Source organism: Pelodiscus sinensis, chromosome 32 (assembly GCF_049634645.1).
Source record: "Pelodiscus sinensis isolate JC-2024 chromosome 32, ASM4963464v1, whole genome shotgun sequence".
NCBI lineage: Eukaryota > Metazoa > Chordata > Testudines > Trionychidae > Pelodiscus > Pelodiscus sinensis.
In genome coordinates, this window is record NC_134742.1 from 6073972 (window position 1) to 6632216 (window position 558245).

Genomic DNA, 558245 nt, shown 5'->3' on the forward strand with positions numbered 1-558245 from the left:
GATAATGGCAGGGCACAGCTCTCTGGGGGTCTGGCATCCCCAGCCTAGTCCAGCACCCTCCCTCCCTTCCAGATACCCTACCCCAGCCGGCTCCTGCACCTTCCCTCCTGTTCAGACCTCACCGCCTCTAGCACCCAAAGTCCCAGGCCACTCCAGCACCCTACCCCCCAACCACACTCCCACCCTTACTCCCTCCTGCGCCACTATCCTTATCCCATGCCCTGGCAGCCACCTCCTGCACACCGAACCCCTCATCTTGGACTCACCCCAAAAGCTAGGGCAGGTCATACAAATCTACTATCACGGGTATGGAAAAGAGGTAATCTGGCCCATAGGAATCCTTGAACTCTGGTCCTTTCTTGTCTCCCTCCGCTCTCCATGCAGCTGGAACAGCGGAGGGGTGAATCCTAACACCAACCTCCCCCCCCCCCCGGCCCCTTTGTTTAATTATTTTGATTTTGATTAATAATGTTTCCTTTCTTACCGGTTATACACCTCCCAGCCCCGTGTTATAGCTCCAGTCATCTTTCTCTGCCTGGATCCTCTATTTTGGGAGCTGGGCCCAGCAGGCTCAAGCCAGTCCCCACCCCCCTTCGATCTCCCCAGCAGGCCACCCAGCCTCTCCTGGAAATGGCTTGGGGAGCCACAATACAAATTTTGACTCAGGCATGGAGGGGGCTGCTCAGCTCCAAAAGTTTGAAACAGGAGCTTGGGCAGGGAGGGGGTAGCTCAGGGTGTAGAAAGAGGAGCAGCGAGGGGCTGTGTGTGAACAGGGGGTAACTATGTGCTGTGCCAGGAGGGCTCCCCTGCAGCCCCTGTTCCCGGAGGGCTCTGGTGGCCACGGAGCCAGGTCCCCTCTCACCGGCTGTCAGACAAGGGGGATGGGACCAGTGTTCCCACTAAGATTTTCCAATTTTCTCATGTGCAACACCAATATCGCGGTGGTGTGTGGTGTGTGGACCCAAACCCGTGGGTATAAATATGTATTTTCAATAGTCCGTGGGTGTGGGAAGAAAATATACTGGGTGTGAATTGGGGAAAGCAGGGGCAAAGGAGCAGGCAGAGAATAAACAGAACTGAATGATCATCAGGGGAGTGTAACGGGAGAAAACAGGATCCCTGCTGGGCCAATTCCCCAGCGGGAGGCAGGGGAGGAGGAGGGTGCGAGGGAGGCTGCTGCCCTGTTAGCAGTTCACCGGGCAGGGAAGACTTGGAGCAAAGTAGAGAAGTTGGCCTGATCTGAAGGCGCCTGTAACCTCCCCAGCTTTTCCCCTGTGGGCAGTGGCAGCCAATGCAGCACAATTGATCCCTCCTCCCCTTCAGCATGGTCTGGGTCACATGATCCCCCAAGTACGTCCTGGCTCCCTGATTTGCTCCCCCAGCCAGTACAGACCCTGCAGGGGGCTGGGAGGGGTGGGGGGACCGGGGTGGAGGCTGGAGGCAGGACACCCTCCTCCACCACAAGAGAGCGAGTGCCCCATGTCCTTCCCCAGCCAATCAGGAAAGGGATTCTCACGCTGCTTCCAGGGAACCTTGGATGGGAGCCGAGGGGCAGCTCCAACCCCCTGCGCCAGCAGCAGCTGCTGGAGAGGAGGGAACAGAACCGTTAAAAAGGGACCAGGGGTCACCCCGTCCAAAGGTCGCAGCAGCTCTCAACTGGGAACTGGGCTGGGCTGGGCCATCACTTCCTGGGGCGTCACACGGGAAATGAGGCCTGTTCTCATCACTGCAGGAAGGGGGCGAGGGCCGGGGAGAGGAGAACGCACCGTGGGAGAGACTCTGCCCCTAGGGGAGAGGAAGCCCAGTGGGGAGAGCCCCCAGCTGAGAGTCATGGGAGCGGCGCTCTCTGCTCGGCCCTGCAAGCACCTTGCTGTGTGACCCTGGGCAAGTCACGTCAGGGCTCTGGGCCCCGTGTCCTGCTGTCGCCCAGGGTAACACATTCAAACCAGCGCGTCTCCTTCTGCTCCAGGGGTGGAGAACGAGCTCTCCCAGAAGACGCCCAACGGGGTGGAAGGGAGCGAAGAGGAGGAGGAACCAGAACGCCGGCCCATCCCATTAGCACAGAGCAGCTCCCACATGACTATGGTAATGAGGCTTGTGACTGAGCCAATGGGAAGCATCCCCTGCGGGGCGCGTGACTATGTGCCGGAGCCGGTGTCTCTCAGAGGAGATCGCCCCCCCCCCCCCCGCCTCCGGCTCAGGGACCGAAAGGAAACACTCATACATGTGACCAGCTCCCTGGAGCAAAGCCTTGTAATATGGGGGCTTTCTGGGAGCACCACGCCGAGGGTGGAAGCAGGGCACCTTGCTTTGAGACAGGGCTACTCAGAGCCCAGAACGGGGGGTCCTCCAGTGCTAGGATCGGAACCCGTCCCAAACAGCACTTCTGTTCCCCGCACTGGCTAGTAAGAAGCCCTGCAAGCAACCCTCTTAGACACTCCTGTCCTCTGGGCCACCACCAGCACCACCCTCATACAGGTGAGAGGCTCTGAGACCCAGTCCCACCAATTCCAAACAGGTTCCTCCCACCCCAGCGAACCAGCCACATGCCCAGGTCAATTTTAGACAGGACCATGCAGAACTTTCAAGACTAGCAAGACGGTTTATTAGGTGATCAGCTTTCGTGGCCCAGACCTGTGTTTTTTTTCAGCAAGACCAGACTAACACGGCTACATCGCTATTACTATTCTACATGCAAGGTCAATTGAAAGCTCAGATCTTACCCCAAAGAGCCTGAGGTGCCAACCCTTTAGAATTTAATATATGAAGGTTTATTAATAAAAGAAAGAACAAAATGTTGAGACTAATATTGTTCAAGGAATCAAATTCCATTCACCAACTGCAAAGTCCTTGGTGCCGGCTTGTGACAGATGAGATGAAGGGGGGTCTTAGAGCAAGTTTCAGGAATACGTCCTCTGTTAGGCTGGATGTGTTCCTGAAACGCCCTCTGCCTTCCCCACCCGGCAGCATGTGGCGCTACCACCGAACAGGCAGGAATCGGGGCAGGACAGGAAGTAGCTGAGACTGAAGGAGCGAGTCTCCCTGGCGGACGAGAACCCCAGACTGAGGGCTCTGGGGCCACTTCAGGCTTCAGTCCATAGCCGAGATCCTTCATAGTTGATTATCAGGAGGGAGGACAGGAGTGACGACAAAATTGGGGGAATCCTCAGGGCCCCTTTATCCCCTTGCCCAGGGGGCGGGAATCCCGTTGTTCTCCTGTGAAAGTCTGTCCCAAGATGGAGTCTGTCACATGAGCACGTCACTGGTGCAGGCCTGACTCAGTCCTTCTCAGGCAGCAGCCTCCGCTTTTGCGCTGGTCTGAACGTTCACAGCAAGTCTCATCATGTGTGTTTGGCACCCCCCGAGGTCAGTGAAGTGCTGCCATTCACTTGCCTAGCGGCCCTGTCGAGGCTGTTCCCCACTCCGGCACAACGAACGCAGAAGTTGGGGGTCTGCAAGAACACTCCAAACCCTTGTCTGCACAGGCTCTGGTCCCGAAACCCCCCCCCCCCCCGAATCCTAATACCCATATTTTGGGGACTCTGCTGCCACCATCAAATGCTTTGAACCCACAAACAGGGCTGGACACTTGAAACCAGCCCCAGGGGTACCCCAAGCTCTTTTCCCCAAAAGATCTTGAAAAAGAAAAGAGAAAAACAAGCTACAGGCTCTGGTGGCTGACCCCTTAGTCAGAGGCATGCAGGTCCACACAGACAGACCATCCTAGAGGTGTTTAAGTCTCAGCTTTACAAAGCCATGGCTGGGTTGATTTAGTTGGGATTGGTCCTGCCTAGAGCAGGGGTCTGGACTTGATGACCTTCTGAGGTCTCTTCCAGCTCTATGGTTCTATGATTCAACATTGCATAGATGGAAAGAGCCACCTTTTGAGACTGGTACCAAGGCAAAGTCCCTGGTCTGAAGCCTTAGTTGGAAAAGGAAGGAAGGAAGGAAGGAAGGAAGGAAGGAAGGAAGGAAGAAAAAAACCACCCCAAACCCTAAGAAGCTCAGACATTAGTTTGACATCCCTAAAGAAGGAAAACAATAAATCCTGAGAGACGAGCTAAACTTTTCCCTCCTTACACGTTATAAGAAGTCTGTTTTTTGAGGAAGAACGGCTCTTGCACAAGAGGGGGTTTTGCAAAACAAGGGCTGCTCGTTATTTATGCAAATGAGGCGCGGCGATATTCCATGCCAAGCTTCATTTGCATAAGCTTTTCCGCAAGACGGCTATATTGTAGATGTAGCCTCAGTCTCAGCTACTTCTTGTCCTGCCCGTGATTCCTGCCGGTTGGGAGGCAGCGCCACACGCTGCCAGGTGGGGAAGGCAGAGGGCGTTTCCATGAGGGCCCTGCACTCCGTCCTTTCCGCGCGGGCACTGTGGGCTGCTACAGCCGTTGGGCCCATCTGCTCAGGCGTAGGATGGAGGATGGAACATGAGGCATGTTCTCCAGTCACCCCTCTGCTGCCCTCCACACGGGATCTGCAGGGCTCTGCGGGTTTCTCAGCCAAAGGCAGGTCCCCTAAGTGCAGCGGCCGTGAGTTCCAGGGACCTGTGGTGCCCAGAGGACGGGGGAACCCTTGGCACCGGGGGAGGCTGCTCAATCAAAGGTCTCAGCAGGCTCCTCCATGCTCTCTAGGCCCTGCCAGCCCCCAGGGAGCGAGTGTCCCAGGGCAGCTGCCCAGTGGAAATGCTCAGTCCCTACAGGCTCTGCCCCTGTTCATTGCAGACCCTCGGGGAGCCCCCTGCCTCAGCCCAGCCCACAGCCCTGCTGCTGGCAGCCGTGAAGGCTCTGACGGCCCCCGCCCTGGAGAGCTTTCGGGCGGCGGAGGAGGCGCTGAGAGCCACCGTGTCCCAGCACAGCGCCCGCATGGAGCGAGTAAGAGACGCCCGGCGAGGGGCAGGGGCGTGTGGGGAGAGGGGCTGGGAGAACTGGCTCTGAGGAAACCGGCCCTGGGGCACAGGGTCATGGTCTGGCAGGTCGGCTCAGCCCCTTTCCATTCGGTGCTGGGGTGGGCAGGTGTTTCCAGAGCTCTGAGCGCTGGAGCTCGGACACGTCCCTGGGGCCAGCCCAGCCCCACGGCAGGTGGGTCACAGCCCAGCCCTGGAGCGCGGCACTGACAGAGTCTGCCGAGGGGCCGCCACGCTGGGCTCCCGGAGCGGACGGGGTTTCCTCACGTGCCCTGCAGGGCCCTCGTGTGACCCACCGGTGCAGCAGGAACCATTTGGCTTTGCCCTTTGCCCCGGTGCCTCTGACGTGTGATCCTGCTGCCCAGCCCCACCGGCTCCGGTCCCCCCCCCGGGAATTAGACTGGTGCAGGGAGAGCTCTGCCCGAGTCCATTTCTACAGCCCCTTCCTAGGAGGTGTGAGCATCAGTCACTGCCCTGATCAGTTGAGCTCCATCGCCCTCTGGGGAGGCAGGAATTCTACCCGCGTGACACACGGGGACCTGGGACCAAGAGCGGCTCAGTGACTTGGGGACGTTCCTGCCCTTCTCCAAGCGCCGTCTGCCAGGAGGGGTGACCTGGCAGGAGGCCGCTCTTGAGCAATCCCCCCCTCAGCTTTCTGGCTGCCTCCAGGTGGGAGACGTCGTGGGAGAGATTTTCACCTGGCTGGACGACGTCGAGGACCCCAGAGCCAGAAGAGCCGCGCTGGGAACCATCGCCCTGCTGGCTCGCGCCCACCCCCGGGACGTGGTTCCAGCCTGTGTGGCCCACGCGCCGCCATGGGAGAGGTAGGGAGAGGCTGTTATCACCTCAGCCCGATTTCCCCTCCCCTCCTCCTTCAGGGCAGAGCGCGGGAAAGGCCTGGCAGGCCACAGCGATGGAGCAAGCTCCCTGCTGGGCACGGGGCTGTCCCTGCCTCCTGAGGGGAGATGCCCAGGCCCAGCCCCTTGGAAACCAGCCCCTCCCTCTTCCCTGCCCAGAGTGCAGTCGTGACAGGTCCCTGGAGAGTTCCAGCAGGCTCCTGATTTCTGTGGGTCACCCCCCTTCCCGCCAGCTCCACCAGAGGGGCAGGACCAGGCTATGGGGAGCATCCCTGGGCCATGACTCCAGCGTAAATGTCACCGAGCAGCCTTTGGTGCAGGCTGGGCTGGGTGGTATCACGCTGTGCGCAGCCCGAGCGCAGTTATTGGAAGCAGCGGCACAGGCTGCAGGAGCAATGAGGCCTCTGGGGAAGGGAATAAATGAAGAGCTCGCGGAAGGGACTCACCCGCCTCAGCCTCCCAGCTCCCGGGCGTCTCCTCTAAGGGCCCCCTTTCCCGCTGGCCTTCCCAGCCTCTCCCTGGGGACACAACGGGGGGCAAGCAGGGACGCTCTGATTTCGGTTTCTGACCTTGCAGAGGTGCCAGGGAGCTGTGGAAGGCCTTGGGGGAAGAAGCACAGCTCTCCCGGCACATGCTGCACCAGCTGCTGGACAAGCTCCGGAAGAGCCACCGGGAGGAGAGGAGCCGCAGCGTGTTTCTGGCCGTAAGTGAGACTGGAGCTGTCACGTAGCGAACTCGCCACCGAACACGGAGGCCCCTCACTTGGAGCTCAACCCCGTGTGCGTCCCAATGCTCCAAATCAACCCTGCAGCTCCCTGCTCACAGGGCTTAACTCCCTGTGCTCCAAATCAACAGGGCAGCTCCCTTCACACAGGCCTAGCAGCCAGAGGTGTGTTAGAACTCCTGGTGGGATTGGTGTGGAGGGGCAGGGGGATCCAGGCCACCCTCTCCACCAGGTCCCAGTGCACCCTGTCAGCGTTGGAGTGGGGCACCACTAGCTGTGTGGGGAATCCAGCCGAAAGACGCCGAGCACCCGGGGTTCAACTACCCGCCCTGGGCTGCTTCCTGCCAGCTTCTCTCCCATCCTGAGCGCCGTCTCTTTCCTCCAAACCGGGGCTTCTGCTGCGGTTCCCTGCTGACCGGTGACGGTGTTCGAGTGCACATGCGCTTCTCCTCGGGAGCCCCAGCGGCACCTCTGCCCCTGTAGGCCTCAGCCCTGTCTGAGCTGCTCCACCGGCCTTTCTAGCTACCTCCAGCTGGAGCCCGCCCAGCACGCCTGTGGGGGTGCGACCTTCTCTGCCAGGCAGCCAGGCTTCACCTCTGCAGCCCCAGTGCAGGGTCGGGACACCACGTGCCATGGCTGATCTCCACTCTGAGCACAGAACGTGGGGACCTGCAAGAAAACTTAAAAAAAAAGATTCACACAGAGCAATTCAAACCAGCCAAAAGTAAAGAAAAATACCCACCTGACGACTAGATTCCCTTTCCCCCTTTATTTACTCACGATCTTTTCTTACTTCATTTCATTTCCATACCCAAAGTGCAAAGAGTAGCGTCTGAGCAGGTAATTTTCCATAGAAGGTGGGGAGAGTGTTCCACGTTCCCATCCACAGTGATTTTTATGAACCCCAGAGAAGTGAGCTGCCCCTGTGTCTGTGCCAGGCATAGCACTCCGCAGAGAGAGAGCCAGAGACCCCAGGGAAAAGACCTGCCCTTGCTGGGAGGTTTAACCCAAATAAGAACAGTTGGAGGGTGTGTTTGTAAGAGGCTCGAGTGTGTGTTAAAACTACGGATGCGTTTCTTCTTATTTGACATTTGTAATTCACTTTGCTCTGCCCTTTCTCACTTGCAAACACATAAATCCCACAGCTTGTGCTTAATAAAATCACTTTTGTTTCCTATCAAGCATTGTGTAAACAGTTGTGTCCTCAGACCAGAAGAGACTCAATGTCTGTATAGCTCTGGGGGCGGGGGAGGGTCTCTGCTCTGTGCCTCGGCAGGGGGAGACCAGGAGACCTGGCCCAGCAGGACAGTGTAGCGAGAAGCTCTTGAGTGCCAAGAAGCGAGTGTCAGCGGCTTTGCCAGCGCTCTGGGAAACGCCCCCAAGGAGTCTTCTGTGATCACGCCCGTGACACGGATCCTGCCGGGGGCAGGCAGGAATGGGCAGCGACACCGCCCGGTGCCCCTCGCTGAAACTGTCTCCCTGCTTGAGGACTACGTGGCCTCAGAGGAGCCAGGGAAGCCAGACCCCAAGCCGGGGCATCTGAGAGAGTCAAAGAAGCAGCACGGTCGGGGTCCCTCTAACTGGGGCAGGAGGATTCGAACCCGACCCGACAGAAGTTCCCATTGACCCTGGTGAAGTAGTTTGGGATCTTGGGGGGATGTTCTCCAAGAGCAAAGGAGTGACCCAACCCTCCAAGGCCTGGCAACAAGGGGCAGACACAAGCCAGGGAGATGGTCAATCTCAGTGCTGGCCCCAGGGGTCCTGGTTTGAGATCAGCAAGGAACTTAGATCTGGTGGCACCCTTCTAGAAGAGCAGCACAAGCCATTAGTCTGCCCTCCTGCTAGTGGGCTACGCTGTTATGCTTAAACGAAGCACACGAGATCTTTTATGGGGGAAAGGCAGTACGCCGCATTGATTGAGAATACAACAGTTGCTTATGCTTTTCAAACACACACCTACACACAAAACATCATGCACACATAGTTCTGCCAGATGATATAGTTACCAGTCCAGAGTCTGTGTCCATCTAGTGGCCAGGTAGATTGAACACAGGGGGGAGCAGGGCCTTGTCGGTCGATCGATCCGATACTCCTCTCCAGATAGTGTGGCAGACGAACTCAAAGTTCCATAGCAAAGCACCCTGCTTTATATATTCCTCCTTCTTGTTAATATCCATGGATCTCGCTCTGTCCGCTTGTGACCAGAATGTTATCTTTTGATGTGAGTGTTCCCAGAACATCTCTCGAAGGTTCATCCTGTAGTCAGTCGTCCTTTCGGGGGGCTTGCTCTGGTCTAAGGCTCGTCAATCTGCCAATTATCCCATCTTCTCATGAGTAGGGGTACTCATTGATAGTTATGGATGACTCCTCTGCAGTCAGGTTGTCTCATCCTCTGTATCGAGCTTAAGCAATGGAGGGGAAGAAGCACACTTAGTTTTTACTACAGGCCCAGAACACACAAGCAGCCCTGCACGATGAGGGAGTGAAAACGAGGACCTGCAAACCATGAGCTGCTGGAAAGACAGTCGCCGGGAGCAATGTGGGGTCTGGACTGAAACTGCATCGACCTCCCGGCATCGCCCCGGCTCCCTGCTGCTTGTGGCACTGGAGTTACTCAGGCAGCAGAGGGATCGTGGGATGCCCTGTACATGCGCCTAGAAGTTTGGGTCTCCTCATGATGGTGTCGCCCCCTCCGGTCAGGCCTGGGAAGGCGAAGGGCGAGGGCTAGGCCATGGAGAGAGATAATGGGGAATAATGTCAGCCGGACTCTTCTGATCTTTCCAAGAGGTTCCCTTCTGCGCCCATTCTAGCAATGGAAGATGGGTCACATCTCCCCTCCCCCTCAGGAACTAACCCTCCTTCCTCATAAGCCACAAGGATGTGAGAAACGGCACCAGCATGACAGCAAAATGCCATGGGAGCAGATGGGAGGTGGGGACAGCTCAGTGACTTTTCTGTCTCGTTCTGACTTCAGGCTATGGACACGCTCTATGAGATCTTTTTCCTGTGGGGATACCGAGAAGCCATCTTGCAAATGTTTCCCCACTTGCTCCTCCTCTGCGTCAGGCAGGTGCAGCATGTGCTGGACCTGCGCCTGCCAGGGACCTGGACGGCCAGCCAGAACTCCAGCCCTGAGGGATCCAGCCGCCTCAGCCCCTTGAGGTAACGGCAGAAAGGAAGGGGAAGAACAGATTTGATCTGCTGCACCCGCAGGTCACACACGGCCCCTGCGGAGCCCAGGCGCAGTTCTGGGCAGGTCTGTCTGGGGGGAGCGGTGCTGGGCACCCGTGTGCTTGTGAGTCACGCTTGCTCCTCTGACCCCGCCCACAGGCCGGCTCCTTCCCAGCACAGGCAGGGACCACGTCGGTACCTCCCCATGCGCCACCTGCCGAAGTGTTAGGGCCTCGGCCCCACAAGGCGCCAGCCCAGAGCAGGGTCACCAGAGCACACGCAGAGAGAGCAAGGCCGGCAGCACTGGGGCCCGGCCCGGCAGGGGGGCCGTGTCACAGGCAGGCAGGAGCAAGAGGGACCATGAAGCTGATTCCGTGTGGACTCCCCTGGGGGGAGCTGGGGAGCCCGAAGGCACCTCAGCTGCTGCAAACGGGCAGAGTTTTGCTCCCTCGCACCAACTAAGGATCTGGCCCATGTGCCCAGTGACCTGGTGCCGGCCCCAGCGAAGAGTCAGGTGTTGGACCATTGGGAGCGAGGGCACCGAGCATCTGTAGAAGCTGCAGTGTCACCACCTGCCAAAACCTCAGTGAGCCCCGACAGGGTGCTGGGTCCATCCGGGGGAAACCGGCTACTGCTCACCATGCCTTGTGCCCCAGGCCTTGAGCGGGTTGGGCTGCAGTAGATTTCTGACACCAGGATTTTTTTTTTTGAGTTTAGCACGTCCCTGGAGGCCGTGAAGACCCTCTTTTCCATGCCCAGATACTGGAAGGAATTTGCCAGTATCCAGTTACAGCAGGGCTGGGAAATGATCGCCTCCCGCCATCACTTCTCCCGAGGGGTGGGCTTGATCGCAAGGTAGGAGTCTCAAGTTTCCTCTTCCTGCGGCCTGTCTGGGCAATGGGAGTTGGGCGGGAGATCCTCCTCTGCCCCAGCCGGCCCTCTCAGCCCCGCAATGGGGGAGGGACTGTCTCTCCCTTTGGTAATCCTGGGGACTTTCCCTTTGCTCTTCCAGAACCATGGTCGAGCACCGGAACCCACAGGTCCCTGTGGTTCTCAGAGAGGCCATCGCCATCGTGCAGAGTCGGGAGGAGGAGGAGGCGCTGAGAGAAATCGCCCTGACTTTCTGCACCGAGGTGAGAGTCCGGAGCGGCCTGGCACACGTGGGCTTGTGCAGAGCAGCTCAGACCCCTCCTGGGCCAATAGGAGCTGAGGCCCATGGCCAGCGGTTCAGCAGTCTCACAGCCAGCCAGCTCCTCTGCCCACGCAGATACTAGCGGGACTGGGCAGAGTGGAGGGGGCAGGGTGAGATTGCTCCTGGCTGCATGCACCTCCCTGGGACCATGTGACAAGGGGAGATGTTTCTCCAGCACCCCAAGCCCGGGCCTCTCTCCTCGCCTTCCCCTGGGGTTTCTTTTTCCTCTGCCACAGCGCTCTGCCCAGGACGCTTAGCGGTCCCCAGAGAGTCCTCAGTCCCTGGAGTTCATTAGGGGCTTGTGGATTAGTTGCCCTTCTAGGAATGGACCATTTCAAACACCAGCCACTGGCTCCTTCACTCCAGAGATTTTGTGCCGCAGAAAGTGGCCAGTTGGCAAAGATGATGGGGCAGGCACAGACCAAAGGCAGATTTCTGCTCCTTAGCCTGACGCTGATTTTCTCTTTCCAGTTTCTCCAGAGTCCTTCCATCCTCAGCACTGTCACCAAATCAGACCTCCAGGAACACCTGATGGAATGGACCCGAGACAACAACCCTGCGATACGGAGGCTCTGTCTGCGAGGCCTGGCCAGTGTTCTCTTCTGGCCGGGGAAGGTGAGGGCACATCTCAGGGCTTGCTGGGGTGACTGCTGGCTAGCCAGTGCGGGGAACAGCAGTGCTCTGTGTGGCTGGTTTGGTGCCTCAGAGGGAGGGCCCCAGTCGTGGGCTGTAAGTCGCCCTGTCTCTGAGGAGTTTGCCTTTGACTTGCCTCTCAGTGGTGCCCTGGGGAGCCCCGATCTGACACCAGGGGACCGAGGAAGCCTGTGGTGCTCCCAGCGCCAAAGATCCTGGGGTGCGATACTGAGCAAACCAGGCGCGAGGGGGTGTCCCTGCTCCCAGGCAGAGCATGGTCAGTGTAGGTGGTGGGGAGGCAGGGGCAGGTGAGACTGCTGCAGGGCCCAGGGCAGCACTGCGGGGCCCCGGGCAGCGAAATTTCACGGGGCCCCTCCTTTGACTCGGTGCATGCGCGGAGCCCGGGACAGCCGCCCCGCTCGCCCTGCCCTAAATCCACTGCTGTGGGGCGGGGAAGGAGACTCAGGTCGTCGCTCAGGGCAGTGGGGGGAGGGGAGGTGGGCAACAAAGCCCAAACTTGGCAAGGGCAGAGGAGACGGGGGCGGGGTCAGAGCTCGGTGGGCGGGGCCTGGAGCGGCTCTCGGCAGGCGACAGGGCAGGCTCTGCTCGAGGGCCAGGGGTGCAAAGCACCTGGCGGAGCGGCAGGAGAAGGACTTTCTCCCCTGCTGGGGGGCTGGGCCGTCCCTGGGGTCTGGCCGATGGGGAGGGAGGGTCCAGCCCCTGCCCCAGGCTGCGTCCCAGGACAGTGGGGAGCTGCCTTCTGCATTCCCACAGGGGCAGTTGTTACGGGCCCAGCTGCCCGGGACCATCGCCATGTTCTGCGCCACGAACGCAAGGACTGTCCTGGAGGCCATGACGGAGGCGGCAGACGCCACCTACCTGCTCGCCGGGGAGGGGCTTGGCTCCATCTCCCAGGACATGGCAGCCAGCCTGCGCCCGCTCATTGACCACGTAAGGCTGGGAACCCCAGAGAAGCACATTCCCCCTCCCTCCTCTCCCTGCCGCCCTGCTATGTCCCTGCCCAGCCCCTTCCCCCCTCAGGCCGGCCACGCAGCACCCAAGGGGGCCCCTGCCATGGGTGGGGAGTCTCTGACTCAGCTCCCTCCCTGGCAGAGCCCTTCTGGGCCAACCTGAGCGCCAAGCTCCCAGCCCTGCTGCAGCCTCCCCCCCGAACCTCCTGTCCCCAGATCCTCCCCCGCCTGCTGCTGCTCCCCAAGGGGGCAGGCGTGAGCGCCAGGCCCCAGGGCCCCGGGAGGGGAGCCCAGAGCAGTCTCTGTGGCCAGGGACACGGCCCGGCTCTCACCGGCTTCCCCGCCCCACGTGTCCTGCCAGGAGAGGGGCAGTGTCCGCTCAGCCGCCATTTCCCTGCTGGGCACCATGCTGAGCGGGGTGAAGGACCCAGACAAACCGGCCGTGCAGCAGGAACTCACCAGCTGCCTGCTCCCGCTGCTGCTCCACCTGGCAGACGAGGAGCAGAGCGTGATCCTGGTAAGTGCCGCGCTCGGTATTTCCAGAGAGCAAAGCGCCAGAGTCCCCTGGGCCCCACCAGTCTCCAGAGCCCCTGCCCAGCCAGGGCCACTGGGGACGTGCAGGGGCCACAGGGGAGGGCCCCTGGGCTCAGACCCTTTGAGGTCCCAGAGCGGCCTGGCGCTGCCGTTGCCATCTCTGCGCAGAAGGGCTGAGCTGTGGAGATCCCGTCCGGCTCTCGCCAGCCAGTTCTCAGCCCCTCCCCTGAGCAGCCTCCCTTTGGGAACAAGGGGCAGGAACCTCCCCTGGCAGGGAGAGCAGGAGCCCAAGGAGCAGGGAGGAGGGGACGTGCCCCAGACGCTCCCTCTCTCAGCGAGGCCCCTCGCTCTCCCCTTGTGCTGCAGAGCTGCAAAGTGACCCTCTTCCGCTGCGCCGTGTTCCTCGGCTGGGCCAATCGGAAGAGTCTCTTCTGCAGCCTGGCCTGGGACGGCTCCTCGCAGCTCTTGCCGTGCGTCGGGCAGTGCCTGGTAGGTGTGTTCTTTGGGCCCGCAGAGCAGTGAGTGGGGAGCTCAGGGAGACCTTTCTAGCCCCACCCCCGAGCACCCAGGGAGTTCTCCACCCCGCTCGTCACGCAGGGACATCAGAGGCAGCCCCACCTAGAAGGGCTCCCTTGGGGTCCTGCCCCTTTTGCTTGTGGGGTGGGCACAGCGGCTGTGCACCCTGCTCCTGCCCTCCACTCCCCTGCTGCCCTGCAGGCCCTGTGGGGTTAGGACACTGGGACTGCTGGGCACAGTCTGCATCCGGCCCTTCAGAGAGGGGCAGCTCCATCGTCTGGGCTCCTACTGGCTCTTGCCCTGCCCTCCCTCTGAGCTTCAGCAGCCCTGGCCTGCCCGCTGTGGGCAGATCACGTTGTCTGCACTGAACATTTCTCCCTGCTCTGTTCCTAGATGGAGAATAACGAGAGGAACGTCCCCAGGCTCCTGTTCCAGGCTTTAAAGTATCTGGAAAGCTCCCAGCCGTCCATCCGACATTCTGCAGCCCTGTTCATCGGTAAGCAGAGCAAACCCACGTGAGCTTTTCCCGTGCTTCCTTCAAAGCTCTTTTTCCACTTCCCACTCCGTTCTCTGGGACCAGGGGGAATTTTCACTAGTTTCATTGAACAATCAGTTCAATAGGTTACGATGTTATCACAAACATGCGCTGCCCATCCCGACAGTCTCATCCAATCGCATTAATGGCTCTAGTCTCTCCAGCCTAACCAGCATCTCTTCCTCCTTGTCAGTTCTGGGCTTTCATTGTCTGTCATCCCGCTGAGACACATGGGCACAGACAGACATAGCCCGGATCCGATATGTTTTGTTCTCTGCTTGTCTGGTGGTGAGCCTGGGCCAGGCAGAACTCAGCTTTCCCAAAGGTCCCCCCTGCGATACGTCTTTCAGTGGGCTTACAGCAAAATTAAGTGTCTCCCAAGCACAACTTAGCTTTTTGGGTCACTTGGCTTAAGAGCTGCATCACAATGCCAGTGGGAGGGGGGAAGAGGAGAGCTCCCTGCAGAAGTCATAAGGACACCGCACATTTAGCGTTCTGGGGACACGTCTGTTTGAATTAATAAAAAATGAACATGAACCGAAAGGGGTTTCAGGACAAGCATCAGCCAGCAACTCAGGAGCCTCCTGCAACTGCAAATGTGAAACATGGAAATAACATGGAAGAGTTAGTTGAATAAAATATCAGCCCTATTGTGTTTTTGTGTATGATTTAGTCCTTCCCATCCCTAACATGCTGCTTCAAGATCTGCAGCTTAACACTGGTGATCATGTGCTATTTCCTAAATTAACAGAAGTCAGGTTATCTACCAGAATGACTCACAAGGTGCTCTCTAAGCTGGTGTAAATTGCTACTCCCAGCTATAAATTACTATGTGTCACTGAGGAGATTTGCACTAGTGTTTGAGGCAATTAGAGAAGTAATACCAGTGGGAAACTTGATTTAAATCAACGCACCCAACCTGACAAGCACCAGAATCCGACAGTGGGGATCTGCGGGTGCCAGAATTCACATTTACTGCAAGCTGGAGGGAGCCACTTTGCCATTTGGTCCCTTCCAACTTCTCCTGCCCACAGCTTTTTGGCCACATCTCCAGGAAACCATCAAGATGCGATTTCAGTCGCCTTTGCAATCGGCCTTTCAGTGACTTCTGGGGCCGGATGCTTTCTCCAATGTGCTTTGCGCCACATCGAAGGGCCGGGTATTGAATTTCCCAAGGGCTGTCTTGTGGGAATGGCTGAATCTTTAGCAATTTTCAGGGATGATGTTGAAAAGTCCTGAGCTCCGGGGTATTCCTTGTCTGTTTAGGAGAGACCATCCACCATTTCGTCTACCTGTTGGCGGAGACAGTGAGTGCAGATGGCATCTTCCGCCTGTGTGAAGGTAAGGAAACAGCTCTGGGCGTTCAGGCATCTGTGGGCAGTATGAGGCCTGAACACAGCTGCCCCAGTGTCTGTCTCTGTCTGAGGACAGTGCTTAAGGTGGAAGAATGGTCTTGCTGGTCAATGTAAGAATGGGAGTCAGGAGATTTGAGCCACCAGGAGCAACTCTGTGCCTCACTTTCCCCACCTGTAAAATGGGGATAAGAACACAAAGGCTCTCAAGGGAGGACGGCCAGAACTGAAAATGACTAGTCAGTAGCAGGAGGAGAAGGATTCTTACCCTCTGTTACAAAAAGTTCCACCACCTGCTCCCCTCCACTAGAGAGGTTGTAGGCCAGGGACCTTCACCCAGAGTTGGGTTCTCGGCTCCTAGGCCATCCCGTGCGGGCCCCCAGGAAACACCTTTCCCTGCCACCTCTGGAGCACTGAAGGCGGCACAAATGCACAAAGGATTCGGTTGAAGTTAGGAGCCGAAGCCCCTTTGCGGCTCTGCACTTAAATGTCAGAGTTACGGTTGCTGTCGTGTTCCCGTGGCAAAGGCCATTCGGAAGCAAAGGTTTCCCAGCCACCTGTGACAGCAGCTCTGTGAGGTTTCCAACCCATTTCCTCTTTCTTTCAGCTTTCCAGGAAGTGCCTTTAAGATCAGACAGGACCACAGCGATCGTCCTGAATGAACATTTTAAATGGCTGCAGAAGCTTACGAACCTCGTGTGGGGTGCGTTTTGATTAGGGAGCGGCACCGACACAGAAGGACTCTTCATCCTGCCACGGTACGTACAACACACGGGAGCAGCTCTTTGGAGCAGGGGCTGGGCCGTGGGCTGGGTATTCACAAGGGACATTAGCTCCCGTAGCACAGTCCAGCCCAGAGACACCTGGGAAGACGTTCCAAGGCTCTCACAAAGCCGGTGCTGACCAACACATGGAAAGCAGAAACCTGAATTATTCCTGTCTGTCTGAGATGGGGATGGGGGGAGGCTTAGTTGTTGGAGCAGTGGCAGTGGGGCCTAGTAGTTGGAGTGGTGGCGGTCGAGTCTAGAGGAGCTAAGAGCAGGAGCCAGAGCCAGGAGTCAAGTGTGGGCCTGGAACCGTCTAGGAGCAGGGCTGGGAGCTTAGCTGGACTGTGAGCCGGGCTGCGCTAGGACTAGGGACGAGGCTGGAGCAGGAGCAGGGCTGGAGCAGGCTGAGGCCTGGGCGGCCTGGCACCACTCTCAGGCAGAGGAGAGGGCCAAGCCATGAAGCGACACTGAACAGACTGAGTTGCTGGTTCTCCTCGGAGGTGCCGATGCCTCTTCTGAGACTCACCAGCCCAGCTCCTGCCTCCTGCATTGGCTGGAACCTGACTCAGGGCAACTCAGCCCAGCGTGGGGCTTCCTCAGGCTTCAGTTCAGGGATCAGTCGGCCCCTCGAGCCGGGCGACAGATTCACCCTCCCCTCTGAGGAAACCAGGCCCTGCTGTGGCCGGCTTGACAAGGCCCTAATAGAGCCTGGGGTCTTCCCTGCACGGGGCCAAGCGCACTCCACAGCATTAGCCAAGAGGAGAGCGAGGGGATGGGGGGGAACCTGCCCTGCTCCAGAGTCTCCCCCTTGACAATTGTGCTCTTCTCATCTGTGCTCCTGCCCTTTCTCCTCTGGCAGACACCGGCTGAGCCCACCACGAGCCCGGCCTGGCCAGAAGACCAAGCAGCTGGGACACCAGGAGGATGCGGAAGAGGCAGAGCTGCACGTGACGGGGAACCAGCCACGCAGGGGCCAGGAGCCGTTCCGCCCCCAGGCCAGAGGAAGCCGAGCCCCTCCCCAGCCCTGCGGTCTGGTCTCCAACGTTTGTCTGGCCCGTCACCCCAGGACACAGCTCACGAGTCACCATCGACCCACCCATCTCCGGGCCCTTCCCACCGGCCTCTGCCCATCTGGGTGGGTTCTTCTCGTCGCCCATCGGCCTTCCCACAAACACCAGTGTGGGACCACGCTCCTGGGGGGAATGGGACTGCGCGCGCTCTGGGGTCCGCGGTGTGGGGAGGGACAGGGGCTGCGCACACTTTGGGGTCCGCGGTGGGGGGAGGGGCTGGGGCTGCCCAGCGCTCTGGGACTGGGGTGGGGAGCTGAGGCTGTCTGGCTGCTCTGGGGCTTGTGGGGATGCCAGGGAGCCAGGCAGCCTGGGGGCAGCGGTGGGAGGGTAGAAATCTGGGGCTGGGCAGCCACCAGTTTGGGGAGGAGAGGGCAGGGCAGGGCCAGCAGCCTGGTGGGCATGGGGGGGCGGAGCCTCGGGAAGAAGGGGCGGGGCTGGGCTTTGCCGTCCCATGTGAGCCGTTCGCTCACTGCCCATGGCTCCCACTGCTCTACCAGTCGGGGTAGTGGCCCTGGAGAGAGGGGACTTGCCCAAGCACCAGAAGTGCTGTGCTCAGGTGCTCTGACTCCTGTGACCCCTGCAAGAAACCCCCACAGAGCCCTCTGCCCACAGGGGCGGGTTTCACTCCCCCTTCGGGCCATCTCAGAATAGACACGGGCACCAATCAGAGCAGGCCAGGCCCGGAGACCTAGACCAGAAGCCCTCGATCTCTGGAGCCGAACAACTGGCCGGTTGGCAGCATCGTCCCGGCGATCCCACGGCGACGCTGCGAGGAAGAGGTGGTCTCGCCCCAAGAAGGTGTTTTTCAGGAACTCTGGCCGAGGCCTCTGGGCTGCGCCGCCTCGGATTGGTGCCCGAGTCCCTTCTGCGATGAGCGAGGGGGTGAAACCCGAGGCAATTGGCAGAGGCCGTGTGGGGACTTCTTGGAGGGGTCCTGGGACCCTCTTGTGGGTTTTCTCCCCGTGGATCTGCCTTGGGAATGGATTTCACCCATTGGAGACAGTTGCAGGCCAGGACGCATGTGGAATTGGGTAACGGGACCCCTCTGAGGACTCCTCTGCCCGCCCCCCACCAGTCACGGTGGCCCCTGCCCTCAGGACCAACGAGGGCAGGGGGGGCCACATCAAATAGGGGAAGTGCCTTGGTGTGAGGATCTTCCCTCAAGAGGGTCCTGGGACCCCTCCAAGGAGTCTCCCCTCCGTCCTCTCCCAACCAGGGAGGGTCACCCCCCGCCAAGGCCAGCTCAGAAGGGAAACATGCACCAGTCAGAGCAGCTGGTGCCCGAAGGCCTAGGCCAGAAGCCCCCATCTCTGGAGCTGAGCGGCCGGCCGGCACCATCGCCCTGGACGTCCCAGCGCACCACTGCGGGAAGGAGCCCGTCTCGTTCCCAGAACTCAGCGCCTGGCCCGTCGGGCTGCACCTGCTCTGACTGGTGCACGTTTCCCTTCTGAGCTGGCCTTAGGGGGGTGACCCTCACTGGTTTGGAGGGGGCTGGTGGGGAGATTCCTGGGAGGGGTCACAGGGCCCTCTTGTGGGCTGGACCCCGCAACACGGCACTTCCCCCTTTTGGTGCAGTCCCCTCCCTCAATGGTTCTAAGGGCAGGGGCCACCATGACTGGTGGAGGGCGGGCAGAGGAGTCCTCAGAGGTCCTATGACCCATTTCCAGATGGACACTCTGCCAGGGACATCTGCCCCCCATCGGACTGACAACTCGCCAGCCTAACTGGGTAACAGCTGAGAGTTTGTCTAGTCACTGGGGACAGACCCACAGTCACGGCACGCTCGTGAGTTCATGTTGCTGGCCCATCGGTCCATTGGTGAAACCCAGTCTCGGGGCGGCTCTACGGGGACACCTTCCCTCTCAGTTGTTACGTCCAGGTGCGGCGGGGGCATAGGGCATGGGCAGTTGGCTGCGGTGCATGTTCTGGATGGGGGCAGGCTCAGGGGCGCGGCTGGGGATGGAGCGTATGGGGTGCAGGCTGACGAGCAGAGAGGATTCCCCCCAGCCCTGGCTCATTGCAGAAGCTCAGGGCAGGTGAGAGTCACCTCTCCATGGCGGCAGCACCTGCCCTGAGAGTTGCTGGTGGGTGCCTATTCCCCCCAGTAGGGGCAGATCTAGGCTGCGGGAGGGGGGCAGCAGAGGTGTCTCTGCCTGGCTGTGACAGCTCTGCACTAGGGCAGCAGGGAGAGGCGCTATTGCCCCAGCCAGGCAGCTCCACTTTGGGGTTGCCGGGGAGAGGTGCTTTTTAGAGATGAATATCCCATTTCACCGGTTAATCCAGCTGTTCTCAAATGTTGTGATAGCGCAGCCCCCCTCTAAGTTGCTCACAACCCCTGTGTAAGTTTGAGAACCGCTGGGTTAACCGATGAAAGGGGCAGCCAGAGGATGCTGCAGCCCGGCCGGGCGGGACCGGCTCCCCCAGCTCCTGAGGCCGGGCTAGAGCATCTTCCCCCTCCCACACAGGCAGGGTTACTCCAGCCCCGCCGGAGCAGCACCTGCCTGTGTCGGGCCCTGCGGGGCTGAGCAGACCCCTGCCCACGGCGGCGGGGTGCTCCTCCAGGCTCCACTGGTTACCCAGAACCAGTGAGCAGCCCCCGCACATCCCGGTTCACTTCTCACCTCCCGAGAGCCTCTGCCCCATGTCGGCAGCCTTGGGGCTGGAAGGGAAATCTCTGCTCTGCAGCCCTGAGCCCTGCGCGGGGATTCACAGGCAGCACATGGGGCTTGACAGGAGACGTTTCAGTCCAGTCTGTTACCGTGGGCAGAGTGTGCGTGCACTAGGGGTGTGAAAGTGCCAACGTAGAGGCGGTTACCTCCTGAGCCTCTGCTCATCGGTTAACGTGCACGGTAACAGGCAGCCCCCCCTCAGCACTGCCTCTGCATTAGAGGCACATGGGGGGCAGGTGGGGGCCGGTGCGTGCAGAGAGCCAGCTTTCAAGGCAGCTCCCCGTACGCACCAGCTCCTGCCGGACCATTTTCCCCCGCGCAAGGGTGCCTCTTTCACAGGCAGCAGCTCAGAGCAGGGGGCAGGTAGAAGCTAGTAGACCCGGGGTGCTGGTTTTTAAAGCAAGGCCCCGCATGTACCAGCTGTAGTGGAGCCGCCTGCCCCCCACCCTGCGCTGCTGCCTCCAGTCCAGAGGCAGCAGAGGGGAGGGGAAACCATGAGCTGCCTGCCCCCTGCATGTAACCGTGTAACTTAAGTACGTGCATGTTCCCGTCCCTAGTGCATACACAGCGTGTGGCTCACAGAGCTTCTCCCTCGAGTGTGTTCGTTAACAAAGCCATTTTGTACTCAGACTGAATGTAAAAACTGTCCCTGTAAATGAGTCATCTGCTCGCCTGTACAAATAAATCAATAAATCGATCTCTGCTGTCGTCCCTGGGTCGTTCTTGGCGCGTTCAATAGAAATTTGTGATTTTGGTGGAAATTGAGGTTTTGGCAACAACCATGTTCTGTCTCACGTGGACTTAAACATGGGAATGTAGAAACATGGGGGTGTGACAGACCAGGCCTTGTCTGGGCACAGCTGAGGGCGTCCACTCAGGGCGAATTGCTCAAATTCAGGGCTCCTTACAGCCCCCAGATTGGTGACCTCTCCAAACAGGCCACAAACCAGTCCCACAGAGCACTTCAGCTGCCTGCCTGAAGCCTCACGAGCAAAACCCCACCGACACCTCAGCAATATCCGTGCCCCAGATGGCCCCGGGCCTCATACACAGGTGGGGGGTCCTAGCACCCAATCCCACCTACCCCGAACAAGTTCTGTCCAGTCCCAAGAAACCAGCCACAGATCCCTGGTCAATTTACCCTTTGGACCTTGCCCACAAATCACGCTGGGCCAATCCTTTAGCATCTAACATCTAAAGGTTTATTATTACAAGAAAGGAAAGCATGAGAGTCAGGTTATTAAAGGATAGTGCAGCCATCAGAGCAGGAAATGGGGGGCTCAGGGCAGGGAGCTGGGAGGTTGTAGGGACTTAATGGGGCTGCCCACAGCAGCGAAGGTGGAGCTGCTCCAATGGCAGCTCCTCTCCGGGGGTTGCAGTGGGGAGGGCTGTGCTGCTCACTCCCTGGTAGAAGCAGCTGACTAGACAGTGCAGCCCCAGCCCCCAGGGGGAGCCACTGAGGCAGATGCTGCCCCCTGGGGGCAGAGACAGAAGCTGCTGGGCCGCTGGGGTAGCTGTTTCTCGCCGCCCTGGGCTGGCTGGGGAGCTGAAGCAGCCGTTGACGGGGCAACCTTGGAATTCTTGGGGGGGGGAGGCTGTAGCTGCTCCCCACGTGCCTTCTTCTGCATGGGCCTCTGGCAGCTTCTGCTCCTCCCCCAGGTCCTGATCCCACCACTACGGCCTTTATATAGTGATTGTTCACCCAGCCTCAGCCAATCACCTTCCACCCGCACCTCCTTTCAAAGCTGTATTGTAAAATGTAATTGAAAGTGTAACACATTTCAAACACCGAGGGTACGTCTACACTAGCTTGTTAGTTCGAGCTAGGTAGGCAAATGAGGGAAACCGGAGTTGCGAATGAATCCCAGGATTTAAATATCCTGGGCTTCATTTGCATGTTCCCGGGCGCCACCATGTTTAAATCCCCCTTAGTCCAAACTCCATGCCCGCGGCTAAGTGCGGGACGGAGTAGGTAATTCGAACTATCATTACTCCTCGTGGATCTCTAATTCGAACTACTACTCGGTGCTGCAACATACCCTGAGACACCATCTTTTCAATTCTCCTGGTGACCGGCAGAGTTGGGAGCCTCGACTCTTTCCCCTCACAGCCACGTACAACTGCCTGGTGTCCTGAGAGCCTCCCTGGTATCTTCCCTCAGTTGTACTCCTTGCTTCTGGAGGATCTTTGCTACAAACTGAAGCTCCAAACAAAGGACTGAATGACCCATCCAACCTCCATATGTGCTCCAGAGACGTGACTTAAGGCAGCAGTTTATTCTGTCACTCCTACCAGCCAGAAACATTGTGTTTACTTGAGTCCTTTAACTAGTTTAACTCTTTCTTTCTTTCTTTCTTTCTTTCTTTCTTTCTTTCTTTCTTTCTTTCTTTCTTTCTTTCTTTCTTTCTTTCTTTCTTTCTTTCTTTCTTTCTTTCTTTCTTCAAATAAAGCTTTGGAGTTTAGGGTTGAAAGGAGTGGCGCACGGTGATTTTTGTCTAGGTTTTGAGTTATAAAATGAGCTGAGAATGTGATGGATCCTTTTGGGATGGTGTGGAGGAGGGGCTCCCTGCTCCTCCTCCTTCCTCCCGACTTGTCCAGGTCTAGCGTCCTGCCAGCCGTCCCCTCTAGGGCGTATGTACAGTCTCTCCTGTTCGGGTGGCAGTTTATGTGCTGCCTCCACAGCAGTTAATGCCAGTGGTTCCCTGCCAACTGTGGGTGGGGGTAGGTGGACCCAGTCCCGTCCTCTCTTATGGGTCCCAGCCCAGGGCCCTAAGGACAGGTATGGCTAGCTCCCTGTCCGGTTGGTAGGGCTCCAGCCGCAATGCACCAGCCCGCCGGCTGATGGTACGCAAGCCCTGCCTTGGGCTACTTTCTACCCCTATGGGTTTCTGACAATTGTGCACAGTGTCCTCCTACCCCCCCCCCTCCGCCCCCAGGCGTCTGTCAAACCACGCTGGGGCTCCCTGGGACTCCTCAAAACCCTTGCCTCCTCCACCTCCGCTCCTCTCCATCCTCTCCTAACCAGTTCCCACTCCAATCCTCGGCTGCCCCCTACGCTGGTGTCTTCCTCCCTTTTAAACTCCTGCGCTGGGATGCGCCACGCCAGCCCCTCCCCCGTCATATGCCCCTGGGCCCACCCCTAGGCACCGCTCCCCCCAGGATGTGCCATTCAGCCTCATGAGTTGAAACCATCTTCCCTCCTCTTGCTTGGAGAAATTTCCTACTGGAATCCAGGCCAACTCTTCTGCTCAAATCCCTGTTAGCCAGTCAGCTAACTGGTCAACCAAGCACTCAGTGAAATACAGAGATTAAAAACACACTAGTAGGATGGAGGCCTTAACATTCCTGCCTGGGGTACAGAAAGTAAATAACAAAGTGCTATTTGCTCCTTCGCCTTCCAAAAGAACTAGGTGCCACCCAATTCAATAACTATGTAGCAGGTTTCAGATAAACACTAGGAGGTATTTCTTCATGCAGTGCATGGTCAGCTTGTGGAACTCCTTGCTAGAGGACGTTGTGAAGACCAGGGTTTCAACAGGGTTCTGAAAAGACCCAGATACATACATGGAGGACAGGCCCATGCGTGGCTGTTAGCCAGGATGGGTAGGAATGGTGTCCCCAGCCTCTGTTTGTCAGAAGCTGGGAATGGCAACGCAATGATTCCCTGTCCCGTTCATCCCCTCTGGGGCACCTGCGATCGGCCATTGTGGGCAGACAGGATACTGGGCTAGATGGACCTTTGCTCTGACCTGGTGTGGCTGTTCTTATGTACCAAGAGCTGAGACGAGCAAAACAGAAACGAGTCTCCTGTCAATCACTGCACTGAAGGGAGGTTGGAAAATCGCACTTGTTCAGACAATTTAACTAAAGCAGGTTGGCTAAAATCAAACACAATTAAAAAAGAGGCGATTGTGTTTCCTTCCCAGGATCTCCTTTCTATAATTAGCATTTGCCCAGGTTCCCTGATGGAGGGGTAACAAAGAGCAACAGGTACCTCTGGCTCTGGGGGTTGGTGGGAAGTGCCAGCTGTGCCCTAGGCCACAGCCGCATCTGATCCTTTCCCCAAGCCCCCCCCCCCCCACCCTGCCTTTTTCTGCCGCCTCCTCCCGCTCCCTCCTCTGAATATTCCCCATCAGCCCTCGCCCCAGAGCCTCCTGCATGCCAGGAAAAAGCTGATTGTGCTGGGGTGGGGAGCTCTGGGAGGGAGGGGGGAGTTAACCGGCAGGGCCAATGGGGGTGTGAGGTTCGGGGGGTGGGAGAGGAGCTCGGTGCAGGACTCACTCAATTTTCCCCTGGGTGCTCTTCTGTCAGAGAAAGGGCTTGGCAGAGCCAGGGCCTGGAAGGTGAAAGGAGCCTAATTTTCCATGAGAAATAAGGGCCAATGTGCCGCTGTGAGGACAATTCACCACAGAGCCAATGGCCCCAGGGCAGCGGGGGAGTCTCCACGTGGCGATGGGTCTATGCCGACGAGAGGCCTTGTTGGAACGCGTCTGGGCACAACCAGCGACTGGGCCGGACGGGGCCTGTGGGACGCAGAGTCAGATTAGAGGCTCTAACGCTCTCTGGCCAGGAAGTCTAGTGAGGGAGGCAGAGCTGAGTGCTCTGTGGGGAGCAGCTTCTGAGGTGCGACTGTGCAGCCGGCTGACTTCCTAGGAGGAACAGGCATTGAGTGGGGGGAGCACAGGGAATGGCTCAAACATCCCGAGGGGTGGCCAGAGGCAGGACACTCGCCCTGCAGCGTGGGGGTAGGGGGCGGCCGTGACATCACACAGGCCTTTGGCAGGCCCTCCCCATATTAGGCAAAGATGGTGGGGAGGTGGTGACCTCACTGAGAGATGCTGACATCAGCCAGGCACAAGAGGGGCAAGGCCGGGATGACCTCGCAGACCCCTGTGGCACTTGCTAAGGCAAGTCTCTGTCTCGCGATGTCTCTCTGAGGACTCAGAGCTTCCTGGTTCCTGCATGTGAGCGCCTGGAGGAACCTCTGTCGAGCTTCCTCCTCCTTCTCCTGATTTCCCTACAGCCCAGACATCCCTGCGGAGAAGGTAAGAGCCTCCGAGGGGTGGGAACTGCTCAGTCTGATCCACCTGGTCCCGGCTGGATTCTAGGCATGGAACACTGGGTGAAAGGGTCGGAATTTTATTCCCCATCTGGGGCTTTGTCCCTTAGAACCACTGGGGCCGTGGGGGTTTCTCCTGTTTGGTTTCTCTTTCCCCCCGTCCCGCCCGCATTTCTCTTCTTTTCTTGCCTCATTTGTCCTCTTCTGCTCCCCACCCCACATCGGGAGCTGGTCTCCTGGGAGGTCCAACCAAAAAGGTGGGGCAGAAATAGTGCTCTGACGGGGATCGCCCCCGTGATATGGCCATGTTTTGGGCTCTTTGGTGAGAATGTTCCGCCCCTCCTCCCTCAGTCTCTCCTCTGATTGGCAGGACAGGGGCATTGACGGGGAGGAGTCTCAGGTCCTTGTCCGTGTGCAAGACTGAGCCAGTAAGTCAGACCCACCGAGGTGTTTCGCTACGGTGGGTGCTTCCCTGCGTTTGCTGTCTTGGGGCTTTTCCTCATACCATATACGCCAAAGGAATACAATGAAAAAAAGTGAACACATTATTAACCTGACAAATCAGATTAAGTACAGAAGGTGGGGTGAGGGAGAGGTAGGGAGGGAATAGCTGTTTATGAGTTAATGAATGGCTAATCAGGGGGTGATAAGTGGGGAAGCTATCATTGTAATGGGCAAGGGAATTAGCATCTTTGTATCTTTGGAACATCGCTTATTTTGAGTGCAGGGAGCTGTGTAAATACTCCCTAAGGTGCTGCGGGACAAAGTTACTGACTAACAAGGCTGCCCCTCTGAAACTAGTTCTGTGACATCCTTTGGAAGCGCTTCCCAGTCTGCTATTGCTGTCAATAATGTGCTATATGGGAGGGAGGGAGATGCTCTCTTATAACCTCAGCCTCTGATTGCCCCTCCCCTTTTCCTGCCAGGGCAGAGCGCAGCAAGGGCCTGGCCCCTCCCACTTCTCTGCACAGGTGCAGACATGACAGTTCTCTGGAGACATCCAGCAGGCTCCTGATTTCTTTGAGTCACCCCCCACCCTTCCTGCCAGCTGCACTACAGGGGTAGGACCAGGCAATGGGGAGCATCTCTGAGTCATGACCTCTAGCTGCTCCTTATCGAGTGAGGCTGTGTCTAGGCTGCAAGTTTTTGCAGCAGAGAGTATGCTTTGTGATGTCATTAGCATATTTTGTACTGATGCTTTTTGCATAAGGGGTTTTTGTGCAAAAAAGAACAGCGTCGCCACTTCTGTTTTTTGCCAAAAAGCTGTTTTCTACAAGATCTGAAGAGGTATAAAGATCTTGTGCAAAAAGGAGGTTTTGAGCAAAGCAGAAATGACTACACTGCTTCTTTTTGTGCAAAAACCCCCTTGCGCAAAAAACATCAGTCCCTCATTAGCATACTCTCTGCTGCAAAAACCTCTCAGTGTAGAGAAGCCCGAGAGAAGTAAAAGCAGCAGCAGAAGAATCAAAAGAGGAAGAAACAGAAGAAGTAACAGCAACAGAAGATACAGCAGAAAGAGGAACAACAGAAAAAGAAGCTGCAGTAGCACAAACAAAAGAAGAAGAAGCATGAAAAAAGCAGGGGCAGAAGAAGTAGCAGAAAAAGAATAGTAGAAGAAACAGGACGTAGTAGCAGAAGAAGAAGAATAATTAAAAGAAGCAGCAGTGGCACAAGAAGAAAAGTAGCAGCAGCAGGAGAAAAAGCAGAAGAAGGAGGAACAGAAAAAGCATCAGTAGCAGAAGAATCAGTAGCAGATTAAAAGGAAGCAGAAACAATAAAGAAACAGCCACAGAAGCAGCAGCAGCAGCAGAAGAGACAGCAGCAGATTAAAGCAGAAGTGGCAGCAGCAGCAGCAATAGTAGAAGAAGCAACAGAAAAGGATGGAGCAGCAGAAGCAGATGAAGCAGCAGGAGAAATATCAGAAGAAGAAGTGGCAGAAATAGAAAAGTAGCAGCAGCAGAAAAGCAGCAGCAGTAGAAGATGCAGCGGAAGAAGAAACAGCAGAACAAACAGAAGAAGCAGCCTGAAAAGAAGTGGGGCAGAGAAAGTTGCAGGAACAGAAGCTGATGAAGCAGCAGCAGCAGAAACAGTAGGAGAAGTAGCAGAAGAAAAGAGGCAGGAAGAGAAGAAAAAATAGTAGCAGAAGCAGAAACAGAAGCACAGGAGAAGAGCAGAAGAAAGAGGCGGTAGCAGCTACGGCAGTAGAAGAAACTCAGCAGAAGCAGCTGTGGCAGAAGAAGAAAACTAGCAACAGAATAAGTAGGACCAACAAAGGAAGCAGGTGCAAAAGTAGCAGCAGAAGAATCAACAAAAGAAACAGCAGGGCTGTGTCTACATTGGCATCCTTTTCCGGAAAAGGGATGCTAATGAGACAAGTCGGAATTGCAAATGCCGCGGGGGATTTAAATATCCCTGGGCATTTGCATGAACATGGCTGCCGCTTTTTTCCGGCTCGGGGTTTTGCCGAAGAAAAGTGCCAGTCTAGAGTTAAGCAGCAGAAAGAATAGAAGAAGGAGAAACAGAAAAACAAGCAGAAGCAGGAGAAGGAGCAGCAGGAGCAGGAGAAGCAGAAACAGCAGCAGCAGCGGTGGAAGAAGAAGTAGCATCAGAAGCAGATGAAGTAGCAGCAGCAGCAGCAGCAGATGAAAAGAGAAATCAAAAGCAGCAGAAGCCATCAACAGAAGAAGAAAGCAAAGAAGAAAAAGCAAGTAGTAGCAACAGAAGAAGAAAGAGCAGCAGCAGCAGGAGAAGTAGCAGCGGAAGAAGAAACAGCAGCACAAACAGAAAAAGAAGCCCGAAAACAAGTATGGGCAGGAAAGGTGCAGCAACAGAAGCTGGCGAAACAGCAGCCAGAACTACTGGGAGAAGGAGCAGAAGCTAAAAGGCAGGAAGAGAAGAAGAAATAGCAGCAGAAGCAAGGACAGCACTGCCCTGCATTAAACAGCACTGCATATTTTACAGTCGAAAGAGGCTATTTTGAAATTTGGTGCATCTCCACAGCGCCAAATTTTGTAATAACGTGCTCTTTCGAGCCGTCCCTTATTCCTCGTACAACGAGGTTTACAGGGCTGGTGAAAGAGCGCGTCCGCTATTTTCAAAATTTTTCCGAAATAGCAGATGCGTTCCTTGGATGTGGCGTTGCTATTTCGGGATCCTTCCAGGACCCCAATACAGCAATGCAGTCGAGACATAGCCCTCAAGGAGCAGAAGAAGTAGCTGCAAGAGAAGAAAGAGCAGCAGCTAAAGAAGCATCAGCAGAAAAAGAAGGAACAACCACAGCCACAGAGGAAGCAACAGGAGAAGAAGGAGCAGCGGCAGAAACAAAAGAGGAAGAAGAAGCATGAAAAGAAAGGGACAGAAGAAGAAGCAGCCACAGAAGCAGATGAAGCAGATTGAAGCATCAGAAGAAGACATGGGTGAAGCAGCAGCGGAAGAGGCAGCAGCAGAATAAGTAGCCCCAACAGTGGTAGCAGGAGCAAAAGAAGAAGAAGAAAAGCAGCAGCAGCACCAGCAGCAGCAGGAAAAACAGCAGCAGAAGTAGAAGCAACAGTCGAGTAAGTAGGGTCAACAGAGAAAGCAGGAGCAAAAGCAGCAGTAGAAGAATCAGCAAAAGAAACAACAGAAGAAACAGTGAAAGCAGCAGCAGTAGCACAAACGAAGAAAAAGCAGGGGCCACAGAAAAAGCAGAACCAGAAGAACCAGCAGAAGAAGCAGTGGCAGAAATAGAAAAGTAGCAGCAGCAGAAAAAGAAACAGTATCAGCAGTAGAAGAAGCAGCGGAAGAAACAGCAGCAGCACAAAGAAAAGAAGAAAAAGCAGAAAACAAGTAGGAGCAGAAAAAGCAGCTGCAACAGAAGCAGATGAAGCAGCAGCTAAAGTAGCATGAGCATCAGAAGAAGAGCAGCAGCAGAAGAACCAGAAAAAGAAGTAGCAGCAGCAGAATATAAGGAGCAAGAGCAGAAAAAGAAGGAGTAGCAGCAACCTCACAAAAAGCAGATGCAGAAGAAGTAGCAGCTACAGAAGCAGCAGCAGCCATAGATGCTGCAGCTGAAGAAGCAGCCGAATAAAAATAGGAAGTGAAACGCTGCAGATTGAGAAGAATTGAAGAAAGAGGCCATAGCAGCAACAGCAGCAGCAGCAGAAGAAGAAACACCAGCATAACCAGGAGCAGCAGCAGAAGAAAAGTCGCAGCAGAATAAGTAGCAGTAACAAAAGAAGCAGGAGCAAAAGCAGCAGAAGAAGAAAGAACAGAAGAAACAGCAGAAGCAGCAGCAGATTGAAGCTGCAGAAGAAGCAGAAAAACAAGCAGGCGGAGGAGAAGGAACAGCAACAGAAGAAAAGAAACAGCAGAAGAACAAGCATAAGAATGAGAATCAGAAGAAGCAGCAGCAGAAGTAGCAGCAGCAGATGAAAAGAGCAGTGGTAGCACCAGAAGAAGCATCATCAAAAGAAGAAACCAAGAAGGAAGACGCAGAAGAAGTAGAAGCATCAGCAGAAAACTGTAATCACAAAGGAAGGAGCAACAGAAGAAGAAAGGAAGCATCAAGAGCAGCAGAAACAACAGAGGAGAAGAAGAAGTGGAAGAAAAGAGGCAGGAGCAGAAGAACTAGAATAAACCTCAGCTGAAGCAGAAACAGCAGACGCAGAAGAAGCCACAGCATCAGATCACAAGAACAAGCAACAACAGAAGAAACATCAGAAGAAGAAGCAGAATCAAAGAGACAGGAACAGCAGTAGAAGAAACAGCAGAGGTCCAGGTTGGATATTAGGAAACACTGTTTCACTAGGAGGGTGGTGAAGCACTGGAATGGGTTACCTAGGGAATAGGTTACCTAGGGAAGTAGTGGAGTCTCCATCCCTAGAGGTGTTTTAAGTCTCAGCTTGACAAAGCCCTGGCCGGGTTGATTTAGTTGGAATTGGTCCTGCCTAGAGCAGGGGGCTGGACTTGATGACCTTCTGAGGTCTCTTCCAGTTCTATGGCTCTATGATTCTATCATTCTAGGAGGAGAAGCAGCGGAAACCAAAGAAGCAGCAGCAGCAGTATAACAATAATAAGCCACAGCAGAAAAGAGCATAGGAAACAGGAAGTAGCAGCAGCAGAAAAAGAAACAGCAGAAAGAGCAGCAGAAGAAGTGGCAGTAGCAGAAGGAGCAGCAGACTTTAGCAGCAGAAATAACAGACTAAGGAAAACAGAAAAAAAAGGGGGAGCAACAAACTTTAACAGCAGGAAAAAACGACTAAGGAGAAAAAGAAAAACAAGTAGAAGCAGGAGAAGGAGCAGCAGTAGCAGAAGAAGCAGATACAGCAGGTGCGGCGGAAGAAGAAGAAGCATTAGAAGCAGCAGATGGAGTAGCAGCAGCAGATGAAAAGAGAAATCAACAGCAGCAGAAGCCATCAACAGAAGAAGAAAGCAAAGAAGAAAAAGCAAGTAGTAGCAACAGCAGAAGAAACAGCAGCAGCAGCAGGAGAAGAAACTGCAGCAAAAGCCGCTGTAGCAGAAATAAAAGGAGGAGCAACAGGAGAAGAAGCTGAAACAGCAGAAAGCAGCAAAAGTAGAAGCAGCAGCACACACTAAAAATTAGAAACGGAAAAATAAGTACAGAAAGTAGAAGCAGCTGCAAGAGAAGCAGATGAAGCAGCAGCAGCAGAAAGTGAAGAAAATAAAATAGCAGCAGCAAAAGCAGAAGTAGCAGAAGAAAAAACAGCAGCTGAAGAAGCAGCAGCAGAAGGAAAGTAGCCAAAGAAGGAGTGGAAGAAGAAGCATAACAACAAGTATGGGCAACAGAAGGAGCAGCAACAGTAGCAGCTGAAAAAGCAGCAGACAAAGGAGAGGCAGAAAAATAAATAGGAGCAGGAGAATGAGCGGCAGTAGCAGCAGAAGAAGGAACAGCAACAGAAGGAGCATCAGGAGCAGCAGCAGATTTAAGCTAGAGAAGTAACAGCAGCAGAAAAAAAGGAGTCATCAGGAACAGTGGCTGCAGAAGAAGAAGAAGAATGAAAATAAGTAGGGACAGGAGAGGGAGGAGCCACAGAGGCAGATGAAGCAGCAGCAGAAAGAGCAGCACTGCAGAAGCAGCAGCGGAAAAATAATAAGAATAATGAGCCCCAGCAGCAGAAGAAACAGGAAGTAGCAGCAGCAGCAGAAGAAGAATCACCCGAAGAAAAAGCTGCAACAGAAGAAGAAAAGTAGCAGCAAAAGAAGCAGCAACAGAAGATGTGTTATAAACAGAGGGGCTGTGTCTACACTGGGCCCCTTTTCCGGAAAAGGGATACAGATGAGACAAGTCGGAAATGCAAATGCAGCAGGGATTTAAATTTTCCCCGCTCCATTTGCATGAACATGGCTGCCGCTTTTTTCCGACTCGATGCTTTGCCGGAAAAAAGCACCAGTCTAGACGGGGATCTTTCGGAAAATAAAGCCTTTTCCGAAAGGTCCCTTATTCCTGATTTTAGAAGGAATAGAAGGACAGAGCTAGGTCAAGGGAAGGTTCTGCCTCCTGCCTTCCTTCCCAGTAGCTTTCCAGTATGAACCAGCTGTGGGTGTTAGCACTGCCCCCTGCCTGGCCCTGCGATAGGATAAGAGTTACCTGGGGGCGGGTGTCTAGGTCTCTGTATGGAGGCCTGAGTTTATTGTGATGTCATGTGTGACAACAACAAAGAATGTGGCTGCAGCATTCTTATCCTGCCTCCAGTCTAACTGGTTGGCAACAGCTGGTGCCCAAGGATCTGAGAGACGTGAACTGAGCCTCTGTCAAGAACTTCAGGAAGCCGCTGTCCCCGCGGGCGTGAGAGAGGATGAGTCTGTACAGAAGGTAATTCCCGGAGTCCTTCCCTGCCCCCGAGAGCCCACCTTGGAGATTGGAGCCTCATCGGCCTAGGACAGATGGGGACAGGGGCTGCACCAGTGCTCACCCAAAGGCTCAGCTTACAGGAACCCTGCGCAACAGCCTCTTCCTAACTCCCAAAGTAGGGGCAGAGCAGGGTGTGTGGCTAGAGCACAGTGCACCATGGGAATTCTCTGCTCTCCAGGGCCCAGATGGGAGCAATGGGTTAGGCAGAGCAGCCCCAAGGCTCCTTTGACCATCCCCCTGGAGCCAGGCAGGGCCCAGCCCCCGATTGCAGGGAGCACAAAGGGGATTCAAGGGGAAAGTACAAACTGGAGATGGAAGAGTGCAGTCGATCAACCGACAGGCAAAAGCTTATAGGTGAATGCTCTACACGACACGCATTTCCCCCTTCCCTCTGCCAGTGCATCGTTTAGCAGGATGCCCAGCAGCCCGGCTCAGTTCTGGCTCATGCAGGGTCCAGGACCTACCCCCGTTGCGGCTCTGCTTTTAAAGAGTATTAGGAGCTGGGTGTGCAGGCAGCTTGCACCAGGTCCAGGAGCTCAGATTCCTGCCATGCCCCCAACCCCTGGACAGGGACTGCTGCTGTCCCAAGAGGAGAGCTGGTTTTTAAACGGGTTCCCCTTGCAGACCTGCTCCCGCCTGGCACCTCTGCTGCTGCCTCTGATACAGAGGCAGCAGGCTGGGTGGGCAAAGGGCTCCGGGAGTGGGGCTGGAGCGCACTGGCGGCTGACTATAGAATAATCGAGTAAGGAATACGAATTCAAGCAGTTACTCGACTGTTCAGTTAACCACTATGGAACATCTCTAATTCAAACCCATTTATCCCCATCCCTGCCCGTCACAGGAAGGGGGTAGCTGGGAATGAGCCTCAGAGCACTAATGGTGCCCGTGTCTTTGCAGGGGGCGCCGGGTGCAAACTCTGCCCCTCGGACTGGCGGCTGCGCGGGGACAAGTGCTACTGGGTCTCCACAGAAAATAAACCCTGGAACAAGAGCCGCAGCGACTGCGCCGCGAGGGGCTCCCAGCTGCTGGTGATCCGGGACCGGGAGGAGCTGGTAAAGGGGCTGGTAACCCCCTGCTGGGGCTTCCCCTGCTGGGCTGGGCTTGGGTACAGAGCCTGGTTAGACACACTTGAGGACTGGGAGTTTCACAGCTGCCCAGCGGTTTGGTTTGGACGTCCCTGTTCCCATTACTGGTTACTAAGGGGGGTCCAAACTCCTGAGGCAGCTTTGACAGGCCCAGCAGAAATCACTAGCCTCAGCGTCAGGGTAGTGACAGAGGCAGCTCTAAGCCATTGTTAGCCTCCCCTGTGTGTGTGTGCTGAACCCAGCTCAGCTGGGAGTGCGAGTGGGGCTCTGTCTAGACTGCAGGCTTCTTTCAGAAGAAACTTTTCCGGAAGAGATCCTCCGGATAATGTCTTCCGAAAGAGAGCGTCTGCACAGCACAGAGAGCTGTGTGGTCAGTGTAAAGATACTGTCCGCACTGAACGGACGCTCTCTCCCGTGTAAGCTGGGATTGCTATGGATGGAGTGGTCACCAGGACACCTGGGCTTCTTCCTCTTTCCTCTTGTGAAAGAACTCCCTCTTCCCCGCCCACACACGCCTTTATGCAACAGAGCTCTTTCGAAAAAGGGCTTCTTCCTCGTAGAAAGAGGATTTCCAAAGTCAGAAAAACCTCTTTGTTTCGATGATTTAAAAAAAAAAAAAAAAACACAGCTGCAATGTAGATGTAAATGAAGATTTTTTCAGAAAAATGGCCATTAAAAAAAACACCCTCTGCAGTGTAGACACCCTGAGAGAGACAGAGCCATCCCTTCCAGTGCCTCCCAACCTGCACCTCCCCTCATTTGGGGCAGGGGCTGTGCTCAACAGCTGTGGGGGCCAGAGTGGGGGGGGGCAGTCCCAGGGCTGAAGGGGAGGCAGATAGCAGGGGCCCCAGTCTGCTCTGCTCGCCAGGCACCTAGAAGCATGATTTGGGGAAAGGGCAGAGTCACCCCCTCACACACACACCCCCTGGTCACTGGTACCAAGAAGCAGTTGGGAACTGGTGGAGCCATGTGGTCTGGGGAGGGGTCACTTCGCTGCTGGTTACTAAGGGGCAGGCTTGACTCCTGCTGCTGTTCTGGTGCTACTAAGCCCCCAGGCCATTTCAATTGGGGGAAAGTGGTGGAATGGGGGCAGGAAGGGGTGGAGAAATGGGGCCAAGATGCTGGGGAGCTCAGCATCCCCCAGTAACGGCCCTGCTGGGTGCAGCTTGTAAGAGGTCAGCTGGAGCTGGGGCTACCATTTACGTGCCATGTGGCTGCCTAGAGCACCATGAAATCAGGGGCAATTTGGTGCCACAGGTTTCGTGGTGCCCCACATGGCTGTGTAGCTTGCGTATTGGTAGGGGTGGCCCAGGAGAGAGGGAGGGGGAAAGAGAGATGCAGATCAGGGCTACACGTCCTGTAGGCCACATGTGGCCCGCAGCCTGTTTGTTTGTGGCCCGCAGTGTAGTTTGTGTTTACGCAGAGCTCAACGTGTGGCCCACAGGAGGAAGCCAGAACAAAGAAGTAATCGATGTAATGCTGTTCTGTAGCTGCGCATTTTCGGAGTTAAATTCCTGGACTGTCATTGCTCAGTGAAAGTGCTGCCATAGGGGTGGAAATCGGGTAATTGTTGCATTTTGTTCATATCAGCAGAACTGACTTAAATGGGGCCTGCGTGTTGTGTAGTCTTTGTATTCATGCCTGTCGGTGTGAAAAAAGGGATTTGCCTGTCTATGCAACCACGCTTAAGTTATGGCCCTCAGCATGTGCTCGGAGCATCACTGTGGCCCCCAGGGCTTCCAAAGTTGAGTAGCCCTGATGTAGGGGGACGGATGGAGGGAGGGTCTATATGGGGATTGCCAGGCTCACAGCCCCATAATTCTGGTGCTGGACTTGGTGACGACTTGGACATGAGAGAACATTCTGGTCACCAGGTGCCTGTCACACTCCCTGCAGGAGGCCCTCCAGGACCTGACGCAAGGCCCCTCTCAGCTCTGGGTGGGACTGTCCCACCTCTCCCCGGAGAAGGCCTGGACCTGGCTGGATGGATCCCGGCTGGATCAGACCCGGTGAGAGATTCCTTGAGTCACTTTCCCTGTGTGGGCAGAAGGGGACAGGGACGGGGAGGGCAGAGGAGGAGCAGGGATGTTCAGGGTGAGGTGACGCTGAGGTTGTCCATTGACAGTCTGTGGAGGGAGCAGAGCAAAGGGGTGAGGCCGGAGCCTTGGGGATCCCCAGAGAGGGGGGCAGGAGAGGGGCAGACATGGACCAGCCAGAGGCAGGAGGGGACCAGGAGGGGCAGCGTCGGCACAGCCCGGCAAGGAGGAGCCGTGGGGCAGGAGAGAGATGGGCAGGGCCTAGCGCAGCAGGGAGGAGGGAGCTGGAGCTGGGCTTGGGCCAGGGAGAGGCCGTTAGAGCCCCTGGGCTGGCCCTGGCAGTGGTGGGGAGGGGCAGCCCCAGGGCAGAGCTGGACGGGAGAACAGGGCAGCTGCGGATCCTGTTAGCACAGGGAAGAGCCGCTGTCGAGTGAGTGTGATGGGCCCACAGGTGCTGACAGGGGCCTTTCCTGTGTGTCGCAGGCTCCCGGTGTCAGGCCCAGCTGAGGGGAACAGCTGTGGGATGATGAAGGGAAATCAGATTCATTCACAAGGCTGCAGCTCTGCACATCAGTGGATTTGCCAGCGAGACGCCGTCCCCTTCTGAGCAGGTATGGAGGAGACCTCAGAGCACGGCTCCATTATCTCGGGGAAACCGAGTCACAGACACTCACCTGCCCAAGATCACACCGAGAATTGGTGACAAAATGGAAAATGGAACCCAGGAGTCCTGGCTCCCAGCCCTCCCTCAGTCTGTAGAAGCGAGTCCAAGCTCCGGTTTTGTTGTTCCAACGGGGCTAGGCTGAGGGGTGTCACGCTGTGCTGAGCCTTGGGGATGGTTATCTCTAGTCCTCTCCCCTAGTACTGGGGAGAGAAGAGTCTGCCCCAGATCCCCAGCTCACGTAAATCAGCCCAGATCCAAAGTGTCCCAGCTGGGCATCTGGCCAGTGACTCAAGGGGAGCTTCGGCTCCATTGGCACCAGCTGGGGATCTGGGTTTTCCCCTCTATTTCACCCCTTTTCATTTCCTGGCACCTCTGTCAGGTCCCACTCTCAGCTCTGTTCCCCGGCCCCTCCATTGCTGCCATCAAGCCTGTGACCTGACACCCCTCTGCCCATCCTGCCCTAACCGATCGTTAACTCCTGTCACTAGGCTGCTGGATAGGATGCTAAACACCTGCTGGGTGACTAAGACACTTTCCCTCTCAGTGCCTCAATTTCCCCATCTGTGAAATGGGGATAATCAAACTGACCTGGCTGCAGCATTTCAAGATCTCCTGCAGCAGCCCCTCAGTCAGCAAGAAGCCATGAGGGGCAGGGTGTTTTCACGGGCAGGCCAGCTTTGGGACTCTTCAGTCCAAGGGCCCAGCCCCACCCTTTCAACACACCCAGCTCAGAGCTGTAGGGAACATTTTTAGGTTTAAACTTTGTGAAACTTCAGAGCCAGAAGGGAAAGTAACAACCCAACCTATCCCCCACCCCACTCCAGCAGCCACAGGGTGCATCTACATGGCAGGGTTTTTATGCAAAAACAACACTTACGTCCACACTGCAATTGCGTTCTTGTGACTGGTAGAACAGAGGGTTTTTTCTGACAGTAGTAAACCTCATTCCAGAAGGAAGACGCCTTTTTCAGAAAAAGACGTGTGTGGACAAGGAAGAGGGAGTTTTTTTGAAAGAAGAGGTCTCCAGGAAAAAGCATAGGTGCCCTGGTTGCCACCCCGTCCACAGTAATCACAACTGAAATGCGAGAGTGTCCAATCAGTGTGGATGCTCTCTGTTGAAAAATCAGATGGTTGTTTTGATGCACTTTGGCCATGTGGACCCGCTCTTTTGAAGAACACATTTGCGCCGTAGGTCTAAATCAGTGTTTCTGAAACTTTTTAAGACCGAGAAACATCAATCATTTTTTTTTATGAGGAACACCAAGATCTGCAGGAAAATATGCAAATGAGATTGTGGCTCATGCAAATGAGTCCCTTATTAGTATATTTTTTGCAGAGAAAACTCGTAGTGTAGACATGGCCACAGTGTATGTGTCTGGCTTTATAAAGCGGATGCTCACTGCTTCTCTAGTATATTCTCAATTAACACAGTGTGTTGCCTTCTCCCCTGAAAAAGATCCCGTGTGCTTCTTATAAGCGTAACTAGCTTCATCCGCTGACACCCCTGCTCCCTCTGTGCTGTTGGTTTGTATTGTGGGAACAGGTCAATCCCACTTCTCTAGCCACGTGTTTCTGCACCTTTCGTTCTTTGCTAGACGCCCCTCAGATCCCTTGGTAGCTGCCTCGTCCCTAAGCTGGGCAGCCTGATGCTCTTAGTTGCTCCTCCTATGGACCCATTGCCTGGGCTTTGTCATCCCTGGTCCCTGGCTCTGAATGTTTTCCTGTTCCTCCAGGGCCCTTTATTATAAGTCACCAGCCTCTAGATGCTGAAGAACCCATGCTCAGAGGGACACTAATATGGTACTTACTGATTGAGGGGTACATGTCCAGCCCTGGATTGGGATTCAACAGACCTGGGTCTACCACTTTCCAGTGGGGTGACATTGGGCAAGACACTGTCCCTTTCTGTGCCTCAGTTTCCCCATCTGCAGAATGGGGATAATGAACCTTCTTTCCTTTGGAAAGTAGGTTGAGCGCTGCAGATGAGACAAGCTAGAGGCGCTTTGCCAATGTATCAACTGTCGTTAATGTGGGGGAAGGAAAAAACTATCAGGGAGTCGGTCCCACCTGTGTGAAAGAGTTTCTAGCAGGAGCTGATTCCAGCTCAGGACCTACATTAAAGTCTAGGAAGAGAAGGGTCCTTTCTAGTGTCCATGCTAGTGCTTACACCAGTCCTGTTAACAATTCCCCCCTCCCCCAGTTACAGTGGCCTAATGTCTGAGGTGCTGAGGGAGGGGCAACCTTTATTGACCCACGAATGGGCTTGTCTGGCCTTACACTCTGCTAAGGACCGACAAGCTGGGTGGGGCCGAGGGAGCAGCCCCTGGGGCATTAGTGGCCAGCTGGCTCAGCCCCAGACCCAGCTGCCATTCAGTGGGGCTCCGGGGGAACCCCTCAAACACCCAGAGGGGCCGGCCAGGGCCAGGTCATCAGCCTTGCAGGGGAGGGGTAGGTGGAGCAAAGGCCTGTGGCAGGACCTCAGCCTATTGGGGGACAGGGATGACCTCACAGAGAGACTCTGACAACAGCCACTCAGGACAGAGGCGCAAGGCCGGGGCAAGCTCAGAGATTCCCGCGGTTTGGCAGCAGCGCGGCCCCTTCCCAGGGTCTCTGCGGGGCCAGGATGGAGAATTGGGACCGAGGGGCGGGGGCAAGAGGAGCCTCGTCGGCGTTTTCTACTTCCCTGCGGCCGGCAGTGCCGGACCCGGTGAGACGGTCGGAGCCTCAGAGAGGTTTGGAGCCTGCTCAGTTTGGTTCCCCTTTGCCCCCTCCCCTCCCTCTGTCTCGCCTTCTTCTGCGTCTTCCCCCCTTTCCCTGCTCCACCAAGCACGGTGGGTGGGTGTTGGGGCAGTTGGAGGCCTCACTCAGAGCTGAGCTGGCAGAGCGCTGGGAGCCAGAGGTGACCTGGCCCGTCCTTTTGGACATCTGTGGATCCCTGTCCCCTGCCCCTGCTGCCTCGGAGCTCCAAGTCTTGCTGCGGATTGGTCGAGTGGGTGGTTACTGACAGGGGAGACTCACGGCCTTTTATTCTCTTTAAAACTGTTCTCGGTGAGTCGTTATTAATGGTTCCCAGCCATGCTGGAAGGGCCTAACACGTGGGGCTCTGCAGGGGTCTGTTCTGGGATGGTTCTGTTCAATCTTCATCAGTGATTTCGATATTGGCATGGAGAGGGCGCTTATTAAGTTTGCAGATGATACGAAGCTGGGAGGGGTGGCAAGTGCTTTGGAGGAAGGGTCAGAATTCAAAGTGATCTGGACAAAATGGAGAAATGGTCTGAGGTAAATAGGATGAAGTTTAATAAAAACAAATGCAAAGTGCTCCACTTCGGAAGGGACAATCCACGTCACACACACAGAACAGGAAGTGACTCTCTAGGAAGGAGTCCTGCAGAAAGGGATCTAGGGGTCAGAGTGGACCACAAGCTAAATAGGAGTCAAAAGTGTGACACCTGCAAAAAAAAGCAACCGTGATTCTGGGAGGAACTAACAGGAGTGTGATGAGCAAGACAGGAGAAGTCGTTCTTCCGCTCTGCTCTGCGCGGATTAGGCCTCACTTGGAGTCTTGTCTCCAGTTCTGGGCACCATGTTTTAAGCATGAATTGGAGAAATTGGAGAAGGCCTGGAGAAGAGCAACAAAAATGTGGAACAGTTTAGAAAACATGAGAGTGAAAGAACTGGGCTTGTTCAGTCTGGAAAGGAGGAGACTGAGAGGGGACATGAGAGCAGTTTTCAAGTATCTAAAAGGGTGTCACAAGGAGGAGGGAGACAAACTGTTGCCCTTGGCCTCTGAGGACAGGACAAGGAGCAATGGGCTGAAACTGCAGCAAGGGAGGTTTAGGTTGGACATTTGGAAAATGTTTCTGCCTGTTGGGAAAACTTCCTGTCAGTGTTGTGAAACACTGGAACAAATTGCCTGGGGAGGCTGCGGAATCTCCATCACTGGGGATATTTCAGAGCAGGTTGCACAGACACCTGTCAGGGATGATCTAGACGGAGCTGGGTCCTGCCGTGAGGGCAGGGAACTGGACTTGGTGGCTTCTCAATGTCCCTTCCCATTCTACTGTTCTGTGATTCCCAGACCAGACGGATCAGTCCCAGACCAGCAGGGCTTGCGGGGGAGGTGTGTGTGTGTCGGCAGGAGGGGGAGTGATCAAGCTGTTTCTCTACCTACCTATCTCTGGGCAGTTCCCGAGTCTCTCTAAGGGGCAGGGCTGCTCACACACTTGCTGGCGGTGCCCATGAGCAGTGGTTGGGCTGTGGCTGGTTGTACAGCTCTGGGCTCTGATTGTCCAAGTGTCCCAAGGTGTTGGCTGGGGGCCGGACACCAGCAGTGTGGGGGGAGGGGACGGTGATGCCACAAAGGCCTGGGGGGGGGGAAGGAGCTGGGAGGGGCGGGGGGGCTGAGATCATGGAGATTCCCTGACATCAGCTGCAAGGCAGGGCAACCTCAGACCCCCCCCCCCCTCCAGCCCTTTCTGGCTGTGTGGGAGCCCCCCAAAGAGGCGGGGCTGGAATCGCTCTGAGACCGACCCCTCGGGGGTGACCTGGGCCAGCCCTTGGGACGTCCCCTGAGACCTCTTGGCCGCCCCCTCTCCCAGTCTCACTGCTGATTGGCTGAGCAGGGGGCCATGGCGAGGGAGGAGGTTTCCCAGCGGTGACCCCGTCTCCTCTTCCTTTGCAGGCTCCGCACGGCGGGGTCTGGCCTCGGGCCGGCCCTGCGGGGGGACCTGCGGGCAGAGCCCCACACGGGCGTGCAGACAGCGGGGAGGTGAGCATGGGCGAGCAGGGGGAGGCTGTTTTCCTTTAGCACTGGGGGGGTGGGGGTGGGAAAGGGGAGACTGGGGACCCTTGGGCAGGGCTGTGTTGGGCCCTTCCCCCTCCAGGGTCAGGGCTGGGAGTGGAAGTTGATCTCAGGGCCTGGCTGGTTCTGGGAACAAGAACCTCAAATCCCATCCCGTCCCCCTCACACTCCCCCCTCCCCCACTATGGGATCCGTCCACATTGCCCTAGTCTGGAGAGACAAGGCCCTTCCCAAGAGCCAGGCCCCAGGGATCCGACTCGCTCCCCTGAGCACCAGGGCCCAGCCCCGGGGATGGGGATGGGGGCTCGTTGGCACAGCCTGGGCTCGGGTCTATTGACCTGCCCCCCCTCTCCTCCCAGCGCGTCAGCTCCTGCATCGCGCCCAGAGTGTCCCAAGGGAGCCAAGGCCCCAGGGAGCAGCAGAGCCCGGTTGTAATTGCCCCCCCGCACCCGGCATGGGAGGTGAGTGACCTCTGAGCCTCTCTGGCCCTGGGGTGAGCAGGCGGCTCCCACAGGCCGCAGGGCGGCAGCGGCAGGGCTGCGGGCTGGGAGTGACCCCTGGGGAGGACAGAGTCAGAGCTGGGCCTGAGCCAGACTCGGGCCCAGCTCATCTTCTCCTGGCTCAGGGGAGACCCGGGGACGATAAGGTTCCTTTCTGGCCATGGGCCCCTCCTTGTTCCCTGGTAGGGTTAGCAGATGGGTTTGAAAAACCTCCCAGACACACGTGATCTCAGAACGGGAAGGGGGGACCGGCTGGGAGGGGAGTGAGGCTGGGATGGGGCTGGGGAAACGGGGCTGGTGCGGGGAGATCGGGGGTGGGGGAGACCGGCCAGCGGGAAGCAGGGCTGGCTGGGAGGAGGTCGGGAGGGGCAGGGATGATGGGGGGGGGGAGAACTGGGAGCGGGGAGGGGGGGAAGGGACCAGCCGGCGGGAGGCAGGGGCTAGCCGGGATTGAGTTGGGGGGAGCGGGTCTGGCCAAGGGAGGAGCGGCCAGTGGGGAGGCGGCTGGCCTGGGCACACACAGATCCCGGGGCGCTGCCTGTCCCGCACACGGTCCCGGTGAAAGACGAGCGAGTCTGGCCCCAGGATTCCCTCACTCCCCGGACCCCCCACCCCACTGTGTAGCTACGTGCTGCCTGGCTGGTACTGCCCAGTCCAAACCCTGCAAAACCAGCTGGGGGTGCAAGTCCCCATGGGGGGCCCTGCCCACCGCCCTTTGCTCCAGGAGCTGGGGGGCCCATTAGCTCCTGTCCCCAGTGGCTCCAGCAGAGGGACTTGGGGAGGGGGGCTCCTGACCCAGGGGGGTTGGGAGCAGAACACTGATGGGCCCCGTCTCCTCCCTTCCGTCCCAGCTCAGCACAGCCCCCAGTAGGGAGCTCGGGGCCCAGCTGGGATGGTCCCTCGGGGGCCCAGCCGAGGACACCGGTCGGCCGGCCAGGGAGGGGGCTGACCCCTCTGCCCACTGCTGCTGTGCCGGAGGTGAGGGACCCCGCTGGGCAATGGGCTGCTAGAGCAGACACCGGCAGATGCCAGGCCGGGGGCCCTGTGGAAATGACCCCGCCCAGGCTCCCACCGGCAATGGGAGTAGGGTTACCAGGTGAGTAAAAAAAATATTGGACACACTTGATCTCAGATGAGGGTGGGGGGCCGGGCCGGGAGGGAGGCAGGGCTGGCCGGGGGAGGGAGGGGGGTTGGGGCGGCCAGTGGGAAGCAGGCCTGACGGGGGGGAGAGGGGAGGAGGTGAGGGACAGCGGGACTGGATGGGGGCCCAGCCGGAAAACCAGAAAGTCCCGACATTGCTCATGCCCGGTGAGTTCTGACTGTTCTCACCGGGCAGAGGGCACAAAAACTGGACTGTCTGGTCGGACACTGGACACCTGGGACCCTGAATGGGAGCCCTGGGGCAGCCGGATGCTGTGGGGGAACAGCTGGCATGGGGGGAGGAGGCGGTAGCAGCTCCTGCAGTGATAGGCCAGAGGGGTCTGGCCCTGGGGGCCCTAGAGAGGCGCCGCCCAGGGCCAAGCCCCCACTGCCCCCTGGGTCCCGGGCCCCGCATATGACAGGCCCTTGCTGTCTTGGGACAGGAGGAGCCTGGTAACGGGGATGCACCAGCTCCCCCACCCCCAGCTTGGCTCCAGGGCCGGTGTTGCCTGCAGGGAAGGAGCTGCCAGCGGGAGTAGGAGCATCAGTCGGAGCTTTTCCTGCTCATGCCGGGACTGGAGCCACGGACCCGACCTGGCCCTGAACCGGGCACCAGGGGAGAAGGAGGAGCTGCCCCCCCCCCCCCCCCGCGGGGGATAGACCCTCCCCTCCCCCATCTCCTGTCCCTGGACAGGGTCCTTCACAGCCCAGTGAGTCAGGGCCAGCTTATGGACTGTAGCCATTGGGCTGCACAGCCCTGACTAAAGGGGCAAGGTACCGACACTGGCCATTGGGCCACACTGGTTGGACTAAAGGGGCAAGAAACTGACCTTGGCCATTGGGCCAAACTTCCCTTAGAAAAGGGGCAATGTACTGACACTGGCCATTGGGCCACACTGCCCTGAGAAAAGGGGCAATTACTGACTCTGGCCATTGGGCCACACTGCCCTTAGAAAAGGGGCAATTACTGACACTGGCCATTGGGCCACACTGCCCTTAGAAAAGGGGCAATTACTGACACTGGCCATTGGGCCATACTGCCCTTAGAAAAGGAGCAATTACTGACACTGGCCATTGGGCCATACTGCCCTTAGAAAAGGGGCAAGAAAGTGACCTTGGCCATTGGGCCACACTGCCCTTAGAAAAGGGGCAAGAAAGTGACCTTGGCCATTGGGCCACACTGCCCTTAGAAAAGGGACAATGTACTGACACTGGCCATTGGGCCACACTGCCCTTAGAAAAGGGGCAATTACTGACACTGGCCATTGGGCCACACTGCCCTTAGAAAAGGGGCAATTACTGACACTGGCCATTGGGCCACACTGCCCTTAGAAAAGGAGCAATTACTGACTGTGGCCATTGGGCCACACTGCCCTTAGAAAAGGGGCAATTACTGACTCTGGCCATTGGGCCACACTGCCCTTAGAAAAGGGGCAATTACTGACTCTGGCCATTGGGCCATACTGCCCTTAGAAAAGGGGCAATGTACTGACTCTGGCCATTGGGCCATACTACCCTTAGAAAAGGGGCAAGGTACTGACACTGGCCATTGGGCCACACTGCCCTTAGAAAAAGGGCAAGGTACTGACTCTGGCCATTGGGCCATACTGCCCTTAGAAAAGGGGCAAAGTTCTGACTCTGGCCATTGGGCCAAACTGACCTGAGAAAAGGGGCCAATACAGACTCCACCCACTAGGCCGCTCTGCCCTAAGGCAAGCTCTGCCAGAGGGAAGCTGGGAGCCTGCAGGCTTTGTGGCGGGAGAAGCTGCCGTCCCCTCGGAACCAGGCGCGGGCTGGACCCAGCGACCCGACGGAGACGATTCCAGCCCAGGGACGGGGAGTGTCACGGCGCAGACTGAAGACTAAACAACCCGCCCAGCAGCCAGGACCAGGCGAGGTCACAGACGGGACCAGGGCAGCGGAGGAGGAAACCGGCCGGCCAGGGCAGAGAGGGACCTGCTGAACCTCGGGGACCTGCTAAAGCTGGAACAGACGAAGGGGCCTCCCCGTCGCGCCGCTTCCCCCAGACCCGAGCTCGGGCTGCCGGTGCCCTTCAGCCAGGACGCCGGGCACAGAAGCCCCAGCAACCGCGGCACCTCGCAGCCCTGCCCTGGGCGTCGGAGACCTGGCCAGGCCCTTCCCAGGGAGACTCCCATCCAGTGCAGATCCCTATGGCGGGGGTGGGGAACCTCAGGCGCGGGGGCCGGATGCAGCCCTGGCTGGCGGGGATCCGGCCCCTGAATGTCGGGGCTCCCCCCTGCACTGGGGGCCCACGCTGGGGAGGGGAGGGGGGCTGTTTCTCACTTGTGTGCAGCCCCCCATAGATTTTTCTGTGGGTCAGTGGCCCCGACCCTGCAAAGGTTCCCCACCCCTGCTCTGTGGGGGGTAAAGGTCCCTGGGAACCTGACTAGGGCCCCACCCATTTCACAGCCAGGAGACGTGCACTGGGGGGCTGGGATGGTGGGGGGGAGAGGAGGGGATGGAGGAATGGCGAGGGGAGTCTGAGCTCCCAATGTGGCGAGGGGCCTGAGGCACCAGCTGCTGGCCTGGCCCTGCTGGGATGGGACAGGAGTTGTCCTTCCCCGACATGGGCACTTTCAGAGGGGGCAGATCAGAGCCAGCCTGAGGGGCAGGGAGAAGTGAGGGTGGAACGGCTCTAGCTCTGCCCCACAGGCTACTGGGAAGTGAAATTGGCACTCTTGGGATGCCCCCACCCCCACTGCACACAATCCTAGTTTGGGCCAGGACCCAGCCGGTCAGAGAGCCGGGAAATTTCCCAGGGAAGCCCCCGGGAGTGTGCCAGGGAGCAGCGTGGACACGGTCTGGCTGTGAAATGGGCGAGGTTGCAGGGGGACGCGATGGGGCCCTAGTTCCGGCGTATTCCCTGGAAGTTGTGGGAAAGGGTCTGCCAGAAACTCCTGGCCCTGTTGGTCTCCAGGGTCATTGGGGAATCCCCTAGTGCAGCCTTTCTCCAGCTGGGGCTCCCCACCCAAAAGGGGGTCCCAGGGCCAGGGGAAGGGGCTCGCGAGCAGGGTCACTGGCCGCCTGGGTTTTCCCAGCCATGACCTCGTCTTTGGGCCTCAAATCTTCCTCTGGGCAGATGTCTGGAAATATTAAAAACTGTCGGATTTCTCCCGGCTTTCCCAGCTGAGTGGCTGGAGAGCAGCGGCTACTGTCTGGCCATCCGGTTTGGGGGCAGCCCCATTGACAGCAGCAGCACAGGAGGAAGGGAGGCCTGGTCCGGTGTTGCCACCCTTCCTTCTGCACTGCTGCTGGCGGGAGGGCTGCCTTTCCATCTGGGTGGCTGCAGAGCAGCGGCCCCTGGCAGGTCATCCAGCTCAAAAGTCAGCGCCACCACCAGCTGCAGCGCAGAGGGAAGGGGGCAGTGCTGCAGGGTGTGGGGCTGCCTTCTGAGCTGGGTGGCTGGAGAGCAGTGGCTGCTGGCCAGGGGCCCAGATCAGAGGACGGCGTCCCTGCCAGCAGCAGCATAGAAGCAGGGTGGCTCCGTGTTGTGTCACTCCTACTTCTGCACCACTGCTGGCGGTGGCCCTGTCTTCCGAGCTGGGCGCCCCAGGACCAGCCACGACTCTCTGGTCACCCGCTCGGCCGTCAGTGCTGCCCCAAGAGCGGTGCAGCAGGAAGTGCAGGAGGGGCGGAATTGCAGCACTTCCTTCAGCACCGCGGCGGGCGTCAGCCCTGCCTCCCAAACCGGGTGACCAGAGAGCGGGTGCCACTTGCCAGGGGCTACCTCAGAGGGCAGCGCCGATACCAGCAGCAGCACAAACTAGGGGTGTCAACGTGTGTAGCTGGCTACACGATTAACCGATACGTCTGGGCTTATTGGTTAATCCTGTCGCCTCCACACACCCCTCCCCCGGCTGCCTCAGGAACAGAAGCAGCAAGACGGGGGGAAGGTGGGAGCTGGTGTCTGCGGGGATCCAGCTATTAAGCTGCCTCCCTATGAGCACCAGATCCCATGGAGCTGCCTGGCCCGCACCATGGGCTGCTGCCTCTCATAGAGATGCAGCAACACGGAGGGTGAGGGAGTCAGGCAGGAGCTCTTGCACATGGGAAGCAGCTTTTAAGACAGCTCCCCATGTGTATCAGCTCCTGTGAAACCACGTCTCACCCATCCCCCTCCATTGCTGCCTCCCTATCAGCGTGGGGGCAGGGCAGACATGAGATGAGATGTTCGGGGAACTATCTTCTAAGCCAGCTCTCTACACAGGCCAGCTCCATGGAGCCCCCTTTCCTCCCTCGCTGTCTCACATAGAGGCGAGGGGGATGGGGGGTTGCTTGAGGGGAGCTGACTTAAAATCTAGTTCTCCGTGAGCACCAGTTCTGCGGAGCTGCCTGCTCCTGCCTCTCACGCTCCAGAGGAGGCTGCTGCAGAGCAGCCTCTGTCCGGGGCTGGCACAAGCTCTCGTCGCACAGAGGCTGCTGTGTGGGATGCCGGTGCAGCCTCTGTCTGCTGTGTGGGATGCCGGTGCAGCCCCTCATTGCTGACTCAGGCACCAGGGACTATCGAATAATCGTGGAATTGCTACAGTTTGATGCAGTGACATGATTGTTCAGTGACTCCCTGTCTGACATCCCTAGCAAAAAGGGAGGGAGGCCCTGGACGGTGCTCCCATCGTCCTTCTCTGCCATCGTTGGCAACAGCGCCGCCACTCCCGCCGGGCAGCTGGACAGTCCGTGCTGTCTCCGGTAACAGTGCAGAAGGCAGGTGGGCTGCTGCAGCTTTGCCTCCCTGCCTTCCGCGCCGCTGCTGCTGGGTAAGGATGTTAAATAACGATTCATGGACAAGTTGAGGAGTCGATGGAATTTCCAGTGGCTACTCGACTAGTCGATGGGCACTTTCTGCACTTTGAACTGGACAAGGGCCCCAGCAGGGCCTCCTGTGCACTTCAAAAGGGGAACTCCGTGTGCAGCCCGGGGCCAGCAGGAAGTTCCACTGACTCGGCTTTACGAGGGTCCTTCCGCTTTGAAAGGCTCAGGATCCTGGAGGCTCTTGTACATTTCTGAGTGGAAGCACCTGCATGGAGCCTGGAGTCAGCAGGGGACTCAGACCCCTGGCAACCCCGAGGTCCATGTGGCGCTGCTCCTTTGGAGAACCCCCTTTTCACACCTTTTCCCATGAGCAGGCAGCGCCAGCACCACCAGCAGTGCAGAAGGGAGGGCGGCCTGGTGTGGCGGTGCCTCCCTTCCCTCTGCACTGCTGCGGGTAGAGGCTCTGCCTACTAATGGGGAGGCTGAGGAAGTTATAAGGGGTCAGGTGCCCAACCTGGATGGCAACCCCACCGCCAGCAGCAACGCAGGAGGGAGGGAAGCTGGTCTGATATCGCCACCCTCCCTGCTGTGCTGCTGCTGGCCGTGCCTCTCACTTCTCAGCTGGGCAGCTAGAGAGCACAGGCACCATGTGCACAAGGCCGCCTGACCCAGCAGAGCCACCCTCCCTTCCGTGCCACTGCTGGGGCAGCCCTGCCTGCCACACTGACGTTACGTCTAGACGACAGGCTTTTGTCCACAGAAGTTTTGTCGAAAGATACTATGGACAAAGCTTCTGTCAACAAAGAGCATCTAGACTACGTCCAGTTCTGTAGACAGAGCAAGCCGCTTTGTCAACATGACAGTGTAGACGCAAGGGGCAGTGGAGATGCAATAGCGCCTTCTGGTGACAGAACTCTCTCGACAAAAGGCGTTATTCCTCGTAGAATGAGGTTTACAGCTGTCGACAAAACAGCGGAGTCAACAGAACTCAGCAGCAGTGTAGACGCAGGTATAATTGTGTCGACAAAAGTCCACTTTTGTCGACACAACCCTGTTGTCTAGACACACCCTGAGTGGCCTGCGAGTGGCCCATGCTGACAGGACGCCCGCTGCAAAGTCAGCGCCAGCAGCAGCGCAGGAGGAAGGGAGGCCTGGTCTGGTATCTCAGCCCTTCCTTCTGTGCCGCTGCAGGCGGTGGCGCTGCCTTTGGACCTGGCGGCAGCAGAGCAGCGGCTGCTGTTGTGGGGCCCAGATCGGAGGGGGCCCCACTGAGCAGCGAGTGAGGGGTGGTCACTGACGGGTCCCCCAGCTCAGAAGTCAACGCCGCCCCAGCAGCAGCGCAGAGGCAGGGTGGCCTGGCATGTTGTTGCCACCGTTCCTTCCGCACTGCTGCTGGCAGGGCTGCCCTCTCCGCTGGGGACCACAGAGCAGGGGCCACAGGGGAGGTGCCCAGCTCGGAGGGCAGCTCCGCTCCCAGCAGCAGCACAGAAGGAAGGGGGTGTGGCTGCCATTGCATCCTTCCCTCTGCCCCCTGCTGGGGGCATCGCTCCCTTCCAAGCTGGGTGGCCAGAGCGAGCGGGATCCCAGCTGTGGGGTCAGTGCCAGCAGCAGCAGCAGCGCAGGACAAGTGGAGGCAGCGATGCCGTTGCCACCCTTCCGTCTGCGCCGCTGCTGGCCAGGTTGGGGGCAGAGAGCAGCTGCCCCTCCAGCCGCCCAGCTGGGGAGGCCAGGAGCGATCAGGGACATTTCTTCTTATTTCCAAACTCCGCCGGGATGGGGACCTGGGGACTGAACACGAGGCCACGGCTGGGAAAGCCCAAACGTCCGGTGCCCCCATGAGCGACCCTCCTGCCCTCGCCTTGCCGCCCCCTTCTGGGCAGGGACCCCCAGGGGGAGAAACGCTGCACTAGGGGATTCCTCTACGACCCCGAGGGCCACCACGGCCAGGAGTTCCCGGCAGCCTCTTTCCCACCACTTCCAGGGAGGAGGCGGCAGGTTCTCAGGGGAGGTTTCCCCAACTCAGAGATCTGCCTGGATGGAGAGTGGAGGAGCAAAGGGAGGGCCTGGCCAGGAACGCCCAGGGCCAGGGCAGGGCTCACACGGCAGCACCCACGGCAGGGAGTGGCCAGAGACTCCTGGGAACCGACAGGTGTGTAAAGAAACCTGCTGCTCAGCCAGGCCCAAAACTCTGTGTCTGCCGGACACTGGGGCCAGCCCAGATGTATCCAGCCTCCCGCTGACTCTGGAGTCCCTGCTGCCTTCTCCTGCATTGCCTGGAAGAGGAGAAGTGATTCGTGGTGTCCGAGAGATGCTCCCTTGATGCCAAAATCTCCACCCACCTCAGGGGTAGCAACAGCAGGAGCCAAGTAAAAAAATTGTGAGACTGGTTTAAAATAAAGAGATTGAAGAGAAATCAACCAATAATGGATTGTATGAGCTTTGATTTCTGGGCCTTAAGCGCACGCGCGGGTGGGTCTCAGCCATTCCCTGCAAACCGAAGGACTTGAAACACTTTTCCCATGACAGCCGAGGGGGCGGCTACACCCCAGGGCCTGTGGGGACAGAGCGGTGCCAGCAGAGCCCCTCACTGGGATGCAGCCCACAGGCACAGCCCCCTCCCCAGGCAAAGCCCTCCCAGACTCCTGCCTGGAGTTGTCATGCCTAGGAGTCAGAGCATGGGCTGTGGGTCATAGCTGGGGTCAGGAGTCCCAGAGCAGCTCAAAGGCCAGTCTCATGGGCTCAGACTTGAACGGCCGAAGGAACCATCATGAGCATCTGGTCTGACCCCCTGCACCTTGCAGGCCTCAAAACCTCCCCCACCCCTCCGGCCCCAGCCCCACTTGCCCCCCAGCCCCACTTGCCCTGGCTGTTACTGACACCCTCACGTCACGGCTCAGTGATGGCAAGGGATGGAGAATCCCCCATTGCACGACTTGGTCTCTGCAGAGGGAAGCAGCCGCATCCACCCAACCCCTACGGGCTCTGCACATCTGACCCCTTGACAAGCCCTTCCCCCCCCAACACGGGGTCAGTCGGAGCAGGCGTGTTCTGGCCGGAGCCCCCAGCCACACGGCGGGGAAAGAATTGTCTGAGCAGCTCAGCACTGGGGAGCCCCCGTTTCCCTCTGCGGAGCGCGGGGCAGCCGGTCCAATTCCTCCCACCCATGTCAGTCCAAGGGCCGCCGATGGGAGCTGGCAGCACAAACGCTCCCATTCCCGCCCCGTCGCCTGAGCCCCCGTGTCCCTGGGCCCAAGCCCTGGGCCCTGCTGGCCGAGGAGCAGGGACTCCGACCGCCACACGCTGAGCCCCCAGGAACAATCCCCGCCCTGGGCCACTTCCTAGCAGCCCTGGCGTCTCTCCCCTCACGCGGCCTGTGGGCACGGCCCGTCCGAGGGCCTCCCTGGCCGTGGCTGCTGCTGGAGGCTCCTGCCCCCTCGGCTCCCCTGGGCCCGGAGCTCCCTGCGCATCCTCCTCCTCCTGCAGTCGGCCCGGCCTGAGCGGCTCCAGAGGCTTTTCTACTCCGCTCCCTCGGGGGGCAGGCCCAGCAGGACGGGGGGGCTGATTCTCAGGGCAGGGTTGATGCCCCCCCAGCCCCCGGTCATCTGAAGCAGGGGGCTGAGCCCGCCAAAGCTCATGATCCCACCTGCATGTTTTATTGGTCTGTAAAGTGCTCCCAGGCCATTTGTTGTGTGACCAGAGCGAGGGCTGAGGAGGAAGGTCCGGCCTGGGGCTCACAGCCGGTTGTGCTGGGGGTGGGTAAGGCAGAGGATGCAGGCCAGGCAGAGGCCTAAGAGGGTCTGTCCATGGCCAGAGAGGGGATCCCAAGGAGCGACTGTCTCGAGTTGCAGCTGGGGAGCTCTGGGGTGGGTATTAGGGGAAACGATTTCACTGAGGCTGGGGAAACGCTGGAGCGGGAGGCCTGGGGAAGGGGGGAATCTCTGTCCTGAGAGGATTTTAAGGCCAGACCTGACAAAGCCCTGGCTGGGGTGAGTGAGTTGGGCTGGGCCCTGCTCTGAGCAGGAACAGGACGAGCTGACTCCTCAGGGCCCCTCCAGCCCAGTGATTCTAGGACTCTGCACAGGGGCAGAGAGGGGGGTCCCAGGAGAGGTTCCCAGGAGCACCAGGCCTAGAGGCTAGAAGAGGGATGTGAGGGGTGCACTGGGCACTGGAACTAGGACGTGGTTTCTCCTGGGCGTGTGTGTTGCTTTTGCTCACACTTAGCTGAACGGCAACATTTCCTCCATCATCATCGTCATCATCAGACTAGTGAACACAACAGCCCCGACCTGCTCCCGGGGGGATGCTCAAAGGAAGCACCAGCAACCACGTCGGCTGGTCCAGCTGCCCCTGAAACACAGGCCAGGGGTGAAGATTTTCTCCCGGTTAACTCTGCATCCTGTATCACCAGTGCACACACAGCCCAGCACTGCCTGTGTCCCCCCGTCCAAACCCCACCCCCCATCTCCCGCAGCCTAGAAACTTCCGCACCCAGACACCCCCATGAGACCAGCTAGTCTCCTATTATCAGTCATCAACCCCCCATGTACCTGAAAAACTGCCAGTCTGTGTCCCACACTCAGAGCCCCCTCTGCCAGCCACTGCCCCACATCCCTGACTACCTGCCAGTCTGTGCCTTAGAGAGCCCATCGTTCCAGCACCCATCCCATGTTGCTGACTGCCAGTCTGTGCCCCACACACAGAGCCCCCCTCCCCCTCACCAGACCCAGTGGTACAGGGTGTATGAGGCTCATGGGCAATTTGCCCTCCCCCCTGGCTTCTCTCCATGGCTACTGAAGGGCTCTGGGATCACCACTCCCTGCTGTGTCCTGTCCAGCCGCAGGCCGAGGGGGAGCCGCACCTGGCTTGATTCCTGCTGCCCTGAGCCAGAGCTGAGCCAGGGGGTCAGACGCTCCCTGTAGCCCCCAGCGCCCAGGAGAACATGGACAGTAAGTGGGGTTGGGGGCCATGGTTGTGGGGAGCTGCCGCTCTCAGGGGAGCTGGGGAATTCCCGGTACCTCGACCCCCAGCGAAATCTCCCCCGACATTCCCAAGAGGAGCAGGCAGGGAGAAATCTCTGCTGTCCTGCTCATGGGCATGGAAACCTCAGCCCTGTCCTCCCCCCCCCCCCCCCGCACAGTGGGGACCCCAGAGTCATCTCTGCCTCCCCTCTGTTCAGTCCCTTCTCCCTCCCAGCCTGAGTTCCTGTCTCCCCTCCTCTGCCAGGCTGTTCGCTGCCTCTTCTTGCCTTTGCAAAATATCCTGTGAGGCAGAGACTTTTTGTGGGTTTTCCTGCATCCAGCCACAGTTTGGGGGCCTCTGGATGCCCCTGTCCCTGCCCCGCCCAATGCAGGATGATTTAGCCCATTGTAATATGTCACGGTGTCAGCCTGTTTACCCACCTGCACCCCTGAGAACTTTCTAGATCCCCCCTCCCTCCAGGGAATGTGGTTCCCAGCCTTGGGGGCTCAGTGCGGATTCTTGCCATGTCCGCCTGTGATGTCTGAAGGGAAGTTGTGACGTTGCGGGGTCTGTGTTCAGTCTGTTGCCTTGTGGTGCTGTATGTGAGTCTACTGTCCTGTGCTGTTCTGTAATAACTCTCTGTGTGTATGTGCCTCAGTTTCCCTGGGCTCTGCAATACTGCTTGGCTGAGGAAGGGAAAGGTTGGACATGACTCACTGTGGAGGTAAATGCATCTCTCCTGTCTTGAGTCTTGTGTCCTAAGGACCAGGGGACTGCACCTTTGGCCAGGAAGGGAAACAAAGGGGAGTGGTGCTGGCTGGGAAGGGGAGGGGCTGGAAACAGCTAACGGGGGAGGGGGGTGTGACGTAGTGGGGGTACCTGGCTGGTTTCTATGCTGCTGGCTCTGGGGGAACCCCCACTGGCTGCCGTGGGTACCACGACCCAGCAAAACAGGATGAGTCACTATGCAAACCAGTGGCCAGACACCCCCCATGGAGAGGAACAAAGGAAGGTGGAATGCTGCCTTGGCTGGGGGGCAGGGCTGGAAGTTAGTGGGTTGGTTGCTGGCTGTCGGAGGGCATGGAGGAGAGCCTAGGAGAAGGGGCTGGAGTTTAGGGGCCCTGTCTCCCCCATCTCAAGGGGGCCTGAGGCATCCTAGCCCAGTTCCTGTGACCAGACTACATCTGTGCTGTGCTGTATCCTGGAGGAGCAATAAACCACCCTCAATTCCACTGGCTGGTGCAGTCTGTTTGTGCCATTTCGGGGTGCAGGAGACGGGGAACCCCCAACGTGCCGTCACAGGGGGCAACGGGGCTGTCTGGGGGATGTGGGGGGGGGGGCAACGGGAAGCAGGGCTAGTTGTGGGGGAGGGGTTGGGCGGAAAGGGGCTGGCTGTGGGATATCAGGGGAGGGGGACTGGCCAGGAGGGGGGCGGGGCTGCCCGGGATGAAGTTGGGGGTCAGAAAGCAGAGCTGGCAGGGTGTGTGCAGCGGTGCTGGCTGGGGGAGATTGGGAAGAGGAACTGGCCAGTGGGAAGCAGAGGTGGAGGTGGGAGATTGGGGGCTGCAGGGCTGGCTGGGAGGAAGGGGGAGCGGGAAGCAGAGCTGGTGGGGTCCGGGGCCACGGTGCTGGCCACGGGAGATCAGGAAGAGGAATGGGCCAGTGAGAAGCAGAGCTGGGGGGAGGGTCAGGAGCCGTGAGGCTGGTTGGGATGCACGAGCGAGGAGGAGGTGCCGCCCTCCTCCTCACACTCCTCCTCACCCCCACTTCCCCGCCTCCTCACACTCAACCAACCCAGGGCTCCTGGAAGCAATCGCGGCCCGTCTCCCAGCTGGGACCCCAGCCGCTCCCCGTGGTGCGCAGCTGGAAAAATAAGAAAATAGCAGACCTTGCAAGTGTTTGGTATTTTCCGATTTTTTTTTTACCAGACAGAGCAAATACCGGACTGTCTGGTCCAATCCTGGACACCCGGCAACCCTATTGGTAGGAGGATGGTGGGAAAAGTCTTTAGAGGGGAGTCACATGAGACCTTTGAATTCTGGTCCTGTATCCCTCTTCCCCCAGGGTATGTCTACACTACCCCGCTAGTTCGAACTAGCGGGGTAATGTATGCATACCGAACTTGCTAATGAAGCCCGGGATTTGAATTTCCCGGGCTTCATTAGCATAAGCGGGGAGCCGCCATTTTTAAATCCCCGCTGCTTCGAACCCTGTGCAGCACTGCTACACGGGGCTCGAACTAGGTAGTTCGGACTAGGGTGCCTATTCCGAACTACCGGTACACCTCGTTTCACGAGGAGTAACGGTAGTTCGGAATAGGCACCTAGTCCGAACTACCTAGTGTGACGGCGAGTTGGGGGTTCCCCGTCTCCTGCACCCCGAAATGGCACAAACAGACTGCACCAGCCAGTGGAATTGAGGGTGGTTTATTGCTCCTCCAGCACAGCGCAGCACAGATGTAGTCTGGTCACAGGAACTGGGCTAGGATGCCTCAGGCCCCCTTGAGATGGGGGAGACTGGGCCCCTAAACTCCAGCCCCTTCTCCTAGGCTCTCCTCCATGCCCTCCGACAGCCAGCAACCAACTCCCTAACTTCCAGCCCTGCCCCCCAGCCAAGGCAGCATTCCATCTTCCTTTGTTCCTCTCCATGGGGGGTGTCTGGCCACTGGTTTGCATAGTGACTCATCCTGTTTTGCTGGGTCGTGGTACCCACGGCAGCCAGTGGGGGTTCCCCCAGAGCCAGCAGCATAGAAACCAGCCAGGTACCCCCACTACGTCACAGTTCTCCCCCCTCCGAGAGCGAACTGAGCAGGGTCACTCCGCTCGTGACCTAGGGAAGTTCGGGTCCTCTGCGTGGGAACCCGCCCTGGGGACATGGGTGCTCCCCTTGACTCGGGCCGGCCGTGGCGAGGCCCCACATGAATTGGCTTCCCTCTGTCCACTCGCCGCCCCGCTCCAGGGCGACTGGCGCAGGCCTGTCCTCGGGGGTCACACCCACCCTTCCGCTGGCCTTGATCTCTGGCCAGGGTGTCTCGGGCTGGGGCCATGAGCCCAGCGAGCCTTCTCTGGACAGCCAGGGCGGCTTCCACCCCCGATGCTCCATCCAGGGAGGACTTCCCCTCCCATAACTCTCTCAGCAAGCCCAGAGGGTCCTCTATCTGGGGTAGAGACCCCCAAGCCGCTTTCCTCCTGTCTTGGGCCTTCCCGCCCCTCTGGCAGGAGTCACAGGACCGGCAGTACCGCTGCACGGCTGTAAAGATTCCCGGCCAATAGAAGTGCTGGAGCAGCCTCAGCCGGGTGCTCCGGATCCCCCGGTGGCCCCCAACGGGGACATCGTGGGCCAAATACAGCAGCTTGAGGCGATACTTTCGGGGGACGACCAGCTGCCGCTGGACCCCCCATGCCCTCACCTTCCTGGGGGGGAGCCACTCACGGAACAGGAGCCCACGCTCCCGCAGGAATCTCTCCTGGCCACCTCTCCCCCGGGGCTGAGCTGCACGGAGGCCAGCCTGGTCCCTCAGCCTCTGCAAGGAGGGGTCTGCCTGCACCTCAGCCTGGAATTCAGCTGCTGAGGCAGGGATCGGGACCTGTCCCCCACCTCTGCCTAGGTCCGGAGTCCCAGCCTGGCTGGACCCCGTGTCCACTGGGATGGGACCCTGAGGACGCTGCCAGGAGTCCTTCCCTGGACCCAGGTTGTCAGCCCCCCGCTGGCTCTGGCTCCCGGTAGTGACTAGAGCCCGCTGGGATTCATGGGGCCACTCCTCTAGGTCATTCCCCATCAGCACCTCAGTGGGCAAGTGCGGGTGCACCCCCACTTCCTTGAGGCCTTCCTTCGCCCCCCATTTCAGATGCACCCGGGCTACAGGCACCTTAAACGGGGACCCATCTATGCCCTTCAGGGTCAGCTGCGCGTGGGGTAGTATCCGCTCCGGGGCCACTATGTCGGATCGGGCCAGAGTCACCTCCGCCCCCGTGTCCCAGAAGCCCGTCACCTTCCTACCATCCACCTCCAGGGGTATGAGGCACTCGCTCCGCAGGGGCCGTCCTGCCCCCACCCGGTACACGGAGAAATCCGCCTCCTGAGAATCAGACCTCCCAGGGGAGGTGCACTGAGCATCCTTCCCCTCTCTCTGAGCTGAGGTTTGCCTGCCAGCCCCTGCCTCTGGGGCAGCCTGCCCTTCCTCCCGCCCCAGCCAGTTAACCCTGGAAAGTCCCCGGTCCTGGGACCTGGTGCACTGAGCCCTCTTGTAGCCTTTTTGCCCGCAGCGATGGCAAGTTAGGCTTTGGGCTGTCTGTCCAGGCCCTGGCTGGTTCTCTGGGGCGCAGACGACCTGTTCCTTGGTCTCGCCCCGTAGTTGACTCCCTCCGTCGCTCAGCCGAGATCCGGTCTCTGCGCGGTTCCCTCTCTCTCCGGGACTCCCGTTCACACCCGGACCGGCTCTCCATGAACTCATCCGCCAGTCTCCCGGCCTCCTGGGGGTTCTCTGGTCTCCGGTCCTTGAGCCACAGCCTCAGTTTGGGTGGGCACGCTTCATAGAACTGCTCCATCATGACCAGCTTGAGCAGCTCCTCTGCGGTCTGGGCTCCGGCTCCAGACACCCACTTGCGGCAGTATTGCGCCAGGCGGGAGGCCAGGTCCACATAGGTCTCCCGTGGCCCTTTCTGTACCCCCCGGAACTTCTTCCTGTACATCTCGGGGGTCAGCCCGAACTTGTGCAGCAGGGCCTCCTTGACTCGGTTGTAATCCCCTGGCTGTAGGTCCTCCAGCTGACTGAGCACTCCGGCCGCCTCCTGGTTCAGTGCGGGGATGAGCTCCTGCAGCCAGTCAGCTGGGGGGACCCGTTGCAGTCCACAGGCCCTCTCAAAGGCACTGAGGAACCCATCTATGTCACCCATGTCCTTCAGTTGGGCCACCACGAGCCTCTCCAAGCGTCTGGCAGTCCTGGGACCCTGGGGCCCATCCGCACTTGGCGCAGCCGGTGCCCCGCCGGTTCTCCGCTCTGCCATGGCCAGCTCATGCTGCCGCTGCCTCTCTCGATCTTGGCGCTCCTTCTCTCGATCTTGGCGCTCCCTCTCTCGGTCCTGGCGGTCCTTCTCTCGGTCCTCTACTTCCAATTCCCTGATCCGCAGCTGGATCTCCAGGCGCCGCAGCTCCGCTGGGCTGGCCCCTGCCCTAGATGGGCTACGGCTTGCAGGCCTCCCGGGAGACGCTGTCTCATCTCTCCGTTGGGTTCCAGCGCTCCTCCCCCTCTCTGAGCCTGACACACTCTCAGGGGGGGTCTGGCTGCTTCCCCTGGGGACAAGATCCTGGCCCTGTGGCTGGTCATTATCTTCCAGCTGGGCAATCAGCTGGGCCTTGGTTGCTTTCTGCACAGGCAAGCCCCTCTCTCTGCACAGCCCCACCAGCTCTGCCTTCAAGAGTCGGGCGTAGGCCATCTGCCCGCTGGGCCCCTCGGTGCAGACTTACCAGTCTAGTGCTGCAGCGCCCCACGATTCCCAGGAACCGCTTCGCTCTGTCTCCAGCACGCCTGGCTCCAGGGCTCTTGCTTCTACTGCGCCTTGTCGCTTGCCGCTGGAAGCTCCATCCACGGGGTGCAGTGCATCCCACCCCTGACACCAGTGTGACGGCGCGTTGGGGGTTCCCCGTCTCCTGCACCCCGAAATGGCACAAACAGACTGCACCAGCCAGTGGAATTGAGGGTGGTTTATTGCTCCTCCAGCACAGCGCAGCACAGATGTAGTCTGGTCACAGGAACTGGGCTAGGATGCCTCAGGCCCCCTTGAGATGGGGGAGACTGGGCCCCTAAACTCCAGCCCCTTCTCCTAGGCTCTCCTCCATGCCCTCCGACAGCCAGCAACCAACTCCCTAACTTCCAGCCCTGCCCCCCAGCCAAGGCAGCATTCCATCTTCCTTTGTTCCTCTCCATGGGGGGTGTCTGGCCACTGGTTTGCATAGTGACTCATCCTGTTTTGTTGGGTCGTGGTACCCACGGCAGCCAGTGGGGGTTCCCCCAGAGCCAGCAGCATAGAAACCAGCCAGGTACCCCCACTACGTCACACCTAGTTCGAGCCCCGTGTAGCAGTGCTGCACAGGGTTCGAAGCAGCGGGGATTTAAAAATGGCGGCTCCCCGCTTATGCTAATGAAGCCCGGGAAATTCAAATCCCGGGCTTCATTAGCAAGTGCGGTATGCATACATTACCCCGCTAGTTCGAACTAGCGGGGTAGTGTAGACATACCCCCAGAGTGTTACCTCGAGGCCCGGCTAATGGGGGTCAAAGTGCACTTTAAAAGATTCTCTGGGTGTACCCCCTGCTGAATGCTGCGCGCGCCTGTGGATGGACTGAACCCCCAAGAATGTGTCTAGTTCTCTTAAACTGTGTTCCCCCCCCAGCCTGTACTGCCCCGGGGGCACAGCCTGGAGCCCCGCCCCGCAGCGCAGGATCGCACCAATCCCGGGCTGGCAGGACACGGGGGTGGGACTCGCCTCCGCATCAGCCGCCCTTGGGCTGGGTCCGGGGGTTCGCTCCGCGCTGCGAGGGGCTGGTGAGAATCCGGGCTCGGGGGTGGGAGCGGGACCCAGGTCCAGGCTGCAGGGCGCTACGGGGGACAGGGGAGGAACTGGGGCTGGAAGACGCGCGGGAGGCTGGGGAAGTGCAGGGGGGCGCGTTTTGGGGGCGGGGCTCACGCAGACCCCAGGATAATGGGGGGGTTGCTCTCCCAGGGGCTGGGCCCGAGCTGCCGGGAGCGGAGCTCCACTTGGGAGGGCGTGGCCAGGGGGGCAGCCCCACAGGCAGAGGGAGAAGGGAGGGGGCGAGGCACAGAGCGCCCGGGGGCTCGGCCCCCGCTGCCTCCCCCCGCGGCGGGGTGGGCGCCGATCCGAGCCTGGTGCGGGCGAGCGGGGTCGAACGCGCTGCCCCGGGGCTGATGCTACTCCAGCAATGCGAGATCAGGGGGAGCCGGGTACCGCAGAAAATGAAACCCTCCTTTCTCCAAGAGGGGAACGCGCCGCGGTGCCTTTGAGCCAGGACCAGGAGAAACCGGGGGACACGCTGTGGCAGGGAACTGAGCCCCCTACAGCATCCCTGGGTGGTACAAGCCCCCGAAGATCATCAAACCGCTCAGCGGGACCAAAGAGGTGGGTTAGCTTCCCTTCAAAAATGGCTCCTGGCTGACAGCCCCTCCCGCCCTGTGTCCTGTTTGTCCCGGGGCAGATGGAGCTTTTCTTACCCCATTAAAGCCCCAAATACATTGGAAACAAAAACAGGACTTGCTTCTTGTGCAATTGTGTTTCATTCCACAAGTGGGCTCTCACTGTTCTCAGAGATGTCAGAGGGAAATCGTCACAAAATGACTTCTGGTGTTTGGAAAACAGAAAGCAATGGGGAGGGGAAGGGAGATGAATTCTCTTGTGCCTCATACTTACAAGGGGGAAGGGAAAATTATTTCCTGGGTGAATCAAAGCAGAAACTGGCATCTTGCTCTCAAGGGTGTGTCTACATAGCACCCTTAACTGGGAGCAAGCTAAGCAATTTGAGCTAAGCAAATCACATAGCTTATTTCAATCTGATTTCTAAGTAAAGCGTTATTCTGGAATGTCCCTTAGCCTTTGTGGAATGAGGGTTACAAGGACCTTGGAATAGTGCGCCTGTTATTTTGAAATAAGGGGTTAAGAAGACATGGAATAGCTCTTCAGGGATCCCAGAGGTAACCCAACATAGTGCTGCTGTCGAGAGGTTGCCTTCCTGAAGTGGGGGAGATTCAGCATGCCCCTGGAGCAGGCTTGCCATATCTTGGTCTCCCAAAAAGAGGAAATTGCTGGGGGGGAAGGGTGCAACAAGGGTGAGGGAGAGAGACACAGGAAATGACATCGAGGAATTTCACCCCTCAAAGGGCTGTTTTCCTTTGGCAATGAGGGGCTAATGAAAACATCCAACACTCAGGGTGGATGAAAATAGGATTTGATTTTTTAATAACTTAAATAAACACTTGAATTTAAACTTGGGCTTTTAAAGCAAGTTTTTTTTTAAAAAAATAAGTAATTTCAAAATTTTAAAATCATAACAATCCAAGGTAAATGATAAAGATCTATACTCTTGTAAAATCATTTAAATTAAATATACATAAATTAATGTGCAAATAGTACATGGGTGCCGCAGAAGTTTTACACAAGCCACTGAACTGCTAGAAATTACTAAGCTCCTAGAACTGTTATGCGGACACAATTCTGTCATTCAGACACTCTGGGGGCACCCACTGTTACCCATCTTTGGGCTCAGGCATAACCTTACACTCTATGGGTTTTTAGGGTCTTTTGTCAGTGAAAGCACCTTACACAGTAATATCCTCCTTAATCGCTGTTTATGAACCGTCACCCAAAACAGACGGCACGCACTAAGCATACAATGCTCAGCCCTCCCAATAAAGCAGAGGAGCATTTCTGAATGGCCAGTCCGGATCAGGTCCATTAGGGGCACTGCTGAGCCTGCATTTTATCAAAGCACAGAGTCAAGGTTCAGCTGCTGTGGGCTTGGAACTGTGTCTTGGAGCTGCTTCCCAAAGAGCTTTCTTTTGGAGCCCAGTTTATACAGTGAAATTTGAGCCCTGCTTAGCTATATAAAACCAGGATAGCAGTTTTCAGGTATCTAAAAGGATGTCATAAGGAGGAGGGAGAAAACTTGTTCATCTTGGCCTCTGGGGATAGAACAAGAAGCAATGGGCTTAACTGCAGCAAGGGAGGTTTAGGCTGGACATTAGGAAAAAGTTCCTAACTGTCAGGATAGTTAAACGCTGGAATAAATTGCCCAGGGAGGTTGTGGAATCCTCATCTCTGGAGATAGTTAAGAGCAGGTTAGATAAATGTCTATCAGGGATGTTCTAGACCCGTGGTCCCCAACCCAGTGCCCGCGGGCGCCATGGCGCCCGCCGGGCCCTTTATGTGAGCCCGCGGAGCAATCTGGGCTGGCCCCGCCCCCGGGCATGCGGCAGGTGCCAGCCCCGGGCGCATGGCCGGCCCCGGCCCCGGGGGCGCCGCACGTGTCCTTGCCAGCCCCAGCCTTGGCTCTGGCCCCGGGGAGCCCCGGTTGTGTCCTTGCCGGCCCCAGCCCTGCGCGTCCCCTTGCTGGGCCCGGCCTTGGCCGCGGGAGGCGGGGCCGCTCATGTGCTTGGCCCCGCCCCCAGTCATGTGGCCTGTGAGTGGCCCCGCCCCCATGCGCCCAGCGTGTGAGCGGCCCCGCCCCCAGGCGCCCGGCAGCCCCAAAACGTTGGGGACCACTGCTAGACAGTATTTGGTCCTGCCATGAGGGCCGGGGACTGGACTCGATGACCTCTCGAGGGCCCTTCCAGTCCTAGTATTCTATGATTCTATGATATGTGAGCTAGTTATTTTACTGCAATTTTACTAACCAATCGCACCCCACCACTTTCATTGATTTAGACCTAGGAAAATTAACCATGCAACAGACAGAAACAATTAGAGAAACGAGATCGTACAAACACTAGGGGAGAGGGGACCATAATGACAGAACAATAAAGAAATGAGGATTTCACAACCCTAACTATTGATAAGCGGTTTGTTGCCAGCCAAAGTGCAGTTTCACTAAGTTTTCTTTACTCATCTTGAGTTCTGTTTCTTTATCTACTGATACTGGGTGTCATTAGCACAGGGTCTCCTTGTGGTTCTAAAGTGTTATCATATAGATCACTCAGGGTATGTCTACACTACAGTGTTATTTCGAAATATCTTATTTCGAAATAGTTAATTCAAAATAGCTTGTTTTGAAATAACACATCTACACACAAAATGCATTTCAAAATAACATTTTGCTCTTTCGAAATAGCGCGTCCACACTGAGTGGACACTGAATTGCATTGAAGGCCAGCCGGAACCAGGTCCAGCAGGGAATCAGGTCAGGAGTTTATTTGTGTGGCTGCTGCCTGAGGCTATCTGAGGCTTGTGCTTAAAGCGACCCCCACCCCAGGCAGCCGGTTCTCAGCTTTCCCTGCTTGCTTGCCTACATGGATGAGGGACAGCAAAGCATTTTGTCTCTGTGTACTCTGGTTGCCCTCACTCAGGACACCACAGCACTCTGCAGCATGGAGCTGGAGCTGCCCCTGGGTACTCTGGTGCTTCTCGTGAATGCATTGCTGCCAATCTGGTTGTACTTTCTGCAGGCTGCCATCCAGGAGGCCCATCGGGAGGCTGTCAGTATCCAGGAGGCCCTGTGGGAGGGCTTCCACCCTGAGGAGCACTAAGATCCTCCCTGGTCTGCCTCACTGGGGGCTTGTGCCTCATTCCTCCCCCACATTATTCCACTTACCCTCCCAGCCCCCCTTCCTGATGTCAAATAAGATAGACGTATTTTCATGAACACAAACTCTTTATTTAACAAAACGGGGGGAAGGGGGATGAGACTGGAGAAAGGAGGTGGGAGGGGGCGGGGGAAACCTGGGAGGTGGAAGGGGAAAGCAAGAGGAAGAAGGGGGAGGGGAAGTTGAGGGTCTTGCCAGACCAACTTTATTTTCATGCGAACTTGCTCCTGGGTTTGCATGTGGCCTTTGGTGGCCAGGATGGCAGCTAGCCTGATATAGATGGCTGCGTTCCTCTATTTAGTGCGGAGATCATGGACGTTGGGGGCATCCCCCGCAAACCTGAGTAAGGTCCACCCTGATCTCCACCCTGGACCAGGAAGGTGCCCCCCTTCTCCAGGCCCTGGCAGGTTCCTGGGAGCTGGCAGACTGCTCCTGGGGAGCAGTGGAGGGCTGGCTGCCAGTGGCTTGCTGGCTCATGTTTTGGGGCCACTGAGTCAGGGGCAGTGACTGCTGGCTCTGGGCTGGCAGGCTTGGAGCTGGCACAGGCACTGTGGCCAGAGTCTACCCCTTTAAGAGCTCAGGGGAAGGAGAGGAGTGTTCTTGTTTGAGACTGGAGTGGCCACCAGGGCACACTGGGAAGGTTGAACATAAGAACATAACCGCTGTTGATAACCAGTCGGCTTATCCGGATAAGCAAAGTGCTAAAGTGCCTAGCCTTTAGTACAAGGGCTGGAGATGGATGGCAGCCGATAAATCACTTGATCATTGTCTTCTGTTCTCCTTCTCTGGGGCACCTGGCAGTGGCCACTGTCGGCAGACAGGATACTGGGCTAGATGGACCTTTGGTCTGACTCAGTATGGCCATTCTTATGTTCTTATGTTCTTATGCTCCGTGGCTGTGCCCAGTGGAACAAATCCAGTCCTTGATGCCACCTTAAATGATACACCAGCACTCTGAAGTGGATAAGTGATGCATTATAAGAAGTAGCAGAACATTGGATTTCATTCATTCATTTTCTGTGTTCACCAGACCAGCTATGGCTGTGTCTGCACTGCCGGAGGTCTATCCAGAAATAACCGAATTGAAAGACCAATGGAGCCCCAAACCTATCTGTTTTCTTCCTTGTTGCTTAATAAGTGAGATAACGAAGGTGGCTTTTTAATACAATGTTGTTTTATGTGGTAAATGCGCAAGGTGGGGGGGTAGGCGGGACTGTCTGTCTTTAGCCGGCTGGCAATTCCGGGCAGAGAGGCTGGGAAAGGAAACAGGCTGATCCACTGGCAGGGAACAGGCCCCAGTGCTAGTGAGAGGAGGCTCCAGCAGGCAGAGACTGCGCTGGGCCAGCCTGCGGGGAGGGGGCTCTGGCCTCCTGCTTCCCTGCCCCCTCTCAGCTCCCTCCTTCCCCGTGGGCTGAGGAGGACGTAGGCCCAGAGCCCAGCCTGCCCCAGGGGAGGGGAAGCCAAGTGCAGGGATGTGGGATGAGGCCTCGTCTCTGGGCCTGAGGAAACAGGGCTTCCCCTCCCCTCTGAGCGTGTGTGGAGGTGAGCGACAGGGCCCGGCCGCAGGGTTTGCACTGGGGCTTGAGCCCGAGCTGTGAGCCTCTACCGGACTTGATCCTTCCCCGCTCACTGCTGCCCCTCTGGCGAGCAGCGCACAGGAGGAGCCGGCCTCCCGGGGCAGGGGAGACCGAGGCACCTGCCTGGGAGAGGGGACGGGCTCACGCCAAGGGGCTTTCTGTGGTGCCGGGAGGCGGAGGGAGGCCAGGCACAGGCCAGCGGGAGAAGGGGCAGCGTCTGCTGGGACAGAACAGGAGACACCAAGAAAGAGACACCACGTTTCTGCCTGGTTCCACCAGGGGCCTTTCTGTGTGAGAAGCACCCGGGAAAACCTGCTACACTGGTGAGCTCCTCTGCCCCGCCCCTGGGATGCCACCCACTTGGGTGCCACTTGCAGATGGGCCAAACTGGACATGGCCTGTGAGCTGCAAATTCAGTACTCCCCATTGCTTCCTGGGGCTCCCCCATAGAGGTAGCACATCTCCATTAGGGGAGCCTGGCTCAGACTCATTCTGAGGCTTCCCTGCAGTGTAGATGCTCGTATTTCGGAATGTATCTTCCAGAACAGCTTATCCTGAAATACAGGGCAGTGTAGATGCACCCTGAGCGCCCAGGCCCAAGTTTGGGGCCTGGCAGATCTTTTGGAGGAGTCACTGTCAGTCTGGACTCATCACACTTCATGCAAAGGCTCCATAGAGTCTGAAAAAGGAAAGAGCAGGAAAACACGCCCAGAAAGGCAGAACTGATTGATACAAAGTGCAACCCGCCCATTTCCCAGAGGACGAAAGTGAAACTAAACTCTCTGGATTCCCTTGCAAGAAGCCATGGCTGCTGCGAATCCAGCAAAGACACTCCAGGATGAAATGACCTGTCCTCTCTGCCTGGAGTATTTCAATGATCCGGTGTTTCTCGACTGTGATCACAGCTACTGCCGAGCCTGCATCACCCAGTGCTGGGCGGGGCTCACCGCAGGCGTCTCCTGCCCCCAGTGCAGACGGACCTTTGCCCAGGGGAACCTCAGGCCGAACAGGCAGCTGAGGAGTATTGTGGACGCAGCCAGAGCACTCAGGTTGCTGGCAGGGAAGGAACCAGCCCCAGAGAGACTGTGTGAGAGACACCAGGAGCCTCTCAAGCTCTTCTGCAGGGAGGATGAAATCCCCATCTGTGTGGTGTGCGACAGATCCAAGGGGCACCGAGCTCACACCGTGATTCCTGCCGAAGAAGCTGCAGAAGAATTCCAGGTAGGGAAATGCCGACTGCGATCCCTGCCCTCATAGGACGGAGGGGAGCACTGGGGAGCAGCTCCCGCCCTGGGAATCTAGCCGATAGGATCAGGGGTGGGACTGCAGGCAGCAGGGACGGCCTGGTGATAGGGCACCGCAGCAGGGACATTGCCTCCTAAGTGCCCCTCGTGGCATGGGGTAGTCCTGCCTCAGTTTCCCAAAAAAGACCCATAGTGGCATTTTGTGTGGCCAGTAACAGCCCTGCTCTCCCAGCCAGGACTCTCAGGACTTTGAGTCTGGAGTTTGCTCTTATCATCCTGAACGAGATCCCAGGTCTCCTCTGTCTGCTCCAGGGGCCTCCTCCCTCTGGCTTTCCCTGGGCCTGTTTGACATCTCTCACGCTGGGTTAGATCCCAGGATCCCTCACCCTGCCCTTCATTGTCCCTTCCTGGGGAGAAGAATTGACTGTGTCTCAGGCAGGGCTGACAACCAATGTTCTTTCTAATATTTTCCATCCATGTGTGGAATAAATTTTGTTCTCTGCACCAATGCATGTGTGTCTGAGCAGCACTCGTAGAAACACCTGCTGCCAGCTGTGGGTGACTGGGTGCTCTGCTAATCAGCTGGGCTGCACTGGAATCTTTCCTGGGTGCTGCCCAAGCGCCCGGCTTACAGGGACCCTGCTGAGAGCTCCTCCCTTGAAAGGGCAGCCAGCCTGTGCCAGCCTCCTCCCCACCCACCTCTCCTGAGCCACAGGGACCTATGATTATGTGACCCCAGCTCCCTACGGTAACAAGGTCCGACAATTTCAAACACTCTGAAAACTCTCCCAGTGTCTGTTACTGTGACTCTGTGTCTCTGAACCCATAAACCTGCCGGGCTCTGCAGTCGTGAGTACAGTGCGTGTCTGTGCTGGGCCAGCTCCCCTCCCTCTAGTCCTGAAACTAACAAAAACAGAAACAAAACTAAAAACCTAAACATCTTCGCTGGCAGGACATTACAGAAATGGATTGAACCAAAAACGATCTATTTTATAAATGATTAGCAAAGCTCACATTTGATTTTGGTTAGTCACATGAAATGTTTGTGCGTCTCCAGGAAAGGCTCCAGGCCCAGCTGAAGACTCTGAGAGTCAAGAGACAAAAGCTGCTGGGACTGAAAGTGAGCAGGGAGAAGACCAGCCAGGAATACCTGGTAGGTACCCGGCATTATGACCCTGCCTTTCTAGCGAGCCAGAGGGAGCTGATCCCGAATCAGACCTAAGGAGCAGCCAGGACAATCTAGTGACCAGATTATTGTTTCCCTTGGTCAGCCGGGGAATGAGCACCCAGAAATCACAATTCATTGTTTTAGCAGGATCCCTCCTTAGAGTTGGGCCCTAAACCCGCCACTTCCACCCTCTGTGAATTTGTGGACTTCTTTAGAAGTGTCAAAGGGAGGTTCCCCTTTGAAAATTGATTGTCTGTGTGAACAGCTGAATTCTATCCAGTGCTTTTTAGTCCAAGTCTTTTACTGACATGGTCCATGGCCCCAAAGGCACAAAGACCACAAGTCGGAAACCACTGTCACACCCACTGTAAACTGAAGCTTCTAGGAATAGCCAACTTAGCCTGTAACAGGATAAACTTAAAAAACAAAAAATAGGCTGGTAGCACTTTAAAGAGTAACACAACGGCTACGTCTACACTGGCATGATTTTCCGGAAATGCTTTTAACGGAAAAGTTTTCCGTTAAAAGCATTTTCGGAAAAGAGCGTCTGGTTCTTCTTCTTCCAGAAACAAACACAAGCTGAGCGGCAGAAGATTGTGGCCGAGTTTCAGCAGCTGCGGCAGTTTGTGGAGGAACAAGAGCGACTCCTGCTGGCCCAGCTGCAGAAGCTGGACGAGATGATAGCAAAGGAAGGGACTGACACTGTCACCAAACTCTCGGAGCAGATTTCCTGTCTCAGCGAGCGGATCCGGGAGCTGGAGGGGACGTGTCAGAAGCCAGCGAGTGAATTCCTGCAGGTGAGACTGAGGGGAAACAGCCCAGCTCCCACCACAGAGACAGGACAGCCCCTAACACAGGGGTTCTAAAACTTGTGATACCGCAACCCCCCTCTCAGCTGTTTGCGATCCCCCGGAGGGTCAAGATCCACAGTTTGAGAAACGCTGCCCTAACAGGTGGGCACAGGAGTCAGAGGTCACAGGGCAGCTCCGTGTGCACCTTCCTGGCATGGGAATTGTTGTTCTGTGCAGACCCACAGGCACAGAGAGACTAGAGATGGCAAAGCCCCATTCGCTCAGGGGTCCATGGCCCTGGGTCCAGGCAAAGTCTAGTTTCCCCTCACTCGCCAAATCCCTCCCTTGGAATTCACAGTGTGTGTCAGGTGGGACTGAAACTCTCTCTCTCTCTCTCTCTCTCTCTCCCTCTCTCTCTCTCTCCAGGACGTCAGAAGCACCTTGACCAGGTAGGTGGCTCTCACCCCCTCACACCTCACAGTGCGGGGGGGAAACACTTGGCAGTGAAGTTGTCGCTGCCTCTCCCCAGGGCTCCACAGCAGAACGTGCGGGAAGGTCACATTTGGGATTCAAATCTCTGACCCATTTAACCCTGAGGCCCTCGCCCCATTAGAGACGACTCTGCAGTTACCCAGGGAAAGGCGCAGACTGGCCTGTGGTACATTCTACCCATGTCACCTCCGTGGGGACTGGCTGCCCCAGGACTAAGGGGTGGGACATGGGCCTGTCCCTGCTGGGCGCTGGGCACCATTCAGCCCAGGGTAGCAGGGATCCAGGATCTGTCCCGCCCGAGGGCTGTTTGGAGACCTTTGTGTGTTGTGCTTAAAAGAAGTACTCGGGATCTTTTTCAGGGGGATAAGGCACCACACCACATTTACTGAACTTACATAGATCAATCAACACTTTATCATATGCATATGATATATTACACTCACGCACTCACACACACAGACACAACCACACTCCATCTTGTTGTTACCAATAGTTGCTCCCCCTAACGGCACTAGCCAGGTGAGTTAGATGGGGGAGGGGTGGAGCCAGGCTTCTGCCTATCCGGATCAATGCTCCTATGTTGACAAGACGAAAATCCGGGGTCCCCCTGCAAGATGCCTCCTATTTATCCCGCTCATGGATCCAGTTAGTCATCACCTCACCTTTATAATACTTCTAAGAAAGTTCTTCCAAGGGCAGGCACTTGCTTCTGGACTCCCAAGGAGTCTGTATGTCCAGTCTTCTTAATGAGCTCACTGCACAGGTATTGGCTTGGGTCTGGATCCCAGACTTTCTCCACCTTTGCAACTGCTGCTGGAGGTGCTCCCCTTTCATTCTCCATTCACTCCTCATTCATTTCAACAGGGCAATCAAGGAAAGGGGAGAGTTCAAAAGACATTTTTTCTTTACCTTATACAAAGTTTCTTAATACCAGGGATTCTATAAGAAGACCTACAAGATCTATATATATATATATATATATATATATATATATATAAAGGAAAGTTTCTCTTAATACAAAGTTATATGAGAAATGTTACAGAGATTCTATAAGAACACTTAAAGATATGTCTAAAAGGATAAGATCTTAATACAAAGTTATATGAGAATGATAATATTACAGGGATTTATCCACATGGGTGGGATGAGCTGGGGAGGGGGGAGCTGGTCTGTCAATCTAGTTCAGTGGTCATCAATCTTTTGAAGCACGAGATTACTTTTTTAATTTAAGTGCAATCCAAGATCTACCTCAAACCCAAATAAATTTGCCCCATCTCCTTTATACCCCTTCTCCAAGACCCCACCCTTGCTCACTCCATTCTCCCTCCCTCCCCCATCCTCCCTCCCTTTCACCAGGCTGGGGCAGAGGGTTGGGGGGCAGGCTCTGGTCTTGGATTAAGGGATTTGGAGTGTGAGAGGGGCTCTGAGCTGATCTTGGGGCAGACGGTTGGGATGTAGGCGGGGGGTCTAGGTGCAAGCTCTGGGAAGGTGTTTGGATGCAGGGGTGCTTGGGGCGGGAGTCTGGGATGCAAGAGGGGTTCATGACTGGGGTAGGGTTTCAGGATGTGGGCTCCAACTGGGCACTACTCACCTCAGGAGGCTGCTGGGGGGTGGTGCAGTGAGGCTAGGGCAGGCTCCATGTCCTGGCCCTGCACCACTCCCCACAGCAGCCAGCAAATTCCATCCCAAGTACTGTTGTGCCCCCTCTCTGCTCTGTGGAGATAGGATACAGGATGAGAGAGCAGGTATCTTGACATCAGCACCCCCTCTTCTCCCTGCCCTGCCCTGCCCTGCCCAGAAAGCAGGAGGCTTCTAGGGGTGGGGAAGGCAGCTCCAAGGCAAAGATAAGGAGACGCAAGGCAGGGGGGGAGGGGCAGCTAAAATGCCAGCGCTTGACAGCCTCTTGGCCAAACCAGTCAGGATCACCTGTCAGAGGCTCCAAGATCCACTGCTTGGTGACCACTGGTCTAGTTCTTTGTGGGCAGATTCCTACAGCCCTTCCCCTGGGAACCTCCCGTCCCTCCGCGCCTGGAGGCCCAGGAGGGAGTTGGCTGTGGAGACTCAAATACCCACTAACCAGAACTTAAGAACTGAGTCACTCAAGGCAGGATCACAGCGGGTCCCGACCTGTGGGCCACAGACCCCTGTAGGGTTGTCAGGTGTCGGGTATTGGCCCAGACAGTCCAGTTGCAGCCTCTGTCCGGTAAAATGTCTGGTATTTTCTATTTCTCTCGGTTGGAAGGCCGCTTGGGACATTTCCCCCCATGTCAGGTGGGGATGTGGAGAGCAGGGAGCCTGGGGATTTAAAGGTGCAGTGACTTTTTTTGTGCGCTTTTTTTTCTTAACCAAATTTTTTCCTGCCATGTGAGGGGGAGGTGTTTTTTGTGAAAGTGTCTGGCAACCCTAGACTCTTGATGGTCCGTGAAGGTACTGCAGGGGATCTGTGGAAAGTCCAAAAGTAAGGTTTGAGCCCATGGTGGTGGACATTGAAATGCTGAGGGAGATTAGAGAGGCTACCAAAATAGAGAATTCTGTAATAATGGGGGATTTTAATTATCCCCATATTGACTGGATACATGTCACCTCAGGAAGAGAAGCAGAGAAAATTTCTCAATGGCTTAAATGACTGCTTCTTGGAGCACCTGGTACAGGAACCCACAAGGGGAGAGGCAATTGTCGATTTAGTCCTTAGTAGAGCGCAGGATCAGGTCCAGGAGATAACCATTACAGGACCGCTTGGGAATAGTGACCATAATATAATAACATTTAATATTCCTGTGGTGGGAAGAACACCTCAGCAGTCCAGAACTCTGGCATTTAATTGCAAAAAGGGGAATTACACAACATTGAGGAGGTTAGTTAAACAGAAATTAAAAGGCACAGTGACTAGAGGCAAATCCCTGCAAGCTGCATGGAAACTTTTTAAAGACACCATAATAGAGGCCCAACTTAAAGGTATACCCCAAATTAAAAAACATAGCAAGAGACCTAAAAAAGAGTCACCGTGGCTTAACCACCATGTAAAAGAAGCAGTGAGGGACAAAAAGGCATCTTTTAAGAAGTGGAAGTCCAATCCTAGTGCGATAAATTGAAAGGAACATAAACACTGTCAAATCAAGTGTAAAAATGTAATAAGAAAAGGAAAAAAAGATTTTGAGGAACAGCTAGCCAAAAATTCAAAAAGAAATAACAAAATGTTTTTAAAGTACATTAGAAGCAGGAAGCTTGCTAAAAAACCTGTGGGACCCCTAGACGATCGAGATATAAAAGAAGCAATCAAGGACGATAAAGCCATTGCGGAGAAGCTAAATGATTTCTTTGCATCAGTCTTCACAGCTGAAGACGCTAAGGAGATTCCCAAATCTGCACCGTCCTTTATGGGTGATGAATCTGAGGAACGGTTCCATATTGAAGTGTCATTAGAGGAGGTTTTGGAACAAATAGAAAAACTTAATGTCAACAAATCTCCGGGACCGGATGGCATTCATCCAAGGGTTCTAAAAGAACTCAAATAGGAAATTGCTGAACTATTATCTGTGGTTTGTAACCTATCCTTTAAATCGGCTTCCGTACCTAATGACTGGAAGGTAGCTAACATGACACCAATATTTAAAAAGGGCTCTAGACAAATTCTTTTATTAAAACTAATAAAAGAAAGTTCTTCTTCACACAGCATGTAGCCAAACTGTGGAACTCCTTGCCAGAGGAGGCTGTGAAGGCTAGGACTATAACAGAGTTTAAAGAGAAGCTAGATAATTTCATGGAGGTTAGGCCCATAAAAGGCTATTAGCCAGGGGATAGAAATGGTGCCCCTGGCCTCTGTTTGTCAGAGGCTGGAGAAGGATGGCAGGAGACTAATCACTTGATCATTGTCTTCGGTCCACCCTCTCTGGGGCGCCTGGTGCTGGCCACTGTCAGCAGACAAGCTACTGGGCTAGATGGACCTTTGGTCTGATCCAGTACGGCCGTTCTTATGTTCTTTTTCTTTTCCTTTTCTTTGTTTCTCCCCCAGGGAGGGGAGGGGGTCCGTGAAATTTTCATGGATTGAAAAGAGGTCCATATGCTTGAAAAGGCTGGGAACCACTGCATTGCCACCATGGGATGTTGCTTCTCCCCAGGTGTGAGAAGGGACAGGCCCAGCAGCCAGAGGAGATGGCTCCTGAACTGGAGAAGCGAGTCCATGGTTTCTCCCGGAAAGTTATTGCGCTGTCGGAGACGCTGAGGGAGTTCAAAGGTACCTTGGGGGGATGGAGGAGGGGAAAGTGGGACCCTGGAAGGAGAATGGCGCAGGTTCATAATTAGATGATGCTCCCATATAATTGCAGGGTGAATGGCACAGACTTGGGTTCCAAGACACTCAGGCTGATTAATTCAAACCCTTGTTTGTTCAGAAGTAGCCTTTGCAATTTCAGTGAGTGTGAGAGTGAGAAACGCCAGAGAGAGAGAAACACGCCCAGTTCCCTTCTCCTGGGGCATAGGTGAGTCATGGTGCATTTCTCCTGTGATAGCAGGATGTCCCCTGACAGTATCTGACCTGTTAGAACCATCCAGATTATACCCGGATGAGTTCTGTGCCAATCTCCTTTGTGTTGGGGACAGTCAGTACCTTGTGTGATTTGTGCACAGCTCACACAAGAACTTTCAATTGCTGGAGGGTTTTTGCTGCCCAAGCAATTTTCAAGTTACTCTCTTTTTTGATGTGCACGAATCACTTCTTCACAGGGGGGTTCTGGACGTCGCTCCCTGGCCTGGGCAGGTCACTCTGGGTGTCTATGCAAACACCCTATGTGAGCAACACATCTGGGTCCTGCAGAGCAACTCAGGAACAAGGTCACTGTAGAAAACTTTTCCCTTATGGCAAGCACACGGCTCACCAGGCCCAAGCGGAGCCAATCAGCATCAATGCTGGGGGGCAATAATTCTTGGTGGGGGCCACTACAAGATTTTGGAAAGTGGCCAAGGCCCACACTTTGCTATGGTGGGGGTACAGGGTTTAGGGTGGGTGTTGCATACAGAAGGCCACACAGGGTAAGGGACTGGGGTGCAGGAGATGGTGTGGGGTCTGAGAGGGAGTTTGCGGTGGTGACCTGGGTCGCAGATTGGGGTGTAGGGTCAGGGAGGGGGTCTGGGTGCCGGTGAGAATTCTGGCCTGGGGGAGAAGTGTAGGAGGGGGGTACAGGTTCGGGGAGGGAGCTGTGACCTGGGAGAAGGGGAAAAGGGTGGTGCAGACTGCAGAGGGTGTGGGTGGTGACCTGGGGCAGGGGAATGGGAGGAGGTGTGGATGTAGGAGAGGATTCTGGCCTGGGGGAGGGGTGCAGGAAGGGCTACAGGGTCTGGGAGGGAGTTATCACCAGGGACAGAGGGTACAGAGTGGGGGTGCAGGAGAGGCTGGGGTGCCAAAGGCAGCTCTGCAGCACCCCCAAGGCAGGCTGAGCTCCCTGCCTGCTGTAGCTCCATATCACATTAAACTGCAGACTGTTCCCTCCATGTGGCTCTAAGGCTTGTGCTACCCCCACCCCCAGGCCAATCTCTCAGTTCCTATTGGCCGGTTGTTTCCAGCCAATCGGAGCTGAGGGTTGGGCTGGGGGTGGGGAGATCACATGAAGCCCCCCCCCCCCCACTGCAGAGCCCAGAGCTGCAGGGACTGAGCTTTAAACCACGGCAGCTGCGTGTGCCTGAGAGTCCCGGGATTGGGGTCCCCAGGCCGGATTTGGGGGCTTGGTGGGCCAGATCTGGCCCCTGGGCCGTATATTGTCCAGCATAAATACCCACGTTCAGTCTCCAATCGTGTAGAGAGCAACGACCCTGGTCCCAGTTCTCAGCACTTCCCCTACTAGCCAAGCCGAGGGAGAGAAGGAGACTCATGGATGGTCACAACCTTCTGGCCCAAATTCAGCAAAATCCCTTCGTTTTGGCCCCTGCGTCTCTCCCAGCCAGAGGGCTGCAGGGCGGGTGTCCCAGGGCCGGAACAGACTGGCCCGGCGAGATACCGGGAATTTCCCTTTTGGCCGAAGGGCCGAATGGTGGCTGCTGAAGGAGGAGGGGGAAACCCGGCAAGCGGCTCCTGGAAGCAGCTGCCGGAGTTGTGGCTCTGCACGGCCCTTTCTCCCCCATCCCCTCCCCACTCCAGAGGTATGGTGAAGGAGGGGCGGCGGGACAGTTACCTCTGCCCCCTAGTGCCGTGCTAAGGGGTGGGCCCCGGGCTGGGGTGAGTCCAGGAGCTGCCCTCTGGCTACATGCTGCTGCAGCTGAGCCAATTCTCTTCAAACTGCAGCTGAAGCAGCCAGCTGGGTGGGTGTGATGGCGCGTTGGGGGTCCCCCATCTCCTGCACCCCGAAATGGCACCAACAGACTCCACCAGCCAGTGGAATTGAGGGTGGTTTATTGCTCCTCCAGGATACAGCACAGCACAGATGTAATCTGGTTACAGGAACTGGGGCTAAGAGGCCTCAGTGCCCCCTTGAGATAGGGGAGTCCCAGCCCCCCTCCCCAGTTCCTTCTCCCCTGCTTTCCAGACAGGAACTCCCTAACCCTCCTCCAGCCCTGCCCCCCAGCCAGAGCAGCATTCCACCTTCCTTTGTTCCTCTCCATGGGGGGTGGCTGGCCATACTCGTTTGCATAGTGACTCATCCTGTTTTGCTGGGTCGTGGTACCCACGGCAGCCAGTGGAGGTTACCCCAGAGCCAGCAGCATAGAAACCAGCCAGGTACCCCCACTACGTCACAGTGGGAGGAGCAGTAGTTTTCAATCAAGGCTGCCCCCCCCCACCCTGATCTCCCCCAGCCAGCCCCGCTGTCCCCGACCCTTCCCGTCCCCTCCAGCTCTGCTTTCTTCCAGGTGCCCATCCCCCAATCTCCCCCGGCCAACCCCACTGCCCCTGAGTCCCCTCCGCCAGCTCTGCTTCCCGCCGGCTGCCCCCCCCGATCTTTCCCAGCCAGCCCCGCTGCACCCGAAGCCCCCCTCCCACCAACTCTGCTTCCCCCCCCCTCCTCCCAGCCAGCCCTGCTCCCCTCCTGGATGGTCCCTTCCCCCCACCCCCATCAAGTGTGTCCAGTATTATTTTTAGACTACCTGGTAACCCTAATCAAGGGACCAAAGTGCCAAAAGCTGCTTTGATGCCAAAGTCTCTGCAGGGCCTGGGCCTAGGCACCGACAAAAGGCGGGAAGTGAACAAGGCCTGAGTGTGTCTGTGACGTGACAACCCAGCTCTGGGCTCCCCGTGCAAACCTGAATCTCCCCCTCTCCTCCCCCAGACACTCTGCCGGATGCACTGGAGGGACCCCTCAGCCTGTATAGACCAGGTGAGCTGCCTCAGGCCTCGTGCCCCCCTCAGAGCCAGGCCTGCTGCCAGGCGCAGTGCGGTGCCAAAGGACAGGCACCGGGCAGGCTGTTTAGCACCGCTGGCCAGGCCCCAGCCATGGGAACAGAGCCACAAACTGCCCCTCCCCCAGCTTTCACCGGCACCGGGGCCTCCTCCTGCCCCCAAACGCCTCCTCCTGAGCCACCGCAGAGCCCCAGCCCAGAGTCCAACCCCCCAGCCCAGAGCCCTTTATCTCCAGGGCTCCCCCAGAGCCCTCAGCCCCTTCAGCACCTGAACTCCCTGCCTCAGCTTGTACCCCCCCCGGTATCCAAAACCCTCAGCCCCCCCCAGCCTGGACCCCCCAGCTTGGAGACCTCCTACATCCAAAACTCCTCTCGGCCTTGGGCTCCCCTTGTTCTCTGGCGCGGGAGAGGTGGGGGGGTCCAAGTGGGGAGTTTCCCTTCCCCTAGTGACTGAGGGGCTGTGCCCAGCATGGACTCTGGGGCACTCGGGGACGTTGCTCTTTCTCCTGCCCCTGGAAGAGGACCCAAGAGTCCATGGGAGGGTCCCTGCTCTGCCGGGGGAAGGGATGGATCAGACCCCAGAGCACCAGGGCCCGGGGCACAGACAGGGGCAGCCCTGGGCCCATGGCAGGCAGCTGGAGAGCTGCTGAGAGCAGAGCTCTGGTCCTGTTCCCCTTTTCCTCTCCCCCCGCGTGAGCTCAGCTTCTCTCTCCCTCTGCCCAGCCCCCGCTGGGATCCCCCTCAGCTCCCTGGGCCCCTCTTCCTTCTGTCACCCCTGAGTCAGCCTCCTGCCATGGCTGGGACAGAGACACCCCCGTTCCCTCTGCACGGCGCCTGGGCACCCCCAGTGCAGGACTCGCCTTGTTCAGCCTCTTCCCGCCCAGCCCAGCTGGGGCCGGTCCCTGCCCCTCCCTGCTGGCTCTGTGGGGTCTGGGCACTGGGCCGGAGACTGAGCAGCCTGGTGTGGGGCAGGTCGGAGCTCGGCCCAGAGCCCCAGTGTGGCGGGAAAGGAGCCGAGCCCAGACGTGCCGTGCGGGGGAGACATGTCACAGGGGGAATCACAAACCCTGCCCAGAGGCAGCTGGGACCCAGGGACATTTCAATGGGGAGGGGCCCAGCCGAGGGCAGGGCCTGGATTCAGCCAGCCCTGACCAGGCAGTTTCCATCTGGGGTCCCCGGCCCAGAGACGCTTGTCCCCGGCCCAGGGAGAGGGGGCAGATTCCCAGTGTCAGGGCCCCTCTGACCCCTTCTCTCTGCCACGGCCCCTCCCTGCCGGGGAGTGAGCTGCCCCTTGGGCTGGGCCGAGTCCTCAGGGCTGCTCCCCACTCAGAGCCGGGCGCCCCTGGAGGCAGGAGAGTCCCTGAGTCACTGCCCAGCTGGGGCAGATTCTGTCCCTGACACCATCAACCCCCCAGGGCCGAGCTCTGCCCCTCACGCTCTGATTCTCCCCCAGCCAACGTGACTCTGGATCCAGACACGGCGCATCCCCAGCTCGTCCTGTCGGAGGATGGGAAACGTGTGAGACTGGGAAACACACGGCAGCCCCTGCCCGACATCCGGGAGAGATTTGACAGTGTGTCCTGTGTACTCGGCCGTGAGGGCTTCACCTCGGGGAGACATTACTGGGAGGTGGAGGTGGGGGATGGGCAATACTGGGCTGTGGGGGTGGCCAGAGAGTCTGTGAAGAGGAAGAGAGAGATCATTCCACCCCCCAAGGAAGGGATCTGGTCTCTGGGGGTGGCCAGACAGTCTGTGAGCAGAAAGGGAGGGATCAGCCTGAGCCCCAAAGAGGGGATCTGGGCTGTGGGGTGGTGGTGGGGTCAGTTCCGGGCTCTCACTGACCCTGCAACCCCCCTGCCCCTGAGCCCCCCCAGCAGGATCCGGGTTTGTCTGGACTGTGACTGGGGGCTGGTGACATTTATCGATGCTGCTGCCAAAGCCCCGATCTTCACTTTCCCGCCGGGCTCCCTCCCTGGGCAGAGCGTCCGACCCTGGATCTGGGTGGGGTGGGGCACAAACACCGAGCTCCGCCTGTCTCCCTGACAGCAGCCCCTCTGGCCTCACACACCCCAGTCTGTGTGACCCTGGAGGACTCCCCTGTACCCAGCCCCTGGCTCCTCACCTCTATGACCCCTGGAAGCTCCTTCCCCTCCCCTCCCTGCAGCTCCACTTAAGGGAGGTAGAAGAAACCTACTGCAGCCCTAGGGAGCAGACAGGCCCTGAAGGGCAGAGATGGGGCTGGACAGGGACAGAGCTAACAGCCGGGCTGGGGACAGGCAGAGTTCAGATCAGGTCACACAAATCGACCAACCCAATGGCTCTGCCCCTCACTAGTCCCCTCCCGCCTCCCCCACCTTGGGGCTCTGGGGGCCATCTGAGCCCAGGAAAGCAGCCGGCCCCAGCTCCTGAAGCTGCTGCCTGCTGGGAACGTTGCTCTCCCCTGCAGAGCTGGAGACAAGGAGCGAGCTCCAGGCAGGGGCTGGGCTATTGCAACGCTGAACGGCGCTGCCTGGAATTGTAGCTGCCCAGAAAATCCCTGGCACGACGCTGCGAGCCCCCAGCCCGAGTGACGGGGGATGGGAGTGTCTGGGACAAGCCAGCAGGCCCGGCAGGGAGCTGCCTGAGCTAGTCTATGGGGGGCGCTCACCAGGGAACATCAGAGCAGCCAGACTGGGTCAGACCAGAGGCCCATCCAGCTCCGTGTCCTATCGGCCCCCAGTGGCCAGTGCCAGGTGCCCCAGAGGGAGGGAACAGAACAGGGAACATCCAGTGACCCCTCCCCTGTCACCCATTCCCAGCCCCTGGCAAACAGAGTCTAGGTTCACCATCCTGGCTAATAAGTACTGAAGGATCTAACCCCCATGAATTTATCCAGCTCTTTGTTGAACCCTGTTAGGATGCGTCTCCACAGCAGGACTTATCTCAAAATAAACTACACAAAGTGAGCTACATCAGTTTCATATCTTATTTCAAAATTGGGAGTGTCTCCACAGCACCTATTTTGAAACAGAGCTCTCTTCCTCCACCTTCCCTTATTCCTCGTACAATGAGGGTTACAGCAGTCAGAGTAAGAAGTCCTCCAGCGTAACGGTATTTTGACACTTTCAAAATACCTGCAGTGTAGACGTGGACTAAGTTATTTGGGAATAAAGTGGCCGTGTAGACACAGGGTGACTGTGCGCTGTGTCAAGAAAAACTTCCTTTGTTTGTCTTAACCTGCTACCTATTAATTTAATTTGGTGACTCCTTGTTCTTTGGTTATGGGAATAAATAAATAACTTTTCCTTATTCACTTTTTCTGCACTAGGCATGATTTTACAGACCTCTATCCTACCCCTCCTTTGTCTCCTCTTTTCTATTCTGAAAACTCCCAGTCTTTTTCATCTCTCTTCTTATGGGACCTGTTTCAAATCCCAAATCATTTTTGTTGCCCTTTTCTGAGCTGGGACATTTGCTCACCCCCCTGTATTCATTCTGGGGTAGATCTGTCCCTGCCATCACACCCATCCCTTTGCATCTGATGAGAAACAGTCACATTCCACATACCCATTGTCCTGGCACCAGGGCCGGCCTTAGGCCGATTCGGTCGATTTCGGCCCGTGCACCTAAGGGGGCCCTGCGCCCCTGAACCCGGAAGTGCCGGCAAGTAACTATTCAGAGCCGGGGGCCCTGCTCCACCAATATGTGGAGCTGGGTCTCTCCCCTGGCTCTGCCTGGAGTGGGCCCGGCCCCCCCTGCCGGCCCCCCTGCGCATTCTCCCACCCTGCCCCCAGAGCATCCCCCTCAGCCCCAGACCGTCCCTAACGTGCGCGGCTCCCCCTCGCCGCCTGCTGCTGCCATGCGCAGCGTTGCAGGTGGGCGGGGCCCCGTCGTGATGTGACGTCACATCCCGGGAGTTTAAAACTCCTCGGAGGAATGTTGCGTGGCTGCCTCTGGGTTCGGACTCTGGGGCCTGAGTGCTAGGGTTGCCAGGTAGACCCCGCTTAAAAACTGGACACGCTTGTCCGGGGGGGTGGGAAGGATGTTCTCATGTCCTCGGCAGGCCTCTGCCTTCTGCGCCCGACGTGCCAATTCAGGAACAGCCTGGGCAGTGCGGAGCCGGCACGGCTTTTCCGTTGGCCGGTGGGAAGGGGCGAGTGAGTCACTCTGCTAGGGGCTGTGGGCGGGAGGGAGAGGCAGAGGATAGGTAGGGGCGGAGTAAAGCAACCCCTTGCCTCGTCCTTCTGACTGCTCCAGCACAGGGCCATGTGAATGGGGACCCCGGTTAGCCAAAGGATTCGGGGGGAGTGTCCTCCACCCAAGAGCTGAGTTCAGTCTCTCAGGTCCAGCTCAGCCACTCCCATGGCTCGCCCAGGTAAATGTCCCCCCTTCTGCCCCAGGATTTTACATTCCTCTCTGCAGCTGCTCCCCTGGCAAAAGGCTGCAGGTCTGGTTTCTGCCTCTGGGCGGGGCCTGCGGAGGGAGGGGCCGCAGCTGTTTCTGCGGAGCCAGAGAGGAGGGAGACCCTGGAGAGTGGGTGGGAAACGCAGCCCAGCCCCCCCCCCCCCCGGTAAAGCCCCTCTCGGCAGCCCTGCTCACGGGGACAGAGCAGTGTCACACGGGCGCTGGAGGTGAGATGGCCCCAAACCACCCCCCCCCCCCGCAGCATGGACTGGAGTGAGGGGGCTTTGCCCGTCCCGGGGGAAGGGGCCTCGTGCTGCAGGGTGGAGCCGCCGGGCTGGGTAAATCCCAGGCTGCTCGCAGAGGGGACACGGGGAGGCCAGTGGCACTGGAACCGGGGGAGGGTCGGACAGGCTGGGTCTGGTCACTTTGGCTCCCACCCCCTCCCCTTCCAGACCCGAGCGGCCGTGCGAGGTGTCTGCACACGGGCTGGTTTGCAAGTGCCGTGTCTGTAGGTTTGTGCCCCCTTTGCACGGGGAGCTGTGGGGCTGCGGGTGTCTCTGAACGTCGCCCTGGCGCTGTGCAGCAGGGTCACACCCCACACAGAGCGGCATCAGCCCGGCCTCCCCGCTCGGGGCTCCAGCCAGGGACATGAGCTGTGCCCCAGCCCCAGGGACAGACCAGGGACGGCAGCGCTGGGCCAGCAAACCAGGCAGGGCCTGTGCGGTGAAGCTTGTTTGGGACACAGGAAGTACCAGCCTCTGCCACAGAATGGAAAAGGCCCCGGCAGCCCCTCGGCTTGGTCCTCGCTCCTGCACCTCCCTCAGGAGCAACCTGGCTACAAACCTGCCTCTGAGGGGGCAATGGAGGAGAGGGGGGATTTGGGCTCCTGTGGGGGAGGGGACCGGAACAGGGGCAATGGGCCACCCAGGCCCAGCACTGGCAGGGGAGCCTTTCCCGTGTTTGGGGACCAGCAGCCTCCAGAGCCCTGCCCCAGCCGGCCACTGTCTGACGGGTGCACGGCCCCGGGCACGACGGCCGGTGTCCCCTTTGGGCCCCGCTCCCAGGCAGAGTCGGCAGCCACAAGGGCTGGGTCAGTGTCTGGGGCTCCCCTGCTCATGGGCCCCAGGACAGGCCTCCCTCCCCAGCCACAGCAGGGCCGGTCCTGGACTGGGTTGGGCCAGAGCAGGGGAGACACAACAGGTGTGAGACGACCGACCATGGCTGGGTTCACACCAGGTAGGGGAGTCTGCCCGGGCAGGTCTGGGGGTATGTCTACACTACCCCGCTAGTTCGAACTAGCGGGGTAATGTATGCATACCGCACTTGCTAATGAAGCCCGGGATTTGAATTTCCCGGGCTTCATTAGCATAAGCGGGGAGCCGCCATTTTTAAATCCCCGCTGCTTCGAACCCCGTGTAGCGCGGCTACACGGGGCTCGAACTAGGTAGTTCGGACTAGGGTCCTATTCCGAACTACCGGTACTCCTCGTGAAACGAGGTGTACCGGTAGTTCGGAATAGGCACCCTAGTCCGAACTACCTAGTTCGAGCCCCGTGTAGCCGCGCTACACGGGGTTCGAAGCAGCGGGGATTTAAAAATGGCGGCTCCCCGCTTATGCTAATGAAGCCCGGGAAATTCAAATCCCGGGCTTCATTAGCAAGTGCGGTATGCATACATTACCCCGCTAGTTCGAACTAGCGGGGTAGTGTAGACATACCCTGGGTCTGGGGATTCGGGCTAGGAAGGGGTGACCGGCCCATGGAAGATCCCAGCTACAGCAGGATTGGGACCAAGGGTGAGGGAAGGGACATGTCCAGGCACCCACAGGTCCCGGTGTATTGGCTGCAGCTGGGTTCGGGCTGGGAGCCCCCAAGCCCTTCCTCCCTTCTCTCGCTCTGCCCAGCCAGGGGAGGGAAGAGACGTTCCCCTTGGAGCCAGAGTCCAGCCAGCCCCCGAGGGTCACTAGCTGAGCGCCCGCTACAGCCCTCGCTCTGCCGGCCGGGCTATGGAAGTGTCTGTGGGGGCCGCCACTGAGCAGGCAGCTCAGGTTTAATCCTCAAGCACGAGCACAAACCCTGCAGCCAGGCCCTGTCACTTGCCTCCGCACAAGCTCAAAGGGGAGGGGGAAGCCCTGTTAACTCAGGGTGGGGGGAGGAGACAGGAGGCCCCATCTCTCCCATCCTGGCTCTTTGTTTCTGTCACGGGCTGTGTGGGGGGGTCACCGGCCTGCACCCCCATCCACAGCCAGACGTGACTCTCAATTGGAAGTCGAACTGAAGGTTTATTTGAAACAAAATACAGGACTATGTAGCACTTTAAAGACTAACAAGATGGTTTATTAGGTGAGGAGCTTTCGTTGGGCCAGACCCACTTCCTCAGATCAAATAGTGGAAGAAAATTGTCACAACCATATATACCAAAGGATACAATTAAAAAAATGAACACATATGAAAAGGACATGTAGCGCCCCCTCTCCACCTGGTTACCTTCTTTTAAAGCCAATCTCCTTTCAGGTTTGGATGGATAGGTCTGGGTTCTTCTGGATCCCGCCACCCACTCAATTTTATTCTTTCTGATTGATGTACTTGGCGGTGTCTCCACCCCCCTCACTCCTTCCTAGCAGGGTCACCAGGGCAGCTTGGGAGGAAAATTCTAGCCCAGGATAATCCCCACGTATTTGCCAGATAGTTGGAGACTCCCAGAAAATAACACAAACACATACACTATAATAAACATAATTATATTAAACAGGAGACAATTAGAACAGGGTAAAACACTATTTTTAGGGTCACCGGTGCCCAGCAACTGTAAGGTCAGTGTCCTGTTGGTACATGTACTTTGTTGGGGCCTTGATGACTGTTGACCACACAATCCTTCTCTGCAGTGGTTTAGCAGTGGGGCTGACTAGGTCCAGTACAGCCCAAAGGACTCACAAATGGGAGAAGGCAGTAAATCCCTCCACAGTTTAATAGGCTGCAGGTAATAAAATCCCCAAACAAATTCCCTGACTTACTAACTAACAATTGGTGCACTCACACACTCCATGGATGAGCCTCAGGTTGAGAGATGACTCAGTCTCTGCAAAGGGGCTGCTCTCTTCTCACAGGGGTCCTCTTCAAGCAGGAACCAGGCTGCTCGGTCCCAGAATTTCCCCTCACCGCGAAGGGGTGCAGGGCTCAAGATGCAGACCCCACAACTGCACCAAAATTCAAAACTACAGCCTCCCAGCCCAGCATTCAGACCCACACAGCAGGCAGCAGCCCTGAACTTGCTGCTAGAGCCGAGCTGACCATGCGGTGCCTCCTCTCACCCAGGGAGCTGGAGCCAACTCAGCCTGGCCCGGGAAGCCTCCCAGCAAACGCCACAACTGGGAATCACCAGTGGAGACATAAACCCAGCTGAGGGATCCTGCCTTCCCGTCCCTAGAGGCTAGCTCTCAGGGGGAACCCTGCATGCAGGCCTGGGGTTCACTAGCTCCCACACAGCCAGCTTCCCCTTCCCTGGCTGGCTCCAGACTCCCCTCAACAATGGTCTCTCCTTCCCCCTGGGAGGGGCATCTCACTCCCTATGGGTTGCCGGGCAGACTCTGGCCCTGGTAGGGAGGGGGAGCCAAGGCAAACTCAGAGCCTCTCCCTGAGCTGCCAGCAGACAGAGCCCCAGGAATCCAAGTAATCTCCTTGGGGCTTACACTAATCAAATTTCAGAACAGAAAGGGGATGGGGGGAGGTAAATGTCTGTGAGCTAATGATATTAGAGGTGATAATTGGGGAAGCTATCTTTGTAATGGGTACAGTAATTAGAGTCTTTATTTAAACTTAAGTGTAAAGTGTTGAATTTGAGCATGAATGACAGTTCAGAGGATTCTCTTTCAAGTGCAGTCTTAAAAGGCCTTTGAAGCAGGATGCAGGTGATCAAGTCGTTGAGACAGTGTCCTTTCTGGTTGAAATGGCAAGAAACTATTTTTTCTTTGCGATCCTGTCTAATATCTGTTTTGTGGGCATTGATCCTTTGGCAAAGTGTCTGAGACGTTTGTCCAATGTACATAGCAGATGGACACTTTCGGCACATGATAGCATAGATTATATTTCTGGATGCGCAGGAATATGTGTTCTTGATCTTATAACTCGCTTGGTTAGGTCCAATAATGGTATCAGCAGAGTGACTATGTGGACAAAGCTGGCAACGGGGTTTATTGCCAGGGAAGGTACCGGGGTTGGTATTAGTGTGGTATTTCCTGTGGTTGTTGGTAAGAATCATCTTGAGGTTAGGTGGTTGTCTATAGGAGACTATGGGTCTGTCTCCCAGAGCCTCTCGGAGTTTAGTATCCTGTTCCAGGATAGGCTGTAGTTTATAGATAATGTGTTGGACAGGTTTAAGTTGGGGGCTGTAGGTGATGACAAGTGGTGTTCTATTGCTGGTTTTTTTGGGTCTGTCTGAAGTTGATGGTTTCTAGGTATTTGTCTGGCTCTTTCAATTTGCTTTTTTATTTCTCTGGGTGGGTAGTTGAGATTTATAAATTTCTCCCTGCCCGCTCCTCTTGGGAATGTCGGGGGAGATTTCGCTGGGGGCCAAGGAACCGAGAATTCTCTAGCTCCGCATGACCATGGCCCCTGACCCCACTTACCATCCACATTCTCCTGGGCGCTGGGTGCTGCAGGGAGTGTCTGACCCCCCGGATCAGCTCTGGCTCAGGGCGGGAGGACTCCAGCCGGTTGCGGCTCCCCCTTGGCCTGTGGCTGGACAGGACACAGCAGGGAGCAGTGACCCTGTCGCCCATTGCAGCCTGGCCCTGAGAGCTGGGCCCAATGTGGGAGGTTGCAAGGGGAGCCCCTCAGCAGCCATGGAGAGAAGCCAGGCGGGAGGGCAAATTGACCCTGAGCCTCGTACACCCTGTACCACCGGGTCTGGTGGGAGGGAGGGGGGCTCTGTGTGTGGGGCACAGACTGGCAGTCAGCAACATGGGATAGGTGCTGGAACGATGGGCTCTCTAAGGCACAGACTGGCAGGTAGTCAGGGATGTGGGGCAGTGGCTGGCAGAGGGGGCTGTGTGTGTAGGGCACAGACTGGCAGTTTTTCAGGTACATGGGGGGTTGGTGACTGATAATATGAGACTAGCTGGTCTCGTGAGGGTGTCTGGGTGGGGAAGATTCTAGGCTGCGGGAGATGGGGGGTGGGGTTTGGATGGGGGGCACAGGCAGTGCTGGGCTGTGTCTGCACTGATGACACAGGATGCAGAGTTAACGGCCTGTGTTTCGGGGGAAGCTGGACCAGCCGACGTGGTTTCTGGTGCTTCCTTTGAGCATCCCCCTGGGAGCAGGTCGGGGCTGTTGTGTTCACTAGTCTGATGATGACGATGATGATGGAGGAAATGTTGCCGTTCAGCTGAGTGTGAGCAAAAGCAACACACACGCCCAGGAGAAACCACGTCCTAGTTCCAGTGCCCAGTGCACCCCTCACATCCCTCTTCTAGCCTCCAGGCCTCCCGCTCCAGCGTTTCACCAGCCTCAGTGAAATCGTTTCCCCTAATTCCCACCCCAGAGCTCCCCAGCTGCAACTCGAGACAGTCGCTCCTTGGGATCCCCTCTCTGGCCATGGACAGACCCTCTTAGGCCTCTGCCTGGCCTGCATCCTCTGCCTCACACACCCCCAGCACAACCGGCTGTGAGCCCCAGGCCGGACCTTCCTCCTCAGCCCTCGCTCTGGTCACACAACAAATCCCCTGGGAGCACTTTACAGACCAATAAAACATGTCGCTGGGATCATGAGCTTTGGCGGGCTCAGCCCCCTGCTTCAGATGACCGGGGGCTGGGGGTGCATCAACCCTGCCCTGCGAATCAGCCCCCCAGTCCTGCTGGGACTGCCCCCCGAGGGAGCGGAGTAGAAAAGCCTCTGGAGCCGCTCAGGCCGGGCCGACTGCAGGAGGAGGAGGATGCGCAGGGAGCTCCGGGCCCAGGGGAGCCGAGGGGGCAGGAGCCTCCAGCAGCAGCCGTGGCCAGGGAGGCCCTCGGACGGGTCGTGCCCACAAGCCGCGTGAGGGGAGAGATGCCAGGGCTGCTAGGAAGGGGCCCGGGGCGGGGATTGTTCCTGGGGGCTCAGCGTGTGGCGGTCGGAGTCCCTGCTCCTCGGCCAGCAGGGCCCAGGGCTTGGGCCCAGGGACACGGGGGCTCAGGCGACGGGGCGGGAATGGGAGCGTTTGTGCTGCCAGCTCCCATCGGCGGCCCTTGGACTGACATGGGTGGGAGGAATTGGACCGGCTGCCCCGCGCTCCGCAGAGGGAAACGGGGGCTCCCCAGTGCTGAGCTGCTCCGGACAATTCTTTCCCCGCCGTGTGGCTGGGGGCTCCGGCCAGAACACGCCTGCTCCTACTGACCCCGTGTTGGGGGGGGAAGGGCTTGTCAAGGGGTCAGACGGGCAAAGCATGTGGGGGTTGGGTGGATGCGGCTGCCTCCCTCTGCAGAGTCCAAGTCGTGCAATGGGGGATTCTCCATCCCTTGCCATTGCTGAGCCGAGACGTGAGGGCATCAGTAACAGCCAGGGCAAGTGGGGCTGGGACCGGAGGGATGGGGAAGGTTCTGGGGTCTGCCAGGTGCAGGAGCTCAGATCAGATGAGATGATGATTTCTTTGGCCCTTCAAATCTGAGCCCATCAGACCGGCCTCTGGGCTGCTCTGGGACTCCTGACCCCAGCTGTGACCCACAGCCCCTGATCTGCCTGCTAGGCATGACTGCTCCAGCCAGGAGTCTGGAAGGGCTTTTCCTGGGGAGAGACTGTTGTCATGGCAACAGAAACTCCCCTTCTGTGCCTGTGGGCTGCATGCACCGCTCTGTCCCCACAGGCCCTGGGGTGTCGCCTCCCCCTCAGCTGTCACAAGAAAAGTTTTTCAAGTCCTCTGGTTTGCAGAGAATGGCTGAGACCAACCCGAGCATGTGCTTAAGGGCAAGAAAGCAAAGCTCGTACAATCAATGATCGGGTTATTTCTCTTCAATCTCTTTATTTTAAACCAGTCTCACATTCTTTTACTAGCCTCCTGAGGTGGGTGGAGATTTTGGCATCGAGGGAGCATCTCTCGGACACCACGAATCACTTCTCCTCTTCCCGGCAATGCAGGAGAAGGCAGCAGGGACTCCAGAGTCAGCGGGAGGCTGGATACATCTGGGCTGGCCCCAGTGGCCGGCAGACACAGAGTTTTGGGCCTGGCTGAGCAGCAGGTTTCTTTTCACACCCGTCGGTTCCCAGGAGTCTCTGGCCACTCCCTGCCGTGGGTGCTGCCGTGTGAGCCCTGCCCTGGCCGTTCCTGGCCAGGCCCTCCCTTTGCTCCTCCACTCTCCATCCAGGCAGATCTCTGAGTCGGGGAAACCTCCCCTGAGAACCTGCCGCCTCCTCCGTGGAAGTGGTGGGAAAGGGGCTGCCGGGAACTCCTGGCCGTGGTGGCCCTCGGGGTCGTAGAGGAATCCCCTAGTGCAGCGTTTCTCCCCCTGGGGGTCCCTGCCCAGAAGGGGGCGGCAAGGCGAGGGCAGGAGGGTCGCTCACGGGGGCACCGGACGTTTGGGCTTTCCCAGCCGTGGCCTCGTTTTCAGTCCCCAGGTCCCCATCCCGGCGGAGTTTGGAAATAAGAAGAAATGTCCCTGATCTCTCCTGGCCTCCCCAGCTGGGCGGCTGGAGGGGCAGCTGCTCTCTGCCCCCAACCTGGCCAGCAGCGGCGCAGACGGAAGGGTGGCAACGGCATCGCTGCCTCCACTTCTCCTGCGCTGCTGCTGCTGCTGGCACTGACCCCACAGCTGGGATCCCGCTCGCTCTGGCCACCCAGCTTGGAAGGGAGCGATGCCCCCAGCAGGGGGCAGAGGGAAGGATGCAATGGCAGCCACACCCCCTTCCTTCTGCGCTGCTGCTGGGAGCGGAGCTGCCCTCCGAGCTGGGCACCTCCCCTGTGGCCCCTGCTCTGTGGTCCCCAGCGGAGAAGGCAGCCCTGCCAGCAGCAGTGCGGAAGGAACGGTGGCAACAACATGCCAGGCCACCCTGCCTCTGCGCTGCTGCTGGGGCGGCGTTGACTTCTGAGCTGGGGGACCCGTCAGTGACCACCCCTCACTCGCTGCTCAGTGGGGCCCCCTCCGATCTGGGCCCCACAACAGCAGCCGCTGCTCTGCTGCCGCCCAGGTCCAAAGGCAGCGCCACCGCCTGCAGCGGCACAGAAGGAAGGGCTGAGATACCAGACCAGGCCTCCCCTCCTCCTGTGCTGCTGCTGGCGGTGACTTTGCAGCTGGGTGTCCTGCCAGCATGGCCCACTCGCAGGTCACTCACGGTGGCTGTGTCTACACTGGGCCACTTATTCCGGAAAAGCAGCCGCTTTTCCGGAATAAGCTGCGAGCTGTCTACACTGGCCACTTGCTTTTCCGGAAAAGCAATGACGATCTAATGTAAAATCGTCATTGTGTTTCCGGAAAAACTATGCTGCTCCCACTCGGGCAAAAGTCCTTTTTCTGGAAAAACTGTTCCGGAAAAGGGCCAGAGTAGACAGCACAGTAGTCTTTTCCGCAAAAAAGCCCTGATCGAAAAAATGACGATCAGGGCTTTTTTCCGGAAAAGCGCATCTACATTGGCCACGGACACTTTTCCGGAAAAAGGGCTTTTCCGGAAAAGCATCCTGCCAATGTAGACGCTCTTTTTCCGGAAATACTTATAATGGAAAACTGTTCCGTTTTAAGCATTTCCGGAAAAGGGTGCCAATGTAGACGTAGCCGGTGTGTCTAGACTACAGGGTTTTGTCAACAAAAGTGGACTTCATCTACACTGCCGCTGAATTCTGTCGAAACAACGTCGACAGAACTCAGCAGTTTTGTCGAGGGCTGTAAACCTCATCTACGAGGAATAACGCCTTTTGTCGAGAGAGTTCTGTCAACAGAAGGCGCTATTGCATCTCCACTGTCCTTTGCGTCTACACTGTCATGTTAACAAAGCGGCTTGCTTTGTCGACAGAACTAGATTTAGTCTAGACACTCTTTGTCGACAGAAGCTTTCTCGACAGTATGGCTGTGTCTAGACTACATGCCTCCGTCGATGGAGGCATGTAGATCAGACAGATCGGCAAAGGGAAATGAAGCCGTGATTTAAATAATCGCGGCTTCATTTAAATTTACATGGCTACCGCGCTGAGCCGACAAACAACTGATCAGCTGTTTGTCGGCTCAGCGCGCTAGTCTGGACTCTCCCCTGCCGACATCAAAGCCCTTTGTCGGAGCCCCGTTATTCCTCGTGGGATGAGGACAGAAGCCTGTAGTCTAGACGTACCCTCAGTGTGGCAGGCAGGGCTTCCCCCAGCAGTGGCACAAAAGGGAGGGCAGCAGCCGCAGACCTTATGTGCGTTGGCTGGGGGCAGGCGGCCTTGTGCACATGGTGCCTGCGCTCTCCAGCTGCCCAGCTGAGCAGTGAGAGGCACGGCCAGCAGCGGCACAGCAGGGAGGGTGGCGATATCAGACCAGCTCCCCTCCCTCCTGCGCTGTTGCTGGCGGTGGGGTTGCCATCCAGGTTGGGCACCTGGCCCCTTGTAACTTCCTCAGCCTCCCCATTAGTAGGCAGAGCCTCTGCCCGCAGCAGTGCAGAGGGAAGGGAGGCACCGCCACACCAGGCCGCCCTCCCTTCTGCGCTGCTGGTGGTGCTGGCGCTGCCTGCTCATGGGAAAAGGTGTGAAAAGGGAGTTCTCCAAAGGAGCAGCGCCGCATGGACCTCGGGGTTCCCAGTGGTCTGAGTCCCCCACTGACTCCAGGCTCCATGCAGGTGCTTCCACTCAGAAATGTACAAGAGCCTCCAGGATCCTGAGCCTTTCAAAGCGGAAGGACCCTCGTAAAGCCGAGTCAGTGGAACTTCCTGCTGGCCCCGGGCTGCACACGGAGTTCCCGTTTTGAAGTGCACAGGAGGCCCTGCTGGGGCCCTTGTCCAGTTCAAAGTGCAGAAAGTGCCCATCGACTAGTCGAGTAGCCAATGGAAATTCCATCGACTCCTCAACTTGTCCATGAATCGTTATTTAACATCCTTACCCAGCAGCAGCGGCGCGGAAGGCAGGGAGGCAAAGCTGCAGCAGCCCGCCTGCCTTCTGCACTGTTACCGGAGACAGCACGGACTGTCCAGCTGCCCGGCGGGAGTGGCGGCGCTGTTGCCAGCGATGGCAGAGAAGGACGAGGGGAGCACCGTCCAGGGCCGCCCTCCCTGTTTGCTAGGGATGTCAGACAGGGAGTCACTGAACAATCATGTCACTGCATCAAACTGTAGCAATTCCACGATTATTCGATAGTCCCTGGTGCCTGAGTCAGCAATGAGGGGCTGCACCGGCATCCCACACAGCAGACAGAGGCTGCACCGGCATCCCACACAGCAGCCTCTGTGCGACGAGAGCTTGTGCCAGCCCCGGACAGAGGCTGCTCTGCAGCAGCCTCCTCTGGAGTGTGAGAGGCAGGAGCAGGCAGCTCCGCAGAACTGGTGCTCACGGAGAACTAGATTTTAAGTCAGCTCCCCTCGAGCAACTCCCCATCCCCCTCGCCTCTATGTGAGACAGCGAGGGAGGAAAGGGGGCTCCATGGAGCTGGCCTGTGTGGAGAGCCGGCTTAGAAGATAGTTCCTCGAACATCTCATCTCATGTCTGCCCTGCCCCCACGCTGATAGGGAGGCAGCAGTGGAGGGGGATGGGTGAGACGTGGTCCCATAGGAGCTGATACACATGGGGAGCTGTCTTAAAAGCTGCTTCCCGTGTGCACCAGCTCCTGCCTGACTCCCTCACCCACCGTGTTGCTGCATCTCTATGAGAAGCAGCAGCCCATGGTGCGGGCCAGGCAGCTCCATGGGATCTGGTGCTCATGGGGAGGCAGCTTAATAGCTGGATCCCCGCAGACACCAGCTCCCACCTTCCCCCCCTCTTGCTGCTTCTGTTCCTGAGGCAGCCGGGGGAGGGGTGCGTGGAGGCGACAGGATTAACCAATAAGCCCAGACGTATTGGTTAATCGTGTAGCCAGCTACACACGTTGACACCCCTAGTTTGTGCTGCTGCTGGTATCGGCGCTGCCCTCTGAGGTAGCCCCTGGCCAGTGGCACCCACTCTCTGGTCACCCGGTTTGGGAGGCAGGGCTGACACCCGCCGCGGTGCTGAAGGAAGTGCTGCAATCCCGCCCCTCCTGCACTTCCTGCTGCACCGCTCTTGGGAGCAGCACTGACGGCCGAGCGGGTGACCAGAGAGTCGTGGCTGCTCCTGGGGCGCCCAGCTCAGAAGACAGGGCCACCACCAGCAGTGGTGCAGAAGTAGGAGTGACACAACACGGAGCCACCCTGCTTCTGTGCTGCTGCTGGCAGGGACGCCGTCGTCTAAGCTGGGCCCCTGGCCAACAGCCACTGCTCTCCAGCCACCCAGCTCAGAAGGCAGCCCCACACCCTGCAGCACTGCCCCCTTCCCTCTGCGCTGCAGCTGGTGGTGGCGCTGACTTTTGAGCTGGGTGACCTGCCAGGGGCCGCTGCTCTGCAGCCACCCAGATGGAAAGGCAGCCCCCCCGCCAGCAGCAGTGCAGAAGAAAGGGTGGCAACACCGGACCAAGCCTCCCTTCCTCCTGTGCTGCTGCTGTCAATGGGGCTGCCCCCAAACCGGATGGCCAGACAGTAGCCACTGCTCTCCAGCCACTCAGCTGGGAAAGCCGGGAGAAATCAGACAGTTTTTAATATTTCCAGACATCTGCCCAGAGGAAGATTTGAGGCCTGAAGACGAGGTCATGGCTGGGAAAACCCAGGCGGCCAGTGACCCTGCTCGCGAGCCCCTTCCCCTGGCCCTGGGACCCCCTTTTGGGTGGGGAGCCCCAGCTGGAGAAAGGCTGCACTAGGGGATTCCCCAATGACCCTGGAGACCAACAGGGCCAGGAGTTTCTGGCAGACCCTTTCCCACAACTTCCAGGGAATACGCCGGAACTAGGGCCCCATCGCGTCCCCCTGCAACCTCGCCCATTTCACAGCCAGACCGTGTCCACGCTGCTCCCTGGCACACTCCCGGGGGCTTCCGTGGGAAATTTCCCAGCTCTCTGACCGGCTGGGTCCTGGCCCAAACTAGGATTGTGTGCAATGGGGGTGGGGGCGTCCCAAGAGTGCCAATTTCACTTCCCAGCAGCCTGTGGGGCAGGGCTAGAGCCGTTCCACCCTCACTTCTCCCTGCCCCTCAGGGTGGCTCTGATCTGCCCCCTCCACGAGTGCCCGTGTTGGGGCAGGACAACTCCTGTCCCATCCCAGCCAGGTCAGGGAGCAGCTGACACCCCAGGTCCCTCACCACGTGGGAAGCTCAGACTCCCCTCGCCATTCCCCCATCCCCTCCTCTCCCCCCGTTGTACGTCTCCTGGCTGTGAAATGGGTGGGGCCCTAGTCAGGTTCCCAGGGACCTTTACCCCCCACAGAGCAGGGGTGGGGAACCTTTGCTGGGTCGGGGCCACTGACCCACAGAAAAATCTATGGGGGGCTGCACACAAGTGAAAAACAGCCCCCCTCCCCTCCCCAGCGTGGGCCCCCAATGCAGGGGGGAGCCCCGACCTTCAGGGGCCGGATCCCCGCAAGCCGGGGCTGCATCCGGCCCCCGCGCCTGAGGTTCCCCACCCCCACCGTAGGAATCTGCACTGGATGGGAGTCTCCCTGGGAAGGGCCTGGCCAGGCCTTCGACGCCCAGGGCAGGGCTGCGAGGCGCCGCGGTTGCTGGGGCTTCTGTGCCCGGCGTCCTGGCTGAAGGGCACCGGCAGCCCGAGCTCGGGTCTCGGGGAAGCGGCGCGACGGGAGGCCCCTCCGTCTGTTACAGCTTCAGCAGATCCCGGAGGTTCAGCAGGTCCCTCTCTGTCCTGGCCGGCCAGTTTCCTCCTCCGCTGCCCTGGTCCCGTGTGTGACCTCCCCTGGTCCTGGTTACTGGGCGGGTTGTTCAGTCTTCAGTCTGCGCCGTGACACTCCCTGTCTCTGGGCTGGAATCGTCTCCATCGGGTTGCTGGGTGCAGCCTGCACCTGGTTCCGAGGGGACGGCAGCTTCTCCCGCCACAAAGCCTGCAGGCTCCCAGCTTCCCTCTGGCAGAGCTTGCCTTAGGGCAGAGCGGCCTACTGGGTAGAGTCTGTACTGGCCCCTTTTCTCAGGGAAGTTTGGCCCAATGGCCAGAGTCAGTAATTGCCCCTTTTCTAAGGGCAGTGTGGCCCAATGGCCAGTGTCAGTACCTTGCCCCTTTTCTAAGGGCAGTTTGGCCCAATGGCCAGAGTCAGTAATTGCCCCTTTTCTAAGGGCAGTGTGGCCCAATGGCCAGTGTCAGTACCTTGCCCCTTTTCTAAGGGCAGTATGGCCCAATGGCCAGAGTCAGTACATTTCCCCTTTTCTCAGGGCAGTGTGGCCCAATGGCCAGTGTCAGTACATTGCCCCTTTTCTATGGGAAGTTTGGCCCAATGGCCAAGATCAGTTCCTTGCCCCTTTAGTCAAACCAGTGTGGCCCAATGGCCAGTGTCAGTACCTTGCCCCTTTTCTAAGGGCAGTGTGGCCCAATGGCCAGAGTCAGTACATTGCCCCTTTTCTAAGGGCAGTGTGGCCCAATGGCCAAGGTCAGTTTCTTGCCCCTTTAGTCCAACCAGTGTGGCCCAATGGCCAGTGTCGGTACCTTGCCCCTTTAGTCAGGGCTGTGCAGCCCAATGGCTACAGTCCATAAGCTGGCCCTGACTCACTGGGCTGTGCAGGTCCCTGTCCAGGGACAGGAGATGGGGGAGGGGAGGTTCTATCCCCCGCGGGGGGGAGGGGCAGCTCCTCCTTCTCCCCTGGTGCCCGGTCCAGGGCCGGGTCGGGTCCGTGGCTCCAGTCCCGGCGTGAGCAGGAAAAGCTCCGACTGATGCTCCTACTCTCGCTGGCAGCTCCTTCCCTGCAGGCAACACCGGCCCTGGAGCCAAGCTGGGGGTGGGGGAGCTGGTGCATCCCCGTGGCCGGGCTCCTCCTGTCCCAAGACAGCAAGGGCCTGTCATATGCGGGGCCCGGGACCCAGGGGGCAGTGGGGGCTTGGCCCTGGGCGGCGCCTCTCTAGGGCCCCCAGGGCCAGACCCCTCTGGCCTATCACTGCAGGAGCTGCTACCGCCTCCCCCTCCCCCCATGCCAGCTGTTCCCCCACAGCATCCGGCTGCCCCAGGGCTCCCATTCAGGGTCCCAGGTGTCCAGTGTTCGACCAGACAGTCCAGTTTTTGTGCCCTCTGCCCGGTGAGAACAGTCAGAACTCACCGGGCATGAGCAATGTCGGGACTTTCTGGTTTTCCGGCTGGGCGCCCGACGGAAGCCTGGTGGGGGGGAGGGGCTGGGAGGGGGGCGTGATCGGCGCTGGGAGCCTCTGGTTGGAGTGACGCCTGGGGGGGAGGGGAAGCCCCGTCTGTGCTCCTGAGCGCTGGGCAAGCGCCTTGTGCAGCCGCAGCAGAACTCACTGGCGCTGCGCCAGGACCGTGTGTGGAACAGGCAGCGCCCTGGGATCTGCACATGCCCGGCTACGTCCCGCTCCCCGCCGGCCGATTCGCTCCCCCCAACCCTCCCGGCAGCCGGTTCTTCCCACTTCTCCTCCTGATCTTTCCCGGCCAGTCCCGCTGCACCTGCCAGCCTTGCTTCCAGCAGCCAGTTCTTCCCCCCTCCCCCCGATGTCCCCCGGCCAGCCCCGCTGCACCTAACCCACCCAGCCCTGATTCCCATCGACTGGTTCCCCCCCATCTCCCCCGTCCAGTACCGCTGCCCCCCACCTGTTCCCCCCCCCCCCCCCGTCAGGCCTGCTTCCCACTGGCCGCCCCAACCCCCCTCCCTCCCCCGGCCAGCCCTGCCTCCCTCCCGGCCCGGCCCCCCACCCTCATCTGAGATCAAGCGTGTCCGATATTTTTTTACTCACCTGGTAACCCTACTCCCATTGCAGGTGGGAGCCTGGGCGGGTCATTTCCACAGGGCCCCCGGCCTGGCATCTGCCGGTGTCTGCTCTAGCAGCCCATTGCCCAGCGGGGTCCCTCACCTCTGGCCCAGCAGCAGTGGGCATAGGGGTCAGCCCCCTCCCTGGCCGGCCGGCCGATGTCCTTGGCTAGGCCCCCGAGACCCTACTCCCAACCCCCCTGGGCCAGGCGTCTCCCTCCTCACGACCCGTGCCCAGCCTGTGCCAACGAGCCCCCATCCCCATCCCTGGGGCTGGGCCCTGGTGCTCAGGGGAGCGAGTCGGATCCATGGGGCCTGGCTCTTAGGAAGGGCCTTGTCTCTCCAGACTAGGGCAATGTGGATGGATCCCATAGTGGGGGGGGGGGGGGGGGGGAGTTGTGAGGGGATGGGATTTGAGGTTCTTGTTCCCAGAACCAGCCAGGCCCTGAGATCAACTTCCACTCCCAGCCCTGACCCTGGAGGGGGAAGGGCCCAACACAGCCCTGACCAAGGGTCCCTGTCTCCCCTTTCCCACCCCCACCCCCCAGTGCTAAAGGAAAACAGCCTCCCCCTGCTCGCCCATGCTCACCTCCCCACTGTCTGTGCGCCCGTGTGGGGCTCTGCCCGCAGGTCCCCCCGCAGGGCCGGCCCGAGGCCAGACCCCGCCGTGCAGAGCCTGCAAAGGAAGAGGAGCCGGGGTCACAGCTGGGAAACCTCCTCCCTCGCCATGGCCCCCTGCTCAGCCAATCAGTAGTGAGACTGGGAGAGGGGGCGGCCGAGAGGTCTCAGGGGACGTCCCAAGGGTTGGCCCAGGTCACCCCCGAGGGGTCGGTCTCAGAGCGATTCCAGCCCCGCCTCTTTGGGGGCTCCCACACAGCCAGAAAGGGCGGGGGGGGGGGGGTGTGTGAGGCTACCCTGCCTTGCAGCTGATGTCAGGGGATCTCCATGAGCTCAGCCCCCCCGCCCCCCCAGCTCCTTCCCCCCCACAGGCCTTTGTGGCATCACCGTCCCCTCCCCCCACACGACTGGTGTCCTGCCCCCAGCCAGCACCTTGGGACACTTGGACAATCAGAGCCCAGAGCTGTACAACCAGCCACAGCCCAACCACTGCTCATGGGCACCGCCAGCAAGTGTGTGAGCAGCCCTGGCCCTTAGAGAGACTCGGGAACTGCCCAGAGATAGGTAGGTAGAGAAACAGCTTGATCACTCCCCCTCCTGCCGACACACACACACCTCCCCCGCAAGCCCTGCTGGTCTGGGACTGATCAGTCTGGTCTGTGAATCACAGAACAGTAGAATGGGAAGGGACATTGAGAAGCCATCAAGTCCAGTTCCCTGCCCTCACGGCAGGACCCAGCTCCGTCTAGATCATCCCTGACAGGTGTCTGTGCAACCTGCTCTGAAATATCCCCAGTGATGGAGATTCCGCAACCTCCCCAGGCAATTTGTTCCAGTGTTTCACAACACTGACAGGAAGTTTTCCCAACAGGCAGAAACATTTTCCAAATGTCCAACCTAAACCTCCCTTGCTGCAGTTTCAGCCCATTGCTCCTTGTCCTGTCCTCAGAGGCCAAGGAGAACAGTTTGTCTCCCTCCTCCTTGTGACACCCTTTTGGGTACGTGAAAACCGCTCTCGTGTCCCCTCTCAGTCTTCTCCTTTCCAGACTAAACAAGCCCAGTTCTTTCACTCTCATGTTTTCTAAACTGTTCCACATTTTTGTTGCTCTTCTCCAGGCCTTCTCCAATTTCTCCAATTCATTCTTCAAACATGGTGCCCAGAATTGGAGACACGACTCCAAGTGAGGCCTAATCCGCGCAGAGCAGAGCGGAAGAACGACTTCTCCTGTCTTGCTCACCACACTCCTGTTAGTGCCTCCCAGAATCATGGTTGCTTTTTTCTACAAGTGTCACACTTTTGACTCCTGTTTAGCTTGTGGTCCACTCTGACCCCTAGATCCCTTTCTGCAGGACTCCTTCCTAGACAGTCACTTCCCGTTCTGTGTGTGTGACATGGATTGTCCCTTCCGAAGTGGAGCACTTTGCATTTGTCTTTATTAAGCTTCATCCTATTTACCTCAGACCATTTTTCCGGTTTGTCCAGATCACTTTGAATTCTGACCCTTCCTCCAAAGCACTTGCCACCCCGCCCAGCTTCGTATCATCTACAGACTTAATAAGCGTCCTCTCTATGCCAAGATCTCAATCACTGATGAGGATTGAACAGAACCGTCCCAGAACAGGCCCCTGCAGAGCCCCTGCAGAGCCCCACGTGTTAGGCCCTTCCAGCATGGCTGGGAGCCATTAATAACGACCAGTTTTAAAGAGAACAAAAAGCCACAAGTCTCCCCTGTCAGTAACCACCCACTCGACCAATCCGCAGCGAGACCGAGAGCGCCGATTCAGCAGGGGCAGGGGACAGGGATCCACAGATGTCCAAAAGGAGGGGCCAGGTCACCTCCGGCTCCCAGCGCTCTGCCAGCTCAGCTCTGAGTGAGGCCTCCGACTGCCCCGACCCTCCAACACCCACCCACCCTAATTGGTGGGGCAGGGAAAGGGGGGGGGAAGACGCAGAAGAAGGCGAGACAGAGGGAGGGGAGGGGGCAAAGGGGAACCAAACTGAGCAGGCTCCATACCTCTCTGAGGCTCCGACCGTCTCACCAGGTTCGACACGACCGGCCGCAGGGAAGTAGAAAACGCCGACGAGGCTCCTCCTGCCCCCGCCCCTCGGTCCCAATTCTCCATCCTGGCCCCGCAGAGACCCTGGGAAGGGGCCGCGTTGCTGCCAAACCGCGGGAATCTCTGAGCTTGCCCCAGCCTTGCACCTCTGTCCTGATTGGCTGTTGTCAGGGTCTCTCTGAGTTCATCCCTGTCCCCCAATAGGCTGAGGTCCTGCCACAGGCCTTTGTGATGTCACTGCCATACCCACCCCTCCCCTGCAAGGCTGATGACCTGGCCCTGGCCGGCCCCTCTGGATGCTTGAGGGGTTCCCCTGGGACCCCACTGAATGGCAGCTGGTTGTGGGGCCGAGCGGGCTGGGCAGTAACGCCCCAGGGGCTGCTCCCTCGGCCCCACCCAGCTTGTTGGTCCTTAGCAGAATGTAAGGCCAGATCGGTCCATTCTGGAATCACAGGGAAAGTTGCCCCTCCCCCATCGGCACTGGCCGCCCTTGGGACTTAGGGTTGGCCAGAGGGCTCTGGGAGAGATACAGCCCCCGTCTGACAGCCTGGAATTCGCCTTCAGTTGCAGACCACGTGCCAGGCCAACACCAGAGATGTCAGACCAGGGTAACTAGGGGGGATTGTTAACGATACTGGTCTAAGCCCTGGCGTGGACACACGGGCACTGCTATAAGGGGCCCTTCTCTTGCTAGAGTGTAATGTACGTCCTGAGCTGGAATCAGTCCCTGCCAGAAACTTTCACATGGGTAGGACCAACTCCCTGGTAGTTTTTTCCTTCCCTCACTTTATCAGTAGTTGAATGATACATTGGCAATTGCCTCTAGCTCGCCTCATCCACAGTGCTCAACCGACTTCCCAAAGGAGAGTAGGTTCATTATAGGGAAACTGAGGCATGGAAAGGGGCAGTACCTTGCCCAAAGTCACCCCACTGGAAAATGGTAAACCCAGGTCTGCTGAGTCCCCATCCAGTACTGGACACGCACCTCTCAGTCAGGAAGGGCCAAATTCGTGACCCTCTGAGCATGGGTTCTTCAGGCTCTAGAGCCGTGGTCACCAACCAGTAGATCTCAGGGGCTCTAAGAGTAGCTCTTGAGCCCTCTCTGAACTGCACGCCTCATTTGAGGAGCAGCTACTCACCGAGCAACAACACAGGTGAGTAGCTGCAAGGAATGGTGGGAGCTGGGCGATCGGAAGGGCTGAAACACCCCAGCCAGCTGACTGTGGCTTTCAGCTGAAAGGCTGCCCCATGCTCCAGCTATCGTCAGCTTCTCCTCTGCACCTGCCCACATGGAGCTTGGTGCACCCTGGCTGAGCGCCATGGCCAGCTGGCCGCTTCTCTTCCCTCCAGCCTGGCTGCCCTGTGCTCAGCCTAGGGAGGCTGCCTCTAGCTCCAGCTGTGCTGGAGCAAGCTTCCCAGGCTGAGCGCAGGATCACAGATGCCCATCTGATGGACTGTATACGACCAGCAATCTCAGACTACAACCCAGACACCGTTCAGTCACAGGTGCCACACTGGGTATGTCTACACTACAATGTTAGTTCAAACTAACAGACGTTAGTTCGAACTAACATTCATAGGCGCTACACTAGCGCTCCGCTAGTTCGAATTTGAATCGAACTAGCGGAGCGCTTAGTTCGAACTAGGAAAACCTCATTTTACAAGGATTATGCCTAGTTCGAACTTACTAGTTCAAATTAAGGGGTGTGTAGACCCTTAATTCGAACTAGTGGGAGGCTAGCCCTCCCCAGGTTTCCCTGGTGGCCACTCTGGCCAACACCAGGGAAACTCTATTGCCCCCCTCCCGGCCCCGGACCCCTTAAAGGGGCACGGGCTGGCTACGGTGCCCGTGCCAGGTGCAAGCCTGCCAGCACCCAGCCAGCAGACCCTGCACCTGGCACGGCACAGAGCCACCCACCCTATGTCCCCCAGCGCACCCCCTCTTCCCGGGACTAGGCTGGCGGCTCCCGGGAGCTTGCCCGGGACCGCAAGAGGCGGGCACCTTCCTGGGCTAGTGCGGACATCGTGGACCTCGTCAACGATCTCCGCACTAGGCACACGAAAGTGGCCATCTAGGGCAGGAGAGCTGCCAGCCTGGCCCCCCAGGAGCTGGTGTGCATGAAAATCAAGGGGGTCCACTGAGACCCCCGAGCCTGAGCCCTGAGCTTACAACGGCCGTCCTGGGTCAGACCAAAGGTCCATCTAGCCCAGTAGCCTGTCTGCCGACAGCGGCCAACCCTAGGGACCCTGGAGGGGATGGACCGAAGACAGTGACCAAGCCATTTGTCTCGTGCCATCCCTCTCCAGTCTTCCACAAACTTTGGGCAGGGACACCACTCCTACCCTCTGGCTAATAGCACTCCATGGACCCAGCCTCCATGACTTGATCTCACTTCCCTTTAAACTCTGTTCTAGTTGTAGCCTTCACAGCCTCCTGCAGCAAGGAGTTCCACAGGTTAACTATTTGCTTTGTCAAGAAGAACAACTTTCTCTTACTAGTTTCAAGCCTGCTACCCATTCCTTTCCTTTGGTGTCCTCTAGTCCTTCTTTAGGGGAACTCATGAAGAACTTTTCTGAATTCACCCTCTCCACCCAACCCCTGCTTTTAGAGACCTCTATCCTGTCCCCGCTCCATCTCCTCTTTTCTAAGCTGAACAGTCCCAGTCTCTGTAGCCTTTCTTCATCTGGGACCTGTTCCCAACCCCTGATCATGTTAGTTGCCCTCCCCTCTCCCAGCCTTTCTCTTCCCCTCTCCCACCTCCTTTTCCCAGTCTCCCCCAGTTTTGTTCAATAAAGACAGAGTCTATGTTGGAAGAAACGTTATCTTTATTTTGTACATCAGGAAGGGGGGCTAGGGAGGGGTAAGTGGAAGGAGGTGAGGGAGGAATGGGGTACGAGCCCCCGATGGGGAGGACTGGGCTGGCTCTGCGGGCTTCTGGGGGTGGAAGCTCTCCTGCAGCCCCCCAATTGCCCCCTCTCCCCAGATGGCAGCCTGCGGCAAGTGCAGCCGGGCTGATGGCCGAGTGCTGTGATGTGCCCAGTGTGGGCACTCCAGGCACTCCAAGCCAGGACTGGTTTTCAAGCAGGGCACCCCTGAGAACTGTCTGTCCGGGGTGGGGGTCGGGTCCCTTTAAGCGCAGCCCTCGGCTAGCCTGAGACAGCAGCTCCACGCTCTAAGTCCTCCTCTGATGCCCTGCCGGCATTGCTTCCGGCCATCCTTAAGCCTTGTTCAGGGTCCACTCAATGTGGACATGCTAGTTCGAATTAGCAAAACGCTAATTCGAACTAGTTTTTAGTTATAGACTCGTTAGTTCGAATTAGCTTAGTTCGAATTAACTAATTCGAACTAAGTTAGTTCAAATTAGCGCTGTAGTGTAGACGTACCCATAGAGACTTTATTGGAAGAAAAAATATATAATTATCAATACTTGCTTTTAGATTTACAAAATAGCAGAGAACAAAATGTATCATTGTAAATTCTTCATTTGACATTTAAATAGCATTAATTAAAAACAGAGCATTTATTTCATAACTATAAACGTGATTTTAATTTTATATATTGCATAATTTAAAAATAAACTGTTTAATAGAGTGTATAAGAGCTGGGGATAGCAAGTGATGGACAGGAGAATAGAGAGGGCGGAGTTTCAAGGAAGGGGCGGGGCAGTAGATCTTCGCCTGGTCTGAGACTTAAAAAGTGATCTTGGGTATAAAAAGGTTGGAGGCCACTGATCTAGAGGCTGGTGACTTAGAGTAAAGGACCCTGGATGAACTGGAAAAAATTCAGAACCAGGGGCCAAAGATGACAAAAACCATGCAATGGGTCCGTATGAGGAGCAACTAAAAGCATCAGGCTGCCCAGCTTAGAGACGACACAGCTACCAAGGGATCTGAGGGGTGTCTATCAAAGGACGAAAGGTGCAGAAACACGTGGGGGGAGAAGTGGGATTGACCTGTTCCCACAATACAAACCAACAGCACAGAGGGAGTGGGGGTGTCGGCTGATGAAACTTGTTATGCTTATAAGAAGCACACGGGATCTTTTCCAGGGGAGAAGGCAACATACTGTGTTAATTGAGAGTACAGTAGAGAAGCTGTTAGCATATATAAAGACAGACATAAGGGCTATGTCTATGTAGTGCCCATCTTCAAAAAAGGGAAAAAAAGGACGATCTAGGAAACTGTAGGCCAGTCAGTCTTACCTTGGTTCCTGGAAAAATCATGGAAGGGATCCTTAAGGAATCCATTTTGAGGCACTTGGAAGAGGGGAAAGTGATCAGGAATAGTCAGCATGGATTCTCAAAAGGCAAGTTGTGCCTGACCAATCTGATTAGCTTCTATGATGAGGTAACTGGGTCTGTGGACATGGGAAAGTCAGTGGATGTTATATACCTTGACTTTAGCAAGGCTTTTGATACGGTCTCCCACAATATTCTTGCAAGCAAGTTAAGGGAATGTGGATTGGATAAATGGACGGTAAGATGGATAGAAAGATGGCTAGAAGGCCGGACCCAGCGGGTAGTGATCAATGGCTCGATGTCAGGATGGCGGTCAGTTTCTAGCGGAGTGCCCCAAGGTTCGGTTCTAGGACCGGTTTTGTCCAATATCTTTATTAATGACCTGGATGAGGGGATGGATTGCACCCTCAGCAAGTTTGCAGATGACACTAACCTGGGGGGAGAGGTAGATATGCTTAAGGGCAGAGATAGGGTCCAGAATGACACAGACAAATTGGAGGATTGGGCCACAAGTGTAGGGTAAACTGAGGCAGCCCTAAATGTGCTAGTAGGCCTCTAAACAGCATAACTCCATTCTAGGATTAAGGCCTGGGAACACCACAGTCAGGATAAGAACTGCAGACAGTAAAAGACCCTGGTCACCATAGCAACCACGTTCTAAAACACTCGAACAGGGTCTCAGTTGGTAATGTAACACATTTTGCTTAAGATAACATTCATAAAATTTGCTTAAACTGTCTTGCTTCACTCCTAGATAATAAGCCTAAGAACCAAGTGCTGCACCAACTCAAGGCCATACCCGCCTGCTATAGCAACATCATCATCTATGCAGACTAAAATGTTATTACTGTTTTGCTGACATGTTTTGGCATTTAAACAATAACCACCTGTATATTAATTAATGAGCTGTTACTTTGCAATGGGCGGAGATATTATGTAATCTTTAGTAGTTCTATTGGCTTATGTGCTCATTTCGTCTTGCTGCTAGACCTATCAAATCACTTTTCCTCCGTCCACCTGCTGACTATATAATCTATTGTATTGTGTTAATTAACCAGTGTTCACCAGGGTAACCCCTGTGTGTCACTCCATCAGCTGATGTATAATAAATCCTCCGCTTGTTTTCACCTGCATCCAGAGTGTCCTGGCTTATTTCCAACAGCTTGGGGGCTCGTCCGGGATTCAGGCTTGTGAGCTGATCGGGAGCTGGAGACTGAAACCCAAGAGAGGTGAGTATATTTAATTTACCACCTCATTAGGTTTAGGGGTTGACGTCTCTGGTTTCCTTCAGACACATCCTGGTTCCGTTCCCATTTGAGACATGAGATACCTGGATGAGGGTGAACCAAGTATATGAGGCAGGCCTGAAAGAGGGAGGGAGGAACATCTAACCCCCCACAGGGGACGAGCACAAGAGAGTTGTGTACTGTTAGAACTAAGGGGCTCGTTATAGAGAGACTGGATAAATCACCAGGGAGTGATTGAGCCGTACGTTAAGCTCGGGATTGGCCGAGTACGCAAGGCGGCAGGCAGCACGAACTGGTGACCCACTCTCTCATTGCACGTAACATTGTAAGACCTGGCGGACGCCCCCCAACAGGCACTTAACGTACACACTCTCGCATAGTGCAAATCCCCGCCAGTAATTGTGAAAGTACCAAGAGACACTACAAGAAGAAAAGACCGTACGGCATAAGCCCACACACGGAAGTTCGGGGAAAAAGGCTGATCCCTAAGAGTACGTCTGAAAGACGAAGCTAAAGAGGGACAGTTAAGTCATGTGTGGACTCCCCGAGGAGGTACCAAAAAGCAGAAGCAGGGAGGAAAGCCGCGCGCAGCCTCCGTAAGTCAGCCGGGTCGAGAGCAAGGTGTCCGAGCCCGAGCTGGAAGTAAGTCAGCCGGGTCGAGAGCAAGGTGCCCGAGCCCGAGCTGGAAGTTAGCCGGGTCGAGAGCAAGGTGCCCGAGCCCGAGCTGGAAGTTAAGCCCAGCCAGATTGGGAGCCAAAGCACCCAAGTCTAGGACTGGAAGAGAAAGAACCCAGCGCCTGTCCGGAGGGACTGGGAAGGTCGGACGGTGAGCTGTAGCTGTTACAGCTGGAAAGTGTGATCCGCTGAACCTCTGCGTTTTCCGGACCACGTGTTGTGTGTTTGTATGTCATACCTGTGACGGACCAGGCCGTGTCTGGGCACAGCTAAGGGCGTCCGCTCAGGGCGAATTGCTCAAATCCGGGGTTCCTTACAGCCCCCGACTGGCGACCTCTCCACACAGGCCACGAACCAGTCTCACAGAGCGCTTCAGCTGCCTGCCTGAAGCCTCCCGAGCAAAACCCCTCCGACACCCCAGCAATATCCGTGCCCCAGATGGCCCCGGGCCTATACACAGGTGGGGGGTCCTAGCACCCAATCCCACCTACCCCGAACAAGTCCTGTCCGGTTCCAAGAAACCAGCCACAGATCCCTGGTCAATTTACCCTCTGGATCTTACCCACAACTCACGCTGGGCCAATCCTTTAGAATCTAAAACTAAAGGTTTATTAACACAAGAAAGAAAATCATGAGAGTAAGGTTATTAAAGTACAGTACGTTACATGCACCGAATCTCCCAGTTCTCGATGCAGGCTCTAGCAGAGGTGTTGCAGCTGCTGGTTTAAAAGTTCTTATTGCACATCCTGAGATCAGGATGGGTTCACAGGTCTTCCGGGCTCTTCAATCCCTGCAGTGCTGCCTCTGGGATGAAGTGCTGAGCTGAGAACCAAATGGCATCGACCACATGGCCTCTTTATACTCCTTCCTGGCCTCTTCTTGTATGCAGCAAGTCACCTGCTCAGAGGCCAATCTCTATGTTTCCTGCTGGCTGCCCTCAGGTGACACATCCCATTCTTTGAGTGTGTCCATAGCCTATTGAGAGTCATTGTTCCACAGGGCTTTGCTACTCAGCCTGTCCATAGCCATGCTTAACCACATTCACAGAAATATTCAGCTTCCACACAGATTACAGATTCCTACCTACACACATAGACATTATACACTCACATAAATAGCGTACATAAGATCAACAAACAACAATCTCCCATTCAACACCCCACATGGCTCCCCCCACACCAATTTCTGGGGCCAACACCCCCACCTAGGGGTGCAGCAGCGATTTGGCTGCTTCCCTCCAATTCAGCAACGTGACACCCCCAACGCAAAATTGATGCAGGAAGTGATGCCAGTAACATCACTGAGGGCATCACAGGCCTCCCCCGACAAAATGGTGGTGTGCCTCAGTTTCCTTCTTACACATGTAAGCAGGGGCTGAACTGCTGCTTGCTGTCAGCCAGCTGAAAGGAGGGGTGGGTGTGCCCACTACAGTTGTTTAGCTCTACAAGGTTGTTAACTGTTAACTGTTGACATGTAAATACTGCTCAGGAGAGAATCCAAGGTGTGGCTATGTAAATCCCATTCAGCCAGGGCTGATGGAGGGTCAGTGTTGGAATGGAATGTGGAGAATTGTATATAATTTGGGACTGTTGTGGGGGTCACTAATCATGCTACCCCTAAATGTGGGAACTGTCAAACATGCCACCAGTGCTTGCAGGAGAGACACCACCATCATGGTAAGAGGTCTCGGAAGAACAAGCCTCCCCCCTTCCAGAGTTGAGTGAACAGAGCTGGGGGAAAGGGTTAAAGGACTTGAGTCAGCCTGCTTCACACCTACCAGGTGTGAGCTATAAGACTGGCCCAGCCTGCACCTTTCCCCCTTTGTTTTAAGGACAGACCTAAAGCAGACTCCCTGAGGAGTCTTTTTGTTTGCTAGTCCAGTGAAAGCTGGATTCATTTGAGAGCTGAAATCACTGGTTTGGCTGAGAGTTGAAATCACTAAGCTGAAATCACTGGTTTGGCTGACAGCCAGACCTACTGCAGCCAGTAGAGTGGCAGCAGGCAAGGAGCGGCGACTAGCGGCATGGCATGGAGCGGCGGCAGGTGAGGAGCGGCCATCAGCGGCGTGGCGTGGAGCGGCGGCAGGCGAGGAGCGGCCATTAGCAGCGTGGCGTGGAGCGGCGGCAGGCGAGGAGCGGCCATTAGCGGCGTGGCGTGGAGCGGCGGCAGGTGAGGAGTGGCGACCAGTGGCGTGGCGTGGAGCGGCAGCAGGCGAGAAGCAGCGACAGGTGCCCAGCGGAGCGTCCAGAGGTGTGGGACGAGACAGCTGGTGAAGCGTAGCGGAGTTTCGTATAAGGTGCCCCTTACCTATCTCCCCACCCCCATTTCTACCCAGGTTGGGAGGTGAAACCCTGTGGGTGAACTTTGGGACTCTGGGTGGCACAGAGACTTGTGGGGACAGAGACTTTTGGGGAGTCGGTGGACTTCGAGCGAATCTTGGCCGGGGTGGGGGCTCATGTTTGGGTTATGAACTCTGTTTGTGGTGTTTTCCCCCAAGCTAATGCCGTATCAATTCTTCCTCTGTTTCATTAAATGTTCTTTTCCTACACTCAGACTCAGTGCTTGCGAGTGGGGAAGCATTGCCTCTCAGAGGCGCCCAGGGGTGCATGAATTTCCCAGATCACTGGGTGGGGGCTCGAGCCGGTTCTTTGTGAGATTGACCCCAAGATATTGAACCCAGCCCTGGTTCCTGCCAGGCCTATCCGGCAGAAGGGCTACACACAGGACCTTCTGGCTGGAACCCTTTTTGTCCTGTAAGAAGTTCCAAAACCAGTTACAAGTGTTAACCATGAAAGAGCAACATCACAATGTCCCCTTACATACCGTCTGTCGTTTGGTACATCTCCAGACAGATTACATGGTATTTTCATAAGATCATGCACATTGTATACCGTTACAATTCTCTGCAACAATAATACATTGGTTACAAGAATTAACATCAGTAACAAAAACAATCCTATATCAGGTGTATATTGACATTCCCCATCATGCCCCTTCTTTGGCTCCACACCATTGCAGTTTTTTCCCTTCAGGTTCAACCTGCAAATCTTCTTGGCCAAAGCAAGTCCTGCCCCTCCCCCTTGTCCTCTGGGCTCCAGGCCTGAAACCTCTGGCCTGACCAAGACAAAGGGCTGGCTGGGCGTGACTCCCTGGCTCACAATGGCCCTGGAATTCTCCCCCTTCCCCCACTCAGTGGGGTAACAGCAGTAAGCTGTAGACTCCCAAGTCTCTCCTCTGTCCCTCTCTAACCTCTGTTTCCACATGGAACCAGATATCAACCTCCCTGATTGAGTATGAGTGTCCACCGTGTCTAGAGATGGGAGCTTAATTGCCATCTCCTGCATCCTAGGGAGGGTGACCACACAGCTGTTCTGCTCTGCATACTTGGCTACACAGTCCTTCTCCTGAATCTGAGACACTAACTTCCCACTCTCCTCCTTCACCTGGGAACAATCCTGTCCCACACACACTGACTTCCCAGCAAGCTGGTCACCCACAGTCACTGGGTTAGCAGCCTGCTCCAATTCTCTGGCTGTTCCTGCCTCATCTGGAACAACCCTCAGTCCCTCTGAGACCTCTCCACCACCATCCACACTGGGCTTCCCTAAACCCAAGTCAGTGGAGTCACTGCCAACAGACAAGTTCTGTCTGTCAGGCACTACAACAAGTGCCTCACACAAGAAGCTGCTGCTGTTTACAGGCAGAGCTTTCTCCTGAATGCCTTCTCCCAGCAAGGCCCTGTCACCTCCCTCAGTCACAGCAAACTGCTTGCTACAAGCACTGCCAGGACTCTCCTCCCTATGAGCTTCCTTAGGCAGCAGTTCACCCTTCCCTGGCTCTGCAGCAGCCTTGCCCTGCTGAGCCACAACCAATTCCTCCTGCAATTCCCTTACTCCCTGAGTTATCTCTGGCCCCTCAGGTGGATTCACAGATAATCCCCTCTCAGGCACATAGACAGACTCACAAGAGACAGGGTCAGAAGCACCTTCACTCCCTGTGCAGCTCTCTAGATGGCTGTAAACTTCCACACCATCATTAGGCTCCAGAGTTAACATGCCCTCAATCTCTCCTTGTGCCCGGGCTAAGGGGTCTCCCTGCTCCCACAGAGTTGCTCCCCCCCTCTTCCAGCAACACAGCAGCATCAGGCACAATATCAGGGTCACCACTGTCTGGTCTCTGGGGTTCTGGCAAAACACTGACTGACTCTACCTGAGTCACCTCATCCCTCTCCCCAGCAGACACAAACCTTGGGCCACCCCCTTCCTGGGCCTTAGCCATATCCAGACCCAACTCTGGGACAACAGCCCTGCTCTCAGCCAACACAGGCTGTGGGGCACCTTCCTCAGACAAAGGAAGAAACTCTTCCCCACACACTGACAGACAACCAGAGGCAGTTTCTCCCTTGTCCCCACACCCCTGGCTAATCTCAGGCATACAGCTATCTACTGGGACAGCTTCCTTTACTGCCCCCTTGCTACTTTCACCAGCCAAATTGCCAGCTTGCACACACTGTGCTTCTTCACACAAATCAATTTCAGCTTGTGCAGGTTCAATTCCACAAACCTCACCAGCCACCAACTCCTCAACTAAAACTTCACTCTGGCCAGCCACTCCAGGCTGCCCCAGAGAAACATTTCCCTGATTTCTGGGCTCTTCCTGCCCTGGTTCTGATTCCAGCCTCACCTCTGAGGCATCAGACGGGCCCTCACCCACAGGCTCACATGTAGAGACACTTTCCCCTTGGTTACAGGGAGACTGACCAGCTCCAGGAAACTTTCCATACCCACATGCACCCCCTTCCCAGACCTCCCTGTTAGCTACAGGTAACACAAAAGGTTTGCATTCATACATGCTTTGGGGTTGGGTCATCACATCAGCTGGGTAAAATACGTCTGCCATATCATAAGCACACCGCATACCCACAGAGTTATACATTGAACCTTCAGGAGAATACAGTCTCTCTTGTTCTTTTAGTCTCTTAAGCTGGAGGTCAAGTCTAGCATTTTCCTCCTTGGCTAGGGCCATCTTCTTTGCATGCTCTGCCTCTTCCCTCCTCTGTCTCTCAGCATATTCTGCCTTTTCCTCCTCAAGTTCCCGATCCATCTCCTTCTGTCTCTTAGCAATTTCTTCATCTGCCTTCCGCCTTCTTTCAGCAGCCTCCTTGGCTTGCTTCTGCTCCTTTTCATCCACATCTCTGGTTAATAACAACACTACCAGATCTAGTTTAGAGGCCCTTTTCCTAAAGGCAATGCCTCTCCCCAAGCACAAATCCTTCAGAGCACTTTTGCTCAGACTCTCATATAATTCCGGGATCATCGCAGCGGCTCTTTAATCAACCAAACTCTCAACACCAAAAATCAAATTTAGACAGCGTGGGGTCCTGATCCCAAAGCTCAATTGACCAAGATCTGTGGATCCTGCCGACTACGCCACTGTGACGGACCAGGCCGTGTCTGGGCACAGCTAAGGGCGTCCGCTCAGGGCGAATTGCTCAAATCCGGGGTTCCTTACAGCCCCCGACTGGCGACCTCTCCACACAGGCCACGAACCAGTCTCACAGAGCGCTTCAGCTGCCTGCCTGAAGCCTCCCGAGCAAAACCCCTCCGACACCCCAGCAATATCCGTGCCCCAGATGGCCCCGGGCCTATACACAGGTGGGGGGTCCTAGCACCCAATCCCACCTACCCCGAACAAGTCCTGTCCGGTTCCAAGAAACCAGCCACAGATCCCTGGTCAATTTACCCTCTGGATCTTACCCACAACTCACGCTGGGCCAATCCTTTAGAATCTAAAACTAAAGGTTTATTAACACAAGAAAGAAAATCATGAGAGTAAGGTTATTAAAGTACAGTACGTTACATGCACCGAATCTCCCAGTTCTCGATGCAGGCTCTAGCAGAGGTGTTGCAGCTGCTGGTTTAAAAGTTCTTATTGCACATCCTGAGATCAGGATGGGTTCACAGGTCTTCCGGGCTCTTCAATCCCTGCAGTGCTGCCTCTGGGATGAAGTGCTGAGCTGAGAACCAAATGGCATCGACCACATGGCCTCTTTATACTCCTTCCTGGCCTCTTCTTGTATGCAGCAAGTCACCTGCTCAGAGGCCAATCTCTATGTTTCCTGCTGGCTGCCCTCAGGTGACACATCCCATTCTTTGAGTGTGTCCATAGCCTATTGAGAGTCATTGTTCCACAGGGCTTTGCTACTCAGCCTGTCCATAGCCATGCTTAACCACATTCACAGAAATATTCAGCTTCCACACAGATTACAGATTCCTACCTACACACATAGACATTATACACTCACATAAATAGCGTACATAAGATCAACAAACAACAATCTCCCATTCAACACCCCACATGGCTCCCCCCACACCAATTTCTGGGGCCAACACCCCCACCTAGGGGTGCAGCAGCGATTTGGCTGCTTCCCTCCAATTCAGCAACGTGACAATACCCTGTCATTATTTGTTCAATCCCAAGGAGTGCTCCTTTTCCTGCTAGAGATAATCCTATTTCTCCTACTGATAGTATGTTAAAAACCACATTTATAATCACTCATCTGAATGAATGCAAATTGAGGTATGAGGAGTGACTGCCGCTGACAAGGTCTTAAATGCAAGGGGAGGTCAGCCGAACCTTGAGGCCGAGTGGATATGTGAGGGAGTGACGACTCCCCTTATTTCATAAGCTGCTAATAAGGTCTGACACTCTAAACGCAGCAGACCCCTTCTTTGGAGTATGTAGATTTAGTTTCCTATATGCCACTGAACAAACAAGGAGTGGACAAAATACTCCCCTGAATAACTAAAATGAATGGGGATCAGTCTAAGCATACCCCCACTGTAGAAAGGCACCTACTACATGTATGTGCATCATGGTCCAAGGACCTGTAAGCATTTAACAGATTAACAGAAAAGAAATTAAAGCCCTGAAGGATAAAATTGAAGCTCAGAAAAGCAAAAAGAAATCCTCCCTATGGTAAGAAATGTAACTTACAAGCAGCAGTGCCTCTGAGCTAAAAGAATGCACTGGGAGTGAGAGGAAAGGATTTCCCAGCTGGCGCATATCAACTGTGCTGCCTCTCCCAAGCTTAGAGGGGGAATTTGACACATTACCCCTTTACTCCTCTCTATGCCCAGACCCATATGAGCTATACATCGTTATAGCTAGAGAGGAGGCATGAAAGATAACTAAAAAGGATCAGCTCTTCCCAATGAAAAAACGGGCTCTAGTAACAACTTTGCCCGATCCAAAGCAAATAAACTTAACAGCTGATGGGAAGTATTCCTCCAAATTCTCAAGGAAAGAATGCCTGCCGACCATCAAGCCATATTAACCCTAGGCATTTTAGTTAGAAACATTTACACAGAACAATACAAGAGTAGGAAAGTCTGCCAACCAACTTCAGGAGATTCTCAAGGCCTTGTTAGCAAATAGATAACTACAGCCTCTCCGGCTGGAATCACAGGCAATTCAAGGATGTTTCACAATGCATGAGCAGAGGCCGTCCAGAGGAAAAAAACAGTTAAAACCCTTCCCTCACACGCTGTTATAATTAGCTTGAGGGCGTGGGAGGAAGTAACCTAAAAGCCACCTCAAAGGCAACCGGTAGAAATTAAATTTAAAGATGTAATCACCAGAAGCTAAATCTGCCCTAACAAGGGGACACATTCTGCAACATAAATCTCCTTACAGAGCATGGGCAAGTGATCCACCCCAGAATCAGCAGCATAGATCAACTGCTGGAGCATGGATGTTATAAAAACCCTGTACTAAGAAGTTTAAAATTAATAATAGCTAACTGCAATAATACACATTTAGATTTACATATTGAAAAGAATAAGAAGGTGTGGGGGCTAATTGGAAAGCCCGCTCTCCTTACCAAATTAATATTGGATAAACTTGTGTCATTAGAAAAGGTCATTTAGCAGGAATCAGGATAAACCATAAGAAAGAAAAGAAAAAAAAAAAAAGCATGTGAAAGGAGAAGGCAAGGAGTTTAAAGTCCTATTGGCATAGTAGAAAGTAAATAAGAAATTCGATTGATACTTAACTGGTTAACTGTATAGAAGAATGGAATCTATACATTCAATCCTTAAGGTTAAATTTACTCTTTAAGAAAACAAACCATTGTTTTAAGAATCCAAGCCCTGAAACTTCACTGTGTCTCTGTTCCAGGCTGAGTTGATAGCACTTTTAGCTTGCTTTAAGATCCAAAGTGGTGTCTGCAAACTGCCTGTCTGTTCTAGAAAGGGGGGAGCACTGTTCCTCATAAGTAAGCCTGTAACATTGTATATGATTCTTTTCAGGAAAAGAAAACCTTTTGCTTGCTAAAATAGTAACTAGCAAGTGCCTTGTTCTAAGAAAAAGTTTCTGTGGCAGCAAATTATTTGAAGCTTCACACATTAAAGGAAAAAAGAGCCTGAACTGCAGTACAAGAGGGAAACTGAAGCATGTCATCTTCAACTTAATAATTGAACAATGAAGTAATTTACTCAAACCCTCTGAAGCTGGTGTGCAAAACAAAGCATACCATTAGGTAACAACAGGATAATAAAAATTAAGAAAGAACATCTGTAAAGAAAAAGTATTCTAAATATAATGCACTACCCCAATATGGGTAGAAATGTTTTCTTGTCTTTCAGATCATCAGAAAGCGCTGGTACCAGCTGAAGAAAAACAACAAACAAACAACAAAAAACCATGGTTCTGTGTCATGACATAATAAGTTTGTGTTCTGTCCAAGTTTGTCTTATGTGTCTTAATTGTAATACATATTGCAAATGTTGTTGTGTATAGGAAATTGTTTTAATGAAAGGATAATTTAAGTAAAGCAGAAGCATGGATTTAAACCAACAAAATTAATAATTGGGCCCAATCAATTGGCAACTCTAAACTTAATCAATTGTCAACTTTAAAATTCAGTAAAAGGATAATAGTTTAGTAATTATTTAGGCTAGAAGAATGTTAACAATGTCTCTACAGGTGAACAAAAAAAGAACTGGAAGGAAGCAAGGAGCGCATCACGTGAACAGGAGGATGGGAGACGGGTACCAGCCCTCTCCCCCACCAGACTGGTTTTGCTTTAATGGCCACACAAATGAAATATTTAGCTTCTGCAAATTTGCACACCAACCATAAAAGTGGTTTGGCCAGAGATAATAACAAATCTATAAGTAACAACACGGGCAAGCGGGACATCAGCATATTTAAGTAAAGATGCCCACAACAATAAGGAAACTAGTAACCTCACCATTGCAATAACAGCTACTTGCCCTGCTACTCATTGGTGCCTGATGCCTTAAAAGGCCTCAAGAATTATGGAATTGCATAGGTTCCTATTAACAATTAAACATCTGTGAACCATGCTTGGTCCTATAAGAGAAACAGTAACTCTAGTCAATGTAACGTCTTTCAAGTCACATACATAGAACAAATACACACTACTAGCAATGGAGAATACACGGCCTTGGGCCTCCCCTCATTCACACATAATTATTTTGTTTATTGTAACAACATGAACACTATGAGGACAAAGAATACACAGTCCTCTGAGTTAAAGTTTGTATGAAATATTGTAGGAAAGAAGCTAAACACTAACATCAGGCCACTGAAGTTAAACCTACTAACTCTTACTGGGGCTTACCACTTAAAACCCAAACAAAGGTAACCCCTAAGGCATGGCTGTCACTTGTTAAACAAGGGCCATTGCTAAATTGCCCTCATTTAAGTTTTATTAACCAAGTCCTTGAGGACAAAATAGAGCCTCCCAATTGTACATCATTCCCTCAACAGACCAGTCCCAGAACTAAGATAACTGTCACTGGTCCTTACCTTGGTGATGTTCCACACTGGTATAGACCAGCTGTGTGCTAGACTGGCTAATGGAATTGGCAAGTGCCTAATTAGGCAACAACGGGGCTTAGCAGATACCATCGCAGATTGGTTTGAGCCTGGAAACTCTGTCAGTAGCACTTATGTCCAGGCTGGTAGATGCAGTAATATCCAGTGCTTGTAAAGGCCTAGACACTAGCCAAGCTAATCAAGTGAACCTAAATAGTTTGAAGGATCTGTTCAGCTCTGTGTCCACTTCACTAAACCTAACCAGATATTTGGACCAGAGACTAATTAGATTGTTAATTAATCAAACTAAATTAAAGAAATTAAAAGGCCAGTATTGAAGAACAGGGTAAGCTTTAGCCACTACCACCCAGCCCTTATAGAAGTGGTGAGTCCCCATCTTCCCTGTGCCTATCCATGAGAGTGGGGAAGTAGAGAATTATTAAGGACCCAAAGGCCCACCTAGACAGGCCATAGTATAACCGTTTGTTTTAGCCCCTCTAAGGATTCCTCACTCACAATAATCAGAATAGTAACCTCCCTGCCTGTACCAAAGCAAGAGCATATAGATAGAGTAGAGAGCATTGCTTATTCTGAAGGTGTAGAAACCTCCCTGTATCCAGGGATTATTGCACCCACTTTGATAAAAATTTTATGTATCTGCCCATTTAACATCATGACGAATCTGCCTAGGTTTAATGTGGTTCTCACAGAAAAACAAATAAACATCGAGCTGGTCCAAATAAACGGTACCTACTGGTGTTTGACTACCCAGACAGATCACTCCATCTTGCCCCTCTACATATCTGTCTGTGTGCATAACAGTCCCCCACCGGGCGATCCTGACCGTTGATGAAATGCAGCTCTATCGCACTTCGGGAGTGATGGGTAACTTAACATGAGATCTTGAGTGGCACAGCGGAAGTAAGTACCAAGAGGAGGGTTTACTGGCCCTGCAGGCAAAGATTAAGGAGTTGGTGGCCAATGCCCAAAGATATATCGGGGCCGGCCGTCTGAGGTACACACCGTGGACCATGCCAAACACCTACCTCTGAGGCACTCGACCAGGCAGTAGAGGTCAAACCTAAATCATGGGCAGCGCCTTCATCAGCAAAGAAATACCCTGGGAGTGGATTTAGGTAGTGTTTTGCCAAATGATGTGGGAAGTTTCAATCATAACATTCATACTGGTACTGGTATTGTGCCGTCGCTTCCAGCGTAAAATAAACACCCTGAAATTACTGTATTTGACCTGGCGGGTCAGGGAACCCTAAGGTCAAAAGGAGGGAACTGTAGGGTAAACTGAGGCAGCCCTAAATGTGCTAGTAGGCCTCTAAACAGCATAACTCCATTCTAGGATTAAGGCCTGGGAACACCACAGTAAGGATAAGAACTGCAGACAGTAAAAGACCCTGGTCACCATAGCAACCCACGTTCTAAAACACTCGAACAGGGTCTCAGTTGGTAATGTAACACATTTTGCTTAAGATAACATTCATAAAATTTGCTTAAACTGTCTTGCTTCACTCCTAGATAATAAGCCTAAGAACCAAGTGCTGCACCAACTCAAGGCCATACCCGCCTGCTATAGCAACATCATCATCTATGCAGACTAAAATGTTATTACTGTTTTGCTGACATGTTTTGGCATTTAAACAATAACCACCTGTATATTAATTAACGAGCTGTTACTTTGCAATGGGCGGAGATATTATGTAATCTTTAGTAGTTCTATTGGCTTATGTGCTCATTTCGTCTTGCTGCTAGACCTATCAAATCACTTTTCCTCCGTCCACCTGCTGACTATATAATCTATTGTATTGTGTTAATTAACCAGTGTTGACCAGGGTAACCCCTGTGTGTCACTCCATCAGCTGATGTATAATAAATCCTCCGCTTGTTTTCACCTGCACCCAGAGTGTCCTAGCTTATTTCCAACAACAAGAAATCTGATGAGGTTCACCAAGGACAAGTGCAGAGTCCTGCACTTGGGACGGAAGAATCCCAAGTATAGTTACAAGCTGGGGACCAATCAGTTAAGTAGTAGTTCTGCAGAAGAGGACCTGGGGGTTACAGTGGATGAGAAGCTGGATGAGTCAACCATGTGCCCTTGTAGCCAAGAAGTCTAATGGAATATTAGGATGCATTAAGAGGAGCGTTGCCAGCAGATCAGAGATGTGATTATTCCCTTTTATTCAGCGTTGGTGAGGCCACATCTGGAGTATTGTGTCCAGTTCTGGGCCCCCCACTACAAAAAGGATGTGGACTCATTGAAAAGCTCATGATACCATCTACATGTTTTGTTAGTCTATAAAGTGCTACCAGACCAGCCCCTGACACTCTGGAAAGGCTCAGGCGTGATGCTGAAGAAAGACCAGTCCAGCCTTCCCAGGACCAATTGTCCAACACTCCTGTTACGAGCCTCGTCCCGCTGGAGTCTCCTTTGCTGCTGTAAGTGCTTTTGGTTTGCTGCAGATCCAGCGTCTCTCACTGGTGCATCTCAGGCTGCTGACCCCAATGTCCTTGTTCAGATATGCACAGCCCCCGTCTCCTCCGATCACAAACCTGCAGGGCAGAAACCAGGGAGCGGGTGTGAGGCAGGAGCCGGGTGTTTCCCGTCGGTCACAGACAGGGGGCGACACTCCCACAGGGCAGGAAGCTGCTGCTTTCACACCCCTCAGTTCCCTTTCCCGCTCCCTGTCCCCAACCCCGGCCCCCAGCCAAAAGAGACAGTTCCACAGGGGGCAGTGCAGCAGCAGGGCCAAGAGAGATTCTAAGAGGAACTGACCTCCATGGAGCACGTATACCAAGGGGATGGTTTAACTTCAGGTCCTGCTCCCCACCCCACCCAGCTGTAGGGTTGCCAGGTGTCTGGTATTCGGGCCCTCTGTCCAGTAAAAAAACCCAGAAAATACCAGACGTGCAATGTTCGGTATTTCCTGGTTTTCCGGCTGGGCGTCGGATGGAAGGCTGGGGGCGGGGGGGAGTGGTTGGGAGGGGGGCGTGATCAGCGCTGGGGGGCCTCTGGTTGGAGTGACGCCTTGGAGAGGAGGGGAAGCCCCGTCTCTGCTCCTGAGCGCTATTCCAGCGTGTGATGGAGCCACAGCCAAACTCACAGGCCCATGCGCGGGACAGGTAGTGCCCTGGGATCTGCACATGGCCGGGCGCTCCCCCGCTACCCTCCCAGCCAGCTGGTTCTCCCCCACTTCTCCTCCCAATCTTCCCCGGCCAGCCCCACTGCCTCCGCCAGCCCTGTTTCCGGAGGCCAGTTTTCCCCTCCTTCTCTCCCAATCTCCCCCAGCCAGCCCTGCTGCACCCAACCCCTCCCCCATGCCAGCTCTGCTTCCCGCTGGCCAGTTCTCCCCTCCTCCTCTTCCTCCCCCTCCTGATCTTCCCTGGCCAGCCCCGCTGCCCCTGACCCCCTCTCCCCCTGACCAGCTCTGCTTCCCGCCAGCCGCCCTTCCCCAGACCCCCCTCCCCTTCCTCCCAGCCAGCCCCGCTCCCCTCCTGGCTGGTCCCTCCTCCCCCACCCCGTCTGGTATTTTTTTTTTTTAAGACTACCTGGTAACCCCACCGAGCTGCCCCAGCACCCAAACTGCCCCAGGCACGGGCTCCAGGGGAGCAGCAGTGACACCGCACAGGAGATCTGGGGTCAAGGCTCCCCAGGCACTTGACATCAGCTCTCAGGCCAGGTGCCCGGCCGACCAGGCTGCGTTGGGGAAGCTGGAGCTAAACGGCAGCAGCACAGATCCCATGGAGGCGGTGACATCCAGCCGCTCAGACCCAGCTTCCCGCCAGACCTGGACCCAGCACGACCCACCTGGGCACAGGGCGGGATCCCGGCCCACAGGCAAATCCTCCCCCACTGACCCATCTGACTACTCAGTGGCAGGTGCTGGGCTGGGAGGAGGCCCAGCACCACTCTGGGCAGGCTGGGATCTCCCCACCCCCAGACCTCCAGCCTCTGGCTCTGGGTGGACCACTTGCCACCTCTTGCTCCCCCGCTGGGGCCCGGAGGGAGCTCCGCTCAGCTGGGGGCTGCACAGCGTGCCACGGAGGAAAGTGAAGGAGGGCGGGGCAGGGCACCACGCAGGGAGGGGAAGGGAGTGGGGCTGGCCAGAAGGGGGGTGGGAAGCAGAGCTGGGAGAGGATCAGGGGCTGTAGGGGCCGGCCGCAGGGGAAGAGAGGAGGGGTGGGGCAGTGATGTACACGGCCAGGGGGCGGCCCCCCCTTCCTCCTCCTGCCATGGCGCTGAGTAGTGCGCCCCTCAGCCAGGCCGCTGCAGGAGAGGGAAGGGGGGGGCGGTGACGTCGACAGCCCTGCCCCATGGCCGTGTATGTCACTGCCCCGCCCCTCCTCTCCTCACCCGCGGTGGTATGGCTGAGCACGCACCACTCAGCCAAGCCGCCATGAAGGAAGAGGAAGGGGGCGGGGCGGTGACATACACAGCCAGGGGGCGGGGCCGTGTACATCACCACCCCCCTTCCCCTCCTGCTGCGCCCCTCAGCCAGGCCGCCGGGGGAGCCAGCAGTGCAGGAGGCTGTTTGGGCTCCCCGGGGTGGGAGGGGAAGGGAGGGCGGTGATGTACACGGCCCTGGCCCCAGCCGTGTACATCACCGCCCCGCCCCCCTCCCTCGCGGCAGCCCAGCTGAGCAGGCAGCACTCAGCCAAGCACCACGGCGGAGGGGAAGGGGAAGAGGGCGGGGAGAGACGGAAGGGAGAGAGAGGCAGGAGGGGGAGAAGAGCTGAGAGGGGGGGGGGAGGCAGTAGGAAGAGAGAGAGAGAGCGAGCGCGTGCGCTCTGGAGAGAACACCTGAAAATCCCGTCTTATGACAGGCTAATTGTATCAGACTAGCCCAGTGACCTGTCTTCCAACACTCACCAGCAATAGGTATTTTGGAGAGAATGAACTAACCAGGGAAGTTCCCGAGTGATCCATCCCATATTGTTCTGTCCCAGCTTCTAGCAGGCAGGATGTTAGGGACATCTAGAGCATGAGGCTGTGTGTGTGTGTGTGTGTGCACGCGCGTGCAGGGGAGGGGGAGAGTGAGAGCAGCGAATGGCAACCCCCCGCACTGACAGGAAGTGCTGAGCTGAACTAGCCCTGCTGCAGCATCAAAGGATGCTGGTGGTGTGAACAACTCCTTTTGTGTGAAGCGATTTCTTGACCAACGGCAATTTCCTGAGAAAGTCCCATGAGCAGGCTCAGCTCATGTGTTAGCTGAAATGCCTCGAATCAATTTCCAGCAAGTTCACTGGTTGGTTACAATTCTTTCTAGTGTCAAACCACTGGCACTACTTTGGAAAATCACACTCTTCACCTGCCAGACTGTAGCAGCAAAGGCCGGTTAAACAATACACAATGTGATATGCAGCTATTGTAGCAAAGGAACGTAGGTCACTGATCTATAAGAGGGAGAATGCTCCACCCACAAAACAACCTTAACTCTGCCCATGTTAAGGCCTGCCTCAGAATGCTACTAACACACATATCATGAGGCTGTCTTCCCACGTACTCCTGTCCCAGTACAACATTGTGGCCGAAAGGGCTAAGATGACCCTGAGATGTAGAAACAGGGGACTCTTGAAGGAGCTGGGAAGATATTTACATCTGGTTTTGGCCCTGGTGTGATCACTGCTGGGATCCTGTGTCCAGATCTGGTGCCCACAATCCAGGAAACATGTTGCTAAATTGGAAAGGCTTGGGGAGAGCCATGAGAATGGTAAATGGACTGGAAAAATGGGCACTTACTTGATGAGCACCAGCAGGAATTGAACCAGGCAGCTTCAGAGCTAGAAGTGTGAGCCCCTATAGTGTGCACAAGAGAGCCAGAGGCCGTGTGCAGGGCTGTAACAGACCTATAGCCTCTGCAGGTCACCCATAGCTGGGGTCACAGACCATGTCTTGGCCAGTGATTTATACATGTCCATCTCTCCCCTCCCATTGCTGCCCCTCAGTGCCTTGGGGGAGGAGGGTTTGCGGAGTTTCCCAGAATGCACTGCTTCTGCGGCTGAGCTGGGAAGATTGGTTTTGGTACCCAGAGGATGTCACGGTGGAAATGATTTAGGAGGCGGTTAGTGTGGACACAGGGCGAACTTTCAGTGGTTGTAAACCCCATTCAGCAGGGCTAGTTGGGGGGCCCTGACCCGCTTGAATTCAAAGCCGATCTACCCGGCCCGTTCGGTTCTCAGAACAATCCAGGGGAGGGGGAAAGACAGAGCGGTAGCCACTTAATGCACACCACGCAATGTCTGCATTTCCTGTGTGGTTTCTAGTGAAGAACGGTCAGTGCTTGTAGGTGCCCTGAGCTGCACAGATCATGCCTGATGGCCAGTTAATGGGGCACCTCCTTGCCCCGCTCTGAGCCCCTGCTGGGAAATCAAAGCAGGGACACACTTGGCCAATGGAAGACGAAGAGGGCTACATGGCATTAGACCTCCGGCAGAAGCAGAGACAGGCAGGCCGCCACGCAGCAGGAGGTGGGGCCCATGGTAAGTCTTCGAGCGCCCTGGGTACCTGCTTTTGCAACACAGCAATTACAGGCTGGCTTTAAAGAAAACCAGCGGAGCTGCAATTTACTAGAATCGGGCACCCAACTCCACTGGACGGCTCTAACAGCCCTCGCCTGATCCTTTATGTGCTGCATTTCAGAAGAGATGAGTGAAAGCATCTCAGGGTGAGTGGATGGTTCACAGGGAGTAAGACTGGCTGAATCTGCCCTTTAATTTTGTATTTCCAATGTCACAGCTAAAGATTTGTTCCAGCAACTACTCACCAGGGGCAGATGACCGTTTTGCAGGGCCCCGGGCAGCGTAATTTCGTGGGGCCCCCCCTTTGCCACGGCGCATGCGCGAGGCTTTTTGGAGCGCGGGGCCCGGGGCGGTCGCCCTGTTCGCCCTGCCCTATATCCACCCCTGCTACTCACTATGGGTATGTCTACACTAGAAAGTTAGTTCGAACTAACGGACGTTAGTTCGAACTAACTTTCCTATGCGCTACACTAGCGCTCCGTTAGTTCGAACTTAATTCGAACTAACGGAGCGCTTAGTTCGAACTAGGTAAACCTCATTTTACGAGGACTAACGCCTAGTTCGAACTAGCTAGTTCGAACTAAGGGCTGTGTAGCCCTTTAGTTCGAACTTGTGGGAGGCTAAGGCTTCCCAGGTTTCCCTGGTGGCCACTCTGGCCAACACCAGGGAAACTCTATTGCCCCCCTCCCGGCCCCGGAGCCCTTAAAGGGCCACGGGCTGGCTACTCACTTTGTGCCAGTTGCAAGGCTGCAAGCACCCGTGCCTGCACAGCCTGCACCTGCCACACTATGAGCCAGCCATCCGAGGGCTCCCAGCCCTCCACTGCTCCCCACGACCAGCCTGGCGGCTCCCGGGAGCCTGCCCGGGGGCGCAAAAGGCGGGCGCCCGCCTGGTCAAGTGCGGAGATCGTGGACCTCATCGAGGTTTGGGGGGAAGCCTCAAATGTCCACGATCTCCGCACTAGCCACCGGAACGCGGCCGTCTATGGACGCATGGCTGCCAGCCTGGCCGCCAGGGGCCACCAGCGCAGCCGGGAGCAGGTGCGCTGCAAGATTAAAGACTTGCGGCAGTCCTACTCCCGGGCCTGCCTGCCAGGGGCTGACCCGGAGGCCTGCCCCCACTTCCATGCCCTGGACCGCATCCTGGGGCCTCATGCCGTCCCTGCCCCCCGGGACGTGATTGACCCCGGGGCAGAGGGACCGCTCCTGGACACCGAGGAGGAGGAAGAGGGCTCTGAGAGCCAGGAGCCTGCTGCCAGCCTTCCCAGGACCCGGGACCCCCGAGGCACCCCACAGAGCCGCTCGCCTGCATCATCAGAGGCCGGGGAGGCATCCACCTGTGAGTACCCTCGTGTTCCCCTTATGTGTACGGGGGGCTGGGGCGAGAGGGAGCCCCGGGACCGTGCGCCTGGGCCTTGCCCACTACGGAGCAGCAGCTGGGGATCCTGCAGGGGCCCTGGCCTTGCAGAGGGGAGCTGGGTTTCACACACCTGGGCCCCTGGGGTAATTGACCGCTGGTCTTCTTGCACCACAGCTGCAGCACCGGGGACTGCAGGGCGCACCACCCCGCCTGCAGCAGCCGCCCGCGCCCGGGCAAGCAGGACAGCCAGGAACCAGGAGGACTACCAGAGGCGGCATCTCCGGTTCCTGGACCGACAGCTCCGTCTCCAGGACCACTGGGTCCAGGAGGACCTCAGGCTGCGCCAGAGGAGTCTGGAGGCCCTGGAGGAGCAGGGCCGTGCCCTGCGAGGCCACCTCCAGAGCCTGCTAGACCGCTTTCCATTTCCTCCTCCCCCTGCTCCCCCTCTTGCTCCCCCTCTTGCTCCCCCTGCTCCCCCTCTTGCTCCCCCTCTTGCTCCCCCTGCTCCCCCTCTTGCTCCCCCTCTTGCTCCCCCTGCTCCTCCTGCTCCTCCTGCTTCCGCTCCTGCTTCCTCCACACCCCCTGTCCTCTCTGCCCCCCCCTCCACAACCATTCCCCACCGACGCCCCCGGACCCGCAGTGTGGCGAGACGGGAGAGGCACCCAGACTCCCACCCCTGAGCTTTCCTTTCCCTTCCTCCCTTCCCTCCCCTCCCCTTCCAGCTCCCTCGTCCCAGGTTTCCCCCTCCCTTCTCCCACCTTCATTCCTCCCTCCCCCACCCCAGTTCTGTGAAATAAACAGACGTTTTTGTTGGAAAAACAGGTGTCTTTATTTGACAGTAGGTAGGGAGGGGAAAGGGGAAGGGGGGGGTAGGGTGGAAGAAGGCCCCGGTGGGGCATGCAGGGAGAGGTCAGTCCTCCTCCTCCTCCACCTGGAAGCTCTCCCGCAGGGCTTCCCGGATCCGGATGGCCCCCCGCTGGGCTTCCCGGACGGCGGCGGTGCGGGGCTGACCGTAGTGTCCAGCCATGCGGTCAGCCTCAGCCATCCAGGCTGGCAAGAAAGCCTCCCCCTTCCGCTCACACAAATTGTGGAGCACACAACATGCCGCCACCACGGGAGGGATGTTGTGCTCGGCCAGGTCCAGACGGGTGAGGAGGCATCGAAAGCGGGCTTTCAGTCGCCCGAAGGCCCCCTCCACCACGATGCGGGCCCTGCTCAGCCTGTTATTGAAGGCCTGGCGGGAGGGATTGAGGTGTCCCGTGTAGGGCTTCATGAGCCAGGGCTGCAGTGGGTAGGCGGCATCCCCCACCAGGCAGACGGGCATGTCCACGTCCCCGACCCTGATGTGGCGGTCGGGGAAGAAGGTCCCGTCCTGCAGCCGCTGGCACACGGAGGAGTTCCGGTACACCCGGGCGTCGTGTGCTTTGCCGGACCAGCCCACATTTATGTCCGTCAACTGTCCCCGGTGGTCACATACGGCCTGCAGGATGACGGAGAAGTACCCCTTGCGGTTCACGTACCGGGACGCCTGGTGTTCCGGGGCACGGATGGGGATGTGCGTCCCGTCGATGGCCCCCCCGCAGTTGGGGAAGCCGAGGGCGCCGAATCCCCGGATGACGGCATCCGGGTTGGCGAGGCGGACCACCCTGCGGAGCAGCACCCGGTTGATGGCCTTGACCACCTGCGGAGAGAGACACAGCAAAGCGTCAATCAGTGGGGCGCCCGGGTGGCTGGGAGCGTGCGTGCCCTGGCAGTGCCCCGCGCCCCACTCCCGGAAGCAACCCCCCTGGCGGCGTGTAGTACGGCCGGGACAGCCCGACCCCTCCGGTGCGGGGCGCTTTCGCCTCCTCCCGCCCCCCCCTTTGTCCCTGGGGCGGCCCATCCCCTCCTCGCAGCCCCCCTCCCCCCCGGCTCGGTGGCCGACGAGCGCCGTACCTGCATGAGCACTGCTCCGACAGTGGATCTCCCCACGCCGAACTGGTTCCCGACGGATCGGTAGCTGTCCGGCGTGGAGAGCTTCCAGAGGGCGATGGCCACCCGCTTCTGGAGGGGGATGGCGGGCCTCATGCGAGTGTCCCTTCTTTGCAGGGCAGGGGCGAGCCACTCGCAGAGCTCCAGGAAGGTGTCCCTCCTCATCCTAAAGTTCTGGGTCCACTGTCGGTCGTCCCAGCGCTCCAGGACGATGCGGTCCCACCAGTCGCTGCTGGTGTCCAGACGCCAGATGCGGCGGGGCACGCCGGTGCCGGGGCGCCGCCGCGGCTCCTCCACGGCCCCCAGGGCGGCCAGGCGGAGAGGCAGGGGGCTGACGTTCCCCAGGTGGTGCCAGGCAGCCTCGAGCCATTGCTGGCAGGCTTGCAGTAGCAAGTCCAGAACGTGCACCAGAAGGTGCAGGGCGAGCCGTGGCTCCATGTTGCCACCTGCGGCAGTACCCCCCGAAGGGAAGCACCGACACAGACGGGCACAGAGACCGACGCTTTGCTGTCCCTCGGCGAGGTTGGCAAGCAAGCAGGAAAAGCTGAGAACCGGCTGTCCAGGGGGGGTCCCTTTAAGCACGAGCCTCAGATAGCCTCAGACAGCAGCCACACAAAGCAACTGCTGACCTGATGCCCTGCCAGAACCGGTTTCAGCTGCCCTTAAATGCCCCCCTGCGTCCAATCAGTGTGGACGCGCTAGTTCGAACTAGCAAAACGCTAGTTCGAACTAGTTTTTAGTTCTAGATGCGCTAGTTCGAACTAGCTTAGTTCGAATTAACTAATTCGAACTAAGTTAGTTCGAACTAGCGCTGTAGTGTAGACGTACCCTGAGGCTGGGCACTTGCACCCGCACTGGGCGGGGGAGGGGGATTGGCTCCGGGGCCCTGCGGCGAGGGAGCCGAGCGACCGTTGGGAACCGGTTCCAACCGGATTTTCCCGCCTTGGCGAGAGTTCCGCTCCCCTCAGGGGACCCACCCAGGGGGCTGTATGAGACGGGAGGGGGGGGCGCCGGTCACTGCTGTCTGCCCCGAACCCCCCCCCCCCCACAGATCTCTCCTCTCCCCCCATAACATCCAGGGACTCCCCAGCCTCCGCCCCACATCCCCTGATTCTGGATCCTTCCCCAAGGCTCTTCCTCTGGGTTCCCTTCATATCTCGTCTGCTCTTTAGCCGGGGTGGGGAGGGGGCAATAAAACACCCGAGTGAGTCACAGGTGCCAGACCCTGGCCCAGAGGAACGGGGCCGTCGCCTTCCGCACAGAAAGATCAGACGCCTCCCCCCTAGGGTACCCTGGGTATCGACCCATCAGCACCTCGTCCACACGCATCCCTGTTCTCGCTTTTACACTTCCCTGTGCTCACAGAGGGGCCCCTTGTATTTCCTCCATTATGACGATGCTAAAACCTCTAGAACAGGGGAACAGGATGAGGTGCTGAATAAATCAGGGTTGGCCGGGGCCAGGGGCAGGGGTGGGGGAAGGCGGGAGGGGAAGGAGAATGCGATTTTCTTATTAGGAGTCAACAGGTTCCCTGCAAGGTCACTTTCTGAGCGGGAAAGTGTTTTACTCTCCCTCTCCTGAGCCGGGGGCCTGGAGCAGCCCACGTGGAAAACGCAAGAATGAAATGGGGAGCGGCGAACCCTGCACCTGTCCTGGGTGGAGCCAGAAACTGCTGCCCCCCCAAACCATCCAGGAGGGACCCAGGGCCCCCATTCCCACTTCTGCCTTGCCCAGGGACGGGGGAGCCAGGGGCAGCAGATGGTGCATCGTGTCTAGGAGCCAGGGCGGCCTTGGTGCCAACTGGCAGAGGGTCACAGGCTCCCCTGGGCTGAGCTCTGCTGAACAGTTCACCCAGGGGAGCACGTGAGGTTGGCTCTGAGCTCCAGGGGCCCCACGGTGAGATGTCAGAGCAGAGGACAGGCAGGTCGTGTGCCTGGACTCACACTTGTGCCCGTGGGGTCCTGGTATTCAGGCAGGCCCTCGGGAGGTGACACACGGTGGTTGTGCTCCCTGTCATGATTATGAGGGTTAGCCAGCAGCCTGGGGATTAAGGAGTTAACTACACCTAGCCAGGTGGAGTGACCAGTAGGAATGTAGGGGGAACTTTCAAACTTGGACAAAGGAATTTGGGTTTTTTTCCTTTCTCCTTTTGGGTACGTCTAGACTACATGCCTCTGTCGCCAGAGGCATGTAGATTAGGCTACCGGAGGGTATGTCTACACTACAATGTTAGTTCGAACTAACGGACGTTATTTCGAACTAATATTCATAGCCGCTACACTAGCGCTCCGCTAGTTCGAATTTGAATCGAACTAGCGGAGCGCTTAGTTCGAACTAGGAAAACCTCATTTTACGAGGATTAAGCTGAGTTCGAACTTACTAGTTCGAATTAAGGGGACTGTAGCCCCGTAATTCGAACTACTGGGAGGCTAGCCCTCCCCAGGTTTCCCTGGTGGCCACTCTGGCCAACACCAGGGAAACTCTATGCCCCCCTCCCGGCCCCGGACCCCTTAAAGGGGCACGGGCTGGATACGGTGCCCATGCCAGGTGCAAGCCTGCCAGCACCCAGCCAGCAGACTCTGCACCTGGCACGGCACAGAGCCACCCACCCGATGTCCCCCAGCCCACCCCCTCTTCCCAGGACCAGGCTGGCGGCTCCCGGGAGCTTGCCCTGGACCACAAGAGGCGGGCACCTTCCTGGGCTAGTGCGGACATCGTGGACCTCGTCCACGATCTCCACACTAGGCACAGGAAAGTGGCCGGCTAGGGCAGGAGAGCTGCCAGCCTGGCCACCCAGGAGCAGGTGTGCATGAAAATCAAGGGGGTCCACTGAGACACCCGACCCTGAGCCCTGAGCTTACAATGGCCATACTGGGTCAGACCAAAGGTCCATCTAGCCCAGTAGCCTGTCTGCCGACAGCGGCCAACCCTAGGGACCCTGGAGGGGATGGACCGAAGACAGTGACCAAGCCATTTGTCTCATGCCATCCCTCTCCAGCCTTCCACAATCTTTGGGCTGGGACACCACTCCTACCCCCTGGCTAAGACTACTCCATGGACCCAACCTCCATGACTTGATCTCACTTCCCTTTAAACTCTGTTCTAGTTGTAGCCTTCACAGCCTCCTGCAGCAAGGAGTTCCACAGGTTGACTATTTGCTTTGTCAAGAACAACAACTTTCTGTTACTAGTTTGAAGCCTGCTACCCATTCCTTTCCTTTGGTGTCCTCTAGTCCTTCTTTATGGAAACTCATGAAGAACTTTTCTGAATGCACCCTCCCCACCCAACCCCTGCTTTTAGAGACCTCTATTCTGTCCCCCCTCCGTCTCCTCTTTTCTAAGCTGAACAGTCCCAGTCTCTGTAGCCTTTCTTCATCTGGGACCTGTTCCCAACCCCTGATCATGTTAGTTGCCCTCCCCTCTCCCAGCCTTTCTCTTCCCCTCTCCCACCTCCTTTTCCCAGTCTCCCCCAGTTTTGTTCAATAAAGACAGAGTCAATGTTGGAAGAAACGTTATCTTTATTTTGTACATCAATAAGAAGGGGGGCTAGGGAAGGGTAAGTGGAAGGAGGTGAGGGAGGAATGGGGCACAAGCCCCCGATGGGGAGGACTGGGCTGGCTCTGCGGGCTTCTGGGGGTGGAAGCTCTCCTGCAGCCCCCTGATTGCCCCCTCTCCCCAGATGGCAGCCTGCGGCAAGTGCAGCCAGGCTGATGGCCGAGTGCTGTGATGTGCCCAGTGTGGGTACTCCGGGCAATCCAAGCCAGGACTGGTTTTCAAGCGGGGCACCCCTTAGAACTGTCTGTCCGGGGTGGGGGTCCGGACCCTTTAAGCGCAGCCCACGGCTAGTCTGAGACAGCAGCTCCACGCCCTAAGTCCTAAGCTGATGCCCTGCTGGCACTGCTTCCAGCCATCCCTAACCTCGGTTCAGGGTCCATTCAATGTGGACATGCTAGTTCGAATTAGCAAAATGCTAATTTGAACTCATTTTTAGGTCTAGATGCACTAGTTCGAATTAGCTTAGTTTGAATTAACTAATTCGAATTAAGTTAGTTCCAATTAGTGCTGTAGTGTAGACATACCCAGACTTTCCCCTTCCAGGAACATGGCACTGCCTCCCCCCGCCACACACACACAAATGAACACCTTTCTTAGGGGGTTGTCAAGGGTGTCAGCTCCCCTGACTGGGGTTCAAAACTTTGGATCTTTCACCGCCAGATTCTTCACTGTATGTTTTCATCACAAGGGGGGGACTTTTTTACACTTTGCTCCCAATATCCCATAAGGGCCTGTGTCCTAGTCTCCTGGGAAACAACCCTTGTGTTTTGGGAGAAGTTGTTTATGAATGTCACAGTAAATAGAAATTCATTAATTCATTACAATGCAGCTTCCATTTTTTCAAGGGAGAGAATATTTGCGACACACACACTATCCCATGAGTACGGAGAAACTCACATAAATCCACATTCACCAAGGCCACAGAGAAATCTAACAATAAACAATCCTAAGTCTCAACTACGTCTCCCAGCCGGTGAAAAACAACAGACACCTAGCAGGTACTGCTGGCTTCTCTGCTCACTGGTCTCCTTTAAGCTCAGCAGCTTTGCTCTCCTTTCCCTGGGTATGTCTACACTACTACCCTAGTTCGAACTAGGGTGGTAATGTAGGCAACCGGAGTTGCAAATGAAGCCCGGGATTTGAATTTCCCGGGCTTCATTTGCATGTTGCCGGGCGCCGCCATTTTTAAATGTCCGCTAGTTCAGAACGAGGAGTACAGGTAGTTCGGAATAGGAAGCCCAGTTCGAACTAGGGTAGTAGTGTAGACATACCCTCTTAGAGTCGCCACATGGGCCTGGAGTTTTTTCCTGTACAACAGAAATGAGTTAGTGGGTTTATTTTGGAGCGGTGACTGTGTTTGTAGGGGTGTTTTCCCACCCAAGCTGCAAGACAATTCTCGGTCTCCCTGGACAGACTCGGTGGGGGAGGCGATATCTTTTACCTGTCGGTGAGAGAGCCGAGCTTTGGGGCTTTCACAGGGCTCAGCTCTGGGGAACAGACTCTTTCCTGCACCTGAACACGTGGTGGCCATAAGACTCCCTGCCCTGTCTCCATGCCACTCTGGGCCCCTTTGCACACATAGGCCCTTGCCTAGCTATGGGAGCTTCAACCGCCGTGTTTTCAAAGCAGAGTTAGTAGAGCGAGCCCCAAACTGTTCCCTACCAGGCCTGCCACCAAATCGAGTCCAGCAGCTCCCTTAAGACCTCTGTGCTATATCTGCTGCATGGAGCCTGCTTAAAGGATGCCTTTTGCCTTGTAACTAACATGCCTATTGTGTTGGACAAATGTTCTTTTATGCTCAGAGATTAGCTCCTGCATTCTGCAATGTGTCTTCTCTACCGTCCGCCCTTCGCTTGTTTTCTTGGAGAGGATTCAACAGTGAGCTTGAGGCCCACTCCCCTGGCTCATCCAACTGTTCAGCTAGAACAGGTCTGAAGGCGAAAACATAATGGAATGACATTCCATGAGCAAATGCAGCCCACCTGCATGGGCAGGGTGTGGTTAAATGGGCAGAGGAGAACGATGCTGCAGAAGATGTGCAGTGCGTGAGGAGAGGATAACGTGCATGGAATGTGAAACCAAGACCCAGGAGCAGATCTTTAGGCAGCAAACAGAGTGGCTGACATGCCTGGACAGGCATGGGAGGGGCCAGATTTCTCAGCAACAGTATCGTTATTGCTTGTGGTGCATGGCAGATTGGGGACAGTGCTGTGTAAAATATACAGGTCAGCACATTTAATATGCTCCTACCCTGACATAAAATTTTAGGGAGCACACGGGAGGCTGCCACAACAATGGGAATGCTGCTTATACTGAGGTCTAACCCAGTCAATAGAGTGCAAAACCTTCCCTTTAAACGTCCAAAAGCTCTTTCTACCACCATTCTGCATTTGCTCAGCCTATAGCTGAGCTGCTTCCTACTGATGTCCAGGCTGCCTGCGTACTGCTTCAGGGGCCACAGCAAGAAGGGGAGGCTGGGCTTCTAAGAATCACAATTGGCATTTCAATGCCTCCGATGCAAGATTTCCAGGTGGGAAGAAAATTCCACCTTGCTCTTTTCTGACAAAACCAAAGTTCCTAGAGGTGCGCATGTCATGCTCCTTTCCTGACCATCCCATATTGATGCCGGTGAAACGGCCTTTGTGATCCACCAAAGCCCATGGCACTAGCAAGAACTACCACTTCCCAGTTATGAGCTCTTTGGGATAGTGGCCAGGTACCAAGATAGGAATGTATGTTTCATCTGCCACCCCACGACCATTAGGGAACTGCATTGCAGCAAAGCCATCCACTATGGCCTACATGTTTCCCAGAGTTACTGTCCTTCGTTGCTACTTGGATCACTGGCTGCTTGGATCACAGCAGCCTCCCACCGTCTTATTCCCCCGCTCTGAATTAATTTCCAGCTGACCGGTAGCTGCCTGGCCTTGCTAACTTCCACATGGCTATTACCACTCGCTTCTCAACTATCAAAGCCAGTCTCATTCTGGCACTGCTGCACTTCAGGGAAGGAAACCTCCATGAAAGTCGCCTTATGCATGTACAAGTTTTGCAGCCACTGGTCGTTGTCCCATAGCTGCAGTCCTGCCTGTCTCTGCTTGTTGCCTGGGTCCAGAACTGGCATTTCTCTCTGTCAGAAGAATTGATTGCCGCTAGCATCTCCACTCAGGTGTTTCACTCACCTCTGTGTTCATGGCCTCCGCACATTCTTCTTGCTCTAGCGGCTCCTGGCTAGGCCCTGGACATGCCGCAGCATAAGTTGTGAAGTGTTTGCAGTGATGACCATCACTCTTTACTGCTGAACGGGATCCATGTTTGCCTTGCAATAATGGCTACCCAGATAACCCAGGGGGAAAGAGTGTGAAAAGGTTGTTTGCCGTAACAACATAAGAATGGCTGTACTAGGTCAGACCAAAGGTCCATCTAGACCAGTAGCCTGTTTGCTGATAGTGACCAGCACCAGGTGCCCCAAAGAGGGTGGACCGAAGACAATGATCAAGCGATTTGTCTCCTGCCATCCCTCTCTAGGGATGACCGTTGACGGAGGCATGTAGATTAGACAGATTGGCATAGGGAAATGAAGCCGTGATTAAAATAATCACGGCTTCATTTAAATTTAAATGGCTGCCTCGCTCTGCCGATCAGCTGTTTGTCGGCAGATCGGGGCAGTCTGGATGCATCGTGGTCGACAAGGAAGCCTTTGTCGATCGGCGCAGGTATGCCTTATGAAACCAGGTTTACCTGCGCCGATCGACAAAGGCTTTCTTGTTGACCGCAGCGCATCCAGACTGCCCCGATCTGCCGACAAACGGCTGATCAGCGCGGCAGCCACTTAAATTTAAATGAAGCCACGATTATTTTAATCGCGGCTTCATTTCCCTTTTTTGAATAAACTAATCTACATGCCTCCGTCGACGGAGGCATGTAGTTTAGACGTACCCTAATAGATTAGTAATACATGATTTCCCTTTACAGAACCCATGTTGACTTTTGTCCAACAAATTATGTTCTTCTACATGCCTCACAAATTTATTTTTTACTATTGTTTCGACTAATTTGCCCAGTACTGAAGTTAGACTTACCGGTCTCTTGCTATGTTTTATAATTTGGGGTATACATTTAAGTCCAAGAATTTAACTACTAGAACACACATCAACAGAAGAGCATTACACTGACTACTTCTTTGTTTCGGCTCCCACTCGCCGGCCATGTGTTGATCGCCACATGAAGCCAAACTGCACTGCAGGGCACAAACAAATTGGTCGTGGGCAGCATTCCAAGTTATTAATAAATATTTTATAAACCTTTCCCTTTTCTCTCTGCTGCCATGTCTCCTCTCCTTGCTCCATCATCTCTCCTGGTGCCTGTTGCCCCCAACTCCTCACCCTCCTCTGCTGTCCTGACTCCTGCCCTTCTCACTGCCCTGAGTCCTCCTGAGACCTGCCCCCCTCGACCAGCCCTTCTCTCCCTCCAGTGCCCACTACTGGGGGCGGCGGGAGCAGCACAGCTCTCCCTACTGCAACCCCCTGAGAGGAGCTGCCATTGGAGCAGCTTCACCTTCTCTGCTGTGGGCAGCCCCATTAAGTCCCTACAACCTCCCAGCTCCCTGCCCTGAGTCCCCCATTTCCTGCTCTGATGGCTGCATCCTTCCCCCCATTGCTTAGACCCAAAGATTTCTCAGAGCTCTTCCTTGAAACCTCCATCCCTCACCCCCTGCCCTGATCTCCCAGCACCTGCCCTGACTCCTCACTCCACTCCCTGCCCTGTATCTTGCACCCCTCCCAACCTGCCCTGAGCTCCGAACACAGCCACCTCTCTGCACTGAGCCCTCCCACACACACCTCCAACCCCCTGCCTGACTCCTGCGTCCCCCCCACTGAAAGAATGAAGGACTCTGGGAACTCCGGATACAGCTGCAGTGTTGCTATAGATGGGGCTGGGCCTACCATGCGGCAACTAAATAAATAATTATATCTGTTTGCAAAGAATTCCTGCTTGTCGGGCTCGTCTTGTTCAGAGTCTCCCCGTCTGCCGCAAGGGAATGGAGGGTTGGAGTCTGGCGGGAGCTGCACAGCGCCCCACTCACTTTGGTACCGCGTTGCACCTCATGCACGTCTCCAGCAAGTACCAGACCTCCCCCCTCCCCAACGAACTGACAGAGCCGCTGGGTCTTGCTTTCTGGAGATTGGCCAGAAAGGGCTCAGGCCCCGCAATGGGATTCACTGCCCATGGGAGCGCCACCTGCTGGTTGCCTCAAGAATTGGGCACCCCCATTCACGGGGAGAGGCAGGTATCTCACAGTATTGCACGACCCAGGACCCCCACCATTCTGTGTCCCAACACCATGCTGCCTCTTCCCAACTCCCTCCACCATGATTAAGGGCAAAGCAGCAGACGCCAGACCCACAGCTGCCCTTCGATAGCTCAGCTGGCAGAGCAGAGGGCTGTCGTCGGCCTCGCCACGTTATCCTTAGGTGGCTGGTTCAGCATGAAGGAAAGTGTCTTTTTCCCTCCTCCAGCTGAGGCAGAGCAAGAGAAGAAAGGCAGGGCAAGCCGGGACCTAGGGGAAGGAGCCGGGCAGGCAAGGTGCTTCCAGGGATCAGCTGAAGGAGAGGAAATGTGTGTGCCCCTGGGGAATGCCCTCTAGGAAAAGAGAGTCTGTCTAGATGGCTGGGTGGGAAGGCCTCATTCAAGTCAATGGACTATCAGGAAAAGCCCCGGTCCTGGCTGCTGTGACCAGCTCACCTGGGACTGGACCCCACCTGGGAATACCAGTGTTTGCCCATTGACAGGCCTGGGAACTAAGATCGGAGACAAAAGTTTCTCACCCTCTGCACAAGCATTTTGAGGCAGGGGTGTGACACCATCATGGCTCCTCATTGACTCCCCGCTCAGAAGAGCCTCTTGGAATCAGCTGAGGAACAAGGCCTGGGCTGGGGGAAGAGCTGGCGCCAGGCTAGACGGGTTTCTAGCTAATTCAAACTAGTTTTTAATTCTAGACGCGTTAGTTCTAACTAATTCAAACTAAGTTAGTTCGAACTAGCTCTGTAGTGTAGACATACCCAGACACAGTAAAATGAAGCAGCGATTTAAATAATCGCCGCTTCATTTAAATTTACATGGCTGCCGCGCTGAGCCGACAAACAGCTGTTTGTCGGCTCAGCGCGGCAGCTATGTAAATTTAAATGAAGCGGCGATTATTTAAATCGCTGCTTCATTTTACTGTGTCTGGTAGCCTAATCTACATGCCTCTGGCGACAGAGGCATGTAGTCTAGAGTACCCAGTGTCTCTCTGGGTGAGTCCTCTGCAGCTACAGGGAGGGACAAGCATGTCTCTCTCTCTCCAAGACACCATTCTCCATTTTCTGTAAGTAGGGTAAAGTTTAGGTAGTTTCGTTAGGCTTTATTCTTTTAAGGGTTGGGTACGGGATCTGAGATCTGGCACTGATTAAAAGATGTTTTGGCTTTTCTTTGTAACTATGTTCTAGGCCCATGGAGTTTCTTCATGAGTATATTTTGTTACCTTCCCATCTAGTCGTTATGCTTGCAACAGGAATATATTGTAATAATAAAATATCTTTCTTTTCTTTTTATTAACCGGGCAGTGGTTAATTGTGTGCCGTGATTTTTATTTTAGGGGTGAGATTTCCCAAACGATCTTTCCCCTGATTTCTTTATCAATATTTGGGTGGTGGCAGCGGAAGTTCTATTCCCAAAATCTAGGTTTTTAAGATTTTGGGGGAAGTTTTATACCAAAGCCTGGTAGATAAGGCTTTGGGGTACACTTGCTGGCCCCCATTTCTGCATTTATCATGCCAGAGTGGGGAAGGAGCCATGACAGGGGGCTCTGTCTGTGGGGCTCAGACTGGCAATTAGTCAGGGATGTGGGGGAGGGGTTGGCAGAGGGGGGCTCTGTCTGTGGGGCACAGACTGGCAGTTAGGGACATGGGGGAGGGGCTGACAGAGGGGGGATCTGTCTGTGGTGCTCAGATTGGCATTTAGGGACGTAGGGCATCGACTGTCAGAGGGGGGCTCTGTCTGTGCCTTTCTTTCTGGAAATTGATATTTTAAATCTTTCCTTGATCCCTGGGCCCTTAGGGCCGTGCCCCACACACCATCCCTGTGGCCGCAGGGAGGCCCGTGAGGCTGCCTGCAGTGCCTGGCTAGAGCTGGTGCTAATGATGCAGGTTTGGGGTTCAAGCCCCCGCTAGGCAGTCTGGGCGGGGGGGCCTGTCTCTAGCCAGCAATTCGGGGCAGAGCGGCTGGGAAAGGAAACAGGCTGATCCGCCAGCAGGGAACAGGCCCCAGAGCTGGTGAGAGGAGGCTCCAGCAGGCAGAGACTGCGCTGGGCCAGCCTGCAGGGAGGGGGCTCTGGCCCCCTGCTTCCCTGCCCTCTCTCAGCTCCCCCCTTCCCCTGTGGGCTGAGGGGGATGTGGGCTCAGGGCCCAGCCTGCGCATCCTGCCCCAGGGGAGGGGAAGCCAAGTGCAGGGATGTGGGAGATGAGGCCTCATCTCTGGGCCCGAGGCAACAGGGCGTCCCCCTCCCCTGTGAGCTCGGGTGGAGGCAGGAGGGATTGACATAGGCTGGGCTGAAGGGTTTGTGCTGGGGCGTGAGCCCGAGCTGTGAGCCTCAGCTGGACTGGCTCCTTCCCCCTCTCACTGCTGCCCCTCTGGCAAGCAGCGCACAGGAGGAGCCGGAGGAGCCAGCCTCCCGGGGCAGAGGAGACCGAGGCACCTGCCTGCGAGAGGGGACAGGCTCACGCCAAGGGTCTTTCTGTGGTGCTGGGTGGGGAGGGAGGCCAGGCACAGGCCAGCGGGAGAAGGGGCAGCGCCTGCCAGGGCAGAACGGGGGCCACCAAGAAGGAGATACCACGTTTCTGCCTGGTTCCACCTAGGGTTACCAGGTGAGTTAAAAAAAATACTGGACACACTTGATCTCAGATGGGGGTGGGGGGACCAGCTGGGAGGGATGCAAGGCTGGCCGGGAGAAGGGGGGGGGCAGCCGGTGGGAAGCAGGGATGGCAGGGGGGCAGGTAGGGGGCAGTTGGGCTGGCTGGAGGAGTTAGGGGGTCATTGGGGCTGGCCAGAGGAGATCAGGAGATTGGGCAGGGGAACCGGCTGGTGGGAAGCAGGGCTGGAAGGGGGAGGCGGGTAGGGGGCAGCGGGGCTGGCCGGAGGAGTTAGGTGGTCATCGGGGGCAGTGGGGCTGGCCGGGTGAGATCGGGAGATTGGGCAGGGGAACTGGCCGGTGGGAAGCAGGGCTGAAAGGGGGGTGCGGGTATTGGCTGCAGCAGATCTGGACGGGGGAGATCGGGCAGGGGAAAATTGGGACAAGAAGTGGGGGAGAACCGGCCAGCTGGGAGGGTGTCAGCGGGAGTGGGGGCGTGGGGAGTGAATCGGCCGGCAGGGAGCAGGACTGACCCGGGCACGTGAAGATCCCAGGGCGCTGCCTGTCCCACGCACAGTCCCGGCGAAGTGCGAGCAAGTCCGGCTGTGGCTCCACAACACACTTGACCCGCACTCAGGGACATGGACGGGGCTTCCCCTCTGCCCCAAGGCGTCACACACAACCAGAGGCTCCCAGCGCCAATCGTGCCTCCCTCCCAGCCACTGCCCCGCCCCGCCAGGCTGCACATGTCCGGTATTTTCTGGATTTTGTTACCAGACAGTCAGCCCAAACCGGCCTGTCTGGTTGAATACCGGACACCTGGCAACCCTAGTTCCCCCAGGGCCTTTGCATGTGAAGCACAGAGGAGAACTCGCTACACTGGTGAGTTCCTCCCCGGGATGCCACCCACTTGGGAGTCTCTTGCAGATGGGCCAAGCTGGACAAAGCTGCAGCCTTTTGATAGCTCAGCGGGAAGACAGGAGGGCTGGGCCCGGCACACGACCAAGTGATTCCCTAGGGGCATAGGCGTGCGCAGCACATTGCACTTGGCTGTGCACCCAGGGAATTTGATTTTTTATTTTTTTGAAAGGCGAACATTTATTGCATACTCAATCCTAAAGGACAGGCTGCGAGCAAACACGGGCTTTCCATCCATTTCGACAGCATCTATAGTGCGCAATTCGTACTTTCAAACTAAAAGAGCATTTCATGCGTTAAATTAAAATGCAAAGCCGCTTTTTTCCAAGACATTAGGATGTGCCTGGGCACACCCGGTACACCCCTATTCACACCTATGGCTAGGGGGCTGGTTTGTCTGCAGCTCGAAGGGGAGCTTCTCTTTCCTGCCCTGACTGAGGCAGAGCAGAGGTAGAGAGGCAGGGCTGGCACTTAGGCACACAGGAGCGGAGAAGCAGGGCTGGGACCTAGGCAGACAGGGGCGGAGAAGCAGGGCTGGGACCTAGGCAGACAGGGGTAGAGAGGCAGGGCTGGCACCTAGGCACACAGGGGCGGAGAAGCAGGGCTGGCAGGCCCCTAGGTGGACAGCAGGGCACACAAGGCCCTTCCAGGAGGCCCAGCTGCGCTCTCCATGGAGGAGCCAACCAAGGGCTCAGCCCCAGGGACAGAGGCATCTGCCCAAGCCAGGGACTGGACCAGGGACCTTTCGACCTGCAGCCTCGTGCTCTCCCAACTCCTCTACCTCAGCGGCTGCCCCCTGGCCCCAGGGCCTGCGCGTCTCTCCCAGGGCGGTTTCCTCAGCAGCAGCGCACAAGAGAGAAGCTGTTGGCAGGGCCCCTGCAAGGCAGGAGGAGCTTGGCCTGGCCCCCTCAGCCTGACTCGCTACTTGGCCCCTTTCCTGCCTCCCTGCCTGGGCTGTGCCGGTGGCCGACGGGCTGCGGCTGCGGGGGGGCGGGAAGAGGAGGGGCAGTGAGAACCCGGCGGGAAGAGGGTCCAGCTGCCTCTTTGCTGCTTTTTCTCCCCACAGCTGGATTCCAGGGCTGGTCCAAGGGGGCTGCTCCCCAGACTCTCCCAGGCCCCCTCTGACTGGCCCCAGATCCCCCTGCAGCCAGGCTGGGAAAGTGGCCTGAGAGCTCTGGGGCCTGGAAACTGTGGTTAGCCTCTGCCCCACACAGCACCGGAGCCCAGAACCAGCTCCCCTCCCCCCCGCTAGGAGAGCTGGGGAGACTGCAGGGAAGAGAGGCATTGCCACTGGGGCAAAGCACAAGGGTGACAGCTGGTCTCTGGGTCGGCACCCCCAGGATGGAACCAGAACCCCCACCCCTCACAGCACAGGCGAGCGTCCCACCCTCGGTGCTCAGTGTTCACCCCTTGAGAACAGCATCAGCTACACCCCCACCGGTGGGTTACATGGGCACCAGAGAGACCTGGGGCATAAGGAGCCTAATGGCCAGGTGGGGAGAGGCAATTAGTCAGTAGCTGAGACTGTCGCCCTCCTTCCCCGGCTGCTCCATCCCATCCCCATGTCGGGCAGTGAACCCCCTAGTCGCTTGTTACCCCTTTCTCACTTAGGTTACGTCTGCTCTGTCCCGTTATTCCGACACAACAATGCGAGTGTCCACACAGCAATTCCTCTATTGGGAAATAAAGTCGAAAGCATCATTCCAGCTTCTGTAACCCTCATTCCACAATAACTAACGCCTCTTCCGAAAGATCCATTTCCAAATGCTGGTCATGTGGACGCTCCACTGCTGCTATTTCAAAATAGCTGCCCCTCAGGGCCATTCAAAACCATTACTCCCCAGTGCTCCCTGGGGCTCTACATTGAGGTAGCACATCCCCATTAGGGGAGCCTGTCTCGGATTCATTTTGAGGCTTCCCTGTAGAGGGGATGCGTTTATTTCGGAATGTATCTTCCAGACCAGCTTATTCCGAAATAAGCAGGCAGTGTAGATGCACCCTGAGTGCTTAGGCCCAAGTTTGGGGCCTGGCAGATATTTTGGAGGAATCACTGTCAGTCTGGACTCATCACACTTAATGTAAAGGCTCCATAGAGTCTGAAAAAGAAAAGAGCAGGAGAACATGCCCAGACAGGTGGCACTGACTGATCTAAATTGCAACCTGCCCATTTCCCAGCAGACAAAAGTGAAACTAAACTCTCTGGTCTCTGCAGGAGAAGCCATGGCTGCTGCGACTACAGGAAAGAAGTTCCAGGATGAAGTGACCTGTCCCATTTGCCTGGAGTATTTCGACGATCCGGTGGCTCTCGACTGTGATCACAGCTTCTGCCGAGCCTGCATCACCCAGTGCTGGGGGGGGCTCACTGCAGATGTCTCCTGCCCCCAGTGCAGACGGGTCTTTCCCCAGGGGAACCTCAGGCCAAACAGGCAGCTGAGGAGTTTTGTGGATGCAGCCAGAGAACTCAGGTTGCAGGCAGGGAGGAAACCAGCCCCAGAGAGACTGTGTGAGAAACACCAGGAGCCTCTCAAGCTCTTCTGCAGAGAGGATGAAATCCCCATCTGCCTGGTGTGCGACAGATCCAAGGGGCACCGAGGTCACACCGTGATTCCTGCCGAGGAAGCTGCCGAAGAATTCCAGGTAGGGAAATGCCAACTGTGATCCCTGCCTTCCTGGGACTGAGGAGGAGCAGCTCCCACTCTGGGAATCTAGCCGATAGGATCAGGGGTGGGACTGCAGGCAGCAGGGACGGCCTGGTGATAGGGCACCGCAGCAGGGTCATTGACGCCCGAGTGCCCCTCGTGGCATGGGGTAGCCCTGCCTCAGTTTTCCAAAAAAGACTGACGGTGGCATTTTGTGTGGCCAGTAACAGCCCTGCTCTCCCAGCCGGGACTCTCAGGACTTTGAGTCTGGAGTTTGACCTTATCATCCTGAGCAAGATCCAGGGTCTCCTCTGCCTGCTCCAGGGGCCTCCTCCCTGTAGCTTTCCCTGGGCCTCTGTTTTACCTACTCCAGGCCGGGTTGGATCCCACGACCCTTCACCCTGCCCTTCATTGTCCCTTCCTGGGGAGGAGAATTGACTGTGTCTCAGGCAGGGCTCACAACCAATGTTCCTTCTAAATTTTCCATCTGTGTGTGGAATAAATTTTGTTTGGTGTGCCAAGGCATGTGTGGCTGTGCACCACCCATAGAAATACCTGCTGCCAGCTGTGGGCAACTGGGCGTTCTGCTAATCAGCTGGACAGCACTGGAATCTCTCCTGGGTGGCTGCCAAAGCGCCCGGCTTACAGGGACCCTGCTGAGAGCTACTCCCTTGAAAGGGCTAGCCAGCCTGTGCCCAGTCTCGTCCCCACCCGCCTCTCCTGAGCCACAGGGAGAGCTCCACTCCTGCAGATTCCTCGTTGGGATTTATCTCTGCAGATTCAGTGGGGGAACCTTGTGCCCCCCACGTGTCCATGCTGACGTTAATGGCAATGGCAATAATTGGTAGTTAGTAGAATGCACTGGTGTCTATAGCACCAGCCTCTCCGGGCCCAGGGAGTGATTGGGGCACCCATTGGACAAGCCAGACAGAGAGAGCTCCTAGCCCCAGCCACAGCCTCATGCACATGACCCGCAGCAGGTGGGTAAAGAACGAGTCAGGTTGGGAACAGGGGAGGGGCACTGAGGAGTGTTTGCAAACACCTGCAATCGCCAGAGCTAGGTCATCACGGGTGGCTGCCTGGCCAGATTTTCACCCTGCACCTGCCTGGCTGTGTCTCTCCTCTCTGCTCCTCTCCCCCTCCCCCTATGCGCCCTGGCCTCTCTGGAGGTCCCTGATGCTCGTGGTGTCCCTCCTCTCCTCCAGCTTCCTCCCCTGCAATCTCCCCCTACCTCTGCACATGCAGGAGTATGTGACCCCAGCTCCCTACGGTAACAAGGTCTGACAATTTCAAACCCTCTGAAAACACTCCCAGTGTCTATTACTGTGACTCTGTCTCTGATCCCATAAACCTGCCGGGCCCTGCAGTCGTGAGTACAGTGCGTGGTTGTGCTGGGCCAGCTCCCCTCCCTATAGTCCTGAAAATAACAAGCAGAAACAAAATTAAAAATGTTTGCGGGCAGGACATTACAGAAATGGGTTGAACTGAAAATGATCTATTTTTAAATGATTAGCAAATCTCACATTTGATGTTTTGCTTAGTCACATGAAATGTTTCTGTGTCTCCAGGAAAGGCTCCAGGCCCAGCTGAAGACTCTGAGAGCCGAGCGAGAAAAGCTGCTGGGACTGAAAGTGAGCAGGGAGGAGACCAGCCAGGAGTATCTGGTAGGTGCCTGGCGTTATTACCCTGCCGTTGGAGCAAGCCGGAGGGAGCTGATCCGGAATCAGACGCTAAGGAGCGGCCAGGACAATCTAGGGACTGGATTACAGTTTCTCTTGATCAGCTGGGGAATGAACCCAGAAATCACAATTCTTGTGCAAGAGGGCCAGTGTAGACAGCCACGTTAATTTCTTGAGCAAGAAAGCCCAATGGCTAAAATGGCCATTGGAGTTTTCTTGCGCAAGAGAGCATCTACACTGGCACAGATGCTTTTGCACAAAAGCACATGCCAGTATAGATACTCTCTTGCGCAAATACTTTTAACGGAAAAACTTTTCTGTTAAAAGTATTTGCACAAAATCATGCCAGTCTAGACGCAGCCGAAATGTTTCTTTGGTGACAAATCTTCATTTTCCCAGGAAAAAAATGTAACGAGGAAAATGTCACCAATGGCTAGTGTGGAGTCCTGCTCCCTGCTGCTTTGGATCAGCATCGCTGGGACCATCAGCTACTCACGATCCAAAGCATGTCAGACACAGAAACGTGCTTCATGAGATTCTGGGGCCAAACAGGAAGACGTGAGAAAATTCTCTCTCTAGTAACCACAGGAGACTGTTCACTGTCCGGTGACTTAGAATTTGCAAAGAGATTCTCCCCCTGCACACGCCGTGCTCCTTGAAGCACCCCAGGCTCTATCCATGTCCCCCTAGTGGTGGTGGTGATGTTCTTCCTTTGGTTCTTCTTCCAGAAACAGACACAAGCCGAGCGGCAGAAGATTGTGGCCGAATTTCAGCAGCTGCGGCAGTTCCTGGAGGAACAAGAGCGACTCCTGCTGGCCCAGCTGAAGAAGCTGGACAAGATGATCGTGAAGGCACAGACTGAGACTGTCACCAAACTCTCGGTGCAGATTTCCCATCTCAGAGAGCGGATCCGGGAGCTGGAGGGGAAGTGTCAGAAGCCAGCGAGTGAATTCCTGCAGGTGAGACTGAGGGGGAAATTCCCCAGATCCCACCACAGAGACAGGACAGCCCCTAACAGGTGGGCACAGGAGTCAGAGGTCACAGGGCAGCTCCGTGTGCGCCCTCCTGGCATGGGAATTGTTGTTTTATGCAGACCCACAGGCACAGAGAGACTAGAGAAGGGGAAGCCCCATTTGCTCAGGGATCCATGGCCCTGGGGCCAGGCAAAGCCTAGTTCCCCTCGCTCCCCTCGCTCGCCAAATCCCTCCCTTGGAAATTCACAGTGTGTGTCAGGTGGAACTGAAACGCTCTCTCTCTCTCTCTCTCTCCCCCCCCCCCCGCCTCCCCCAGGACATCAGAAGCACCTTGAGCAGGTCAGTGGCTCTCACCCCCTCACAGCGCAGGGGAAACACTGGGCAGTGAAGTTGTCACTGCCTCTCCCCAGGGCTCCACAGCAGAACGTGCGGGAAGGTCACATTTGGGATTCAAATCTCTGACCCATTTAACCCTGAGGCCCTCGCCCCTTTAGAGACAACTCTGCAACTCCCCAGGGAAAGGCGCAGACTGGCCTGTGGTATATTCTACCCATGTCACCTCCCTGGGGACTGGCTGCCCCAGGACTGAGGGGTGGGACGTGGGCCTGTCCCTGCTGGGCGCTGGGCACCATTCAGCCCAGGGCAGCAGGGACCCAGGGTCCGTCCCGCCCAAGGGCTGTTTGGAGACCTGTGTGGGATGAGCCGGGGAGGGGGAGCTGGTGTCTCAGTCTAGTCCAGGGGTCTCTGACCTTTTTAAGCACAAGGTCACTTTTTGAATTGAAGTGCAATCCAAGATCGACCTCAAACCCACCCTGGCCCCGCCTCCTCTGTGTTACTGTTTGGAGAGCTGTGTGGGATGAGCTGAGGAGGGGGAGCTGGTGTCTCAGTCTCGTCCCCAGCTGGCAGATTCTACATCCCTTCCCCCGGGAACCTCCGGTCCCTCAGCGCCTGGAGGCCCAGGAGTGAATTAGCCGTGACTCAGTTCCCCTTTGTCCCCAGAGCTGGTCTCCTCAGGCCGGACATGAGGAACATTCCTGAGTCCCTGTGGGGAAGGTCGTCCGGCCGAGGGCTGCGCTGCCCCTACTCTCAGGCTGGGAGAACTAGGGAAATTCTAACTCCCGGCCCATCAGGGCAGCGACTCGCTGGCCAGAGGGTAAGAACTGAGTCACTCAGTGCAGGGTCACCATGGGACATTGTTTCTCTCCAGGTGTGAGGAGGGGCGGGCCCAGCAGCCAGAGGAGATGGCTCCTGAACTGGAAGAGCGAGTCCGTGAATTCTCCCAGCAAACTACTGCGCTGTCGAAAACACTGGGGGAGTTCAGAGGTACCTTGGGGGGACCGAACAGCGTGCATGGCACAGACTGGGGGTGCAGGACACTCAGGTTCGTTAATTTAACCCTTCTGTGTTCAGAAGCTTTGCAATGACACTGCCTGTGAGAGTGAGAAACGCCAGAGAGAGAAACAAATTCTGCCCCGTTCCCTTCTCCTGGGGCATAGGTGTGTCATGATGCATTTCTCCTGTGATGCTCTGACTGCCCTGTACGATGTCTGACATGTTACGCACAGGCAGACTGAACACCAATTAGCTCTGCTCCAGTCACCTTTGTCTCATTTTGTGAGGAGTAGGGTTATTTCGAAAGAAGGGTTTGCTCTCGAAATAACTGCGTCAAGACAGCGCCTGTTATTTCGAAATAGCGGCCGGACATGTTTATGTAAATGAAGCATAGGATATTTAAATCCTGGCATCATTTGCAATTTGGAATGTCTGCATCTGCATCCCTCTCTCGAAAGAGGGAGACGTGCCCTTTGAGACCAAGGTTACTGAAGGAAACATTTCCCTTATGGCTAGCACACGGCTCGCCAATCAGTCAGTGTAAATGCTCAGTCTCAGTTTTTCCAGACTCATGAATAAAAAAGGCCCCTGGTGCCAGTTCTCAGCCCTTCCCGTACTGGCTAGTGCCAAGCAGACACAGCGGAGACGGGGCAGGGCCCGGGCGTAAGGGCGGCTCAAATCAATTCCCGTCTCACCGAAGGTCACAACACTCAGGCTCAGATTTACTCAAATCCCTTCGCTTGGGCTCCTGCATCTCTCCCAGCCCGAGGGCTGCAGGGCGGGGGCCCCAGGGCAGTGCAGCCCCCAGCCACAGGTGGGGTCCGTGGGAGCTGCAGGGGCCGAGCCCCCCGAGAACCAGGGATGCAAACCTTGTGTCTAACCCATTATCCGACAGAGCAGGTCTGGCTGGGGACGGCCCCTCCCCCCTGGAGCAGCCCCCGACCTGCAGGGCTCTCACCACCAGCCCTGGGCGGGGGCTGCTGCCGACTTCCTGCTCCCACTGGAGAGCCCCGTCCCCCGCGGGCCCAGGAGCAGCCCCCTGCCCGTGGCCGGCGCGGAGCCTCTCCAGCCCCACCGGGTCCTGGTGAGCCAGCCCAGGGAGCACGGCCCAGCCAGGGTGCTGCCTCCTGGTTAGCCCCTTAACCGGGCACATCCCTGCTGAGAGCCAGGCCCTGGGCCAAAGGGCAGCACCCGACCTCTGAACCCTCAGTCACAGGCCGTTTGTTCAAGATGGGCCCAGCCCCACCTTGAGCTCTGGTCCTGCCTGGCCGCCCGTCTGGGCCAAGGGGCTGCAGGGAAGGAGAAAGCCCCTCCCCCACGGCAAGGGGTCCCTCCAGCACAGGGGCCTCTGGTGCCTCCTCCCAGCAGCTGCAGGCCCAAGGCCTGTCCCTGAGGGGTGGGGGAAGGAGGGACAGAGGCGTGTCCCGGAGAGGGGTGGGGAGGGGCGGGGTTGGAGGGGTGGGGGAAGGAGGGACAGAGGCGTGTCCCTGAGAGGGGTGGGGCTGAGGAGGGTGGCGGAAGGGATTTCACTCTGCAAACCTGAAATCTCACCTCTTCTATCCTTCCCCCTCCAGGCACTCTTCCGGCTGCACTGGAAGCATCCCTAGGAGTGCACAGACCAGGTGAGCTGCCTCGAGCCCCCTCAGAGCCAGGCCTGGGCGCAGTGCGGTGCCCTAACACAGGCAGGCACCGGGCAAGCCGCAGCCAAACTACCCCCCTCCCCAAACCCTGGCTTTCCTCCAGGCCAGGGGCACCTCCTGCACCCAATTCCTCATCCCAAGCACCCCCCAAAGCCCACAGCTACAGCCCACCCTCCGGTCCAGAGTCCCTCCCCAAAACTGGAGCCCCCTTTGCATCCCAAACCCTCATCCCCAGGGCTCCCCAGAGCCCCCAGCGCCTCCAGCACCCGACTCCCTGCCTGAGTGTGCAGCCCCAAGGGCATCCTGCCCGGCCCCGAGAGGGACAGAAGGGGAGTCGGTGATGTCTCTGCTGTCGCCAGCCGGAGGCGGAGCAGCCTGGTGGGCGGCAGGTCGGAGCTCGGCCCAGAGCCCCAGTGCGGCGGGAAAGGAGTCGATCCCAGATGGGCCGTGCGGGGGAGACGTGTCCCAGGGGGAATCACAAACCCTGCCCAGAGGCAGCTGGGACCCAGGGACATTTCAATGGGGAGGGGCCCAGCTGAGGGCAGGGCCTGGATTCAGCCAGCCCTGACCAGGCAGTTTCCATCCCGTCCCTCTGGGGTCCCCGGCCCAGAGTCGCTTGTCCCCGGCCCAGGGAGAGGGGGGCAGATTCCCAGTGTCAGGGCCCCTCTGATCCCTTCTCTCTGCCACGGCCCCTCCCTGCCGGGGAGTGAGCTGCCCCTTGGGCTGAGCCGAGACCTCAGGGCTGCTCCCCACTCAGAGCCGGGCGCCCCAGGAGGTAGGAGAGTCCCTGAGTCACTGCCCAGCTGGGGCAGATTCTGTCCCTGATGCCATCGACCCCCCCCCCCCCCCCCCCCAGGGCCGAGCTCTGCCCCTCACGCTCTGATTCTCCCCCAGCCAATGTGACTCTGGATCCAGACACCGCATATCCCTGGTTCGTCCTGTTGGGGGATGGGAAACGTGTGAGATGGACAGGGACACGGCAGCCACAGCCCGACACCCTGGAGAGATTTGACTATGTGCCCTGTGTGCTGGGCAGTGAGGGCTTCACCTCGGGGAGACATTACTGGGAGGTGGAGGGTGGGGATGGGCGATGGGCTGTGGGGGTGGCCAGAGAGTCTGTGAGCAGGAAGGGAGAGATCAGCCTGAGCACCGAGAATGGGATCTGGGCTGTGGGGCGGTGGTGGTGGGGGCAACCCTTCCAGGCTCTCACTGACCCTCACACCCCTCTGCCCCTGAGCCCCCCCAGCAGGATCCAGGTTTATCTGGACTGTGACCGGGGGCAGGTGACATTTATCGATGCTGATACCGAGGCCCCGATCTTCACTTTCCCGCCGGGCTCCCTCCCTGGGGAGAGAATCCGACCCTGGATCTGGGTGGGGGACACAGACACTGAGCTCCGACTGTCTCCCTGACAACAGCCTCTCTGGCCTCACACCCGCCAGTCTGTGTGACCCTGGAGGACTCCCCTGTAGCCCGCCCCTGGCTCCTCCTCTCTATGGCTTCTGAAACCTCCTCTCCCTCCCTCCCTGCAGCTCCCCTTAAGGGAGGTGGAAGGACCCTACTGCAGCCCCAGACAGCAGACAGGCCCTGAAGGGCAGAGCTGGGGGCTGGGCACGGGGAGAGCTAACAGCCGGGCTGGGGACAGGCAGAGTTCAGATCAGCTCACACAAATCGACCAACCCAACGGCTCTGCCCCTCACTATCCCCCCGGATTAGGGGCTCTGGGGTCCAGCTGGACTCAGGAAAGCAGCCGGCCCCGGCTCCTGAAGCTGCTGCCTGCTGGGAACGTTGCTCTCCCCGGCAGAGCTGGAGACAAGGAGCGAGCTCCAGGCGGGGGCTGGGCTATTGCAACGCTGAACGGCGCTGCCTGGAATTGTAGCTGCCCAGAAAATCCCTGGCACGACGCTGCGAGCCCCCAGCCTGAGTGACGGGGGATGGGAGTGTCTGGGACAAGCCAGCAGGCCTGGCAGGGAGCTGCCTGAGCTAGTCTATGGGGGGGCGCTCACCAGGGAACATCAGAGCAGCCAGACTGGGTCAGACCAAAGGCCCGTCCAGCCCCGTGTCCTGTCGGCCCACAGTGGCCAGTGCCAGGTGCCCAGAGGGAGGGAACAGAACAGGGAACGTCCAGTGACCCCCTCCCCTGTTGCCCATTCCCAGCCCCCGACACACAGAGGCCAGGGACCCCTCCCTGCCCAGCCCCTGTGTAACTTGTGTGTGGGGAACTGTGTGTGAATCATTCGCTTTAATAAAATGTTTCCATCTGCCCCTGTCCGGTTGCTCTCTGGTGTGTTCCCCCGACTAGGAAATGGATTGTTGCCATAAGGGGGGGGGGGGGGTTTGCTGTCTCTAGGGCGTAGTTTTTGTGGGGGGAGGGGTGTTTGTCGTTCAGATTATTCTACTGAACAGAAGCAGGACTCAGATTCACGACTGGAGGCAGGTACCCGGGACCCTGCGCTGCTACGTCTGTGTCAGTGCAGACACACTTGGGGTGCAGCAGGGCGGGGGCTCTTTAAGGACATAAGAGCGGCCATATGGAGTCAGACCAAAGGTCCATCCAGCCCAGTGTCCTGTCTGCCCACAGTGGCCAGTGCCAGGTGCCCCAGAGGGAGTGAACAGAACAGGGAATAATCACATGATCCCTCCTTTGTAGCCCATTTCCAGCCCCTGGCAAACAGAGTCCAGGATCCCCATCCCTGCCCATCCTGGCTAATAAGTAGTGAAGAACCAAACCTCCATGAACTTATCCAGCTCTTACTTAAACCCCTTAAAGTTGCATCTCCACTGCAGGGCTCAACTCAACATAAGTTACAGAAAGTGAGCTACGTCAATTGCGTATCTTATTTTGAAATTGGGAGCATCTACACAGCACTTATTTTGAAATAGAGCTCTCTTCCTTCGACTTCCCTTATTCCTCGTACAATGAGGGTTACAGGAGTCGGAGTAAGAAGTCCTCCAGCTTGGCAATATTTTGACCCAATTTCAAAATAACTACCTGCTGTGTAGATGCGGACTAAGTTATCTTGAAATAAAGTTGCAGCATGTACGTACCCTTAAAGTGCTGGTCTTCACAACATCCTCTGGCAGGGAGTTCCACAGGTTGACTGTGCGCTGTGTCAAGAAAAGCTTCCTTTTGTTTGTCTTAAACCTGCGACCTATTCATTTGATTTGGTGACTCCGTGGTCTTAGGTTATGGGAACAAGTAAATAACTTTTCCTTATTCACTTTTTCCACACTAGTCACGATTTTACCGACCTCTATCCTATCCCCCCTTCATCTCTTTCCTATGCTGAAAACTCCCAGTCTTTTTCACCTCTCTTCTTATGGGACCTGTTCCAAACCCCAAATCATTATTGTTGCCCTTTTCTGACCCAGAGCTGGGACATTTGCTCACCCCCCTGTATTCATTCTGGGGTAGATCTGTCCCTGCCATCACACCCATCCCTTTGCATCTGATGAGAAACAGTCACATTCCACACACATCCCATTGTCCTGGCACAACCAAACTCTGACCTTGCTCTAAGGTAGGATCAGAGGAAGGTGTATGCTGCATTTGGTGGGCCTGGCTCTTACCATTGAGGAGGAGTTCTTGAACAAACAGATTCAGAAAGAGACAGACAGAGAGACAGACAGACAGACATGCAAACTCTCTAAAATACAGAGTGGGTTTCTGTTTTGTGACGTAAGCTACAAACTTCTGCCAATCCAGCTGTAGGGGAAGCCATGGACCAGACCCGTTTGATTGGCACGGAGAGCGCCAGAAAGAGATCTACAGCTACGGCTCAGGGCATCCTTAGGGAGGGGAGTCGGGAGGAGGAACGATCTGCCTCACAGGAACACCAAGGACTTCACCAAGGGCTCTGCCGCCTTCCCAAAAGTGGAGGGAAGAGGGGTGGGCAGGAGCTCTTGTCCCTCCTCTTCCTGCCCCTCCCTTCCTCATCCATGTCCGAGGCAGAGCAGGCTGGGAGTCCCCAACCTCCTGCCCGGGTGCTAAGAGCAGCCTCTGGCCTGAGTCACTGCCCCACACATGGCACTAGGCATGGGGGGGGGGGGGTTGAGTGCTGGGAGGGTTGATAACTGAGCAGGGGGAATTAGCAGTGGGGGCACTAATAGAGGAGGTGGGCAGTTCGCAGTGGTTAGTGGCTGCGGTGGGTGGGGGATTGGTGTCTGGGGCATTTATTGGCTGACAGGGAGGGGGACGGGGAGAGCTAGGGGTCGGAGGGGTTAATAGCTGTTGTGGGGGTTTCATGGCCAGGGGGTTAATGGCTGAGGGGGAGGGATTAGTGCTGAGGTGGAGGGGGGGTTAGTGGCCAGGGGGGTTCATGGCTGAGGTGGGGGGGTTAGTGGCTGGGGCGGTTAATAGCCAGGGGAGTGAAAGGCTGAGGAAGGGGGTTACAGGCTAGAAGGATTAATGGCTCAGGTGGGGGTTTAGTCCCAAGAGAGGTAAGTGGCTGAGGTGAGGGGGTCAGTGGCTGGGGCAATTAATGGCTGGGGAGGTTTAGTGGCCAGAGGGGTTAATGTCTGGAGGGCGGGAGTTACACACCATGGGGGTTAGCTGCCAGGTGGAGAGGATAATGTCTGAGCTGAGGGGGCTACAGGCCGGGGGGGGGGGGGGTAGTGGCTGAGGTGGGGGAGTTAGTGGCTGTGGGGTTAATAGTTGAGGTGGGGGACTAGAGGGGAGGGGGTTAGTGGCTGGGGCGGTTGATGGCTGGGGAGGTTTAGTGGCCAGAGGGGTTAATGTCTGGAGGGCGGGAGTTACACACTATGGGGGTTAGCTGCCAGGTGGAGAGGATAATGTCTGAGCTGAGGGGGCTACAGGCCGGGGGGGGGGGGGTAGTGGCTGAGGTGGGGGAGTTAGTGGCTGTGGGGTTAATAGTTGAGGTGGGGGACTAGAGGGGAGGGGGTTAGTGGCTGGGGCGGTTGATGGCTGGGGAGGGGGTTTGTGGCCAGGGGGGTTAATAGCTGGGAAAGGGGGATACATGCCAGGAGGGTTCATGGCTGAGGCGAGGGGGTTAGTGTCTGGGACGGTCAATGGATGAGCTAGGTGGGGATTAGTGGCCAGGAGAGTCAAGGGCTGAGGTGGGGGGGGGGGGGGGGGGGTTAGTGGCCAGGGCATTTATTGGCTGATGGGGTGATCTAGGGGTCAGAGAGGTTATTGTCTGATGTGGGGGTTAGTGGCCAGGGGGGTTAATGGCCGAGGTGGGCAGGGGGTTAGTGACTAGGATGGTTAATGGTTGATCTAGGTGGGAGTTAGTGGCTGGAGGGGTCAATGGCTGCGGGGGGGGGGGAGGGTTAGAGGCCAGGGGGGCTAGTGGCTGATGTAGGGGGTTAGAGGCTAGGCAGGTTATGGTGGAGGTTGGGGGTTCAGCGGCTGGAGGTGGGGGGGGTGGGTAATGGCTGAGGGGGACAGGTTATTGCCCAAGGGGGGTGCTCAGATGATGGGGAAGGATCCGGGCTCTGGGGTTGAGCAGCAGCTGGATTCCCAGAAGGGGCGGCACGTGTCCTTCTTCCAGCACTGCCTGCAGACGCTGCCCAGAGACCCTCGTCCCTGGACACCCCCAGCTCCTGGCCCAGCTGTGGAGGCGTTGGGAGCGGGATGCGGTTTCTGTGGGTCCTGAGCAGCCGTTAGGCAGTGGCTGTGAGGTTGAGGGGGTCACTGGGTGATATGGACCAGGCTGAGGGGCTTCTGGAGCTGTCTCAGGGCCTGTCTGGAGGGGTGTGAGCTGGGGGCTGTACACGCGGTAGTGAAACGGGAATTCGAAGTAAAGCCCTTAACTCATATTAGCTGTTAAACCTCTTTCCAGGAGGAATACCTTATTTGAAAATAAAAAACGCTGTGTAGATGCGGTTATTTCGAGAGAAAACCCTTCTTCTGAAATAATCCTTAAACCTCATTTCATAAGGAGTAAGGGTTATTTTGAAAGAAGGGTTTTCTCTATACTATGACTTAGGTACAGGCAGTCCCCGGGTTACGTACAAGATAGGGACTGTAGGTTTGTTCTTAAGTTGAATTTGTATGTAAGTCGGAACTGGTACATATTGTAGGGGAAACTCTAGCCAAACATTTCTCCAGAGCTCAGTTTTATTCTCCCACACCTCACTTCCCTCAGTCTTTTATTCTGAAGCTGAGGTGTCTGCTGAGAAAAGCATCTCCCTGGTCTGCTGGGGGGAAGCAGCTAGTACGGGGTTGCCTCACCCCGTTTGTAAGTAGGGATCTGATGTAAGTCGGATCCATGTAACCCGGGGACTGCCTGTATAATACACCACATATGGATTAAATACATAGTTTTCCACAGGCCATTTCTGCATTGAATCTTTTCCCTTTTGCAGCAGAAATTGGAGTGCAACTATGAAACTAATACAATTCCCTATAAATTCTTTAAAAAAAACCCAACAACAAATAGTCTGGTAGCACTTTAAAAACTAACAAAATATGGAAATGGGATCAGGAGCTTTCATGGGCACAGCGCACACTCCGGTCATCTGAAGCAGCAGGCTGTGCCCACGAATGCTCATGATCCCATCGACATGTTTAGTCTCTAAAGTGCTACCAGACCATTGGTTGTTTTTTAAATTTTTCTTCTTTACAGACTAACTTGGCTACCCCTCTGAAGCTCTAAATTCTTAATAGCCCTCATCATGGAACCTGGTCAATTGACAAGGTCTGACTGTGTCAATTTACTTGGAGGAAAAGAAGCAAATGCAGAAGGAGGTTCATATAAAATGCATTTGAAGCTGTGAGTGATTGAAGAGTGTTGGGGGGTTTTAAGTTGTACAGAATGACATCACCACATCAGTGTCCAAATGCTGCTGCCGCTGTGACCAGCCTCAGCACCGTCCCCTCCGGGCATGTGCTGCTCCAGCTCTGGCTACTGCTTCACAGGCTGGGGGGCTGCATCCCTGGAGAAGAGCTGAGGGGGTGGGTTCCCTACGCCATCCGAGACCCCAATGTGTAACCACTTCACTCATTACTATGTGTAACGCTGGCCTGCCACCAGGGGGCTGTCTGCTGGCAGCACACTGCGTCCCAAACGGCTCAGTCTCAATTTACAGAATGGGATGAAAATGAAGGTTCTCAATTAACCATAGTTAACTCAAGTGATTAATGCAAAATAAATTAGCTAGATTTTAAAAAGCAGTGGTAGATGGAGCCTGAGCTATAGAAAGAAAGTGGCCCCCACCTACCCACGCTGAGACCCTGCACCCCCACCCCTTTCATTCAAACCCCTCAGATGGGGGGTGATTAGTGAGCACAGCTCTAAGAGCAATAGAAATATCATTTGTAACGGGGTTCGAAGGACGGGAATGCAATGCAGGGACTCAAGGCAAGAGATAAGACAAATATTTGAACTGTGACTTCATGTATTAACTGACTAGAGACATTTAACTCTGCAAAATGTGTGACACGCTCCCCCACAGCTGCATGTGGGGCACTTGCAGCATATTTCCCCCTTCCTCAGTCAAATCAGCTCAGGAAGTTCTTTTCGTTGTGCTGGCTGAGTTACAGTAATAGAGGAGTCAGACTGGTGCTTAAGCAGTTACAAGTTTACTAAAGAAACTTATAAACATACGGTTACAGTGGCTATTGCTTTACTTCTTAACTGCTAGCAAATACAGGTTTTAAATGGCTACAAAAAACTCCCACACACTGGTTGTATAAGTTCACCAAAATAATGGTACCACAACAACAACATAGACTTATAGAGCTCTAATTCTATGCAGGCACAAAGACAAAAGGACACATACAGGTACAATTTTTACCCCCTTCTGCGTCTCTCAATTCCAGCGTAGTCAGGCTAGGATCGGTCACTCAATTCCTCATAAAGCCGAAGACGAGGCTGGGTGTCCTCGTGTGGACCTCAGGAGTCAATCACCTAACCTTACCAGCAGGTGGTTGATAGATTGGTACTCCAAGTGAGTGCGCTACTGGGCCCATCTTTATACCCGTGGGCTCACGTATTCTCTTTCTTATCGAAGGTGCCAAATTGTGCTGGTTCCTCTTTGTGAGGCCAGTTCTTACAAGGGAGTTGTGAACATAATTTACACTTGTAAGAGAGAGATAACTAAACTAGGAGTACTGGGCATTCTTTACTCAGCGGGAGATTCCTCTCCCAAGATGGTTGTGTGATCCTATCAATATTGGTGCTAGCCAAGGGCAGTTTCTGCAGCCTCTTGGTCAGCGATTGGCTTGAGGCCCCTCTTATCTATGTTCACAGTTGTCCAGGGTCAGGAGGAGCCAGCGTATCCCGCCTTCTGTCAAGGCATCAAAGACTATGCTGATTTTATTGCTCTCTGTGTCCAGTGTGCTCTGAGGCACCTTAGAGGGGCAAGCAAGATGGATGTGGAAGGGGGGTTCTGTCCGGCTACAGAAGCCTGCTTTAACCCCACTGCACCACCTCCAAGGAGCCACTAGCAGTGCCCAGCAGTTGCCCACATCCTGAAGCTCTACCCCAATCACGAATCCTACACCCTAAGCTGCCCTAGCACCAAGCACCCCTGCATCCAAACACCCTTCCGGAGGCTGCCCCTAGGACCTCCACTGGCACCCCAACTTCCTGCCCCAAGCTCAGCTCAGCATCTCCCCCCACACTCAAATCCCTTAATCCAAAACCAGAGCCTGCCCCCCAACCCTCTGCCCCTGCGTGGGGAAAGGGAGGGAGGATGGAGTGAGCAGGGATAGGGCTTCAGAGAAGGGGCACAAAGGAGGCAGGGCCAGGGTGTTTGGGTTTGAGGTAGATCCTGGATAGCACTTCAATTCAAAAAGTCATCTCGTACTTTAATACTTAAAATTGCTGACTCAAGTCCTTGAGGACGGGCCATGCAGAGGCATCTCAGGCTCTGTGACTCGGGTATACAAAGCTGCTGTGCTCCCCCCAGGGTGTCCATGCATTGGCAAACAAGATCAACTCAGCTATTTGACCTGAAACTCTGTGATTAGCCCCGCTGGTGGTGCACATCGGGACATGCTTGGGTGCACAGAACAAAATTTATTCTGTACACAAATGGGAAATGAGATGGAGCATCAGTCTCTGCCCTGCCAGTAGCTACCCCCACAAGGAGTAGGTGTTATTAGCCGTGCAGGGACAAGGTGCTGAGCAGGTGACAGTCCTGGTAGGGCAGAGCCGAGGCCATGGGCCAGTGCTGCAAGGAAGCCAACTGGCCAGTGAATGGCTGCAGCCCTGGGCGGGAGCTGCGGAGTGACTGTCCCTGGCTAGAGCTGAGCTTTTCCAGCACGTCGGGGTCTGCACAGTTCGGTTCAGTGGCTCTCCCCCCTCCCCTCCCCCTCCCGCTCCCCATTCATGGTTCCACCGCCCTGTGGGAGCCTCCAGCAGCGGGGGGGCAGGGAAGTGGGGGAAGGGGGACGGGATGTTGAAAATGGGCGGCAACCAGGAGAAAGTGGCTGAGCCCAGCCCCAGCAGCACCCCACTCACTGGGGGGAGAGGGCAGGAGGTAGATGAGGGGTGGCGGAGCTTAGAATCAAAGTGCCTCCCTGGCTGACTCCAGCGCTCAGCCACCGCATGTGCCCCACCCGCAGCTGGGCGCTCAGTAGGTATTTTTGAAAATGAAATGAAAATGTCCAGGCTTCATTTCACTCATTGCTCGGGGGTGGAGCTGGGAGGAGGGATTCAGGATTCAGGCTGCCCCAGGGAGAGCGACAACCCCAGCCCCTATTACCAGGGCAGCTTGGGGCCAGGCGAGAAGAACCTGCCATGGCCACGGCAGCTCCACAAGTGCAGCGAGGGGAGAGGGCGCAGGGCCCCCCCCGCTGAGGCAGGTCCAGGTCCAGGATCATGTAATCAGAGAAGATTAGGGCTGGCAGAGACCTCAGGAGTCATAGTCCGACCCCTCCTCCCCCAGCTCCAAGCAGGACCAGCCCCAACTCAACCATCCCAGCCAGGGCTTGGTCACACCTCTAGGGATGGAGATTCCACCCCCTCCCTTGGGAACCCATCCCTGTGCTTCACCACCCTCCTAGAGAAAGAGTTTTTCCTGATATCCAACCTAGACCCCCTCCTCCCCTGTAGCTTGAGCCCATTGCTCCTTGTTTTATCAAAACTCGGGGCTCTGGGCAGGAGGGTTGCTTGGGGGTTTCTTGCTGCTTCTCACTGGCCTAGGAGCTGCTCTTCTGTGCTTCCACAGTCCCTCCCTCTCTCTGCTCAACTTTCTGGGGCAGAATCTACCTTCCACCCTTCCGCTGACCTGCCAGAGCCCCTCTCCCCTCTGCACCAGGCCCTGCGGCTGCCACTGCCTTCCTGGGAACCCCGGGAGGGGCTGGCTCTGCTCTGAGCTCTGCCTGAGGATGGGGGAGGGTAGAGAGAGTGTCTGGCAGGTTTCCTATTTCACATCAATCTCTGCCCCATGCCTGCACCCAAAGCCCAGGGCTCTGGGAGAGCCTGACTCCAAGTGTGTGTGTGTGGGGGGGGGGGGGGGGGTTTGCTGGGCGCTGCCCCCTCTGAGAATCAGCCCAGAGACCCCTGGGAACTAGTTCATGGTCTGAGATTGGCTGGTTTGTTCTGATGCCTGTTGCTCCCCAGAGCAGTGTGGGGACTGGGGGAGGGGAGCAGCCCCCACATGGCTGGAGGCAGCGACGCGGGCCCCGGGGAAAACATTCCCTGCCAAAACATTGGCCTGGAGCTACTGCACCCCCCCACTCCACACAGGTGGGTTGTGCACCAGAGTGGAGCCTGCCCCCGAGCTTGGGAACCTTGCCTGGAGCAGTGGGGTTACAATTCCGGGGTGCAGCAGGCCCAGCCCGACGGGGGGCAGTGTGGGAGCACCACGAAAGGTCCCCTCGGTGCACCAGTCACCTCTGGGCAGGAGCATTGCACCCCTTGAGGCCTGACCCACCGCGTCTGGGTGGCTCTGACCTTCACCTCTGACTTATCCCTCAGGTGCGGCAGGGCTAACAACACACGTTGATGGTACGATGAGCTCTCGTGGGCACAGCCTGCTTCTTCCACGGGAGCTCGTCACCCGTCCTCATGTGTGGTCAGCCTCTAAGGTGCTGCTGGACTGGCCGTTGTTTCTGAAGAGTTTCCAGTTACAGGCGAACTCCCCTCCCCTCCCAGGGGCTGTGTCTACACCTCAAAGAATATTCAGAAAAAGAGATGCAAATTGCAGTTGGCAATTTGCGTCTCTTTTTCTGCTTTTCTTCTGAACGAGGCTTTTCCGACATTCGAGCAGTTTACACAGGCACAAATGTCGGGAAAAAACCCTCTTTCGGAACATCCCTTCTTCCTCGTACCACGAGGTTTACAGAGATGTCAAAAAATGCCTTTGTTTTTCCAAACAATTTTTCAGAAAAGCAGACTCGGTCCTTGGACACAGCAGACCCTTTCCAGGATATCCTGGGAAAACTCTGCAGTCTAGACGTACCCTGAACCAGACTGACTAGTTAGCTCCAGCTGTCAGGCTCAGTGCGGTCAGGCTCCAAGTCAGTGGGTTACCCATGCCGAGCTGCCTGCAGAGCAGGGAACATGCCGTCCCTTCCAGACTTGCACAGCACAGATCAGTGTGATCCTTTTCATCCCCCACCCTCTATTGCCCCTGTTCCTCCCTCCCTTTCTGTCCTGGTCCCTTCCCTCTTTTCAGTTTCACTTTCGTGTTTTTGTCCCTCCCCTTCCTGTCTCCTCCTTTTCCTTCTTCTCCCTCCCTGTCAGCGCAAGCCGGCCTGGCCGATCAAGGGGCAAAGAGCAGACACACACCCGACCGCCATGGCCGCCAGAGCCACGCCTGGGGAATTGCAAGAGGAAGCCACTTGCTCTGTCTGCCTGGGGTATCTGACGGAGCCGGTGACTATAGCCTGTGGGCACAACTTCTGCCGAGCCTGCCTCACCCAATACTGCGAGGAACGGGAAGCGGGGGGCCTGACCTGTCCCCAGTGCCGGGCCCCCTTCCAGAAAGGGAAGTTCAAGCCCAACACCCAGCTGAACAACATTGTGCAGAAGCTGCGGCAGCTGGGGCCCAAGCCAGGGGACGGGGAAGCGGGGGATCTGTGCGAGAGACACCAGGAACGACTCAAACTCTTCTGTGAGGACGATGGAGCCGCTATCTGCTTGGTGTGTGAGAAATCTCGGAACCACAAGTCCCACACGGTGGTGCCCATCGAGGAGGCAGCCCAGGAGTACCAGGTGAGAGCTGCTGCTGCCTGTAGGGTTGCCAGGTGGTTTCACAAAAAATACTGAACATGGTGGGAACATGTCTGGTATTTGCAATCTTTTTTTTTTACCAGACAGAAACCGCAAAAACTGGACCGTCTGGGCCAGTCCTGGACACCTAAAAACCAACTGCCTGTGCCTCATGAAACCCTAACGGGCCCCAGGTTTATCCCCTCCCTAGGCAGGGCCAGCTGTTCCCAGCTGGCTGCTCGGAGGGAGGCAGCTCAGTGAAGGGGCTGGTGTCCGAGGGGTGAGCTCCGGGGACCATGGGGAAAGATCCCGACTCCTTTGGGCCGACACTGGGAGTCTCCACACGCTGATGGCGAGAACGGGGCTGGCTGCTCGCTGCGCACCTGTCACCCACCTGGCAGGGGGAGGGGCAGCAAGAGGAGCTGGGTTCAGTATCTAGAGGTTCCCTTTCAATAATGTAACACAGAACCAGCTCCCGTCCCTACCCAGCAGCGGTGGAAAAAGTCCCCCTGAAAGTTACTTGAGTAAAAGCCCTGCTACTTTGAAAACAATGTAACTAAGTAAAAATGAAAGTGTCCTTCTGGAAAAGGACTTGAGTTAAAGTACAAAAGTGTCATCTTAATTGCACTCAGGTATCCAGAAGTAAAAGTAGCCGTCCTGTGGAAATCAATGATTAACCACCTGAGTTATCGTAGGGCACCATTAGTTTTCATGTATATGCACATACACATATATATCTATACTTATATGTGCGTGTAGGTATGTATATGTGTGTGTGTGTGTGTATATATATATATACATATATTATATAATATATACACACATATACTATACATTTCTATTTCAAATCTGGAATTTAAGCACCCCATTGCCATCCCTCCCAGGACCCCCTCCCTCCACACACACCCTGTCTCCCTCCCAGATCCCTCACTTTTCATTATGGCAAACACCCATGGTCCAGAAAATTCCATCATCTATTTCCCAAGATTACTGGATCAAAGTGGTTCAAATGCAGCAGGCTTTTCACATCCCTGGCAGAGGTGGGAGAGACGCTGAGGCGGAATGTTCATCCCCCACCGTGCTGTATCCTGCAAGGTAGTCCTAAGCCTATGTCAGTGATATGGGTCTCATTTTTTGAAGTGAAGGTGAGGGTCTAAAGGGGCAAATCTAGGAAGTACCAATCTTTGAGCCCTGTGCCAAGTTGACTTTCCTTAAGAGTGAACATTTGGCCTTGGTTAGAGGAGCAGAGTGGATTTCATTTATTATTCTCCTGGCCCAGTCTTGCTTTGATTATAATTACAGTCTAATGATGTTTTAATAGGTATGATTTTACAAATATGGCTGTCTCTTAAATTATTTTATTTTTGTCTGGGGGAATTGGCTCTTTCTGAGAACTAAATCAGCCATAACATGATTAAAATGAAGAAAATGATCCTTCTGGAAAACTGGAGATCAGGAGTGGGGAAACTTTTTTGGGTCTGGGGCCACTGACCTATAGAAAAATCAGTCAGAGGCCACACAATTGAGAGGCAATACCCCCAGGAAATAAAACAGCCCCCCAACCCTCCTGATGTGGCCCCCAGTGGAGACACCTCACTCCCCTGGCGTTCCAGCCCCATGTGGGAGACCATATCAAAAGCCTTGCTAAAGTCAAGATATATCACATCCACAGACTTGCCCATATCCACAGAGCCAGTTACCTCATCACAGAAGCTAATCAGATTGGTCAGGCATGACTTGCCCTTTGTAAATCCATGTTGACTATTCCTGATCACTTTCCCCTCTTCCAAGTGCCTCAAAATAGATTACTTAAGGATCCCCTCCATGATTTTTCCAGGAACTGAGGTAAGACTCACTGGCCTATAGTTCCCTGGATTATTGTTCTTCCCTTTTTTGAAGATGGGCACTACATTTGCCTTTTTCCAATCATCCGGGATCTCTCCGGATATCCACAACTTTTCAAAGATAATGGCCAAAGGCTCCTCAATGACATTTGCCAACTCCCACAGCACCCTCGGATGCATTAAGTCCGGACCCATGAATTTATGTACGATTAGCTTTTCTAAATAGTTCCTAACCTGTTCTTTACCCACCACGGGCTGTCCATCTTCATCCCATCTTGTGTCACTTAGCGCATTAGTCTGGGAGCCCATCTTGTCCATGAATACAGAGGCAAAGAAAGCATTGAGTACTTCAGCTTTCCCCACATCATCTGTCACTAGGTTACCTCCTTCATCCAGTAGGTATGAACACCCTCTCTGATCACCTTCTTCTTGTTAACATGCCTGTAGAAACCTTTCTTGTTATCCTTCACATCCTTAGCCAGTCGCAGTTCCATCTGCGCTTTCGCCTTCCTGATAACCCCCCGGCACTCTCAAGCTATACATTTAAATCCCTCCCTGGTCATTTGTCCAAGTTTCCACTTTTTGTAAGCTTCCTTTTTGTGCTTAAATTCACCAAGGATTTCCCCTGTAAGCCATCCGGTCTCCTACCATATTTGCTTCTCTTGCTATGCGTCAGGATGGTTTCTTTCTGTGCCTTCAATAAGGCTTCTTTAAAATACTGCCAGCTGTCCTGGACTCCTTTCTCCTTCATGTTAGCATCCCAGGGGATTCTGCCCATCAGGTGTCTGAGGGTATGTCTACACTACCCCGCTAGTTCGAACTAGCGGGGGTAATGTAGTCATCCGCAGTTGCAAATGAAGCCCGGGATTTGAATTTCCCGGGCTTCATTTGCATGAAGCCGGCCGGCGCCATTTTTAAATGCCAGCTAGTTCGAACCCCGTGTCGTGCGGCTACACGTGGCATGGAGTAGCTAGTTCGGATTAGGAAGCCTAATCCGAACTAGCTACTCCGTGCCGCGTGTAGCCGCGCGGCACGGGGTTCGAACTAGCTGGCATTTAAAAATGGCGCCGGCCGGCTTCATGCAAATGAAGCCCGGGAAATTCAAATCCCGGGCTTCATTTGCAACTGCGGATGACTACATTACCCCCGCTAGTTCGAACTAGCGGGGTAGTGTAGACATACCCTGAGGGAGTCAAAATCTGCTTTTCTGAAGTCCAAGGTGTGTATTTTACTACTCTCCTTTCTTCCTTTGGTCAGGATCCTGAAATCTACCATCTCATGATCACTGCTTCCCAGGTTGTCACCCACCTCTACTTCCCCTACTCGTTCCTCCCTGTTTGTGAGCAGAAGGTCAAGCTGTGCACAGCCCCTGGTCGGATCCTTCAATGCTTATACCAAGAAGTTATCCCCAACATTCTCCAAAAACGTCCTGGATTGTCTGTGTACTGCTGTATTGGTCTTCTAACAGATGTCAGGGTGAGTAACGTACCCAATGAGAACCAGGCCCTGCAATCTGGAAGCTTCTCTCAGTTGTCCAAAGAAAGTCTCATCTACCTCATCCACCTGATTCGGTGGCCTGTTGCAGACACCAACCACAACATCACCCCTTTTGTTTCCACCTCTAAACTTAACCCATAGACTTTCAACAGGTTCTTCTCCCTCTTTATACTGGAGTTCAGAGCAATCATAGTGCTCTCTTACATATAGTGCAACTCCTCCTCCTTTTCTCCCCTGCCTGTTGTTCCTGAACAGTCTATATCCTTCCATGACAGCGCTCCAGTCATGCGAGTCGTCCCACCAAGTCTGTTATCCCAATTAAATCATATTTCTTGGACTGGGCCAGGGCCTCCAGTTCTTCCTGTTTCTTGCCCAGGCTTCTCGCGTTAGTGTACAAACACCTCAGGTATCCAGTTGATCGCCCTATCTTCTCCATTCGAATCAGGGGTCCTCCTTTGTTGCTTGTTCCTCTTTGCATTTCTTCCTGGTATCCAACTTTCCCACTCCCCTCAGAGTTTTGGTCACCATCCCCCGACGAACCTAGTTTAAAGCCCTCCTCACTAGGTTTGCAAGCCTGCCCGCGAAGATGCTCCTTCCTCTCTTGGTTAGGTGGATCCCATCTCTTCCTAACAATCCTTGTTCCTGGAACAGAGTCCCATGGTCGAAGAAACCAAAGCCCTCTCTGCGACACCACCTGCGCAACCACGCATTTACCTCCTCAATTCGATGATCCCGGCCCGGTCCTTTCCCTTCGACAGAGAGGATGGACAAGAACACCACTTGCGCTCCGAGTTCTTGGATCCTTCTTCCCAGCGCTACATAATCCGCAGTAACCCGCTCAAGGTCATTCTTGGCCGTATCGTTAGTTCCCACGTGGAGAAGCAGGAAGGGGAAGCGATCGGAAGGTTTGATCAGTTCTCTCAGCCACATCCTGAATTCGAGCTCCCTGTAAGCAGCACACCTCTCGAGATTCCGGGTCTGGATGGCAGTTGACCCTCTGATAAGCAGAAATGTAGGGGATAGTGAACTAGTGATGTGACTAGTTGCCTCCCCACTCACACCCCCCCTTGCTGCCTATGTCGGAGAGAGGCCCAAGGGGAGGAGCAGGAGCTGGTGTCGGGGGCAAAGGAGGAAGAGGCGCAGCAGGAAGCAGTGCAAGCAGGAAATGAAATAAAAGACGTAACTTGAGCTACGCTAATTGCTTAAATCGAAATAGCTGATTTTGAATTTGGGAGCATCGACACAGCAGTTATTTGGAGACAGAGCCTTCTGCCCCCCACTCCTCACTCTAGGAGGGTTACGGGAGTTGGAGTAAGAAGCCCTCCAGCTCGACATCATGTCGCAGTAACGGCTTGTGTGTCGACGCGGAGTGTGGGATTTCGGAATAACAGCTTTGGGAAGAATGTTTTGCCGGCTCCTGTCTCCCACCAGCCCCTGCCAGCTCCCTGGCTTGAGGGGCTTCCTGAGGTGCTGCCCAGAGTGGGGCTGACGGGGCAGGAGCGCCTTGCTGTGCGGGGTGAATGACACACAGGTGGCCAAAGGGGAAGGGAACCCAGGGTGGCTCCTGCCCAGCCGCAGTTACCAGCATCTGTTCCCCCAGAGCGAGTGTCCTCTGGGTCTTGCCGATCTCCAGCCCCATCGCGGCTCCGCTCTGTGCTGCCAAGGGGGCTACCCTGGCACCAGGCCCTGAGCTGCTGTGGAGGGAGCCCCCAGGAGAGCCTGGGCAGGCAGAGGAGAGCCGAGTGTTGGTCTGGCTCCTGCCTGGCTCTGGGCAGAGCCGTCCCATCCATGGGGCAGTTCGGGGCAGCCAGTCTGGGCCTTGAGCTTTGGGAGGGAGGGGATGAGACCCAGGGAGGCCTGCAGGATCACCGGGGGGCCTGGCACCAGCAAGGGGGCACCAGACTGGGTCACTCCGCTCCCTGCTGCCATGGTGAGTGCAGGTGCCCAACCCTACTGCCAGCACCAGCCCCCAGTAATGACTCACAGGGCTGGTGGGAAGGGGTGAATGGGGGGTGCCAGCGAGCAAGTGAAGGGCGGGAAGGGGCAGGGTGGAGTGGGGCAGAGCTTAGGGGAAGGGGCAAATGGGGATTGGAGGGGGCAGGAGGGGACATGTGAGGGGCAGGGCAGAGTGGGGCAGGGCTTAGGGGAAGGGTGCAGTGGGGACAGAGCAGGGTGGGAAGAGGCAGGGCTGGGCCTGCAGGGAGGGGAGCTGTGTCAGGCCCCACCGCCCCAAGAGTTGGGTCTGGGTCTGGGGCGCGGTGCAGTGATGTTCCTGCCCTGGCTCCTCGCTCTCACTGGCTGGAGGGTCCATTCAGGGGCTCCCCAGCTGTGTCCCCTCTGGCCCGCGCGTGGGGACGTGGCATCTGAGCTAACACAGGGGTGGAGATGCCCTGAGGGGCTGCAGGAGGCAGGTCCCCTGTGCAGAGCCAGGGTCTCTGCTCCCACGGTGCCTGTGGGGCGGCTGGGCTGGGCGGCTGCTTCCTTGAAGGTGGGTCCCTGGATGTGTGCAGGAGGCCGCTGGGCATGACGCTCGCCCCGCCGGGCAGGCAGGTGATGTGTGTTTGTCACCCACTGCCCTGCAGGAGAAACTCCAGGAGGCCCTGGTCCCGCTGAGGGAGGCGCTGGCGAAGGGCCTGGAGCTGACGGCTGAAGAGAAGGCGAAGAGCACAAAGTGGCAGGTGGGTGTCTGGGTTTCTCTCCCTCAGCTCTTCCCGTGGCAGCCAGCCGGATTCAGAGGCCTCCATGACGTTGCCCCACAGCCCCTCTGCAGCCTGGTGCCAAGGGGCTGTTCCCTCCCCTTACCCCCCCCAAAGTCCCTGCAGCCTGTCTGCCCCGGCCCCTCACACACTGGAGCTGGGGACTGGGCGGAGGATTTACCCCCCGGCTGAGGTTCAGCATCACTCAGCCGGCTGGGCCGGTGCCTGAGTCTTGTGACCATTGAACCAGCCGGGGGCGGGGGAGCTCTGTGGAAATCTGCCCCAGAGCGCGTCTGCAGGGCACCCACAGCTGGCACCTGAGTCATTGCCCAGGGGGCTTCCCAGCTCCCAGCCCCCGAGCTAGCTCCACCAAGGCCGGCTGGTGCCTTCATGCCCCACTGCAGCGGGGACACCCCCTGGGCAAGCAGAGCCAAGGGCAGGTCATGGGAAAGCCAGGCAGGGCCCGGCCACTTCCCAGCCTCTGCTGCCATCGTGTGGCCACCTCATCCCTAGCCGGGGACAAAACGTCTCTTCTGCTTCCCCTGCCTTTAACCGCGAGATCCCCGCAGAGTGTGTAGGGTGCGAGGAGGGCACTGGCCAGTCGCTGGGCACACGGGCACGGGGCACTTGGCCAGGCTGGATGAGGCCATATCCAGCCCTGGCAGTGCCCTGGGTGCCCAACACCCATGAGCGCTCAGGATGACCCCAAAGGGTTGTTGGGCGCAGCCCTGGGTCCTGAGCACGGCAGCCCTGGGAGCAGGCTGTCAAAGAACAAGTATCACCTGCATCTTGCTCCCCCGGGTGTGTGCGCCCGGCCCTGGCACCCAAATCTCCCCAGATACCCCGTGCAGTCCCCTGCGCATCGCCCCTCTGCCCTCAGTTCCTCCACTATGGAGCTGTCCCTGTGAACTCAGAGCCAAAACAACCCTCCAGGGTACAGACCAGGAGTCCGGACTCCTTGTTTATGGGGAAGTGACAGACCCGGCTCCCCAGCGGGAACTTTCTGGTGTGGTTCCCAGGGAAGTAACTGTCCTCGCCCCCCCCCACAGATCGGATCTTCCCTGCTTCTCGGGCTCCCGTTTACTCTCTGCTCTTCCTTCTCCAGAGGAAAGTGCAGGCGAAGCGGGAGACGATTGCTGCTGAATTTAACAAGCTGCACACGCTGCTGAGGGAGGAGGAGCAGCTGCTTCTGCAGAGGCTGGCGGAGGAGGAGCAGGAGACGCTGCAGAGACTCCAGGAAAATGTGGCCAAACTCTCCCAGCAAAGCACCTCCCTGCAGCAGCTAATCACAGAGATGGAGGGGAAGTGTCTGGAACCGGCTGTCGAGCTGCTGAAGGTGAGATGGCATCAAAGCTCTGCCCCCAGCCAGAATTCCAGCTCGGATCCATGGTCCCGGGTCCTGGGAAGGAGAGTAAACGCAGTGAGAAGGAGAAGTCCCGCGGCACCTCACATTTCTCATGGGAGGGGAGACCCAGGGAGGGCCTGGGAGTGACATGGATGAGGCAGAAATGACACTGAGCTAAACCCATCGCTGCTGTGACTCCAGGGCACGGGGGTTACAAACACAGGTCAGGTCTACACTGCAATGTTAAACCGGAAAAAGAGTCGCAATTTGCATCTCTTTTTCCAATTTATTTTCCAAAGAGGCTCTTTCAAAACGGCACGTCTACACGGCACCGAATTTCAAAGGAAAGTGTTCTTGCCACACTCCCCTTCTTCTCTGTAGAATGAGGTTTGCAGGGATGGCAGAAGAGCACATCCGCTTTTTCAAACTTTTTCCAAAAAAGCAGAGGCGTTGCTTACACGTGGCGTTGCTATTTTGGGATACTGGCAGTCTCCCGAAATAGCAGTGCAGATTAGATGTGACCACAGATTCTGGGACGTGCAATGGTGGGGCAGGGCCCTAGTGGGGAGAAAAGACGCAGCTAAATTCTATTGCACCTGCATGAAATGAACGGCAAAAGGGTGTGTGAGGTTTTACCCCAGAGGGATGGTGAACCCAGATGGGCAGGTTTGTTTTCTAGATGAAAAGTGGTTGGGCAGCGTGAAAAGTGGCTGGTTTTTGCACGTGGTGTTCATTGAGCTCCTTGCTTTTCTTTCTCCTTCCAGGGTGCGAGGGACACGCTGAGCAGGTAGGAGTCTGGTGCACGTTGCTCTTGCGTTCTTGGAGGCAGCTCTGGGATGAGGGGCGCCCGCAGCATCCAAGTGATGGGGGGATATTTGTATCCTAGGAGCAAAAATTTGAAACTCCAGGAGCCTGAAGCCGTTCCCACCGACCTGCAGCACGTGTATCGAATCCCAGCGCGCTGCCTGGAAATGCGAGAAATGCTCAAGAACTTCGCTGGTGAGTGGAGCCCCTGGGCCATCAAGTCGTTTGGTGACAGAAGCTCTGGGCAGGTCCTAGATGGACCTGGCTGGGAGCTGGAGGCTGATGGGCTCAGTGCAGGGGAGTTTGCTGCTATTCACACCCGCCTGCTGGCACCCAGAGCTGGCCCAGCTACAGGCTGAGCAGGGGCTGTGAGGCCTGGCCTGGGCCCATGTGCTGGGGGCTGCACTGACGGGTCATGGAGGATCTGTCTGTGTCTCTCCCCCCTTTCTGCCCCCCTGGGACCCGAACCCCTGCGCCCCGCTTTGCCTCCCTGGCACATGGCTCTGTTCCCCACCTCTGCTCCCCCGTCCTCCCTTCCTTCCCCCTGCCCTTGTACCTGCCCCTCCCCAACGCCCTCTACACCCTGGAGTCCACCCACCACTGCACCCCCTTTTACTGCCTGGCAGCTGCCCCTCCCCTTTCCTTCTGCTGCCCTGGTGCCTGCCACTGCCCTCACTGCCCTGTTCCTTAATGCCCCTCCCCTGGTCTCCCACCTCCTGCCCTTCTCACGCCCTGTGCCCTCGTGGGACCTGCCCTCTCCCCATCCTCTCTGACCCCTGCACCTGCCTGCCCTTACCCCCCATACCCACCCCTCCTCTAGCCCTGTACCTGCTCCCCCCATCCCTCTCCTCACACCTCCCTCTGCCCCCCTGCCCTGCCGCTCTTCTCTGATACCCACCCCTCCCCTTGCTCCCCAGACCCCTTCATCCCCCTGTTCTGTGCCCGCTCCTCTTGCCCCCCCTTGCCCTTGGACCTGCCTTTCCCCATCTCTCCCACCTCTCTCCCAGCATCAACAGCCACCTCCCCTCCCCCACTGATACCTCCCTGCCCCTCCTGCCCTTGCCCCCGTTGTCTCCTCACAGGCAGAGGGACCCTGACTCCCCTCAGACAACATCCCACCATCACCACCACGGGGAGGCAGGTTAATTTGCTGCTCATCCCAGGGACCAGCCCCTGCCCCGGCCCCGGCACTGACTCTGTGACTCTCTCCCCAGTGGACATGACTCTGGATCCAGACACGGCTCATCCCAAGCTCGTTGTGTCCATGGATCGGAAAAGTGTGAGCTGTGGAGCCACGCGCCAGGCTCTGCCCGACACCCCTGCGAGATTTGAGAAATATACCATAGTCCTGGGTGCTGAGGGGTTGGCGGGCGGGCGGCGTTACTGGGAGGTGGAGGTGGGAGACACGACTCTCTGGCACCTGGGGGTTTGCAGGGACTCTGTGAGCAGGAAGGGGCAGTTCTCATACAAACCCAAGAATGGATTCTGGGTCATGACACTGAGTGATGGGAAGTACGAGGCCTTCACCTCCCCCATGACCCCCGTCCCCGTGAGCGCCAGGCCACGGCGGGTGGGGATTTTCCTGGATTACGAGGCGGGCGAGGTCTCGTTTTACAATGTGACTGACAGGTCCCATCTCTTCACTTTCACCGACACCTTCTCCGGGACGCTCCGCCCTTATTTCCTTATCAATGCCAACGGAGCCTCCCTGACCATCTGCCCAGTGCCGGTGCCAGCCGGAGAGCATCCTTGTACAGTGAACTGAGACTCTCAACCTCAGCTGCCCTTGGGCTCGTTATCGCAGGGGCTGCAGCTTGTGGGGTCAGAGGGAGACGCTCTCCTGTCAGCTCCCCCTTCACTTCCTGCCAGGGGTAGCGCATGGGAGGAGGGGGAGTGACTGGTGCTTGATTGGGGGAGGGTCTTCGCTGCACCCGCTAAATCCACCCCAATGAGGCCAGCTCAGAGCCTGGGTCTGGGATGCCGTGCAGATGTAGCCAGAGATCCCTGCGGCACAGACTGCCCCCTCCCAGCACTGACCCCATGGGGATGGGATCAAAAGCATCATGTGCCTGACCTCTGCCCCTCCTCCCCTCTAGGCTTCCACATCTGGGAGATGAGGGAGAGGAGAGGGGGAAAGAAGGGATTAGGGGGACCCAGCAGCAGGGGCAGAGGGGGTGCAGGGCAAGTGGGGTGCCGGCTTCAGGAGTGCAGGCTGCAATATTGGGGCAGCTGCTGTGGGCAAGGATGGGGAGGAGGGTGCAGCAGGAGGAAGGGAGGTGCCCAGATCAGGGGAGGGGGAGTGTCCCGGAGCAGACACTGGTAGCACTGGGAATTGGCTCATATCTGCTCACTGAACACCGCCTCCTGGCCAGTGTCCCCTGTGTCAGTCCCAGACCCGGCTCGCTCTCAGGCCACAGCCTCCTCTTCAGGACACGACCACTCCAGTGTCTCTGGGCCCCTCTCAGGCCTGGCCTCGGGCCCTGCAGCCTGGGAGTGAGGTCAGGCCAGAGCTCCCCTGCCCTGTGTCAGGAAGCCTCCAGCCTCCCTGGCAGCCAGGTCCCGTCTGCTCCTGGGCTGGAGCCAGAGCGAGCCCTCCCCTCTCCCTCCAGGAGCCCTTAGTTAAACAGCCCCCAGCTGGGCCCCAATTAGCAATAATGGCCTCAGCTGGGGCTTTGCTCTCAGCCCTGGCTTAGGGCAGGGTTTGCCCATAAAGGGCCAGTGCAGGGCAGATGCCCCATCACAGGGAGGTAATGAGGGGAGGGGAGAGCGGCCCCAAGGAGGAAGAGCCCCTGGCAGAAATGGCAGAGCAGGGCAGATGAGGCCTGTGAGTGATGGCAAAGTCCCAGCCTTTCCTTGCCCGGGGCAGTCTCTGTCCATATAGGCAAACTAGGCGGTTGCGTAGGGCACCAAGTTAAATGGGGCGCCAAATGGTGGCGCAATGTCATTGAGGGGTTTGGAGGTGGGGGTGCCGATTGCATGGGTTGCCTAAGATGCCAGTTGCTGGCAGCTAGTCTAGGGCTGCCCCTGCACAGAGGGGACTTGCACAGCTGCAGAGGTCAGGCAGGGGAGTGCTGGGGCCCTGCTGTAAGGGCCGCTTTGCCCTGCAGACTCAGCCGAGGGGGGGAGCTGGTCCCAGCATGATGGAGGGATGGGTGGGGAGAGCTGCTGTCACGGATCATGGGTCATGTGAGTGGTTGGCATGAGTGAATTCACAGTAAGCGAGCTGACGAGAGGCCATTCTAGGGGCTGAGTCAGTGCCCCAGAGGATTGTGGGCTTGTTTACAACTCTGAGAGAAAGGACTGTGTGAAAGTAAAGACCGTGTGTGCTGAGGAGACAAAGCAGTGCAGCAGGAGGAAATGATCCAGATACGAAGGAGTAACAAGGGAGGAACCTGACCCAGGACACTCCGTTGCTTATCGCTCCTGGATAGGTGAGCAGAATTGGGTGTTGGAAGCAGGGTGCTCCAAGATCGGTCGCAAATGCACCCACCAGTGGTGAGATCGTCGGACATCACCCCCCTGGAACCGCCCCTTGCCGAGGGGATAGACACCACACCAATTTCCCACGCAAGTCGGAGTCCATCAATTCAGCATATTGGGGGGACGTGCATGTCGGACTTCCGCCGCAACCGAATTAACCAACATTACCTGGGGTCTGGCCAGCCCCGGAGGGTGAGTGGGATGTGTGAGTGTGTCTGAGTGTGTGTGTTACAATTGGGTTAAGAATTAGGCTGCTAAATTGGGTTAAGAATTAGACTGTTAATTACTCAGTTGAAACATTGCTTTTAGCCTGCTTTTAATGCTTTTTAATTGCATCTTACTAAAATATAAATATTGCTTCTGAATGGCTCCTGAGTTGCTCAAGAAAGGCATATTAAAAGTGTATTTGGGCTACTGTGGATTCCTTGTTCTGTAATGTCCATCAAATGTCCTGCACAACCGTGCCCTCTTGCCACATGGCCGCAGGTCAGCCGACTGATGTCTGTCACCAGGACTCTGAGGTGGAGCTGCAGGACCATGGAGCAATCGGAAATGGCTGATACCCAGCCACCAGGGACCCCGCTTGCCCTTACCCTGGTCCCAGGGCAGCAAACCCTCCACCAGCCTTGCTCCGAGCATGGCTCCGCACCTGCAGGGCAAGCGCCGATGCTGGCAGTGTGTTGGCTGCACCAGCAGGGCAGGCCCCAGGATAACGTAAACTGCGTGGCTGCCCAGGGTCCCCCCCACAGCTGTGTGCCCCTCCCACTGCCCTCAGAGGCGTGCTGGGATGGGCTGCTCCAGCCACACCTGCTCCCCTAGAGAGGCTTGTACCACTTGGTGGGGAGGGGCCCAAGGGGCCTGGCTTCCATGTGCGGCGGACAGCTGGGCTCCCCCTTGGTGCAGGCTCCATCTCCCCACTGCCCCCAGGTGTCTGTGCTGGGCCTGGGGCAGCACTGACAGTCACAGGACGCAGCGATCCCGCCCGGGCCCCAGGCCCACCAGCCATTGAGAAGGGCCGGCTGGACTGCGCAGGGCGGCTTTTATCCAGCCCGGATTGACTCTGGGCACTCAGAGGCCCAGCGTTTGTAACGCCGACAGCACTGCTCAGCCAGAGTGCGGGGATTGTTGTCGCTCTTTGAAAACACCCCGGATCCCAGAAACAACAGGGACCTACAGCCCTTAGCTCTCATACTGAGCCCTGCCCGTAACGCGCCTGTCGGGGGAGAGGCCTGTCACAGGGGTATGAAACAGAAACTTCGTATGAAAGAAGAGACAAAAACCGCAATGAGTGTAATCGTGGACCCACTGAAGTTAATGCTAAAACTCCAGTTAACATTAGTGCAGAATCAGTCACCTTTTCCCTACACACAGACGCGCACACACACACACTCTCTCTTGCGCACGCTCTCACTCTCTCTCCAGAGAGAACATCCACCTTCAAATACACAGAAAAACAGCAGAGATTAAGTCTCCCTGATGTAGTCATTCCTTTAGGGTAGATGAGTCTCAGGGTGCATCTACACAGCAGTGCTATTTTGGAATAGCAGCCGTTGTTCCGAAATAACGTTGAGAGCGTCTACACAGCAATTCTGTTATTTTGAAATTAATTTGAAATAACAGGCGGCTTATTCTGTAAATCTCGTTCCATGAGGAATAAATCTCCCAAAATAGCTATTTCCAATAGCGGTCGTGTGGACGCTCCGCTGCTGCTATTTTGAAACAGTCCCTCCCCAGAGCCATTCAAAGTCATTACTCCCCAGTGCTTTCTGGGGCTCTAACTTGAGGTAGTGCGTCCACATTAGGGGAGCCTTCCTTGGACTAGTTTTGAGGCTTCCCTGTAGTGTGGATACGCTATTTCGAAACAAGCTATTTAATTTTTTTTTCAAAATAGCGGTGTCAGGGGGTACACCCCTGTCAGGGGTTTCGGCCCCCTCCTACCTGGCCTGGGGTTTGCTTCTCCAGGGAAGGGAAAACGGGTGGTAGGAGGACCCAGGCCCTCCCGCTCCACCGGGTCCCAGCCCAGGGCCCTTTAGGCAGGGCCTATAGCTCCTGCCTGCTCGGCGGGGAATCCGGCCGGTATAGGCCGAGCCAAACTTTATATCCTTTGCCCTGGGCTGCTTCCTACCACGCCCCAGTTCTCCTGGGGCCCATTCGCCTCTGAGGCAGAACCTGCCGGGGTTGTGGGCGCGCTCCTGCCACCCTGGGTCAGTGGCTGCTTTCTCTGGGTCAGGGTCCGGCATGGGCGGCGACTCTGGTCCCAGCTGCTGTAGGAACACTGGCCCGGCCTGGCCTCCTCCCTCACCTTGCGGACTCCCTGACTGCTGGGCTCCTTCTGCCTTTATACCCGGCCGCTGCTGGGAGCATGCCCAGCAGAGTCGGAGGGGCAGGGCTTCCTCCGCCAGCTGGGCCTGGGCTATCCCCTGTTCGTCAGTGCGGAGCCTGTCCGCGCCGTCACACAAGGATATTTAAATCCTGGGATTCATTCGCAACTCCGGTTACCCACATTTGCCTACCTAGCTCAAACTAACAAGCTAGTGTAGACGTACCCTCAGTGTTTGAAATGTGTTACACTTTCAATTACATTTTACAATACAGCTTTGAAAGGAGGTGCGGGTGGAAGCTGATTGGCTGAGGCTGGGGGAACAATCACTATATAAAGGCCGTAGTGGTGGGATCAGGACCTGGGGGAGGAGCAGAAGCTGCAAGAGGCCCATGCAGAAGAAGGCACGTGGGGAGCAGCTGCAGCCTCCCCCCCTTCCCCCCCCCCCGCAGAATTCCAAGGTTGCCCCGTCAACGGCTGCTTCAGCTCCCCAGCCAGCCCAGGGCGGCGAGAAGCAGCTACCCCAGCGGCCCAGCAGCTTCTGTCTCTGCCCCCAGGGGGCAGCATCTGCCTCAGTCGCTCCCCCTGGGGGCTGGGGCTGCACTGTCTAGTCAGCTGCTTCTACCAGGGAGTGAGTACCACAGCCCTCCCCATTGCAACCCCCTGAGAGGAGCTGCCATTGGAGCAGCTTCACCTTCTCTGCTGTGGGCAGCCCCATTAACTCCCTACAACCTCCCAGCTCCCTGCCCTGAGCCCCCCATTTCCTGCTCTGATGGCTGCATCCCCCCCCCATCGCTTAGCCCCAAAGATCTCCCAGAGCTCTCCCTTGAAACCTCCATCCCTCACCCCCTGCCCTGATCTCCCAGCACCTGCCCTGACTCCTCACTCCACTCCCTGCCCTGTATCTTGCACCCCTCCCAACCTGCCCTGAGCTCCGAACACACCCAGCTCTCTGCACTGAGCCCCCACACCTCCAACCCCTGCCTGACTCCTGCGTCCCCCCACTGAAAGAATGAAGGACTCTGGGAACTCCGGGTACAGCTGCAGTGTTGCTATAGATGGGGCTGGGCCTACCATGTAGCAACTAAATAAATAATTATATCTGTTTGCAAAGAATTCCTGCTTGTCGGGCTCGTCTTGTTCGGAGTCTCCCCGTCTGCCGCAAGGGAATGGAGGGTTGGAGTCTGGCGGGAGCTGCACAGTGCCCCACTCACTTTGGTACCGCGTTGCCGCTCATGCACGTCTCCAGCTAGTACCAGAGCCCCCGACGAACCGACAGAGCCGCTGGGTCTTGCGTAGTGGAGATTGGCCAGAAAGGGCTCAGGCACAAGGGGATTCACTGGCCAGGGCAGCGCCACCTTCTGGTTGCCTCAGGAATTGGTTTTCTCAGCTAAGACACTCTCTGCTGATGGTGCCACAGAGTCTTCTGTATGACTGGGCTGTGCTACCATCTGGGCGCCCCCATTCGCAGGGAAGGGCAGGTATCTCACGGTATTGCACGACCCAGGACCCCCACCAGTCTCTGTCCCAACACCATGATGCCTCTTCCCAACTCCTTCCACCATGATTAAGGGGAAAGCAGCAGACGCCAGACCCACAGCTGCCCTTCGATAGCTCAGCTGGCAGAGCGGAGGGCTGTCGTAGGACCTCAGCACATTATCCTTAGGTGGCTGGTTCAGCCGAAGGAAAGTGTCTTAAATTAAAGCTCCTAATTCGAACTACTGTTACTCCTCCTGCAATGAGGAGTAACGATAGTTTGAATTCGGAGCTTTAATTTGAACTACCTAGCCCGTGCCACGTGTAGCTGCAGGCAGGGAGTTCAAACTATCGGGCATTTAAAAACGACAGCGCCCGGGAACATGCAAATAGAGTCCAGGATATTTTAATCCCAGGCTTCATTTGCAAGTTCGAATGACTACATTAGACATCCTAGTTCGACCTAGGGTGGCTATTGTAGACATACCCTTTGAGGCAGGGGTGTGACACCATCGTGGTTCCTCATTGACTCCCCGCCCAGAAGAGCCTCTTGGAATCAGCTGAGGAGCAAGGACTGGGCTGGGGGAAGAGCTGGCGCCAGGCTAGAAGGGTTTCTAGCGAGCGACAGGAAGACTTGGGGGTTTCCACTGCAAGCAAGGGCAGCTCGTCCCTTCAGAGCCTGGGGCCAGGAACATCAGCTCAGGCAGAGACCTGCTGACTTGTTCCACGTTCTGGTGCAGGTTCAAAAGGGACGGAGACTCCCCAATGTCCTTGGGAACAAGGTGAGACCGTTTGGGGCTCCCCCAGGACAGTAACTGTTTCACCCTCTGTCTTCCTTGTACAGGGGGTGCCCCATGGCTGTGCAGCTTTCAGCCAGAGCTCTGACCTCACCAGCCACCCAGCATCCATGAGCCTCACCCTGAGAGAGCTGAGAGAGCTGCTGAGCCTTGTTCAGAGGAGATGGCTAGACAGAGCTCAGGCCCTGCAATGGGGTTCGCTCCCCAGGGCAGCGCCATCTGCAGGTTGCTTCAGGCTTGCTCAGCTGATGCACCCTCTACTGATGGTCTGTAGCCTGTCAGGAGACGGGCCCCAGCCCACCAAATGCAGCAGAGTTTTCTTCATGACTTGGCCGTGCCACGATCTGGGCAGCCCCCTTTCGAGGGGAGGGGCAGGTGTCTCTAGCCCCAGAACCCAGCACTCTGTGTCCCAACACAGGGCTCTCAGGTACTGCTGCCTCTTCCTAACTCCCGCCTCCGTTCTTAAGGGCAAAGCAGCGGAGACAGAGCCAACACTTGACCTTCGATAGCTCAGCTGGCAGAGCGGAGGACTGTAGCGGGGGCTCAGCAAGTTATCCTTAGGTAGCTGGTTTAATTCCGGCAGGGCAGGGGTAGGCAGGCAGGGCATGCTGGGCCCTAGGGGGAGTAGCAGGGCAGGCAAGGCGCGTCCAAGGAGCTGCTGAAGTTCTCCGCAGACCAGGGGCACAGCTGTGATGCTGTAAAGAGCCCAGCTCTAGAGGGTCAGGGGACACAGAGCCCAGCCAAGCCCTGGGACTGAAGCAGGGACCTTTAGATCTTCAGTCTAACATGGGCCCGACTGAGCTACCTCAGGCCTCCCAATACGGCTACGGGGAAAGGCCTTCTCATGGCAGAGGGAAGCCGAGTGTCACACTGAGTCCCCCAGCTGGGTTTCTAGTAGGAATCTATTCTCACTATTTCCCACTAAATACAAGACCCTGAAGATACTGAATTTACTATTTCCCTTAAACGCAGTGAAAGAGTGAAAATCGCTAGACAATAGCTACGAACTACACCGTCTGCGTGGGCGATCGAAACCCTCACACGGTCACCTCTGCTCGGTCTCACCAATAGCGACGCAGAGACACCTCTAGCTAACCCGTGTCCTTGGGTCTGGCTAGCTGAGGAGAGAGGCCCCCTGTCAGGTTACTGGATTTTGAGGGGAGCAGCCAGATCACTGATGCACCCATAGGTGGGGGTGTTGTCCCCAAAAATGGTATAAAAGGGGGCCATGTGGGGTGTTGAATAGAAGCTCACTGTCTGCTAATCCTGTGTACGCTAGTCATGTGATTGTATAATGTCTGTGTGTGTACTTAGGAGTCTGTAATCTGTGTAGATACTGAATATTTCTCTGCATGTGGTTGAGCAGTGGGCAGAGCCCGGCCTATGGACATGCTAATCAGCGAGGCCCTGTGGGACAATGGCACTCAATGGGCCAAGGACACACCTAAAGCAGGAGTGGTGACTCATACCTAAGGGCTACCAGCAGGGAACACAGGAAGAAGCCGTGGGCCAGGTGACCTGCTGTAGCCAAGAAGAGGCCAGGAAGGAGGGATAAATAGGCCATGTGGCGGACTCCATATTGGTCTTCAGCTCAGCACTTCATCCCAGAGGCAGCAAGACCTGTGGACCCATCCTGATCCTAGGATGCGCAAGAAGGACTTTTAAACCAGCAGCTGTAACATCTCTGCTAGAGCCTGCATCGAGAACTGGGAGATTCGATGCATGTAATGTACTATCCTTTAACAACCTGACTCTCATGCTTTTCTTTATTGTAATAATAAACCTTTAGATGTTAGATGCTAAAGGATTGGCCCAGCATGATTTGTGGGTAAGCTCCAAAGGGTAAATTGACCAGAGATCTGTGGCTGGTTTCTTGGAACCGGACAGAACTTGTTCGGGGTAGGTGGGATTGGGTGCTAGGACCCCCCACCTGTGTATGAGGCCCAGGGCCATCTGGGGCCTGGATATTGCTGGGATGTTGGAGGGGTTTTGCTTGTGAGGCTTCAGGCAGGCAGCTGAAGTGCTCTGTGTGACTGCTTTGTGGCCTGTTTGGAGAGGTCACCAGTCTGGGGGCTGTAAGGAGCCCTGAATTTGAGCAATTCGCCCTGAGCGGATGCCCTCAGCTGTGCCCAGACACGGCCTGGTCTGTCACACCCCCATGTTTCTACATTCCTATGTTTAAGACCACGTGAGACAGAACATGGTTGTTGCCAAAACCTTAATTTAAATCAAAATCACAAATTTCTATTGAATGCGCCAAGAACGACCCAGGGACGACAGCAGAGATCGATTTATTGATTTATTTGGACAGGCGAGCAGATGACTCATTTACAGGGACAGTTTTTACATTCAGTCTGAGTACAAAATGGCTTTGTTAACGAACACACTCGAGGGAGAAGCTCTGTGAGCCACACGCTGTGTATGCACTAGGGACGGGAACATGCATGTACTTAAGTTACACGGTTACATGCAGGGGGCAGGCAGCTCATGGTTTCCCCTCCCCTCTGCTGCCTCTGGACTGGAGGCAGCAGCGCAGGGTGGGGGCAGGCAGCTCCACTACAGCTGGTACATGTGGGGCCTTGCTTTAAAAACCAGCACCCCGGGTCTACTAGCTTCTACCTGCCCCCTGCTCTGAGCTGCTGCCTGTGAAAGAGGCAGCCTTGCATGGGGGAAAATGGTCCGGCAGGAGCTGGTGCGTACGGGGAGCTGGCTTGAAAGCTGGCTCTCTGCACGCACCGGCTCCCACCTGCCCTCCAAGTGCCTCTAATGCAGAGGCAGTGCTGGGGGGGGGGGGCTGCCTGTTACCGTGCACGTTAACCGATGAGCCGAGGCTCAGGAGGTAACCGCCTCTACATTGGCACTTTCACGTCCCTAGTGCACGCACACTCTGCCCATTGTAACAGACTGGACTGGAAACGTCTCCTGTCAAGCCCCATGTGCTGCCTGTGAATCCCCGCGCAGGGCTCAGGGCTGCAGAGCAGAGATTTCCCTTCCCAGCCCCAAGGCTGCCGACATGGGGCAGAGGCTCTCGGGAGGTGAGAAGTGAACCGGGATGTGCGGGGGCTGCTCACTGGTTCTGGGTAACCAGTGGAGCCTGGAGGAGCCCCCGGCCTCCGTGGGCAGGGGTCTGCTCAGCCCCGCGGGGCCCGACACAGGCAGGTGCTGCTCCGGCGGGGCTGGAGTAACCCTGCCTGTGTGGGAGGGGGAAGATGCTCCAGCCCGGCCTCAGTGGGTGGCGGAGCCGGTCCAGCCCGGCCGGGCTGCAGCATCCTCTGGCTGCCCCTTTCATCGGTTAACCCAGCGGTTCTCAAACTTACACAGGGGTTGTGAGCAACTTAGAGGGGGGCTGCGCTATCACAACATTTGAGAACAGCTGGATTAACCGGTGAAATGGGATATTCATCCCTAAAAAGCACCTCTCCAAAGTGGAGCTGCCTGGCTGGGGCAATAGCGCCTCTCCCTGCTGCCCCAGTGCAGAGCTGGCACAGCCAGGCAGAGACACCTCTGCTGCCCCCCTCCCGCAGCCTAGATCTGCCCGTACTGGGGGGAATAGGCCCCCACTGGCCACACTCACGGCAGGTGCTGCTGCCATGGAGAGGTGACTCTCACCTGCCCTGAGCTTCTGGAATAAGCCAGGGCTGGGGGGAATCCTCTCTGCTCGTCAGCCTGCATCCCATACGCTCCATCCCCAGCCGCGCCCCTGAGCCTGCCCCCATCCAGAACATGTACCGCAGCCCACTGCCCATGCCCTATGCCCCCTCTGCACCTGGACGTAACAACTGAGAGGGAAGGTGGCCCCGTAGAGCCGCCCCGAGACTGGGTTTCACCAATGGACCGAAGGGCCAGCAACATGAACTCATGAGTGTGCCGTGACTGTGGGTCTGTCCCCAGCGACTAGACAAACTCTCAGCTGTTACCCAGTTAGGCTGGCGAGTTGTCAGTCCGATGGAGGGCAGATGTCCCCGGCAGAGTGTCCATCTGGAAATGGGTCATAGGACCTCTCTGAGGACTCCTCTGCCCGCCCTCCACCAGTCATGGTGGCCCCTGCCCTTAGGACCATCGAGGGAGGGGACTGCACCAAATGGGGGAAGTGCCGTGATGCGGGGTCCAGCCCACAAGAGGGTCCTGTGACCCGTCCCAGGAATCTCCCCACCATCCCCTCCAAACCAGTGAGGGTCACCCCCCTCAGGCCAGCTCAGAAGGGAAACGTGCACCAGTCAGAGCAGGTGCAGCACGATGGGCCAGGCGCTGAGTTCTGGGAACGAGACGGGCTCCTTCCCGCAGTGGTGCGCTGGGACGTCCAGGGCGATGGTGCCGGCCGGCCACTCAGCTCTGGAGATGGGGGCTTCTGGCCTAGGCCTTCGGGCACTAGCTGCTCTGACTGGTGCATGTTTCCCTTCTCAGCTGGCCTTGGGGGGGGTGACCTTCCCTGGTTGGGAGAGGACGGAGGGGAGATTCCTTGGAGGGGTCCCAGGACCCTCTCAAGGGAAGATCCTCACACCACGGCACTTCCCCTATTTGGTGCGGCCCCCCCGCCCTCGTTGGTCCTGAGGACAGGGGCCACCGTGACTGGTGGGGGGCGGGCAGAGGAGTCCTCAGAGGGGTCCTGTTACCCAATTCCACATGCGTCCTGGCCTGCAATTGTCTCCAATGAGTGAAATCCATTCCCGAGGCAGATCCACGGGGAGAAAACCCGCAAGAGGGTCCCAGGACCCCTCCAAGAAGTCCCCACACGGCCTCTGCCAATTGCCTCGGGTTTCACCCCCTCGCTCATCGCAGAAGGGACTCGGGCACCAATCCGAGGCGGCGCAGCCCAAAGGCCTCGGCCAGAGTTCCTGAAAAACACCTTCTTGGAGTGAGACCACCTCTTCCTCGCTGCGTTGCCATGGGATCACCGGGACGATGCTGCCAGCCGGCCAGTTGTTCGGCTCCAGAGATCGAGGGCTTCTGGTCTAGGTCTCCGGGCCTGGCCTGCTCTGATTGGTGCCCGTGTCTATTCTGAGATGGCCCGAAGGGGGAGTGAAACCCGCCCCTGTGGGCAGAGGGCTCTGTGGGGGTTTCTTGCAGGGGTCACAGGAGTCAGAGCACCTGAGCACAGCACGTCTGGTGCTTGGGCAAGTCCCCTCTCTCCAGGGCCACTACCCCGACTAGGAGAGCAGTGGGAACCATGGGCAGTGAGCGAACGGCTCACATGGGACGGCAAACTCCAGCCCCGCCCCTTCTTCCCGAGGCTCCGCCCCCCCATGCCCACCAGGCTGCTGGCCCTGCCCTGCCCTCTCTTCCCCAAACTGGTGGCTGCCCAGCCCCAGATTTCTACCCTCCCACCCCAACCCCCAGGCTGCCTGGCTCCCTGGCATCCCCACAAGCCCCAGAGCAGCCAGGCAGCCTCAGCTCCCCACCCCAGTCCCAGAGCGCTGGACAGCCCCAGCTCCTCCCCCCACCGCGGACCCACAGTGGATGCAACCCTTACCCCTCCCCCCACCGCGGACCCCAGAGCACGCGAAGCCCCTGTCCCTGCCCCCACTGCGGACCCCAGAGCGTGCGCAGCCCCTGTCCCTCCCCCCTCCGCGGACCCCATAGCGCGCGCAGTCCCAGTCCCCCCAAGAGCGTGGTCCCACACTGGTGTTTATGGGAAGGCCGATGGGCGACGAGAAGAACCCACCCAGATGGGCAGAGGCCGGTGGGAAGGGCCCGGAGATGGGTGGGTCTGATGGTGACTCGTGAGCTGTGTCCTGGGGTGACGGGCCAGACAAACGTTGGAGACCAGACCGCAGGGCTGGGGAGGGGCTCGGCTTCCTCTGGCCTGGGGGCTGAACGGCTCCTGGCCTCTGCGCGGCTGGTTCCCCGTCACGTGCAGCTCTGCCTCTTCCGCATCCTCCTGGTGTCCCAGCTGCTTGGTCTTCTGGCCAGGCCGGGCTCGTGGTGGGCTCAGCCGGTGTCTGCTAGAGGAGAAAGGGCAGGAGCACAGATGAGAAGAGCACAATTGTCAAGGGGGAGACTCTGGAGCAGGGCAGGTTCCCCCCCATCCCCTCGCTCCCCTCGTGGCTAATGCTGTGGAGTGTGCTTGGCCCCGTGCAGGGAAGGCCCCAGGCTCTATTAGGGCCTTGTCAAGCCGCCACAGCAGGGCCTGGTTTCCTCAGAGGGGAGGGTGAATCTGTCGCCCGGCTCCGAGGGGCCGACTCCTCCCTGAACTGAAGCCTGAGGAGCCCCACGCTGGGCTGAGTTGTCCTGAGTCAGGTTCCAGCCAATGCAGGAGGCAGGAGCTGGGCTGGTGAGTCTCAGAAGAGGCATCGGCACCTCCGAGGAGAACCAGCAACTCAGTCTGCTCAGTGTCGCTTCATGGCTTGGCCCTCTCCTCTGCCTGAGAGTGGTGCCAGGCCGCCCAGGCTTCAGCCTGCTCCAGCCCCGCTCCTGCTCCGGCCTCGTCCCTAGTCCTAGCGCAGCCCGGCTCGCAGTCCAGCTAAGCTCCCAGCCCTGCTCCTAGACGGTTCCAGGCCCGCACTTGACTCCTGGCTCTGGCTCCTGCTCTTAGCTCCTCTAGGCTCGACCGCCACCACTCAAACTACTAGGCCCCACTGCCACTGCTCCAACAACTAAGCCTCCCCCCCGCCCACCCTCATCTCAGACAGACAGGAATAATTCACGTTTCTGCTTTCCATGTGTCTGACCCTGCGTTGGTCAGCACCGGCTTCCCTCTCCCATTGTGCTGCCCAGGACCCTGGCTTTGCGAGAGTCTCGGAACGTCTTCCCAGGTGTCTCTGGGCTGGACTCTGCTACGGGAGCTAATGTCCCTTGTGAATACCCACCCCACGGCCCAGCCCCTGCTCCAAAGAGCTGCTCCCCTCTGTTGTACGTACCGTGGCAGGATGAAGAGTCCTTCTGTGTCGGTGCCGCTCCCTAATCAAAACGCACCCCACACGAGGTTCGTAAGCTTCTGCAGCCATTTAAAATGTTCATTCAGGACGATCGCTGTGGTCCTGTCTGATCTTAAAGGCACTTCCTGGAAAGCTGAAAGAAAGAGGAAATGGGTTGGAAACCTCACAGAGCTGCTGTCACAGGTGGCTGGGAAACCTTTGCTTCCCAATGGCCTTTGCCACGGGAACACGACAGCAACCGTAACTCTGGCATTTAGGTGCAGAGCCACAAAGGGGCTTCAGCTCCTAACTTCTACCGAATCCTTTGTGCATTTGTGCCGCCTTCAGTGCTCCAGAGGTGGCAGGGAAAGGTGTTTCCTGGGGGCCGCATGGGATGGCCTAGGAGCCGAGAACCCAACTCTGGGTGAAAGTCTCTGGCCTACAACCTCTCTAGTGGAGGGGAGCAGGTGGTGGAACTTTTTGTGACAGAGGGTAAGAATCCTTCTCCTCCTGCTAATGACTAGTCATCTTCAGTTCTGGCCGGCCTCCCTTGAGAGCCTTTGTGTTCTTATCCCCATTTTACAGGTGGGGAAGGTGAGGCACAGAGTTGCTCCTGGGGGCTCAAATCTCCTGACTCCCATTCTTACATTGACCAGCAAGACCATTCTTCCCTCTTAAGCACTGTCCTCAGACAGAGACAGACACTGGGACAGCTGTGTTCAGGCCTCATACTGCCCACAGATGCCCGAACGCCCAGAGCTGTTTCCTTACCTTCACACAGGCAGAAGATGCCATCTGCACTCACTGTCTCCGCCAACAGGTAGAGGTAATGGTGGATGGTCTCTCCTAAACAGACAAGGAATACCCCGGAGCTCAGGACTTTTCAAAATCATCCCTGAAAATTGCTAAAGATTCAGCCATTCCCACAAGACAGCCCTTGGGAAATTCAATACCCGGCCCTTCGATGTGGCACGAAGCACATGGGAGAAAGCATCCGGCCCCAGAAGTGACTGAAAGGCCGATTGCAAAGGAGACTGAAATCGCATCTTGCTGGTTTCCTGGAGATGTGACCAAAAAGTTGTGGGCAGGAGAAGTTGGAAGAGACCAAATGGCAAAGTGGCTCCCTCCAGCTTGCAGTAAATGTGAATTCTGGCCCACACAGATCCCCGCTGTCGGATTCTGGTGCTTGTCAGGCTGGGTGCATTGATTTAAATCAAGTTTCCCACTGGTATTACTTCTCTAATTGCCTCAAACACTAGTGCAAATCTCCTCAGTGACACATAGTAATTTATAGCTGGGAGTAGCATTTTACACCAGCTAAGAGAGCACATTGTGTGTCATTCTGGTAGATAACCTGACTTCTGTTAATTTAGGAAATAGCACATGATCACCAGTGTTAAGCTGCAGACCTTGAAGCAGCATGTTAGGAATGGGAAGGACTAAATCATACACAAAAACACAATAGGGCTGATATTTTATTCAACTAACTCTTCCATGTTATATCCATGTTTCACATTTGCAGTTGCAGGAGGCTCCTGAGTTGCTGGCTGATGCTTGTCCTGAAACCCCTTTCGGTTCATGTTCATTTTTTATTAATTCAAACAGACGTGTCCCCAGAACACTAAATGTGCGGTGTCCTTACGACTTCTGCAGGGAGCTCTCCTCTTCCCCCCTCCCACTGGCATTGTGATGCAGCTCTTAAACTAAGTTTCCCAAAAAGCTAAGTTGTGCTTGGGAGACACTTAATTTTGCTGTAAGCCCACTAAAAGACGTATCGCAGGGGGGACCTTTGGGAAAGCTGAGTTCTGCCTGGCCCAGGCTCACCACCAGACAAGCAGAGAACAAAACGTATTGGATCTGGGCTATGTCTGTCTGTGCCCATGTGTCTCAGCGGGATGACAGACATTGAAAGCCCAGAACTGACAAGGAGGAAGAGATGCTAGTTAGGCTGGATAGACTAGACCCATTAAGGAAATTGGATGAGACTGTCGGGATGGGCAGCGCATGTTTGTGATAACATCGTAACCTATTGAACTGATTGTTCAATGAAACTAGTGAAAATTCCCCCTGGTCCCAGAGAACGGAGTGGAAAGTGGGAAAAGAGCTTTGAAGGAAGCACGGGGAAAGCTCAGGTGGGTTTGCTCTGCTTACCGATGAACAGGGCTGCAGAATGTCGGATGGATGGCTGGGAGCTTTCCAGATAGTTTAGAGCCTGGAACAGGAGCCTGGGGACGTTCCTCTCGTTATTCTCCATCTAGGAACAGAGCAGGGAGAAATGCTCAGTGCAGACAACGTGATCTGCCCACAGCGGGCAGGCCAGGGCTGCTGAAGCTCAGAGGGAGGGCAGGGCAAGAGCCAGTATGCGCCCAGATGATGTAGCTGCCCCTCTCGGAAGGGCCGGATGCAGACAGTGCCCAGCAGTCCCAGTGTCCTAACCCCACAGGGCCTGCAGGGCAGCAAGGGAGTGGAGGGCAGGAGCAGGGTGCACAGCCGCTGTGCCCACCCCACAAGCAAAAGGGGCAGGACCCCACGGGAGCCCTTCTAGGAAGGGCTGCCTCTGATGTCCCTGCGTGACGAGCGGGGTGGAGAACCCCCTGGGTGCTCGGGGGGTGGGGCTAGAAAGGTCTCCCTGAGCTCCCCACTCACTGCTCTGCGGGCCCAAAGAACACACCTACCAGGCACTTCCCGACGCACGGCAAGAGCTGCGAGGAGCCGTCCCAGGCCAGGCTGCAGAAGAGACTCTTGCGATTGGCCCAGCCGAGGAACACGGCGCAGCGGAAGAGGGTCACTTTGCAGCTCTGCAGCACAAGGGGAGAACGAGGGGCCTCGCTGAGAGAGGGAGCGTCTGGGGCACGTCCCCTCCTCCCTGCTCCTTGGGCTCCTGCTCTCCCTGCCAGGGGAGGTTCCTGCCCCTTGTTCCCAAAGGGAGGCTGCTCAGGGGAGGGGCTGAGAACTGGCTGGCGAGAGCCGGACGGGATCTCCACAGCTCAGCCCTTCTGCACAGAGACGGCAACGGCAGCGCCAGGCCGCTCTGGGACCCCAAAGGGTCTGAGCCCAGGGGCCCTCCCCTGTGGCCCCTGCACGTCCCCAGTGGCCCTGGCTGGGCAGGGGCTCTGGAGACGGGTGGGGCCCAGGGGACTCTGGCGCTTTGCTCTCTGGAAATACCGAGCGCGGCACTTACCAGGATCACGCTCTGCTCCTCGTCTGCCAGGTGGAGCAGCAGCGGGAGCAGGCAGCTGGTGAGTTCCTGCTGCACGGCCGCTTTGTCTGGGTCCTTCACCCCGCTCAGCACGGTGCCCAGCAGAGAAATGGCAGCTGAGCGGACACTGCCCCTCTCCTGGCAAGGACACGCGGGCCGGGGAAGCCGGTGAGAGCCAGGCCATGTCCCTGGCCACAGAGACTGCTCTGGGCTCAGCCCTGGGGCCCTGGGGCCTGGCGCTCACCCCTGCCCCCTTGGGGAGCAGCAGCAGGCTGGGGAGGATCTGGGGACAGGAGGTTCGTGGGGGAGGCTGCAGCAGGGCTGGGAGCTTGATGCTCAGGTTGGCCCAGAAGGGCTCTGCTGGGAGGGGGCTGCGTCGGAGACGCCCCACCCATGGCAGGGGCCCCCTTGGGTGCCGCGTGGCCAGCCTGAGGGGGGAAGGAGCTGGGCAGGGACATACCAGGGCGGCAGGGAGAGGAGGGAGGGGGAATGTGCTTCTCCGGGGTTCCCAGCCTTACGTGGTCAATGAGCGGGCGCAGGCTGACTGCCATGTCCTGGGAGATGGAGCCAAGCCCCTCCCCGGCAAGCAGGTAGATGGCGTCTGCCGCCTCCGTCATGGCCTCCAGGACAGTCCTTGCGTCCTTGGCGCAGAACATGGCGATGGTCCCGGGCAGCTGGGCCCGTAACAACTGCCCCTGTGGGAATGCAGAAGGCAGCTCCCCACTGTCCTGGGACGCAGCCTGGGGCAGGGGCTGGACCCTCCCTCCCCATCGGCCAGACCCCAGGGACGGCCCAGCCCCCCAGCAGGGGAGAAAGTCCTTCTCCTGCCGCTCCGCCAGGTGCTTTGCACCCCTGGCCCTTGTCGCCTATCGAGAGCCGCTCCAGGCCCCGCCCACCGAGCTCTGACCCCGCCCCCGTCTCCTCTGCCGTTGCCAAGTTTGGGCTTTGTTGCCCACCTCCCCTCCCCCCACTGCCCTGAGCGACGACCTGAGTCTCCTTCCCCTCCCCACTGCCTCCACTGACCATGCTCTGCCAACGCGCGGGAGCAGAGACACCCCCTCGCGCCTGGTTTGCTCAGTAACGCACCCCCAGGAACTGGGCGCTGGGAGCACCACAGGCTTCCTTGGTCCCCTGGTGTCAGATCGGGGCTCCCTGGGGCACCGCTGAGAGGCAAGTCAAAGGCAAACTCCTCAGAGACAGGGCGACTTACAGCCCACGACTGGGGCCCTCCCTCTGAGGCACCAAACCAGCCACACAGAGCACTGCTGTTCCCCACACTGGATACCCCAGCAAGCCCTGAGACTCTCCCTCTGAAACTTTGCACCGACATCTTACATGGCCCACTTGCTCCAAGATTTGGTGCAAACATAAACCAGGGCTTGCAACAGTGATGTGTCGGTTATCTCCCAGCCGGGCAAGCCAGGCCCCTCACCTTCCCTGGCCAGAAGAGACAACTGGCCAGGCCTCGCAGACAGAGCCTCCGTATTGCAGGGTTGTTGTCGTGGGTCCATTCCATCAGGTGTTCCTGGAGGTCTGATTTGGTGACAGTGCTGAGGATGGAAGGACTCTGGAGAAACTGGAAAGAGAAAATCAGCGTCAGGCTAAGGAGCAGAAATCTGCCTTTGGTCTGTGCCTGCCCCATCATCTTTGCCAACTGGCCACTTTCTGCGGCACAAAATCCCTGGCATGAAGGAGCCAGTGGCTGGTGTTTGAAATGGTCCATTCCTAGAAGGGCAACTACTCCACAAGCGCCTGATGAACTCCAGGGACAGAGGACTCTCTGGGGACCGCTAAGCGTCCTGGGCAGAGCGCTGTGGCAGAGGAAAAAGAAACCCCAGGGGAAGGCGAGGAGAGAGGCCCGAGCTTGGGGTGCTCTAGAAACATCTCCTCTTGTCACATGTCCCAGGGAGGCGCATCCAGCCAGGAGCAATCTCACCCTGCCCCCCTCCACTCTGCCCAGTCCCGCTAGTATCTGTGTGGGCAGAGGAGCTGGCTGGCTGTGAGATTGCTGAACCGCTGGCCATGGGCCCCAGCCCCTATTGGCCCAGGAGGGGTCTGAGCTGCTTTGCACAAGCCCACGTGTGCCAGGCCGCTCCGGACTCTCACCTCGGTGCAGAAAGTCAGGGCGATTTCTCTCAGCGCCTCCTCCTCCTCCCGACTCTGCACGATGGCGATGGCCTCTCTGAGAACCACAGGGACCTGTGGGTTCCGGTGCTCGACCATAGTTCTGGAAGAGCAAAGGGAAAGTCCCCAGGATTACCAAAGGGAGAGACAGTCCCTCCCACATTGCGGGGCTGAGAGGGCCGGCTGGGGCAGAGGAGGATCTCCCGCCCACCTCCCATTGCCCAGACAGGCCGCAGGAAGAGGAAACTTGAGACTCCTACCTTGCGATCAAGCCCACCCCTCGGGAGAAGTGATGGCGGGAGGCGATCATTTCCCAGCCCTGCTGTAACTGGATACTGGCAAATTCCTTCCAGTATCTGGGCATGGAAAAGAGGGTCTTCACGGCCTCCAGGGACATGCTAAACACAAAAAAAAATTTTAAAAAAAATCCTGGTGTCAGAAATCTACTGCAGCCCAACCCGCTCAAGGCCTGGGGAACAAGGCATGGTCAGCAGTAGCCGGTTTCCCCCGGGATGGACCCAGCACCCTGTCGGGGCTCACTGAGGTTTTGGCAGATGGTGACACTGCAGCTTCTGCAGATGCTCGGTGCCCTCGCTCCCAATGGTCCAACACCTGACTCTTCGCTGGGGCCGGCACCAGGTCACTGGGCACATGGGCCAGATCCTTAGTTGGTGCGAGAGAGCAAAACTCTGCCCGTTTGCAGCAGCTGAGGTGCCTTCGGGCTCCCCGGCTCCCCCCAGGGGAGTCCACACGGAATAAGCTTCATGGTCCCCCTTGCTCCTGCCTGCCTGTGACACGGCCCCCCTGCCGGGCCGGGCCCCAGTGCTGCCGGCCTTGCTCTCTCTGCATGTGCTCTGGCGACCCTGCCCTGGGCTGGGGCCTTGTGGGGCCGAGGCCCTAACACTTCGGCAGGTGGCGCATGGGGAGGTACCGACGTGGTCCCTGCCTGTGCTGGGAAGGAGCCGGCCTGTGGGCGGGGTCAGAGGAGCAAGCGTGACTCACAAGCACACGGGTGCCCAGCACCGCTCCCCCCAGACAGACCTGCCCAGAACTGCGCCTGGGCTCCGCAGGGGCCGTGTGTGACCTGCGGGTGCAGCAGATCAAATCTGTTCTTCCCCTTCCCCTGCTGTTACCTGAAGGGGCTGAGGCGGCTGGATCCCTCAGGGCTGGATTTCTGGCTGGCCGTCCAGGTCCCTGGCAGGCGCAGGTCCAGCACGTGCTGCACCTGCCTGACGCAGAGGAGGAGCAAGTGGGGAAACATTTGCAAGATGGCTTCTCGGTATCCCCACAGGAAAAAGATCTCATAGAGCGTGTCCATAGCCTGGAGTCAGAACGAGACAGAAAAGTCACTGAGCTGTCCCCACCTCCCATCCGCTCCCATGGCATTTTGCTGTCATGCTGGTGCCATTTCCCACATCCTTGTGGCTTATAAGGAAGGAGGGTTAGTTCGTCAGGGGGGAGGGGAGATGTGATGGCCCCTGACCGATCTTCCATTGCTAGAATGGGCGCAGAAGGGAACCTCTTGGAAAGATCAGAAGAGTCCAGCTGACATTATTCCCCATTATCTCTCTCTCTCAGGCCTGACCGGAGGGGGCGACACCATCATGAGGAGACCCAAACTTCTAGGCGCATGGACAGGGCATCCCACGATCCCTCTGCTGCCTGAGTAACTCCAGTGCCACAAGCAGTAGGGAGCCGGGGCGATGCCGGGAGGTCGATGCAGTTTCAGTCCAGACCCCACGTTGCTCCCGGCGACTGACTTTCCAGCAGCTCATGGTTTGCAGGTCCTCGTTTTCACTCCCCCATCGTGCAGGGCTGCTTGTGTGCTCTGGGCCTGTAGTAAAAACTAAGTGTGCTTCTTCCCCTCCATTGCTTAAGCTTGATACACAGGATGAGGCAACCTGACTGCAGAGGAGTCATCCATAACTATCAATGCGTACCCCTACTCATGAGAAGATGGGATAATTGGCAGATTGACGAGCCTTAGAGCGCAGCAAGCCCCCCGAAAGGACGACTGACTACAGGATGAACCTTCGAGAGATGTTCTGGGAACACTCACATCAAAAGATAACATTCCGGTCACAAGCGGACAGAGCGAGATCCATGGATTTTAACAAGAAGGAGGAATATATAAAGCAGGGTGCTTTGCTATGGAACTTTGAGTTCGTCTGCCACACTATCTGGAGAGGAGTATCGGATCGATCGACCGACAAGGCCCTGCTCCCCCCTGTGTTCAATCTACCTGGCCACTAGATGGACACAGACTCTGGACTGGTAACTATATCATCTGGCAGAACTGTGTGCGCATGATGTTTTGTGTGTAGGTGTGTGTTTGAAAAGCATAAGCAACTGTTGTATTCTCAATCAATGCGGCGTACTGCCTTTCCCCCATAAAAGATCTCGTGTGCTTCGTTTAAGCATAACAGCGTAGCCCACTAGCAGGAGGGTAGACTAATGGCTTGTGCTGCTCTTCTAGAAGGGTGCCACCAGATCTAAGTTCCTTGCTGATCTCAAACCAGGACCCCTGGGGCCAGCACTGAGATTGACCATCTCCCTGGCTTGTGTCTGTCCCTTGTTGCCAGGCCTTGGAGGGTTGGGTCACTCCTTTGCTCTTGGAGAACATCCCCCCAAGATCCCAAACTACTTCACCAGGGTCAATGGGAACTTCTGCCGGGTCGGGTTCGAATCCTCCTGCCCCAGTTAGAGGGACCCCGACGGCAAAGACCAGGCTTCATTTTTTAAGTTTTCTTTCAGGTCCCCACGTTCTGTGCTCAGAGTGGAGATCAGCCCTGAGATGTGGTGTCCCGACCCTGCACTGGGGCTGCAGAGGTGAAGCCTGGCTGCCTAGCAGAGAAGGTCGCACCCCCACAGGCGTGCTGGGCGGGCTCCAGCTGGAGGTAGCTAGAAAGGCCGGTGGAGCAGCTCAGACAGGGCTGAGGCCTACGGGGGCAGAGGTGCCGCTGGGGCTCCCAAGGAGAAGCGCATGTGCACCCGGACGCCGTCACCAGTCAGCAGGGAACCGCAGCAGAAGCCCCGGTTTGGAGGAAAGAGACGGCGCTCAGGATGGGAGAGAAGCTGGCAGGAAGCAGCCCAGGGCGGGTTGTTGAATCCCGGGTGCTCGGCGTCTTTCGGCTGGATTCCCCACCCAGCTAGTGGTGCCCCACTCCAACGCTGACAGGGTGCACTGGGACCCGGTGGAGAGGGTGGCCTGGGTCCCCCTGCCCCTCCACACCAATCCCACCAGGAGTTCTAACACACCTCTGGCTGCTAGGCCTGTGAAGGGAGCTGCCCTGTTGATTTGGAGCACAGGGAGTTAAGCCCTGCGTGCAGGGAGCTGCAGGGTTGATTTGGAGCATTGGGACGCACACGGGGTTGAGCTCCAAGTGAGGGGCCTCCGTGTTCGGTGGGGAGTTCACTACGTGACAGCTCCAGTCTCACTTACGGCCAGAGACACGCTGCGGCTCCTCTCCTCCCGGTGGCTCTTCCGGAGCTTGTCCAGCAGCTGGTGCAGCACGTGCCGGGAGAGCTGTGCTTCTTCCCCCAAGGCCTTCCACAGCTCCCTGGCACCTCTGCAAGGTCAGAAACCGAAATCAGAGCGTCCCTGCTTGCCCCCCATTGTGTCCCCAGGGAGATGCTGGGAAGGCCAGCGGGAAAGGGGGCCCTTAGAGGAGACGCCCGGGGGCTGGGAGGCTGAGGCAGGTGAGTCCCTTCCGCAAGCTCTTCATTTATTCCCTTCCCCAGAGGCCTCATTGCTCCTGCAGCCTGTGCCGCTGCTTCCAGTAACTGCCCTGGGGCTGCGCACAGCGTGACACCACCCAGCCCAGCCTGCACCAAAGGCTGCTCGGTGACATTTACGCTGGAGTCACGGCCCAGGGATGCTCCCCATAGCCTGGTCCTGCCCCTCTGGTGGAGCTGGCGGGAAGGGGGGTGACCCACAGAAATCAGGAGCCTGCTGGAACTCTCCAGGGACCTGTCACGTCTGCACTCTGGGCAGGGAAGGGGGAGGGGCTGGTTTCCAAGGGGCTGGGACTGGGCATCTCCTCTCAGGAGGCAGGGACAGCCCCGTGCCCAGCAGGGAGCTGGCTCCATCGCTGTGGCCTGCCAGGCCTTTCCCGCGCTCTGCCCTGGAGGAGGAGGGAGGGGAAATCAGGGGCTGAGGTGATAACAGCCTCTCCCTACCTGTCCCATGGCGGCGCGTGGGCCACACAGGCTGGAACCACGTCCCGGGGGTGGGTGCGAGCCAGCAGGGCGATGGTTCCCAGCGCGGCTCTTCTGGCTCTGGGGTCCTCGACGTCGTCCAGCCAGGTGAAAATTTCTCCCACGACGTCTCCCACCTGGAGGCAGCCAGAAAGCTGAGCGGGGGATTGCTCAAGAGCAGCCTCCTGCCAGGTCACCCCTCCTGGCAGACGGCGCTTGGAGAAGGGCAGGAACGTCACCAAGTCAATGAGCCGCTCTTGGTCCCAGGTCCCCGTGTGTCACGCGGGTAGAATTCCTGCCTCCCCAGAGGGCGATGGAGCTCAATTGATCAGGGCAGTGACTGATGCTCACACCTCCTAGGAAGGGGCTGTAGAAATGGACTCGGGCAGAGCCCTCCCTGCACCAGTCTAATTCCCGGGGGGGGCACCGGAGCCGGTGGGGCCGGGCAGCAGGATCACACGTGACAGGCACCGGGGCAAAGTGCAAAGCCAAATGGTTCCTGCTGCACCGGCGGGTCACACAAGGGCCCTGCAGGGCATGTGAGGAAACCCCGTCCGCTCCGGGAGCCCAGCGTGGCGGCCCCTCAGCAGACTCTGTCAGTGCCGTGCTCCAGGGCTGGGCTGTGACCCACCTGCCGTGGGGCTGGGCTGGCCCCAGGGATGTGTCCGAGCTCCAGCGCGCAGAGCTCTGGAAACACCTGCCCACCCCAGCACCGAATGGAAAGGGGCTGAGCCGACCTGCCAGACCGGGACCCTGTGCCCCAGGGCCGGTTTCCTCAGAGCCAGTTCTCCCAGCCCCTCTCCCCACACGCCCCTGCCCCTCGCCGGGCGTCTCTTACTCGCTCCATGCGGGCGCTGTGCTGGGACACGGTGGCTCTCAGCGCCTCCTCCGCCGCCTGAAAGCTCTCCAGGGCGGGGGCCGTCAGAGCCTTCACGGCTGCCAGCAGCAGGGCTGTGGGCTGGGCTGAGGCAGGGGGCTCCCCGAGGGTCTGCAATGAACAGGGGCAGAGCCTGTAGGGACTGAGCATTTCCACTGGGCAGCTGCCCTGGGACACTCGCTCCCTGGGGGCTGGCAGGGCCTAGAGAGCATGGAGGAGCCTGCTGAGACCTTTGATTGAGCAGCCTCACCCGGTGCCAAGGGTTCCCCCATCCCCTGGGCACCACAGGTCCCTGTAACTCACGGCCGCTGCACTTAGCAGACCTGCCTTTGGCTGAGAAACCTGCAGAGCCCTGCAGATCCTGTGTGGAGGGCAGCAGAGGGGTGACTGGAGAACATGCCCCATGTTCCATCCTCCATCCTGGGCCTGAGCAGATGGGCCCAGTGGCTCTAGCCGCCCACAGTGTCCGTGTGGAAAGAATTGAGTGCAGGGCCCTCATGGAAACACCCTCTGCCTTCCCCACCTGGCAGCGTGTGGCGCTGCCTCCCAACCGGCAGGAATCACGGGCAGGACAGGAAGTAGCTGAGACTGAGGCTACATCTACAATATAGCCGTCTTGAGGAAAAGCTTATGCAAATGAAGCTTGGCGTGGAATATCGCCGCGCCCCATTTGCATAAATAACGAGCAGCCCTTGTTTTGCAAAACCCCCTCTTGTGCAAGAGCCGTTCTTCCTCAAAAAACTGACTTCTTATAACGTGTAAGGAGGGAAAAGTTTAGCTCGTCTCTCAGGATTTATTGTTTTCCTTCTTTAGGGATGTCAAACTAATGTCTGAGGGTATGTCTACACTACCCCGGTAGTTCGAACTAGCGGGGTAATGTATGCACACCGAACTTGCTAATGAAGCCCAGGATTTGAATTTCCTGGGCTTCATTAGCATAAAGCCGGCGCCACCATTTTTAAAAGCCGGCTAGTGCGAACCCCGTGCCGTGCGACTACACGCGGCACGGGCTAGATAGTTCGAACTACGTAGCCATTCCGAACTAATTCAAATCCCGGGCTTCATTAGCAAGTTCGGTATGCATACATTACCCCGCTAGTTCGAACTAGCGGGGTAGTGTAGACATACCCTGAGCTTCTTAGGGTTGGGGTGGTTTTTTTCTTCCTTCCTTCCTTCCTTTTCCAACTAAGGCTTCAGACCAGGGACTTTGCCTTGGTACCAGTCTCAAAAGGTGGCTCTTTCCATCTATCCAATGTAGAATCATAGAACCATAGAGCTGGAAGAGACCTCAGAAGGTCATCAAGTCCAGACCCCTGCTCTAGGCAGGACCAATCCCAACTAAATCAACCCAGCCATGGCTTTGTAAAGCTGAGACTTAAACACCTCTAGGATGGTCTGTCTGTGTGGACCTGCATGCCTCTGACTAAGGGGTCAGCCACCAGAGCCTGTAGCTTGTTTTTCTCTTTTCTTTTTCAAGATCTTTTGGGAAAAAGAGCTTGGGGTACCCCTGGGGCTGGTTTCAAGTGTCCAGCCCTGTTTGTGGGTTCAAAGCATTTGATGGTGGCAGCAGAGTCCCCAAAATATTGGGGTGGGGGGGGAGTTTCGGGACCAGAGCCTGTGCAGACAAGGGTTTGGAGTGTTCTTGCAGACCCCCAACTTCTGCGTTCGTTGTGCCGGAGTGGGGAACAGCCTCGACAGGGCCGCTAGGCAAGTGAATGGCAGCACTTCACTGACCTCGGGGGGTGCCAATCACACATGATGAGACTTGCTGTGAACGTTCAGACCAGCGCAAAAGCGGAGGCTGCTGCCTGAGAAGGACTGAGTCAGGCCTGCGCCAGTGACGTGCTCATGTGACAGACTCCATCTTGGGACAGACTTTCACAGGAGAACGGGATTCCCGCCCCCTGGGCAAGGGGATAAAGGGGCCCTGAGGATTCCCCCATTTTTGTCGTCACTCCTGTCCTCCCTCCTGATAATCAACTATGAAGGATCTCGGCTATGGACTGAAGCCTGAAGTGGCCCCAGAGCCCTCAGTCTGGGGTTCTCGTCGGCCAGGGAGACTCGCTCCTTCAGTCTCAGCTACTTCCTGACCTTCCTGTGATTCCTGCCTGTTCGGTGGTAGCGCCACATGCTGCCGGGTGGGGAAGGCAGAGGGCGTTTCAGGAACGCATCCAGCCTAACAGAGGACGTATTCCTGAAACTAGCTCTAAGACACCCCTTCACCTCATCTGTCACAAGCCGGCACCAAGGACTTTGCAGTTGGTGAATGGAATTTGATTCCTTTAACAATATTAGTCTCAACATTTTGTTCTTTCTTTTATTAATAAACCTTCATATATTCAATACTAAAGGGTTGGCACCTCAGGCTCTTTGGGGTAAGATCTGAGCTTTCAATTGACCTTGCATGTAGAATGGTAATAGCGATGTAGCCTTGTTAGTCTGGTCTTGCTGAAAGAAAACACAGGTCTGGGCCACGAAAGCTCATCACCTAATAAACTGTCTTGTTAGTCTTGAAAGTTCTGCATGGTCCTGTCTTAAATTGACCTGGGCATGTGGCTGGTTCGCTGGGGTGGGAGGAACCTGTTTGGAATTGGTGGGACTGGGTCTCAGAGCCTCTCACCTGTATGAGGGTGGTGCTGGTGGTGGCCCAGAGGACAGGAGTGTCTAAGGGGGTTGCTTGCAGGGCTTCTTACTAGCCAGTGTGGGGAACAGAAGTGCTGTTTGGGACTGGTTCCGATCCTAGCAGTGGAGGACCCCCCGTTCTGGGTTCCGAGTAGCCCTGTCTCAAAGCAAGGTGCCCTGCTTCCACCCTCGGCGTGGTGCTCCCAGAAAGCCCCCATATTACAAGGCTTTGCTCCAGGGAGCTGGTCACACGTAGGAGTGTTTCCTTTCGGTCCCTGAGCCGGAGGGGGGGGGGCGGGCGTTCTACTCTGAGAGACACCGGCTCCGGCACATAGTCACTCGACCCGCAGGGGATGCTTCCCATTGGCTCAGTCACAAGCCTCATTACCATAGTCATGTGGGAGCTGCTCTGTGCTAATGGGATGGGCCGGCGGTCTGGTTCCTCCTCCTCTTCGCTCCCTTCCGCCCCGTTGGACGTCTTCTGGGAGAGCTCGTTCTCCACCCCTGGAGCAGAGGAGACGCGCTGGTTTGAATGTGTTACCCTGGGCGACAGCAGGACACGGGGCCCAGAGCCCTGACGTGACTCGCCCAGGGTCACACAGCAAGGTGCTTGCAGGGCCGAGCAGAGAGCGCCGCTCCCATGACTCTCAGCTGGGGGCTCTCCCCACTGGGCTTCCTCTCCTCTAGGGGCAGAGTCTCTCCCACGGTGCGTTCTCCTCTCCCCGGCCCTCGCCCCCTTCCTGCAGTGATGGGAACAGGCCTCATTTCCCGTGTGACGCCCCAGGAAGTGATGGCCCAGACCAGCCCAGTTCCCAGTTGTGAGCTGCTGCGACCTTTGGACGGGGTGACCCCTGGTCCCTTTTTAACGGTTCTGTTCCCTCCTCTCCAGCAGCTGCTGCTGGCGCAGGAGGTTGGAGCTGCCCCTCGGCTCCCATCCAAGGGTCCCTGGAAGCTGCGTGCGAATCCCTTTCCTGATTGGCTGGGGAAGGACAATGGGGCACTCGCTCTCTTGTGGTGGAGGAGGGTGTCCTGCCTCCAGCCTCCACCCCGGTCCCCCCACCCCTCCCAGCCCCCTGCAGGGTCTGCACTGGCTGGGGGAGCAAATCAGGGAGCCAGGACGTACTTGGGGGATCATGTGACCCAGACCATGCTGACGGGGAGGAGGGATCAATTGTGCTGCATTGCCTGCCACCGCCCATATGGGAAAGCTGGGGAGGTTACAGGCGTCTTCAGATCAGGCCAACTTCTCTACTTTGCTCCAAGTCTTCCCTGCCTGGTGAACTGCTAACAGGGCAGCAGCCTCCCTCGCACCCTCCTCCTCCCCTGCCTCCCATTGGGGAATTGGCCCAGCAGGGATCCTGTTTTCTCCCGTTACACTCCCCTGATGATCATTCAGTTCTGTTTATTCTCTGCCTGCTCCTTTGCCCCTGCTCTCCCCAATTCACACCCAATATATTTTCTTCCACACCCACGGCCTATTGAAAATACATATTTATACCCACGGGTTTGGGTCCACACCCCACACACCACCGCGATATTGGTGTTGCACATGAGAAAATTCAGTCGGCCCAAGGTTGGAAAATCTTAGCGGGAACACTGCTCCTACCCGCTTGTCTGACAGCCGGTGAGAGGGGACCTGGCTCCATGGCCACCAGAGCCCTGAGGGAACAGGGGCTGCAGGGGAGCCCTCCTGGCACAGCACGTAGTTACCCCCTGTTCACACACAGCCCCTCGCTGCTCCTCTTTCTACACCCTGAGCTACCCCCTCCCTGCCCGAGCTCCTGTTTCAAACTTTTGGAGCTGAGCAGCCCCCTCCCCTGCTTGTGTCAAAATTTGTATTGTGGCTCCCCAAGCCATTTCCAGGAGAGGCTGGGTGGCCTGCTGGGGAGATTGAAGGGGAGTGGGGACTGGCTTGAGCCTTCTGGGCCCAGCTCCCAAAATAGAGGATCCAGGCAGAGAAAGATGACTGGAGCTATAACACGGGGCTGGGAGGTGTATAACCGGTAAGAAAGGAAACATTATTAATCAAAATCAAAAGAATTAAGCAAAGGGGACGGGGGGGAGGAGTTGGTGTTAGGATTCACCCCTCCGCTGTTCCAGCCCCATGGAGAGCGGAGGGAGACAAGAGAGGACCAGAGTTCAAGGATTCCTATGGGCCAGATTATCTCTTTTCCGTACCAGTGACAGTAGATTTGTATGACCTGCCCTAGCTTTTGGGGTGAGGCCAAGATGAGGGGTTCGGTGTGTGGGAGGTGGCTGCCAGGGCATGGGATAAGGATAGTGGCGCAGGAGGGAGTAAGGGTGGGAGTGTGGGTGGGGGGTAGGGTGCTGGAGTGGCCTGGGACTTTGGGTGCTGGAGGCGGTGAGGTCTGAACAGGAGGGAGGTTGCAGGAGCCGGCTGGGGTAGGGTATCTGGAAGGGAGGGAGGTGCTGGACTAGGCTGGGGATGCCAGACCCCCAAAGAGCTGTGCTCTGCCATTGTCTGTTCTTCCCACTTCAGGGAGGGACCTGCCCCCCTCTGCCAGAGCGTCTGGGACTTGATGGATTCCAGCCTCTGAGGAGCCCATCACTGTCCCATGAGACGGCCCTAACGCTCAAGGCTTGTACAGTGACTGGGGTCAGTGTCCCTCACATGCTCCCCTCTCACCGGGTGGGTTGTATCCTCACCTGTGAGATCCAGCTGGTCTTTGTCTGGGCTCTCCGGTGGCTTCTCCTCCTCTGGCTCCTCTTGCTTCTCCACTGAGTTCTTCTTCCTCTTCTTCAGGGAGAAGCGTGTCCACCGCCTGGGAGAGGAAGCTCTTCTCTCCTCCTCAGCCTCTGCCAGGGAGCTGCCACACTGGCTGCAGGCACAGAGTCTTCTTATGCCTGACAGGATCTTCCAGGAGCCTCTGGTTCTCCTGGGCTCCTCCGGCAAGGCCTGCTCCTGCGGACTGAGGCCGGCGCATGCCTCGGCTGCTGCAGGTCGGACCACCACCCGGAGCACTCGGCTGTGTCTGTGCTCCCTTGAGGTGAGTCTTTCAAAGAAGGAACACAGCCTGGAAGAAAAAGAAGGAGCCAATGGGTTTTTCTGTCCTGGAAAGGCAAGACATTAATCTCCCCAGGATTCAGATACAAGAGCACTCTACTGAAACCATCAGCTTCTCTAAGAGCCAGAACTGGTTCATAGAACCCAGTCAAAGGTGAAGACGCATGGGGCTGTGGGTGACAGGAATTCTTGTGGGGAATTTCTAGGGCCTGTGTGGTGCAGGAGCTCAGACTCGGGGAGCAGGGCTGTGCCTTCTGGCCTTACAGCCTGGGACTCTAGGGGCTGATGACCCTCAAGCTATAGAAGTGGCTGAAGTTCATCCTCCATTTGCTCTTAATGGGCTTTGGGCCTGCAGTCGCTGTCCTACTGGTGGAAGGGAAGCTGTTGCTAGTGGTGGGTTCAGTGGGGTAGGAGACTGAGCCTGGCATCTCTCTGCTGTCCCCAGGGCTGGTTGTGGGATCCAGGTGGCATGGTGGCTTCTGAGCTGCTCCCAGGGAGGGGCCATGTGGGTTAACTAAGTTAACATTACTGCTACTCTAAACTGTACAGGATTTGTATTTGGATTTGTTATTTTGGGAAGTCGACAAAGAGGCAGAAGAAACTGGCCTAACTAGAATTATTTTAGATTCTAGCTGTGATTCACTGGGTAGCGCCTTTCCGGGCTTCAGCAGATGAAATCCAGATAGTTACTATCTTTTAGAAGCTACCACAGCAAATAGTAATTGTTCAGTGAAATCAGATGTATTATAGATTGTTTTTAAGCAGTTCTGAATTTCACTGGGCCTCAGAAACTGATCCGTTTGGAGTCAGTTTTGCTTTGTACAGACTTGCAACATACTTTTGTGAAATCCTCCTGAGTGTTTTGTACTTGATTTGCCTTTGGCGGCAAAACTCAATGAGCTATTTCCTTCTTTTCAGGCTGGTGTTTTGCATCATGTGCTACTGACCCTTCCACTATCGCTCCAGAGAACTGTTATGTTGTTTTGAATAAGGGAGAGAAGGAATCACCCCTGAGGCACCCATCTGTTGCCCTGACATGTCATCTGGGGAGGTATGCCGCCTGCCAGGGGCCCATATCCTAGACATTACAGAGGCATTGCTGAGGAATATCCAACCTCCTGACTACTACCCCCTGCTTCTCATCCATGTGGGCCCTAATGATACTGCAAGGTATGAGCTTGAGAGGAGCTAGGGTGACTACGGGGCTGTGGGAGCACAGGGGAAGGAGTTTGGTGCACAGGTGGTGTTCTCCTTAGTCCTTCCTGTCAATTTTCGGGGCCCAGGCAGAGACAGGTACATCCTGGAGGTGAGTGCCTGCCAGTAAAGATGGTGCCACCAAGAGGGTTTTGGCCTCCTTGACCACGGGACGCTGTCCCAAGAAGGACTGCTAAGCAGAGATGGGGTTCACCTTTCGAGGAAGGGGAAGAGAGTATTTGGTCACAGAGTGGCTAACCTAGTGAGAAGGGCTTTAAACTAGTTTTGATGGGGACAGGTGGCCAAAGCCCACAGGCAAATGAAAAACATGGAGACCTGGGAGATGGGTTGGAAATGGGAGGGATCATGGGCTATAATAGCAGGGAGAAAGGAGGGACAAGGCAGAAGTGAGGGGGGCAAAATCCAATCGGTATCTTAGATGCCGGTGTACAAAGGCAAGGAGGACGGGGAATAGGCAGGAAGAACTTGAAGTGCTAATAAAGAAACACAAGGATGACCCAGTTGGTATCACAGCGACTTGGTGGGATAATACACACAATTGGAATATTGATACCGAAGGGTACAGCTTGCCCAGGACTGACAGGCAGGGATAAAAGGGAGGAGGTGTTGCCTTATCTATTAAGAATGTACACTGGGCTGAGGTGAAGCTAGGCGTAGAAGTCAGACTTGTTAAGAGTGTCTGGGTTAGGTTAAAGGAGGTAAAAAGAAGGGTGATGTCATGCTAGGGGTCCACTCCAGCCCACCAACCCAGGCAGAAGAGGGGACCGGACTTCAGAAAAGCAGACTTGGCTCCCTCAGGGAAGTGATGGGCAGGATTCCCTGAGGTGCTAACATGAAGCTGAAAGGAGTCCAGGAGAGCTGGCAGGATTTTAAAGAAGCCTTATTGAAGGCACAAGACCAAAGCATCCCGATGCACAGTAACAAAAGCAAATATGGTGGCCAACCAGATGGGCTTAGCAGGGAAATCCTTCGTGATCTTAAACACAAAAAGGAAGTTTATAAGAAGTGGAAACTTGGAGAGATAACTTGGGAGGAGTCTAAATATACTTGAGAATGCAAGGGAGTCGTCCTGAAGGAAAAAGCACAATTGGATTTGTAGCTAGCAGGGGATGTGATGGGTAACAAGAAAGGTTCTACAGGCATGTGTCACGTTCCTGGATTTTGAGGGGAGCAGCCAGATCACTGCTGCACCCATGGGGGTGTGTTTGCCCCAATAGTGGTATAAAGGGGGCCATCTGAGGTGTTGAATAGAAGCTTACTGTCTGCTAATCCTATGTACGCTATTCATGTGATTGTACAATGTCTGTGTGAAATTATAAGCATGTACTGTAAACTTCTGATAATCCGGTACCTTTAGGATCCAGGGGGTGCCGGATTGTCAGATATGCCAGACTATTGGAAGGGGGGGCTATGAGGGGTCTGGGGTGGGATGGGGGGAGATGCCACTCCAGATCTGTCTTAGCCCCCCTCTTCCCATGGTCAGGCTCTGCTCCAGGCATCCCCGATTCAGCCGCTGCTGGTCAGTTTCAGCAGCAGCTGAATTGGGACGCCTGCAGCAGAGCAGCTGGGGTGCTGCCGGTTTGGTCCGGTGGCGCCGCCCCTTGGCGCTGTGAGACCAACCCGGCAGCACCCCAGCTGCTCTTGGGGATGCCTGGGGCAGAGCAGCTGGGGTGCTGCCGGTTGGTCCCACAGCCCCAAGGGGCAGCGCTATGGGACCTACCGGGCAGCACTCCAACTGCTCTGCCCCCAGCTTCCCCAATTCAGCCGCTGGTCAGTTTCAGCAGCGTCTGAATCAGGAAGCCTAATCCGAACTATCTAGCCCGTGCCGCGTGTAGCCGCGCGGCACGGGGTTCGCACTAGCCGGCTTTTAAAAATGGCGGCGCCGGCTTTATGCTAATGAAGCCCGGGAAATTCAAATCCCGGGCTTCATTAGCAAGTTCGGTATGCATACATTACCCCCCTAGTTCGAACTAGGGGGGTAGTGTAGACATACCCTCTCTCTCTCTCTCTCTCACACACACACACAGGGGAGGTCCGTGCCCATAGGCATACTAGGCAGCTGCCTAGGGTGCCAAGTTGCATGGGGCGCCACATTCTAAACTCTGTCCCTTCCATTTCCCATTCCCTTTGCTGTGCCTTACCTGGAGCATGGCTTCCCTGCAGTCAGGAGGGGGAAAGTCCTGGGAGTTGCAGCACACGGGTGGGGTGGGGGTGTTTCCCCTGTGCCGCGGGGGGGAGGGGACGGTGAGCTCCGGAGGAGGAGGAACGTGTGTGTGGGGGTTCCCCTGTGCCGCAGGAAGGGTCGTCCCCAGGGGAGAAGGGATGCGGGGGGTTTCTCTCTGGAGAAGTGGGATATTGGGAGGAGGCGGGTGCAGGGGACTCTATCCCTGTTGCATAAATTGCTGGTTTCGTCCCCTTGGAGGCTAGTCTGATTTACCCCAAGAAGAGAGTCACACTTTCAGGCTGGGTCCAACTCAAGTTTATTGGTTGCAACCAAGGTACGGCTAAGGAACTCAATGTTCAAAGCAGAGCCGACCCCCAACATCTCATAGGCAGGGGTTCTTATAGGGTTAACATCCTTCCTGGTTTAGGTGCCTTAACATGATAGGTTACTTCATTTTGACACTTAGCATTCCTATAGGTCAGGTTATTTTCCAAATGAGGTTAAATACAGTGCCTACTTGCTGACTTTGCGGTTATAGCTGTGTTACATTCATTCATTTTTGCTGAACAATGGGCGAGCCATACCTCCCTTTTTCCTTTCCTGCTTGAGCCGGTCACAAGTTTAAAGGATGTGGAATCTATCCATATCTCTACTTAACAGAAGACTGGTTTCACTTCCCCTCGTCTCCTTATTATAAGTTATTACCTGTGACAGGCCTTGACCTTTGTCATGTCTTACTCCTATACAAATAGCAAATATATCTAAGCATTAGCAATGTATGTATATTGTACGTGCCCCTCATAGGGGAGTCAATGGCTCCGGGGGATTTGACTTCCCTTTTACACATCATCCCCCTGGCTGGCACCCTGTCCCCGGCCCCCGAACTCCATCCCCCGGTCTGCAGGCCCCAGCCCCCTGATCCAAAGCCCCCAGCCCCCTGGCCCCAAGCCAGAGAACTCCATTCCCAGACCCCAGAACTCCAACTCCATCCCCAAACCCCCAACCCCTAACCTCCTGACTCCCAGCCACAGAACTCCATCCCCAGCCCCCCTCTCCCCAGCACAGAACCAAACCCCTCAGTCAATATATGCCTTTGGGGTGGGGGGGCGCCTACTGCATTGATCACCTAGGGCGCCAGTTGGTGTCAATTAGTCTAGGGCAGCCCCCCCCCCCCACACACACACTCTGCAGGCCACAGGGGTATCACTTGCTCACGGTGATATCGATCTCACTCACACTCACACTCACACTCACACTCACAGGCTGTAGTTTGCTGTGGGACATGCACATGATGCACCTCATCAGGAGAGCCAGGGGGCAGAGCACACGTGCACATGCCTGCAGGAGCTGCTGCAGGAGCTGGTGGGGGCGGTCAGCACGTGCTCAGAAGGGTCCAATTGAAAATCATGTGACAGACAGACAAGAACTGTGATTAGTGCTCTTCTACATACAGCAAATAAATGAAGTGATTTTTTGTGTTAAAACCAAATGATTTAGTTTTTGTTTCACAAGTCACAACAACAGAGACTCTCTAACACTTTTGCCTGTAGAAAGTTTTTTTCATGTGCATCAAGCCAAGAGACGTAATCTTTAATTTCAAGCATAAACTGTAACAATTTTTTTATTTAATATGTCAATATGAATAACAGATTTTGTTTGCTATGCCAAGAAATAGCAGTTTTGTGTTATGCCTCAAAGGAACAGGACACCTGTAAGATACCAAATGGCTACTGAAAACAATGTATTTGATTTCATAGTAAACAAACATTTAAAGTCAGGCACCTTGCCAACGATCCCTTGTTGTAGTATTCTTTCTTCCATAACATTTTAAATATATCTAAGGTATTTGTTAGTAACTGCAGGTGCCTTAGTGGCACAAATCCCAACAAGCGCACACGACCTCATTCTTGGTGCACAAGACAAAACTCGTGGCTGGAGAATCTTAGAGGGATCACTGGTCCCATCTATTTTCTATGATTCTCAGCTGGGCCTTCTCTCAAACCTCACAGCTTTGTGCTCAGAATGTTGAGACTCTGGCTACAGATAGGGGCCAAGCTGAAAATGAGGAACCCTCTGTTCCCATCAAACCCAGTAAAAGGAATAAAAGATTGTTAAGTAGCGGGGTTGAAGCACTGCAAGGACAGAGTATCAGCTGCAAATGTGTTTAATTCCTGTCAAGTATTTCAAAATCTGGATTTTGTTAGCAGGGGGAAAAGAACCAGTGAGCATTCAATGAAGAGTTTTTCACACTGTTTAGAACATCGAATCAGAACTGAGGTCACCAAAAAATTACAAAGAAAACACACCGAGACTCGTGACAAAATGAGGTAGCAGTTTATTTCAACCCGTTACCTGGAATGGAATGTCAGAGGGAATTTACACAGATATTTTATAGGCTGGCGGGGGTAGAGGAGAATTCCTATGGGGTTCTGAGTTTCTGAGAGAAGCACCCACATGAGAGTTTGGGACTGGCTATGGAGCTGTACCATTTTCAATATAATTAAAATAGCACTTTGTTATTCTAATTCTGTACATTCTGAGCTGGATGTTGTCTGAACACACTGATACTGGACAATCATTACTTGACACCAAACATTTCTCTACCCACCCTGAAGGCAGGGGATGCCTTAGGGGCACCTCCAAGAGGAATAAGCTCCATGGAGACATAAACCCAAATTCTACTCAAGTTTTGCTACGATTCCTTTAAGTAAGAAACATGGAAATTCACCCCCACTAGTCGGCAGAGAGGGAAAATCATCCCCATCTGTCTCTGGAGCACGGGAAAGGCTGAAGCAGAAGGAGAAGGGAAGATGCCCCGAGTCAAATCAAAACGGAGTGTTGGGAAGTGACTGTTGCAGCCCCTGTCCCCATCTGTCCTAGGCCGATGAGGCTCCAATCTCCAAGGTGGGCTCTCGGGGGCAGGGAAAGACTCCGGGAATTACCTTCTGTACAGACTCATCCTCTCTCACGCCCGCGGGGACAGCGGCTTCCTGAGGTTCTTGACAGAGGCTCAGTTCACGTCTCTCAGATCCTTGGGCACCAGCCGTTGCCAACCAGTTGGACTGGAGGCAGGATAAGAATGCTGCAGCCACATTCTTTGTTGTTGTCACACATGACATCACAATACACTCAGGCCTCCGTACAGAGACCTAGAAACCCACCCCCAGGTAACTCTTATCCCATCGCAGGGCCAGGCAGGGGGCAGTGCTAACACCCACAGCTGGTTCGTACTGGAAAGCTACTGGGAAGGAAGGCAGGAGGCAGAACCTTCCCTTGACCTAGCTCTGTCCTTCTATTCCTTCTAAAATCAGGAATAAAGGACCTTTCGGAAAAGGCTTTATTTTCCGAAAGATCCCCGTCTAGACTTGTGCTTTTTTCCGGCAAAGCCCCGAGCCGGAAAAAAGCAGCAGCCATGTTCATGCTAATGGAGCGGGGAAAATGTAAATCCCTGCTGCATTTGTATTTCCGACTTGTCTCATCTGTATCCCTTTTCCGGAAAAGGGGCCCAGTGTAGACACAGCCCCTCTGTTTATACCACATCTTCTGTTGCTGCTTCTTTTGCTGCTACTTTTCTTCTTCTGTTGCAGCTTTTTCTTCGGGTGATTCTTCTGCTGCTGCTGCTACTTCCTGTTTCTTCTGCTGCTGGGGCTCATTATTCTTATTATTCTTCCGCTGCTGCTTCTGCAGTGCTGCTCTTTCTGCTGCTGCTTCATCTGCCTCTGTGGCTCCTCCCTCTCCTGTCCCTACTTATTTTCATTCTTCTTCTTCTTCTGCAGCCACTGTTCCTGATGACTCCTTCTTTTCTGCTGCTGTTACTTCTCTAGCTTAAATCTGCTGCTGCTCCTGAAGCTCCTTCTGTTGCTGTTCCTTCTTCTGCTGCTACTGCCGCTCATTCTCCTGCTCCTATTTATTTTTCTGCCTCTCCTTTGTCTGCTGCTTTTTCATCTGCTACTGTTGCTGCTCCTTCTGTTGCCCATACTTGTTGTTATGCTTCTTCTTCCACTCCTTCTTTGGCTACTTTCCTTCTGCTGCTGCTTCTTCAGATGCTGTTTTTTCTTCTGCTACTTCTGCTTTTGCTGCTGCTATTTTATTTTCTTCGCCTTCTGCTGCTGCTGCTGCTGCTGCTGCTGCTTCATCTGCTTCTCTTGCAGCTGCTTCTACTCTCCGTACTTATTTTTCCGTTTCTAATTTTTAGTGTGTGCTGCTGCTTCTACTTCTGCTGCTTTTTGCTGTTTCAGCTTCTTCTCCTGTTGCTCCTCCTTTTATTTCTGTTACAGCGGCTTCTGCTGCAGTTTCGTCTCCTGCTGCTGCTGTTTCTTCTGCTGTTGCTACTACTTGCTTTTTCTTCTTTGCTTTCTTCTTCTGTTGATGGCTTCTGCTGCTGTTGATTTCTCTTTTCATCTGCTGCTGCTACTCCATCTGCTTCTAATGCTACTTCTTCTTCCGCCGCACCTGCTGTATCTGCTTCTTCTGCTACTGCTGCTCCTTCTCCTGCTTCTACTTGTTTTTCTCTTTCTCCTTAGTCTTTTTTTCCTGCTGTTAAAGTTTGTTGCTCCCCCTTTTTTTTCTGTTTCTCCTTAGTCTGTTATTTCTGCTGCTAAAGTCTGCTGCTCCTTCTGCTACTGCCACTTCTTCTGCTGCTCCTTCTGCTGTTTCTTTTTCTGCTGCTGCTACTTCCTGTTTCCGCTGCTCTTTTCTGCTGTGGCTTATTATTGTTATACTGCTGCTGCTTCTTTGGTTTCCGCTGCTTCTCCTCCTAGAATCATAGAATCATAGAGCCATAGAACTGGAAGAAACCTCAGAAGGTCATCAAGTCCAGCCCCCTGCTCTAGGCAGGACCAATTCCAACTAAATCAACCCGGCCAGGGCTTTGTCAAGCTGAGACTTAAAACACCTCTAGGGATGGAGACTCCACTACTTCCCTAGGTAACCCATTCCAGTGCTTCACCACCCTCCTAGTGAAATAGTGTTTCCTAATATCCAACCTGGACCTCTGCTGTTTCTTCTACTGCTGTTCCTGTCTCTTTGATTCTGCTTCTTCTTCTGATGTTTCTTCTGTTGTTGCTTGTTCTTGTGATCTGATGCTGTGGCTTCTTCTGCGTCTGCTGCTTCTGCTTCAGCTGAGGTTTCTTCTAGTTCTTCTGCTCCTGCCTCTTTTCTTCCACTTCTTCTTCTTCTCCTCTGTTGTTTCTGCTGCTCTTGATGCTTCCTTTCTTCTTCTGTTGCTCCTTCCTTTGCGATTACAGTTTTCTGCTGATGCTTCTACTTCTTCTGCGTCTTCCTTCTTGGTTTCTTCTTTTGATGATGCTTCTTCTTGTGCTACCACTGCTCTTTTCATCTGCTGCTGCTACTTCTTCTGCTGCTTCTTCTGATTCTCATTCTTATGCTTGTTCTTCTGCTGTTTCTTTTCTTCTGTTGCTGCTCCTTCTCCTCCGCCTGCTTGTTTTTCTGCTTCTTCTGCAGCTTCAATCTGCTGCTGCTACTGCTGTTTCTTCTGTTCTTTCTTCTTCTGCTGCTTTTGCTCCTGCTTCCTTTGTTACTGCTACTTATTCTGCTCCGACTTTTCTTCTGCTGCTGCTCCTGATTCTATTGGTGTTTCTTCTTCTTCTTCTGCTGCTGCTGCTGCTGTTACTGCTATGGCCTCTTTCTTCAATTCTTCTCAATCTGCAGCGTTTCACTTCCTATTTTTATTCGGCTGCTTCTTCAGCTGCAGCATCTATGGCTGCTGCTGCTTTTGTAGCTGCTACTTCTTCTGCATCCGCTTCTTGTGAGGTTGCTGCTACTCCTTCTTTTTCTGCTCTTGCTCCTTATATTCTGCTGCTGCTACTTCTTTTTCTGGTTCTTCTGCTGCTGCTCTTCTTCTGATGCTCATGCTACTTTAGCTGCTGCTTCATCTGCTTCTGTTGCAGCTGCTTCTTCTGCTCCTACTTGTTTTCTGCTTTTTCTTCTTTTCTTTGTGCTGCTGCTGCTTCTTCCGCTGCTTTTTCTACTGCTGATACTGTTCCTTTTTCTGCTGCTGCTACTTTTCTATTTCTGCCACTGCTTCTGCTGGTTCTTCTGGTTCTGCTTTTTCTGTGGCCGCTGCTTTTTCTTCGTTTGTGCTACTGCTGCTGCTTTCACTGTTTCTTCTGTTATTTCTTTTGCTGATTCTTCTACTGCTGCTTTTGCTCCTGCTTTCTCTGTTGATCCTTCTTACTCGGCTGTTGCTTCTACTTCTGCTGCTGTTTTTCCTGCTGCTGCTGGTGCTGCTGCTGCTTTTCTTCTTCTTCTTTTGCTCCTGCTACCACTGTTGGGGCTACTTATTCTGCTGCTGCCTCTTCCGCTGCTGCTTCACCCGTGTCTTCTTCTGATGCTTCAATCTGCTTCATCTGCTTCTGTGGCTGCTTCTTCTTCTGTCCGTTTCTTTTCATGCTTCTTCTTCCTCTTTTGTTTCTGCCGCTGCTCCTTCTTCTCCTGTTGCTTCCTCTGTGGCTGTGGTTGTTTCTTCTTTTTCTGCTGATGCTTCTTTAGCTGCTGCTCTTTCTTCTCTTGCAGCTACTTCTTCTGCTCCTTGAGGGCTATGTCTCGACTGCATTGCTGTATCGGGATCCTGGAAGGATCCTGAAATAGCAACGCCACATCCAAGGAACGCATCTGCTATTTCAGAAAAAGTTTGAAAATAGCGGACGCGCTCTTTCACCAGCCCTGTAAACCTCGTTGTACGAGGAATAAGGGACGGCTCGAAAGAGCACGTTATTACAAAATTTGGTGCTGTGCAGATGCACCAAATTTCAAAATAGCCTCTTTCGAATGTAAAATATGCAGTGCTGTTTAATGCAGGGCAGTGCTGTCCCTGCTTCTGCTGCTATATCTTCTCTTCCTGCCTTTTAGCTTCTGCTCCTTCTCCCAGTAGTTCTGGCTGCTGTTTCGCCAGCTTCTGTTGCTGCACCTTTCCCTGCCCATACTTGTTTTCAGGCTTCTTCTTCTGTTTGTGCTGCTGTTTCTTCTTCCGCTGCTACTTCTCCTGCTGCTGCTGCTCTTTCTTCTGCTGTTGCTACTACTTGCTTTTTCTTCTTTGCTTTCTTCTTCTGTTGATGGCTTCTGCTGCTTTTGATTTCTCTTTTCATCTGCTGCTGCTGCTACTTCATCTGCTTCTGATGCTACTTCTTCTTCTGCCGCTGCTGCTGTTTCTGCTTCTCCTGCTTCTACTTGTTTTTCTGTTTCTCCTTCTTCTGTTCTTTCTGCTGCTTAAGTCTAGACTGGCACTTTTCTTCGGAAAAACCCCAAGCCAGAAAAAAGCGGCAGCCATGTTCATGCAAATGCCCCGGGGGATATTTAAATCCCCCACGGCATTTGCAATTCCGACTTGTCTCATTAGCATCCCTTTTCAGGAAAAGGATGCCAATGTAGACACAGCCCTGCTGTTTCTTTTGTTGATTCTTCTGCTGCTACTTTTGCGCCTGCTTCCTTTGTTGCTACTACTTATTCTGTTGCTAGTTTTCTTCTTCTGCCACGGCTGCTTCTGCTGAGTTTCTTCTACTGCTGTAGTTGCTACCACCTATTTCTTCTGCTCTTCTCCTGTGCTTCTGTTTCTGCTTCTGCTACTATTTTTTCTTCTCCTCCTGCCTCTTTTCTTCTGCTACTTCTCCTACTGTTTCTGCTGCTGCTGCTGCTTCATCAGCTTCTGTTCCTGCAACTTTCCCTGCCCCACTTCTTTTCAGGCTGCTTCTTCTGTTTGTTCTGCTGTTTCTTCTTCCGCTGCATCTACTACTGCTGCTGCTTTTCTGCTGCTGCTACTTTTCTATTTCTGCCACTTCTTCTTCTGATATTTCTCCTGCTGCTTCATCTGCTTCTGCTGCTCCATCCTTTTCTGTTGCTTCTTCTACTATTGCTGCTGCTGCTGCTGCTGCCGCCACTTCTGCTTTAATCTGCTGCTGTCTCTTCTTCTTCTGCTGCTGCTGCTGCTTCTGTGGCTGTTTCTTTCTTGTTTCTGCTTCCTTTTAATCTGCTACTGATTCTTCTGCTACTGATGCTTTTTCTGTTCCTCCTTCTTTTGCTTTTTCTCCTGCTGCTGCTACTTTTCTTCTTTTGCCACTGCTGCTTCTTTTAATTTTTCTTCTTCAGCTGCTATTACCTCCTGGTGCTTCTACTATTCTTTTTCTGCTACTTCTTCTGCCCCTGCTTTTTTCATGCTTCTTCTTCTTTTGTTTGTGCTACTGCAGCTTCTTTTTCTGTTGTTCCTCTTTCTGCTGTACCTTCTGTTGCTGTTACTTCTTCTGCTTCTTCCTCTTTTGATTCTTCTGCTGCTGCTTCTGTTCTTCTTCTGCTGCTGCTTTTACTTCTCTCGGGCTTCTCTACACTGATAGGTTTTTGCAGCAGAGAGTATGCTAATGAGGGACTGATGTTTTTTGCGCAAGAGGGTTTTTGCACAAAAAGAAGCAGTGTAGTTGTTTCTGTTTTGCTCAAAACCTCCTTTTTTCACAAGATCTTTATGCCTCTCCGGATCTTGTACAAAACAGCTTTTAGGCGAAAAACAGAAGTGGCGACGCTGTTCTTTTTTGCACCAAAACCTCTTATGCAAAAAGCATCAGTACAAAATATGCTAATGACATCACAAAGCATACTCTCTGCTGCAAAAACTTGCAGCCTAGACACAGCCTCACTCGATAAGGAGCAGCTAGAGCCCATGACTCAGAGATGCTCCCCATTGCCTGGTCCTACCCCTGTAGTGCAGCTGGCAGGAAGGGAGGGGGGGTGACTCAAAGAAATCAGGAGCCTGCTGGAAGTCTCCAGAGAACTGTCATGTCTGCACCTGTGCAGAGAAGTGGGAGGGGCCAGGCCCTTGCTGCGCTCTGCCCTGGCAGGAGGAGGGGAGGGGCAATCAGAGGCTGAGGTTATAAGAGAGCATCTCCCTCCCTCCCATATAGCACATTATTGACAGCAACAGCAGACTGGGAAGCACTTCCAAAGGATGTCACAGAACTAGTTTCAGAGGGGCAGCCTTGTTAGCCAGTAACTTTGTCCCACAGCACCTTAGGGAGTATTTACACAGCTCCCTGCACTCAAATAAGCGATGTTCCAAAGATACAAAGATGCTAATTCCCTTGCCCATTACAATGATAGCTTCCCCACTTATCACCCCCTGATTAGCCATTCATTAACTCATAAACAGCTATTCCCTCCCTACCTCTCCCTCACCCCACCTTCTGTACTTAATCTGATTTGTCAGGTTAATAATGTGTTCACTTTTTTCATTCTATTCCTTTAGTGTATATAGTAATGCCAATTGTCTTCCAGAATATGATCTGAGGAAGTGGGTCTGGCCCCAAGACAGTGAACACAGAGAACCACCAACCTTAGCGAAACATCTCCTTGGGTCTGACGTACTGGCTCAGACTTGCACAAGGTCAAGGACCTGAGACTCCTCCCCATCAATGCCCCTGTCCTGCCAATCGGAGAGACTGAGGGAGGGCGGTGGAACATTCTCACCAAAGAGCCCAAAGCATGGCCCACATCATGGGGGCGATCCCAGTCAGAGCACTATTTATGCCCCACCATTTTGGTTTGACTCCCGGGAGACCAGCTCCTGATGTGGGGTGGGGAGCAGAAGAGGACAAAAGAGGCAAGAAAAGAAGAGAAATGCGGGTGGGATGGAGGGAAAGAGAAACCAAACAGGAGAAACCCCCACGGCCCCAGTGGTTCTAAGGGACAAAGCCCCAGGTGGGGAATAAAATTCCGACCCTTTCACCCAGTGTTCCGTGCCTAGAATCCAGCTGGGACCAGGTGGATCAGACTGAGCAGTTCCCACCCCCTCGGAGGCTCTTACCTTCTCCGCAGGGACGTCTGGGCTGTAGGCAAATCAGGAGAAGGAGGAGGAAGCTCGACAGAGGTTCCTCCAGGCGCTCACGTGCAGGAACCCTCAGAGAGACATCGCGAGACAGAGACTTGCCTTAGCAAATGCCACAGGGGTCTACGAGGTCATCCCGGCCTTGCCCCTCTTGTGCCTGGCTGATGTCACCATCTCTCAGTGAGGACACCACCTCCCCACCATCTTTGCCTAATATGGGGAGGGCCTGCCAAAGGCCTGTGTGATGTCATGGCCGCCCCCTCCCCCCATGCTGCAAGGCGAGTGTCCTGCCTCTGGCCACCCCTTGGGATGTTTGAGCCATTCCCTGTGCTCCCCCCTCTCAATGCCTGTTCCTCCTAGGAAGTCAGCCGGCTGCACAGTCGCACCTCAGAAGTGTCACGTTATTGGATTTTGAGGGGAGCAGCCGGGTCACTGCTGCACCCATGGGGGGGTGTTCGCCCCAAACGTGGTACAAAGGGGGCCATATGAGGGGGCAAACAAAAGCTTGCTTTCTTCTGATTCTGTATCTACTCTTCACATATCTGTATAATGTCTGTGTGTGTAGTTAGGAATCTGTAATCTGTATGGAGACTGGAAGTCTTTCTGAATGTGGTTGAGCAGTGGGCACTGCCCCAGCAACACTTCCTGATCCGGACCAGGCTGAGGGTGCTGCCTTGGCCCCCACTACCATAGTGATCACCTCCTGGGCATCGCTGTACTGATCCTCTCACCTGCCTGTGAGGCAGGGCAGGGCTATTAGCCCCATGCTACAGGTGGGGGAACCGAAGCACGACACGACTATGGGATTCACAGAGCTGTGTAGGTGCCTAACACTGACTGACCTTAAGGGGAGTTGGGTTGGGAATCCCAGCCCAGTGACTTACCCCGAGTGTTCCAGGAACCAGGCCAGAGCAGGGAGCTGAACCCAGCTCAGTTCTCTAACCACTGAACCAGCTTTCCTCTGTCACCTGTGTCATGAATCATGGGTAGTGTGAATGGTTAGCATGAGTGCATGAGTGAATCAACAATAAGTGAGCTGAAGAGAGGCCATGCTGAGGTCCAGGCAAGCGCCCCAGAGAATTATGGACTTGTTTGTTCTGGACAAAACCCCTGGAGGATTATGGACGTGTTTACAACTTTAAGAAGAAGGACCGTGGGAAATAAAAGAACTCTGTGTATGTGGCTGAGGCAGCGTTTCCAGCATTGCCAGATAAGAAAAGTAACAAGGGAAGAGTCTAACCAAGGACAGACCGTTGTTTCTCACTAGTGGTGAGGCAAGTGGTGCAAAAACCGGATATTTCTGGATCGGTCGTGGACACACCAGTAAGAAGAAGGGGGTGTCACTAACGGACATCACCCCACCTGGACTGTGTGCAGCCAGTGGATGGCATCCCACTGGCCTGGCCCCTGCCGAGGGGATATGTACCACACCATTTCCCCCCACAAGTTGGAGTCCATCGATTCGGCATATTGGGGTGATGTGCACATTGGACTTCCACCTCAACCAAATTAACCAACATTCCCTGGGGTCTGGCCAGCCCCAGAGGGTGAGTGTGTGTGAGTGTGTTAAATTGAATTAAGAATTAAGCTGCTAAATTGGGCTAAGGAGTAGATGTAGATTGTTATTCCATTTAAATATTGCTTTTAATGCCTTTTAATGCTTGTGATGCCTTGTATTGTTGTTTTAATTGCTTAGTACTAAAGATACATGTAGCGCCCCTCTCCACCTGGTTACCTTCTTTAAGGCCAATCTACTTACAGGTTTTGATGGAGAGGTCTGGGTTCTTCTGGATCCCGCCACCCACTCAACTTTATTTTTTCCGATGGATTTATTTAGCGGTGCCTCCACCCCCCTCACTCCTTCCTGGCAGGGTCACCAGGGCAGCTTGGGAGAAAAATTCTAACCCAGGGAAATCCCCACGTATTTGCCAGATAGTTGGAGACCCCCAGAAAATAATACAAACACATACACTATAATAAACACAGTTATATTAAACAGGAGACAAATAGAACAGAACAGGGTAAAACACTATTTTTAAGTTCACCGGTGCCCAACAACTGTAAGGTCAGTGTCCCGTTGGTACGTGCACTTTGTTGGGGCCCTTGATGACTTTTGACCACAAAATTCTTCTCTGCAGTGGTTTAGCAGAGGGGCTGATTAGGTCCAGTACAGCCCAAAGGACTCACATGGGAGAAGGCGGTAAATCCCCCACAAGTTTAATATGCAGCAGGTAATAAAACCCCTAAATAAATTCCCTGACTTACTAACTATGGGTATGTCTACACTACAATGTTAGTTCGAACTAACGGACGTTAGTTCGAACTAACATTCATAGTTCGATAACAATAGCGCTTCGCTAGTTCGAATTTGAATCGAACTAGCGGAGAGCTTAGTTCGAACTAGGAAAACCTCATTTTACGAGGATTAAGCCTAGTTTGAACTAGCTAGTTTGAATTAAGAGGTGTGTAGCCCCTTAATTCGAACTAGTGGGAGGCTAGCCCTACCCAGGTTTCCCTGGTGGCCACTCTGGCCAACACCAGAGAAACTCTATGCCCCCCTCCCGGCCCCGGATCCCTTAAAGGGGCACGGGCTGGCTATGGTGCCCATGCCAGGTGCAAGCCTGCCAGCACCCAGCCAGCAGACCCTGCACCTGGCACGGCACAGAGCCACCCACCCGATGTCCCCCAGCCCACCCCCTTTTCCCGGGACCAGGCTGGCGGCTCCCGGGAGCTTGCCCTGGACCGCAAGAGGCGGAAACCTTCCTGGGATAGTGCGGACCTCGTGGACCTCGTCCACGATCTCCGCACTAGGCACAGGAAAGTGGCCGTCTAGGGCAGGAGAGCTGCCAGCCTGGCCACCCAGGAGCAGGTTTGCATGAAAATCAAGGTGGTCGAGCAAGGAGTTCCGCAGGTTAACTATTTGCTTTGTGAAGAACAACAACTTTCTCTTACTAGTTTGAAGCCTGCTACCCATTCCTTTCCTTTAGTGTCCTCTAGTCCTTCTTTATGGGAACTCATGAAGAACTTTTCTGAATGCACCCTCTCCACCCAACCCCTGCTTTTAGAGACCTCTATCCTGTCCCCTCTCCGTCTCCTCTTTTCTAAGCTGAACAGTCCCAGTCTCTGTAGCCTCTCTTCATCTGGGACCTGTTCCCAACCCCTGATCATGTTAGTTGCCCTCCCCTCTCCCAGCCTTTCTCTTCCCCTCTCCCACCTCCTTTTCCCAGTCTCCCCCAGTTTTGTTCAATAAAGACAGAGTCAATGTTGGAAGAAACGTTATCTTTATTTTGTACATCAATAAGAAGGGGGGCTAGGGAAGGGTAAGTGGAAGGAGGTGAGGGAGGAATGGGGTACGAGCCCCCGATGGGGAGGACTGGGCTGGCTCTGCGGGCTTCTGGGGGTGGAAGCTCTCCTGCAGCCCCCCAGTTGCCCCCTCTCCCCAGATGGCAGCCTGCGGCAAGTGCAGCCGGGCTGATGGCCGAGTGGTGTGATGTGCCCAGTGTGGGTACTCCGGGCAATCCAAGCCAGGACTGGTTTTCAAGCGGGGCACCCCTTAGAACTGTCTGTCCGGGGTGGGGGTCGGGACCCTTTAAGTGCAGCCCTCGGCTAGCCTGAGACAGCATCTCCACGCTCTAAGTCCTCCTCTGATGCCCTGCCGGCACTGCTTCCGGCCATCCTTAAGCCCTGTTCAGAGTCCACTCAATGTGGACTTGCTAGTTCGAATTAGCAAAACGCTAATTCAAACTAGTTTTTAGTTCTAGATGCGTTAGTTCGAATTAGCTTAGTTCGAATTAGCGCTGTAGTGTACACATACCCTATAAGATGCTGCACTCACACACTCCATGGATGAGTCTCAGGTTCAGAGATGACTCAGTCACTGCAGAGGAGCTGGTCTCTTCAGGCAGGAATCAGGCTGCTTCAATCCCGAAATTTCCCCTCACCACAAAGGGGTGCAGGGCTCAAGGTGCAGGCCACACAACTGTACCAAAATTCAAACTATAATCTCCTAGCCCAGCATTCAGACACACGCACAGCAGGCAGCAGCCCCGAACCAGCAGACAGGGCAGAGCTGACCATGGTGGCTGGTTTCACACAGGGAGCGGAAGAGCCAGCTCTGCCTCGCTGGGGAAGCCTCCCAGCAAACTCCACAAACTGGGAATCAACAGTGGAGACATAACACCCAGCTGAGGGATCCTGCCTTCCGGTCCCTAGAGGCTAGTTCTCAGGGGGAACCCTGCATGCAGGCCTGGGGTTCACTAGCTCCCACACAGCCAGCTTCCCCTTCCCTGGCTGGCTCCAGACTCTCCAACCAATGGCTCCTCCTTCCCCTCCTGAACTCCCTGGGAGGGGCATCTCACTCCCTATGGGTTGCTGCGCAGACTCTGGCCCTGGTAGGGAGGGGGAGCCAAGGCAAACTCCCTGCGCCTGTCCCTGAGCTGCCAGCAGACAGAGCCCCAGGAATCTAGGTCATCTCCTTGGGGTTACATCCACATACATATAGGCTGTGTCTACATTGGCACCCTTTTCTGGGAAAGGGATGCTAATGAGACACTTCAGAATTGAAAATACTGCGGGGATTTAAATTTTCCCCATGGCATTTGCATGAACATGGCTGCCTGATTTTAAGAGGAATAAGGGATCTTCTGGAAAAGGCTTTATTTTCCGAAAGATCCCCGTCTAGACTGGTGCTTTTTTCCGGCAAAGTCCCGAGCAGGAAAAAAGCGGCAGCCATGTTCATGCAAATGCAACTGGGAAAATTTAAATCCCCGCGGCATTTGCAATTCCGAAGTGTCTCATTAGCGTCCCTTTTCCAGAAAAGGGTGCCAATGTAGACACAGCCATAGGGTATGTCCACACTACAGAACTAATTCGAACTAACTTAATTCGAATTAGTTAATTCGATCTAAGCTAAGTCGAACTAGTGCATCTAGACCTAAAAACTAGTTTGAATTAGCGTTTTCCTAATTCGAACTAGCATGTCCACATTGAGTAGACCCTGAACCAAGGTTAAGGATGGTCAGAAGCAGTGCTGGCAGGGTATCAGATTAGGACTTAGAGCATGGAGCTGCTGTCTCAGGCTAGCAGAGGGCTGTGCTTAAAGGGACCCGACCCCCATCCCGGACAGACAGTTCTCAGGGGTTTCCCGCTTGCAAAGCAGTCCTGTCTTGGAGTGCCCTGAGTGCCCACACTCGGCACATCACAGCCCTCGGCCATCAGCCCGGCTGCACTTGCCGCAGGCTGCCATCCGGGAAGGGGGGGGGGTGTCAATCAGGGGGCTGCAGGAGAGTTTCCGCCCCAAAGAGCCCACAGAGCCACCCCAGTCCTCATCGGGGGCTTGTACCCCATTCCTCCCTCACCTCCTTCCACCTTCCCTTCCCTAGCCCCCCTTCCTGATGTACAAAATAAAGAACATGTGTGGTCAAAAATAGAAACTCTCTTTATTGAACAAAACTGGGGGAGACTGGAAAAAAGAGGTGGGAGAGGTGAAGAGAGAGGCTGGGAGAGGGGAGGGCAACTACAATGATCAGGGGTTTGGAACAGGTCCGATATGAAGAGAGGCTAAAGAGACTGGGACTTTTCAGCTTAAAAAAGAGGAGACTGAGGGGGGATATGATAGAGGTCTATAAAAGCATGAGTGGTGTGGAGAGGGTGCATACAGAAAAGTTCTTCATTAGTTCCTATAATAGAAGGACTAGAGGACACCAAATGAAATGAATGGGTAGCAGGCTTCAAACTAATAACAGAAAGTTCTTCTTCACAAAGCAAATAGTCAACTTGTGGAACTCCTTGCTGCAGGAGACTGTGAAGGCTAGAACTAGAACAGAGTTTAAAGAGAAGTTAGATCAATTCATGGAGGTTGGGTCTATGGAGTGGTATTAGCCAGGGGGTAGGAATGGTGTCCCTGGCCTCTGTTTGTGGAAGGCTGGAGATGGATGGCACAAGACAAATGGATTGGTCGTTGTCTTTGGTCCATCCCCTCCAGGGTACCTAGTGTTGGCCGCTGTTGGCAGACAGGCTACTGGGCTAGATGGACCTTTGGTCTGACCCAGTATGGCCATTCTTATGTTTTTATGTTCTAAGATCAGGGTTCAGGGTTGGGGTCTCACTCGACCACCTTGATTTTCATGCAAACCTGCTCCTGGGTGGCCAGGCTGGCAGCTATCCTGCCCTAGAAGGCCACTTTCCTGCGCCTAGTGACGAGGTCGTGGACATTGGAGGCTTCCCCCCAAACCTGGATGAGGCTCACAATGTCCACACTAGACCAGGCGGGCGCCCACATCTTGCGGCCCAAGGCAGATTCCCGGGAGCCGCCAGCCTGGTCCCGGGAAGAGGCGGAGGGCTGGGAGGCAGCGGGTGGCTGGCTCGTGCCGTGCCAGGTGCAGGGTCTGCTGGCTGGGTGCTGGCAGGCTTCCACCTGGCACGGGCACCGTAGCCAGACTGTGCCCCTTTAAGGGCTCCGGGGCCAGGAGGGGGCAGAAGAGTTTCCCTGGTTGTGCCCAGAGTGGCCACCATGGCAAGCTGGGGAGGGCTAGCCTTCCACTAGTTTGAATTAAGTGGCTAAACAGCCCTGAATTCCAACTACTTAATGCGAACTAGGCATTAGTCCTCGTAGAATGAGGTTTACCTAGTTCGAATTAAGCGCTCCGCTAGTTCGAATTAAGTTCGAACTAGCGGTTTGTATGTGTAGCGCCTATCAAAGTTAATTCGAACTAACGTCTGTTAGTTCAAATTAATTTTGTAGTGTAGACATACCCTGTGTGATAATGATAGTTCCTGGCTCTTATCTGGCACTTTTGAGCAGGAGATCTTGATATGCTGCAGCCAAGACAGTTTGATTATCTCCATTTCACAGATGGGAAAATTGAGGCACAGAGAGGGAAAGTGTCCTAGTCACCCAGCAGGTGTTTAGCATCCTATCCAGCAGCCTAGTGACAGGAGTTAACGATCGGTTAGGGCAGGATGGGCAGGGGGGTGTCAGGTCACAGGCTTGATGGCAGCAATGGAGGGGCCGGGGAACAGAGCTGAGAGTGGGACCTGACAGAGGTGCCAGCAAATTAAAAGGGGAGAAATAGAGGAGAAAGCCCAGATCCCCAGCTGGTGCGAATGGAGCCGCAGCTCCCCTGGAGTCACTGGCCAGATGCCCAGCTGGGACACACTGGAACTGGGCTGATTTATGTGAGCTGGGGATCTGGGGCAGACTCTTCTCTCTCCAGTACTAGGGGAGGAGACTAGAGATAACCGTCCCCAAGGCTCAGCACAGCGTGACACCCCTCAGCCTAGCCCTGTTGGAACAGAAAACCGGAGCTTGGACTTGCTTCTACAGGCTGAGGGAGGGCTGGGAGCCAGGACTCCTGGGTTCCATTTCCCACTTTGTCACCAATTCTTGGTGTGATCTTGGGCAGGTGAGTGTCTGTGACTCGGTTTCCCCAGGTGTGACTCGGGGATAATGGAGCCGCACTTTGAGGTCTCCTCCATTCCCTGCTCAGAGGGGGACGGCGTCTCGCTGGCAAATCCACTGATGAGCAGATCTGCAGCCTTGTGAATGAATCTGATTCCCCTTCATCATCCCACAGCTGTTCCCCTCAGCTGGGCCTGACACCGGGAGCCTGCGACACACAGGAAAGGCCCCTGTCAGCACCTGTGGGCCCATCACACTCACTCGACAGCGGCTCTTCCCTGTGCTAACAGGATCCGCAGCTGCCCTGTTCTCCCGTCCAGCTCTGCCCTGGGGCTGCCCCTCCCCACCACTGCCAGGGCCAGCCCAGGGACTCTAACGGCCTCTCCCTGGCCCAAGCCCAGCTCCAGCTCCCTCCTCCCTGCTGCGCTAGACCCTGCCCATCTCTGTCCTGCCCCACGGCTCCTCCTTGCCGGGCTGTGCCGACGCTGCCCCTCCTGGTCCCCTCCTGCCTCTGGCTGGTCCATGTCTGCCCCTCTCCTGCCCCCCTCTCTGGGGATCCCCAAGGCTCCGGCCTCACCCCTTTGCTCTGCTCCCTCCACAGACTGTCAATGGACAACCTCAGCGTCACCTCACCCTGAACATCCCTGCTCCTCCTGCCCTCACCGTCCCTGTCCCTGTCCCCGTCCCTGTCCCCAGCCCCTTCTGCCCACACAGGGAAAGTGACTCAAGGAATCACTCACCAGGTCTGATCCAGCTGGGATCCATCCATCCAGGTCCAGGCCTTCTCCGGGGAGGGGTGGGACAGTCCCACCCAGAGCTGAGAGGGGCCTTGCGTCAGGTCCTGGAGGGCCTCCTGCAGGGAGTGTGACAGGCACCTGGTGACCAGAATGTTCTCTCATGTCCAAGTCGTCACCAAGTCCAGCACCAGAATTATGGGGCTGTGAGCCTGGCAATCCCCATATAGACCCTCCATCCATCCGTCCCCCTACATCAGGGCTACTCGACTTTGGAAGCCCTGGGGGCCACAGTGATGCTCCGAGCACATGCCGAGGGCCACAACTTAAGCGTGGTTGCATAGACATGCAAATCCCTTTTTTCACACCGACAGGCATGAATACAAAGACTACACAACACGCAGGCCCCATTTAAGTCAGTTCTGCTGATATGAACAAAATGCAACAATTACCCGATTTCCACCCCTATGGCAGCACTTTCACTGAGCAATGACAGTCCAGGAATTTAACTCCTAAAATGCGCAGCTGCAGAACAGCATTACATCGATTACTTCTTTGTTCTGGCTTCCTCCTGTGGGCCACACGTTGAGCTCTGCGTAAACACAAACTACACTGCGGGCCACAAACAAACAGGCTGTGGGCCTCATGTGGCCTACAGGACGTGTAGCCCTGATCTGCATCTCTCTTTCCCCCTCCCTCTCTCCTGGGCCACCCCTACCAATACGCAAGCTACACAGCCATGTGGGGCACCACAAAACCTGTGGCACCAAATTGCCCTGATTTCATGGTGCTCTAGGCAGCTGCGTCTAGGGATGGCTCTGTCTCTCTCAGGGTGTCTACACTGCAGAGGGTGTTTTTTTTAATGGCCATTTTTCTGAAAAAATCTTCACTTACATCAACATTGCAGCTGTGTTTTTTTTTTTTTAAAAAAAATAATCGAAACAAAGGGGTTTTTCCAACACTGGAAATCCTCTTTCTACGAGGAAGAAGCCCTTTTCCGAAAGAGCTCTGTTGCATAAAGGCGTGTGTGGGCGGGGAAGAGGGAGTTCTTTCACAAGAGGAAAGAGGAAGAAGCCCAGGTGTCCTGGTGACCACTCCATCCATAGCAATCCCAGCTTACACGGGAGAGAGCGTCCGTTCAGTGCGGACAGTATCTTTACACTGACCACACAGCTCTCTGTGCTGTGCAGACGCTCTCTTTCGGAAGACGTTATCCGGAGGATCTCTTCCGGAAAAGTTTCTTCTGAAAGAAGCCTGCAGTCTAGACAGAGCCCCACTCGCACTCCCAGCTGAGCTGGGTTCAGCACACGCACACAGGGGAGGCTAACAATGGCTTAGAGCTGCCTCTGTCACCTACCCTGACGCTGAGGTTAGTGATTTCTGCTGGGCCTGTCAAAGCTGCCTCAGGAGTTTGGACCCCCCCCTTAGTAACCAGTAATGGGAACAGGGACGTCCAAACCAAACCGCTGGGCAGCTGTGAAACTCCCAGTCCTCAAGTGTGTCTAACCAGGCTCTGTACCCAAGCCCAGCCCAGCAGGGGAAGCCCCAGCAGGGGGTTACTGGCCCCTTTACCAGCTCCTCCCGGTCCCGGATCACCAGCAGCTGGGAGCCCCTCGCGGCGCAGTCGCTGCGGCTCTTGTTCCAGGGTTTATTTTCTGTGGAGACCCAGTAGCACTTGTCCCCGCGCAGCCGCCAGTCCGAGGGGCAGAGTTTGCACCCGGCGCCCCCTGCAAAGACACGGGCACCATTAGTGCTCTGAGGCTCATTCCCAGCTACCCCCTTCCTGTGACGGGCAGGGATGGGGATAAATGGGTTTGAATTAGACATGTTCCATAGTGGTTAACTGAACAGTCGAGTATCTGCTTGAATTCGTATCCCTTACTCGATTATTCTATAGTCAGCCGCCAGTGCGCTCCAGCCCCACTCCCGAGGAGCCCATTGCCAACACACCCTGCTGCCTCTGTATCAGAGGTGCCAGGTGGGAGCAGGTCTGCAAGGGGAACCCGTTTAAAAACCAGCTCTCCTCTTGGGACAGCAGCAGTCCCTGTCCAGGGGTTGGGGGCATGGCAGGAATCTGAGCTCCTGGACCTGGTGCAAGCTGCCTGCACACCCAGCTCCTAATACTCTTTAAAAGCAGAGCCGCAACGGGGGTAGGTCCTGGACTCGGCATGAGCCAGAACTGAGCCGGGCTGCTGGGCATCCTGCTAAACGATGCACTGGCAGAGGGAAGGGGGAAATGCGTGTCGTGTAGAGCATTCACCTATAAGCTTTTGCCTGTCGGTTGATCGACTGCACTCTTCCATCTCCAGTTTGTACTTTCCCCTTGAATCCCCTTTGTGCTCCCTGCAGTCTGGGGCTGGGCCCTGCCTGGCTCCAGGGGGATGGTCAAAGGAGCCTTGGGGCTGCTCTGCCTAACCCATTGCTCCCATCTGGGCCCTGGAGAGCAGAGAATTCCCATGGTGCACTGTGCTCTAGCCACACGCCCTGCTCTGCCCCTACTTTGGGAGCTGGGAAGAGGCTGTTGCGCAGGGTTCCTGTAAGCTGAGCCTTTGGGTGAGCACCCAGGAGACATTCAAATGCTGCCCAGCCGATTAGCAGAGCGCGCACAGACAGCAGCATGTGTGTCTATTGGTGGTGCACATCCACACATGCCTCAGTGCACAGGGCATTCTGCACACGGCTGGAAAACATTAGAGGGAACATTGGGGAGGGGCCCTTCCAGCAGCTCCACGCCAGCAGGACTGGTCCATCTGGGACCAGGTAAGTACCCACATTAAGACCCCTTTTCACAGCCAGAGTGGCCTAGAAGGTCTTAGAGTAACTGTGGGATAAACTCAGACTAGCAGGGAAGGCTAGAACCAAGGGGTGATGTGAAATGGGCGAGGACATGGGCCCAGATGCCAGGGAATGGTGTGTGTGTGTGTGTGTGTGTGTGTGTGACAGTGTCTCTAATAATGAGTTTTGACCCCACCTCCCACCGAAAAAAACCCTGGATCACTTTGTATTACAGCTATTTAAATCTTCCCATGTAATACCCGAAAACAGACACTAGGTGTCGCTGCCCCACAGCCAGGCCCTGCAGAGGCAGGTACATTCCCAGCCTGGCACTGAGTGGGGATGGGGACTAGATCAGTGCAGCCAGCAGGGGGCGGCGTGTCCCTGCCCTGCAGGAGCCCCATGGCCTGGCCCCGCAGCTGGGTTCCCACTGGCAGTGCCTGGGGGTGGGCGGCTCAGACACACATGAGCTGGGGTTACCTGCTGGGCCGGGCTGGGCCGTGGGGCACAGCTGGGATCGGACACGCTCCAGGCAGGCGCTGCAGGCTGCTGTGCTGGGGTCCCCACTCCCAGGGGCTGCCGGGGTCTGTCCCTTCTCTGACGCCAGTTGGGAAACTGCAAAGCAGCGTTGGGGAGAATGGTGACTGGTCAGTGTTACAGGAGGGTGTTAGACAGGAGAACTGACAGAGCCCTGAGGAGACCCAGGGCCTGGCCCTAAGTCTGTTCAGCCCCATCTCCTCTGACTCCCCTGGGCTACGGAGCAGCCCCAAAGGGCCAGGGTCTGATAAAGTGGCTGGGACCGAAAAATCAGCTTGAGAGATACCTAAATCCCTGGGGCCTTTCTGCAAACCCAGCCTGTGTTTGCAGCTCTCTCAGTTACTCACTGCTCTCCTCCACAGTGTCAGAGCACCTCAGAGTCTGACTAGATTTAGCCTCCCCACCCCAGGTGAGACACAGCACAGAGCTGTTATCACCACTGTACCACTGGAGAAACTGAGGCACAGAGGGAGGACCAGCCTGGATTCCAGGCTGGGGACAGACCATGTGATCTGGCCCTCGGGGGGCTGCAGGTTCAATACAGTGCAGCTCTCCTCACCTGTGTTGGGTCTCAGAGGAGAGGCCAGGAGACATGGGTGGGGGTGTGAGATCTCACAGGAAGCTGAGGGGCTGGGCTGCAGCCCTGAGGGTGTCAGGCTGGTGGTCAGAGTGTCTGGGTCTCTCTGCTGCTACAGTCATTGCTTTGCTCAGACTTCCTCCCAGGCTGGGATGGGTGCCTCTCCCCCTCTAGTGCATCCCAGTAACACTCGTTCCATGAAGGTTAAGAGATGTCTCAAAATAGCGTGTTATTTTGAAATCTGGTGCTGTGTAGATGCACCAAATTTCAAAACAGCCTATTTTGAAATTCAATCAAAATCAGATATGGAATTTGCATAGTGCAGATTGCGTATCGTATTTCAAGTTTAGGATGTTGTGTAGACGCACCCTAAGGGAAGTCGGAGGAAGACTGCTCTTTCTTGGACTTCCTGCCGCATAGACAGTGCCAAAAGCCAAAATAAGCTATTTCGACTTCAGCTACACAATTAGCGTAGCTCAAGTTGTGCAGCTAATTTCCTGTGTAGACCTGCCCTAGGTGTCTCGCTGTGTTGTTAAGCACCTAAACCCTGTGGATTTCCAGCCTTCAGGGAACAGCCCAGGGTCACACGGGGAATCAGTGGCAGAACCTGGAACTGGTCCTAGAGCTCCTGAGTCCAGATTAGCACCAAAACCACTGAGCCAACATTCCTTATCAGAGCACTTGTGAGCTCCTGCCCAGTCCTGCACCCTGCTGCGATCAGCCAGCTCCCTCTGACATGTCAGCCTGGAGAGGGAAACACGACATTCAGGGGGAAACATTCCCAGCTGATGTCCTTTGGTGATGTCCTTTCTTCATTTATCCCCTGTTATGCAAAGACCCACAGTGAGAGACCGTCCCTTCCCTAGCTGAGATCAGGGCCTCATCGGGCTGGGCGCTGCACAGACCCAGTGAGAGACAGTCCCTGCCCCAAAGAAGTTACAAACAGTACAGAGAAAGAAGGCATGATCTCCATTTTACATTTGGGAAACTAAGGCTCAGTGTAATTCAGTGACTTGCTCCCAGTCACAGAAGGAGTCTGTGGTGGATCCTGGAATGGATTCCCAAGCCCCAGAGCTAAACGCTGACAGCCCAAGGGGATATATTCAACATCAGTATCAACATGATGTTTCTGGGGCTTCTTAAAATTTCCCCTGAAATAAACAGGATGAAAATGTTGCTGAGGGGAAGAAATAGAAGCATCAGGGCAAAGGACATTTGGAAGGCCATGCCACAGATCTGGGAGTAGAACTCTGGTCTCAGGGTTCGTCTACACACCAGCTGCTACTCATAACAATGGCTGTTATTCCAAAATAACAATGCAAGCATCTACACAGCAATTCCGTTATTTCAAAATACATTTGAAATAACAGACAGCTTATTCTGATGTCTGTTAGCTTCATTCCATACAGAATAACGTTTATTCCAAAATAGCTATTTCGGGATAGCGGTAGTGTGGACGCTCCACTGCTGCTAATTCAAAATAACTCCTCCCCAGGGCCATTCAAAGTAATTACTCCCCAGTGCCTGCTGGGGGGGTTCTAAATCGAGACATCCACATTAGAGGAGCCTGCCTCGGACTAATTTTGAGGCTTCCCTGTAGTGTAGACATGCTATTTTGAAATAAGATATTTCGGAATATCACCTCCGGAATAGCTTATTCCAAAATAAGAATGCAGTGAAGACGTAGCCTCAAGGACAAAACTCTCTTTCACAGGGTCTCTCACTAGGTCTCCCTTGGTGCATCTCCCTCTCTCTCTCGCTGCTGTGTGTCTTTGATAGAAAACAAATGAACTGGTAATTCCAATATTTCAACATTTGGTTTTGCCCCAAATTGGGCAAACTTTGAAATGTTCGTAACTCTGATCAAAACTTTGTCAGCGCCCTGACCCCCTGCCCCGAATCCCCTCTCAGCACCAGCAGTTTTCCCTCCTCTATCCTGAATCCCATCCTGTACCCCAAGCACCTGCCCTAGCCCTGGACTGCCTCCCGGAGCCAGCACCCTGCATCCCAACCCTTTGTGCCAGCCCAGTGAAAGGGAGGGAGGGAGGATGGAATCCCACTTCCTTGTAGCCAGCTCCAGTGTGTGACAGGATCTAATTATCCCTCCATCCCCATGCGCACCATCTACCTGGGTATCTGATTGTCTCTGTGCGACAGTCCAGTGCTTTGCAGTGTGAGGGTCACCAGCTAGTGGGAGGGATGGGACAGTTCAGACCAGTCATTGACAGACTCGCACTGACAAACTCGGTGAGGCAGCTACTCACCCCACATCCCCTCAACAATCACAGCGACCAGCAGCACCATGTTCCCAGCCCATCTGCCCCATAGCGCTGTGTGGTGCCACTGGGGGCTCTGGGCACCTGCAGGAACCAACGTCTAGTGAGAGACCATTGGGATCTAGTGCATGAAATATTGTTTTAGGGTCACACTTTGCCATGGGGAGAGGGCTTCAAACCTGAGAGCATCTGTCCCGCCTCCCACCTGCTGCTCCCCCTTCAGCTGTAAGTACCATGGCCGGTGCTGCCCCTCCTCTGACCTATGTGGGTGGGCTCGAGGCCAGGGGAGGAGCAGCATCGGCCATGGTACTTAGCTGAAGGGGGTTTGAGAATTGCCTCAAACAATGCTCAGTGGTTCGCGCATTGGCTGCTAAAGCAGGGTTGTTAGTTCAATTCTTGAGGAGGCCATTTGAGGTAAAAATCTGTCAGGGCTGGTACTTGGTCCTGCTGTGAAGGCAGAGGACTGGACTTGAGGACTCTTCAAGGTCCCTTCCAGCTCTAGGAGATGGGCATCTCCATTCATATGAACAGGGGGCAAGGGAGGCAGCACATGCTGGTCCCACTGAATGTTCTGAGCCGCATGCTCAGACCGTTAATGGCTGCTCTGCGCACGTCCCCCAGCGCCTGGCGGGAAAAGGGGCAGGTGCATTGGAGCACAAGCTTTTTTCAGGCACGACCCCCACGGCAGAGCCTGGCCATTGGCAGCCACGCAGCGTGGCGACCACACAGGGAGACATCTGGGACCCCCTTGGGGGTCGTGACCCACAGGTTGTGCACCACTGGGGTGGAGGCTGGGGGAGGGGCACTGGGGTGGAGCAGTGGTGTGGGGGGGGGGGTCCCTGGCTCCGGAGGAGGGTCAGGGCATTGGGCTAGGGCAGGGGGGTGAAGGTGCCTGGCTCTGGGGGCGGAGCGGGTACATTGGGTTAGAGCAGGGAAGTGGGTGTAGAACTGCTAGTTTCTCTCCTTTCCCGCAGGTGGGCAGTGGGGTCTAGTGGTTAGTTCTGGGAATTTCAGCTTGGGGGTTCCAATCTCAGCTCTGTGAGGATTGTGGGAGCTGGTGCTGGGTGGGACGGGTGGGGGAGAGGAAGGGATTCTGGGAAGCAGGATTCCTGGGTTCCTCTCCTAGCCATGCCCCTGCCTTTCCTCTTGTCCGCAGGCCAGTCACTCCCCTGTCTGGGCCTCAGTTTGCCTATTGCCTCCGCCTTGGAGATCCTGGGACACAAAGCTCCCGTTTGCCTTCTCTGTTGTATGCGTAGATGCCGAAGGATCAGACCCCGAATACTTCACTGCTGTACGTCCACATGGCCAATCCAGCCCTTGTCCAACCCAAATCCACCCCCAGCTCCTGCCATGCTGTGAGCCCTCCGTGGGGTGGCAGCGCCAGCCCTGACCCTGCTGCAGGGACGTGGAGCCTGCAGGTGGGGAGCAGGGTTTGCAATCAGCACCTGGGATCCTGGCAGGCAATGGGACAGCAGCATGCGGGATGGCAGGTGGGAGCTGGTTCATCAGTTAAGCAGTTATCAGACCAGCTGCTAACAACCCTAATATAAGGAGTCATCCCCAGCCACAACAGGGACAGCCTGCAGGTGCCCTGATACCAGAGTGAGGGGCACAGCCCATTCATGCAGGAGCTTTTGCCTTCCCAGTCACTGTAGCCTCTGCCTGCCAATGCAGAAGCTGTCATGTTTTGATAAATGAGGTGTGTGCCTCAGTTTCCCCACTGGTTTCAAAAGGATTCTCTTTCTCTTTGGGACAGTCACTGAGACAGTGAACCTGTCTGGATCCATAGCACTGCACTGTCCAAAATGATCCGTGTTTGGATGGAGAGTCAGCAATTATGTCTTAACAACTGGCAGCCCAAGCAGTCAGATCAACAGAAGCGTGGAGTCACCAGAGATACTGGCTCCAGGAAATACAAACTGGGCTGCCCAGCAAAGAGAAAGTTGAAGCCCCAGCAGCTTTGAGGCAGGTGATTTTTGCCAGCATGGACACAGAGCTCAGCTCTGCCTTCCCAGACTAACCTAATGGCCCTCGAAGGCTGTGTCCCAGCTGGCTAATCAATGTCAGCTTCATAGGCATGCGCACAGGGTGTGCCGGCCAGGCAGCACTGCGCGGCCCAGCAGCACAGCGCACCTCTGCCCAGCACGGCAGCACTGCGCGGCACCCATGAGGCACCCGGGAGCACCTCCACCCAGCCCGGCAGCACCATACGGCACCCTGAGGGTGCCCCTGCCCGGCCCTGCAGCTTGGCTGGCTCTGACTCCAGCCCTGCAAGCTGTAAGGCAGAAGCTGAAGGTAAGGGGGGGGGAATAGAGGAAGGGGTGGGAGAGGAAGGGGCTTTTGTAGTGGGGGAGGGTGGAGGAGGAAGAAAGGGGAAGGGGCTTGCACGGAGTGGGAGGGGAGAGGGGGAAGAAAGGGGAAGGGACCAAAGGGACAAGGTAGAGGAGACACAAATGCCAGGGAGCCAAGTGCAGACAATGAGAGAAAGGGCAGGAGGGGAGGTGTCAGTGGGAGAGGGGACAGGGTGATGGTGGGAGAGGAGAGGAGAGGGGAAGGGCATTGGGGATTGGAGGGGGAGGTGCTGGGAGAAGGCTTGACAGAAGGGGTGGGCATGAGGAAGGTGGGGTTGCAGCAAGTCATGTGTAAGGGCACAGGGGCATGAGGGGAATGGGGGCAGAGGGTGGTGAGGGGATGGGCATCAGGGAAAAAAGGGTAAAGGGGCAGGGGCAGTGAGGGAAGGGGAGGCACCAGGAGGGTGCAGGGGTAAGGGAAGGTGCAGGTGCCAGGGGATTCTGGGGGTGAAGCAGAAGGGCAGACACCTGCAGGGGAGGGACCAGCACCAGAGGAGAGAGGCGAGGCGAGGGAGGTGTTATGAAGGGATGAGGAGGGGTAGCTCACCTGATCAGAGTGGGGCTACTGGAGGAGTGGGCACGGGGGAGAAAAGGGCTGGTGGAGGGGGGCAGGTCTCAGGGAGGCTGAGGGCAGTGAGAAGGGCAGGAGTCAGGACAGCAGAGGAGGGTGCAGAGCTGGGGGGCAGCAGGCACCAGGGGAGTTGATGGAGCAAGGGGAGGAGACATGGCAGCAGAGGGGAAAGGTAGATATTTATTAATAACTTGGGTGCCACAATGGCACCTCCAAACAAGCCACATGACTTCGGTACTGGTGCACAACACAAAATTCATTCTGCTCATGGGAGGAAACTCTTAGAGGAAACACTTCCCCTTTCCCCCCCAGCCTCTCCACCCCTGCATTAATGTCACACACATTGGATTAATGCAATTGCAGGATAGTTGCATGGGGTGGGAGGATTGGTTGGGGCCAAACCAATTCCTATTGGTAGGAGGATGGTGGGAAAAATCCTTGGGTCAGGGGTCACATAACAATTTTTACTTTTGGTCATGTGCCCATCTTGACCAGAGAGGGTTACCTCCAGGGGCGTGGCTAATGGGGGCCAGGGGTGTGGCTAATGGGGGGGTCAAAATGCATTTAAAAAAATTCTTTGGGTGCACACCTGTCAGCCAATGGTCAGGGCAGTGCGTGTGTGTGTGTTATACACCCGAGTCTTCAACTGCTGGGACACAAGGTCCTGTCGCAGCAGGTGGCCTAGGAGAGGCCGACAGGTACCCCGAGAAGTTTTACGTCCGTGTCTTTGACCACTAGGACCAGGGTCCCTTCACGGCGAGCAGCCAACAGGCTGATAGACACCCCAGAGTGTACAGGGAGCGCTTATTACACCTGAGACTTTAACTGCTAGGGCACACAGTCCCTTTTGCAGTGGGCAGCCTGGGGAAGGCTGACAGGCGCCCCACGAATCTGTCCCCTGGAAGTGACATGATCCAAATGCCCAGCTCTGCCTGTATCTGTCCCTTATGACTGGCTGGAGTTCTTTTAAATTGTACTTGGTTCTGTTACAGCAACTGAAGGAGTCAGGTTAAAACTTAAACAGTTACAGGTTTATTAAAGAAGCTTATAAATCATATGGTTACAATGGCTATTACTCTCTTTCTTAACTGCTAGCAAATACAGATCTTAAAAATGGTTACAAAGAAAATAAAGATAGAAAATAGAAATAATGGTACCAAGTGACAGCTTAATCTTTAAAGAGGCTAAGTCTATGTGTACACTTAAGACAAAGGACACATCCAGGTATAATTTTTGCCCCCTTCTGTGCCTCTTGACTCCAGCGTATCAAGCCACGGCTGCTCCCTCAATCCCTAGGAAAGGCGAATACGAGGTGGGCGTCCCCATGGAACCTCGGGAGGCCAATCACCTAACCCAACCAGCAGGTAGAGGGTAGATTGACACTCAGAGTAAGTGTGCTGCTGGACCCATCTTTATACCCATAGGGGCCCATATCCTCTTTCTTATCTAAGATGCCAAATTGTGTTGGTCCGTCTTTATGACGCCAGTTCTTACAAGGGGGTTTCAACTTAATTTACACTTGCAAGAGAGATAACTAAATTGTGAATCCTGGACATTCTTTACTGTGTGGAAGATTCCTTCCCCCAGACAGTGTGTGTGATCGTATCAATATGGGTTTTAGTCAAGAACACTCCTCTGCAGCCTTTAGGTCAGCAATTAGCTCGATCACCCTCATATCTCTGCTTACAGTTGTCCAGGGTCACTGTGAGCTAGCATATCCAGGCCTCCTGTCAAGGTTTCAAAGACTATGCTGATTTTACTGCTCTGTGTGCCCTGTGTACTCCAGGCATCTCAGAGAGGCAAGCAAGATGGATGTCGGGGGGGGGGGGTCCTGTCTGGCTACAACACCCTAATGAAATGTGCTGCGCACGCCTACGGTCAGCTTGGTTTGGAAAGGTGGCTGCATCATGCCCTACAGGAGTGAAGTGTTTACCAGGCATCTGAACTCATTAGACCTACTGGGAAGCCAGGGTGTGAACAAGGGGATTTCTAGATCCCAAAAGCCCAGTGTTGGAGTCCCAGGGCTGTGGGGCTCACCTATGGGAAAGTGAAGTTCCATAAAGGGGGCACTCCCAGAGACTGTGGGAAAACTTGCAGGCAGAGCACAACCTGGAAATCCCTGACTACCTCCCAGATGGTAACAATGAAGGATGGACCTGCAGCCCAACGTGGTGAAACTGAGGCATAGACTGAAGAAGAGACTCACCCAAGGCCATGTCAGAAGTCAGCAGCAGAGACAGGTCTCAAGGACCAGTCCACAAGGCCGGACTCTTTTTCCCAGGATCACCTTGGATCTCCTGCAGTAATTCTCCCAGAAGATCAACGCCCTGTTGCACAGGAAGCCTACAGCTACGACAGTCACTGCTCTGGGATGTTTTATTGGCACCACACGGTAGAATTCCCCTTCCTCTTGGATCTCTCCCTTTGTGCACAAGCCAGGCACTAGATGGAGTTTTCACTTCCTTTTATTTATCTGCACTCTACTGCATGGATGGGCAAGAGGCAGCTAGCGGGTCACATCCGGCCCATGGCTGCCTTCCTGACAACCTCAGTACGCAGCAAATGCAGCTTTAAACAGCAGGCTATTAATTGCTCTGCAAGCTGGGCACGGAGGAGAAAGCTTTGTCCACTGTTCCTGTCTCGTAGCAAAATCTCCCAACTCCCATTGGCCAGTTTCCAGCCAATAGGAGCTGAGAAATTTTGCTGAAGGCAGGGACAGTGAATGAAGCCTCCTCATTCCTTCCCTCCCTGTGCGGGAGCAGAGCCAGGTGGAGCAGCCTGCCCAGCACACAGGCATGGAGCCTATTTCAGGCTCTTGCACGGCTGCTGGCTGGGAGCTGTGAATTTAAGCACCTCCTAGCCAGAGCCTGCCTCTGGCATCCCACCCCCTCTCCCTGCAACCACCTGCCCCAGGACACCACCCAACCCCTCTGTGCCCCTTTCTCCCTTCTCTCGTCACAACTCCCTCCCAGATCCAGCACCCCCTTACTCTCCTCCCCCACCTCACCACCCAAACCCTCTGCACCCTCTTTCCCCCCTTCTCCCAGGACACTACTCCCTACCAGATCCTGTACCCCTTTTATACCCTCTTCCAGACCACAATCCTTTCCTGCACCCATAAGCCCTCTTGGACCCAAACTCCCTCTCAGACCCCACACTCCCTTCTAAACCCCACCCACTGCCCCAGACCCTGCACCTCTCCACAGAAGTGCGGCCTTTGACCACCAACCAAAATCTTGGAGTGCCTCCCCATTAAAAATTATTGCCCACCCCTGATGTAGACTCTTTGACCGGACCACATCTCCCAGGCTACCCTGCAGATGTGGGATTCCCAAGATGCTCTGCAGCAACAGCCAGGGGGGAAGATTTTTGTCCAGCAGAACCTCAGCGTTACAAATACTTTCATCACAATTGGCAGGTACCCTACATGCCCTAGCCCCACACCACCGGCCACCCCAGGGAGCTGACAGCAGGGCCCCCTGGTCCAATGTGTGTGTGGAGGGGAAGCTGAAGGGGGGCAGGTGTCTTGGTGCATTGCTCCAGCTGCAAGCACCGCCCCCTCAGTTCCCATTGGCTGGGAATGGGGAACTGCGGCCAATGAGAACTAAGGGGACAGTGCTGGCAGAGAGGAGCAGCACACAGGGGCACATACCAACCGATCCATGAAGCCACAGGAGCAGACTGGCCCCTTGTGAGGGCAGCATGGGGCCAGAGCAGGGAGGAACCCTGCCTTAGTGTTGCTGTGCCACCTACCTAGAGCTGCCCGTGGTAAGTGCTGCCGGGCAGGAGGCCACACGCTAACTCCCAGCACCGTCTGGTAGCCAACACCCCATGTCCCCTCCTGCACCCCAGCCCTCTGCAAAGCCAGCACCCTGCACCCCTCCTGCACCTCTGCCCCAGCTCTGCCCCTCCTCCCAGAGCCAGCACCGCATTCCCCTTCCTCCCTGCCCCAGACCAGTAAAAGTTTGTGAGGGAGACAAGGGGATGGAGTTGGTTTTGGGGAAGAGGCAGGGTAGATTTTGAGTTGCCCTTAAATACAAATAGTTATCTTGGCTATAAAAAGGTTGGAGAACACTGCCAGACTTTGTCAAAAAAAACAAACAAACCCTTCCCTTCTTTGTTACTAGTTTATATTTGTATGTGTTTGCTTTTTTAATCTGTGCTGCTGCCCAATTGTCTACTTCCAGTTCCAAATGTAATGTGCGGTTGGCCATTCAGTTTTGTGAGAGTGAGAAAAAGTGTAAATATTTGGGTGAAATTTTCTGATTTGAAAATGTTAATATAACTTTCAAGTTTGAAACAAATACAAAAAAGTTGAAACGTTCACTTAATTCTCCCTACATCCTTCCATTTTTTGGCCAGCAGCAGAGCTTTTCACATTCTGAACTTCATAATTTAGGGAATATTTACACATTTGAAAATAAGGCAACATGGTTTTTTTTTCTATAGCCATAAATGTCCCCTTTATTTATAACCTGTTCCTGTTTGTGCCTTGTTATCCCTCTATCCCCATGTGTGCACACCCATCCCTCTGCCCATCTAATTGTCTCTCTCTTATGGACAAGCGCTTTGCAGTAACATGATGTTCACCAGCTAGTAGAAGAGGCTCCACAATGGAATTCCAGAGGGATGGGACAGTCCAGCCTATTTGCTGATGGAGCTGCACAAATAAACAAGGGCCAGTGGCTACTCACCCCACATCCCCAGCGCTATCACAGCGATCACTAGGACAATGTTTCCAATCCATCCGACCCACAGCGCTGTGCGGTGCCACCGGGGACTCTGGGCACCTGTAAGAACCAACTTCAGGTGAGAGACAATCATGATCTGGTGTATGAAATATTGATTCAAAGAAAAATACAGCCCTGAACTCATAGTGTGGATAGAATCTTATGTCCGTATGGAGTTTGTTAAATGACTGGGGCCTATCTGTTCACCTGCTCATCTTGTTTTCCTCCATAGACCAATCTGGTATGGCTGGAGAGCTGCCCGTTTTTTATAAAGGCAACAGGGATGAATTTTTGGCCACTTTCTTCAATATTGGCACTTTCTCCAATCTTTTTACATTTCCCACATTTTAAAATGAAACCTTCCCCCTCTTTTTTTAATCCCTCACCACATTTAGGCATGTAGGACAAGATCTGTCAGGGATAGTCCTGCTGTGAAGGTAGGAGACAGGACTCAAATGACCTTCAAGGTCCCTTCTAGCTCTAGGAGATAGGCATCTTCATTTCATTTCAAGTTGAATTGGGATGTTGCACAGCTGAATTTGAGCAGTTAGCTTACTCACATGGGATTCTATTATTTCTAACTTATTTCAGTCTTGAAGTCACAAACTCACAGAAGCGTGGGGCTAGAAGGGACTTTGAGAACTCAGCTTGTTCATCTTCCCCTCCCTCATCCCGCACGGAGCCAGGAACAAGTTTGCCTCAGCCTTTTTTGAACTGGTCTTTATTTAACCTAGTCTTGAAATCTTACAAAAGTGGTGAGGAGTCCTGTGGCACCTTATAGACTAACTGAAGTGTAGGAGCATAAGCTTTCATGGGCAAAGACCCACTTCGTCAGACACATGCATCTGACGAAGTGGGTCTTTGCCCACTTTGCCCACGAAAGCTTATGCTCCAACACTTCAGTTAGTCTATAAGGTGCCACAGGACTCCTCGCCGCTTTTGCAGATTCAGACTAACACGGCTACCCCTCTGATACTTGAAATCTTACAGTGACTGGGTGTCTACAACCTCTCTAGCTGACCTGTTTCAATGTGTAACTCTCTTTACAGTAAGAAAGTTTCCCCTAAAATCTCACCTAAAGCTCCCCTGCTGCAATTTAAGTAGGTTCAGGTACTGTTCATCCCTCCTCCAGGGCCACAGAGAGCATCTGTTCAACACTTCTTTAGTAACAACCTTTCCCATATTGGAAAGCTGGTATCATGCCCCCTGCCCCGGCCATCTCTTCTCTAGCCGGAACACATGTGGTTCTTTCCACCTGTCCTCAGACGCCATGTTTTCAAAGCCTCTTCTAGACTTTTTTCTATCTTCCAAAAAACTCTCACTAACTCTAAGTTCATACAGTGCCTCCATGGAAATGTCTGGGGAGGCTTTTACTCTTGTCAGGGCCCCAGGAGTCTGAATCCATCCTGTGACCGTCTATGACTCCACAAGCCACCAGCCAGAACTTGGGGGGATTTTGTTGGAGAAGGACCTGTCTGATGCACCCTCCCGATGGTGAATGGTGCCTGGACTTCCCTCTCCCCAGCCTCCTGCACCAACAGCCCGCACACAGCAGTGAGTGATCCAAAAGTATCCCAGCTGATCCAAAGTATCCCAGCTACTCCCCGAAGGCCAGAGGGTTTCCCCGGCACAGTCCCCTTCTGGGTCAGGCATTGAGAGCAACAGGCTGCCAAGCAAAATACACCCTGGGGTTTAACATGAATCCCCCAGGAAATAAAAGCCACTTACCGAGGGGCTGAGCTGAAAAGGGTGCCCTGGAGTCAGGAAAGCCAGAGGGGAGGCTCAGATCCGCATAGATGATCTACCCTGCCATGGTGCAAACAGCTGAGAATTGCTCACACACCTGGTTCTGTTTGTAGGACAGACCGCAGTGTCTACGTGCATGAGATTGACCTCAGTCCCACACCAGGAAATGTCGCCTCTCAGAGAGCGGAATTCCACACCTCACATGTGACTGCAAAGGGTCCTTCAGAGTGACAGCAGATTAAATCATGCAGCCCTAAACCCATCTTACCACCCTTAAAATGCTAAGACTGGTGCAGTCTTGGGCCGGGGCTTTCAGATGCTCTGTAGCTATTTTAAAGTTTAGTCACAGGGGCTAAACTGCTCTGGGAATGAAAAAACCCGGTTTTTAATCTCTGTTGTGACCAGCTGTGTGATTTGTGCAGGTTTTTTCCTTTCTCCGCATGTTTCTCCTCCTGCTACATTTCTATTTAGATTGTGAACTATTTGTGATACAGACTCCTTGTGTGTCTGTGCCATATCCAGTACAATGGGGCCTTATCTCACCTGGGATAGGGCACAATGGGGCCCTGATCCCAGCTGTGAATCATCTCCATTTCGTAGAATCCTAGAATCCTAAGGCTGGAAGATACCTCAGGAGGGACTGAGTTCAGTCTCCTGCCCAAACCAGGACCAATCCCAACTCAACCCAAGACTTAAACACCTCTAGGGCTGGAGATTCCACCTCCTCCCTAAGAAACCCATCCCAATGCTTCCCCACCCTCCTAGGGAAAATAGTTTTTCCTGATGTCCAACCTAAACCTCCCACACTATAACTTGAGACTGTTGCTCCTTGTTCTGCCATCCGCCACCACTGTGAACAGCCTCTCTCCGTCCTCTTTGGAACCTCCCTTCAGGAAGTTGAAGGCTGCTATCAAATCCCCCCTCACTCTTCTCTTCTGCAGACAAAATATGTCCAATTCCCTCAGCCTCTCCTCATAGGTCAAGAGCTCCAGCCCCCTAATCATTTTGGTTGCCCTCGGCTGGACCCTTTCCAATGTGTCCACATCCTTTCTGTAGTGATGGCCCCAGAACTACACACAATACTCCAGATGTGGATTCACTAATGGTGAATAAAGGGAAAATCACTTCTCTAAGGTATGTCTCCCTGATCCCAGTCTACACTACAGCACTAATTCGAACTAACTTAATTCAAATTAGTTAATTCGAACTAAGCTAATTCGAATTAGCGCATCTAGACCTAAAAACTAGTTCGAACCAGCATTTTGCTAATTCGAACTAGCGTATCCACATTGAGTGGACTCTGAACAGGGCTTAAGGATGGCCAGAAGCAGTGCTGCCAGGGCATCAGATGAGGACGTAGAGCGTGGTGCTGCTGTCTCAGGCTAGCCGAGGGCTGTGCTTAAAGGGACCCGACCCCCACCCCAGACAGACATTTCTCAGGGGTTCCCCGCTTGCTTGTCTACCTTGATGAGGGACAGCAAAGCAGTCCTGGCTTGGAGTGCCCTGAATGCCCACACTCGGCACATCACAGCACTCAGCCATCAGCCCAGCTGCACTTGCCGCAGGCTGCCATCCAGGAAGGGGGGGGTCAATCGGGGGGCTGCAGGAGAGCTTCCACCCTGAGGAGCCCACAGAGCCAGCCCAGTCCTCCCCATCAGGGGCTCGTGCCCCATTCCTCCCTCACCTCCTTCCACTTACCCATCCCTGGCCCCCCTTCCTGATGTACAAAAAAAAGGACACGTGTGTTCAAAAATAGAAACTCTCTTTAGTGAACAAAACTGGGGAAGACTGGGAAAAGGAGGTGGGAGAGGGGAAGAGAGAGGGTGGGAGAGGGGAGGGCAACTACAATGATCAGGGGTTTGGAACAGGTCCCATATGAAGAGAGGCTAAAGAGACTGGGATTTCTCAGCTTAGAAAAGAGGAGACTGAGGGGGGGATATGATAGAGGTCTATAAAAGCATGAGTGGTGTGGAGAGGGTGCATAAAGAAAAGTTCTTCATTAGTTCCCATAATAGAAGGACTAGAGGACACCAAATGAAATGAATGGGTAGCAGGCTTCAAACTAATAACAGAAAGTTCTTCTTCACAAAGCAAATAGTCAACCTGTAGAACTCCTTGCTGCAGGAGGCTGTGAAGGCTAGAACAGAGTTTAAAGAGAAGTTAGATCAATTCATGGAGGTTGGGTCCATGGAGTGCTATTAGCCAGGGGGAGAAATGGTGTCCCTGCCCTCTGTTTGTGGAAGGCTGGAGATGGATGGCACAAGACAAATGGCTTGGTCATTGTCTTCGGTCCATCCCCTCCAGGGTACCTAGTGTTGGCCGCTGTCGGCAGACAGGCTACTGGGCCAGATGGACCTTTGGTCTGACCCAGTACGGCCATTCTAAGCTCAGGGCTCAGGGTCGGGGGTCTCACTGGACCACCTTGATTTTCATGCAAACCTGCTCCTGGGTGGCCAGGCTGGCAGCTATTCTGCCCTAGATGGCCACCTTCCTGTGCCTAGTGCGGAGGTCGTGGATGAGGTCCACGATGTCTGCACTAGACCAGGCAGGTGCCCACCTCTTGTGGACCTGGGCAGGCTCCCGGGAGCCGCCAGCCTGGTCCCGGGAAGAGGCGGAGGGCTGGGTGGCAGTGGGTGGCTGGCTCGAGCCGTGCCAGGTGCAGGGTCTGCTGGCTGGGTGCTGGCAGGCTTGCACCTGGCACGGGCACCGAAGCCAGCCCGTGCCACTTTAAGGGCTCCGGGGCCGGGAGGGGGGCAGAAGAGTTTCCCTGGTGGTGCCCAGAGTGGCCACCAGGGCAAGCTGGGGAGGGCTAGCCTCCCACTAGTTCAAATTAAGTGGCTACACAGCCCTTAATTCGAACTAGTTAGTTCGAACTAGGCATTAGTCCTCGTGGAATGAGGTTTATCTGGTGCAAACTAAGCGCTCCGCTAGTTCGAATTAAGTTCGAACTAGCGGTTTGCTAGTGTAGCGCCTATCAAAGTTATTCGAACTAATGTCTGTTAGTTCGAATTAACTTTGTAGTGTAGACATACCCTAACAGTTTGTAATTGGGTTTCTAAATACCTCCTAAGGTCTTGCCCTAAGTGACTTGCCGAGGTCACACACTAAGTTAGAGGCAGAACTTTGTAACCCAGATCTCCCAGGTCCCAGTCCAGAGTGTTAACCAGAAACCATCTTTAGTCTCGTTATCACACCATGTGAGGACATTCGTTCCACCTGGGAATTATTTTCCCAGAGCCACTGTTGTACCTGGCGTGTTGCGGAGGAAAGGGTTACTGAGATGTAGGATTAGAACGGATCCACAGCACGGCCCTGGTTCCAAGAGTTCAGCAGAGGAGCCGATGGACGAACCAACTAGCCAGACTAGTTACTGGCTAACGTCTTGGATGTTCTGTTTTGCAACCATGGCCTGAGCTCACATCAGAAAATGTCACTGTCAGACTACAAAGAACAGGTGAGAAGGCCGCCCTGTGACAGTGGTTAACAAGCATTCAGAAGGTGCTAGGGCTGATCCCCAGCTGCTGTGAATTGGCCCTGTTTCCGGTTGCATCAATCGGGCTGCGGCCCCAGCCTGTGCACAGTAGTTTGTCTTGCAATGTGCAAAGTGATGCACGCTGGAAAAAGCAATCCCAGCTACATAGATGCAACGATGGGGTTAGCACTGGCTTCTGCCACCCAGAGTGAGATTTTGGCATCTCCAGGGATTGTTCTCTGAAAATGTCCACTCAATGTCCAGCAGCCGTCCCAGAGGTTAACAGAGGGTGAGGAGCTGTGAGAGTTTCCTGGGATCCGGTTCCTTACCAGGCCTCGTACTTAACAGGGAACTTGGCTGTAGGCAGGACAAAAGAGTCTCCCTTGAAAGGCTGAATGGTTCCTTGGGCCACTCGGTTGATGAGTTTGGGATCCATTATTCCATATTGGATCACTGACTCCTGTGCTCCAGTGTCTCTGCCCGCAATAACCTCTTTCCTGCCCACACTCACAGTCTCTCTTTGCTCTGGAGGTATCTAGTGAGGGGTGTCTCTCTACTGCCTCTCACGCTCACTCATACTAGGCCCAGCTGAGCTGTCTTTGGCACACACAAATGGGGAAGGCTACCAGTGTCTTAAAGCACCTTTGTCATGGGTGGTTGGTGCAGCTAGGGCTGGGAGAGACAGGCCCCCAATCCCACCTACAGCCCCATTCCCTCTGCTGCTGCGCCACCCCTCACCATGGGGCGGGGAAGAGACGGGAGGGGGCCAGCACAAGTGACTCTAGTCTCTCTGACCCTGGAGTACTAATTAGTCAGTAAGAAGAGGTTTTGTAGAGCTGCAGCGGGAGTAGCTCCCAGAGGACAGAGCGGTACTTTAATGTATCAGAAGGTCCTGAGGGAGTTGGAAGTGTCATTAGAGCCTTTGGCCATTATCTTTGAAAACCTATGGAGATCAGGAGAGGTCTCGGATGACTGGAAAAAGGCAAATGTGGTGCCCATCTTGAAAAAAGGGAAGAAGGATGATCCAGGGAACTCTAGTCAGCCTTACCTCAGTCCCTGGAAAAATCAAGGAGGGGATCCTCAAGGAAACCATTTGGAAGCACTTGGAAGAGGGGAAAGAGATGAGGAATAGTCAACATGGATTCACCAAGGGCAAGTCGTGCCTGACCAACCTGATTAGCTTCTATGATGAGGTAACTGGCTCTGTGGACATGGGAAAGTCAGTGGTGATATACCTTGACTTTAGCAAAGCTTTTGGTACCATCTCCCACAATATACTTGCGAACAAGTTAAGGAAGTAAGGATTGGCTAAATGGACTGTAAGATGGATAGAAAACTAGCTAGATTGTCAGGCCCAATGGGTGGTGATCAATGGCTCGATGTCTGGTTAGAGGTCGGTTTCAAGTGGAGTGCCCCTAAGATGGGTTCCAGGGCCAGTTTTGTTCAACATCTTTATTAATAACCTGGATGAGAGGAAGGATTGCACCCTCAGCAGATGGTACTAAGCTAGGGGGAGAGGTAGATATGATGGAAGGCAGGGATAAGATCCAGAGTGACCTAGACAAATTGGAGGATTGGATGAAAATAAATCTGATGAGGTCCAGCAAGGACAAGTGTAGAGTCCTGCACTTTGGATGGGAGAATCCCAAGCACTGTTACAGGCTGGGGACTGACTGGCTAGGTAGCAGTTCTGGAGAAAAGGACCTGGGGTTACAGTGGATGAGAAGCTAGATATGAGTCAACAGTGTGTCCTGCTAGCCAAGAAGGCTAATGGCATATTAGGTTGCGTTAGGAGGAGATTTGCCAGCAGATCTATAGATGTGATTATTCTCCTTTATTTGGCACTGGTGAGGCCACATCAGGAGTATTGCATCCAGTTCTGGGCCTGCCACTACAGAAAGGATGTGGATTCATTGGAGAGGGTCCCGCAGAGGGCAACCAAAATGATAAGGGGGATGGAGCATAAAACCTACGAGGGGAGGCTGAGGGATTCAGGCTTATTTAGTCTGCAGAAGTGAAGAGTGAGGGGGGATTTGTTAAATTTGGAGGGAGGTTCCAAAGAGGATGGAGAGAGGCTGTTCTCAGTAGTGACAGAAGCAGAACAAGGAACAATGGTCTCAAGTTACAGTGCAGAAGGTCGAGATTGGAGATGAGGAAAAACTATTTTCCTAGGAGAGTGGGGATGGATTCCCTGGGGAGGGGGTAGAATCTCCAGCCCTAGAGGTTTTTAAGTCCCAGCTTGACAAAGCCTTGGCTGGGATGATCTAGTTGGGGTTGGTCCTGCTTTGGGAAGGGGCTGGATTTGAAGACCTCCTGTGGTCTCTTCCAGCCTGTGATGTTATGATTCTGTGGTGGCTCCAGGACTGCTGTGACCCTGCGTTTTGTAGAGGAAGAGGTGGTATTACATTGGGAACAGGAGGGAGCCTGGGACCCAGCAGTGAGAGGAAATGAGAGGGGTGAGGGGAGCCTGTTATGGGGCAACGGGGATGGAAATAGAACATAGATATTGAGGAACAGGACAATCTGTGTATTGAGATGTGACCCCCCCCCCACACACACAGAGGGAAATAATGGACAGCTTTGTATTACATTCTTATGAAAATCTTCAAGGCTGAGTATTACCCTGAATAGCCCGTAGATGTCATTGCTCCACAGACTCATCAGAGCCCCAGTCCCAGGCCTGGCACTGAGCGGGACTGGGGGCTAGAACGGTGCAGCCAGCAGGGGGCAGCATGTCCCTGCCCTGCAGGATCCCCAGGGCCTGGCCCAGCAGCTGGGTTCCCACTGGCAGTGCCCAGGGGAGGGCGACTCAGACACTCATGAGCTGGGGTTACCTGCTGGGCCAGGTTGGGCCACGGGGCAGAGCTGGGATCAGTCACACTCCAGGCGGGCTCTGCAGGCTGCTGTGCTGGGGTCCCCGCTCACAGAGGGTGTCGATGTATCTCTGCTCCCAGCTCCGCTGCTCCCAGGAGCTGCCGGGGTCTGTCCCTTCTCAGACACCGAGTGGGAAACTGCAAAGCAGCATGGGTGGGAGTGAGGGGACTGGTCAGTGTTACAGGAAGTTGTTAGGTGGAAGGGCGGGCAACGAGTCCCATGGAGACACAGAGCCTGAACCAAAGCCTATTCATCCCCATTTCCTCTCACTCCAATGGGCTTTAAATGAGGAGCCTGGGTCCAAAAAACTGGCAGGGATTGAAAATCAGTGGAGGTTTGTGCCTAAATCACAGGGACCTCTTTGGAAACCCAGCCAGTGTTTGCATCTGTTACCCAGCCCCCATCGCCAGAGTGAGTTAAGGCAGGGATAGGCTCCCCAATAAACAGGTGGGGAAACTGAGGCACACAGCCTCCATTGCCAGAGTGAGTTAGGGCAGGGCTGTTCTCCCCAATGAGCAGGTGGGAAAACTGAGGCACACAGCCCCCCTCCCCCTTCCTGCACCAGAGCAAGTCAGAGCAGGGCTGTTCTCCCCAATAGACAGGTAGGGAAACTGAGGTATGCAGCCTCCATTGCCAGAGCGAGTCAGGGCATGGCTATGTTCCGCAATGGACAGGAGGGGAAACTGAGGCACACAGCACCTCAAGGTGGCAGGGAACAGCCTTAGTTCCAGGCTGAAGATGGGGGGGAGCACCCAATCTGCACGAGGCTCGGGCTCGGGGTGGGGGTGGAGGTAGGGCCAGTTCCAGCCCGGCTGGTATCGAATGCGGGGGGAGACCTGGAGATCCCCTGCTCCATGACACGGTGAATGTGTGGGCAGGAGCCAAAGCCTCACCTCTACCATGCACTGAGGCGACGCTGGCACCTGCTCTGGGAGGCCACGTCTCACCTGACCCAACCTGCCACCTCCTCGCGGTTTTCCGCCTGGCGCTAGAGTGCGTGCGACGAGCGGCCGTTAATGGCCCCAGCACGCGGCTCCCAATGTTCAATGTGACCGGCATGTGCTGCTCCCCCTTCCTCCTCCAGCCTCACACTCCAGCCACAGCCGGGCTCTGGGGGGAGGGGACCGAGTGATGGGCTTTGTTTCCACAGAGCTTCTTTATCGTGTTTGGTTTTTGAGTTTGCGAAGTCGTGTCCAGGCCCTCAGCTAAGCACAATGAGGCAGGAAACGTAACTTGAAGCTGCCTTGCCCAGCATGGTTAGAACAGGAAGGGGTGGGAGGGCCAGAAGGAAGGAGGGTTGCCAGGTGTCCGGTTTTGAACCAGACAGTCCAATATTTGAGCTTTGTCTGGGAAACAAATTGAGAAAATACCGGACATAGAAATGTCTGGTATTTTCTAAGTTAGTAAGTTTTATTAGTATCATGAGTATCAGTACAAAGTTGCCTACTGCCGAGCTGGTAGAGGGCTGGATGTCCAGGCAGCCGGTAGAGGGCTTCTGACTGCCCAGCAGTACGCAGCTACACAGTAGAGAAGAGGGGGATGGGGGTGGGACCATGCGCAGGACAAGCAGCACCCCGGGATCTATGGAGTTCCCCCCCAGACAGCCCCGCTCCCCCGGACTCCCTCCTGGCCAGCCCTGCTCCCTGCCAGTCGGTTCTCCTCCCCCCCCCCAGCCAACCCCACTCCCCCAGCCTCCTCCCGGCCAGACCTGCTTCCTACCGGCCGGTTCCCCCCTTGATTTCCCCTGGCCAACCCTGCTCCTCCAACCCTCTGCTTCCTGCTGGCTGGTTCTCTCCCCCGCCCCCCAATTTCCCTCTGATTAGCCCTGCTCCCCCCAACCTCCTCCCAACCACCCCACTCCCCTCCCGGCCAGCTCCCCCTTGCCGCCCGATCTGAAATCAAGTGTGTCCATGTAGCCAGACATGAACCCCATCTTGGTTTCCACCCCCCCTCCCCCAGAGAGCAAGAGAAAGGCAGTCTGAAATTGTATGGACAGCAGCTAACACTTGATTAGACCAAGGGCTATGCCCGAAACTTTGCAAGATTTTGTTCAAAAGGGGTAACATCTTTTATAAACGCCAATTTCTCAGTCTTCTCTCTGGGAGCCTTCTTAAAAGACTGCTTACATTTAAACATTTTCTAGTATACCCAACCTCCTATTGGGACTAAAATAGCAATACCAATACCTGCTTTTTTTCTCTCTCTCTCTGGAGGGCTACAATTTGAACTTGCTGATCAAACTTAGCTATTTCCTGCAAAGCTTCTTTGTGCTGCCAGCTAGGGCATTTGCATCACAAAGGAAATTACAACCTGTTGTGGCTCCTGGAGCCTCCAGGGCATTTTAATTTGTTTGCAGTTTTTACCCCTTCTACAATATACATGGCATGTCACAGGAAAATGTGCAATCTTTGTTTACAACACTACTTAGCCACATTAAACTTTGCATAGGGTGTAACTCTTTCTTTATGCTCACAGTTTTCCTGTACCTTCATTAAACAACTTGGACTGAAATGGTCTTACTGAAAGTAAACCAAACCAATTTGTTTTAAACCTATAAACAAGATTACTGGACCTTGAAAACCTCATTTATTTACACTATATATATGTATATTTACACACAGATACACATACATTCTCTCTGAACCTTTCTTACACTATTTCTACATAGCTGTACAACAATTACATTCCCTTTTTATTCATTGGGGTAGTTAAGTTCCAATAGAACCTCCTCCCTTTAGAGTTCTTTTAGCAATATCTATAATCAAATGTACGGATTTAAGTCAAATTTGACTGGATTATTTACAGACATTCCTTTGGGAAAAGGGCCCATTTTTCCTTCAGAATGGCTGCAAAGAAACCACAATTTTCTATCTACATCATTTTAGCATTTGCACAACTGCTCAATTCTCTCCATTCTCTGTAGCGTTAAATTCTCTGTGGGTTTTTCTTTTCTTAAAAAACTTTCTTATCACTAAAAATAAAAAAAACTGGCCTTGTTTCAGATATTACTCTTGTAAGTATTGTTTTAAGGATTTAGATTTCCAGTACATGTACTTACTGCCTTTTTCTCAGTTCTACCACAAGGCCTTCAATCTATCTGTTGCCTGCCTGCTTGTCTGGGCCTCATCCTGTTTTCCTTGCTAAATGGAAAGTGGCTCCTTTCCACAGACTCAGGCTTTGTCCCATTCCTTAACTTGCAGGCAGTTCTATACTTACAGAACTGCACCCACAACTCCTCAGGATTTCCCCAATCCTTTTCTAACATTTCTCTATCCCATTTTGGGTTGTCCCAAGCTTCCTGGGCAAAATTCTATACTACTTTACTGAAATCAGTATTTACCACGACTAGCTGCATGTTGCTGTATTTGAACCAGTAGCCAATTCTGTGTCGGACACGGGGCCCAGATATTGAGGAATAGAAAGAGGTGTAATGAGAGTTCACCACCCTCCCCCCGAAAAAAATTCAGACAGCTTCCTATAAGGCTGTTACTAATATTTTTATAGCTAGGGGTTCCTCTCACTGGCCACTAAGTGTCACTCCCTGACACACCCATCAGAGGCCCCAGTCTCAACTGAGGCAGGTGCATACATGTGGGGGGGGGGGCCAGTGGGATGCAATGGGTAGGGTTACCAGATGGTTTGAAAAAAATACTGGACTGTCAGCCGATGGTCAGGGCAGTGAGTGGTGTGTGTCTGTGTGTTATACACCCGAGACTTCAACTGCTGAGACCGGGGTCCCTTTGCAGCAGGCAACCTGGAGAAGGTTGACAGGAGCACCAAGAAGTTTACAGGGAGAGCTTATTACACCTCAGATTTTTACTGCTAGGATACACGATCCCTTCGCAATGGGCAGTCTAGGGAAGACTGAGAGATGCCCCAACGGATCTGTCACCGGGGAGTGACACGATCCAAAACGCCCAAGCTCTTCCTATACCTGTCCCTTATGACTGGCTGGAGTTCTTTTTAAAATTGTGCTTGGTTCTGTTACAGCACCTGAAGGAGTCAGGTTAAAGCTTAAACAGTTACTATTTTATTGTTACAGGGTAAACTTAGCTGTTAAATGCTACTACTGTGTTACAGATAACACAGCCACTACAAAGGACAGGACAGAAATTACACTAAGAAGTCACTTACAGGTACCATGAAACCCTTTTGGTTCTCTGAGCTCTTATTAAATGCATGCAAAATAGACACCTAGCAGGTATATATTCTCACCCCTGCGTTCCAGACTTGGCATGGCCAGCGTCTTTCTCTCAATCCCTCGGGAAGAAGTAGGGCGAGGTTGGGCATCCCACAGACCTTGGGAGACAATCAATACCTGCCAGCAGGTGTAGAATCATAGAATCATAGGACTGGAAGGGACCTCGAGAGGTCATCGAGTCCAGCCCCCCGCCCTCAAGGCAGGACCAAGCTCCACCTACACCATCCCTGACAGATGTCTATCTAACCTGTTCTTAAATATCTCCAGAGAGGGAGATTCCACCACCTCCCTTGGCAATTTATTCCAATGTTTGACCACCCTGACAGTTAGGAATTTTTTCCTAATGTCCAATCTAAACCTCCCCTGCTGCACTTTAAGCCCATTACTCCTTGTCCTGTCCTCAGAAACCAAGAGGAACAAATTTTCGCCTTCCTCCTTGTGACACCCTTTTAGATATTTGAAAACCGCTATCATGTCCCCCCTTAATCTTCTTTTTTCCAAACTAAACAAGCCCAGTTCATGAAGCCTGGCTTCATAGGTCATGTTCTCTAAACCTTTAATCATTCTTGTCGCTCTTCTCTGTACCCTTTCCAATTTCTCCACATCTTTCTTGAAATGTGGCGCCCAGAACTGGACACAGTACTCCAGCTGAGGCCTAACTAGTGCAGAGTAGAGCGGCAGAATGACTTCACGAGTTTTGCTTACAACACACCTGTTGATACAACCTAGAATCATATTTGCTTTTTTTGCAACAGCATCACACTGTTGACTCATATTCAACTTGTGGTCCACTATGACCCCTAGATCCCTTTCCGCCATGCTCCTTCCTAGACAGTCGCTTCCCATCTTGTATGTATGGAACTGATTGTTCCTTCCTAAGTGGACCACTTTGCATTTCTCTTTATTAAACCTCATCCTGTTTACCTCTGACCATTTCTCTAACTTGCTAAGGTCATTTTGAATTATGTCCCTATCCTCCAAAGAAGTCGCAACCCCACCCAGTTTGGTATCATCTGCAAACTTAATAAGCGTACTCTCTATCCCAATATCTACGTCATTGATGAAGATATTGAACAGTACGGGTCCCAAAACAGACCCTTGAGAAACTCCACTTGTTATCCCTTTCCAGCAGGATTTAGAACCGTTAACAACCACTCTCTGACTACGGTTATCCAGCCAATTATGCACCCACCTTATCGTGGGCCTATCTAAGTTATATTTGCCTAGTTTATCAATAAGAATATCATGCGAGACCGTATCAAATGCCTTACTAAAGTCTAGGTATATGACATCCACCGCTTCTCCCTTATCCACAAGGCTCGTTATCTTATCAAAGAAAGCTATCAGATTAGTTTGACATGACTTGTTCTTCACAAACCCATGCTGGCTATTCCCTATCACTTTATTACTTTCCAAGTGTTTGCATATGATTTCCTTAATTACCTGCTCCATTATCTTCCCTGGGACAGACGTTAAACTGACCGGTGATGATTGGATGATTGGAGATGATTGGAGCTCAAATGGGGTGGGCTACTAAACCCCTCTTTATACCCCTTGGGTCACGTAGGCTTCTTCCTGGTCTCAAGTGGCCAATTAGGAAAAATGGCTTTGAACGCCAAGTTTCCCAAGAAGGGTGCAAAGCATAATTCACACCTGGGAAAATGCAGACAATGGGCACCTCTGGTATGTGATGGGCGAAGATTCCTCTCCTGGGACAGTGCAGGCGTGTCAATTACTGGTACTAGCCATCAGGATGGCGGGAGGCCCCGAGTCGTCAGCTAGCCCATTTTCTGTCTGGTTTCTGTTTATGGTAGAGTCAGGGACAGGCAGCACACCTGCGTTCCCAGGGCAGCAAAGGCTGACTGCCTTTCTCTTGCTCTCTGAGGGGGGGGGGCTGAAACCAAGATGGGGTTCATGTCTGGCTACATTCCACCCCCTTGACGCCCCTCACTATGTCCCAGAACGCAAGATGACGGTGATGCCAGCACCTTTTGCCCTCCTTGGAGGAAGCTAAAATCGCCCTATCGGCAGGGTCCTATCAGATAATTTTTCGATCAAGGGATTGATTAGGATCGCTTCCCAACGCCGTATACCGGATTTGTGCAGAGGAGGTAGCAATGTACACAAAACGCCTAACAATACATAGAAGCATGCAGTAAGCAATTACAACAAGTAAAATGGTTAATATTGTATTTACAGTAGAGTGAAGGAATGGAGTTAATGAAAGTCTAAGGTGTTGGGCTAGCCAATCTAGCCATGAGGCTTTTTCGTTCTCAATTACAGCGTGTATTATTTTAACAGCGCCCTTTATAGCAAATGCATCTTGTTTAATTTGTAAGCAGCAAGATTGGTTAATTATCGCATATACTCCCCCCAGAGTTATTTAGAGGATTGTGGTAGTTGCTGTCATCGAACCATACCGGTCCCCATCGGAAGATGTCACTCTTGTTTCACCAGTCATTTGGGCTGAGAGGGACAAACTCGATTCCCAGTCCAGTAGAGGAGTCAAGTAAGGTGTTTTGGTACAGCAGTTGGGATGAGGAAGAAGACCATGGTGAGTTGGGAGTACCATGTCTCATTTCAATAGTCTGTAACTAACAACAGTGGTTGCAAGTGCTACAACAGCAAGCGGTATATATATATATATATATATATATATACACAAAAAGTTCATGGTGGTTTCCCGGATCCACACCAGCATTGGGAGGGATCCATCCCACTGGAGCACTGTTCAGGGCTATTGCCTCAGTTTCCTGTAATAAAACATAAGGTTTGCCGGTCTTGGATACAATCCAAGCCTCAGTAATGGTTATTGGTGTTAGCCCAGCGTCTGCAGTGGTCCAGACTTCTTTTCCCTTGTAGGAGTGCAGTACGTGGGTTTGTGTCCCCAAACTGGGGTGTTGGGACAAGGGCTATTAAGTGATTTATTCCCATGATCATAGACAACCCTGTTGTCCATCAGGTTGGGTAAACAAAACCAATTCCTGAAACAATTTTTACTCCAGTTAAAACATACTCCCACCCTTGCTTACTGGTGGGTAGTGGACCAATATAATCTACTTACCAGGTTGCCCATAGTATTTTTCCATCTCTTAGCCTGGCAAACCGTTGCCCTTCTGTTATATGTTTCCTTGAGTTCAGCACATAGGGTGCAAGCTTGTACCAGATCTCTGGCTTGTTTGTGCGTGATTGATAGGCCACCCTCTGGTATGTGCCTGCCGCACCAGCTCATCGCTTCCTGTGTGTCCCAAGGTTTCATGTAGCCAAATGTACAGGCATACCCAATACACCTGGGCAGCAAAAATTTGTACTGCTGCATCTGCTAGGTTATTTAGCTGAGCAGTCGGGGTGTTATTCTTTTTGTGAGCTGACACATGACCTATACTTAAGGCATGTTGGGTTGCATGCTGGTATATCCATTTCCAATATTCCAATCTCCAAACAGGCTTTCCCCCTATTTCCCAGTTATTATTCTTCCAGTTAGTTATCCACTGGGTGGCTCCAGCCCATACAGCATAGGAGTTAGTGTAAATGGTACTGGCACCTGCCTCACAAGCTAGTTTGATTGCTGCCAGCTCTGCAAGCTGAGCTATTCCTTCTATGTTTGTGGTGAGGGGTGCAGCGGATGTGTCTGCTGAAACAGCAACAGCCTTCCCTGTCCACTTTCCTTTGAAATAACCAGGCAGCCTGTATTCACATATAATGTTGAATTTAAAAGCAAGCCACAAGTGTTATCAACTCAGCCTTGAAAGAGACAGTTAAGTTTCAAAGCTTGAATTTCTAAACTAATAATTTGGTTTCTATAAAGTTAAATTTAACCTTAAGAGTTGAATGCCCAACAGAAGCACTAACCAATTTGTGCCTTGTCTATTTGCAATTTTAAGCAAGAGGACATTATCCAAAACAAAATAAAACTAGTTCATTTGAACCCCACAAAATAGAGTTACAATATATAGAGCTCATTCTTTATGCAGTTAACCAATTGAGTTTCAGTAGAATCCCTAATTTTCCTTTGCAGATTTAACAAAGGTGTTCATAGACAAAATGTTTACGTTTCATTGTTTCTTTGCCTAGATGGTTTGCACAGTGCTTAGGAAGAGGCTGCAAAGAAACAAGGCGTCATTTTTAAAACAAGATTTCCCTTCACATATTACAACCATCACTTAATTCCTTCCACACTCCCATGGAGTCCACCTTTTATCTTCACGTTCCCTCAAATCACTTGCTTTGTCCTTTCAAAGAAAATGTTTCTCATTCCTAGTAACTTTCCAATATCTGCTCTACTTTCATTATTCCTTCAACTATGCCCATAGGGCTCCATACTTTTTGCCTTCCCCTTTTCACATGCTTTTTCCTTCTTATGGTCCATCCTAATTTCTGCTAAATGACTTTCCCCAATGACACAGGTTTGTCTACTATTAATTTGGTAAGGAGGGTGAGCTTGTTAACTAAGTCTCATACCTCCTGGTCCTTTTCTTAAGCATATTCCTGAGGGAAGAAAAATAAATAAATCTGGGTATGTCTACACTACAAAGTTAGTTGGAACTAACAGACGTTAGTTCGATCTAACTTTCCTAGGCGCTACACTAGCGCTTCGTTAGTTCGAACTTAATTCGAACTATCGGAGCGCTTAGTTCGAACCAGGTAAACCTCATTTTACGAGGACTAACGCCTAGTTCGAACTAGCTAGTTCGAACTAAGGGCTGTGTAGCCCTTTAGTTCGAACTAGTGGGAGGCTAGCCCTCCCCAGGTTTCCCTGGTGGCCACTCTGGCCAACACCAGGGAAACTCTATGCCCCCCTCCCGGCCCCGGACCCCTTAAAGGGGCACGGGCTGGCTATGGTGCCAGTGCCAGGTGCAAGCCTGCCAGCACCCAGCCAGAAGACCCTGCACCTGGCACGGCACAGAGCCACCCACCCGATGCCCCCCAGCCCACCCCCTCTTGCCGGGACCAGGCTGGCGGCTCCCGGGAGCTTGCCCTGGACCGCAAGAGGCGGGCACCTTCCTGGGCTAGTGCGGACATCGTGGACCTCGTCCACGATCTCCGCACTAGGCACAGGAAAGTGGCCGTCTAGGGCAGGAGAGCTGCCAGCCTGGCCACCCAGGAGCAGGTGTGCATGAAAATCAAGGGGGTCCACTGAGACCCCCGACCCTGAGCCCTGAGCTTACAATGGCCGTCCTGGGTCAGACCAAAGGTCCATCTAGCCCAGTAGCCTGTCTGCCGACAGCAGCCAACCCTAGGAACCCTGGAGGGGATGGACCGAAGACAGTGACCAAGCCATTTGTCTCGTGCCATCCCTCTCCAGCCTTCCACAAACTTTGGGCAGGGACACCACTCCTACCCCCTGGCTAAGACCACTCCATGGACCCAACCTCCATGACTTGATCTCACTTCCCTTTCAACTCTGTTCTAGTTGTAGCCTTCACAGCCTCCTGCAGCAAGGAGTTCCGCAGGTTAACTATTTGCTTTGTCAAGAACAACAACTTTCTCTTACTAGTTTCAAGCCTGCTACCCATTCCTTTCCTTTGGTGTCCTCTAGTCCTTCTTTATGGGAACTCAGGAAGAACTTTTCTGAATGCGCCCTCTCCACCCAACCCCTGCTTTTAGAGACCTCTATCCTGTCCCCCCTCCGTCTCCTCTTTTCTAAGCTGAACAGTCCCAGTCTCTGTAGCCTTTCTTCATCTGGGACCTGTTCCCAACCCATGATCATGTTAGTTGCCCTCCCTTCTCCCAGCCTTTCTCTTCCCCTCTCCCACCTCCTTTTCCCAGTCTCCCCCAGTTTTGTTCAATAAAGACAGAGTCAATGTTGGAAGAAACGTTATCTTTATTTTGTACATCAAGAAGAAGGGGGGCTAGGGAAGGGTAAGTGGAAGGAGGTGAGGGAGGAATGGGGTACGAGCCCCCGATGGGGAGGACTGGGCTGGCTCTGCGGGCTTCTGGGGGTGGAAGCTCTCCTGCAGCCCCCCCAATTGTCCCCTCTCCCCAGATGGCAGCCTGCGGCAAGTGCAGCCGGGCTGATGGCCGAGTGCTGTGATGTGCCCAGTGTGGGTACTCCGGGCACTCCAAGCCAGAACTTCTTTGCAAGCGGGGCACCCCTTAGAACTGTGTGTCCGGGGTGGGGGTCGGGACCCTTTAAGCACAGCCCTCGGCTAGCCTGAGACAGCATCTCCATGCTCTAAGTCCTCCTCTGATGCCCTGCCGGCACTGCTTCCGGCCATCCTTAAGCCCTGTTCAGAGTCCACTCAATGTGGACTTGCTAGTTCGAATTAGCAAAACGCTTTTTAATTCGAACTAGTTTTTAGTTCTAGACGCGTTAGTTCGAATTAGCTTAGTTCGAATTAACTAATTCGAACTGAGTTAGTTCGAACTAGCGCTGTAGTGTAGACGTACCCTCTGAGAGTTGCTTTAACCCTCAGCACCCATCCTTAAGGGAATCTAGCGCGTCTACACTGACGGGGAGTTCTTGTGCAAGAACACTGATGTTCTAATGTGTGAAATCAGGGCTTCTTGCAAAAAGAGCTATGATGCTCCCGCTCAGGAATAAGCCCTCTTGTGGAACTATTCTTGCACAAGAGGCCAGTGTAGACAGGCAACATGAATTTATTGCGCAAGAAAGCCCTATGGTTAAAATGGCTGGCGATGAGGTCTGGAAATGGCAGCAGCCCCTCAATCAGCAACAACCCATGAGTGGCAGGGTGTTTTCATGGGCAGGCCAGCTTTGGGACTTTGCAGTCCAAGGGCCCAGCCCCAGCCTTTCAACACACCCAGCTCAGCACTGGATGGAATATTTCTAGGTTTAAACTTTGTGAAACTTCGGAGACAGAAGGGAAAGTAACAACCCAACCCATCCCCCACCCATTCCAGCAGCCCCAGGGTGTGTCTACACAGCAGGGTTTTTCCGGAAAAACTACACTTATGGCCACACTGCAGTTGTGTTCGTTTGATCGTTTGACATTTGTTCCTATCCTGGACTGGGGCAACGTGCAGACTTCCCACTGCATTTGGGTGTCATTTCTTGGTGAAAAATTCCCAGCACCTGGACCCCTGCCCAGCGCCCCAGGTAGGTTGCAGAGAACCCAGAGAGGTTGCTGTCTGATGTATATTGGCTTTTATGTTGTGAACAAAGGATTTCCTGTTGCGGCTCAGAAAAGCGCCTTGTTCTTCTCCTGCGGCTGGAAACCTGCAACAGCAACAAACCATGAACAACCCTCCACAGTTGCTGGAACAGCTTCCTAGCAGTGAAAATCCAGCCCAAGCAAGTCACCCTGGGTCACACTGCAGATCTGTACGGGGCACCCAGGCACTGAATCCCCATTGCACAAATTACGGGCCAAGGTTGTAACCACAAGGCCAGTCTCATCATAAACTGAAACATTTATTGAATTAATGGAAGAAAAGGGGACTCATCAGTGGTTGAAGTCGGTGCCCATTTCCTGGCCTGGCCCCATTCCCTCCATAGGCCGATCCAGTGGTCAAAGGATCCTTAGCTGGGGGACAACAGCGCCTCTCACTGATACGGCAGCTCTAGGGTCAGACCTCCCCAAACCCAGCCAGGTTGGGCACGGGCCACCCTGCCCTACCCATAAAAGGGTCTGTGCTGGGGCCAGGTGCTGCAGCGAGAGACAGTCCATGCCTCGTGGAGTTCACAGTCTAAACTGAATGGACAAAGGATAGGAGAGGAAACTGAGGCATGGAAAGGGCCAGTGACTTTTCAGAAGTCACATGACCAGCCAGAGGCAGGAATATCCCAGAGTTCTAGATGCTTTGTGGCCCACCAGCCATAAACATGCTCAATATAACAGACCCCTTCACTGTCTGTGTGATGATAGTTCCTGGTTCTGATCTGGCACTTTCCAGCAGGAGATCTTGAAATGCTGCAGCCAGGTCAGTTTGATTATCCCTATTTCACAGATCGGAAAATTGAGGCACAGAGAGGGAAAGTGTCTTAGTCACCCAGCAGGTGTTTAGCATCCTATCCAGCAGCCTAGTGACAGGAGTTAACGATTGGTTAGGGCAGGATGGGCAGAGGGGTGTCAGGTCACAGGCTTGATGGCAGCAATGGAGGGGCCGGGGAACAGAGCTGAGGGTGGGACCTGACAGAGGTGCCAGGAAGTTAAAAGGGGTGAAATAGAGGAGAAAACCCAGATCCCCAGCTGGTGTGAATGGAGCCGCAGCTCCCCTGGAGTCACTGGCCAGATGCCCAGCTGGGACACTCTGGATCTGGGCTGATTGATGTGAGCTGGGGATCTGGGGCAGACTCTTCTCTCCCCAGTACTAGGGGAGGGGACTACAGATAACCGTCCCCAAGGCTCAGCACAGCGTGACACCCCTCAGCGTAGCCCTGCTGGAACAACAAAACCGGAGCTTGGACTCGCTTCTACAGGCTGAGGGAGGGCTGGGAGCCAGGACTCCTGGGTTCCATTTCCCACTTTGTCACCAATTCTCGGTATGATCTTGGGCAGGTGAGTATCTGTGACTCAGTTTCCCCAGGTGTGACACGGAGATAATGGAGCCGTGCTCTGAGGTCTCCTCTATACCCTGCTCAGAGGAGGATGGTGTCTTGCTGGCAAATCCACTGATGTGCAGATCTGCATCCTTGTGAATGAATCTGATTCCCCTTCATCATCCCACAGCTGTTCCCCTCAGCTGGGCCTGACACCGAGAGCCTGTAGGACACAGGAAAGGCCCCTGTCGGCACCTGTGGGTCCATCACACTCACTTGACAGCGACTCTTCCCTGTGCTAACAGGATCCGCAGCTGCCCTCTTCTCCTGTCCAGCTCTGCCCTGGGGCTGCACCTCCCCACCACTGCCAGGGCCAGCCCAGGGACTCTAACGGCCTCTCCCTGGCCCAAGCCCAGCTCCAGCTCCCTCCTCCCTGCTGCGCTAGGCCCTGCCCATCTCTCTCCTGCCCCACGGCTCCTCCTTGCCGGGCTGTGCCGACGCTGCCCCTCCTGGTCCCCTCCTGCCTCTGGCTGGTCCATGTCTGCCCCTCTCCTGCCCCCCTCTCTGGGGATCCCCAAGGCTCCGGCCTCACCCCTTTGCTCTGCTCCCTCCACAGACTGTCAATGGACAACCTCAGCGTCACCTCACCCTGAACATCCCTGCTCCTCCTCTGCCCTCCCCATCCCTGTCCCCTTCTGCCCACACAGGGAAAGTGACTCAAGGAATCACTCACCGGGTCTGATCCAGCTGGGATCCATCCAGCCAGGTCCAGGCCTTGTCCAGGGAGGTGTGGGACAGTCCCATCCAGAGCTGAGAGGGGCCTTGCGTCAGGTCCTGGAGGGCCTCCTGCAGGGAGTGTGACAGGCACTTGGTGACCAGAATGTTCTCTCATGTCCAAGTCGTCACCAAGTCCAGCACCAGAATTATGGGGCTGTGAGCCTGGCAATCCCCATGTAGACCCTCCCTCCATCCGTCCCCCTACATCAGGGCTTCTCAACTTTGGAAGGTGGTCAATAATATATCCCTACTGCTATATTCTCATTATTGGAGCGTGGAATTACTATCTATAGTGATTCTATGGAACATGTTGATTCGTTTAATATTTTTATTTCATTTGATTCTACATTATCTATCACATACAGTGCCACTCCGCCATGTCTCTTCCTCTTTCACAAAAGGAAAGAAGAAAAAGCCCAGGTGTCCTGGTGACCACTCCATCCATAGCAATCCCAGCTTACACGGGAGAGAGCGTCCATTCAGTGCAGACAGTATCTTTTCACTGACCACACAGCTCTCTGTGCTGGGCAGACGCTCTCTTTCGGAAGACGTTATCCGGAGGATCTCTTCCGGAAAAGTTTCTTCTGAAAGAAGCCTGCAGTCTAGACAGAGCCCCACTCGCACTCCCAGCTGAGCTGGGTTCAGCACACGCACACAGGGGAGGCTAACAATGGCTTAGAGCTGCCTCTGTCACCTACCCTGACGCTGAGGCTAGTGATTTCTGCTGGGCCTGTCAAAGCTGCCTCAGGAGTTTGGACCCCCCTTAGTAACCAGTAATGGGAACAGGGACGTCCAAACCAAACCGCTGGGCAGCTGTGGAACTCCCAGTCCTCAAGTGCGTCTAACCAGGCTCTGTACCCAGGCCCAGCCCGGCAGAGGCAGCTCCAGCAGGGGGTTACCAGCCCCTTTACCAGCTCCTCCCGGTCCCGGATCACCAGCAGCTGGGAGCCCCTCGCGGCGCAGTCGCTGCGGCTCTTGTTCCAGGTTTTATTTTCTGTGGAGACCCAGTAGCACTTGTCCCCGCGCAGCCGCCAGTCCGAGGGGCAGAGTTTGCACCCGGCGCCCCCTGCAAAGACACGGGCACCATTAGTGCTCTGAGGCTCATTCCCAGCTACCCCCTTCCTGTGACGGGCAGGGATGGGGATAAATGGGTTTGAGTTAGAGATGTTCCATAGTGGTTAACTGAATAGTTGAGTAACTGCATGAATTCGTATCCCTTCTATAGTCTCCGGGGGGTGGGACCAGTTGCCAGTGTGCTCTGCCCCATTACCAAGGAGCCCTTTGCCAACCCACGCTGCTGCCTCTGTATCAGCTGGTTAGCAGAGCGCACACACAGCAGCATGTGTGTCTATTGGTGGTGCACATCCACACATGCCTCAGTGCACAGGGCATTCTGCACACGGCTGGAAAACATTAGAGGGAACATTGGGGAGGGGCCCTTCCAACAGCTCCACGCCAGCAGGACTGGTCTGTCTGGGACCAGGTAGGTACCCACATTAAGACCCCTTTTCACAGCCAGAGTGGCCTAGAAGGTCTTGGAGTAACTGTGGGATAAACTCAGGCTAGCAGGGGAGGCTGGGACCAAGGGGTGATGTAAAACAGGAGGGGGCCTGGGCCCAGATGCCAGGGAATGGGGTGGGTGTTTGGAATCATGAGAGTATGTAGGGATAACATATTAATGTATTAAAAATGTGATTCCCCCAAATGGAAGTGACTCCCCATAATTTGTTCCCCACAACTTAAAGTGTTTAGATTTATTAGGATTCTTCTTATTATTATTATTATTTGTTAAGATTGTTAAATGTTTAGATTTATGATTATTATTGCCCCTTTAGAATATAATATATTAGGTCATGTAACTTAGAACTGTTAAAAATATAATCCTAACTGTTAAGAATATAATCCTCTGTAGCCAGAAACAGCCCCCCCCTCCCCCCTGCGCTCCAGGGCATACTCAAGCTTGTGCAAGGGGCTGCTTGAAATTGACATTGCAGAGATACATTGTAACAATGCATTGTCAAGCCACTAACTCTGCTATGGGAGCCAAGCCCTGTAATTGACTTAAGGGCATTGTTACTTAATTGAGGCCTGTTCTCTTTAAAACATTGTAACTTTATTCAGCACTCAGAGAATGTTTTAAGCAATACCACCCAGAAACTTTCTGTAACTACAACTTTTATTATTATACAAAATACTGTATGAATGTATGAGAGAGTGCTTGGATGATGAGTGAATGGTTCTGAGAGGTGCCAGCCTGAGAATACAGCAACAAAGGGCTGAAGAAGGCGTCAGGTGCCAGTGCAACCAAAAGGTGTCAAGTGGAGAAACTGGAGGTCCACCCGATGAGATCACTGATGAGCACCCGGCAGCCACCCTGGAGACATCAGCATGATACAGCAATTTCCATAGACTGGCATAGGAAGAAATTCCTATAAGAACTGGACTAAAAAACTATGGAATCAGAGTCCAAGGTTCTGCTGCCAGCCTACCAGGAGCTTCAGATGCGCATCTGATCAGGACTTCGCTCCCCACTACCATCACTTGTGTACAGAGTACCTGGCCAGTATCCTGTCACAAGCAACTTCCAGGCTGGTAACTATACACAGAACTTGAATGAATGGATGTATGAATGAATGGTTTATATATATATATAAGTGTATAAGGGTTAAGTAGTGTTAGGAATAAGTAGTTAAACAACGTTGTTTGCTTCTATCTTTTCTTTATTTTTTTATTATCTTTACAATAAATGTGGCTTTTTGCCTTATCCCCCTCATAAGATCCTGCTTGCTTTTATTTGGTACAACAAGTTTTGACTCCAGCACCCACTGAAAAAACCCTGGATCACTTTGTATGACAGTTATTTAAATCTTCCCGGGTATTACCCTACAAATGGTTATTAGGTGTCGCTGCCCCACAGACAGGCCCTGCTGAGGCAGGTACATTCCCAGCCTGGCACTGAGTGGGAATGGGGACCAGATCAGTGCACCCAGCAGGGTCCCTGCCCTGCAGGATCCCCGTGGCCTGGCGCAGCAGCTGGGTTCCCACTGGCGCTGGGGTTACCTGCTGGGCCGGGCTGGGCCGGGGGGCACAGTTGGGATCGGACACGCTCCAGGTGGGTGCTGCAGGCTGCTGTGCTGGGGTCCCCACTCCCAGGGGCTGTGGCTGCATCTCTGCTCCCAGCTCCATCGCTCCCAGGGGCTGCCTGGCTCTGTTCCGGCTCGGACGCCAAGTGGGAACCTGCAAAGCAGTGTGGGAAGGGGAATGATGGTGACTAGTCAGTGTTACAGCAGGTTGTTAGACGGGAGAACTGACAGAGCCCTGAGGAGACTCAGGGCCTGGCCCTAAGTCTGTACAGCCCCATCTCTTTTGACTCCCCTGGGCTACTGAGTAGCCCCAAAGGGCCAGGGTCTGATAAAGTGGCTGGGACTGAAAAATCAACTTAAGAGATACCTAAATCCCTGGGGCCTTTCTGCAAACCCAGCCTGTGTTTGCAGCTCTCTCAGTTACTCACCGCTCTCCTCCACAGTGTCAGAGCACCTCTGAGCCTGACTGGATTTAGCCTCCCAACCCCAGGTGAGACACAGCACAGAGCTGTTACCATCACTATACAGCTGGAGAAACTGAGGCACAGAGGGCCTGGAGGTGGGGAGGATCCCCTGTTCCAGGCTGGGAACAGACCATGTGATCTGGTCCTCTGAGGCTGCAAGTTCAATACATTATAGCCCTCCTCACCTGTGCCGGGCCTCAGAGGAAGGGTCAGGAGCTGGGGAGTGAGATTGCACAGGAAGCTAAGGAGCTGCAGCCGTGAAGGTGTCAGGCTGGTGTCTGGGTCTTTCTGTTACTACAGACATTGCTTTTGCTCCCAGGTGGGGATGGGTGCCCCTCCCCCTCTAATGCACCACCCCAATACCAAGGTGACAGGCACAGTCTGCTTGCTTAGGACCTTATCTGGCATCTGTCACTTCCCCTCTGTGCCACTCACCTACTTTCCCTGTAACACAGGGGAGGATCATGGGATTATTCAACGGCTTTAGGCACCTAAAGATTAAGAGAGGCCTGAGGGAGGTTTTCAGAAGCACCTCGGCCTAGCTTCTCAACAGTATCGAGGTACCTAACTCCCTTGGGTGCTGGGCAGCTCAATTTGTTTGGGAACCTAGGCCAATTCCCATTTATTTAAATAGGCGTTAGATGCCTAAAACAACCCACTAGGGGTATGTTTACACGGCAGCATTATTTCTACACTTCAAGCAGTTATTTTGATATAATGCTGAAATCATGTCTAGGTAGAGGACTACTTACTCTGGGTATGTCTACACTACAAAGTTAGTTCGAACTAACGGACGTTAGTTCAAACTAACTTTCATAGGCGCTACACTAGCGCTCCGTTAGTTCGAACTTAATTCGAACTAATGGAGCGCTTACTTCGAACTAGGTAAACCTCATTTTACGAGGACTAACGCCTAGTTCGAACTAGCTAGTTCGAACTAAGGGCTGTGTAGCCCTTTAGTTCGAACTAGTGGGAGGCTAAGGCTTCCCAGGTTTCCCTGGTGGCCACTCTGGCCAACACCAGGGAAACTCTATTGCCCCCCTCCCGGCCCCGGAGCCCTTAAAGGGCCACGGGCTGGCTACTCACTTTGTGCCAGTTGCAAGGCTGCAAGCACCCGTGCCTGCACAGCCTGCACCTGCCACAGGATGAGCCAGCCATCCGAGGGCTCCCAGCCCTCCACTGCTCCCCACGACCAGCCTGGCGGCTCCCGGGAGCCTGCCCGGGGGCGCAAAAGGCGGGCGCCCGCCTGGTCAAGTGCAGAGATTGTGAACCTCATCGAGGTTTGGGGGGAAGCCTCCAATGTCCACGATCTCCGCACTAGCCACCGGAACGCGGCCGTCTACGGACGCATGGCTGCCAGTCTGGCTGCCAGGGGCCACCAGCGCAGCCGGGAGAAGGTGCGCTGCAAAATAAAGGACTTGCGGCAGTCCTACTCCCGGGCTTGCCTGCCAGGGGCCGACCCGGAGGCCTGCCCCCACTTCCATGCCCTGGACCGCATCCTGGGGCCTCATGCCGTCCCTGCCCCCCGGGACGTGATTGACCCCGGGGCAGAGGGACCGCTCCTGGACACGGAGGAGGAGGAAGAGGGCTCTGAGAGCCAGGAGCCTGCCGCCAGCCTGCCCAGGACCCGGGACCCCCGAGGCACGCCACAGACCCGCTCGCCTGCATCGTCAGAGGCCGGGGAGGCGTCCACCTGTGAGTACCCTCGTGTTCCCCTTATGTGTACGGGGGGCTGGGGCGAGAGGGAGCCCCGGGACCGTGCGCCTGGGCCTTGCCCACCACGAAGCAGCAGCTGGGGATCCTGCAGGGGCCCTGGCCTTGCAGAGGGGAGCTGGGTTTCACACACCTGGGCCCCTGGGGTAATTGACCGCTGGTCTTCTTGCACCACAGCAGCAGCACCTGGGCCTGCAGGGCGCACCACACCACCTGCAGCAGCCGCCAGCACCCGGGCAAGCAGGACAGCCAGGAACCAGGAGGAGTACCAGAGGCGGCACCTCCGGTTCCTGGAGCAACAGATCCGTCTCCAGGAGCACTGGGTCCAGGAGGACCTCAGGCTGCGCCGGAGGAGTCTGGAGGCCCTGGAGGAGCAGGGCCATGCCCTGCGAGGCCACCTCCAGAGCCTGCTGGACCGCTTTCCATTTCCTCCTCCCCCTGCTCCCCCTCTTGCTCCCCCTGCTCCCTCTCTTGCTCCCCCTCTTGCTCCCCCTGCTCCCCCTGCTCCTCCTGCTTCCGCTCCTGCTTCCGCTCCTGCTTCCTCCACACCCCCTGTCCCCTCTGCCCCCCCCTCCACAACCATTCCCCACCGACGCCCCCGGACCCGCAGTGTGGCGAGATGGGAGAGGCAGCCGGACTCCCACCCCTGAGCTGTCCTTTCCCTTCCTCCCTTCCCTCCCCTCCCCTTCCAGCTCCCTCGTCCCAGGTTTCCCCCTCCCTTCTCCCACCTTCATTCCTCCCTCCCCCCACCCCAGTTCTGTGAAATAAACAGACGTTTTTGTTTGAAAAACAGGTGTCTTTATTTGACAGTAGGAAGGGAGGGGAAAGGGGAAGGGGGGTAGGGTGGAAGAAGGCCCCGGTGGGGCATGCAGGGAGAGGTCAGTCCTCCTCCTCCTCCACCTGGAAGCTCTCCCGCAGGGCTTCCCGGATCCGGATGGCCCGCCGCTGGGCTTCCCGGACGGCGGCGGTGCGGGGCTGACCGTAGTGTCCAGCCATGCAGTCAGCCTCAGCCATCCAGGCTGGCAGGAAAGCCTCCCCCTTTCGCTCACACAAATTGTGGAGCACACAACATGTCGCCACCACGGGAGGGATGTTGTGCTCGGCCAGGTCCAGACGGGTGAGGAGGCATCGAAAGCGGGCTTTCAGTCGCCCGAAGGCCCCCTCCACCACGATGCGGGCCCTGGTCAGCCTGGCATTGAAGGCCTGGCGGGAGGGATTGAGGTGCCCCGTGTAGGGCTTCATCAGCCACGGCTGCAGTGGGTAGGCGGCATCCCCCACCAGGCAGACGGGCATGTCCACGTCCCCGACCCTGATGTGGTGGTCGGGGAAGAAGGTCCCGTCCTGCAGCCGCTGACACACGGAGGAGTTCCAGTACACCCGTGCGTCGTGTGCATTGCCGGACCAGCCCACATTTATGTCCGTGAACTATCCCCGGTGGTCACACACGGCCTGCAGGATGACGGAGAAGTACCCCTTTCTGTTGACGTACCGGGACGCCTGGTGTTCCAGGGCACGGATGGGGATGTGCGTCCCGTCGATGGCCCCCCCGCAGTTGGGGAAGCCGAGGGCGCCGAATCCCTGGATGACGGCGTCCGGGTCGGCGAGGTGGACCACCCTGCGGAGCAGCACCCGGTTGATGGCCTTGACCACCTGCGGAGAGAGACACAGCAAAGCGCCAATCAGTGGGGCGCCCGGGTGGCTGGGAGCGTGAGTGTCCTGGCAGTGCCCCGCGCCCCACTCCCGGAAGCAACCCCCCTGACGGCATGTAGTACGGCCAGGACAGCCCGACCCCTCCGGTGCGGGGCGCTTTCGCCTCCTCCCGCCCCCCCCTTTGTCCCTGGGGCGGCCCATCCCCTCCTCGCAGCCCCCCTCCTCCCCGGCTCGGTGGCCGACGAGCGCCGTACCTGCATGAGCACCGCTCCGACGGTGGATCTCCCCACGCCGAACTGGTTCCCGACGGATCGGTAGCTGTCCGGCGTGGAGAGCTTCCAGAGGGCGATGGCCACACGCTTCTGGAGGGGGATGACGGGTCTCATGCGAGTGTCCCTTCTTTGCAGGGGCGAGCCACTCGCAGAGCTCCAGGAAGGTGTCCCTCCTCATCCTAAAGTTCTGGGTCCACTGTCGGTCGTCCCAGCACTCCAGGACGATGCGGTCCCACCAGTCGCTGCTGGTGTCCAGACGCCAGACGCGGCGGGGCACGCCGGTGCCGGGGCGCCGCCGCGGCTCCTCCACGGCCCCCAGGGCGGCCAGGTGGAGAGGCAGGGGGCTGACGTTCCCCAGGTGGTGCCAGGCAGCCTCGAGCCATTGCTGGCAGGCTTGCAGCAGCAAGTCCAGAACGTGCACCAGAAGGTGCAGGGCGAGCCGTGGCTCCATGTTGCCACCTGCGGCGGTCCCCCCCGAAGGGAAGCACCGACACAGACGGGCACAGAGACCAACGCTTTGCTGTTCCTCGGCGAGGTTGGCAAGCAAGCAGGAAAAGCTGAGAACCGGCTGTCCAGGGGGGTCCCTTTAAGCACGAGCCTCAGATAGCCTCAGACAGCAGCCACACAAAGCAACTACTGACCTGATGCCCTGCCAGAACCGGTTTCAGCTGCCCTTAAATGCCCCCCTGCGTCCAATCAGTGTGGACGCGCTAGTTCGAACTAGCAAAACGCTAATTCGAACTAGTTTTTAGTTCTAGATGCGTTAGTTCGAATTAGCTTAGTTCGAATTAACTAATTCGAACTAAGTTAGTTCGAACTAGCGCTGTAGTGTAGACGTACCCTCTGACTCCTGTAACCCTCATTTCACGAGAAGTAAGAGTACCTCTACACTGTACTGCTATTTTGGGACACTGGAGGTATCCGGAAATAACTACTACACATCATAACGAGCTGCTCATTATTTTGAAATGGCATTTCAGCATCCCAGAAATCCTCGTTCCATGAGGGCTAAGGGATGTCTCAAAATAGCGCACCACATTTCAAAAGTGACAAGGACTGAAAGCATAAGCTTTCATGGGCAAAGACCCACTTTGTCAGATGCTACAGTACTCCTCGTCACTTTGCAGATCCAGACTAACATGGCTACCGCTCTGATACTTGACACCGAATTTCAAAATAGGCTCTTTTGAAATTCAATCAAAATCAGATATGTAATTTGCATAGTGCAGATTGCATATCGTATTTCGAGTTTAGGATGTTGTGTAGACGCACCCTAAGGAAAGTCTAAGGAAGACTGCTCTTTCTTGGACTTCCAGCTGCATAGACAGCGCCAAAAGCCAAAATAAGCTATTTCAACTTCAGCTACACAATTAGCGTAGCTCAAGTTGTGCAGCTAATTTTGGATTTAGCCCTCCTGCACAGACGTGCCCTAGGTGTCTCGCTGTGTTGTTAAGCACCTAAACCCTGTGGAATTCCAGCCTTCAGGGAACAGCCCAGCAGCACCCAGGGAATCAGTGGCAGAATCTGGAACTGGTCCTAGAGCTCCTGAGTCCAGATTGGCTCAGTGGTTTTCGTGCCAACCTCCTTATCAGAGCACTTGTGAGCTCCCGCCCAGTCCTGCCATCCTGCTGCGATCAGCCAGCTCCTCTGACATGTCAGCCTGGAGAGGGAGACGCAACATTCGGGGGAAACATTCCCAGCTGATGTCCTTTGGTGATGTCCTTTCTCCATTTATCCACTGTTATGCAAAGATGCACAGCAAGAGACAATCCCTGCCCCAGCTGAGATCAGGGCCCCATTGTGCTGGGCACTATATGTAAGCGGGGGAATGATCCCGCTATTGTGGGGAACTTTCCTGGCTTCTATACCACCTCGGTGAAATGGACCAGCGAAAGGATCTGAGTCCCCGCTCCCACTTCCTTTACCCCATGGCTCCCTGATCCTGAGGGCTCCCCTTCCACTCTCCTGAGTAGCAGAGCCCTCAAAACCCCAACAAGGCTGGGCCCAGGTTTCCTGGGGCTTAATCCCTGACCTTATAGTCACTAGGGGCAGGAGTTAGGGTGTCCCCACTCCGAGGTGCTCTCTTTACACTGCAGGCTTTCTTGGCCCAGTGATCACTTCATAAGGTTCAAAGCAACTACAATTTATTAAACAACAACTGATTAAAGAGAAAAGAATAAGAAAAAATGAGAATGGTTAAATGAGAACACACAGCCCTGCTCTGTAGCACAGGGACATCAAAACAGCAGCCTGCAGAGTGTAAGGACAGTCTCTTCCTTAGAGGCCCCTTAGAGGCCTTGGATGTGCTGCAGGGGGCTGCAGGCTGGACACGCTTGCTCTGGCAGTGACCACACAACCTCAAGCTCTAAGTGGCCAGACCCCTCTCCCAGTCCAGAGCCTCTCCCCACACTTTGCAGTTCCCAGCTGCTCACCACATCCAGCTGCAGGCTGTGCTGTGTGGCCAGTCTCTAGCTTCTTGCATTGCTTCTCTGTTCCTTTTGGCTCTCTGAGCACTGCCAGTCTACTGCTCAACACAGGGTCTGCGCTCTTGAGCTGTGTGGGTACGTCTAAACTACATGCCTCCGTCGACGGAGGCATGTAGATTAGCCAGATCGGCAGAGGGAAATGAAGCTGCGATTAAAATAATCGCGGCTTCATTTAAATTTAAATGGCTGCCCCGCTCTGCCAATCAGCTGTTTGTCGGCAGATCGGGGCAGTCTGGACGCGACGCGCTGACAGAGAAGCCTTTCTTGAACGGCACAGGTAAAACTGGTTTCACGAGGCATACCTGTGCCGATCAAGAAAGGCTTCTTTGTCGGCGCGTCGCGTCCAGACTGCCCCGATCTGCTGACAAACAGCTGATCGGCAGAGCGGGGCAGCCATTTAAATTTAAATGAAGCCGCGATTATTTTAATCGCGGCTTCATTTCCCTCTGCCGATCTGGCTAATCTACATGCCTCCGTCGACGGAGGCATGTAGTTTAGATGTACCCTGTGTGTCAGGCTCAGCTGCTGCAAAAACTGCCCCTCAGCACACAGCTTGCTTTGCTAGGGCTGTCTCTCAGCTCTGTTTTTGCAGGACTTCTTCACACAGCTTGTACTCCTATTTCAGCTTTCTGTCTTTGCAGGACCTCTTCTGCACACAGCTTGTTTGTTCCAAGAAAGAGCCAGAACAATCCCAGCTCACAGGGAGGACGGGGCCTGGCCTCTCCCCTTCCTCACTGGCCTGTCCAACCTGTCAATCAGGCTGAGCTGGAGTGTTGGCTGCTTTCCATTGTCTCTGGGGTCTGTCAGCCTCCTGAACCCTTCCCCCTCTGAAAGTGGGAGCTTGCAAACCAAAAAACTCCCACAGAGTTTTAGTAAGGGGTAACAGTCCCCTTACATATACAAACAGACCCAGCGAGCGACAGTTTCTGCCCCAGCTGAGAACAGGGCCCTGTAGGGCCAGGTGCTGCATAAACAAAGCAAGAGACAGTTCCTGCCTCAGTTGAGATCAGGGCCCTGTTGTGCTGGGTGCTGCACAGTCACACAGGAAGAGAAAGTCCCTGTCCCTGCTGAGATCAGGTATAGACACACAATGAGAGACAGGACGGCTGCGTCTAGACTGGCATGATTTTGCGGAAATACTTAACGGAAAAGTTTTTCCGTTAAAAGTATTTCCGCAAAAGCACGTCTAGATTGGCAGAGATACTTTTGCGCAAAACGTTCTTTTGCGCAAAAGCATCTATGGCCAGTCTAGATGCAATTTTGCGCAAGAAAGCCCCTATCGCCATTTTAGCCATCAGGGCTTTTTTGCGCAAAACAGTTCTTCCCTGTCTACACTGGCCCTCTTGTGCAAGTATTCTTCTCTGTCTACACTGGCCCTGTTGTGCAAGAAGGCTTTTTCCCGAGCGGGAGCCTGAAAGTATTTGCGCAAGAACCACTGATTTTGTACATTACAAAGTCAGTGCTCTTGTGCAAACTCAAGCGGCCAGTGTAGACAGCTGGCAAATTTTTGCACAAAAGTGGCCACTTTTGCACAAAATCCTGCCAGTCTAGATGCACATGATGTTTCTGGGGCTTCTTAAAATCTCCCCTGAAAAAAGCAGGATGAAAACATTGTTTAAGGGAAGAAATAGAAGCATCAGGGCAAAAGATGTTTGGAAGGCCATGCCACAGATCTGGGAGTAGAACTCTGGTCTCAGGGTTCGTCTATACAGCAGCCGCTACAACAGCCATTATTCCAAAATAACAGCAATTCCGTTATTTCTAAATACATTCGAAATAACAGACAGCTTCTTCTGACTTCCGTAAACGTCATTCCACAAGGAATAACAGTTATTGTGAAATAGCTATTTCGGAATAGTGGTAATGTGGATGTTCCACTGCTGCTATTTCAAAATAGCCCTTCCCCAGGGCCATTCAGAGTAATTACTCCCCAGTGCCTCCTGGGGCTCTAAATCAAGATAGTGTATCCACATTAGGGGGAGCCTGCCTCAGACTAATTTTGAGGCTTCTCTGTAGTGTGGACGTGCTATTTTGAAATAGGTATTTTGAAATATCTCCTCCAGAATAGCTTATTCCAAAATCAGAGTGCAGTGCAGACGTAGGCTTAAGGACAAAATTCTTTCAAAGGTCTCTCACTAGGTCTCCTTTGGTGCATCTCCTTCTCTCGCTCGTTCTGTGTGTCTTTGATAGAAAAAAAATAACGGAACTGGTAACTCCAATATTTCAACATTTGGTTTTGCCTCAAATTGGGTGAACTCTGAAATGTTCGTAACTCTGATCAAAACTTTCTATCAGCGCCCTGAAGCCCTGCCCTGAATCCCCTCTCAGCACCAGCACCTATTGCTTTCCTGCATCCTGAACCCCTTCCTGTACGCCAAGCACCTGCCCTAGCCCTGAGCTGCCTCCCAGAGCCAGCACCCTGCATCCCAAACCCCTGTGCCAGCCCAGTGAAAGGGAGGGAGGGAGGATGGAATCCCACTTTCTTTTAACCAGCTCCAGTGTGTGCTGGGATCCATCTAGTTATCCCTCCACCCCCATGCACATGTACCTACCCGGGTATCTGATTGTCCCTCTGTGTGACAGTCCAGTGCTTTGTAGTATCAAGCTCACCAGCTATTCGGAGGGATGGGACAGTCCAGGCCAGTCACTGATGGACCCACACACACAAACCCAATGCGTCAGCTACTCACCCCAAATCCCCAGTGCTATCACAGCGATCACCAGGACAATATTCCCAATCCATCCGACCCACAGCACCGTGCAGTGCCACCGGGGACACTGGGGACCTGTAACAACCAACGTCTAGTGAGAAACAATCAGGACCTCACATGTGAAATATTGTTTCAGGCCAAGGGGCGGGGAGGGCTTGAAAACTCAGAGCCTCTGTCCTGCCTCCCATTCCCACATACATGCTGCTCCCCTACCCAGCTCGCAAGCACCATGGTCAGTGCTGCCCTTCCCCCGCCCTCATAGGGTGGGCTTGAGGCCAGGGTGGGGAGAAGGATGGCACGTGCTGGTCCTATTGAGCGTTCTGAGCCGCGCACCCAGACTATTAACAGCCACTCTGTGCACGCGCCACAGCGTCAAACGGGAAAAGGGACGGGTGCATTGGGACAGAGCACTGGGGACTGGGATGTCTCTGGCTATGGGGAAGGGGTGGGGAATTGGGTTAGAGCAGTGTTTCTCAACCAGTCGTACGAGTACTCTCAGGGATATTCGAGAGAAGTCTAGGGGAGGGGAGAGTACATTAACACAGCTGAAATTTGGAGAAAACTACAGCGCTTTATTATTTTTTAAATTTTTACACCAAAAAATGTCATCGCCCGCCCAGCAAAGATTAAGTGGTTTAAACAAATGTGTTGCAATGGTAGAAAAAAATGTGTGTGTCTGAAACTGTAGGTACTGGGGTTACTTACAATTAAAAAAAAACAGGTACTTTATAAAAAAAAAGGTTTAGAAATACTGAGTTAGAGCATGTGGGCTGGGGGGTGTCTGGCTCTGGGGGATGGATGGGTGCATTGGGTGAGAACATAGGGGTTGGGGGTGGGGTACGTGGCTCAAGGGGAGGAGCATTGAATTAGAGCAGGAGGGCTGGACAGTAGCTTGCTCTGGGCGGGGGGGAAGGGGCATTGGGTTAGGGCAAGGAACTGAGCATTAGAACTACTGGCTTCTTTCCTTTCCCATAGATGGGCAGTGGGGTCTAGTGGTTAGATATGGAAAGCTGGGCTTGGAGGTTCTAGTTTCAGTTCTGTGAGGACTGTGGGAGCTGGTGCTGGGTGGGGCGGGCAGGGCAGAGGAAGGGATTCTAGGAAGCAGGATTCCTGGGTTCCTCTCCTAGCCATGGCCCTGCCTTTCCTCTTGTCCACAGGCCAGTCACTCCCTTCTGGGCCTCAATTTCCCACTTGCCCACCTTGAAGATCTTGGAATGCAAAGCTCCTGTTTGCTTTCTCTGTTGTGTCCATAGATGCTGAGGGATCAGACCCCGAATCCTTCTCTGCTGTCTGCCCACATTGCTAATCCAGACCTTGTTCAACCCAGACTCACCCCAGCCCCTGACATGCTGTGTGCCCTCCCTGGGGTTGCAGCTGCAGCTCTGACCTTGCTGCTGGGACATGGAGCCTGGCGGTGGGGAGCAGAGTTTTCAATCAGTACCTGGGATCCTGGCTGCAGGTGGGATGGTTGAGCGGCCCCCCCTGGACTTTAGGTTCAGCACCATGTAGCCCTCCTCGTCCTCCATCAGCTCGGGTATTGTCGCCCAGGGAGCGGAAGTAGGGACAGTGCAGCTGGGAGCCTCTCTGAGCTGCGTGGGGAGGGGGGTGTGAGACCGCACAGGAAGCTGAGCCATGGCCTGTTGCTAGGTGAGTGACAGGTTGCTGGACAGAACCTGCTGCCTTAGGGGCTGTTTATTGATGCAAAAGGTGCCTTGAATAACCGCAACAATTCTTAGAAGTTACATGCATCAAAGGCCCCAGCCCCAGGCCTGGCTGGGGCTAGATGGGTACAGCCAGCCAGGGGCAGCATGTCCCTGCCCTGCATTATCCCCCCAGCCTGGCCCAGCAGTGCCCAGGGGAGGGTGGTTCAGACAAGCTGGGGTTACCTACTGGCCTGGGCTTGGCCGGGAGTCACAGCTGGGATCAGTCACGCTCCAGGCGGGCTCTGCAGGCTGCTGTGCTGGGGTCCCCACTCCCAGGGGCTGTCGCTGCATCTCTGCTCCCAGCTCCACCGATCCCAGGGGCTGCTGGAGTCTGTCCCTTCTCGGACGCCAAATGGGAAACGGCAAAACATCGTGGGTGGGAGTGAGGGGACTGGTCAGTGTTACAGGAAGCTGTTAGGTGGAAGGACAGGCAAAGAGACCCATGGAGACACAGAGCCTGATCCAAAGCCTGGTCAGTCTCATCTCCTCTCACTCCAATGGGCTTTGGAGCAGCCCCGAAAGGCCTGGGTCCAAAAAAACTAGCAGGGATTGAAAATCAGTGGGGGCTTGTACCTTAGTCACTGAGACCCCTTTGGAAACCCAGGCAGTGTTAGCATCTGTTATGTAGCCCGTATGCCCAGAGCAAGTCAGGGCAGGGCTGTTATTCCCAATGGACAGTTGGGGAAACTGAGGCATTCAGCCTCCCTCTCCTATTGCCAGAATGAGTCAGGGCAGGTCTGTTCTTCCCAATACACAGGTGGGGAAACTGAGGCACACAGCCTCCATCGACAGAGTGAATCAGGGCAGGGCTGTTTTCCTCAGTACACAGGTGGGGAAACTGAGGCACACAGTGCCCCAAGGTCGCAGGGGACAGCCTCAGTTCCAGTCTGGAGACGGGGAGGCCACCCGAACTCTGAGAGGCTCCGGGCGGGGTTGGGAGCAGGGCCAGTGTCAGCCGGGCTGGTGTGGGAATGGATGGAAGGGCGGGAGGCCCCTGCCCCCCCAGGACACAGTGATTCTGTGGACAGAAGCCAAACGCTTCACTTCCCCCACATGCCGAGGCGGCGCCGCCACTTGCCCGGGGGAGGGGCGGGCACTTTTCAGTCGAATGGCCGCCGCCGCTGTCACGCGCTTTTCCTGCCCGGCGCTGGGCCGCGTGCGTAGAGCCCCCGTTAACGCCCCAGCCGCGCGGCTCACGGAGTTAGAACATAAGAACATAAGAACGGCCAGACTGGGTCAGAGCAAAGGTCCATCTAGCCCAGTATCCTGTCTGCCCACAGTGGCCAGCACCAGGCGCCCCAGAGGGGGTGGACCGAAGACAATGATCAAGCGATTTGTCTCCTGCCATCCCTCTCCAGCTTCTGACACACAGAGGCCAGGGGCACCAGTTCTATCCCCTGGCTAGTAGCCTTTTATGGACCTAACCTCCATGAAATTATCTAGCTTCTCTTTAAAGTTAGGTGGCAGCAGGACGTGCGGCTCCTTTCCCCTCGCATCTCCCCCGGCCTCCTGCTCCGGCCTCACTCCCTCATGTGGGGGAGGGGCTGTGACCTGCGTCTCTCTGTTGGGGAGGGGCCCTCGGGGCTAAGTGGAGGGGGCAGCAGCAATAGGGGGAGGGGCTGCCTGTGGGGGTGTCAGTTTGTGTCGGTCTCCTCTCCCTCCAGGGTTACCAGATACTCTAATGAAAATACCAGACACACTTGAGCAGGGGTGGGGGGAGGGACTGGCCAGGAGGAAGGGGGGGCCGGGAAGCAGAGCTGGCGGGGGGGCTCAGAGGCAGTGGGGCTGGCCCGGGGATATCAAGGAAGGGGTGGCTGGCAGGAAGCAGAGCTGGTCGGGGGCAGTGGGGCTGGCTGGGGGAGATTGGGGTGGGGGGGGGCCGGTGGGAAGCAGGACTGGCCGGGGGAGGTGCAGCAGGCAGGCCGGGGGAGATCGGGAGGAGACGTGGGGGAGAACAGGCTGGGAGGGGAGCGAGGGGGAGGGAATTGGCCGGCGGGGAACGGGACTGACCCAGGCACGTGTGGGTCCCAGTGCAGTCTCTGGACCGTGCACAGTGTTGGAGAAGCACTAGTGCAACCAGCTGCGGCTCCACCACGTGCTTGAGCAGCCGGGACCGGGCTTCCCCTCCTCCTCAGACGCAAGCAGAGGCTCCCAGCGCCGACTGCACCCACCTCCCAGCCTCTCCCCCTGCCTCTGCCAGGCTTCCATTGGCCGCCCACCTGGAAAACCAGAAAACACGGGACATTGCACAAGTCTGGTATTTTATGGATTTTTTTACCAGACAGAGGACCCAAAAACCGGCCTGTCCGGTAGAAAACTGGACACCTGGCACCCTACATGCTAACATGCAGGTAAGCCAAGAGTCCTGGCTCCAAGCACCTCTCCCCCCCCATTGCTAGCGTTGCCAGGTGTCCGGTATTCTACTGGGTTTTGGGCCCTCTCTCTTGTAAAAAAATTGAGAAAATACCAGATATGTGCAATGTTCGGTATTTTCTGTTTTTCCGGCTGGGCGCTGGACGGAAGCCTGGTGACGGCGGAGGAGTGACTGGGGGCCGGGCGGGATCAGCGCTGGGAGCCCTGGTTGCGCTGGTCAAGCACTTGGTGGAGCCACAGCCGGACTCACTGCTGTTTCACTGGGACCCTGCATGGGACAGGGAGCGTCCCGGGATTTGCACGTGCCCAGGTCAGTCCCACTCTCCGCCAGCCAATTCGCTCCCCTCCACTCCCCTCCTGGCCGGCCCTTCCCCACTTCTCCTCCTGATCTTCTCTGGCCAGCCCCACTGTCCCTACCAGCCCTGTTTCCGGTGGCCAGTTCTCCCCTCCTCCCGATCTTCCCCCGCCAACCCCGCTGCACCTCCCCCCCCCGACCAGCTCTGCTTCCCACTGGCTACTCCCTACCCCGATCTCCCGCAGCCAGCCCTGCTGTCCCTGACCAGCTCTGCCTCCCACCTGCTACCCCTTCCCTGATCTCCCCCCAGTAGCCCCAACTTTCCCGCCGCCAGCTCTGCTTCCTGCCCCCCTCTTCCTCCCAGCCAGGCCCGGCCCCCCAATCAAGTGTGTCCAGTATTTTTTTTTAGAGTATCTGGTAACCCTACATCCCCTCCCCCCCCCCCCGCCCTTCACATGTATGCACCTGCCTCAGGTGGGCCTGGGATCTCTGAGGAGATTGTGGGGCAGTGACACCTAGTGACTGTTATGGGGAACCCCCAACCATGGAAATGTTAATAACAGCCTCATACCAAACTGTCTGCATTTTTTCTGGGGGGACGGACCTGTCAATACACCCCTTCCTGCTCCTCAACATCTGGACCCTGTGTCCCACCCACCACCCCTGGGTTCCAGACCCCCCCCCGCCTTGGTCCTTGTTTAACCCCCACCCCTCCCCCAGTTATTCCAGGACCCTTCTTGGCCACACTGGTAGCATTAAGAGGCCTTAAAGTGGGTAGCTCGGTCCCTGACAATCAACCCTTCCCCGGGGGGGAGGGGGCCTCTCCAGCTTGTGTGGAGCTGGGGTAATGGCTCCTTGTACACACTGTTCCCAACCCCCAATATAGGGGGCAGGTAGGGGTGTGTGGCGAGAGCGCAGTGCACTGTGGGTAGTCGCTGCTGTGCAGGGCCCATATGGGAGCAATGGATAATGCAGAGACGCCCCAAGGCTGCTCTAACTGACACTGGGTATGTCTACACTACCCCGCTAGTTCGAACTAGCGGGGTAGTGTAGACATACCCACTAGGAGCAGCCAGGCCCAGGGTTCAGGGAGCACAGAGGGAATTTTCAACCCTTTTAATCTCATCCCTGGCCCCACAGTCCCAGGGAGGGAGGAGCCAGGAAGAATGTGCAGAGCATTAATAACAGTTCTCTCTCTCTGCAGGGGGCTCCAGGTGCAGACTCTGCTCCATGGACTGGGGTCTGCGCCGGGACAAGTGCTACTGGGTCACCAAAGAAAATATAATGTGGAACAAGAGCTGCAGTGACTCAACAGCAAGGGGCTCCCAGCTGCTGGAGGTCTGGGACCAGGAGTAGCAAGTAAAGGGGCCGGTGACACCCTGCTGAAGCTGCCCCTGCCTGGGTGGGAGTATGGGTACAGGATTCCAGAAGCTCATACAGGCTGTCTAGTAAGGCCAGGAGTTTCCCAGTTGCCTAGGGGATTTGAACACCCATTTCCATTGATTGCTAATAATAAAATAATAATAATAATAATTAATAATAATAGGCAGCTTTGACAGTCCCAGCCTAAGTTGCTCGACTCAATATCAGGCAATGGGGACAAAGGCAGCCTTATGCCATCATTGGCCTCCCAGGCCTGTGTGCTCTACACACAGCTCAGCTGGAACAGAGCGGCTGGGAGTGCGTGAGTGAAATATGGAGAGAGGGATGGACAGAGGGGTGTGTATGAGGTTTGCCAGACAGACACAACAGCGGATGCTAAAGAGGGATGTAAATATTGGTCAAAACAGCTAACCAGTTAAACTATTAAAATGATATTTTCTAACCAGTTAACTGTTGGTTGCCCAACACAAGGGAACCCTGATCTCAGCTGGGGTAGGGACTGTCTCTCACTGTATCTGTGTAGTACGCAGCATGATGGGGCTTTATGCCCTGTGTGTGCTAAACACAACTCTCCTGGAACAGTGGGGTTGAGACTGTTCCAGTGAGAAATATAGAGAGATGGACAGATAGGGTACGTCTAAACTACATGCCTCCGTCGACGGAGGCATGTAGATTAGCTAGATCGGCAGAGGGAAATGAAGCCGCGATTAAAATAATCGTGGCTTCATTTAAATTTAAATGGCTGCCCCGCTCTGCCGATCAGGTGTTTGTCGGCAGATCGGGGCAGTCTGGACGCGACATGCCAACTAAGAAGCCTTTCTTGATCGGCACAGGTAAACCTGGTTTCACGAGGACTAACTCCTAGTTCGAATTAAGTAGTTCGAATTAAGGGCTGTGTAGCCACTTAATTCGAACTAGTGGGAGGCTAGCCCTCCCCAGCTTGCCCTGGTGGCCACTCTGGAACCACCAGGGAAACTCGTCTGCCCCCCTCCCTGCCCCGGAACCCTTAAAGGGGCACAGTCTGGCTACGGTGCCCGTGCCAGGTGCAAGCCTGCCAGCACCCAGCCAGCAGACCCTGCATCTGACACGGCACGAGCCAGCCACCCGCTGCCACCCAGCCCTCCGCCTCTCCTGGGACCAGGCTGGTGACTCCCAGGAGACTGCCTGGGGCCGCAAGAGGCAGGCGCCCGCCTGGTCTAGTGCGGAGATCGTGGACCTCATCCAGGTTTGGGGGGAGGCCTCCAACGTCCATGACCTCCGCACTAGGCACAGGAAAGTGACCGTCTAGGGCAGGAGAGCTGCTAGCCTGGCCATCCAGGAGCAGGTTTGCATGAAAATCAAGGTGGTCTAGTGAGACCCCTGACCCTGAGACCTGACCTTAGAACATGAGAACGGCCGTACTGGGTCAGACCAAAGGTCCATCTAGCCCAGTAGCCTGTCTGCCGACAGTGGCCAACACTAGGTACCCTGGATAGGATGGACCGAAGACAATGACCAAGCCATTTGTCTCGTGCCATCCATCTCCAGCCTTCCACAAACAGAAGCCAGGGACACCATTTCTACCCCCTGGCTAATACCACTTCATGGACCCAACCTCCAAAGCCCAAAGATTTCTGACTACAAAAGTACATTAAGAACTGACCTTGGTGAAAGAAGCGAAGTATTGTATATTGCCAAGGAGAAACTTGTGGGAGTGGTTTGGGTTTCTCCCTTTGATCTGGACTCTGTGCTTACGGACGAGTACCATCAGCATGTACCTGCCCTCCCTAATTGGTTTTTAGATTCAATTAACACTTAAATTCCAAATACCCTTTAATTGGATTACCTTAGTACCTGACCGATTCCAAAATCTGCGTTCACCAGAGGTCCAAAGAAATCTCTGAATGTCCATTTAATACATAGCACATTCTCTCTGGTGTACTAATTATGATATGTTGAGTTATGTTATTAAAATTATAGAACAGCCCCATCACAGAATTATATTAGGGATTTTAATGATTATTTTGGTATTGGCGAAGGACATGATGGACTTGATAATGGTGAGAGCCCCTCTGGAGGTGCCATCTGTAGTCAGGACATCTAGGATGGGTTCATCCTGTTACATGTCCCCCTCCTCTGCCTGTAGGTTTAGACTAGTGGCAGCTTTGCAAAGCAAGTCCAGAAGGGCCCTGTAGTCCGGAGCACGGAGGGGAGAGGGCTGAGAACGAGGTGCCTGCCACTGCCTCATCAGGAGAGGACAAGGAGGCCATTGGGAGCCCCACCTCCTGCTCCGCTGCAGGCTGGTCCTGTGCTTGGCCTGACGGGCTGAGAGGGGCTGCGGGAGGCCTGGCAGGTAGGGCAGGACCTGTTGCCAGGGTCAGCTGCTGCCTCCGGGACCCTAGGTTCTGAAGGGACCAAGAGAGGCTTCACTGGGAATGAACCCTGGGCCTAGTAATTTTCCCACAGGGCCTAGAACTGCCGCTGGGGTGGCTGCGGTGGGATGAGTTGTTCCCTCAGGGGAGTACCAGCCAGTGTCCATCTGTCCAAGGCCCCTGAGACTTGCCTCCGGGGTGATGCTGGGGAGACAGACCAGGAAGGCCATGACTGCGCCGATCTGGGAGTGACCAAGGGAACACTCGGTGCTGTATCCTGGCAGCCAGGCATCTGCAGCTGGACAGGGGCTAAGCCAGGATCACCACGGCCAATCCCACCTCCCCTCCTACCCTTCTGAGGGAAGAGAGAGACCAAGGGCTGCTGCCAGCTCCTCTCATGGCCAAATGAGACCAGACTGAGGGGCCTGCTTCAGGATCGGGGCCAGTGCAGCCAAAGCCAGACAGGGTTGGGAGTCAGGCAGCTGAGGCCAGACAAGGGCCAGGTGGCTGCAACCAATTTCCTTCCCGCCACCCTGAGGGGCAGGACCAGGTTGCTGCGGCCAGATGGGAACTATCTTGCTCCTCCCAGTAGGCCGCCTGGAAGTGTGTGAGCCTCCCTTACAGCACACCCCCTGCAGACCTCTTTAAATCCCCTGCTTCCTGCAGACCAGCACGCCCCAGCCAGCTCGTAAGGGAGTACAGGCTGCTCTTGCCAGACCAGTGCACTGGGGTGCGCCCTCATTCACTTCTGCTCTCAGTACAATGAGGGGATTTGCTCATAATGCAGCAGTGTAGAAGGTCTGGTTCCAGCTGAGAATAGGAGCCAGAAGCTGGTTGAAAATCAGAATTGGCATCGGCCCAGAACTTCCCATCGTTTGACATTTGTTCCTATCCTGGACTGGGGCAACGTGCAGACTTCCCACTGCATTTGGGTGTCATTTCTTGGTGTAAAATTCCCAGCACCTGGACCCCCTGCCCAGCGCCCCAGATAGGTTGCAGAGAACCCAGAGAGGCTGCAGTCTGATGTATGGCTTTTATGTTGTGAACAAAGGATTTCCTGGTGCGCTATAAAGGATCCTTTGATGACTGGATCAGCCTAAGGAGGGAACTGGACCAGGCCAGGAAATGGACAAATGGCACCGAATTCAAACGGGTGGGTGGGTCCCCGTTTCTTCTATTAATTCAATAAATGTTTCAGTTTATAATAAGACTGGCCTTGTGGTTACAACCTGGGCCCATGATACAGGCAAGGGCGGGAGGGCGGGTTCAGTGCCTGGTTTTCCCGCACAGATCTGCAGTGTGACCCAGGGTGCCTTGCTTGGGCTGGATTTTCACTGCTAGGAAGCTGCTCCATCAGCCATGGAGGGTTGTTAATAGTTTGTTGCTGTTGCAGGTTTCCAGCGGCAGGAGAAGAACAATGAGCTTTTCTGAGCCGCAGTGGGGTTGCCAGTTCAGGATACCAGAACTGTCAGCCCTGAATCTGCAGCAAACCAGCCTAGAAATCAGAAGGCAGAGCCAAGACACTGTGACCAGGATGGGGTGGCCTGGTCCTGTCCGTGGGGCTGTGCCAAGCGGCCTCATCATGTGGGGAATTGATGGGCTGGTGAGAGACACTTGCTGAATAGAGACACAATAGGAATTAAGATGCACAGATAACGTGCAGTTTTGTGCAGGAGGAGACAATGCTTTTATATTATACCACTAACAAGTATCTGTTTAAAAGCATTTATCAGCTCAAGGCTGCTACCAAATGGGAAATGCGAGGCCACCACATTCGCTCTGCAGCTTCCTCTGATCCTAACTCCCAGCAGGGTCAGGAGAGAAGAGAAGAGAATCACCAGGAATGTGGGAGGGGCTGGCTGGAGAAATGCCCCTGCCCAGGACTGTCCCAGCCCCAACCCCTCTCCCCTTGGGGGAAGATCTTCGTCCCCCATCCCCTACCATTCGGATGGGGGCATTGCTGGCTGTCAGGGAGTGAGGGGAAGGTGCAGTTTGCTGCTTTCCTCACTCTGGCTGGGGATTGCAGGGGGCAAACGAACCTGAGCCTGCTGCAACTGGGAGACACGGAGCTTGAGTTGCAGCGGCCATGGAAAGGGGCTTATCACCTGGCCCCACACTGCAGTGGTGAGAGAGGGCTGGGGCTGTCCTCTCTCCCTGGGGCAGCCTGCAAACTGAACCCCTCACCCTGATCCCCACCCCAGAGCAGTGATTGAAATGAAGCACGGACACCTTTACTTTCCAAAAAAAAAATTAATGGAATTAAGGACCCAACCCACACCAGGTGAATCTTCAAGTAGAGAATAAATCATCTTTCATCAGGGACACGTTTATTTTTTGAACCTTAAGTTCTCATGTGACTAGCTCCTCCCAGTCAGTGGCCCCTCTGGATATTCCAGCCCTGAGCAGTGGTGTGAGACAAGGACGAGATAGGAGAGAAATCAACTTCTTATTCATACAAATAAGATTCATATGGTTGGGGCCAAGGGGTTCTGAGTGTGGGAGGGGGCTCAGGTCTCAGGCAGAGGGCTGAGGAGCAGGAGTGTGAGGGCTCCAGCTGGGGACACAGGCTATGGGATGGGGTCAGGTACAGGAGAGGTTTGGGGTGCAGGAGGAAGCTCTGGCTACTGCAAGGAGAGGACTCCCTCAGCTCTCTCCTCACAACAGCCCATTGGCTGGGGGACAACAGCTCCTTTCACTGCTACTGCGGCTCTAGGGTCAGACCTCCACAACCACAGCCAGGTTGGGCCTAGGCCCCCCTACCCCACCCATAAATGGGTCTGTGCTGGGGCCAGGTGTTGCACAGAAACACAGCAAGAGACAGTCCCTGCCCCAAGGAGTTCACAGTCTAAACTGAATGGACAAAGGGTGGGAGAGGAAACTGAGGCATGGAAAGGGCCAGTGACTTTTCAGGAGTCACATGACCAGTCAGAGGCAGGAATATCCCAGAGTTCTAGCATCTCCGTGGCCCACCAGCCATAAACATGCTGGCTGTGTCTAGACTGGCTATTTTTTCCGGAAAAGCAGCTGCTTTTCCAGAAAAACTTCCCAGCTGTCTACACTGGCCGCCTGAATTTCCGCAAAAGCACTGATGATCTCATGTAAGATTGTCAGTGTTTTTGCAGAAATACTATGCGGCTCCCGTTCGGGCAAAAGTCTTTTTCCGAAAAACTTTTGCGCAAAAGGGCCAGTGTAGACAGCAGAGATTTGTTTTCCACAAAAAAACCCCAATCGCGAAAATGGCGATCGGGGCTTTTTTGCACAAAACCGCGTCTAGATTGGCCATGGAAGCTTTTCTGCAAAAAGTGCTTTTGCAGAAAAGCATTCTGCCAATGTAGACGCACTTTTCCAAAAATGCTTTTAACGGAAAACTTTTCCATTAAAAGCATTTCTAGAAAATCATGCCAGTGTAGACGTAGCTGCTCAGTATTACAGACCCCTTTACTGTTTGTGTGATAATAGTTCCTGGGCTCTGATCTGGCACTTTCGAGCAGGAGATCTTGAAATGCTGCAGCCAAGACAGTTTGATTATCCCCATTTTACAGATGTAGAAATTGAGGCACAGACAGGGAAAGTGTCTTAGTCACCCAGCATGTATTTAGCATCCTATCCAGCAGCCTAGTGACAGGAGTTAACGATCGGTTAGGGCAGGATGGGCAGAGGGGCGTCAGGTCAAAGGTTTGATGGCAGCAATGGAGGGGCCGGGGAACAGAGCTGAGAGTGGGACCTGACAGAGGTGCCAGGAAATGAAAAGGGGTGAAATAGAGGGGGAAACCCAGATCCCCAGCTGGTGTGAATGGAGCCGAAGCTCCCCTGGAATCACTGGCCAGATGCCCAGCTGGGACACTATGGATCTGGGCTGATTGATGTGAGCTGGGGATCTGGGGCAGACTCTTCCCTCCCCAGCACTAGGGGAGAGGACTAGAGATAACCGTCCCCAAGGCTCAGCACAGCCGGACACCCCACAGCCTAGCCCTGCTGGAACAGCAAAACCGGAGCTTGGACTCGCTTCTACAGACTGAGGGAGGGCTGGGAGTCAGGACTCCTGGGTTCCATTTCCCACTTTGTCACCAATTCTCGGTGTGATCTTGGGCAGGTGCGTGTCTGTGACTCAGTTTCCCCAGGTGTGACACGGGAATAATGGAGCTGTGCTCTGAGGTCTCCTCCATACCCTGCTCAGAGGGGGACGGAGTCTCGTTGGCAAATCCACTGGAGTCCAGAGCTGCAGCCTTCTGAATGAATCTGATTCCCCTTCATCATCCCACAGCTGTTCCCCTCAGCTGGGCCTGACACCAGGAGCCTGCGGGACACAGGAAAGGCCCCTGTCAGCGCCTGTGGGCCCATCACACTCACTCGACAGCGGCTCTTCCCTGTGCTAACAGGATCCGCAGCTGCCCTGTTCTCCCCTCCAGCTCTCCCGAGGCGCTGTCTCTCCCCACCACTGCCAGGGCCTGGTCAGGGCTCTAAGGGCTTCTTCCTGCCCCAAGCTCAGCTCCAGCCCCCTCCTCTCTGCTGTACTAGGCTCTACCCATCTCCCTCCTGTCCCATGGAGCCTCCTCATCTGGCTGTGCCGACGCTGCCCCTCCTGGTCCCCTCCTGCCTCTGGCTGGTCCATGTCTGCCCCTCTCCTGCCCCCCTCTCTGGGGATCCCCAAGGCTCCGGCCTTACCCCTTTGCTCTGTTCCCTCCACAGACTGTCAATGGACAACCTCAGCGTCACCTCACCCTGAACATCCCTGCTCCTCCTCTGCCCTCCCCGTCCCTGTCCCCTTCTGCCCACACAGGGAAAGTGACTCAAGGAATCTCTCACCGGGTCTGATCCAGCTGGGATCCATCCAGCCAGGTCCAGGTCTTCTCCAGGGAGGGGTGGGACAGTCCCACCCAGAGCTTAGATGTGCTTTGTGTCAGGTCCTGGAGGGCCTCCTGCAGGGAGTGTGACAGGCACCTGGTGACCTGAATGTTCTCTCATGTCCAAGTCGTCAGCAAGTCCAGCACCAGAATTATGGGGCTGTTTGCAATAGTTACCCTATTTCCAATCCTATGGCAACCCTTTTACCGAGCAATGACAGTCCAGGAATTTAACTCCTAAAATGCACAGCGACAGAAGACCAGTATATTCATGACTTTTTTGTTTTGGCTCCCACCTGTGGGCCACATGTTGAGCCCTGTGTAAACACAAACTGCACCGCGGGCCACAAGCAAACAGACTGTGGGACACATGTGGCCTATGGGATGTGTGTTGAGCAGCCCTGATCTACATCTCTCTCTCCCGCTTCCTCTCCCTCTCCCAGGCCACCCCTCCCAATACACAAGCTATGCAGCCACATGGGGCACCATGAAACCTGCATCACCAAATTGCCCCGACTTCATGGTGCTCTAGGCAGCTGCGTTGTGCGTATGTGGCAGCCCCAGCTCCAGCAGTCAGCCCCATCCCCCAGCCAGCTCCCTACGGGCTGTGCCCAGTAGAGACATCCTTGGGGGATGCTGAGCTCCCTGCCATGTGGGCCCATTTTCCCACCACTTCCTGCCCATTTCTCCACTTTCCGCCAACTGACATGGCCTGGGGGCTTAGCAGCGCTGGTGTGGGCAGCAGGAATCAAGCCTGTCCCCTTAGTCACTGGCAGCAGCGGGAAGAGGAGTGACCCCCTCCCCAGACCACATGGCTCCGCCGGTTCCCAGCTGCTTCCTGGAACCACTGAGTGTGGGGACAGCTCCGCACTTTCCCCAACTCCCTCTTCTAGGAGTCTGGTAAGCAGAGCTGGCTGGGGCCCCTGCTACTTGCCTGCCCTGCTCCTGCCTCTCCGCACAGTCCTGGGACTGCCCCCCCGTTCTGGCTCCCACAGTTCTTGAGCCTCAATTAAGGAGAGGTGCAGGTCAGGAGGCTCTGGTAAGGACGGCCCTGTCTCTCTCAGGGGGTATGTCTACACTACCCTCCTAGTTCGAACTAGGGGGGTAATGTATGCATACCGAACTTGCTAATGAAGCCCGGGATTTGAATTTCCCGGGCTTCATTAGCATAAAAACGGCGCCGCCATTTTTAAAAGCTGGCTAGTGCGAACCGAGGCGTACAGATAGTTCGGATTAGAAGCCTAACCTGAACTATCTAGTCCGTGCCGCGTGTAGCCGCGCGGCACGGGGTTTGCACTAGCCGGCTTTTAAAAATGGCGGCGCCGGCTTTATGCTAATGAAGCCCGGGAAATTCAAATCCCGGGCTTCATTAGCAAGTTCGGTATGCATACATTACCCCCCTAGTTCGAACTAGGGGGGTAGTGTAGACATACCCAGGATGTGTCTACACTGTAGAAGGGGTTTTTTTTTTAATAAAAATGGCCATTTTTCTGAAAAAAATTTCACTTACATCCACATTGCAATTGTGTTCTTTCAAAAAAAAATTGGAAAGAACAAAAGGGTTTTTCTGACATTGGAAAACCGCTTTCTACGAGGAAGAAGCCCTTTTCCGAAAGAGCTCTGTTGCAAAAAGGCTTGTGTGGGCGGGGAAGAGGGAGTTCTTTCGGAAGAGGAGAGAGGAAAAAGCACAGGGGTCCTGGTGACCACTCCATCCATAGCAATCCCAGCTTACATGGGAGACAGCGTCCGTTCAGTGTGGACAGTATCTTTACACTGACAACACAGATATCTTTGCTGTGTGGACATAGAGTTGCCAGGTGTCCGGTATGCAACCAGACAGTCCAGGTTTTGGGTCCTCTGTCTGGTAAGAAATTTCCGAAAAAAACGGGCATGTGCAATGTCCGGTATTTTCTGGTTTTCCGACTGGGCACCAGACGGGGAGAGTGGCTGGGAGGGGGCGCGATCAGCGCTGGGACCTCTGGTTGAGAGTGAGGCCTTGGGGAGGAGGGGAAGCCCTCTCCCTGCTCCTGAACGCTGGGCAAGCGAGTTGTGGAGCTGCAGCCGGACTCGCTGGGACCGTGTGCGGGACAGACAGGGCCCTGGGATCTACACGTACCCGGGTCAGTCCTGTGCCTGCTGGCCAATTCCCCTGCTCCACTACCCCTGCTACTCCTGACCCCCTCCCAGCCAGCCAGTTCCCCCCCACTTCTCCTCCAGATCTTCCCCTGTCAGCTTCGCTGCCCCACGCCCAGCCCTGCTTCCGGTGGCTAGTTCTCCCCTCCTCCTCCTGATCTCCCCCGGCCAGCCCCACAGCATCCAACCCTGCCCCCCAACCCTGCTTCCTGCCAGCTGGTTCCCCTGCCCAATCTCCCCTGGCCAGCCCTGCTGCCCCCGACACCACTCCCCCACCAGCCCTGCTTCCTGCTGGCCGGTTCCCCCACCCAATCTCCCCTGGCCAGCCCTACTTCCCTATGATCCCCCATCTCCCCCAGCCAGTCCCACTCCGCCTACCTCCCGAGCAGTCCCTCCACCCCCATCTGAAATCAAGTGTGTCCAGTATTTTTTTTTAACTCACCTGGTATCCCTATATAGATGCTCTCTTTTGGAAGATGTTATCTGGAAGACCTCTTTGGGTGTGTCTACACTAGCCCCCTAGATTGATTTAGGGATGCTAATGAGGGTGAATGAAATTGCAAATGAAGCGTGGGATTTAAATAGCCTGTGCTTCATTTGCATGTTCCCGGCTGGTCACCATTTTAGAAATTGGCTAGCCCGAAGTAACTGCCCGTGGCAGTGAAACAGGATTCCGAATTAAAGCCCTAACTCCAGTTAGTTGGTAAACCTCATTGCAGGAGGAATACCAGCTAATTCAAGTTAGGGCTTTTTAACCCCCCTAGATCGATCTGGGGGCTAGTGTAGATGTACCCTTCCAGAAAAGTTTCTTCTGAAAGAAGCCTGCAGACTAGACAGAGCCCCACTCGCATTCCCAGCTGAGCTGGGTTCAGCACACGCACACAGGGGAGGCTAACAATGGCTTAGAGCTGCCTCTGTCACCTACCCTGACGCTGAGGCTAGTGATTTCTGCTGGGACTGTCAAAGCTGCCTCAGGAGTTTGGACCCCCCTTAGTAACCAGTAATGGGAACAGGGACGTCCAAACCAAACCGCTGGGCAGCTGTGGAACTCCCAGTCCTCAAGTGCATCTAACCAGGCTCTGTACCCAGGCCCGGCCAAGCAGGGGCAGCTCCAGCAGGGGGTTACCAGCCCCTTTACCAGCTCCTTCTGGTCCCGGATCACCAGCAGCTGGGAGCCCCTCGCGGCACAGTCGCTGCGGCTCTTGTTCCAGGTTTCATTTTCTGTGGAGACCCAGTAGCACTTGTCCCCGCGCAGCCGCCAGTCCGAGGGGCAGAGTTTGCACCCGGAGCCCCCTGCAAAGACATGGGCGCTATTAGTGCTCTGAGGCTCATTCCCAGCTACTCCCTTCCTGTGCTGGGCAGGGATGGGGATAAATGGGTTTGAATTAGAGATGTTCGATAGCTGTTAACTGAATAGTCGAGTAACTGCATGAATTCTTATTGGTTACTTGACTAGTCTATAGTCTCTTGGGGGTGGGGCCAGCAGCCAGTGCGCCCTGAACCCACTCCCGAGGAGCCCCTTGCCAACCTACCCTGCTGCCTCTGTATCAGAGGCAGATTGCAGGGAATTGTAGGCAGCTTGCACCAGGTCCAGGAGCTCAGACTCCTGCCACACCCCCAACCTATGGGCAGGGGCTGCTGCCATCCCAAGAGGAGAGCTTGTTTTTAAATGGATTCTCCTCGCAGACCTGCTCCCGCCTGGCCTCTGCTGCTGCCTCTGATATTACGCCAAAGAAAACAGCTGCGGGCTGCAAGGGGGGGGGTGATACTTTATTAAGAATTTTTCAATTAAATCAAACTAATATTTGTTTAAATTATTTTCATTTTTATTTCTGAATACAGAGCTCCCGTCCCCTCCCCTTGCCTGCGGCCTCTTCGCCGGGGGAAGCGTGAGAGGATCAAGGGGCAGCGTTAGGAAAAGGGGGAGCCCTCTCCTCACTCCCTCCACCTCAGCTCCAAGCGGCAGGGAGTGGCCAATCCACCCCAGGCCCCCCTCTGCACTGAGGAGCAGAGGTGTGGGGGAGGGGGCGCTGCTTCTGCTCCCTCCTTCCTCCTCCCCCCACGGGAGCATTTTCTTTTTAACTGGTCCAGCCTTCAACACCAACACCCCCCCCCCCCACGGAGCGCAGCGGGCCCCTCTCCCCGCCCTGCACAGCGGCAGGATCTGGGCCTCGTGCAGCAGCAGGCCCCTTGGGCACGGGGTCCGGGCAGGCTGGAGCAATCCAACGCCGAGCGGAGGCGAGCCCAGCCCCAGTGCGCTCCCAGCCTCTCTGCGCCCCGCAGCGGGCAGGGGAGACCCGGGGCCGGGGAGTCCCGTCCATGCGGCAGCGCAGCAGGCACGCGCCACGTGGCGGAGTGACTCCGGGTGCTGGGGTGTTTTAGCGCCCTGGGCAGCTGCCCGGCTGGCCTGCCCCTTAATCCGGCCCTGGTCACGGGCCGCACAGTGAGCCCCTGCGGGCTGCATGTTGTGCAGGCCCCATTTAAATCTTCCCGGGTATGAGCCTACAAAGGGCCACTAGGTGTCGCTGCCCCCAGCCAGGCCCTGCTGAGGCAGGTACATTCCCAGCCTGGCACTGAGCAGGGCTGGGGAATAGATCGGTGCAGCCAGCAGGGGGCGGCGTGTCCCTGCCCTGCAGGAGCCCCATGGCCTGGCCCGGCAGCTGGGTTCCCACTGGCAGTGCCTGGGGGTGGGCGGCTCAGACACACCCACACTGGAGTTACCTGCTGGGCCGGGCTGGGCTGAGGGGCACAGTTGGGATCGGACACGGTCCAGGCGGGCGCTGCAGGCTGCTGTGCTGGGGTCCCCACTCCCAGGGGCTGTGGCTGCATCTCTGCTCCCAGCTCCGTCGCTCCCAGGGGCTGCCGGGGTCTGTCCCTTCTCGGACGCCAGGTGGGAAACTGCAAAGCAGCGTGGGGAGGGGAATGATGGTGACTGGTCGGTGTTACCGGAGGTTGTTAGACGGGAGAACTGACAGCCCTGTGGAGACCCAGGGCCTGGCCCAAAATCTGCTCATCCCCATCTCCTCTGTCTCCCCTGGGCTACTGAGCAGCCCCAAAGGGCCAGGGTCTGAAAAGTGGCTGGGCCTGAAAAATCAGCGTAAGAGATACCTAAATCCCTGGGGCCTTTTTGCAAACCCAGCCTGTGTGTGCAGCTCTCTCAATTACTCACTGCTCACCTGCACAGTGTCAGAGCACCTCAGAGTCTGACCGGATTTAGCCTCCCAACCCCAGATGAGACACGGCACAGAGCTGTTACCACCATTGTACCACTGGAGAAACTGAGGCACAGAGGCCCTGGAGGTGGGGATGACCAGTCTGGATCCCAAACCATGTGATCTGGCTCTCTGGGGGTATGTCTACACTACCCCGCTAGTTCGAACTAGCGGGGTAATGTATGCATACCGCACTTGCTAATGAAGCCCGGGATTTGAATTTCCCGGGCTTCATTAGCATAAGCGGGGAGCCGCCATTTTTAAATCCCCGCTGCTTCGAACCCCGTGTAGCGCGGCTACACGGGGCTCGAACTAGGTAGTTCGGACTAGGGTCCTATTCCGAACTACCGGTACTCCTCGTGAAACGAGGTGTACCGGTAGTTCGGAATAGGCACCCTAGTCCGAACTACCTAGTTCGAGCCCCGTGTAGCCGCGCTACACGGGGTTCGAAGCAGCGGGGATTTAAAAATGGCGGCTCCCCGCTTATGCTAATGAAGCCCGGGAAATTCAAATCCCGGGCTTCATTAGCAAGTGCGGTATGCATACATTACCCTCCTAGTTCGAACTAGGAGGGTAGTGTAGACATACCCTGGGGCTGCATGTTCAGTATACTATACTCCTCCTCAGTCCTCACTCTGTGTGGAGCCTCAGAGGAAAGGCCAGGAGACGTGGGCGGGGTGTGAGATCGCACAGGAAGCAGAGGAGCTGGGCTGCATCTCTGAGGGTGGCAGGCTGGTGGTCAGAGTGTCTGGGTCTTTCTGCTGCTACAGACATTGCTTTGCTCACAGACTTTCTCCCAGGCCGGGATGGGTGCCCCTCCCCCTCTAATGCTCCCACCCGAATACCAAGGTGAGGGGCGTAGCCAGCTTGCTTATGACCTTATCTGGCATCTGTCACTTCTAGGGTTGCCAGATGGTTAAACCAAAAATACTGGCCACGACCCCATGAAAAAAAAAAAACCAGGAAAAAAATTCTGTTGGGGTGCGGGAGAGACCAAAGTTGTTATGCAAAAAAAAGGGGGGGACTCCGAGAGTTAAACAAAAAATCAAACAGCATTCAAACAGCATGGCCCCTTTCACACTGCGTGCAGAGTAAGAATAGCGATAGGATAAGGCGAGATGTTGAGCATTAAGAACCAGGGGAGGCTTTGCTTCCTCTTGGTCTTTAGTCTTTTTGCTGGCAGCCATTTTGTGCTTTTGATCAAGCAAGAACACAGGTAAGTAAGGGGTCCGGGCAGCGGCGGATTTAGGGCAGGGCGAGCGGGGCGGCTGCCTCGGGCCCCGCGCTTCCCGAGGCTCTGTGTTATGTCGTGGGGAGTTTCACAGCATAGGAAGAAATCAGTGGAAAGGCAGAGAGCTGGAGTAGGTGCAAGTGTCCATTTTATTGCATAGCACAGAACTCACTAGAAGAAGCCCAGACTAGCTGGGCTGACCCCAGTGACCTACTCAGTTACCATAACAACAAGATCTATATCTACAACCCAATATAAAACACCCTGTGCATGCGCCGTGTCAAAGGGGACGCTTCCCGAGGCCCCGCGCATGTGCCATGGTGCCACGGCACATGCACCGTGTCAAAGGGGGGGCCCCGTGAAATTTCGCTGCCCGGGGCCCCACGGCGCTGCCCTGGGCCCCGCGGCAGTCTCATCCGCACCTGGGGCCAGGGCTGGGGGCTGGAGGTGTCAGAAAGCCGGGGGCTGGGCCCGGTTGCCAAGTGTGTCGTAGGGTTGTCAGGTGTCCGGTATTTTTTCCTCCTAGCTGGGAAAAAATCAGAAAATACCAGGTATTGTAGGTGTCCGGTATTTTCTGAATTTTTTTACCGACTGTCCTGGCCAATACCAGACACCTGGCAGCCCTATTCCCCTCTGTGCCGCTTGCCCATGTTCCCTGAGATGCAGGGGAGGATCATGGGATTATACAAGGGGTTTTAGGCACCTAAAGCTGCAGAGAGGCCTGAGGGAGGTTTTCAGAAGCACCTCGGCCCAGCTCCTCAACAGTATCCAGGGGTATGTCTACATTACAGCGCTAGTTCGAACTAACTTAGTTCGAATTAGTTAATTCGAACTAAGCTAGTTCGAACTAACGCATCTAGAACTAAAAACTAGTTCGAACTAGCGTTTTGCTAGTTCGAACTAGCGCGTCCACACTGATTGGACGCAGGGGGGCATTTAAGGACAGCTGAAACCGGTTCTGGCAGGGCATCAGGTCAGCAGTTGCTTTGTGTGGCTGCTGTCTGAGGCTATCTGAGGCTCGTGCTTAAAGGGACCCCCCGGACAGCTGGTTCTCAGCTTTTCCTGCTTGCTTGCCAACCTCGCCGAGGGACAGCAAAGCGTCGGTCTCTGTGCCCGTCTGTGTCGGTGCTTCCCTTCGGGGGGGCCGCCGCAGGTGGCAACATGGAGCCACAGCTCGCCCTGCACCTTCTGGTGCACGTTCTGGACTTGCTGCTGCAAGCCTGCCAGCAATGGCTCGAGGCTGCCTGGCACCACCTGGGGAACGTCAGCCCCCTGCCTCTCCACCTGGCCGCCCTGGGGGCCATGGAGGAGCCGCGGCGGCGCCCCGGCACTGGCGTGCCCCGCCGCATCTGGCGTCTGGACACCAGCAGCGACTGGTGGGACCGCATCGTCCTGGAGCACTGGGACGACCGACAGTGGACCCAGAACTTTAGGATGAGGAGGGACACCTTCCTGGAGCTCTGCGAGTGGCTCGCCCCTGCCCTGCAAAGAAGGGACACTCGCATGAGGCCCGCCATCCCCCTCCAGAAGCGGGTGGCCATCGCCCTCTGGAAGCTCTCCACGCCGGACAGCTACCGATCCGTCGGGAACCAGTTCGGCGTGGGGAGATCCACTGTCGGAGCAGTGCTCATGCAGGTACGGCGCTCGTCGGCCACCGAGCCGGGGGGGAGGGGGGCTGCGAGGAGGGGATGGGCCACCCCAGGGACAAAGGGGGGGGCGGGAGGAGGCGAAGGCGCCCCGCACCGGAGAGGTCGGGCTGTCCCGGCCGTACTACACGCCGCCAGGGGGGTTGCTTCCGGGAGTGGGGCGCGGGGCACTGCCAGGGCACGCACGCTCCCAGCCACCCGGGCGCCCCACTGATTGACGCTTTGCTGTGTCTCTCTCCGCAGGTGGTCAAGGCCATCAACCGGGTGCTGCTCCGCAGGGTGGTCCGCCTCGCCGACCCGGACGCCGTCATCCGGGGATTCGGCGCCCTCGGCTTCCCCAACTGCGGGGGGGCCATCGACGGGACGCACATCCCCATCCGTGCCCCGGAACACCAGGCGTCCCGGTACGTCAACAGAAAGGGGTACTTCTCCGTCATCCTGCAGGCCGTGTGTGACCACCGGGGACAGTTCACGGACATCAATGTGGGCTGGTCCGGCAAAGCACACGACGCACGGGTGTACCGGAACTCCTCCGTGTGCCAGCGGCTGCAGGACGGGACCTTCTTCCCCGACCGCCACATCAGGGTCGGGGACGTGGACATGCCCGTCTGCCTGGTGGGGGATGCCGCCTACCCACTGCAGCCGTGGCTCATGAAGCCCTACACGGGGCACCTCAATCCCTCCCGCCAGGCCTTCAATAACAGGCTGAGCAGGGCCCGCATCGTGGTGGAGGGGGCCTTCGGGCGACTGAAAGCCCGCTTTCGATGCCTCCTCACCCGTCTGGACCTGGCCGAGCACAACATCCCTCCCGTGGTGGCGGCATGTTGTGTGCTCCACAATTTGTGTGAGCGGAAGGGGGAGGCTTTCTTGCCAGCCTGGATGGCTGAGGCTGACCGCATGGCTGGACACTACGGTCAGCCCCGCACCGCCGCCGTCCGGGAAGCCCAGCGGGGGGCCATCCGGATCCGGGAAGCCCTGCGGGAGAGCTTCCAGGTGGAGGAGGAGGAGGACTGACCTCTCCCTGCATGCCCCACCGGGGCCTTCTTCCACCCTACCCCCCCCTTCCCCTTTCCCCTCCCTATCTACTGTACAATAAAGACACCTGGTTTTCAAACAAAAACGTCTGTTTATTTCAGAGAACTGGGGTGGGGGAGGGAGGAATGAAGGTGGGAGAAGGGAGGGGGAAACCTGGGACAAGGGAGCTGGAAGGGGAGGGGAGGGAAGGGAGGAAGGGAAAGGAAAGCTCAGGGGTGGGAGTCCGGCTGCCTCTCCCGTCTCGCCACACTGCGGGTCCGGGGGCGTCGGTGGGGAATGGTTGTGGAGGGGGGGGCAGAGAGGACAGGGGGTGTGGAGGAAGCAGGAGCGGAAGCAGGAGGAGCAGGGGGAGCAGGGGGAGCAAGAGGGGGAGAAAGAGGGGGAGCAGGGGGAGCAAGAGGGGGAGCAAGAGGGGGAGCAGGGGGAGGAGGAAATGGAAAGCGGTCCAGCAGGCTCTGGAGGTGGCCTCGCAGGGCACGGCCCTGCTCCTCCAGGGCCTCCAGACTCCTCTGGCGCAGCCTGAGGTCCTCCTGGACCCAGTGGTCCTGGAGACGGAGCTGTCGGTCCAGGAACCGGAGATGCCGCCTCTGGTAGTCCTCCTGGTTCCTGGCTGTCCTGCTTGCCCGGGCGCGGGCGGCTGCTGCAGGCGGTGTGGTGCGCCCTGCAGGCCCCGGTGCTGCAGCTGTGGTGCAAGAAGACCAGCGGTCAATTACCCCAGGGGCCCAGGTGTGTGAAACCCAGCTCCCCTCTGCAAGGCCAGGGCCCCTGCAGGATCCCCAGCTGCTGCTCCGTGGTGGGCAAGGCCCAGGCGCACGGTCCCGGGGCTCCCTCTCGCCCCAGCCCCCCGTACACATAAGGGGAACACGAGGGTACTCACAGGTGGACGCCTCCCCGGCCTCTGATGATGCAGGCGAGCGGCTCTGTGGGGTGCCTCGGGGGTCCCGGGTCCTGGGAAGGCTGGCGGCAGGCTCCTGGCTCTCAGAGCCCTCCTCCTCCTCCTCCGTCTCCAGGAGCGGTCCCTCTGCCCCGGGGTCAATCACGTCCCGGGGGGCAGGGACGGCATGAGGCCCCAGGATGCGGTCCAGGGCATGGAAGTGGGGGCAGGCCTCCGGGTCAGCCCCTGGCAGGCAGGCCCGGGAGTAGGACTGCCGCAAGTCCTTAATTTTGCAGCGCACCTGCTCCCGGCTGCGCTGGTGGCCCCTGGCGGCCAGACTGGCAGCCATGCGTCCATAGACGGCCGCGTTCCGGTGGCTAGTGCGGAGATCGTGGACATTGGAGGCTTCCCCCCAAACCTCGATGAGGTCCACGATCTCCGCACTTGACCAGGCGGGCGCCCGCCTTTTGCGCCCCCGGGCAGGCTCCCGGGAGCCGCCAGGCTGGTCGTGGGGAGCAGTGGAGGGCTGGGAACCCTCGGATGGCTGGCTCATTGTGTGGCAGGTGCAGGCTGTGCAGGCACGGGTGCTTGCAGCCTTGCAACTGGCACAAAGTGAGTAGCCAGCCCGTGGCCCTTTAAGGGCTCCGGGGCCGGGAGGGGGGCAATAGAGTTTCCCTGGTGTTGGCCAGAGTGGCCACCAGGGAAACCTGGGAAGCCTTAGCCTCCCACTAGTTCGAACTAAAGGGCTACACAGCCCTTAGTTCGAACTAGCTAGTTCGAACTAGGCGTTAGTCCTCGTAAAATGAGGTTTACCTAGTTCGAACTAAGCGCTCCGTTAGTTCGAATTAAGTTCGAACTAACGGAGCGCTAGTGTAGCGCCTAGGAAAGTTAGTTCGAACTAACGTCCGTTAGTTCGAACTAACTTTGTAGTGTAGACATACCCCAGGTGTCTAACTCCCTTGGGTGCTGGGCAGCTCAATATGTTTGGGAACCTAGGCCTTAGGGGCCCAATTCCCATTTATTTCAATAGGTGTTAGCTTCTCTTTTAAAGAGAAGCTAGATAATTTCATGGAGGATAGGTCCATAAAAGGCTATTAGCCAGGGGATAGAAATGGTGTCCCTGGCCTCTGTGTGTCAGAGGCTGGAGAGGGATGGCAGGAGACAAATCACTTGATCATTGTCTTCAGTCCACCCCCTCTGGGGCACCTGGTGCTGGCCACTGTCGGCAGACAGGATACTGGGCTAGATGGACCTTTGCTCTGACCCACTATGGCTGTTCTTATTCCTAAAACAACCCTCTAGGGTAGGAGTTCTCAAGCTTGTGATACTGCGACCCCGCCCCCGTAAGTTGCTCATGACTCCCCCCAGTTACTGCAACCACCCTCTAAGCTGCTTGTGACCCCCCGGGGGATCAGGACCCACATTTTGAGAAATGCTGCACTAGGAGTGTGTTTACATAGCAGTGTGATGTCTACACTTCAAGCAGTTATTTCAATTTAATGATGAAATAATATCCAGGTAGAGGACTACTTACTACTCCCACTTCTGTAACCCTCATTTCATGAGGAATAAGAGTATGTCTACATTGTATAGCTATTTTGGGACACTGGAGGTATTCCAAAATAGCTACCACACGTCATAACGAGCTGCCCATTATTTCAAAATATTTTTCAAAATAACAGGCGTGCTATTTCAGCATCCCAGTAACCCTCGTTCAATGCCAAAAGCCAAAATAAGCTATTTCGACTTCAGCTACACAATTAGCGTAGCTCAAATTGTGCAGCTCATTTCGGATTTATCCCTCCTGCGCAGACGTGCCCTGGGTGTCTCGCTGTTTTGTTAAGCACCTAAACCCTGTGGAATTGCAGCCTTAAAGGATCAGCCCAAGTCACATGGGGAATCAGTGGCAGAATCTGGAACTGATCCTAGAGCTCCTGAGTTCGGATTAGCATCAAAACCACTGAGCCAACCTCCTTGTCAGAGCACTTGTGAGCTCCCATCCAGTCCTGCACCCTGCTGCGATCAGCCAGCTCCCTCTGACATGTCAGCCTAGAGAAGGAAACTCGACATTCGGGGGAAACATTCCCAGACGGCTTTTGGTGATGTCCTTTCCCTATTTATCCCCTATTATGCAAAGACCCACAGCGAGAGACAGTCCCTGCCCCAGCTGAGATCAGGGCTCCGTTGTGCTGGGTGCTGCACAGTCACACAGGAAGAGAAAGTCCCTGTCCCTGCTGCGATCAGGTGCAGACACACAGTGAGAGACAGGCCCTGCCAAAAAGAATTTACAAACTGTACAGATAAAGGAGGCACGATCTCCATTTTACATTTGGGAAACTAAGGCTCAGTGTAATTCAATGTAATTCAGAAGGAGTCTGTGGTAGAGCCTGGAATGGATTCCCAACCCCCAGAGCTAAGAACTGACAGCCCAAGGGGATATATTCAACCTCAGTATGAACATGGTGTTTCTGGGGCTCCTTAAAATCTCCCCTGAAATAAGCAGGATGAAAACATTGGTTAAGGGAAGAAATAGAAGCATAAGGCAAAAGACGTTTGGAAGGCCATGCCACAGATCTGGGAGTAGAACTCTGGTCTCAAGGTTCATCTACACAGCAGCCACTACAACAGCCGTTATTCCAAAATAACAATGTGAGGCTGTGTCTAGACTGGCAAGATTTTGCACAAAAGCAAGCGCTTTTGCACAAAAACTTGCCAGCTGTCTACATTGGCCGCTTGAATTTGCGCAAGATCACTGACTTTGTAATGTACAAAATCAGTGCTTCTTGCACAAATACTTTGACGCTCCCGCTCGGGCAAAAGCCCTCTTCCGCAAAAATTTTTGCGCAAAATGGCCAGTGTAGACAACGTGGTATTGGTTTGCACAAAAAAGCCCCGGTGGCGAAAATGGCGATCATGGTCTTTTTGCGCAAAACCTCGTCTAGATTGGTCACGGATGCTTTTGCGCAAAAGCACTTTTGCGCAAAAGCATCTGTGCCACTCTAGATGCTCTTTTCCACAAATGCTTTTAACGGAAAAACTTTTCCGTTAAAAGCATTTGCGGAAAATCATACCAGTCTAGACGTAGCTTGAGTGTCTACACAGCAATTCCGTTATTTCTAATGGATGGCTTACTCCAACATCTGTAAACTTCATTCCACAAGGAATAACGCTTATTTTGAAATAGCTGTTTCGGAATAGTGGTAATGTGTATGTTCCACTGCTGCTAATTCGAAATAGCTCCTCCCCAGGGCCATTCAAAGTAATTACTCCCCAGTATTCCCTGGGGCTCTAAATCGAGATAGTTCACCCACATTTGGGGAGCCTGCCTTGGACTAATTTTGAGGCTTCCCTATAGTGTACACGTGCTACTTTGAAATAGGTATTTTGGAATATCTCTTCCAGAATACCTTATTCAGAAGTAAGAGCGCAGTGCAGATGTAACCTTAAGGACAAACCTCTCTTTTCACAGGGTCTCTCACTAGGACTCCCTTGTAGAATAGTGATAGAAATGTAGCCGTGTTAGTCTGGGGTAGCTGAAGCAAAATTCAGGACAATGTAGCACTTTAAAGACTAACAAGATGGTTTATTAGATGATGAGCTTTCGTGGGCCAGACCCACTTTTGGTATATATGGTTGTGACTACTTTCTTCCACTATTTGATCTGAGGAAGTGGGTCTGGCCCACGAAAGCTCATCATCTAATAAACCATCTTGTTAGTCTTTAAAGTGCTACATTGTCCTGCATTTTGCTTAGGACTCCCTTGGTGCATCTCCCCCTCTCTCTCGCTGCTGTGTCTTTGATAGAAAAAATTAAAAAACTGTTCATTCCAATATTTCAACATCTGGCTTTGCCTCAAATTAGGCAAACTCTCAAATGCTTGTAACTCTGATCAAAACTTTCTGTCAGCGCCCTGAACTCCTGCCCCTGCCCTGAATCCCCTCTCAGCACCAGCACCTCTTGCCTTCCTGCATCCTGAACCCCCTCCTGTACGCCAAGCACCTGCCCTAGCCCTGAACTGCCTCCCAGAGCCTGCACCCTGCATCCCATCCCCCCCGTCCCAGCCCAGTGAAAGGGAGGAGAAGAGGATGGAATCTCACTTTCTTTTAGCCAGCTCCAGTGTGTGCCAGGATCTATCTAGTTTCCCCTCCATCCCCATGCACACCCACCTGCCTGGGTATCTGATTGTCTCTGTGCGACAGCCAAGTGCTTTGCAGTATGAAGGTCACCAGCTAGTGGGAGGGACGGGACAGTCCAGGCCAGTCACTGATGGACACTCACTGACAAACCCGGTGCGGCAGCTACTCACCCCACATCCCCAGCACTATCACAGCGACCAGCAGCACCATGTTCCCAGCCCATCCGCCCCACCGCGCCGCGCGGTGCCACCAGGGACACTGGGCACCTGCAGAAACCAATATGTAATAAGAGGCAGTCGAGATCTGGTGCATGAAATATTGTTTCAGGGCCGCACTTTGCAACGGGGGAGGGGGAGGGCTTCAAAACTCAGAGCCTCTGTCCTGCCTCCTGCTTCCATGTGCTGCTCCCCGTTCAGCTCCCAAGTACCATGGCCAGCGGGGCTGCCCCTCCCCTGTCCTATGTGGGTGGGCTTGAGGCATGTTAGAACTACTAGTTTCTCTCCTTTCCTGCAGGTGGGCAGTGGGGTCTAGTGGCTAGATCTGGGAATTTGCGCTTGGGGGTTCCAGTCTCAGCTCTGTGAGGACTGTGGGAGCTGGGCTGGGTGGGGTGAGTGGGGGAGAGGAAGGGATTCTGGGAAGCAGGATTCCTGGGTTCCTCTCCTAGCCATGCCCCTGACTTTCCTCTTGTCCAGAGGCCAGTCACTCCCCTATCTGGGCCTAAATTTGCCTATAGCCTCCGCCTTGGAGATCCTGTTTGCCTTCTCTGCCATATGCGCAAATACTGAAGGATCAGACCCCTAATACTTCACTGCTGTCAATCCATGGCTACGTCTACACTGGCCCCTTTTCCGGAAGGGGCATGTAAATTTCACTAGTCGTCGTAGGGAAATGCGCGGGGGATTTAAATATCCCCCGCGGCATTTAAATAAAAATGTCCGCCGCTTTTTTCCGGCTTTTAAAAAAGCCGGAAAAGAGCGTCTAGACTGGCCCCGATCCTCCGGAAAAAGTGCCCTTTTCCGGAGGCTCTTATTCTTACTTTGAAGTAAGAATAAGAGCCTCCGGAAAAGGGCACTTTTTCCGGAGGATCGGGGCCAGTCTAGACGCTCTTTTCCGGCTTTTTTAAAAGCCGGAAAAAAGCGGCGGACATTTTTATTTAAATGCCGCGGGGGATATTTAAATCCCCCGCGCATTTCCCTACGACGACTAGTGAAATTTACATGCCCCTTCCGGAAAAGGGGCCAGTGTAGACGTAGCCCATATGTTCAACTCAGACTGACCCCAGCCCCTGCCACACTGTGAACCCTCCCTGGGGTGGCAGCTCCAGCCCTGTCCCTGCTGCTGGGACATGGAGCCTGCAAGCGGGGAGCAGGGTTTGCAATCAGTACCTGGGATCCTGGCTGCAGGTGGGACGGCTGAGCGGCCCCCCCTGGACTTTAGGTTCAGCACCGTGTAGCCCTCCTCGTCCTCCATCAGCTCTGGTATGGCCACCAAGAGAGCGGAGGCAGGGACAGTGCAGCTGGGAGCCTCTCTGAGCTATGTGGGGAGGGGTGTGAGACCACACAGGAAGCTGAGCCATGGCCCGTAGCTGGGTGCGTGGCAGGTTGATGGACAGAACCTGCAGCCTGAGGGGCTGTTTGCTGCTGCAGAAAGTGCCTCATGTAGCTGCAACAATTCTTAGAAGTTACATGGATACTAAAATGCTCCCCCAGCTCCAGGAGTGGAGCCTGCAGCCAGCTGATACAGAGGTAGCAGCATGTGGGGTGGCAGATGGGAGCTGGTTCATCAGTTAAGCAGTTATCTGACCAGATGTGAACAACCCTAATATAAGGAGTCATCCCCAGCCACAACAGGGACAGCCTGCAGGGCGATGTCTACACTGGTGGCTTATTGTGCAAGAACATCTTGCGCAAAGGTTCTTGTGCAATAAGTCTTGCACAGTAAAACGTCCACACTGCCATGTGTGAGCTGTGCTTTTGCACAAGAGCGCCCATGGCAGTGTGGGCGCTCTCTTGTGCAAGAAAGCACTGATGGCCATTTTAGCTATAGGGCTTTCTTGCTCAAGAATCCCTGTCGAGTTTCCACACTGCCCTCTTGAGCAAGAGCTCCTGCACAAGAGGGCTTACACCTGTTAAAAAAGAGCGTAGCTCTTGCGCAAGAAGCCCTCTCTTACACGCCGTACTGTAAATCTTCTTGCGCAAGAGGAGGCGGGCAGTGTGGACGTTCTGCAGATTCTTGCGCAAGAGGAGGTGGGCAGTTTGGACGCTCTGCGGATTCTTGCTCAAGAACGTCTATACTTGCGCAAGAAGCTGTGAGTGTAGACATAGCCCTGGTGCCCTGAGACAGGAGTGGGGGGCACAGCCCATTTGTTCAGGTGCTTTTGCCTGTCCCAGTCACTGTAGCCTCTGCCCATCAATGCAGAAGCTGTCATGTTTTGATAAACAAGGTGTGTGCCTCAGTTTCCCCACTGGTTTCACAAGGATTCTATTTCTCTTTGGGACAGTCACGGAGACAGTGAACCTGTCTGGATCCATAGCACTGCAGTGTCCAAAACATTCCATGTTTGATGGAGAGTCAGCAATTATGTCTTAACAAATAGCAACACAAGCAGTCAGACCAACAGAAGCGTGGAGTCACCAGAGATACTGGCTCCAGGAAATACAAACTGGGCTGTCCAGCACAGAGAAAACTGAAACCCCAGCATCTTTGAAGCAGGTGATTTTTGCCAGCATGGACACAGAGCTCAGCTCTGCCTTCCCAGACTAACCTACTGGCCCTGAAAAGCTGTGTCCCAGCTGGCTAATCAACGTCAGCTTGGTTTGGAAAGGTGGCTGTAAACCCTCCTGGACCCTGCACAGATCATAACACCCTCCTGCACCCAAACGCCCTCTCAGACCCCACACTACCTCCCTATGGAAGTGAAGTGTTTACCAGGCATCTGAACTCATTAGATATCCTGGCTTCCCAGGGTGTGAACAAGGGGTTTTCTAGATCATGGAGACCTGGTGTTGGAGTCTCAGGGCTGTGGGGCACACCTATGGGAAAGTGAAGTCCCATAAAGGGGGCACTCCCAGAGACTGTGGGAAAACTTGCAGGAGGAGCACAGCCTGGAAATCCCTGACTACGTCCCAGATGGTAACAATGAAGGATGGACCTGCAGCCCAACATGGTGAAACTGAGGCATAGACTGAAGAAGAGACTCACCCAAGGCCATGTCAGAAGTCAGCAGCAGAGACAGGTCTCAAGGACCAGTCCACAAGGCCGGGCTCTTTTTCCCAGGATCACCTTGGTTCTCCTGCAGTAATTCCCCCAAGAGATCAATCCCCTGTTGCACAGGAAGCTTAGAGCTACGACAGTCACTGCTCTGGGATGTTTTATTGCCACCACAGAGTAGAATTCCCCCTTCCTCTTGGATCTCTCCCTTTGTGCACAAGCCAGGCACTAGATGGAGTTTTCACTTCCTTTTATTCATCTGCACCCTACTGCATGGATGGGCAAGAGGCAGCTAGTGGGCCAGATGCTTTCTGGGAACCTCACTACACAGGAAATGCAGCTGCTTTAAACAGCAGGCTGCTAATTGCTCTGCAAGCTGGGCAGGGAGGGACTTTGTGCACAGTCCCCCTTGCAAAATCTTCCGGCTCATATTGGCCAGTTTCCAGCCAATAGGAGCTGAGAAATTTTGCTGATGGCAGGACAGCGAATGAAGCCTCCTCATTCCCTCCCTCCCTGTGCGGGAACAGAGCCAGGTGGAGCAGCCTGCCCAGCACACAGGCATGGAGCCTGTCTCAGGCTCTTGCAGGGCTGCTGGCTGGGAGCTGTGTATTAAGCATCTCCTAGCCAGAGCCTGCCTCTGGCATCCCACCCCCTCTCCCTGCAACCACCTGCCCCAGGACACCACCCAACCCCTCTGTGCCCCTTTCTCCCATCTCTCGTCACAACTCCCTCCCAGAGCCAGCACCCCCCTTACTCTCCTCCCCCACCTCACCACCCAAACCCTCTGCACTGCCTTTCCCCCCTTCTCCCAGGACACTACTCCGTACCAGACCCTGTACCCCCCCACACACTCCTCCCCCAGATCACAATCCTGCGCCCGTAAACCCTCCTGGACCCTGCAAAGATCATAACACCCTCCTGCACCCAAACGCCCTCTCAGACCCCACACTCCCTCCTGCACCCCAGTCCTCTATCCCAAGCTCCCTTCTAAACCCCACCCACCATTCCAGACTCTGCACCTCTCCATAGAAGTGCGGCCTTTGACCACCTACCAAAATCTTGGAGTGCCTCCCCATTACAAATTATTGCCCACCCCTGAAGTAGACTCTCTGACCAAACCACATCTCCCAGGCTACCCTGCAGATGTGGGACTCCCAAGATGCACTGCAGTCACGAGGAACCCCCCCCCCCCCTTAGGATGCCCTGCAGGCACAGGACTCCCAAGATGCTCTGCAGCAACAGCCAGGGGGGAAGATTTGTGTCCAGCAGAACCTCAGCGTTACAAATACTTTGATCACAATGGCAGGCACCCTACATGCCCTAGCCCCACACCACCGGCCACCCCAGGGAGCTGACAGCAGGGCCCCCTGGTCCAGTGTGTGTGTGGAGGTGAAGCTGAAAGGGGGCAGGTGTCTTGGTGCACGGCTCCAGCTGCAAGCACCGCCCCCTCCGCTCCCATTGGCTGGGAATGGGGAACTGCGGCCAATGGGAACTGAAGGGAAGGTTCTGGCAGAGTGGAGCAGCACCTGGAGGCACATGCCAACCCATCTCTGGAGTCATAGGGGCACAGTGCCGACCTGAGCCATTCATGCGCACGTCGCCTGGGGCCCTGCATCCGCCCCACCCGCCTGCCCGTCCCCGCCATAGGTGGACTCCCCGGGTAGGTGCCCGGTTAGCCCGCTCCTTAATCTGGCCCTGAGGTGCACATTGGCCCCTTGTGAGGGCAGCATGGGGCCAGGGCAGAAAGGAAACCTGCCTCAGTCTTCCTGTGCCACCTACCTGGAGCTGCCTGTGGTAAGTGCTTCCGGGCAGAAGGCCACACGCTAACTCCCAGGACCTTCTTGTAGCCAACACCCCATGTCCCCACTCCTGCACTCCAGCCCTCTGCAGAGCCAGCACCCTGCACCCCCCCTGAACCTCTGCCCCAGCTCTGCCCCTCCTCCCATACTCAGCACCCCACTCCTCTTCTAGGCCCCCGCCTCAGCCCAGTAGCAGTTTGGGAGGGAGACAGGGGGACAGGGAGTGGGGTTTTGGGGAAGGGGCAGGTTAGATTTGCCCTTAAATACAAATAGTTATCTTGGGTAAAAAAAGGTTGGAGAACACTGCCTGACTTTGTCAAAAAAAAAAACTTCCCTTTTTTTAGTAGTTTATATGTGTTTGCTTTTCTAATCTGTGCTGCTGCCCAATTGTCTACTTCAGTTCCAAATGTAATGTGCATTTGGACATTCAGTTCGTAAGAGAAAGAGAAAGAGTGTAAATATTTGGGTAAAATTTTCTAATTTGAAAATGTTAATATAACTTTCAAGTTTGAAAAAAAAAATGGAAAAACGTTGAAACGTTCATTTAATTCTCCCTACATCCTTCCATTCTTTGACCAGCAGCAGAGCTTTTCACATTCTGAACTTCATAATTTAGGGAATATTTACACATTTTAAAAGAAGGCGACAAGATTTTTTTTCTATAGCCATAAATGTCCCCTTTATTTATAACCAGTTCCTATTTGCACCTTGTTCTCCCTCTATCCCCATGTGTGCGCACCCATCTCTCTGCCCATCCAATTGTCTCTCTCTTACAGACAAGAGCTTTGCAGTAACATGATGTTCACCAGCTAGTAGAAGAGGCTCCACAATGGAATTCCAGAGGGATGGGACAGTCCAGCCTATTTGCTGATGGAGCCGCACAAATAAACAAGTGTCAGTGGCTACTCACCCCACATCCCCAGCGCTATCACAGCGATCACTAGGACAATGTTTCCAATCCATCCGACCCACAGCGCTGTGCGGTGCCACCGGGGACTCTGGGCACCTGTAAGAACCAACTTCAGGTGAGAGAAAATCAGGATCTGGGGTATGAAATATTGATTCAAAGAAAAATACAGCCCTGAACTCACAGTGTGGGTAGAATCCTATGCCCTTATGGAGTTTGTTAAATGACTGGGGCCTATCCATTCACCTGCTCATCTTGTTTTCCTCCATAGACCAATCTGGCATGGCTGGAGAGCTGCCTGTTTTTTATAAAGGCAACAGGGGTGAATTTTTGCCACTTTCTGGAATATTGGCACTTTCTCCAATCTTTTTACATTTCCCACATTTTAAAATGAAACTTTCCCCTTCTTTTTTTAATCCCTCACCATATTTATTCCTTGTTTTTCAGATTCTCTTTCTGTTTGAAAATATTGTTCTTAACTATTGCCTTGTGTTCAGCATATGTAGCGTCAATTTGCATACCCTGGCAGTCATACATAAGTCAGCTGAGTGTCCAGGAGAAAACAGTTACAAATTGCATGTACCAGTTTAAACAGAATTTGGCCATTGCAAATCTACAGTTTAGAGTCCAAACTATGAGCATTCAACTCAACTGTTATTTCTACCTTCCTGTCTGCCAAAAGCACGGACAAGTGTCTACGTACGTTGGAAAGCAAAGGCCTTAGAACACTACTGGACATTAAATGGAATGAATTTGTAACAAATACCAGGATGGGTCAAAGTCCAAGAACAGCTGATCTACAGTTATCTAGAACAGAATCTGGTAAGTCCCAGGATGTTAACAATGAAACAGAACATTGGCCTTGGGCATCTAGAGAAACATGCAAAAAGGCCTCCCTCCAGCAAACAGTCCTGAGAGAGAGAGAACTTACAGAGTGTGACAACCCAAATCTGCATCTGACGAAGTGGGTCTTTGCCCACGAAAGCTTATGCTCCAACACTTTGGTTAGTCTATAAGGTGCCACAGGACTCCTCGCCGCTTTTACAACCCAAATGATGCACAAAGGAGGCCCAAGTTAGCCAGAGCTGGTGGAGGCTGGGTCATGCCTTGAGCAACAGGGAAAGGATTTGGCATCACTAATGTTATTTTTGCTTTCCCAGTTGATTTTCCCAAAGGTTTCCCATTTGCAACATTAGTGTCTGGAAATTTTTTCCCATTTGTAAACACCTTTGGTTTGGTGCTTGCTGTTTCCATTGTCAAAGTTGAATTGGGATGTTGCACAGCTGAGTGTGATTGGTCAGCTTACTCACATGGCATTCTATTATTTATAACTTATTTCAGTCTTGAAGTCACAGACTCACAGAAATGTGGAGCTGGAAGGGACCTCGAGAACTCATGCAGTCCATCTTCCCCTCCCTCACCCTGCACTGAGCCAGGAACAAGTTTGCCTTGACCTTTATTGAACTGGTCTTTATTTAACCTAGTCCTGAAATCTTACAGTGACTGGCCGTCTACAACCTCCCTAGCTGACCTGTTCCAATGCGTAACTCTCTTCACAGTTAGAAAGTTTCCCCTAAAATCTCACCTAAACTTCCCTGCTGCAAATTAAGTAGGTTCAGGTACTGTTCATCCCTCCTCCAGGGACACAGAGAGCATTTGTTCAACACTTCCTTAGTAATAACTTTTTCTGTATTGGAAAACTATTATCAGCCCCCTCTCCCCCCCCGCCCTCGCCATCTCTGCTCTAGCCGGAGCACAGCCAGTTCTTTTAACCTGTCCTTACACGTCATGTTTTCAAAGCCTCTTTTAGACTTTTTTCTATCTTGAGAACAAGATAGTTCCCTCTTTCAAAAACTAACCCTACGATCACACAGTGCCTGCAGGGAAGTATCTGGGCAGGTTTTTATTTTTGTCAGGGCCCCAGAAGCCTGAGTCTATCCTGCGACCATCTATGACTCCAAAAGCCACTAGCAGGAGCTCGATGTGGCGCAGCTGGAGAAGGGCCATCTGATGCACCCTCTCTACTGGTGAATGGTGCCTGGAGCTCCCCCTCTCCAGGCTCCTGCACCAACAGCCCCCACATAGCAGTGAGCTGTGACTGAAAGCTGATCCAAAGTATCTCAGCTACATCCCGAAGGCCAGAGGGCCTCCCTGGCACAGTCCCCCTCTGGGTCAGGCATTGAGAGCAACAGGCTGCCAAGCAAAATCCACCCTGGGGTTTAACATGAATCCCCCAGGAAATAAAACTACTTACCGAAGGGCTGAGCTGAAAAGGGAGACCTGGAGTCAGGAAAGCCAGAGGGGAGGTTCAGATCCGCATAGACGATCTCCCCTGCCATGGTGCAAACAGCTGAGAATTGCTCACACACCTGGCAGTGTTGGACAGACTGCAGCGCGTATGTGCATGAGATTGATCTCAGTCCCACACCAGGAAATGTCGCTTCTCAGAAAGCGGAATTCCACACCTCACATGTGACCGCAAAGGGTCCTTCAGAGTGACAGCAGATTAAATCGTGCAGCCCTAAACCCATGTTACCACCCTTAAAATTCTGAGACTGGTGCAGTCTTGGGCCAGGGAGTTCGAATGCTCCGTAGCTATTTTAAACTCTAGTCACAGGGGCTAGAATGCTCTGGGAATGAAAAACCTGGTTTTTAATCTCTGTTCTGACCCGCTGTGTGAATTTCCACAGGTCACTTCTTTTCTCCACATGTTTCTCCTCCTGCTACATTTCTATTTAGATTGTGAACTATTGTACAGACTCCTTTTGTGTCTGTGCTGTATCCAGTACAATGGGGCCCTGATCTCAGCTATGAATCATCTCCATTTCATAGAATCCTAGGGCTGGAAGATACCTCAGGAGGGATTGAATCCAGCTCCCTGGCCAAAGCAGGACCAATCCAACTAAATCAACCCAGCCAGGACTTTGTCAAACCAGGACTTAAAAACCTCTAGGGATGGAGATTCCACCCCCTCCCTAGGGAACCCATCCCAGTGCTTCCCCACCCTCCTAGGGAAAATAGTTTTTCCTAATGTCCAACCTAGACCTCCCACACTGTAACTTGAGACCGTTGCTCCTTGTTCTGCCATCTGTCACTACTGAGAACAGCCTCGCTCCAATGTCTCCATCCTCTTTGGAACCTCCCTTCAGGAAGTTGAAGGCTGCTATCAAATCCCCCTCACTCTTCTGTTCTGCAGACTAAATAAGCCCAAATCCCTCAGCCTCTCCTCGTAGGTCATGTGTTCCAGCCCACTAATCATTTTGGCTGCCCTCCGCTGAACCCTTTCCAGTGTGTCCACATCCTTTCTGTAGTGATGGCCCCAGAACTGGACACAATACTCCAGATGTGGCTTCAGTAGTGGCAAATAAAGGGAAAATCACTTCTCTAACAGTTTGTAATTGGGTTCCTAAATACCTCCGAAGGTCTGGCCCTAAGTGACTTGCCGAGGTCACACACTAAGTTAGAGGCAGAACTTTGTAACCCAGATCTCCCAGGTCCCAGTCCTGAGTGTTAACCAGAAACCATCTTCAGTCTTGTTATCATGTGGGGGCATTTGTTCCACCCGGGAATTATTTGCCCAGAGCCGCTGTTGTGCCTGGCGTGTTGCTGAGGAAAGGGTTGCTGAGATGTAGGATTGGAATGGATCCACAGCACTGCCCTGGTTCCAAGACTTCAGCAGAGGAGCCAATGGAGGAACCAGCTAGCCAGACTAATTACTGGTTGACGTCTTGGATGATCTGTTTTGCAACCAGGACCTGAGCTTGCATCAGAAAAAGTCACTGTCAAACCACAATGAACTAGGTGAGAAGGCCGCCCTGTGACAGTGGTTAACAAGCATTCAGAAGGTGCTAGGGCCTGATCCCCAGCTGCTCTTCAATTGGCCCTGTTTCCGGTTGCATCAATCAGGCTGCAGCCCCAGCCTGTGCACAGCAGTTTGTCTTGCAATGTGCAAAGTGATGAGCACTGGGAAAAGCAATCCCAGCTACACAGTGATGGGGTCGACACTGGATTCTGCCACACAGAGTGAGATTTTGGCATCTCCAGGGATTGTTCTCTGAAAATGTCCACTCAATGCCCAGCAGCCGTCCCAGAGGTTAATGAAGGGTGAGGAGCTGTGAGAGTTTCCTGGGATCCGGTTCCTTACCAGGCCTCGTACTTAACAGGGAAGTTGGCTGTAGGCAGGTGAAAAGAGTCTCCCTTGAAGGGTTGAATGGTTCCTCGGGCCACTGGGTAGATGAGTTCAGGATCCACTAAGGAATGATGGATCGCTGACTCCTGTGCTCCAGTGTCTCTCCCCACAATAACCTCCTTCCTGCCCATACTCACAGTCTCTCTTTGCTCTGGAGGTATCTGAGTGAGGGGTATCTCTCTACTGCCACTCACACTCACTCATACTAGGCCCAGCTGATCGGTCTTTGGCACACACAAATGGAGAAGGCTAACCATGTCTTAAGTCACCTTTGTCTTGGGTGGTTGATGCAGCTAGGGCTGGGAGAGACAGGCCCCCAATACCACCTACAGCCCCATCTCCTCTGCTGCAGCGCTGCCCCTCACCATGGGGAGGGGAAAAGCTGGGAAGGGGCCAGCACAAGTGGCTCTAGTCTCTCTGACCTGGGAGCACCCATTACTCAGTAAGAAGAGGTTTTGTAGAGCTGCAGCGGGAGTAGCTCCCAGAGGACAGAGCGGTACTTCTGTGCATCCGAAGGTACTGAGGGAGTTGGAAACGTCATTAGAGCCTTTGGCCATTGTCTTTGAAAAGTCGTGGAGATCAGGAGAGGTCCTGGACAATTGGAAAAAGGCAAATGTGGGGCCCATCTTTGAAACACGGAAGAGAGACAATCCAGGGAACTCTAGTCAGCCTTACCTCAGTCCCCGGAAAAATCAAGGAGGAGATCCTCAAGGAAACCATTTTGAAGCACTTAGAAGAGGGGAAAGTGATGAGGAATAGTCAACATGGCAAAGTCGTGCCTGACCAACCTGATTAGCTTCTATGATGAGGTAACTGGCTCTGTGGACATGGGAAAGTCAGTGGATGTGATATACCTTGACTTTAGCAAGGCTTTTGATATGGTCTCCCACAATATTCTTGCAAACAAGTTAAGGAAGTATGGATTGGATAAATGGACTGTAAGCCTCGTTTCATTAGGCATAAAGGATCGGACGACAAAGGGATCTGGGTTCGGCTGATCCCCTTGTAGACTACCACACTGTGCCAACAATCAGCTGATTGGAACAGCGCAGCAGCCATTTTGATGTAAATGAAGCAGCGATTATTTAAATCACCGCTTCATTTCCCTTTGCCAAGTACACTCATCTACATGGCTCTGTCGATGGAGCCATGTAGTCTAGACACAAACCTGGAGTATTGCATCCAGTTCTGGACCCCGCATTACAGAAAGAATGTGGATGCACAGGAGAGGATCCAGCTGAGGGCAACCAAAATGATAAGGGGGTTGGAGCACATGACCTATGAGGAGAGGCTGAGGGAATTGGGCTTATTTAGTCTGCAGAAGAGAATAGTGCAGATATCGTGGACCTCATTGAGGTTTGGGGGGAGGCCTCCAATGCCCACATTCTCCGCACTAGGCACAGGAATGTGGCTGTCTACAGCCTCCTGTCTGTCAGCCTGGCCACCAGAGGACACATGAGGACCCAGGAGCAGGTCCGCTGCAAAATTAAAGATCTGCAGCAGGCCTACTCCAGGGCCTCCCAACCAGGGGCTGACCCAGGGGATACCTGAGCTGTGCGAGGCTCGGGCCGGAGATGGAGGCAGGGCTAATCCCAGTCCGGCTGGAGTCGGGATGGGCGGGGTTGCGGGGGACGATATAAGGACAGATCCAAAGAGGCCCCGACCCCATGATGCGGTGACTGTGAGAGCGGGAGCCAAAGCTCTGCCCCCACTATGCACTGAGCTGGCACTGGCACCTGCCCTGGGGGGGCCACGTCTCACCCAAACTCGCACTTTTTCTGCCCAGCGCTAGAGCGTGTGCACAGAGCAACCGTTAATGGCTCAGGAGCACAGCATCCAATGTTCGGTGCAACCGGCACGTGCCGCTCCCCCTTCCTCCTCCCACCTCCCCCGGTCTCGCACTCCGGCCTCGCTCCCTCGTTCCAGGAGGTGGGGGAGTTGCTGTGACCTGCGTCACTCTGGGGGGGCCCTCGGGGCTATGTGGAGGGTGTTAGCAGAGATGCGGGGAGGGGCTGTCTGTGGGGGCATCAATGTGTGTTGATCTCTGCCCCCCCCCCCCACCTTGTGCTAAAATGCAGGGAACCCAGGAGTCCTGGCTCCAGCTCCTCCTCCCCCCCCCCCATTACTAGGGCTGGGGCCACGATGGCTATGTCTACACTGGTGGCTTCTTGCACAAGAACATGTCCACACAGCCATGTGCTTTTGCACAAGAGCATCCATGCCAGTGTAGACGCTCTCATGCACAAGAAAGCTCTGATGGACATTTTAGCCATAGAGGTTTCTTGTGCAAGGAGCCCCTGCCGAGCAGCCACACTGCCCTCTTGTGCAAGAGAGCTCAGAGTTGTTAGAAAAGAGCGCAGCTCTTACGCAAGACGCCCTCTCTTCCCACGCTGTACAGTAAATCTTGCGCAAGAGCGGGCGGGCAGTGTGGATGCTCTACAGAAGAATGGCCGTTCTTGTGCAAGAACCTGCCAGTGTAAACATAGCCAAGGTAGTCAAGTGGGCAGACAATGAAGCCAGGACCTGGAGTTTCTACCTGTCCCTGCTCCCACTTACAGCCCTAACCCGCCTCAGCTCCCCCCACATGTGTCACTTTGTGCTGCCTGTTATATCCTCCCGGGACATGGCCTGGCAGGGTCGGGCCTGAAAATGGACCAGCACCTCTGCCCAGTTTCACAGCTGGGACCTGGGGGTAGGGAAATGAGCAGTGGACTTTGTTTACAAAAGCCATGGGCTGTGTCTACATTGGCACCCTTTTCCGGAAAAGGGATGCTAATGAGACTAGTTGAAATTGCAGATGCCCTGGGGATTTAAATTGTCCCCGCAGAATTTGCATGAACATGGCTGCCGCTTTTTTCCGGCTCGGGGCTTTGCGAAAATAAACCATTTTCCGAAAGATCCCTTATTCCTCATTAAAATCAGGAATAAGGGATCTTCTGGAAAATCCAAGTTTCCACATGTCCAAACCAGCCTCCCAACCAACCCCAGAGGGTCCAGTCTTCTTCCTGCCTTAGGCTTTCCACAGTTCTTTCAATCTCTGAGGCATCTTCCTCCACTTCCTTGCTGGTGTCAGTGATATACACACAGCATTCTTTTCCCACTAAGGCACAAACCCCGCCCTTACTAGCTAGGACGTAGTCTAGGGCCATCCGGTTCTGGAGAACCATTTGTCTCACTTCTCCTAATTCCTTATTAATGGCACGGAGAGCTTTGGTTGTGGCATTAGCTACTTTCTCGAAAGCTACTTCCAGCCTCCGAATTTCTCTTACTGCATAGGCCACACCCAATCCTGGGAACACAATTCCCCAAAACCGCTGTGTTTCTGTTATCTCTCGGTAGTTTCGGATTCTACTACCAGGGAGATGGTTAGTGATTCGAATGGCTGGGAAGGCTGCTCCAATGTAGCAGGTTACACTCCAATCCTTGGGCAGTGTTTTGTATGCTAGGCAACCACATATAGGCTACGTCTACACTGGCCCCATAAAACGGAATAGTCATGCAAAGCAGGTAAGTCAGAATAGGGAAATCCGCGGAGGATTTAAATATCCCCCGCGGGATTTAAATAAACATGGCCGCCGCTTTTTTTCCGGCTTGGGGAAAAAAAGCCCTTTTCCGGAGGATCTCTTATTCCTACTTTCACTCGCATTTTACAGCAGTATGAGTGGTAAGAAGGACTTGGTAGGGACCCTTCCACCTGGGTTCCAGGGCAGTTTTCCGCTGGTGAACTTTCACACAAACCCAGTCTCCTGGTTGTAGTTTATGGCACGGCTCAGTTGGGGCCTCCTGGAAGGTGTCCTTAACCTGTGAATGATAAGACTGTACACACCTCATAAGTTCCTGACAATACTTGACTATGCTTCCTTTAACAAGCGTGGCATCAGCCAGGTTAATGTCTGGGCTGCTTAAGAGTCTCATAGGTCGGCCACATGCAATCTCATGTGGACTGAGTCCACTTTTCCAATTAGGAGTGGCTCTCATGCTCATTAGGGCAATTGGGAGTGCTTCTACTCATGTTAAGCCAGAGTCCTCACATAGCTTAGCAAGTTTGTTCTTTAAAATCCCGTTACGTCTCTCTACTGTTTCTGCGCTCTCCGGGTGTCACAGACAGTGCAGTGCTTGTCTGGTAGAGTTGTACTTTGCCAGTTTTTGAACAATTTGTCCAGTAAAGTGGGTACCTCTATCACTGGAGATCACCAGGGGTATTCCCTATGATGGGATGTAATGATTTAGAAGTTTCTTAGCTACTGTGATGACATCCGCTTTCCTGCAGGGATAACATCCCGAAAACAAACAAACAATAACCAGCACATATTCAAAGGATTGACATTTAGGCAATTGAATAAAGTCCATTTGTAAATTCAGAAATGGTCCCAAAGGCGGAGGTCTGGTTGCTGGAACTGTCTTTACAGGTTTATCCACATTGTGGGCTTGGCAGACAGGGCAAGCCAGACAGTAATCTTTAGCTGCTTGGGAGAATTTGGGAGCAAACCAATTTTGCTTTAGGATTGCCACCATCCCCCCTTTGCCAATGTACGACAATCCATGGAGCATGGAGGCAAGGTGAGGTAGCAAGACCACTGGGGCAACAATGTGGCCATCAGAGCTGTGCCACAAATGGTCTGGGTGCAAGGTGCACTCTGCCAGTCTCCACTCCTGCTTTTCCGATTCTGGGGCTTGGTCCTGCAGGAAGGCCGTTTCTGACAGAGATGGCAAAGGAGCTGGCGGTGGTAGGAGAGAAGGGTACAATGCTTCAGCCCGAGGACATAGGGCGGCTGCCTTAGCAGCCCGATCGGCCATGTCATGCCTAATGCAACTTCATTAGAGGAAGAGGAATGAGCTACACACTGAACAATAGCAAGAGCCGAAGGTAGAAGAACTGCATCAAGTAAAGCTGCTACATAAGGCCCATTCTTTATAGAGTGGCCAGAGGAAGTAAGGAAACCTCGCTGCTTCCAGAGCGTACCAAAATCATGAACTACGCCAAAAGCATACTGGGAGTCAGTGTAGATAGTAGCAGACGCTCCTGCGGCAATATGACAAGCCCTTGTGAGAGCTGTTAATTCCGCTACCTGTGTGGAAGAAACAGCAGGCAGAGGGGCAGATTCTACGACATCCCAGACAGTACAAACTGCATAGCCTGCTACTAAAACTCCACTAGAATTGTAAAAGCAAGAACTGTCTGTATACAGTATAAAATCAGGGTTATCCAAAGGCGTTTCAGACAGGTCTGGTCTGGGAGCGGTGACGGCTTGCACAACCTACAGACAGTCATGAGGCTCCCCCTCGTGGGGTGCAGGGAGCAGTGTAGCAGGATTTAAAGTGTCACAGCGAATTACAGAGACATCAGAAGAAGCAAAGAGAAGCCGTTCATATTTAACAAGACGGGCATTAGAAAGGTGCTGGGTTTTCCCTTTTAAAAGTAATGCTGACACCGAATGAGGAACAGCCAGTGTTAATGGAGATTGTAAAACCAAAGGTTCTGCTTGCTCTAAAATCCGTGCTGCCGCCGCAATTGCACGGAGGCACGGTGGAAATGAGGCCGCAACGGGGTCAAGATAGGTGCTGTAATAAGCAAGAGGGCGGTATTTATCACCATGTTTCTGCACTAGTACACCTAAAGCACATCCCTCTTTTTCATGACAGAACAAAGTGAAATGACGGGAGTAATCGGGCAAGCCCAGAGCTGGAGCAGAAGCTAGTGTTTGTTTCAGAGACGAGAAAGCAGTGTCTTGCTGAGATCCCCATGGTATAGGGGAAGGGGTTGCATTACGGGTGAGCTCTTGGAGCGGTTTGGCTAGCTGAGAAAAGTTAGGAATCCATTGTCTGCAGTAGCCAGCCATACCGAGGAAAGAGCGGACTTGGGAGGGGGTAGTGGGTTTAGGGGCAGAAAGGATTGCCTGGATTCTATCAGCAGAGAGGTGACGGCTCCCTGCCGAGAGGTCATGGCCCAAATACCGAACTGTGGGCTTGCAGAGCTGAAGTTTTTGTTTAGACACTTTATGACCCTTATTAGCTAAAGCAGTGAGAAGTACAACAGAATCTAATCTGCAGGCCTCAAGGGAAGCGCTACAAAGAAGCAAATCGTCTACATATTGAATAAGAGTAGAGCCAGAAGGGAATGTAATGTCAGAGAGATCCTGCCGTAGAATTTGTGAAAAGTAGGTGGGAGAATCTCTAAACCCTTGTGGCAGAACGGTCCAACAGTATTGCTGTCCTTTATAAGTAAAAGCAGTAAGATATTAGCAATCAGGGTGGAGGGGAACACTGAAAAAGGCGGAGGAGAGATCAACGACAGTAAAATGGGTGGAATCAGATGGGATAGAGGAGAGAATAGTGGTCGGGTTAGGCACAACAGGAAATTGAGAGATGACAATAGCGTTAATAGCTCGAAGGTCCTGGACGAAACGATAGGTGTCCCTTCCTGGTTTCTTTATAGGCAGTATAGGAGTATTACACTCACTTGTACAGCGAACAAGAACACCTTGTGCCAAGAGATCAGAAATAACAGGCTGAATTCCTGCCTCAGCTGCAGGATTCAGTGGGTATTGGGTAATACGGGGCAGACGCTTAGTTTTGTCAACAGAAATGTAAACGGGATCTACTGATATCCTGCCCACTTCGTTTGGGGTGGTGGCCCACAAACAGTTGGGGACCTGGGACAAAAGATCAGCATCCGAAACAGGAATTAAGGGAAATAGTTCAGTGTCAGGACCCTGCAGCAGGTCCTCTACCTCCTGTCGGGTCTGTGCAGGCACTTCAAGATAAACCCCATCAGGAGTACAGAAAATAGTGCAACGTAATCTACACAATAAATCCCTTCCTAATAAATTCACAGGGGAAGTAGGACTTAGGAGAAAGGAATGATGCTCAGAAATAGGTCCTAGTACAAGAGACACGGGTTTAGAAACAGGGTGAGGCACGACTTGATTAGAAATACCAACTGCATTAACAACCTGGTTAGAAATAGGAATAGAGAAAGAAGACGCTTGGAGAGTGGACCTGCTAGCACCTGTGTCCACTAAAACCTGGGTGTTTTGTCCAGCAACTTGGCAAGTGAGGGTGCCGTCAGAGTTCAGGGGAATAAGCGGAGATAAAAGGGTGAAGTTGCAATCCTCCTCTGGGCACCCCTATTGACTCTCAGCCGTTGCTAAAGTAAACTGACCCTGCGGGGGTCTGAAAGCTACAGGCTCTGGCTGCACGGGGCGGTTTGGGCACTGGCTTTTCCAGTGTCCTGGCTGTTTGCAATAGTGACAAGTGTTTGCATTTATCCTGGGGTTGCCACGGCCGGCAGAATTTCCAGACCAGGGTGAGCCCCGTGACTGTCGTTCTATGGGACGCCCCCGACCCCTGCCTGTTTTAGTAGGCAGTGATTGCAGAACCATAAGCTTAGGTTCTTTGTCCTGCTTAGCCTTTATACACTGTCTGCAGTGGTTTGCCACTGTCAGAAGCTCCTCTAAGGGTTTAGTTTCCCAGCCAATGGTTATCTGTTTTAACAGGGTCTGGATAGCTGGATCCAGTCCAGTAACAAAAGCGGCACCCAGCGCTTGCTTGGCAGTATCAGCTGGGTTTTCAATGCCAGAGTGCCTTTCAAACACTTTAGTAAGCCTTTCTAAATAGGCACCTGGTGATTCATTTTCTTCCTGTTTGCAGGTGCTAATTTTAGCCCAATTCGGAAGTTTGGGAAAGACTTGAAGGATACTATCAAGCAGTCCATTTCTAGCTCGGGTGAGAGCCTCTTTATTAGCTGCTAAATCTGGGTCTCCTGAAATAGGTCCAGGTGGCCAGCCTGCCTTCTTTAAAATCTTTTTACGCTTATCATCAGGCAGAATCACCCTCAAAAGCAGATCAAGGTCTTGCCAGTTAGGATCATAAGACCGTATTACTAGTGCCAGTTCTGCTTTAAATTTTACCGGGTCCTCTTCTACTGAGGGAAAATCTTTGGCCATGGCGTGTAATTCGGTTTTGGTCCAGGGTTGGTAAACCCGCATACGCCCTCCTTGTGGGTTTGGGACTTCCCGTAAAGGATAAGCAGCGACGGGGCTATTATTCCCCGACTCAATACGTGCCACTGATCGTTGTCCCTTAGGAGTTGCTGGCTGGAGGAGAATAGTGCTTCCCCCAGAAATCTTATATGTAATCGGGAACACCCCTGTTCCTTGTTTTTCATTCTCAGTCACAGCCTGGCTTCCTGAAACTACTTGGGGCTCGGGAGCTGAAAGTGGGTCTGGTACTGGCGGGGGATTCCACGCGGGGCACAGGACATCATTCATGTCATCCTGTGAATCGGGGTTTGGGAGACAAGGATACAATTGCCCAACAGGTGGTGCACTGGGCTTAGTTATCACTGCTTTTGATTGAGTGCTAGCCTCTTTCAGCAGTTTAATCTGTGTTTGCAGTTTTTCCTGAGTATCTTTAAAGCTTCTTAATTGAGATTCTTTCTGCCTTTTAAAAGTTTCTTCATACCATGGTAGATAGGTAGACCATTGCAGATCGGGAGTTTTCGCTCCACGACCCTCAAGAGCCTCCCTTAAATGTAAAATTTTAGTTACATCAAAAGTCCCTTTCAATGGGAATTGCAATTTTGGGTCATTTTGAGTATACAAATTCCACTTATCCAGAAACTTGCAAGTATTTTTCCCATAGTGGGTATACATAAAGAAAGCCGGACTGTCCTTAGAAGGCACTGGAATTCCTGTAGACTGACCTACCCCCATTTTCTGCGCGCGCGCTTAATTCTGTAAGACACCGAACCAAAGTCCGCCTGCTTACACCATATTCTGCAAGTCACCGAATCAGAATCCGCCTGCTCGCTCTGCGAGTCACCGAATCAGGATCCGCCTGCTCGCTCTGCGAGTCACCGAATCAGAATCCGCCTGCTTGCTCTGCAAGTCACCGAAACAGGATTCGCCTGCTTGCTCTGTGAGTCACTGAATCAGGATCCGCCTGCTCGCTCTGCGAGTCACCGAATCAAGAATTCACCTGCTCGCACTGGTCCCCCCCCTTTTGTTGCGAAGCACTGGACTCAAGGTCCACCTGCCTCGCAGGGGTTTCCGGCACCTGCCCCAGCCCAGCAGAACACCACGTCCTGGCGCCTGGAGACAGCCTGGCGGAATGGGGCACTATGGCCTGGGGTTAGCCTCAGAGGTCAGTACTATGCCCACAAATAACAGAGAGAGACAACAAAGCTTCCCCACAGTTCCGTGTGCCAAGAGAGAGTAATGGCACCACACCAGCTTTTAGCGTCCGAACACAGAGGGTCCAGCGCATGGCTGCCTCACTAGAGACATCGGTGTGCCCTTTTGGAACTGTGACACATAAGACAGGCCTAATAGACAAAGACAGACACAGACAGACAAAAATGTTAGCCGCTCCACAAAATTGAATTCCGTAGCTCCCCTTACCCCGATGGCTGGCCGTCACTCCAAATCCCAAGCCCTCACTAGGAGATTTTGTAACAGGTATCTCCTTACCTTCTATTGAGCGCTCTGAGAGGTTTGGAAGTGGAGTGCCGGTCCGTCCATATGGGCAAGTGGCGCGTTAGGAATCTCGGTGGAACCTCCAAATTGTCGAAGCAAACGCCTCACTCAGTTTACGCGGCTAAACAGACAGTTTTATTGGCCAATAAAAGCAAAGTGAGCCAAACGTGGTCTCAGCAAAGCTGGGTCCAGTAAGGCTACCTAATACAATCAATCCTAGTATCTTTATACCCTTAACCAAACAGTCTGACGTCAGGGCATCCAATTACAGAAATAATCAATTAGACTAGGAAAAACAAAGCCTTATCAACATGATGGCGGACAGGTACGAGGGAGTACCTCTCCTCTCTGAACCAGCCCAATTAACACATTCCAATAGCACATCTGTCTTGGCCTGGTGCATGGGGTGATAGAAAGTTCACTCTGGCCTACGTGCAAAGACAAAAAGCTGAAATGGTTTCTGTTATACAAGATGGCTTCTAGCTAAACATAAACTAACTTCAACAGTTTAGTTAGCCAGTTAGCTGTTGTGGGGAGTGGAGATTTGCCAAGAAGGAATCACCAGGATTTCAATAACATGTCGCATACAGGGCTGCTATTCTTGTCAGTGACAGGCACAAAAGCTGCCTAATTTGCTTAGCTAAGAGACATGAAAGAGGAAAATGTCCTAGTTGTGCCTCATTTCTAGTTTCCAATGAGAATGAAGAAGCAGAGAAATTTCCTCCTTAAAATTCTTCTTGAAAAGATGACGTGTCCCTCCACGGAGGATGGCCCCAGCCCCTGCAGAGTGGGGGGTGCCTCTCCAGTTACTCTAGCCTGGAAAAAACATTTAGTTGAAATTTCACTTGTCTTTCTCTCCTACGGTCTCCTCAAAGCTCTCAGAACCATCAGAGACTGATAAACTGTCCAAGTCTTGCTTTTTACCTCACAAAAAGGAACTTTAAAAAGTTCTTCAGTGCTGAGCTGAGGTCTGGTCATAAGCACCAATGCTTCAGAAGAGGTGTCACCAAGACTGGTGCCTTCACCTTTTCCTGGAAGGCTCTTTGACCCCTCCCCATCAGGTTTGGTACCAGCTTTGGCAGCTGTCAGTGCCATCTACACCACAAGCATTTTTGTCTCCCTCAGCTAGGCTCACCTTTGCTGAAAGTGCATTGTCCAGTCACAGTCACAGCTGCCTCAACTATGTAGGCCCTGTGTCTCCATGTAGCAGTAGGCACCATCAGTTTCTGCTGCCTCACCTTTTGGCATTTCATCTGCCTCGTCCGCTTCTACTGGCTCTGTCGGACACTTCAATGTCATCGTTTGGGGCACCACCGTGTGTCGCCCATGCCGAGACCCACCAAAGCCATAGGAGGTGCTCCCCCATTCACAGAGGAGAGTTTCTATTTCCTCTTCAGACTCTGCACATGACAGACTTGTGTCTCTTCCAAGGTCTTTCAGGTCTCCATAAAGATGGCAGAACAAGGAGCAATGGTCTCAAGTTGTGGTGGGAGAGGTCCAGGTTGGATATTAGGAAAAACTATTTCACTAGGAGGGTGGTGAAGCACTGGAATGGGTTACCTAGGGCAGTAGTGGAGTCTCCCTCCCTAGAGGTGTTTAAGTCTTGGCTTGACAAAGCCCTGGCCGGGTTGATTTAGTTGGGATTGGTCCTGCCTAGAGCAGGGGGCTGGACTTGACGACCTTCTGAGGTCTCTTCCAGTTCTATGATTCTATGATCATGCTCTAAGGTTGCTGAAAACATTGAGCAAGGCCGGTATTTGTATAAGGATGCCCCTCTGTGGTCCCCACCATCATGGGCAGTTCTGTGCCTCCTGGACTGTGCCAAGGCCTTCTGTCAGCTACACAATCCAGAAGGACATCATCTTCTCTAGCTCCTGTAGCCCCTATAGAGCATCCTTCTTTAGAATCTCCATGTCCTTGCTCACTGAGTAGGAAGCGGCAAGGGGTGAAGCCTCGAGGTATTTCTTCCTCTTCTCCTGATGAGACCATCACACTAGAGTCAACATTGTCTATCTATGAAGGCTTCAAGGTCTTTCAAAACCTCATAAGGTGAGTGGCATCGCAGGCGGAACCAGTGGAAGACAATACACACAAACAATTGGAGGCCCTGTAGACTCCTGCCCTTCCTATTAATGCAGTTCTGTTGGAACCTGCTAGCATTCTTTGGTGGACACCAGCTTCTATTACACCCACTGCCAAAGAAGTGGCGTACACAATATAAAGTTCAATTCCAAGAACATGATTATTTCTTTACTGACTTTGTCCCAGATTCTCCCATAGTCATGGTAACAAATGAATGAGGCAATTATATTTAAAGGCTACTCTGAAAGAAAAGGAGCTTACGAGAATGGATTTGCAGAAGATGAAGACCTGTATCTTTGCTAGCCTTCAAATTAAGGTGTTAGAACTTTGCCTCTCGGATGGATTACAGCAATATAATATACTTAGACATGAAACCTCCTGCGCTTAGGAAACTCTTATTAGTACAGAGCGCTCTGCAAGGTCTGTACTAGGATTTTATGTCGAATTTAACCACATAATGTCAATTTTCTAAACAGTGAGTCCACACTACCAAGCTCGTTCCTTAAAGAGCCACTAAAGGTGCTTTTGGTCCTATTGCTTTTCACGAGGAGTAACACTAAATTCAGCCTTGCATGCTTGACTTTATTGTAGTGCAGATGCAGTGTTGTGAAATTCAACATTCTTGGCCTCTGGGAGACTGTGCCTACTCAGGCCAAATCTCTTGACTCTACTGCTCTCCAGGTGAACAGGAAAAGCATGTTGAATTTGAAGTTCATTTCCTGTCCTCAGAGCAGGCAGCACAATTGAGCAGCGCACATGGCTATGAGTTCCATGAGTTCGAGTTCTGTGAGCACCAGTTGCAGACAAGCACCAGCATGGAGCATGCAGGAGATCCTGGACCTCATTGCTGTATGGGGAGAGGAATCTGTTCCCACAGAACTACTAATCAGCAGACATTTATGCCAAGATCGCAAAGGGCATGGAGGAGAAAGCATATGCAAGGGACACCCAGCAGTGCCATGTTAAAATAAAAGAGCTTGATCTTGGAAGAAAGTTCCAGATGGCAGCTTTGTGAACAGACAGGCCGTCCTAAAGATGTGCACATCGTGCACCTTTCCCGACCATCCCACGCTGATATTGGTGAAACGACCCTTGTGATCCACCAGCCCCTGCAGCACCATTCAGAAGTAGCCCTTGTGGTTTTGTACTCCTTGGCATGGTGCTCGGGTGCCACGATAGGCATGTGTGTTCTGTCTATCGCCCTGCCACAGTGGGGGAGCCCCAGCTTGGCAAAGCCCTTCACTATGTCCTCCATGTTTCCCAGAGTCATTTCCCTCTATAGCAGAAGGATATTGATGGCCTTGGCCACTTGGGCTATGTCTACATTGGCAGGTTCTCGTGCAAGGGTTCTTGTGCAAGAATTCTTGTGCAAGAACACGACCACACTGCCATGTGCTTTTGTGCAAGAGCATCCATGGCAGTGAGGACGCTCTCTTGCGCAAGAAAGCTCTAATGGCCATTTTAACCATAGGGCTTTCTTGTGCAAGAAACCCCTGCCAAGCATCCACACTGTCCTCTTGCACAAGAGCTCTTGCACAAGAGGGCTTACACCTGTTAGAAAAGGGCGTAGCTCTTGTGCGAGAAGCCCTGTCTTCCGATGCCGTACTGCAAATCTTCTTGCACAAGAGTGGGCGGGCAGTGTGGACGCTCTGAAGGTTCTTGCACAAGAACAGCCATTTTTGCGCAAGAACCTGCCAGTGTAGACATTGCCTTGGATCACAACAGCAATTCACAAAGTGCCTTGAAAGTGATCTTGTGCATTTTGAAGTTTTGCAGCCACAGCTGCTCATCCCATCCCTGCATCACGATGGGGTCCCACCAGTCTGTGCATGTCTGACAGCACTTGAACTGGGTTCCACTGTTACCAGAGGATCAATGTTGACAGCATTTGACACTCACTTAGCTCACAAGTGCTTCACATAAGAGCATGTTCATGGCCTCCTGCAATTCATCCTCATTCCGATGGACCATGGATATCATGTGGATATGTTCCAGCATACAGCACATGATGGTTAAAATCATTATCACAATGTGCAGCGAGCTCCAGCATGGAGTCCATGCTCGCAGTGTTATGGTATCTGCATGGGTAGCCAGGTAAAGAAATGGCATGAGAAGAATATTTACCATTACAATAAACTGGAGTGGGGAGTGAACAAACAAGTGTATTATGGGATACTGACAGCATGTACCTAAAACAATCTGCTGCATGGTTTTGGTCCCATTGTCCATCAAGAGTTTAACCCAGAATGCAAAGAGCCACAGGCTCTAAGGTATAGCTACCCATAGTGCTTTACTCTCAGAGTTGATGGTAGCCTGGCATCTGAGGTTGTGCTACTTTGACCTACTTTCAACAATGTCGAATCCTCTTGCAAAGTGGGGACACGTGCCTTAGACTTAACAAGATTGGGTGGTAAAACATCGACCTTAATAAATTTAATGTAATCTTGTAATGTAGATGTGGCCTTAGTCCTTGTCTTCAAAGCACTCAATGGCCTAGGCCCAATGCATCTAAACCGCCATCTAAAGCTCTAGGATGAAGGATGTTATAATAAGTTAAACATACTATATGTTACTTACTTCAATCATGTTTGTATATTGCCCATTATCAAGGCTCGCCGAACATTATCAGGGCTCGTCCGGTGATCTGCACATGCGCAGATCGTTCTGCGCATGCGCAGATCACCCAAACCTGGCTCTTCCGGGTTGCAATCTACTCACCACGGGCGAGTAGATTGCATTATTTGTTGAGCCCTGCCCATTATTGTGGGGACATGCGCCTTCGACTTAACCAAATTGTATGATAAGACATTGACCTTAAAAATTTCAATCCAACTCATAGAATAGATGTAGTCTTAGTCTTGTCTTCAACGCACTCTATGGCCAAGGCCCAAGGCATCTAAACCACCATCTAAAGCTCTAGGATGAAGACTATAGTTGTCAATTGCATTCCCCTCGTCCAACGGGATCACCCAAGAGCAGCAGGACACAGAACGATCTCTGGAATTAATTTCCCAAAGAACTAAGGATCATCACAAACTTTCCCATCTTCCACTCCAGGCGTAGGGCACATTTCTTTGGCCTTGCTGTCTGGCCATCTCTATCCACATAGCAACAGGTATATTTACATAAAAACAACAACCCCCTCACACACACGCTACCAAATCAAGACATTTTGCTGCACATTTCTCCCTCTGGGGAGGTGAGGAGAGAACAAACACATGACAGGTGTTAGTCACGTTGCCTAATGCACTAACACAAGTCTCTCAGACATTACGTTGAGGAGCACATTGTAAGATCTGGCATAGAAAAGAACAGAAATATGCTACTGCTCACCAGAGGGCAGACATCCACATGAGGCTGCTCTTAGATACAACTGTACGCTCACATCTTCCTCTGTACTTGCCATGGCTGGAGAAATAGTTTATGCTGATTTAAACATTCCTGGAGCCAGTTCCTCTTCGAGGCCACCAAAACGATCTCCGCACCTCAGTAAGTGGATTTAGTTTCTTATTTTTGCCCCAACATGGGTAGTCTTTGGTGAGGATTCCATTTTTCTAAGTTGTTTAGGTTTGGTTTTTTGACTTGCAGCCCAGGCAGTTTAGAGAAACTGTGTCTAGAGCCAAGAAGCAGCTCCATGCTTTATGTATGGTAGGACTGAGCTACTGGGAAACCCTTTACCACTCTCAGCATTTGGCAACTGAATTCTCTTAAGGTAATAGAGTGCCCTTTAGCTTGTTAGTGCTACATGTCACGGAAAACTTCATAGCAGCTGACAATCAAAGCCTGCAAATGCAAGTGCAATGCAATATGCTGTACTTTGTATGGTGCCTTCCTATTGATTTCACATGTTTTCAGACATACTAGCAAACTATTGAGGTATCAGTACATTGTAAGTGGGTTATAGTTGGGGGGGGGGGCAGAGAGCAGTGCATTGGGCAAGTCTGAGAGACAGTGATTGAGCACAAGGAATGTGGGTTGCTCACAAAATAGAATTTATTATATCAGAGGGAGGGTTAAAATCCACATACCTCTGATAGAAGAGGTGGAATCTGAAACCACGTAGGGAGCCAATTATGTCCAGAGGGTGCTGGGTTTGGGGAGGGTGCCAGGCTCAGGGAGAAAAGGCTACAAATGCAGTAAAATCTAAGGTACTCAAAAGTTTAACAGAAGGGAAGAGGTGAGGGAGAGCACCAAAGATGCTCCTCATCTTGAGCGTCATTCGATCTAGATAATGGGGGCAAGCAGGATAGGTCTGCTAACCTTGTAGTGATATAAGGAGGGAGAGGGAAGCCCAGTATCCGAAGAATGTAAAAAATGGGACCAGAGAAGAGGAAGAAAAGAGAAGAACCTGGCCAAGATGGGTGGATGAGTGGGAATGACAGAGACAAGGAAGTGGATTTTATACTGGGTGCTGAAATGGCCACGAAACTAGGCAAGCGTTCCAAAGACAGAGATGTTGTGATCTGTTTCTGAGTCCAGGCGACACAGCAATTTATTGCACTGTAGTTCAACTGAAGTGTGGAAAGTCAGGAGAAGAAAATGGCAGAGATGGGGACCATCAGGAGTTTCAGTGTTGGAGGGAATAATAATAAAAATATAAGAAACAATGTTGTGATCGATTTAGACAGAGATCCTCTTGAACAGGGGTGGCCAATGAGTTAGACACGAAAAGCCAAAAGAGCTGGGGACAGTAGTGCAGAGAGCCACACATCCCTCCCCCAGAGTCAGGCACCCTTAACCCCCATCCCCAAGCCAATGCCCTCCGCCAGACACAGACACCCCCAGCTCTCCCCACTCTAACCCAATGCCCTCCCCCAGAGCCAGGCCCCCCCAGGCCTCTCCCATTCTACCCCAATGCCTGGGTCTCACTGGAGCTGCCACTGCCACAGCCATGCACGTCTCCCTCCAGGCACTGGGGCACGTGCACAAAACAGGCATGCGGCTCTGAACGAGCTGTAACCCTGAGAGCCGCATTTCTGTGAGCAAAGAGCCACATGTGGCTCAAGAGCCACAGGTTGGCCACCCTGCTCTTGAGATTGTCATTTGATGTGCGGGAATTACCACTGGGCTTGTCTAGCTGCCCTCTTGGGGACCTTACCACCCTATCTTGCCAAGTCAGAACCTCTGGTTTCTCCCAGCCAAGACACAGAGTCGGGAGTCACTGCTCACAGCAGAGCAACACACACACTGAGATCCACTCAACCCTGGGAAGGATCAGGCAATGGGATTTGAAAAAGCACACCGGCCCGATGGAACGAGAACCCCAGATAAATCCATCTCACTATGCATGAAGTTTATATAGAGTGAGCTCGTAAATTATTTGCTCCCATTATCAAGGAAAGAGAGATAGAGATGAACAGTGGTTGTGCCCTCTCATAAGAACATAAGAACGGACGTACTGGGTCAGACCAAAGGTCCTTCTAGCCCAGTATCCTGTCTGCCCACAGTGGCCAGCACCGGTGCTCCAGAGAGGGTGGACCGAAGACAACGATCAAGCAATTTGTCTCCTGCCATCTCTCTCCAGCCTCTGACAGAGGCCAAGGACACCATATTATCCCCTGGCTAATAGCCTTTTAGGTGCCACCTAACCTCCATGAAATTATCTAGCTTCTCTTTAAACTCTATTATAGTCCTAGCCTTCACAGCCTCCTCTGGCAAGGAGTTCCACAGGTTGACTACACGCTGTGTGAAGAAGAACTTTCTTTTATTAGTTTTAAACCTGCTACCCATTAATTTCATTTAGTGTCCTCTAGTTCTTCTATTTAGGGAACTAATAAATAACTTTTCTTTGCCTGCCCTCTCCACACCACTCATGATTTTATAGACCTCTATCATATTCCCCCTCAGTCTCCTCTTTTCTAAACTGAAAAGTCCCACTCTCCTGGTAACAATTATTTACACTGGGTTTATTAATAAACAAAAGTGATTTTATTTATTACGTATAAAATGTAGGATGTAAGTGGTTATGAAGAATAGCACACCAAGCAAAGTTAGTACACAAAATAAAATAAAACATGCCGGCTAAGCTTAATGCATTTAAGACAGGGGTTCTCAAACTTTGTGATACTGCGACCCCCCTGTAAGTTGCTGCAACCCCCCTCTAAGTTGTTCACGACCCCCCTCTAAGTTGCTCATGACCCCTAGGGGGTCAGGACCCACAGTTTGAGAACCCCTGCATTAAGAATCCTGTTACATGCAAATTCTTACTCTAACCGTAGCTCTAATCCTCTTTTTCACAAGCTGGGCAGCCTACCAGCTTGGGCCTGATCTTTCCCCCTGTTTAGCATAAGATGTTTCCAGTGGTCATCGTGGTAGGTAACTGGGGTGTCCTGGTGTCTCGCAGCAGCTCGTATTGTTTGGTTTCACGCCTTTATATAGATTTTGCCACAGGCCAGAATCCTTTGGGTTCAGTTCAAACTTTTCTCACTCTGAATGGACAAGTCCAGTGTCCAAAGTGGTTTCCAGCATCCAGTGCCCTGGTCACTTGTAGGACCAACCATAGTTGAGGCTCACAGGAGAAGCAAGACTATTCGCAGCTCCTTGTCCCAAATACGGGAGCATTAAGTTCCTTACGTATTATGAATGGTCCTCACAGAACAGGCCTAGATCAAGAACAACAAGGAGTCTGGTGACATTTTAAAGACTAATGATTAGGGCATTAGGGCACAAGCTTTTGTGAGCTTCAGATTCTGAAGAAAAAATACCTAGCTTAGTGTGTGGTTGTCTAGTTAAATTTAATTCTTGCTGTGAACCAGCATAAAATCGTATCTATGCATGTTAGATATTCTTTTCAAACAGGATCTGATCTACTCTTGAAAAGTATGTTAGGAGTTAGATTTTGCACGTGACAGCCGTGTAAATCCAGAGTGATGCCCTAGTGGTCAGTGTAGTTGCTACAAACACTAACTAAGAGCTGAATTGGACTTTACGTGGTTTCTTTAGCCAGAGTTACATACGTTTGTTATGCTGAAAACTGGCACTATGTTAAGGAATGGAAATTTAGGCCCCAGTCCTACTCTGATCTGATCCCTTTACGGGTGGATCTTCATTCACACCTGCACAGAATCCCATTGAAGTGAATGGGCACAAGGGCCCATCCATGTGGCTCCAACCACAGGACTGAGGCCTTTATTCAGAGTGGGGACCATTGTGATCATCTAGTCTGACATGCTGAGTAGAATTTCCCCAGAACAATTCCTAGAGCAGATCTAGACAAAAACATCCAGTCTTGGTTTTAAATTTGTCAGTGATATTGAATCTGCCATGACCCTTGGTAACAAGGTATTTCCAGTCCTACAACTAAGGGCCTTCTCCTCCACATACTTGCAGCCGAGGTGCAAAGCTTTGTGCTGTGAGTCCTCCCCAGACCCCAACCCACAGATGTTTATGACCATGTTTAACTTCCCTCAAATGAGTCATCTCATTGAAGCAGTCACTCACAAGTTTCACATTATACCCGTGCTGAAATCAGTAAAGGATCAGGGTCTAAGGCTGAAATTAAAATTAAGTTGTTTCCTAAGATGCTGTCAAAATCCTGCAGTCACAGCATTGACTTTATATAGCAGTTAAAATTGGAAGTCAAATTCTAATATAAGGATGATTTTGAGCTTCCCACTTCCTTTTCTTAAAACCCCCTCTCGTTTTAGCCTGAAATAATTCATGATAGTCTGAAACTACCAAATAATTTTCCTGAGACATTTTAAAGTAAAGTACAATAAACAAGCCATTTAAAAAAAACAGAAAACACAACCCTAACTACTAATTATTCAGTATTAATTACTATGAAATATACCAGGCGGCAGTGCCAATGGTTCTAATTAGGAGCAGGTGCCTTATTGTACTAGGTACTGAACACATATAGACCAGACAATAGTTTTTCATTTTTCAAAAATTATTCCCACTGTTGTGACCACTTGTAATCTCAGGATAATTAGTTCTGTAAAGTTCATAGTAATGATCTGAATTAGGTGTCTGTGAAAATCCACACACAGTGATACACTTATATGAACAAAATGATGTAATTTTTGAATGGACTCCAAATTAATATTCATTACAACAGGAAGAAATGTAAGTCTCCTGTAGTGATTGGAAACCCTGTGAGTGTCACAAGCTTCATTTGGAACAAAAAATTAGTTTTTCACCTTTTCCCTAGTGAACATAGGGAAATGTAGGGTGAGATAGGTATAAATATGTTTCTCTTTGTCAAGGGCATTCCCCACTCTGGCACTCCGAGTGCCACAAGAGACTTGAAAATACCTTGCCTCTATAGGCTTCTGTTTTTAAAACTTCCCAAGGTCACAAAATCCCTGACCTCGGGTGGCATGTTGCCACCACCCAAGTGCAAAACCCCTTTATTTTTTAAGCCAGGAAGACTCACTTGGGAACTTCTTCCCATGCGGTACCCCAAGCTCTTTACCACAAAAGAGCTTGAAAAAAACAAACAAACTATAATCTCTGAAAGCTGACCTCCCAGTCTTAGTCTTAGTCTTAATCTTTAAAGTGCTACATTGTCCTCCCAGTCTGACCTCCCAGTCTTAGTCTTAGTCTTTAAAGTGCTACATTGTCCTGCATTTTGCTTCTCCCAGTTTTAGGTATTGATACACAGATCCCCTGTTATCTTCCAGGACACAAGAATCAGATCACAGTCTTAAAAAGGGGGATTTTATTAACAAAACAAAAACATATGCTTGGAAAAAGAATACTTGGTTGCTAGGTGTTATCGAACAAATGAGAAAAAACAGATTACAACTCAGAGAATTGCTTCCCTGGGATTCAGCTTCAGTTACATTGTATGTGGGGGGGGGGGGGGGGGAAAGGGGGCGCACGGACTGAGCACAGAGGAATTTAACCAAACAACAAAACAAAGAAAATAACCTGATCATGTCTAATTAAATATTCCCTATTGCTTACTTATCTGTAGCTTCAAGGACCAATCCATTTCTAGGCATGGATATTCCTGCCTGGGTCAATTCATCTTTTTTCCCCAGCTCCTGGTTTGAACTCCTCACAAAAGAGCTACAGAAGGTAATCAGTCCTCTTTCAATGCAAATGTCAACACTTTCTTCCCATTGGTTCTTTTGACTCCCTGCCAACACTTCCTGGCTACCCTGGGTTTAACCCTTCAGTTACTGAGTGCTGGGATGTTTAGAAAAGAGTAGCATACCTCCCACCCATCAGACTGCTTACAGACTAGTACAGAAGATTAGTATCTGCTCTTTTTGCCCCCACATCTGCCACCTTCCCCACCCACCAGCAGCCCTGCTAGGCTTTTACCATGGGTATCACATTTCAGGGAGGCCACAAGAAAGGATATGAGGGCAGAGTATGGCTGTAGAGAATGATTTCAGGAGGCTCACCCAGTGCTTTTTTTGAGATGGTACTGCCCGGTACGCAGTACTGGCACCTCCTGTCAGAACTTATCTAGCAAGAACGGAGAGTACCGGCACCTCTGTAATGAAAATGGCCGACAGGGTGTTAAAGAGTACTGGCACTTAAAAAAAAAAAAGCCTACTGAGCTCATTCATGCATAAGGGACCGTGTAGAAAAAGGTGTGAAGGAGCACTGCAGAGAAGTGGATGAACGCGCCTGTCATTGTTAACGCTGTGAATGGTGTTATATGAAGAGGAGTGGAAGTCCCATGTCAGGAGGCTGCAGGAGGCTCCAGAAAAGAACAAGTTTCATTTTTAATTCTCCCACTGGGTGCTGAGGGTGTTTCTCCAAACTATGTCTCTGATAGGTTCCCCTCCATGTCCCCGGTGGCATCGCATCGCTGTAGGGGCCGGATGGGCTGGGAACATCGTCCTGACAGTAGCTGTGATAGCGCTGGGGGCTTGGGGTAAGTAGCACCCACCTATTGACCCATTTGGGTTTGATTCTGCCCCACGAATTCTCTTCTCATCCCCAAATCTGAACGACGTTCACGTCCTGATTCCAGTCGGTGTGTGAATGAACTGGCAGGCATCGCCTCTCCACCAGGGGAAAATGTTCCAGGAACAAGACAGAGCTAAGGGCTGGATGCATGAAATGTGTGTGGGCCGGCTCAGGCAGGTTCACTCTTACATGTGGGTGGGAGACAGGAATGCACCTGTATGTTCAGTGAATGGGATTCCCTGTCTGCACCCCAGGGCTGTGTCTAGACTGGCAAGTTTTTCCGCAAAATCATCTGCTTTTGCGGAAAAACTTGCCAGCTGTCTACACTGGCCGCTTGAATTTCTGCAAAAGCACTGACGTTCTCATGTAAGATTGTCAGTGCTTTTGTGGAAATACTATGCTGCTCCCGTTCGGGCAAAAGTCTTTTTCCGAAAAACTTTTGCGCAAAAGGACCAGTGTAGACCGCCCAGATTTGTTTTCCGCAAAAAAGCCCCAATTGCAAAAATGGTGATCGGGGCTTTTTTGTGAAAAAGCTCATCTAAATTGGCCACGGATGCTTTTCCACAAAAAGTGCTTTTGCGGAAAAGCGTCCTGCCAATGTAGACGCGCTTTTCCGAAAATGCTTTTAACGGAAAACTTTTCCGTTAAAAGCATTTCCAGAAAATCATGCCAGTGTAGACGTAGCCCAGCTGTGATGGGTTAACACTCCCGTGGACCTGGGGCTATTTTTTATTTTGGCCAGCAGTGCATTATGACTGAGTCAGGTTACTTGCATACCGTGGCCCTACACTGCTTCCGGAAGCAGCCAGCTGCCAGCGGGCCCCTGGCAGGAAGGAAGACAGCATGTCTCTGTGTGCAGCCTGTGCTTGTAAATGCCACCCTTGCAGCTCCTATTGGCCATTTCCTGGACAGTGGGAGCTGTGGAGATGGTGCTGCGGGCAGGGGCATTGTGCATAGCATGCTAGGGGCCACAGAGATGTCCAGCTCCCGACAGCATCTGAGAGTAGCATGAGGCCATGGCATGCGGGCAGCCTGTCTGAGTCTTGCTGCGCTGCTGAACTTCAGCAACCCAGAATTGGGGAGATCACAGTGGATTGACTGGCAGAGGCAACAGGCCTGACCAGTCGATCACAATTGGTGGGTTGGTGACCACTTGAATTTATTTTTGTGGGGCCCCACATAGCCCAGTGCCCTTGGCTGCAGCCCCTAAGGTCCCTCTGTTAATCCAGCCTGGATGGATACTACACTATTTGGTGATTCACACCCTTACACACACACAATTGTTTTATTAATCCCTAACTAAGTGCAATAGAAGTGATTTTCTTTGATGTTGATGCTCTTTTGAAGTTTCCCAGTTGCAGGGCTCTTGTGAAGGACAGTGCAGAGGGGCTCTGAATACATCAGAGAAGAATGAAACCAGAATCGTCAATAGCACTGAAGGCAGCTCCAGCCTGGAGGATTTCCGGTCTCGCTTGAAATCCATTCTCTGTGAACCCCCCAATGGCAGCTTGGCAGGTACTGACAGCTCTTACTGTCCCAGAGCTGTGAGTCATTCTCCATTAATGAGTCTGCAGCTATCACTGTGACAGGAAACCCAGTCACCATATGAAAGGGACACTGAGTTTGAAATACAGTGGACCAAATTCTCATGCATAGTGAGACCCCTTAGTATACATTACTCCAGTGCTGTGATCTCCAATCACTCACAAACCATGTGAGAGGCCCAAAAAGCATGAGATGATTGGTTTATTTTAGGAAAATTATATTTTGGGTTGTTTCTATTTGCCTTCTGGTTTCTAAGCCACTTGGGTCCTGCAATTGAGCTTTTCTCTGTCATTATGAGGCTAGAAGCTTTCTTTAATGAAACAGAGTCTCACCTAATCCCCTGGTTTAGGAGCTGGCACTTAAAAGAAAACACCAAACTTCACACGATGCAAAATAAAAACATGACAGATGGTGACACGGCTTATGTGACAATGTGAAGGGGGCTAATGATAGGAGTAAACTTTCATTTTTCAGTCAAAGTGCTCGGGAGGCAGAAAACTATTTCAACAAAACCTAGAAAAGTTCAAATGCAAAAAGTGTTCTGTGAAAAATTTCATGTTTTTTGAAAAAAGGCAGTTTTTTGCCAGACAGCTGCCCTCATAACTGCAGCAGGAAAACAATGTTGAGGGCATAGAGTGATTTTTTAAGTAGACACAAAGCTTTTTAATATGCTGTAATGCTTTAGATGCAGTAGTAGTGATGTACTATCCCAAATTCCTGAGTCAGGTTTAATTTTTGTCAATTCCAATTAGTGGGTGCAGGTAACCGGTTTTTTTTTTTCCGAAACAAGGCTTTTTGGAAAAAAAAGCGGCCGTTTGGACGTGGATCTTATGAAAATAAAAGCCTTTTTCAAAAGATCCTGTATTCCTCAAAAAATTAGGTTTACAAGATCTTTCAAAAAAGGCTTTTATTTTCAAAAGATCCACGTCTAAACCATTTGGAAAAAAAAAGCGGAAGCTGCCATTATGCAAATGAAGCACGGGATATTTAAATCCCAGCTTATTTTGCAATATCGATATGTCTAATTTACATCCCTTTCTCAAAAAAGGGATGTAGTCTAAACACAGCCTCTGAAGCAGGCACTCTCTTATGTCAGAGTGAAATAACCACACTGGTACAGCGTCATTTGCAATATCGATACGTCTAATTTACATCCCTTTCTTGAAATAGGGATGTAGTCTAGAGTACCCAGAGAGTTTAATCCTCAGCTGTTTGTATACAGAAGCAGCAGTGACACCTAGTGGTCAGAGTACTTCCCATTGCTAGATCACAAGCAGTTTTAACAACAGTGCAATAATATAATTTCTACAGAAGGTAGATCACAAAGGGTTTTACAAACTATATAGTACTCACAGGGGTCATTTCTCCACCACTGAAATCGAGCCACTTCTGGAGTGAAACTCAACAGCTGTCCAGCAGTGCCCAACACTGCCTTCCAATGTGATAAGGAAATGACTGAAGAGGAACCCCATAGCCTGCTGGAATTGTGGGAGGTATTTTAGAGGGGCAGATTGTAGTACCCCATGTTGGAATTTGAACAGATTCAGATCCCACCGCCCCCCGCAGATGACTGGCAGGTAGCGCATATAATGCTAACATTTACAGTGTGATCCTGGCAATTACAGGGTGGTGAGCCTGACTTCAATACTGGGCAAAAGGTTTCCACCATGAACAGTGCGGCACTCTGCACCTCTTAGTTTTCATGTGCACAGTCCTATCTCTTCTCAGTTCCTTCATTCCAGGCCTCAACTGCAGATGGAATTTGGTTCACTCCTCTGAGCCCTGTCTCAGGGAGACGCACTTATTTAGAGTTAGAATTAAAGTTTTTACACTTAGTAGTTAACAGTTGTCTTAGTACTAGTTTTTTTGTCATTAAAAAAAAAGAAGAAAAGATGAAGAAGATTAAATGGAACTGCGGCCAAACCAAAAAAATAAAATAAAATAAAAAATAAAGGAGAGGCAAGGAAAGAGAACAAGAAAACCAAGATGCTTACTCTGACCCCTCACTGTGCCAGGGTCACCATGTTTTAAAAAATGCGACACCTGTCGCGAAACCATGCCTGCATCAGACGGGCACTCCTCCTGTATCAGATATCTTGGTGAGGCACATATCCTTAAAAAATTCCTCTACTGCTCCAAACTTACTGCCCGGTCTCATCGTGACAGGAAGATGTGGCTTCGTATGCTCCTCTTTGACAAGGCTCTTCAGCCTCCAGGCACCGGGGATTCTGGCTCTCATATGGAGCCTCCTAGGCCTGAGAAGAGACAAGCAAGCTCTCCTGCACCAAAGGCTGCAAAAAAGAGAGTCTCTCCAACATGCTCCTTATCACCCCGAATCTGCACCGGTGACAAGCCGGGTACTTCTGGCACCGCGACCATCCATTCCACTAAATCCATTGAACCGAAGCCATGGCTTATTCCCACTTCTAGAAACCTCATTCCACAAGGAATAATGCCTATCCTGAAATAGCTATTTTGAAATAAGGTGTATGTAGCTGCTTCACTGATGCTATTTCGATATAGCCCAACCCAAAGCCATTCTTAGTTATTCCTCCTGGGGCTCTAAATAGAGGTAGCACATCTACATTAAGGAAGCCAGCCTCAGACTCATTTTGAGGCTTTCCTGCAGTGTAAAAGTACCATTTTGAAATAAGCTATTTCGGAATAACTATTCTGGAATAGCTTATTCTGAAATAACTTCATTGTAGACGTACCCTGTGTGCTGACCCCTGAGAAAAGCATTTTGGGAGGTATCCCAAAATAGCTACCTCGCATCCAAGGAATGCGTCCACTATTTCAAAATAACAGATGCGTTGTTTTGGTATCCCTGTAAACCTCATAAGGGATGTCTCGAAATAGTGCTTTATTTAGAAATTTGGCACCATGTAGACATGCCAAATTTCGAAATAGCCCATTTCAAAATAAAATCGAAATAAGATACGCAATTTCCACTATGCAAATTGCATATCTTATTTCGATTTTAGAGTGCAGTATAGATGTAATCTGAGTCTGAAGGCTTTATACACCACTGTAGAGGAAACGACAGCAATATCCGGAACTTTATTTCCTCTCCAAAACAGAATGAAACCCTCCCTCTCACCCCTAGTATTTCCATTTTGAGTCCCTTCCCTCCATCAGACAGGAACAATGGCACCCAAGGTATTTCGGTCTGGTAAAAATGGCATTTTCAATTGAAATAAGGTGCCCAGATCTCCCAAAGGGGAAACAGGAAACCAAGTGGGACTAGCTGGAGTCCTGCAGCCTCTCTCAGGGCAGGACTGGTGTCACTGTTCAGTCAAACCCTGCCTGCCCTCTGCCAAAGCCCTTACCTGCCTCTCTGGCATGACTCCCCTCCCCACATGTTCCTCTACACCCGACTTTTTGAAAGGAGCGGGCATGGGTCTCATTGGCAGCCACCCACTGATCAAGTTGAAAAGAGGAAATGGGACACATGCCCATTTTGCCAAAAAAGTCGGTACAACCAGGACCAGGCTTAGAAAAGGGACTGTCCAGCCACAACGGGACGGCGGGTTGCTCTGATCCAAAAGGAACTTGAACATTTTTAAGCAGCTGCTGCAGACTGTTCAGAACTGACGACATCTCTGTTCCCATCTCTCCCTCCAGGGGGCGCCAGGTGCAAACTCTGCCCCAGGGACTGGCTGCTGCGCGGGGACAAGTGCTACTGGCTGTCAAAAGAGAATAAAAACTGGAACTGGAGCCGGGACGACTGTTTGGGGAAGAGCTCGCAGCTGCTCGTGCTCCAGAGCCAGGAGGAGCTGGTAACACACAACACAGGAGCAGCCACTAATATTTTTCTGTGGGTTCTCCAGCCCCAAAGAACCCACAGAGCCAGCATCTCTGTCTTGACTGGCCTTGGGCTGCCCTGGTAGCCCCATCAGGCCTGACGCCGAGTCACCTGCTTCCCTCACCTGAACCACTCCGTCCAGGGGCACCGTCACAGGTGAGGCTGAACCAAGGGCACCCTTAAAGGGCCCGTTCACCCTGTGACACCAAGGACTGGGGCTGGTGTTACCAGGTCTGCACAGAAAGTCACATTCCCCTGCCTCCACCAGGAATTCCAGCCTGTTCCACCTATTCACCCTTCCCTAAATAGAAGAACTAGAGGACACCAAATGAAGTTAATGGGGAGCAGGTTTAAAACTAATAAAAGAAAGTTCTTCGTCACACAGCGTGCAGTCAACCTGTGGAACTCCTTGCCAGAGGAGGCTGTGAAGGCTAGGACTATAATAGAGTTTAAAGAGAAGCTAGATAATTTCATGGAGGTTAGGTCCATAAAAGGCTATTAGCCAGGGGATAAAATGGTGTCCTTGGCCTCTGTTTGTCCGAGGCTGGAGAAGGATGGCAGGAGACAAATCGCTTGATCATTGTCTTCGGTCCACCCTCTCTGGGGCACCTGGTGCTGGCCACTGTCGGCAGACAGGATACTGGGCTAGATGGACCTTCGGTCTGACCCAGTACGGCCATTCTTATGTTCCCCTCTGCTTGCCCCTCACAGGACTCCTTACAGGATGTTATACAAGGTGCAAGCTCTGCCTGGATTGGGCTTAAAGTGACACCGCCTGGGGGGAACTGGATCTGGGTGGACGGTTCCCAGTTAGACCAAGCGTGGTGAGTGCTGCCTGTCACTGCCTGATGCTGCCTGAGAGATGTTTGGGAAAAGCTTCCGCTGTCCAACATGCTGCTGTTAAACATGCGTCTGTCTAAGGCCAGGCCTGCACCTACCTGTGTGACCAGCCCAGCCACCTTGGTTCAGGGCGTTTTTGCTGCACCAGAGCAAGCCATCGTGCCGCAGCCGCTCTACCACCGTAGCTGTGCTGGTAGCAGGGCAGCATGTGCTGACTGGGGATGGAAGAAGCACTGACATACGACCAGGGCTGTGTCGACGCTAGGGGGCTTCCATTGTCATCACCCAGAAACATCTCCTGGTGTGGCCAAGGCACCAGGAGCTGCCCTATTGCCCCTATCGCCACCATATCTGAGCACCTCACGGCCTTCACTGCATTGATCCTCTCACACCCTGGTGAGGCAGGGCTGGGCTATTAGCCCCATGCTACAGATGGGGGAAACTGACGCACCAAGACTACTCACCAAGCTGTTCAGGTGCCTGCCACTGACTGATTTCAAGGGGAGGTGGGTTGAGAGTCCCTCTCCAGTGACTTGCCCTGAGTGTCACAGGAGCCTGGACAGAGCAGGAATTGACCCAGCTCAGCACCCTAACCACTGAACCAGCCTGCCTCCGTCATGTCAGCTCCTCTGGGTGGGCAGCTGGAGGCTGGGTCATGTCACCGCTGCACAGAACGTGGCCACTGCTCCTGCCAGTGCCAGGGGGACGTGGTGGCCAGTGCCCCTTGTCTCTCCCCAGGGTGCCCATCAGGGAGACACCAATACAAGGTCGTGCCTGGACCCTCAAATGTCAAGTCATGGCCCTGGCCTGGGCTCTGCTCCTCCAGCTGGGCTTTGTGCTCCCACAGCCAGAAGTGCGGGGGAGGAATGTGATAGCGTCTCTCTACACCCCCCATGTGTAGGGCAGGAGGGTTAAGCCCTAAGGCTGCAGTGAGCCCCAGGGCCCCTGCCTGCAGGGGCTTCAGCCAACCCAGCCAAAGAGGTGGCTCAGCAGGGGAGGGGCCCTAGGGGACAGAGCAGCCCCCACACACACACACACTGCCCCACAGCGGGACCCAGAGTAGGGAGGGGTGAGGAGGTGCTAAGCCCCTGCCAGGGGGCGGCTGTGGAGCCTGCAGGGTTAGGGCATGAGCAGGCCCGAAATCACTTCCCCAGAGCTCAGCCGGGGGCCGGAGACACTTTCCTGGGCCGCCCTGTGTGGGGTTTGGCACAGGCAGGGCTCAGCTCCTAGCCAGCTCCCCACATGGGAGGGTCTGAGCTTTCGTGGGGCGTTGGCCCAGCCAGAAGCAGGGGGAGGGAAGGAGCCTGCCGGACGGGCTGTGGGTGAGCCGAGTGCTCTCACCATGGTCTGGTTCCCTGCAGAGCAGTGGGAGGGGGATGCGCCCCAGTGGGGCAGGATACACGGGCAGTGGGGCTGGGGGGCAAAGCAGAGAGAGGACAGAAAGGGTGGGAGCATGTAAAGCGTTGATGGGTGGGAGCAAAGGGAACATGCAACTGGCTGCTGCTTGTCTCAACTCACCAGCCACTGCAGCTCCCAGCCAGCGCCAGCCACAGATGGGACGAGGGAGCCTGGCCGACAGAGCCGGCAGGCAGCAGGAGGAGCAGCCGGTCCTGCACACTGCAGATTTGCCCTCCACATCCCCACCCTCATCATCAGCCCTGACCCCCACACTCACCGCCGGAGGGTGGGCAGCTGGTGAGCAGGGATCTGGCCCGCAGCAGGATCTGCCAGTATCCATGGGCAGGGAGGGGGGGAATATAAAATATGGGACAATTTGCCCATTTTAATGAAAAAGTCAGGACACCTGCAGGAAGGGGTTGCCTGGTGCAGGAAGGGGTTGCCTGGTGCAGGAAGGGGTTGCATACCTGCATACCTGGTGCAAGAAAGGGCTGCCTTCCCAAACTACCTGACTCGGTCCCTGCTCCAAGATCCTGGGGGGCCATTCAGGCTGCTCACCCTGGACCCTCAGGAGGGGCTTCATGTGTGGGTGCTCCAGGGGTGGCTGGGGTTCCACTGGTCTGACGCTCAGGTGCCCCAGGGCAGCTGGTCACAGGGGCATTAGGGGCCATGCTGCTTGACAACTCTGGGTTTAAGTGTGGGAAGCTGGGGCCAGCAGCCATGGGGGGAGAGGGCTGGTTTGTGCAGAAGGGGCAAGGCGATGGGGGTGGGCCTAGCCTGTCTCCCTTAGACAGGGCAAGGAGCAAGGGGGAGACAAGACCCACCCTGGGCCTTTCCTTGTTATCAATGACATAGACTTGCTCTTTCATTCTGCAGCTTCCCCGTCTCAGGCCCCGTGGATGGGAACAGCTGCGGTCGGACCAAAGGCAGCCGGATTCAGTCAGATACGTGTGATGCTGACTTCAAATGGCTCTGCCAGAAAGAAGCTGCCGTGATATAACCAGTGGGACCAAGGAGCAGTGTTTGTACCCCTGTAACGTTAAGACGTCTCAGTGGGGGCAGCCAGATTAGTCCGTAACCTTAAAAACAACTTTTAAAAAACAAGTCGTCCTGGGGCACCTTAGAGCCTAACAAAACTCTCCATATGGAATCATGCGCTTTCGTGGGCAAAACCCACCGCCTCAGATCAGATGATCTTGAGTGGAAAAAAGCACCGTTTCCACTCAAGGTCATTTCATCTGAGGCTGTGGGTTTTGCCCACGAATGCTCGTTCTATACTCAGGCGATGCGCAAAAGGGCCAGTGTAAACAGCTCAGATTTGTTTTGCGTAAAAAAGCCCCAAGTGCAAAAATGGCGATCGGGGCTTTTTTGTGCAAAAGCATCTGTGCCAATCTAGACGCTCTTTTCCGCAAATGCTTTTAACGGAAAAGTTTCCCGTTAAAATCATTTGCGGAAAATCATGCCAGTCTAGACGTAGCCCCTGTGTGTCTGTAACTGCAGCCTGCCAGCCACACCTGGGACACTCTCTAGCTTTTCTCAGTCTTGGTTACACTGCAGGGTGACCCCAACACACACCCGGTCCTGGATTTTCCTCCAGAATTGTAGGCTCTCTACTGCCCAGCCCTCTCCTGGCTGGGCCTGAGATGTTAGGTCTGTTTTAAGGGAATAATACATGAAAATGTGTCACTTTAAATACCGCTACTCAGGCAAGAGAAACACTGGATCGGATTAAACAACAAAAGTTTATGAACCAAAGTATACAGGATTTTAAAAAAGTGTAAGCATGGGCAATAAATATAAGGAAAAGTTGTGTCTAGTAGTCAAACTAATAATACTGAATTCAATGTAAAGGTTGACCACATCCTTCCAACACCACTCACCAAGCCTTTTGGGTCAGGACCATGCCCCCCCCAATCCAATGGCCGTTTCTTGTATCTTCATCAGTCGTGTGGGGGAGGGAGATACCTGGGGGTGTTTGTCCCTCACTTTTATAGATCAGCCCCTCTCAAAGTTCTGTGCAGCTGAGTAGAAGACGACAAGGAGTCTGGTGGTGAAAGAGGTTCTGACTGTTTCTTCTCCTCTGTTTGAGGTGCAGACTGATTTGTTCCTGCCCCCTTCCTTGCCAAAGAACAGCCACTTAATGGCCGATCAACTTTAATGACACCTGGGCGGAAGCATCAGCTTGTCCTTGGTCTTTGAGAAACAGGCTTTACTTACTCCTCAGACTTGTCTGATGGATACACCTAGTCATGATTTGAGTGTATGTTCAGAATGCCGCACTGAATGTTGTTATACACATTTCACCACGATAGTGTTAACCAGCAAGCTGTGCGTTTTCAAAGGATACGTCACAAGGCATATTGTGTAGAGAGATTATTACAACAGCATGCAGGGTGTGAATACTGCCTAGCAGAGTGTCTCGCTGGGAGTGGCAGAGCAATTCTAACTCCTGCCTGCTGCCTTGTGCCAGCCTAGGGCTCTAAAAGTTCACGGAAAATAGTTAACACCAGTTTAACATTTCAGGCTTTTATTTTTTAAAAAAAGCCCCAAACTAGAAATTGGCAATTAAAGCTGCAAACTTCAAAATCACCTGGGTTTTCACCACAATTCCAAATGACCCAGAAAAATTCATATTGAAAAACATCTGGGGGGGGGGGGGGACACCTTTTCCCACTCAGCTCTGTCCCACTCTATGGAATGGTCTCCTATACACAACCACCTAACCTCAGGATGATTCTTACCAACAACCCCAGGACATACCACACTAATACCAACCCTGGTACCTTCCCTTGCAACAAACCCCGTTGCTAACTTTGTCCACATATTTACTCTGGTGACAGCATCACTGGACCTTACCATGTCAGTTACAAGATCAAGAACACATATTCCTGTTCATCCAGAAATATAATTTATGCCACCATATGCCAACAGTGTCCTTCTGCTATGTACATTGGACAAACTTCTCAGACACTTCGCCAAAGAATTAATGCCCACAAATCAGACATCTTCAGTTTCTTTTCATTTCAACCAACCTGAGCATAATCTTAATGACCTTACTACGTGTATCTTACTTCAAAGAGACTTTAACACCAGATTACAAAGGGAAACCTCAGAACTATCATTCATGCTTAAATCTGACACTTTACGAATGGGCCTTAACAAAGATGCTAATTATCTTACTACAAAGATAGCTTCCCCAATTATCACCCCTAGTATCATTATCTCATAGATATTTGCCTTCCCCCTCACCCCTTTCTGTTTTAAATCTGATTTGTCAGTTTTATAATGTGTTCACTTTTTTTTCATTGTATTCCTTTGGTATATATGGTCATGCCAATTCTCTTCCAGAATTTGATCGGACGAAGTGCGTCTGGCCTACGAAAGCTCATCACCTATTAAACCGTCCTGTTAGTCTTTAAAGTGCTGCATAGTCCTTTCTTTTGTTTCAGCAAGATCAGAGGAACACAGCTACCTCTCTATTACTATTAAAAGGCTCCACTGAGAGTTCTCTGAAGCAAAAAGCTTCTGTAGGGGGCTCTCGGGCAGGGAAAGCTGAGGCTGGTGCTGTGCCTCTCGGCTCAGGGACGATCACGACTCCCTGTGCCAGGTGAGGTAGGTGGGAAAGGCCAATCTGAGCAGTTCCACTGGCAGGGAAAACAGGCAGCCGTGGGGAGAGGACGAAATGTGCAAACGGCTTTTCTGGCTTTCACCCAGAGAGGCTCAGACCAGGTGTGATGCTGAAGAAAGACCAATCCAGCTTTCCCAGGGCTAATTCTACCACACTCCTGCATGCTTCCTCCTATTCACACCCTGCATGCTGGCTGTTGTAACGATCTCTGTACACAATATGCCTTGTGACGTATCCTTTGAACACACGCCTGTTACGAGGCTTCTCCCCCTGGCGTCTCCTTTGCTGCTGTAAATACATCAGGTTTGCTGCAGATCCATTGTGCCTCGCTGGTGCACCGCGAGCTGCCGACCCCGTTCTCATCATTCAGGAAGGCGCAGTCACCTCCTCCTTGGATCACAAACCTGCCGGGCAGAAGCCAGGGAGCGGGTGTGAGGCAGGAGCCGGGTGTTTCCCGTCGGTCACAGACAGGGGGCGACACTCACTTAGGGCAGGGAGCTGCTGCATTCACAGCCCCTCAGTTCCCCTTCCTGCACCAGCCCTGCCCCTCAGTAAAGGGGAGAGCTAGAAAGAGGGTCGTGAAGCAGCAGGGCCAAGAGGGTCTATGAAACTGGCCTCCATGGATAGGGGGACCGTATTTCCCTATACCTAACACGGGCACCAAGGGGGCGGGGGTGCAGGCATGTGGGGCTCCTGCCCTATGAGGGGGGCGTGTTCACCGGCACTCAGAGCTCCAGCAGCTCCCCGCCCACCCTGTCCCACTGCAGGGATGAAGTTCACCCCAGCAGCACGCAGGGGAGGGAACCCCCCGGCACTTGGGGCTTCGGTGGCTTGAAGCCCTGAGCATGGGGGCTCCTCTCCCCCACCCCTCCTGCTGCGGGGGAAATACAGGACAACGTGCCCGTTTTTTTAAAAGAAGTCGGGACGCCGGGAGGAGGTCCTAAATAAGGGACTGTCCTGGGAAAAGCAGGAGACGTGGTCACGCTATCCATGGAACATTCATGCCGGGGGGGAAAGTTAACCCCAAGTCTTGCTCCCACCGCACGCCCAGCTGGGGTTGGAAGAGCCCCAGCAGCTACACCCTCTCTCCTTAGTCTGCCCTGGGCGTAGGTTACAGGGGAGCAGCACATGGCGAGGAGCAGCAGTAACGCAGCAAAGAGCTGGGGCCAGGCTCCCCGGGCACATTGTATCATGGCCTGGAGCCAAGACACCAACAGCACAGACCCAGGGGCCGTGGGGTGGCCCAGCCACTCACACCCAGCTTCCTACCAGAGCTGCAGCCCAGCACCTCCCCCCTGGGCACAGGGGCAGGATCCAGGCCCACAGGAAACGCTCCCCCACAGACCATCCTGTCTACTCAGGAGCAGGTGCCGGGCTGGAAGGAGGCCCAGCACCACTCTGGGCAGGCTGGGATCTCCCCACCCCCAGACCTCCAGCCTCTGGCTCTGGGTGGGCTAAGATGTGTCCCAGAGCCAGGCTAACCCAGCCCCTGCCTGCCTGATCACATGGCTGAGGGGAAGGGGGTAGGGGAGGCACCAGCATCCTGCCAGCAGAGAGCTGCTGGGACGGCAGTGATGCACCCGGAGCCTTCTGCTGGGGTGGGCCCCCAAAGGGCGGCAGGTTTCAGAGTTAACACCCCATTGAGATGCCTGCGGCAGCTCCTCCCCTCAGTGATAGTGTCTCAGGCTTCTGGCTGACTGAGACAGGGGTCATTCACTGGGGGAAGCGGGTTTCAGAGCCCACAAAGCGAGTGTTTGGTGCAGTGTAGACGTACCCTGAGCGCTCAGGACATGCGCCTTACGTCTGCAGCGCAGCAGGGAGTGCGGCTCCCAGCTCTGGAGCACAGACCTGTGCTAGCAAGACCTGAGCGACTCACAGCAGCAGCAGGGGGGACGTAGTGGCAGAGGTGGCGGCTTGAGCCAGCCAGCCAATTAAAGACTCCCAGGAAGACAGTGCCACCCAGTCAGCTCATGCCCTTCTGCCTGGTCTGGGAGGCCGGGTGCCAGCTGCAGCGCAGACATGTCCCTAGCAGGTTGCTAAGTGACGGCCTGTGCCATAGGCACAAAGGCAGGCTGCGGCCTAGCGCAGGGCATGCTTGCTGGAATATTGCCAACTGACCGGCTCCCTTAGCCCACCTTGGGCGTTTCCTGGTTTCCCACCCGTCACTAAAAGAGTGAGTTTGTTTTTAAAGACAAAGCTCTGGGGTGTCTCAGCACCCTTTGTGGGGAGGGAGCCGGGGGTCTCTGTGTGGTGCCAGCATACACAAGTCCCGCCCCTGCAGCTCCAATTGACCAGTTTCCAACCAATGGGAGCTCTGAGGACAGTGCAAGAGCCAGCGCAGAGCTACCTCTGCCCTCCCTGACCAGGGTGCGCTGTGCACAGAGACATGCCAGCAGCAGCTGGCCACTTCCAGGAGCAATGCGGGGCCACAGCAGGTAGACAGCCCTTCTGAGCACCCCTCTGCACCACAGGACTTTTAACAGGACGAACAGAAATGTTGGGCAGGCCAGATCTGGCTGTGGCATACTTTGCCCACCCTGGTTTAACTAGTTATCGATCCATGATAGGAACGTCCCTCTTGTCCCATGACAGCCTCTGCTGGGAGACCTTGCCCAAGGCTTTGTGAAAGTCTAAGTACCCTCTATCCACCCAATCCCTCTTGTCCACACATTTGTTTATATCCTCACAGAATTCTAACACACTGATGTGGCAGGATTTCCCTTTACAAAAGCCCTGTTGACTCTTCTCCAAACATACCATGTTCACCCATGTGCCTGGTAATTATGGTCATGTGGTTTAGCATAGTTTCAAGTAATTTGCCTGGTATTGATCTGGGGTCTAGCAATCCATGAGCCTCAGAAGTGTTAGTTAAAAAAAAAATCCATGAGCTGCCCTCCGGTCATGGGGTGTAAAGATAAACGTAAGAAATGGGTTATACCCCACCGTCAGCACTTCTGCAATTTCATTGCCAAGTTGTCCACCCATGTGATTCAGACACTGCTGAGGTACAGACATAAAAATAAATTAATCAAATCTGCAGAAGAAACAAAAAACAGGACTGTGTAGCACTTTAAAGACTAACAAGATGGTTTAATATGTGATGAGCTTTCGTGGGCCAGACCCACTTCCTCAGATCAAATAGTGGAAGAAAATTGTCACAACTATATATACCAAAGGATACAATTTAAAAAAATGAACACATATGAAAAGGAGGAAGGAGGTAAATGTCAGTGAGCTAATGATATTAGAGGTGATAATTGGGGAAGCTATCCTTGTATCAACGACTTGATTACCTGCATTCTGCTTCATAGACCTTTTAAGACGTCACTTCAAAGAGAATCCTCTGAACTGTCATTCATGCTCAAATTTGACACTTTACACTTAAGTTTGAATAAAGACTCTAATTATCTTACCCATTACAAAGATAGCTTCCCCAATTATCACCTCTAATATCATTAGCTCACAGACATGTACTTCCCCCCCTTTCTTCCCCCCTCCATTCCCCTTCTGTTCTGAAATTTGATTTGTCCTTTTCATATGTGTTCATTTTTTTTAATTGTATCCTTTGGTATATATGGTTGTGACAATTTTCTTCCACTATTTGATCTGAGGAAGTGGGACTGGCCCACGAAAGCTCATCACATATTAAACCATCTTGTTAATCTTTAAAGTGCTACACAGTCCTGTTTTTTGTTTCAGCTGCACCAGACTAACACGGCTACATCTCTAACACAAATCTGCAGAAGGCTTTCATTCCTCAATCTTTCCACAGAGCTGAATCCACCAGCATGGAAGAATGAAAGATTTGTGGTATGTAAACAACTGAAGCATTGCTCCCTATCATCTAGGAAACAGCATTTTTTTCAATGTGCACAAACAGTGCTCAGAAATGAGCCTATTAAACAATTTCAACTTTAATTTCAAGCATATTTCATTTCATGTATCGATACGAATCGTAAAATATCTCGTTTGCTATGTCAAGAAAATGAGCAATTTTGTTTTATACCTCTAGGGAACAGATACACGTAAGCTACCAAATGGCTACTGAAAAATGTGCAGTATTAATAGTGTTTGTATTTGATTTCATAGTGTTAGTTATCCCTTCTTTTAGAATTTTTTCTTCTATAACATTTTAAAAATTCATGTAGCTAAGCTATTTGTCAGTAACGGGCAGGTACCACGGTGGCACATCCACACAAGTGCACATGACCTCAATATGGGGGCACAAGACAAAACTCACTTGACTCATGGTTGAAAATCTTAGAAGGAACTTTGGCTGCTGTTTGAAGGTCAAACCCGGCTACTGGCTCACGTGGGGGGTAGTTATTAGATCACCCAGAGCCCACTGAAATCAGGCTGGGGGTGTTGTCTGCACCCTCTTTGCTGTTTCTCTGTTCCAGTGGCAGCCGCAGGCACCCAGGATGTGTGACCATCAAGCATCTGGTATGTAGACGCCTCATCAAAGATTCAGGGACCTCGTTACAGCCAAAGATATGTCCATCAGCCAGCGGGAGACACTGGCTTGCACCTGTCACTAACACACCCAGCACACACTCTTCCAAGCGCTCTCTGGCTGTTCCCACAGCACTAGCAGGGGGCTTGGCCTGAACTCGATGGCTCAGACACCAGGCACCCAAATCCCAGGGAGATCACAGAGAGAGAGGAAAAGACTCACCAGTGGTTGAATTTGGTGCCGTTGGCCCATTTCCAGGGCTGGTCTGGGTGCCTCCAGAGGCCGATCCAGTGGTCGAATTTGCCTTTACTGTGCTGCATAAAAAACTAGAAGAGCAGAGGGGGAGGCGGTGTCAGGGCCCGACAATCCCAGGTGCGCACAGAAGGGCTTTAAGTGTTCACGGGAGGAGGGGCTGGGGATTTTCCCCTCCCCCTTGCCCAGCTCTGGGTAATTCTGTATTAACCGTCCTCTGCCAAACCCAGCTCCCCCCACCCCAACTTCCCCAGGGCTGGGGCAGCGCTTGGGAGCTGCTGGGTCCAAATTCCCACCGCTTGCCCCCCATGCCGGGCCAGGCTCTGTGTGAAACCCTCACCTGACAGGGCAGCTGGGCTCCCTCCAGCCCTTCCCGGGGAAGGAGAGAGATGATCAGCACAGGGGATGCTGGGAGAGGCCAGGCCTAAGGGGACCCCTCCCCCACCTCAGCTGGCTGCTCTTCCCCTACCCAGGGGCACTGGCCCTTCCAGCCGCACTGGGGTCTCAGCCCCCCCCAGCCCCAGGCAGCCCAGCAGACACCGGGGCAGCCCAGCCCCAGAGGGTCATCTCCTGCTGAGAGGCCTGACAGTGGCTGATCCTCCCGTTACTGACACCAGAGGGGCCCTGGAAAGTCCATTGGCTCTGAGCTGCTCCCTGCCCAAGGGACAGAGCCCAGGCCAGGCCAGTGCGACGAGTCTCTCACCATTTCCTGCGGGGTGTCAATCCCAGCCAGGGAGGCCCCCAGGGCAGAGCAGTTGCTCCGGCTGTCGGGCCAGTTCCCTTCGGTCTTGGAGAAATAGTAACATTTCCCCAGGTAGCCGACCCAGGTGTCCGGGCAGCAGGGACCCCATGCAGCTGGAGAGCGCCCAGATAACACTGAAATGGGACAGGAACAGGTGGGGTGAGAGGGGGCCTGCCCGTGGGTGGAGAGAAATGATCCCGGCCCCCCAGGCTGCCTAGACTGCTCTGACCCTGTCAGGTACTGGGTGGGCTTGAAGGGGAACTAGGACAGTGGGAATCCAGCCCCACGGGAGCGTTACTTGTCCCTGGTCTCACAGGGCCACTAATCCCAGTTCACATTCAATAGGGAGGCAGCTGAGGCCCAGGCGCTATGTCAGAGCCGGGGGTGGGCTGAGGGAGGGGACCGTGGTCAGGGCTGGCAGCTGGCAGGAGAGCGACGCTGGGTAAGAGACGGGTTCAGCAGGGGTGGCCAGGCCGGTTCCCCTGCTCGCCTGGGCCGCTGCCCCTCCCCTGCTCTGCGCTGGGCTGCCCAGGAGGGGGCTGAGGGCTGGGGGGGAACAAACTCCCTGCCCTTCGCCAGGCCAAGCACCCGCTGCCTGGAGCTCCCCGCGCAGCCAGACGCAGGGCGAGGGAGACGCCTGGCGGAAGGCTCACTCACTCTGCTGTGGGGCTCCCTGCACCCATAGGGTGGAACCCCAAGCTCCCAAATCTCACCATGCCCTGAGTGAGCCAATGGGGCCCATTCACAGCCGGCTTATACCAGGGTGGCCGGCACTGTAACCATGGTGGGACTGTTACACCAGTGCAAACCCCTGGCACAGATGCGCTGGGGTCACATGTCCTGCTCTGGTCACTGACTGCAGTGGCCACACCAGAGCAGGGCCTGCCCTGCCCCACTGCCGCCCACCTACCTCAGCAGTTTGCACCAAGTCCGCTCTGCCAAAAGAGCCACATGGGCCCAGAGTCACCCCCGTGCAAACAGACGTAGATTCACCCCCCTCGGCCGGCTGCTGAGCCCACCTGGGGGCCAGTGCTCAGACCCCAGAGCAACAGATAAACCCCACCCCAGACATTCTCACAGATCCCCCCCCAAACACACACACACACCCCACACCCCTTCCCCAGGCCAAGGGCAGACACAGCCGGGCCCACGTTCACCAGGAACAGCTGCCCTGGTCACTCACTGGTGGGTGTCATACAGTGCTAATGGGGGTGTCTGTGCTGCACCCCACGGCTCATTTCAGTGATGGGCACCTGCCAGCTTGGCCCTGGGCAGGTTTTGGGAGGAGGAAGGAGCATCCCTCAGGAAGCCTCTGTCCCAGGGGCAGGAGTCGGACAGGCCAGGAGGAGACGCTGTGACTGGGGCAGCCCCAGGGGGAGGGACGTGCAGAGAGGGGGGCAGGGAGGAAGCTGAGAACTCACCTGCCAGGGCAATAACAGCCATGAGGAGACCAAAGATTATGACTGCGGCGACTCTGAGGGCAACTGTCTTGTGTGTCTTGCAGTTACAGTGAGACCCTGAAACAGAGGGACCAGTCAGGCCGCGTCTCACTGACAGCACCAGGCTACGGCTGCCCTAGAAAACGCCCCGTTCTGCCCCTCGCGCTTCCTGCTGGACGCTCTGGGAGAGGCGCCCGGGGGCTCAGGCAGGCTGGGGCTGGCAGAACAGTCCCTCCCCCCTCAGCCCAGCACCCCTTGGCACCGCCAGCCAGGCCGGCACCAGGCCGGTGAGCTCAGGGACACAGAGATAAGGACCCGCATGTTCCCATGGCAAGAGCTCAAGCTGCTCTGCCCCCTCAGCCCAGTGCTGGCTGTGCCCACCCTGCCCAGCGCCCGTCCCCGCACACGGGGTCTCACCCTGGCACCACGCAGCCGAAGGGGGAGAAGGAGCCAGGCTGAGAGGGGCCAGGGCTGCCACAGGGGGTCTGACCCAGCAGCCCAAACCACCCCTGCCTGGCCACATGCCCAGTGCTGTGTGCGCCAGCCAGCCCCTGGGAGCCAGGGATCGGGGCCCTGAGAGCCCCAGAGCTTCCAGCCCCTGCTGCCCACAGACGGGTTGGGCAGAGCCTGCCCCAACCCCGTCAGTCTGTGTCTCTCCAGCCTGGTCCCAGGCAGCAACACCCCGTTATCTGGCTCCTGTCCTGTCTCCAGGAGCCTACTGGCATCAACATGCAGCTCCTGCAGCAGCACATGGCTCTCAGCGCTCCCACCTGCTGTCCCCATGGTCTCTCCACCGCGCTCGGGCTGGGGACGCTGCTGCAGGCGCTGGGCCGGGCTCAGCTCCTCTGGGTGACTGGTCCGATGCAGCAGTAGCAAAGCTCCCTCCCTGTTCCGGACTCCCTGGCAGAGCGGAAACCAAAACAGGCCAAGCAGGAGAGGTCAGGGCAATGCTCCCTCTAATTTTTTCCTTCCATGTGCAGAATCAGTTTTGTTCTTTGGACCAAGGCATGTGCAGATGTGCACCACTGTAAGGGAGCCTGGACAGCCCTCCCATGACCAGAACAACGACTACAGTGCTAGGCCTCATCCCAGCCTTGTCCAAAGTATGGCTCTCCAACACACCACCCTGGGTCTCACTCGAGTCTGGGCACGCACGTATGTACACAGGCCACACCAGAAAGGGTGGGGAAAGTCAGGAGTGCTGCCCAATTATGCAGAACTTGTACAGGACAGCGAGACCAGGCCAAAAAGACCAGAAACAACCTGGTGCTAGGACATGCCGTGTTTTTGATAAGAGAAAAATTCCAGAGACAGGCAGAAAAATATGAATGAAGCTATCGTGGATAGTTCTCTGAAAACGTCCACACAGAGTGCAGCGGCGGTCAAAAAGGCAAATAGGATGTTAGGAATTATTAAGAAAGGGATAGAAAATAAGACCCAGAATATCTTACTGCCCCTGTATAAAACTATGGTACGCCCACATCTTGAATACTGTGTACAGATGTGGTCGCCTCACCTCAAAAAAGATATTTTGGCCTTGGAAAGGGTTCAGAAAAGGGCAACTACAATGATTAGGGGTTTGGACTGGGTCCCGTATGAGGAGAAGCTAAAGCGACTGGGACTTTCAGTTTAGAAAAGAGGAGACAGAGGGTGTGTCTAAACTACATGGCTCCATTGATGGAGCCATGTAGATTAGGCTGATCAGCAGAGGGAAATGAAGCCGCAATTTAAATAATCGCGGCTTCATTTACATTTAAATGGCTGCCGTGCTCTGCTGACCAGCTGATGATCAGTTGTTTGTCGGCAGATCGGGGCAGTCTGGACGTGCTGCGGTTGACAAGGAAGCCTTTGTCGACTGGCGCAGGTAAACCTGGTTTCACGAGGCATACCTGCACCGGTCAACAAAGGCTTCCTTGTCGACCGCAGAGCGTCCAGACTGCACCGATCTGCCGACAAACAGCTGATCATCAGCTGGTCGGCAGAGCACAGCAGCCATTTAAATTTAAATGAAGCCGCGATTATTTAAATCGCAGCTTCATTTCCCTCTGCCAATCAGCCTAATCTACATGACTCCATTGACGGAGCCATGTAGTTTAGACACACCCTGAGGGGGAATATGATAGAGGTCTATAAAATCATGAGTGGTGTGGAAAAAGCGAATAAAAAAAGTTATTTATTAGTTCTCATAATATAAGGACTAGAGGACCCCAAATGAAGTTAATGGGTAGCAGGTTTAAAACTAATAAAAGAAAGTTCTTCTTCACACAGCGTGTAGTCAACCTGTGGAACTCCTTGCCAGAGGAGGCTGTGAAGGCTAGGACTATAACAGAGTTTAAAGAGAAGTTAGATAAATTCATGGAGGTTAGGTCCATAAAAGGCTATTAGCCAGGGGATAGAAATGGTGTCCCTGGCCTCTGTTTGTCAGAGGCTGGAGATGGATGGCACAAGACAAATCGCTTGATCATTGTCTTTAGTCCACCCTTCTGGGGCACCTAGTGCTGGCCACTGTCGGCAGACAAGATACTGGGCTAGATGGACCTTTGGTCTGACCCAGTACGGCCATTTTTATGTTCTTATGTTCTTAAGCACTTTTGCAATATTTTGGCATTGCAAAATGTACCCTAGATATTTGCATAATAGGTATTTTACGCAAAATGTAACTGATTGGTAGATATGACTAGAACAACCAAGTCTCATTTTGCTATGAATTGGGTTTAGTAAGAACAATCAATAGGGCGGAATAAGCAGGATTGACCCACAGGTCCTGCTTTCAATGCAACAAGAAGAAATGGATCCCTTTATGCCGGCGACCCCAGCGCCTGGCGTTCTGACACATGGGAAACAAAGGAAACATGACCCCCTGCCCGGCACTGTAGGTCACATACAGCTGAAGTGTAAGTGAACTAAGCTTAATTGTTGTATTATAACAGTCTTCTACGACTTGCTTTTGCATTGCTTTGTGCTGTATTCATTGCTTTAGATTTTAAACCTTCAATCTTTTAAATTGTACAGTGATTGTTTGGAAGCAGGGCCGGATTAAGCAGGGGGCTAGCTGGGCGGTTGCCCAGGGCACCAATCTATGGGGGGAGGGTGCCTGATTGAAGTGGTAAGGGGCGCCGCACGCCCGGGGACAGAGCTGCACATGCGTTGTGTGCCCACTGCCCGAAGCGCAAGTATGGCTCGGTCCAGCACTGTTTGTAAGGCTTGTAAAACTTAAATAACTGTGTTAACGCCCTCTCCCCCCACACTCCTGCACTCTAGCAAACAGCACAGGAGGGGAGGTGGGGCAGCAGCAACTGCCCAATTAAATCACCAAGTCCAAAGCGGATCCATTTCAGTCAGCCTTGTCCAGTGATGTCTACCGCTGGGGGCACCACGTGCGGTGGCTGACGGAATCATCACACCACCCTGTACGAGCAGCCTAGGAAGCGCATAAACATCACTGTGATTTGGACCGCCAGGCCGTCCCCGACCCGCCAAATGGGGGTGCAAGGTAAAACATTTGGGGACCACTGACATAAGGGATTCAAAGGCCTGTGCAAACCCGACTGAACTATCAAGTCGTTGCACTTGCACAGAACCTATTCTCCACAGGATCTCAAGGAGCTGTAGTATGTAAGATCCTGGAAAAAATGTTGAAGGAGAAAGTAGTTAGAGACATTGAGTCTAATGGCAATTGGGACAAATTACAACATGGTTTTACAAAAGGTAGATCATGCCAAACCAACCTGATCTCATTTTTTGAGAAAGTAACAGATTTTTAGATAAAGGAAATGCAGTGGATCTAATCTACCTCGACTTTAGTAAGGCATTTGATACAGTACCACATGGGGAATTATTGGTTAAATTGGAAAAGATAGGGATTAATATGAAAGTTGAGAGGTGGATAAGCAACTGGTTAAAGGGGAGACTACAGCGGGTCATACTGAAAGGTAAACTGTCAGGTTGGAGGAAGGTTGCCAGCGGAGTTCCTCAGGGATCAGTTTTGGGGCCAATTTTATTTAATCTTTTTATTGCTGATCTTGGCACCAAAAGTGGAAGTGTCCTAATAAAATTTGCAGATGACACAAAGTTGGGAGCTATTGCCAATTCAGAAAAGGATCGGGATATCATACAGGAAGATCTGTATGATCTTGTAAATTGGAGTGATAGCAATAGGATGAAATTTAATAGTGAGAAGTGTAAGGTTATGCATTTAGGGATTAATAACAAGAATTTTAGTTATAAGCTGGGGACACATCAGTTGGAAGTAACGGAGGAGGAGAAGGACCTCGGAGTCCTGGTTGATTATAGAATGACTATGAGCCGCCATTGTGACATGGCCGTGAAAAAGGCTAATATGATCTTGGGATGTATTAGGCGAGGTATTTCCAGTAGGGATAAGGAGGTGTTAGTGCCATTATACAAGGCATTGGTGAGACCCCATTTGGAATACTATGTGCAGTTCTGGTCTCCCATGTTTAAGAAGGATGAATTCAAACTGGAACAGGTACAAAGAAGGGCCACTAGGATGATCCGAGGAATGGAAAACCTGTCTTATGAAAGGAGACTCAAGGAGCTTGGCTTGTTTACCTTAACCAAAAGAAGGCTGAGGGGGGACATGATTGCACTTTTTAAATATATTAGAGGGATAAATACCAGGGAGGGAGAGGAATTATTTAAGTTTAATACCAATGTGGACACAAGAATAAATGGATATAAGCTGGTTAGTAGGAAGTTTAGACTTGAGATTAGACGAAGGTTTCTAACCATTAGAGGAGTGAGGTTCTGGAACGGCCTTCCAAGGGAAGTAGTGGGGGCAAAAGATCTATCTGGTTTCAAGATTAAACTAGATGGGTTTATGAAGGGGATGGTTTGATGAGATAACATGATCTTGGTAACTAATTGACCATTCATTATCAGAGGGAAATAGGTCAATGGAGGGATGATAGGAGTTACTATAGAGAACTTTCTGGGTGTCTGGCTGATGAGTCTTGCCCACATGCTCAGGGTTTAGCTGATCGCCATATTTGGGGTCGGGAAGGAATTTTCCTCCAGGGTAGATTGGCAGAGGCCCTGGAGGTTTTTCGCCTTCCTCTGTAGCATGGGGTACAGATCACAGCTAGAGGATTCTCTGCATCTTGGGGTCTTCAAAGTATTTGAAGGCTTCAATATCTGAGCTATAGGTGAGAGGATTATTCTAGGAGGGGTGGGTGAGATTTTGTGGCCTGCACTGTGCAGGGGGTCAGACTAGATGATCATAATGGTCCCTTCTGACCTTAAAGTCTATGAGTCTATGAGCTTTGGGGTGAGCTGGCTTATAGGGATGTTGTCACATAGACGGCTGCACAATTAACCGACAAATCTGGGCTTATCAGTTAATTTTGTCGACTACACACATTTCCACTCCCCCTCCCTTTGCTGCCTCTGTATCAGAGGGAGCAAAGCGCGGGGGGGAGGGAGGGCAGGGAAGCAGGAGCCAGAGCCAGGTTTAAAATCTAAAGCAATGAATACAGCACAAAGCAATGCAAAAGCAAGTCGTAGAGCCCATGAGGAGCTAGCTTAAAACCCACCACCTGGGTTGATGGTGAGCAACACCCAGGCTGCCCGGGTGGAGGCAGGATAAGGGATGCCCTGAAGGTAAGGTGGTGTGTTGGCTTCTGGCACGGCCTAGAGAATAGGGTGCTTGCTAGGGCAGGTAGCAGCACAGAGGGTCCGAGGGGCCACCTGGAGCTGATCTACATGGGGAGCTCACAAGCTAGCACTGCAGCCTCATGCAGAGGCAGGGGGCAGGGGCAGGAACTGGTACTGGGGGCAGCCGGCTTAAAAGTTGGTTCTCTTAGCACCAACTTCAAGATGCCATTTGCCTCCCCCACACCCGTGCTGCAGCAGGACAGGCAGAGGGATGGGGAGGCTGCTGCTTGGACCCTCCCCTACGGACAGGGGCTACTGCCACTCCATGCTGCTGCCTCTTTATCGGGGTAGAGAGGCGGGGGAGGGGGGGAGGTGGCCCTTGGGAGTGGGGTCCAAGCGCACTGGTTGCCAGGGACTACTGAATAGTAATGTAACTGCTGCTAAGATTTCATGTGATTACGTGACTATTCAATTACACAACATCTAACAACCCTACTTGCTTCCATCCATCCAGAGGGGATGGAGTTAAGGGCACCGGCAGTAACTCACACCCTGCCATGTGCACATAGTCACTTTGTAGCACACCTAGGAATAGACCCCAGGCATCCTGATAGTTCTGGGTTTTCACTACTACACAGCTTTCTCCCCAAGCTGGGATTAAAATGTGTGCTCTGACCACTAGATCGCACTCCCCCAGCCTGGAACAAAGTTCCCTCTAACCTAGTAATAGAGATGTAGCTGTGCTGGTCTGATCTTGTTGAAACAAACCAAGGGCTATGCAGCACTTTAAAGACTAACAAAATATGTTTTATTAGGTGATGAGCTTATCACCTAATAAAACATCTTGTTAGTCTTTAAAGTGCTGCATAGCCCTTGGTTCCCTCTAACCTAGGCACTGCTTCAGTGGAGATCCTGATGTTTCTAAATCCCCTAGGAAAGCCTCACAGGCAAGTTGCCAGCTCTCATGTTCTTTTAGGATAGTTGATGTTAAGTTCCCTGCTCAAAACCATGCCCATGAAGTCACATGCCCTCCCCCCTCACCCCCACTGCCTCCCCCTGTGTGTAAACGTGGGCCATGCCACACTGACCTGAACACACATATTTCCACATTCCTAGTTCCCAGCCTTGGGGGACACCGAAAAGTTCGAGCTTGCGCCCTGGTGCCAGTCCTAAAGGCTGAGGAGCCAGAACGCGAGGGCGGGGGCGGCCCCACGGGATCTGCAAAACTTTTTTTTGGGTCCTGACTCATTTCGAAAGAAGCTTAAAAATGCATAACACAAGGGGGAGAACCCGGAGTCCCTGTGGGGGGGGGGGGGGGGAGCCTGGTGCGCACATTTCAGGGGCTCCATCCTCTAGCCCAGCTCTCTGCCTGCCCCTGCGCCCCGCCGGGGGGGTTACGGTTTAGGTGCCTGGCTCTGGGGCTGATCGGAGCTGGGCGGTTCGGTGTCTCAGCCAGGCCGGGGCGGGAGGAGGCTGCAGCCAGAGGGGCGGGCAGGGAGCGGAAACTCTGCCCCCTGCCCAAAAACACGGCTTGTGCGGCCGCAGCGACGGGAGGAACCCGCCTGGGAAAACCGCAGCAGTAGCGGCCCAGTTGCCTTATCTGTCCCCATCCCTGCGCACAGCCTCGCACCTCCTTATCTGGCCGCAAAACCCACAGAGCCGGCTCGGGGCGGCCGCAGGGGGAGCAGATGGGGGGGCGCCCCGAAACCGGCCCCCCAATTATCCTGGGTCCGCGTCATCCCCTCCCCGACCCACGGGGCGACTCGGCTTCCCCCTCCCCGCAAATCGCCCCTCTCCCAGCGCTGCGCAGCTTCCAGCCTCGTCCCCTAGGTCCGCCCCCTGTCCCCAAGAGCTGCCAGCAGCCCGGGATGGGGCGGGCCCCGCTCCCCTTCCCCCACCGCCCCCAGTTCGGGTCTCCCCCCGCTCCCCTTCCCCCCACCGCCCCCAGTTCGGGTCTCCCCCCCGCTCCCCTTCCCCCCACCGCCCCCAGTTCGGGTCTCCCCCCCGCTCCCCTTCCCCCACCGCCCCCAGTTCGGGTCTCCCCCCGCTCCCCTTCCCCCACCGCCCCCAGTTCGGGTCTCCCCCCCGCTCCCCTTCCCCCCACCGCCCCCAGTTCGGGTCTCCCCCCCCCCGCTCCCCTTCCCCCCACCGCCCCCAGTTCGGGTCTCCCCCCCCCCCCCCGCTCCCCTTCCCCCCACCGCCCCCAGTTCGGGTCTCCCCCCCCACCCCGCTCCCCTTCCCCCCACCGCCCCCAGTTCGGGTCTCCCCCCCCCCGCTCCCCTTCCCCCCACCGCCCCCAGTTCGGGTCTCCCCCCCCCCCGCTCCCCTTCCCCCCACCGCCCCCAGTTCGGGTCTCCCCCCCCCCCCGCTCCCCTTCCCCCCACCGCCCCCAGTTCGGGTCTCCCCCCCCCCGCTCCCCTTCCCCCCACCGCCCCCAGTTCGGGTCTCCCCCCCGCTCCCCTTCCCCCCACCGCCCCCAGTTCGGGTCTCCCCCCGGCTCCCCTTCCCCCACCGCCCCCAGTTCGGGTCTCCCCCCCCCCGCTCCCCTTCCCCCCACCGCCCCCAGTTCGGGTCTCCCCCCCCCCCGCTCCCCTTCCCCCCACCGCCCCCAGTTCGGGTCTCCCCCCCGCTCCCCTTCCCCCCACCGCCCCCAGTTCGGGTCTCCCCCCCGCTCCCCTTCCCCCACCGCCCCCAGTTCGGGTCTCCCCCCCGCTCCCCTTCCCCCCACCGCCCCCAGTTCGGGTCTCCCCCCCCCGCTCCCCTTCCCCCCACCGCCCCCAGTTCGGGTCTCCCCCCCCCCCGCTCCCCTTCCCCCCACCGCCCCCAGTTCGGGTCTCCCCCCCGCTCCCCTTCCCCCACCGCCCCCAGTTCGGGTCTCCCCCCCCCCCCGCTCCCAGTTCGGGTCTCCCCCCCGCTCCCCTTCCCCCCACCGCCCCCAGTTCGGGTCTCCCCCCCCGCTCCCCTTCCCCCACCGCCCCCAGTTCGGGTCTCCCCCCGCTCCCCTTCCCCCCACCGCCCCCAGTTCGGGTCTCCCCCCCGCTCCCCTTCCCCCACCGCCCCCAGTTCGGGTCTCCCCCCCGCTCCCCTTCCCCCACCGCCCCCAGTTCGGGTCTCCCCCCCGCTCCCCTTCCCCCACCGCCCCCAGTTCGGGTCTCCCCCCCGCTCACCAGCCCCTCGGCGGCTGAGCCCGGCCAGGGCTTTCCTAGGAAAAGGGAAGAGAAACAGGATTTCAAGCCCGCCCCGTCCCGCCCCCCCCCCCATGCAAAACTTCCTTGCAGCCCACCCGAGCGGAACCAACAGCTGCGCCTGCTGCGGCCCTTCCCCCCTGCGCCGGGCGGAGACCCGCCTGTCCGCCCGGGACCCGGCCTGGCTGCTGCCGCTGGGCGGGAGGGGTCGCTCCCCCGTTGCAGTTTCCTTCGGGCTTAGGGGCACCAGTATCCTCTTCCCTCTGCCCCTCCCTGTAGGGTTGCTGCCTCCCACAGGCGCCCTGTGTGACCGTGTGTGTAGCAGGCCGGGCTGGGGGCTGTAACTGGCCCGCAGGAGACAAGAGCAGCTCCCTTGTGAGTGGTAAGTGCTAATAAGGGAGGGGGAGGAGGCTGCCCCCCCCCCCCCCACGCCAGAGTCTGATTTGATCCCTCCAAGAAGTTCTCCCTTCCCCACGCACCCCTGGGTTATGGGGCTTGGCTTGTGCCCGCTGATCTGTGTCAGCTGGAGGGGGTTGCAGTGAGGAGGGGCAAAGTGCACATGCAAGGAGGAGTTTAGTGCAGGAGCCCCTACAGCCTGAGCAAAAAGCCGCTGGGTTCCAGCTGAGGCTGTGGCCTTCCTTGTTCTGTTTTCTAAGTGCCACTGCGTGGGACCCTGACCCACACTAGGGGTGGGAGTTTCACACAGGCCGGCTCCACAGTGATGCTCTGGTGCTGGGGGAAAGGAAGAGGATGGAACAGCTGTGCCACAGAAGCCCCACTGCTCCTCTCTTCAGCCCCACACGTGATGGAAGGGCTTTCCAGGGGCACTATGGGATGCCAAGGCTGCTGTAGCCAGCACGTCCCTGCTCACACACTCGGGCTACGTCTAGACGGAAGGCTTCTTTCAGAACTGGATGGCAGGAGGCTTCCTGGGAGCGGGGTTGGGAGCGCACTGGCTGCCAGCCCTGCCCTGGGGACCATCGAATTGTTGTGTAACTGTTAGAATTTCATGCGGTTACATGATTATTCGGTTACACGGTATCGAACAGCCCTTGTTATTGCACATGCCACAAGAGACATAGTGCTCTCCAGCTTGCCTGCCCGGGATTGGGGAGGGCCCATTTTCATTAAGCGGCCATTTAAAGAAGTAAAGTAAGAATTCATCATTCATGTTATTTCACCCCCAGTTGGCTCTTCACAGTCCCTGCACCACCACGTGTCCTTCCTCCTCCAGGGTCAGCAAATCAAAATGAAACACCATGAGCTCTTCACCCGTCCTCGTCCAAAGTCCTCACTCCAGCTTCTCCCCTTCATTCTGGGGTGCACAAAGTCCATAATCCCAGCTACAGGGTCTGTGTCACCTTCTTCCCAAGATGCAGGGGACAAGGAGACAGTGCCGAACTGGTGTTACTTGGGGGTCCTGCTCCTGTACCTCCCACCCTGTGCTCTGCCCTTCTTGCCCCATGCAGAGTCCTTGACGGGAGTCTTCTTGATGGGGAGCCTCCACACAGTAAACCTTGGGGTTAACGCCCCCATTGAGATGCACGGAGCAGCACCCCCCAACTCAAAGTGATCATGTCAGGTGGTCTGTAGACTCAGGCGGATGTTTCTGTGTCATTGACTCTCAAGTTATAATTCCAAGTTTTTCTTCCCAAGGACTCAATTTAACCCCCCTCCCCCCCATTTAGATTATCAAACGGCTCCAGGATCCAGGGCTCCAATAATATTTATGTCTTTATCTGGTCTTAATCAATCCCACCCACAGACTCACTCCTCATCTGCCATTACTTGTGTGAAAAGGATGTTTTAGGGCCTGGCCTGTATATGTCAAATGAGCACTAATTTAGTTGTAAGTGGAAAAGGAAGGCAGCATTGTCAAGATACGGGAGATGTAAATGAAAAACCAGAATTTGATTGGATGACCAATAATAACCCTGCTTTTAGGGAAGTAAAAGAAACAAAGACAGCCAAAGCAACAAAGTGCTGATAACCCCAAATAAGAGGTAATCAAAAGTAAAAAAGGCAGAAGGAGGCAACAAAAAACTAACGTCAGCATAGTCAGGCGAGAGGAAATATACCGAAACGGGTATGTAAGGGTGAACTAAACAGACCGAAAGTGGACGGGTTGCGAATCTGAAAAAGCCAGGTCTGATCAACCAGGGCGTTGAATCTCATTACTGCTCGTAAGCTCCGAAAGGGGAACACCGGTCATAAGTTGCAACGAAAAATCCGAAAAGAAAGACATAAAGAAAAGAATATCTCCTGAATCTAAACAATGCGTCTATCCATCTTAATGTAAGTATTATATAGGTATGTCTGATAACTCCACAAACTGTTCAAAGGTATCTTTGGAGGGTATAGCTGTAGGAAGGTTTATTTTTCTCGTCTTAGTTGTATTTTTTTTCTAATCTTGATTTGTATGTTACGCTGTCTTAAACGAATTCAAGATAGTGAATTGATTTAAATGAAAAATTAATTATAAAAGTAAATAGAAATAAAGTCTTGTGTTAACCCCAAAAGGAAGTATTCCTCTGTCTGTGGTTTCAAATCCTTTAAAGAACCAAACACCGGTTACTGAAAACTTGGACAGGACAGATTTATAGCCAGGACAGATTTATAACTTTTCTGTACCCCACCTCTCAAGACTTGCCAGCTCCCTGGGACCCTGCTCTCACTTAAGGCAGTACAAACTGCTCACGTGATTCATGTCTGGTTCTGAGATTCCTGACCCCTCCCTCTCTGTCAGACATCCCAGCCGAAGACAGACAGCTGTATCCTCCTCAGTAATCAGACAAACTGACTGTCATTAATTGGGACAGATGGTGAGCTGGTCTCTGAGCTGGATATGAGGGGAGAGAGCAGAAAGATCCTCTAAAGAACCAACCTAGGGTGTGTCTAGACTACATGCCTCCTTCGATGGAGGCATGTAGATTAGCCAGATCGGAAGAGGGAAATGAAGCCGCGATTAAAATAATCGCGGCTTCATTTAAATTTAAATGGCTGCCCCGATCTGCCGATCAGCTGTTTTTCGGCAGATCGGGGGAGTCTGGACGCGATGCCCCGACAAAGAAGCCTTTCTTCATCGACACAGGTAAACCTGGTTTCACGAGGCTTACCTGTGTCGATGAAGAAAGGCTTCTTTGTCGGGGCATCGCGTCCAGACTCCCCCGATCTGCCGAAAAACAGCTGATCGGCAGATCGGGGCAGCCATTTAAATTTAAATGAAGCCGCGATTATTTTAATCGCGGCTTCATTTCCCTCTTCCGATCTGGCTAATCTACATGCCTCCGTCGAAGGAGGCATGTAGTCTAGACACACCCCTAGAGAGAACCAAGGTTGGGAACAGAGTTTGTTGGAGGAAGAGGTGAGTGACTGGAGACTACGTATCTGATCTGTCAATGCGCAGGGAGACGCTGTCCATAGGCCCCGGGAATGTTCCTGCAAAGGAAATCACAGGATTTTATTAACAAAGAGCAAAAGAGTTCTTGCGCACGGACCTGCCAGGGTAGACGTAGCCCTTGTGTGTTTGGCTTGTGCTCTGAGTTACACCAGGGGCTCCAGCAAGGCCTAGGATGTGGGCCGGGCCAATGCTTCCCACTTGGCTGCAAAGAGCGAAACGGAGCCAATGGGAGCCACGAGGCTCTGGGGCCCCGGTGCTGGTAAACAAACAAACCAGGCCGGCCAGTTAAAGAGTTTCTCAAAGCGACTCCACGGAACACTTTCCGAAACACTGCTCTAGATGTCTGGGAAAGAGAAGAAACCTCCCACCATTCCCCCCCAAAAAGAGAGCTATGGCCACAAAAAGGAGGAGGGGGGATAAAAAAAAGGAGGGGGGATATTATCTAAGTGGGAGCCTAAGAAAAGCCACTACATTCACTCCAAGCTGACCTGACTGATTCTAAGTAAAAGATATTCAAGTACATCTTGTGAACACCTGCCAGCTAACTCTTAGGACTCATGACAGCTTTAATTCCCTTGCCAGTGGACGCTGGTGAACAAACCCCCTCCCCTCCCCCCCCCCCACACATACATAATATTCATAAGTGTCATGGATGGTAACATACATCTACAGATACTCTACAAACATCCATTTTAAATTTTAAAGGAAGGGGGGGAATCCATTTTAAATGTACTTGGATTCATGATAACATTTTTAAAATAACCTCATTTCAAATGAAATCTGAATTCAATGCAGAGGTGTAAGGCCTAAAGTTATAATCTCGTAAAATGTTTCAATAACTGTGCTGAATCCATGAGCCTGTGTCAGAAACTCTGAGATTAAGGCTCTTTCAACAGAAAAACAATTGGGGGAAACTGCAGAACAATGGCTGTTGGGTGACTGATTCTGTAGGAATTCAGAAAGAACTTCTAGACAGAATGTGACGGACCGGGCCGTGTCTGGGCACAGCTGAGGGCGTCCGCTCAGGGCGAATTGCTCAAATCCGGGGCTCCTTACAGCCCCCAGACTGGTGACCTCTCCAAACAGGCCACAAACCAGTCCCACAGAGCGCTTCAGCTGCCTGCCTGAAGCCTCACGAGCAAAACCCCTCCGACACCCCAGCAATATCCGTGCCCCAGATGGCCCCGGGCCTCATACACAGGTGGGGGGTCCTAGCACCCAATCCCACCTACCCCGAACAAATTCTGTCCGGTTCCAAGAAACCAGCCAGAGATCCCTGGTCAATTTACCCTCTGGACCTTACCCACAAATCACGCTGGGCCAATCCTTTAGAATCTATATCTAAAGGTTTATTATTACAAGAAAGAAAATCATGAGAGTCAGGTTGTTAAAGGATAGTACGTTACATGCACCGAATCTCCCAGTTCTCGATGCAGGCTGTAGCAGAGATGTACAGCTGCTGGTTTAAAAGTTCTTGTTGCACATCCTAGCATCAGGATGGGTTCACAGGTCTTCCGGGCTCTTCGATCCCTGCAATGCTGCCTCTGGGATGAAGTGCTGAGCTGAGAACAAAATGGCATCGACCACATGGCCTCTTTATCTCCTTCCTGGCCTCTTCTAGTATGTAGCAGGTCACCTGGTCAGAGGCCAATCTCTGTGTTCCCTGCTGGCTGCTCTCAGGTGACAGCCCCCATTCTTTAGGTGTGTCCTTGGCCCATTGAGAGCCATTGTTCCACAGGGCCTCGGTAATTAGCATGTCCACAGGCCCGGCCCTGCCCAATGCTTAACCACATGCAGGGAAATCTTCAGTGTTCATACAAGTACATGCTAATAATTGCACACACAGACATTATACAAACACATGAACAGCGTACATAGGATTATTAGATAATAAGCTTCTATTCAATACCTCACATGGCCCCCTCCTATACCATTTGTGGGGCCAACACCCCCACCTATGGGTGCATCAGTGATCTGGCTGCTTCCCTCAAGATCCAGCAACGTGACACAGAAATACCCAATAGCAAAGTTAAATTGCAGGCAGTGAAGAGGTGCATTTCCTCCACCTCATTTACTTGTCAAAACTCTCAACTCAAAGTACCATGACAAATACCAAAGGGTATGTCTACACTGCCTCCCTAGTTCAGATTTAAATATCCCAGGCTTTATTTGCATGTTCCCGGGTGCCGCCATTTTTAAATGCCCCGTAGTTCGAACTCCCTGCCCGTGGCTGCATGCGGCATGGACTAGGTAGTTCGAATTAAAGCTCCTAATTTGAACTACCATTACTCTTCCTGCAAGGAGGTTTAATGGTAGTTCGAATTAGGAGCTTTAATTCAAACTACCTAGTCCATGCCGCGTGTAGCCGCAGGCAGGGAGTTCGAACTACGGGGCATTTAAAAATGGCGGCACCCAGGAACATGCAAATGAAGCCCGGGATATTTAAATCCCGGGCTTCATTTGCAAGTTTGAATGCCTACATTAGCCACCCTAGTTCAAACTGGGGTGGCAGTGTAGACATACCCAAACTGCTTTGCAAGATGTGTCATGCTATGACATGAGTATTTAATAAGTCATCCTGATAACCATAATAAATGTCAGGGCGAGAGGTGACTCACTCAACCAGTGCATTTTTCTAATTACACTTCAAAGAAAGTCGTTGGAAAATTAGCTTAGCACCTTGCATCAGAGTAAGCTGAAAATCAGCTTTCTACTAGGGATGTGCATGTGAATTCGAGTCCATTGTTAACCGATGAACCTGGGCAACAGTTTTAGTTGCATATTTATTATGCAAATAAAATGTTACCGGTCTGCCAAGAGTCCTGGCCCCCAGAGCTGCTGCAAACAGCCAGCTTTAGCTCCATCAGCTCCCCCACTCCCCTCCTTAGAGCCTCCCCACCTCCCCGTGCTGACCACGTGGCTCTGGCCCCGGCTGGCACAGCCCAAGAAGCGGTGGGCACCTGCCATGTAGCTCTGGTTCTGGTCCCGGAGGGTGTTGCTGGAGCAGCCACAGACTGCCCACCACACAGGGGTCACAGGAGCAGCTGTGGGGCACCCACCATGGGGCTCTGGCTCCGGCCAGAGCTGCAACTGCAGCCATGAGCCACCCGTCATGCCAAGGCTGCCGGAGAAGTCGCAGGCCGCCCGCCATGCGGTCCACAGCTCCAGCCCTGGGGAAGGGCTGAAGCTAGGGCCAGGGCCAGGGCCATGTGGTGAGTTCCCCAGCTGCCCGCCCCAGAGTAGCTGAGCAGCCACTGCATGGCTCTGTTGAGCTGGATGAGCCTCAGAGTGAACACTGGCTGGGTGTTGTTCCCTAGTCGTGGCCCCCTGAGCCTCCAGGCCCGTGGCCAGATGCCAGCGGTTCACAAACCAGCAGAGGTCTGCGAACCAGTGGTTGGGAACTGCTGCCCTAAAGGTCTTTGCACTTGCACAGAACCTGCTCTCCACAGAGCTCAAGGCGTTTTGGATGAGCTTGCTACAGCCATGGCGGAGAGGATGGAATTAAGGCATCGGCAGTAAGCACCCCCCTGCTACGTCCACAGAGTCACTGAGTCAGTAGCAGCTGTAGGAACAGAACCCAGGCACCTGAACTCAGCCCTGTGGTTTAACGGTTACACAGCTCTCTCCCACAGCTGGGTTCAAACTGTGTGCCCTAGACAACCTCCCCTCTTCTAGTCACAAAGTGGCAACTACTGCTGGACAAATCACATTATTTATTTGCTCTTCAGCCCAGTGGACCCCTCATCTTGGGAAGGAGAGAAGAAGTCTTCTTTCTGCCCACTATCTTCCCCACATCATCCTAAGGGAAATTATATTTCAAAGCAATACCCCTTTCTACTAAGATCATGTCACAACATGACCTGTTCCCCATCATGAGGACACAACATCTGTGATGTGGTCACTGGAACCACCTATCTGCAGCCAGTGCTAGCTAAGTCCTGGTGACTGTCGGTCTGGCAGGGCCAGCAGAGCCCTTCCTAAGGGCAATTTCAAAGCAGCTCCCTCGATTACAGCTCAGGTGCAGTTTGGCTACGTGGGGTGATCAGGGAAACCCCCCTTTCAGTATCATCGGATGGCGAGTTGTGTCTGAGCCGTGTTCCAATGAACCAGTGTCCTTGGCTCTGCTTTTATCCCCAGGTTAGCAGGTGCCGACCAAACCAACTCCAGGTGCTGAAGGATCCTGGCTCCGTGTCTCTTCCCTGCTGCCCGGTGAGGGCTGGGCTGGCGGGTTCCAGTGGAGAGAATTGCCACGTCACTCAGGCTGGCTGGTGTCGCTGGTTTATCTGCCCAGCCCCAGCCCTGCGCAGCCGGGGCAGGTGGAGCCGACAGAGCTGGGGCTGCCCTGGTCTCTCTGCAGCCACTGTTGGCTGAAGACTCCCAAAGCCCCTGACACACACAGGGAGGCGTGTGCTAGAGGGGGCCAGTTCCATGGTCAGAGAGTGGGGCCAGGCCCCCGGCTATTGTGCCCTGGGGCAGCTCCACTGAAATCCCTGAGCCCAGCCCCCCAGCTGGTGAAAGGAGCCAGCGCCCCTCTGGGGTCTGATCCTCAGCTCTGATTGTTCCCATGTGTGGAACAATGTCCCATCTTTCTAATAAAGAGACAGGCATGATCCCTGCCCCTATGCAAATACTAAGAAGTTGTTATAGTTCAATGTGAGAGCCTGGAATTTTACAATGGGGGCAGTTCCTGCTGTCTGCCCTCGGGGGGTTGCCCCCACAGTCCTTATAACCTCTGACAGCAGTAGGGTGGCCCACTCAGCTGATCCAAAGGGAGCTTCCCATCTCTAACAGCCACCAACTTCAGCAGAGGGGCAGGACATTGCTGTACTGGACAGCAACGCAATAACCTGCCCCTCCCTCACCCCCATTAGTTACAAGCGGCAGCTTGTATCTTGCCACAGAAGGGTAGAGTCCGTCGCTCTCCAGGTTCTTGTGTGATACTGACAGTCTCTGAACGGGCCCATCAATGGGCAGGATTCAGAAAGGACCATCAAGGAGTTCTTGTGGCAGAGAGCTCCATGGGCCAGTTATGCCTGGTGAGAAAACACATTCCATCCTTGAATTGCATTTCTCTACCTTTGAGTGAGGGGAGTGGTTCAGAACAGCCTTTTGAGGGAACAGGACAAGCTAACCCCAATCCTGCCCCCTTAGTGGAAATGGTCTGAAACTGCATTTCAATCAGGCAACAGACAGATACAAGGACAGCTAACTATACAAAGTCATTTTCTTACAGCTCATCTAGGCTATTAGCAGATCAGTGGGGTAAGGAGAGGGCATAACTTTTAAATTGCCACCCCCTATTTTGTCCATAACTAGGCTGAGCAGAGTTTTAGGTTTATCTATCATTGATAGAGAATATTGATTTTTCAGCATTCCTTTTAACATTTTCACAGCTGCACAAAATTGGAGCTCAGACAATTATTTAGTGAGACCCTGATGCACGGATTCAAGCAAGTAATGCATTGTAAGCCATTAAAACAAAATCTAACCTCACAGTAAATATCCTTCAACCAACAAATCAGACCTGTGTTTAGCTCTTCATTCACCAGGGCATCTGTAACAAGCCTCATTCAGAAATAGGCCGGTGACTGCAAAGTTTGGAAGCAGTATTTCTCATATCTACATTTTGATCACCTGCAACAGAAATATAGTATTTGTACAGTGTGTGTGAAATTGATGTTTGCCAACTTTACCAAGAGACAGCTAATTCTCCCCAAGCATAACATGTCACAAGGAGAGGAGCTGGGATGCAGAAAATGCAGCAGTTTCCCCAATTAAGACAATTTCCCAAACTGGACAGTCCCTACTAGAAAGAATCAATAGACACAAATCAGCTATTCCTAAAGAGAATATACAGAAACCTGTTGGGAACACTTCAATCTACCTGGTCACACTTAAAAGATCTCCAAGTGGTTGTCTTGTTATAGACACAGAGAAGGGTTGGCATTACAATTCAGCCACAAATGTAATTCACACTTATGGTGTCAATTAAGATAACGGAAGTCTGGAATATTATCAGCCAAACAATAAAGGTGCCAAAGAGCTTCCCCGCTTATCACCCTGATTAGCCATTCATTAACTCATAAATAGCTGTTCTTTCCTTTCCTCTCCCTCTCCCTCGCCCCAGCTTCTGTACTTAATCTGATTTGGCAGTTTTATAATGTGTTCACTTTTTTCATTGTATCCCTCTGGTATATATGGTCATGCCAATTCTCTTCCAGAATATGATCTGAGGAAGTGGGTCTGGCCCACGAAAGCTCATCACCTATTAAACCATCTTGTTAGTCTTTAAAGTGCTACATAGTTTTCCTTTTGTTTTAGCAAGATCAGACTAACACAGCTACCTATTACTAATCTCCATGCTTTGTTAGTCTATAAAGTGCTACCAGACCGTTTGTTGTTTTTTTAACTTTATCCCCATTAAGAGTTTAGGTGCACATACTAAGAGCCCATTTCTCCCTGCCCAAACCCTTGTACCAGCCCTGCCCACTGCCAGGGGCTGTGAAAGGCCCCTGGGTTAGAATTCTCCCCTCGCTGCCACTCACCTGCCTCCCCACCAGCCCACGGGCAGCTATACCCGGCCTGGGACAGTGCCAGCATGACACAGAGAAAGATCTGCTTTCTGCAAGCAGGGAGCAAAAAGCAAACAGCATTCCTCTCTAGATTAATGATCTCTGGGCTGTGTCCCTGCAGAGCCCTTGCTAAGCATCTCCCCCGCTCCCACACACACACATACACACACACTCCAATCAACCTCCCCCACGATCCCCTTTGCCCAAGTGGGGCGTGTCCCCATACTGTTGGCAGGATCCAGGCTGCACGGTGGGGGATCATGGTGAAACCCACAGGGGTGCACACGACCTTGGAGGAGCAATTTTGTAAGTAACTTGAGTCCAGCCCGAGGAGCTGCCAACACTCCAGGGTCCCTGTCACAGAGCACAGCAGCGGCTTCCCAGCCGGTGTGCAGGAAGGACCGGGGGCCAGGCAGCTGGGAATTAAAGGGAGAGCAGGGTCCCAGAGAGGGTGACTAATAGCAGCTGGCCCTAGCCACCAAACAGAGCCCAGAGACAGCAAGTGGGGGGGGGGGCGGTTTGCCCAGGGTTGGCCCCCCTGTCCTGGGAATCCTGGCAACCAGCTGCAGGTGGCTGGGCAAATGAACTCAAACTCAACTAGAGACAAGGAGGAGAGAAGACAATGGGGCTAACCCGATGTCACCACCCCCAGACAGCTCCCTGCCAGCAGCGTCCTCATCTGCTCAGCAACCATCCCAGTGTCTTACCACCCTCCTCGGAAAATACCTTTTCCTACTATCCAACTTAGACCTCCCCCACTGCAAGTTGAGACCATTGCTCATCTGCAACCACCAAGAACACACTGGCTCCACCCTCTTTGGAACCTCCCTTCAAGTGATTGAAGGATGCTATCAAGTCCCCCCTCTCTTCTCCGGTGGTCGCAGCTCCTAGTCCCAGCACGTCTGGACTTGTTGCATCAGTTATAAATGTAAAGTAAAAATAAAAATAAAAAAAAATTGCTTGAGCTCTGGCACTCCTTTCATCACAAATGAACCACCTGGACTCGGTCCCGTCCCCTCCTTGCTGCGTCCACTTTGCTGGTGTGTGCAGGCAGGGAGGGTTGGCTGGAATCTGTCCCTTTCAGTCCCCTCCAGGGATGGAGGGAGCTGAGGTGGGAGGCAGACGTCTGGCCTTGGTTCCTTTAATCCCTTATAGTTAGGGTGGCAGACACCTTGCCTTGCTCTGCTGCCTGCATTCAGTACCCACCGAAGAGATGTCAGTGCAGGGAGAGACCGTGAGCTAAGGTGGGGGATGGGGGGGGGAGGTAGGGAAGAGCCAGGTTATGGGGGTGAAATGAGCAGGTGGAAGTGGGTGCTGGAATGCCCTGGTGGCTCCCCTCAATGAGCGCACACACACATACACACACCCCGCGGGTGCTACAGGCTCTTTTGATCTGAGCTCTTTTGTGCTTTGTCTGGTGAAGTCACAGAGCCCTACTGGGTGGGACTTGTGCCAAGAGAGATTACCATGGCGTGGAGCTCTGGGAGATGGGGGGGGGGGGTTCAGCATGTTGGACGCTGAAGGGTCAGCTCATTGGGCAGGGGGTGACACCCCTCAGGCAGGGCCTAGAGAGCCTCCCCCCCAAGAATGTGCCCAGGGACCCCAAGATTGGGGCAGTGGACGGGCATCTGATGTGGTCCCATTCTTTGTCTTGATTTTATCCCTTCCCTTCTGGCCATCCCAATGGACTCAGATCTCTGCAAATCGCCTCCTGCTGCTGCAGAGCCTCCAGCTTCTCCCCAACCCTGATTGGTTAATTTTGTGTCCTGCCACCCCCACCTCCACCTGTCCCCAGCCCTCCTGTTAGTTGTGATCCTGCCCAGCCCCCACCTCCGCCTGTCCCCAGCCCGGCTGTTAGTTCTGTCTCAGCCCACCCCCCACCTCCGCCTGTCCCCAGCCCGCCTGTTAGTTCTGTCTCAGCCCACCCCCCACCTCCGCCTGTCCCTAGCCCGCCTGTTAGTTCTGTCTCAGCCCACCCCCCACCTCCGCCTGTCCCCAGCCCGCCTGTTAGTTCTGATCTTGCCCAGCCCCCACCTCTGCCTTTCAGTGCCTGTCTATTCTCTGGGGCTGCAGTAGGTTTCTCCCACCTCCCTTCTCCAGATCTGCGAGGAAGCTGGAGGAGCTTCTGGGATCATAGAGATGAGGAGCCAGGGGCTGAGCAGGGGGGAATCCTCTAGGGTTATAGATGCCAGAGAGGCTGATTTCAGGGATACAGTTGGAGCCAGTCGCCTGTGTCCCACACCCAGATCCAGGGTCGGATTCTCTCCCCAGGGAGGGAGCCCAGAGGGAAAGTGAAGATCGGGGCCTCGGCTGTAGCATCGATAAATGTCACCTGCCCCTGGTCACAGTCCAGACAAACCCAGATCCTGCTGGGGGGGCTCAGGGTCAGGAGGGTCACAGGGGCAGTGAGAGTCCGGAACTGTTCCCAGTGCCGCTCCACAGCCCAGATCCCGCCTTTAGGGGTCAAGCTGATCCATCCCTTCCTGTTCACCGACTCTCTGGCCACCCCCACACCCCAGTATCGCCCAACCCCCACCTCCACCTCCCAGTAATGTCTCCCCGAGGTGAAGCCCTCACGGCCCAGCACACAGCGCACGGTGTCAAATCTCTCCGGGGTGTTGGGCTGTTGCTGTGATACGGAGTCACAGCTCACCCATTTCCCATCCTCCGACAGGATGAGGTTGGGATGGGCCGTGTCTGGATCCAGAGTCACGTTGCCTGGGGGGAGAGATTCAGAGCGTGAGGGGCAGGGTTTGTGATTCCCCCTGTGACACGTCTCCCCCGCATGGCACGTCTGGGCTCGGCTCCTTTCCCGCCGCACTGGGGCTCTGGGCCGAGCTCCGATCTGCCCCCCACCAGGCTGCTCAGCCTCCGGCCCGGCGCCCAGACCCCGCAGAGCCAGCAGGGAGGGGCAGGGACTGGCCCCAGCTGGGCTGGGTGGGAAGAGGCTGAACAAGGCGAGTCCTGCACTGGGGGTGCCCAGGCGCCGTGCGGAGGGAACGGGGGTGTCTCTGTCCCAGCCATGGCAGGAGGCTGACTCAGGGGTGACAGAGGGAAGAGGGGCCCCAGGGAGCTGAGGGGGGTCCCAGCGGGGGCTGGGCGGACGGAGAGAGAAGCTGAGCTCACGCGGGGGGAGAGGAAAAGGGGAACAGGACCAGAGCTCTGCTCTCAGCAGCTCCCCAGCTGCCTGCAATGGGCCCAGGACTGCCCCTGTCTGTGCCCCATGCCCTGGTGCTCTGGGGTCTGATCCATTCCTTCCCCCTCCCATGGACTCTTGGGTCCTCTGCCGGGGGCAGGAGAAAGAGCAACGTCCCCGAGTGCCCCAGAGTCCATGCTGGGCACAGCCCTTCAGTCACTGGGGGGGGGGGGGAGGGAAACTCCCCTCTTGGACACCCTGCAACAAAGAACAAGGGGAGCCCAAGGCCAAGAGCTGCCAAGGAGGCCAGGCCAAGCCAAGTGTGCTGGAGAGAGACAGCCAGGAGGGAGGGACAAGGGAGGGGAGAGAGGGAGAGACCAGTGCCTGGAACCATATTGGATGGGATGGAAAAGGAGATCACTGGGGGGGGCTACATCTCTGGGGCAAGGGGAGTGGAGCAGAGGGAGGGTATGTCTACACTACCACCCTAGTTCGAACTAGGGTGGTAATGTAGGCAACCGGAGTTGCAAATGAAGCCCGGGATTTGAATATCCCGGGCTTCATTAGCATATTGCCGGCCGGCGCCATTTTTAAATGTCCGCTAGTACGGACTCCGTGCCGCGTGCTGCGTTGAAGGAGGTGTACAGCTAGTTCGGAATAGCAAGCCTAGTCCGAACTAGCTAGTCCGTGTCGCGTGTAGCCGCGCGGCACGGAGTCCGCACTAGCGGGCATTTAAAAATGGCGCCGGCCAGCAATATGCTAATGAAGCCCGGGAAATTCAAATCCCGGGCTTCATTTGCAACTCCAGTTGCCTACATTACCACCCTAGTTCGAACTAGGGGGGTAGTGTAGACATACCCGGAGGAAGGGGACAGGCAGGCAGCTGTAAACGGCCTCTCCACCGCTGAGTTCAGCCAGCCTGGGAATACAGCCTGAGGAGGCTCTGTGAGGTGTTGTTAAAAGGGAGCCCTAGTACCACCTGGCAGAAGAGTCGTGACCTTACAGCAACTTTTAAACTGCAGCTGCTGGTGCTGACGCTCCAAAAATCTCAGGCCCCACCCTGCTTCCACAGTGATGGCAAAGGAGCCACATTGTCACATGGGAGGGGACATCTGAATACGGACAAACCATTAACGTCGGTTACCTTCTCCTTTATGGAATGCCAATCTTCTCCACCCTACGACCAAGCAGAGAAACATCAATGAGGTGATCTGAGCACACGCTCGATCTCAGAGAGAGCAAACCACAGCCCGTGGGCCCCACCTGCCCTGCTATCCGGCCCTGAGCGGAGCCCTCAGCTCTCTCCCTTCTTTCCCCCTCCCCACAGTCCTCGCTCTTCACGCCACCTGCCCCAGGCTCCTGGCAGTGTGACTGCAGCTGTGGCCGGGCAGCACAGCTGTGGTGCCACCAATCCCAGTGGTCTGGGTGGTGCAGTCATGGGGCAGAGTTGGTCAGGGGACGGGAATCCGGGGGTGGGGTGGTCTGGGGCAAGGAGCAGTGGGGATTGGATAGGATTGGGGTGGGAAGTCCTCAGGGGGCAGTGAGGAGCTGGAGAATGGGGGAGTCAGATAGGGGCAAGACCTGAGCCATGCCTGGCTGTTTCCTTCCCTCTCCGGCCCTCCCTACAATTTCTGTGCCCTGAGGCGACCCACTTTGTTATATATGCAGAATTCAACATTGTGCTCATTGACACCGTGAGAAAGTTGCAAGTTACAAATTCTACTAGCAATGTCAAATAAATCAGAAAAAAATGAGTGCTGCACAAACACTGTTTCCAAAGATGCCTAAGTGATGTTTGTGCAAACACTGCACAAACACAACCTTGTGGCTGGGTTCTTTTGTATTTCAAACAGCTCCGCTGCCTGTGGAATTAGTCCTGGTAAGCTACAGCCAAACTTTTACCTGCAAACATGTTACACTTACAAATGAGCCAAGAAAACCTATTTCAAGCACGTGCCTGCTCTTATTGAAATCAATGACACCCGCCATTGAATCTTGTGGCTACAGGGGTTATTCTAAAAAATGTACAAGAATAGGGGAGAAGGGTTTCTTACATTAAACTTTGAGCACTTGCTTTTCTTTGATTACTAGTCATAGAACACCCCCCCTTCCATAAGTGTTCATCTATCTTGACCAAAAGATGATTCGCATCATGTTACTTCATTTTATTTTGTTAGATTTTCAGAACTAAGGTTAATGCTCAACATCTATTCAAAGATCAGTACGTGTTAGTAGCTCAGAATACTCTCTCAAGTGACATTTTGGCATGAGAATTCTCATGCTTACTCTGAGACCACCATTCATTTTTAAATGTATATTATAAATGACAAAAAACAAAGACAAAACCCTACAGAAATAAAGCACCATCTTAAGGACACATGTTAGTACAAAGATTTTACACGTAGGAAGAAGGAGAATGATACTGAGTTCTGAAGCTTGTTTCTCTAGAAAACAAGAACAAACAAATCAATGATTATTGGGGGGTTTCTCTTTCCAGGATCTACATGCAGGGTGGGGTTCCCAACACTGCCTAAGTGACTAGGGCAAGGAAGTCCCGATGTCCCCTACATCATTTAGGCAGCTTTGGAAATCCTACTTGCCAAGGATTATACACGTGATGGCTGAGCTGGAGAAATGTTCTGAGGTAACTAGGATGAAGTTTAATAAGGACAAATGCAAAATACACCACTTAGGAAGGAACAGTCCGTTTCACACATACAGAACGGGAAGCAACTGCCTACGGTGGAGTCCGGCAGAAAGAGACCTAGGGGACCACAAGCTAAATAGGGGTACGTCTAGACTACAGGGTTTGTTGACAGAAGTTTTGTCGACAGATACCGTCGACAAAGCTTCTGTCGACAAAGAGCGTCTAGACTACATTCAGTTCTGTCGACAAAGCAAGCTGCTTTGTCAACAAAACCCTGTAGTCTAGACACAACCCTACATACAATAACACCTTCTGTCGACAGAACTCTGTCAACAGAAGGTGTTATGCCTCGTAAAATGAGGTTTACCAGCGTCGACAAAACTGCTGAGTTCTGTCGACGTTATGTCGACAGAACTCAGCGGTAGTGTAGACGCAGGTATAGTTTTGTCAACAAAAGTCCACTTTTGTCGACAAAACTCTGTAGTCTAGACACACCCTAGGAGTCAACAATGAGACACTGTTGCAAAAAAAAGATTTGGGCTACATTAACAAGACTGTGGTGAGCAAAACACAAGAAGTCATTCTTTTGCGCTGCTCTGGGCTGATCAGACCTCAATTGGAGTATTGTGTCCAGTTCTGGGCACCACATTTCAGGAATGATGAAAGGTCAAGAGAACATGGCCTGTGAAAGAAGACTGAAAGAATTGGACTTGTTTAGTTTGGAAAGGAGAAGACTGAGAGGGGACATGATAGTGGTTTTTAGGTATCTAAAAGGGCGTCACAAGGAGAAGGGGAAAAATTGTTCTCCTTGGCCTCCGAGGATAGGACAAGAAGCAATGGGCTGAAACTGCAGCACGGGAGGTTTAGGTTGGACATTAGGAAAAACTTCCTACCTGCCAAGTTGGTGAAACACTGGAATAAGTTGCCAAGGGGGTTGCGGAATCTCCATCCCTGGAGATATTTAAGAGCAGGTTGGACAGACACCTGTCAGGGATGAGATCTAGACCATTCTTGGTCCTGCCGTGAGGGCAGGGAACTGGACTCAATGGCCTCTTGAGGTTCCTTCAGTTCTAGTAATCTTTGATTCTGTGAAATTGGCCTATGCTGCGCAGGGCTAATGCGAAACCCTCTGTACCACTCCTTGCTTGTGTAACCACCACCAGATGGATTTGAACCTGGGACCTCTGGAGCTGACTAGAGGAGCCTCTACCCTCTAAGCTAAAAGCCAAAGTTACATGAATGGGTTACATTTGCACAGGCAGAGTGGCTGTGAGCCAGAGCGCCAGCGCCTGCACCCCCTCCAGCATGTCACACGCAGAGTGTTTACACCGGCCCTAGAATGTTTAGATTAACGGTGATTTTGATGCATCCCACAAAGGCAAAAAGGTTTAATTTCCCCCTTCTTTGCAGAAAATCCCTTGTGAATGCCCCTGTATGTCCTGCTCCAACATTTACCTTTGAGTTTGAAGAGATAAACAATCAGGGAAAAGGAGCCCAGCAAAGCCACCAAGATCACTCCTAGAGACACCTTCCAGGGATTCACCTTAGGGAAAAAGGGATCTGAAAAACACAAGCCCAGAGGCACTCACATTACTTACTAAGCAGGGACAGAGCTCTGATGACTCTATTGTGTATAAGGCCAGCCCCCGTGGGACCGGTCTGACACAAAGGAGGGAATGTGGCCCCATCGGCACCGCACCAAACACCACAAACTGATGTTAAAATGTCTCCAACTAAGACAGCCACCAAATTTGCACATTGGTGTATGAGTGAGCCTGGCTGGGCGTGCAATGAGAGACAGCGCTCGCTTTTCAATCCCTGGGGCAGCAGGATGGGACCTGTGAGATCTGCTGTGGGAACGTGGACAAGCCCTTTCCCCTCTCTGTGGCTCCATTTCCTGACCAGCCTTCCTGGGGTCCTGATGATTTAGACACTTGTTTGTTGTAGCAGGAACAGACTGTCGTTCTGGCTATGGCTAGATTTCGTCCGTCGGCAGAGGGATGCAAATAAAGCACTTCACAAGTGCAAATGAGCCCGGGATATTTAAATATCCTGGGCTTCATTTGCATACTCACGTTCCGGCGCTGTGCCAATCAAGCACCAATTCAAAAATGAAACCGCAGTTTAGCCGCGGTTCTGTCAACAGCGGGGAGCTTTTTCAACAGATCCTGTACTCCTCGGTTTTTGAGTCTTTGATCAGCGGGTGTTATGCCACGGAGAACAAGTACCAGTGTTAAAGAACACTCAGAAACTGTCAGGTTGTCTGAAAACAAGAGCTTGTAAATCCACTACATAATTTGTACTTCCCCCATAATTTGTAAATGAATCATAATCACAATTCATCCCAACTACTGTGCGGGGAACTATTCCTGATTTGTGGTTCTCCTTGAATCTCAGGTCTGAATCTCACCACCTCTTCCTATGCAAGCGTACTCTCCTCCTCCCTGGCCTCAATGCTCCCTCTTCCCTGCAATGAAATCAAAGCAGAATACCACGGCCACCATCTCACTGCTCAAACTGCATTATTGGCCGCTTTATAGCCCTCTATTGGCTTCCCTTTCCCAAAGCAGCAGACATGAACCTCTTGTCTTCACCCCTCCAAGTCACCCCACCTACCAACCCTGCATAGCACCATAAGGCCAGGTGCCGGGTTCAGTTAATGGATTGTGTCAACTTCAGTCCCCCCGTTCTAGGTGTCTTCAACAAGGTATGTTGGGTTTTTACACACGCTGCCCCACAGAGTGGGAAACACTGCAGGCAAGGCCCATAAAGACACCATCTTGTCCTGCTTTTGGTTTCTCCTCAAAAGTCACCTCTGCAATGATGCAAACTGAGAGCATCTAGGTTGTGCATGGCAATCAGGGCTGGGAGCATCACCATTTCAGTCAGAGCTTAAGAAACGATATCGGTGGTGATGAAATCTGGCTCCCACAGAACTCAATCAAAGCTTTGCCATTGACTTCTGTGGGCCAGAGATTTGCCAGGAGTTTGAGCCTTGCAACAGAGTGAAGAGTTGTCCCTTCACCCATAAATGGTCAATAGAATATCTAACAATTGTACATCTGTGCGGGAGTGGAAGGATGTTTGGCAGTTTGTCTCCTGCGCCTTCCCTTTACTGTTCAGTCAAATACAGTTCAAGGTTTCAGGTGAGTTATTCAAAATCTTTCAGTCAAAGGAAGCAAACAGAACATAACACATTCTTCAGCCAGATCAGTGTCCTTATGTCCTTTCTGGCAGAGATATAAAGTAACTAGATTGGTCTGATTACTCTGCACAGTATAGGCAGGAATTTCAAAAGTGCCTAATATTCACTCTACAACAGAAAACGTTTCTGGACAGCAGAGCTATGGGTGTTGGGGTTGTGATATTTTATCAACAGAGCTTTTCTGACAGAAGCCCAACTGCAGTCATAGTTATACTAGAAATCCTGCACTTACACGCCTGTATAGGTTAGAATTGCTTTGGGAGTCTGGGGTAAAATAGACTAGCAAAAGTACAGCTTCACCAGTACAGCTGTGTCCACACCAAGGCCATTTCCTGCGGGGTGTCAATCCCAGCCAGGGAGGTCCCCAGGGCAGAGCAGTTGTTCCGGCTGTAGGGCCAGTTCCCTTCAGTTGTGGAGAAATAGAAGCATTTCCCCCATTTCTCGACCCAGCTGTCCAGGCATATGGGGCCCTGCACATCTGGACAGCGCCCAGATAACGACACTGAAATGAGACAGGAACAGGTGGGGTGAGGGGTCCTGCCTGAGGACGGGCAGAAATGATCCCGGCGCCCTAGGCTGCTGAGACTCCTCTGACCCTGGCAGGTGCGCTGGGGGGGTGTGAAGGAGCCAGGAGGACGCTGGGAATCCAGCCCCCAAAGGGGCTGGGCTCTGCCCTGTGGGCGAGGAGCAGCCCAGAGCCAATGGACTTTCCAGCCACTGAATGCCCGGCCGGGCTGGGCCCAGAGCCCCTCTGGTGTCAGTAACGGGGGGATCAGCCACTGTCAGGCCTCTCAGCAGGAGACGCCCCTCTGGGGCTGGGCGGCCCCGGTGTCTGCTGGGCTGGAGGGGGCTGAGACCCCAGTGCGGCTGGAAAAGCCAGTGCCCCTGGGTAGGGGAAGAGCAGCCAGCTGAGGATGGGGGAGGGGTCCCCTTAGGCCTGGCCCCTCCCAGCATCCCCTGCGCTGATCATCTCTCTCCTTCCCCGCAGAGGGTGAAGGGAGCCCAGCTGCCCTGTCAGGCGAGGGTTTCACACAGAGCCTGGCCTGGCATGGAGGGCGGGACCCAGTCCTGGGGAGGTCGGGGTGGGGGGAGCTGGGTTTTGGGGGCAGGGGAGGGTTAATACAGAATTACCCAGGGCTGGGAAAGGAAGAGAGGAAGTCTCCAGCCACCCCTGGGAACACTCAGACCCCTCTGTGCGCCCCTGGGATTCCCTGCCCAGAGCCGGGGAGCAGCAGAGTTGGGCCCTGACACCCCTCCCCCTCTGCTGTTCTAGGATAACCTGCTGCACCATAAAGACAAATCTGACTACTGGATCGGCCTCCGGAAGGACCAGGGGTCGACCTGGAAATGGGCCAATGGCACCGAATTCAACCACCTGTGAGTCTTTGCTGCCATCCCCACATCTCTGAGCTCCCTGGGCTTTGGGTCCTTGGTGTTTGAGGTGCCGAGTTCAGGCCGAGCCCCCAGCCAGGGCTGTGGGAGCAGCCAGAGAGCGCTTGGGGATGTGTGTGCTCAGTGTGTTAGTGACGGGTGTGAGCCAGTATTTCCTGCTTGGTGATGGGCCAACACCTCCTTGTCTGTCTGGCTGTAATGAGGCATCGACATGGAAGAGTCTGGACAGTGTTAGTTCTGGGTGCCTGAGGCTGCTGTAGCCCAGTTCCAATGACAGGCCTGGCTCAATGACGTCTCGGGTCTGATTTCAGTGGGAGCTGGGTGAGATCAAACACCCAACCCCCACCTGAGCCGATTGCAGGGTGTGAATCGTAGAATGGCAGAATAGGCCTCACTGGTGGGGATGGGGTGTGCAAATCTCACCATAAGCTGCACCATGGAATCTAGATAGAAATTCCCTGCCTGAACCCTAAGAGCACAGCAGTAGGGAAGTGCCACCAAACTCCCCATGCTGGTCAGGTGTGTGATTGTGAAAAGCCCAGTGAGATAAGAGGGGCTACAAAGGCAGAAAACCCAATAATAATACTGGAGGGTTTCAGCTCTCCCCATGTTGCCTGGGTACGTGCCAATTCAGGAGGGAGTTCTGAAGGAACTCAGCAAAGAAATTGCAGCGCTGCCAACAGTGTGTAACCTCGTACTTACATTTACCTTTGCACCACATGACTGGAGGGTCGCTAGTGTTTTCTGAGGCTCACAGATATTAGACAACTAGACTTAACTTCAATGCCAGGCAAACAGTGGTAAAGACCAGAATTAACAGACACAGAAGTGAATGGGGTATATTTGAAGAAGGATGGACAAAGCTTTTGTAAAGGGACATCATGCCTCATCAAGCATGTGTTCAAGGGGGATCCAGTGGATATAGTGTCCTTCGATTTCCAGAGAGCCTTTGACAAGGTCCCTCACGGAAGGCTTGTAAGTAAGTTGTCATGGGAAAAGAGGAAAGGTCCTTTCATGGACTGAAGACAGGAAGCATAAATGCTAAGTTTTCAGAATTGGGAGAGGGAACTAGTAGGGACCTCAAGGGTCTGTCTTGGGACCAATCCTATTTAACTTATTTATAAATGATCTGAAGAAAGAGGTAAACCATGAGGTGGCAAAATTTGCAGATGATACTGAACTACTTGAGATAGTTAAGACCAAAGCAAACTGTGAAGAGCTTCAAAAGGATCTCACAAAACCAGGTGAATGGACAACAAAATGGCAAATGAATTTTAATGTTGATAAATGTACAGTAATGCATATCGGAAAAAAATAATCCCAACTATACATACAAAATGACAGCGACAAATATAATTTAATTACAGCTACTCAAGAGGGAGATCTCGGAGTTCTCCACAAACATCGACTTAGTGTGCAGTGGCAGTTAAAAAAGCAAATAGAATGTTAGAAATCATTAACAAAGGGACCGAGAATTAGATAGAAAATATCTTATTCCCTCTGTATAAAGCCATGGGATGCCCACATCTTGAATACTGTGTACAGATGTGGTTGCCTCATCTCAAAAAAAATATATTGGCATTGGAAAAGGTTCAGAATAGGGCAATAAAAATGATGAGGCGTTTGGAACAGGTGCCATATGAAGAGAGACTAAAAAGACTGGAACTTCTCAGCTTAGAAAAGAGGAGACTGAGGGTACACGAAGCTGGGATTTAAATATCCCGTGCTTCATTTGCATAATTGCGTTATGGTGCTATTTCAGAATAGCGCTATTTTGAAATAAAAACGCTGTGAAGATGCAGTTATTTCAAAAGAAAACCCTTCTTCCGAAATAACCCTTGTTTCTTATAAAAATGAGGTTTAAAAGTTATTTTGGAAGAAGGGTTTCCTTTTGAAATAACTGCATCTTCACAGCGTTTTATTTCAAAATAGCGCCATAATGCAATTATGCAAATGAAGCGCAGCATATTTAAATCTCCGCTTCATTTACAATTTCGAATGTCTGCCTTTGCATCCTTCTATCGAAAGAGGGTGCAAGTGTAGACATACCCTAAGAGGCGATATGATAGAGGTCTATAAAATCATGACTGGTGTGGAAAAAGTGAATAAGAAAAATTTATTTACTTCTTCCCATAACATAAGAACTCAGGGTCACTAATTGAAATTAATAGGCATCAGGTTTAAATCCAACAAAAGGAAGTTTTTCTTCATGTAGCGCACAGTTAACCTGTGGAACTCCTTGCCTGAGGATATTGTGAAAAACAGGGCTTGTAACAGTGTTCAAGACAGAACTAGATACATTCATGGAGGTTAGGTCCATCAATGGCTATTAGCCAGGATGGGTAGGAATGGTGTCCCTAGCCCGTTTGTCGGGGGCTGGAAATGGATGATGGGGGAGGGATCACCTGATGTTTTTCTGATCTGTTCACTCGCTTGGGGGCACCTGGAAATGGCCACTGTCCGTAGACAGGATGCTGGGCTAGATGGACCTTTGCTCAGACCCTGTCTTGCCGCTGTAACTTTCTTACGCCATCTGTCTACTAGAATTTTGTGAGGTTATAAACAAGTGTGTGGAGAAGAGTGGGTCTGGTGGATCCACTTAAACTTTCTGAAAGCCTTGGGCAAGATCCCTCACCAAAGGTTCTTAAGCAAAAAACGCTGTTGTGGGATCAGAGGGAAGGTCCTGTCATGGATCAATAATGGGGGGTATGTCTACACTACAGAGTTAGTTTGAACTAACGGACGTTAGTTCGAACTAACTTTCATAGGCGCTACGCTAGCGCTCCGCTAGTTCGAATTTAATTCGAACTAGCAGAGCGCTTAGTTCGAACTAGGTAAACCTCATTTTACAAGGATTAAGCCTAGTTTGAACTTACTAGTTTGAATTAAGGGGTGTGTAGTCCCTTAATTCGAACTAGTGGGAGACTAGCCCTCCCCAGGTTTCCCTGGTGGCCACTCTGGCCAACACCAGGGAAACTCGTCTGCCCCCCTCCTGGCCCCGGACCCCTTAAAGGGGCACGGGCTGGCTACAGTGCCCGTGCCAGGTGCAAGCCTGCCAGCACCCAGCCAGCAGACCCTGCACCTGGCACGGCTCGAGCCAGCCACCCGATGCCCCCCAGCCCTCCCCCTCTTCCCGGGACCAGGCTGGCGGCTCCCGGGAGCTTGCCCGGGACCGCAAGAGGCGGGCACCAGCCTGGGCTAGTGCGGACATCGTGGACCTCGTCCACGATCTCCGCACTAGGCACAGGAAAGTGGCCGTCTAGGGCAGGAGAGCTGCCAGCCTGGCCACCCAGGAGCAGGTGTGCATGAAAATCAAGGGGGTCCACTGAGACTCCCAACCCTGAGCCCTGAGCTTACAATGGCCGTCCTGGGTCAGAGCAAAGGTCCATCTAGCCCAGTAGCCTGTCTGCCGACAGCGGCCGACCCTAGGAACCCTAGAGGGGATGGATCAAAGACAGTGACCAAGCCATTTGTCTCGTGCCATCCCTCTCCAGCCTTCCACAAACCTTGGGCAGGGACACCACTCCTACCCCCTGGCTAATAGCACTCCATGGACCCAACCTCCATGACTTGATCTCACGTCCATTTAAACTCTGTTCTAGTTGTAGCCTTCACAGCCTCCTGCAGCAAGGAGTTCCACAGGTTGACTCTTTGCTTTGTGAAGAAGAACAACTTTCTCTTACTAGTTTGAAGCCTGCTACCCATTCCTTTCCTTTGGTGTCCTCTAGTCCTTCTTTATGGGAACTCATGAAGAACTTTTCTGAATGCACCCTCTCCACCCAACCCCTGCTTTTAGAGACCTCTATCCTGTCCCCGCTCCATCTCCTCTTTTCTAAGCTGAACAGTCCCAGTCTCTGTAGCCTCTCTTCATATGGGACCTGTTCCCAACCCCTGATCATTTTAGTTGCCCTCCCCTCTCCCACCTCCTTTTCCCAGTCTCCCCCAGTTTTGTTCAATAAAGACAGATTCCATTTTTGAACACAATTGTCCTTTATTTTGTACATCAAGAAAAGGGGCTAGGGAAGGGTAAGTGGAAGGAGGTGAGGGAGGAATGGGGTACGAGCCCCCGATGGGGAGGACTGGGCTGGCTTTGTGGGCTTCTGGTGGTGGAAGCTCTCCTGCAGCCCCCCAATTGCCCCCTCTCCCCAGATGGCAGCCTGCGGCAAGTGCAGCCGGTCTGATGGCCGAGTGCTGTGATGTGCCCAGTGTGGGTACTCCGGGCACTCCAAGCCAAGACTGGTTTGCAAGCAGGGCACCTCTGAGAACTGTCTGTCCGGGGTGGGGGTCGGGTCCCTTTAAGCGCAGCCCTCGGCTAGCCTGAGACAGCATCTCCACGCTCTAAGTCCTCCTCTGATGCCCTGCCAGCACTGCTTCCGGCCATCCTTAAGCCCGGTTCAGGGTCCACTTAATGTGGACATGCTAGTTCGAATTAGCAAAACGCTAATTCGAACTAGTTTTTAGTTCTAGACGCGTTAGTTCGAATTAGCTTAGTTCGAATTAACTAATTCGAACTAAGTTAGTTCGAATTAGCGCTGTAGTGTAGACGTACCCTGGTTAAACCAGATGCGGGAAAAATGTGGCCGCATTCAGATTTGGCCCACCTCACATATCTGTTCAGCCTGCTCCCAGTCCCATGGTGCAAGGGGCACTTGAGCAGGCTGTCTGCCGTGGCCCCACACTGTTCCTGGAAGCGGCTGGCTGCTGCTGGCCTGTCTTTTGCATGTGCCAAGGCTGCTCAGAGACATGCCAGCAGCAGCTGGTTGCTTTTAAGAACAGTGGGGCCACTGCAGACAAACAGCCTTCCTGAGCACCCTGCTGCACCGTGGCACTTCAGCAGGCTGGATAGAAATGTCTGAAAGTCTAAGTACACTGTATCCACTGGTTTGTCCTTGTCCACACATTGGTTATAGGTGTGGTAAGGCTTCCTGCCCCCTTCCCCCGCCACCCTCCGGCCACAGCCTGCATCCTCGACCCCCTCTTGCACCAAACTCCCTCCTGGAGCCCACACCTGTCACCTTCTTCTGCATCCTAACACTGTGCATCAACCCAGAGCTCCCTCCTTCACCCCCGCTGCCTCCCATATAAATATAATACAAATGTGTGGACCCTGATGACTTTCCAAAACTCATGGAGTGGCCCCTTGCCAAAAAAAAAAAAAAAAAAAAAAAAAAAAAAAAAAAATTACCATCAGTTACACCGTAGGGGAAAAAGAACAGAAATGGAGGGTCAGTTTTCACAATGGAGAGAGCTAAATTGGGGGAGGGTGTCTGCCAAGGCTCTGCACTGCTCCACATGTTAATAAACCATTAGGGAATGGGGTGCACAGTGAGGTGGCAACATGTAAAAAGAACACTAATTAATTGTTATTCAAGAGAGAGATCTTGGAGTCATTGCGGACAGTTCTCAAAATATCCACTCAGTGGCAGCAGCAGTCAAGAAAGCAAATAGACTATTAGAAATCCCTGAGAGAGGCTCAGAATGAGACAAAATATAGTAGTGTCATTTTATAAATCAGTGGTGTGCCCACATGCTGAATACTGAAATTAGTTCTGATATCTCAAAAAAAATGTAGAATCGGAAAAGGTACAGTGAAGAGTAAAAAAATTAGTGGATGGACCAGCTTCCATGTGAGAAGAGATTAGAATAGGACTGTTCACCTTGGGCAGGAGGATCAATATAACTACGAGTGGTGTGGAGACAGTGAATATGAAAATATTATTCACCCCTTGCCAGAACACAGGAACCAGGGCTAACCCATGGGATTAACAGGCAGCAAGTTTAAAACAAACAAAAGGAAGTATTTCCTCTCATGGCAGTCAACCTGTGGAACTCCTTGCCAGGGGATATTATGAAGGCCTGAAATATAACTAGATTTAAAAAAAAAAAGTGAGAAGTTCATTGAGGTGAAGCCCATCAAGGGCTATTAGCAAAACTGGTTAGGGATACAGCCTCATGCTCTAGATGTCCCTAACATCCTGCCTGCTAGAAGCTGGGACAGAACAATATGGGATGGATCACTCGGGAACTTCCCTGGTTAGTTCATTCTCTCCAAAATACCTATTGCTGGTGAGTGTTGGAAGACAGGTCACTGGGCTAGTCTGATACAATTAGCCTGTCATAAGACGGGATTTTCAGGTGTTCTCTCCAGAGCGCACTCTCTCTCTCTCTCTCTCTCTCTCTCTCCCTACTGCCTCCCCCCCTCTCTCTCAGCTCTTCTTCCCCTCCTGCCTCTCTCTCCCTTCCGTCTCTCCCCGCCCTCTTCCCCTTCCCCTCCGCCGTGGCGCTTGGCTGAGTGCTGCCTGCTCAGCTGGGCTGCCGCGAGGGAGGGGGGCGGGGCGGTGACGTACACGGCCGGGGCCAGGGCTGTGTACATCACCGCCCTCCCTTCCCCTCCCACCCCGGGGAGCCCAAACAGCCTCCTGCACTGCTGGCTCCCCCGGCGGCCCGGCTGAGGGGCGCAGCAGGAGGGGAAGGGGGGTGGTGATGTACACGGCTCCACCCCCTGGCTGTGTATGTCACCGCCCCGCCCCCTTCCCCTTCCTTCATGGCGGCTTGGCTGAGTGGTGGGTGCTCAGCCATACCACCGCAGGTGAGGAGCGGAGGGGCGGGGCAGTGACATACACGGCCATGGGGCAGGGCTGTCGACGTCACCGCCCCCCCCTTCCCTCTCCTGCAGCGGCCTGGCTGAGGGGCACACTACTCAGCGCCATGGCGGGAGGAGGAAGGGGGGCCATGACGTACACGGCCCTGCCCCCTGTCCGTGTACATCACTGCCCCACCCCTCCTCTCTTCCCCTGCGGCCGGCCCCTACAGCCCCTGATCCTCTCCCAGCTCTGCTTCCCACCCCCCTTCTGGCCAGCCCCACTCCCTTCCCCTCCCTGCGTGGTGCCCTGCCCCGCCCTCCTTCACTTTCCTCCGTGGCACGCTGTGCAGCTCCCAGCTGAGCGGAGCTCCCTCCGGGCCCCGGCGGGGGAGCAAGTGGTGGCAAGTGGTCCACCCAGAGCCAGAGGCTGGAGGTCTGGGGGTGGGGAGATCCCAGCCTGCCCAGAGTGGTGCTGGGCCTCCTCCCAGCCCCGCACCTGCCACTGAGTAGTCAGATGGGTCAGTGGGGGAGGATTTGCCTGTGGGCCGAGATCCCGCCCTGTGCCCAGGTGGGTCGTGCTGGGTCCAGGTCTGGCGGGAAGCTGGATCTCAGCGGCTGGATGTCACCACCCCCATGGGATCTGTGCTGCTGCCGTTTAGCTCCAGCTTCCCCAATGCAGCCTGGTCGGCCGGGCACCTGGCCTGAGAGCTGATGTCAAGTGCCTGGGGAGCCTTGACCCCAGCTCTCCTGTGCGGTGTCACTGCTGCTCCCCTGGAGCCCGTGCCTGGGGCAGTTTGGGTGCTGGGGCAGCTCGGTGGGGTTACCAGGTAGTCTTAAAAAAAAAAAAATACCAGACGGGGTGGGGGAGGAGGGACCAGCCAGGAGAGGAGCAGGGCTGGCTGGGAGGAAGGGGAGGGGGGTCTGGGGAAGGGCGGCTGGCGGGAAGCAGAGCTGGTCAGGGGGAGAGGGGGTCAGGGGCAGCGGGGCTGGCCAGGGAAGATCAGGAGGGGGAGGAGGAGGAGGAGGGGAGAACTGGCCAGCGGGAAGCAGAGCTGGCGTGGGGGAGGGGTTGGGTGCAGCAGGGCTGGCTGGGGGAGATTGGGAGAGAAGGAGGGGAAAACTGGCCTCCGGAAACAGGGCTGGCGGAGGCAGTGGGGCTGGCCGGGGAAGATTGGGAGGAGAAGTGGGGGAGAACCAGCTGGCTGGGAGGGTAGCGGGGGAGCGCCTGGCCATGTGCAGATCCCAGGGCACTACCTGTCCCGCGCATGGTCCTGTGAGTGAGATTGGCTGTGGCTCCATCACACGCTGGAACAGCGCTCAGGAGCAGAGACGGGGCTTCCCCTCCTCTCCAAGGCGTCACTCCAACCAGAGGCCCCCCAGCGCTGATCACGCCCCCCTCCCAACCACTCCCCCCCGCCACCAGCCTTCCGTCCGACGCCCAGCCGGAAAACCAGGAAATACCGAACATTGCACGTCTGGTATTTTCTGGGTTTTTTTACTGGACAGAGGGCCCGAATACCAGACACCTGGCAACCCTACAGCTGGGTGGGGTGGGGAGCAGGACCTGAAGTTAAACCATCCCCTTGGTATACGTGCTCCATGGAGGTCAGTTCCTCTTAGAATCTCTCTTGGCCCTGCGGCTGCACTGCCCCCTGTGGAACTGTCTCTTTTGGCTGGGGGCCGGGGTTGGGGGCAGGGTGCGGGAAAGGGAACTGAGGGGTGTGAAAGCAGCAGCTTCCTGCCCTGTGGGAGTGTCGCCCCCTGTCTGTGACCTACGGGAAACACCCGGCTCCTGCCTCACACCCGCTCCCTGGTTTCTGCCCTGCAGGTTTGTGATCGGAGGAGACGGGGGCTGCGCGTATCTGAACAAGGACATTGGGGTCAGCAGCCTGCGATGCACCAGTGAGAGACGCTGGATCTGCAGCAAACCAAAAGCACTTACAGCAGCAAAGGAGACTCCAGCAGGACGAGGCTCGTAACAGGAGTGTTGGACAATTGGTCCTGGGAAGGCTGGACTGGTCTTTCTTCAGCATCACACCTGAGCCTTTCCAGAGTGTCAGGGGCTGGGCTGGTAGCACTTTATAGACTAACAAAACATGTAGATGATATCATGAGCTTTTCAATGAGTCCACATCCTTTTTGTAGTGGGGGGCCCAGAACTGGACACAATACTCCAGATGTGGCCTCACCAACGCTGAATAAAAGGGAATAATCACATCTCTGATCTGCTGGCAACGCTCCTCTTAATGCAACCTAATATTCCATTAGACTTCTTGGCTACAAGGGCACATGGTTGACTCATCCAGCTTCTCATCCACTGTAACCCCCAGGTCCTCTTCTGCAGAATTACTACTTAACTGATTGGTCCCCAGCTTGTAACTATACTTGGGATTCTTCCATCCCAAGTGCAGGACTCTGCACTTGTCCTTGGTGAACCTCATCAGATTTCTTGTGGCCCAATCCTCCAATTTGTCTAAGTCATTCTGGACCCTATCTCTGCCCTTAAGCGTATCTACCTCTCCCCCCAGCTTAGTGTCATCTGCAAACTTGCTGAGGGTGCAATATATAAAATTAAAATCACGTTTATAGTTATGAAATAAATGCTCTGTTTTTAATTCATGCTATTTAAATGTCAAATGAAGAATTTACAATGATACATTTTGTTCTCTGCTATTTTGTAAATCTAAAATCAAGTATTGATAATTATATATTTTTTCTTCCAATAAAGTCTCAGTGTGACACCTGTGACTGAACAGTGTCTGGGTTGTAGTCTGAGATTGCTAGTCGTATACAGTCCATCAGATGGGCATCTGTGATCCTGCACTCAGCCTGGGAACCTTGCTCCAGCACAGCTGGAGTTAGAGGCAGCCTCCCTGGGCTGAGCACAGGGCAGCCAGGCTGGAGGGAAGAGAAGCGGCCAGCTGGCCATGGTGCTCAGCCAGGGTGCACCAAGCTCCACGTGGGCAGGTGCAGAGGAGAAGCTGACGATAGCTGGAGCGCGGGGCAGCCTTTCAGCTGAAAGCCACAGTCAGCTGGCTGGGGTGTTTCAGCCCTTCCGATCGCCCAGCTCCCACCATTCCTTGCAGCTACTCACCTGTGTTGTTGCTCGGTGAGTAGCTGCTCCTCAAATGAGGCGTGAAGTTCAGAGAGGGCTCAAGAGCTACTCTTAGAGCCCCTGAGATCTACTGGTTGGTGACCACGGCTCTAGATCCTGAAGAACCCATGCTCAGAGGGTCACGAATTTGGCCCTTCCTGACTGAGGGTGGTGTCCAGTACTGGATGAGGACTCAGCAGACCTGGGTTTACCATTTTCCAGTGGGGTGACTTTGGGCAAGGTACTGCCCCTTTCCATGCCTCAGTTTCCCTATAATGAACCTACTCTCCTTTGGGAAGTCGGTTGAGCACTGTGGATGAGGCGAGCTAGAGGCAATTGCCAATGTATCATTCAACTACTGATAAAGTGAGGGAAGGAAAAAACTACCAGGGAGTTGGTCCTACCCATGTGAAAGTTTCTGGCAGGGACTGATTCCAGCTCAGGACGTACATTACACTCTAGCAAGAGAAGGGCCCCTTATAGCAGTGCCCGTGTGTCCACGCCAGGGCTTAGACCAGTATCGTTAACAATCCCCCCTAGTTACCCTGGTCTGACATCTCTGGTGTTGGCCTGGCACGTGGTCTGCAACTGAAGGCGAATTCCAGGCTGTCAGACGGGGGCTGTATCTCTCCCAGAGCCCTCTGGCCAACCCTAAGTCCCAAGGGCGGCCAGTGCCGATGGGGGAGGGGCAACTTTCCCTGTGATTCCAGAATGGACCGATCTGGCCTTACATTCTGCTAAGGACCAACAAGCTGGGTGGGGCCGAGGGAGCAGCCCCTGGGGCGTTACTGCCCAGCCCGCTTGGCCCCACAACCAGCTGCCATTCACTGGGGCCCAGGGGAACCCCTCAAGCATCCAGAGGGGCCGGCCAGGGCCAGGACACCAGCCTTGCAGGGGAGGGGTGGGGGTGGCAGTGACATCACAAAGGCCTGTGGCAGGACCTCAGCCTATTGGGGGACAGGGATGACCTCAGAGAGACCCTGACAACAGCCAATCAGGACAGAGGTGCAAGGCCGGGGCAAGCTCAGAGATTCCCGCGGTTTGGCAGCAGCGAGGCCCCTTCCCAGGGTCTCTGCGGGGCCAGGATGGAGAATTGGGACCGAGGGGCGGGGGCAGGAGGAGCCTCGTCGGCGTTTTCTACTTCCCTGCGGCCGGCAGTGTCGGACCCGGTGAGACGGTCGGAGCCTCAGAGAGGTATGGAGCCTGCTCAGTCTGGTTCCCCTTTGCCCCCTCCCCTCCCTCTGTCTCGCCTTTTTCTGCGTCTTCCCCCCTTTCCCTGCCCCACCAATTAGGGTGGGTGGGTGTTGGAGGGTCGGGGCGGTCGGAGGCCTCACTCAGAGCTGAGCTGGCAGAGCGCTGGGAGCCGGAGGTGACCTGGCCCCTCCTTTTGGACATCTGTGGATCCCTGTCCCCTGCCCCTGCTGAATCGGCGCTCTCAGTCTCGGTGCAGATTGGTCGAGTGGGTGGTTACTGACAGGGGAGACTTATGGCTTTTTGTTCTCTTTAAAACTGGTCGTTATTAATGGCTCCCAGCCATGCTGGAAGGGCCTAACACGTGGGGCTCTGCAGGGGCCTGTTCTGGGACGGTTCTGTTCAATCCTCATCAGTGATTGAGATCTTGGCATAGAGAGGGCGCTTATTAAGACTGCAGATGATACGAAGCTGGGCGGGGTGGCAAGTGCTTTGGAGGAAGGGTCAGAATTCAAAGTGATCTGGACAAACTGGAAAAATGGTCTGAGGTAAATAGGATGAAGCTTAATAAAGACAAATGCAAAGTGCTCCACTTCGGAAGGGACAATCCACGTCACACACAGAACAGGAAGTGACTCTCCAGGAAGGAGCCCTGCAGAAAGGGATCTAGGGGTCAGAGTGGACCACAAGCTAAATAGGAGTCAAAAGTGTGACACTTGTAGAAAAAAGCAACCATGATTCTGGGAGGCACTAACAGGAGTGTGGTGAGCAAGACAGGAGAAGTCGTTCTTCCGCTCTGCTCGGCGCTGCTTAGGCCTCTCTTGGAGTCGTGTCTCCAGCTCTGGGCACCATGTTTCAGGAATGAATTGGAGAAATTGGAGAAGGCCTGGAGAAGAGCAACAAAAATGTGGAACAGTTTAGAAAACATGAGAGTGAAAGAACTGGGCTTGTTTAGTCTGGAAAGGAGAAGACTGAGAGGGGACATGAGAGCAGTTTTCAAGTATCTAAAAGGGTGTCACAAGGAGGAGGGAGACAAACTGTTCTCCTTGGCCTCTGAGGACAGGACAAGGAGCAATGGGCTGAAACTGCAGCAAGGGAGGTTTAGGTTGGACATTTGGAAAATGTTTCTGCCTGTTGGGAAAACTTCCTGTCAGTGTTGTGAAACACTGGAACAAATTGCCTGGGGAGGTTGCGGAATCTCCATCACTGGGGATATTTCAGAGCAGGTTGCACAGACACCTGTCAGGGATGATCTAGACGGAGCTGGGTCCTGCCGTGAGGGCAGGGAACTGGACTTGGTGGCTTCTCAATGTCCCTTCCCATTCTACTGTTCTGTGATTCACAGACCAGACGGATCAGTCCCAGACCAGCAGGGCTTGCGGGGGAGGTGTGTGTGTGCCGGCAGGAGGGGGAGTGATCAAGCTGTTTCTCTACCTACCTATCTCTGGGCAGTTCCCGAGTCTCTCTAAGGGCCAGGGCTGCTCACACACTTGCTGGCGGTGCCCATGAGCAGTGGTTGGGCTGTGGCTGGTTGTACAGCTCTGGACTCTGATTGTCCAAGTGTCCCAAGGTGCTGGCTGGGGGCAGGACACCAGCCGTGTGGGGGGAGGGGACGGTGATGCCACAAAGGCCTGGGGGGGAAGGAGCTGGGGGGGGGCTGAGTTCATGGAGATTCCCTGACATCAGCTGCAAGGCAGGGCAGCCTCAGAAATATCCCCCCCCCAGCCCTTTCTGGCTGTGTGGGAGCCCCCCAAAGAGGCGGGGCTGGAATCGCTCTGAGACCGACCCCTCGGGGGTGACCTGGGCCAGCCCTTGGGACGTCCCCTGAGACCTCTCGGCCGCCCCCTCTCCCAGTCTCACTGCTGATTGGCTGAGCAGGGGGCCATGGCGAGGGAGGAGGTTTCCCAGCGGTGACCCCGGCTCCTCTTCCTTTGCAGGCTCTGCACGGCGGGGTCTGGCCTCGGGCCGGCCCTGCAGGGGGACCTGCGGGCAGAGCCCCACACGGGCGCTCAGACAGCGGGGAGGTGAGCATGGGCGAGCAGGGGGAGGCTGTTTTCCTTTAGCACTGGGGGGTGGGGGTGGGAAAGGGGAGACTGGGACCCTTGGTCAGGGCTGTGTTGGGCCCTTCCCCCTCCAGGGTCAGGGCTGGGAGTGGAAGTTGATCTCAGGGCCTGGCTGGTTCTGGGAACAAGAACCTCAAATCCCATCCCCTCCCCCTCACAACTCCCCCCCCCCCCACTATGGGATCCATCCACATTGCCCTAGTCTGGAGAGACAAGGCCCTTCCCAAGAGCCAGGCCCCATGGATCCGACTCGCTCCCCTGAGCACCAGGGCCCAGCCCCGGGGATGGGGATGGGGGCTCGTTGGCACAGCCTGGGCACGGGTCGTGAGGAGGGAGGCGCCTGGCCCAGGGGGGTTGGGAGCAGGACTCTGATGGGCCCCATCTCCTCCCTTCCATCCCAGCTCAGCACAGCCCCCAGTAGGGAGCTCGGGACCCAGCTGGGACGGTCCCTCGGGGGCCCAGCCAAGGACACCGGCCGGCCGGCCAGGGAGGGGCCTGACCCCTCTGCCCACTGCTGCTGGGCCAGAGGTGAGGGACCCCGCTGGGCAATGGGCCGCTAGAGCAGACACCGGCAGATGCCAGGCCGGGGGCCCTGTGGAAATGACCCGCCCAGGCTCCCACCTGCAATGGGAGTAGGGTTACCAGGTGAGTAAAAAAATATCGGACACACTTGATCTCAGATGAGGGTGGGGGGCCGGGCCGGGAGGGAGGCAGGGCTGGCCAGGGGAGGGAGGGGGGTTGGGGCGGCCAGTGGGAAGCAGGCCTGACTGGGGGGGGGAACAGGTCGGGGGCAGCGGGACTGGACGGGGGAGATGGGGGGGAACCAGTCGACGGGAATCAGGGCTGGGTGGGTTAGGTGCAGCGGGGCTGGCCGGAGGACATCAGGGGGAGGGGGGGAGAACTGGCTGCCGGAAGCAAGGCTGGCAGGTGCAGCGGGACTGGCCGGGAAAGATCAGGAGGAGAAGTGGGGAGAACCGGCTGCCGGGAGGGTTGGGGGGAGCGAATCGGCCGGCGGGGAGCGGGAAGTAGCCGGGCATGTGCAGATCCCAGGGCGCTGCCTGTTCCGCACACGGTCCTGGTGCAGCGCCAGTGAGTTCTGCTGCGGCTGCACAAGGCGCTTGCCCAGCGCTCAGGAGCACAGACGGGGCTTCCCCTCCCCCCCAGGCGTCACTCCAACCAGAGGCTCCCAGCGCCGATCGCGCCCCCCTCCCAACCCCTCCCCCCCCACCAGGCTTCCGTCGGGCGCCCAGCTGGAAAACCTGAAAGTCCCGACATTGCTCATGCCCGGTGAGTTCTGACTGTGCTCACCGGGCAGAGGGAACAAAAACTGGACTGTCTGGTCGAACACTGGACACCTGGGACCCTGAATGGGAGCCCTGGGGCAGCCGGATGCTGTGGGGGAACAGCTGGTATGCGGGGGGGGAGGCGGTAGCAGCTCCTGCAGTGATAGGCCAGAGGGGTCTGGCCCTGGGGGCCCTAGAGAGGCGCCGCCCAGGGCCAAGCCCCCACTGCCCCCTGGGTCCCGGGCCCCGCATATGACAGGCCCTTGCTGTCTTGGGACAGGAGGAGCCCGGCCACAGGGATGCACCAGCTCCCCCACCCCCAGCTTGGCTCCAGGGCCGGTGTTGCCTGCGGGGAAGGAGCTGCCAGCGGGAGTAGGAGCATCAGTCGGAGCTTTTCCTGCTCACGCCGGGACTGGAGCCATGGACACGACCCGGCCCTGGACCGGGCACCAGGGGAGAAGGAGGAGCTGCCCCTCTCCCCCGCGGGGGATAGAACCTCCCCTCCCCCATCTCCTGTCCCTGGACAGGGACCTGCACAGCCCAGTGAGTCAGGGCCAGCTTATGGACTGTAGCCATTGGGCTGCACAGCCCTGACTAAAGGGGCAAGGTACCGACACTGGCCATTGGGCCACGCTGGTTGGACTAAAGGGGCAAGAAACTGACCTTGGCCATTGGGCCACACTGCCCTTAGAAAAGGGGCAAGGTACTGACACTGGCCATTGGGCCATACTGCCCTTAGAAAAGGGGAAATGTACTGACTCTGGCCATTGGGCCACACTGGTTTGACTAAAGGGGCAAGAAACTGACCTTGGCCATTGGGCCAAACTTCCCATAGAAAAGGGGCAATGTACTGACTCTGGCCATTGGGCCACACTGCCCTGAGAAAAGGGGAAATGTACTGACTCTGGCCATTGGGCCACACTGCCCTGAGAAAAGGGGAAATGTACTGACTCTGGCCATTGGGCCACACTGCCCTTAGAAAAGGGGCAATGTACTGACTCTGGCCATTGGGCCACACTGCCCCGAGAAAAGGGGAAATGTACTGACTCTGGCCATTGGGCCACACTGCCCTGAGAAAAGGGGAAATGTACTGACTCTGGCCATTGGGCCACACTGCCCTTAGAAAAGGGGCAATGTACTGACTCTGGCCATTGGGCCACACTGCCCTGAGAAAAGGGGAAATGTACTGACTCTGGCCATTGGGCCATACTGCCCTTAGAAAAGGGGCAAGGTACTGACACTGGCCATTGGGCCACACTGCCCTTAGAAAAGGGGCAAGGTACTGACACTGGCCATTGGGCCACACTGCCCTTAGAAAAGGGGCAATTACTGACTCTGGCCATTGGGCCAAACTGCCCTGAGAAAGGGGCCAGTACAGACTCTACCCACTAGGCCGCTCTGCCCTAAGGCAAGCTCTGCCAGAGGGAAGCTGGGAGCCTGCAGGCTTTGTGGCGGGAGAAGCTGCCGTCCCCTCGGAACCAGGCGCGGGCTGGACCCAGCAACCCGATGGAGACGATTCCAGCCCAGAGACGGGGAGTGTCACGGCGCAGACTGAAGACTAAACAACCCGCCCAGCAGCCAGGACCAGGCGAGGTCTCACACAGGACCAGGGCAGCGGAGGAGGAAACTGGCCGGCCAGGACAGAGAGGGACCTGCTGAACCTCGGGGACCTGCTGAAGCTGGAACAGACGAAGGGGCCTCCCCGTCGCGCCGCTTCCCCGAGACTCGAGCTCGGGCTGCCGGTGCCCTTCAGCCAGGACGCCGGGCACAGAAGCCCCAGCAACCGCGGCGCCTCGCAGCCCTGCCCTGGGCGTCGGAGGCCTGGCCAGGCCCTTCACAGGGAGACTCCCATCCAGTGCAGATTCCTACGGCGGGGGTGGGGAACCTCAGGCGCGGGGGCCGGATGCAGCCCCGGCTGGCGGGGATCCGGCCCCTGAAGGTCGGGGCTCCCCCCTGCATTGGGGGCCCACGCTGGGGAGGGGAGGGGGGCTGTTTCTCACTTGTGTGCAGCCCCCCATAGATTTTTCTGTGGGTCAGTGGCCCCGACCCAGCAAAGGTTCCCCACCCCTGCTCTGCGGGGGGTAAAGGTCCCTGGGAACCTGACTAGGGCCCCACCCATTTCACAGCCAGGAGACGTGCAACGGGGGGAGAGGAGGGGATGGGGGAATGGCGAGGGGAGTCTGAGCTCCCCACGTGGTGAGGGACCTGGGGTGTCAGCTGCTCCCTGACCTGGCTGGGATGGGACAGGAGTTGTCCTGCCCCAACACGGGCACTCATGGAGGGGGCAGATCAGAGCCACCCTGAGGGGCAGGGAGAAGTGAGGGTGGAACGGCTCTAGCCCTGCCCCACAGGCTGCTGGGAAGTGAAATTGGCACTCTTGGGACGCCCCCACCCCCATTGCACACAATCCTAGTTTGGGCCAGGACCCAGCCAGTCAGAGAGCCGGGAAATTTCCCACGGAAGCCCCCGGGAGTGTGCCAGGGAGCACGGTCTGGCTGTGAAATGGGCGAGGTTGCAGGGGACGCGATGGGGCCCTAGTTCCGGCGTATTCCCTGGAAGTTGTGGGAAAGGGTCTGCCAGAAACTCCTGGCCCTGTTGGTCTCCAGGGTCATTGGGGAATCCCCTAGTGCAGCCTTTCTCCAGCTGGGGCTCCCCACCCAAAAGGGGGTCCCAGGGCCAGGGGAGGGGGCTTGCGAGCAGGGTCACTGGCCGCCTGGGTTTTCCCAGCCATGACCTTGTCTTCAGGCTGCAAATCTTCCTCTGGGCAGATGTTTGGAAATATTAAAAACTGTCGGATTTCTCCCGGCTTTCCCAGCTGAGTGGTTGGAGAGCAGCGGCTACTGTCTGGCCATCCGGTTTGGGGGCAGCCCCATTGACAGCAGCAGCACAGGAGGAAGGGAGGCCTGGTCCGGTGTTGCCACCCTTCCTTCTGCACTGCTGCTGGCGGGGGGGCTGCCTTTCCATCTGGGTGGCTGCAGAGCAGCGGCCCCTGGCAGGTCACCCAGCTCAAAAGTCAGCGCCACCACCAGCTGCAGCGCAGAGGGAAGGGGGCAGTGCTGCAGGGTGTGGGGCTGCCTTCTGAGCTGGGTGGCTGGAGAGCAGTGGCTGCTGGCCAGGGGCCCAGCTTAGACGACGGCGTCCCTGCTAGCAGCAGCACAGAAGCAGGGTGGCTCCGTGTGGTGTCACTCCTACTTCTGCACCACTGCTGGCGGTGGCCCTGTCCTCCGAGCTGGGCGCCCCAGGAGCAGCCACGACTCTGGTCACCTGCTCGGCCGTCAGTGCTGCCCCAAGAGCGGTGCAGCAGGAAGTGCAGGAGGGGCGGGATTGCAGCACTTCCTTCAGCACCGCGGCGGGTGTCAGCCCTGCCTCCCAAACCGGGTGACCAGAGAGTGGGTGCCACTGGCCAGGGGCTACCTCAGAGGGCAGCGCCGATACCAGCAGCAGCACAAACTAGGGGTGTCAACATGTGTAGCTGGCTACACGATTAACCAATACGTCTGGGCTTATTGGTTAATCCTGTCGCCTCCACACACCCCTCCCCCGGCTTCCTCAGGAACAGAAGCAGCAAGAGGGGGGGAAGGTGGGAGCTGGTGTCTGCGGGGATCCAGCTATTAAGCTGCCTCCCCGTGAGCACCAGATCCCATGGAGCTGCCTGGCCCGCACCATGGGCTGCTGCCTCTCATAGAGACGCAGCAACACGGAGGGTGAGGGAGTCAGGCAGGAGCTGGTGCACACGGGAAGCAGCTTTTAAGACAGCTCCCCATGTGTATCAGCTCCTATGGAACCACGTCTCACCCATCCCCCTCCACTGCTGCCTCCCTATCAGCGTGGGGGCAGGGCAGACATGAGATGAGATGTTCGTGGAACTATCTTCTAAGCCGGCTCTCCACACAGGCCAGCTCCGTGGAGCCCCCTTTCCTCCCTCGCTGTCTCACATAGAGGCGAGGGGGATGGGGGGTTGCTCGAGGGGAGCTGACTTAAAATCTAGTTCTCCGTGAGCACCAGTTCTGCAGAGCTGCCTGCTCCTGCCTCTCACACTCCAGAGGAGGCTGCTGCAGAGGAGCCTCTGTCCGGGGCTGGCACAAGCTCTCGTCGCACAGAGGCTGCTGTGTGGGATGCCGGTGCAGCCTCTGTCTGCTGTGTGGGATGCCGGTGCAGCCCCTAATTGCTGACTCAGGCCCCAGGGACTATCGAATAATCGTGGAATTGCTACAGTTTGATGCAGTGACATGATTGTTCAGTGACTCCCTGTCTGACATCCCTAGCAAACAGGGAGGGGGGCCCTGGACGGTGCTCCCCTCGTCCTTCTCTGCCATCGCTGGCAACAGCGCCGCCACTCCCGCCGGGCACCTGGACAGTCCGTGCTGTCTCCGGTAACAGTGCAGAAGGCAGGTGGGCTGCTGCAGCTTTGCCTCCCTGCCTTCCGCGCCGCTGCTGCTGGGTAAGGATGTTAAATAACGATTCATGGACAAGTTGAGGAGTCGATGAAATTTCCATTGGCTACTCGACTCGTCGATGGGCACTTTCTGCACTTTGAACTGGACAAGGGCCCCAGCAGGGCCTCCTGTGCACTTCAAAACGGGAAATCCGTGTGCAGCCCGGGGCCAGCAGGAAGTTCCACTGACTCGGCTTTACGAGGGTCCTTCCGCTTTGAAAGGCTCAGGATCCTGGAGGCTCTTGTGCATTTCTGAGTGGAAGCACCTGCATGGAGCCTGGAGTCAGTGGGGGACTCAGACCACTGGGAACCCGAAAGTCCATGCGGCGCTGCTCCTTCGGAGAACCCCCTTTTCAACCCTTTTGCCATGAGTAGGCAGCGCCAGCACCACCAGCAGCGCAGAAGGGAGGGCGGCCTGGTGTGTTGGTGCCTCCCTTCCCTCTGCACTGCTGCGGGCAGAGGCTCTGCCTACTAACGGGGAGGCTGAGGAAGTTACAAGGGGCCAGGTGCCCAACCTGGATGGCAACCCCACCGCCAGCAGCAACGCAGGAGGGAGGGAAGCTGGTCTGGTATCGCCACCCTCCCTGCTGTGCCGCTGCTGGCCGTGCCTCTCACTGCTCAGCTGGGCAGCTAGAGAGCGCAGGCACCATGTGCACAAGGCCGCCTGCCCCCAGCCAACGCACATAAGGTCTGCGGCTGCTGCCCTCCCTTTTGTGCCACTGCTGGGGGAAGCCCTGCCTGCCACACTGAGGGTACGTCTAGACTACAGGCTTCTGTCCTCATCCCACGAGGAATAACGGGGCTGCCGACAAAGGGCTTTGATGTCGGCAGGGGAGCGTCCAGACTAGCGCGCTGAGCCGACAAACAGCTGATCAGTTGTTTGTCAGCTCAGCGTGGTAGCCATGTAAATTTAAATGAAGCCGCGATTATTTAAATCACGGCTTCATTTCCCTTTGCCGATCTGTCTGATCTACATGCCTCCATCGACGGAGCCATGTAGTCTAGACACAGCCATACTGTCGAGAAAGCTTCTGTCGACAAAGAGTGTCTAGACTAAATCTAGTTCTGTCGACAAAGCAAGCCGCTTTGTTAACATGACAGTGTAGACGCAAAGGACAGTGGAGATGCAATAGCGCCTTCTGGTGACAGAACTCTCTCGACAAAAGGCGTTATTCCTCGTAGATGAGGTTTACAGCCCTCGACAAAACTGCTGAGTTCTGTCGACGTTGTTTCGACAGAATTCAGCGGCAGTGTAGATGAAGTCCACTTTTGTCGACAAAACCCTGTAGTCTAGACACACCGGCTACGTCTACATTGGCACCCTTTTCCGGAAATGCTTAAAACGGAACAGTTTTCCATTATAAGTATTTCCGGAAAAAGAGCGTCTACATTGGCAGGATGCTTTTCCGGAAAAGCCCTTTTTCCGGAAAAGTGTCCGTGGCCAATGTAGATGCGCTTTTCCGGAAAAAAGCCCTGATCGTCATTTTTTCGATCAGGGCTTTTTTGCGGAAAAGACTACTGTGCTATCTACTCTGGCCCTGTTCCGGAACAGTTTTTCCAGAAAAAGGACTTTTGCCCGAGTGGGAGCAGCATAGTTTTTCCGGAAACACATTGACGATTTTACATTAGATCGTCATTGCTTTTCCGGAAAAGTAAGCGGCCAGTGTAGACAGCTCGCAGCTTATTCCGGAAAAGCGGCTGCTTTTCCGGAATAAGTGGCCCAGTGTAGACACAGCCACCCTGAGTGACCTGCGAGTGGGCCACGCTGGCAGGACACCCAGCTGCAAAGTCACCGCCAGCAGCAGCACAGGAGGAGGGGAGGCCTGGTCTGGTATCTCAGCCCTTCCTTCTGTGCCGCTGCAGGCGGTGGCGCTGCCTTTGGACCTGGGCGGCAGCAGAGCAGCGGCTGCTGTTGTGGGGCCCAGTTCGGAGGAGGCCCCACTGAGCAGCGAGTGAGGGGTGGTCACTGACGGGTCCCCCAGCTCAGAAGTCAACGCCGCCCCAGCAGCAGCGCAGAGGCAGGGTGGCCTGGCATGTTGTTGCCACCGTTCCTTCCGCACTGCTGCTGGCAGGGCTGCCTTCTCCGCTGGGGACCACAGAGCAGGGGCCACAGGGGAGGTGCCCAGCTCGGAGGGCAGCTCCGCTCCCAGCAGCAGCGCAGAAGGAAGGGGGAGTGGCTGCCATTGCATCCTTCCCTCTGCCCCCTGCTGGGGGCATCGCTCCCTTCCAAGCTGGGTGGCCAGAGCGAGCGGGATCCCAGCTGTGGGGTCAGTGCCAGCAGCAGCAGCAGCGCAGGAGAAGTGGAGGCAGCGATGCCGTTGCCACCCTTCCGTCTGCGCCGCTGCTGGCCAGGTTAGGGGCAGAGAGCAGCTGCCCCTCCAGCCGCCCAGCTGGGGAGGCCAGGAGAGATCAGGGACATTTCTTCTTATTTCCAAACTCCGCCGGGATGGGGACCTGGGGACTGAACACGAGGCCACGGCTGGGAAAGCCCAAACGTCCGGTGCCCCTGTGAGCGACCCTCCTGCCCTCGCCTTGCCGCCCCCTTCTGGGCAGGGACCCCCAGGGGGAGAAACGCTGCACTAGGGGATTCCTCTACGACCCCGAGGGCCACCACGGCCAGGAGTTCCCGGCAGCCCCTTTCCCACCACTTCCACGGAGGAGGCGGCAGGTTCTCAGGGGAGGTTTCCCCAACTCAGAGATCTGCCTGGATGGAGAGTGGAGGAGCAAAGGGAGGGCCTGGCCAGGAACGCCCAGGGCCACGGCAGGGCTCACACGGCAGCACCCACGGCAGGGAGTGGCCAGAGACTCCTGGGAACCGACGGGTGTGAAAAGAAACCTGCTGCTCAGCCAGGCCCAAAACTCTGTGTCTGCCGGCCACTGGGACCAGCCCAGACGTATCCAGCCTCCCGCTGACTCTGGAGTCCCTGCTGCCTTCTCCTGCATTGCCGGGAAGAGGAGAAGTGATTCGTGGTGTCCGAGAGATGCTCCCTCGATGCCAAAATCTCCACCCACCTCGGGGGTAGCAGGAGCCAAGTAAAAAAATTGTGAGACTGGTTTAAAATAAAGAGATTGAAGAGAAATCAACCAATAGTGGATTGTATGAGCTTTGATTTCTGGGCCTTAAGCGCACGCGCGGGTCAGTCTCAGCCATTCCCTGCAAACCGAAGGACTTGAAACACTTTTCCCATGACAGCCGAGGGGGCGGCTACACCCCAGGGCCTGTGGGGACAGAGCGGTGCCAGCAGAGCCCCTCACTGGGATGCAGCCCACAGGCACAGCCCCTCCCCAGGCAAAGCCCTCCCAGACTCCTGGTTGGAGCAGTCATGCCTAGGAGTCAGAGCAGGGGCTGTGGGTCATAGCTGGGGTCAGGAGTCCCAGAGCAGCCCAAAGGTCGGTCTCATGGGCTCAGACTTGAATGGCCGAAGGAACCATCATGAGCATCTGGTCTGACCCCCTGCACCTTGCAGGCCTCAAAACCTCCCCCACCCCTCCGGCCCCAGCCCCGCTTGCCCCCCAGCCCCACTTGCCCCCCAGCCCCACTTGCCCTGGCTGTTACTGACGCCCTCACGTCACGGCTCAGCAATGGCAAGGGATGGAGAATCCCCCATTGCACGACTTGGTCTCTGCAGAGGAAGGCAGCCGCATCCACCCAACCCCCACAGGCTCTGCCCCTCTGACCCCTTGACAAGCCCTTCCCCCCCCAACACACGGGGTCAGTCGGAGCAGGCGTGTTCTGGCCGGAGCCCCCAGCCACACGGCGGGGAAAGAATTGTCTGGAGCAGCTCAGCACTGGGGAGCCCACGTTTCCCTCTGCGGAGCGCGGGGCAGCCGGTCCAATTCCTCCCACCCATGTCAGTCCAAGGGCCGCCGATGGGAGCTGGCAGCACAAACGCTCCCATTCCCGCCCAGTCGCCTGAGCCCCTGTGTCCCTGGGCCCAAGCCCTGGGCCCTGCTGGCCGAGGAGCAGGGACTCCAACCGCCACACGCTGAGCCCCCAGGAACAATCCCCGCCCTGGGCCCCTTCCTAGCAGCCCTGGCCTCTCTCCCCTCACGCGGCCTGTGGGCACGGCCCGTCCGAGGGCCTCCCTGGCCGCGGCTGCTGCTGGAGGCTCCTGCCCCCTCGGCTCCCCTGGGCCCGGAGCTCCCTGCGCATCCTCCTCCTCCTGCAGTCGGCCCGGCCTGAGCGGCTCCAGGGGCTTTTCTACTCCGCTCCCTCGGGGGGCAGGCCCAGCAGGACGGGGGGGCTGATTCTCAGGGCAGGGTTGATGCCCCCCCAACCCCCGGTCATCTGAAGCAGGGGGCTGAGCCCGCCAAAGCTCATGATCCCACCTGCATGTTTTATTGGTCTGTAAAGTGCTACCAGGCCATTTGTTGTGTGACCAGAGCGAGGGCTGAGGAGGAAGGTCCGGCCTGGGGCTCACAGCCGGTTGTGCTGGGGGTGGGTGAGGCAGAGGATGCAGGCCAGGCAGAGCCCTAAGAAGGTCTGTCCATGGCCAGAGAGGGGATCCCAAGGAGCGACTGTCTCGAGTTGCAGCTGGGGAGCTCTGGGGTGGGTATTAGGGGAAACGATTTCACTGAGGCTGGGGAAACGCTGGAGCGGGAGGCCTGGGGAAGGGGGGGAATCTCTGTCCTGAGAGGATTTTAAGGCCAGACCGGACACAGGCCTGGCTGGGGTGAGTGAGTTGGGCTGGGCCCTGCTCTGAGCAGGAACAGGACGAGCTGACTCCTCAGGGCCCCTCCAGCCCAGTGATTCTAGGACTCTGCACAGGGGCAGAGAGGGGGGTCCCAGGAGAGGTTCCCAGTCGCACCAGGCCTAGAGGCTAGAAGAGGGATGTGAGGGGTGCACTGGGCACTGGAATTAGGACGTGGTTTCTCCTGGGCGTGTGTGTTGCTTTTGCTCACACTCAGCTGAACGGCAACATTTCCTCCATCATCATCATCAGACTAGTGAACACAACAGCCCTGACCTGCTCCTGGGGGGATGCTCAAAGGAAGCACCAGAAACCACGTCGGCTGGTCCAGCTGCCCCTGAAACACAGGCCAGGGGTGAAGATTTTCTACCCGTTAACTCTGCATCCTGTATCACCAGTGCGCACACAGCCCAGCACTGCCTGTGCCCCCCGTCCAAACCCCACCCCCGTCTCCCGCAGCCTAGAAACTTCCCCACCCAGACACCCCCATGAGACCAGCTAGTCTCCTATTATCAGTCACCAACCCCCCATGTACCTGAAAAACTGCCAGTCTGTGCCCCACAGACACAGCCCCCTCTGCCAGCCACTGCCCCACATCCCTGACTACCTGCCAGTCTGAGCCCCACAGACAGAGCCCCCCTCTGCCAGCCCTTCCCCCATGTCCTTAACTAACTGCCAGTCTGTACCCACAAACAGCCCCTCTCTGCCAGCCTCTGCCCTATGTCCCTGACTATCTGTAAGTTTGTGCCCCACAGACAGAGCCCCCCTGCCAGACCCGGTGGTACAGGGTGTACAAGGCTCATGGCTAATTTGCCCTCCCCCCTGGCTTCTCTCCATGGTTGGTGAGAGGCTCCCCCTGCACCCTCCCACATCAGACCCGGCTCCCAGGGCCAGGCTGTGACGGGCGACGGGGTCACCGCTCCCTGCTGTGTCCTGTCCAGCCGCAGGCCGTGGGGGAGCCACACCCGGCTGGAGTCCTCCCGCCCTGAGCCGGAGCTGAGCCGGGGGGTCAGACGCTCCCTGAAGCACCCAGGAGAACATGGACGGTAAGTGGAGTCGGGGGCCGTGGTCGTGGGGAGCTGCCGCACTTAGGGGGGCTGGGGAATTCCCAGAACCTCGACCCCCAGCGAAATCTCCCCCGACATTCCCAAGAGGAGCGGGCAGGGAGAAATCTCTGCTGTCCTGATCACAGGCATGGAAACCTCAGCCCTGCCCCCCCAGACACACACACAGCGGGAACCCAGAAATCATCTCTCCCTCCCCTCTCAGTGTTCAGTCCCTTCTCCCCCACAGCCTGAGTTCCTGCCTCCCCTCCTCTGCCAGGCTGTTCGCTGCCTCTTCTTGTCTTTGCAAAATATACTGCGAGGCAGAGACTTTTGTGGGTTTTCCTGCCTCCATCCACAGTCTGGATGCCCCTGTCCCTGCCCCTCCCGATGCAGGATGATTTAGCCCATCCTAACATGTCACAGTGTCGGCCTGTTTACCCCCCTGCACCCCTGAGAACTTTCTAGATCCCCCCTCCCTCCAGGGAACGTGGTTCCCAGCCTTGGGCTCTAAGTGCGGATTCTTACCATGTCCACCTGTGATGCCTGCAGGGAAGTTGTGACGTCGCGGGGTCTGTGTTCACTCTGTTTGCCTGGTGGTGCTGTATGTGAGTCTATTGTCCTGTGCTGTTCTGTAATAACTCTGTGTGTGTGCATGCCTCAGTTTCCCTGGGCACTGCAGCACGGCTTGGCTGAGGAAGGGGAAGGCTGGACATGACTCACTGTGGAGGTGAATGTGTCTCTCCTGTCCTGAGTCTCGTGTCCTGAGGACCAGGGGGCCGCAGACAAGACCTTCGACCAGGAAGGGGAACAAAGGGGTGGGCGGGGCTGACTCCAGGATGGTGACGAGGGTCTGGGGGGAAGGGTCAGTCTTAGTTGGGTTAGGATGAGGGAGGGGGATTGAGCAGGAAGGGGGGAGCCGGGCCCAGAGCCCTTTTCCCAGAGAGGAATGGTCCTGCCTGCTCCTGGTCCCTGTGTTAACAAGGATCCCGCGCTGCGCTGTGTCCTGTGAACTGATAAACCTTCAGTTCGACTTGCCGGTGAGAGTCGTGTCTGGCTGCGGATCGGGGTGCAGGCCGGTGACTCCCCCACAGCCTGTGACAGAAGCAAAGAGCCAGGATGGGAGAGATGGGGCCTCCTGTCTCCTTTCCCCAGCCAGAGTTAACAGGGCTCCCTCCCTCCCCTTTGAGCTTCTGCGGAGGTAAGTGAAGGTGCCCGGCTGCAGGGTTTGTGCTGGGGCTTGAGGCTTAAACCTGAGCTGTCTGCTCAGTGGCAACCCCCGCAGGCCCTTCCATAGCCCGGCCGGCAGAGTGAGGGCTGTAACGGGTGCTCAGCTAGTGACTGTCGGTGGCTGGCTGGACTCTGGCTCCAAGGGGAGCATCTCCTCCCTCTCCTGGCTGGGCAGAGCGAGAGGAGAGAGGAAGGGCTCGGGGGCTCCCAGCCCGAACCCAGCTGCAGCCAATACACCTGGACCTGTGGGTGCCTGGACATGCCACTTCCCTCACCCCCTGGATCCAATCCTGCTGTAGCTGGGATCTTCCATGGCCCGGTCACCACTTCCCAGCCCGAGCCCCCAGGCCCAGACCTACCCGGGCAGACCCCTCTACCTGGCTTGTACCCAGCCATGGACAGTCTTCTCACACCTGTGGTGTGTCCCCTTCCCCTGGCCCAACCTAGCCTGGGACCGGCCCTGCTGTGGCTGGGGAGGGAGGCCTGTCCTGGGGCCCAGCAGCAGGGGAACCCCCAGACACTGACCCAGCCCTTGTGGCTGCCGACTCTACCTGGGAGCGGGGCCCAAAGGGGACACCTGTTGCATAAATTGCTAGTTTCGTCCCCTGGGGGCTAGTTCAATTTGCTTCAAGAAGAGAGTCACACTTTCAGGCTGGGTCCAACTCTATTTTATTGTTTGCAAACAAGTTCGGCCGAGGAGCTCAGTGCTCAAAGCAAGGTCGAACTTGAGCATCGCCTGAGCTGAAACTTGTATAGATTTCACATTCCTTCTGGTCAGCGTGTCGCAACGTGATTGGTGACTGCAAGTTTACTCAGTTCCCTGGCAGAAAGTTTAGCAGCATCTAAGACATGCGCAATCAGCTAAATGATACGTGCTGTTTCGAGCTTAAGCAATGGAGGGGAAGAAGCACACTTAGTTTTTACTACACCCTGGCCCGTGTGCCCCCTCCAGCCGGCCACAACCCCTCCCGTGTGATCCCCCGCAACTCTCCCTTTCCCCGTCCGTGGCCCCCCCTCCCGCGGCCAGCCACCCCCGCCTGTGTTCTCTCCCCTGCAACGCCCCTGCCTGTGAACCCCCCCTTGCCTGGCTGTCCCCCCCACCTGTGTGCCCCCGCCCCCAACCTCCACCCTCTCTTCTCCTCCCCCGGGCCTATTTCCTGGGCCTATTTTGATTGCCAGTCTGCCCCTGGCCACTAATCCCCACCCAGGGACAGATGGTGCCTGACGGGAAGAGTCTCAGATCGGGGGCAGTAAATCTCTTCGCTCTGTCACTGGCCGGTGGGATGAACCTCAGGAGCGAAGGCCGAGACCTCAGGGCTTCTCCCCACTCAGAGCCGGGCGCCCCTGGAGGCAGGAGAGTCCCTGAGTCACTGCCCAGCTGGGGCAGATTCTGTCCCTGACGCCATCGACCCCCCCAGGGCCGAGCTCTGCCCCTCACGCTCTGATTCTCCCCCCCCCCCCCCCACAGCCAACGTGACTCTGGATCCAGACACGGCGCATCCCCGGCTCGTCCCGTCTGAGGATGGGAAACGTGTGAGATGGGCAGACACATGGCAGCCAGTGGCTGACACCCCGGAGAGATTTGACACTTGGCTCTGTGTGCTGGGCCGAGAGGGCTTCACCTCGGGGAGACATTACTGGGAGGTGGAGGTGGGGGATGGCCAATGGGCTGTGGGGGTGGCCAGAGAGTCTGCGAGCAGGAAGGGATGGATCAGCCTGAGCCCCCGGAGGGGGGTCTGGGCTGTGCGGTGGTGGCAGGATCAATTCCAGGCTCTCACTGACCCTCGCACCCCCCTGCCCCTGAGCCCCCCCAGCAGGATCCGGGTTTGTCTGGACTGTGACCGGGGACAGGTGACATTTATCGATGCTGCTACCGAGGTCCTGATCTTCACTTTCCCGCCGGGCTCCCTCCCTGGGGAGAGAATCCGACCCTTGATCTGGGTGTTGGGGGGCACCGAGCTCCGACTGTCCCCCTGACACCAGCCTCTGGCCTCACACCCCTAGTCTCTGTGACCCTGGAGGACTCCCCTGTACCCAGCCCTTGGCTCCTCCTCTCTATTACCCTGAAACCTCCTCCCTCCCCTCACAGATCTGGACAAGGGAGGTGGAAGGAACCTACTTCAGCCCCAGGGAGCAGACAGGCCCTCAAGGGCAGAGGTGGGGGCTGGGCAGGGACAGAACTAACAGCGGGGCTGGGGACAGGCAGAGGTGGGGGCTGGGTAGGTGTCTCCCCAACGGGCACCAGGGGGAGAGACTGGGATGCCAGCCACCACGTCCCCCTGGCACAGCAGGGGTTGTGTCTATGTTTGGTGCAGCGGTGTCATGGCGCAGCCTCCAGCTGCCAGTGCAGAGCAGCCAACAGGTGTCACTAGAGGGCGCTGTGCTCCGGTTGATCAGGCCATGTCACACAAGGCATTTGGTTCATCATTCCCAGAGCAAAAGAGTCTTCCTCAGTATCTCAGACATCCCTGTAACGAGTTTTACTGCGCTCAGTTCAGGAGCAGTTTGAAAAGCTCTCTATGTATGTGGATGGAACCCCAAGGAGATGACCTGGATTCCTGGGGCTCTGTCTGCTGGCAGCTCAGGGACAGGCGCAGGGAGTTTGCCTTGGCTCCCGCTCTCTACCAGGGACAGAGTCTGCCCAGCAACCCATAGGGAGTGAGACGCCCTTCCCAGGGAGTTCAGGAGGGGAAGGAGGAGCCATTGGTTGGAGAGTCTGGAGCCAGCCAGGGAAGGGGAAGCTGGCTGTGTGGGAGCTAGTGAACCCCAGGCCTGCATGCAGGGTTCCCCCTGAGAACTAGCCTCTAGGGACCGGAAGGCAGGATCCTTCAGCTGGGTGTTATGTCTCCACTGTTGATTCCCAGTTTGTGGAGTTAGCTGGGAGGCTTCCCCAGCGAGGCAGAGCTGGCTCTCCCGCTCCCTGGGTGAGACCAGCCACCATGGTCAGCTCTGCCCTGTCTGCTGGTTCGGGGCTGCTGCCTGCTGTGTGTGTGTCTGAATGCTGGGCTAGGAGATTATAGTTTGAATTTTGGTGCAGTTGTGTGGCCTGCACCTTGAGCCTGGCACCCCTTTGTGATGAGGGGAAAATCCGGGATTGAAGCAGCCTGATTCCTGCCTGAGGAGGATCCCTGCCAGAAGAGAGCAGCCCCTCTGCAGTGACCGAGTCATCTCTGAACCTGAGGCCCATCCATGGAGTGTGTGAGTGCAGCATCTTTTAGGGTACGTCTACACTACAACGTTAATTCGAACTAACTTAGTTCGAATTAGTTAATTCGAACTAAGCTAATTCGAACTAATGGATCTAGACTAAAAAACTAGTTCAAATTAGCGTTTTGCTAATTCGAACTAGCATGTCCACACAGAGTGGACCCTGAACCAGGCTTAAGGATGGCCGGAAGCAGTGCCGGCAGGGCATCAGAGGAGGACTTAGAGCGTGGAGATGCTGTCTCAGGCTAGCCGAGGGCTGCGCTTAAAGGGTCCCGACCCCCATCCCGGACAGACAGTTCTCAGGGGTGCCCCGCTTGCAAAGCAGTCCTGGCTTGTAGTGCCCGGACTACCCACACTGGGCACATCATAGCACTCAGCCATCAGCCCGGCTGCACATGCTGCAGGCTGCCATCTGGGGAGAGGAGGCAATTGGGGAGCTGCAGGAGAGCTTCCACCCCCAGAAGCCCGCAGAGCCAGCCCAGTCCTCCCCATCGGGGGCTCGTACCCCATTCCTCCCTCACCTCCTTCCACTTACCCTTCCCTAGCCCCCCTTCCTGATGTACAAAATAAAGGACACGTGTGGTCAAAAATAGAATCTGTGTTTATTGATCAAAATTGGGGGAGACTGGGAAAAGGAGGTGGGAGAGGGGAGGAGAGAGGCTGGGAGAGGGGAGGGCAACTACAGTGATCAGGGGTTGGGAACAGGTCCCATATGAAGAGAGGCTAAAGAGACTGGGACTTCTCAGCTTAGAAAAGAGGAGACGGAGGGGGGACAGGATAGAGGTCTCTAAAAGCAGGAGTTGGGTGGAGAGGATGCATCCAGAAAAGTTCTTCATTAGTTCCCATAAAGAAGGACTAGAGGGCACCAAAGGAAAGGAATGGGTAGCAGGCTTCAAACTAGTAACAGAAAATTCTTTTTCACAAAGCAAAGAGTCAATCTGTGGAACTCCTTGCTGCAGGAGGCTGTGAAGGCTAGAACTAGAACAGAGTTTAAAGGGAAGTGAGATCAAGTCATGGAGGTTGGGTCCATGGAGTGGTATTAGCCAGGGGGTAGGAGTGGTGTCCCAAGGTTTGTGGAAGGCTGGATAGGAATGGCACGAGACAAATGGCTTGGTCACTGTCTTCGGTCCATCCCCTCCAAGGTCCCTAGGGTTGGCCGCTGTCGACAGTAAGCTGAGGGTCGGGGGTCTCACTGGACCCCCTTGATTTTCATGCACACCTGCTCCTAGGTGGCCAGGCTGACAGCTCTCCTGCCCTAGACGGCCACCTTCCTGTGCCTAGTGCGGAGGTCGTGGATGAGGTCCACGATGTCCGCACTAGCCCAGGAGGGTGCCCGCCTCTTGCAGTCCCGGGCAAGCTCCCGAGAACCGCCAGTCTGGTCCCGGGAAGAGGGGGAGGGCTGGGGGTCATCGGGTGGGTGGCTCGAGCCGTGCCAGGTACAGGGTCTGCTAGCTGGGTGCTGGCAGACTTGCACCTGGCATGGGCACCGTAGCCAGCCCGTGCCCCTTTAAGGGCTCCGGGGCCGGGAGGGGGGCCGACGAGTTTCCCTGGTGTTGGCCAGAGTGGCCACCAGGGAAACCTGGGGCGGGCTAGCCTCCCACTAGTTCGAATTAAGGGTCTACACAGCCCTTAATTCGAACTAGTAAATTCAAACTAGGCTTAATCCTCATGGAATGAGGATTACCTAGTTCGAACTAAGCGCTCCGTTAGTTCGAATTAAATTCGAACTAACGGAGCGCTAGTGTAGCGCCTATGAAAGTTAGTTCGAACTAACGTCCGTTAGTTTGAACTAACTTTGTAGTGTAGACATACCCTTAGTTAGTAAGTCAGGGAATTTGCTTGGGGATTTTATTACCTGCTGTATATTAAACCTGTGCGGGATTTACCACCTTCTCCCACTTGTGAGTCCTTTGGGCTGTACTGGACCCAGTCAGCCCCACTGCTAAACCACTGCAGAGAAGAATTTTGTGGTCAAAAGTCATCAAGGGCCCCAACAAAGTGCATGTACCAATGGTACACTAACCTTACAGTTGTTGCGTACCAGTGAACTGAAAAATAGTGTTTTACCCTGTTCTGTTCTATTTGTCTCCTGTTTAATATAACTGTGTTTATTATAGTGTATGTGTTTGTGTTATTTTGTGGGGGTCTCCAACTATCTGGCAAATACGTGGGGATTCCCCTGGGTTAGAATTTTTCTCCCAAGCTGCCCTGGTGACCCTGCCAGGAAGGAGTGAGGGGGGTGGAGGCACCGCCAAATAAATCCATCGGAAAAAATAAAGTTGAGTGGGTGGTGGGATGCAGAAGAACCCAGACCTCTCCATCAAAACCTGTAAGCAGATTGGCCTTAAAGAAGGTAACCAGGTGGAGAGGGGCGCTACATGTATATTTAGTACTAAGCAATTAAAACAACATTACAAGGCATCACAAGCATTAAAAGGCATTAAGAGCAATATTTAAATGGAATAACAATCTACATCTACTCCTTAACCCAATTTAGCAGCTTAATTCTTGATTCAGTTTAACACACTCACACACTCACCATCTGGGGCTGGCCAGACCCCAGGGAATGTTGGTTAATTTGGTGGAGGTGGAAGTCCAATGTGCACATCACCCCAATATGCCGAAAAGATGGACTCCAACTCCTGGGGGGAAATGGTGTGGTATATATCCCCTCGGCAGGGGCCAGGCCGGTGGGATGCATCCACTGGCTGCTCACAGTCCAGGTGGGGTGATGTCCGCTAGTGACACCCCCTTCTTCTTACTGGTGTGTCCACGACCGATCCAAAAATATCCGGTTTTTGCACCACTTGCCTCACCACTAGTGAGAAACAATGGTCTGTCCTTGGTTAGACTCTTCTCTTGTTACTTTTCTTATCTGGCAATGCTGGAAACGCTGCCTCAGCCACATACACAGAGTTCTTTTATTTCCCACGGTCCTTCTTCTTAAAGTTGTAAACACGTCCATGATCCTCCAGGGGTTTTGTCCAGAACAAACAAGTCCATAATTCTCTGAGGCGCTTGCCTGGACCTCAGCATGGCCTCTCTTCAGCTCACTTACTGTTGATTCACTCATGCACTCGTGCTAACCATTCACACTACCCATGATTCATGACACAGGTGACAGAGGAAGGCTGGTTCAGTGGTTAGAGAACTGAGCTGGGTTCAGCTCCCTGCTCTGGCCTGGTTCCTGGGACACTCGGTGTAAGTCACTGGGCTGGGATTCCCAACCCAACTCCCCTTAAGGTCAGTCAGTGTCAGGCACCTACACAGCTCTGTGAATCCCATAGTCATCTCGTGCTTCGGTTCCCCCACCTGTAGCACGGGGCTAATAGCCCTGCCCAGCCTCACAGGCAGGTGAGAGGGTCAATACAGCGATGCCCAGGAGGTGATCACTATGGCAGTGGGGGCCAAGGCAGCACCCTCAGCCTGGTCCGCACCAGGAAGTGTTGCTGGGGCAGTGGAAACCCCCCAGTGTGGACACAGCTCTAGCCCTGTGTAAGTGATTCTCCTCCCCTGGCACCACTGATGATGTCCGAGTGAAATAATCCCATTGGCACTGGACAAAACAGCCGCAGCATTTACCCGGCACCCACCACCTGACACGGACAGAGATGAAAACTGGCTGAGGAGTTGGGGGGGACAGTAGATCACTGCTCCTGCACTTGAAGCATCACAGCCCGTTAAACAGCTTCTCAGCTACCAAACACATCGCCCCAGTGTGTGAACTTGGCTTTCCTGGGGCAGGCAGGAGGAGACCCGGCTGGGAAAAAAACGGCCTTTTTTCAACATGAAATTCTTCCGGGAACCAGCTTTGAATTTCAGCTTTTCTAGGTGTTGTTGGAATCACCTTCTGCCTCCTGAGCCCTGTGACTGGAACAGGAGCATTTACTTCTCGCATTGGCCCCCTGCACACTGTGTGGCCATTTGTCATCTTTTTCTCATGCATCCTGTGAACTTTGTCATTTGCTTTTCAGACCCAGCTCCCAGAGTCAAGGGATTCAATGAGCCTCTCAGTTTCGTTATCAGTTCTCTCCAACCTTTTACACCGAAGATCCCTTCTTCAATGTCAGGGCAAGCCAAGATCTACTCCAAGCACCCACCACCATCCCCAAACACCCATCCCTTCCCTGAGGCCCAATCCTGTCCATTCCCCTCCTCTCCATCACTTGCTGTCCCCGGCACTTACGCACTCTCCCTGGGTTGAGACAGGAGGTGCGGGCTCTGAGGTGGGAATGGGGGATTTGGGTGTGGGAAGGGATGAGAGATGTAAACTCTGGGAGGGAATTCAGGTGCAGCGGGAGCTTGAAAACGGACAGATGTCTCAGGAAGGGGGGTGTGACATACTGGACTGGCCTGGGCACAGTTGAAGGTGTCCACTCAGGGCGAATTGCTCAACTTTGGGGTTCCTTACAGACCCCATACTGGAGATTTTCCTAAACAGGCCACAAACCAGTCCCAGAGAGCGCTTCAGCTACTTGCCTGAAGCCTCACGAGCAAAACCCCTCCAACACCCCCGCAATATCCGTGCCCCAGATGGCCCTGGGCCTCATATTCAGGTGAGGGGTCTTAAAACCCAATTTCACCTACCCCGAACAAGTTCTGTCCAGTTCCAAGAAACCAGCCACAGATCCCCAGTCAATTTACCTTCTGGACCTTACCCACAAATCACACTGAGCCAATCCTTTAGCATCTGACATCTAAAGATTTATTGCTAACAGAAAGAAAAGCATGAGAGTAAGGGTGCTAAAGTATCATACGCTACATGCATTGCATCTCCCAGCTCTCGATGCAGGCACTAGCAGAGAAGTTATAGCTGCTGGCTTGGAAGTCCTTATTGTACATCCTAGGTTAAAACGGGTCCTCAGTTCTTTCCAGGTCTTCGATCCCTGCACTGCTGCCTCTGGGATGAAGTGCTGAGCTGATTACCAAGATGGAGTCAGCTACATGGCATCTTTATACATCCTTCCTGGTCTCTTCTTGGCTGCAGCAGGTCACCTGGCCAGTGGCCTATCACTGTGTTCCCTGCTGGCAGCCCTTAGGTGTTGGTCACCATTCCCGAGCTGTGTCCTTGGCCCATTGAGTGCTATTGTCCCACAGGGCCTCACTAATCAGCATGTCCATAGGCCGAGCTCTGCCCACTGCTCAACCACATTCAGAGAGACTTCCAGTCTCCATACAGATTACAGATTCCTAACTACACACACAGACATTATACAGATATGTGAAGAGCAGATAGAGAATCAGAAGAAAGCAAGCTTTTGTTTGCCCCCTCATATGGCCCCCTTTGTACCACGTTTGGGGTGAACACCCCCCCATGGGTGCAGCAGTGACCCAGCTGCTCCCCTCACAATCCAATAATGTGACACTTCTGAGGTGTGACCATGCAGCCGGCTGACTTCCTAGGAGGAACAGGCATTGAGTGGGGGGAGCACAGGGAATGGCTCAAACATCCCAAGGGGTGGCCAGAGTCAGGACACTCGCCTTGCAGCATGGGAGGGGGGGGCGGCCGTGACATCACACAGGCCTTTGGCAGGCCCTCCCCATATTAGGCAAAGATGGTGGGGAGGTGGTGACCTCACTGAGAGATGGTGACATCAGCCAGGCACAAGAGGGGGCAGGGCCGGGATGACCTCGCAGACCCCTGTGGCATTTGCTAAGGCAAGTCTCTGTCTTGCGATGTCTCTCTGAGGGTTCCTGCACGTGAGCTCCTGGAGGAACCTCTGTCGAGCTTTCTCCTCCTTCTCCTGATTTCCCTACAGCCCAGACATCCCTGTGGAGAAGGTAAGAGCCTCCGAGGGGGTGGGAACTGCTGGATTCTAGGCACGGAACACTGGGTGAAAGGGTCGGAATTTTATTCCCCACCTGGGGCTTTGTCCCTTAGAACCACTGGGGCCGTGGGGGTTTCTCCTGTTTGGTTTCTCTTTCCCTCCGTCCCGCCCGCATTTCTCTTCTTTTCTTGCCTCTTTTGTCCTCTTCTGTTCCCCACCCCACATGAAGAGCTGGTCTCCCGAGAGTCAAACCAAAATGGTGGGGCATAAATATTGCTCTGACTGGGATCGCCCCCATGATGTGGGCCATGCATTGGGCTCTTTGGTGAGAATGTTCCACCGCCCTCCCTTAGTCTCTCCGATTGGCAGGACAGGGGCATTGATGGGGAGGAGTCTCAGGTCCTTGTCCTTGTGCAAGTCTCAGCCAGTACGTCAGACCCAAGGAGATGTTTCGCTAAGGTTGGTGGTTCTCTGTGTTCACTGTCTTGGGGCCAGACCCACTTCCTCAGATCATATTCTGGAAGACAATTGGCATTACCATCTACACCAAAGGAATAGAATGAAAAAAAGTGAACACATTATTAACCTGACAAATCAGATTAAGTACAGAAGGTGGGGTGAGGGAGAGGTAGGGAGGGAATAGCTGTTTATGAGTTAATGAATGGCTAATCAGGGGCTGATGAGTGGGGAAGCTATCATTGTAATGGGCAAGGGAATTAGCATCTTTGTATCTTTGGAACATCGCTTATTTTGAGTGCAGGGAGCTGTGTAAATACTCCCTAAGGTGCTGCGGGACAAAGTTACTGACTAACAAGGCTGCCCCTCTGAAACTAGTTCTGTGACATCCTTTGGAAGTGCTTCCCAGTCTGCTGTTGCTGTCAATGATGTGCTAAAAGGGAGGGAGGGAGATGCTCTCTTATAACCTCAGCCGCTGATTGCCCCTCCCCTTTTCCTGCCAGGGCAGAGCCCAGCAAGGGCCCGGCCCCTCCCACTTCTCTGCACAAGTGCAGACATGACAGTTCTCTGGAGACTTCCAGCAGGCTCCTGATTTCTGTGCGTCACCCCCCACCCTTCCTGCCAGCTGCACTACAGGGGTAGGACCAGGCAATGGGGAGCATCTCTGAGTCATGAACTCTAGCTGCTCCTTATCGAGTGAGGCTGTGTCTAGGCTGCAAGTTTTTGCAGCAGAGAGTATGCTTTGTGATGTCATTAGCATATTTTGTACTGATGCTTTTTGCATAAGGGGTTTTTGTGCAAAAAAGAACAGTGTAGCCACTTCTGTTTTTTGCCAAAAAGCTGTTTTGCACAAGATCCGGAGAGGCATAAAGATCTTGTGCAAAAAGGAGGTTTTGAGCAAAACAGAAACAACTACACTGCTTCTTTATGTGCAAAAACCCCCTTGCACAAAAAACATCAGTCCCTCATTAGCATACTCTCTGCTGCAAAAACCTCTCAGTGTAGAGAAGCCGGAGAGAAGTAAAAGCAGCAGCAGAAGAAGAACAGAAGCAGCAGCAGCAGAATCAAAAGAGCAAGAAGCAGAAGAAGTAACAGCAACAGAAGATACAGCAGAAAGAGGAACAGAAAAAGAAGCTGCAGTAGCACAAACAAAAGAAGAAGAAGCATGAAAAAAGCAGGGCAGAAGAAGTAGCAGAAAAAGAATAGTAGAAGAAACAGGAGGAAATAGCAGCTGAAGAAGAAAAATTAAAAGAAGCAGCAGTGGCACAAGAAGAAAAGTAGCAGCATCAGGAGAAAAAGCAGAAGAAGGAGACACAGAAAAAGCATCAGTAGCAGAAGAATCAGTAGCAGATTAAAAGGAAGCAGAAACAGGAAAGAAACAGCCACAGAATCAGCAGCCGCAGCAGAAGATACAGCAGCAGATTAAAGCAGAAGTGGCAGCAGCAGCAGCAGCAATAGTAGAAGAAGCAACAGAAAAGGATGGAGCAGCAGAAGCAGATGAAGCAGCAGGAGAGATATCAGAAGAAGAAGTGGCAGAAAAAAACTAGCAGCAGCAGAAAAGCAGCAGCGGTAGTAGATGCACCGGAATAAGAAACAGCAGAACAAACAGAAGAAGCAGCCTGAAAAGAAGTGGGGCAGGGAAAGGTGCAGGAACAGAAGCTGATGAAGCAGCAGCAGCAGCAGAAACAGTAGGAGAAGTAGCAGAAGAAAAGAGGCAGGAGGAGAAGAAAAAATAGTAGCAGAAGCAGAAACAGAAGCACAGGAGAAGAGCAGAAGAAAGAGGCGGTAGCAGCTACAGCAGTAGAAGAAACTCAGCAGAAGCAGCCATGGCAGAAGAAGAAAACTAGCAACAGAATAAGTAGGACCAACAAAGGAAGCAGGCGCAAAAGTAGCAGCAGAAGAATCAACAAAAGAAACAGCAGGGCTGTGTCTACATTGGCATCCTTTTCCGGAAAAGGGATGCTAATGAGACAAGTCAGAATTGCAAATGCTGCGGGGGATTTAAATATCCCCCGGGGCATTTGCATGAACATGGCTGCCGCTTTTTTCCAGCTCGGGGTTTTGCCGGAGAAAAGCGCCAGTCTAAACTTAAGCAGCAGAAAGAACAGAAGAAGGAGAAACAGAAAAACAAGTAGAAGCAGGAGAAGGAGCAGCAGTAGCAGGAGAAGCAGAAACAGCAGCAGCGGCGGAAGAAGAATTAGCATCAGAAGCAGATGAAGTAGCAGCAGCAGCAGATGAAAAGAGAAATCAACAGCAGCAGAAGCCATCAACAGAAGAAGAAAGCAAAGAAGAAAAAGCAAGTAGTAGCAACAGCAGAAGAAAGAGCAGCAGCAGGAGAAGTAGCAGCGGAAGAAGAAACAGCAGCACAAACAGAAGAAGAAGCCCGAAAACAAGTATGGGCAGGGAAAGGTGCAGCAACAGAAGCTGGCGAAACAGCAGCCAGAACTACTGGGAGAAGGAGCAGAAGCTAAAAGGCAGGAAGAGAAGAAGAAATAGCAGCAGAAGCAGGGACAGCACTGCCCTGCATTAAACAGCACTTCATATTTTACATTCGAAAGAGGCTATGTTGAAATTTGGTGCATCTGCACAGCACCAAATTTTGTAATAACGTGCTCTTTCGAGCCGTCCCTTATTCCTCGTACAACGAGGTTTACAGGGCTGGTGAAAGAGCGCGTCTGCTATTTTCAAAATTTTTCCGAAATAGCAAATGCGTTCCTTGGATGTGGCGTTGCTATTTCGGGATCCATACAGCAATGCAGTCGAGACATAGCCCTCAAGGAGCAGAAGAAGTAGCTGCAAGAGAAGAAAGAGCAGCAGCTAAAGAAGCATCAGCAGAAAAAGAAGAAACAACCACAGCCACAGAGGAAGCAACAGGAGAAGAAGGAGCAGCAGCAGCAGAAACAAAAGAGGAAGAAGAAGCATGAAAAGAAACGGACAGAAGAAGAAGCAGCCACAGAAGCAGATGAAGCAGATTGAAGCATCAGAAGAAGACATGGGTGAAGCAGCAGCAGAAGAGGCAGCAGCAGAATAAGTAGCCCCAACAGTGGTAGCAGGAGCAAAAGAAGAAGAAGAAAAGCAGCAGCAGCACCACCAGCAGCAGGAAAAACAGCAGCAGAAGTAGAAGCAACAGCCGAGTAAGTAGGATCAACAGAGAAAGCAGGAGCAAAAGCAGCAGTAGAAGAATCAGCAAAAGAAACAACAGAAGAAACAGTGAAAGCAGCAGCAGTAGCACAAACGAAGAAAAAGCAGCGGCCAGAGAAAAAGCAGAACCAGAAGAACCAGCAGAAGAAGCAGTGGCAGAAATAGAAAAGTAGCAGCAGCAGAAAAAGGAACAGTATCAGCAGTAGAAGAAGCAGCGGAAGAAGCAGCAGCAGCACAAAGAAAAGAAGAAAAAGCAGAAAACAAGTAGGAGCAGAAGAAGCAGCTGCAACAGAAGCAGATGAAGCAGCAGCTAAAGTAGCATGAGCATCAGAAGAAGAGCAGCAGAAAAAGAACCAGAAAAAGAAGTAGCAGCAGCAGAATATAAGGAGCAAGAGCAGAAAAAGAAGGAGTAGCAGCAACCTCACAAGAAGCAGATGCAGAAGAAGTAGCAGCTACAGAAGCAGCAGCAGCCATAGATGCTGCAGCTGAAGAAGCAGCCGAATAAAAACAGGAAGTGAAACGCTGCAGATTGAGAAGAATTGAAGAAAGAGGCCATAGCAGCAACAGCAGCAGCAGCAGCAGTAGCAGAAGAAGAAGAAACACCAACAGAACCAGGAGCAGCAGCAGAAGAAAAGTCGCAGCAGAATAAGTAGCAGTAACAAAGGAAGCAGGAGCAAAAGCAGCAGAAGAAGAAAGAACAGAAGAAACAGCAGTAGCAGCAGCAGATTGAAGCTGCAGAAGAAGCAGAAAAACAAGCAGGCGGAGGAGAAGGAGCAGCAACAGAAGAAAAGAAACAGCAGAAGAACAAGCATAAGAATGAGAAGCAGAAGAAGCAGCAGAAGAAGTAGCAGCAGCAGATGAAAAGAGCAGTGGTAGCACCAGAAGAAGCATCATCAAAAGAAGAAACCAAGAAGGAAGACGCAGAAGAAGTAGAAGCATCAGCAGAAAACTGTAATCACAAAGGAAGGAGCAACAGAAGAAGAAAGGAAGCATCAAGAGCAGCAGAAACAGCAGAGGAGAAGAAGAAGTGGAAGAAAAGAGGCAGGAGCAGAAGAACTAGAAGAAACCTCAGCTGAAGCAGAAGCAGCAGACGCAGAAGAAGCCACAGCATCAGATCACAAGATCAAGCAACAACAGAAGAAACATCAGAAGAAGAAGCAGAATCAAAGAGACAGGAACAGCAGTAGAAGAAACAGCAGAGGTCCAGGTTGGATATTAGGAAACACTATTTCACTAGGAGGGTGGTGAAGCACTGGAATGGGTTACCTAGGGAAGTAGTGGAGTCTCCATCCCTAGAGGTGTTTTAAGTCTCGGCTTGACAAAGCCCTGGCCGGGTTGATTTAGTTGGAATTGGTCCTGCCTAGAGCAGGGGGCTGGACTTGATGACCTTCTGAGGTTTCTTCCAGTTCTATGGCTCTATGATTCTATGATTCTAGGAGGAGAAGCAGCGGAAACCAAAGAAGCAGCAGCAGTATAACAATAATAAGCCACAGCAGAAAAGAGCAGAGGAAACAGGAAGTAGCAGCAGCAGAAAAAGAAACAGCAGAAGGAGCAGCAGAAGAAGTGGCAGTAGCAGAAGGAGCAGCAGACTTTAGCAGCAGAAATAACAGACTAAGGAGAAACAGAAATAAAAGGGGGAGCAACAAACTTTAACAGCAGGAAAAAAAGACTAAGGAGAAACAGAAAAACAAGTAGAAGCAGGAGAAGGAGCAGCAGTAGCAGAAGAAGCAGATACAGCAGGTGCAGCGGAAGAAGAAGTAGCATTAGAAGCAGATGGAGTAGCAGCAGCAGATGAAAAGAGAAATCAACAGCAGCAGAAGCCATCAACAGAAGAAGAAAGCAAAGAAGAAAAAGCAAGTAGTAGCAACAGCAGAAGAAACAGCAGCAGCAGGAGGAGAAGAAACTGCAGCAGAAGCCGCTGTAGCAGAAATAAAAGGAGGAGCAACAGGAGAAGAAGCTGAAACAGCAGAAAGCAGCAAAAGTAGAAGCAGCAGCACACACTAAAAATTAGAAACAGAAAAATAAGTACGGAGAGTAGAAGCAGCTGCAAGAGAAGCAGATGAAGCAGCAGCAGCAGAAGGTGAAGAAAATAAAATAGCAGCAGCAAAAGCAGAAGTAGCAGAAGAAAAAACAGCAGCTGAAGAAGCATCAGCAGAAGGAAAGTAGCCAAAGAAGGAGTGGAAGAAGAAGCATAACAACAAGTATGGGCAACAGAAGGAGCAGCAACAGTAGCAGATGAAAAAGCAGCAGACAAAGGAGAGGCAGAAAAATAAATAGGAGCAGGAGAAGGAGCGGCAGTAGCAGCAGAAGAAGGAACAGCAACAGAAGGAGCATCAGGAGCAGCAGCAGATTTAAGCTAGAGAAGTAACAGCAGCAGAAAAAAAGGAGTCATCAGGAACAGTGGCTGCAGAAGAAGAAGAAGAATGAAAATAAGTAGGGACAGGAGAGGGAGGAGCCACAGAGGCAGATGAAGCAGCAGCAGAAAGAGCAGCACTGCAGAAGCAGCAGCGGAAGAATAATAAGAATAATGAGCCCCAGCAGCAGAAGAAACAGGAAGTAGCAGCAGCAGCAGAAGAATCACCCGAAGAAAAAGCTGCAACAGAAGAAGAAAAGTAGCAGCAAAAGAAGTAGCAACAGAAGATGTGTTATAAACAGAGGGGCTGTGTCTACACTGGGCCCCTTTTCCGGAAAAGGGATACAGATGAGACAAGTCGGAAATGCAAATGCAGCAGGGATTTAAATTTTCCCCGCTCCATTTGCATGAACATGGCTGCCGCTTTTTTCCGGCTCGGGGCTTTGCCGGAAAAAAGCGCCAGTCTAGACGGGGATCTTTCGGAAAATAAAGCCTTTTCCGAAAGGTCCCTTATTCCTGATTTTAGAAGGAATAGAAGGACAGAGCTAGGTCAAGGGAAAGTTCTGCCTCCTGCCTTCCTTCCCAGTAGCTTTCCAGTATGAACCAGCTGTGGGTGTTAGCACTGCCCCCTGCCTGGCCGTGCGATGGGATGAGTTACATGGGCAGGGGGTGTCTCTGTACGGAGGCCTGAGTGTATTGTGATGTCATGTGTGACAACAACAAAGAATGTGGCTGCAGCATTCTTATCCTGCCTCCAGTCCAACTGGTTGGCAACGGCTGGTGCCCAAGGATCTGAGAGACGAGAACTGAGCCTCTGTCAAGAACCTCAGGAAGCCGCTGTCCCCGCGGGCGTGAGAGAGGATGAGTCTTTACAGAAGGTAATTCCCGGAGTCTTTCCCTGCCCCCGAGAGCCCACCTTGGAGATTGGAGCCTCATCGGCCTAGGACAGATGGGGACAGGGGCTGCAACAGTCACTTCCCAACACTCCGTTTTGATTTGACTCGGGGCATCTTCCCTTCTCCTTCTGCTTCAGCCTTTCCCATGCTCCAGAGGCAGATGGGGATGATTTTCCCTCCCTGCCGACTAGTGGGGGTGAATTTACAAGTTTCTTACTTAAAGGGAACGTAGCAAAACTTGAGTAGAATTTGGGTTTATGTCTCCATGGAGCTTATTCCTCTTGGAGGTGCCCCTAAAGCATCCCCTGCCTTCAGGGTGGGTAGAGAAATGTTTGGTGTCAAGTAATGATTGTCCAATATCCATGTGTTCAGACAACATCCAGCTCAGAATGTACAGAATTAGAATAACAAAGTGCTATTTTAATTATATTGAAAGTGGTATAGCTCCATAGCCAGTCCCAAGCTCTCATGCGGGTAGTTCTCTCAGAAACACAAAACCCCATAGGAATTCTCCTGTACCCCCTCCAGCCTATAAAATATCTGTGTAAATTCCCTCTGACATTCCATTCCAGGTAATGGGTTGAAATAAACTGCTACCTCATTTTGTCATGAGTCTCCGTGTGTTTTCTTTGTAATTTTTTGGTGACCTCAGTTCTGAATCAATGTTCTAAATAGTGTGTAAAACTCTTCATTGAATGCTCACTGGTTCTTTTCCCCCTGCTAACAAAATCCAGATTTTGAAATACTTGACAGGAATTAAACATATTTGCAGCTGATACTCTGTCCTTGCAGTGCTTCAACACCGCTACTTAACAATCTTTTATTCCTTTTACTGGGTTTGATGGGAACAGAGGGTTCCTCATTTTCAGTTTGGCCCCTATCTGTAGCCAGAGTCCCAACATTCTGAGCACAAAGCTGTGGGGTTTGAGAGAAGGCCCAGCTGAGAATCATAGAAAATAGATGGGACCAGTGATCCCTCTAAGATTCTCCAGCCACGAGTTTTGTCTTGTGCACCAATAATAAGGTCATGTGCGCTTGTTGGGATTTGTGCCACTAAGGCACCTGCAGTTACTAACAAATACCTTAGATATATTTAAAATGTTATGGAAGAAAGAATACTACAACACGGGATCGTTGGCAAGGTGCCTGACTTTAAATGTTTGTTTACTATGAAATCAAATACGTTGTTTTCAGTAGCCATTTGGTATCTTACAGGTGTCCTGTTCCTTTGAGGCATAACACAAAACTGCTGTTTCTTGGCATAGCAAACAAAATCTGTTATTCATATTGACATATTAAATAAAAAAATTGTTACAGTTTATGCTTGAAATTAAAGATTACATCTCTTGGCTAGATGCACATGAAAAAAACTTTCTACAGGCAAAAGTGTTAGAGAGTCTCTGTTGTTGTGACTTGTGAAACAAAAACTAAATCATTTGGTTTTAACACAAAAAATCACTTCATTTATTTGCTGTATGTAGAAGAGCACTAATCACAGTTCTTGTCTGTCTGTCACATGATTTTCAATTGGACCCTTCTGAGCACGTGCCGACCGCCCCCACCAGCTCCTGCAGCAGCTCCTGCAGGCATGTGCACGTGTGCTCTGCCCCCTGGCTCTCCTGATGAGGAGCATCATGAGCACGTCCCACAGCAAACTACAGCCCGTGAGTGTGAGTGTGAGTGTGAGAGAGATCGATATCACCGTGAGCAAGTGATACCCCTGTGGCCTGCAGAGTGTGTGTGGGGAGGGGCCGCTGCCCTAGACTAACTGCAACCAACTGGCGCCCTAGGAGATCAATGCAGTAGGCGCCCCCCCCACCCCAAAGGCAGATATTGACTGAGGGGTTTGGTTCTGTGCTGGGGAGAGGGGGGCTGGGGATGGAGTTCTGTGGCTGGGGGTTAGGAGGTTAGGGGTTGGGGGTTTCGGGATGGAGTTGGAGGTCTGGGGTCTGGGGATGGAGTTCTCTGGCTTGGGGCCAGGGGGTTGGGGGCTTTGGATCAGCGGGCTGGGGCTGGTGGCTGCGGGCCTGGGGATGGAGTTCTGGGGGTGGGGAGAGGGTGCCAGCCAGAGGGACCCTCCCAAGATCCCACTCCTCCAGAGAGAAACCCCCCATGTTCCTCCTCCCGGGGGCCGACCCCCCCGCGTTCCTCCTCCCCTGGGGACGACCCTTCCTGCGGCACAGGGGAACCCCCACACACACGTTCCTCCTCCTCCGGAGCTCACCGTCCCCTCCCCCCCGCGGCACAGGGGAAACACCCCCACCCCACCCGTGCGCTCCCACTCCCAGGACTTTCCCCCTCCTGGCTGCAGGGAAGCCATGCTCCAGGTAAGGCACAGCAAAGGGAATGGGAAATGGAAGGGACAGAGTTTAGAATGTGGCGCCCCATGCAACTTGGCACCCTAGGCAGCTGCCTAGTATGCCTATGGGCACGGACCACCCCTGTGTGTGTGTGTGTGTGTGTGTGAGAGAGAGAGAGAGAGAGAGAGAGAGAGAGATCATGGTGGCCTGCAATGTGTATGTGTGTATGTGATCACTGTGTGTGCGTGACAGGTGTACAGCTAGTTCGGATTAGGAAGCCAGGCTCTGCCCAATGCTCAAGCACATTCAGAGAAATATTCAGTATCCATACAAAGTACAGTAAAACTCCATTTTTCCAGCATCTGATGGTCCAGCACTCCTGATGGTCCGGCACCATCAGGAACCCGGAAGTGCTCCGGGCAGCCGGACCATTGGAACTGGTCTGCCCCCGGCTTCCTGATTCAGACGCTGCTGAAACTGACCAGCGGCTGAATTGGGGAAGCTGGGGGCAGAGCAGTTGGAGTGCTGCCCGGTAGGTCCCATAGCGCTGCCCCTTGGGGCTGTGGGACCAACCGGCAGCACCCCAGCTGCTCTGCCCCAGGCATCCCCAAGAGCAGCTGGGGTGCTGCCGGGTTGGTCTCACAGCGCCAAGGAGCGGCGCTACTGGACCAACCCGGCAGCACCCCGGCTGCTCTGCTGCAGGCGTCCCAATTCAGCTGCTGCTGAAACTGACCAGCAGCGGCTGAATTGGGGACGCCTGGAGCAGAGCCAGATCATTGGAAGGGGGGGCTAAGACAGATCTGGAGCGGCATCTCCCCCCATCCCACCCCAGACTCCTCATAGCCCCCCCTTCCAATAGTCCGGCATATCTGATAATCCGGCACCCCCTGGGTCCTAAAGGTACCGGATTATCAGAAGTTTACTGTACATGCTTATAATTTCACACACAGACATTGTACAATCACATGAATAGCGTACATAGGATTAGCAGACAGTAAACTTCTATTCAACACCTCACATGGCCCCCTTTATACCACTTTTGGGGCAAACACACTCCCATGGGTGCAGCAGTGATCTGGCTGCTCCCCTCAAAATCCAGGAATGTGACACACGCCTGTAGAAACCTTTCTTGTTACCCGTCACATCCCTTGCTAGATACAAATCCAATTGTGCTTTTTCCTTCAGCATGACTCCCTGGCATTCTCAAGTATATTTAGACTCCTCCCAAGTCATCTCTCCAAGTTTCCACTTCTTATAAACTTCCTTTTTGTGTTTAAGATCAAGAAGGATTTCCCTGCTAAGCCCATCTGGTTGTCCACCATATTTGCTTTTCTTACTGTACATCGGGATGCTTTGGTCTTGTGCCTTCATTAAGGCTTCTTTAAAATCCTGCCAGCTCTCCTGGACTCCTTTCCCCTTCATGTTAGCACCTCAGGGAATTCTGCCCATCACTTCCCTGAGGGAGCCAAGTCTGCTTTTCTGAAGTCCAGTCCCCTCTTCTGCCTGGGTTGGTGGGCTGGAGTGGACCCCTAGCATGACATCACCCTTCTTTTTACCTCTTTTAACCTAACCCAGACACTCTTAACAAGTCTGTCTTCTACGCCTAGCTTCACCTCAGCCCAGTGTACATTCTGAATAGATAAGGCAACACCTCCTCCCTTTTATCCCTGCCTGTTAGTCCTGGGTAAGCTGTACCCTTCTGTATCAATATTCCAATTGTGTGTATTATCCCACCAAGACTCTGTGATACCAACTGTGTCATCCTTGTGTTTCTTTATAAGCACTTCAAGTTCTTCCTGCCTATTCCCCATCCTCCTTGCCTTTGTACACCAGCATCTAAGATACCGATTGGATTTTGCCCCCCTCACTTCTGCCTTGTCCCTCCTTTCTCTCTGCTATTATAGCCCATGCTCCCTCCCATTTCCAACCCATCTCCCAGGTCTCCATGTTTTTCACTTGCCTATGGGCTTTGGTCACCTGCCCCCATCAAAACTAGTTTAAAGCCCTTCTCACTAGGTTAGCCACTCTGTGACCAAATACTCTCTTCCCCTTCCTCGAAAGGTGAACCCCATCTCTGCTTAGCAGTCCTTCTTCTTGGGACAGCGTCCCGTGGTCAAGGAGGCCAAAGCCCTCTTGGTGGCACCATCTTTACTGCCAGGCACTCACCTCCAGGATGTACCTGTCTCTGCCTGGGCCCCGAAAATTGACAGGAAGGACTAATGAGAACACCACCTGTGAGCCAAACTCCTTCCCCTGTGCTCCCACAGCCCCGTAGCCACCCTAGCTCCTCTCAAGGTCACACCTTGCAGTATCATTAGGGCCCACATGGATGAGAAGCAGGGGGTAGTAGTCAGGAGGTTGGATATTCCTCAGCAATGCCTCCGTAATGTCTGGGATATGGGCCCCTGGCAGGCGGCATACCTCCCCAGATGACATGTCAGGGCAACAGATGGTTGCCTCGGGGTGATTCCTTCTCTCCCTTATTCAAAACAACATTACAGTCCTCTGGAGCAATAGTGGAAGGGTTAGTAGCACATGATGCAAAACACCAACCTGAAAAGAAGGAAATAGCTCACTGAGTTTTGCCACCAAAGGCAAATCAAGTACAAAACACTCAGGAGGATTTCACAAAAGCATATTGCAAGTTTGTACAAAGCAAAACTGACTCCAAACGGATCAGTTTCTGAGGCTCAGTGAGATTCAGAACTGCTTAAGAATAATCAATAATACATCTGATTTCACTGAACAATTACTATTTGCTCTGGTAGCTTCTAAAAGATAGTAACTATCTGTATTTCATCTGCTGAAGCCCAGAAAGACACTACCCAGTGAATCACAGCTAGAATCCAAAATAATTCCAGTTAGACAGGTCAGTTTCTTCTGCCTCTTTGTCGACTTCCCAAAATAAGAAATCCAAATCCTGTACAGTTTAGAGTAGCAGTAATGTTAACTTAGTTAACCCACATGGCCCCTCCCTGGAAGCAGCTCAGAAGCCACCATGCCACCCAGGCCCCACAACGAGCCCTGGGGACAGCAGAGAGATGCCAGGCTCAGTCTCCTACCCCCACTGAGCCCACCACCAGCAACAGCTTCCCTTCCACCAGTAGGACGGCAACTGCAGGCCCAAAGCCCGTTAAGAGCAAATGGAGGATGAACTTCAGCTACTTCTATAACTTGAGGGTCATCAGCCCCTAGGCTGTAAGGCCAGAAGGCACAGCCCTGCTCCCCGCGTCTGAGCTCCTGCACCACCCAGGCCCTAGAAATTCCCCACAAGAATTCCTGTGACACCCACAGCCCCATGTGTCTTCACCTTTGACTGGGTTCTATGGACAGTTCTGGCTCTTAGAGAAGCGGATGGTTTCAATAGAGCGCTCTTGTATCTGAATCCTGGCAGATTAATTTCTTGCCTTTCCAGGACAGAAAAACCCATTGGCTCCTTTTTCTTCCAGGCTGTGTTCCTTCTTTGAAAGGCTCACCTCAAGGGAGCACAGACACAGCCGAGTGCTCCGGGTGGTGGTCCAACCTGCAGCAGCCGAGGCATGCGTCGGCCTCAGCCCGCAGGAGCAGGCCTTGCCAGAGGAGCCCAAGAGAACCAGAGGCTCCTGGAAGATCCTGTCAGGCATAAGAAGATTCTGTGCCTGCAGCCAGTGTGGCAGCTCCCTGGCAGAGGCTGAGGAGGAGAGAAGAGCTTCCTCTCCCAGGCTGTGGACACGCTTCTCCCTGAAGAAGAGGAAGAAGAACACCGCGGAGAAGCAGGAGGAGCCAGAGGAGGAGAAGCCACCGGAGAGCCCAGACAAAGACCAGCTGGATCTCACAGGTGAGGATACAACACACGCGGTGAGAGGGGAGCATGTGTGGGACACTGACCCCAGTCACTGTACAAGCCTTGAGCATTAGGGCCGTCTCATGGGACAGTGATGGGCTCCTCAGAGGCTGGAATCCATCGAGTGCCAGACGCTCTGGTACAGGGGGGCAGGTCCCTCCCTGAAGTGGGAAGAACAGACAATGGCAGGGCACAGCTCTCTGGAGGTCTGGCATCCCCAGCTTAGTCCAGCACCTCCCTCCCTTCCAGATACCCTACCCCAGCCGGCTCCTGCACCTTCCCTCCTGTTCAGACCTCACCGCCTCCAGCACCCAAAGTCCCAAGCCACTCCAGCACCCTACCCCCCACCCACACTTCCACCCCTAACTCCCTCCTGCGCCACTATCCTTATCCCATGCCATGGCAGCCACCTCCCACACACTGAACCCCTCATCTTGGCCTCACCCCAAAAGCTAGGGCAGGTCATACAAATCTACTGTCACTGGTACGGAAAAGAGGTAATCTGGCCCATAGGAATCCTTGAACTTTGGTCCTCTCTTGTCTCCTTCCGCTCTCCATGCAGCTGGAACAGCGGAGGGGTGAATCCTAACACCAACTCCTCCCCGCAGGCCCCTTTGCTTAATTATTTTGATTTTGATTAATAATGTTTCCTTTCTTACCGGTTATACACCTCCCAGCCCCCTGTTATAGCTCCAGTCATCTTTCTCTGCCTGGATCCTCTATTTTGGGAGCTGGGCCCAGAAGGCTCAAGCCATTCCCTACCCCCTTCGATTCTCCCCAGCAGGCCACCCAGCCTCTCCTGGAAATGGCTTGGGGAGCCACAACACAAATTTTGACTCAAGCAAGGGAGGGGGCTGCTCAGCTCCAAAAGTTTGAAACAGGAGCTCGGGCAGGGCGGGGGTAGCTCAGGGTGTAGAAAGAGGAGTAGCGAGGGGCTGTGTGTGAACAGGGGGTAACTACGTGCTGTGCCAGGAGGGCTCCCCTGCAGCCCCTGTTCCCTGAGGGCTCTGGTGGCCACGGAGCCAGGTCCCCTCTCACCGGCTGTCAGACAAGGGGGTAGGAGCAGTGTTCCCGCTAAGATTTTCCAGCTTTGGGCCGACTGAATTTTCTCATGTGCAACACCAATATCGCGGTGGTGTGTGGTGTGTGGACCCAAACCCGTGGGTATAAATATGTATTTTCAATAGTCCGCGGGTGTGGAAGAAAATATATTGGGTGTGAATTGGGGAGAGCAGGGGCAAAGGAGCAGGCAGAGAATAAACAGAACTGAATGATCATCAGGGGAGTGTAACGGGAGAAAACAGGATCCCTGCTGGGCCAATTCCCCAGCGGGAGGCAGGGGAGGAGGAGGGTGCGAGGGAGGCTGCTGCCCTGTTAGCAGTTCACCGGGCAGGGAAGACTTGGAGCAAAGTAGAGAAGTTGGCCTGATGTGAAGGCGCCTGTAACCTCCCCAGCTTTTCCCATGTGGGCGGTGGCAGCCAATGCAGCACAATTGATCCCTCCTCCCCTTCAGCATGGTCTGGGTCACATGATCCCCCAAGTACGTCCTGGCTCCCTGATTTGCTCCCCCAGCCAGTGCAGACCCTGCAGGGGGCTGGGAGGGGTGGGGGGACCGGGGTGGAGGCTGGAGGCAGGACACCCTCCTCCACCACAAGAGAGCGAGTGCCCCATGTCCTTCCCCAGCCAATCAGGAAAGGGATTCTCACGCAGCTTCCAGGGATCCTTGGATGGGAGTCTAGGGGCAGCTCCAACCCCCTGCGCCAGCAGCAGCTGCTGGAGAGGAGGGAACAGAACCGTTAAAAAGGGACCAGGGGTCACCCCGTCCAAAGGTCGCAGCAGCTCTCAACTGGGAACTGGTCTGGGCTGGGCCATCACTTCCTGGGGCGTCACACGGGAAATGAGGCCTGTTCCCCTCACTGCAGGAAGGGGGCGAGGGCCGGGGAGAGGAGAACGCACCGTGGGAGAGACTCTGCCCCTAGGGGAGAGGAAGCCCAGTGGGGAGAGCCCCCAGCTGAGAGTCATGGGAGCGGCGCTCTCTGCTCGGCCCTGCAAGCACCTTGCTGTGTGACCCTGGGCAAGTCACGTCAGGGCCCCGTGTCCTGCTGTCGCCCAGGGGTAACGCATTCAAACCAGCGCGTCTCCTTCTGCTCCAGGGGTGGAGAACGAGCTCTCCCAGAAGACGCCCAACGGGGCAGAAGGGAGCGAAGAGGAGGAGGAGCCAGACCGCCGGCCCATCCCATTAGCACTGAGCAGCGCCCACATGACTATGGTAATGAGGCTTGTGACTGAGCCAATGGGAAGCATCCTCTGCGAGGCGCGTGACTATGTGCCGGAGCTGGTGTCTCAGAGGAGAACGCTCAGCCCCCCCTCCGGCTCAGGGACCAAAGGAAACACTCCTATGTGTGACCAGCTCCCTGGAGCAAAGCCGTGTAATATGGGGGCTTTGTGGGAGCACCACGCCGACGGTGGAAGCAGGGCACCTTGCTTTGAGACAGGGCTGCTCAGAGCCCAGAACGGGGGGTCCTCCACTGCTAGGATCGGAACCAGTCCCAAACAGCACTTCTGTTCCCCGCACTGGCTAGTAAGAAGCCCTGCAAGCAACCCCCTTAGACACTCCTGTCCTCTGGGCCACCACCAGCACCACCCTCATACAGGTGAGAGGCTCTGAGACCCAGTCCCACCAATTCCAAACAGGTTCCTCCCACCCCAGCGAACCAGCCACATGCCCAGGTCAATTTAAGACAGGACCATGCAGAACTGCAAGACTAATAAGACGGTGGCTCTGGGGCCACTTCAGGCTTCAGTCCATAGCCGAGATCCTTCATAGTTGATCATCAGGGGGGAGGACAGGAGTGACGACAAAACTGGGGGAACCCTCAGGGCCCCTTTATCCCCTTGCCCATGGGGCAGGAATCCCATTGTTCTCCTGTGAAAGTCTTTCCCAAGATGGAGTAGGTCACATGAGCACGTCACTGGCACAGGCCTGACTCAGTCCTTCTCAGGCAGCAGCCTCTGCTTTTGCACTGATCTGAACGATCACAGCAAATCTCATCATGTGTGATTGGCACCCCCCCGAGGTCAGTGAAGTGCTGCCATTCACTTGCCTAGCGACCCTGTCAAGGCTGTTCCCCACTCCAGCACAACGAACGCAGAAGTTGGGGGTCTGCAAGAGCACTCCAAACCCTTGTCTGCACAGGCTCTGGTCCCAAAACACCCCCCCCAAATCCTAATACCCATATTTTGGGGATGCTGCTGCCACCATCAAGTGCTTTGAACCCACAAACAGGGCTGGATACTTGAAACCAGCCCCAGGGGTACCCCAAGCTCTTTTTCCCAAAAGATTTTGGAAAAGAAAAGAAAAACAAGCTGCAGTCTCTGGTGGCTGACCCCTCAGTCAGAGGCATACAGGTCCACACAGACAGACCATCCTGGAGAGAACAGTCAACCAACACCAGTTAATTAGAGAAAAAGAAACAACTTTTAGCATGAAAATAAAGCTAGTTGCAAGCATAGTTGTCAAGGGTTCACACCCCAGTGTGCCTCAGTGCCCCCTGACTGTCCTCATATAGCCCCTCACCAGGCAAGTTACAGTCTGTATGGGATGCTCATCATAGGCACTGGGGTTGTCTCAACTGCCCTGTTTACCTAGGCTGCCTCAAGGTTCTCCTCCAATCCAGGGCTTTGCCTCCAGCCCCTAGCCAGGGGAGCCTTGCTGGCCCTCCTCCAGCTATCGCTGGCTATCCCCAGCTTGTCTCCCTTCAAGGAGCTCCTGCCTCCTCTGCAGTCAGCTCTCTACTGCCCCCCCTTGAGCAACCTGGGCTTCTCTATATATACGTGCCAGCTGGGCTCACACTCGCCCTAAGGGGTTCAGCTGGCTTCTACCAGCCACTCCTGCTGTCCTAGTTGTTTGCCAGCTGGACTCTCTCTAGTCCCAACTAGCTCCAGCTGGTCTCCTTTCTTCTAGCCCCGGCTCCAGGCCTGAGTCCTGGTGTTAAAGGGCCAGTGCAGGGCAGGCGCCCTGTCGCAATAGTACATCCGAGGGTACTGAGGGAGTTGGCAAATGTCATTGAGGAGCCTTTGGCCATTATCTTTGAAAAGTCGTGGAGATCGGGAGAAATCCCGGATGATTGGAAAAAGGCAAATGTAGAGCCTATCTTCAAAAAAGGGAAGAAGGACGATCCAGGGAACTATAGGCCAGTCAGTCTTACGTCGGTTCCTGGAAAAATCATGGAAGGGATCCTTAAGGAATCCATTTTGAGGCACTTGGAAGAGAGGAAAGAGATTAGGAATAGTCAGAATGGATACACAAAGGGCAAGTCCTGCCTGACCAATCTGATTAGCTTCTATGATGAGGTAACTGGCTCGGTAGACATGGGAAAGTCAGTGGATGTGATATACCTTGACTTTAGTAAGCCTTTTGATATGGTCTCCCACAATATTCTTGCCAGCAAGTTAAGGGAATGTGGATTGGATAAATGGACAGTAAGATGGATAGAAAGATGGCTAGAAGGCCACGCCCAGCAGGTAGTGATCAATTGCTCGATGTCAGGATGGCGGTCGGTTTCTAGCGGAGTGCCCCAAGGTTCGGTTCTAGGACCGGTTTTGTTCAATATCTTTATTAATGACCTGGATGAGGGGACGGATTGCACCCTCAGCAAGTTTGCGGATGACACTAAGCTAGGGGGAGAGGTAGATACGCTTGAGGGCAGAGATAGGGTCCAGAGTGACTTAGAAAATTGGCAGATTGGGCCAAAAGAAATCTGATGAGGTTCAACAAGGACAAGTGCAGAGTCCTGCACTTGGGACGGAAGAATCCCAAGCATAGTTACAGGCTGGGGACCAATCAGCTAAGTAGTAGTTCTGCAGAAAAGGACCTGGGGGTTACAGTGGATGAGAAGCTGGATATGAGTCAACAGTGTGCACTTGTAGCCAAGAAGACTAATGGCATATTAGGTTGCATGAAGAGGAGCGTTGCCAGCAGATCCAGAGATGTCCTTATTCCCCTTTATTCAGCTCTGGTGAGGCCACATCTAGAGTATTGTGTCCAGTTCTGGCCCCCCACTACAAAAAGGATGTAGACACATTGGAGAGGGTCCAGCAGAGGGCAACCAAAATGATTAGGGAGCTGGAGCATATGACTTATGAGGAGAGGCTGAGGGACTTGGGTCTGTTTAGTCTGCAGAAGCGAAGAGTGAGGGGGGAATTGATAGCAGCCTGCAACTTCCTGAAGGGAGGTTCCAAAGAGGATGGAGAGAGGCTGTTCTCAGTAGTGACAGATGACAGAACAAGGAGCAATGGTCTCAAGTTGTGGTGGGAGAGGTCCAGGTTGGATATTAGGAAAACTATTTCACTAGGAGGGCAGTAAAGCACTGGAATGGGTTACCTAAGGAAGTAGTGGAGTCTCCATCCCTAGAGGAGTTTAAGTCTCAGCTTGACAAAGCCCTGGCCGGGTTGATTTAGTTGGGATTGGTCCTGCCTAGAACAGGGGGCTGGACTTGATGACCTTCTCTGGTTCTATGATTCTACATTGGATAGATGGAAAGAGCCACCTTTTGAGACTGGTACCAAGGCAAAGTCCCTGGTCTGAAGACTTAGTTGGAAAAGGAAGGAAGAAAGAAAAAAACCATCTCAAACCCTAAGAAGCTCAGACATTAGTTTGCCATCCCTAAAGAAGGAAAACAATAAATCCTGAGAGACGAGCTAAACTTTTCCCTCCTTACACGTTATAAGAAGTCTGTTTTTTGAGGAAGAATGGCTCTTGCACAAGAGGGGGTTTTGCAAAACAAGGGCTGCTCGTTAATTATGCAAATGGAGTGCGGCGATATTCCACGCCAAGCTTCATTTGCATAAGCTTTTCCTCAAGAAGGCTACATTGTAGATGTAGCCTCAGTCTCAGCTACTTCCTGTCCTGCCCATGATTCCTGCTGGTTGGGAGGCAGCGCCACACGCTGCCAGGTGGGGAAAGCAGAGGGCGTTTCCATGAGGGCCCTGCACTCCGTCCTTTCCGCGCGGACACTGTGGGCTACTAGAGCCACTGGGCCCATCTGCTCAGGCGTAGGATGGAGGATGGAACATGGGGCATGTTCTCCAGTCACCCCTCTGCTGCCCTCCACACGGGATCTGCAGGGCTCTGCGGGTTTCTCAACCAAAGGCAGGTGTCCTGGCAGTGGCCGTGAGTTACAGGGGCCTGTGGTGCCCAGGGGACGGGGGGACCCTTGGCACCGTGCGAGGCTGCTCAATCAAAGGTCTCAGCAGGCTCCTCCATGCTCACTAGGCCCTGCCAGCCCCCAGGGAGCGAGTGTCCCAGGGCAGCTGCCCAGTGGAAATGCTCAGTCCCTACAGGCTCTGCCCCTGTTCATTGCAGACCCTCGGGGAGCCCCCTGCCTCAGCCCAGCCCACAGCCCTGCTGCTGGCAGCCGTGAAGGCTCTGACGGCCCCCGCCCTGGAGAGCTTTCAGGCGGCGGAGGAGGCGCTGAGAGCCACCGTGTCCCAGCACAGCGCCCGCATGGAGCGAGTAAGAGACGCCCGGCGAGGGGCAGGGGCGTGTGGGGAGAGGGGCTGGGAGAACTGGCTCTGAGGAAACCGGCCCTGGGGCACAGGGTCACGGTCTGGCAGGTCGGCTCAGCCCCTTTCCATTCGGTGCTGGGGTGGGCAGGTGTTTCCAGAGCTCTGTGCACTGGAGCTTGGACACATCCCTGGGGCCAGCCCAGCCCCATGGCAGGTGGGTCACAGCCCCGCCCTGGAGCGCGGCACTGACAGAGTCTGCCGTGGGGCCGCCACGCTGGGCTCCCGGAGCGGACGGGGTTTCCTCACGTGCCCTGCAGGGCCCTTGTGTGACCCACCGGTGCAGCAGGAACCATTTGGCTTTGCACTTTGCCCCGGTGCCTCTGACATGTGATCCTGCTGCCCAGCCCCACTGACTCCGGTGCCCCCCCCGGGAATTAGACTGGTGCAGGGAGGGCTCTGCCCGAGTCCATTTCTACAGCCCCTTCCTAGGAGGTGTGAGCATCAGTCACTGCCCTGATCAATTGAGCTCCATCGCCCTCTGGGGAGGCAGGAATTCTACCCGTGTGACACACGGGGACCTGGGACCAAGAGCGGCTCATTGACTTGGGGACGTTCCTGCCCTTCTCCGAGCGCCGTCTGCCAGGAGGGGTGACCTGGCAGGAGGCCGCTCTTGAGCCATCCCCCCCTCAGCTTTCTGGCTGCCTCCAGGTGGGAGACGTCGTGGGAGAGATTTTCACCTGGCTGGACGACGTCGAGGACCCCAGAGCCAGAAGAGCCGCGCTGGGAACCATCACCCTGCTGGCTCGCGCCCACCCCCGGGACGTGGTTCCAGCCTGTGTGGCCCACGCGCCGCCATGGGACAGGTAGGGAGAGGCTGTTATCACCTCAGCCCGATTTCCCCTCCCTCCTCCTCCAGGGCAGAGCGCGGGAAAGGCCTGGCAGGCCACAGCGATGGAGCCAGCTCCCTGCTGGGCACCGGGCTGTCCCTGCCTCCTGAGGGGAGATGCCCAGGCCCAGCCCCTTGGAAACCAGCCCCTCCCCCTTCCCTGCCCAGAGTGCAGACGTGACAGGTCCCTGGAGAGTTCTAGCAGGCTCCTGATTTCTGTGGTCACCCCCCTTCCCGCCAGCTCCACCAGAGGAGCAGGACCAGGCTATGGGGAGCATCCCTGGGCCATGACTCCAGCGTAAATGTCACCGAGCGGCCTTTGGTGCAGGCTGGGCTGGGTGGTGTCACGCTGTGCGCAGCCCGAGGGCAGTTACTGGAAGCAGGAGCAATGAGGCCTCTGGGGAAGGGAATAAATGAAGAGCTCGCGGAAGGGACTCACCCGCCTCAGCCTCCCAGCCCCTGGACGTCTCCTCTAAGGGCCCCCTTTCCCGCCGGCCTTCCCAGCCTCTCCCTGGGGACACAAGGGGGGGCAAGCAGGGACGCTCTGATTTCGGTTTCTGACCTTGCAGAGGTGCCAGGGAGCTGTGGAAGGCCTTGGGGGAAGAAGCACAGCTCTCCCGGCACGTGCTGCACCAGCTGCTGGACAAGCTCCAGAAGAGCCACCGGGAGGAGAGGAGCCGCAGCGTGTCTCTGGCCGTAAGTGAGACTGGAGCTGTCACGTAGCGAACTCGCCACCGAACACGGAGGCCCCTCACTTGGAGCTCAACCCCGTGTGCGTCCCAATGCTCCAAATCAACCCTGCAGCTCCCTGCACACGGGGCTTAATTCCCTGTGCTCCAAATCAACAGGGCAGCTCCCTTCACACAGGCCTAGCAGCCAGAGGTGTGTTAGAACTCCTGGTGGGATTGGTGTGGAGGGGGAGGGGGGACCCAGGCCACCCTCTCCACCGGGTCCCAGTGCACCCTGTCAGCGTTGGAGTGGGGCACCACTAGCTGGGTGGGGAATCCAGCCGAAAGACGCCAAGCACCCGGGGTTCAACTACCCGCCCTGGGCTGCTTCCTGCCAGCTTCTCTCCCATCCTGAGCGCCGTCTTTCCTCCAAACCGGGGCTTGTGCTGCGGTTCCCTGCTGACTGGTGATGGCGTCTGGGTGCAGCTGCGCTTCTCCTCGGGAGCCCCAGCGGCACCTCTGCCCCCGTAGGCGTTAGCCCTTTCTGAGCTGCTCCACCGGCCTTTCTAGCTACCTCCAACTGGAGCGCACCCAGCACGCCTGTGAGGGTGCGACCTTCTCTGCCAGGCAGCCAGGCTTCACCTCTGCAGCCCCAGTGCAGGGTCGGGACACCACATGTCAGGGCTGATCTCCACTCTGAGCACAGAACGTGGGGACCTGAAAGAAAACTTAAAAAAATGAAGCCTGGTCTTTGCAGTCGCTGCTTACAACACTCCCCAAAGTCACAAATTTACTAACTTTGGGGGGAGCTTCCACAATCAAATGACTTATCCTTAAACACAGAGACCTGCCCTTGCTGGGAGTTTTAACCCAATAAGAACAGTTGGAGGGTGAGTTTGTAAGAGGCTCGAGTGTGTGTTAAAACTACGGATGCGTTTCTTGTTATTTGACATTTGTAATTCACTTTGCTCTGCCCTTTCTCACTTGCAAACACATAAATCCCACAGCTTGTGCTTAATAAAATCACTTTTGTTTCCTATCAAGCATTGTGTAAACAGTTGTGACCTCAGACCAGAATAGACTCAATGTCTGTATAGCTCTGTGGGCGGGGGAGGGTCTCTGCTCTGTGCCTCGGCTGGGGGAGACCAGGAGACCTGGCCCAGCAGGACAGTGTAGCGAGAAGCTCTTGAGTGCCAAGAAGCGAGTGTCAGCGGCTTTGCCAGCGCTCTGGGAAACGCCCCCAAGGAGTCTTCTGTGATCGCGCCCGTGACACGGATCCTGCCGGAGGCAGGCAGGAATGGGCGCAGCGACACCGCCCGGCGCCCCTCGCTGAAACTGTCTCCCTGCTTGAGGACTACGTGGCCTCAGAGGAGCCAGGGAAGCCAGACCCCAAGCCGGGGCATCTGAGGGAGTCAAACGAGCAGCACGGTCAGGGTCCCTCTAACTGGGGCAGGAGGATTCGAACCCGACCCGGCAGAAGTTCCCATTGACCCTGGTGAAGTAGTTTGGGATCTTGGGGGGATGTTCTCCAAGAGCAAAGAAGTGACCCAACCCTCCAAGGCCTGGCAGCAAGGGGCAGACACAAGCCAGGGAGATGGTCAACCTCAGTGCTGGCTCCAGGGTCCCGGTTTGAGATCAGCAAGGACCTTCTTAATCGCTGGGTCCAGCACCCACTGACCAAGACCAACATCTGCCAACTACTGCTCCCGTGACGGTTCTGCCAGGAGTTGTTGTGCCTGGGACATGCAGTGCCCTGGGCCAGACCCTTCAGGAGAGAGAAAACTCTACAGAGAGTGGCCCGGCAGGTTTTCTGGCTGGGGAGGAAGCACGTGCCCTGAGTGCCAGAAAAGCAGCCCAATAGTGATCAATGCAGGACCACTGATGCCCTTATCCCTGGCAGGGACACCTTGTGAGAAGATTGGCTTAGATCTGGTGGAACCCTTCTAGAAGAGCAGGATGGACCATTAGTCCACCTCCGTGCTAGTGGGCTACGCTGTTATGCTTAATCGAAGCAACGAGACCTTTTATAGGGGGAAAGGCAGTACGCCGCATTGATTGAGAATACAACAGTTGCATATGCTTTTCAAACAGACACAAAACATCATGCATACACAGTTCTGCCAGATGATATGGTTACCAGTCCAGAGTCTGTGTCAATCTAGTGGCCAGGTAGATTGAGCACAGGGGGGAGCAGGGCCTTGTCGGTCGATCGATCCGATATTCCTCTCCAGATATTGTGGCAGACGAACGCAAAGTTCCATAGCAAAGCACCCTGCTTTATATATTCCTTCTTCTTGTTAAAATCCATGGATCTCGCTCTGTCCGCTTGTGACCGGAATGTTATCTTTTGATGTGAGTGTTCCCAGAACATCTCTCGAAGGTTCATCCTGTAGTCAGTCGTCCTTTCGGGGGGCTTGCTCCGCTCTAAGGCTCATCAATCTGCCAATTATTCAATCTTCTCATGAGTAGGGGTACGCATTGGTGGTTATAGATGACTCCTCTGCAGTCAGGTTGTCTCATCCTCAGGACATCGCTCACACTCGCTCAACCCCCTCCTTTGACCATCTGGTTCTAAAGCCATATAACTTTGCATCTTATCTCAACACATTCACACTTATATTGCTATATTACTGCTACGTTACTATACCTGAAATAAGAAATAAAAAAGAAAAAAACTCAATCCTAACAACGCTACCCGGTGCCCCAGACAGTCCCCCCACGAGCTGCTATTGCCAACGAACTCCTGAAGGTGCTTGCGAGGTTCGGGCTGCTGTGAGAGACGTTTAATGGACCAAGGGCCTAATGTGACCTGAAATCTCATGACAGAGCTATGCTGCTTCTCGAACATTCACACTCCTAGAGCCTCGGTCTGCCCCCACAGACAGGTGGGTGAGAAGAGGGATTCAACGAGACACAAAACTGCCATGGAAGTTCATGGAAGATGATCCTCGACACAAGGATAAGTTGCTACCTTGGGCCCAGAACACACAAGCAGCCCTGCATGATGGGGGAGTGAAAACGAGGACCTGCAAACCAGGACCTCCTGGAAAGCCAGTCACCGGGAGCAACGTGGGGTCTGGACTGAAACTGCATCGACCTCCCGGCATCGTCCCGGCTCCCTGCTGCTTGTGGCACTGGAGTTACTCAGGCAGCAGAGGGATCGTGGGATGCCCTGTACATGCGCCTAGAAGTTTGGGTCCCCTCATGATGGTGTCGCCCCCTCCGGTCAGGCCTGGGAAGGTGAAGGGCGAGGGCTAGGCCATGGAGAGAGATAATGGGGAATAATGTCAGCCGGACTCTTCTGATCTTTCCAAGAGGTTCTCTTCTGCGCCCATTCTAGCAATGGAAGACGGGTCAGGGGCCATCACATCTCCCCTCCCCCTGAGGAACTAACCCTCCTTCCTCATAAGCCACAAGGATGTGAGAAACGGCACCATCATGACAGCAAAATGCCATGGGAGCGGATGGGAGGTGGGGACAGCTCAGTGACTTTTCTGTCTCGTTCTGACTCCAGGCTATGGACACGCTCTATGAGATCTTTTTCCTGTGGGGATACCGAGAAGCCATCTTGCAAATGTTTCCCCACTTGCTCCTCCTCTGCATCAGGCAGGTGCAGCACGTGCTGGACCTGCGCCTGCCAGGGACCTGGACGGCCAGCCAGAAATCCAGCCCTGAGGGATCCAGCCGCCTCAGCCCCTTGAGGTAACGGCAGGGGAAGGGGCAGAACAGATTTGATCTGCTGCACCCGTAGGTCACACACGGCCCCTGCGGAGCCCAGGTGCAGTTCTGGGCAGGTCTGTCTGGGGGGAGCGGTGCTGGGCACCCGTGTGCTTGTGAGTCACGCTTGCTCCTCTGACCCCGCCCACAGGCCGGCTCCTTCCCAGCACAGGCAGGGACCACGTCAGTACCTCCCCATGCGCCACCTGCCGAAGTGTTAGGGCCTCGGCCCCACAAGGCCCCAGCCCAGGGCAGGGTCGCCAGAGCACATGCAGAGAGAGCAAGGCCGGCAGCACTGGGGCCTGGCCCGGCAGGGGGGCCGTGTCACAGGCAGGCAGGAGCAAGAGGGACCATGAAGCTTATTCCGTGTGGATTCCCCTGGAGGGAGCCGGGGAGCCCGAAGGCACCTCAGCTGCTGCAAACAGGCAGAGTTTTTCTCCCTCGCACCAACTAAGGATCTGGCCCATGTGCCCAGTGACCTGGTGCCGGCCCCAGTGAAGAGTCAGGTGTTGGACCATTAGGAGTGAGGGCACCGAGCATCTGTAGAAGCTGCAGTGTCGCCACCTGCCAAAACCTCAGTGAGCCCCGACAGGGTGCTGGGTCCATCCCGGGGGAAACTGGCTACTGCTGACCATGCCTTGTGCCCCAGGCCTTGAGCGGGTTGGGCTGCAGTAGATTTCTGACACCAGGATTTTTTTTTTTTTTGAGTTTAGCACGTCCCTGGAGGCCGTGAAGACCCTCTTTTCCATGCCCAGATACTGGAAGGAATTTGCCAGTATCCAGTTACAGCAGGGCTGGGAAATGATCGCCTCCCGCCATCACTTCTCCCGAGGGGTGGGCTTGATCGCAAGGTAGGAGTCTCAAGTTTCCTCTTCTTGCGGCCTGTCTGGGCAATGGGAGTTGGGCGGGAGATCCTCCTCTGCCCCAGCCGGCCCTCTCAGCCCCGCAATGGGGGAGGGACTGTCTCTCCCTTTGGTAATCCTGGGGACTTTCCCTTTGCTCTTCCAGAACCATGGTCGAGCACCGGAACCCACAGGTCCCTGTGGTTCTCAGAGAGGCCATCGCCATCGTGCAGAGTCGGGAGGAGGAGGAGGCGCTGAGAGAAATCGCCCTGACTTTCTGCACCGAGGTGAGAGTCCGGAGCGGCCTGGCACACGTGGGCTTGTGCAGAGCAGCTCAGACCCCTCCTGGGCCAATAGGTGCTGGGGCCCATGGCCAGCGGTTCAGGAATCTCACAGCCAGCCAGCTCCTCTGCCCACACAGATACTAGCGGGACTGGGCAGAGTGGAGGGGGGCAGGGTGAGATTGCTCCTGGCTGGATGCACCTCCCTGGGACATGTGACAAGAGGAGATGTTTCTCCAGCACACCAAGCCCGCGCCTCTCTCCTCGCCTTCCCCTGGGGTTTCTTTTTCCTCTGCCACAGCGTGCTGCCCAGGACGCTTAGCGGTCGCCAGAGAGTCCTCTGTCCCTGGAGTTCATCAGGTGCTTGTGGATTAGTTGCCCTCCTAGGAATGGACCATTTCAAACACCAGCCTCTGGCTCCTTCACTCCAGAGATTTTGTGCAGCATAAAGTGGCCAGTTGGCAAAGATGATGGGGCAGGCACAGACAAAAGGCAGATTTCTGCTCCTTAGCCTGACGCTGATTTTCTCTTTCCAGTTTCTCCAGAGTCCTTCCATCCTCAGCACTGTCACCAAATCAGACCTCCAGGAACACCTGATGGAATGGACCCGAGACAACAACCCTGCAATACGGAGGCTCTGTCTGCGAGGCCTGGCCAGTGTTCTCTTCTGGCCGGGGAAGGTGAGGGCGCGTCTCAGGGGTTGCTGGGGTGACTGCTGGCCAGCCAGTGTGGGGAACAGCAGTGCTCTGTGTGGCTGGTTTGGTGCCTCAGAGGGAGGGCCCCAGTCGTGGGCTGTAAGTCGCCCTGTCTCTGAGGAGTTTGCCTTTGACTTGCCTCTCAGTGGTGCCCTGGGGAGCCCCGATCTGACACCAGGGGACCGAGGAAGCCTGTGGTGCTCCCAGCGCCAAAGATCCTGGGGTGCGATACTGAGCAAACCAGGCGCGAGGGGGTGTCCCTGCTCCCAGGCAGAGCATGGTCAGTGTAGGTGGTAGGGAGGCAGGGGTGGGTGAGACTGCTGCGGGGCCCAGGGCAGCACTGCGGGGCCCCGGGCAGCGAAATTTCACGGGGCCCCTCCTTTAACTCGGTGCATGCGCGGGGCCTCGGGAAGCGCGGGGCCTGGGACAGCCGCCCCGCTCGCCCTGCCCTTAATCCACTGCTCTGGGGAGGGGAAGGAGACTCAGGTCGTCGCTCAGGGCAGTGGGGGGAGGGGAGTCGGGCAATAAAGCCCAAACTTGGCAACGGCAGAGGAGTCGGGGGGCGGGGCAGAGCTCGGTGGGCGGGGCCTGGAGCGGCTCTCGGCAGGCGACAGGGCAGGCTCTGCTCGAGGGCCAGGGGTGCAAAGCACCTGGCGGAGCGGCAGGAGAAGGACTTTCTCCCCTGCTGGGGGGCTGGGCCGTCCCTGGGGTCTGGCCGATGGGGAGGGAGGGTCCAGCCCCTGCCCCAGGCTGCGTCTCAGGACAGTGGCGAGCTGCCTTCTGCATTCCCACAGGGGCAGTTGTTACGGGCCCAGCTGCCCGGGACCATCGCCATGTTCTGCGCCACTGACGCAAGGACTGTCCTGGAGGCCATGACGGAGGCGGCAGACGCCATCTACCTGCTCGCCGGGGAGGGGCTTGGCTCCATCTCCCAGGACATGGCAGTCAGCCTGCGCCCGCTCATTGACCACGTAAGGCTGGGAACCCCGGAGAAGCACATTCCCCCTCCCTCCTCTCCCTGCCGCCCTGCTATGTCCCTGCCCAGCCCCTTCCCCCCTCAGGCCGGCCACGCAGCACCCAAGGGGGGCCCTGCCATGTGTGGGGAGTCTCCGACGCAGCCCCCCTCCCAGCAGAGCCCTTCTGGGCCAACCTGAGCACCAAGCTCTCAGCCCTGCTACAGCCTCCCCCCCGAACCTCCTGTCCCCAGATCCTCCCCCGCCTGCTGCTGCTCCCCAAGGGGGCAGGCGTGAGCGCCAGGCCCCAGGGCCCCGGGAGGGGAGCCCAGAGTAGCCTCTGTGGCCAGGGACACGGCCCGGCTCTCACCGGCTTCCCCGCCCCCGCGTGTCCTTGCCAGGAGAGGGGCAGTGTCCGCTCAGCCGCCATTTCCCTGCTGGGCACCATGCTGAGCGGGGTGAAGGACCCAGACAAACCGGCCGTGCAGCAGGAACTCACCATCTGCCTGCTCCCGCTGCTGCTTCACCTGGCAGACGAGGAGCAGAGCGTGATCCTGGTAAGTGCCGCGCTCGGTATTTCCAGAGAGCAAAGCGCCAGAGTCCCCTGGGCCCCACCCGTCTCCAGAGCCCCTGCCCAGCCAGGGCCACTGGGGACGTGCAGGGGCCACAGGGGAGGGCCCCTGGGCTCAGACCCTTTGGGGTCCCAGAGCGGCCTGGCGCTGCCGTTGCCGTCTCTGCGCAGAAGGGCTGAGCTGTGGAGATCCCGGCCAGCCAGTTCTCAGCCCCTCCCCTGAGCAGCCTCCCATTGGGAACAAGGGGCAGGAACCTCCCCTGGCAGGGAGAGCAGGAGCCCAAGGAGCAGGGAGGAGGGGACGTGCCCCAGACGCTCCCTCTCTCAGCGAGGCCCCTTGCTCTCCCCTTGTGCTGCAGAGCTGCAAAGTGACCCTCTTCCGCTGCTCCGTGTTCCTCGGCTGGGCCAATCGGAAGAGTCTCTTCTGCAGCCTGGCCTGGGACGGCTCCTCGCAGCTCTTGCCGTGCGTCGGGAAGTGCCTGGTAGGTGTGTTCTTTGGGCCCGCAGAGCAGTGAGTGGGGAGCTCAGGGAGACCTTTCTAGCCCCACCCCCCGAGCACCCAGGGGGTTCTCCACCCCGCTCGTCACGCAGGGACATCAGAGGCAGCCCCTCCTAGAAGGGCTCCCGTGGGGTCCTGTCCCTTTTGCTTGTGGGGGGCACAGCGGCTGTGCACCCTGCTCCTGCCCTCCAGTCCCTTGCTGCCCTGCAGGCCCTGTGGGGTTAGGACACTGGGACTGCAGGGCACCCTCTCCATCCGGCCCTTCAGAGAGGGGCAGCTCCATCGTCTGGGCTCCTACTGGCTCTTGCCCTGCCCTCCCTCTGAGCTTCAGCAGCCCTGGCCTGCCCGCTGTGGGCAGATCACGTTGTCTGCACTGAGCATTTCTCCCTGCTCTGTTCCTAGATGGAGAATAACGAGAGGAACGTCCCAAGGCTCCTGTTCCAGGCCTTAGCCTATCTGGAAAGCTCCCAGCCGTCCATCCGACATTCTGCAGCCCTGTTCATCGGTAAGCAGAGCAAACCCACTTGAGCTTTTCCCGTGCTTCCTTCAAAGCTCTTTTTCCACTTCCCACTCCGTTCTCTGGGACCAGGGGGAATTTTCACTAGTTTCATTGAACAATCAGTTCAATAGGTTACGATGTTATCACAAACATGCGCTGCCCATCCCGACAGTCTCATCCAATCGCATTAATGGCTCTAGTCTCTCCAGCCTAACCAGCATCTCTTCCTCCTTATCAGTTCTGGGCTTTCAATGTCTGTCATCCCGCTGAGACACATGGGCACAGACAGACATAGCCCGGATCCGATACGTTTTGTTCTCTGCTTGTCTGGTGGTGAGCCTGGGCCAGGCAGAACTCAGCTTTCCCAAAGATCCCCCCTGCGATACGTCTTTCAGTGGGCTTACAGCAAAATTAAGTGTCTCCCAAGCACAACTTAGCTTTTTGGGAAACTTAGTTTAAGAGCTGCATCACAATGCCAGTGGGAGGGGGGAAGAGGAGAGCTCCCTGCAGAAGTCGTAAGGACACCGCACTTTTAGTGTTCTAGGGACACATCTGTTTGAATTAATAAACAATGAACATGAACCGAAAGGGGTTTCAGGACAAGCATCAGTCAGCAACTCAGGAGCCTCCTGCAACTGCAAATGTGAAACATGGATATAACATGGAAGAGTTAGTTGAATAAAATATCAGCCCTATTGTGTTTTTGTGTATGATTTAGTCCTTCCCATCCCTAATATACTGCTTCAAGGTCTGCAGCTTAACACTGGTGATCATGTGCTATTTCCTAAATTAACAGAAGTCAGGTTATCTACCAGAATGACACACAAGGTGCTCTCTTAGCTGGTGTAAAATGCTACTCCCAGCTATAAATTACTATGTTTCACTGAGGAGATTTGCAGTAGTCTTTGAGGAAATTAGAGAAGTAATACCAGTGGGGAACTTGATTTAAATCAATGCACCCAGCCTGACAAGCACTAGAATCCGACAGCGGGGATCTGCGTGGGCCAGAATTCACATTTACTGCAAGCTGGAGGGAACCACTTTGCCATTTGGTCTCTTCCAACTTCTCCTGCCCACAACTTTTTGGCCACATCTTCACGAAACCATCAAGATGCGATTTCAGTCGCCTTTGCAATTGGCCTTTCAGTGACTTCTGGGGCCGGATGCTTTCTCCCATGTGCTTCGTGCCACATCGAAGGGCCGGGTATTGAATTTCCCAAGGGCTGTCTTGTGGGAATGGCTGAATCTTTAGCAATTTTCAGGGATGATGTTGAAAAGTCCTGAGCTCCGGGGTATTCCTTGTCTGTTTAGGAGAGACCATCCACCATTTCGTCTACCTGTTGGCGGAGACAGTGAGTGCAGATGACATCTACCGCCTGTGTGAAGGTAAGGAAACAGCTCTGGGCGTTTGTGCATCTGTGGGCAATATGAGGCCTGAACACAGCTGTCCCAGTGTCAGTCTCTGTCTGAGGACAGTACTTAAGAGGGAAGAATGGTCTTGCTGGTCAATGTAAGAATGGGAGTCAGGAGATTTGAGCCCCCAGGAGCAACTCTGTGCCTCACCTTCCCCACCTGTAAAATGGGGATAAGAACACAAAGGCTCTCAAGGGAGGCCGGCCAGAACTGAAGATGACTAGTCATTAGCAGGAGGAGAAGGATTCTTACCCTCTGTCACAAAAAGTTCCACCACCTGCTCCCCTCCACTAGAGAGGTTGTAGGCCAGAGACTTTCACCCAAAGTTGGGTTCTCGGCTCCTAGGCCATCCCGTGCGGGCCCCCAGGAAACACCTTTCCCTGCCACCTCTGGAGCACTGAAGGCGGCACAAATGCACAAAGGATTCGGTAGAAGTTAGGAGCTGAAGCCCCTTTCTTGCTCTGCACCTAAATGCCAGAGTTACGGTTGCTGTCGTGTTCCCGTGGCAAAGGCCATTGGGAAGCAAAGGTTTCCCAGCCACCTGTGACAGCAGCTCTGTGAGGTTTCCAACCCATTTCCTCTTTCTTTCAGCTTTCCAGGAAGTGCCTTTAAGATCAGACAGGACCACAGCGATCGTCCTGAATGAACATTTTAAATGGCTGCAGAAGCTGGCAAACCTCGTGTGGGGTGCGTTTTGATTAGGGAGCGGCACCGACACAGAAGGACTCTTCATCCTGCCACGGTACGTACAACAGATGGGAGCAGCTCTTTGGAGCAGGGACTGGTCCGTGGGCTGGGTATTCACAAGGGACATCAGCTCCCGTATCAGAGTCCAGCCCAGAGACACCTGGGAAGACGTTCCGAGGCTTTCGCAAAGCCGGGGTCCTGGGCAGCACAATGGGAGAGGGAAGCCGGTGCTGACCAATGCAGGGTCAGACACATGGAAAGCAGAAATGTGAATTATTCCTGTCTGTCTGAGATGGGGGTGGGCGGGGGGGAGGCTTAGTTGTTGGAGCAGTGGCAGTGGGGCCTAGTAGTTGGAGTGGTGGCGGTCGAGCCTAGAGGAGCTGAGAGCAGGAGCCCGAGCCAGGAGTCAAGTGCGGGCCTGAAACTGTCTAGGAGCAGGGCTGGGAGCTTAGCTGGACTGCGAGCCGGGCTGCGCTAGGACTAGGGACGAGGCTGGAGCAGGAGCAGGGCTGGAGCAGGCTGAGGCCTGGGCGGCCTGGCACCACTCTCAGGCAGAGGAGAGGGCCAAGCCATGAAGCGACACTGAGCAGACTGAGTTGCTGGTTCTCCTCGGAGGTGCCGATGCCTCTTCTGAGACTCACCAGCCCAGCTCCTGCCTCCTGCATTGGCTGGAACCTGACTCAGGACAACTCAGCCCAGCGTGGGGCTTCCTCAGGCTTCAGTTCAGGGAGGAGTCGGCCCCTCGGAGCCGGGCGACAGATTCACCCTCCCCTCTGAGGAAACCAGGCCCTGCTGTGGCGGCTTGACAAGGCCCTAATAGAGCCTGGGGCCTTCCCTGCATGGGGCCAAGCGCACTCCACAGCATTAGCCACGAGGGGAGCGAGGGGATGGGGGGAACCTGCCCTGCTCCAGAGTCTCCCCCTTGACAATTGTGCTCTTCTCATCTGTGCTCCTGCCCTTTCTCCTCTGGCAGACACCGGCTGAGCCCACCACGAGCCCGGCCTGGCCAGAAGACCAAGCAGCTGGGACACCAGGAGGATGCGGAAGAGGCAGAGCTGCACGTGACGGGGAACCAGCCGCGCAGAGGCCAGGAGCCGTTCCGCCCCCAGGCCAGAGGAAGCCGAGCCCCTCCCCAGCCCTACGGTCTGGTCGCCAACGTTTGTCTGGCCCGTCACCCCAGGACACAGCTCACGAGTCACCATTAGACCCACCCATCTCCGGGCCCTTCCCACCGGCCTCTGCCCATCTGGGTGGGTTCTTCTCATCGCCCATCGGCCTTCCCACAAACACCAGTGTGGGACCACGCTCTTGGGGGGACAGGGGCTGCGCGCGCTCTGGGGTCCGCGGTGGGGGGAGGGACAGGGGCTGCGCGCACTTTGGGGTCCGCGGTGGGGGGAGGGGCTGGGGCTGTCCAGCGCTCTGGGACTGGGGTGGGGAGCTGAGGCTGTCTGGCTGCTCTGGGGCTTGTGGGGATGCCAGGGAGCCAGGCAGCCTGGGGTTGGGGTGGGAGGGTAGAAATCTGGGGCTGGGCAGCCACCAGTGTGGGGAGGAGAGGGCAGGGCAGGGCCAGCAGCCTGGTGGGCAGGGGGGGGCGGAGCCTCGGGAAGAAGGGGCGGGGCTGGGCTTTGCCGTCCCATGTGAGCCGTTCACTCACTGCCCATGGCTCCCACTGCTCTACCAGTCGGGGTAGTGGCCCTGGAGAGAGGGGACTTGCCCAAGCACCAGAAGTGCTGTGGTCAGGTTCTCTGACTCCTGTGACCCCTGCAAGAAACCCCCACAGAGCCCTCTGCCCACAGGGGCGGGTTTCACTCCCCCTTCGGGCAATCTCAGAATAGACACGGGCACCAATCAGAGCAGGCCAGGCCCGGAGACCTAGGCCAGAAGCCCTCGATGTCTGGAGCCGAACAACTGGCCGGCCGGCAGCATCGTCCCGGCGATCCCACGGCGACGCAGCGAGGAAGAGGTGGTCTCGCTCCAAGAAGGTGTTTTTCAGGAACTCTGGCCGAGGCCTTTGGGCTGCGTCGCCTCGGATTGGTGCCCGAGTCCCTTCTGCGATGAGCGAGGGGGTGAAACCCGAGGCAATTGGCAGGGGGCCGTGTGGGGACTTCTTGGAGGGGTCCTGGGACCCTCTTGCGGGTTTTCTCCCCGTGGATCTGCCTCGGGAATGGATTTCACCCATTGGAGACAGTTTCAGAGCCAGGACGCATGTGGAATTGGGTAACGGGACCCCTCTGAGGACTCCTCTGCCCGCCCCCCACCAGTCACGGTGGCCCCTGCCCTCAGGAGCAACGAGGGTGGGGGGGCCACACCAAATAGGGGAAGTGCTGTGGTGTGAGGATCTTCCCTCAAGAGGGTCCTGGGACACCTCCAAGGAGTCTCCCCTCCGTCCTCTCCCAACCAGGGAGGGTCACCCCCCGCCAAGGCCAGCTCAGAGGGGAAACATGCACCAGTCAGAGCAGCTGGTGCCCGAAGGCCTAGGCCAGAAGCCCCCATCTCCGGAGCTGAGCGGCCGGCCGGCACCATCGCCCTGGACATCCCAGCGCACCACTGCGGGAAGGAGCCCGTCTCGTTTCCAGAACTCAGCGCCTGGCCCGTCGGGCTGCACCTTCTCTGACTGGGGCACGTTTCCTTTCTGAGCTGACCTGAGGGGGGTGACCCTCACTGGTTTGGAGGGGCTGGTGGGGAGACTCCTGGGAGGGGTCACAGGACCCTCTTGTGGGCAGGACCCCGCAACACGGCACTTCCCCCATTTGGTGCAGTCCCCTCCCTCGATGGTCCTAAGGGCAGGGGCCACCAGGACTGGTGGAGGGCGGGCAGAGGAGTCCTCAGAGAGGTCCTATGACCCATTTCCAGATGGACACTTTGCTGGGGACATCTGCCCCCCATCGGACTGACAACTCGCCAGCCTAACTGGGTAACAGCTGAGAGTTTGTCTAGTCGCTGGGGACAGACCCGCAGTCACGGCACGCTCGTGAGTTCATGTTGCTGGCCCATCGGTCCATTGGTGAAACCCAGTCTCGGGGCGGCTCTACGGGGTCACGTTCCCTCTCAGTTGTTACATCCAGGTGCGGCAGGGGGCATAGGGCATGGGCAGTGGGCTGCGGTACATGTTCTGGGTGGGGGCAGGCTCAGGGGCGCGGCTGGGGATGGAGCGTATGGGGTGCAGGCTGACGAGCAGAGAGGATTCCCCCCAGCCCTGGCTCATTGCAGAAGCTCAGGGCAGGTGAGAGTCACCTCTCCATGGCGGCAGCACCTGCCGTGAGAGTTGCTGGTGGGTACCTATTTCCCCACAGTGGGGGCAGATCTAGGCTGCGGGAGGGGGGCAGCAGAGGTGTCTCTCCCTGGCTGTGCCAGCTCTGCACTGGGGCAGCAGGGAGAGGCGCTATTGCCCCAGCCAGGCAGCTCCACTTTGGGGCTGCCGGGGAGAGGTGCTTTTTAGGGATGAATATCCCATTTCACCGGTTAATCCAGCTGTTCTCAAATGTTGTGATAGCGCAGCCCCCCTCTAAGTTGCTCACAACCCCTGTGTAAGTTTGAGAACCGCTGGGTTAACCGATGAAAGGGGCAGCCAGAGGATGCTGCAGTCTGGCCGGGCTGGACCGGCTCCGCCACCCACTGAGGCCGGGCTGGAGCATCTTCCCTCTCCGACACAGGCAGGGTTACTCCAGCCCTGCCGGAGCAGCACCTGCCTGTGTAGGGCCCCGCGGGGCTGAGCAGACCCCTGCCCACGGCGGCGGGGGGCTCCTCCAGGCTCCACTGGTTACCCAGAACCAGTGAGCAGCCCCCGCACATCCCGGTTCACTTCTCACCTCCCGAGAGCCTCTGCCCCATGTCGGCAGCCTTGGGGCTGGAAGGGAAATCTCTGCTCTGCAGCCCTGAGCCCTGCGCGGGGATTCACAGGCAGCACATGGGGCTTGACAGGAGACGTTTCCAGTCCAGTCTGTTACAGTGGGCAGAGTGTGCGTGCACTAGGGGTGTGAAAGTGCCAACGTAGAGGCGGTTACCTCCTGAGCCTCGGCTCATCGGTTAACGTGCACGGTAACAGGCAGCCCCCCCCAGCACTGCCTCTGCATTAGAGGCACATGGGGGGCAGGTGGGAGCGGGTGCGTACAGAGAGCCAGCTTTCAAGCCAGCTCCCCGCACGCACCAGCTCCTGTGGGACCATTTTCCCCCACGCAAGGGTGCCTCTTTCACAGGCAGCAGCTCAGAGCAGGGGGCAGGTAGAAGCTAGTAGACCCGGGGTGCTGGTTTTTAAAGCAAGGCCCCGCATGTACCAGCTGTAGTGGAGCCACCTGCCCCCCACCCTGCGCTGCTGCCTCCAGTCCAGAGGCAGCAGAGGGGAGCGGAAACCATGAGCTGCCTGCCCCCTGCATGTAACCGTGTAACTTAAGTACATGCATGTTCCCGTCCCTAGTGCATACACAGCGTGTGGCTCACAGAGCTTCTCCCTCGAGTGTGTTCGTTAACAAAGCCATTTTGTACTCAGACTGAATGTAAAAACTGTCCCTGTAAATGAGTCATCTGCTCGCCTGTACAAATAAATCAATAAATCGATCTCTGCTGTCGTCCCTGGGTCGTTCTTGGCGCGTTCAATAGAAATTTGTGATTTTGGTGGAAATTGAGGTTTTGGCAACAACCATGTTCTGTCTCACGTGCACTTAAACATGGGAATGTAGAAACACGGGGGTCTCTCTCTTCAGCTAGCCAGACCCAAGGACACGAGTTAGCTAGAGGTGTCTCTGCGTCTTTACTGGTGAGACCGAGCAGAGGTGACCGTGTGAGGGTTTCGATCGCCCACGCAGACGGTGTAGTTCGTAGCTATTGTCTAGCGATTTTCACTCTTTCACTGCGTTTAGGGAAATAGTAAATTCAGTATCTTCAGGGCCTTGTATTTAGTGGGAAATAGTGAGAATAGATTCCTACTAGAAACCCAGCTGGGGGACTCAGTGTGACACTCGGCTTCCCTCTGCCGTGAGAAGGCCTTTCCCCGTAGCCGTAGTGGGAGGCCTGAGGTAGCTCAGTAGGGCCCATGTTAGACTGAAGATCTAAAGGTCCCTGCTTCAGTCCCAGGGCTTGGCTGGGCTCTGTGTCCCCTGACCCTCTAGAGCTGGGCTCTTTACAGCATCACAGCTGTGCCCCTGGTCTGCGGAGAACTTCAGCAGCTCCTTGGACGCGCCTTGCCTGCCCTGCTACTCCCCCTAGGGCCCAGCATGCCCTGCCTGCCTCCCCCTGCCCTGCCGGAATTAAACCAGCTGCCTAAGGATAACTTGCTGAACCCCCGCTACAGTCCTCCGCTCTGCCAGCTGAGCTATCGAAGGGCAGCTGTGGGTCTGGCGTCTGCTGCTTTACCCTTAATCATGGTGGAGGGAGTTGGGAAGAGGCAGCATGGTGTTGGGACACAGAATGGTGGGGGTCCTGGGTCGTTCAATACTGTGAGATACCTGCCCCTCCCTGTGAATGGGGTTGCCCAATTCTTGAGGCAACCAGCAGGTGGCGCTCCCATGGGCAGTGAATCCCATTGCGGGGCCTGAGCCCTTTCTGGCCAATCTCCAGTAAGCAAGACCCAGCGGCTCTGTCAATTCGTTGGGGAGGGGGGAGGTCTGGTACTTGCTGGAGACGTGCATGAGGTGCAACGCGGTACCAAAGTAAGTGGGGCGCTGTGCAGCTCCCGCCAGACTCCAGCCCTCCATTCCCTTGCGGCAGACAGGGGAGACTCCGAACAAGACGAGCCCGACAAGCAGGAATTCTTTGCAAACAGATATAATTATTTATTTAGTTGCCGCATGGTAGGCCCAGCCCCATCTATAGCAACACTGCAGCTGTACCCGGAGTTCCCAGAGTCCTTCATTCTTTCAGTAGGGGGATGCAGGAGTCAGGCAGGGGGTTGGAGGTGTGTGTGGGGGGGCTCAGTGCAGAGAGCTGGGTGTATTCGGAGCTCAGGGCAGGTTGGGAGGGGTGCGAGATACAGGGCAGGGAGTGGAGTGAGGAGTCAGGGCAGGTGCTGGGAGATCAGAGCAGGGGGTGAGGGATGGAGGTTTCAAGGAAGAGCTCTGGGAGATCTTTGGGTCTAAGCAATGGGGGGAAGGATGCAGCCATCAGAGCAGGAAATGGGGGACTCAGGGCAGGGAGCTGGGAGGTTGTAGGGAGTTAATGGGGCTGCCCACAGCAGAGAAGGTGAAGCTGCTCCAATGGCAGCTCCTCTCAGGGGGTTGCAGCAGGGAGAGCTGTGCTGCTCCCCCCGCCCTCAGTACTGGGCACTGGAGGGAGAGAAGGGCTGGTCGAGGGGGGCAGGTCACAGGAGGGCTCAGGGCAGTGAGAAGGGCAGGAATCAGGACAGCAGAGGAGGGTGAGGAGTTGGGGGCAACAGGCACCAGGGGAGCTGATGGAGCAAGGAGAGGAGACATGGCAGCAGAGAGAAAAGGGAAAGGTTTATAAAATATTTATTAATAACTTGGGATGCTGCCCACGGCCAGTTTGTTTGTGCCCTGCAGTGCAGTTTGGCTTCATGTGGGGACCAACACATGGCCGGCGAGTGGGAGCCGAAACAAAAAAGTAGTCAGTGTAATGCTCGTCTGTTGATATGTGTTCTAGCAGGTAAATTCTTGGACTGTCACTGCTCATGAAGGGTACGTCTAGATTACATGGCTCCCTCGACGGAACCATGTAGGTTTGTTTGTTCGGCAAAGGGAAATGAAGCCGCGATTTAAATAATGAAACAGCCATTTAAATTTACATGAAGCTGCGATTATTTAAATCATGGCTTCATTTCCCTTTGCCAATCAGCCTAATCTAAATGGCTCCATCGATGGAGCCATGTAGTTTAGACACACCTGAAAAGTGCTGTCACATGGGTAAATATTGCATTTTATTAATATCAGCAGAACTGACTTAAATGGGACCTGTGTGTTGTGTAGTCTTGCCTTAATCTTTGTATTCATGCCTGTCCGTGTGAGAGAAGCTATTTGTATATACAGGAAGTCCCCGGGTTACGTACAAGATAAGGACTGTAAGTTGAATTTGTATGTAAGTTGGAACTGGTACATATTGTAGGGGAAACTCTAGCCAAACATTTCTCCAGAGCTCAGTTTTATTCTCCCACACCTCACTTCCCTCAGTCCTTTATTCTCAAACTGAGGTGTCTGCTGAGAAAAGCCGCTCCGCGTCTCCCTGGTCTGCTGGGGGGAAGCAGCTAGTGCGGGGTTGCCTCACCCCGTTTGTAAGTAGGGATCCGATGTAAGTCGGATCCATGTAACCCGGGGACTGCCTGTATTTGCTTGCATATGTAACCACACTTAAGTTGAGGCTCATCATGTTCTGTAAGTATCAGTGTGGCCCCTGGGGCTTCCAAAGTTGAGTTGCCCCAGCTCATCCCCAACGGGTGTCTGTCTTACCTGGTCTTAAATATCTCCAGTGATGGAGATTCCACAATCTCACCAGGCCAGCGTTTCCCAAACTATGGGCTGCAGGCTGGTGGGCCTCAGAGTGGTTGCCGGGGTGTTCTGCGCTCCCGGAGTGCCTATGTGGTGCCGGGTCCTCCAAGCCCTCTGCCGGCCTGGGCGGAGTCTGCAGCCGGATGTTCCAGCTCCTGGCAGGATCCTAGCTGGCGGGTGAGGTGGGGGGGAATAGCTGGCCACCGGAAGCAGCACTGGACTGGGGAATCGGGGCAGGCTGCGTAGACTGGGGGACCGGTGGAAGCGGGGCTGCCAGGAGGGGGGGTGCAAGGTTGGGGGCAGGCAGCTGGCTGGGGAAGATGTGTGTGTGGGGGAGAAGCGGCTGCCGAATGGAGGGCTGGATGTGGGCAGTGGGGCTGGCCAAGGGAGATTGGGAGGAGAAGTGGGGGAGAACTGGCTGCCCAGGGGAGGGTTGGGAGAAGTGGGGCTGGTCAGAGGCGCAGCAGGGGGAGTAGTGGGGAGGAATGAAATGGCCTGCGGGGAGTGGGACTGACCCGGCCATATGTAGATCTCGAGGAGCTGCCCCCCTGGCCCCTTTTCCCCCTCCCCCCCAGAAAACCTGAGTTAGTCCGGCCCGGGGATTCTATTGTCCCTCCCTCCCCCCCACACACACCACTCGAGTAGCTGTGAACTGGCTGGCTGGGAGACACACTCATGCAGCCTGAGCACATTTACCAGCCAGGCAGTTCGAAACTACAAATTCATACATCTAGTAATAATACAACTTACCTAATGAGAAAATACCAGACATGTTATATGGCTTCTGTTTTCTCAGTTTGTTTTTTATGTGTTTATATTTTTGGGCTGCAAAAAACAGTTCTGAAAAAAAGGTTCCAACTAAAGTAAAAAGTTTGGGAAACCCTGGTCTAACCAGCTTTCTGTCTGTCTTACAGTCCATTTATCCAGTCCATATTCCTTAACTTGCTGGCAAGAATATTGTGGGTGATCGTATCAAAAGGTTTGATAAAGCTGGCACTGGGGGTTTTGGGAGGACCAGAAACAACTTATTTGAATATTCATCATTTGATTAATGAATATGCAAATATGCAAATGAACATTACTGGTCCTCCAAAAGTTCGTGGATGGACTCACTGGTCCCTGTGTCAAAAAGTTTGGGAACCCCTGAGGGCTAGATATGAGGGCAGGGCACTGGACTCCATGACATCTCGAGGTCCCTTCCAGTCCTAGTATTCTATGATTCTATGATTCCGGTTCTCCTGAAATCCTTGCTGAATCATGGCTGGAACAATGGTTGGTAGGAAGTTTGTTTGAAGGGACTTTCTTCAGGCCATTGAGTGTCTGAATTTCAAGCTATGATGGTTGGTGAGAATTGCAGGATTCCTAGGGTCCTCTTCCCAGCTCCCCCAGGGACTGACTGTGTGACCTAAGGATGCTTTCAGAGAAGTATCTGCAATGACACCGAGAGCTCCCTCGTGAGTGGCAATAGCTAATTTAGTCCCCATCATTTTGTACATGTTGTACCTCTAGTTGGGATTATGTTTTCTAATAGGCATTACTTTGCATTTATCAACATTAACATTCATCTGCTAATTTGTTGCCCAGTTACCTCCCGATGTTCTCCCCTTTTTTCTTCACTCTGAGCATCTGAGGAAGTGGGTTTTGGCCATGAAAGCTCATGATGCTCTATATAGCAGCTTGCGAACTGGAGCAGCTAACAGGGAGTTTGAAGAGGGAGTTCTCCAGGTAAAAGAGGAGTAATACGGGACCCTTGTGGTAAGTGGCTGTCTTTAGTATGTGTTTGTGGGGGAGGGGGGGGTGTTATTTGCTGTGGGCTGATCTTTTGTTTGTTTGTTTGTTTGTTTGAAAGAGCTTCTAAAAGGTTTGAAATCTAGAAGTCTCTGTTAATTGGCTGAGCCTCAGTCGGAGGAGGGGCTACCAGGGATTTATAGGTCTGTGAGTCAGTGACCAGGGAGCTTGTGACCAGGAGCAGCTAACAGGGAGTTTGGAGGGGGACTTAGGATTGTTTATTGTTAGATTTCTCTGTGGCCTTGGTGAATGTGGATTTATGTGTGTTTCTCCGTTCTCATGGGATAGTGTCTGTGTCGCAAATATTCTCTCCCTTGAAAAAATGGAAGCTGCATTTTAATGAATGAATGAATTTCTATTCACTGTGACGTTCATAAACATCTTCTTCCAAAACACAAGGGTTGTTTCCCAGGAGACTAGGACACAGGCCCTTATGGGATATTGGGAGCAAAGTGTAAAAAAGTCCCCCCCTTGTGATGAAAACATACAGTCAAGTATCCGGCTGTGAAGGATCCAAGGTTTTGAACCCCAGTCAGGGGAGTTGACACCCTTGACAACCCCCTAAGCAAGGTGTTCATGTGTGTGTGTGTGGGGCGGGGGAGGCAGTGCCATGTTCCTGGAAGGGGACAGTCCGGGTATGTCTACACTACAGCACTAATTCGAACTAACTTAATTCGAATTAGTTAATTCGATCTAAGCTAATTCGAACTAGTGCATCTAGACCTAAAAATGAGTTCGAATTAGCATTTTGCTAATTCGAACTAGCATGTCCACATTGAATGGACCCTGAACCGAGGTTAAGGATGGCCGAAAGCAGTGCCGGCAGGGCATCAGCTTAGGACTTAGAGCGTGGAGCTGCTGTCTCAGGCTAGCCGAGGGCTGTGCTTAAAGGGACTCGACCCCCACCCCGGACAGACAGTTCTCAGGATTTCCCGCTCACTTGTCTAACTCGATGAGGGACAGCAAAGCAGTCCTGGCTTGGAGTGCCCTGAATGCCCACACTCGGCACATCACAGCACTAGGCCATCAGCCCGGCTGCACTTGCTGCAGGCTGCCATCTGGGGGGGGGGGGGGTCAATCGGAGGGCTGCAGGAGAGCTTCCACCCCGAGGAGCCCGCAGACCCACCTCAGTCCTCCCCATCGGGGGCTCGTACCCCATTCCTCCCTCACCTCCTTCCACTTATCCCTCCCTAGCCCCCCTTTCTGATGTACAAAATAAACGACACATGTGTTCAAAAATAGAAACTCTCTTTATTGAACAAAACTAGGGGAGACTGGGAAAAGGAGGTGGGAGAGGGGAAGACAGAGGGTGGGAGAGGGAAGGGCAACTAAAATGATGAGGGGTTTGGAACAGGTCCCATATGAAGAGAGGCTAAAGAGACTGGGACTTTTCAGCTTAGAAAAGAGGAGACTGAGGAGGGATATGATAGAGGTCTATAAAAGCATGAGTGATGTGGAGAGGGTGCATAAAGAAAAGTTCTTCATTAGTTCCCATAATAGAAGGACTAGAGGACACCAAATGAAATGAATGGGTATCAGGCTTCAAACTAATAACAGAAAGTTCTTCTTCACAAAGCAAAGTCAACCTGTGGAACTCCTTGCTGCAGGAGGCTGAGAAGGCTAGAACTAGAACAGAGTTTAAAGTGAAGTTAGATAAAGTCATGGAGGTTGGGTCCATGGAGTGCTATTAGCCAGGGGGTAGAAATGGTGTCCCTAGCCTCTGTTTGTGGAAAGCTGGAGATGGATGGCACGAGACAAATGGCTTGGTCATTGTCTTCGGTCCATCCCCTCCGGGGTACCTAGTGTTGGCCGCTGTCGGCAGACAGGTTACTGGGCTAGATGGACCTTTGGTCTGACCCAGTATGGCCATTCTAAGCTCAGGGCTCAGGGTCGGGGTTCTCACTGGACCACCTTGATTTTTATGCAAACCTGCTCCTGGGTGGCCAGGCTGGCAGCTATCCTGCCCTAGACGGCCACTTAGCTGTGCCTAGTGCAGAGGTCGTGGACGTTGGAGGCTTCCCTCCAAACCTGGATGAGGTCCACGATCTCCGCACTAGACCAGGTGGGCGCCCGCCTCTTGCGGCCCCAGGCAGGCTCCTAGGAGCCACCAGCCTGGTCCCGGGAAGAGGTGGGAGGGCTGGGTGGTAGCGGGTGGCTGGCTCATGCTGTGCCAGGTGCAGGGTGTGCTGGCTGGGTGCTGGCAGGCTTGCACCTGGCACGGGCACCGTAGCCAGACCGTGCCCCTTTAAGGTCTCCGGGGCCGGGAGGGGGGCAGACAAGTTTCCCTGGTGGTGCCCAGAGTGGCCACCAGGGCAAGCTGGGGAGGGCTAGCCTCCCACTAGTTCGAATTAAGTGGCTACACAGCCCTTAATTCGAACTACTTAATTCGAACTAGGCGTTAGTCCTCGTAGAATGAGGTTTACCTAGCTCAAATTAAGCGCTCTGCTAGCAGTTTGTATGTGTATCGCCTATCAAAGTTAATTCGATGTCTGTTAGTTCGAATTAACTTTGTAGTGTAGACGTACCCTCCTATATTTAAGAACTGCCTTGTGTCTTGCTCACAACACACTTGTTCATGCAGCCCAGAGTCATGTTTGCTTTTTTTGAAACAACACTCCCCTTCTGGCCATCAATGACTGGGGGCCAAGTGGAGGTTAATTCACCCAGGAGAAGCTTTTACAGGAAACTTTTCTTTGTTTTTCATTCAGGAAAACTTCACACAGAGCTAGGTAAGGGCATGTTCTGTTTGGCTTCTCTCTGCTGCTCCCCTTTCTGTGGTAACTCACCCTATTGGTACTGAATTTGTCAGGCTTCCTTCTCATCCTCACCTGTGTCTTTGCTTTCAGAGCAGAGAAGATCTCTCAGTGACGCAGGTAATTCCAACATGTGTTTCATCGACAGGAGACCCTGCTCCCTCTCACCGTGCAAAACACAAGGCGGAAAGGGGAATGTAATTTCCTGGGCCAAAGAACAGAGGGGGCTCTGCGGTTCAGAGGAGGAAGAGGAAGGGATCAACACAACAACACACCCTCCTGACACCAGGCTCTGCTAATTATGGAAAAGTTCCCAACTCGAGTGACTGAGCTGTTATTGTCCCGTTTGATCCCAGTCCTATTGTCAGGTTGAGGCGCAAGAGTGACCAGCCAAATGTTCAAACCAACGCCCTCCTGTGATCCGTCAAGTTCTGCTTTTCTCCTCCCTTTTCCCTCTCTCTCTCCAACACCAACTTCCTGCTGTTTTAATCCATATTTTCCACTTTCTCCTTCATGGACTCACTTCCTACCTCTCTTTCTCCTCGCTCCCCCACACTCCTCCTTCAGCTCTGAGAGCTCTTTCTTTGTAAACCAACATCCCAACTTCAGACTCTGAAATCGGGGGCGATAATTCTCTTTGACTGGCCCAGATGAGGAGCAACGGAACTTTACCTCGGGATTTGTTTAATTCTGTAATGGGCCAAGGTGCTGGCCCCCACACCAGACAACGGGTGTGTGACGGCGCGTTGGGGTTCCCCCGTCTCCTGCACCCCGAAATGGCACAAACAGACTGCACCAGCCGGTGGAATAGAGGAAGTTTATTGCCTCTCCAGGATACAGCACAGCATAGATGTAATCTGGTCACAGAGCTGGGCTAGGATGCCTCAGGCCCCCTTGAGATGGGGGAGACTGGGCCCCTAAACTCCAGTCCCTTTCCCTAGGCTGTCTCCTCCATGCTTCCAGCCAGCAACTCACTAACTCTCTTCCAGCCCTGCCCCCCAGCCAGGGCAGCATTCCACCTTCCTTTGTTCCTCTCCATGGGGGGTGTCTGGCCACTGGTTTGCATAGTGACTCATCCTGTTTTGCTGGGTCGTGGTACCCACAGCAGCCAGTGGGGGTTACCCCAGAGCCAGCAGCATAGAAACCAGCCAGGTACCCCCACTACGTCACAGGGTGTCCAAGCACCAAGATTTTAAAATGGAGGGAGGGTGCATCAGGGTAAAGATAATTGTGAATAATGTGAGTGGGAGTTGCCGGGGGCTTCCTGACATTTCAAGGTCTTTAATCCCCTTCAGAGGGAGACATTCTGTGTCTCCGGCTCCCCTTTTTGCTCTGCCACGTCCCTGTCTGCTGGTGAGTGACTCCGTCCATCATTGGGCTGAGACCTCAGAGCGGCTCCCCATTCAGAGCCAGTGCCCCCTGGAGGCAGGAGAGTCCCTGAGTCATTGCCCAGCTGGGGCAGATTCTGTCCCTGACGCCATCAAACCGTCCCCAGGGCCGAGCTCTGCCCCTCACGCTCTGATTCTCTCTCCCCAGCCAACGTGACTCTGGATCCAGCCACGGCTCAGCGCGACCTCGTCCTGTCGGAGGATGGGAAACGCGTGAGCCGGGCAGAGACACAGCAGCTGCTGCCCGACACCCCTGAGAAATTCAACAGTGGTCACTGCGTGCTGGGCCGGGAGGGCTTCACTTCGGGGAGGCACCGCTGGGAGGTGGTGGTGGGAGCTCGGGGGCACTGGGCTGTGGGGGTGGCCAGGAAGTCTGGGAGGAGGAAAGGAGCCATCAGCCCTGAAGGGGGGATCTGGGCTGTGGGGCAGTGGGGGGATCAGTTCCAGGCTCTCACTGACCCTGTGACCCCCCTGACCCTGAGCCAGGCCCCCAGCAGGATCTGGGTTTGCCTGGACTGTGATAGGGGGCAGGTGACATTTATCGATGCTGGTACTGAGGCCTCGATCTTCACTTTCTCACCGGGCTCCCTCCCTGGGGAGAGAATCCGACCCTGGATCCGGGTGGGGTCAGGATCCCAGCTCAGCCTGAGTCCCTGAGACATGGGGGTGGAGAGGGACGTCCCAGTGGGGACCTTTAAATCAGCCTGTCCAGTCTCTATGACCCTGGAGGGCTCCCCGTCCTCATCTCTATAACCCCGGACTCCCCCCTTTCTTTTCCTGTAGCCCCAGAGGTGAGACAGGAAGGGGGGAGAATGCCTGGGGCTGCAGGAGGTGCCAATGAGGGGCTGGGCAGGGGACAACTAAAGTGGGGCTGGGGACAGGCTACAAAATGGGGGGATGGTGCAGGAGGAGCTGAACCTGAGGTAACAAAGAAAACAAAAGGACAAGTTCCTGGGTAGAAAACTGCCAGCGGCTGGGAGGGGAGGGTATAAACACAGGGGAAAGAAGGGAGAACGTGAGGTGGTGGGTCTGTGAGAGGAATCGGGGGAGAGCGGAAGAGACACCCAGAAATGGACAGGGACGGAACAGGGCGCCTGGAAATGAAACGTGTGGAAGTCGAGGCTGAAGCGAAGGCAGCTCAAAGGGGCAGAGAAATGTCCCAGTCCTGAGGGAAGGGGAGACGCCGCTCACTCATTTCAGGTTTCTACCTTGACCTGGTTGCCGTGTCAGTGTCATTAAAACATAAACTGCTCCCCAAACCCGTGGGCCTCTCTGCCATTGGCCTGGGTATTAAAGCTGCTGCTCCGCTCATTTCCACTCTGACCGGCTTTTACAGTATTAAAAAGGGGGGCAGAAAAGACAAGTCAGATTTGTCCCTTTTTAAATGTCCCTCCCTGCTGCTGTTGCTGGGGGGGAAGGGGTCAGATTTGTGTCTGTTCTGGGTTGGGTCCGCCCAGGCTGTGGGGCTGGGGAGAGGGCGGCACCAAGGGTCAGCCCCCCACACCCATCATGGCAGTGCCCCCACCCATGTCCCAGCCCCACTGCGCTCTGCTCCACCATGGCAGCAGTAAGCGCGCACCCTGGGGCTGGGCGGCAGAGGGCAGTGGGCTGTGAGCCAGGCGGAGCTGGGTGGAGCCGGGCCGGGGGGACAGTGTCACTGCGGCTGGGCACTTGCACCCGCACTGGGCGGGGGAGGGGGAATGGCTCCGGGGCCCTGCGGCGAGGGAGCCGAGCGACCGTTGGGAACCGGTTCCAACCGAATTTTCCCGCCTTGGCGAGAGTTCCGCTCCCCTCAGGGGACCCGCCCAGGGGGCTCTATGAGACGGGGGGGGGGGGCGCCGGTCACTGCTGTCTGCCCCGAATGCCCCTCCCCAGATCTCTCCTCTTCCCCCCATAACATCTAGGGACTCCCCAGCCTCCGCCCCACATCCCCTGATTCTGGATCCTTCCCCAAGGCTCTTCCTCTGGGTTCCCTTCATATCTCGTCTGCTCTTTAGCCAGGGAGGGGAGGGGGCAATAAAACAGCCGAGTGAGTCACAGGTGCCAGACTCTGGCCCAGAGGAACGGGGCCGTCGCCTTCCACACAGAAAGATCAGACGCCTCCCCACTAGGGTACCCTGGGTATCGACCCATCAGCACCTCGTCCACACGCATCCCTGTTCTCGCTTTTACACTTCCCTGTGCTCACAGAGGGGCCCCTTGTATTGCCTCCATTATGACGATGCTAAAACCTCTAGAACAGGGGAACAGGATGAGGTGCTGAATAAATGAGGGTTAGCCGGGGCTAGGGGCAGAGGTGGGGGAAGGCAGGAGGGGAAGGAGAATGCGATTTTCTGATTAGGAGTCAACAGGTTCCCTGCAAGGTCACTTTCTGAGCGGGAAAGTGTTTTACTCTCCCTCTCCTGAGCTGGGGGCCTGGGGCAGCCCACGTGGAAAACGCAAGAATGAAACGGGGAGCAGCGAATCCTGCACCTGTCCTGGGTGGGGCCAGAAACTGCTGCCCCCCCAAACCAACCAGGAGGGACCCAGGGTCCCCATTCCCACTTCTGCCTTGGCCAGGGACGGGGGAGCCAGGGGCAGCAGATGGTGCATCGTGTCTAGGAGCCAGGGCGGCCTTGGTGTCAACTGGCAGAGGGCTCACAGGCTCCCCTGGTCTGAGCTCTGCCGAACAGTTCACCCAGGGGAGCACGTGAGGTTGGCTCTGAGCTCCAGGGGCCCCACGGTGAGATGTCAGAGCAGAGGACAGGCAGGTCGTGTGCTTGGACTCACACTTGTGCCCGGGGGGTCCTGGTATTCAGGCAGGCCCTCGGGAGGTGACACACCGTGGCTGTGCTCCCTGTCATGATTATGAGGGTTAGCCAGCAGCCTGGGGATTAAGGAGTTAACTACACCTAGCCAGGTGGAGTGGCCAGTAGGAATGTAGGGGGGACTTTCAAACTGGGACAAAGGAATTTGGGTTTTTTTCCTTTCTCCTTTTGGGTACGTCTAGACTACATGCCTCTGTCGCCAGAGGCATGTAGATGAGGCTACCGGAGGGTATGTCTACACTACAATGTTAGTTCGAACTAACGGACGTTAGTTCGAACTAACATTCATAGCCGCTACACTAGCGCTCCGCTAGTTCGAATTTGAATCGAACTAGCGGAGCGCTTAGTTCGAACTAGGAAAACCTCATTTTACGAGGATTAAGCCTAGTTCGAACTAGCTAGTTTGAATTAAGGGGTGTGTAGCCCCTTAATTCGAACTAGTGGGAGGCTAGCCCTCCCCAGGTTTCCCTGGTGGCCACTCTGGCCAACACCAGGGAAACTCTATGCCCCCCTCCCGGCCCTGGACCCCTTAAAGGGGCATGGGCTGGCTACGGTGCCCGTGCCAGGTGCAAGCCTGCCAGCACCCAGCCAGCAGACCCTGCACCTGGCAAGGCACAGAGCCACCCACCCGATGTCCCCCAGCCCACCCCCTCTTCCCGGGACCAGGCTGGCGGCTCCCGGGAGCTTGCCCTGGACCGCAAGAGGCGGGCACCTTCCTGGGCTAGTGCGGACATCGTGGACCTTGTCCACGATCTCCACACTAGGCACAGGAAAGTGGCCGTCTAGGGCAGGAGAGCTGCCAGCCTGGCCACCCAGGAGCAGGTGTGCATGAAAATCAAGGGGGTCCACTGAGACCCCCGACCCTGAGCCCTCAGCTTACAATGGCCATACTGGGTCAGACCAAAGGTCCATCTAGCCCAGTAGCCTGTCTGCCGAAAGCGGCCAACCCTAGGGACCCTGGAGGGGATGGACTGAAGACAGTGACCAAGCCATTTGTCTCGTGCCATCCCTCTCCAGCCTTCCACAATCTTTGGGCTGGGACACCTCTCCTACCCCCTGGCTAAGACTACTCCATGGACCCAACCTCCATGACTTGATCTCACTTCCCTTTAAACTCTGTTCTAGTAGTAGCCTTCACAGCCTCCTGCAGCAAGGAGTTCCGCAGGTTAACTATTTGCTTTGGGAAGAACAACTTTCTCTTACTAGTTTGATGCCTGCTACCCATTCCTTTCCTTTGGTGTCCTCTAGTCCTTCTTTATGGGAACTCATGAAGAACTTTTCTGAATGCACCCTCCCCACCCAACCCCTGCTTTTAGAGACCTCTATCCTGTCCCCCCTCCGTCTCCTCTTTTCTAAGCTGACCAGTCCCAGTCTCTGTAGCCTCTCTTCATCTGGGACCTGTTCCCAACCCCTGATCATGTTAGTTGCCCTCCCCTCTCCCAGCCTTTCTCTTCCCCTCTCCCACCTCCTTTTCCCAGTCTCCCCCAGTTTTGTTCAATAAAGACAGAGTCAATGTTGGAAGAAACGTTATCGTTATTTTGTACATCAATAAGAAGGGGGGCTAGAGAAGGGTAAGTGGAAGGAGGTGAGGGAGGAATGGGGCACGAGCCCCCGATGGGGAGGACTGGGCTGGCTCTGCGGGCTTCTGGGGGTGGAAGCTCTCCTGCAGCCCCCCAATTGCCCCCTCTCCCCAGATGGCAGCCTGTGGCAAGTGCAGCCGGGCTGATGGCTGAGTGCTGTGATGTGCCGAGTGTGTGCACCCCATGGCCCCGAGCTGGGACCCCCCCCCCACCAGAATACACCCAGCAATTGAGGTTACAGGCTCTCCCTAGGGTTCCGCGAACTCTCGTTTTCCGTGGGGGTGTCTCGAGGTTGGGTCTTCCCCGCCCCCATTCTCTCCCCCCCTTGCCCCTCGGCTGTCTGTGGGGCTGGGGTTTGCCCGTCGCCCCACTGGTTCCCGGTATGGCTGGGGCTGGGTCTCCAACGCTCCCTATTCTCCCCTTGTGTCTCTACGGAACCGGGTCTCTCTGCGCCCCCCTCATTGCCGCGTGGGAGACTCTGGCGTTGCCCCCTTTCTTCCCCCGGTGCCTGTGGCTCCCAGGCTGGGTGTTTCCCCGCCTCCCACCCACACACGGGAGCCAATCACGTTCTCGAGCGCGAAGTTACAAACAAGTGTCTCGCCGTTCGAACTTAGAATCTTGGAGGCAATCAGCTGGGACTGGAGTTCTCTGCCCGCTTTCTACATGGGCTTCCCTGGAACACTAGGTGTGTGGGGCACTGGCAACAGCTGCCCGCACCCTGCGGTTTTCCTCTCCCTGACTGGCTGCTGGGTGCGCTGCAGTTCGCGGTTTGTGTGCCTGGTCTTAATGCTCATCCGGAGCTGTGCTCTGGCCGGTGGTCCTGCTGGTGCAGCGCCTCGGGGTGGGGGTTGGGGGGGTTGGGGGCTGCGAGCTGCGAGGGGCTGCAGCACGGGGGGATTGGCATGGTTGGGCTATGTCTGGGGGCTGTCGTGGGGCTCCACAAGGGGGAGAAGGGGAAGTGGAGGGGCGCAGTTGTCGGTCTGTGACTCTTGGGGCATTTCTGGTGGTGCATAACGGGACGGAGGGCGCTTTGGATGGCCTGGCGACGCAAAGTGGAACCCTCCGAAGTGGCTTGTTTTGAAAGGCAGACGGGCGGCTTAAATACCAGAAGCCGGGCTGTTTACACGTGATAGAGCGCGAAGTAACGCGCCCGGAAAAGGCCGATCTGTTTGTTACCCGCCCATAACGCGGGAGAGGAATGGACGCGGGAGCTATGGCCCCGTGCAATCCAAGCGGGAGCGAGTCTAGTGTCGACACGAGGAGCAATTGCAGCCTTCAAACCCTGGTGCTCGTATCTACGTGGTTACACAGAGAGCTTTAGGGGGTAGTAACAATGGGAGCCAGCACTGCCCCACCACTGTTCATGGGGATCAGTCACTGCCCCCCATTGCACTGATCCTGGGGCACAGTCACTGGGGTGCATGGCCCCCAGCTGCATTTATCCCAGGATACACTTTGGGGTTCCCTGACCCCCACTGATCCTGGGGGGCAGTCTGTGTTCCTGTAGGCTGTATCACACCCAACCTCTGCCCTGTGCTGCATCCCATTCTGGTTTCTGGCATCAGTCACTCTGGGGTAGGTAGGAACATGGCGCAAACACACTCCAAACAAATGCCTCTGCTAGAATAGAAAGTGGATACACCGATTTCAGAGTCGGTCATTGCTGTGTCAAAGGCTCTGGTGCCACCGAGTGGCCATTCCGTGTCACTGAGCAAATCGACGATATTTTCCTTCCTTGGTTTTACTGCCCTAAGATAAATGTCCTTAGCTCCGTGTTTCCCAATTTTATTTGGCCACGGAACCCTTTTAAACTCGAAACTGTTTTCCGGAACCCCTAATACATGGAGCTGAAAAAATAGACCACAAATAAGTAAGAATAATAAACTAACTGTGGACCTTGTTTAGCATTTGTTTAACTGCACATATTTAAAAACAACAATCACATTTAATGGGTAAAAAATAAAGCTAAAAAACTAATATGTATAAAAAGTTATTGTCATGGAATTTTCTCATGGAGCCCTTATTTTCACTTCACAGAACCCCAGGGTTCCACAAAACACCATTTGGGAAACAGTGCCTTAGAGACTCCCAAAACATGTAGATGGGATCATGAGCTTTCATGGACACAGCCCACTTCTTCAGATGACTGGAGCATTGAAAATCCAGATCCAAGAATAAATAAGGGAAGGCAGGGGGGAAAAGGAAAAAAATAGCAAATTAGATTCTTCAAGTTAGAAGAGACTAATAACAATCTAATTCACTATTTTTTTCTTCCCCTGCTCCCCTCCCCTACCTTCCCTTATTTATTCTTGGATCTGGACTTTTAATATACCAGTCATCTGAAGAAGTGGGTTGCAGCCATGAAAGTTCAGGATCCCATCTACATGTTTTGTTAGTCTCTAAGGTGCTGCTAGACTATTAGTTGTTTAAGTTTTTCCAGTTAAAGACTAATTTGTCTCCCCCTCTGAAGCTTTTATGTTTGTTTCATATGGCGCCATCCCAGTCTCTCTAGCACATTTATAAGCCTGATGTTTCCCCAGCTTTTCTGTTAGCAGCTCTTTCTGGAACATCCCTGCAGGGAGAGTCAGATCAAATTTTTCTGCCACCTTTTTATTATTCATTTGTATCACTATAGCACCAAGGAGCCCTAATCATGGACCCATTGTGTTAGGTGCTGTACGCCTACAGAGCAAAGATAGTCTCTGCTCCTTGTGGGAGAGCAGTATAGGTTGAACCTCTCTAGTCTGCAAAAGCGGCGAGGAGTCCTGTGGCACCTTATAGACTAACTGAAGTGTAGGAGCATAAGCTTTCGTGGGCAAAGACCCACTTCGTCAGACTAACACGGCTACCCCTCTGATACCTCTCTAGTCTGGCACCCTGGAACTTGACTGGTTCAGCACCAGTGTATTTGCCAGACCATGGAAGGTCAATATTGTCTAGCAGCATTACTGACACGTCCACTTCTTACTGGGCTCTTAGAAGACATTTTGGGGGTAAATTAGAGCTAAAGAACAGCACAGAACCCTGAGAGCCAAGACTGGTGGGTATAAACTTTATGGGATGGCAAGAAACTTGGCTATACCCATGATAAGTGGACATCTGGCTAACTGAAATTATGCCGGACCATGGAGGTTGCTGGATCAGAGAGTGCCGGAGTAGAGAGATTCAACAGTACTACTAGCACTTGCAGGACTGATCTTAGGGATTGAGGCTGGAGAAGGACGGTTGGTGGATCTGCAGTGGTGAAACCACCTTGCAGAGAAAACAGGAAGCCTGGATCAGTATTAAAACAATCAGCCTGGCATAAAGGCTTGGCTGAAAAGCAGGTGAGGCTATAACAGGAAATACACACAATGCATACATTAGTCTGTGGAACTCATTACCACAAGAAACCATTGAGGCCAGGAACTTGGCAAGATCACAGAGGGCTTGGACTTTTATAGGACAAATGTGAGTATCCAAAGTTCGACACTCAGAATTTTTTGTTGTTAACCACTAAAAATGGACATGTTTGAGAAGGGCTCTAAAGTTCTGTGCTTCAAGCCAGTAAAGGGTCAGGCAGTGACTTTTCCTGAGAGCAAATATTTATGTGACCACTGCCAGATTTTGTTATCTGTCCTTTGTAGCAGCTGGTGCTCAGAGACGGGAGACTGAGCTACATGGACTGTGGGTCTGATCCTGCTGGGTTATTGCTGGTTTCCTGTTGATAAAAGCACTCTCCCTAAAGCTCCAGGCGGGGTACGGCTGTTATAAAGTTACCGCCTAGTAATGATAAAAACCAGAGACTTTCTTACCCTGCAAAGTATCTTCTAGTTTGTAGCCTGGCTCCTACTACTTTTAAACTGCAAAGCCGCAGTGGGGGTAGCTCCTGGACATGGCGTGAGCTGGGATTGAGCATGTTCAGTCCCGGCTCACACGGGGTCCAGCAGCCCCATCTGTCCAGCCTCCCCTGCCCCACTGCTCAGCACTGCTGATAAAGGCAACAGCATGGGGAAGGCAGCATCATGGAGACAATGCTGGGGGGAACTGGCTTTTAAGCTGGCTTCCCCCAGCACCGGCTCCTGCCCCCCCTTTGCTGCCTCTCATATAGCAGCAGTGGGAGGAGAGGGAAATACAAATAGTAAATTTGACTACCTGATCAGCCTAGGCTTATGGGGTAGTCGGCTATTGGAATGGTCGCTTACATCCCTACTTTCCTCTTCCCTTTCTTCTTTCTCGCTCTTTTCAGTTTCTCCACTGGAATACAGGCCAGAAGGCTGAGGTGGGAGGGGGGTGGAAACTCAGACTTGGCTATGCTGTAGCCAGCCAATCAGGAACAGCCAGCTGGACGGAATTCCATCCCTTCCTCGTCCTTCCTCCAACCTGCATCATAGGGTATGTCTAGACTACAGGCTTTTTTCAACAATGTTTTGTCCACAGATACAGTCAACAAAGCTTCTGTTGACAAAGAGCATCTATACTACAGCCAGTTCTGTCGACAAAGCAAGCTGCTTTGTCGACGTGACAGTGTATACGCAAAGGACAGTGTAGATGCAATAATGCCGTCTATCGACAGAACTCTGCCGACAAAGGGCGTTATTCCTCACAGAATGAGGTTTACAGCTGTTGACAAAACTGCTAAGTCGTTATGTCGACAGAACTTGGCGGTAGTGTAGGCGCACGTATAGTTTGGTCGACAAAAGTCCACTTTGTCGACAAAACCCTGTAGTCTAGACACACCCATAGACTCCAGCTGCTCTTTCCCATGCGCTGCCCTGACTGCCACTGTGAATCAGGACTTGCCTTCCCTTTCCCTGAGCTTGACTTGGGCCTTGCTTCCCTAAAATGGGTTCAATAGCCAGAGACAGGGCCGCAAAAAGGGCGTCTGAATGCTTCCCTCATCTGCCACCCAGGAGCAGCTAGAATGCAGCTGAGGGCGTCTTCCCTGGGGGGCAGCAATCGAGCATGGGGAAACCAGCTGTGTGAAGCTGATGGTGCCAGGTCTGACTTCTGATCTCAGGGTCTGTGGTGTAAATGCAAAGTGAACCCACTGTAGCCCCGGCAGTCAGGGCTGGAGTCTGATTTCTGGCACTGAGTTAATTCAGTGAGCCCTCCTCAATTTACTCCAGGTTTGCACTGACCTTTGCACTGTTATTTTCAGGAAAGGGGATTGGAAATTGCTTCTCCCCCCCCCCTTGTTCCCAAGAAGTACGGATGAGATCGGTCTCACAATGTTCCCTTGTCCACAATCCTGATCACTCACACATTTCTCCATCTAGAGTACTTTTCCTGCCACTGTTGGTATCTGTATTTACCCTTCGAGGCAGAGCATGGATGCAGTGTTCCCTGAAAGCTGGGCCCATGTGAGGCTGCTCAGGAGAGATTCCACTGCTGTCCAGCTGATTAGCAGAGCACCCACTGCGTGGTCTTTTGTGTCTACTGGTGGTGCACTTTCACACACACTTTGGTGCATGTAAAATTATTCCGCACATGGATGGAAAAAATCCGCAACTGGATGGAAAAGATTAGCGGGACCATTAATCCTCATGGAGTGTCTGTGAGAAAGCGGGGATCCACATCCAGCTGTTCAGTCAGTGATCAGCTTTGTGCTTCATTCCACCGTTGTGTCCCTTTCAGCCCCCAAATAAAACGGATGCCTTTCTCCCCTCTAGGGCTGTATCTAGACTGGCAAGTTGTTCTGCAAAATCATTTGCTTTTGCGGAAAAACTTGCCAGCTGTCTACACTGGCCGCTTGAATTTCTGCAAAAGCACTGACAATCTCATGTAAAATCATCAGTGCTTTTCCGGAAATACTATGCTGCTCCCGTTCGGGCAAAAGTCTTTTTCCGAAAATAGCGATCGGGGCTTTTTTGCGGAAAAGCGCGTCTAGATTGGCCACGGACGCTTTTCCGGAAAAAGTGCTTTTGCGGAAAAGTGTCCTGCCAATCTAGACGCGCTTTTCCGAAAATGCTTTTAACGGAAAAGTTTTCTGCTAAAAGCATTTCCAGAAAATCATGCCAGTCTAGACGTAGCCTGAGGATGTAATAGTGTGGTTGACTAATTGATAAGCAAAAGCCTATCAGTTACTGCTATATACTATATGCATTCTTTTTTCTCCCCCTTGCCCCTCCAGTAAATTTTTTAGCAGGCTAGGAAGCAGCCTGACTCAGCCCTGGCTCAAACTTGGTCTGGGACCTACCCCTGCGGTGGCTCTGCATTTAAAGTGTATTAGGAGTCAGAGGGGCAGGCAGCCCATCTGAGTTCTAGCTTGTGCTGGGTCTAGGTGCTCAGACTCCCCAGTTCCCCCAGTCAGGAGGCTCCTCAGGAGTGGGGCCAGAACCCACTGGCTGCTGGTCCTGTCCCTGGGGATGATATAAATGGTTGAGTATCCAATAAAAAATCATGAGGTTACTCAACGATTCAATTACGTGATATGTAATCTACTCCCCTCTGCAGCTGGCAACTTGCAATAGTTTGCCTTCCTCTTACAGTGTTTACTGGGTGGAGTTTTCCCACATATAGTTCCGTGCTCACAATTGCTCTTTCTCTTTCAGTCTCGGGACTCGGTGAGTTCACTTCTCAGGGATCTGGGGAAGCAGGGAACAAGTGCCCGGGTTTCACACTTACTCGTTATTTAGGGAGAGGGGTTGGAGTCATGTTGCAAAGCCCACAAGTGATTTAATGTAACCATGTGGGGGAGGAGGAGCAGAGAGACTGGGGTCCAGATGGGGGGAGGCGAAGAGGTAAGCACACACACCCGCACTAGGCCACACTGACTCCAAAAACTGAGGGGAGCCAGGTCTGCTGTAAAACAAACCTGCTTCTGGGACTGCAGTGGGTTTCAGGCTGAAGAGAAGCCGGGTTTTAGCAGGCAGGGCGGTGGGGGGCAGGGACCAAATCATTAGTAAAACTGAAAGTGTTCTGTAACGCCTATTACAGCTGCCACGTTTTGCATATCTCAGACTGACTTTTGCTTTAGGACTGGGCAGGGAAAATTTTGCGGTTGGGGGGGCCGCTGAAAAATCAGTGAAGGGCCGCACACAAGAAGGAACCCCCCCCACACACACACAATCCTCTCGCACCCAGAACCTAGTGTGGCCCAGGAGAGTAGATTTTGTGGTCCCTTATGTTTTGGGTGGGGGCCAAAAATGAGGGGTTCAGGGTGTGGGAAGGGCTTGCTGGGAAGTTGGGTCTGGGAGGGAGCTAGGGTGCAGAAGCGGCTTGAGGGTTTGGGGTCTGGGCAGGAAGGGGCCTGCAGATCTTGAACACCAACCCCCCAATGCTGGGTGGTGGGGAACTCTGAGCTTCAGGGGCCAGATCCAGGCAAGCAGGGGGCTGGATTTGGCCCCCGGGTCATAGATTCCCCACCCCTGCTTTAGGGCAATGTTTCTCAGCCTCTTTCTGTTAATGAACCTCTTAGGACTCAAAACAAAACGATTACAACAGCCTCTCCCACTAAGTCTTGGGAAAACGGTGTCCATTAAACTCTTCCAGGGGACTGGACAAGATTAGTGTTTCTCAAGCTTTTTTTTATACAGTACCCCTTTAAAAAAATAAAATTAGAAGTACCCCCAGTACTTACAGTTTTCAGACACGCATTTCTTTTCCCCTTACGGTTGCAACACATTTGTTTAAACAACTTAATTGAAGCCGGGCAGGCAATGGAGTTTTGGGGTGTAAAAAGGACAAAAATAATAAAGTGCTGTAAAACTTAAAACAAAAATTCAGTTTTCTCCAAATTTCAGTTGTGTTGACGTACCACCTCCCCCCCCCCCCCCCCCCCCAGACGTGTCTCAAGTCCCCCTAAGGGTACTCGTACCACTGGTTGAGAAACACTGCTCGAGATCACCTCTTGAGACCCCACGCGACCCTCATCTTCTATGACTCTGTGAACTCTCATTCAGTAAATTCTGAATAAGCGTCAGGGCTGGCATTAGAGGCTGGAAGCAGCTTGCTAATTAATTAGGGCCTGTGAAGTTAAATTACCTGTTTTCAGCCCCGTCAGCAGGGTTTGGCCCTCGGTTTCAGCCCAGAGTCCGACCGCCCTGGCTGGAAAATAGTAACTTAGCTCCGCTGGTCTCCGTTGTGGAGTGGGACCAAAGGTAATTAATTAAAAGTCACTCTGAGGCACCCTGCCTCTTTGGACAGCGGTGGGCAACGTAGGATAGTAGAACCGCGATGTGCTGCTGGTTGCCCACTCTACAAGACCTTTGAGTACCCCCCGGGGTACATGTGCCGCTGCTTGAAAATCCCTGGCTGGAAGCATGTTCATTAACACGCCACAGCTGCACTGGTGCAGCATTTTACCTGTAGAGCAGCCCTGAAATTGTAAGCTCCTGGGGGCAGAGAACAGCTTTTTGTGATGTGTGCGCAACGCTGTATTGTAATGCAGACACCGAATAACAACGTAAGTGGAAAAACAATGCACCAAGGGAACACCCCCTAGAAAATCTTTTCCCTCTTGCTGCTTGGTGACATCATCTGTTGGTACCGTGTGTCACATTACCGAATTGGAGGGAAGCAGCCAGATCGCTGCTGCACCCCTAGGTGGGGGTGTTGGCCCCAGAAATTGGTATAAAAGGGAGCCATGTGGGGTATTGAATGGGAGCTTGTTTTCTGATCCTGTGTACACTGTTTATGTGAGTGTATAATGTCTGTGTGTGTAGGTAGGAATCTGTGTGGAAGCTGAATATTTCTTGGAATGTGGTTAAGCATTGCTATGGACAGGCTGAGTAGCGAAGCCCTGTAGAACAATGGCACTTGATGGGCCAAAGACACACCTAAAGCATGAGGGCAGAGACCTAAGAGCTGCCAGCAGAGAGAGGCTGAGGACCAGGTGACCAGCTGAGACCAGAAGAGGCCAGGAAGGAGGTATAAAGAGGCCATGTGGTCGATGCCATTTTGTTCTCAGCTCAGCACTTCATCCCAGAGGCAGCACTGCAGGGATTGAAGAGCCCGGAAGACCTGTGGACCCATCCTGATCGTAGGATGTGCAATAAGAATTTTTAAACCAGCAGCTGTACATCTCTGCTAGAGCCTGCATCGAGAACTGGGAGATTCGGTGCATGTAACGTGCTGGACTTTAATAACCTTACTCTCAGGCTTTTCTTTCTTGTGATAATAAACCTTTAGTTTTAGATTCTAAAGGATTGGCCCAGCGTGATTTGTGGGTAAGATCCAGAGGGTAAATTGACCAGGGATCTGTGCCTGGTTTCTTGGAACCGGACAGAACTTGTTCGGGGTAGGTGGGATTGGGTGCTAGGACCCCCCCACCTGTGTATAGGCCCGGGGCCATCTGGGGCACGGATATTGCTAGGGTGTCGGAGGGGTTTTGCTCGGGAGGCTTCAGGCAGGCAGCTGAAGCGCTCTGTGAAACTGGTTTGTGGCCTGTTTGGAGAGGTCACCAGTCAGGGGGGCTGTAAGGAGCCCCGGATTTAAGCAATTCGCCCTGAGCGGACGCCCTCAGCTGTGCCCAGACACAGCCCGGTCCGTCACAGCAATGCTGTATTGTAATGCAGACACCGAATAACAACGTAAGTGGAAAAACAATGCACCAAGGGAACACCCCCTAGAAAATCTTTTCCCTCTTGCTGCTTGGTAACATCATCTGTTGGTATCGTGGGCAGTGTGTTCAAACAGAACTGTTTTTATTTTCCCAGAGCATGACACAGAGCATCAAAAGATGTGCAATGGCTCCCAGACTTGTAAGGAGGAACAGCTATCTACACCCCTTAACAGCAATGGACCTCTACAAGGAAGGGAGCCAGGTAGGGGGAGCCCCTCTGCCCACAAGAAACACCACGGCTTATGCAAATGCATCCGTCTTTTCATCTCCCACAACATCTGGCTGTGATTGCAGCAGGGAGCTGATCACTGTGTGGGTGTCCTATGAGCACCGTTGCTTGCTTTGCCTCTACTGCTACTATTTTCCCTGCAGCCAAGTGGTTATGGCTGCATAACGGGGTACAGGGGCCTTTGGTGGGCCTGCCATTTGCATCCCGCTTATTGCAGCCCTCGTTTTCTCCCTTTCTAGTTCAGGGCTGCCTATCCCTAATTGCGTGGCTGGGACGTGACAGCAAAGTGCAGCCGGGTAGCAGGCAGGTCGGCTTGCTCCATGCTGGTCTCTAATGTTTAAATCTCTCTCCGAGTTACTACAGGTTGAGCCTCTCGAGTCCAGCACCCTTGGGACCTGACCGGTCCCAAAACAGAAAGTTTGCCAGACCATGGGAAGTCAATATTGTCTGGCAGCAGCATCAACATTTCCACTGCTTGCTGGGCTCTTGAGAAGACATTTAGGGCCAAATTAGAGCTAAAGAACAGCACAGAACCCGGAGAGCCAGGGCTGGTGCTGTAAACAAACTTTGTGGGACCACGGGAAACTTGGCCACACCCAAGGTAAGGGACATCTGGTGAATTACAATCACGCCGGACCACGGAGGTTGTGACCACAGAGTGCCGGACTAAAGAGGTTGAACCTGTGGAGTGATCAGTGCTGTTGAAAAGCCCTGGAGGAAATTCACAAGCCCATATTCAAAGGTAGCTACGGATTTGGATCTGCTCTGTAGCTAGTTACATTTGCTTGACTACGGAATGTGCAAATTCCCCTCTGTCTCTGCATGGGGCTATGGTCAATCAATCAGTCTGATTCCCTCCCCCACCCCCAGCAGCTCCAGGAGAGTTCATATGTTGGTCTCTTTCAGGTCATAAATTCAATAAGACACGAACCGTTAAAATCCTCGCCGCAGCAATCCCGTTCACACTCCTCTTCTCGGCTTTGATCGCCACGGCAGCGGTCCTAGCAGGTGAGTGCACAGCTCTTACCGATTCCCTCTCTGCATTTTCTGGAGCTGGCTGGCTTTCTGTGCAGGGCTGTAACTGATGTCCTTGTGAGGTTTGGGAGAGCCGCCGCCGCTAGGGAACGCTTAGCCAAAGGGCTGCCTGGCTCTTAGCTCCTGTTGCCTCATGCTTCGTTTTTATGCTGGTTGAAAAATGGAAAGGGAGCTGGACCAGGGCCGGCCTTAGCTCTAAAGGAATCCCATGCCAAAACAGCAAGTATCTTATTGCCCCTATATAAATCCAGAGTATGCATTCATGTTGATACTGCGTGCAGATGTGGTGGCCTCATCTCAAAAACAGTTATCTTGGCATTGGAAAAAGTTTAGAAAAGGGCAACAAAAATGCTTAAGGGTCTGGAAGGGATGCCATATAGGGAGAGATTAATAAAGCTGGCACTTTGCAGCTTGGAAAAGAAATGAAGAAGGGGTATGATAGATGTCTATAAAATCATGAGGGAGAAAGTGAATAAAGAAGAGTTATTTTACTTCCGTAAGAACTATGGGTCATCAAATGAATAGGCAGCAGGTTTAAAACAAGCCAAGGGAAGCATTTCTTCATACGAACACAGTCAATCTGTGGAACTCCTTGCTGGAAGATGATGTGAAGGCCAAGACTGTACCAGAGTTCAAAAAAGAGCTAGATAAATTCATGGAGGATACATCCATCAATGACTATTAGCCAGGATGGGTAGGAAAAGTGTCCCTAGCAATAGTCCCTCTAAGCAGTTCTGTCCAGGTGCAGAATACATTTTGTTCTGTGCACCAAGGCAAGTGCAGATGTGTACGACTAGTAGGAACACCTGCTGTTGGCTCTGGGCACTGTGGACACTCTCCTGATTAGCTGTGTGGGATTTGAATTTCTCCTGGTGCCCGCACAAGAGCTTAGCTTAGAGGGAACACTAGTCCTTAGTCACTGTTTGTCAGAAACTGGGAATGAGCGACAGGAGAGATGATCCCGTTTTGTTCATTCCCTCTGGGGCACCTGGCATTGGCCACTGTCAGCAGACAGGACTCTGGGCTTAGATGATTCTTCAGCCTGACCCAGTGTGGCCGTTTTTATGTTCTTATGCGTTCGCCACCCCCATTCATTTGTTACATTTTTGGCTGGTGAGATCATGTCCTGCATGTCTTCTTGAAATTGTCATGGCCACCACTGCTGCCAAGCAGTTAGGGGGTTCTCTGAGACTTTGTAAGGGGGTCGTTTCTATTTCTTTCCCTTGGCTACTGAGCTGAGACGGGGACGGCCCGCCCTCTGACCTTGTGTCACGTTCTCCGTTTCAGCCAGAACAGCGGGGCCGTGTTTGGACTACGCAGACGTCCCCTCGTGCCCGGACGGCTGGGTCGGCTACCAGGGGCAATGTTACTTCTTCTCCGAGGAAGAAAGGAATTGGACGGCCAGCCAGAGTTACTGCAGTTCCCACGGCGCCTCCCTGGCTGGGATTGACGGCACTCAGGAGATGGTGAGAGCTGTTGTGAATGCACTAGTGTGATCCTGGCACAATGGACAGTGAGCCAATGGGGGGGAGGGCAGCAGGAGGGGTGGGAGGGCGGCGTATTCCATGCCAGGAGGGCAGGGAAAGAGCTTTCCTGGGTTCTGGGCGGGGCGTGATTAGATTTGCTCATTGGCTGCCTCCTTTGGCTTCCTCTGAGCTCTGCATGGCAGGGAGCCAGGGAGGAAACAACTCCAGCCCTGATGATAGATGGGGGGGGAGAGGCACGGTCATTCCCCGCCCAGCATAGCCAGCTGTTCCAGAGGGAGGGACGGATGGGAGGAGTGTCTGGAGGAAGAGACGGCCTGATTTTGCCCAGTTCTTGCCCAGCGTTCCCTCTTAACGTTATCCATGCGTGTGCAGAATAAATTTTATGTGAGCGGAGGCAGGTGCGGATGTGCACCACCGGTGGAAACGTACACTGACAGCTGTGAGTGCTGTGCTAATCCGCTGGGCAGCATTTGAATCTCTCTTGGGTGGCCGCCCATGCACTCAGCTTACATGAAAAACTGCTATTGCACATTGCAGGCATTTTCCCTTCATTGTAAACGTTCTCTTTGCCTTCTAGTACCCTACCCACTGCACGGAGCAACATGCTTTTCCTTATACGTCCCCTCTCAAGCAAAGACATGAGCTTGTGCCCTATTTTGCTTTGTGCCAATAGAGGAAGGTGGCCTAAAATGCTTCCCATGCTCCCTTGCTGGTGATTTTCACCTTATAGATTTTGTCTAGTCTGATAGACATTATGGGCAGGGTGCCAAATATAAACCAGCCATAAATGCAATACTGTCCGTGTTCCCTGTAAGCTGTGCCATTGTGAGGCTGCTCAGGGGAGAGTCAGATGCTGCCCGGCTGATCAGCAGAGTGCCCACCTAAGTTTGTGTTTTTACGGGTGGTGCACATTTTCACACGCTTTGGTGCAGCTAGACAAATTTATTCCACGCATTGATGAAAAAAATATTCACATGGATGGAAAAGATGAGGGGAAACATTGAATGCGATGATTCCCAAAGATACTGCGGAAGGTTGTTATATTTGTCATAAGCCACACACCCTGACAAGTTTAATGTACCCAAGTGCCACAAACACTTGGAATCGGAACTTTAGCTAAAGCCTTGAGATTGATCATTCTCTCGGGAGTGTCTCAGGTTTTCATTTAGCTGCATTGTCCAGCCGATCAGCACAAACCTAAACAGATTAGAACTTAAAGCAACATCTGTCTATCCTCCAGTGAGCCAGAGGAACGGAGTAGGTTCTGAAAGTTCAGTTGGTTGCTCTTTTGAAGAGCTTCAATTCTGGGCAAGAATTAAAGGCTGTGTGTTTCTCAGCATTGTGTGCAGCTGAAGCTAGAACTGAATAGAGATGGGTGAGTCTCAGAGGCCCTTGCTACAGCTGATCTGGGGAGGAGCACCATGGAAATACTTACAACCTCCCTAGTCTGGCACTCTCTGGTCCAGCAACCTCTGTAGTCTGGCATGGTGTTCGTTAGCCAGATGTCCACTTATCATGAGTGTGGCCAAGTTTCCCACAGTCCCATAAAGTTTGTTTGTAGCCAACAGTCCTGGCTCTCAGTGTTCTGAGCTGTGATTTAGGTCTAATTTACCCCAAAATGTCTTCTAAGTGCCTAGCAAGCAGTAGACATGTGGGTAGTGCTGCTAGACAATATTGACCTCGTATGATTCAGCAAATTCTCTGGCTTGGCACCAGTCAGGTCACAAGGGTGCCGGATTAGAGAGGTGCAATCTGTACTAAACAGTAAGATTGAGGCTTTTTCCTTTGTTTCGAAGGCGTTCCTGCTGAGATACAAAGGGAGTGTTTACCATTGGATCGGCCTGCGACGGGAGCCCAGCCAGCCATGGAGGTGGCCCAATGGCACTGAATTTGACAGCCGGTGAGTCTGTTTGTGGCTATGTATTTTCTCAGTTCTAAATCTCCGGTATTAGAGTGCCAAGTGCAGAGGGATCGCCAATGGAGATCAACTCAACAAACCCACAGGGGTGAAAACCGGTGGAAAAGTCAATATTTCCATCGCTTTTGGGTTTAATTTGTTATGGGGGAGGGGGATCACATGGTCCCACTGTCCAGAAACTGATGTCAGGTTTTCTCACTGTAGCTTGTTGAGCTGGGTCCAAAACAGCCCAGTCAGGATGGGCTCTGCTAAGAGGAAAAGAAGGGGATGAAGTCAGGGCAGGCAGAAGTGCGGGTGGGAAGGCATGATGTGCCTGTGAGTATGTCTACACTGCAAATCAATATGTCACTGTAGCACCAGCAGGCCTCCCACGCTAACCTTAGGCCATGTATTCACTAAACAGAAGATTGATACTGCTGCAATCAATCATCCGGAGTTTGATTCAGCAGGTCTAGTAAATACCAGCTAAATCAAACTCAGAGGGTGCTCGCCCCCCTCACCCCCCATCCACAGCCAGGACTCCTGCAATGAGTAAGGGAAGCAGGCGGGAGTGATGATGATGATTTTACCCGTTGGAGGAGTGCTGCAGACAGTAGCTATCTGCTGTGGCACGGAGCAGCCGTTGCAGAGAAAACCAGTGTGTTGGAGCCAACTGGAAATACAGTATTTCAGGGTCTTTAGGTTAGAATGGAAAAGTAAAACGTAGCCACATGGCCACGGTGACAGTGTTACCTACCTCTCCAGTGCAGAGCTTCTAGGATTTCATCTCTGTTTGCTTCAAATTCTCTGTTTACCCTGCTCTGTCGCAGGGTCTTTCTGTGCCCCAGATGAAGGCGGTGTTATAGTGTGGGGAAATATGGCAGCGTGGCTGAGTAGTCTAGAGGCTAGCCCGCACTGACATCCAGACTGTCATCTGGATTGTTGACATCCAGACCGTCATTGTTATCCATGCAGGCTAGATTGAGGCCAGGCCTAAACTAAAAGGGAAGGTCAAATCAAGATATGCAATACCAGCTATGTTGATTATGTAGCTAGAATCGATGTAGCTTTGTTTTCCATTTCCCTGCAATCCCCACAGTGAGAAATAGAAGTCCTGGCTGCTGATAGGGGTGCCCTCTAAGTTCGATTTAGTGGGTCTTCACTAGACTCACTAAATCAAACTCCAGAAGATTGATCACAGAAGCGTTGGATCTTCCGTTTTGTAAAGATGTGGCCTCAGGTTAGTGCGGGAATGCCTGCTGGTGTTACAGTGACACATTGATTTGCAGTGTAGACATATTCACAGACACATCACACCACCCCGGCCCCTCTTCTGCTTTGCCCTGACTTCATCCCCCTCTTTTCCTTTTAGCTAAGCCCGTCCTGAATAAAGCCACCAAATAAATATTGTAGTGCTAACATGACCTTTGCTGCTGTCCCTCTGTTCACCTTGCCGGGGTGTTCCACCTTTTCCCCCGCCCTGTGTCTGTCAGGTCTAGGTTGATCAGCACCATGAGACAGGGAAACTTAGTGACTCTGTACATCTCCTAGCACAATGGAACCCAACTCTCCACTGTTCCTCGGACAATGCCTGATTTAATCGTAAATAACGCCCTGGGTGGTAGCTAGTCCCCGCCTGCCTCGTTGGGGCTTTGTTTCACATTTACTGCCCAGCTGCTTAAAAGTTTTGCATCCCTGGTTGGCAGTTGTTATAGGCTCACCCTCCAGTTATAGGCCCTCTGTTCTCTGTCTCCAAGATACTGTCATGTGCTTTGTGTACAATGTGGGTAGCACGGCTGCCCCTCACAGGCCAGACTGTGGGACCACATATGGACTGGAGACAGAATTTGCTTTATAGAGAGACCCACATCAGGAAGAATGAAGTTTTTAAGGGAAGAGGGATAGCTCAGTGGTTTGCGTCTTGGCCTGTTAAACCCAGAGTTGTTAGTTCAATTCTTGAGGAGACCATTTAAGGATCTGGGATGAAATCTGTAAGGGATGGTACTTGGTCCTGCTGTAAAGGCAAGGAACTGGACTCAATGACCTTTCCCTTCCAGTTCTACGAGAAAGGCATCTCTGTTAATTTATTTTTATTTAAGTTTGCCTGAATAAGACACCTGACACAGCGCACCCCCTAGTGGCTGAAGAGTGTAATAGCATTTATAGCATTAGAAACTCCATTCATAGATGGAGTCCAGCAAACCTGTGGAGGTCCGCTTTAAATTTGTGAGTCATTTTTGCAGAGGCGGAGGCAGATACACATTTGCTAAATGCCCCCGCCTCAATTCAGAGAATCATCAAAGTCATGGACATGTAGGGTTAGAAAGGGCCTCAAAAGAGGTTACCTAGTCCAGTCGTCTGCACCGAAATTTTAAGAACGGACTAAACACTTCCTCAAGGACCCTTGTGCGGGCAATTTCACTGCCTCTCTTGGGGCTGGTCTGTAGCCTGAGTAGCCCACATTAAATTCAGGCCAGGTCTACACCAGACCAGGCAGGTTGGCTTAAGGTATGCAAAATGCGTGTCCGGATTCGGCCGACCTTAAGCTGAGCTGCCTCGGGCTACGTCTAGACTACATCCCTTTTTTGGAAAAGGGATGTAAATTAGACATATCGCAATTGCTAATGAAGCGGGATTTAAATCTCCCCCGCTTCATTAGCATGAAAATAGCTGCCGCTTTTTTTCCGCACAGAGCTTTGCCGGAAAAAAGCGCCAGTCTAGACGCTGATCTTTTGGAAAATAAAGCCTTTTCCAAAAGATCCCTTATCCCTCTTGAAATAAGGGATAAGGGATCTTTTGGAAAAGGTTTTATTTTCCGCAAGGTCAGCATCTAGACTGGCGCTTTTTTCCGGCAAAGCTCCTTGCGGAAAAAAACGGCAGCCATTTTTATGCTAATGAAGCGGGGGAGATTTAAATCCCCGCTTCATTAGCAATTGCGATATGTCTAATTTACATCCCTTTTCCAAAAAAGGGATATAGTCTAGACGTAGCCTCAGTGTTTACACAGTGGGAGGCATACAGGAGCCCATCCTCTTATTGGCTTCTCTTACTCATCACCAAATGAGTCTATACTAGACCCGTTAAATCAAATGTCAGAAGATTGACCTCCAGAGGGTCGCTCTTCTCCATAGTGTAGACAGGTGTGACTTTAAACCGGTTTAGTTAAACCAGTGCAAAAGGCCGTGTGGACATTCTTGTTTCAGTTTAAACAGCCTAGTCTGGTTTAGCATCACTCAGCTGGTGAATTGGCATAAACTAACACACAATAAAATGCTCTTACACAAGACTGACAATATCCACCCACACAGGAGGTTGCCCTTAGTTTAACAAACTGCAGATTTGTTCCTCTCTGAGTGACCGACAAGACTTGGCTACCAACTAATTCTCGCCCCATGATTTCTGATTGTAGGTTTGAAATCAGGGGAGGAGGCGACTGTGCATATCTGAACGACAGTGGTGTCAGCACCTCAAGCTGTGCGACGGAGACAAAATGGGTCTGTGTCCGATCGGATTGGCATAGGAACCAAAAAGAGAACAGATTGGCAAGGATGGAGTTGAATAAATAAAAATTAAAACCATCAACAAAGTAAAATGAATACCAAAAATACATTAGATCAAGGGGACATCTAAAAAAAAGACAAAGGTAGCATATTTAAAACAAATGAAAAGAAATCTTTTATTGGCACACAGCTTAATTATCCTATGGAACTCCTGACCACATGAAGTCACTCAGGCCACGAGCTCAGAACGATTCAGAGAAGGACTGGGCATTTAGAATGGGGATATCACCGGGGTGTGGCCCTTTCAGTGGAGATGGGTAACATTTAACGTGCGTTGGCACGTGGAGGAAATAAAGTCACATGATGGGTAGGGGCGGTCCGAGGTGGGCTGCTGGCAACTGGTGCCCCAGGCAGAATGCGTGATCGGTGCCCATGCCTCCACAGCCCTCAATGGCGTGACGTCATCATTGGGCACCCTAGGTGATGGCCGAGTCGGCCTATACGCACCGGCTGCCCCTGGTGATGGGTAGATCAAGGGGCTAAATCAGGCCTCTGGGGAGGAAAAAGTTAGTGGAGCAGGAGATGGGAGATGCCAGGTAGGAAGCCCTGGGGGCTGGTGTTTGGTAGAGACACTAACAACCCCAGGAAGGGCGATGAGAGAGCCTAGCAAAAGCTCAGAGCTTTGCTCAGAGAATGGGCAGAAGAATTAGAGGAAAGAAGACAGAGGAGAGTCCGAGGCAGGGATTGCAAATTCCTCTGGGTTTATTTGTGGTGGGGCAAGACTTTTACAACGTAGCTGAGGGCCAGGCCTTTGATGGTTCCTTCAGCCCTTCAAGTCTGAGTCCAGGTGACCGGCCTTTCGGTTGCTCTGGGACTCCTGGCCTCAGACTTACCGCTCCTGCTCTGACTGCTAGGCATGACTGCTCCTGCCAGGGGTCTGGGAGGGTTTTGCCTGGGGAGGGGTTGTTGTCATGGCCACAGAAACACCCCTTCTGTGCCTGTGGGCTGCATCCCAGTGGAGGGGGCTCGGCTGGCACCGCTCTGTCCCCACAGGCCCTGGAGTGTGCCCCCCCCCCCCCCTCGGCTGCCATGGGAAACATGTTTCAAGTCCTCCGGTATGCAGGGAATGGATGAAACCCAACCGGAGCGTGCGCTTAAGGCCTAGAAAGCAAAGCTCATGAAAACAAAGATTGGTTTATTAATCTTCAATCTCTTTATTTTAAACTAGTCTCACAGTTTTTTTATTTGTCTCCTGCTGTTGCTGCACCTGAGGTGGGTGGAGATTTTGGCATCGAGGGAGCTTCTCTCGAACACCACGAATCACTTCTGCTCTTCCAGGCAATGCAGGAGAAGGCAGCAGGGACTCCAGAGTCAGCGGGAGGCTGGATAACTCTTGGCTGGTGCCAGTAGCCGGCAGACACAGAGTTTGGTGCCTGGCTAAGCAGCAGGTTTCTTTGCACAACCATCTGTACCCACGAATCTCTGGGCTTTCCCTGCCGTGGGTGCTGCCGCGTGAGCCCGGCCTGGCCCTGGCCCTGGCCCTGGGCGTTCCTGGCCAGGCCCTCCCTTTGCTCCTCCACTCTCCATCCAGGCAGATCTCTGAGTTGGGGAAACCTCCCCTGAGAACCTGCCGCCTCCTCCCTGGAAGTGGTGGGAAAGGGGCTGCCGGGAACTCCTGGCCGTGGTGGCCCTCGGGGTCGTAGAGGAATCCCCTAGTGCAGCGTTTCTCCCTCTGGGGGTCCCTGCCCAGAAGGGGGCGGCAAGGCGAGGGCAGGAGGGTCGCTCACGGGGGCACCGGACGTTTGGGCTTTCCCAGCCGTGGCCTCGTGTTCAGTCCCCAGGTCCCCATCCCGGCGGAGTTTGGAAATAAGAAGAAATGTCCCTGATCTCTCCTGGCCTCCCCAGCTGGGCGGCTGGAGGGGCAGCTGCTCTCTGCCCCCAACCTGGCCAGCAGCGGCGCAGACGGAAGGGTGGCAACGGCAACGGCATCGCTGCCTCCACTTTCTCCTGCGCTGCTGCTGCTGCTGGCACTGACCCCACAGCTGGGATCCCGCTCGCTCTGGCCACCCAGCGTGGAAGGGAGCGATGCCATCAGCAGCGGGGCAGAGGGAAGGATGCAATGGCAGCCACACCCCCTTCCTTCTGCGCTGCTGCTGGGAGCGGAGCTGCCCTCCGAGCTGGGCACCTCCCCTGTGGCTCATGCTCTGTGGTCCCCAGCGGAGAAGGCAGCCCTGCCAGCAGCAGTGCGGAAGGAACGGTGGCAACAACATGCCAGGCCACCCTGCCTCTGCGCTGCTGCTGGGGCGGCGTTGACTTCTGAGCTGGGGGACCCGTCAGTGACCACCCCTCACTCGCTGCTCAGTGGGGCCCCCTCAGAACTGGGCCCCACAACAGCAGCTGCTGCTCTGCTGCCGCCCAGGTCCAAAGGCAGCGCCACCGCCTGCAGCAGCACAGAAGGAAGGGCTGAGATACCAGACCAGGCCTCCCTTCCGCCTGTGCTGCTGCTGGCGCTGACTTTGCAGCTGGGTGTCCTGCCAGCATGGGCCACTCGCAGGCCACTCAGGGTGTGTCTAGACTACAGGGTTTTGTCGACAAAAGTGGACTTTTGTCGACACAATTATACCTGCGTCTACACTGCTGCTGAGTTCTGTTGACAACGTCAGAACTCCGCTGTTTTGTCGACAGCTGTAAACCTCATTCTACGAGGAATAACGCCTTTTGTCGAGAGAGTTCTGTCACCAGAAGGCGCTATTGCATCTCCACTGCCCTTTGCGTCTACACTGTCATGTTGACAAAGCGGCTTGCTCTGTCTACAGAACTGGACGTAGTCTAGATGCTCTTTGTTGACAGAAGCTTTGTCCACAGTATCTGTCGACAAAACTTCTGTGGACAAAAGCCTGTCGTCTAGACGTAGCGTCAGTGTGGCAGGCAGGGCTGCCCCAGCAGTGGCACGGAAGGGAGGGTGGCTCTGCTGGGTCAGGCGGCCTTGTGCACATGGTGCCTGCGCTCTCTAGCTGCCCAGCTGAGCAGTGAGAGGCACGGCCAGCAGCGGCACAGCAGGGAGGGTGGCGATATCAGACCAGCTTCCCTCCCTCCTGCGTTGCTGCTGGCGGTGGGGTTGCCATCCAGGTTGGGCACCTGACCCCTTATAACTTCCTCAGCCTCCCCATTAGTAGGCAGAGCCTCTGCCCGCAGCAGTGCAGAGGGAAGGGAGGCACCGCCACACCAGGCCGCCCTCCCTTCTGCACTGCTGGTGGTGCTGGCGCTGCCTGCTCATGGGAAAAGGTGTGAAAAGGGGGTTCTCCAAAGGAGCAGCGCCACATGGACCTCGGGGTTGCCAGGGGTCTGAGTCCCCCACTGACTCCAGGCTCCATGCAGGTGCTTCCACTCAGAAATGCACAAGAGCCTCCAGGATCCTGAGCCTTTCAAAGCGGAAGGACCCTTGTAAAGCCGAGTCAGTGGAACTTCCTGCTGGCCCCGGGCTGCACACGGAGTTCCCGTTTTGAAGTGCACAGGAGGCCCTGCTGGGGCCCTTGTCCAGTTCAAAGTGCAGAAAGTGCCCATCGACTAGTCGAGTAGCCAATGGAAATTCCATCGACTCCTCAACTTGTCCATGAATCGTTATTTAACATCCTTACCCAGCAGCAGCGGCGCGGAAGGCAGGGAGGCAAAGCTGCAGCAGCCCACCTGCCTTCTGCACTGTTACCGGAGACAGCACGGACTGTCCAGCTGCCCGGCGGGAGTGGCGGCGCTGTTGCCAGCGATGGCAGAGAAGGACGAGGGGAGCACCATCCAGGGCCGCCCTCCCTTTTTGCTAGGGATGTCAGACAGGGAGTCACTGAACAATCATGTCACTGCATCAAACTGTAGCAATTCCATGATTATTCGATAGTCCCTGGGGCCTGAGTCAGCAATGAGGGGCTGCACCGGCATCCCACACAGCCGACAGAGGCTGCACCGGCATCCCACACAGCAGCCTCTGTGCGACGAGAGCTTGTGCCCGCCCGGGACAGAGGCTGCTCTGCAGCAGCCTCCTCTGGAGTGAGAGAGGCAGGAGCAGGCAGCTCCGCAGAACTGGTGCTCACGGAGAACTAGATTTTAAGTCAGCTCCCCTCGAGAAACCCCCCATCCCCCTCGCCTCTATGTGAGACAGCGAGGGAGGAAAGGGGGCTCCATGGAGCTGGCCTGTGTGGAGAGCCGGCTTAGAAGATAGTTCCCCGAACATCTCATCTCATGTCTGCCCTGCGCACACGCTGATAGGGAGGCAGCAGTGGAGGGGGATGGGTGAGACGTGGTTCCACAGGAGCTGATACACATGGGGAGCTGTCTTAAAAGCTGTTTCCTATGTGCACCAGCTCCTGCCTGACTCCCTCACCCTCCGTGTTGCTGCATCTCTATGAGAGGCAGCAGCCCATGGTGCGGGCCAGGCAGCTCCATGGGATCTGGTGCTCATGGGGAGGCAGCTTAATAGCTGGATCCCCGCAGACACCAGCTCCCACCTTCCCCCCCCTTGCTGCTTCTGTTCCTGAGGCAGCCGGGGGAGGGGTGTGTGGAGGCGACAGGATTAACCAATAAGCCCAGACGTATCGGTTAATCGTGTAGCCAGCTACACACGTTGACACCCCTAGTTTGTGCTGCTGCTGGTATCGGCGCTGCCCTCTGAGGTAGCCCCTGGCCAGTGGCACCCACTCTCTGGTCACCCGGTTTGGGAGGCAGGGCTGACACCCGCCGCGGTGCTGAAGGAAGTGCTGCAATCCCGCCCCTCCTGCACTTCCTGCTGCACCGCTCTTGGGAGCAGCACTGACGGCCGAGCGGGTGACCAGAGAGTCGTGGCTGCTCCTGGGGCGCCCAGCTCGGAAGACAGGGCCACCGCCAGCAGTGGTGCAGAAGTAGGAGTGACACAACACGGAGCCACCCTGCTTCTGTGCTGCTGCTGGCAGGGACGCCGTCGTCTAAGCTGGGCCCCTGGCCAGCAGCCACTGCTCTCCAGCCACCCGGGTCAGAAGGCAGCCCCACACCCTGCAGCACTGCCCCCTTCCCTCTGCGCTGCAACTGGTGGTGGCGCTGACTTTTGAGCTGGGTGACCTGCCAGGGGCCGCTGCTCTGCAGCCACCCAGATGGAAAGGCAGCCCCCCCGCCAGCAGCAGTGCAGAAGGAAGGGTGGCAACACCGGACCAGGCCTCCCTTCCTCCTGTGCTGCTGCTGTCAATGGGGCTGCCCCCAAACCGGATGGCCAGACAGTAGCCGCTGCTCTCCAGCCACTCAGCTGGGAAAGCCGGGAGAAATCCGACAGTTTTTAATATTTCCAAACATCTGCCCAGAGGAAGATTTGAGGCCTGAAGACAAGGTCATGGCTGGGAAAACCCAGGCGGCCAGTGACCCTGCTCGCGAGCCCCCTCCCCTGGCCCTGGGACCCCCTTGTGGGTGGGGAGCCCCAGCTGGAGAAAGGCTGCACTAGGGGATTCCCCAATGACCCTGGAGACCAACAGGGCCAGGAGTTTCTGGCAGACCCTTTCCCACAACTTCCAGGGAATACGCCGGAACTAGGGCCCCATCGCGTCCCCCTGCAACCTCGCCCATTTCACAGCCAGACCGTGTCCACGCTGCTCCCTGGCACACTCCCGGGGGCTTCCGTGGGAAATTTCCCGGCTCTCTGACCGGCTGGGTCCTGGCCCAAACTAGGATTGTGTGCAGTGGGGGTGGGGGCGTCCCAAGAGTGCCAATTTCACTTCCCAGCAGCCTGCGGGGAGGGCTAGAGCCGTTCCACCCTCACTTCTCCCTGCCCCTCAGGGTGGCTCTTATCTGCCCCCTCCGCGAGTGCCCGTGTTGGGTCAGGACAACTCCTGTCCCATCCCAGCCAGGTCAGGGAGCAACTGACGCCCCAGGCTCCTCGTCACGTGGGGAGCTCAGACTCCCCTCGCCATCCCCCCATCCCCTCCTCTCCCCCCGTTGCACGTCTCCTGGCTGTGAAATGGATGGGGCCCTAGTCAGGTTCCCAGGGACCTTTACCCCCCACAGAGCAGGGGTGGGGAACCTTTGCTGGGTCAGGGCCACTGACCCACAGAAAAATCTATGGGGGGCTGCACACAAGTGAGAAACAGCCCCCCTCCCCTCCCCAGCGTGGGCCCCCAGTGCAGGGGGGAGCCCCGACCTTCAGGGGCCGGATCCCCGCCAGCCGGGGCTGCATCCGGCCCTCGCGCCTGAGGTTCCCCACCCCCGCCGTAGGGATCTGCACTGGATGGGAGTCTCCCTGAGAAGGGCCTGGCCAGGCCTCCAACGCCCAGGGCAGGGCTGCGAGGCGCCGCGGTTGCTGGGGCTTCTGTGCCCGGCGTCCTGGCTGAAGGGCACCGGCAGCCCGAGCTCGGGTCTGGGGGAAGCGGCGCGACGGGGAGGCCCCTTCGTCTGTTCCAGCTTCAGCAGGTCCCCGAGGTTCAGCAGGTCCCTCTCTGCCCTGGCCGGCCGGTTTCCTCCTCCGCTGCCCTGGTCCCGTGTGTGACCTCGCCTGGTCCTGGCTGCTGGGCGGGTTGTTCAGTCTTCAGTCTGCGCCGTGACACTCCCCGTCCCTGGGCTGGAATCGTCTCCGTCGGGTCGCTGGGTCCAGCCCACGCCTGGTTCCGAGGGGACGGCAGCTTCTCCCGCCACAAAGCCTGCAGGCTCCCAGCTTCCCTCTGGCAGAGCTTGACTTAGGGCAGAGCGGCCTAGTGGGTAGAGTCTGTACTGGCCCCTTTTCTCAGGGCAGTTTGGCCCAATGGCCAGAGTCAGAATTTTGCCCCTTTTCTAAGGGCAGTATGGCCCAATGGCCAGAGTCAGTACCTTGCTCTTTTTCTAAGGGCAGTGTGGCCCAATGGCCAGTGTCAGTACCTTGCCCCTTTTCTAAGGGCAGTGTGGCCCAATGGCCAGAGTCAGAATTTTGCCCCTTTTCTAAGGGCAGTATGGCCCAATGACCAGAGTCAGTACCTTGCCCCTTTTCTAAGGGCAGTGTGGCCCAATGGCCAGTGTCAGTACCTTGCCCCTTTTCTAAGGGCAGTGTGGCCCAATGGCCAGTGTCAGTAATTGCCCCTTTTCTAAGGGCAGTATGGCCCAATGGCCAGAGTCAGTACATTGCCCCTTTTCTAAGGGCAGTTTGGCCCAATGGCCAGAGTCAGTACATTGCCCCTTTTCTAAGGGCAGTGTGGCCCAATGGCCAGAGTCAGTACATTGCCCCTTTTCTAAGGGCAGTGTGGCCCAATGGCCAGAGTCAGAATTTTGCCCCTTTTCTAAGGGCAGTGTGGCCCAATGGCCAGAGTCAGAGCATTGCCCCTTTTCTAAGGGCAGTGTGGCCCAATGGCCAGTGTCAGTACCTTGCCCCTTTTCTAAGGGCAGTATGGCCCAATGGCCAGAGTCAGTACCTTGCCCCTTTTCTAAGGGCAGTGTGGCCCAATGGCCAAGGTCAGTTTCTTGCCCCTTTAGTCCAACCAGTGTGGCCCAATGGCCAGTGTCGGTACCTTGCCCCTTTAGTCAGGGCTGTGCAGCCCAATGGCTACAGTCCATAAGCTGGCCCTGACTCACTGGGCTGTGCAGGTCCCTGTCCAGGGACAGGAGATGGGGGAGGGGAGGTTCTATCCCCCGCGGGGGGGAGGGGCAGCTCCTCCTTCTCCCCTGGTGCCTGGTCCAGGGCCGGGTCGGGTCCGTGGCTCTAGTCCCGGCGTGAGCAGGAAAAGCTCCGACTGATGCTCCTACTCCCGCTGGCAGCTCCTTCCCTGCAGGCAACACCGGCCCTGGAGCCAAGCTGGGGGTGGGGGAGCTGGTGCATCCCCGTGGCCGGGCTCCTCCTGTCCCAAGACAGCAAGAGCCTGTCATATGCGGGGCCCGGGACCCAGGGGGCAGTGGGGGCTTGGCCCTGGGCGGCGCCTCTCTAGGGCCCCCAGGGCCAGACCCCTCTGGCCTATCACTGCAGGAGCTGCTACTGCCTCCCGCCCCCCCCCATGTCCCGCTGCCCCCGACCTGTTCCCCTCTCCCCCCCGTCAGGCCTGCTTCCCACTGGCCGCCCCAACCCCCTTCCCTCCCCCGGCCAGCCCTGCCTCCCTCCTGTCCTGTCCCCCCACCCTCATCTGAGATCAAGCGTGTCCAATATTTTTTTTACTCACCTGGTAACCCTACTCCCATTGCCGGTGGGAGCCTGGGCGGGTCATTTCCACAGGGCCCCCGGCCTGGCATCTGCCGGTGTCTGCTCTAGCAGCCCATTGCCCAGCGGGGTCCCTCACCTCTGGCCCAGCAGCAGTGGGCAGAGGGGTCAGGCCCCTCCTTGGCCGGCCGGCCAGTGTCCTCGGCTGGGCCCCCAAGGGACCGTCCCAGCTGGGCCCCGAGCTCCCTACTGGGGGCTGTGCTGAGCTGGGATGGAAGGGAGGAGACGGGGCCCATCAGTGTTCTGCTCCCAACCCCCCTGGGTCAGGAGCCCCCCTCCCCACCTGCCTCTGCTGGAGCCACTGGGGAGAGGAGCTAATGGGCCCCCCAGCTCCTGGGGCGAAGGGCGGTGGGCAGGGCCCCCCATGGGGACTTGCACCCCCAGCTGGTTTTGCAGGGTTTGGACTGGGCAGTACCAGCCAGGCAGCACGTAGCTACACAGCGGGGGGGGGGGGGGTCCGGGGAGAGAGGGAATCCTGGGGCCGGACTCGCTCGTCTTTCACCGGGACCGTGTGCGGGACAGGCAGCGCCCCAGGATCTGCATGCGCCCAGGCAAGCCCCCTCCCCACTGGCCACTCCTCCCTTGGCCAGACCCGCTCCCCCCAACTCCATCCCGGTTAGGCCCCTGCTTCCTGCCGGCTGGTCCCTTCCCCCCCTCCCCGCTCCCAGTTCTCCCCCCCCCCATCAGCCCTGCTCCTCCCGACCTCCTCCCATCCAGCCCTGCTTCCCGCTGGCCGGTCTCCCCCACCCCCGATCTCCTCGCACCAGCCCCGTTCCCCCAGCCCCATCCCAGTCTCACTCCCCTCCCAGCCAGTCCCCCGCTTCCCGTTCTGAGATCACGTGTGTCTGGGAGGTTTTTCAAACCCATCTGGTAACCCTACCAGGGGACAAGGAGGGGCCCATGGCCAGAAAGGAACCTTATCGTCCCCGGGTCTCCCCTGAGCCAGGAGAAGATGAGCTGGGCCCAAGTCTGGCTCAGGCCCGGCTCTGACTCTGCCCTCCCCAGGGGTCACTCCCAGCCCACAGCCCTGCCACTGCCGGCCCTGCGGCCTGTGGGAGCCACCTGGTCACCCCGGGGCCAGAGAGGCTCAGAGGTCACTCACCTCCCATGCCAGGTGCGGGGGGGCAATTACAACCGGGCTCTGCTGCTCCCTGGGGCCTTGGCTCCCTTGGGACACTCTGGGCGCGATGCAGGAGCTGACGCGCTGGCGGGAGAGAGGGGGGGCAGGTCAATAGACCCGAGCCCAGCCTGTGCCAACGAGCCCCCATCCCCATCCCCGGGGCTGGGCCCTGGTGCTCAGGGGAGCGAGTCGGATCCATGGGGCCTGGCTCTTAGGAAGGGTCTTGTCTCTCCAGACTAGGGCAATGTGGATGGATCCCATAGTGGGGGAGGGGGGACTTGTGAGGGGGAGGGGATGGGATTTGAGGTTCTTGTTCCCAGAACCAGCCAGGCCCTGAGATCAACTTCCACTCCCAGCCCTGACCCTGGAGGGGGAAGGGCCCAACACAGCCCTGCCCAAGGGTCCCCAGTCTCCCCTTTCCCACCCCCACCCCCCCAGTGCTAAAGGAAAACAGCCTCCCCCTGCTCGCCCATGCTCACCTCCCCGCTGTCTGCGCGCCCGTGTGGGGCTCTGCCCGCAGGTCCCCCCGCAGGGCCGGCCCGAGGCCAGACCCCGCCGTGCGGAGCCTGCAAAGGAAGAGGAGCCGGGGTCACCGCTGGGAAACCTCCTCCCTCTCCATGGCCCCCTGCTCAGCCAATCAGCAGTGAGACTGGGAGAGGGGGCGGCCGAGAGGTCTCAGGGGACGTCCCAAGGGTTGGCCCAGGTCACCCCCGAGGGGTCGGTCTCAGAGCGATTCCAGCCCCGCCTCTTTGGGGGGCACCCACACAGCCAGAAAGGGCTGGGGAGGGGGGGATATTTCTGAGGCTGCCCTGCCTTGCAGCTGATGTCAGGGAATCTCCATGAACTCAGCCCCCAACCCCCAGCTCCTTCCCCCACAGGCCTTTGTGGCATCACCATCCCCTCCCCCCACACGGCTGGTGTCCTGCCCCCAGCCAGCACCTTGGGACACTTGGACAATCAGAGCCCAGAGCTGTACAACCAGCCACAGCCCAACCACTGCTCATGGGCACCGCCAGCAAGTGTGTGAGCAGCCCTGGCCCTTAGAGAGACTCGGGAACTGCCCAGAGATAGGTACGGTAGAGAAACAGCTTGATCACTCCCCCTCCTGCCGACACACACACACCTCCCCCGCAAGCCCTGCTGGTCTGGGACTGATCCGTCTGGTCTGGGAATCACAGAACAGTAGAATGGGAAGGGACATTGAGAAGCCATCGAGTCCAGTTCCCTGCCCTCACGGCAGGACCCAGCTCCGTCTAGATCATCCCTGACAGGTGTCTGTGCAACCTGCTCTGAAATATCCCCAGTGATGGAGATTCCGCAACCTCCCCAGGCAATTTGTTCCAGTGTTTCACAGCACTGACAGGAAGTTTTCCCAACAGGCAGAAACATTTTCCAAATGTCCAACCTCAACCTCCCTTGCTGCAGTTTCAGCCCATTGCTCCTTGTCCTGTCCTCAGAGGCCAAGGAGAACAGTTTGTCTCCCTCCTCCTTGTGACACCCTTTTAGATACAGGCAGTCCCCGGGTTACGTACAAGATAGGGACTGTAGGTTTGTTCTTAAGTTGAATCTGTATGTAAGTCGGAACTGGAGTCCAGATTCAGCCGCTGCTGAAACTGACTGCCAGTTCTGACTTACATACAGATTCAACTTAAGAACCCCAAGCTTCCCCAAGTCAGCTGCTGCTGAAACTGATCAGCGCTGATTCCAGGAAGCCTGGGGCAGAGCAACTCTGCCTCGGGCTTCCTGTAGTCAGCGCTGGTCAGTTTCAGCAGCGGCTGACTTGGGGACGCCTGGGGCAGAGCAGCTGGGGTGCTGCAGGGTTGGTCCAGTAGTGCCCAGAGCGGGTGCTGCAGGACCAATCCGCAGCGCCCCAGCTGCTCTGCTCCAGGGTCCAAAACAAAAGCCTGGTCTGCTGGGGGGGGGCACACTATCCGCGCCCTCCCCCCCCAGCAGACCAGGGACACGGGGAGCAGAGCAGCAGCGGCAGCGGGGTGCCGCGCCTCTGAGGCTTTGCTCTGGCAAAGTCTCAGAGGCGCGGAACCCCCCCTCCCCCACTGCGGCTTCAGTCCCGGTGCCTGTGGTCTCCAGCGGCGGATCCCGCGCTCCTGAGGCTTTGCTCTGGTAAAGCCTCAGAAGCGCGGGAACCCGCCCGGTGCCCCTGGTCTGCTGGAGACGGTCTCCAGCAGACCAGGGGCACCTGAGCAGCTTACGTACGGGGCTTTCTCGCCCCGGAGCTCGCAGGTAGCAATCCGCTACCTCGACCTCCGGGGCGAGAGCCCCGTTCGTAAGTGCGGATCCGACGATAGTGAAAACTGCTATCATGTCCCCTCTCAGTCTTCTCCTTTCCAGACTAAACAAGCCCAGTTCTTTCACTCTCATGTTTTCTAAACTGTTCCACATTTTTGTTGCTCTTCTCCAGGCCTTCTCCAATTTCTCCAATTCATTCCTGAAACATGGTGCCCAGAACTGGAGACATGACTACAAGTGAGGCCTAAGCAGCACCGAGCAGAGCGGAAGAATGACTTCTCCTGTCTTGCTCACCACACTCCTGTTAGTGCCTCCCAGAATCATGGTTGCTTTTTTTTGCAAGTGTCACACTTTTGACTCCTATTTAGCTTGTGGTCCACTCTGACCCCTAGATCCCTTTCTGCAGGACTCCTTCCTAGAGAGTCACTTCCCGTTCTGTGTGTGTGAAGTGGATTGTCCCTTCCGAAGTGGAGCACTTTGCATTTGTCTTTATTAAGCTTCATCCTATTTACCTCAGACCATTTTTCCAGTTTGTCCAGATCACTTTGAATTCTGACCCTTCCTCCAAAGCACTTGCCACCCCGCCCAGCTTCGTATCATCTGCAAACTTAATAAGCGCCCTCTCCATGCCAATATCTAAATCACTGATGGAGGTTGAAGAGAACCGTCCCAGAACAGACCCCTGCAGAGCCCCACGTGTTAGGCCCTTCCAGCATGGCTGGGAACTATTAATAATGACTCACCGAGAACAGTTTTAAAGAGAATAAAAGGCCGCGAGTCTCCCCTGTCAATAACCACCCACTCGACCAATCCGCAGCGAGACTGGAAGCTCGGAGGCAGCAGGGGGAGGGGAGAGGGCTCAACAGATGTTCAAAAGGAGGGGCCAGGTCACCTCTGGCTCCCAGCGCTCTGCCAGCTCAGCTCTGAGTGAGGCCTCCAACTGCCCCAACCCTCCAACACCCACCCTGCTTGGTGGAGCAGGGAAAGGGGGGAAGATGCAGAGAAGGCGAGACAGAGGGAGGGGAGGGGGCAAAGGGGAACCAAACTGAGCAGGCTCCAAACCTCTCTGAGGCTCCCACTGTCTCTCCGGGTCCGGCACTGCCGGCCGCAGGGAAGTAGAAAACGCCGACGAGGCTCCTCCTGCCCCCGCCCCTCGGTCCCAATTCTCCATCTGGTCCCCGCAGAGACCCTGGGAAGGGGCCACGCTGCTGCCAAACCGCGGGAATTTCTGAGCTTGCCCCGGCCTTGCGCCTCTGTCCTGATTGGCTGTTGTCAGGGTCTCTCTGAGGTCATCCCTGTCCCCCAATAGGCTGAGGTCCTGCCACAGGCCTTTGTGATGTCACTGCCATACCCACCCCTCCCCTGCAAGGCTGGTGTCCTGGCCCTGGCTGGCCCCTCTGGATGTTTGAGGGGTTCCCCTGGGCCCCACTGAATGGCAGCTGGGTCTGGGGCCGAGCGGGCTGGGCAGTAACGCCCCAGGGGCTGCTCCTTCGGCCCCACCCAGCTTGTCGGTCCTTAGCAGAGTGTAAGGCCAGACAAGCCCATTCATGGATCAGTAAAAGTTGCCCCTCCCGCAACACCTGAGACATTAGGCCACTGTAACAAGTTGGGGGGCTGGGGGGAATTGTTAATAGGACTGGTCTAAGCCCTAGCGTGGATACTATAATGGACCCTTCTCTTCCTAGACTTGAATGTTGGTCCTGAGCTGGAATCAGCTCCTGCTAGAAACTCTTTCACACAGGTGGGACCAATTCCCTGGTAGTTTTTTCGTTTCCCCACATTAACGACAGTTGATACATTGGCAAAGCACCTCTAGCTTGTCTCATCAGCAGCACTCAACCTACTTTCCAAAGGAGAGAAGGTTCATTATCCTCATTCTGCAGAAGGGGAAACTGAGGCAGAGAAAGGGGTGGTGTTTTGCCCAAAGTCACCCCACTGGAAACTGGTAGATCCAGGTCTGTTGAGTCCCAATCTAGGGCTGGAAACATGCCGCTCAATCAGGAAGGGCCATATTAGTGTCCCTCTGAGCATGGGTTCTTCAGGATCTAGTGGCTGGTGACTTAGAGTAAAGGGCCCTGGGGGAACAGAAAAAATTCAGAGCCAGGGGCCAGGGATGACAAAGAGCATGGAGTGGGTCCGGACGAGGAGCAATTAAAAGTATCATGCTGCACAGCTTAGAGACGAGGCAGCTAACACGGGATCTGAGGGGTGTCTATCAAAGGACAAAAGGTGCATGAACACCTGGCTAGAGAAGTGGGATTCACCTGTTCCCACAATACACCCGCTGCTGGCACAGTGCAGTGGCGATGCTCTGCCTGCGGGTCTGGGGAGTCGCCTGGATCCCTTTCCCATGGCAGGACCTACTGTCAGGGTAGTTCAGTCGTTCGAACTAAGGGAGCAGCGACAGTCCTGCTTTGTAAAACCAGAATGAACTTTTCAATTTGAAATGAAAATAAATGGGTTTGGTCATTGTAAACACTTCCTGTCAAAAACTGGATTTTTTCTAGTTGCAGATCAAGTTTTCCAAGGGGAAATATGATGTTTTGTATTACAGCCAATTTCTCAGCAGAAACACTTCCATGGCTGAAACATTTTAGGTTTCTCCAAGTGGAAGACTAAAGGAGAAATTACTATCAAGTAAACAAATTACAATCCTATAATCAATGGAGAAAAATCATAAAGAAGAGTTATTTACTTCTTCCCAGGACACGAGAACTAGATGGAGACCAAATGACATTTATAGGGAGCAAATTTCAAATAAGCCAAAGGAAGTATTTTTTCACATAGCACAAAGTCCACTTGTGGAACTCCTTGCCAGAGGATGTTGTGGCAGAAACATCCATCTCCATCCTTTTTGCAGCCACATTCTTGCTCTATTTCCTGTTCCTCTTAGGGACCCCAAACCTCTTCCGAGGCTCAGGTGGCCTTGTGGAGTGCTAGCGTGGAGATATCCAGTGGTCCTGTGATGTGAACTATCACCCACGTGGTGATTTGCACCTGACCCTGAACGGCCGAGGGAAGACCAGGAGAAGCTATGGGGATAGCTGCTGCCGGATTGCAGCAGCCCAGGCATGGCACATGGACAGGGGATAAGGCAGCAGTGTGCGCAGACCTGCCCTAGGTGGCTGGTCCCTGCTTAGGAGACACCTGTGGGGGCTGGTCTGTCCCCTGGAGCATCGTTTGTACAGCTTGTCCTGCTGCGCAAGGGACATCAGTGTGTCTCCATCAGTCCACTCTCTGGACTGCTCTGGCGTCGCCTTGTGTGACATTGCAGCCCATGGACCAGGGACATGAGTCACTCTGTGCGATGCATCATGGATATGCAAATGAAGTTCCAGGGTCTCGGAGGCTATTTCTACACTACAAGGCCATGTCTACACTGCCCAGTCTTCAGCAAGAACATATGCAAATGAGGCACAGCAATGAATATCGCCGTGCCTTATTTGCATACTAAATGAGCCACTATTTTTGCTCAAGAGGCTTTTGCACAAGAAGAAGTCTAGACTGCTTCTTCTTGCGCAACCCCCCCCCCCCCCCCTTGCGCAAGAGTCCTTCTGCCGCTTATTTTCCCCTCCTGTGCAAGAGAGGGGTTTTGTACTACACTGCTCCTTCTTGTGCAAAAGCTCCTTGTGAACAATGGCAGCTTATAAAGTATGCAAATAAGGCACGGCGATATTCATTTCCATGCCTCATTTGCATATCTACTTGCGCAACAATGTGCCGTGTAGACACATGTAGCCTATAAGTAAAGATACTAGAGTTGAGAATAACATTATAAAGTTACAGAAGAATAAATTATAAAATAGAAATGCCAGTGTTAGGCTATTGGATTCCCTAAACAAGAATATTTTCCCCTTCCCACAACACATAATAATAATTAATAGGGGGCCACTGGAGCCACCTGGGGCCCTAAGCAATGGCTTAGTCTACTTACGCCTACTGCCAGCTCTGAAAATGTGGGGTTATACAAAGTTACAGCAGTACAGTCATTCTATGGTAGCTATTACAGTCAATTTCCTTGCGTAGAAGAGCCCTTAGTGTAAATAAGAATCAGACCATGTGTGCCTAATTCACAACTGGCATTACAGGCAGTCCCCGGGTTACGTACAAGATAGGGACTGTAGGTTTGTTCTTAAGTTGAATCTGTATGTAAGTCGGAACTGGCGTCCAGATTCAGCCGCTGCTGAAACTGATCAGTTTCAACAGCGGCTGAATCTGGATGCCAGTTCTGACTTACATACAGATTCAACTTAAGAACCCCAGGCATCCCCAAGTCAGCTGCTGCTGAAACTGATCAGCGGCTGATTCCAGGAAGCCCGGGGCAGGGGCTTCCTGTAGTCAGCCACTGGTCAGTTTCAGCAGCGGCTGACTTGGGGACGCCTGGGGCAGAGCAGCTGGGGTGCTGCTGGGTTGGTCCAGTAGCGCCGCCGCTCCTCAGCGCTACTGGACCAACTCAGCAGCACCCAAGCTGCTCTGCCCCAGGCGTCCTGATTCAGCCGCTGCTGAATCTGACCAGCAGTGGCTGAATCAGGACGCCTGGGGCAGAACAGCTGGGGTGCTGCCCAGTTGGTCCAGTAGCGCCCAGAGCGGCGCTACGGGACCAACTGGCAGCGCCCCAGCTGCTGTACCACAGGTGTCCGGAGCAAAGCCATGGAGCACGGGGGCAGCGGGACAGCCCAGACGCGCCGTGGCTGTCCTGCTGCCCTCGGGCAGCAGGCTTTGCTCTGCTTTGCTCCCCGTCCCCCTGATCTGCAGACCAGGGGGACAGGGAGCAAAGCGGCGGAACACGCGGGCAGCGGACAGCCCAGACACGTCTGGGCTGTCCGCTGGCCGCATGCTCCGCGGCTTTGCTCTGCTTTGCCCCCCCCATCCCACTGGTCTGCAGACCAGGGGGATGGGGGGGGGGGGCAAAGCAGAGCCAAGCCGCGGAGCGCGCTGCCAGCGGACAGCCCAGACGCATCTGGGCTGTCAGCTGACCGCGCGCTCCGCGGCTTGGCTCTGCTTGGCTCTGCTTTGCCCCCATCCCCGTCCCCCTGGTCTGCAGACCAGGGGGACGGGGGGGGGGGGGGGGGGCAAAGCAGAGCCAAGCCTCGGAGCGCGTGGGCAGCAGACAGCCCTGTCCGCTGCCCACGTGTTCCGCCGCTTTGCTTCCTCTCCCTGGTCTGCTGGAGACCAGGGAGAGGAACGGCCCCGTTCGTAACTGCGGATCCGACATAAGTCGGATCCGCGTAACTCGGGGACTGCCTGTACTCCAGTTTTAGTACAGTAATAGATTACACTATTCAGTTAAATTACAGTAGCAAAATAATCCAGTAATACAATGAAGATTCAGGCACTAAAGTTTAGAATAATTCTAGGCTGATTTCTTTAAAATATTCATTTTATTTTTAATTAAATAGCCTTCAATCTTGTATGCACATATTTGTGCTAGATTCTTCCACTGTATATGAGCTCTCCTGATTTCCATCCACTCAGTTTTGGGGTAAAATAAAACAATATGGGTACAGTTTTACATCAGCCGAGGATCCATCCTAGAGAAATAAAATGATACAGCAAAACGTTTAAAGACTGACAATGACCCCCATCCTTTATGCAAATATACACACCAAAATATAGCTGAATGCAGAAAGTCCATTTCTGCTAATAATTTGCCACCAGTGACTCTTTGCCTGATCTTTGTTTTATTTTTCAGTTACAAATTAGGGATGCCTGTTAATTAGTGAGCATTCAATTTAGTTGAAGATTGGATGAACACAGTTTCCTAGAGTGGGTGTGAACTTAACCCATGAGTACATTTTAGAGAAACATGATAGGTCATTTTCACCATTGACTAAGGTTACACTGTATTGTACACTATGTAGAAAGCCTATAGCTAACCTACACTAGACAATTAAATGAAATAAATATTTTCCTCACAATTCTCAACTGCATAGGTGCCTATATGTGTATGATAACCTTGTTGTATTTTCCATGCAGTGTTTTAATGGCAATCCATGAGAAACAGATGAAAACAAATGCAGACCTCAAAGAAACTGAACTTTCAAGATACAGGACTATGTAGCACTTTAAAGACTAACAAGATGGTTTATTAGATGATGAGCTTTCGTGGGCCAGACCCACTTCCTCAGATCAAATAATGGAAGAAAATAGTCACAACCATATATACCAAAGGATACAATTTAAAAAAAATGAACACACATGAAAAGGACAAATCACATTACAGAACAGAAGGGGGATGTGGGGGGGGGGGGGGGAGAAGGAAGGTGAATGCCAGTGAGTTAATGATATTAGAGGTGGGGAAGGGGAAGGTGTGTGTTATAAATGCACATATTTTTATCTGAATCTGACCTGTATGCAGAAGTCACATTCAGATCAATGGGACAATACCAAGGCACAGAAGATGCAGCCTTAGCACTACCTCTTTTGCACTGTCTGGATTTTGGGTTGGTGGGATCTGCTCTAATTTACGACAGTTTTAGTCAGATAACCTATGAGCTGTGCCATTGCCAAGAATCTCAGTTGCGCTTAGTGCTGCAGATACTCTGGTTTCTACCTCTCGTACCCTTCTTCTTGCCTCATGTCCTAACATGGATTCTATCTGAGTGCTATGAGGAATTGCAGAGGGTTGCATTGTGGCCTGAACTGACTTCTATGCAGGGAATTTTTCTGCAAGTGGTTACAGTTCCTATGATCCCTGTGCATTGCCAAAATGAATCCCAGAGTTCTTTGTGCATTACTTGCAAACTTAAGACAATGACTGTGTTTTTTATCTATCTGTGCCTGTTTCTAAAGTTTTTGAGGCAAATATATGTATGGATACGTGTACTGTATCTCTTATACCTACAATTCATCAATGCCTTTGATGTGCAACACAGCAAGCATGTTGATGAATTGTAGGTGTAACAGATCTAGTAAAGTGTATATTTGATGCTCCAATAATATATAACATTCAACAATTGGGAAAGTTATATGATTTAAGTCTGAAGAGAAAATTGGTGATTAACTTACAGATAATGTTACAGTGGGGGAGGTCTAGGTTGGATATTAGGAAAAACCATTTCATTAGGAAGATAGTGAGATACTGGAATGGGTTACCTAGGGAGGTGGTGGAACCCCGATCCCTAGAAGTTTTTAAGTCTTGGCTTGACCAAGCCCTGGCTGGGTTGATTTAGTTGGGATTGGTCCTGCCTTAGGCAGGGGGCTGGACTTGACCTCCTGAGGTCTCTTCCAGCTCTATGATTCTATGATTCTGTAGTAAAAAATAACTAGCCAAATAAAAACTTCTTGACAAGATATATGATACTTTCATTAAACTAATAATTAATACTTCATAAGGTCTGAAGAAGGGACCTTAATAATCTGTTAATTTGTTTCTGCAATATAAATTTGATTTAGCTTTGAGAACTTTTATTTATATGGTATAATAAATGCATACAGAAAAGTTGCACACTGGTTCCTCTAATGCTTGAATCATCAATCATTAAGTTCATTCATCAACTATTCTGCAACTCATATGTAAATAATAGATAATTCTCTATTGTGAGTACTTTTTCTCAAAGTGTCATAAAATATAAGAGGCAATAAGCCCTTTAAAGTCTACTGAAGTTAACAGAACTAAAGGCTACCTAGCAGGATCAGGCTCATGAAAGCGAATAACATGACTAAAATTTAAAAGCAGCTATAGCATCCATATGAGGAACATAAGAATTCTTTATATATTGTACTTTAGAAATATCATTACTTCATCTTTAAGCCACAGGCATCTCCGCAAAAACATTTATTTGTTAAGCAATCTGGATGGCTAAGGGGATTGGAAACATGATACAATGCCTTTCACTGATGCCAGTTCTAATCTGTTTCCCCAGAACAGCAATGAATGAAACTTGGTATCATTTGATGCCTTTGATGGACTCTGTGAAACCAGTTTAGGTTCAGACCACTCTGTGGAGGGCAGGTGCATCACAAAATCACACTTACAGCAAGTACAAATTTGTACCCTGGCTGGTATGCTCAGCAGAGATGCCAACTACAGAATGGAGAAGGAGAATGAATTATCTTCATCTCTAGAAAGCACATTTCTTAGCAGCAATGGGCACTTGTTGCATGGTTATGCTGATGCTGACCTCAGGTGGATTACTTGGAGCCACCTCAGGGAATGACAGGACTTGGGAATGAGGAAGCCCCATTGTCACACAGCTGATCCCTGGAAGAATCATAGAGCTGGAAGAGACCTCAGGAGGTCATCAAGCCCAGTCCCCTACCCCAAGCAGGACCAATCCCAAGTTAATTGACCCAGCCAGGCCTTTGTCAAGCCCAGACTTAAAAACCTCTAGGGATGGAGATTCTGCCACCTCCCTTGGGAACCCAGCCCAGTGTTTCATCACCCTCCTAGGAAATAGATTTTCTAATATCCAACTTAGACCTCCTTTCGCCCCAATTTGAAGGGCTGTGCACTTACACATTTGCTTTCCTGCCATGTTTCTGGATGTACAGGTGTGTCTGTCCGCACCTCTGCTAAGGAATCCCCTCCCTCTCTCAGGGGAAACAGGGTTGTTACTCAGCTGGCCCAAGAGTCCTCCTGAGTGTGTGTGTATAAGTGTATGTGTGTATGTGTGGGGAGGGAGGGCTTTGTCAATGTGCGGTCGCCCTCCTACCCACTAAGGTGAGGGGCCGTCGAAGCCACAGAATAAGCTGCAAAGAACAGGAAAGGGGGGCAAGTAGGAGGCTGGGGGGGGGGGGGGGGGACCTGGAGGAAGCAGGGGAAGGAGGAGGCCAGAGAGCAGGGCAGAGCGGCAGAGGGGCTGCGGGGAGAAGCAGGGCAAGACAGGAGAGCCAGTTCTAGCCCGGGGGCGAGGGTGCCGCCCTGATCTCCCCCCAGCCCTCCTCCAGTGGTGAGCGGGGAGGGGCCGGACGCCCCGAGCAGCCCCGGGGGGGGCGGTGGCCGGTCGGGGCGGGCTGAGAGCGGGGATCACGGCGGCCGCTCTCCCAGCGGCTTCTCCTCCCACCCGCGGGGGACTTTCCGCGGGCGGCGCCTCCTCCCTGGGCTGGCGGCGGCTCCCGGCTCTGCCCAGCGCGGGGCGGCTGCTGGGGCTTGGGCTGCTCCTGGGCTGCGGTGAGCGACGCGTCTTCCCCGGGGGCCGGAGTTGGGCGAAAGTTTGTGCCGCGGGGCCCGCGCTGGTTGGGGGCTCGTGGCCAGGAAGGGGTGGGGAGGCAGAGCCTGGCCAGGACCCCCCCCCCCCACACACACACACCCCGGGCGCGTTGGGGGCGGGCGGTGCCCGGCGCTGCTGGGATACAAGCTGCCGGGCAGGGGGTTTGGGGTCAGATTCCTCCTGCGGCCGCCTCGGCACGTGGGGCTGTAAATCCCCCCCCCCCCGCTAGGTGCTATGTTCGGTGTGTCCCCCATGCTGCGAGGTGCGCGTGGCCAGCTGGGGTGGGGACGGTCCCATCCTCTTTCCACGCGCGGCCCGGTGCCTGCGAGTGGGTCTACACGTGCGTGGATGGGAGGACAAAGGGGCCAGGTAGCTCCGGCCCACGGAGACCCTGCTGCTCCCCCGCCCCCAGCCCAGGCGGGGCCTTGGAGCGCGCGAAGCCTCCTCCCACCCTGCCAGGTGCAGGAGCAGGTCGCTGCTCGCAGGCGTAGGAGGCTTCACGTGCTTGTCCCCTCCCCCCACCGCCAGTCAGGGCCTGGGGCGGGGGAGCTGCTGACTCAGAGTGCCCTGAGCTCCTGGCAGGGGGGAGGAGGCTTCCTGTGCTCCCCTGCCCCTCCCTCCCAGTCCTGATTGGCCTGGGGGTGGGGGGAGCATGCCATGCCTCTTCCAGGACATGGGGCCTAATGGGAAGGAGGGGGGCAAATGGCCGCCTATCATGGTCTGGGGGTGGGGTAGCCCCACTCCTTCCTATTTGGGCTCTGCCCCAACTGGATGGCCGGGGGCTCCTTCACTGGGCAAAAATTACTGCCTACCCCTGCCCTTAGAGGTGTAGAAATGTTCCTCGGATTCTGACACTCTCATTGAACGCTTCCCTCCCTCCCCTCTTACCTTTGCTAACAGTGTTTGTTTAGAAGGAAGGGGGGCGGGGGGCTTATACTTGTTCAAGCCTGGGGGAAGCGCTCTTTTGTTTCCTCCAAAGCCATCACACGCACCCTTCGCCCTGAATCTGCGGCCCCTGGTATTGAGAGTTGGGGTTGAAAGCACCGAGTCCCACCTGTGGTTTGTTGTGACCCTGGGGGGAGGAGTGACACTCTTCTCCCCCTTCCCAAATCCGCTCTTGCGGAGAGTAGTTGAATCCACAGCAGCCTGGTTGTCTTACTGGAAAAGAAAGGGAAGGCAGAGCCTGGCCTCAGTGGGAGTTACGTGGGGATAAAGGAAGAAAGGGGACATGAGATTGGTGAGTTTTAAGAGAGCCATTTACAGAGCAGTAGTTATGTTACTTTCCAGAGCAGTGCAAGTACCTAAAGAAGCCACTGCTGCTAGGCACCGCTTGGGCTGCGTCTAGACTGGCAAGTTTTTGCGCAAAAGCAGTTGCTTTTGCTCAAAAACTTGCCAGCTGTCTACACTGGCCACTTGAATTTGCGCAAGAGCACTGACTTTGTAATGTACAAAATCATTGCTTCTTGCGCAAATACAATGACGCTCCCGCTCGAGCAAAAGCCCTCTTGTGCAAATGCTTTTGCGCAAGAGAACCAGTGTAGACAACCCAGAATTGTTTTGCGCAAAAAAGCCCTGATGGCTAAAATGGCAATCGGAGCTTTTTTGCACAAAACCATGTCTAGATTGGACATGGATGCTTTTGCTCAAAAGCGCTTTTGTGCAAAAGCATCCGTGCCAATCTAGATGCGCTTTTGCGCAAATGCTTTTAATGGAAAAACTTCCGTTAAAACCATTTGCACAAAATCATGCCAGTCTAGATGTAGCCTTGCTGTTTCCCTGTTGAGGAGCTGGGCTTCGTGCACAAACAGGGAGTAGAGTGCAGTGAGATTGCTTTGCGGCAGCGTTTCTGTGTTCAGCGAGGTGCCCTTGTGGGGCGGGAAAGAGAGCGCTGCTGTATCGTTGCCTGAGGGGGCAGACTATCACAGTGTGCTCCACTAGGGTGGAGTGTGAAATCGCAGAGAACTGGTTGCGCTCAGGCGAGCTCTGGAGAATAGTATGCCAGGTAACTGCTTTCTGTGCTTTGCCAGATGAGGTTTTATTGGGTTTAGTCATGCTCAGTGTAAGCACAGTTTTGTTTGGCTTCAAACTGGGAGAGGATACCCTTTCTCACACACCACTTCTCATAGACTCATAGACTCATAGACTTTAAGGTCAGAAGGGACCATTATGATCATCTAGTCTGACCCCCTGCACAGTGCAGGCCACAGAATCTAACCCACCCCTCTTAGAATAATCCTCTCACCTATATCTCAGGGTATGTCTACACTACCCCCCTAGTTCGAACTAGGGGGGTAGTGTAGACATACCCTCAGATATTGAAGCCTTCAAATACTTTGAAGGCCCCAACATGCAGAGAGTCCTCCAGCTGTGATCTGTGCCCAATGCTACAGAGGAAGGCAAAAAACCTCCAGGGCCTCTGCCAATCTACCCTGGAGGAAAATTCCTTCCCGACCCCAAATATGGTGATCAGCTAAACCCTGAGCATGTGGGCAAGACTCACCAGCCAGACACCCAGAAATTTTCCTATAGCAACTCCTATCATCCCTCCATTGACCTATTTCCAACTGATAATGAATGGTCAATTAGTTACCAAGATCATGTTATTTCATCCAACCATCCCCTTATCATAGAATCATAGAACTGGAAGAGACCCTAGAAGGTCATCAAGTCCAGCCCCCCGCTCTAGGCAGGACCAATCCCATCTAAATCAACCCGGCCAGGGCTTTGTCAAGCCGAGACTTAAATACCTCTAGGGATGGAGACTCCACTACTTCCGTAGGTAACCCATTCCAATGCTTCACTACCCTCCTAGTAAAATAGTTTTTCCTAATATCCAATCTGGACCTCTCGCAGCACAACTTGAGACCATTGCTCCTTGTTCTGCCATCTGTCACTACTGAGAACAGCCTTTCTCCATCCTCTTTGGAACCTCCCTTCAGGAAGTTGAAGGCTGCTATCAAATCCCCCCTCACTCTTTGCTTCTGCAGACTAAACAGACCCAAGTCTCTCAGACGCTCCTCGTAGGTCATATGCTCCAGCCCCCTAATCATTTTGGTTGCCCTCTGCTGGACCCTCTCCAATGCGTCCGCATCCTTTTTTTAGTGGGGGGACCAGAACTGGACACAATACTCCAGATGTGGCCTCACCAAAGCCGAATAAAGGGGAATAATGACATCTCTGGATCTGCTGGCAATGCTCCTCTTAATGCATCCTAATATGCCATTAGCCTTCTTGGCTACAAGGGCACACTGTTGGCTCATATCCAGCTTCTCATCCACTGTAACCCCCAGGTCCTTTTCTGCAGAACTACTACCTAACTGGTTGGTCCCCAGCCTGTAACTATGCTTGGGATTCTTCCGTCCCAAGTGCAGGACTCTACACTTGTCTTTGTTGAATCTCATGCGATTTCTAGTGGCCCAATCCTCCAATTTGTCTAAGTCACTCTGGACCCTATCTCTGCCCTTAAGCGTATCTACCTCTCCCCCCAGCTCAGTGTCATCTGCAAACTTGCTGAGGGTGCAATCCATCCCCTCATCCATGTAATTAATAAAGATATTGAACAAAACCGGCCCTAGAACCGAACCTTGGGGCACTCCACTAGAAACCGACCACCTGACATCGAACCGTTGATCACTACCCGCTGGGCCCGGCCTTCTAGCCATCTTTCTATCCATCTTACTGTCCATTTATCCAATCCACAGTCCCTTAACTTGCTGGCAAGAATATTGTGGGAGACGGTATCAAAAGCCTTGCTAAAGTCAAGGTATATAACATCCACTGACTTTCCCATGTCCACTGAGCCAGTAACCTCATCATAGAAGCTAATCAGATTGGTCAAGCATGACTTGCCCTTTGTGAATCCATGCTGACTATGGGGCAATGTACTGACACTGGCCATTGGGCCACACTGCCCTTAGAAAAGGGGCAATGTGCTGACACTGGCCATTGGGCCAAACTGACCTGAGAAAAGGGGCCAGTTACAGACTCCACCCACTAGGCCCCCTTGCCCTAAGGCAAGCTCTGCCAGAGGGAAGCTGGGAGCCCACAGGCTTTGTGGCGGGAGAAGCTGCCGTCCCCTCGGAACCAGGTGTGAGCTGGACCTAGCGGCCTGACCATGACGATTCCAGCCCAGGGACGGAAGACTGAAGAACCCGCCCAGCAGCCAGGACCAGGCGAGATCACACACAAGACCTGGGCAGCCGAGGAGGAAACCAGCCGGCCAGGGCAGAGAGGCCAGATGGGGGCTGCACCTCAGGGACCTGCTGGAGCCTGGTACAGACCAAAGGGGCCTCTTCTAAGCGCTGCTTCCCCCAGACCCGAGCTTGAGCTGTTGGTGCCCTTCAGCCAGGGCATCAGGTGGAGAAGCCACAGCAACCACAGCGCCTCACAGCCCTGCCCTGCGCACTCGTGGCCTGGCCAGGCTGTTCCCAGGGAGTCTCTCATCCAGTGCAGATCCCTACGGCAGGGGTGGGGAACCTCAGGCGCGGGGGCTGGATGCAGCCCCGGCTTGCGGGGATCCGGCCCCTGAAGGTCGGGGCTCCCCCCTGCACTGGGGGCCCACGCTGGGGAGGGGAGGGAGGCTGTTTCTCACTTGTGTGCAGCCTCCCATGGATTTCTCTGTGGGTCAGTAGCCCAGACCCAGCAAAGGTTCCCCACCCCTGCTCTGTGGGGGGTAAAGGTCCCTGGGAACCCATTTCACAGCCAGGCAACGTACAACGGTTGGGGGAGGGGAGTCTGAACTCCTCATGTGGTGAGGGGCTTGGGACACCAGCTGCTCACCAGACCCCACTGGGATGGGACAGGAGTTGTCCTGCCCCAACACGGGCACTCTCGGAGGGGGCAGATCAGAGCCACCCTGAGGGGCAGGGAGAAGTGAGGGTGGAACAGCTCTAGCCCTGACCCGCAGGCTGCTGGGAAGTGAAATTGGCACTCTTGGGACACCCCCACCCCCATTGCACACAATCCTAGTTTGGGCCAGGACCCGCCCGGGCAGAGAGCCGGGAAATTTCCCATGGAAGCCCCCGGGAGTGTGCCAGGGAGCAGCGTGGACACGGTCTGGCTGTGAAATGGGCGAGGTTGCAGGGGGACGCAATGGGGCCCTAGTTCCGGCGTATTCCCTGGAAGTTGTGGGAAAGGGTCTGCCAGAAACTCCTGGCCCTGTTGGTCCTCAGGGTCATTGGGGAATCCCCTAGTGCAGCCTTTCTCCAGCTGGGGCTCCCCACCCACAAGGGGGCCCCAGGGCCAGGGGAGGGGGCTCGCGAGCAGGGTCACTGGCCGCCTGGGTTTTCCCAGCCATGACCTCGTCTTTGGGCTTCCTCTGGGCAGATGTCTGGAAATATTAAAAACTGTCGGATTTCTCCCGGCTTTCCCAGCTGAGTGGCTGGAGAGCAGCGGCTACTGTCTGGCCATCCGGTTTGGGGGCAGCCCCACTGACAGCAGCAGCACAGGAGGAAGGGAGGCCTGGTACGGTGTTGCCACCCTTTCTTCTGCACTGCTGCTGGCGGGGGGGGGGGGCTGCCTTTCCATCTGGGTGGCTGCAGAGCAGCGGCCCCTGGCAGGTCACCCAGCTCAGAATTCAGCGCCAGCACCAGCCGCAGCGCAGAGGGAAGGGGGTATGATAAGGTCTTGCCTCTTCCCCTTCTGCACTGCTGCTGGGTGTGGGGCTGCCTTCTAAGCTGGGTGGCCGGGGAGCAGTGGCTGCTGGCCAGGGGCTCAGCTAAAATGACGGCGTCCCTGCCCACAGCAGCACAGAACAAGGGTGGCTCCGTGTTGTGTCACTCCTACTTCTGCACCACTGCTGGCGGTGGCCCTGTCCTCCGAGCTGGGCACCCCAGGAGCAGCCACAACTCTCTGGCTACCCTGCTCGGCCATCAGTGCTGCCCCATCAGCGGTGCAGCAGGAAGTGCAAGAGGGGGTGGGATGCAGCACTTCCTTCTGCACTGTGGCGGGTGTCAGCCCTGCCTCCCACATGGGGTGACCAGAGAGTGGGTGCCACTGGCCAAGGGCTACTTCAGAGGGCATGTCACGTTACTGAATTTGAGGGAAGCAGTCAGATCACTGCTGCACCCATGGGTGGGGGTGTTGGCTCCAAAAATGGTATAAAAGGGGGCCATGTGGGGTGTTGAATAGAAGCTCACTGTCTGCTAATCCTATATACACCAGTCATGTGGTTGTATAATGTCTGTGTGTGTAGTTAGGAATCTGTAATCTGTGTGAATACTGAATATTTCTCTGCATGTTGTTGAGCATTGGGCAGAGCCTGGCCTATGGATATGCTGATTAGCGAGGCCCTGTGGGCCAATGGCACTCAATGGGCCAAGAACACACCTAAAGAATGAGGGCTGACACCTGAGGGCTGCCAGCAGGGAACACAGAGATAGACTGCTGGCCAGGTGACCTGCTGCAGCCAAGAAGAGACCAGGAAGGATGTATAAAGAGGCCATGTGGTAGACTCCATCTTGGTAATCAGCTCAGCACTTCATCCCAGAAGCAGCAATGCAGGGATTGAAGAGCCGGAAAGAACTGTGGACCCATCCTGATCTAGGATGCCCAACAAGGATTTTTAAGCCAGCAGCTGTAACATCTCTGCTAGAGCCTGCACCGAGAACTGGGAGATTCGATGCATGTAATGTACTATCCTTTAACAACCTTAGGGTATGTCTACACTACCCCCTAGTTCGAACTAAGGGGGGTAATGTAGTCATACGGAGTTGCAAATGAAGCCCGGAATTTGAATTTCCCGGGCTTCATTTGCATAAAACCGGCCGACGCCATTTTTAAATGCCGGCTAGTTCGGACCCCGTGCCGCGCGGATACACGCGGCACGGACTAGCTAGTTCGGATTAGGCTTCCTAATCTGAACTAGCTGTACGCCTCGTGGAACTAGCTGTATGAGGCGTACAGCTTGTTTGGATCAGGAAGCCTAATCCGAACTAGCTAGTCCGTGCCGCGTGTAGCCGCGCGGCACGGGGTCCGAACTAGCCGGCATTTAAAAATGGCGCCTGCTGGCTTTATGCAAATGAAGCTCGGGAAATTCAAATCCTGGGCTTCATTTGCAACTCCGTATGACTACATTACCCCCGCTAGTTCGAACTAGGGGGGTAGTGTAGACATACCCTCACTCTCATGCTTTTCTTTATTGTAATAATAAACCTTTAGAAGTTAGTTGCTAAAGGATTGGCCCAGCGAGATTTGTGGGTAAGGTCCAGAGGGTAAATTGACCAGGGATCTATGGCTGGTTTCTTGGAACCGGACAGAGCTTGTTTGGGGAAGGTGGGATTGGGTTCTAAGAACCTCTACCAGTGTATGAGGCCTGGGGCCATCTGGGGCACAGATGGGGTGCCGGAGGGGTTTTGCTCGGGAGGCTTCAGGCAGGCTGCTGAAGCACTCTGTGTGACTGCTTTGTGGCCTGTTTGGAGAGGTCACCAGTCTGGGGGCTGTAAGGAGCCCCGAATTTGAGCAATTCACCTTGAGCGGACGCCCTCAGCTGTGCCCAGACATGGCCCAGTCCATCACAGGGCATCACCAGTGCCAGCAGCAGCACAAACTAGGGATGTCAACATGTGTCGTCGGCTACATGATTAATATACCTGGGCTTAGTGGTTAATCATCTTGACTCCACGGACCCCTCCCCCTGGCTGCCTCAGTTTCCGAGGTAGTAAGAGGCAGTAGGGGGGAGCTGGTGTCTGTGGGGAGCCAGCTTTTAGGTTGTCTCCCTATGAACACCAGATGCCACAGAGCTGCCTGGTCACCTACCCCCATGTTGCTGCTGACAGAGATGCAGCAACCCAGAGGGCGATGGGGGCAGGCGGGAGCTGGTACCCGTGTGAAGCGGCTTTTAAGACAGCTCCCCATGTGTATCGGCTCCCATGGAGTCACTTCGCACCCACCTCCTCCACTGCTGCTTATCATAGGTAGCAGTGTGTGGCAGGGGGCAGACAGGAGCTGGTATGTAGGGGGAGCCACCTTTAAAGTGGGTTCTCTACACATGCCACCTCCGCAGAGGTGCCTTTTCCCCCTTGCTGCCTCCCACAGAGGCAAGAGCAGGGATGGGGACAGGAAGGAGCCGGGGCTCCGGGGCAGCTGGCTTAAGAGCTGGTTCCCCATGAGCACCTGCTCTTTAAAGCTGCCTGCCCTCACCCCCACACTGCAGAGGAGGCTGCTGCAGAGCAGCCTCTGTCCGGGACTGTTCCAAGCTCTCTGTGCACAGAGGCTGCTGTGCGGGATGCCGGTGCAGCCTCTGTCTTCAGGTAGCTCAGACCCCTGTGGAGAGGGGCTGCACTGCCCCGCGTTGCTGATTCATTATCAGTGTGGGGTGGCCGGGGGCTCCCTGGGACTGGAGCAGGAGTGCACTGGCTGCCGGCCCCATCCCAGGGACTATCAAATAATCGTGGAATTGCTATGGCTTGATACGGTGCCGCGATTATTCAATGACTCTGTCTCACATCCCTAGCAGAGAAGGGAGGGCAGCCCTGGACGGTGCTGCCCCTTGTCCTTCTCTGCCATATCTAAGATCAATGAGCCCTGGGAAGTGGGCCCTTTGAAAGGAGACTGGACCTGTGGATGCCTTGGGAGTCTGCAGCAAGGGCCGGCTTTGGGAAGTCCTCTCTTTGGAGGTGAGTGTGGCAGCATTGAGACACTACCCAGAAGCTGGCGCCACCGACACTAACTGCAGATTCGTGGGACGGCTCTCACAGATCTTACACATGCATAAGATGATCGATCTGTGGGGGGGAAGGAGTAACATAGTGAGGAGGCCGGAGGGGGGCAGAATGCTCCCAGACTGGGGCTGTTAATGCCTCAGTGGGGTTAGTGGTTAGGGGGTTAATGCCTGAGCTGGGGAGTTAGTAGCTGAGGTGGGAGGGAAAGTTAGTGGCTGGGGGAATAATGGCTGAGGTTGGGGAGAGGGTTACAGGCCAGGAAGGTTAGTGGTTGAGATGGGGGGTGAGTGGCTAGGGAATGACCCAGTGGGGGAGCTACTAATAGCTGAGGTGGGCAGTTAGCAGTGGTTAGTGGCTGAGGATTATGTGTGGAGGGATGTTGCAGGGAGGAGGGTTAATGGCTGAGGATGCGGTGCGGGGGTAGTGTCCGGGGCATTTATTGGCTGATGGAGTGAGGTTAATGTCTGATGTGGGGGTTTAGTGTCCAGAAGGATCAATGGCTGAGTAGGAGGGGAGTCAGTGATCAGGGGTGTCAATGGCTGAAGTCGGGGGGTGTTAGTGACTAGGGAGGTTAATGTCTGATGTGGAGGGATTAGTGGCTGAGGTGGGGGGGGTTTAGTGACCGGGGGGGGTCATGGTAGAGGTGGGGGGGGGGGGTTAGTGACTGGGACTAACCCCCCAATCATGTCCAGTTCTGGGTTCCACATTTCAGGAAACTGGAGAAAGTCCAGAGAAGATCAACACAAATGAGGAAAGGTCTAGAGAACATGAGTTATGAGGCAAGGCTGAAGGAATTGGCCTTGTTTACCTTGGAAAAGAGAAGACCAAAAAGGAACATGAGAGCAGCTTTCAAGTATCTCAGGGTATGTCTACACTGCCACCCTAGTTCGAACTATGGTGACTACACGCGGCACAGGCTAGGTAGTTTGAATTAAAACTCTTAATTCGAACTACCGTTACTCTTCATTTCAAGAGGAGTAATGGTAGTTCGAATTAAGAGTTTTAATTCGAACTACTTAGCCTGTGCTGTATGTAGCCATGGGCATTTAAAAATGGCGGCGCCCGGGAACATGCAAATAAAGCCTGAGATATTTAAATCCCGGGCTTCATTTGCAAGTTCGAATGACTACATTAGTCACCATAGTTCGAACTAGGGTGGCTGTGTAGACATACCCTAAAAGAGTATCATAAGAAGGAGAAAGGAAAATGGTTCTGCTTGGCCTCTGAGGTTAGGATGAGAAGCAATGGGCTTAAATTGCAAATATTTAAGACCAGGTTAGACGGATACCTGTCAGGGATGAGCTAGGGTAACTCAACTTTGGAAGCCCCAGGAGCCACACTGATACTTACAGAACATGCTGAGGGCCTCAACTTAAGTGTGGTTGCATATGCAAGCAAATATATACAAATAGCTTCTCTCACACGGACAGGCATGAATACAAAGATTCAAGATACAAAGATGCAAAGGCAAGACTACACAACACACAGGCCCCATTTAAGTCAGTTTTGCTGATATTAATAAAATGCAATAGTTACCCGATTTCTACCCATGTGACAGCACTTTTCATGAGCAATGACAGTCCAAAAATGTAACTACTAAAACATATATCAACAGAAGATCATTTCACTGACTACTTTTTTGTTTTGGCTCCCACTCGCCGGCCACGTCTTGATCCCCATATAAACCCAAACTGCACCGTGGGGGGCAAACAAACTGGCCGTGGGCAGCATACCACGTTAATAATAAATATTTTTAAACCTTTACCTTTTCTCTCTTCTGCCATGTCCCCTCTCCTTGCTCCATCATCTCCCCTGGTGCCTGCTGTCCCCCAACTCCTCACTCTCCTCTGCTGTTCTGACTCCTTCCCTTCTCACTACCCTCAGCCCTCCTGTGGCCTGCCCCCCTCCACCAGCCCTTCACTCCTCCCTGTGCCCACTCCTCCAGTAGCCCCACTCTGATCATGTGAGCTACCCCTCCTCATCCCCTCTTCTAACACCTCCCTCTACACACCTGCCCTGCCTCTCTCCTCTGGTGCTGGTCCCTCCCCTGCAGGTGTCTGCCCTTCTGCTTCACCCCAGAATTCCCTGGCACCTGCACCTTCCCTTAGCCCTGCACCCTCCTGGTGCCTCCCACTTCCCTTACTCCCCCTGCCCCCTTTGCCCTCTTTTTCCCTGATTCCCACCCCCTCACCAGTCTCTGCCCCATTCCCCTCCTGCCCCTCTGTGCCCTCACACATGACTTGCTCCATCCCCACCTTTCTCAGGCCGACCCCTTCTTTCAAGCCTTCTCCCAGCACCTCCCCCTCCCCCTTTAGCCCCCAATGCCCTTCTCCTCTCCTCTCCTAGAATCACCCTGTCCCCCTCCCACTGACACCTCCCTTCCTGCCCTTTCCCTCATTGTCTGCACTCGGCCCCCTTCCATTTCTCTCTCCTCCACCCTGTCTCTTGATACCTTCCCCTTTTTTCCTCCTCCCCCTCCACATAAACCTTTACTCTTCCCCCTTCCCCCTCTGCACAAGACCCTTCCTCTCCCCTCTCCCCCTCAGAATAAGCCCCTTCCCCCTCTCCTGCCACACAAAACCTTCCTCTCCCCCCTCTCCCTCTGAATAAGCCTTTCCCTACTTTCTGCCTTCCACTTTGTGGGGCTGGAGTCTGCGCTCAGGCCCCAGAGGTCAAACCCAGAGCCAGCCAGGCCAGGTCCCACAATGTGGCCCTGAAGAGTTTTAAAATCCCAGGGTGTGATGTCACGTCACACCTGAGTGTCCTCCCCACCCACCTGCAATGCCATGCATGGCAGCAGCAGATGGTGAGGGGGAGCTGCGCACGGCAGGAAAGGTCCGGGGCCAAGAGGGACTCTCTGGGGGCAGGGTGGGAGGACGCGCAGGGCAGGCTAGAGGGGGGGGCTGGTGCCCGCTCCAGGCAAAGCCGGGGGAGAGACCTCAAATGTTCAGTACTCCATTACTCCTCCTGAAATGAGCGCATCTACACTGGCATGTGCTTTTGCGCAAGAGCATCTGTGCCAGTGTAGATGCTCTCTTGCGCAAGAAAGCTCCGATGGCCATGTTAGCCATAGGGGTTTCTTGCACAAGAAATTCATGTTGCCTGTCTACACTGGCCTCTTGCACCAGAGGGCTTATTCCTCGTGGGGGGAGGAATAACTCTTCCAGAAGAAGCCCTGTTTTCCGACGGTGTACTGTAAATTTACTTGCGCAAGAATGCACGTGCAGTGTAAACACCCAGCAAGTTTTTGCGTGTTCTTGCACAAAAAGCCACCAGTGTAGATGTAGCCTCATTGTATGAGAAATAAGGGAAGTTGGAGGAAGAGAGCTTCATTTTGAACTAAGTGCTGTGTAGATGCTCCCAATTTCAAAATAAGAAACGCAATTGACATCGCTCACTTTGTGTGGCTTATTTTGAGGTAAGCCCTGCTGTGGAGATGCATCCTAACAGGGTTCAAGAAAGAGCTGGATAAATTCATGGAGGTTTGGTCCTTTAATACTTATTTGCCAGGATGAGCAGAGATGATGATCTTAGATTCTGTTTGCCAGGGGCTGGAAATGGGCGACGGGGAGGGATCATGTGATGTTCACTTCCTCTGGGGATCTCGCTTTGTCCACTGTGGGACACTGGGCTGGATGGGCCTCGTGTCTGACTCCATATGGCTACTTATGTTCTTATGTCCTTAAAGAGCCCCCGCCCTGCTGCACCCAAGTGTGTCTGCACTGACACAGACGCAGCAGCGCAGGGTCCCGGGTACCTGAGTCCAGTCGTGAGTTCACAGAGAATCTGAGTCCTGCTTCTGTTCAGTAGAATAGTCTGAACGGCAAACACCCCTCCCCCTACAAAAACTACCTCCTAGAGACAGCAACCCCCCCCCCCCTTTTGTGGCAACAATCCATTTCCTAGTCGGGGGAACACACCAGAGAGCAACCGGACAGGGGCAGATGGAAACATTTTATTAAAGCGAATGATTCCCACACAGTTCCCGACACACAAGTTACACAGGGGCTGGGCAGGGAGGGGTCCCTGGCCTCTGTGTGTGGGGGGCTGGGAATGGGTGACAGGGGAGTGGTCACTGGACGTTCCCTGTTCTGTTCCCTCCCTCTGGGGCACCTGGCACTGGCCACTGTGGGCCAACAGGACACTGGGCTGGATGGGCCTCTGGTCTGACCCAGTCTGGCTGCTCTGATGTTCCCTGGTGAGCGCCCCCCATAGACTAGCTCAGGCAGCTCCCTGCCGGGCCTGCTGGCTTGTCCCAGACACTCCCATCCCTCGTCACTCAGGCTGGGGGCTCACAGCGTCATGCCAGGGATTTTCTGGGCAGCTACAATTCCAGGCAGCGCCGTTCAGCGTTGCAATACCCCAGCCCCTGCCTGGAGCTCGCTCCTTGTCTCCAGCTCTGCAGGGGAGAGCAACGTTACCAGCAGGCAGCAGCTTCAGGAGCCAGGGCTGGCTGCTTTCCTGAGCCCAGCTGGCCCCCAGAGCCCCCAAGGCAGCCGGGAGTCTAGTGGGGGGCAGAGCCGTTGGGTTGGTCGATTTGTGTGACCTGATCTGAAGTCTGCCTGTCCCCAGCCCGGCTGTTAGCTCTGCCCCTGCCCAGCCCCCAGCTCTGCCCTTCAGGGCCTGTCTGCTCCCTGGGGCTGCAGTAGGGTCATTCCACCTCCAGTAAGTGGAGCTGCAGGGAGGGAGGGGAAGGAACTTCCAGGGATCACAGAGATGAGGAGCCAGGATCTGGGTACAGGGGAGTCCTTCAGGGACACAGAGACTGGGGTGTGTGAGGCCAGAGGGGCTGGTGTCAAGGAGACAGTCGGAGCTCGGTGTCTGTGTCCCCCACCCAGATCCAGGGTCGGATTCTCTCCCCAGGGAGGGAGCCCGGCGGGAAAGTGAAGATCGGGGCCTCGGTTCCAGCATCGATAAATGTCACCTGCCCCCAGTCACAGTCCAGACAAACCCGGATCCTGCTGGGGGGGCTCTGGGGCAGGGGGGTCTCCGGGTCAATGAGAGCCCGGAACTGATCCCACCAACACTGCACAGCCCAGATCCCGCCCTTGGGTCTCAGGCTGATCCCTCCCTTCCTGCTCACAGACTCTCTGGCCACTCCCACAGCCCATCGCCTACCCCACACCTCCACCTCCCAGTAATGTCTCCCTGAAGTGAAGCCCTCACGGCCGAGCACACAGGGCCAACAGTCAAATCTCTCCGGGGTGTCGGGCCATGGCTGCCATGTGTGTGTCCATCTCACATATTTCCCATCCTCCGACAGGACAAACTGGGGATGCGCCGTGGCTGGATCCAGAGTCACGTTGGCTGGGGGAGAATCAGAGCGTGAGGGGCAGAGCTCGGCCCTGGGGGGTCGATGGCATCAGGGACAGAATCTGCCCCAGCTGGGCAGGGACTCAGGGACTCTCCTGCCTCTAGGGGCACCCGGCTCTGAGTGGGGAGCAGCCCTGAGGTCTCAGCCCAGCCCAAGGAGCAGCTCGCTCCCCGGCATGGAGGGGCCGTGGCAGAGAGAAGCAATCAGAGGGGTACAGCTGGTTCGGATTAGAAGCCTAATCCAAACTAGCTACTCCATGCCACGTGTAGCCGCGCAGCACGGGGTTCAAACTAGCCGGGGTTTAAAAATGGTGGCTCCCAGTTTATGCAAATGAAGCCGGGAAATTCAAATCCCAGGCTTCATTTTCAAGTGCGGTATGCCTACATTACCCTCCTAGTTCGAATTAGGAGGGCAGTGTAGACATACCCTTAGACACCCCACGCCAGAGAACAAGGTGAGACCAAGGCTGAGAGGACACAGGGAGGGGTGAGGCCGAGGGTTTTGGATACTGGACGGGGGGTACAAGCTGAGGCAGAGAGTTGGGGGGCTGGAGGGGCTGAGGTCTCCGGGGGAGCCTTGGGGATAAGGGGCTCTGGGCAGGGGGTTGGGCTCTGGGCTGGTGCTGTGGGCTATGGGGCGGCTCAGGAGGAGGAGTCTGGGGGCAGGAGGTGGCCCCCAGGGTGGAGGAGGCTCTGGGAGGGGCAGTTTGTGGGGCTCTGAGGGGGGCAAGGGGCCCGAGGCAGCTCACCTGGTCTGTATGCTCCTCGGGGTTCCCCACTTTGAGACTCCAGTGTGGCCGGCAGAGTGTCTGGGGGAGGAGAGGGGGAGATTCAGGTTTGCACGGGGAGCCCAGAGCCGGGTTGTCATGTGACAGACACACTCAGGCCTTGTTCACGTCCGGCCTTTTGTTGGTGCCTATGCCCAGGCCCTGCAGAGCCTTTGGAATCAAAGCTGATTTCGGCACTTGGGTCCCTTGGTGCTAACGGGATGTTCGGAGAGTGTGAGATCCTGGCTCTCGCTGGGAGCTGTTTATCCCTGGGGAAACTGAGGCAGGGGAGGTGGGCTCCATGAGACAGATTCACCCTGTGCCGGCAGAGCAGGGTGGGGAGGCCACTTGTGACCTGCTGGTCAGTGGCTGCAGGGGCCGGGGCCGGCCTTGGCTCAGGCTCAGGCAGAGTCACATCCCAGTTACAATGCCTGGGCCAGGGCACAGAGAACCAGAGGCCCAGTGTTACACTGCCCACGTCCCTCTGTCCATCCCCCCCACCTTGTCCCCCCACCTTCGACCCCGCACTCCGCAGCCCTCTCAGGGACAGGCCTGTGCTGTAGGGTGGGGAGGCCCACGTCCCTCTGTCCTTCCTCCCACTGCCTCATCCCTCCCTCAACTACCCCCGCCCCCATCTCTAGCTCTCCCAGGGACAGGCCTTGGGCCTGCAGCTGCCGGGAGGAGGCACAAAAGGCCCCTGTGCTGGAGAGACCTCTCGCCGTGGGGGGGGGGGGCTTTCTCCTTCCCTGCAGCCCTTTGGGCCAAACAGGCTGCCAGGAGGGGCTGGGCCCAGCTTCAACAAATGGCCTTTAATTGAGGGGCCTGCAGCTGGGGGGCTGCACTGCCCTGGGGCCCCTGCAGCCTCTGGCTGGGAGAGATGCAGGGGCCCAAGCGAAGGGATTTTGCTGAATGTGGCCTGAAGGTTGTGACCATTCGTGAGTCGGGAGTTGATGGGAGATGCCCTCAGGCCGGGCCCGGCTCCTTCTCCTCTCCCTGGGCTTGGCTAGTGGGAAGTGCTGAGAACTGGGACCAGGGTCATTGCTCTGTCCACGTTTGGAGACTGAACCTGGGTATTTACACCAGGGCTGGGCAAAATCCGGCCCAGGGGCTGGATCCGGCCACCAAGCCACCTGATCCAGCCTGTGGCCCCCCCTGCCGGGACCCTCAGGCACACGCAGCTGCAGTGGTTTAAAGCTCAGTCCCTGCAGCTCTGGGCTCTGCAGGGAGGGGGAGGCTTCATGTGCTCTCCCCACCCCCAGCCCAATCCTCAGCTCCGATTGACTGGAAACAACCGGCCAATAGGAACTGAGAGATTGGCCTGGGGGCAGGGAGCAGCACAAGCCTCTTCCCCCTCCTGGAGCTGAGAGCTACATGGAGGGAGCAGCCTGCAATTTTAGTGATCTGGGGCTGCAGGAGGCAGGGAGCCCAGCCTGCCTTGGGGGTGCTGCAGGGCTGCTGGCTGGGAGCTACTTAGGTAAGTGCCTCCCAGACACAGCCTGCCTCTGGCACCCCAGCCCCTCCTGTGACCCAACTCAATTCCCTAGGTCACCCTCCAAGCCCTCTGTACCCAGGTCACAGCTCCCTTCCAGACCCTTTACCCCTCCTACATCCTTACCAAGACCCTCTCCCTGACTCTGTACCCCAATCCTCTGACCAAAGTCAACCACCCAAACCCTCTGCACTCTGCACCCCCCTTTTCCCCTTCTCCCAGGTCACAGCTCCCTCCCAGACCCTGTACCCCCCTCCTACACTTCTCCCCCAGGCCAGAATCCTCTCCTGCATCCAGACCCCACCCCGACCCAAAACAACACCCCCTCCCCCGACCCAGGTCACCACCCCAAACTCCCTGTCATACCCCACACCATCTCCTAAACTACAGTCCCTTACCCCATGTGCTGTTCTGCTCCCAACCTCCACCCTAGACCCTGCACCCCCGCCACAGCAAAGTGTGGCCCTTGGCCACATTCCAAAATCTTGGAGTGGGCCCCACCAAGAATTATTCCTCCACCTCCCCTGCGATTGATGCTGATTGGCTTGGCTTGGGCCTGGCAAGCTGTGTGCTTGCCATAAGGGAAATTTGTCCTGCATTGACCTTGCCCTTAGGGTGTGCCTAGACTACAGGGTTTTTTCGACAAAAGTGGACTTTTGTCGACAAAACTATACCTGCGTCTACACTGCCGCCGAGTTCTGTCGACATAACGTGGACAGAACTCAGCAGTTTTGTTGATGGCTATAAACGTCATTCTACAAAGGATAACAGAGTTCTGTCGACAGAAGGCGTTATTGCATCTACACTGTCCTTTGTGTCTACACTGTCATGTCGACAAAGCGGCTTGCTTTGTCGACAGAACTGGATGTCGTCTAGACGCTTTGTCGACAGAAGCTTTGTTGACAGTATCTGTCAGCAAAACTTCTGTTGACAGAAGCCTGTCGTCTAGACGTACCCTTAAAGTGCCATGTTCCTCACTTGCTCTGCGAGACACAGATGTGTTGCCCGCACAAGGTGCTTGCAGACAGACACCCAAAGTGACCTGCCCAGGCCAGGGAGCAATGTCCAGAAACCACCTGTGGAGAACTGACCTATGCACATCAGAAAAGAGAGTAACTTGAAAATTTCTTGGACAGCAAAAACCCTCCAGCAATTCAAAGTTCCTGTGTGAGCAGTGCACAAGTCACATAAGATACTTACTGCCCCTAATGCAAAGGTGATTGGAACAGAACTCGTTCGGGTATCATCTGGATGGTTATAACAGGTCAGATACTGTAAGGGGTGATCCTACTATCACAGAAGAAATGCACCATGACCTGCCTGTGCCCCAGGAGAAGGGAACTGGGCGTGTTTCTCTCCCTGGCGTTTCTCACTCTCACACTCACTGTCATTGCAAAGGCTGCTTCTGAACAAACAAGGGTTTGAATTAATCAACCTGCATATCTTGGAGCCCAAGTCTGGACCATTCACCCCCCCAATTACATGAAAGCATCATCTAATTATGAACCAATTGACCAGCACCATTCTCCTTCAATGGTCTCACTTTCCCCTCCTCCATCCCCCCAGGTACCTTTGAACTCTCTCAGCATCTCCGACAGCGCAATCGCTTTCTGGGAGAAACCACGGACTTGTTCTTCCAGTTCAGGAGCCATCTCCTCTGGCTGCTGGGCCCGCGCCGTCTCACACCTAGGGAGAAAAAACATCCCATGGTGACACTGCAGTGGTTCCCAGCCTTTTCAACCATGTGGGCCCCTTTTCAAGCTATGAAAATTTTATGGACCACTGTCCTCTCCCTGGGGGACAAAAAAAAGAAAAACAAAAAGAAGGATCAGGCCCACCGCAACGGGCCCAATCCTTGCTTTTGAACTTTCCACAGATCCCCTGCAGTACCCTCGTGGACCATCAAGGGTTTAGGGTTGCCAGACACTTTCATAAAAAATACCTCCCCCTCACATGGCAGGAGCAAAAACAACAACAACAACAAAAACCAACTGAACAAAAAAAAAGCGTCACTGCGCCTTTAAATCCCCAGAGTCCCCTCTCTCCATGCCCCTACCAGATGTAGCAGGGGAAAAATGTTCCAAGCAGCCTTATGACCGAGAGAAACAGAAAATATTGGACATTTTACCGGACAGAGGCCACAAATACCAGACTGTCCTGGCCAATACCAGACACCTGGCAACCCTGCAGGGGTCTGTGGCCTACAGGTTAGGAACTGCTCTGATCCTGCCATGACTGACTCAGTTCTTAAGTTCTGGTTAGTGGGTATTTGAGTCTCCACGACCAAGTCACTCCTGGGCCTCCAGGCGCTGAGGGACGGGAGGTTCTCAGGGGAAGGGCTGTAGGAATCTGCCCACTAGGAACGAGACTGAGACACCAGCTCCCCCTCCCCCGCTCATCCCACACAGGTCTCCAAACAGCCCTCGGGTGGGAAAGATGCTGGATCCTGTTGCCCTGGGCTGAACGGTGCTCCATGTGGCTCTCAGCTCCGGGAGGGGGAAGAGGCTTGTGCTGCTCCCCGCCCCCAGGCCAATCTCTCAGTTCCTATTGGCCGGTTGTTTCCAGTCAATCGGAGCTGAGGATTGGGCTGGGGGTGGGGAGATCACATGAAGCCCCCCCCCCCTCGCTGCAGAGCCCAGAGCCGCAGGGACTGAGCTTTAAACCACGGCAGCTGCGTGTGCCTGAGGGTCCCGGCAGGGGGGTCCACAGGCCGGATCAGGTGGCTTGGTGGCCGGATCCAGCCCCCGGGCCGTATTTTGCCCAGCCCTGGCGTAAATACCCAGGTTCAGTCTCCAAACGTGAACAGAGCAATGACCCTGGTCCCAGTTCTCAGCACTTCCCACTAGCCAAGCCGAGGGAGAGGAGAAGGAGCCGGGCCCGGCCTGAGGGCGTCTCCCATCAACTCACGACTCACGAAGGGTCACAACCTTCAGGCCCCAATTCAGCAAAATCCCTTCGCTTGGGCCCCTGCGTCTCTCCCAGCCAGAGGCTGCAGGGGCCCCAGGGCAGTGCAGCCCCCCAGCCGCAGGCCCCTCAATTAAAGGCCATTTGTTGAAGCTGGGCCCAGCCCCTCCTGGCAGCCTGTTTGGGCCAAGGGGCTGCAGGGAAGGAGAAAGCCCGCCCCCCCCACGGCGAGAGGTCTCTCCAGCACAGGGGCCTTTTGTGCCTCCTCCCGGCAGCTGCAGGCCCAAAGCCTGTCCCTGGGAGAGCTAGAGATGGGGGCGGGGGTAGTTGAGGGAGGGATGAGGCAGTGGGAGGAAGGACAGAGGGACGTGGGCCTCCCCACCCTACAGCACAGGCCTGTCCCTGAGAGGGCTGCGGAGTGCGGGGTCGAAGGTGGGGGAACGAGGCGGGGGGGATGGACAGAGGGACGTGGGCAGTGTAACACTGGGCCTCTGGCTCTCTGTGCCCTGGCCCAGGCATTGTAACTGGGATGTGACTCTGCCTGAGCCTGAGCCAGGCCCGGCCCCGGCCCCTGCAGCCACTGACCAGCGGGTCACAAGTGGCCTCCCTGTCCTGCTCTGCCGGCACAGGGTGAATCTGTCTCATGGAGCCCACCTCCCCTGCCTCAGTTTCCCCAGGGATAAACAGCTCCCAGCGAGAGCTCCCAGCAGGGACAGGCCCATGTCCCACCCCTCAGTCCGGGGGCAGCCAGACCCCAGGGAGGTGACATGGGTAGAATATACCACAGGCCAGTCTGCGCCTTTCCCTGGGTAACTGCAGAGTCATCTCTAAAAGGGCGAGGGCCTCAGGGTTAAATGGGTCAGAGATTTGAATCCCAAATGTGACCTTCCCGCATGTTCTGCTGTGGAGCCCTGGGGAGAGGCAGCGACAACTTCACTGCCCAGTGTTTCCCCAGCGCTGTGAGGGGGTGAGAGCCACTGACCTGCTCAAGGTGCTTCTGACGTCCTGGAGAGAGAGAGAGAGAGACAGAGAGAGAGAGAGAGAGAGAGTTTCAGTCCCACCTGACACACACTGTGAATTCCAAGGGAGGGATTTGGCGAGTGAGGGGGAACTAGGCTTTGCCTGGCCCCAGGGCCATGGATCCCTGAGCAAATGGGGCTTTGCCATCTCTAGTCTCTCTGTGCCTGTGGGTCTGCACAAAACAGCAATTCGCATGCCAGGAGGGCGTACATGGAACCTGACTCCTGTGCCCACCTGTCCTGTCTCTGTGGTAGCATCTGGGAAATTTCCACTCAGTCTCACCTGCAGGAGTTCGCTCGCTGGCTTCTGACACTTCCCCTCCAGCTCCTCGATCTGCTCGCTGAGACAGGAAATCTGCTCCGAGAGTTTGGTGACAGTGTAAGTCCATGTTTTCACTATCATCTCATCCAGCTTCTGCAGCTGGGCCAGCAGGAGTCGCTCTTGTTCCTGCAGGAACTGCCGCAGATGCTGAAACTCAGCCACAATCTTCTGACACTCGGTTTGTGTCCATTTCTGGAAAAAGAAGAACCAAAGGAAGAACATCACCACCGCTAGGGGGACATGGATGGAGCCTGGGGCCCTTCAAGGAGCGCTGAGTGTGCAGGGGGAGAATCTCTTTGAAAATTCTAAGTCACCAGACAGTGAACAGTCTCCTGTAGTAAAGTAGAGAGAGAATCTTCTTACGTCTTCCTGTTTAGCCCCAAAATCTCATAAAGCACGTTTCTGTGTCTGACGTGCTTTGGATCGTGAGTGGCTCATTGCCCCAGCAATGCTGATCCAAAGCAGCAGGGAGCAGGACTCCACACTAGCCCTTGGTGACGTTTTCCACATTATATTTTTTCCTGGGAAAATGCAGATTTGTCACCAAAGACACATTTCATGAATTACCGGCAACGTCACTAGTTATTGTGCTGCAGAAAGAAATATATGACGAATCAAAATATTTGCTTAATTTTTTCTGGAGTTTAAAGTCTGACTTATTTTTGAACCTGTCCTTGTGTTTTATATCATTATTTTAAGGAAATGGCCAAGTTGAAACAAAACATTTTGATTTCTGCCAAAAAAATTTCATTTGATGAAGCAAAAAATCAAATTTGTGATTTGCTAATAATTTTAAAAATAGATAATGTTTTGTTCGACCACTTTTGTTAATATCCTGCCAGCAAAAATCTGGCGTTAGCCCAGCTCTACCCAGAGCCACGCTCACAGACACAGGTGGGACGAAAAAAACAAATGAAACAGTAAGAGAAAAAGCAGGCACCCAAGGTGAACGACAGGAATGGAGAAACTGTCAGGGCAGAAAGGGTGTGTTTACACAGCAGCGCTATTACAGACTAGCGGCCGTTATTCCAAAATAATACGAGCGTCCACACAGCAATTCCATTATTTCTAAATAAATTCAAAATAACAGGTGACTTATTCCTCCTTCTGTAAACTTTATTTGATGAGGAATAAGGCCTCTTCTCAAATTGCTATTTTGAAATAGAGGTCGTGTGGGACGCTCCACTGCTGCTACTTCGAATTAGCCCCTCCCCAGGGTGGTTCTGAGTAATTTCTCCTTAGTGTTTCCTGGAGCTCTACATCGACGTACTGCATCCACATTAGGAGAGCCTGCCTTGGACTGATTTCGAGGGTTCCCTGCAGTATGGACGTGCCATTTTGAAATAAGCTATTTTGGGATACAGGCAGTCCCCGAGTTACGCGGATCCGACTGACGTCGGATCCACAGTTACGAACGGGGTTTGCTGCCCGTCTCCCTGGTCTGATGGAGACCAGCAGACCAGGGAGACTGGAAGCAAAGCCTCCGAGGACGCCAGCGGGACAGACCAGGGAGACGGGGAGTAAAGCCGGGGAGCACGCGGGCAGCGGACAGCCCAGACGTGCCGCAGCTGTCCCGCTGCCAGCGTCCTCAGAGGCTTTGCTCCCCATCTCCCTGGTCTGCGGGTCTCCAGCAGACCAGGGAGACGGGGAGCAAAGCCACGGAGCACGCGGGCAGCGGACAGCCCAGACACGCCGTGGCTGTCCCGCTGCCGGCGTGTTCCGTGGCTTTGCTCCCCGTCTCCCTGGTCTGCTGGAGACCAACAGACCAGGGAGATGGGGAGCAAAGCCATGGAGCACGCGGGCAGCGGACAGCCCAGACACGCCGTGGCTGTCCCGCTGCCAGCATGCTCCGCGGCTTTGCTCCGGACGCCTGTGGTACAGCAGCTGGGGTGCTGCCGGTTGGTCCCGTAGCGCCACTCTGGGCGCTACTGGACCAACCCAGCAGCACCCCAGCTGCTCTGCCCCAGGCATCCTGATTCAGCCGCTGCTGAAACTGACCAGCTCTGAATACAGGAAGCCCGAGGCAGAGTTGCTCTGCCCCGGGCTTCCTGGAATCAGCCGCTGATCAGTTTCAGCAGCAGCTGACTTGGGGACGCCTGGGGTTCTTAAGTTGAATCTGTATGTAAGAACTGGCGTCCAGATTCAGCCTGTTGAAACTGATCAGCGGCTGATTCCAGGAAGCCCGGGGCAGAGCAACTCTGCCTCCGGCTCCCTGTAGTCAGAGCTGGTCAGTTTCAGCAGCGGCTGAATCTGGATGCCAGTTCCGACTTACATACAGATTCAACTTAAGAACAAACCTACAGTCCCTATCTTGTACGTAACCCGGGGACTGCCTGTATATCTTCTGGAACAGCTTATTCCGATATAAGTGTGCAGGGTAGAGGTACCCAAAGGGACTAAGCCAGGAAGGAGCAGAGGGACAGAACTCACTGCATGACAGCCGGGAACACGGGGCTTTATTTAGTTATTTAAGCTGGAACTGAGCACAGCACAAACAGAGATTGCACAAGAGACTCCTCCAGACATAACTAAATGTCCTGCAAACTGTGGGCTGAGAGAGCCTGGGAACTGACGAACAAACGTGTTCCACTGGGGCTTTGGCCCCAGCCTGGGCATTCCCTAATTCCCAATTCTGTGTTTGTTAATATAAATTGTTGCTTGTGAAGCGAGTTTAATTAACTAATTGTAGTTAACAGACTGTAAATGAGAATAACAGTTTACAGAGGGTCTGGCAGTGGTTTCCACCCTAGGGTCTTTGTGCCCCCGGGGGCCACAGACCATGGCAGCAAAAGACTTAGACTGGACAGAATTCAGCTGTTCATGCAGACAATCGATTTTCAAAGGGGTCACAGAACCTCCCTTTGACATTTCTAAAGGGGTCCACAAATGCACAGAGGGTGGAAGTGGCTGGTTTAGGGCCCAACCCTAACGAGAGATTCTGCTAAAACAATTAATTGTGGTTTCTGGGTTCTCATTCCCCAGCTGATCAAGGGAAACCGTAACCCAGTCCCTAGACTGTCCTGGCCACTCCTTACTGTCTGATTCAGGATCAGCTTCCTCCAGCTCTCTACAAAGGCAGGGTAATAACACCAGGCACCTACCAGATACTCCTGGCTGGTCTCCTCCCTGCTCACTTTCAGTCCCAGCAGCTTTTCTCTCTCGGCTCTCAGAGTCTTCAGCTGGGCCTGGAGCCATTGCTGGAGACACAGAAACATTTCATGTGACTAAGCAAACAATCAAATGTGAGTTTGCTAATAATTTTAAAATAGATCATTTTTGGTTCAACCCATTTCTGTAATGTCCTGCCAGCGAAGATTGGACGGGAGTGGGTCTAGCACAGCCACACACTGTACTCACGACTGCAGGGCCCGGCAGATTTACTGGATCAGAGACACAGAGTCACAGTAATAGACACTGGGGCTGCGTCTACACTGGCATGAATTTCCGGAAATGCTTAAAACAGAATAGTTTTCGTTATAAGTATTTCCGGAAAAGGAGCGTCTACATTGGCAGGCTGCTTTTCTGGAAAAGCCCTTTTTCCGGAAAAGCATCTGTGGCCAATGTAGACGCGCTTTTCCGGAACAGAGCCCCGATCGTCATTTTCGCGATCGGGGCTTTTTTCCGGAAAAGACTACTGGGCTGTCTACACTGGCCCTTTTCCGGAACAGTGTTCCGGAATAAGGACTTATGCCCGAGCGGGAGCAGCGTAGCTTTTCCGGAATAGCGGCTGATTTTGTACAGTAGAGCGTCGTTGCTTTTCCAGAAATTCAAGGGCCAGTGTAGACAGCTCGCAGCTTATTCCAGAAAAGCGGCTGATTTTCCGGAATAAGTGGCCCAGTGTAGACACAGCCTGGGAGTGTTTTCAGGGTGTTTGAAATCGTCGAACCTTGTTACCGTAGGGAGCTGGGGTCACATACTCAGACGCTGCATGTGCAGGGGCGGGGGGAGATCGCAGGGGAGGGAGCTGGAAGAGAGGAGGGACACCGCGAGCATCGGGGACCTCCAGAGAGGCCGGTGGGTGGGGGCGAGTGTGGAGGAGGGACTGAGCCAGGCAAGTGCAGGGTGATAATCTGGCCTGGAGGTCATCACAGGTGGCTGTAACTGTTTGCAAACAACATTCTGTGTCTGTCCCCCATTCCTGCTTCTTTCCTTATCTACCTGCTGTGTGTCATGTTCATGAGGCTGAGCCTGGGACTGGGACTGGGACTCTCCCTGTGGCTCAGGAGAGGCGGGTAGGGACGAGGCTGGGCACAGGCTGGCTGCCCTTTCAAGGGAGGAGCTCTCAGCAGGGTCCCTGTAAGCCAGGTGCTTGGGCCCAAGAGAGATTCCAATGCTGCCCAGCTGATTAGCAGAGCGCCCAGGTGCCCACAGCTGGCAGCAGGTGTTTCTATGGGTGGTGCACAGTGACACATGCCTTGGTGCACAGAACAACATTTATTCCACACACAGATGGAAAACATTAGAAAAAACATTGGTTGTCAGCCCCGCCTGAGACACAGTCAATTCTCCTCCCCAGGAAGGGACAATGAAGGGCAGGATGAGGGGCCCTGGGATCCAACCCGGCCTGGGGTAGGTAAGACAGAGGCCCAGGGAAAGCCAGAGGGAGGAGGCCCCTGGCGCAGGCAGAGGAGACCCTGGATCTTGGTCAGGATGATAAGACCAAACTCCAGACTCAAAGTCCTGAGAGTCCCTGCTGGGAGAGCAGGGCTGTTACTGGTCACAAAAAATGCCATTGTGGGTCTTTTTTGGGGAAACTGAGGAAGGGCTACCCCATGGCAAGAGGGGCACTTGGGAGGCAATGACCCTGCTGCGGTGCCCTATCACCACCCATGATCCTATCAGCTAGATTCACAGGGCGGGAGCTGCTCCCCAGAGCTCCCCCTCAGTCCCACGAGGGCAGGGATCGCAGTCGGCATTTCCCTACCTGGAATTCTGCGGCAGCTTCCTCGGCAGGAATCACGGTGTGACCTTGGTGCCCCTTGGATCTGTCACACACCACACAGATGGGGATTTCATCCTCTCTGCAGAAGAGTTTGAGAGGCTCCTGGTGTTTCTCACACAGTCTCTCTGGGGCTGGTTCCCTCTCTGCCTGCAACCCGAATTCTCTGGCTAAGTCCACAATACTCCTCAGCAGCCTGTTCGACCTGAGGTTTCTGTGGGGAAAGGTCCGTTTGCACTGGGGGCAGGAGACATCTGCAGTGAGTCCCCTCCAGAACTGGGTGATGCAGGCTCGGCAGAAGCTGTGATCACAGTCGAGAGACACCGGATCGTCGAAATACTCCAGGCAAATGGGACAGGTCACTTCATCCTGGAGCTTCTGTCCTGTAGTCGCAGCAGCCATGGCTTCTCCTGCAGAGACCAGAGAGTTTAGTCTCACTTTCTTCTGCTGGGAAATGGGCGGGCTGCAGTTTGTACAGGTCACTGTTGCCTTTCTGGGTGTGTTCTCCTGCTCCTTCCCTTACAGACTCTACAGCACCTTTGCATGAAGTGTGATGAGTCCAAACTGACAGTCACTCCTCCGAAACATCTGCCAGGCCCCAAACTTGGGCTTAGGCACTCAGGGTGTGTCTACACTGCACGCTTGTTTTGGAATAAACTATTCTGGGAGATACATTCCGAAATAAGAGCATCTACACTGTATGGGGTGTGTCTAGACTACAGAGTTTTGTCGACAAAAGTGGACTTTTGTCGACAAAACTATACCTGCGTCTACACTACCACTGAGTTCTGTCGACAAAATGTCGACAGAACTCAACAGTTTTGTCGACACTGGTAAACCTCATTTTACGAGGAATAACACCTTCTGTCAACAGAGTTCTGTCGACAGAAGGTGTTATTGCCTGTAGGGTTGTGTCTAGACTACAGGGTTTTGTCGACAAAGCAAGCTGCTTTGTCGACAGAACTGAATGCAGTCTAGACTCTCTTTGTCGACAGAAGCTTTGTCGACAGTATCTGTCGACAAAACTTCTGTCGACAAAACCCTGTAGTCTAGACGTACCGTAGGACTATTTGTTTTTCCTATTACATTCCAGCTCGGGTTTCCACTTGATATATTTTTTACCCCCTGCCTCTTTTGGTCCTCCCCCCATTTTTTCCTCTCCCCCCCTGCTTCTCCCCTATTTATTTTAGTTCTGAACATCCAACACTCTGGTCATCTGAAGAAGTGGGCTGTACCCACGAAAACTCATGATCCCATCTACATGTTTTATTAGCCTTTAAAGTCCTACCAGACTATTTGTTGTATGACCATAGCTCGGTGTGAGGAGGTAGGTCCAACCTGGGACTCACAGCTAGTTGTGCTGGGGGTGGTGTAAGGCAGAGAGGAGGGAGGCGAGGAAGAGGGCCTAAGAGGGTCTCTTCATGGCCAGATAGAGAGGGGATCCCAGGGAGCGACTGTCTGGAGTTGCAGTTGGGGAGCTCTGTGGTGGACATTAGGGAAAATGGTTTCACGGAAGCTGGTGAAACACTGGAAGGGGAGGCCTAGGGAAGTGGGGGAATCTTTAGACCTGACAAAGTCCTGGCTGGGATGATTGAGTTGGGCTGGGCCCTGCTCTGAGCAGGAACAGGATGAGCTGACTCCTCGGGGCCCTTCCAGCCCAGTGATTCTAGGACTCTGCACAGGGGCAGAGAGGGGGGGTCCCAGGAGAGGTTCCCAGGAGCACCAGGCCTAGAGGCTAGAAGAGGGATGTGGGGGGTGCACTGGGCACTGGAACTAGGACGTGGTTTCTCCTGGGCGTGTGTGTTACATTTACTCACACTCATCATCATCGTCACCAAAATAATGACCAGTGAATACAACAGCCCTGACCTGCTCCCGGGGGGATGCTCAAAGGAAGCACCAGAAACCACGTCGGCTGGTCCAGCTGCCCCCGAAACACAGGCCAGGGGTGAAGATTTTCTACCCGTTAACTCTGCATCCTGTATCACCAGTGCACACACAGCCCAGCACTGCCTGTGCCCCCCGTCCAAACCCCACCCCTCATCTCCTGCAGCCTAGACACTTTCCCACCCAGACACCCCCATGAGACCAGCTAGTCTCCTATTATCAGTCACCAACCCCCCATGTACCCGAAAAACTGCCAGTCTGTGCCCCACAGACAGAGCCCCCCCTCTGCCAGCCCCTCCCCCACATCCCTGACTAACTGCCAGTCTGTGCCCCACAGGCAGAACCCCCCTCTGCCAGCCCCTCCCCCATGTACCTGACTGTCAGTCTGTCCCCACAGAAAGAGCCCCCTTCCCCCCCACATCTCCAAGTGCCAGTATGTGCCCCACAGACAAAGCCCCCCTCTGCCAGACCCATTTCTACAGAGTGTTCAGGGCTCGTACACAATTTGCCCCTCCCCCCATGTGGTTTCTCTCCATGGTCAGTGAGGGGCTCCCCCTGCACCCTCCTGCCTCGGGCCTGGCACCCAGGGCCAGGCTGTGATGGGTGACGGGGTCACCGCTCCCTGCTGTGTCCTGTCCAGCCGCAGGCCGAGGGGGAGCCGCACCCGGTTGGACTCCTCCCGCCCTGAGCCGGAGCTGAGCCGGGGGGTCAGACGCTCCCTGCAGCCCCCCAGTGCCCAGGAGAACATGGACGGTAAGTGGGGCCGGGGGCCGCTGTCGTGGGGAGCTGCCACACTCAGGGGGGCTGGGGAATTCCTGGAACCTTGACCCCCAGCGAAATCTCCCCCGACATTCACAGGAGGAACGGGCAGGGAGAAATCTCTGTTGTCCTGCCCCTGGGCATGGAAACCTCAGCCCTGCCCCCCTCCCCACACACACACAGGGGGAACCCGAAATCATCTCTCCCTCCCCTCTCAATGTTCAGTCCCTTCTCCCCCCCAGCCTGAGTTCCTGCCTCCCCTCCTCTGCCAGGCTGTTCGCTGCCTCTTTTGGTCCTTGCAAAATGTACTGCGAGGCAGAGACTTTTTGTGGGTTTTCCTGCCTCCATCCACAATTTGGGGACCTCTGGATGCCCCTGTCCCTGCCCCTGCCCCTCTCAATGCAGGATGATTTAGCCCATCTTAATATGTCATGGGGTAGGCCTGTTTACCCCACCTGCACCCCTGAGAACTTTCTAGATCCTCCCTCCCTCCAGGGAACATGGTTCCCAGCCTTGGGCACTCAGTGTGGATTCTTGCCATGTCCATTGTGATAGTAAACGAGTCATCCTGCAGCACCATAGAGACTAACAACTCTGTGTCCATATTGTACCATGTGCTTTGGTGGGCACAGCCCACTGCCTCAGCCGAGCCGAGCGATGGAGTGTTATCTCCCCTGCTCAGCTCATAGCGGGCTTCTGTAGTTTAGTTCTCCCATTTTGTGAGGGACCCCCACCCCCACGTGCTGTATGAAATTGACTTATGGATACGTGTATGCAGAACTCAAAGATGCTTTGGACAAAATTCCTCATGTAACCTCTCAATGTTAATGTCACTCTCTGAGGGGTGTGTCTGTTGTTGCTGGGTGTCTGTGCTGGGGCTGACACTGGTTTGTGGGTTTAAAGGTGCCGATGAAAGACATAGGGATGTTTCCCACAAAGTCTCAGCGCTCACCTGGGAACGGCCGCTTTGTCCTTTCAGTCTTAGCAGTGGTTGGTCTTAGGAAGGCATGGGACCTCCACACTGGTAGGGTCTGACCAGGTCATTTTCCATGGAAGGGTTAATGCAGAAACAGATTCCCCCCCCCCCCCCCCCGCCACGTCCCCTGCAAAATGAAAAATCCAAGCATCTAACCTGGCTCCCAGAGCACAGGGGGAGTTGGGGGGCTCGTTGCTGGGCCGTAGGGTTCAGACTCAAACCGGCTCCCTCTTGTGGGGCCTGGAATTGTTGTGGAATCAGGGGACCTTGCACCTGGGCACCAGCCATCAGAGAGTCTGGCCGGTCACACAGAGACCCCGCTGGGCTGCCTGGGCCTAGGCCCTGGAGCAGGAAGCAGTTCCCCAGCACCTGTTATGCCTGCAGGGAAGTTGTGAAGTAGTGGGGGCTGTGCTCACTCTGTTTGCTTTGTGGTGTTATGTGTGATTTACTGTCCTGTGCTGTTCTCTAATTTCCCTGGGCACTGCAACACTGCTTGGCCCGAAAGCCCACACCCAGACCTGCCAGGCCAGAGTTTCCCTTCCTGGTTTCAACCCAGACATGTGTAAGCCGGAGCTGAATTACTGCATGCTATCACCCAGCTACAGGGAGAGAGCTGCTCTGGGGGTGGGGGTGCTCACTCCAGTTGTTTAGCTCTGCAAGATACTTCACTGCTAACTGTTGATATGTAAATACAGCTCATGCCAGGAGGCGGAAGGAATCCGAAGTGTGGTTATGTAAATCCCATTCAGCCATGGCTGAGGGAGGATCAGTGTTGGAATGGAATGTGGTGGATTGTAACTAATCTGGGGCTGTTGTGAGGGTCACAAATCATGCGACCCCCTAAATTTGGGAACTGTAAAATATACCATCATTGGTTGCAGGAGAGACACCACCATTGTAAGAAGTCTCAGAGGAACAAGCCTCCCCCCCGTCAGAGTTGAGTGAAGTGACTTTGGGGGGAAAGGGCTTGAGTCAGCCTGCTTCATGCCTGCTAAGTGTGAGCTGTAAGTCTGGCTCAACCTGGCCCTTTTGCCCTGGGTTTTAAGGACGGACCTAAAGCAGACTTTATGAGGACTCTTTTTGCTAGTCCAGTGCAAGCTGGAATCTTTGGCCAGCCTAGGTGGTGGCTAAAGAGTTGAAATCACTAAGAGCTGAAATCACTGGTTTGGTTGGAAGCCAGACCCATTGCAGCCAGCGCTGCGGCTGGCGGGGACGACCGGCGGGCGGCCAGCGGAGTGGTGGCAGGGATGACTGGTGGGCAGCCAGTAGGATCGGCGGCAGGCGGCCAGCAGTGAGGCTGGCGGGGACGACCGGCGGGTGGCCAGTAGGAGCAGCATGAAGGTGGCATAGACTCAGGCTGAAGGAGTAGAGTCATCGGGATGAGGTGTCAGGGTCTGCACTGACTGGACAGAACTGTAAGTGGGGCGTTTGACCTGGGGGACGGAGAAGGTTTGGGTAAGTGAACGGAACCCTTGCCTTATTGGACTGGTGAGCCTGTGAGGCAAAAGACATTGCTCAGTCCTTTGGAGCTGGGACAGTTACTCGTGGGGGAGGGGGCTACGAACTCTGTCTGTGGTATTTTCCCAAGATAATGCATGTGACTGCTCTCTCTCTCTTTCATTCAAAGTTTCTTTTCGACACTCAGACTCTGTGGGTGCGAGTGGGGAAGCACGGCCTCTCAGAGGCGCCCAGGGGTGCGTGAATTTCCCAAGCTACTGGGTGGGGGCTCAAGCTGGTTCTGTAAGAGATGGACCCCTAGATATTGAACCCGGCCCTGGTTGCTGCCGGGCCTACCCAGTGGAAGGGTTACACATGGATGGTCTTCTCAGACCTATGGTGTCTCCCTGCTCCAACCCATCCCGGGACCGGCCCTGCCGTGGCTGGAGAGGGAGGCCTGTCCCGGGGCCCAGCAGCAGGGGAACCCCCAGACACTGACCCCGCCCTTGTGGCTGCCGACTCTCCCTGGGAGCTGGGCCCAAAGGGGACCCAGGCCGTCGTGCCCGGGGCAGTTCACCCGTCAGACAGTGGCCGGGTGGGTCAGGGCTTTGGAGGCTGCTGGTCCCCAAACACGGGAAAGGCTCCCCTGCCAGTGCTGGGCCTGGGTGGCCCATTGCCCCCGTTCCGGTCTCCTCCCCCACAGGAGCCCAAATCCCCCCCCCCCTCCATTGCTCCCCTCAGAGGCAGGTTTGTAACCTAGTTGCTCCCGAGGGAGGCGCAGAAGCAAAGACCAAACCGAGGGGCTGCCGGGGCCTTTTCCATTTTTTGCCAGAGGCTGGTACTTCCTGGGTCCCAAACCAGGTCACCGACAGGCCCCCTGGCTCGCTGGCCCCACTGGCGCTGTCCCTGTTCTCCCCCTGAGGCAGTGGCACAGCTCATGTCCCTGGCTGGAGCCCCGAGCGGGTAGGCAGGGCTGATGCAGCTCTGTGTGGGGTGTGACCCTGCTGCACAGCGCCAGGGCGATGTTCAGAGACACCCGCAGCCCCACAGCTCCCCATGCAAAGGGGGCACAAACCTACAGACACGGCACTTGCAAACCAGCCCGTGTGCAGACACCTCGCACGGCCGCTCGGGTCTGGAAGGGGAGGGGGTGGGAGCCAAAGTGACCAGGCCCAGCCTGTCTGACCCTCCCCCGGTTCCAGTGCCACTGGCCTCCCCGTGTCCCCTCTGCGAGCAGCCTGGGATTTACCCAGCCCGGCGGCTCCGCCCTGCAGCACGAGGCCCCTTCCCCCGGGGCAGGCAAAGCCCCCTCACTCCAGTCTATGCTGCGGGGGGGTTTGGGGCCATCTCACCTCCAGCAGCCCCTGTGACGCTGCTCTGTCCCCGTGAGCAGGGCTGCCAAGAGGGGCTTTACTGGGGGAGGGGCTGCATTTCCTGTCCGCTCTCCAGGGTCTCCCTCCTCTCTGGCTCCACAGAAACAGCTGTGGCCCCTGTGACGGCGCGTTGGGGGTTCCCCGTCTCCTGCACCCCGAAATGGCACAAACAGACTGCACCAGCCAGTGGAATTGAGGGTGGTTTATTGCTCCTCCAGCACAGCGCAGCACAGATGTAATCTGGTTACAGGAACTGGGGCTAAGGGGCCTCAGTGCCCCCCCTTGAGATAGGGGAGTCCCAGCCCCCTCCCCAGCTCCTTATTCCCTGCCTTCTAGCCAGGAACTAACTAACCCTCCACCAGCCCTGCCCCCCAGACAGGGCAGCATTCCACCTTCCTTTGTTCCTCTCCATGGGGGGTGTCTGGCCACTGGTTCAACAAGTTTGGCATTACCTTGGCCTAGTGAGGCTTTCCCTGCTGGGTCTTGCTCCAGACAGCAGGGGTCACCACAGCCCAGCAAGTACCCCCACTACGTCACAGTTCTCCCCCCTCCGAGAGCGAACTGAGCAGGGTCACTCCGCTCGTGACCTGGGGAAGTTCGGGCCCCTCGCTACGGGACAGCGCGTTGGCGATGATGTTGGCGCTCCCCTTGACATGGATCACTTCCATGTCGTAGTCCTGCAGGAGCAGGCTCCACCGCAGCAGCTTGGCGTTCGTCCCTTTCATCTGGTGTAGCCAGGTCAGGGGGCAGTGGTCGGTGAACACCGTGAAACGCCGGCCAAACAGGTACGGCTGCAGCTTTTGCAGGGCCCACACCATGGCCAAGCATTCCCTCTCTACGGTCGCGTAGCTCCGCTCCCGGGGCAGCAGCTTCCTGCTCAGGTACACGATGGGGTGACGTTCCCCTTTCTCGTCCGCCTGCATCAGCACCGCCCCCAGCCCGGTGTCCGAGGCGTCCGTAAACACGATAAAGGGCTTGTCGAAGTCTGGGTTTACCAACACTGGGGCCTTGGCCAGGGCTTCCTTCAGTGCACAGAGAGCCCTCTGGCACTGCTCCGTCCAGACCACCCTGTCTGGCCTCCCCTTCCTGCACAGCTCTGTGATCGAGGCAGCGATGGAGCTGAAGTTGGGCACAAACCTCCGGTAGTACCCCGCCATCCCAATGAAAGCCTGGACCTGCTTCTTGGTCTGGGGCACAGGCCAGTCCCGGATGGCCTCCACTTTGGCCGCCTCTGGCTTCAAGCAGCCACTCCCCACCTTATGGCCCAGGTAGGACACTTCGGCCATTCCAACCTTGCACTTCCCAGCCTTTACTGTCAGCCCAGCCTCCCTCAGCCGATCCAGTACCTGGCTGACCTGGGCCACGTGGTCCTCCCAGGACTGGCTGAAGATGCAGATGTCATCGATGTACGCTAGGGCACAGTTCTCCATTCCCCGCAGCAGCTGGTCTACCAGGCGCTGGAAGGTGGCCGGCGCCCCTTTGAGGCCGAAGGGCAGGACCAGGAACTCATAGAGCCCCAGTGGTGTGATGAAAGCTGATCTCAGTGTGGCCTCCTGGTCTAGCGGCACCTGCCAGTAGCCCTTGGTGAGGTCCAGGGTGGTGAGATAGCGAGCTCCCCCCAGCTTGTCCAGGAGCTCGTCGGGCCTTGGCATTGGGTAGGCGTCGGACACCGTGATGGCGTTGAGCTTCCGGTAGTCCACGCAGAACCGGATCGACCCGTCCTTCTTGGGAACCAGCACCATGGGAGAGGCCCAGGGGCTGGAGGATGGCTGGATCACCCCCAGGGCCAACGTGTCCTGGACCTCTCTCTCCAGGTCCTGGGCTGTTTTCCCTGTGACCCTGAATGGGGCGCAGCGCACCGGGGGGTGAGTGCCCGTCTGCACCCGGTGGACAGCCAGGCTGGTGAGACCAGGCTTGTTGGAGAACAGCTGTTGGTGGGAGCGCAGCACCTCCCGGATCTCGGCCTGCTGGGCCGGGGTGAGCTGGTCCGAGAGGGAAATTGACTCCAGCGAAGAGTCCTCTCCGGTCCCAGGGAACAGGTCCACCAGGGGATCCTCCCCCTGCTCCTCCCAGGGCTTACACACGGCCAGCACCAAGTTCTCCCTGTCCCAGTACGGCTTCATCATGTTAACAAGATATACCCGCTGGCCGCGCGTCCGGCCCGTCAGCTCCACCACGTAGTTCACCTCGTTCAGCTGCTTAACCACCTTGAAGGGGCCGTCCCAGGTGGCTTGCAGCTTGTTCTTCCGCACGGGGATCAGGACCATCACCTGGTCCCTGGTAGCGTAGGCGCGGGCCCGTGCAATGCGGTCGTACCAGACCTTCTGCTTCCTCTGGGCCCTGCTCAGGTTCTCTCTGGCCAGGCCCATGAGCTCGGCAAGTCTTTCCCAGAATGTCAGGACGTATTCCACGACTGGCTCACCCTCTGGGGAGACCTTCCCCTCCCACTCGTCTTTCAATAAGTCCAGGGGGCCCCTCACTCGCCTCCCATATAACAGCTCGAATGGCGAGAACCCTGTGGACTCCTGGGGCACTTCCCTGTACGCAAACAGCAGGTGGGGTAGGTACTTGTCCCAGTCCTGCGGGTGTTTGTGCATAAAGGTCCGTAGCATCTGCTTCAGAGTCCCATTGAACCTCTCCACCAACCCGTTGGTCTGGGGGTGATACGCCGAGGCCCAGGTGTGTTGCACCCCACTCTTCTCCCACAAGCACCGGAGCAGGGCCGACATGAAGTTGGATCCCTGGTCCGTGAGAACCTCCTGGGGAAACCCCACCCTGCTGAAAATGGTCAGCAGTGCGTCTGCCACCGTGTCTGCCTCGATGGAGGGCAGGGCCACGGACTCGGGGTAGCGGGTGGCGAAGTCCACCACCACCAGGATGTATTTCTTCCCTGTCCGGGTCGCTCTGTTGAAGGGCCCCACAATATCCATCGCCACCTTCTGGAAAGGCTCCTCTATGATGGGCAGGGGTCTCAATGCAGCTTTCTTCCTGTCTTGGGCCTTCCCCACTCGTTGGCAGGAGTCGCAGGACCGGCAGTACTGCTGGACAGCTGCAAACATCCCTGGCCAATAGAAGTTTTGGAGCAGCCTCAGCCGCGTGCGCCGGATCCCCTGGTGTCCCGAGAACGGGATGTCATGGGCCAGGTGTAGCAGCTTGCGGCGATACCTTTGGGGAACCACCAGCTGCCGCTGGAGCCCCCACTTGCCTACCGTCCCGGGGGAAAGCCATTCCCGGTACAGAAATCCCCTCTCCCACCGGAACTTCTCCTGGCAATCTCCTCCTAGGGGTTGAGCGGCACCCAGGTCAGCCTGGTCCCTCAGGGCCTGCAAGGAGGGATCCGCTCGCACCTCCGCCTGGAATTCAGCGGCTGGGGCTGGGACAGGGCCGTGGTTCCCCCCACTGCCTAGGTCCAACTCTAGGTCTGCTGGGATGGGGCCCTGGGCCCCCTGTTGGGGAACCTCCTCGAGTTCCGGGCCGCAAGCCCCTCGCTTGCTCTGGCTACGGGTGGTGACCAGCGTCCTGTGGGGTCCGTCTGGCCACTCCTCTAGGTCACTCCCCATTAGCACGTCGGTGGGCAAGTGCGGGTGCACCCCCACTTCCTTGGGGCCCTCCTTGGCCTCCCATTTCAGATGCACCCTGGCTACGGGTACCTTAAAGGGGGTGCCGCCTATGCCCCTCAGTGTCAGCAGAGTGTCGGGTAGCATACGGTCTGGGGCCACTATGTCGGGCCGGGCCAGCGTCACCTCCGCCCCCGTGTCCCAGAAACCCGTAACCTTCCTACCATCCACCTCCAGGGGTACGAGGCAGTCCCTCCGTAGGGGCCGCCCCGCCCCCACCCGGTGCACGGATAAATCTGTCTCCCGAGGGTCAGACCTCCCATAGGAGGTGCACTGAGCATCCTTCCCCCCTCCCCGAGCGGAGGTTTGCTGGCCAGCCCCTGCCACTGGGGCAGCCTGCCCTTCCTCCCGCCCCAGCCAGTTAACCCTGGAATGTCCCAGGTCATGGGACCTGTTCTTGCGCCTGGTGCATTGAGCCCTCTTGTGGCCTTGTTGCCCACAGCGATGGCAAGTTAGGTTCTGTGGGCCCATTCGGGTCGGCTCTGCCCGGGCCCTGGCTGGTTTTCTGGGGTATCAATGACTGGTCCTGGTCCCTGGGGCTCGCCTCGGAGGTGCCTCTCTCCGTTGCTCCACTGAGAACCGGTCTCTGCGCGATTCTCTTTCTCTCCGGGACTCCCGTTCACCCCCGGACCGGCTCTCCATGAACTCATCCGCCAGTCTCCCAGCCTCCTGGGGGTTCTCTGGTCTCCGGTCCTTGAGCCACAGCCTCAGTTTGGGTGGGCACGCTTCATAGAGCTGCTCCATCATGACCAGCTTGAGCAGCTCCTCTGCAGACTGGGCTCCGACTCCAGACACCCACTTGCGGCAGTATCACGCCAGGCGGGAGGCCAGGTCCACATAGGTCTACCGTGGCCCTTTCTGTACCCCCCGGAACTTCTTCCTGTACATCTCGGGGGTCAGCCCGAACCTGTGCAGCAGGGCCTCCTTGACTCAGTTGTAATCCCCTGGCTGTAGGTCCTCCAGCTGACTGAGCACTCCGGCCGCCTCCTGGTTCAGTGCGGGGACAAGCTCCTATAGCCAGTCAGCTGGGGGGACCTGTTGCAGCCCACAGGCCCTCTCAAAGGAGCTGAGGAACCCGTCTATGTCGCCCACGTCCTTCAATTGGGCCACTGTGAGCCTCTCCAAGCGCCTGGCAGCCCCGGGACCCTGGGGCCCATCCACTCTTGGCGCAGCCGGGGCCCCGCAGGTTCTCCGCTCTGCCATGGCCAGCTCATGCTGTCGCTGCCTCTCTCGATCTTGGTGTTCCTTCTCTCGGTCTTGGCGCTCCTTCTCTCGGTCCTGTACTTCCAATTCCTTCATCCGCAGCTGGATCTCCAGCCGCCGCAGCTCCGCTGGGCTGGCCCCTGCCCTAGATGGGCTACGGCTTGCAGGCTTCCCGGGAGACGCTGTCTCATCTCTCCGTTGGGTTCCAGCGCTCCTCCCCCTCTCTGAGCCTGACACACTCTCAGGGGGGATCTGGCTGCTTCCCCTGGGGACAAGATCCTGGCCCTGTGGCTGGTCATTCTCTTCCAGCTGGGTAATCAGTTGGGCCTTGGTTGCTTTCCGCACAGGCAAGCCCCTCTCTCTGCACAGCCCCACCAGCTCTGCCTTCAAGAGTTGGGCGTAGGCCATCTGCCCGCTGGTCCCCTTGGTGCAGACTCACCAGTCTAGTGCTGCAGCGCCCCACGAGTCCCCGGAACCACTTCGCTCTGCCTCAAGCATGCTTGGCTCCAGGGCTCTTGCTTCTATGGCGCCTTGTCGCTTGCCGCTGGGAGCTTCATCCACGGGGTGCAGTGGATCCCGCTCCTGACACCAGTGTGACGGCGCGTTGGGGGTTCCCTGTCTCCTGCACCCCGAAATGGCACAAACAGACTGCACCAGCCAGTGGAATTGAGGGTGGTTTATTGCTCCTCCAGCACAGCGCAGCACAGATGTAATCTGGTCACAGGAACTGGGGCTAAGAGGCCTCAGTGCCCCCCCTTGAGATAGGGGAGTCTCAGCCCCCTCCCCAGCTCCTTATTCCCTGCCTTCCAGCCAGGAACTAACTAACCCCCTAGCAGCCCTGCCCCCCAGCCAGGGCAGCATTCCACCTTCCTTTGTTCCTCTCCATGGGGGGTGTCTGGCTACTGGTTCAACAAGTTTGGCATTACCTTGGCCTAGTGAGGCTTTCCCTGCTGGGTCTTGCTCCAGACAGCAGGGGTCACCACAGCCCAGCAAGTACCCCCACTACATCACAGGCTGACTGGGTCCAGTACAGTCCAAAGGACTCACAAGTGGGAGAAGGTGGTAAATCCCCCACAGGTTTAATATGCAGCAGGTAATAAAATCCCCAAATTCCCTGCCTTACTAACTAAAAGATGCTGCACTCACACACTCCATGGATGAGCCTCAGGTTCAGAGATGACTCGGTCACTGCAGAGGGGCTGCTCTCTTCTGGCAGGGATCCTCTTCAGGCAGGAATCAGGCTGCTTCAATCCCGGAATTTCCCCTCACCACAAAGGGGTGCTGGGCTCAAGGTGCAGGCCACACAACTGCACCAAAATTCAAACTATAATCTCCTAGCCCAGCATTCAGACACACGCACAGCAGGCAGCAGCCCCGAACCAGCAGACAGGGCAGAGCTGACCATGGTGGCTGGTCTCACGGGCTGCCTCCAGACTCTCCAACCAATGGCTCCTCCTTCCCCTCCTGAACTCCCTGGGAGGGGCATCTCACTCCCTATGGGTTGCTGGGCAGACTCTGTCCCTGGTAGGGAGGGGGAGCCAAGGCAAACTCCCTGCGCCTGTCCCTGAGCTGCCAGCAGACAGAGCCCCAGGAATCCAGGTCATCTCCTTGGGGTTCCATCCACATACATAGAGAGCTTTTCAAACTGCTCCTGAACTGAGTGCAGTAAAACTCGTTACAGGGATGTCTGAGATACTGAGGAAGACTCTTTTGCTCTGGGAATGCTGAACCAAATGCCTTGTGTGACATGGCTTGAGCAACCGGATCACAGCGCCCTCTAGTGACACCTGTTGGCTGCTCTGCACTGGCAGCTGGAGGCTGCGCCATGACACCGCTGCACCAAACATGGCCACAACCCCTGCTGTGCCAGGGGGACGTGGTGGCCGGCGTCCCAGTCTCTCCCCCTGGTGCCTGTTGGGGAGACACCTACCCAGCCCTCACCTCTGCCTGTCCCCAGCCCCGCTGTTAGTTCTGTCCCTGCCCAGCCCCCACCTCTGCCCTTGAGGGCCTGTCTGCTCCCTGGGGCTGAAGTAGGTTCCTTCCACCTCCCTTGTCTGGATCTGTGAGGGGAGGGAGGAGGATACAGGATAATAGAGAGGATGAGCCAAGGGCTGGGTACAGGGGAGTCCTCCAGGGTCACAGACACTGGGGGGGTATGTCTACACTACAAAGTTAGTTTGAACTAACGTCCGTTAGTTCGAACTAACTTTCATAGGCGCTACACAAGCGCTCCGTTAGTGTGAATTTAATTCAAACTAACAGAGCGCTTATTTCGAACTAGGTAATCCTCATTCCACGAGGATTAAGCCTAGTTCGAACTTACTAGTTCGAATTAAGGGCTGTGTAGACCCTTAATTCAAACTAGTGGGAGGCTAGCCCTCCCCAGGTTTCCCTGGTGGCCACTCTGGCCAACACCAGGGAAACTCTACTGCCTCCCTCCCGGCCCCGGACCCCTTAAAGGGGCACAGGCTGGCTACAGTGCCCGTGTCAGGTGCAAGCCTGCCAGCACCCAGCCAGCAGACCCTGCACCTGGCATGGCTCGAGCCACCCACCCGATGCCCCCCAGCCCTCCCCCTCTTCCCGGGACCAGGCTGGCGGCTCCCGGGAGCTTGCCTGGGACCGCAAGAGGTGGGCACCCGCCTGGGCTAGTGCGGACATCATGGACCTCGTCCACGATCTCCGCTCTAGGCACAGGAAAGTGGCCGGCTTGGGCAGGAGAGCTGCCAGCCTGGCCACCCAGGAGCAGGCGTGCATGAAAGTCAAGGAGGTCCACTGAGACCCCCGAGCCTGAGCCCTGAGCTTACAATGGCTGTCCTGGGTCAGACCAAAGGTCCATCTAGCCCAGTAGCCTGTCTGCCGACAGCGGCCAACCCTAGGGACCCTGGAGGGGATGGACCGAAGACAGTGACCAAGCCATTTGTCTCGTGCCATCCCTCTCCAGCCTTCCACAAACCTTGGGCAGGGACACCACTCCTACCCCCTGGCTAATACCACTCCATGGACCCATCCTCCATGACTTGATCTCACTTCCCTTTCAACTCTGTTCTAGTTCTCGCCTTCACAGCCTTCTGGAGCAAGGAGTTCCACAGGTTGACTCTTTGCTTTGTGAAGAACAACTTTCTGTTACTAGTTTGAAGCCTGCTACCCATTCATTTCCTTTGGTGTCCTCTAGTCCCTCTCTATGGGAACTAATGAAGAACTTTTCTGTATGCACCCTCTCCACCCAACTCCTGCTTTTAGAGACCTCTATCCTGTCCCCCCTCCGTCTCCTCTTTTCTAAGCTGAAAAGTCCCAGTCTCTTTAGCCTCTCTTGATCTGGGACCTGTTCCCAACCCCTGATCATTTTAGTTGCCCTCCCCTCTCCCAGCCTCTCTCTTCCCCTCTCCCACCTCCTTTTCCCAGTCTCCCCCAGTTTTGTTCAATAAAGACAGAGTCCATTTTTGAACACAATTGTCCTTTATTTTGTACATCAAGAAAAGGGGCTAGGGAAGGGTAAGTGGGAGGAGGTGAGGGAGGAATGGGGTACGAGCCCCTGATGGGGAGGACTGGGCTGGCTCTGCGGGCTTCTGGGGGTGGAAGCTCTCCTGCAGCCCCCCAATTGCCCTTTCTCCCCAGATGGCAGCCTGCGGCAAGTGCAGCTGGGCTGATGGCCGAGTGCTGTGATGTGCCCTGTGTGGGCACTCCGGGCACTCCAAGCCAGGACTGCTTTGCAAGCGGGGCACCCCTGAGAACTGTCTGTCCGGGGTGGGGGTCGGGTCCCTTTAAGCGCAGCCGTCGGCTAGCCTGAGACAGCAGCTCCACGCTCTAAGTCCTCATCTGATGCCCTGCCGGCACTTCTTCCGGCCATCCTTAAGCCCGGTTCAGGGTCCACTTAATGAGGACATGCTAGTTCGAATTAGCAAAACGCTAATTTGAACTAGTTTTTAGTTCTAGATGCGTTAGTTCAAATTAGCTTAGTTCGAATTAACTAATTCGAACTAAGTTAGTTCGAATTAGCGCTGTAGTGTAGACATACCCGGGGTGTGAGGCCAGAGGCTGGTGTCAGGGGGACAGTCGGAGCTCGGTTCCCCCCAACACCCAGATCAATGGTCAGATTCTCTCCCCAGGGAGGGAGCCCGGCGGGAAAGTGAAGATCAGGACCTCGGTCGAACTTGTTTGCAGACAATAAAATAGAGTTGGACCCAGCCTGAAAGTGTGACTCTGTTCTTGAAGCAAATTGAACTAGCCCCCAGGGGACGAAACTAGCAATTTATGCAACAGGTGTCCCCTTTGGGCCCTGCTCCCAGGTAGAGTCGGCAGCCACAAGGGCTGGGTCAGTGTCTGGGGGTTCCCCTGCTGCTGGGCCCCAGGACAGGCTTCCCTCCCCAGCCACAGCAGGGCTGGTCCCAGGCTAGGTTGGGCCAGGGGAAGGGACACACCACAGGTGTGAGAAGACCAACCATGGCTGGGTTCAAGCCAGGTAGGGGAGTCTGCCCGGGTAGGTCTGGGCCTGGGGGCTCGGGCTGGGAAGTGGTGACCGGGCCATGGAAGATCCCAGCTACAGCAGGATTGGGTCCAGGGGGTGAGGGAAGTGGCATGTCCAGGCACCCACAGGTCCAGGTGTATTGGCTGCAGCTGGGTTCGGCCTGGAGCCCCCGAGCCCTTCCTCTCTCCTCTCGCTCTGCCCAGCTAGGGGAGGGAGGAGACGCTCCCCTTGGAGCCAGAGTCCAGCCAGCCACCGACAGTCACTAGCTGAGCACCCGCTACAGCCCTCGCTCTGCCGGCCGGGCTATGGAAGGGCCTGCGGGGGTTGCCACTGAGCAGACAGCTCAGGTTTAAGCCTCAAGCCCCAGCACAAACCCTGCAGCCGGGCACCTTCACTTACCTCCGCAGAAGCTCAAAGGGGAGGGGGGGAGCCCTGTTAACTCTGGCTGGGGAAAGGAGACAGGAGGCCCCATCTCTCCCATCCTGGCTCTTTGCTTCTGTCACGGGCTGTGGGGGAGTCACCGGCCTGCACCCCCATCCGCAGCCAGACGTGACTCTCACCGGCAAGTCGAACTGAAGGTTTATCGGTTCACAGGACACAGCGCAGCGCGGGATCTTTGTTAACACAGGGACCAGGAGCAGGCAGGACCATTCCTCTCTGGGAAAAGGGCTCTGGGCCCGGCTCCCCCCTTCCTGCTCAATCCCCCTCCCTCATCCTAACCCAACTAAGACTGACCCTTCCCCCCAGACCCTCGTCACCATCCTGGAGTCAGCCCCGCCCGCCCCTTTGTTCCCCTTCCTGGTCGAAGGTCTTGTCTGCGGCCCCCTGGTCCTCAGGACACGAGACTCAGGACAGGAGAGACACATTCACCTCCACAGTGAGTCATGTCCAGCCTTCCCCTTCCTCAGCCAAGCCGTGTTGCAGTGCCCAAGGAAACTGAGGCATGCACACACACAGAGTTATTACAGAACAGCACAGGACAGTAGACTCACATACAGCACCACCAGGCAAACAGAGTGAACACAGACCCCGCGACGTCACAACTTCCCTGCAGGCATCACCGGTAGACATGGTAAGAATCCGCACTGAGCCCAAGGCTGGGAACCACGTTCCCTGGAGGGAGGGGGGATCTAGAAAGTTCTCAGGGGTGCAGGGGGGAAACAGGACGACACTGTGACAGGTTAGGATGGGCTAAATCATCCTGCATCGGGAGGGGCAGGGACAGGGGTATCCAGAGGCCCCCAGACTGTGGATGGAGGCAGGAAAACCCACAAAAGTCTCTGCCTCACAGTATATTTTGCAAAGACAAGAAGAGACAGCGAACAGCCTGGCAGAGGAGGGGAGGCAGGAACTCAGGCTGGGGGGGAGGGAGAAGGGACTGAACACTGAGAGGGGAGGGAGAGATGATTTCTGGGTTCCCGCTGTGTGTGTGTGTCTGCGGGGGCAGAGCTGAGGTTTCCATGCCCGTGATCAGGACAGCAGAGATTTCTCCCTGCCCCCTCCTCTTGGGAATGTCGGGGGAGATTTCGCTGGGGGTTGAGGTTCCGGGAATTCCCCAGCTCCCCTGAGTGCGGCAGCTCCCCACGACCACGGCCCCCTACCCCACTTACTGTCCATGTTCTCCTGGGTGCTGGGGGGCTGCAGGGAGCGTCTGACCCCCCAGCTCAGCTCCAGCTCAGGGCGGGAGGACTCCATCCGGGTGCGGCTCCCCCTCGGCCTGCGGCTGGACAGGACACAGCAGGGAGCAGTGACCCCATCACCCGTCACAGCCTGGCCCTGGGAGCCGGGTCTGATGTGGGAGGGTGCAGGGGGAGCCCCTCACCAGCCATGGAGAGAAGCCAGGCGGGAGGGCAAATTGACCATGAGCCCCACACACCCTGTACCACCGGGTCTGGCGTGGGGGGCTCTGTCTGTGGGGCACAGACTGGCAGTTAGTCAGGGACGTGGGGCAGAGGCTGGCAAAGGGGGGCTCTGTCTGCCCTAAAAATGGCGGCTCCCCGCTTATGCTAATGAAGCCCGGGAAATTCAAATCCCGGGCTTCATTAGCAAGTGCGGTATGCATACATTACCCTCCTAGTTCGAAGTAGGAGGGTAGTGTAGACATACCCGTACATAGCAGCTCTGTGGGAAATGACAGGCAGTTAGTCAGGGACATAGGGCAGAGGCTGGCAGAGAGGGGCTGTTTGTGGGGACAGACTGGCAGTTAGTTAAGGACATGGGGGGAGGGGCTGGAAGAGGGGGGCTCTGTGGGGCTCAGACTGGCAGGTAGTCAGGGATGTGGGGCAGTGGCTGGCAGAGGGGGCTCTGTATGTGGGGCACAGACTGGCAGTTTTTCAGGTACATGGGGAGGTTGGTGACTGATAATAGGAGACTAGCTGGTCTCCTGGGGGTGTCTGGGTGGGGAAGTTTCTAGGCTGTGGGAGATGGGGGGTGGGGTTTGGACAGGGGGGCACAGGCAGTGCTGGGCTGTGTGTGCACTGATGGTTCAGGATGCAGAGTTAACCGGGAGAAAATCTTCACCCCGACCTATGTTTCGGGGGCAGCTGGACCAGCTGATGTGGATTCTGGTGCTTCCTTTGAGCATCCCCCCGGGAGCAGGTCGGGGCTGTTGTGTTCACTAGTCTGATGATGATGATGGAGGAAATGTTGCCGTTCAGCTGAGTGTGAGCAAAAGCAACACACACGCCCAGGAGAAACCACGTCCTAGTTCCAGTGCCCAGTGCACCCCCCACATCCCTCTTCTAGCCTCTAGGCCTGGTGCTCCTGGGAACCTCTCCTGGGACCCCCCTCTCTGCCCCTGTGCAGAGTCCTAGAATCACTGGGCTGGAGGGGCCCTGAGGAGTCAGCTAGTCCTGTTCCTGTTCAGAGCAGGGCCCAGCCCAACTCACTCACCCCAGCCAGGGCTTTGTCGAGTCTGGCCTTAAAATCCTCTCAGGACAGAGATTCCCCACCTTCCCCAGGCCTCCCGCTCCAGCGTTTCACCAGCCTCAGTGAAATCGTTTCCCCTAATACCCACCCCAGAGCTCCCCAGCTGCAACTCGAGACAGTCGCTCCTTGGGATCCCCTCTCTGGCCATGGACAGACCCTCTTAGGCCTCTGCCTGGCCTGCATCCTCTGCCTCACCCACCCCCAGCACAACCGGCTGTGAGCCCCAGGCCGGACCTTCCTCCTCAGCCCTCGCTCTGGTCACACAACAAATGGCCTGGTAGCACTTTACAGACCAATAAAACATGCAGGTGGGATCATGAGGTTTGGCGGGCTCAGCCCCCTGCTTCAGATGACCGGGGGCTGGGGGGGCATCAACCCTGCCCTGAGAATCAGCCCTCCCGTCCTGCTGGGCCTGCCCCCCGAGGGAGCGGAGTAGAAAAGCCTCTGGAGCCGCTCAGGCCGGGCCGACTGCAGGAGGAGGAGGATGCGCAGGGAGCTCCGGGCCCAGGGGAGCCGAGGGGGCAGGAGCCTCCAGCAGCAGCCACAAACAGGGAGGCCCTCGGACGGGCCGTGCCCACAGGCCGCGTGAGGGGAGAGACGCCAGGGCTGCTAGGAAGGGGCCCAGGGCGGGGATTGTTCCTGGGGGCTCAGCGTGTGGCGGTCGGAGTCCCTGCTCCTCGGCCAGCAGGGCCCAGGGCTTGGGCCCAGGGACACGGGGGCTCAGGCGACGGGGCGGGAATGGGAGCGTTTGTGCTGCCAGCTCCCATCGGCGGCCCTTGGACTGACATGGGTGGGAGGAATTGGACCGGCTGCCCCGCGCTCCGCAGAGGGAAACGGGGGCTCCCCAGTGCTGAGCTGCTCAGACAATTCTTTCCCCCCCGTGTGGCTGGGGGCTCCGGCCAGAACACGCCTGCTCCTACTGACCCCGTGTTGGGGGGGAAGGGCTTGTCAAGGGGTCAGACGGGCAGAGCCCGTGGGGGTTGGGTGGATGCGGCTGCTTCCCTCTGCAGAGTCCCGGGCTGGGTTCAAGTTGTGCAATGGGGGATTCTCCATCCCTTGATATGGCTGAGCTGTAATGTGAGGGTGTCAGTAACAGCCAGGGCGAGTGGGGCTGGGGCTGGAGGGGTGGGGGAGGTTCTGGGACCTGCAAGGTGCAGGAGCTCAGCCCACATGACCATGATGGTTCCTCTGGCCCTTCAAGTCTGAGCCCATGAGACCGGCCTTTGGGCTGCTCTGGGACTCCTGACCCCAGCTCTGATCCACAGGCCCTGCTCTGACTGCTAGACATGACTGCTCCAGCCAGGAGTCTGGGAGGGTTTTGCCTGGGGAGGGGCTGTTGTGACAGCAACAGAAACACCCCTTCTGTGCCTGTGGGCTGCATCCCAGTGAGGGGGCTCTGCTGGCACCGCTCTGTCCCCACAGGCCCTGGGGTGCAGCCTCCCCCTTGGCTGTCATGGGAAAAGTGTTTCAAGTCCTCTGGTTTGCAGGGAATGGCTGAGACCGGCCCGCGCGTGCGCTTAAGGCCGAGAAAGCAAGGCTCATACAAATAATGATCGGTTTATTTCTCTTCACTCTCTTTATTTTAAATCAATCTCACAATTTGTTTACTTGGCTCCTGCTGTTGCTACCCCTGAGGTGGGTGGAGATTTTGGCGTTGAAGGAGCATCTCTCGGACACCACGAATCACTTCTGCTCTTCCAGGGCATGCAGGAGAAGGCAGCAGGGACTCCAGAGTCAGCGGGAGGCTGGATACATCTGGGCTGGCCCCAGTGTCCGGCAGACACAGAGTTTTGGGCCTGGCTGAGCAGCAGGTTTCTTTTCACACCCGTCTGTTCCCAAGAGTCTCTGGCCACTCCCTGCCGTGGGTGCTGCCATGTGAGCCCTGCCGTGGCCCTGGGCATTCCTGGCCAGGCCCTCCCTTTGCTCCTCCACTCTCCATCCAGGCAGATCTCTGAGTTGGGGAAACCTCCCCTGAGAACCTGCCGCCTCCTCCGTGGAAGTGGTGGGAAAGGGGCTGCCGGGAACTCCTGGCCGTGGTGGCCCTCGGGGTCGTAGAGGAATCCCCTAGTGCAGCGTTTCTCCCCCTGGGGGTCCCTGCCCAGAAGGGGGCGGCAAGGCGAGGGCAGGAGGGTCGCTCACGGGGGCACCGGACGTTTGGGCTTTCCCAGCCGTGGCTTCGTGTTCAGTCCCCAGGTCCCCATCCCGGCGGAGTTTGGAAATAAGAAGAAATGTCCCTGATCTCTCCTGGCCTCCCCAGCTGGGCGGCTGGAGGGGCAGCTGCTCTCTGCCCCCAACCTGGCCAGCAGCGGCGCAGACGGAAGGGTGGCAACGGCATCGCTGCCTCCACTTCTCCTGCGCTGCTGCTGCTGCTGGCACTGACCCCACAGCTGGGATCCCGCTCGCTCTGGCCACCCAGCTTGGAAGGGAGCGATGCCCCCAGCAGGGGGCAGAGGGAAGGATGCAATGGCAGCCACTCCCCCTTCCTTCTGCGCTGCTGCTGGGAGCGGAGCTGCCCTCCGAGCTGGGCACCTCCCCTGTGGCCCCTGCTCTGTGGTCCCCAGCGGAGAAGGCAGCCCGGCCAGCAGCAGTGCGGAAGGAACGGTGGCAACAACATGCCAGGCCACCCTGCCTCTGCGCTGCTGCTGGGGCGGCGTTGACTTCTGAGCTGGGGGAGCCGTCAGTGACCACCCCTCACTCGCTGCTCAGTGGGGCCCCCTCCGATCTGGGCCCCACAACAGCAGCCGCTGCTCTGCTGCCGCCAGGTCCAAAGGCAGCGCCACCGCCTGCAGCGGCACAGAAGGAAGGGCTGAGATACCAGACCAGGCCTCCCTTCCTCCTGTGCTGCTGCTGGCGCTGACTTTGCAGCTGGGTGTCCTGCCAGCATGGGCCACTCGCAGGCCACTCAGGGTGTGTCTAGACTACAGGGTTTTGTCGACAAAAGTGGACTTTTGTCGACACAATTATACCTGCGTCTACACTGCTGCTGAGTTCTGTTGACTCCGCTGTTTTGTCGACAGCTGTAAACCTCATTCTACAAGGAATAACGCCTTTTGTCGAGAGAGTTCTGTCGCCAGAAGGCGCTATTGCATCTCCACTGCCCTTTGCGTCTACACTGTCATGTTGACAAAGCGGCTTGCTCTGTCTACAGAACTGGACGTAGTCTAGATGCTCTTTGTTGACAGAAGCTTTGTCGACAGTATCTGTCGACAAAATTTCTGTGGACAAAAGCCTGTCGTCTAGACGTAGCGTCAGTGTGGCAGGCAGGGCGATATCAGACCAGCTTCCCTCCCTCCTGCGTTGCTGCTGGCGGTGGGGTTGCCATCCAGGTTGGGCACCTGACCCCTTATAACTTCCTCAGCCTCCCCATTAGTAGGCAGAGCCTCTGCCCGCAGCAGTGCAGAGGGAAGGGAGGCACCAACACACCAGGCCGCCCTCCCTTCTGCGCTGCTGGTGGTGCTGCCGCTGCCTGCTCATGGGAAAAGGTGTGAAAAGGGGGTTCTCCAAAGGAGCAGCGCCACATGGACCTCGGGGTTGCCAGGGGTCTGAGTCCCCTGCTGACTCCAGGCTCCATGCAGGTGCTTCCACTCAGAAATGCACAAGAGCCTGCAGGATCCTGAGCCTTTCAAAGCGCAAGGACCCTCGTAAAGCCGAGTCAGTGGAACTTCCTGCTGGCCCCGGGCTGCACACGGAGTTCCCGTTTTGAAGTGCACAGGAGGCCCTGCTGGGGCCCTTGTCCAGTTCAAAGTGCAGAAAGTGCCCATCGACTAGTCGAGTAGCCAATGGAAATTCCATCGACTCCTGAACTTGTCCATGAATCGTTATTTAACATCCTTACCCAGCAGCAGCGGCGCGGAAGGCAGGGAGGCAAAGCTGCAGCAGCCCACCTGCCTTCTGCACTGTTACTGGAGACAGCGCGGACTGTCCAGCTGCCCGGCGGGAGTGGCGGCGCTGTTGCCAGCGATGGCAGAGAAGGACGAGAGGAGCACCGTCCAGGGACGCCCTCCCTTTTTGCTAGGGATGTCAGACAGGGAGTCACTGAACAATCATGTCACTGCATCAAACTGTAGCAATTCCACGATTATTCGATAGTCCCTGGGGCCTGAGTCAGCAATGAGGGGCTGCACCGGCATCCCACACAGCAGACAGAGGCTGCACCGGCATCCCACACAGCAGCCTCTGTGCGACGAGAGCTTGTGCCAGCCCCGGACAGAGGTTGCTCTGCAGCAGCCTCCTCTGGAGTGTGAGAGGCAGGAGCAGGCAGCTCTGCAGAACTGGTGCTCACGGAGAACTAGATTTTAAGTCAGCTCCCCTCGAGCAACCCCCCATCCCCCTCGCCTCTATGTGAGACAGCGAGGGAGGAAAGGGGGCTCCATGGAGCTGGCCTGTGTGGAGAGCCGGCTTAGAAGATAGTTCCCCGAACATCTCATCTCATGTCTGCCCTGCCCCCACACTGATAGGGAGGCAGCAGTGGAGGGGGATGGGTGAGACGTGGTTCCATAGGAGCTGATACACATGGGGAGCTGTCTTAAAAGCTGCTTCCCGTGTGCACCAGCTCCTGCCTGACTCCCTCACCCTCCGTGTTGCTGCATCTCTATGAGAGGCAGCAGCCCATGGTGTGGGCCAGGCAGCTCCATGGGATCTGGTGCTCACGGGGAGGCAGCTTAATAGCTGGATCCCCGCAGACACCAGCTCCCACCTTCCCCCCCTCTTGCTGCTTCTGTTCCTGAGGCAGCCGGGGGAGGGGTGTGTGGAGGCGACAGGATTAACCAATAAGCCCAGACGTATCGGTTAATCGTGTAGCCAGCTACACACGTTGACACCCCTAGTTTGTGCTGCTGCTGGTATCGGCGCTGCCCTCTGAGGTAGCCCCTGGCCAGTGGCACCCACTCTCTGGTCACCCGGTTTGGGAGGCAGGGCTGACACCCGCCGCGGTGCTAAAGGAAGTGCTGCAATCCCGCCCCTCCTGCACTTCCTGCTGCACCGCTCTTGGGGCAGCACTGACGGCCGAGCGGGTGACCAGAGAGTCGTGGCTGCTCCTGGGGCGCCCAGCTCGGAAGACAGGGCCACCGCCAGCAGTGGGGCAGAAGTAGGAGTGACACAACACGGAGCCACCCTGCTTCTGTGCTGCTGCTGGCAGGGACGCCGTCGTCTAAGCTGGGCCCCTGGCCAACAGCCACTGCTCTCCAGCCACCCGGCTCAGAAGGCAGCCCCACACCCTGCAGCACTGCCCCCTTCCCTCTACGCTGCAGCTGGTGGTGGCGCTGACTTTTGAGCTGGGTGACCTGCCAGGGGCCGCTGCTCTGCAGCCACCCAGATGGAAAGGCAGCCCCCCCGCCAGCAGCAGTGCAGAAGGAAGGGTGGCAACACCGGACCAGGCCTCCCTTCCCCCTGTGCTGCTGCTGGCAGTGGCCCTGCCATCCGAACCGGGTACCCACACAGCGGCTGCTGCTCTCCAGCCACTCAGCTGGGAAAGCCGGGAGAAATCCGACAGTTTTTAATATTTCCAAATATCTGCCCAGAGGAAGATTTGAGGCCCAAAGACGAGGTCATGGCTGGGAAAACCCAGGCGGCCAGTGACCCTGCTCGCGAGCCCCCTCCCCTGGCCCTGGGACCCCCTTGTGGGTGGGGAGCCCCAGCTGGAGAAAGGCTGCACTAGGGGATTCCCCAATGACCCTGGAGACCAACAGGGCCAGGAGTTTCTGGCAGACCCTTTCCCACAACTTCCAGGGAATACGCCGGAACTAGGGCCCCATCGCGTCCCCCTGCAACCTCGCCCATTTCACAGCCAGACCGTGTCCACGCTGCTCCCTGGCACACTCCCAGGGGCTTCCGTGGGAAATTTCCCGGCTCTCTGACCGGCTGGGTCCTGGCCCAAACTAGGATTGTGTGCAATGGGGGTGGGGGCATCCCAAGAGTGCCAATTTCACTTCCCAGCAGCCTGTGGGGCAGGGCTAGAGCCGTTCCACCCTCACTTCTCCCTGCCCCTCAGGGTGGCTCTGATCTGCCCCCTCCACGAGTGCCCGTGTTGGGGCAGGACAACTCCTGTCCCATCCCAGCCAGGTCAGGGAGCAGCTGACACCCCAGGTCCCTCACCACGTGGGGAGCTCAGACTCCCCTCGCCATTCCCCCATCCCCTCCTCTCCCCCCGTTGCACGTCTCCTGGCTGTGAAATGGGTGGGGCCCTAGTCAGGTTCCCAGGGACCTTTACCCCCCACAGAGCAGGGGTGGGGAACCTTTGCTGGGTCGGGGCCACTGACCCACAGAAAAAATCTATGGGGGGCTGCACACAAGTGAGAAACAGCCCCCCTCCCCTCCCCAGCATGGGCCCCCAATGCAGGGGGGAGCCCCGACCTCCAGGGGCCGGATCCCCGCCAGCCGGGGCTGCATCCGGCCCCCGCGCCTGAGGTTCCCCACCCCCACCGTAGGAATCTGCACTGGATGGGAGTCTCCCTGGGAAGGGCCTGGCCAGGCCTTCGACGCCCAGGGCAGGGCTGCGAGGCGCCGCGGTTGCTGGGGCTTCTGTGCCCGGCGTCCTGGCTGAAGGGCACCGGCAGCCCGAGCTCGGGTATCGGGGAAGCGGCGCGACGGGAGGCCCCTCCGTCTGTTACAGCTTCAGCAGATCCCCGAGGTTCAGCAGGTCCCTCTCTGTCCTGGCCGGCCGGTTTCCTCCTCCGCTGCCCTGGTCCCGTCTGTGACCTCGCCTGGTCCTGGTTACTGGGCGGGTTGTTCAGTCTTCAGTCTGCGCCGTGACACTCCCTGTCTCTGGGCTGGAATCGTCTCCATCGGGTTGCTGGGTCCAGCCCGCGCCTGGTTCCGAGGGGACGGCAGCTTCTCCCGCCACAAAGCCTGCAGGCTCCCAGCTTCCCTCTGGCAGAGCTTGCCTTAGGGCAGAGCGGCCTAGTGGGTAGAGTCTGTACTGGCCCCTTTTCTCAGGGCAGTTTGGCCCAATGGCCAGAGTCAGTAATTGCCCCTTTTCTAAGGGCAGTGTGGCCCAATGGCCAGTGTCAGTAATTGCCCCTTTTCTAAGGGCAGTGTGGCCCAATGGCCAGTGTCAGTACCTTGCCCCTTTTCTAAGGGCAGTATGGCCCAATGGCCAGAGTCAGTACATTTCCCCTTTTCTCAGGGCAGTGTGGCCCAATGGCCAGAGTCAGTACATTGCCCCTTTTCTAAGGGCAGTGTGGCCCAATGGCCAGAGTCAGTACATTTCCCCTTTTCTCAGGGCAGTGTGGCCCAATGGCCAGAGTCAGTACATTGCCCCTTTTCTAAGGGCAGTGTGGCCCAATGGCCAGAGTCAGTACATTGCCCCTTTTCTAAGGGCAGTATGGCCCAATGGCCAGTGTCAGTACATTGCCCCTTTTCTAAGGGCAGTGTGGCCCAATGGCCAAGGTCAGTTTCTTGCCCCTTTAGTCCAACCAGTGTGGCCCAATGGTCAGTGTCGGTACCTTGCCCCTTTAGTCAGGGCTGTGCAGCCCAATGGCTACAGTCCATAAGCTGGCCCTGACTCACTGGGCTGTGCAGGTCCCTGTCCAGGGACAGGAGATGGGGGAGGGGAGGTTCTATCCCCCGCGGGGGGGAGGGGCAGCTCCTCCTTCTCCCCTGGTGCCCGGTCCAGGGCTGGGTCGGGTCCATGGCTCCAGTCCCGGCGTGAGCAGGAAAAGCTCCGACTGATGCTCCTACTCCCGCTGGCAGCTCCTTCCCTGCAGGCAACACCGGCCCTGGAGCCAAGCTGGGGGTGGGGGAGCTGGTGCATCCCCGTGGCCGGGCTCCTCCTGTCCCAAGACAGCAAGGGCCTGTCATATGTGGGACCCGGGACCCAGGGGGCAGTGGGGGCTTGGCCCTGGGCGGCGCCTCTCTAGGGCCCCCAGGGCCAGACCCCTCTGGCCTATCACTGCAGGAGTTGCTACCGCCTCCCCCCCCCCCATGCCAGCTGTTCCCCCACAGCATCCGGCTGCCCCAGGGCTCCCATTCAGGGTCCCAGGTGTCCAGTGTTCGACCAGACAGTCCAGTTTTTGTGCCCTCTGCCCGGTGAGAACAGTCAGAACTCACCGGGCACGAGCAATGTCGGGACTTTCTGGTTTTCCGGCTGGCCGCCCGACGGAAGCCTGGTGGGAGGGAGGGACTGGGAGGGGGGCGCGATCGGCGCTGGGAGCCTCTGGTTGGAGTGATGCCTGGGGGGAGGGGAAGCCCCATCTGTGCTCCTGAGCGCTGGGCAAGCGCCTTGTGCAGCCGCAGCAGAACTCACTGGCGCTGCGCCAGGACCGTGTGCGGAACAGGCAGCGCCCTGGGATCTGCACATGCCCAGCTACGTCCCGCTCCCCGCCGGCCGATTCGCTCCCCCCAACCCTCCCGGCAGCCGGTTCTCCCCACTTCTCCTCCTGATCTTTCCCGGCCAGTCCCGCTGCCCCCGCCAGCCTTGCTTCCGGCAGCCAGTTCTCCCCCCTCCCCCCGATGTCCTCCAGCCAGCCCCGCTGCACCTAACCCACCCAGCCCTGATTCCCGTCGACTGGTTCCCCCCTATCTCCCCCGTCCAGTCCCGCTGCACCCGACCTGTTCCCCTCTCCCCCTCGTCAGGCCTGCTTCCCACTGGCCGCCCCGACCTCCCTCCCTCCCCTGGCCAGCCCTGCCTCCCTCCCAGCCCGGCCCCCCACCCTCATCCTAGATCAAGTGTGTCCAATATTTTATTTACTCACCTGGTAACCCTACTCCCATTGCAGGTGGGAGCCTGGGCGGGTCATTTCCACAGGGCCCCCAGCCTGGCATCTGCCGGTGTCTGATCTAGCGGCCCATTGCCCAGCAGGGTCCCTCACCTACGGCCCAGCAGCAGTGGGCAGAGGGGTCAGCCCCCTCCCTGGCCGGCCGGCCGGTGTCCTCGGCTGGGCCCCCGAGGACCGTCCCAGCTGGGCCCCGAGCTCCCTAAAGGGGCTGTGCTGAGCTGGGATGGAAGGGAGGAGACGGGGCCCATCAGAGTCCTGCTCCCAACCCCCCTGGGCCAGGCGCCTCCCTCCCCACGTCCCGTGCCCAGCCTGTGCCAACGAGCCCCCATCCCCATCCCCGGGGCTGGGCCCTGGTGCTCAGGGGAGCGAGTCGGATCCATGGGGCCTGGCTCTTGGGAAGGGCCTTGTCTCTCCAGACTAGGACAATGTGGATGGATCCCATAGTGGGGGAGGGGGGAGTTGGGAGGGGGAGGGGATGGGATTTGAGGTTCTTGTTCCCAGAACCAGCCAGGCCCTGAGATCAACTTCCACTCCCAGCCCTGACCCTGGAGGGGGAAGGGCCCAACACAGCCCTGCCCCAGGGTCCCTGTCTCCCCTTTCCCACCCCCACCCCCCAGTGCTAAAGGAAAACAGCCTCCCCCTGCTCGCCCATGCTCACCTCCCCGCTGTCTGCGCGCCCGTGTGGGGCTCTGCCCGCAGGTCCCCCCGCAGGGCCAGCCCGAGGCCAGACCCCGCCGTGCGGAGCCTGCAAAGGAAGAGGAGCCGGGGTCACCGCTGGGAAACCTCCTCCCTCGCCATGGCCCCCTGCTCAGCCAATCAGCAGTGAGACTGGGAGAGGGGGCAGCCGAGAGGTCTCAGGGGATGTCCCAAGGGTTGGCCCAGGTCACCCCCGAGGGGTCGGTCTCAGAGCGATTCCAGCCCCACCTCTTTGGGGGGCTCCCACACAGCCAGAAAGGGCTGGGGGGGGGGGGTGTCTGAGGCTGCCCTGCCTTGCAGCTGATGTCAGGGGATCTCCATGAGCTCAGCCCCCCCCCTCCCAGCTCCTTCCCCCCCAGGACTTTGTGGCATCACCGTCCCCTCCCCCCACACGGCTGGTGTCCTGCCCCCAGCCAGCACCTTGGGACACTTGGACAATCAGAGCCCAGAGCTCTGCAACCAGCCACAGCCCAACCACTGCTCATGGGCACCGCCAGCAAGTGTGTGAGCAGCCCTGGCCCTTAACTCGGGAACTGCCCAGAGATAGGTAGGTAGAGAAACAGCTTGATCACTCCCCCTCCTGCCGACACACACACACCTCCCCCACAAGCCCTGCTGGTCTGGGACTGATCCGTCTGGTCTGGGAATCACAGAACAGTAGAATGGGAAGGGACATTGAGAAGCCATCAAGTCCAGTTCCCTGCTCTCACGGCAGGACCCAGCTCCGTCTAGATCATCCCTGACAGGTGTCTGTGCAACCTGCTCTGAAATATCCCCAGTGATGGAGATTCCGCAGCCTCCCCAGGCAATTTGTTCCAGTGTTTCACAACACTGACAGGAAGTTTTCCCAACAGGCAGAAACATTTTCCAAATGTCCAACCTAAACCTCCCTTGCTGCAGTTTCAGCCCATTGCTCCTTGTCCTGTCCTCAGAGGCCAAGGGGAACAGTTTGTCTCCCTCCTCCTTGGGACACCCTTTTAGATACTTGAAAACTGCTCTCATGTCCCCTCTCAGTCTTCTCCTTTCCAGACTAAACAAGCCCAGTTCTTTCACTCTCATGTTTTCTAAACTGTTCCACATTTTTGTTGCTCTTCTCCAGGCCTTCTCCAATTTCTCCAATTCATTCCTCAAACACGGTGCCCAGAGCTGGAGACACGACTCCAAGTGAGGCCTAAGCAGCACAGAGTAGAGCGGAAGAACGACTTCTCCTGTCTTGCTCACCACACTCCTGTTAGTGCCTCCCAGAATCATGGTTGCTTTTTTTTGCAAGTGTCACACTTTTGACTCCTATTTAGCTTGTGGTCCACTCTGACCCCTAGATCCCTTTCTGCAGGACTCCTTCCTAGAGAGTCACTTCCCGTTCTGTGTGTGTGTCGTGGATTGTCCCTTCCGAAGTGGAGCACTTTGTATTTGTCTTTATTAAGCTTCATCCTATTTACCTCAGACCATTTTTCCAGTTTGTCCAGATCACTTTGAATTCTGACCCTTCCTCCAAAGCACTTGCCACCCCTCCCAGCTTCGTATCATCTGCAAACTTAATAAGCGCCCTCTCCATGCCAATATCTAAATCACTGATGGAGATTGAAGAGAACCGTCCCAGAACAGACCCCTGCAGAGCCCCACGTGTTAGGCCCTTCCAGCATTACTGGGAACTATTAATAACGACTCACCAAGAACAGTTTTAAAGAGAACAAAAGGCCGCGAGTCTCCCCTGTCAAAAACCACCCACTCGACCAATCCGCAGCGAGACTGGAAGCTCGGAGGCAGCGGGGGGAGGGGAGAGGGCTCAACAGATGTTCAAAAGGACGGGCCAGGTCACCTCCAGCTCCCAGCGCTCTGCCAGCTCAGCTCTGAGTGAGGCCTCCGACCGCCCCAACACCCACCCACCCTGCTTGGTGGAGCAGGAAAGGGGGGAAGATGCAGAGAAGGCGAGGCAGAGGGAGGGGAGGGGGCAAAGGGGAACCAAACTGAGCAGGCTCCAAACCTCTCTGAGGCTCCGACCGTCTCACCGGGTCCAGCACTGCCGGCCGCAGGGAAGTAGAAAACGCCGATGAGGCTCCTCCTGCCCCCGCCCCTCGGTCCCAATTCTCCATCTGGTCCCCGCAGAGACCCTGGGAAGGGGCCGCGCTGCTGCCAAACCGCGGGAATCTCTGAGCTTGCCCCGGCCTTGCGCCTCTGTCCTGATTGGCTGTTGTCAGAGTCTCTCTGTGAGGTCATCCCTGTCCCCCAATAGGCTGAGGTCCTGCCACAGGCCTTTGTGATGTCAGTGCTCCACCTACCACTCCCCTGCAAGGCTGATGACCTGGCCCTGGCCGGCCCCTCTGGGTGTTTGAGGGGTTCCCCTGGAGCCCCACTGAATGGCAGCTGGGTCTGGGGCCGAGCCGGCTGGCCACTAATGCCCCAGGGGCTGCTCCCTCGGCCCCACCCAGCTTGTTGGTCCTTAGCAGAGTGTAAGGCCAGACAAGCCCATTCGTGGGTCAATAAAGGTTGCCCCTCCCTCAGCACCTCAGACATTAGGCCACTGTAACTGGGGGAGGGGGGAATTGTTAACAGGACTGGTGTAAGCACTAGCATGGACACTATAAAGGACCCTTCTCTTCCTAGACTTTAATGTTGGTCCTGAGCTGGAATCAGGTCCTGCTAGAAACTCTTTCACACGGGTGGGACCGACTCCCTGATAGTTTTTTCCTTCCCCCACATTAACGACAGTTGATACATTGGCAAAGCGCCTCTAGCTTGTCTCATCAGCAGCACTCAACCTACTTTCCAAAGGAAAGAAGGTTCATTATCCCCATTCGGCAGATGGGGAAACTGAGGCACAGAAAGGGACAGTGTCTTGCCCAAAGTCACCCCACTGGAAAGTGGTAGACCCAGGTCTGTTGAATCCCAATCCAGGGCTGGACATGTATCCCTCGATCAGGAAGGACCATATTAGTGACCCTTTGAGCATGGGTTCTTCAGGATCTAGAGGCTGGTGACTTAGAGTGAAGGGCCCTGGAGGAACTGGAAAACATTCAGAGCCAGGGGCCAGAGATGACAAAGCCCAGGCAATGGGTCCAGTGGAGGAGCAACTAAGAGCATCAGGCTGCCCAGCTTAGGGACGAGGCAGCTACCAAGGGATCTGAGGGGTGTCTAGCAAAGGACGAAAGGTGCAGAAACACGTGGCTAGAGAAGTGGGATTGACCTGTTCCTACAATATAAACCAACAGCACAGAGGGAGTGGGGGTGTCAGCAGATGAAGCTAGTTATGCTTATAAGAAGGACACGGGATCTTTTTCAGGGGAAAAGGCAACATACTGTGTTAATTGAGAATATACTAGAGAAGCAGTGAGCATCTAGCCAGACACATACACTGTGGCCATGTCTACACTACCAGTTTTCTCTGCAAAAAATATACTAATGAGGGATTCATTTGCATGAGCCACAATCTCATTTGCATATTTCCCTGCAGATCTTGGTGTTCCTCATAAAGAAAATGTATTGTTTGATGTTTCTCGGTCTTAAAAAGTTTAAGAAACACTGATCTAGACTTAAGGCAGCAAATGTGTTCTTCAAAAGAGAGCATCCACATAGCCAAAGTGCATCAAAACAACCATCTGATTTTTCGACAGAGAGCATCCACACTGATTGGACACTCTGTAGCATTTCATTTGGGATTACTGTGGACGGGGTGGCCACCAGGGCATCTGTGCTTTTTCCTGGATGCCTCTTCTTTCAAAAAAAAATCCCTCTTTCTTGTCCACACACGTCTTTTTCTGAAAAAGGCGTCTTCCTTTAGAATGAGGTTTACTGCTGCCAGAAAAAACCCTCTGTTCTTTTGATTCCCTGTCACAAGAACAGAATTGCAGTGTGGACGTAAGTGTTGTTTTTCCAGAAAAACCCTGCCATGTAGATGCACCCTGAGACTGCTGGAATGGGGTGGGGGATAGGTTGGGTTGTTACTTTCCCTTCTGGCTCCAAAGTTTCAAAAAGTTTAAACCTAAAAATATTCCCTCCAGCTCTGAGCTGGGTGTGTTGAAAGGGTGGGGCTGGGCCCTTGGACTGCAGAGTCCCAAAGCTGGCCTGCCCATGAAAACACCCTGCCCCTCATGGCTTGTTGCTGATTGAGGGGCTGCTGCCATTTCCAGGCCTCATCACCAGCTGCTGTGACCTTAACCCTGGGAGCCTGTGTAGCTCAGATGGTCCCAGCCAGGTGGTTAGATACCCGTCGAGACACAGCCACGCCGAGGCTCCTCTGCACACACAGTGTCACTGAAAGAACTCAAGGGGGTTGGTTCCCATCTCTTGTCTCAGTCTAAATCCTTTTGTGTCTGTGGACCCCCTCACTGCGAATTAGTGTAAACTGCCAGTGGGAGTCGGGAGCCACAAGGGCTGGCTCACTGTGGCCACAGGCTAGGCCTGTCCCCATCCCAGCATCTCTGGGCAGGAGCCAGGTACAGGCCAGGCAAAGGGTGCTGCAGCAGATCTGGTTGTGGGCTGGGGAGGGGGGTACCTCACTGGTAGGAAGGGGGGCAGCATGGCAGGTCTGGCAAGACTGTCCATGGCTGGCTTCAAACTGGATGGGGCGCCCCAGCCCTGGCAGGTCTAGTCTTGGGCTAGGTTCAGGTCAGGGAGGGGGGCCCTGGTTGCAGTTGGTCTAAGCCACAGCAGGACAGGGATCAGGGGTGGAGGTTTGTGGCACCTCCAGCCACCCCACAGGTCTGGGCACTCCAGCTGGGTTTGGGCTGGGGTACCCCACCTGCAGCAGAGATGTAGCTGGGGGAGGGGCACCCCAGTCACGGCTGTGTTCGAGGTGCAGCAAAGTTGGGGGCGGGGCTTCTGGCCACAAGAGATTGGGGCTGGGTTTGGACCCCTCCTGTGGCCATGGCAGGTTGGAGCCCGGCATGGAACACCCCAGCCACAGCGGAGCCTGAGTGGGTTCCCATAGAACCTGTGAGATGCTCAGTAGCCTGCTCTGTCCAAAATGTGGACCCTAAATAAAACAAGCCGGCTGATAGTTTTGCACAGACTGTGACTGAGCTCTGGCTAGTGAGGGCCCCTCTCACCAGCCTGCCCTGCTGCCCAGTCTACCACGCCCACGAGCCCCACGAATCTTGGCCTGCGTCTTCAAAGATCCATTGGTTTCCGTGGAGCCTAAATAATCGTGAGGAGCCGAGACTTTCTGCCTTGGCAGGGGAGGTTGGAACCAGACTGTGCCCAGTGGGGTCAAGGAAAATAGGAGAGGGCAGCAGCAGGGGATGGGTTTCGGGTGGGCAACCGTGAGTGGGCAGCCTCGCTTAGCTCCATCACCAGCTGCAGGGGCAACATTTCTTTCAAAGAGTCGCTCAGAGTGACTTGCCCAAACACGTTGGTTTTTCTTAACCTGTGAGGAGAGAATTTGATTCTTATGAATTTGATTATGAGAGTTGCTTATTGGAGAATTTAGGTTCTCCCTTGACTGCGTTCTTCACACCACAGGGTAATAAGACACACTGATGCCTCCTTCTGAAACATGAACACCCTGGAGCAGAACATGGAAAGGGGGCCTGAAGCGCTGAGGCAATGTCAGAGCAATACTCCGTAATACAGAGAAAAGGTTTAATATTTGAGGCTACGTCTACACTGACTTTTTTTTTTTTTTTTTTTTTTTTTCAGTGAGCGCAATTTGCATATCTTCTTTCAGTCCTTTTTGCAGAAGAGGTTTTGCTTGTAAGAGGCCTGGTGTAGACTGGGTCATTGTCGGAAAACACCCCCTTTTGCACAAGATCCCTTATGAGTTTACAGGTTCTTGCACAAAAGGTTCTTTTTCCGACAAATGTTCCCGTCTACATGGGGCTTTTAGTGGCAAAACCTCTCCTGCAAAGAGGATCAGCAGAAGATATACAAATGAGAGTGCGATTTGCATATCTTCTACCACAAAAAATGGCAATGTAGACATAGCCAGAGAGGGTGGGAGAGCCAGATCTGAGAATTGGGGACAAGTCAAATCTGAGGAGAAATTTGCCAATGAAGAGTTAATGGCTTCCTTTGCCTTTCCTCATCCGCTCACCCCAAGGCTATGTCTAGACTGGCAAGTTTTTCCACAAAATAAGATGATTTTGCGGAAAAACTTGCCAGCTGTCTACACTGGCCGCTTGACTTTCCGGAAAAGCACTAACGATCTCATGTAAAATCATCAGTGCTTTTCCAGAAATACTATGCTGCTCCCCTTCGGGCAAAAGTCTTTTTCCGAAAGACTTTTGCGCAAAAGGGCCAGTGTAGACAGCACAGTACTGTTTTCCGCAAAAAAGCCCTGATTGCGAAAACGGTGATCAGGGCTTTTTTGCGGAAAACCGCGTCTAGATTGGCCACGGACGCTTTTCCGCAAAAAGTGCTTTTGCGGAAAAGCATCCTGCCAATCTAGACGCAATTTTTCCGAAAATGCTTTTAACAGAAAACTTTTCTGTTAAAAGCATTTTCGGAAAATCATGCCAGTGTAGAAGTAGCCCAATGGTTTCCCTCCAAAAGAGGAAGTGGCTATAGCTGAAAATGGAATGAGAAATGAGCCCCCAGACGGAGGCAATGTCTTTCTCCATATTCAAGTACAAAAGCCAGAAGGGGGGGCGGGAATCTAAGAGAACTTTAGTTCAGCCCTGGATCATTTAGAAGGAAAGAGGGACCAGCCCTTCTTCCATTTTCTTGTTAAAGCATCATCTAGACAAGGGGAAGAAAATCATTCTGGACCAGATATTTGAGGTCTTATGTCTGAAAAGTCAGATTGGTGCCTAGAAGGGTTTTTAAAAGAGCCTGAACACCTAATTCCCATTTAATAAATGGACTTAAGCACATAGACCCAGATCTGCAAAGGTACTTAGGCTCCTACCATCCATTGATTTCAGTGGCGATTGGGAGACCAAAAGTTTTGTGGATCTGGACACTGGACACTTTTCAAAGTCACTAGTCCCCTATCTGTAAGTGCCCAAAAATCTTTACAAATCTGGCCCTTTCTGCTTAATTATCCAGTAGTATTTAAGACATCCTCAAATCTTAAAGCCTTCCTCTCTCATTATCAACTACAGAAATTCTCCAATGATCATCTTTTCCCTTATTTATGGGAAATTAAATTCCTTCCTTTTTACTAAACAGGAGGGGATTTTCTTTCTCATGATCAACTATGGATATAAAAGCCTTTCCAATTGGATCCTTTCATTCTTAGCATTGAACATTGCTTTCAAATCTCTCCGATTTTGCCCCATTCTCTCTAACTATAAAATACCAATCTAATATTTCTTCAGATATTGACACTTTTTAAATTTTTATATATCATCCAAAAAACCCACTCAAACTTTTTCCCTTTTCTCTGTAATTCACAAACATGGATGGTTTGGTTTGACCCCATTAAGTCCTGCCACCTCTGCTTTTGGTAGGAAACAGTTGCCCTGCATAATTTCCCCACATACTGGATTTGAGGGTGTGTTAGGGGTTAAACTGCCTCTGACCAACTACCATATGTGATTAAATCCCTTCTTCTCCTTCAGTTCTTAGTTACTGATCTGAAATACTTTCTGCCTAGTATCTTTTCTATCTAATGTCCAAAAACTCGTCGAAAATGCCCTCAGCCCCTTTTCTCACTAATAATCAAATACTGACATAAAATCATCTCCGATTTGATTCCCTTTCCTCTCTAATCCATGACTGTTGATATGAAACCCTTCAACAATCACTTTTCTCACTATTTCTTTAATTTATATCTGTAGCTATAGAGTCGAGATTTGTGTGTCTGTGAGGCTGTCTGCGTGTATGTCTGCAAGTCATCTATTCAACAACTCCTCCTAAGCAGTAAGAGGTAGAGCCACAAGATTTGTTATCCTTCAGCAGCTTCCTCTTATCCTGGCTTAAAGCAAGTTCAGGGTTTCTTTGTTCAAGGAAAACAGGGAGTGTCAGGACCAGGACTGTTTTCCACCATAACATGGAAAGGGAGGGGCACAGAAAGAGGGACGCGATACTGAGAGTGGCCACAGAGGGGCAGCGAGCCCACAAGGAACAGCTATATTGCAAAGAGACCACTGGGGCCAGCGGTACCACCAAAAACTTAGCCAGTAAGGCTGGGGCTCCACCATCTGGCCTGCCACCAGACCAGGTAAGTAGCCCCGCAGCCCCTGGCCTTCCCTATCAGGGATCCCCCAGCCAGATTTAGACAATGTATTTTATTACGTATTGAAACATTCACGATTAAAAGTTCAAATTATATTCAAACTATCTAAGTCCCTACCTGTGTTTTGCAGAAGTGAAATGTTCCTTACGGCAGGTACAAATAAGGTAGAAATACGTGCGCCCATTTTAAATCAAGCCATTTTGTCTGCCAGCCCATCAGATACGTTCCCTCTCCTCCCCGCCCCCTCCCCAAACCCTTTCCTCCCTCAGCCTTGGCTGCAGAGCCAGAGTCAGGGAAGAGAATAGGCCCCTCTTGGGGTTGTCCTGGAGGAGAGAGAATAGACCCTGGCTGGGAGGGGGGAGGGAACCTGGAGGTAGAAAGAACAGGCCCTTGCAGGGCCGGCTGGGGGAGAGAGAACAGGCCCCCAGCCTCCTTCACCCCCCGCCGCCATCCTCCGTGACAAGAGTGACAGTCAAGAGAACAGAACTCAAACCAACTAACCACTGGAAACAGGTCAAAACCACCAACCTAAATGCCCAGGCAAAAGCCCTGCAGACTTCATGAAGACTATTAGGGACTTTACAGTTGTGACTGATTTTACACGGGAGCCACCCAGCTCCTATGATGGCTGCCAAACCTTCCCTTTCAAAATCCCACCATTAAAAGAATGACCCACAGCAGTAACACTTCCATCTACCCTGCTGCCCCCAAGTCAAGACAATGCAAATCAGCCAATGAGGCCCCAAACCCTGAACACGGAGCTTTCACCCCATAACACAAAGCTGGGCCAGAGACACTGGGAAGACCAAGAGGAGCTTGGCGATTGTTTTTATATGGAAAAAGCCCAAATAACATGGTGAGAGGCATTACTATAGAACACTGAAGTAAAACAGGCCTTTAACCTTCTGGGGAGACAAAGGAAAACAGCCTGGTTTATATGGTGGATGGGCAGCAACACAAAACCTTAAAGACAGAAACACACGACAGGTGCTCATCACAACACTGAAGCATTCAGTGTACACAAGGAAGGGAAGGTATAATAATCTGTATATTGACACGTGAAGTCAGAGCTTCATACGACAAAGTGCTCTAGGTAACGAACAGCACCACCAGCACCTCCCACAGCAGCACGAAACGTTGCATCAAAAACTCCAATCAGCCACAAGTTACCACACACTGGCCTCTGTACGGCCCTTACCTGGCCTGTCATTTAGGAAGCCTGTTCCTCAGTTTCCCACAGTTCCCCCTCAGTGGTTGTGCAGTAAATTCTGATTAGCTCTTCACAGTCACTGCACCGACACGTGTCCTCCCTCTTCCAGGGTAAGCAAATAGAAATGAAACACCACAAGTTCTTCACCCGTCCTGGGTTATTGTCCTTGTTCCAGCTTCCCCCCTTGGTTCTGGGATTCACAAAGTCCATAATCCTCAATCCAGGGTCTGTGTGTCACCTTGTTCCCAAGATGCAGGGCTTGTGTCTTTACTTGGGGATCCTGCTCCTGCACTCTGCCCCTCTTACCCCATGCAGAGTCCTTGATGGAGTTGTCTTGATGGGAGGCCTTCAACAGCAGGCCATGGGGTTAACACTCCAATGAGATGCATGGGGCAGCTCCCCCAACTCTTGAGTCTGAAGAGCCCTGGGGATGATCGCTGACTCTCAGGTTATAATTCCAAACTTGTCTTCCCAAAGACTCAACACTTAAAAAAAAAAAAAAAGAAAAAAAAAAAGAAGCAATTTATGATGGTAATGCGACTCCAGGAGTCAGGGCCCTCACAGACTCACTCCTGATCTCTAATTACTTGCACAGATGCACAGTTGTAGCCAGGAGAGCTTCAAGTTTTCCATATCCGGCCTCCAGCCCTCAAGACCTGCCAGCTCACTGGGACCCCATTCTTGCTTAGGGCAGTACAAATGCAAACATTTAACACCCAATCCCAACCCTCCAAGGCTGAGAGCCCCTGAACTCTAAAACCCGCTGTAGTGTCACATTTTGCTCACAGCTAGTCATGGAGAGAGGAGTCCAAAGCTGAAGAGCTTCCTTGCAACTGGGAAACCCTTCTCTCTCTACTAGGCAGACAGACACATGGGATCAAACAGCCATTCAAATTTTGGGACAGGCACCTAAATACCACTGAGGAGTTTGGCCTTGCTCCCTCTCAGCTCCTGCGATTGTAGATTTCTCAGAACATCAGAGAACAGGGGAGCTACAAAGTGACCTGGTTTGTAACCTTCCCCAGAGCTGTCAGGCCTGCATTCCCAGGGATCATTCGGAAGGAAAACTGCTCACCTGATTCACCTCTGGTTCTGCGATTCCTGACCCCTCCCTAGCTGATGACAGGCAGCCAAATCCTCCTTAGTACTCAGATAAAACAAATGTCATTAACAGGGATGAATGATGAGCTGGTCTCAGAGCTGGACCTGAGGGGAGAGAGCAGAAAGATCCTCTAAAGAACCAACAGTAACCTAGTGGGAGCCAAGGCTGGGAACAGAGAGTTTGCTCCAGGAAAAGGTTTGCGACTGGATAATACTTATCTGATCAGTCAGTGCACAGAGAGAGATGGTCCATAGGCCCAGGAACGCTTCTGCAAAGGAAGTAACAGAACATTATTTAGCAAAGTGCAGACTGTAAAGCTGGCAGGACCTATCACGAGCAGCTAATCTGACCTCCTACCATCACAGGCCACAGAACCTCACCCACCCGTGATCCAGTCAAACAAACTGGAAAGATTCTGTTTTTGGATGCCACCTGCTACACAAGGAGTGTTTGCTTCAAGGTGCTGCGCATGAAGTAATTGTACCCCCCAAACCAGGCATGTCAAACTGGCATTTGGCAGGTTGCATGCAGCCCGATCAAAATTTTTGTGGACCGCCAGAACATTTTTATAATCGAATGAAGTGCGGCCCAGTGGCCTCTCGGAGCACGTGGCCGAGTGCCTGCTCAGAGCGATGCAGCAACTGCTCCTGGCCAGCCAGGCAGTTCTGCACATGGGCTCATGGCCAGCTGGGTGCTCCAGCAGGCGCTCACAGCTGACCTCTGTGCTCACGCTTCCCCAGCACTTCAGGCAGCAATACCGACTGCAGGACCCAGGTGTTAGGGTGGCGGGGCTGGGAGTGCCTGGCCCATGTGGCCCTATTTCACTTGGCGCCCTAGGAGACCGACTAGTTCACACGGGCCGACCCTGACTGTGAGTCTCCCGCTGACCCCAGCCTCCATGGCTTTGAAATACACAAGAGCCCCAGCTGGGGACTCTTGTGCATTTCAAAGCAGGCACCCACGTGCAGCCCTGTAAGTTAGAGCGAGGCTTGCAGCTGGCCCCAGGCTGTAGCTGAGTTCCACATTCCTCTGAGCCCTGACTCATTTCGGAAGGTTTAAAATGAGCAGCAGGGAAAGGGAAGCTCAGAGCCTCTGTGGCGGGGGAGGAGGGAGCCTGTCGCGCACATTTAACCGGGCTCCAGCCTCTACTCCAGCTCTCCGCCTGGCTCCGGGGCTGATCGGAGCTGGGCGGGTCAGTGTCAGCTGAGATCTGCGCACCCGCCTGGCTCCGTCTCTCCCTGCCCTCCTCCCCCGCCAGAACCAGGCTGAGTCCAGCCCCCCCCCCCCCCACACACACAGCGGCCTCTGCCGGGCCCGGGCAGAACTGCGCATGAAGGAGGCTGCCATGTTCCTTGGCTTCATTAGTGCCTCCCCCGCCCCAGCCGGGCTCACCCGGGCTCCCATTGCTGGAGCGGCAGCCCCCGGGCAGCGCGTTCGCCCGGACCCGGCTCGCAGCGGCGCCCAGCCCGCCGCGGGGGGAGCAAAGGGCGCCCCGAAACCCGCCCCCCCGTACAGCCCCCGGGCGCTGTGTGCGTGTCGCCCCCTCTCTTCCCCCCTGCCCGTGGGGCTGCCCCCCAGGCCACGCCCGCCCCAAGCGGAGCTCGGCTCCCGGCAGTTCGGGTCCAGCCCCGGGGAGAAGCAAATCCCCCCGCGAGTATCCAGGGGTCCGCGTGATGCCCCTCCCCCAGCAAAGCGCCCCCCGTCTGCCCTTCCTCAGCCCCAGTTCCTCCCCAGCCTCCGTAGCGCCCCGCAGCCCGGGTCTGGGTCCCGCTCCCAACCCGGATTCCGCCCCCGCTCACCAGCCCCTCGCAGCGCGGAGCGAACCCTCCGGAGGCTGCCTGGGAGGAGAGACGGGTCCAACACCCCGTGTCTGCCAGCCTGGGATTGGTGCGTTCCTCGGCTGGAGGGGCGGGGCTTGCACACTAGCTGGAGGGGCGGGGCTTGCACACTAGCTGTTGATTCCCGGAGGAGGCGAAGGCAGGACAGTAACAGGGATTAAAAGAGAACTAGACACATTCATGGAGGTTAAGCCCATCAGTGGCTATGAGCCAGGATGGGTAAGGAATGGTGTCCCTGGCCTCTGTGTGTCAGAGGGTGGAGATGGATGGCGGGAGAGAGATCACTTGATCATTACCTGTTCGATTCACTCCCTCTGGGGCACCTGGCACTGGCCACTGTGGGCAGACAGGGTACTGGGCTGGATGGACCTTTGGTCTGACCTAGTGTGGCCGCTCTGATGTTCTGGGGCTTTTTATGGGCAAACCTCTTCCGCAAAAAGGATCAGCAAAAGCTATGCAAATGAGAGCACTATTTGTATAGTTTCTGCTGAAATCCCCCCCCCCCCCCCAGCAGTTTAGAGGTAGCCACAGAGAATCCATGACAACGGCCAGCTGGGACAGGCTGCAGGGCAGGGCAATCTCACAAAACCCAGGGAATCTTTCCTGCAGGGAATCTCCTTCTTAAGGTCTCCCCTTGAGGGCTGAGACACAATTTGGGGTCAGGTACATGAGTGTCAGGAGGAGCTTCCTGCAGGTGCTCTCCTTTCCCACTGTCCACGTTACAAGAGCAACGGCCCTGTGGGGAAGGGAAGAGCCTCAGAGAAGTTTGGTCCCAGGGCAGCCTGCTCCACCGGGTGCTGGTCAAATTCCAGGCCATGAGAAACACTTGGTGCAGGCGTGATAATGTTTTCCCACCTCAGCCTTTGTCCCTTATTCTCACTGGGGCCCTTGGTGTTTGTCTTTTTGGGTTTCCCTTTTCCCTGCTTCCCTCCCTTCTCTGGTGGGGGAGGGGCTGCTCTCGCCCTCACTGTGGGAAGCCTCACAAAGGGATGGGGCAGGAAGGGGGCTCTGAGAGTGATCCCCACTGGTGACCTGAGTCAGCCCTGGGTCAGCTGGGGGAAACTTCAGACTTCCACCCCTCAGAGTCTCAGTGCTGATTGGCTGAGCTGGAGCCTTATTTTCTACTCTGTCAGGTCACCTGGCAGCCTAAGGAGTTTCACAGACTCTGGGTCATC

The 558245-nt window shown here is 54.9% G+C and overlaps 15 protein-coding genes, 5 long non-coding RNA genes and 1 pseudogene across 32 annotated transcripts; 10 read left to right on the plus strand and 11 right to left on the minus strand.

Annotated features, from left to right (window-relative positions):
- The first annotated feature begins 10641 nt into the window (after window positions 1–10641).
- Window positions 10642–17370, plus strand: LOC142823104 (maestro heat-like repeat family member 5). The gene is made up of 9 exons (XM_075913406.1): window positions 10642–10794; window positions 11325–11468; window positions 12261–12437; window positions 12819–12974; window positions 13358–13480; window positions 13901–14003; window positions 15309–15383; window positions 16002–16152; window positions 17021–17370. Exons 1-8 carry the CDS (start codon window positions 10678–10680, stop codon window positions 16106–16108), a joined length of 1002 nt encoding a protein of 333 aa, XP_075769521.1. The 5' UTR covers window positions 10642–10677; the 3' UTR covers window positions 16109–16152; window positions 17021–17370.
- Window positions 17371–30306: 12936 nt separating this feature from the next.
- On the plus strand, window positions 30307–35542 carry LOC142823109 (uncharacterized). 2 transcript variants are annotated; one of them, XR_012898437.1, is made up of 4 exons: window positions 30307–32861; window positions 34318–34457; window positions 34791–34903; window positions 35414–35542. It is a non-coding gene; the product is annotated as an uncharacterized LOC142823109 (long non-coding RNA). The 2 variants fall into 2 exon arrangements; XR_012898436.1 differs by lacking the exon at window positions 30307–32861 and having other exon boundaries at window positions 33968–34457.
- Window positions 35543–40271: 4729 nt separating this feature from the next.
- Window positions 40272–41986, plus strand: LOC142823112 (uncharacterized). Its single transcript, XR_012898440.1, has 3 exons — window positions 40272–40362; window positions 40755–40856; window positions 41747–41986. It is a non-coding gene; the product is annotated as an uncharacterized LOC142823112 (long non-coding RNA).
- A 22432-nt stretch (window positions 41987–64418) lies between these two features.
- Window positions 64419–77571, plus strand: LOC142823101 (zinc finger protein RFP-like). Of its 2 annotated transcripts, XM_075913400.1 has the most exons (7): window positions 64419–64871; window positions 65952–66047; window positions 66629–66859; window positions 67280–67302; window positions 71464–71579; window positions 74599–74646; window positions 76122–77571. In XM_075913400.1, the coding sequence occupies exons 1-7, from the start codon at window positions 64455–64457 to the stop codon at window positions 76709–76711; spliced, it is 1521 nt and encodes a 506-aa protein (XP_075769515.1). In that variant the 5' UTR covers window positions 64419–64454; the 3' UTR covers window positions 76712–77571. The 2 variants fall into 2 exon arrangements, with proteins under 2 accessions (XP_075769515.1, XP_075769517.1); XM_075913402.1 differs by lacking the exon at window positions 74599–74646.
- Window positions 77572–104137: 26566 nt separating this feature from the next.
- On the minus strand, window positions 104138–354372 carry LOC142823105 (C-type lectin domain family 2 member D-like). 6 transcript variants are annotated; one of them, XM_075913408.1, is made up of 6 exons: window positions 353904–354372; window positions 341064–341193; window positions 340276–340371; window positions 338816–338988; window positions 338083–338186; window positions 104138–105054 (listed from the first exon to the last, which is right to left on the minus strand). In XM_075913408.1, exons 1-6 carry the CDS (start codon window positions 354078–354080, stop codon window positions 104763–104765), a joined length of 972 nt encoding a protein of 323 aa, XP_075769523.1. In that variant the 5' UTR covers window positions 354081–354372; the 3' UTR covers window positions 104138–104762. The 6 variants fall into 6 exon arrangements, with proteins under 6 accessions (XP_075769523.1, XP_075769522.1, XP_075769525.1 ...); XM_075913407.1 differs by having other exon boundaries at window positions 353898–354372; XM_075913410.1 differs by lacking the exon at window positions 353904–354372 and adding an exon at window positions 349190–349492 and having other exon boundaries at window positions 104139–105054.
- LOC142823102 (uncharacterized) lies at window positions 119885–121374 on the plus strand. The gene is made up of 2 exons (XM_075913404.1): window positions 119885–120497; window positions 120693–121374. The coding sequence occupies exons 1-2, from the start codon at window positions 119948–119950 to the stop codon at window positions 121196–121198; spliced, it is 1056 nt and encodes a 351-aa protein (XP_075769519.1). The 5' UTR covers window positions 119885–119947; the 3' UTR covers window positions 121199–121374.
- On the plus strand, window positions 136956–173294 carry LOC142823061 (uncharacterized). Its single transcript, XM_075913340.1, has 14 exons — window positions 136956–137486; window positions 139057–139152; window positions 139896–140126; window positions 140458–140480; window positions 141349–141464; window positions 143048–143095; window positions 144008–144523; window positions 154703–155241; window positions 158340–158708; window positions 161162–161257; window positions 162381–162611; window positions 163385–163407; window positions 163507–163619; window positions 164639–173294. The coding sequence occupies exons 1-14, from the start codon at window positions 136971–136973 to the stop codon at window positions 165187–165189; spliced, it is 3468 nt and encodes a 1155-aa protein (XP_075769455.1). The 5' UTR covers window positions 136956–136970; the 3' UTR covers window positions 165190–173294.
- On the minus strand, window positions 181763–183773 carry LOC142823062 (maestro heat-like repeat family member 5). The gene is made up of 3 exons (XM_075913341.1): window positions 183657–183773; window positions 182983–183126; window positions 181763–182245 (listed from the first exon to the last, which is right to left on the minus strand). The coding sequence occupies exons 1-3, from the start codon at window positions 183771–183773 to the stop codon at window positions 181763–181765; spliced, it is 744 nt and encodes a 247-aa protein (XP_075769456.1).
- LOC142823110 (uncharacterized) lies at window positions 184522–188318 on the minus strand. Its single transcript, XR_012898438.1, has 3 exons — window positions 187854–188318; window positions 187117–187243; window positions 184522–184995 (listed from the first exon to the last, which is right to left on the minus strand). It is a non-coding gene; the product is annotated as an uncharacterized LOC142823110 (long non-coding RNA).
- Window positions 188647–195542, minus strand: LOC142823063 (uncharacterized). Its single transcript, XM_075913342.1, has 4 exons — window positions 195511–195542; window positions 194038–194405; window positions 191759–191874; window positions 188647–188859 (listed from the first exon to the last, which is right to left on the minus strand). Exons 1-4 carry the CDS (start codon window positions 195540–195542, stop codon window positions 188647–188649), a joined length of 729 nt encoding a protein of 242 aa, XP_075769457.1.
- LOC142823064 (killer cell lectin-like receptor subfamily B member 1B allele B) lies at window positions 214202–231363 on the minus strand (annotated as a pseudogene).
- On the minus strand, window positions 249423–265023 carry LOC102462306 (killer cell lectin-like receptor subfamily B member 1B allele A). Its single transcript, XM_075913417.1, has 6 exons — window positions 264884–265023; window positions 263422–263517; window positions 254124–254300; window positions 251975–252129; window positions 251020–251132; window positions 249423–250509 (listed from the first exon to the last, which is right to left on the minus strand). The coding sequence occupies exons 1-6, from the start codon at window positions 264966–264968 to the stop codon at window positions 250386–250388; spliced, it is 750 nt and encodes a 249-aa protein (XP_075769532.1). The 5' UTR covers window positions 264969–265023; the 3' UTR covers window positions 249423–250385.
- LOC106732546 (killer cell lectin-like receptor subfamily B member 1B allele B) lies at window positions 273823–299783 on the minus strand. 4 transcript variants are annotated; one of them, XM_075913415.1, is made up of 7 exons: window positions 292044–292493; window positions 290829–290924; window positions 281246–281422; window positions 279663–279817; window positions 276354–276466; window positions 275716–275844; window positions 273823–273945 (listed from the first exon to the last, which is right to left on the minus strand). In XM_075913415.1, exons 1-6 carry the CDS (start codon window positions 292126–292128, stop codon window positions 275721–275723), a joined length of 750 nt encoding a protein of 249 aa, XP_075769530.1. In that variant the 5' UTR covers window positions 292129–292493; the 3' UTR covers window positions 273823–273945; window positions 275716–275720. The 4 variants fall into 4 exon arrangements, with proteins under 4 accessions (XP_075769530.1, XP_075769529.1, XP_075769528.1 ...); XM_075913414.1 differs by lacking the exons at window positions 290829–290924; window positions 292044–292493 and adding exons at window positions 296578–296673; window positions 298829–299783 and having other exon boundaries at window positions 273868–275844; XM_075913413.1 differs by having other exon boundaries at window positions 273868–275844; window positions 292044–292490.
- On the minus strand, window positions 285805–287344 carry LOC142823103 (uncharacterized). Its single transcript, XM_075913405.1, has 2 exons — window positions 286526–287344; window positions 285805–286330 (listed from the first exon to the last, which is right to left on the minus strand). Exons 1-2 carry the CDS (start codon window positions 287073–287075, stop codon window positions 285858–285860), a joined length of 1023 nt encoding a protein of 340 aa, XP_075769520.1. The 5' UTR covers window positions 287076–287344; the 3' UTR covers window positions 285805–285857.
- Window positions 315100–331057, plus strand: LOC142823107 (killer cell lectin-like receptor subfamily B member 1B allele C). The gene is made up of 6 exons (XM_075913420.1): window positions 315100–315810; window positions 322058–322156; window positions 323539–323706; window positions 327361–327515; window positions 328253–328365; window positions 330656–331057. Exons 1-6 carry the CDS (start codon window positions 315726–315728, stop codon window positions 330777–330779), a joined length of 744 nt encoding a protein of 247 aa, XP_075769535.1. The 5' UTR covers window positions 315100–315725; the 3' UTR covers window positions 330780–331057.
- Window positions 354373–367505: 13133 nt separating the features above from the next.
- Window positions 367506–378583, plus strand: LOC142823079 (C-type lectin domain family 2 member D-like). The gene is made up of 3 exons (XM_075913369.1): window positions 367506–367553; window positions 369325–369428; window positions 377855–378583. Exons 1-3 carry the CDS (start codon window positions 367506–367508, stop codon window positions 378003–378005), a joined length of 303 nt encoding a protein of 100 aa, XP_075769484.1. The 3' UTR covers window positions 378006–378583.
- Window positions 378584–423236: 44653 nt separating this feature from the next.
- Window positions 423237–437485, plus strand: LOC142823080 (maestro heat-like repeat family member 5). Its single transcript, XM_075913370.1, has 12 exons — window positions 423237–423514; window positions 424216–424370; window positions 424963–425089; window positions 428576–428763; window positions 429492–429629; window positions 429787–429907; window positions 430438–430581; window positions 432480–432602; window positions 433022–433124; window positions 434430–434504; window positions 435123–435273; window positions 436192–437485. Exons 1-11 carry the CDS (start codon window positions 423326–423328, stop codon window positions 435227–435229), a joined length of 1470 nt encoding a protein of 489 aa, XP_075769485.1. The 5' UTR covers window positions 423237–423325; the 3' UTR covers window positions 435230–435273; window positions 436192–437485.
- A 16127-nt stretch (window positions 437486–453612) lies between these two features.
- LOC142823114 (C-type lectin domain family 2 member D-like) lies at window positions 453613–470748 on the plus strand. Of its 2 annotated transcripts, none has more exons than XM_075913455.1 (6): window positions 453613–453649; window positions 462603–462710; window positions 463644–463745; window positions 465060–465238; window positions 467056–467159; window positions 470566–470748. In XM_075913455.1, exons 1-6 carry the CDS (start codon window positions 453628–453630, stop codon window positions 470720–470722), a joined length of 672 nt encoding a protein of 223 aa, XP_075769570.1. In that variant the 5' UTR covers window positions 453613–453627; the 3' UTR covers window positions 470723–470748. The 2 variants fall into 2 exon arrangements, with proteins under 2 accessions (XP_075769570.1, XP_075769571.1); XM_075913456.1 differs by lacking the exon at window positions 453613–453649 and adding an exon at window positions 461872–462010.
- An 8039-nt stretch (window positions 470749–478787) lies between these two features.
- Window positions 478788–481197, minus strand: LOC142823216 (uncharacterized). Its single transcript, XR_012898510.1, has 3 exons — window positions 480420–481197; window positions 479923–480024; window positions 478788–479026 (listed from the first exon to the last, which is right to left on the minus strand). It is a non-coding gene; the product is annotated as an uncharacterized LOC142823216 (long non-coding RNA).
- Window positions 481198–503396: 22199 nt separating this feature from the next.
- On the minus strand, window positions 503397–517197 carry LOC106732517 (zinc finger protein RFP-like). The gene is made up of 7 exons (XM_075913800.1): window positions 516738–517197; window positions 514915–515010; window positions 511775–512005; window positions 511455–511477; window positions 509139–509254; window positions 506062–506121; window positions 503397–505306 (listed from the first exon to the last, which is right to left on the minus strand). Exons 1-7 carry the CDS (start codon window positions 517152–517154, stop codon window positions 504795–504797), a joined length of 1455 nt encoding a protein of 484 aa, XP_075769915.1. The 5' UTR covers window positions 517155–517197; the 3' UTR covers window positions 503397–504794.
- Window positions 517198–544773: 27576 nt separating this feature from the next.
- LOC142823214 (uncharacterized) lies at window positions 544774–555527 on the minus strand. Of its 2 annotated transcripts, XR_012898509.1 has the most exons (3): window positions 555206–555527; window positions 554119–554615; window positions 544774–544856 (listed from the first exon to the last, which is right to left on the minus strand). It is a non-coding gene; the product is annotated as an uncharacterized LOC142823214 (long non-coding RNA). The 2 variants fall into 2 exon arrangements; XR_012898508.1 differs by lacking the exon at window positions 544774–544856 and having other exon boundaries at window positions 552958–554615.
- Window positions 555528–558245: the final 2718 nt, after the last annotated feature.

Bases quoted from the DNA above. Each gene is read 5' to 3' on its own strand.
- LOC142823104 (XM_075913406.1), top strand. From the start codon at position 10,678: ATGGTCGAGCACCGGAACCCACAGGTCCCTGTGGTTCTCAGAGAGGCC. The intron at 12,975-13,357 runs GTAAGTGCCGCG...CTTGTGCTGCAG, and splicing joins AGGAGCAGAGCGTGATCCTG to AGCTGCAAAGTGACCCTCTT. The intron at 15,384-16,001 runs GTAAGGAAACAG...TCTTTCTTTCAG, and splicing joins CATCTTCCGCCTGTGTGAAG to CTTTCCAGGAAGTGCCTTTA.
- LOC142823101 (XM_075913400.1), top strand. From the start codon at position 64,455: ATGGCTGCTGCGAATCCAGCAAAGACACTCCAGGATGAAATGACCTGT. The intron at 66,860-67,279 runs GTGAGACTGAGG...CTCTCTCTCCAG, and splicing joins CAGCGAGTGAATTCCTGCAG to GACGTCAGAAGCACCTTGAC. The intron at 74,647-76,121 runs GTGAGCTGCCTC...ATTCTCCCCCAG, and splicing joins CCTCAGCCTGTATAGACCAG to CCAACGTGACTCTGGATCCA.
- LOC142823102 (XM_075913404.1), top strand. From the start codon at position 119,948: ATGAGCCAGCCATCCGAGGGCTCCCAGCCCTCCACTGCTCCCCACGAC. The intron at 120,498-120,692 runs GTGAGTACCCTC...CTTGCACCACAG, and splicing joins GGCCGGGGAGGCATCCACCT to CTGCAGCACCGGGGACTGCA.
- LOC142823061 (XM_075913340.1), top strand. From the start codon at position 136,971: ATGCCCAGACAGGTGGCACTGACTGATCTAAATTGCAACCTGCCCATT. The intron at 140,481-141,348 runs GTCAGTGGCTCT...GTTTCTCTCCAG, and splicing joins ATCAGAAGCACCTTGAGCAG to GTGTGAGGAGGGGCGGGCCC. The intron at 161,258-162,380 runs GTGGGTGTCTGG...TTCCTTCTCCAG, and splicing joins CGAAGAGCACAAAGTGGCAG to AGGAAAGTGCAGGCGAAGCG.
- LOC142823062 (XM_075913341.1), bottom strand. From the start codon at position 183,773: ATGGTCGAGCACCGGAACCCACAGGTCCCTGTGGTTCTCAGAGAGGCC. The intron at 183,127-183,656 runs GTGAGAGTCCGG...TTCTCTTTCCAG, and splicing joins CCCTGACTTTCTGCACCGAG to TTTCTCCAGAGTCCTTCCAT. The intron at 182,246-182,982 runs GTGAGGGGCCTG...GCATTCCCACAG, and splicing joins GTCTCTTCTGGCCAGGGAAG to GGGCAGTTGTTACGGGCCCA.
- LOC142823063 (XM_075913342.1), bottom strand. From the start codon at position 195,542: ATGGATGAGAAGCAGGGGGTAGTAGTCAGGAG. The intron at 194,406-195,510 runs GTTGGATATTCC...TTTTTCTTCCAG, and splicing joins CAGGGGGTAGTAGTCAGGAG to GCTGTGTTCCTTCTTTGAAA. The intron at 188,860-191,758 runs GTAATGAGGCTT...TGTTCATTGCAG, and splicing joins GCAGCTCCCACATGACTATG to ACCCTCGGGGAGCCCCCTGC.
- LOC102462306 (XM_075913417.1), bottom strand. From the start codon at position 264,968: ATGGAGGACGAGGAGGGCTACATGGTGCTGAACCTAAAGTCCAGGGGG. The intron at 263,518-264,883 runs GTACTGATTGAA...TGGTTGTTACAG, and splicing joins ACCTGCAGCCAGGATCCCAG to GTCCCCAGTGTCCCCGGTGG. The intron at 251,133-251,974 runs GTAAAGGGGCTG...CACTCCCTGCAG, and splicing joins TCCGGGACCGGGAGGAGCTG to GAGGCCCTCCAGGACCTGAC.
- LOC142823103 (XM_075913405.1), bottom strand. From the start codon at position 287,075: ATGAGCCAGCCATCCGAGGGTTCCCAGCCCTCCACTGCTCCCCACGAC. The intron at 286,331-286,525 runs GTGAGTACCCTC...CTTGCACCACAG, and splicing joins GGCCGGGGAGGCGTCCACCT to CTGCAGCACCGGGGCCTGCA.
- LOC106732546 (XM_075913415.1), bottom strand. From the start codon at position 292,128: ATGGAGGACGAGGAGGGCTACACGGTGCTGAACCTAAAGTCCAGGGGG. The intron at 279,818-281,245 runs GTAACTCCAGTG...ATGTCTTTGCAG, and splicing joins AGCCCAGCCCGGCCCAGCAG to GGGGCTCCGGGTGCAAACTC. The intron at 275,845-276,353 runs GTGAGAGATTCC...TGTGTCCCGCAG, and splicing joins TCCCAGCTGGATCAGACCCG to GCTCCTGGTGTCAGGCCCAG.
- LOC142823107 (XM_075913420.1), top strand. From the start codon at position 315,726: ATGGCTGGAGAAATAGTTTATGCTGATTTAAACATTCCTGGAGCCAGT. The intron at 315,811-322,057 runs GTAAGTGGATTT...TGTCTCTGATAG, and splicing joins AAAACGATCTCCGCACCTCA to GTTCCCCTCCATGTCCCCGG. The intron at 322,157-323,538 runs GTAAGTAGCACC...GCTCTTTTGAAG, and splicing joins GATAGCGCTGGGGGCTTGGG to TTTCCCAGTTGCAGGGCTCT.
- LOC142823105 (XM_075913407.1), bottom strand. From the start codon at position 354,080: ATGTGGTCGATGCCATTTTGTTCTCAGCTCAGCACTTCATCCCAGAGG. The intron at 340,372-341,063 runs GTGGGAGCGCTG...CCTCTGTTTCAG, and splicing joins AGAGACCATGGGGACAGCAG to GGTCTCACTGTAACTGCAAG. The intron at 105,055-338,082 runs GTGAGTCTTTTC...ACGCTTCACCAG, and splicing joins GGCACCAAATTCAACCACTG to CTGTCTCGTCCCACACCTCT.
- LOC142823079 (XM_075913369.1), top strand. From the start codon at position 367,506: ATGGATTGTGTCAACTTCAGTCCCCCCGTTCTAGGTGTCTTCAACAAG. The intron at 367,554-369,324 runs GTATGTTGGGTT...CTGCTGTTCTAG, and splicing joins TTCTAGGTGTCTTCAACAAG to GATAACCTGCTGCACCATAA. The intron at 369,429-377,854 runs GTGAGTCTTTGC...TCTGCCCTGCAG, and splicing joins GGCACCGAATTCAACCACCT to GTTTGTGATCGGAGGAGACG.
- LOC142823080 (XM_075913370.1), top strand. From the start codon at position 423,326: ATGCTCAGTCCCTACAGGCTCTGCCCCTGTTCATTGCAGACCCTCGGG. The intron at 429,630-429,786 runs GTAGGAGTCTCA...TTGCTCTTCCAG, and splicing joins GGGGTGGGCTTGATCGCAAG to AACCATGGTCGAGCACCGGA. The intron at 434,505-435,122 runs GTAAGGAAACAG...TCTTTCTTTCAG, and splicing joins CATCTACCGCCTGTGTGAAG to CTTTCCAGGAAGTGCCTTTA.
- LOC142823114 (XM_075913455.1), top strand. From the start codon at position 453,628: ATGGGCTTCCCTGGAACACTAG. The intron at 453,650-462,602 runs GTGTGTGGGGCA...TTATTTTCCCAG, and splicing joins GGGCTTCCCTGGAACACTAG to AGCATGACACAGAGCATCAA. The intron at 467,160-470,565 runs GTGAGTCTGTTT...TTCTGATTGTAG, and splicing joins GGCACTGAATTTGACAGCCG to GTTTGAAATCAGGGGAGGAG.
- LOC106732517 (XM_075913800.1), bottom strand. From the start codon at position 517,154: ATGGCTGCTGCGACTACAGGACAGAAGCTCCAGGATGAAGTGACCTGT. The intron at 511,478-511,774 runs GTGAGACTGAGT...CTCTCTCTCCAG, and splicing joins CAGCGAGCGAACTCCTGCAG to GACGTCAGAAGCACCTTGAG. The intron at 505,307-506,061 runs GTGAGCTGCCTC...ATTCTCCCCCAG, and splicing joins CCGAGGAGCATACAGACCAG to CCAACGTGACTCTGGATCCA.